The 489,620-nt window shown below is 41.3% G+C and overlaps 3 protein-coding genes, 2 long non-coding RNA genes, 1 other non-coding gene and 3 pseudogenes across 10 annotated transcripts; 6 read left to right on the top strand and 3 right to left on the bottom strand.

The window, feature by feature from the left end:
* Window positions 1–28,423: 28,423 nt before the first annotated feature.
* On the top strand, window positions 28,424–266,173 carry PDSS2 (decaprenyl diphosphate synthase subunit 2). The gene is made up of 8 exons (XM_037064977.1): window positions 28,424–29,023; window positions 124,703–124,837; window positions 166,706–166,904; window positions 188,824–188,898; window positions 216,162–216,335; window positions 217,543–217,674; window positions 246,957–246,989; window positions 265,971–266,173. Exons 1-8 carry the CDS (start codon window positions 28,728–28,730, stop codon window positions 266,127–266,129), a joined length of 1,203 nt encoding a protein of 400 aa, XP_036920872.1. The 5' UTR covers window positions 28,424–28,727; the 3' UTR covers window positions 266,130–266,173.
* Window positions 165,752–165,968, top strand: LOC119000140 (cytochrome c oxidase subunit 7B, mitochondrial-like; annotated as a pseudogene).
* Window positions 240,498–241,685, top strand: LOC119000325 (60S ribosomal protein L15-like; annotated as a pseudogene).
* A 6,386-nt stretch (window positions 266,174–272,559) lies between the features above and the next one.
* LOC119000351 (60S ribosomal protein L13-like) lies at window positions 272,560–273,196 on the bottom strand (annotated as a pseudogene).
* A 26,094-nt stretch (window positions 273,197–299,290) lies between these two features.
* BEND3 (BEN domain containing 3) lies at window positions 299,291–343,929 on the top strand. 2 transcript variants are annotated; one of them, XM_037064971.1, is made up of 4 exons: window positions 299,291–299,546; window positions 313,687–313,734; window positions 314,208–314,410; window positions 339,494–343,929. In XM_037064971.1, exons 2-4 carry the CDS (start codon window positions 313,698–313,700, stop codon window positions 341,738–341,740), a joined length of 2,487 nt encoding a protein of 828 aa, XP_036920866.1. In that variant the 5' UTR covers window positions 299,291–299,546; window positions 313,687–313,697; the 3' UTR covers window positions 341,741–343,929. The 2 variants fall into 2 exon arrangements, with proteins under 2 accessions (XP_036920866.1, XP_036920867.1); XM_037064972.1 differs by lacking the exon at window positions 299,291–299,546 and adding an exon at window positions 300,154–300,440.
* Window positions 343,930–350,552: 6,623 nt separating this feature from the next.
* MTRES1 (mitochondrial transcription rescue factor 1) lies at window positions 350,553–366,122 on the bottom strand. 4 transcript variants are annotated; one of them, XM_037064973.1, is made up of 4 exons: window positions 365,783–366,122; window positions 359,672–360,151; window positions 356,786–356,858; window positions 350,553–353,519 (listed from the first exon to the last, which is right to left on the bottom strand). In XM_037064973.1, the coding sequence occupies exons 2-4, from the start codon at window positions 360,139–360,141 to the stop codon at window positions 353,340–353,342; spliced, it is 723 nt and encodes a 240-aa protein (XP_036920868.1). In that variant the 5' UTR covers window positions 360,142–360,151; window positions 365,783–366,122; the 3' UTR covers window positions 350,553–353,339. The 4 variants fall into 4 exon arrangements, with proteins under 4 accessions (XP_036920868.1, XP_036920870.1, XP_036920871.1 ...); XM_037064975.1 differs by having other exon boundaries at window positions 365,942–366,122; XM_037064976.1 differs by having other exon boundaries at window positions 366,072–366,094.
* On the top strand, window positions 351,413–351,540 carry LOC119000382 (small nucleolar RNA SNORA40). The gene has a single exon (XR_005069312.1). It is a non-coding gene; the product is annotated as a small nucleolar RNA SNORA40 (small nucleolar RNA).
* Window positions 366,123–366,679: 557 nt separating the features above from the next.
* Window positions 366,680–373,422, bottom strand: LOC119000138 (uncharacterized). Its single transcript, XR_005069251.1, has 3 exons — window positions 373,344–373,422; window positions 368,687–368,739; window positions 366,680–366,711 (listed from the first exon to the last, which is right to left on the bottom strand). It is a non-coding gene; the product is annotated as an uncharacterized LOC119000138 (long non-coding RNA).
* Window positions 373,423–402,775: 29,353 nt separating this feature from the next.
* On the top strand, window positions 402,776–407,254 carry LOC119000135 (uncharacterized). The gene is made up of 2 exons (XR_005069250.1): window positions 402,776–402,946; window positions 405,630–407,254. It is a non-coding gene; the product is annotated as an uncharacterized LOC119000135 (long non-coding RNA).
* Window positions 407,255–489,620: the final 82,366 nt, after the last annotated feature.

The following is a 489,620-nucleotide window of genomic DNA, read 5'->3' as shown; positions in this document are numbered from 1 at the left end:
GCACGTGGAGGCTGGAGGTCCCGTGGAGAGGTTCCCGCACCCTTCTCGGCTGGTCCCCCACGCGGCGCGGACTAGGGCTGCGCTTTGCAAGAAAGCTGTTGCCTCTCAATGAACCCTTAGAAGGAGAGCATCTGGGCATTGAGCCCCCTTTCCCTTCTTTCTTTTATTTTCCTTCTTTTCCCTCTAGTCTCTCCCCCACCTCCCTCCTCTCCCCCCCACTCATACACACACATACATACACTCACACACACGTATCTCAGCTTTACCCTGTGACCCCGCGCGCACCCTAGTCCCGATGCCCTGTGTTTAACCCCCCAAATTGGGTGATCTTGGGAGCGTAGGGTCCCGCGTAGAACCTAGTATTCTTCAGTCCGGACGCCCGCACCACGCCCCGGATGCACCGTGCCCGATGGCACGCTTTCCTCTCCTCTTCTCTTAGCGTGTCTGCTCTCCCAAGCCCTGCTCTCTCTTTCTGCGCTCACGCGCCCCACCTTTGGACCTCTCGGTCCAAGCGTAGGGCCAAGCTTGGATTGCATTTGTCTCTCTCTGGGTTGTCCCTCATGGGCGTGAACGGTTTGATGGGGCTTCAGAGACACGCAGCCCCGAACGCACAGACACGCTGCGGAGGACACACTGACGTTCGGGCTCCGCTGTCCTCCGCCGCTGCACTTAATAATTACCTGACACAAAGCGATATGGGGGTGTCCATTGTTCCACGGCTTGTTATTATTGTACAGGGTTTCTTGGGAAGTGGGGGAACTTAAAATTGCACATTTTTTAACTGAAAAGATAGAATGAGTTCGTTGTGAAGGATGTGTGTTAGCTTTCCACTGAAATCTTAGTTCGGCCTGTCAGAAGAGGCTCCTTCTTCGTATTATAATGCCTGGTTTGCGTTTGGGCATTGTTTTGTTTCTTAAACTTCAAGTTAGAAATGTTTCGGAGCATACTCGGAAGGGCTGAGCATGTCCACGGTGGCTATTTTGCATTTTAGCATTATTTTGGTTAGTAAATGCCAAATTACCGGTCCTGGGGAGGATACCCGAGAGAGCCGAGTAATTCGTCTCACCTCTTCTCTTCCCTAGCTGGAGTAAGCAAGGAGAAGCCTCACCCCGCTCTGCCAGACCTGCTGGATCCCAGGCGAGCCGGGAGGCCAGCGTGAGCAGGGTGAACCTGGCTCTGCTCCCACAAGGGGTCGGCGCGAAACTCTTGCCAGGAGAAATGTTTAACATCCTGGGGTGGTTATCCGGGATGTCGAAAAGTCAAGAAAGTAGGATTGATGAGGTCTTAGGGAGCGCCCCGTAGCACAAGCATCCCCTATTCAAGATTTTTCCAGTAGTTTCTGGGAGCGTACCCAGGTATGCACCGGTAGTGAGGCCAAGCCTTCTGACCAGGTCTGGAAAGCCTGCTGTTGCCCACAGGCACCTAGAACGTCCCACGCAGCAAGGATGCGGAGAGGAACCCAAATATGTTTGCACTAACACTACTCCCCGCTTCCTGTACAAGGGTGTGGGAGTGGGTCTATTTCACAGAGAGGAATACCATCCTAATGCTGTTGCCAGAGGGGAGAGAAGAGGAAATCTTTGGGGGGTTTAAGTCTGAATTTCTCCAAAACACTTGATAAATAATATATGGGTTGGAATTATTTTGTTTTCTCTGTTTTGGTCTTTAAGGAAAAGTAGGGAGAAAACTTTTTTTTGACTTTTAAATATTCTAAAATTGTAACATATGTTGTAAAGTGTAGACAAAGAGAAGCTTTTTGTCTTCTGGAAACATATTTAAGTCCCTTCCATTTCCTTTAGTGCCAAAACGATTACAATTGATTCACTGTTGTTCGCTGATATCAAATAGCAAGTTATATACCCCAAATCCTAAGATACAGTTTCACTAGTTGAGAATAAAATAAACAGAAAAGGTGAACTGTAGTCCAGAGTTATATTTAGAGGCAGCTATACTTCCCTTAAAGAAAAGTGCTTAGGCTGCAATTGTTCAGGCATTAATAAGAATAACAATGTAAATCAGCCACCTGTTCCTTCACAGGCACGCCTCCTGCAGAAAACGGTTGTGAGAACCTTATGCTAGAATCCACAGTGCCTGTCTCCAGTGATAGAATGAGAGGTTCATAAAGCAGACACGAGGAAACTTTTAGTCTAGAATGAACTTCAGAACTAATGATTGCCCTGCCTTGTTAGTGACACAGTGTAGGCTTCCTCAAACGTACTATAGATGAAGACAGCCGTAACAAGCATTGCTGCTTTGTGAATCTGGGAGGACCTCGAGGCCACTAGTGCTCCCTAGACAACTCCATACATCTGTAGGAGGGTAACGCTATGTGGAGAGGAACAGTCTCATACGTATCTCAGAAGAGCTGCTCCTTCGCTACTACGACTTACCATTATGCTCCCCAAACGCCAGCTTGTTCACTCATTCTCTCTCTCACACACACTGCCCCCAACCCCCAACACACACACATACCCTCTGGACATAGAATAGGTCTTCATTTTCTTTTTACCGTTCTACCGCTCACCAAAATGGGTACAGGACAGACCTTTTATACACTTTCCAGGTGTATTTTTGTGACTTCATTTACTTATCAAGGCTACTCTGACCTGATTCACCTGGAAAATGTATCAGAAAACACCTAACTCAGAGGCCCAGTCCTCATGCTTGGTAAGGAATTAATAAGTACTTGCTGATTGATTAGTATGAGATAGTATGTTGTTTGAAATTAATGCTGATCTTGAACAAGCTTTGTGATCTAACCAAACATGGGGCTAAAATATGAGGAATAATTACTGTGCTGAACACATTATAAGAATTATCTCAGTCAAGATTCACAAAATCCTATGATGCAGCTTTTACTCTTATCCCCATTTCACATACGAGGAAATTAAGGCTTACACAAGCTACATTATTAAGTCACAAACTAGTGAGTATTGGGATTTGAACCCATCTTTCTGTCCAACTTTAGATTTGGAGTTTCTGACAAGTTGCTAATCTGTTTAAATGAATTCATTTTAACAGTCTGTTATGTTACCTAATTTAAGGTCCACATTTTTTACACTTTGACGTCTTCAAGCCTGCGATGTATCTTATAATGAATTCTTACAATTATCCCTGACAGCTTCTTTTCCCTCAGTGGTATATAAAATGATAGTATACTTTGCAATCAGTGGTATAGTTTGGTTATGTTGGGTTATGCTGGAAGAGCAAATCATCAGGAAATCGCAGGGACTCAAAACAGCAAAGGCTCATCGTCCCTGCTTGCACTCAGCCTGCTGAATCACTCTCGAGATCAACTGCCTTCTGTGGGATGGGTTGGCACTGCGCCTGCACACTACCATGTCCTTCCACGGTCACCACTTCAGGGGAAGATGGAGCCCTGGAGAATCTCACACCAGCAACGAAGTGCACCAGCCTGTCTGAGAAATATCACTTCTGTCTCCGACCCATTATGTCTCTGTCCAATGGCTAGGGAAGCTGGGAAGTTTGATCCTCCTATGTTTCCCAAAGGAGAGGAGAACTGGATGTGGGTAAGCAGTTAACATTTATACCACGAAGCCATATTCATTCAATGAAATATGGTCGTTAGGATCAATTAGTGTAAATATTGGGGATCTATTCTATTCAAAACCATTGAGCAATGATTGGCCTGTGATTTGTTATATCCCACCTAAAACATAATTTTAAACTCCATGCTCGTGTCTATTTTCAAGGAAGAATCAGAATCAATTTCAAAAACAGGATTTTAAAACAGTACAGCTGTGGTGCGGGGGTTTTAACCAAGGGTCTCTGTGTGAGCTTGACCCCTGACCCCACTCCTGAAATTGTATACAAAACATTCAGAGCATTTTTTCCAAGGAATGGGGTCATATCTGTCATCAGATTCTCAGTTGGAATTCATGATTCATTCATTCATTTATTCCACACACATGTATTAAGGGCCTGTTATATTCCAGGAGCAGTTCTTGGCATCCAGCAGCAAACATGACACACAAGTTCCCAAATATTGCAAAGCTTATAATCTGGAGAGGACAATAAATAAGCAAACAAGTAACAAAGAAGCTAAGCTTAGATATAGTTAGGTGACACAGAAGAACATGATAAAAACAGGAGTGGGGTCAGGGGTCTGCTAAAATGATAATGAAAGGCCATCATATGGAGAAATTTGACCTGAAACAGGAAGGATGAGCAGGAACTGTTCATGCAGAGATCTTGGAACCCCAGAGAAAAGTGTTGTGGTCAGAGTTTTAAGGGAGCTGAAGAGTGGATTCACGCAGCGCATACGACCAAGTGAAAGAGTCTGGAGTATGGAGCATGAGAAGGAGAGTGGTAGGAGAGGCAGGAGGCAGTGAACGAGGAACGCAGAGGCCAGATTGTATGGGACCTGTGATCTATGGTAGGTAATCAGAATTTTATTTTAAGAGAAATGTGAGGTGGGGAGCACTGAGGGGGACAGGGCTGGGAATACAAGACATAAAACTGTACTTGAACAAGAATTAAATGTAAAAAAAAAAAAGAGAAATGTGGACAAGTGCACATTGTAAAGAACTGCCCTCCCCCCACCCCCCCATGCATGGGACAGCCTAAGTTTCTTCCTGGCTCCACTATTTGTATGTGTCATGAATTCTGCCATTAAATACCAAGTTAACCCAGATGGGCGCATTCCTGAGTGAGGATTTCCCTCTTGCCTTGCTGTTCAAAGAACATCCTTTCCCCCTTTGCCATGGTGTCAAAGAGAAGACCATGACCTCCTCAGAAGAATAGGGACCTTCTTTCAGTAACAGAGATATAAGAAGCTCCCCAGCTAGTTGTTTCAAACAGGCTTAAGCTTCTTTGCAAGAAGATAAAAGGCTTCATCCTTTCATGAGGTCTTGCACATGTTATTTTACCTTAGTCTTCATTTGTGAAATGAGAATAGGAAGTTATATTTTGGAGTGTTAAGATCATATAATGTCCGCCCTGGCTGGTGTAGCTCAGTGGATTGAGCACGGGCCTGTGAAGCAAAGGGTCGCTGGTTCGATTCCCAGTCAGGGCACATGCCTGGGTTGCAGGCCGAGTCCCCAGTAGGGAACACATGAGAGGCAACCACACATTGATGTTTCTCCCCCACTCTTTCTCCTTCCCATCCCCTCTCTCTAAAAATAAATAAATAAAGTATTTTTGAAAAGATCATATAATGTCCATTAAAGTGAACTAAAAATAAAACTGCACAAAAATCCAAAAATCTTTACTGTTTTACAATAACCTAACGTTTATATTGTTTACCTTAAAAATAAAAGCTATTTAATAACCAGCAAACATGGGTTCATTCAGAAATAGTGGAGAATTGCAATTCAGGACACGCAAGCTATGGCAAAACCATAGGCAACTTCAGAGAGCAAATGAGAAGAACGTTCTTTTATAGAGGAAAGGGCAAGTTGGAAGGAGCTGTCTATCCACCAAGGGTGCATTGGAGGAAACTGGGAGTTCGAAGTGCAGTGGCTTTTCATTGGCTAGATTGTGACAGTCTCTCATTGGCTGGGCTTTCACTGGAGAAGGAGAAATCTTCCTTTCTCCCATTCCAGAGTTAGAGTAGAAAAACATCCTCTTGTTGGAGATGCAAGGCACAGTCTCTCCCTGTTTGGAACAACTGACAATGATGGTAGGGCGTGAGAGCTCCCCCTACAGGCCCTCCAGTCTCCAATTTTGATGATGTCTCCTTTGTTAATTTTCACAGTATGAACAGACTAAATGCCAATGTAAGGAAATCTGACACATGAGGAATAGCCACCTACATAATATAAATGTTCTTTATTTTCAAAATAATGTACTTCAGGGTTCCTTTTAATAGTAACTTAGTAGAATGTAATAGTTATTAATAAAAATGAGATTTCATATACACTTTCAAAAACATCTCAATGGCACCCATTAAAACAAGCATACCAGCTCCCATAAATTCAAGGAAAAGTTCAATTTGAGTTATAATGTTTGTCCATTGAAACAGAGATAAAAGTCCAGTATTTATTCACCCCAAGTATCTCTATGCTCTAGATAGATAGATAGATAGATAAAAGTTAAGCTCAACTATCAATGTGTATGTCTGAATATAGCAGCTTTAGGTATAGTAAGCCTGTGGAAATGAATGAAGATCATCCGAATGAGAGCAAACAATGGCTTGTTTAGAGTGAGGGAGTCACCCGCCATCACTTGCCTTGGCAGAGACTCAAACGTAGACCTATAGGTGGGAAAACTTTAGACTGAAAAAAAAAAAGCCTTCGGTGTGCTCTAATGGGAGGTTGGTGGCATGGAGAAGCTCGAGAAGGGCTAACCAGAAGGGGGGCTACCTAGAAGCACGGCATCCTGTGTGAGCATATTTGGCTTTCTCTATTTGGTCCTGAGTTGGAAGGTGGTGATGGTGGTAAGGAACTGGGAAGCTGGCATCATTGACCAGTCTTAACCATGCTGGGTGATTATGCCAGAAAAGGTAGTTTATCCTCTCTGACTTTTTGCTGCAGGGGTTAGGAGTCAGAGTTCCATTGTCTTGTATGGTCTGGCCATTGTCCATTTGTACAGTTGGTCTTAGAAACCATTAACTAGACCATAATTTAGGCCAGACAGCTAACAAGCAACTAGATCAAGGTATAAGGAAACTTCCATTTGTGGTGAGATGATATTTTGATATATTAAAGAAGTGTTTTGTTTTATTGTACCTGCTAATTTATTTCTATCCCAGGCAGTTGTTCATTCAAACTATACCCTGGTATCTGTTCCTTCAGGGTAAAAATGTTATACAAGAAATTCACAGAAAAACATGAGTTGTCCATGACTTTTGAGATTTTAAAGATTTGTGAAATTCAAAGCAGGAAAAATAGTTTGAGAGAAAATTTTTTTCTTTGTGTTTCAAAAGTCTAGACTTTGAGTATCACAATTCAATGACCTGAAAGATTTAGATTATGAAGTTTATGCTGTAAAAACCAGATTTAGACAAAGAAATGGTAAGCCAAAGAAAGTTTTCCCAACCTAAAAAGAGATAATTCCATGCTATTGGGAGAAAGGTGTAAAGGTGTTTAGGTGGTGGAAGGAGCATCACTGTAGATTCCCAACCAGAACAACTGGAACACGTTAGGTTTAAGGGAAGCTGAAGGTAATGAGCAGAAAGCAGAAGTGACTTGTGCCTCCTGTTTGAGATGGAGCTTGGAACAGCAGCGAGCCTCCTTGAAGAGAATAGCCCGACCCTGCACAGGCAGGCACAGAGGGAGTAAGCACAGTGGTGACAGTCCAGGAGTGGCCATATGCACCCTTCACTTCCCACAGCATGTGAATTTCTGTCCACTCACCACGCACGCTCTTCACTCGCCATAGTGTGTGTGTGGCCGAGTGGAGCAGGTGCGGCTCTAAGAGACTGCAGAGTTGGAGCAGTTCCACACCCAAAATATTTGATTAGAGAGTCCACAAAAACTTTCATCTCAAAGGATGCTAGCCAAAAAGGAGACTGGGTGAGAGTAAATGCCGCCCACCCGCCCACCAACCCTGCACGTAGATGTCAGCTTGTGAGAAAAGCACGGCGGCGTGGGCACGAGAGAAGACCAAAATCAGCGAAGAGTATCTGGAGATTTCATTTCTACTGTGTATATAGTAGTCTTGAGAAACAGCCATTGAGTTCAGTGATAAATAAACAAGTGCGTAGCAAATATCCAATGTTTTTTTATGTTGACACTTAATAGCTCACACTTATATTTCACCTAGAACTCAAATTTGCTGTGAAGCAATTAGAAAGAGCAGTTTTCTGACTTTTGAAGTAAATTTGAGGCCTTATCTGCTAATTATTTAATATTTAAATAGTTTCTCTCAAATGAAAATAGTTTCTTTGTGTTTATGGCCTTAATATCTCAGTAAGACCAAGTTAAGCACAGAACATTTTTAGTAACTAGTCAAAATTCTAGTAAATATAAAATGTAGCTTAGTATCTGACTGATCCTGAATTGTCAGTGCCTTCCTTGATGATATCCATTGATGAAATCAGAACACTTGATTTGATTCATGGAGATATTAATGTAGTAGACTTGCAATAACATCATATTTTCTTTAGATAAATAATCAAGTGCCATTAAAATCATTAGACCTCGGACAATTCTATGTTGAAAGATACCAATAACTATCATTATTGGATACCTGTTATAACTCAAGTATTTTGAACACAGTATGACATTTATGTCTCACAGCCATCCTTGAGAGTACAGTTGTCTCCATTTCACAACTTAGGACAGTGAAGGTCACACTAGGAAGCCCAGGAAAAAATTCCATAGTCTTCCAACCCCCAGACAGGTAAGGTATGCTTTCATCTCTCACAGCATGCTGATAGGGTAAATTGTTTAATTTTTCTTTATTTTAACTTACGCATGGCTGTTACAGAAATTAAAACAGCCATAACAAAATACTCAACCCTTCAAAAATAACATACTACATTTTAATATTCTCAAACCAAATATGATATTTAGTAAATAGTTACAGAGAATTGATATCTATGTTTTGACCCACCTCCTTTGAGAAACATTACATGTAGTAAGAAACATTTTTCTCTTACAGAAAATTTGTCTCTAATGTGCTGTTGGGCCATAAGTTGTCTCTTTATTACATCCCAGAGGGAGGAAGTTGAGTGGGAAAGATTCTGCAATTTAACTGTGAAAGGACATTATACATTTCACTGGAAGGAAAAAAATTCATCAAAAGCTAAGTAGATAAATGAAGTATTCTATAATAAGTCTTGGGATACAGGCTGTGCATTTGTTTGTTTGTTTTTTAATTGCACTCAAGCTACTAAATCTGTATACCCGAAGCTGAGGAATACTTCAGCTCAGTTGTACCTTTTCTATCTGGAGTCAGTGGTATTTAATGTAGCCCGTCTTTTGAAGGCCTGTAGGCGAGGCAGAGTTGTCCGGGACAGACAGACGAGAGGAGATCCAGGTATACTGACTGGAATTGCACTCCCTGAGAAAGTCTCAGGCTATATGTACAGTGTGAGAAGGCACTGAGGTCCTAAACTAGAAAATAAAGCAGCCAACCTAAAACCCAGCATGGGAAAAAGTGAAGTGCCCAACTGAACACAGAGTAGATACTGAGGTCTCTTTTATGTGGCAAGACGTAGCCTTCTGTGGCTTAAACACGTGGACAATTTCATAGAATTTAGTAATACAAAAGCTACTATTTACTAATGCTTCTTCATTCACCAGGGGCCTTGTTAAATAGTTTACAGAGGTTGTTTTATTCAGTTCTCACATAGCTGACACAACTATTGGTTTTGGTCCTATTTTACAAATGAGGAAATAGATGATTAAAAAAATTAAGCATGTGCCCCATAAGTAGATTAGCACTCTGACTCCAGAGGCTAGAACTCTCTCTGCCACCTTATAGTACCAGTATATTGGTAAAGGTTCTTGCTTGCAAGCAACAAAACAAATGCTAAAGAAAAAATATATTGGAGGAAAGGGGCCTCATAGAACCCAAGAAACTGAGAGTACAGGCTTGGGAAACAGGTAGGAACCCAGAGCCTCAGGAGGCCAGGCCATCCACACAAACACTCCAGCTGAAATGCTGCCCTCTCTGCTTCTGCTGCACCGCTTCTTCTAGAAGCCACCACTGGGCATCTTGCTGGCCCCATGAATGGCCCCAGATGCTCTTCCTTCATCTCTGGATGCACAGGCCTGGGTGGGAGGGTTCACTGGCAGGTGGTGAGGCCCTTGCTCCATGTTCCAGGGAGTGGGGAGAGTAAAAGTCAAACTCTTTGGCTTCCATGGTAGAAGGTAGACGCCTATATCCCAAAATCACACTCAATGAAGGATTCCCCCAAATGCAAGGACAGATGGATTTTGACAGGCAAAGGAACTTTACATGTCCTCCCAGACTACCCACTATAGCCACTTTGTAGCAAATCATTTCATTAGGAAAATAAATGTAGGTTTGTTGAAATAATTTTTGAAAGGTCAGGCATGGTGGCATTGTACAAACATTAAATCAAATGATTTTTTGCAAATCAAAACCTGGTTGACCTAGAAATTTATCCTAATAGTTTTATTTGAAATCTCCGAATGTAAACTTTGGAAAGATAAATTTGGTAACCCATATGCTAAACATCAATTAATTAGAATGTTTAGGGAATAGAATTGTTCTTGTTAACTTAAATTTCTAACTAAATGTGATTAAGTCTTTTAAAAAAACCACAGACCTTTATATTTCAGGTCTTCTCACTAGAATTCTTAATAAGATATTTGGATTGTGAAAGTTTCACAATGCCTCAGAATTAAATATTAATGCCGCCATTTGTAGCTGAAAAGTACCGTGAGTGTAGATGGTGCCAAATAGGTATAGATTTCTATGGTATACGTTCCATGTACATTTCATTAACCAAACTTCTGACATCAGTTTGCCTTTTGTTTTCTCCTTTGCATAAACATTGGGTGAAGAGGAGAAAATAAGTTCTGTCCATGTAAACAATTTTATTTGAAAACCAATAAGGGCAAGCACACTACTAGGCACTGTGAATGTAAACATAAATAATAAAGGTGTTTTGAAAGTGAGAGAAGCCCTGGCTGGTGTAGCTCAGAGGATTGAGCGCGGGCCTGCGAACCACACGATCGCGGTTCGATTCCCAGTCAGGGCACATGCCTGGGTTGCAGGCCAGTTCCTGGCAGGGGACTCACTAGAGGCAACCATACATTGATGTTTCTCTCCTTCTCTCCTTCCCTACCCCTCTGAAGATAAATAAATAAAATCTTTAAAAAAAAGAAAGTGAGAGAGAATTAAGAAAGGGGGATGACTAATTCTGAGTGAGGAATAGAGGCGGAGACCACATGAGTTGGACCTTAAGGATGATGCATAGGATATTGTCAAGTGAGGAAGAAAGAGGAGCATCCTATACAGAAAGCGTAAGAGAAGCAAGGTGCCAAGATGTGAAAGTACAAGTAGAATTAAGGAAGGGTAAATAATTCAGTGTGCCTGGGATGTATGAAAGAGGGCTTTGCAATTAATCCAAAGGTAGGATAGATAGGACCAAAAGTCAATGGCCTCAAATACCACCATCAAGGAGTGTAGACTTTTTCTGAGAGTTCCAAAAAGCTACTGAGTCTTTTTTGCTGTGAAGGTAATAAGATCATGAATATGAGGTAGGGAAGTCACTTTGATGGCAGATGAAAGGCAGAAGGAGAGACCAGAGGTAAAAAAAATTACATGAGGTGTTTGCAATAGTCTAATGGGTAATAAATGATGCCTTAGACTAATGTAGTATTGATTGGGAGGAATTTTTTTCTATCAGTTAGTTACCTTAGAGGCTGAATCCATAGGAACTGGTATTTGATTAAATGGGGTGGGGATGGGGGTTACATGAAGAAATGAGTAGTTGGATAATACAACCTATTGCATAGTAACTATATCCTTTTATAGAATAATATTTATACTTCTAATTGGCTCATTGAACAGTTGGATCGCTGGATTCCAGTTTTGAATGGTCATTTCCCCATCCTAGACCAATTAAAGTAGACTGATTGTAAGTAAAAACTGGTGGTTCGTATTTTTTAAGCACTCCAATAATTTGGAGGGTAAGTCAATTTGAAAAGCACTGCAGGTGAAAATGTGGAAAAAGAACCATAACTGGTAACATTAGATTTAGCAATATCTTATCACGTCCTGTCTGCTCTACCGCTCAAATATTTCCTGAATCTCACCACTTCTCTCTAATTCCCCTGCACCTATTTATCAATAGCCAAAGCTGAGTCATTGCCATCTACCTGGGCTCCCTGCTTCTACCCTTGCCCCTGTGTAATCCATTCTCCACAAAATAACCAACTAATTCTTTACAAATGTAAAACAGACTTTGCACATTCTTGCTTAAAATGTTCCTGTGACTTTCTATAATACTGTGATAGTCTTTCAATATGACCATAAATTCTTTGATGCTTCTCCCTTGAAAAAAATAAAGCCTGATTTCCCTTCCCTTGATTATGAGCTATACTTAGTGACCTGCACCTAAGAAATAGCATGTGGCCAAAGTGATGATGTGTGATGTCCAATAATAGAACACGAAAGGCATTGTGATTTCCTTCTTGCTCTCTTTTTTTGGCTCACTCACTTGGGGGAAGCCAACGACTATGTCATGATGACTTTCAAGCAGCCCTAAGGAGATGTCTATACACGGGAAGGTACTGAAGCCCCCTGCAAATAACTGAGGCTTTCTGCCAATAGCGATGTGAACTAGTCATCTTGTAAGTAGATTTTTCAGCCTCAGTTGAGCCTTAAGATGCTGTAACCTTAGTCAGTGTCTCGACTCCGGTGACCTGAAAGACCCTGAAACACCTAGTTACACAGCTTCCAAATTCTAACTCACAGGAACTCTGTAGTAATAAATGTTGATTTTAAGCATCTATGTTTCAGGGAAATCTTTAAGGCAACAATAGCTGATACACACATTTACAACATCATCCAAACTCCTTGTCATGGTCAGCAAGGCCCTACATACTCAGGACGCTGCCTATATTACTAGTTTTGTCCAAGACTCATTTTGCAGAAAGACTACTAGTTGTCCCTTAACAACTCTTTGTCTCCTCTTTGTTTGGAAGTAGAGTCACCAAAATTTCTCCAGTTACATACATTCGAGCTCACTGCCACATTTTGTAGCCTCCTTCACAGGTAGATATGGTCCTGTGGCAATTTCTGGCCAATGGGATGTGAGCAGAGTGATGGGTGCCACCTCCAGGTTGCCCTTTAAATAGAAGGGATGTGCCTTCTGTCTCCTGTCCCCTAGTTTTTTCTGACTTGAATACCAGTGTGATGGTAAATGGGTGAGAGCTGGACTAGCTATTTCAAGCCACAAGATGGAAGTCATACAGTAAACATGGCAAAGCCACAAGATAGAAAGGGCCTAGATTTTGAGTGCCATTAAATAAGAACTGTCTGTCTGGTCTTTGACATGAGCAAGACATAAGGTCCTGCCTTGTATTTGTCATATTTTTGGTCTCTTTATTACAATAGCCCAACCTATACCCTAACTGATACTCAGCAACTTACCCACCACATTCTGGCCACATTGGTCCTCTTTCTTCTCTTCTACTAACCCAAGGTCTTTGCACTGCTGTTCCCTCTACTTGGAATGCTTTCCCCCAGATCTCTGCATGGCTAACTCCTACTAGGTCTTACTGTTTCACCTAAAATACCCTTCCCTCAGTTGCTCTCCATTGTACAATCATGAGTTCTTCATGGCACCATCAGCATCTGAAATTTTCTCATTTATGTTTGTTAAATGTCATTCTCTGCTGCATTAAAATCTTCATAAAATCAAGAACCTTGTCTGCCTCATTTACTGCTGAATCTCCAGTGCCAAGAAAGTGCTTGTGTATAGTAAGTGTTCTATTAGTGCCTGTTGTGTGAATAAATAAACAGGTGGATTAATAATCAATGATGCCAAGAACCTAGTCCTTTGGTCACTTTTCATAGTTCAGCCTCCTTTACCCAGTGAAATTAGAATAAATTCAGTAACAATAATGACAACACAGTATTAACAAAAGAATGCCAACAAGTCTCTTTTACCTCCATTGTCAAGTATTCTGATTTAATAAAGAGAAAGAAACATAAAAATAGTAAATGAATGCCTGCTTTGAGCATTTAAAACCTAACTAGGAAAAAAATCATGAATATATTATCCCTAAAGAACAGTTTCTCTCAACCTGGCTGATGTAGCTCAGTGGATTGAGCATGAGCTTGCAAACCAAAGGGTCACCAGTTTGATTCCCAGTCAGAGCACATGCCTGGGTTGCAGGCCAGGTCCCCAGTAGGGGGCACAAGAGAGGCAACCACACATTGATGTTTCTCTCCCTCTCTCCTTCCCCTCTAGAGATAAATAAATAAATAAAATCTTAAAAAAAAAAAAAGAACAGGTTCTCTTAAGTCCTAATATAGATTGTTGAATTACATTGACTTCCAAATGCCAACTATTGTGAGACATACCACTGTTTTGTATCATGAAAAAAGGAAAAATCCATATAGATTATGTTATTGTTCCTAATTTCTGACTCCACTGCTCCTACCCAGACTCACAGAGGGTGGGGTACACTTCCCTACTCCATTGTCAGGATTAGTCGTATGACTTGGTTGCCCAATTGAACGTGGATGAATGTGACAAAGGTCCTATACAAGCAGCTTTGTTCTTGTGAGGTTAGATTCAGCTTTTGCTCTTCCCTCAATCATGAGAGAATGGAGAATAGTCCCAGGTACTGACTCCTTATTCCACATGAATTCTAGAATGACATGTGTAGCTTTGCAGAGCTAAGCCAAGCCCAGTCAAGCCAACCACAGCAAAGGCCCCTGGAGGTACGGTCAACACACAGCCCTGTAAGCCACTGAGATGTTGATAACCACCATGAAAGCCATGCCAATTAAACTAGGTGCTGCCAGTTGTCAACTGGATCTTGATTTCACGGATCGTAATATGTGAACAAATGCATGTCAGATTCAATAAAATATGGTATACATTATAACTGTTATATTTTAATCTAAGATATATAGCAGGTACACAATAAGTATTTGTTGACTTGATCTTATGTATAAGATGATGTGGCGTTCACATTCTTAATGAGACTATTCTTAACAAACACATTTTCTTTTTAGCATATTTTATGTAATAGTATAACTTCGGGTATTAACTGTAATAGAAATGAAACTATACAGCAAGCAAAATTCAAACCTAAAAAAAATGTAAGCCATGACTTTTCATTATGCCTCATCTGTCCCTGCTCCCCTACTACTCATGCGATTTTTGACATATCCCAATGGACTTCCTCCTCTATCTGTCCCCTTTCATAACCCATACAGCTAGATATTAGTCTTCTATTACTTGGAAGGTAGGGGTCACCAGAGAACAAATGTAGCACAAACAGAGTTCATGCAAGTAACAACTTGTGTAAACATAAGACAAAATATTTGAATGCATGCCTGTGACACAAGTTTTTCACACACATACACCCAAAGTAGATAAGAGGCCGAATCAGCTGAAGGAGGGATGGGGTGGAAGCACATGAGCTACAAGCAGCATTAGAGACATATCATCATCTGCCAGATGAAGCACCATCCATTGTCAATACCAGGAACGATGAGGAAGTCATCTCAGAACATCGCCCCCAGTATATGGCCCAACACTGTGTTATAAATGAATCACAATATATAACTTGGACATTTTTACCAACAAAAAAAACCAAAATACTAATAGTGTTGATGATAATAATAATATAATTGTAAACCTTCATTGAGCAGAGTACTGACCATATACCTAGCAATAGGCTAAATGGTTTACATAAATGATCTCAGTTGCTCCTTGCAGTAAGTAATCTTATGTGTTAGTCAGCTATTTCTATAATAATGCTTTGTGACAAGCCACCCCAAAGCCTGGTAAGTTATAGCGATGGCTATAACTTATTATCTTATCTATTATCTTAAACTTATTTATTATCTTTTTCATCAGTCTTCAGGCCAACTGTGGTTTGGGTGTTTCGGCTACACTCTGCTGCATGACTCTGCTTCAGGCTGTGGGAGGAAAGACTTGGCTCCAGGGGTGTGTGTGTGTGTGTGTGTGTGTGTGTGTGTGTGTTGGATTAAGATCTGGTCGGTATGACTCATCCTGGGAACAACAGCTACCTGGGACATGTTCTTCTCATGGTGATGGTAGGGGTGCAAGAGGGCAAGTGGAAACACCTGGTGCCAGGCTTGGAACAGACACAGTCACTTCTACCCACACTCCATGACCAAGACCAATCCTGACAGGGAAGAAAAACACTCTTCCCCAAGGGAGGTGGGACTGAATATTGTCTTAACTATAATGAAATACACAATAAGGTAGGTATACAGGTCTTTTACACTTGTTTTCTGGATGAATAAACCAAAACACAGAGAGGTTATGTGACTTGTCCAAAGACATGCAGCTAAGACATGATAAAGCCAATATCTGAATTCAGCCTGTCTGATTTCAGAGCTTAGGATCTTAACTAACGCCCTATGTGGTTTTAACAAACCAGACTCCAGATGGCACTACAAAAAGAAATGCAGAGGCAGTGGTAATTCTGCACTAATAAATGGGACCTGAGGAAATGAAGTAAGCAAGATAAAAGACTCCATTTTGAGATCTTAATCAATAAAGATGATTTTTTTCTCATTAGCTTTCACAGTTGCAGGAGCTTCTAGTGTAAAGATCCACAGAAGGATGTGCGTTCATTTATTTTCAGATTCCCCTCACACCATACAAATATGTTAACATTTTATCTATTTAAATACTACCTTTGTTACTTATTTCCTCTCTACCTACTTTGAAAGGAAAATTGCATTTATTCTGATAATTATGAGTAACCTATAAAGAAAATTATGAGTAACATGATAAAGTACCTAATTGTAAAAACACTTGGGAGCTTCAGTGGCAGTCATATTAAATCTATATTAAAAACAATGAAGTCCAATAAAATCATTACATTCAAATAATAAAAGGCACACAAGCAATCCTGAATAGAAAGAAGAAAAACAGAGACAAGATTTTTAATATGAGAACCAAGGTTCAAATGTCACAAACAAACCCTTTGGAGATGTTTTTAGGAAGAGAAGAGAGGATCTGAGGTAGATGAGAAGCAGGAGAGAGTTCTATGTCCATGGGACTTCTGATGGAGACTTTGGTTCATGCAGTTTTGGTGTCTTGGAATGGCAACAGACGGGCTGTTTTTGAACTCCATATGCTTCCTGTAGCATGAGTACTGCAGAAGAATGATTTTTCTTCCTTCTACTGCAGCAAAAGAATCTAATGTCATGAAACAGAACCCTAAATCAATGTTACAAGTAAACCCAAACCTGCCATGAGACTCCCATTTCTTACTGTAGCCTTCTCTATTATTATTATAACGATTTCAATTTCAGATTGCAGCTGTAGTTATTCATTTCCCTTTAGAATAAGTATAAAGCTGAAACATCTTCCAAAATATAAAACCAAAGAGTTACAACTTAATATACATTTGATTTGTTTAAACCAAGATCCAAATAATGTGAAGTGGGTAGTAAGACATCTGGAAGCAATTTGAATATTAGGAATGTTAGGTAATTTTTGTTAGGTACAATTGTATTGTGGTTACTTTTTTTAAACAGTAGTATTTATTTCTTATAAATAAATTCTTAAATATTTACAAGCACAGTATTATGCTATCTGGGATTTGCTTCAAAATGCTTTGGCATTGTTGGGAAGGGGAGAGCAAAATTTCGATAATTGCCAAAATTGGATAAGTACACAGGGGCTTGTTATCTTAATTTTTTACTTTTGTGTAAAGTTTGAAAACTATAATAAAAGCATATAAAATACCGCAAAAAACCACTGTAAGAGAAATCAAAAGATGTCATGAAGAGTGAATAGGTTTCTCTCTAAAGTAAAGGAAGTTCCAGGCCATATAACTTGAAACATCCTTAAGACAACATCACCATCATGTTCACGAGCAACACAGCATTTCAATGGTCTTTTATATGTGGACGCATGCTTACACTATGTGGGTAAATTGTATGATTTGTCCTGGAACTGAAAACAGCTGTTCTCCAAAAAAAAATGTAAGAGGCGAACACACTTTATATCTGCCCTTTTTATTGATCTGAAGTTAGGGGGAGCTAAGGTTGACCGTGACGAATGAAGGGGGCTTCGTATCATACGCTTGTTGTGAGCCAGGCTCTGATCTAAGTACTTTGTTTATGAACTCATGTTAATACCCCAAATTACCCATTGATATAGCTATTATTGTTTTTACCTATCACAATTAAGAAAACCTCAGTACTGAGAAACATTACATGATTTGCCCAATGCTGTACTCTTGGTTAATTAATAGCAAAGCTGTATTCGCATGCAGGGTGTCTGGCTTGTGTCTGATCCCTTAATCACCATGGAAAGAGTACTTTGTAGAGTTGTTCTTTGTTTAGGCCCTGGGGATCCTGTCTCTTTTATTCTTAGAAAAATAAAGCAACTCTTTGACATGAGAGTAGTTCTTTCATTTTGTCATGCATTTCAAAATAATTTCTCCCAACACAGTCATAGCGGCCCTAGAATATTCAAAGACATTTATTACAGATGTTTATTTATGACATGATTTCAAAGAACAGAAAACATCACAGCAAATTCTACTGATTGATTTAAACCAGGATAACTTCGAGACACAGCTCCAACACTGTAGTAGTTGGCAATGACATCTTTCTTGTGTATGTGTCAGCCTCTGGGAAATGACCTTATGTGATTTTTTTCTTACCACCTGATGCTTTCAGATGGTCTTTTGCAAATTCTTTTCAGCCCAATAAGTTGATATCACTGCTTTCATATTACTAAAGTTAATAATGAAATCTATTTCTCTCATTTCATATACATTGTCTTTATTTGGGAAAAACATCTCTTTCATGGGCCACATCTTCACAGCCTGTGAAGTGGCGACTTTGATTTGGGAGACTTTTCATAGGTATTTTTAGAAATGAATCAGTGTGAGTCTACATGGCACTTCAAATTGACTTATTTAATCAAGTTTGTCATTGAACTTATGAAAAGAATGGCTTGACTGAGTTTTTGAGTAAATTTGTGAGAAGCAACTTCTTGGAATTAACTAACCGTACTGATTTGATTGCTCACCAGAGATACATCCACCTCTGAATGAAACACATTTTTATTTTAGATAAAAACTGCGTTTTAATACAGAAAAACTATTTTCAGGTAATTTAGCAGTAACATTTATTACTATAGAGCAGCAGTTATTGACAAGATGCCTTGACACCTTGTAATTTGAAGTTGCAATACTTTATAAATACAGTATATCCTGACTCCCTTTTACTTTATATTGCCTATATAAATGCATTCTCTGCAATAAAAAAGAGGCTTTTTTAAATATAGAATTCTTTCAGAATTACCCCAGAACCTAAGGGAATGAAGTCTGACTTAGATATTTCTCTTTAAAAAGTAAGAAAGAAACAACAACAACAAAAAAATAAATGAAAGAAGGAAAGGGGAGAACTAGCTAGAAATAACAACAAAAAAGACTAGATTAGTATTTCTCTACAATAGTGATTCTCAACCCTGGCTCATATGAGTGCAGTGACTTTTTAGTTTTTATGGAAAATGTTTAAATAGCAATGGAGGACTAGTTGAACTTATAATGATGGAGAAAATTCTCTACGTTGGGCTTCCTGATCATATCATAAACAAAATACAACTTAAATAACTTTGAATTTGAGTGGGATAGTGGAGGGAAAGTGGGAGTTCATTCATTATCCTTCCAACTGACCAACAAGTGTTTACGTGCCATCTGTTTTTCGGTAATGACTGTATCAAGAGTAGGATGCAGAGGAAAACAAAACAATAAAAGAAGAAGAACAGGGTCTGCTCTGAAATCCTCCTTTTGGGACTCGAGTTTGAACCTACATTAATGCTAATATCGATCAGGTTGGTTGGGCGAGAAACAAAGAGACAAGGAGAATAACATGATCACAAAGACTAGATTAGTCTATAAGTTACTTTCATTCATGGAATAAAAACATTTGATATTTAACTGGGCCTAAGAGATCATCTACTTTTGTTTTATTGATGTGTAATTTTAACCTCAGAAGGGTTAATAACTAGCCTATGATCATACAAGACAGAGCTGCATAACCCAGATTGCTGACTATTTTATAATGGAGCCTGTGTTCAAGTCAAAACCTTCTCAGAAAAGGTTTGTTTTTGTTTTTGTTTTGCATTCCAAGTTCCTGAAAAAAAATTTGAAAGAAAACTGTCTCTTGGTAAGAGTCTTTGTAAAATGAAAAGGACCACCTTCTAATTGAGCTAATCCTAGTGTGAAATTAACTAGCATCATTTCTAGTCAATTCTACTTTGCTTCCCTGTAGGGTGAGAAACTAGAAAAAAAAGGAATGTAGGTCTTGGTCCATTTCCTTACTAACTACAAGTTGTTTTAAGGTCAAACACTGAGAACACTAGAGGGAGAGGGCAAGAAAGCACTACTGTGAATACGGGGAGTGAGGATCTGAGAAGAGATGACCTAAAAATTAAACCCAAAAGAAAATTACAATGAAGAATTACAGTCATACATACTTTCCCACATCATCTTTGAGCGCTAATCTGCAAAATGGGAAGGACATACAACAATCTTTCTAGTGATGAGGGAAATGCAGATCCATAGCGTAGTGAAATTCCACTTTATATCCATTTGCTGGAAACTTTAAGAAGTCTGACAATAATATCAAGTGTTAAGAGAATGTGATCAACAGGGTCTCTTGTAAATGGCTGGTGAAAGTGTAAAGCCATGTTCACATTACATATCTATTAAAGTTGACTATTCACATATACGATGACCCAGCAATTCCAGTGCTAGATATAAACTCTTGGATGAAACCAGAGGCATTTGTAAATCTGTTCATGGCAACATTGTTGTAATAGAAAAATATGGAAGCAATCCATTGTTTCCTGTCCATTGACAGGAGAATGGATAAAGTGCAGTATATTCACCCAAAGGCTGTTACACAGCAGTCAAAACAAACAAGCTGCCACTATATACATCAACAAGGGTGAATCTCAGCAAATAATATTGAGTAAATAAAAAAGATCACAGAAAATAACATCTAGCATGGACCTCCTTTTTAAGTTAAAAATGACTAAATAATATGCCCTTTAAAAATACATACAGTATTATTAAACTATATTTTTGAAAAATCATGGCAATGATAAATATAAGAATCAGGATAAAGATAACTTTGGGTTGAGGAAATAAGGAGTATGGGATGAAGGAAGGCCACCCCAACAGAGATAAAATATTGTCAATATTCTAATTCTTGTGTTGGTGGTGGGTTCACTGTATGTTTTATTTTATACACAGATTAATAGGTAATTGCATTAGTTATTTAGTGTAGCATAACAAATCATTCTGCAACTTAGCAAATTAAAACTATAAATAATTGTTTCACAAGTTTCTAGGGTCAAGAATCTGGGTGCCATTTAGCTGGGTGGTTTTTGCTCAGGACCAGGCATGAAGTCACAGACAAGCTGTGAGTCAGGGCTGCAGTCTCTAAAGGAACTGGGGGATCTGCTTTCAATATGGATCAGTCACATGACTGTTGGCATAAGGCTCAGCTCCTCACCACACTCCTTGCCATAGGAGTGTTCATGACATGGCCTCTCTCAGATCAAGTAATGAGAGAAAGCAGGAAAGAGAGGCAGAGGGAAAGAGAGAGAAAGGTAGAGAACATAAAATGGAAGCTGCAATGTCTTTTATAAACTATTGTCAGAAAGTGACACACCATCACCTCTGGTGAATGCTATTGATCATACAGACCAACCTTGAGACAATGGGGAAGGGAACCCATAAGGTGTGACTACCCCAGAAGGCAGGGGTCATTGGGTACCATCTTGGAGGCCTACCACCATAAAACAAAAAAGAACAATGTATGCACCAGTTATGAAAGTCTGTCAGAAGCACCTATGCATGCCTGAGGTTGGAAAATAAGTGCATTCAGCTCTGAAGACAAGAAGATACAGAGGAGGGATTGAGATGAGTTGGAAGTTTAATTCTAGCTCCACCACTTTCCAGCTCTATGGCTTGGGGCAAGTTATTTGACTTCCCTCCATGTGTAAAAAAAAAAAAAAAAAGGCCCTGGCTGGCATAGCTCAGTGGATTGAGCGCAGGCCTGCGAACCACATGGTCGCGGTTCGATTCCCAGTCAGGGCACATGCCTGGGTTGCAGGCTGGGTCCCTGCAGGCTTGTTCCCAGCAGGGGACTCACAAGAGGCAACCAAACATTGATACTTCTCTCCTTCCCTTTCCCTCTAAAGATAAATAAATAAAATCTTTTAAAAAAAAGGATGCGGATATTTGCCTCTTAAAATTTTTTATTATGAAAATATTCAAACATATACAAAATAATATAGTCTATTATTATTTGTTAATATAATAATATATACTCATGTATTAATACTCAATATATACTCAATAATATAGTGTATATGATATATATTCATCATCCAGGATCAACAATTTTCTAGGTCTTACCATATTCGCTCCATCTATTTTTCTCCTCCTAAAGTGTCTAACATTGTATTATTTTATTACTATGTACTTCAGTATGCATTGCTTTAAAACTATGAATATTTTATGGGCCCACACATAAAATTAATAATGATTAATTATTATGTATGAGTAATGATTAATTATTAATGATTCCTTTGCAATAAACATATCATCAAAGCTATCATTTAAACTTCTTTAATTATCTCAGAATTTGTTTTTTACAGTTAAGTTTCTTAGAATCAGGATCCAAACAAGGTCCACACATTGCACTTGGTTTGTTATGCCTCTCAAAACCTTTCAATCTTGGGAAGTCCTACTCACTCCCATGTTAGTCCCCTTTCTTGTTGAAGACGCCCAGTCAGTGGACCTGTAAAATACCTGATACGCTGGATTGGTCTACTTCTTTGTGAAGCTACTTCACTTGTTCTGCTCCCTCCTATGTCTCTGTAAAATCAGAAGTTAGACCTAAAGTTCTGATGAGATTTAGATTTAGCTATTTTGGCTAAAACATTTCATAGGTGCTCCTGTGTACTTCATAATGCACATCAGGAAGCACATCTGTGTGGACCCCCCACTCCCACTAATGTGCAGGTTGGTACATAGTTACAGGTGGTATCAGCTCAAGGCCTTCACTGCAAAGTTCCCCACCAGCCTCTTACCAATTGATCATTGTTGCCTGAATCAACTATTTCATAAGGAAGTGCAATATGGTGATTTCCTAATTCTATCTTTTTTCCTCTTTTATTAAATCAAATTATTTTATAGAAGAACATTCTCTCACCAGCCTGGGCTGTTAGGTTACTCTATTAGAAGAGGCTTGTTCCCCGTCTCACATCCTCTCAGCCGCCGCATACCACAGCCACTGCTGAAGCAGCCTGCTTTACGCAGGTGTAACCTAACAACACCTCTGCTCATGTACACGGCATACACCCCACGTTTTGCTCAAGTTCCTCTGACTCCGTGGGGGTGGGGGTGGGATAGCTGCCCCACACTTACATGACAGCTTAGAAGTGTCAGGGCCTACAGCAGAAAGTGGGAAATTGGGACCCACCAGAGAGGAAGGCTGGTAAATAACTGTTCCTCTCTTGCATCAAGCTGACAATTGTGAAGTATATTCTATGTGGCAAGTCAAAGAGTCCCAGAAGACTCAAGGCCTTATTGCCCACAGTGATGACTAACTTGAGAACACCCTGGTATTGACTTTCCCTGTCTCACTCTCGTCATTCACTGCTGTTTCCTGAGATGGCTGTCCAAAATAAACTGCCTCAAAGTAAGCCCTTGTCTCAGGTTCAGCTTTCAAGGGTGTAAGCCAGGCTAAAACACCACTAAATATAATTCACACAGGAAAGGCAGGATAAATGCTGAGTTCTTTCATTATATTGCAAATATTCAGAGTATTGCCCTAGTTATGTCTGATAGTGAACTCAAGGATTTATATATCAGTGAATTCCAATTAGTTGTGGTTCTTATTCTATTTTCATGCACAGATTGTCCCCTTTTCAGCCAGTGGGAGCTGCTTTGTGCTGATCCCTTTGTCCCCTTAACTAACCCATTAGACTTTAGACTCCCTTGATTTCTAGCATAACATGGAGTTTCAGGCTCATCAAGCACATTTCTTGCCCCGGCCCTGATGGGTGCCATTCCTCCAAAGAGCCTCGTTCCTTTTGGTAAGGAATGATACACTGAAATTACAATATGAGTGCTAAAGATGGCAACAAGATTACTATTCCTTCTAGGACTTTTCAAGGGACAAAGCGAGTGTATGTTTCTTTTTTCTTCAATAAATGTATAATTTGGGGGGATACAAGAAATACTTTTTTAAAATGAAAAAATCACCAGTTCATATTATTTCCATTAATCTTTACTATTACCAGGATTCTACTTCGAAAATCATCATTCCTATAATATACAAGAATAGTTTGAAAGTAGAAGTATCTATATTTCTACTAGTAAAATGACTACTGACTGAAGTTTAAGATTTCTTTGTAAGTCTATGTATCCTGAGAACATATTCCACTATGTATATTCCACTATGTGCAGTGACCACACTATTTTCTAAAGTCATTTAGTTGTTTACTTGGTGTGGTTACCCCACCAATGTAATATATAGCTAGGACAATTGCTTCAGTTGTTTTCAATGTTTAGGAATCATATTTTTGTTTGGAATTAAAAAAATTTTTAAACACGTAAAATATATACACGATTCTAAAGCCACAACTATGTAGTCAAGGCACATCCAGAGTAGTCCGCTTCCATGCCCATCCCTCCGACAGTTTCCTCCTGTCCTAAGATACTCGAATACATGAGATCCGTCCAGGAGGTATCCAACCACGTAATGTGAAAAACAGAGACATTTACTGAAGAAGATATTTCTTGTGATACAAGAAACATATCACATAGGACCACGACACCTCAGTCCCCTTCAAAGTAGGCATCTTGGGACCTCACACAGTTCTCCTAGTTACCATAAGCTGCCCTGTTGTATTTGGCAGAATCTCATCAACAGTTTGAAATCTCTTTCCTTTTAAAGGTGATTTTAGTTTGGGGAAAAGCCAGAAGTCACAGAGCACCAAATCTGGGCTGTACGGACGCTGAATCACCTGGGTGGTTTGATGTTTTGTCAAAAACTCCTCATGAGACATGATGCATGAGTCGGCACATTGTTGTGATGAAGCTGCCAATCACCAGTTGCCCATAGCTGCAGCCTTCTGAATCATTCAAACGGTTTCTGTAGAGGAATGTTCAAGCTTAGTGCAAAATTTGATGCAGATTCATTGTTGCTCTCCTCACTCAGTCATTTTGAATGCTACCGCCACACAATACACATGCTCACTCAACAGTGTCTACTGCCCCTACTGACTACTACAATGAAGTTGTCATTGTTCATGCATGAGCATTCCAGTCCACTCTCCTTGGCTGACAGGTTACATTTGTTAGGATGGGTGGGGTAGGACAAAATGGTGGCTGAACTACAACCCAGAAAAGATAGCTGAGGTTAAACTACAGAGACAAAAGGGCAGGCTTTTTGTCATAGCAACCTGAGCCCGAGGAGAACCACCAATGATATATTTCTGCTTTGTTCAAAGGGGACCAATCCCCAGCTCCCACGAAGAGAGCCAACCAAAATAAAACCCCGCCACATTCTCTGCTTGGGCACAACTTCCCTGGCCCCACTCTGTGAGCCGGGGAACCTTGCCCAGGTGTGCAAACCCCAATAAAGCTCTATACTGCCTAACTTTGTGGCTGATTGGCATTTCTTCCTCGGCGGAGCCTAAGAAGACCTTTCAACATCAATGTCCCCAAAACTGTTCTCAGTATTAACAATGGGTAGACTTTTTCTAGACAGACCTTGTATATTCATAGTTCACCTATCTTTTTTTTTTAAAGATTTTATTTATTTATTTATATCTAGAGGGGAAGGAGAGAGGGAGAGAAACATCAATGTATGGTTGCTTTTCATGCGTCCCCTGCTGGGAGTTGGCCTGCAGGGAACTGGCTTGCAACCGGGCATGTTCCCTGACTGGGAATTGAACCGCGATCCTCTGGTTTGAAGGCCCGCGCTCAATCCACTGAGCTACACCAGCCAGGGCTATAGTTCACCTATCTTATAAAAAACAGCATACTATACTGTTCTATACCCATTTTGAGAAAAACATGTATTCTGGAGATCATTCCACATCATTCCATTTTTTAAATTCTTTCCACATCATTTTAAAGAGATGGTCCTCATTCTTTTTCAGAGTTCCACAGTGTGTTTCATTGTATGGCTCTATCCTAGTTTATTCACCAGTCCTCTACTTGTGGTTATTTGGTTTATTTCCAATCTTTTGTTATTGCAAATTACACTGCAATGCATAACATTGTGCATAAGTCATCTATATTTTTGGATTTCTGGGTCAAAGGGTAAACGTATAACCGCATGCCATTTTCTAGGGATTTTCCAATTCCTTTCCATAGGTGCTGTGCACCATTTTGCATTCTCACTGGCAATGTGTGTTCCTGCTTTCCAGAGCCTACCAAACCAGTAGGTGGTCCAACTTTTGGATTTTTGCTAATCTGATTACTTACCTTTTTTTATCATTCTGTCCGAAGATATACCAGGAGGCTTTCATCTGCTTTTGGAAGAACTCTCTTAGCATAAACAATAAGTGTTGTGTTGGGGGCGATAGAAAAAGAGTAGAAGCAGAGTCCCTGTCTATTCCAGTCACCTAATCATGGAAATGCCAAAGCCCAAAGCATTCACCATCCTTGTTAAGACCTTGTATTTCCAAAGGCTGGTTCAGGTTTCCAGCCTAGGGGGGGAAAAAGGGACATGAGGTATTACCTCGCTTCTTTCTAAGGTGAACAGAAAGGACAGGAAGTGAAGTCCGCTGGTACCTTACCATCTTCAGGATCCTGAGAAAGCTGGAGGAGGAACATCTTTTCTCAGTTTGCTGTCTTCAGAACAACCCCAATGTCAAATGTCCTTGTGTATGGCTAGAGGTTTCCAGATGGTGGAATGTCCACTTTTTAACCTGCATGACTGCCCACACCCAGGACCCTTTCTTTTGCTGCTATGTAAAACTAAATGTCATGGTTGGAATTTTTTTTTCTTTAGCTTCTTCCATTTCCTTGTGCCCTCATGGGTGATTATGCCCTCCAGGGGATATTTTGGCAGTATCCTAAAAACAAATCTGGTCGTCACAACTTGGAGAGGGTTACTGCTGGCATCCAGTGAATACAGGCCAGAGGTGTTGTTACATATCCTACCACACACAGGATAGCCCCACCCCTCTTCCCACAGCAAAGAATTATCTGATTCAAAATGTCCATAATGCCAAGGCTAAGAGACCCTATTGTATTCTTTCTTATGCTGCACATACTCACAGACATGCTCCAAATGAGCACAGTTAGTGGCAGAGGAAGGGCAGGATCACAGACACTATGATCCACTGTGAGCAGGATCCTCTCCCTGCTCCTCTGCAAGTCACCAGCAATTCAGAAATCTCTTTAGTCAAAGAGACTCTAAGGAGTTATATATTTATCTGGAAGATTAAAGAACAAATGCCATTTTAACCTTCTGAAAACTGATTATCATTAGGTATAATGCAACCTTTTAACTGTAAGTATAAAGGGAAGTGATGATTATTTAAAATAAATGGAACCCAAAGTCCCATGAATAATCAAAAACTTGGTTAATAGAGTATGACCAGAGAATAATACCCTTGGCTTCTGTGAAGAAATTAAAGTACATGCTGTGAATTGGTATTAAGGAAATTATATGAAAAGTTAGTCTTAAGGTGATTTTGAAGAAATGGCCTCAGGTGCACAATATATCACATTCAGCCTTTATCTCTCCTTGTGTTTTCATGACTTCTTTCACCTTGGATAACCCAGGAGCGCAGGCCTTGGAACGTCTTGGAATGGCAAGATATATCACTCTCCACATTTATTTTCATCTAGAGCAGACGTGAATTTTATTGCCAGGAGTTTGTTATCTCTTTCAAAGGAATTATTTTTGAACTTCAGTTTGCCTTACTTATGTTGTGGGCACGCGCTGTGCTTAAAACTTATGAGCATAATTCACTTGATCTAAAATGTACCCTCGAAGAGGGTACAATCCCATTATCTATGTAATGGGATTGTTTTGAGGATTAGGTGAACACGATCTATAATAAAACATTAGGGTCAGAGATACAGTTTTGAATATTGGATGGTGAGCATCATTCTAAAGAGGTGCCCCTCCGCACCCTTGGGGGAGGTATGGCTGCTTCCGCCTGTGCTGCATACATGGATCAAACAAGCATCAGCGAGGCCAGACTCGGGCAAGGACAGAGCACATTCCTTGGGAAAAAGAACCCTGTCGGCTGCGCTACACCACCCAGGTTGGGAGCTGAGGGCACGATAACTGAGACCGCCGAATGAACTGTATCCCCACCTCCACCAAGCCACAGTTCCGCAGCTGCACCGGCCGCCATCACGTCGGTCCAAGACCGCTGCCCGGGGCTGGCGACGGATAGCCACGAGAGGCTCTCCAGAGAAGGCGACTGACACTCTTTCTTCTGGGCGGACGGGGGACCACAAAAAAAGACCCTGTTCATGACACAAATATTTATGTGCGCCCACTCCGTGCTGGGTGCTGGGAATGCACCAATGAATCGCACGCGGCCTAAATTCCAGGCGCTAGGGCAGCAACCTGAACCCACGCAGATATAGCGGCCATTCTGGACGTTGTCAGGGCAGTACTAGGAGAAGTGGGAGGAGCTGAGACTTTTACCCAACCTCGTCTTCCGGGATTCACCTCCAGAGTCCCCGCCCCCTCAGGGTTTTCACGACTGTGCCGTAAAGTAGTGAACAGTCTTGGCTGCAGAACAGCCCGCCTCCGTCTTTACGGCAGGCCGAATTCCCAGCCTCTAAGTATGGCGTTCTCCATTTAGGTGTTGGTCGTGGTTTCTAGCCCGCTGGCCGGTGGCAGTGCTGAGCTAGGGCAGTAATCTGTTCAGACGGGGCTGCAGAAAGCTGCAGTTAAAGTTTGTTTCTGGTCATAGCTTCAGGAACCCACGAGCTTCTGAGGGTCAGGAGCTGCCACTTCTAGTCCCTGCAAGTTCCTCCTCTGCCCCTGGTTTGTTTCCCCGCGCTACGCCCGGACACTGAAGTCCCTGACACCCCCAGACTCAAACTATGAGCCTTCCGCAACTACTGTTGCGCTCGCCCCGTTATCTCCGGGCCTCAGGTACCCCGTGTCACCTGTGGTGGTCCCAGTCCCTCGGCACCATCTCCTCGGTGGGCTCCTGGCGTGGTCAGTCCTCCAAGTCCCCGGCCTACTGGAACCAAGTGGTGTCAGAAGCGGAGAAAATCGTGGGCTATCCCACGTCCTTCATGAGCCTCCGCTGCCTGCTGAGTGACGAGCTCAGCAACATCGCTCTGCAGGTGCGGAAGCTGGTGGGAACTCAGCACCCTCTGCTTACCACAGTCAGGTGAGCTACTCCCTCCCCCCTGGCACACCACCCACTCGAGACCTTTTTCCTGACGGACACACCATTCCTGCCTCACTCAGATTGGCTTCTTGCTTACCTCTTCCTTTCCTTGGCTCTCTTAGACATTGGATGTTGTCTTGTCTCTAGTCCAGTCGCCTTAACACTCTTCTCTTTGCTCAACTGAGCGGATGAGTGGTTGTCTTTTGAGAAAACACTTCTACGCTTTTTGCATTTTTGCTTAATGAAGGTGAAGGTGCCTCAGTGATTTGTAGAGTAATGGAGTATGGATGTGGAATTGAGTCACTTGCTAGAAGTGATCTTTAAAAAGTGGGATGGATTCATTTTCAATTCCGCACTATTCAAAAGGTCACCTCTAGAAAGAATGGGGATGGGGGACGGAGAGGGTAGGCTGAAGGCAGACATTTCTTCTCAACGAAGGTCCCAGGCTTGAAGTAGAAATTTGTCCAGTCAGTAGTCGTTATCCTCTCGGGATTTTTATCATTTTTGGACTGCTGTAAAACCTGCCACTACGATTTTAAGGACCACAATTTTTGCTTCCACTGGGGGGAAAAAAAAAACCTTGCTTTTTTATTTGTATATACTTGCAAACATGCTGAAAAGTTGCAAGAATAAAAATAGTACAATGAACACTTCAATCAGATTCACCTATGATATGTATATTATATACACAGTATGATTTATGTGTATATGCAAAATATATATGCACACACACACATTTTTTTCCTGAAACGTTTGAGGGTGTATTGCATACCTCATGGTGATTTGCCCCTAAATTGAATGACATTGAGTGTTTCCTTAGCACTAGCATAGGAATATTACTGATGTAATTACATTAATCAATTTAGGCACATTTAATGTTGATACTATACTTTATTTAATCTATCATTGATATTCCAAATGTGTTAATTTACCTAATGTCCTTTATAAAAGCATTCCTTCCATTTCTAGTACAGGATCCAGCCTAAGGTCAGATGTCACATGTAGTTGTCATGTCTCTTTAGTCTCCTTCGATCTTGAGGGACATTTCCACAGCTCTTCTTTGCTTTTTTGACTAGAGCAGTGGTTCTCTAATGGGGCAGTTTTGCCTGCTGGGGAACATTGGGCAGTGTGTGGAAATGTTGTCACATCTGAGATATGCTACTGACATTGAGTGGATAGAGGCTGGGTGCTGTTAAACACCCTATAATGCCCAGGACAGCCCCTAACAATGAAGAATTACGTGCCCCAGAATGTCAATAGTACCAAGATGGAGAAACCCTAGACAAAATTGTCTTTTATAATTTTTTTAATTAAACTTTTATTTTTAGATAATTGTAGATTCACTTGCAGATGGAGGAAATAATACTGAGATATCCAGTGTATCTTTTAACCAGTTTTTCCCAGTGGTAACATCTTTATAACTATAGTACAATGTCATAAACAGAATATTGACAATGATACAGTTAAGATGCAAAGCATTTCATCACTATAAGGATCTCTCATGTTGCTCTTTCATGGCCACCTCCACTTCCCTTGCCCATCCCCTTGCTTTAATTTTTGAGACACCTGCAATTTGTTTCTTGCTACAGAAGCAATAGGGAAGTGCTTTTATTTCTTGGCGTCATTCCCAGTTATCAAGAATGTGATCTTAAGAGTGACCTTCACTTGTACAATAGCAGAAATGTTAGTTCTCCAGAGATTCTAGATGATAGACGCTCCACACACAGACACACTTACTTTAAAGCTCAATAATGGAATTAATGAGTTTATCACTCAGTTTGAGAGTGATAACTTTACCAATTCTATTGAAGCTGAGTGCTTCCCAGTCCATCTCTCTGACCCTAAATATACTTGATTTTGTGTTTATTTTCATTTTTAAAAATTTGTGAGTGTTTCCCTAAGTAATAACATGTTTATTTTCCCCCTTTTTGAAATTTATTAATATGGTGGTTTATTGCATATAGTCTGTTATAACTTGCTCTTTTTTTTAAAGATTTTATTTATCTTTAGAGAGGAAAGGAAGGAGAGAAGGAGAGAAACATCAATGTATGGTTGCCTCTCGTGAGTCCCCCGCTGGGAACTGGCCTGCAACCCAGGCATGTGCCCTGACTGGGAATCGAACCGCGATCATGTGGTTCACAGGCCCGCACTCAATCCACTGAGCTACACCAGTCAGGGCTATAACTTGCTCTTTTAATTCATCATTGTTTCTAAGACTCATCCATATTCAGTTTAACTGTACTTCATTAGTTTTTCACTGGTGTATAAAATCCTATTTTGTGAACATGCCAGTTTTCTTTCAGTCAGCTTTTGGGTTGTTTGCAATTTTTTTTGTATTCTGTGAATACAGAAATACTACTGTGAATATTCTTGCACCTGTCACCTGGTGTACTAGTCTTGAGAGAATAGATACAGGAGTATATAGCTCTAGAGGGTGATAATAAATTGTGTTCTAGAGTGGATGTACCGGTTGCACTCTCATGAGCAGTGTCTGAACTCAGGTTACTCCGTGTTCTTCCAACACAAGAACCATGAGGTTTCTTAATTTTTGCTAACCAAATAAATTGTGTGTGTGTGTGCGCGCATGCGTGTGTGATAGGAATGGTAGTATTAGCAGGAGTTGTAATATGGTTGTACATTGCATGCACTTATTGTAGTCTTTATAATAATAAGGCATTGAAGTGAAAGGGACACTAAAAAAGAGCCTTTTTAATGTGTGTATTCTGAGAGTTACAATTCATCTAATTAGTTCCCAGACTGTCAGATAGGGTCTTGGAGAAGATCCCTTCTGAAGCCACCAGAAACACACTAGAGAAAAGCCTGTAAGACTAATGGCTTTGAGACTTTCCTGGTTGTACCCTGTTCTGCATAACTACTTTTGTATTGCAGTGAAAGAATGGAGAGGAACAAAATAAATGAGTTTCAGCAGAGCCGTAGTAACACCTCTGATTTGCTTTATTTTATAAGAAAAGAAAACTAATCTGCATGTAGTTTTATTATTTATTTTGACAATATGCTGTGAATTATTTAAAGTCTACACCCACAAGTAGCTGATGAGCAAAAATCCTTTGGCGAGGTGTGTACACACACACACACACACAGGATGGGGCAAAATAAGTTTTTAGTTGTTCATATAAACCTATATGAACATATAGGAAAATAATACAGTAATTATGAATAATAATATAAGAATAAACTCTTCTTTACTCACAGCTGTAAACCTACTTTTGCCCCACCCTGTGTATCTGTATATACTATATACTGTGTATGCATCTCTGTTTTAGTGAAGAAACAGGCATTTAATCCATAGAGTAAGTAGATTGTGGCTATTGTAAATTATAGCTAGAAACATAGATTAGGCAGCTATATTACTTCACATTACTTCACTTTACTTTTTGACATTTTGTCAGCAAAACATTGATAATTAGGGAGGAAGATGCTCTCAGCATGTTAGCAAATGGGCACGAAGACCAAGACCCCTTATAGTCATTATCCTCTTGGGATTTTAGTTAGGGCCAGACCAGGTTTGGTAATTCTTTTACAATCCTATTTTACATTTTGAGTTCTGTTATCTACATAGACATGTTAGGGATCTACATAATATGGGTAGATCTACATAGTATGTTAGGGATGAATCATATCCACTGCCCTAAAATTTAGATGGATAATGACATTTTTGGCAAACAGCAGGGAAAAATAAGGAAAGCACCATAATGCATTATCTACTACCTTCTTTTTCTTGATCTAAGCCATCTCATCAAAGAAAATGGAAAAGTGCCTGGAAGTATACTCTTTAACAGTTTAATACAGAAGTGAGATTAAATTTCAAATCACAATTTAGTAAGATAATGCATTTATTACTAGAAACAATGTAGCATTTTTTTACCCTCATTCTTACAGATTTTTTTTTGGATTTTTCTTGTAGGCCCCAATTAGAAAAATAATCCTCAATTAATTAATTCAATGTTTATTGAAGTTTCTGGAGGAATATAAAGGAATATAAAACATGGTGTCTGTTAATGAGTAGACATTTTGTTAGATACCAATATACAGGGTGGGGCAAAAGTAGGTTTACAGTTGTTCATATGGAAAATAATATAATAATTAATAAATAATAATACAGACATAACTCATATACTCACAATTCTAAACCTACTTTTGCCCCACTCTGTATTTACAAATACCTGACAGAAGTAAATGACTTATGGCTAACGAATAGTAGAGCTATATTAGCTATTACATTTAGCAATGTTAAAGTAGCCTAGAGTAGTGTAGAACCTCTCATGAAAAAATTGGGATGTTATTGGGATGGAGAGGCAGAAATGACATGGGTAAAATTTTAGGGTGGCAGCATACTGCGTATTTTCCCCTCATGAGTCTTTTTTCTCCTCTTTTCCTCAGGCCATCATACCTCTATGAGGTATAGGGAGGACCTTAAAAGCAAGGATGCACAGTGAATAAAGCCAAATGAGCAGAGTGAATAGAGCTAGAATAGCTAAAACAATGTTAAAAAAGAAGAAAATGAGAGGAATCGTTCTACCTAATATTAAGTTTTATATATAACATTATTGATCAAGACAGTGTCATACTAGCAGAGGAATAGAAAAGACAGATCAATGGAACAGAATAGAGAACCCAGAACTTGATCAATACAAATATACCCAAGATTTTTAACAAAGGTGCAAAAGCAACTCAATGAAAGAATAGTTTTTTCAACAAATTCATACAAAGAAATGTTACTCAGCAATGAAAAGAAATGAACCATTCCTACAATAGAATTGCCCTATGATCTGACGGTTCTACTTCAGGGTATACATCCAAAAGAACTGAAAGTTGGGTCTTGTAGAGAGATTTGATCTCCCATATTGGTAGCAGCATTATTCACAACAGCCGGGAGGTGGAAGCCACCCAGATGTCCATCAGTGGATCAGTGGATGAACAAAATGTGGTATATACATGTAATGGAAGATTAGCCAGCTTCAAAAAAGAAGGAAATTCTGGCATATGTTACAGCATGAATGAATCTTGAAGATATTATGCTATATGAAATAAACCAATCACAAAAAGACAAACAGTGTATAATTCCATGTATACGAGGTATTTAGAGTAGTCACATTCAGAGTGGTTGTCGGGCTGGAAGGAGAAGGAAATGGGGAATTGTTGTTTAATAGGTGTAGAGTTTCAGTTTTCCAAGATGAAAATGTTCTGGTGATTGGCTGCATGACATTGTGAATATATTTAAAACTGCAGTTTAAAAATGGTTACGGTGGTAAATTTTATGTGTATTTTACCATAATTCAAGAAAAAGTCAATCTCAAAAGTTTGTATACTGTATGATCCCATTTACACAATATTCTGAATGTGACAGAACTATAGAAATGAAGAACAGATGAGCGGTCGTCATAGTCAGGGATAATGTGGGGAGCGGGGGGAATGTAAATACACACATGTATTTTGTAGTGATGGAGCAGTTTGGTATCTTTATTGCGATAGTGGTTACATGAGTCTGTACATGGGATAAAAGTTGTAAAGAACTGTATACACCTACACGCACAAACAAATTCAGTTTACCAAGATGCAGAAAATGGAATAAGCTCTGTAGTTTTGTTAACACTAATATACCTATGTTAATTTGGGGGGTTATATTGTATTATATTTCAGCTAGATGTTGGTAGAAGCTGGATGAAGGATACATAGGACTATTTTTGCAACTTTTCTGTGAGACTATAATTATTTCATTATTTTGGAAAGCTAAAAAAATCACTTTGAATAGAGAGAAAAAAATGAATGAATGAACAAATGAACAGTAAGTAAGCTTGGCAGACAGAAGACTCGTATGTTCTGGTTTCTTCTGTTGGAAGAGAAGTGTGACCCTAGGAAGTTATTCCACCTCTTTGGGCTTTAGTTGCCTAAGCAGTGAAGTAAGGAGTTTGGCTAGATGATTTCTAAAGGTGTTGCCGATTCTGGACTAGTGTAGAAGTTAGTCTTGTAATCGAATATGCCAAGTAAGAAAGCCATCATCACTTCTCAAGGAGGAAGTGAGCAGATTGAATGCAATATGGTGATACAAAACTATAGTCCTTTTCCTACTATTTAAAAATCCTAAAACCTCAGAAGACAATGTTCTTTCAGACACATAAACCTGACCCGAACTGATGAGATTATTTATAGTCTTTCTTTATCCCACTTAAATTGAATATTCTTGTATTTTGCTGCAGAAATATTAATGTGTTTGATTGCAGAGTGCTGCCTCACATCCTGCTGGAATGCTGGGTAAAATGCACCTTCTTAAAATAAAAAAATTGTACATTCGGAGAGACATTTGGTTTCCAGGACTTTGGGTGAGGGGCTGTGGGCCTTCCCCAGCAGGACCACCCTGTGTGTAGGATGCGGTAGAAGCCCAGCTTTGTGATGTAAATTGGTGGTGTGGGAGGAGCTGAAGGTGGTAACAGTGCTTGGACTCCCCACTTCTTCACGGTACATCCTGTACCCTGTGGTTCATTACTCTCTTGCTAATTAAATGTACTTGTGCAAAATATATATTTTTATTTCTAGTCACCTAAATTTCCATATAAACCAGTATTTTTACCTTTTATAAATTTATTTCATATAAATTTACTGTCAAGAATTAATGCTTTTAATCATATGGAGGACACTGAATTGAGGGTGATGATTCATACTTTTCATATAGACTTGATTAAATTTTTGTTGCCTAAACTGCTGATTTTATTAAGTTGTGTGGCTTTGTTTGTTTTAATTGGTTACTCTGGACAGAGTTGGCTCTTTGGATTAAATTTTTATTTAAATACTTTTTACTTTTGCCTTCAAAACACTGATCTATATATTTCAGAATTAGATAGATGGGATTAATTTAGTACACGTTCACTGGGGACAAATGAAGACACTTAGTCTCTCTCTTAGAGGGTATTGATTCCTTGGCAGAAACTTTTGTTCCTGACTGAGTTCATTACAGTTACTTGGCTACCTAAACAACCTTATTATTCTTTTCTGCATGGTAAAATTCTTCAGAGCTCTTTGAATTTATTATTAGAAGTTTAATTTTAGTCGCTTCCATGTTTATGAAAGACCCTTTCTAGATTCAGTTCTGTAATTACTGATGGAAAACCTACATTACTTATGCAGGACTTTTTCTTGGATGACTAGGAGAAAATTATAAATTTTAATTCATTCCACAAATATTTGAGGTACTCTGGGCACAGGGTGTACAAACAAGAATAAGATAGTTGCTGTTCTTTAGGAATTCGTGAGAGACAGTACAGTGAGCATGAGTCTGAAATCAGACTGTTTAGACTCATATTCTGGTTGCAGCACTACGGAGCTCTGTGATCTCAGGCAGTTTACTTAACCTCTCTGTGCATTCGTTTTCTCATTTGTAAAATGAGAATGATAGTACCCATATCTTAGAGATTTATGAAGATTAAATGGGAAAATAAAGGTAACATGCTTAGGCTAGTACTTGACACATAGAAAGTACCCAGATGTTAGCAATTATTATTATTATTATTATTAATTTATTTTAGTGGGGAGGCATGCATATAGGGTACCTTGAGATAAATATTGTAATGTGTGTGAATAATATGCTATAGAAACAGAGAGGAAGAAAAAAATCTCTCTTTAGAGAAAATTGAAGACTTTCAAAGGTGAGCTGACTTATAAGAGTTGGTTCATGTGGATGAGAAGGAAATGACCCAGGCAGGGGAAGAAATGAAGATGTAAGGAATTGCTTAGCAAAGTATAGGGAAGTAGTCATTTGGTATGGGCTGAGCGTGGGATGGGGTGAGGTAAAAAGGATAGGCTGGGAGTGTCTTCTTCTGCTCAGATACAGTAACTAATGCTAGACTTGCCTTCCACTGTAAACAAATAGAAAGCTGGATAAACAATAGGAAACAGCTGTAGTCTTGGAGTACAGGCAGCACAGGATTGCGATTCCTATAGGTGGGAAGACAAATGAGGTGAGAACTGTGATCACTCTGACATTCTGCTGAGAGGTACTTCTCATATAACAGTACAAAGAGAGGAGACTCAAGCAGAGGATGGTGGTACTGCTGAGTTGAGGAGAAAGATCATATTTTGGAGAAGCTAAGGCAGCTGGAAATTTTGGGGCAGAGTACAGTAGAGGAGGTAGTATGCAGAGAAAGGCTCCAGATATCTAAAGGTGCCCACTTGAGTCTGTTGTTGAAAGCTAAATAGCGTGTGCATGGGATGAAACTCTGTAAGGGGGGAACTTTCTAGGAAGTGTGCGATTCTCAGAGCTCCCACAGAATTAGGAGACATTCAAGTTCTGACTGGAGAGTATAGAAAGAACTACTGAACTGGGCACTCCAGAGACTCCAGAAAAGTTCTACCTTAGTGATGGGGGTAAATCAGTACTTTTAGATAAACTCTAAAAGTACATCATCTTCTAGAACCTCCCTAACAATGCTAAACAGCAAGTCTCTGAAGGATTAAGCTGACCCAGAAGTAATTGAACTGCCAGGTATAGCATTTCAAAACTCTTTAAAGGAAGACTATAAAATCCAAACACTCAGCAATAGAATATCACAATATCTAACATTCAATAAAAAAAATTGCAGTACATTTCAAGAAGCAGAAAAATATGATCCATACACAAGAGAAAAATCAGTTAGTAGAAACATCCATAAGAGACAGAGAAGATATAATTAACAGACAAGAATTTATTATAATTATGTGTAAGTATTTAAAGGAAAAGAAGAATGATAAAAAGTTGGTTTTTGTGAGTCACAGAGATGGAGGTCCAGTCTCATCTTCTGCTCACCGTTCGCCCAGCAGCTGTTTGTGCCCTCACTGGAAAGGGGCTGTGCTCACTGTTGGGGGACAGGGGATGCTGAACTCCACCCCCCCATGAGGATTCACGTTCAAATAGGAGAAACAGATGTGTAAAACAGGAAGTGCAGTAAATGTTACATGTGTTAGGCTAAGACTACACAAAACGGAGACATGTAGAATAGAGGGGTCCAGTGGCCTGGGGGCTGATGAGTCTGGAAAGTCTCGATGAGGTGACTTCAGTTGAATATTGAACTTTGAGTAGATGTAACTTGGGGCAGTGGCTGTGGAAATGAGGGATTCAAGGGGCATATTCAAGCCAAAAGGACTTGGTATTTTGAGAGTAAGCACGTATTTAAAATAACCTGAGTAACTGAGTGCTGTGTTGAGATAGTGTTAACCAATGGAGGACACACAGAAACGTGTGTGAGTGCTGAGAATAAGGAAAAATGCTGTAGATTTGTTGAACTTACAGTGTTTGTAGCATTTGAAAATGTCCAAAAAGCAGTTAGGAATGGGTCAAGTGCTCCCAAGGTAGGTAGACTCTGGAGCAAGTGTTGAAAGGTGAGGATTAAAGCCATGGGTGGGGCTGCTCTATAATCTCTTAGGGATGTGGTATAGAATTATATCAGTTATTTGGTGGCAAGCGAAGACATTGACTTTGGATTACTTAAGCAAAGATAAGAAATTTGTTGGAAGGGAAAAAGGAGATCACAGTTCTGAAGGGGGAGTTTAAAAATCAGGCCTTAGGAAGAATGGGAACTGGGGAAGCTCTAATGGGTATCAGTAGCAGGAATTCACAGACAGTTCCACTACCGTATAGCAGTGTTGCAGGAAATTTTGGGTTTGGCTGTGTTTACTTCTTACATGGCTCCTTAAGGCTCAAATTTGTGCAGGAGAGGGTCTATTGGGCATTTCTCTGGTTTGTACCTAATGTAGATCAGTTTCTTTACTGGCAAATGGTGTAGTATGATTGGTTGTGCCTGAGGGATCGGCCACTTCTTTGGCTCTTTGGGGGGTAAACTACTGTATTTTAGGCCTCACAGAATAAAGGAAAGGGATATTCTTAGAGGAAAAGTGGTGAAATATTTTTATGAGACGAAACGGAAAAGGATTCTCAGCAGGATACCCCTTGCTTCAGTTTACTGCCGCCCCTTCTCTACTTTCTTAGTGAGCAGACATTTTAAAAGATGCCCCCATCTAACATAATGCAACTTATCATTTATACTAAAAATATACACATTCCTCACAGAGGTAGATCATTGTCAAGCCTAGGACTTGAGTGATGTTTGATCTCTTTTTAATTTTATAAAATATTTTATTCATGTTTAGACAGAGGGGAAGGGAGGGAGATAGAGAAGGAGAGAAACATTGATTGGTTGCCTCTCATAAGGGCCCCAACCAGGTACCAAACGCACAACCCAGGCATGTGCCCTGACCTGGAATTGAACCAGTAACCTTTCACTTTGTCGGAAAACACCTAACTAACTGAGCCACACTGGTCAGGGTTGGGATCTAGTTTTTATATTCTTCAACCTGTGGGCTAAGTGATAAAATTTCTCATTACCATTATACCTGTATAGGTACAGGAAATGACATCAAGAAAGAGGAAACACCAAAAATTATTGACACACCACAGTGGAGACTGCTGGTGGCCTTTCTCAAAGCATGCTCATTTTCCACCTTGGAAAAGAAGTGTGGCTCTCTGGCTAATTTCTGGCCAAAAAGATGTTGGTGGAAGTATATGGAATTTCTGGAAAGTATGCTAAAGGGGTGAGGCCTCCCCTTCTTTGTTCCTTCTTTTAATCTGCTGCTTTGAATGCTGATGCTCTGTCTGGAGCTCTAGAATCGATTTTTGACTGTGAAGCTGAGTGCCACAGTCTGAATGGTAGAGGGGAGAGGAGGAAGTAACATAGTATCTTTGAGGAGTTTCCACAGCTTTAGATTATCCCATCTCCAGCTTTCTTTTACATGAAAAATAAGTACACTCCTTATTGCTTAAACTGTTAGAGTTTTATGTTGTAATTGGTAGTACCTGATCCTAGCTAATGTATGCACCAAATAAGGAATATGGGTTATTTCTGCAACCTCAGCTTCCATTTCAGAGGCACCATCATTATGTCTCTTGGTGGAAGTATGCTTTCCTTGGGCACAGACACTTTTAGCAGTTCCTAGTCTCAGAGGCAGGAAACAAAACTTGAGAAGTCATCGGTTGTTGTAGTCATGAGAAGTGTCATATCCAGTACCCAGTTGAGAGAGGGCTGCATCAGTGGATACACTGTTTCTCAGCAGTTTCCAACATGGTAGCACACAGCTAGACCCTTGTCTGTGTTGTCATAGACTGTTTCACCATTGTGTGCACCTGGCTGCTTCTGCAAGATGGGGAGCGTGCATGGTTAGCATTAGAGAAGGCCTCGGTCAGATGACTTTTGCTGGGAAGTGATTTTATTCACCAGAGGCACTGTCAAGTCAGATCTCATGTTAGCACACCTGTAAGTCCACAGGTGACAGTGTTGGTAGAAGGATGACAGGAAATCATATCCAAATACTGAATAAACATCTCTTCTGAAGAGTTTAAGTTGCTCACCTCTCCAGAATGAAAAATGTTGCTGAGTTCATTCCTTATGAGGTAAATGGTTTGCCTGAAGGAGTATATCAATCATATTGGGACACTTAGCAGTGACGGCCATCAGGTTAGCGTTGCCATTGAGGAAATCCCTGCCATTGAGCACAGGCATAGCTGCCATTACCTGCCACCACTACCACCTTGTCAAGTGCTGAGTTGACATGACAGTCAACCTGTGCATCTGCTTATTAAGATCCTCTTCTCAATTGTGGTAGTTGTTGAAAAGTCATGTAGAATGCAGATATTCTCAGGTGCTGGTCCCATTCCCAGACATTTATCCAAATACCCCATAAAGAGTTTTGGATTAAGCCTCAAGAGGCTTAGGTGTTTTACTTTCATCGGCTAATGATGACCTGCGTGAATGGCCTGAGGTCCACTTGGGGTGGGGGGAACCTTGCACGGGGAATTTGGCCTCCTCTTCATTCAAGAACTGTGGGTCTTGGATTTGGGTTAGAGGCTACAACTGTCTACTGTAGTGTCTCAGATAGGTCTCTGTTTGCTAGACCTGAACTTGTTTGTTTTTGGTTATTTAAATCAAAACATATCTTTGTGGGATGCCTGCTGATGTGAATTCTTGGGTCTGATTATTTAAATACAGACAGGTATTTCTGCCTGTCACAACAAAGCCCGATAATCCACCATATTCCCATACCCACCTGCTGCCCATCTTAGAATCACCATGCCCACTTTGCTTCTGGCAGGTAACTGCTACCACCTGGGTCTGGTCTCCCCTGGCCCTCTCATCACTTTCTGAGTCCAGGGAGTCCCTTTCGGTTGTAGTCCCTCCCACCAGAATCCTTAGCCTTAGAGCCACTAACATGATTAGTAATGATTGTGGTGTACCCCTTACCAGTCTATTTCTTGTGTCAAGGATGAGGAGAGAATCTTCTGGGACCTGTCAGGAGACCTGCTAAGGGCAGTATGTTATACGAATAAAAGTTTTATCTAGTTTGGGTAGAGAAAAGTGGTGAGAGAATAGCCTTTTCACCATGAGCTCCTCTACTCCTAAGAACCTACCCAGACTGCCTGAAGTCATGTATTGGGAATTGCAATTTAGTTTCAGTCAAGTACCATCATCTGTCATAGTAAATTAATGCCAGTTTGAGTAAATTTTGTATTCAATTTGTAATTTTATTTGTATAAGAACTGTAACAATACAATATCTTTTATATTCATACATATTGAAATAAAAATCATTTAAGGTAATACTGGGTGACTGAATTTTTACCCCTTAAAAATGTTCCAAATATTACTCATGGTTGAAGAATACTGATCAGCCCTCTTAATTCTTGGCCCAGTTAACAAGGATAGCTGGGTTTTTGGGTGCTACAGTACTTGATTCTTTCTGCTTAGACTCCAACAGACTAGGATTCAGATACCCACATCTCTCTTCTCATATTGCTCATCACTGCTGTGTTTCCAACTGCTTTTCATGGACACTGCGTTCCAGCAATTTCAGCCTTTTTCATCTCATGGCACACGTAAACTAATTACTAAAAGTTTGCAGCACACCAAAAAATATGTCTTTGCTGACCTGACTAAAAAAAGATATAATTTTGATTGAATTCCAAAACAGTAACAGTAATTACCTACCCCTTTTTGCTCCAAAGTGACTTGTTAAAAAAATCAAGCTACCTATACTTGTATATAAAGATTTTTGGTACCAAGAATTAACCAATCAGTTACAACCTTATTATGTGATGTGACCAATAAGATGCAATTCTATTATATGACCTATATATTTGTGATTCAAGACAGGGCATTCATACGAGACAGCTATTGTGTTGGCTGTTGTCATTTTTAAATTTGACAATAAGGGCAAATAAGTCAGTGCCCCTGATTACATAGTCTGGTTTTGCATGTTTTAAGAATTCTTGTGGCACATCAGTTGAAAATTGCCACTGTATTCTATAATTGTCCCTTCTTTATTCTTCTATAAGATTGAGAATTTTCTCCTCTGTGTGTGTGTGTGTGTGTGTGTGTGTGTGTTTTAAATACCTTATAGGCCCTTTAGTTGATGAAAAATATTCATCTGTGCTTGTGGTTTAAAAGAATTTAATGAATACTTTTCCAAAAATAGCTGGCAACTCTAGAGTAGGTTTTAAAAATGGGTACTAGATGTTAGTCATTCAGATAGCTGTTTTTGATTTAATACTTACTTAAAGTTTAGATACAAACCTTCACTGTATGGAGTGCAGCTGGATTTGCTTTTCTTCCTGTGACTCACCAGAGGCTTCTCCAAGCCTTCTGGTTTTTTCTCTATTTTCGTGTACTGAAACTTCCTTTAACAAATATTTTAAAATAGCCTTGAAATTATCATTCTTTTCAAATCTTCCTAGAAGGCTATTTCATCTCTCCAAAGATTCTTTTTTAACAAACTAAATTGGTTTTATTTTCAGAATTGTGAGGCTAGATATAGGTCTAAGGAATAGTGTATCATATTCTGAAAACTTAGTAGTGTTTTGAATTTTTAAACATTAGTAATTGGCATGACCATATTCTTTATAGTGTTTAAATGATTGATGAAATTTATTTTATCCTCAGAATGAAACGACTTCAGGAATCTTCTACTTTTTCAACATTTATCTAAGTTTAGGCTATTTCTTTTATGTTGTTCTGTATTTAAAGGAATGCCATTTATCTTCACAGGACTAATGTTATAGTGTATACAAAACATTGTTTAAAAACACCTTTATGTGGAGTGATTATTTTAAGTGTTTTTTCTCACATACTTTTTTGTTATGTAGTATCCATGATTAAAAACAAGTGTGAACATATAACAATAGAGTATATGTGGCACAATTATTAGTATATAAAAAGGAACTTTAGAAATTAACATCTAGAAGTTAGTGCTGGCCCCAGCATTTAATCTAACTTCAAGAATACTTATGAATATACCTGGTTAACTTAGGGAAAAAACTGGAGTGAAACAATTTCCATCCTAGGTGATTTTTCACTATTTTATAGACTGAGTTAAAAAAATGTCTTTGACTTTGAATGTATGTTAGAATAGTGGGTTCATTTGTTAAACGATCAAGGTAATGTCTCTTGCCCTATAAAAGAGAATACTAGGAGCTTGATGATTTAATTTTCCCCCAAGTTATATTGAGCTTCTGACTCATCTATGTGCCAGTTTTTCAGTGAAATTTTTCTTTTAAACTCATGATAGATATTATTCTGCCACCTGTTTGCCACTCCTCCCACTTTCATTAGGAGTTTGTTGGGAAATGCAGACCAATTTTAATTTTAACTAGGAATTCCAACTAATTTTAGTTTAACTTAATTACACAATAGTCTATAAAGACCACTGTGATACTGGGAGGCAGTAGTGGATGAGGTTGTAGACAAGAGCATGGGCTTGAGCCTACCATTACCTGGATTTGAATTCTAACACTTTCGTTTCCCAGCTATGTGAACTACAGAATTCCTTCAGCCTTGTTACTTCACCTATAAAACAGTTTAAATTGTTATTAGTTCTGTATCACAGGATTGCAATGAGGATTACATGAAACAACATACTGTAAAATGTTTAGCTTAAGTGCTCAATAAACATAGCTGCTGTTACTAGCTGTTATTTGTGCCAGTAATTATTTCTCTGTGATCTTCGCTTAGTCCTTTTTTCTTAAAATTTGCCTAAGTTTCCTTGGAGGATAGTTTTAAGAACTCACAGAGATATTCCAGCTGAAAATGATTTGAAAGGTATGCTGCACAGTACAAATGTAAGTGGAAGTGTAGTATTATGACTATTACTATTAGAAATAATAGCTATTGAAGCTATGTGCTACAGTGGAAAGAACACAGTTATGGAAGCAGACAGACTTCCTCATATCTGGCTTGTGTCGTTTACTAGCTTCTGTTTGGGCAAGTTAGCTACTCAGAGCTTCAGTTTTCTCAGTGAAAGTAGGAATAATAATATCTGTCTTGTGGGATAATACTGATCTTATTATGAAGCTTGAATGAAAGGCCTAGATGACAATATAGTTTTCTTTCCCCCTTCAAACTGGAGACTGGGAGATGTCTTTGACAAAAACAAGCATCATTTCTTTTTTTTTTAGTATATTTTATTGATTATGTTGTTGCAATTGTCCCACTTGTCCCTTTGCCCCCCTCTGCCTAATATTCCCCTTCCCTCCAGCAACCCCCCCATTAGTTTTTGTCTGTGGGTCATGCATATAAGTTCTTTGGCTTCTCCATTTCCAATACTATTGCTAACATCCTTATTTATTTTGTACCTACCAATTATGCTTTTTAATCCCTTCACCTTTTCCTCCCATTGTTCTCCTTCCCGCTCCCTGCTGAAAATCCTCCAGTGATCTCCACTCCTATGATCCTGTTCCTGTTCTAGTTGTTTGTTTAGTTAGTTTGTTTGTTTTTTACATTTAGTTGTTGGTAGTTGTAAATTTGTGGACTTTTTAATGTTCATAGTTTTGATCTTCTTTTTGTTAAAGTTCCTTTAACATTTCATGTGATAATGGCTTGATGATGAATGTGGTGATGATGAACTCCTTTATATTTATTTTGTCTAGGAAGTATTTTACCTGCCCTTCCATTCTAAATGATAGCTTTGCTGGATAGTAATCTGGGTTGTAGGTCCTTGCTTTTCATGACTTTGAATACTTCTTGCCAGTCCCTGCTTGCCTGCAGAGTTTCGTTTGAGAAATCAGCTAATAGTTTTATGGGAATGCCTTTGTAAGTAACTCTCTCCTTTTCTCTTGAGGCTTTTAAGATTCTCTCCTAAGGAACAGCTAATTTCTATCCTTTTCAAACTATTCCAAAAAATCCAAGAAGAGGGAAGACTCTCAAACTCTTTTGTCAAGGCCAGCATCATCCCAATACCAAAACCAGATAAAAATGCAATGAAGAAAGAAAACAACTACAGGCCAATATCGCTGATAGACGTAGACACTAAAATCCTCAACAAAATATTGGCCAACTGCATCCAGCAATACATTAAAAAGGTCATAGGCCATGATCAAGTGGGATTCATCCCAGGGGTGCACAGTATTTGCAAATCAATAAACTTAATATTTCACATAAACAAAAGAAAAGTCAAATGATTGTATCAGTAGGTGCAGAACAAGCATTTGAAAAGGTACAGCACCCATTAATGATAAAAAGATTCAGCAAAGTGGGCATAGAGGGAGCATACCTGNCAGATAAAAATGCAATGAAGAAAGAAAACAACTACAGGCCAATATCACTGATGGACGTAGACACTAAAATCCTCAACAAAATATTGGCCAACTGCATCCAGCAATACATTAAAAAGGTCATACGCCATGATCAAGTGGGATTCATCCCAGGGGTGCACAGTATTTGCAAATCAATAAACTTAATATTTCACATAAACAAAAGAAAAGTCAAGTGATTGTATCAGTAGGTGCAGAACAAGCATTTGAAAAGGTACAGCACCCATTAATGATAAAAAGATTCAGCAAAGTGGGCATAGAGGGAGCATACCTGAACATAATAAAGGCTATATACAAGAAACCTACTGCCAACATCATAGTCAATGGGCAAACACTAAAAGCTTTCCCACTAAGATTAGGAAGAAGACAAGGGTGTCTGCTTTCACCACTTCTATTCAACATAGTATTGGAAGTTCTAGCCACAGCAATCAGAGAAGAAAAAGAAAGAAAGGGCATCCAAATAGGAAAGGAAGAAGTAAAACTGTCCTAGCAGATGACATAATAGTGGACGTAGAAAACCCTACAGACTCCACCAAAAAAACTACTAGACCTAATAAGTGAATTTAGCAAAACAGTGGGATACAAACTCAATATTCAGAAATGAAAGGCATTTTTGTACACCAACTATGAAATATTAGAAACAGAAATCAGAGCAAAAAACTCTATTTGCTGTAGCAACATGAAAAATATAGTACCTAGGAACAAACCTAACCAAGGAGGTAAAAGACCTGTACTCAGAAAACTGTACAACACTGAGGAAACAAATTAAGGAAGACACAAATAAGTGGAAGCATATACCATATTCATGGATTGGAATAATTAACATCATCAAAATGTCCCATAGTACACAAAGCAATTTATAGATTCAACTCAATCCCTATTACAATACCAATGGCATATTTCACAATATAGAACAAACATTTCAAAACTTTATGTGGAACTATAAATGACCCTGAATAGCCTTAGCAATTTTGAGAAAGAAAAAGTAGGAAGGATAACAATACCTGGTATGAAACTATATTACAAGGCCACTGTGATCAAAACAGTGTGATACTAGCATAAGAACAGATACATAAATCAATGGAACAGAATAGACAGCCCAGAAATAAGCCCATGTCTCTATGGTCAATTAATATTTTACAAAGGGGACAGGAGCATAAAATGGAGTAAAAATAGCCTCTTCAACAAATGGTATTAGGAGATCTGGACAGCTACATGCAAAAAAATGAAACTAGAACACCAACTTACACCATACACAAAAATAAACTCATGGTGGATAAAAGACTTAAATATAAGTTAAGTAAATATATTTAATAAATATAACAATTATCACAATAATAAATATATTGTGATAAAATAAATATAAATATAAAAGTCCTAGAGGAGAACTTAGGAAGACTTCAGTAATTTCACACAGCAGTATTTTTACTGATATGTCTCCTAGAGCAAGGTATATCAAGGAGAGTATAAACAAATGGAACTGCATCAACTTAAAAAGCTGAACTGCTAAAGAAAACATCAACAAAATGAAAAGGAACCAACTGTGTGGGAAAATATATTTGCCAGTGATAACTCAGACAAGGGTTTGACCTCCAAAATATATAAAGAACTCACATAACTCCACAGCAGAAAGACAAACAATCCAATTAAAAAATGGGCAAAGGACCGGAACAGACACTTCTCTAACAAGGACATACAGAGGGCCCAGAGACATATGAAAGGATGCTTAGCATCAATAGACATCAGAGAGATGCAAATTAAAACCATAATGGGATACCACTTCCCACCAGTCAGAATGACCAGCATAAACAAATCAACAAACAACAAGTGCTGGTGAGGTTGTGGAGAAAAGGGAACCCTAGTACACTGTTGGTGGGGATGCAGACTGCTGCAGCCACTGTGGAAAAGGGTATGGAATTTCCTCAAAAAACTAAAAATGTTACTGCTCTTTGACCCAGCAATTCCAATGCTGGGCTTATACCCTAAGAATCCTGAAACACCAATTCAAAAGAACCTATGCATCTTTATGCATCTTTTATCTTTTTATTGTGAAATAGAGATTTATAAGAAGTTACAAAATTAATACAGTCATGTTTTTTGTGCTTATTATTGAACTTTCTTCAAAGGCAACATCATGAACATTAGAACCAGAAAATTTACATTGGTATAATGCTGTTGACTAAACTACAGAGATTATTTGGATCTCACCAGTTTTTACATGCATTTTTGTGTGTGTGTGGTGTTCTGTAAACTTTAATCACACATACAGATTTGTGTAACTACCACAATCAAGATGTAGAACTGTCCCATCACCAGGCCAGCACTTCCTGTGCTGCCCCTTTCTCGTCTCATCCTCACCTCTTTCCTGACTCTGGGCGTCCTCTAAATGTCTGTCATTTTGAAATGGAATCACATAGTATGTAACCTTGTGAGACTGGCTGTTGTCACTCAGTATAATGTCTTTGTAATCCACCTAAATTGTGTGTGTTGGTAGTTTATTCCCATTCATTGCTAATTAATATTGTTTGTCCATTTACCATAATACCTCAGGTTGAGCTATTACAAATAAAGTTGCCATGAACATTTATATGTAGATTTTTATGTGAACATAAGTTTTTCTCATAAAATAAATGCTCAGAAGTGTGATTGTTAGAATGTATGGTAAATGTATGTTTAATTTAATAAGGAACTGCCAGATTGTTTTCAGAATAGCTATACTAGTTTACATTTCCACCAGCAGTGAATGAGAAATCTACTGCCTCCACGTCCTTATCAGAATTTGATATTGTCAGTTTTGTCTTTTTTAAATTGTAGGCATTCTGTTAGGCATGTAGTGATACTGCATCTTGGTTTTGATTTTCATTTCCTTAAAGATTAATGATATTGGACGTTTTTTTGGTGTTTTGTTTTTCAAGCTCCAGAGCTCTATAAATCTTTTATTTGAATTCAGTCTTTTTAAAAAATATCTTTTATTGATTATGGTGTTATAATTGTCCTGTTTTTACCCCTTTAGCCCCTCTTCACCCAGCACTCCCCACTCCTTTAGGCAATCCCCCCACCATTGTTCATGTCCATGGTTCATGCATGTAAGTTCTTTGGCTGCTCCCTTTCCTATACTGTAGCTTCCATCCCCATGGCTGTTGTTTAACTACCTAATTGCACTTCTCGATCCCCTCACCTCTTCACCCATCCACCTATACCCCTTACTCATCCCACTCAGAGGCTAAGACTCCTCGTCCCTGAGATATCCCTCCCGAATTTTTATCCACCACACATAGGTGAGGGAACATCCTATCCCGCATCTGTGCCCCTCTTACCAGTCTGGGTAGATGTGGTTTCTTTAATTCCGTAGGTGTCAGACTTCTATTCAGCTCGATTTCTGAAGTTCTGAGTGTTGGTGGTTCTATATTTTAGTTGTAATTTTGTTGTGGTTGTGCAAAGAGGCGAGCCATGTCTGCCTAACTTGCCATTCTTATATCCTAACGGTTGTTGGAGTGTCTATTCAAGTCTTTTGCCCATTTTCAAATGGATTGTTTTCTTACTGCTGATTTAGAAAGTCCTTTACATATTCTGGATAGAAAATCTTTCAGATAGGTGATTTGCGAATATTTTCCTCTGTGACTCATCTTTTTATCTTGTTAGCGGGGTCTTTTACAAAGTAAGCGTTTTTAATTTTGATAAAGTTCAGTTACTGATTTTTCTTTTCTTTTACAGATCAAGTTTTTTAAACTTTTAAAGATTTTATTTATTTATTTTTAGAGGGTAAGGGAGGAAGAAAGAGGGAGAGAATCATCGATGTGAGAAGAACAACAATCAGTTGCCTCTTGAACACCCTGACTGGGGAACCAAACCTGCAGCCTAGGCGTGTGCCCTGCTCTGGAATCTTAGCAGTGACCTTTCATTTTTCGAATGACAGTCGACCAACTGAGCTACTCCGGTCAGGACAGAGTTTTTGATGTGATATGTAAGAACTCTTTCTCTAGCCCTAGGGTCCAGAGATGTTCTCCTATGTTTCCTTGTAAAAGTTTTATAGTTTCATGTTTCACACTTAAATCCATAATCCATTTTGTACTGGCTTTTGCATATAGCATAGTTTTAAGTCAAGGTTCATTATTTTTTGCCTATGGATATTCAGTTGTTTCAGCACAGTCTGTTGAAAATGCTTGCTTTCCTCTGTCAAACTGATTTCGCACCCCTGTCAAAACTTAGTGTATTCGTATTGATCCGTTCTGAGTTCTCCCTCCCACTGATCTGCATTTCTCTTCTCCCGCCAACACCACACTGTTTTGATTACAATTGCTAGATAGTAAGACATAACAAACATCAGATAAAGTGGTTCCTCCTACCTTATTTTGCTTTTGCAAAACTGTTTTAGAATAACTTTGTCTGTATGTGTCATACTTCTTTTTTAAAAAAATAATTTTAGAGAAAGAGGAGGGGGAGTAGAGAGAGGGAGAAACAGAGAAACATCACCATGAGAGAAAAAAATCAATCAGTTGTCTCCTGCTCGCACCCCTGACCGGGAATTGAACCCACAACCACCTTGGGCACAGATGACACTCACAACCAACTGAGCCACCTGGCAAGGGCTATGTTACACTTTTTGTACTGGTGACAGCAACAACTAGCACCTCTCTAGCTTGCCTGTATGTGGGTCTTAGTCTGGCTTAGGCTGGGAGAATGTGACAATTCTGTTTGGGAGAGCTTCTGATCGTCAAACTCAACACAGGGTGAAAGGGAGAATTTTTTAAGAAATAGGATTGATCCTAATATTAAACAAAGATAAGGTATCATTTAAATTATTTTTGTAGAATATTTTCCTTTAGTGGTATCAATACAAGACTATTTATTACACAGTATTTAGAATGGCATTGTCCTGCTTGAAAGCAAAGGATTAGATGGCTAAGTACTCAAGGACCCCTTCTGTTGTTTTCATTTCATCCACTGTTTTCAGGGACTTGGGTTTAGGTTTCTACAGCAACCACGGTCTGGACGACTAATACCAACACTTTGTGTGCATGTGGTGTTAACTCTTCTATGTCTTATACACTCCATGTGGCAGAGTTACAGTTGCTATGGAAATCAATCTTTGGATACACTTGGTTGATAATGATGTCTCTCGTGAGTGGATTTTGCTGCTGAAAGAGTGTGAGGTGATGCTCTGAGTTGACCAAGGGGTGCAAAGACTTTGTCAGTAATTTCTCTAGCTGAGAATCTCACACTTGAAAACTGAAGTTATACATTCACTCGTGAATATACTATAGTGTGTTTTATTTTTAATGTATGAGCTTGATACCTGAAAAATATAACTTTAAAGAGTCAGTGTCAGGAATTTGACAGTCTTTCTCTTGGCTAGTCTGCACTGTTTCTAAAACATACTGTGAAAATTCAAAGACTACAGATCTCACATAGTTTTAGTAGTCTTATAGTAAAGTCAGTTGTCAGCAAAAAAGGGAAGGAAGAATTCATAATTCTTCTTATGAATTATTCTAATTTAATTATGGAGTCTTGGGGTAACAGCTAATTAGAACCTTTTTCTTGGTGTACTGTAACTTGGAAGAGCCCTTTGAACTCCACAAATGAGAAACATTGAGGAAGTAGAGGAAAGGTTTTATTTTTTTCTTGTATTTGACACTGTCAGTTAAATTATGGACGCAGCTCCCAGTCCTAAATTTAAGCCAAAGCAGACCATTGCTGAGTGTTTTTATTTGCAGAATTCTTGGAAGAAATTTAGTTTTAGGTTGACATATATTCCTTGTCAGTTGTGAGCTGACATATTGCAGCAATGATTCTCAAACTTGGCTGCACATTAGCATGTTGGGCTTACAGAAAGTACTGATGCTTGAGCCTAACGAAATTAAATCAGAATCTCTGAGAATGGGGAGAAAGAATGGCATTGGTATTTCTTCTTTTTCTTAAACCCAACTACTTGACACTAACATGCAACCAGGGTTGAGAACCATTGCAGCAAATTTGTTTTCATCTCAAAAATTTAATTTTAGCTAAATTTGTATATTAGAATGTATCAACAGAAGTAATACAAACATTACAGAAAGTTTAGAAAGAGCAGTCTTACCATCAATATTGGTTTTGTATTGCTGTTGTGACAAATTACACAAATTTAGTGGCTTAAAGCAGCACAAGTTTATTATCTCACGTAACTTGAGCTCAGAATTCTAATATGGGTCTTATGGACATAAAATTAAGGTGTTGGCAGAGCTGACTTCCTTCTGGAGGTTCTAGGGAGAATCTGTTTCTTGCCTTTTCCACCATCTAAAGGATGCCCATCTTCCTTGACTTGCTGCCACGTCATTCCAACCTCTGCTTCTGTGTCACATTTTCTTTTCTGATGCTGATTCCTCTGACTTTCTTTTTTAAGGACCTTTGTGATTATGTTGGACCCATCCAAGTAATGTGGGATAATCTTCCCATCCCATGATCCTTAACTTAGTGACACCTGCAAAGTTGCTTTTGCCAACTAAAGTAACATCCATGAGTTTCAGGGGGACCTGGGCATCTTTGGGTGGCAGCAGGAGGTATGGGGTACTATTGTTCAGCCTCCAATACCTGTTTAATGTGATTATCACTTGGCATTTTCTTTCCTAGTCTCCTTTAATATGTATATTTTTAAAATATCATCTTGTATGTATGGTTTTCTATCCTTTTCTAGTTTTCATAACCATCATTTAAATAGTTACATAATATTTCACCTATGATTATACCATGTTGTATGTTGTTTTTACCCTGTTGTTGGATTTTATGTTATTTCAGATTCTTGTTTTATTTTATTGATTATGCTATTACAGTTGTCCCAATTTTTCCCCTTTGCTGCTCCCCACCTAGTACCCTTCTTTCCTCCAGCATGCTTCCCCACCATCCCTTAGTTCTTGTCCATGAGTTGTGCATGTAAGTTCTTTGGCATCTCCATTTCCTATACTATTCTGAACATTTCCTGTCTATTTGGACCTATCAGTTGTGCTTCTTAATCCCTGTACCTTTTCCCTACTCTTCCCCAACCCCTTCCCTGCTGATAACCCTCCATGTGATCTCTATATCTATGAATCTGTTCCTGTTCTAGTTGTTTGCGTAGTTTGGGTTTGTTTTTTTTTTAGATTCAGTTGTTGATAGTTGTGAGTTGTTGTCATTTTACTGTTAATGTTTTTTTTTTAAGTATGATTTATTTATTTTTTTTTAAGGTTTTATTCATTTATCTTTAGAGGGGAAGGGAGGGAGAAAGGGAGAGAAATATCCATGTATGGTTGCCTCTCCTGTGTCCCCTGCTGGGAACTGGCCTGCAACCCAGGCATGTGCCCTGACTGGGAATCAAACCACGATCCCTTGGTTTGCAGGCCCATGCTCAATCCACTGAGCTACACCAGCCAGGGTACTGTTAATAGTTTTGATCTTTTTCTTAAATAAGTCCCTTTAACATTTCATATAATAAGGGCTAGGTGATGATGAACTCCTTTAGCTTTACCCTCTCTGGGAAGCACTTACCTATCCTTCCATTCTAAATGATAGCTTTGCTGGATAGAGTAATCTAGGTTGTGGGTCCTTGCCTTTCATGACTTTGAATGCTTCTTGCCAGTCCCTTATTGCCTGCGAAGTTTCTTTTGAGAAATCAGCTGACAGTCTTATGGGAACTCCTTTGTAGGTAACTCGCTTCTTTTCTCTTGCTGCTTTTAAGTTTCTGTCTTTATCTTTAACCTTTAGCATTTTACTTATGATGTATCTTGGTGTGGTCCTTTTTAGGTCCAATTTGTTTAGGACTCTCTGTGCTTCCTGGACTTGCATGTCCATTTCTTTCTCCAGATTAGGGAAGTTTTCTTTCATTATTTTTTCAAATAAGTTTACAATTTCTTGTTCTTCCTCTTCTTCTACCATCCCTGTGATTTGGATGTTGGCACATTTGGAGATATTCCAGAGTCTTCTTATTCTGTCCTCTTTTTTTGAGTTCTTGTTCTTCATTCTATACTGGTTAACTGTTTATTTCTTCCTTCTGTTCCACATTGTTGTTTTGAATCCCAGCTTCCTTCCCTTCACTCTTGGTTCCCTGTCGATTATTCTTTATGTCACTCAATGTAACCTTCATTTCTTCCTTTATGTTGTTGCTATACTCAGGGAGTTCTTTGAGCATCCTAATTGCCATTGTTTTGAACTCTGCATCTGATAGGTTGGCTATCTCTATTTCAGTTAGTTGTTTTTCTAGAGTTTTGATCTGTTCTTTCATTTGGCCATATTTCTTTGTCTCCTTAATTTGGCAGCCTCCCTGTGTTTGTTTCTGTGTATTAGAACTGTCTTGGCACACCAGTTATGTTGTAAGGTGCGGAGCCTTAGGTATTTCAGGGTAGAGTGGTCGGAGAGGGAACAAGGCAGCCTGCTTGGCTCTCGCCCGCTTCCAGTCACTTCACATACTTCTTATATCTGACTGGCACCCTTCTATCTGCTGCCTTGGTGATGATTTCCAGAGTAGGTTGGTTTGCCTACATTCTAAGACCATTTGGGTCCTTTAAACAGACTCTTCTGAGAGACCAGCAGTCCACCCAAGCTCCCCATCTGTACCCCTCCTACTTCTCTGGATGAAATTTCTTCTTTAAATCCTTGGTTGTTGGACTTCCATACAGTTCGATTTTCTAGCAGTTCTGGTTGTTTTTTGTTTTGAGGTTAGTTGTGATCCTTCTTATGATGGTGTGAGGAGGCAAAGCGTGTCAACTTACACCTCCATCTTGGCTGGAAGTTCGTATTCTTATTGATAGATCAAGCTGTGATAAAGATTTTCGTTGATTAGCTAGAGCTCAAGATGTAGGATTACTAAGCTAAACATTAAAAACACTTTATAGTGTTTAATTCAAATTGCTAGATTGTATTTTTGAAGTGTTCTAGTCAATTTATTACAAGACACAGTCAGCAATGTGTGAAAGTTCCAGAGTCACTGTGTCTTTGCCAGTGTTGTTCATTATCATTGTCAGAAAGAATTTTTTACTAATTAGGTGAAAAAATGAAACTCTGATTTAAATTTAATTTACTTGAAAAATTTTTGTGTTTCTATTTATTAGTTTCTCTTTATTTCTCATGGCCTGGGTCTTCATTAATGCTTATGAGATCTTTATATAGTGAAATTATTGAATTATATGCTACAGGTGCTTTTTTTTTTTAAACTGTGTTTTTAAATTTAAAGTGTTCAGATCTTTTCTTTTGTGGTTCTTTTATTTTCCCTGTGCTTAGTTTTTTTCCACCTAACAAAGGTTTGCATTAACTATTTAGTTATGCTTCCTTTTACTTCTTTCCTGATTTAGCAAATTGTTGACCAGCTAGGAAGTTTGAGGACTTGTGAATCTAGACTTATTGTATGACTTACTGTACCAAAGAAAGTACCAAATTAATTTGGTTCCATGTGCATACTTTATCAAAATTGGAAACACGTTTAAAAGCACTAGAGAAGTAATTTTAGTGCATCCCTAACATGTTTATCGACCTTTGGTAGAAGGGTTATTCACTGTGCTGTCATATTGTGTATTCATCCAGATAATTGAGAATTATAGTACACTATCTTAGTCCATGATAAACAGACAGAATGCACTTTAATTGCATTCTAATTTATTATCTGGTGAAAGTAGCTTGCTAACAAATCAACCCGGATATGACTTATTGTGTAGCCTTTGCACTTAGAGGAATAATCAGTTTGTAATCACGAACAACATGAACTGTTCATCTTCTGGATTGCTATCATATTTATTACCTCAGATGTCTGTGCTGAGTTTCTTTCCTGTTTGTTTCCCATTTCATGGCTCATATGCCCTCACCCTGCCTGCCATAAGTTGGCAGAGCCCTGTGCTTACCAGTTCTTTTTCTTGAAAGAATGTTTAGGTACATGCCTGAAAACAGTTCTGTCACTTTACCATAGAATGCACCCCACCCTAGTAACAGTAAATAGAATAAACTCTCATCATGATATACTAACATGTGATTTATTCTCTGCTACCCTGACAAAAACTAACACCATTCTAGTTCCATAAGGAAATAAAACCTTTGCCCCCTAGAATAGCCACCACCTCCTTTAAAATGTCCTCTTTTACTTCCCACTGATTCCAGAAAGGAGACATGCAGATTAAATAGAAACAACAGCCATGTCCTGTGTTTTGTTTTGTTTTTCAGTCATCCTTGTACAGAGAATTGGTTTCAGGGAGTAAATTTTGCCAAGTGATGCAATTCTCTAGCGCAATTATAATTCTACCACTCAAGGCTCATGACAGAATGAACAACCAGTGGCACTAGTTCCACAGAATAATTTAGAAGTTTGTAGCATTAATTTCCGCAGTTGACTGTAGTCTTTCTCAATATCACTACATTGGGTGGGCACTGGAGTGGGGCTAAAGTGGAAGGGCTATAAAACAGTGTAGATCGACCTAAAGAAATTTATACTCCTGGATGTAATTACAATAAAGAGGTAATAATTGCCTTCTCTCTTTTAGACACACTGTTTTTTTCTCTCTTCTACATCTGCCTTAATAATTTTAGTTGAATCTGCCTGTCCTGCTTAGTACCTTTAGCAACCAAAGAGGATAACAAACCTTATCTGAGAGTATTATCTTTTTATGAACAACGATCTTACACCTAGAAGAAACCTCACTAGTGTTTTGGTATAATGCTGTCACAATGAATGTGCCTGTGTAATTGTGCTATGATTTTTATTTCCTTTCTTGGTCTAAATTTGTGTTAAAATAGAAGGTAAGAAAATACTGGTCTGTTTCACTTTATTTTTCCACGTTGAAAGTTGGTTTCGGCATGCAATCAACTTAGGTGAGCTTGGAGGTATTTTCTGTTCTGAAGAATTCAGACCCAATTTAGATCTGATCAAGGCATTGTTACATTTTATTGACTATTCCGTTTTCTGACCTCTCAAAGCTAGCTCCTGTGTGCTATTTTGTCTGTATATTAGGAAAGAATTAATTCCTACCCTAACTGTCCTACCAATAAATACCCTTACTTTCCTACTAGGGAAGTCTGCATGCTTCTATTGGTGCTAGCCCAAAAGAGAAACCACAATTAGAATTTTGGGATGAGGTTAAGGGACAGAAAGAGTGGTTTCTTCACAAGATGCAGATGGAAGTATTTCCGAGCAGCCTAGGTTTGTTTTTTGCATCCCGTTTAGGCAGACACCTATTTTATCTGGATCTCTGGCTGTGTTTGAGAATGTTAGCAGGAGCTAATTTCCAGCCAAGTCCTCCTGTTAGTTTGCTTTGGAGAAAATCTACTTCATGATTGCCATCCCCTCTGCTCTATAGCTGTTACTTCCTACCCTGGTTCCTGATATTTCTTTCTATTGGCATTACTTTCTGAATCTGTGCTTTTTTGCATAAATTATTCAAGAACTTTCTTCTAGAACTGTGTTTGAACTCCATTTTAGAAATAATAACCATACACTTACAATCTGAATTTAATGGCATTTTTTACCTTTAGGAAGAGTGTTTTAGAATCAAATTAAAGCAAAGTAGTTAGAGTTGGTGATACCAGAATGTAAATCCACTTTGGCTTCTAGCCTTATAATTCTCCCCCAAATATCTAAGATCACTAATGACTTCCATATTACTGAATCTAATGGATTTAGTTTAATCTTTGCCCTAATTATATTATCGACAGCTCCTTTTTTTCTTGAAAAACATTCTTTACTTCAGCGGTCCCCAACCCTTTTGGTACCAGGGACCGTTTTTGTGGAAGACCAGTGGAGGAGGGGGAATGGCAGGGTGGGGGATGGCTGGTGTGAGAGCATGGGCCCAGGTGGGGGATGGCTGGTGTGGGAGCATGGGCCCAGGTGGGGGATGGCTGGTGTGGGAGCATGGGCCCAGGTGAGCTTCCCTGACTTCCCTGCTGCAGATGGGAAGCATGGAGACAGGAGGGAGACAAGATGGGGAGCTCAGGTGAGCTTTGCTTGGGGCTGGTTCTTGACAGGCTGTGGCTTGGCCGGGGAGTTGAGGGCTTTACTTGATTTTCTTCTGACTTTCTAGCCATTCCTTCTCTATCTCTGTGGCAGGCTTATCCAGGTGGTTAAATATTGCTATGCCCTTTTACCACTATATTCTCCCTCTAACTTATTCCTTTCATATCCTTCAATTATCAGAAACAGTCTTCATCAATCTAAGCTTACCACCTGGCCTCCTTCTATTCTACTTCCTATACTCTTCAAGAACAGAGAAGCAGATGCAAATGTAATGAAAAACATACCATGATCTTGATTAGAAGTCCCAGCATCATAAAGTACTGATTCTCCCATATTTAATTTACAAATTAAAGGGATCCCAATGAAAGTACTAGAAAAATTAATTATAAAGTACACATTGAACCCTGAATAACCTTGAAAAAGAAGAGCAATGAAGCGGGGGTTTAGTCCTCCAGATATTAAAACATACTATAAAGCATCAGTTAAAGCAGTGTCATCCTGGTATATGAATTGACAAAGTAATAGAGCAGAATTGAAAATTCAGAAATAGATGAGAAAATATAGCAACTTAGGATATGGTTAAAGCATTAAAGGATGGATTCTAATAAGTGGTATTGATATAACTGTGTAGCCATCTGGAAAGAGAATGTTAGGGCCATACTTCACATTGTATACTTGGATAAACTCCAGATTTGTTAGAGATTTAAGTATAAACCATGAAACCATGGGAGAATTTAATTATAACCTTAGAGTTATAAAACCTTTCTAAAATTATGACTCAAAATCCTGAACTCAACAAGAGTAGTTAATTTGCCTTTAAAAAAAAATCTGTGTGACCAAAACTCACTATAAGCAATGTTAGAAGAGAAATAGAAGCTTCACTGTTACACCTCTCAAAACTCCAGTGGTAGTTTCCATAGAAATAAAACAAAAATTCTAAAATTTGTATAAGCCACAAGACTTTGAATAGTCAAGCACTCTTGAGAAAGGAGAACAAAGCTGGAAGCATTATACTTTCTGATTTCAAACTATATTACAAAACTACAGTAATCAAAATAGTATGGTGTTGACATAAAAATAGACATCCATTACTGGTACAGAATAGATAGCCCAGAAGTAAACCCATGCATACATGGTCAATTAATTTACAACAAAGGAGCCAAGAATATGTAATAGGTAGAATAGTCTCTTTAATAAATGGTATTGGGAGAAAATGGACAACCACCTGCAAGTGAATGAACTTGGACCATTATCTTGCACCATTTATAGAAATCAACTTAAAATGGATTAATGACTTGTACATAAAACCTGAAACTATAAAATCCCAAAGGAAAATATAGAGAATAGGCTCCTTGACATAGGTTTCGGCAATTATTTTTTTTGGATTTTACACCATTAGCCAAGAAAACAAAGCAAAGATGAACAAGCGGGACTGCATCAAACTAAAAAGCAGTACAGCAAAGGAAGCCATCAACAAAATGAAAAGGCAGCCTACTGAATGACAGGGAAATATTTGCAAATCATATATCTGATAAGGAGTTAATAAAGAGCTCATTCAACTCAATAGGAAAGAGACAACTTAAAAATTAGGCAGAGGATCTGAACAGACATTTTTCCAAAGAAGACATACAAATGGCCAACAGGTACATGAAAAGGTACCCAGAATCACTAATCATCAAGGAAAAGGAAATAAATAATACAATAAGATATTATTTCACACCTATGGGGGAAAAAGTGTTCACCAGAATGTGCTGTGTGGGAATGTAAATTGGTGCAGCCACTATGGAAAACAGTGTAGAGAGTATTAAAAAAACTAAAAATAGAACTATATCATGATTCAGCAATTCCACTTCTGAACATTTTTAAAAATATTTTATTTATTTATCTTTAGAAGGGAAGGGAAGGAGAAGGGGAGAGAAATATCAATGTATGGTTGCTTCTCATGCGTCCCCTGTTGGGAGCTGGCCCCTGCTGGGAGCTGGCCTCTGCCGGAAACTGGCCTGCAACCCAGGCATGTGCCCTGACTGGGAATCAAACCACGATCCTCTGCTTTGCAGGCCCACGCTCAATCCACTGAGCTACACCAGCCAGGGCTGAACATTTATCCAAAGGAAACAAAACCACTATTTGAAAGGATATCTATAGCCCTGTGTTCACTGCAGCGTTATTCACAATCGCCAAGACATGGACACAACCTGTGTCCATTGACGGGTGAATGGATCAAGAAAATGTGGCATACACACACGTGCACAGACACAATGAAAAGTGATTCAGCCATAAAAAAAAGAAGGAAATCCTGCCATTTGTAACAACATGTATGGACCTTGAGAGGGTTATGCTAAGTGAAATAAGAAAGTGAGAAACAAATGCTGTGTGATATCATTTATTTGTGGAATCATAAAGCAAAACAAAAAAAAGTAGAGCTCATAAATACAGAAAACACATTGGTGGTTGCCAGAAGGGGGTGGGGAAAATAGGGGAAGGTAGTCAAAAGTTACAAACTTCTGGTAATAAAATACCTAAGTCCTGGGAAATAATGTACAGTATGATGAGTATTTCTTTAACAGTCCTGTATTGTGTGTTTGGAAGCTGCTAAGCGAGTAGATCTTAAAAGTTCTCATGGCAAGAAAACAAAATTTGTTAACTGCGTAGTGATGGATGTTAACTTATAGTGATAATTGTTTTAAGATATATGCACATATTGAATCATTATGTGTATATATATACCTAAGAGTAATACCGTGTTATATGACAGTTATATCAATTAAAATTTGTGATTAAAATATATAGGTTGAAGAAAAAATTTTGCCACTAATGTTACAAATATTGATATATATGATGGGAACTCATAGAAACATAATAGAAAAATGGTCAGAGGAAAAGGAAGTATACATGGCTCTTGTAAACATGTGAAAGAATGTTCAACCTTACCTGAAAAAATGAAAAATGCAAATTAAAACTTCAGTAAGATATGTTTCTCACCTATTACATTGGTAAAAATCCAAAAATCAGTCAGTGATACAGGTTTGTGTAGCTTAATCAGTTGTTCAGGCACTTTGATACATTGTTGAAGGGACTGTACAGTTTAGCAATCTGTCAAAATCACGAATGCCCTTACCCTGTGACCCAGCAATCTGACTGACAAAATTGTCTATAATAGCAGAATCCAGTAGCAGTTGTTGGGCTTTTTCTTCTCATCTACACGGGACTGGTTAAATAAACCGTGGTATATCCAAACAAAGGAATGCTGTAAGTTGCAAAAAAACCCCAAAACTGGATATGTTAAGTAAAAAAGTAAGGTACAGAGCAGTATGTTAACACTATCTTGTGTAAGAAAGGAGATCAGAATGTTTTGTGTGTGTGTGCTGGTATTAGGATTTACACAATACCATACATAAGAAAGGCTGAGATGGACAAACCCTGGGGAGGAGGAAATCAGCTAGTGACAGGTTGGGAGCGTGACAGTATAATTTTTTATTTTATATTTTGATTTAAAAATTCATTTAAAAATTCACAAATCTGATTATCTTCTCTACCCCTTCTCCGAACTTTAGCAGTTTCTGTTGCTCCTAAGCTGGAGACTTCTAATGCGAACAGCAAAGTGCTGGATGTCCCGTTCCTTCAGCCTTGCCACGCAACATACTTCCCCTGTCCTCTGTGCTGTGGCCACATTGGCCTTTTTTCTCACCTCAAACTCCTTGTGTTTTCTTCTATCATAGGGTCTTTAGTCATGCTGCTCCCCCTTCCTAGAGACTTTACCTAGTAAAATGTGTTCATTCTTTGATCTCAACAGTATGCTGCTTCCACAGAGAAGACTCGTCGACTGAGATTAAATTTTCCTTTCCTAATGGTAACACCGCGTTCCTCTCTTTTCTAACTCTGGTCATCAGTGCACTTGTACGTCCTATGTTGAGGTTGTTTAATGTCTGTTTGTCCCACTAGAAGGTAAGCCTCATTAAGGCAGGGACCATGTCTATTCTATTCAGAGGTAAAATTACTTATTTCCGAGAGCCAAGAAGATTAAATGAGATGATACATATTATGTACTTAGCATGGTACCTAGCACATAAGCACACATAATTAGGTCCTGCTGTATCTTGTTTTGTTTTTACTAAGAGGAAATTATGTATTTGTGAATAAATGACTCTCCTTGGCCAGAGAAGGAGTACCTTTGAAGAAGAGTAGCTAGTCTTTTTTGAAACGAGAACGGGAAAATAGCTTTTACTCCTCCAGTATTCTTGGCTCATGTGTCTAAGTCAAACTACAAGAAAGCTTTTTTTTTTTTGACAAAATATTTTTGTCTTTCCCAGATGCATTTTTTCTTTTCTTATTTTTGTCAAATATGCTGTTTAAAAAAATCACAAAATAGAAATTTTCAGTTGGAATCTGGGATTTAACACATACAATTGCAGACCTATATTTGTCATAGCAACCAAAGTGGTAAAAATCAGGTAGATTTCAAGACAGTGAGATCCAAAATAATATAACAGACGTTTCATGATACAATACAGGGAACAAATTTGTTTTGAATCACTGGGGTCGTATTCCTTATAGTGTGATTTGTAGGGTGTCTTTGAAGAGTTTTAAAAATTATATTCTGGCTACTTAATATTTTCTTCCAGCATTCTCCAATTACCATAGCATTATTTTAAGTGCCAGGTTTTTACTTTTCACATATTAAATAGGCATTAAGAAACTTGCCCTTTTGGTTTATTCCTTTGGTGTCTTTATTCTACAGTTCTTGAATGTCACCAGCTGCCCTGCTCTCAGGAAACTGGAGTCCTTAGATCCAAACTAAGATATGCACAACTAGGAAGTATTGTTTCCTGTCGTTTTCCTGATTAAGGAAAAGGCCGTGCATAGAGCAAAGCATAAACTGGAGGCCTGTAGGCTACTTGAGGTTCTCAGATTTGTTTTGTTTAGCCCTTAAATTGAAAAATCTGAATTTTCAGCTTCTTTTGAAAATTCGGAAGGCATAGCATTACCATGTGGCAGCAGTCGGCAGTGCTCTGTAGGTGTGGTGGAAGCATGCCAGGCTGTCGGGGGCTTTCTTTATCTTGCCCCCTTTCCCCTAAATTCATCTCCCTTCATTAATTTGCATTCCTTGCCTGGTTCCTGGCTTCTTTAGGCATTTGAGATTGTGACCCCTGGTTTAGCTGATTAGGACATCATTAGGTTAAGAGCAAGGGAGACAAAATCAGTAATGTCTCAGAGGTTTTCCTATGGCATCCTGGTCAAGGGAGTTCTTGGTCTCTCTCCTGGTAAATGAGGTTTATTATTTTTAAAAGAATTTTTTACCCTCATCCGAGGACATTTTTTAATTGCTTTTAGGGAGAGAAGAAGGGAGAGATAGAAACATTGATGTGAGAGAGAAAAATCAATCAGTTGCCTCCTGCACGTGCCCAGACCAGGGATCATATATGCCTGGTCCAGGGATCAAACCACAACCTAGGTTACATGTCCTGACCGGGGACTGAACTTGCAGCTTTTCAGTTATAGGACAATGCTCCAACCAACTGAGCCACACCGGCCTGAACAAATGAGATTTTTAAAATGCTAAGAGATGTTTTTAGAAATTAGTTTAGGATGTCTTACAGAAATGAGTTTATGATTTTTTACAGATTTTATTTATTTATTTTTAGAGGGGGAGGGAGGGAGAAAGAGAGGGAGAGAAACATTAATGTTTGGTTGTCTCTCATGTGCCCACCACTGGGGACCTGGCCCGCAACCCAGGCATGTGCCCTGACTGGGAATTCAACCAGCAACCCTTTGGTTTTCAGGCCAGCACTCAATCCACTGAGCCACACCAGTCATGGTGGGTTTAGAATTGTTAAGTAACCATTTAATAAGAACTACAGCCCTGATTGCTATCCAATCAGGGCTAGTTTTACTGCCAAGACTGTTTTCTGGAGCTCTCTATGATTCCTCTAAGTTTGTGGAAATGTTACCTATTGATGAAAATGTTTGAATTTGTTATTTATTTTCCAGGGGCATTTTTCAAGTGGAAATAACCCCCAAAACTCAAACCTGCAGAACTCTAACTTTTTGCCATTTTTTTATTGTGGTAAAATAGACGTAACATAAAATTCACCATTTTAACTATTTTTATGTGTGCAGCTCACTGACATTGAGTATATTCCACATTGCTGTGCAACCACCACCACTATCCATTTCGTAAAGTTTTTATCATTCCAAACAAAAACTCTATACTCACCAAACAACAACTCCTCATTTCCCCCTCTCCTGAAGCCTGCTCAACCTCTGTTCCATTTTCTGTCTCTATGAATTGGCCTGTTCTGGTACCTCATATAAGAGGAATTATATAATGTTTGTTGTCTTATCTCTGGCTTACTTCTGTTAGCATCCATGTTGTAGCATGTATCAGAATTTCATTTTTATGGCTGAATGACATTCCATAGTATAGATATACCACATTTCGTTTACTTTTTATCTGTTGCTGGATCGAATTTCTAATCTTTTGACTATGCTACACTTTAGTGGTTACATAGAAGATAGATGTTTTTTTGGCTCATTGTCCTTACTGGCTTCTTGGTGTTCGCCCTCGTTTGTCGCCTCTGGAGCCTTGCACATCAGCCTGACTTTCGGTCATTGTGAACCCAAAGCCGTTCTGCTTCCTTTGGCCATTAGTGAAGCTGTTGTATGCACATTTTCATCTTATCCTACCCCACTCTCCTGCTTAACTCCAGGAGTATAGTGAGTTCTGATTTGGTTCTGTCTGACTTTTGGCTCTTTTTCTATGAATTAGGCTTTCTTCCTGAAACACTTTGAATAGGTGGAAGGTTTAGCTTTCTGGTCTCAGTTGTGTCATTCACTAACTAGCTGTGTGACTTTAAGCTATGCTGTTCTCAATTATGAAATGAGGAGTTTGGTGCAGGTGATATTTTTTTATTTCTTCTAACTTTATCATTCAAAACATGCTATTTGTTATTAGCATGATGGTAAAAGCGAAAATGGATGGACATCCATTTAGGAGATTGTGAATAAAATAAGATTATATATCAGAAAATGCTTGGTAATAATGGTTTTCCATTCTTAAAACTACAAAAATATTTCTGTACAAAGCCATTGGAAATAGAGTCATTTCATTCCCTCCCCCGCAGATAGGGGGGCTGTATGGTGAGAAGGAAGTGAGTTTAGGAGTAGTTAACTGGGTCCAAAAGCAGGAAGAACGTAGTATCTTTCTTTGAGCATTTTGAAAAAAGCCAACTGATAAAATGGTTGGAAACCATTTTGATACATATTATAACTGTTTTACAGCCGCAGAAGTTACTAACTTTTATTACTTTCATTTGGGCCTGTTTGGGCAGGACACCCGACTTGCTTGCTGTACCTGACTGTTAGAGAAGAGGTGGAAGAGCCAAGGAAAATCCTAATAAATTCATAAAGCTGGCATGAACTAGCAGTTTGCAGATGTTTTAATTTCCTGGTTCAGTTAAATTTTCAAAACAAATTAACCAGATAACTTTAGGAATTGTTATTGTGTTGTCAACTTTTTAGTCCACCAAGAAAAAATTACTTAAAAGAGCCTATTATCATCACTGTTTCATGAAAAGAAAAACATTCTAACAGTAACATGTAAGAATTATCTCAGAATTAAGGGCAGGTTTTTTAAAAGAATATTACTATTTTTCTGTGTACCATTGTAGACTTGGTTGTGAATCAGCTTTGGGAATTACTGATATAGATATAAATGTTAATGAAATTTAGAGGAACGGAAAATCATGATTGCCTGGATTGACCAAAGGGTGGGGGAGGATGGATGGAGGAAGAACTGGTGCCAGTGACAGAGCCGATGTGGGAGAGGAAGTTTACAGGGAGTGAAGGAGGTGCGTTGCTTTTGTATATGCTGGGTATCCAGCGTGAAGTTCAGTAAGTAGTCAAACAGGTTACTCCTGAAGGTAAAGATTCAGACATCTTTGAAGTAATTGTAGCAACCATGAAAACAGGCTAAGTTTCTGAGGTCAAATGTATATAGATAAGGCAAGGGTAGCTTGTCAGAGATTAAAGGTATGGACTCTGAAACCCAACTACCTGGATTTGAAAGCTGGCTTCATCAGTTATAAGCTCTGTAACTATAGTGTGGGCACTTCTTAGGTTGACTAGAGAATTAAATGAGTTCTCAGCATTATCTAAAATGCTTAGGATATTGCTTGGCAGAGAGTAAATAATATATAAGTATTAGGTATTGTTATTTGGTGGTGGATTAAGACCTCTGAGTGGTATGTAGTAAGGAGTGGCAGTCATAAAAGGATACATTGCAAAAAATCTTACTTTGAAAATTATAAGAGCTGTGGAAGTAAAGAGGAGGAGATAAACTCAAATTTAGAGAGGGAAAATCCCTTCTCATGTAAACTGAAATGGCTGGTTGTTCTTTTCCTGAGAGGAGTTGCCGAGTGTGGGCATGTTTCTGGGACTAGGTTTGGTCCAGGCAGAGGCAGTCCACAGTGAAAAAGAGAAATCAGAAGAGCTTTTGACGGTTGTGTGAGCAAATTTGGCAGATCAAAATGTAGATGAGCCCAAAATACAAAGCTTTTTCCCCCTCCATTTGACCCTTGGTTAGTGCCAGGGACTAGCCTGGAGGAGTCAGGTAAAATCTTCTACAGTTTCATGGTGCTTCAGAGGCTTGCTAGTTTCTCAGATTTCTTGATATCAGGACCCCTTTTCAATATTAAAAATCACTGAAGACACTGAGGAGATTTTGCGTCTATGGGTTGTATCTGTTTATATTTACTGTATCAGGAATTTAAAAATTAAATTTTTCTTAAAAAGTAAGACATTTTTAAATGTTTATCAACTTTAAAATAATAGCAATAAACTCATTACATGTTAACATTAATAAGCATACTTTTGAAAAATGATTACATTTTCCAAAACAAAATATATTATTATTGAGAAAAGTGAATTGTTTTAGATTTTTCATGAATTTCTTGTTTAATAGCAGACAACTGAATTTTCCTGTTTCTGAGTTCAGTTTGTTACAAAGTGTTGTTTTGGTTGAATTAAATGAAGAAAATCTGGCCTTACACAGATAAGTAGTTGGAGAAAGAAGGAGTGATTTGATCACTTTTTAGATAATTGTGAATATTCTTTCATCTTATGCTAAAACTTGACAGGTGGTAGTTTCTTAAAGGTTAGTTATAGCGTAGAACCTGAAATCATATCAGTGAACTTTTATACTTTATTAAATCAAAACCCATTGTTCTGCCTTGTATTTTGAAGTGATCTTTTACCCATTCATAATTTTGTATCATTCATTGGTTATTTGGAAATTTTGGTTTACTGAGGTATGCAGGTTTTCCAAATAGTGACATGTTACATTATATAATATTTAAAAATATGTATTTGTCAATATCACCACTGATTTCATCAGATAAGTCATTAAGTATTGGAAGTAGTCAAGGTATGGCAGCTAATCCAAGTTTTCCACAATTCTAATTTTTGCCTGAAAGTTCAAATTTTCTTGTTGGCAACAAATATTTTATCTCTTGAAGTAACAGGCTCACTGCCTCATTTTGAGAAAATGCCTGCTAAATATCCAAGTTGAAAGACCATAATTTATCTATTGGTTGTTCTTTCAAGTAAAAATGGTATTTCCTGAAAAAAGCAGTGGATATAGCTGGTAATTCAAAGAATCACAGAAGTGCTTTTCCCTCAGAATACTGCCAAACTTTGGTATACACAGAATGCTTTACACACGCCTTCCATTTTGTAACTTGGATTATAAAAATGATGTATACTTAGGGATCAAGATGTTGTAATAGAATTAACTATTTTTACTGTTTCATCAAGGATATTCGTAAAACTGGTATTTTTCTTACTGTGAGTGCCTGGCACTGAATAATATGCAGTTAGTGCCACTGCCTCGATTTGTGCCAAGGCTCCAGCCCTTTTAACCGCCGTTGCTTTTGCATCATCAGAATCAGTGTCAGCACAATGAGAAAGGCAAATAATATCTTAAATGTCATATTACAGTTTTCACTTTATGGATTCCTTCCTGAAAAAATTGCAAGCATCTCTGGAGGTTCACAGACTGTACTTTGAGAGCCCCTAATTTAGAGGAAGGGACCTGTGATAAGCACCTGACAGTTTTATGCTTGAGACACTTGAAAATAGAGGTGAATAGAGTCTAACTAAAGCTGCATACAAGTCCCAGCCCAGCTCGGTTCTTTCTGCCAACAGAGGAAAAGCAATCCTCTGTGGGGAATAACATCAACCACAGTCTCTGAACAGTTATTTTATATACAGTGTTTGACATTCAATTAAGTATAATGAGAAAGGACTTTTGCTTTCACCATGAGAGAGTAACAGGATCTGGAATTGCCTTCCCTCTCTGAACGACTAGAAAACTGACCAAGACACTTGGAAACAATTGTCTTCATGTATCGGCCAACAAGTAATACAGCACTGATTTCCTAGATGAAGGGACACAGAAATGGTGATCTCTATGATTGGTTTGGCTTTCTGCCCTGAGGCAATGTCTAGCTCCTCTTGCAGGGAGGGGAAACCCAAATTGAACTCTGCATTATTGCTGAGTGGTGTCAGACACAGATCAGAGTTTGGGAAAGTCATAGTGGCTAGAATTTACGGGGCAGTGTACCAGAAAGGAAGGAATTATGCAGCAAAGATTCCTGGAAGTCTGTATAGGTGTCCCTTTGAGTCCTGACGTTGGGTATGCTGAAACTCTGTAAGACAAGGCACAAAACTAGGAAAAAATTTATTGAGGAGCTATAAGTTGAACAGTTCCCACAGCTCATATAGGAACAGAAATCATTTGTGTTTCCAATGATTTGTGCAACCAGAATAAAAAGACTTCATTGAATACATGTGTTATTCAGGGGAGATTTCAAAAGGGTTGCACCTTTCTAGTTGGACTAAAGTAGCTCTGCAATAAAGGCTCTTCTAGACTCCCTTCAGACATAAGCCCATGTGGATCATATTGGTTCACAGGTAATAAAGTTCAGTTCTCTTTAAAGGCTACAACAATAACTAACACTCAAGAAGATGAAATCAGCAATATTTGGCATACAATAAAAAATTACTGGACATGTTAAGAAGTGGGAAAACATAACTCATAACCAAAAATAGAACACAGACCCAGAAATAGTAGAAATGATGAAATTAGCAGAAATGATAGAATGTTGAAACAGCTATAGTATGCTCAGTATGTTCATGTAATTAGAGGAAAACATGAACAGACATTGCAAGTAAAGAAATTGAGGATATAAAGAACCAAATAGGACTTCAACAAAAAAAGAGATGAAACATAAAGTACATTAAATTAATTTTATTTGATTGGATTACAGACAAGTTAGATTGTACAGAAGAAAAAAATCAGTGATATTAAAAACAGTAATAACTGTCAAGAATAAATGTAGAAAGATGACTAAAAAAATTCACAGAGCCTCATTAATATTTAGACCAATATTAAGTGATTTAAAATATACATAATTTGAACACCAGAACATGGGGACAAGAAAAATGTTTGAAAAAATAATGGCCATCCCAAATTTTCCAAATTTAATGAAAAGTATAACTACGAAATACAAGAAGCTAACAAAACCCAAGCAGAATAATCATAAAGGAAATCATACTGGAATATATCATAATACAATTGCTGGGGAAAAGTGATAAAAGAGAGAATCTTAAATTCAGGTAGGAAAATAGGCATATTAAGTACAGAGAACAGATAATAATTATCATAGATTTCTTTCAGAAACCATAAAAACCAGGAGATAATCCCTAGTCAGGTGGCTAAGTTAGTTGGAGCATTGGCCTATAAACCAAAAGGTTGCAGATATAATCGATGCTTCTGTCTCACATCAATATTTCTCTTTCTTTCCCTCTCCCCCTCTTCTCTCCATTCTCTTCACCCCCATCCTCTTTCTCTAAAATCAATAAATGTGTCCTCAGGTGAGGATTTTTTTTAAAAAAGGTAACAGAATGACATATCTAAAGTATTGATAGGAGAAAAACCTGTCAACCTAGATTACTATACCCACTAAGATATCTTTCATTAAAGAAGAAGTACTTTCTCAGACAACTAAGGCTGAGAGAATTCATTCCCAGCAGACTATTGCTATAAGAAATGTTAAACAGGATTCTTCACATAGAAGAAAAATGATACTTGATGGAAATTTTGAGCTGCAGAAAAGAATGAAGAGCTCAGGAAATGCTAAATAGGTGGGTCAGTATAACAGAATTCTTTTTACCCTTCATTTAAAATTTAAAAAATAATTACTCTTCAAAACAAAAATAATAGCAATATATTGTGGGGTTCACAACATATGAGGAAGTAAAAATGTATGAAAACAATAGAACAAAGGATTGGAAGAGGATAATGGAAATATATTGTTGAAAAATTATTGTACATGAAAAAGTATAGTATTATTTAAAGGTAGACTATGATAAGTAAAAGATATATACTGTAAATCCTAGAACAGTGACTTTTTTAGAAAAATTCTTTTTAAAAAAGATTTTATTTATTTATCTTTAGAGGGAAGGGAAGGAGAGATGGAGAAGAACATCAATGTATGGTTGCCTCTCATGTATCCCCTGCTGGGAACTGGCCTGCAACCCAGGTATGTGCCCTGACTGGGAATCGAACCATGATCCTCTGGTTCGCAGGCCCACACTCAATCCACTGAGCTACACAGGCTAGAACAGCAACTTTTAAAAATGAGAGAGAGCGTGAGCTAATGAGCCAGATAGTGGAGATAAAATGGAATATGAAGGAAGGAAGGAAGGGAAGGAGGGAAAGAAAAACGTTGATTAATTTGGAGGATGGTAGGAAGTGAGAAAAAGAAAGAACAAATGGGACACATAGAAAACACAGATTTAAATCTAATCTCATCAATAATTATATTAACTTTTTATTCCACTTAAAAAGCAAAGATTTTTAGACTTTATATAAAAACAATAAACTCTGCTATTTATAAGAAACTTATTTTAAAAATAAAGGCCAGGACTTCTGGCCAAGATGGAGGCATAGGTAGACACACTGTGCCTCCTCGCACAACCAAAATAAGGACAACAACAATTTAGAAACAAAATAGAACCAGAACTGACATAAAATTGAACTGTATGGAAGTTGGACAGCCAAGGAGCTGAAATAGACACATTCGTCCAGACCAGTAGGCTGGGTGGAGTCAGGCGGCTGAGCAGAGAGGCGTTGCAGCGCAAGAAGCAGTGGCACCAGGCACACAAGACAGCAGAGGGCAAACCCCAGGCGTAGGGTGCCAACAGGGCGACCCAGCAAGGCAGTGGTTGTGAAGCGAGGCACTGTGCACAAGGCGGCTGGCTGACGGGGCGCATTCCCACATTTATGTGGAGATAACTGGGGAGGGAGACAGACTGTGCAACCCAGGGTTCCAGCACTGGGAAATAAAGCCTCAAAATACCAATTGCAAACACCTGAGGGGGTTGAGGTGCAGGGAGAAATTTCCAGCCTCACGGGAGAGCTCATTGGAGAGACCCACAGGGTCCTAGAATGCACACAAGCCCACCCACATGGGAATCAGCACCAGAAATGCCCAGTTTGCTTGGGAGAAGTAGAAGGGACCGAAATCCTACAGAGAGTGGAGCAAGCGCCATTGTTCCCTCTCAGACCCCACCCCCACATACAGAGTCAAAACCCAGCCATGGGTTGCCCCACCCTGATGAACACCTAAGGCTCCGCCCCTCATACGTAACAGGTATGACCAGACTCCCCCCCCCAAAAATGGCTGAAACAGAAGAACAGATTAAAGCTTCAGAAAAATACAACTAAGTGAATAAGAGCCAACCTATCAGATGCACAATTCAAATCACTGATGATCAGGGTGCTCACAGAACTGGTTGAATTTGGTCACAAATTAGATGAAAAAATGAAGGCTACGCTAAGTGAAATGAAGGAAAATGCACAGGGAACCAACCAATAGTGATGGGAAGAAAACTGGGACTCAATGGAGTGGACCGGAAGGAAGAAAGAAACAATCAAACAGAAAAGAATGAAGAAACAAGAATTAGCCCTGGCTGGTGTAGCTCAGTGGATTGAGCGCAGGCCTGCAAACAAGGATCACAGTTCAATTCCCAGTCAGGGCACATGCCTGGGTTGCAGGCCAGTTCCCAGTGGGGGATCCATGAGAGGCAACCATACATTGATATTTCTCTCTTTCTCTCCTTCCCATCCCCTCTAAAGATAAATAAATAACATTTTAAAAAAGAGAAACAAGAATTTAAAAAAATGAGGAGAAGCTTAGAAGCCTCCAGGGCATCTTTAAACATTCCAACATCCGAATCATAGGAGTACCAGAAGGGGAAGAGAAATAGCAACAAATAAAAAAGTTATTTGAACAAATAATAAAGGAGAACTTCCCCAATCTGGCAAAGGAAATAGACTTCCAGGAAATCCAGGAAGCTCAGAGAGTCCCAAAGAAGGTGGACCCAAGGAGGAACACACCAAGGCACATCATCATTACATTAGCCAAGATGAAGGAGAGAATTCTAGAAGCAGCAAGAGATAAGGAGACAGTTACCTACAAAGGAGTTCCCATCAGACTGTCAGCAGATTTCTCAAAAGAGACCTTACAGGCAAGAAGGGGCTGAAAAGAAGTATTCCAAGTCATGAAAGACAAGGACCTACAGCCAAGATTGCTCTATCCAGCAAAGCTTTCATTTGGAATGGAAGGGCAGATAAAGTGCTTCTCAGATAAGGTCAAGTTAAAGAAGTTCATCATCACCAAGCCCTTAGTATATGAAATGTTAAAAGGACTTATGTAAGAAAAATAAGATAAAAAACATGTATAGTAAAATGACAGCAAACTCACAATTATTAACAACCACACCTAAAACAAAAGCAAACTAAGCAAACAACTAAAACAGGAACAGAACCACAGAAATGGAGATCACATAGAGGGTTAGCAACAGGGGAGTGGGAGGAGGAAAGAATGGGAAAAGGTACAAAGAATAAGTAGCATAGATGGTAGGTAGAAAATAGACAGGGGGAGGGTAAGAATAGTCCGGGAAATGTAAAAGCCAAAGAACTTAAGACGTGGACATGAACTAAAGGGGGGAAATGGTGGGGGAGGGGTTGTGCAGGGTGGAAAGGAATGAAGGGGGGGGAAATGGGACAACTGTAATAGCATAATAAAATATATTAAAAAATAAGTAAAATAAAGGCCAAATAGTGGCAAAATATATACAAAACCAACACTGATCATAAGAAACCTATAATGGCTATATTAACCTCAAAGTAGACTTCAGAACAAAGAATATTGTAAGGAATAAGGAAGGACATTTAAAATCATTAAGGGATCAATTAATGAAGAAGGTATAATTATTTAATGTATATGCATGTAGTAAGAGCTTCAGAGTACATGAAGCAAAAACTAACACTTGAAATAGACAAATACATAGTTATAGATGGACAGTTCATCATTCCTTTCTCAGCAACTGATAGAACAAGTGTACATAAAATGTATAGGAATTTAAGACTTAAACAATATTGTCAATAGGTTGACCTAATCGACACTTATAGAACATACCTCCTAACACCACAAAATAAACATTCAAGTGCTCATGGAACTTTGACCTAAATTGACCAAATGTTGGATGCTTTAAAAACCTCTCAATAAATTTAAAAGATTTAAAATCACACAGAGCAAGTGCCTTGATCAAAACCAGGATTAAATTGGAATTCTCTAATAGAAAGATACCTGGAAACTCTCAAAAGTTTAGAAATTAAACAACAATCTTCTAAATAACTCAGAGGTGAAATAAGAAACCACTGGAATATTAGAAGACATTTTGAATGAAAATGAAAAAAATAACATGTTAATTTGTGGGGTGTTAATTTCCTCAAAGCAATCTTAGAGGAAAATTTAGCACTTTAAAACAATGGTCTAATCTTCTACATGAATAAGCTAGAAAAGAAGAGCAAGGAAAACCAAAAAAAGTAACTAAAAGGAATACAGTAATAAGGATAAAACCAGAAATCAGTGAAATAGAAAATGAACAAACAATAGAGAAAGATAAATGGAATACAGGTTTTTAAAAATATCACCAGTCCCACCAGTGTCAGAAATGATATTTAAGATCCATGATGGTGGAGGACTAAGTCGAAGCTACACTAACCTCCTCCAAGGACCAATCTGGAATTACAAATAAATTGTAGAGAAATCATCCTGAATAACCAACTGAACACTAGCTGGAGAGAAACCTTAGAATCAACAACAGACAGAAGAAACCACTTCACCACAATGAGCCTGGTAGGGAGTGCAGAGGAGGCATAAAAGGGCTGGCCAGGCTTCCATGGGTGGCATCCTAAGTTCTGGAGGGATATTTTAGCAGCCAGGGGGGTGCCCCCTGAGAAATGTGGAGTCTAATTCCCAAGCTGGGCTCCCCAGCATAGAGCTCCAGAGCTTGGAAGGAATCCAGATAACATCCAGCTGTAAAAGCAGCAGGGTGTCTCTCTGCCAGGAAAAGACAGCTGGAAACTCAGCCTCTTAAAGAGCCAATGCACAAAATTTTTGCAGGCACTTTGGGTTCCAGTAGAGGGAGGGCAGAGTGGACCAAAGATGCTTAAGGAGAATCAGACTGGTGACTTTGGAAAGAGAACTGAAAGAACAGCCACCAGTATCCCTGTGCTGAGTCATTCTCCATACTGCAGAAGCCATCAGGCAGAGCACTCCTCTCCTAATGGCATTAGGAGAGGGAAGGAATAGCCTAAAGGGAAGGAATAGTCCCACCCTGTGGAGTTTAAACCAGGCTGCTGATCACAGCTTGAGGCTATATTGCTGACTGGTTTAACAACTAAGGTGGATCTCTGGGAGCTCTATGAGACTTCAGCTGACCCTCCCCTGGGCCTTGTGTCGATACAAACCAGCCCTGGCTCAAAAGCTGGCTTCTTTTTACACACAAACAGGCCTAGCAGAGGGAGGTATGTGATGTGGATTACTGATAACTCCAAAAGGGTTGAGCAGGGCCAATCATAAGGAACATCTGACAAAGGTCTACACTAGAGTCTTTGCAGATCTACCTGCTACATAGAAAGAAATACAAAGGAGCAGCCAGAATGGGAAGACAAAGAAACAGACCCCAAATTAAAGAACAAGAGTATTCTTCCCCAGAAGAACTAAATGAAATGGAGGCAAGCAATTTATCAGGTAGTTTAGAGTAAAAAATACATGGAAACCATAATAAAGAACCAGTCAGAAATAATGCAGTATCTGAAATAAGTAATGCACTGGAAAGAATAAATAGTAAGTTAGATGAAGCAGAGGAGTGCATCAGTGATTTGGAAAACAAGGTGGAAAAAAACATCTAGGCAGAGCAGCAAAAAGAAAATAATTTTTAAAAATGAGAAGAGCTTAAGAAACATTATGGACAACATGAAGTATAACAACATCCACATCATGAAAATACCAGAAGGAGATGAGAGTGAGCAAGGGATCAAGAACCTATTTGAAAAAATAATGGCCCAAAACTTCCCTAATCTGGTGAAGGAAAAAGACACAAAAGTTCAGGAAGTTCAGAGAGTCCCAGACAAGTTGGACCCAAAGAGGCCCGTACTGAGATACATCATAATTAAAATGACCAGGCTTAAAGACAAGGACAGAATCCTAGGAGCCACAAGAGAAAAGCAGGTAGTTGCATACAAGGGAGCACCAATTACCATATTTTGCTGAGTATAGTGTGTACTTTTTTGGGCAATTTTTGAGGGAAGAATAAGGATGCACATTATACACGGGTAGTACTAATTCTGTATCTATATAAATGTTCATAATTTTATTTATGAACATTTATGTTCATAAATAAAAGAACATTTATGTTCTTTTATTTATGCTTATGCATTAAAAGTGTAATTCTAAAAAACAATAACAGTATCTGTATGCAAAACAATACCCTGGAATACGATCATCAGTTTGTTTCTAAACATAAATGAATGAATGAATGAATGAATGAATGAATGAATAAAATTTAAACATTAAAATGAGAGAGCTTTTTTTCTGAAAGTTTGGGCCAAAAACATGGGTGTTCATTATACATGGCAAAATGGTAGGCTGTCACCTGATTTCACAAAAGAAACATTTCAGGCCAGAAGAGAATGTGTGAAATATTCAAGGTGATGAAAAACAAGGATCTACACCCAAGACTACTTTACTCAGCAAGGCTATCATTTAAAATTGAAGTAGAAAAAATAAATAAATAAAAAATAAAATTGAAGTAGAAATAAGGAGCTTCCCAGACAAGAAAAAGGCAAAAATTTGTTAACACCAAACCTCTACTGAAACAAGTGTTAAAGGGCTTGCTTGAAGAAAGAGAAGGAGAATAAAAAGAGAAAGATAATCTAATTTCAGTAATAGTAGATTAAGAGAATAGATAGATATAAAGAATCAAAGTAAAATAATTAAAATTATTAAACTGGATTAACATGTAATAAGTGCCAAACTCTGTGAACTTACTCATTTTTTTTATCACTCTTCTAGTTGTCTAATCACTTTCTTCAGTGGGACCACAAGTAATTTGGTGCATTTTTTTTTTTACATTTAGTCTAGCACTCAACTGTAACTTGGACATTTCTTAATACTTCAAGAGATGAAGAAAATGAAATCATTGCTGCTTCTAATGTAGTTCTCTGTCAGACTCACAACTGAAGCCTCTAGGGATGGTCAGTGGGGCTACAAAGGCATCTTTGTGGAGCTCCTGAAAATTCACTGTGGGTCCCTGTTATCCTTCAGATGTTATGCCTTCATGTTGTTTTAATTTTTATATTCTTTGGATTCCAGGGTTAGCCGTAGCAGTTATATTTTTGGCATGCTGTGTATTAGCCTTGGGCACTGCAATTTTTTACCTTATCCTAAAGCCAGATAGAGCAAATTTGTTTTTTTAAACATTTTCTTGCCTCCTATCTTTGTAATGACTTTTCCTTATTCTTACAAAAATAATGGTGTCGGCAAAAATGAGGGTTAAAGGTTTGCTGATAAAATTTTTTTTTAAGATTTTATTTATTTATCTTTAGAAGGGAAGGGAAGGAGAGAGGGAGAGAAACATCAATGTATGGTTGCCTCTCATGCATCCCCTGCTGGGAACTGGCCTGCAATCCAGGCATGTGTCCTGACTGGGAAATGAACTTTGATCCTTTGGTTCGCAGGCCTGCACTCAATCCATTGAGCTATACCAGCCAGAGCCTGATAAAATTTTTGAGCAGCTCATTCATGTTATCTACCCAGGGTCTCTAGGGACAGTTCATTTAAATGAAAACTGCTAATATTTCTAGAAACCCAGGCTGCTACTTCACTCAGTCATGCGTGTAACCCTGCTCACAGTTCAGAGGCCACAGGTTATTCACAGACCTGTCATTTCATCTTCAGGAACAGCCAATCCATCTTTCTGGTCTTTTTCTCAGGTGGTAGGGAGAAGCTGGGGAACAGTGCAGTTTCCAGATGTCAAGGTCTAAGCACATTGAGTCAGATCTAGTTCACAGTGATCAGAATATTGCCACAGAGTGCAGTGATTGGCAGAAAATTGACAAACCCATCAGATTTATTTGAGGAGATGGTAGCTTATGGAATAAATTGCTCTACTGGTGATTTTTTTTTTCTTACATCCAATTGAGATGTAAGATTTTTATATATCTACTACTATAGGAGAAGAATTGCAGGATGAACCCTAACTTTGGGCTTTCCTGGTCTATTTTTAATTTTTTTATTGCTTTAGATCTTAAGGAAATATTTTGAAGATTCCCTTCATTATTAAAAGTGATTGCTAGTTCAGCTTCATGTTCTCTTTCAGACTCAGAAAAATCACTTTCTGATAAGACTAAAATTGATTAAGCCTTTGAAAAATATCTCTTCCTGATTATGTATGGTTCAGTTAGCTTTAATGTTAAATATTTCAACTAGCACTATATTGTCCCCTAATCTTGAGGTCATGCATTTTAGGAAAGTCAGTTAACTTCCATTGACCTTGCTTGGTTCTTTTGTAAAATGAGCAGATTTGGACTAGTGGACTCTTGGATACCTTCCCACTCCATTGTTTGATGATGTGAATGGGCATATTAGATTTTAACCTAAAATGAATAATAAATAATGATGATGATTTAAATAGAAGCTTAGTCTTGCTGTGAGCCTTAGCAGAACACAGAACAGTGTTCAAGTAACATTTTAATATGGGATCAACTTGTCAGTTTTTGTTTTGATTTTAAAAAAATCTATATTTCCAATATAATTATAACCTTTATGCATGTGTCTAATATGCATGAAGTTACTTTTTAATGTAAGTGTCAGTTTTTAAGTGTAAATTGTTTTGATTCCAGTGTATGTAAACCCAGAAGAGGGCATCATGGTGTTCACTGCCAGATTCTTTTTTCTGTGAGTGAGTGTACATAACTATTAACTAAATAATTAATATAATATTAATTTTTTAATGTGTTTGAGTTGATGTTTGAGGGGAAAAATTGTAGCAATCTTTTCAAAGATCATTTTTAGAGGACAAGCTAGAGAATGAAGAGAATGGAGAAAGGGAGGTTAAACTTTATCTAATATGAAGTTCTAAGGTAGACATTCTATTAACAGTTAATTTGTAAGATCTTTAAATCCTACATATAATTTTCTGTACACTTATTACTGTACTTTCAAGGAATAATAGCCCTTGTTCTACTAAGCAACCCTGTTACATATTCTGGATTGTGTATTTTTCCTGATGTACAATATTTCTTTTTAAAGGTAGAATTGGCCGCACTTATAAACTTTAGACTTGATAAAAGTTCCAGGCAACATAAAACTGTTACTGGGTATTAGCAACCAAAGTTGCATTGCATCTCAGCTTCCATCTGTGCTTAGATTAGCCTAGTGTGGTTGTTTGTTTCTTGGAGTGGACACAGAGAAAACCATCGAATGGCACAAAGAGATAAGTAGACTTCTCTTTTTGTATCTTCATCACCTAAAGTCTAGTGTCCATGTTCCTCCTCCATTCACATCCCACTAGGATTAAATGTTTCATATTTGAAGGGCTGTATGAAACTTCCTCCTTTGCGCTTTCTTGTTCATAAGGATTCCCAAATGCCAACATTCGCTCAGTTGAGCTTAATTCACCGTTTTCTTTGTTTCCTTTCATGATTTAGTGGTGAATTGACCAAATGTGTTTTTATTTTTCAAAGATGTTTCAGTTTGCAGGGTTAAGATATCAGTTTTCTTAGTTTCATAGTCCTGTAGGACAATCCTTGATAGTTTTTGTACCTCTTCTTTAGAGAAATATTATTCGAATCCTTTGCCCATCTGAAAAGGGTGTTACTTGTCTTTTTCTTGTGGGGCTATAAGAGTTCTTTATATAATGTAGATACAAATTTTTTAACAGCTATATGATTTTCAAATATTCTCTCCCATTGTATAGGTTGTTTTTTTTCACTGTCATGATAGTGTCCTTCTACGCACAAAAGTTTTCATTTTGATACCATTCAGTTTATTTATTTGTTCTCTTTATTTGTTCATGTTGTCATATCTAAGAAACCATTATCTAATCCAAAGTTAATGAAGATTTACTTCTCTATCAAAACAAGAAGTTTTGATTGTAGCTGTTACATTTAGGCCTATTATCTGTGTTGAGTTAATTTTTGCATATGGTGTGAGTAAGGGTCCAGCTTCATTCTTTTGTATGTAGCTACCCATTTGTTCCTGGTCCATTTGTACTATACTTTCCCCATTAAATGAACTTGGCATCCTTATCAAAAATCAATTGACCATAGCCCTGATTGGTGTGGCTTGGTGAATTGGGTATTGTCCTACGAACTGAAAGGTCACCCATTCAATTCTCGGTCAGAGCGCATGCCTGGGTTGTGGGCCAGGTTCCCATTTGGGGACATGAGAGAGGCAACTGATCAATGTCTCTCTTCCTCCTTTTCTCCCTCTCTTCCCTCTCTCTAAAAATAAATAAATAAAATCTTTAATAAAATCATTTGACCATAAATGATGTTTATTTCTGGATTCTGAAGTCTATCTAGTTCATTTACTCCAATTATGTGTCTATTTTTATGCCATTACCACACTCTGTCTTTGTTACTGTAGCTTTGTGGTAAGTTTTGAAATCCCACAACTAATTTTTTACTGTTTACTGTTCCTCATTGCTCATATCTTTTTGGTCACTAATTTTCAATTCTCACTTTTTAATATTTTTCAAACTGGTCTAGGTGTGCCCCCACTGCCAGTTTATTGGTTTGGGATCTTAATTGTTGTTGCCCAGGTCAAAAAAAAAAACTTCATAACTGGTTCTTTACAATAAATCATTTAGCCATTTTTGTTTGTTTACCTGCTACAGCCTGGCAGCATCTAGGTTTTGGGGATACACTGATGAATAAGTCAGATATGTTCTGTAGTCTTGAGGACTTTTCATTCTAGTTGGGGAAACACAATAAATAAGAAGAATTGGATCATGTGATTAAAGGGAATTAAACAAAATAATCTTCATAAAACACATATATAACCTGACTACTTTTCTGCTTAAAGTTCTTTGGTGATTCCCATTATTTTTAGGAAGAAATTCAATTTCCTTGTTTAATTGTATTTGAACTTTTTTTACATTAGCTTCCAGTAAGTTCTCTGCTATCTCTCTTTAAGAATAGTACTTATAAACTGTATAACTAGTATTAAATGTCTTACAGATTTATCTGTAGATGTAAAAAATTTGCATTTTTATCTTAACATATTGGCTTGTACATTACCAGTATTGGCTTGTATATTGGAATATATTTTAATTAAATGCTATAATTTTAATGAAATATTTATAAGTAGGATAAAGTATATTAAAGGAATATATTGACATCCTAATCTGTAAGTCAAAAAGCCTAGCAGCAACAATTATTTTATCTTAAAAGTATTGTAGTTGAATTGCATGAAGCTAGATTATGGCATATCAAACCAGAACAGTCTAATTGTGGTCTTCGAATGTGCCGAATGTTCTGAAGTATTAAATTGTGCGTTTGACCATATTGCCTTATTAGTTTAAACAGCACCTAAGTGAATGTAATATTTCAATTTCTTGGGTACAGTAAGTAAACATAAGCAACGGCATAAGAAAATGGGACATGTCCATGAATGAGGTTAAAAAATCCCATTTCCAATTTTGGCCAAGGGGATAAGTCAACTTTCTTTTGTCATGAAGCAATTCTGTTGTTACTGAGCTTTTAAGAGTATTTCATATATGTTTAAAGCTTTTTGATTTAGAACAGTTTTCTGTCTCAACTGGTGTTGAGAACAAAAACATGGAAGAAAAGCGCTGGATTTTGGTCCTTTTTCAGCTCTGTGGTGACGGAGATCAGAGTCCAGAAAAGCCCCTTGCTTCCTTGTTCATTAATCTAACAAATATTTATTCAGTGCCTACTATGTGCCACACACGCTGTTTAATACACCGGGGATACAGTATGGCCAAGGGAGACTTTTACTGTCAGGAAGTCTACAATTCAGGAGGTGACTAGGTCGACTGATAAAGAGAAATGAAGGATATAATACAAACTAATAGGTACTGCCTTTCCCACATGAAAATAAACCTTTACATATTCTTTTAGCATATTCTATTTAATTCAGTTTATTAACTACCATTGGGGAAAGAAATAGTAAAAAAAATCTGTATCTTTGGAAACTTCTAGTTTCTGCTCTGACATGTAAAGAACTTGGAGGTTGTAACTCCCCTTCTCATAACAAGAAAAATCTCAAAAACTGAAAATCAGTAATTTTTCATAGATTTATCAGAATTGATATCACAGGTATATCACCACTCTAAAAAGAGGGATAGGTGAATACAGAGAACCACAGCTTTCTAGGAGCACACCTTTTGGAATTGAAGGTCTGAGAAAAATTCCCTCATGCTTTCACAGGTAGAGAGGGAATATAACTATTTTGAAATGCTCCCAGTGTTATGTTCTCAGGAAGGGCAGCTCTCAAAAGAAACTGCTGGAGGAAAAGGCAATTAGACACTAACCCCTCTCTAGCCTTTCTGTCTCACATAAAGGAAGGGAAAAAAAGACTAAGAAACATCCAAAGGTCGAATACCATTAATAAAGATGAGATTTAATTGTAAGAGTATAGAACACTTCTCCCCCACAGTACCCTTCCACTACCACAGAACTCCTGTAAACTTACAATGAATTAAACTGAGAGAGCTGCCAGAGACTAAATAAGAAGGAATTTCTAGGGAAACTCAAACGGCAGAGCCAAAAAAAAAAAAAGACAGTAGAGGAAATTGAAGCCTTTGGCACCTATAGCTACAGCAAATATTAATTGCAGCCTAACTCCTAGACAGATAAACATAAAACCTCACACTAAAGGCCTGTTTACAGTAAAGCACAGAGGCAATCACTAGAACAAGAGGAAAAAAAACTTTCCTAAATATAAAAAGTATCTTACAAAAAAAAGCCAAATAAAACAGGTAAAGAAAATATAGGGTATAAACTTACTGTACTTAATAATGATAAAATAATATGGCATATCTAAGACTACACATGATTTATATCAATATGTGTAGATAGCCTCAACTTACCTATTAACAGAAAAGTATTTTCAACTTGGCTCAAAAAAAAACCTCCCCAACAACTATAAAATATGTATAAGAGGCACACCTTAAAGAACATGACTTAGAAAAGCTAAATATAAAGGGGTGAGTAAAGGAATACCACACATATGGAAAAATCATTTAAAAGCAAGGGTTATATATAATCTTGATACCAGAAAAAGTAGAATTCCCTCCAAAAAGCATTAAAAATAAGGAAATGCACTTCAAAAAACCATAATTCAAAATTAAGCCCTGGCTGGTGTGGCTCAGTGGATTGGGTGGTGACCTGTGAATCAAAGGGTTGCTAGTTTAATTCTCAGTCAGGGCACATGCCTGGCTTGCAGGCTAGGGGGTGCATGGGAGGCAACCACACATTGATATTTCTCTCCCACTCTCCCTCTTTTCCTCTTTTCTAAAAATAAGTAAGTAAGTAAGTAAGTAAATAAATCTTTTTTTAAAATGAGGATATGAGGTCTCTCCAGAAAAAATCCAGGCACTATTAACATAACGAGAATGGTTTACGTGACATTGATGTAACCTGGCAGCCATGGAGAGTGGACTGGAATGCACATGGGTAAACAATGGCAATTGCACTAGTCAGTGGAGGTGGTAGATGCCATTGAGTGACCATATGTACTGTGTGGCCATTGTATTAAAAAATTACAGTAGAGCAATGAATTGGCATCAAATTTTGCATTAAGCTCTGTGGAAACTATTCTGATGATTCAGAAGGCTTGAGCTATGGGCAGCTTGTGATTGGCAGCTTCATCACAATGCACCTGCTCATGCATCATGTCTCATGCAGAGTTTTTTGGAGAAACATCAAATCACCCAGGGGACTCAGTTCCCCAACAACTCAGATTTGGTGCCCCATGACTTCTGGCTTTTTCCAAAACTAAAATCACCTTTGAAAGGGAAGAGATTTCAGACCATTGATAAGATTCAGGAAAATATAGTGGGGCAGCTGTTGGTGAGTGGGAGAACTGTGTGAGGTCCCAAGGTGCCCACTTGGAAGGGGACTGAGGCATCATTGTCCTATGTACAATTTGTCTTGTACCTTCTTCAACAAATGTCTCTGTTTTTCATAGTACATGGCTGGATACCTTCTGGACAGGCCTTGTATAACAGTTACAAATATATATACAACAGTTAATACAGTGGCCATATTTATAAAAGAAAAAGTATAAGACATATGAGGATACATATGCGTACTAATTTAAAATGGGAGTGTTAACACATCACTTTCAATATAAGACAAGACAAAAATGAATGTATAGATGATCTAAATAACATAACCATATAGGTAGGTAGCTATGTGTATATGCGCTGACTTTAAGCATTGATACATCTTTTTCTCAAATGCACATGAAGTTGTGAGGAAAATTGATCATATATGAGGTCACAAAAGTAAGCATTAGGTACCTATAGACATATTGCAGGTTATTTGCTCTGATCAAAATGCCGTAAAGCCAAAACTTATTTTATAAATTTAAAAAACCTAAAGTATAAGGTAAACATCCATGCTAACATAAATAAATGATTGAATAAATAGAAGAAAGGAGAAATAAATCTCCCACATCAAGAATTCTGAATAATTTAGGTAGATAGTTCACCTTCGAGGACAGGTAGCATAACCCTGTTAGGTATGGGCTGAGTGTAATGACTTCCTTCCTAAGAGCACAGTATGAAAAGTGGGCGGGAAGGGCAGAAAGAGTAACTTTACATTAGAGAAATCTGACAAATATTGCTTCAGCCCAACTAATCAAAGTCAGTTAGCATCAACAGTGATAAAGAATGTTCAGTTTTATGTGCCCTTGAAATGATGTAGTGAAAGTGGCAATTTAATCTTTGTGCTCTTCCTCCAAAATCCCATGAGACTGCTTTCAAGAGAGGGGCATTTTACAAACCACCCAATACTCCTTAGAACTCCCAAGTTCATCAGAAACAGGGAAAGTCTGAGATGCTGTCACAGCCCAGAGGAGACTTACAGAGGTATGGAAGCTAACAGTAGTTATCCCGGATGGGATCCTGGAAAAGATAAATGGGGTGAAAATGGGACTTTGTTAAAAACTAATCAAATCCAAAGAAATTATGGACTTTAGTAAATTAAACAATAACAAATTATGTATATTCTGTGAGAAACATTTAAAGTAGTGGTCAAAGGAAAATTTATAGCCTTAATCTCTTTAAAAAAAAAAATTTAGAGATCAAAATAGACCCCCCCAAAATACCTGTACAAAGAATGAAATAACAAATATAAAACAAAAATTAATGAAGAGAATAGAAGAATATATATTAATAAAATAAAATTTTAAAAATAGTCAAATTACTAGCTAATTTAATCATATTGAAAGAAAGCAGAAATTTAGAAAATAAGAAATGACCATTAAGACCAGAGAAAATTAAAAAGAATCCTCTATAGACATATATGCAGATAAATTTTAAAGTATAAATGAAAATACTAATTTCAAGGGAGATTCGATGTACCAAGATTTATCCTACTAGAGTCACAAAGCAATGAATCTGTACATCAGTTTGGGTTAAAACTGATATTTTAACAGTATTGAATCTACATTCAAGAACATATTATCTCTCTATTAAGTCTTCATTAGTTTCCTTCATTGATGCTTTCCTATTCCTATTTAGCAGCCTTACCAATTTTAAGCATACTTTGTTAGATTTGTATGTTAGTATGTCATGGGTTTTGATGCTATTTTAAATGGTATTATTGCATTTAAAATTTCAGGTTCTACTTGTCTAGTGCTAACATATAGAAATGCAAATAATTTTTGTGTGTTGACTTTGTGTAATGTCATCTTGCCTACCTTATTTATTAGTTGTAGTTGCTTTTTAATAAAAGATTTTTGGGGCCCTGGCCAGTGTGGTTCAGTCAGTTGGAGTATTGTCCCATACACCAAAAGGTTGGGGGTGTAATACCTAGGATGCAGGTTGGACCCACGGTTGGGGTGCATATGGGAGGTAATCGATGTATCTCTCTCTCTCGTTGATGTTTTTCCTCCTCTCTCTCCCCCCTCCTCTCTGTCTAAAGTCAGTGAACATTTTTTTTAAAAGATTCTTTGAGATTTCTACATTGATAGCCATGTCTTTTGCAAATAGAAACATCTTTAATTTTTTTATTTTCAATCTGTATGTCTTCTTACTTCTTCTCGCCTTGTTGTCCTTGCTAGAATATCTAATATGATGCTGAATAATGATGGTGAAGTGGACATTTACACTCGTTTTCAAATTTTAGTAGAAATTTTTATTTTTTCACTATTAAATATGTTGGTTGTAGGGTTTTTGTAGATATTCTTCGTTGTGCAGAGGAAGTTTCTTCTTTTTTATATATTGCTGGGTTTGGTTTGTTAATATTTTTAAAGAATTACTGGATCTAATCTCATGAAGGATATTGTTTTATAATCTTCTGGTAACGTCTTTCGTTTTCATATCAGGGTTCTCTTTATCTCATTTTAGTATCGGGATAATGCTGACCTCATAAAATGAGTTGGGAAGTGCTCCTTCCTCTTCTGTTTTCTGAAAGAGCTGGTTTTAGTTCTTCCTTAAATGTTTGGTAGAATTTACCAATAAAGACATTTGGGCCTAGACTATTCCAGTTTTTTATTTCTTTGGCATGTGTTCATAGTTTGTGCTTTTATAGGAATTTGTTCGTTTTGTCTAATTTGTTGTATTTATTGGATAACATTCTTTGTAATAGTTCCTTATATTTCTAAACTATGTGAGGTCTCCTCTTTAATTCCTGATACTTGTAATTTGTTTCTTCTCTATTGTCATTTTGGCCAGAGGTTTATTAATTTTATTTTTCCTTTCAAAGAATTTGTTTCTGTTTCATTGATTTTTCTGTTGTTTTCCTGTTATCTATTTCATTAATTTATGCTTTTATCATTATTTTCTCCCTTTTGTTGTTTTGGGTTTTATTGCTCTTCTTTTTCTGATTTCTTAAGATAAAAAATGAGCATTGATTGGAGACCTTTCTTTTCTAATAAGTATTTAGTATTATAAATTTCTCACTGCATTCTTGAGTTTTTGATGTTATATTTTTTATATTAATTCAATTCAAAATATTTTCTGCTTTATGTTACAATAGCTTCTGTGTCCTATAAATTATGTAGAAATTTATTTTAATTTTCAAATATTCAGGGATATTCCATGTATCTTTCTATTACTGGTCTCTAATTTAATTCTGGTATAGTTCTCTTATAGTTTGAGAACATTCTTTGTATGATTTCAGTTTGTTTAAATTTGCCAAGGTTTGACCTTTGGCCAAGAAAGTAGTCTCTCTTGTGAACATTTCTAGTGCTTTTGAAAAGAATGTTTATTCTTTTGTCAGATGGAATATCTATGAATGTCCCTTAGATTGAGTTGGTTGATAATGGTGTTCAGGTCTTCAGTATCCTTACTCATTTTCTCTCTGCTTCTTCTCTTGGTTATTGAGATGAGTGTTGACATTCCTAACTATAATTTTGGATTTAATATTTGTTTTTCAGGGCTGTCCTCCTTGCTTCATATATTTGAAGCAAATTATGATTTAAAGTACATTTAGGATTGTTATATTTTCTTGATTAATTGACTCATTTATTGTTTAAAAGATATTTTAAAACACCCTTCTTTTTCACTTATAATAATCCATGTTTGAAGTTACCTTGATATTCCTATAGCCACTTTACCTTTTTTTGCTTAGCATTTATATATTTTTCCATTCTTTAATTTTAACCTGTCTAAATATTTAAAGATGGTTTCTTATAGATGGCATTTAGCTGAGTCTTGCTCTAATATTTAATGTTCTGGCAACGTTAGTCTTTTAAGTTGGTGTCTTTAGCTCATTGACATTTAATGTAATTATTGATATAGCTGAATTTAAGTCTGATGTCTTCCTAAGTAGTTTTCTATTTAATCAATCACAGGCTGCGTTTAAATAATTGTATACTGCTTTACATATGGTGTAAGATCCATACAGCTGTATACTCCCAGTCTTTTGGTCCATTGTCCGTGATACTGTTTTTACACCTTTTACTTTTATGTATGTTACAAACATACAACATATTGTTACTATTTTTTAGATTCATTTATCTCTTAGAACAATTACAAACCAGAAAAAATGATACCAATCTATTTCCTATCTCTTTTTTCGGACTTAGAAATGATGATACCCCAGTAGTAATGATGAGTACATTTTGTATCGTATATTGATACAAACACCTCTTTCACTACAAAAAACCAGGGCTTCCTGTGAAAGGCAAAATAACTCTGAAACATCTTTTTGTGACCAAAAGTAGGAAGTGGTGAAAAATGGTGAGGACATGTCCAAAGGTCACAGGCGCCAGACTGAATGAACTCCAGTAGACTGTATCTCAAACAGTGTGAGCATCAAAGGAATGAAAATAGTGGGTTATAATTTATTGAACCAAAAAGAATGCATGAGTTCATACAAATAGAAACAGATAGATAAGAGAGAAGAGAATTTTCTTTGTGAAAGTATAATGCCAGCTTTATATAAAAGTAGAATAATGGAAATAATCAGTATTGGGTATCTTCATAGTAATAATTACTTTAGGAAAAAGTTATCAATAGTTATTGCAATTGGTAGGTGCAGTTTTGATCAGTAATAGAATATTTTGAAAGTTTCAAAGTATCTACCTATAATATTCTTATTAATTATAAAGCGAACATAGTAACTGGGGAAAACTAGTAGACACTACTTTCGCAAAGTTGCGAAGCCATCATCAATATTGAGACAAGTTGGTGTGTGCCTCCTGGTATGATGTACGGAAAAGAACATAACATCACTACCCTGGTATTCCTGCCCAAAATGCTTAACCTGAAATCCTGTCATGAGCAAACTAAGGAAAGTTCAAAATGGGGAGGGAGAGCTTTCTGCAAAACACCTAGCTTATACCCTTCAAAAATTTTACTAGCCAAAAAACAGAAAGAGAAAAACTGAAGCACTGTCCCACATTAAAGGAAACTGACGAGACAACTGGCTGCAGTGTGTGATCTGGGATTTTCTTCTGCTGTGAGAGACATTATTGGGACAATTGACAAAGCCAAATGAGGTCTGTTGATTAGATAATAATATTGTATTACTGCTAATTTCCTGATGTTTATATTTGTGCTGTAGTTATGTAAGAGACTGTCGTTGTTTTTAGGAAATACAGTGAATCATTTAGGGGTAAAAGAGCATCATGTCAGCAAAAATGAGTATTTTATGTAGAGAAAATAATACAGTGAATTGGTAAGCTGTTAACATTTGGGGAATCTGGGTGAAGAGTAAATGGAGATTCTTTGTACTCGTTCTACAGCTTTTCTGTAAGCCTGAAATTATGTCAGAATAAAAAGTTATTCAACAAAAGAGGAGTTTTACTCTCAGGCACTTGAAAAATTATTAATTAATCTCTCTCCTCCCTGGGGGACTTTATAAATCTCTCTTTTCCTTTTTAATCTTGTAGGGGAAGGAAAGGCTAGACTTTAAAAACAAAAAGTAACACTCTGGGTCATCATCTGAGAAGCATACAGGGTTGTTCAGATGGTCTGTTTTCTTTCTGACCTCAACTGCTTCCTTTCTTCTTGGGCACATGGTACTCCTCTCTCAGGGATAATTTGCTTAAATGTCTTCTTTGGTGCATGTGTTGGGATGATATAGCTTCAGTGTGTTTTTCTAACCAGAAGTTCAGTGTCTCAGAAGGCCTGAGACGTGTGGTTGCCGTAGATGTAAGTTGGGTGCCTGAATTCCAAGATTTAACTTCAGTCTCCTGGATTTTTAGGACAAGCTTATACCAGCCACCACACTTGACTTCCTGATGATAATAGTGTCCACTGGATAGTGTTGGGTGTGCAAATTCCTGGAATAACAATGGACTCCACATGGAATTAAGGTCCTTCCATTTCGCACAGTTCTTCTTTAGTAAGGGTATCTAACTGCCCACTGCTCATCTCTATCAGGATATTGAGCATGTGTCTAAAATTGAATTCCTGCTATCAAACCCATTTCTCCTACATTCCCATTGGGCTTATGTTCCATTTGGTTGCTCAAACTACAAAACTGGAAGATAGCCTAGATTCTTTCTTCTTTCTGATTCTCCAATCCCTATTCATTGTAGCTCCTTAATTTTTTTTCTTTTAAAAAATACTTTATTTATTTATTTTTAGAGAGGGGGTAAAGAAGGGAGAAATGGAGAGAAACATTGATGTGCAAGAGATACATCAATCATTTGCCTCTTACAAGCCCCTAACTGGAGACCTGACCCACAACTCAGACATGTGCCCTGACTGGGAATCAAACCAGCTACCTTTCAGTTTACAGGCTGGCACTTAATCCACTGAGCCACACCAGCCAGGGCTAGTTCATTAAACTTTTAATCACTACTTGCCCTTCAGTCACTACTATTTCTGCCATTGTTCAGATCTTCATCTTTGGCCTGTTTCCTTCCTTCTCTCCCTACCCAGAAGATACCTACTGATATCTGGTCTCTCTTGTGAGCTCCTTCCAATTCCCATCCCAATCCAAATCCATCATCCACACAATCTCTTGAAATGATCTATTGAAATATGTCAACACTCTTGGGTGGTTCCCCATTTTCTACAGGAAAGATTAAAGCTCCCCGAGCATGTATTACAAAGTGCTTCTACTCTAGCAACTACTCGCCTTTCTGTCTCATCTTGCTACTCATTACCTTGTATCACCTTTGCCCTTCAACAACAGGTTTCTTAGAGTTGAAGCAGGTACCAAGTTGCTGCTTGGCTCTAAGTCTTTGCAGATGCTATTTCCTCTGTCTAGGATGTTTTTCTTTCTCTCTCTACTTGGCTAACTGAGGAACTTGCTGTTCTGCCAACATGGTAGAGTAAGGTAGTGTGGAACCCCTTGCCACAGATACCCAGGGGTACCAGATAATGTATCTCAAACAACAACCTATTTTAAATACATTTAGCTCACAAGAGAAATAGGGAAATCTCAAAATGCCAGAAAGAAAAATGTACCTCAAAGTCACAGCAATACGCACTTTATAAGCTAATGCTGTAAGGGCATTTGGAGGAAAGGGATGTTACTATGGGACCCCCTTGAGTAGGGCTTGAGGGTTTTTTTATTATTTAAAAAAGTTTTTATCCTCGCCTAAGGACATTTTATCATTGCTTTTAGAGGGGGGAAGGGGAGAGAGTGAGAAACTAAAAATGTGAGAGAGAATCATCGAGTGATCAGCTCCCACGTGTGCTGGGACAGAGGATTGAACCTGCAACCTTTCTGTGTACAGGACGATGATGCTCCAACCAACTGAGCCACACTGGCCAGGGTGGGCTTGAGTTTTAATGTCCCTGCAGGAACAGAAAATGAACTCTTGGGCTTCCAGGTTATGAAGAGTTGCACACCCTACATACAACCAAAACCTTTGGAGTGATGCACAGAGAAAAGAGGACTAGAGAAACTTTCTGCTGGCTCAAGAAGACTATAAGAAATGCTATATTCTTGAAGAAAATGAGGCCACAGATTCAGAATTTAAAAATAAGATTTTCAATTATAAGGACCGAGTTACAAGAAGGGAGACAGAGTTTGCCAGGCAGAGCCTAGGGATCACCATACTCTGGTTCCTTTGTACGTCAAACTAGTAGGCTATTTATTATACACAAGTACAATTGAAGATACCCTCATACCCTAGGAGTTTCCTTGTGGTGAGCAGGGAGAGGATGAACCTGTGACATTCAGATTGAGGACATAAGACTTGGCCACATACACAAGGAAAGGGGTAGCTGAAGTTTGTGTCCAAAATTACCAGTTTCAAAAAGGTAATTTTGCAAGGGTGCTGATAACATACATTTGAAAAAGGTTATATTTTTGTCCAGTAAAACCTTTCCATTATGTATTGGTGTGCAGCACTGTTTTATTACAGAGAAATATTTATTTAACAGTATCTGCTTGGGAGTCAGGATGAAAAAAATTCAATGAAAAGGTGAGGTTCTACTTTATTTATCTATTGCAGTATAGGAAACCACTCTAAAACGTTGTGGCTTAAAACAAGTCATTTATTTTGCTACAAAACTGTAAATTTGACAGGGCTTGAAAGAGACAGTCCTCTCCACTTCATATGACACTAAGGCGGCTCAGCCAAGGCAGCCACCTTCGGTCGAATGCCCACTCACATGGCTGGCATGTTGCTCCTGGTTCAGCGGGAAGCTCAGCCAGGGCCTCTGCTCCCCTCCACATGAGCCTCTCTATGGGCTGATTAGACCTCCCCACAGCATTTGGCTGAGTTTCAGGAATGAACGTCCTCTGTGTTTAATTTTTCTTTCTTTCCCTTACTCAAGGAGATATATCAAAAAATATTTCTGTAAGAAATATCCAGTATTTTACTGTCTGTATTCTTCTAGGATTCTTATGGATTTGAGTCTTACATCTAAGTCTTTAATCCTTTTTGAGTATTCTTGTGTATGGTGTAAGGAGGTGGTCTAAGTTGATTTTCCCCAGCACCATTTATTAAATAGACTATCTTTATACAATTGACTATTCTTGACTCCTTTGTCAAATATTGATTATTAAGGCATGGGTTTATTTCTGGGCTCTCTACTCTGTTCCATTGATCTATGTGTCTAGTTTTATGCCAGTACCATGCTGTTTTGATTACTGTGGCCTTGTAGTGTATAGTTTGATGTTAGTTAGCATGATTCTTCCAACTTTGTTCTCTTTCTCAAGATTGATATAGCTATTCAGGGTCTTTTGTGGTTCCACGTAAATTTTTGCAATTATGTGTTCTAGTTCTGTGAAATAGACCATTGGTATCTTGATAGGAATTATGTTGAATCTACAGATTGTTTTGGGCAGTAGGGACATTTTCAGGATGTTAATTCTTCTTATCTATGAACATGGTATATGCTTCTATTTGTATCTTTAATTTCTGTCTTCAGTGCCTTATAATTTTCTAAGTATAGGTCTTTTATGTTCTTTGTTAAGTTTATTTTTAGGTTGAGCTTTTTTTAAAATGCAGTTATAAATGAGATTATTTTCTTAGTTTTCCTTCCTGAGAGTTTATTATTGGTGTATAAAAATGTAACTGACTTCTGGATATTTATTTTGTATCCTGCTACATGACTGAATTCATTTACCAGTTCTAGTAGTTTTTTGGTGGAATCTTTAGGGTTCTCTATGTACAGTATCATGTCATCTGCAAATAATGATAGTTTTATTTCTTCCTTTCCAATTGAATGCCTTTTATATTTTCTTCTTGTTTGGTTGCTGTGTGACCTGGAGGGTATTATGCTAAGTGAAATAAACCAGAGAAAGACAAGTACCATATGGTTTCACTTATCTGTGGAATCTAATGAACAAAATAAACTGACAAACAAAATAGAAACAGACTCATAGATACAGAGAGCAGACTAATAGCTGTCAGGGGAGGGGGTGCTTGGAGACTGGGTGAAAAAGATGAAGAATTAAGCAACCCCCCCCACTGAATCATAGACACGCACAACAGTATGGTGATTACCAGAGGGAAAGATGGTGGGGAAAGGTAGAAAAGGGTAAAGGGGGATAAATGGTGATGGAAGGAGACTTGACTTGGGATAGTGAGCACACAATACAGTGTGCATATGATATATTATAGGATTGTACATCTGAAACCTATATAATTTTATTAACCAATGCCACCCCAATAACTTCAATAAATTTTTTTTAAAAAGAGTGAGCATTCTAAGGGAACAAGAGAGGTGGCTGTAGCATTTTTATGACCCAGTCTTTGGAGTCACAGCTCTACCGTATTGTGTTGAGTCAGTGACAAAGACCTGTCCATTTTTGAGAGGGAGGACACACAGATCCTACTACTTCATGGGAGGATCGTCAGGGTCTTGTGTGAAGAACGTTTGAAATGGCAGATGGTGTATGGAAAATACAGCTTGCCATCACCCCCAAACCTGTGTGTCATTGTGAGTTTCGAGTCTAAGTTTATCCTACCCGTGTGGCATGGCATCCTCGAGCCCAGAATCAGGAGTGGGCATTGCGTTTAACCACACCCTAATCTGGTCTTCTGGGACTGCAGTGTTAACAAACACAAAACTGATTTGGAGTAACACTCCCAGTAGGCCATATAAGATAACCACAAAGAAAATAATGCCTAGTGGTGAACTCCCATATAGAAATTACAAGTAAAAGGAATAGGGTTAGCACCTCAGGAACCTGAGCTATAGAAAAACATGAAAGGGGCTATAAAGTAAATATCTGAAAATGATTAAAAAGAAAAAATAAGGAAAATAAAGAAAAAATGAAAAAAAGCTCAAGATCAGCTTCATCTCCTCTAGGAAGTCTTTCCTATGCTCTCTGACAAGCTGTGCAAACCACTGCGGTGGTACTTAACACACTTCAACATTTTATGCCTCAGGCCCCCCACCCACCTCAACCTCTAACCAGTATAAGACTTGAGCACATGGATTTGGTAGCAACTGGACTTTAGTCTTTTTACTTCTAAGGCTTAACACAGTGCTTGACACATAGTAGGTTCTCAGTAATAGCTGAACTGAATAAAGACTGCATAATTCCACGTTAAGTTAAAAAAATTAAAAAATTCGTTCAGTTGATCAGTTTGGATGAAGGGAACAAGTTTGTGTACCTAACATTCAGCATCAACATTGGCAACAGTGCTTAAGAGTATTAATTGCCTTTAGTTGCTGTAATTGGTAATAATGTGTAAGATGTTCACAGGAGCCTTCTTTTGAAGAGAAAATGGACTCTTTGCTTAAGGGAAAGAAGTTTCCTTCCTGTCCTCCACAGTAATCTGAAAATGGAGCAGAAGGCCACGCTAAAACTTCTGCTGTATCCATCCTCCAGAATGGGGAAAAAGCAGTAGGTCTGATCCCCAGACCCAGAGCTACTGTGCTTTCGTGAACTGCAGTCTGTGGCAGGTAGAGGAGGAGGATAAATAATTCCTTTTAGGTCCGCGTAGAGAGACATTTGCCTCATAGGTGGCTCAAGGGAGGAGGGGAAGGGTTGCTTCTTTCTCCTTTTAGCTTTATATAAAAGTTATTGGTGGTACTTTTAAAGAAAAAATAGGTTAGGCGCTGCTTGAGAATTCCTGGTTGATCATGTGAGAATACAAGAAACAGTGGAGAACAGAAGACTACAGGCCATCTCTAAATTCAGTACAAGCCCTAAATTGTGAATTGCTCCTTGTTTTAGGCAATATTAATCACAGTAGTGTAAAAATTTACAATGAATAAGATAAAAAATAAGATTATTTTTTTGAGTTAAACTCATTTTTTAGAAGTTTTAGGTCTTCAAACTTTAAACTTTAGACCTTTAAACTTTTAAAGGTCTATTATTTTCATTCAGCCTCATAGACTAAGAAATTACTCAACGTACTTATCAAATGGATATTTGGATTTATCAAGTGAAAAATAAAGTGCCTAAGTTTAGTTTTGCAACTCTTACAATTGCCTGCATATACCAGGAAACATGAAAAATTGAGGCCTAGAATTTGAAAGTTGTCACTTAAATTCTGCTTTAAATTTGTTACTCATTTGATTAGCACTGATAATTATTCAGTTTTTTTCACTTGCCAATGTAGAAGATTATGGTTTGGCATGAGTTATATGATAATGATGAAATGTACTTTTGACCAAGGAGAAAATTTCTTGCCCCTTCACACCCTGCCCCCGTAACTAAATCTGGTGGTCACGAATTTCCCCTAAAATCAGTGTATCTAGAATTCTTAGAATAGCTATACTACTGAACTTTGTGATTCACTCCTTCTTATTGACCATGATTCTTTCAGTCACAAGTGTACAACAGTGAGAGATTAAGAGCCAGGATGGAAAAAGAAAGCTTGGACCTGCTGAAACCTTTGTCCCAGCATCTTGCCTCCAGCACACGGTTTGTTGACCCCCTGCCTGGCTGCCCCGAAGAAGATAGGAAGTCCGTGACATCAGGATATTATACATGGCTGTTACTTCCTTTGTATCTGAATCTTTAAAAATGCTAGAATCTCTAATAATTTTGCCCTTGTCCCACTGTAATAAGTTCCTCAATTCACCTGAAGATCAAATTCCTTATGTGTTAAGTCAGGAGAAAAAAATGCCTGTCTGTTGTTATAAAGATTACATTAGATCATGCATATTCCTAGCAAGTGCCTGTGTCAGAATAGGAACTCAACAGACAATAGATCCTTTCCTTTCTTGTTGGACTCTTTGACAAATTGTTCAAATTGTAAATTGTTCCTTAAGGAATTGACATCAATATTGTAATAAATCCATAAGACACTTTAAGACCCAGCTGAATTTTTTTGGTCCAGGAGTTGTCTGTCTTCCTTCATGCCTAATAATTCTTACTAATAGGTAGTTACCATATTTATGTTCCGCAGGGGTATTTTCAATCTAAAATAACCTAAATCTACATGCCAGGGAGCATTTAACTTTGAGAAAAGAGCTACAATAATTGTTTAGTAGGTTATAAGGGAAACTGTCAGTTGAGTTAAATGAAAATATAGAAGCATATAAGCTGTAGATAATTTTTTTGCCACTTCCAGCTGTTCCGGAATCTTGCTATATTTGGTTTCATCCTAGAGTTTTTGTTCTCCTTAATATGAGAGTTAGAAAGAAAATGTAAAATGTTCTATTTCATTTTCCATTATACATGAATTTTGGATACTCCAGTCCTTCGGTAAAAAGAATTTCATCCATTTATTCCAAGTTGAATAACTGCAGTAACTTATATATACACCTTTCTTAATGATGTTTTACAGGGAAACCTCAGAGTCAGTATGCTTTTCTGGTAGTTGACAGTTTCTTAAAGCATTCATTACATCTGTGTTTAAAGAGGTAAAAAGGAAGATTGCATTGATTATGAAGTAGAAACTGGAGGCACAGAAGTGCCCAGGTTTTGTTAGCATCATAAAGAACTGTCTTGCCTTCTGCCTCTTGAAAGGAAGCAATAAAATACATTATTCTACTGTTGTTATCTGTTGGTCTAGAGTTGATGTTTGCTAAGTGAGAAAGAGTAGAGTTGATACTTGAATATCCTGCGCTGTAACTGGAGAGGAAGAAATTAAAATTTAATCATTCTTTAATGTGTACTTCCTTATCTGTTAAAGTACACTGCATCTATGCTTAGATGACAGACTTAAAATTCAACATGGTAAACCACACCATGCTATCTTCAAAGATTCTTTAATTTTGCAGATGTTATTGAGTCAGAGTTCCCAATGGAAAGTGCAAATCAAGACACTTTGTTTTACTGGTGAAATTCTCAGTGGTAGTGTGTTCAGATCCTTGCATGGTCTTGCGTTCATCAAATCGGGATCACTTTTGAAGCTTGCCTTGTGTAAAGATCCAGTGAAGAATTGCTGATGTTTTCACTGAAACACAACCCACTAATCACTGGTGAATATTCTCTTAATTCCTCAAGAACTCGTCAGTAATTTGTACTAAAAATATCTGGACCTCAGGATGATAATTCTATGAAGTTTTAGCAAAACTGCCTCAGCTCCAGCATAATCTGGAGCTGACTGATCACAGGGTGAGGGGACGATCTCAAAGGTCTCGCTGGCTCTCATCACTCCACCTTTTCAGTGGCTCCACAGCACAGAAGGTCAAAGCTGTGGTTTATTTTTTAGAGAAGATTATTTCTCATTGTCAAAGGTCTTTTGGGATTCTTTCTGCACTTAAAATTTTCTTATTAGTAACACTAAGTTCTTTAAGTCACTTAATAGTAATAAGTTTTGTAGAAATACGTATATTGTCTCTTTTCTACTACTTTCTTTTCCTAGTAGTGCTAAAAATATCTACAAAAAAATGTTAGCTTTATCATGGGTCCAAACAAATACATATTTATCATATTACCACCAAAAGAAGATATTATAAATTTCCTTGCAATCCAATCATGATAATATATCTTTTTTTCTGAGCAGCCTTTCAATATTTTTTCCAAATGTATTCATATTTATATATGTTTTACATAGATGTGGTTATAGTTTACATGCAGTTCTGTTCTACTTTTCATTTAGGTTAGATGTACATGTTTTCCATATTACTGTAGTTTTTATATTTATTGGTTAACATTCTATGCATTTGAATCTAACCATTTACTTTTTATTCAACCTTTTATTTTCAGATTTTCAATTATAAATTATCCTGTAGATATTAATCCCTTTGTCATGCATTAGTGCTGTGTGTATGTATAATCTAAATTTATCTGATATGAAAACAAGAAATGAAGAAACACCCTCCAACACGTTGTGTTGTATTTAAAGTGCCAGCACCATAAATTTTACTTGATTACTTGATTAGTAAAGTATGGTAGTTGAGCCTGAACACAGAGTGAATGCCTAAAGAACATGTAAAAGCTAGATCTGAAAGATATTAATTTTTTAATGTCATAAATATATATTTTTTATCTCAAAGATATACAGAACACTTGGTAAAATATATTTATTCTTATGTAAGAGAAGTCTCTGAATGGACTGGCAGTGATTTACTCTATGGCACTCTGCCTTTAATGAAGTGGAAAGAACACTAATGGAGACCTGAATTCTTGGTTAAGTCAGTTTAACTCTCGGTGCTCAGATTCAGTGAAGACTTAGGAGAGCTTATTTCCAGGTATTTTTCTTCACAAAACCTTGCAAGTAGATTTTATCTTGATTTTAGTAATATGGATATTGAAGCTCATGGAAGCTAAGTGAATTGCACTGAACCATTAAGGTAATATAATAAATGGTTGAGTGGATTTCAAGCCCAGATTGCTTGATTTAAAATCCAATGTCCAATTTGTTTTCACAATTGCCTTTGGTACCTGAGAAATAAAATGGGTTAGTTTTTTTCCAAGCTGAAGTACTGTCCTATTTTCACACTCTGTTAATGTGTTTCTGGAGAAGCTATCTCACATAAATAAATTAAAAGGTGAGTGTTAGACATTGAAAGCAAAATTTTGTTCAAGCAGTGGGTAGATTTTAAGAACAAATGTGCAAAGATCTTGGTATAGGAGAACCATAGGAAAGACAGCGAAAGTCTCTGTTTCTTAGAAGACACAATGTATAGAACATGGTAATGCAGAAGAGATGGAAAGAGGAGTAAAACATAATCTTTGCCCTCAGTTTGGTTCATAATAATGAAACTGACAGGCTTACCCAGGTGACATAAATAGGTTGACAATTGTTGAGTTGACAGGAAAGCTGCTGGGTTGGTATGAGTTTAGAATTACTTGGCTGCTTGCTAGGTGTTGACTTGAAACAGAGTGTTAAAAGTGTAGGTTGTTTCTGATTGATAATTTATTTAGATCTTCTTTAATTTCTTGCACTTGTTTTTATTCCTGAGTATTCTCTTTGATGTTATCATGAGTAGAATTGTTCTTATAAGTTTTATTTTTGTATTTTTGGCTAGAATATAGAAAAACAATTGATTTTTGTATCTTTATTACATATGCTTGAGACCTTACTAAACTCATGTATAAATTCTAGTATTTTTGTTGTAGATTTCTTAGGGTTTCCTGTATACATTATCGTCCTCAAAAAAAATTGTCTTCTTCCTTTTCAATCCTTTAATTTTAAATTGCACTGGCTGCAGTACAGTGTTGCATGGAAGTGCCACAAGCCACCATTCTTACTTTATTCCTGGTCTTAGATGGCAGCCATTCAGTTGTTCATCATTTTGTGATGTGAGCTGTTGGTTTTTCCGGGATGCCTTCCTTTAGATTGAGGATGTTCTCTTTGATTCCTCATGTACTGAGAGTTTTTATCATTAATGTCTGTTGGATTTCATCATACATGCTTTTTCTGTGTCTGTTAAAATGGTTATGTGTTTTTGTTCCATATTCTACTAATGCAAAATATTATATTACTTAATTATTGGATGTTAAACTTTGCATTCCTAGGATGAATCCCACTTGGTCACCATGTATGAGCCTTTTTTATGTGGTCAGCTTCACCTGTTAATATTTTGTTGGGGATTTTTGTGTTTGTGGTCATGAGAGATAATGATCTGTAGTTTTCTTGTGATGTCTTTGTCTGGCTTTGTTGTTAGGATAGTACTGGCCAGGTAGAATGAGTTAGGAAATTTCACTCCTTTATATTTTGACATACTTCGTATAGTATTGGTATTTATTTTTTAAATATTTAATAGATTTTGCCTACAAAGCCATCTGGGCCTGAGATTCTCTTTGTGGGAAGGTTTTTAATTAGTAATTCAATTTATTGTTATAGGCCTATGCATATTTTTTTTTCTTCTTGAGTCAGTTTTAGAAATTTGTCTCTAAGAATTTTTCCATTTTTCTGAGTTGTCTCATTTGTTGGTATTAAGTTGTTTGCTATATTTCCTTTTGGTTGTTTTAATTTCTATAGCCAGTGGTGAGTTCTCTCCTTTTATTCCTAAATCAGTGGATAATTTGTGACCCACATAAAATAATACTTTGGAGGAAAAATATTTATAGGCTCAAGTAGAAAATGTCAATCCTAAAATTTTTTCTTGAACGCAAATTTATAAGTGAAAAGGGCCAGTGAGCATTATTACAGAGTGCTTTCTTCTTTAGTTTGTGACAGCATTCTGCCTGTTATAACTAAATAATCCTTTGTTAAGTTAATCCTGTACCTATGTGAAGTGTCCACAATATGTACTTAAAATGCAGGGTGCTCATTTATTTACTTTATAAATTTAGAAAATTATTAACATACTGTACATGGTGTTTACTTTTAATATTTGGAAGTAGTCAAGAAATAGCAAAGATGTTGGAAGTTAGTAGTAGTAGGTAATATCATTTGTCAAATTACGCTGTTTATTTTCTTAAATTAAAACATTCTTTAAAATGTGAAGCACCATTTTGTTAAAATTCTAATTTTTTTCACAGTTAAGGTTTTCCAAATCGGATTTGGGTATTTATGATGTATCATGAATATTGTAATATATGTAAATTATAGCATTAAATGCAAAATAGTTTGGCATTGCAGGTTTTTGCAACTAAAGATAAGCTGTCTTTTATCTAAATTAGATTTCTGTGTATCTCTAACATTTGAAATTAAATTACCACGTACCATCAAATGCTATTCCAGTTAGACTCTGCTAGAGGAAATACTGCCCAGTATGTAAATTCAGATTCCTCAGATTATGTCCAAATTTCTAATGTTGAAGATGTAATCACTATACATAGAGTCAAAACAAAACAGTATTAACAGAGCTTTTCAGCCTGTAGGCATCCCATTGTGAAAACACAGACCACTCTCTCCTCTTACAATGTTGAAGAAACAAGTTTGTTGAGTCTGAGACAAGAAGACCACTTGGTAACTTTTCAAGTGAAGGCAAAACCAAAGTGAGCAACACTGTCCTCTTGATGATTATGATTCTAAAATTCATCAATTGTGTATACAGTTTTTAAACAATGCAAGCCCATACGCTCCTGGAAGCAGAAGGGGCACTAATTGTAGGCCTGTCTCACGGACTCTTCCTCTAGTGAGCCTAATTCTTTTCAAATTTGATCCTCAGCCAACTCCTGTTTGGTTGCTGATTCTGAAACATTCCTCTCCATGTTTCTCTTAGTGGTCTTTGTGTAGAAACTTTAGTATGCCTTAAGCCCCAGATTTTCAACGATGCGCTATCGATACCAAGCAATTGCTCAGCCTTTCCTACTTCAGCAGGGACAGAGGCCAGGGCAGGGATGAAGACTAGAGCGGAGAACAACACAGGAAGACGCGTGAGGCAGAGATCAGTTCTTCCCTTTCAGGTATTACAAAGACCTGGCATTTGCTTATCACCTCAATTATTTGATTTTTGATCTAACATTTTAGAAATCTCCAGTTTAATAAGCCTTTGGTATTTTTGAGATCTTTGGAAAATGAGAAATTTGAGAATGGTTTTATCATGATTTCCCCCCCAAAACTTAACATACAAAAAACAAAACCACATTGTTTTAATACTCACAGGTCATTGGATAGGTTATACATGAACTAAATAGCTTGCCCCTGAACACCGCTTTCGAATTGTATTTGACTGAAAATTGTGCTTCCCACAATAGCAGGTTATTATTTTTTAGTAGAATAGGAACCGAAGTGCTAAGGGTTTCTTAGAGGTTTATGGGAGAGGCTGGAGTTACTTCTAACTTGAGAAACCTTAATATAATGAATGATAACCTCTCCCTCATTAGGAACATGGAATTCGTTTATCTTTGGACTTTTTGGCAGTTAGTAGCAGCAAACCATTGTATCAAAACTCAAGCCACATGCTGATACTGAATTTGTGATTTTATTCCTCAACTCGATACCCTAATGCTTTATATCTTAGAGCCAAAGGTATTTTTTTAATCTTCACCCAATGATATATGTTAATTGATTTTAGAGAGAGAAAGGGAGAGGAAGAAAAACATTGATGTGAGAGCAACATTGATAGTTGTCTCCCATATATGCCCCAACTGGGTATCGAACCCACAACCTAGGTATGTGCTCTGACCAGGGATTGAACGTGCAGCCTTTTGGTATACAGGACAATGCTCTAATCAACGGAGTCACCCAGCCAGGGCTGAAGCTATCTTTTTTTTTAAAAAAAATCATGATGAGTATTTAGGAATATCTGCAACTTATTTTTCTTTTTTTATATATATATTTTATTGATTATACCATTACAGTTGTTCTATTTCCCCCCTTCACTCCCCTCCACCCACACACTCCCTCCCCCACCATTCTCCCCCACTTAGTTTATAACCACGTCTCAATTTCTTTAGATTCTTTATTTCCCCCACTATTCTCACCTTCCCCCTATCTATTTTCTACCTACCATCTATGCTATTTTCTGTGCCTTCTCCCCCCTTCTCCTCCTCCCACCCCCCTGTTTCTAACCCTCCATGTGTTCTTCATTTCTATGGTTCCACTCCTGATGTAGCTGTCCTCTTGGTTTGCTTTTGTTTTAGGTGTGGTTGTTAATAACTGTGTGTTTGCTGTCCTTTCACTGTTCATATTTTTCATCTTCTTTTTCTTATATAAGTCCCTTTAGCATTTCATATAATAAGGGCTTGGTGATGATGAACTCCTTGAACTTGACCTTATCTGAGAAGCACTTTATCTGTCCTTCCATTCTAAATGAAAGTTTTGCTGGATAAAGCAATCTTGGCTGTAGGTCTTTGGATTTCATGACTTGGAATACTTCTTTCCAGCCCCTTCTTGCCTGTAAGGTCTCTTTTGAGAAATCCGCTGACAGTCTGATGGGTACTCCTTTGTAGGTGACTGTCCCCTTATCCCTTGCTGCTTCTAGGATTCTCTCCTTCATTTTAGTCTTGGCTAATGTAATTATGATGTGCCTTGGTGTGTTCCTTCTTGGGTCCAACTTCTTTGGGACTCTCTGAGCTTCCTGGATTTCCTGGAAGTCTATTTCCTTTGCCAGACTGGGGAAGTTCTCCTTTATTATTTGTTCAAATAAGTTTTCCACTCGTGGCTGTTTCTTTCCCCCTTCTGGTACCCCTATAATCCGGATGTTGGAACGTTTAAAGATGTCCTGGAGGTTCCTAAGCCTCTCCTCATTTTTTTGAATTCTCATTTCTTCATTCCTTTCTGGTGGGATGTTTCATTCTTCCTTCTGGTCCATTCCATTGATTTGAGTCCCAGTTTCTTTTCCATCGCTATTGGTTTCCTGGACATCTCCCTTCATTTCAATTAGTTTAGCCTTCATATGTTCCTCTAATTTGTGACTGTAATCTACCAATTCTGTGAGCATCCTGATAAATAGTGTCTTAAGTTGGCCTTCTGAGAGGCTGGCAATCTGTTGGTCGCTTAGAGTTATTGGCTCTGGGACTTTGAGTTCTTCTTGTGCCATCTTTTGGGCTGTTCGTGCCTGTTCCATAGCAGGATCGGAGCCCTAAAGTGTTCACTAGAGCAGGGCAACTAAGTCGCTGGGTTGTGATGTTGTATGTGGGGGCGGGGTCAAAGAGGGACAATGGCTTCCTTCTGCCGCCTGCTGCCGCGACCCCCACTGGCACCGCAGCCACCACCATCACCAGGCCCACGCGTTTCGTTCCACTGCACTCGAGTGTGCCACCGACGTCAGCCCTCCACCACTGGGTTCGCCCCCTGGGGCCTGTGTCCGTCTCACTGTGCGCAAATGTGCAACCGCCGTCAGTCTGCCTCACACCCCGACTGGTTCTGGGCTGCTTGCATGCCTAGGTCGGGGGATCTGTCCTGCCCGACCCAGCTCCACTGCTGGCTCCACCTCTCTTACCGTCCCCGTTGAATGGTTCGTAGCTGTCGGGCTTCCGTATAATTCCGTTTTCTGGTCTTTGGGTGTGTCCTAGTTCTCCAAGACTTTTGTTGTATTCAAACTTGGTTGTGGGAGAAGGCACAGTGTTTCCACCTATGCCTCCATCTTGGCGGAAGTCCTGAAGCTATCTTTAAAAGAATTCTAAAGCTCTCAATTTGCTTTGCCTCTATACTTAGTATGTATCATCAACTTGAAAAAAGCAACATGAAGTATATTTGTCTTGGCCAGTGTTTCTCAACCGGAATAACTTTGCCCCCCTAGGGACATTTGGCAATGTCTGTAGACATTTTTGGTTATAACAGCTGGGGGATGCTACTGGCATCTAGTGGGTAGAGGTTAGGGATGCGACTAAAGAGCATGCTGTGCACAAACCCTTACAACAAAGAATTATCCAGCTCAAAAATGTCAATAGTGCTGATGTTGAAAAATCCTGCGTGGTCTTAATGAAGTATTTCCATTTAAATTATCATCATATTTTTAAAAAACATGATTCTATCTTTGGTTTTTTCATCAGTCTCTCATATTTTTAACCATTTCATTTCTACAGTGGCTTTTTCTAGATAAATGTGACAGTACATAATGCTCTCTCATCTTTATTCTCTATAGTGTGAGCAAAAAAAAGAGCAATCATTTAATGCTTCTGGAATAAGTGGAAATAATATCAATATCAGAACACACGTAAGTAAATAAACAAAATGATTTCTTTTTAAACCACATGCAGGTAAATGTAGTAGTTTGAAATACTCTCAACAACGAATGATTAGCACATTGAATTTTCACATCTTTGGGTAATAGATACTGGTATTACAGTATGATAGCATTTGGACAGTTTATGTGATTAAACACTGCTGTTGTGCTCACCTTAGGCAAAGTACTTAGCATCACTGTCCCTTTGGTGTGAAAGGGTTTTGGAACAGATGTCCCTGCTGCAGTGCCAACTCCGCAGCTCCAACTCTAACATTCTAAATATTTTAGGAAGATGCACAGATGATTTTTCTTAAATGCTCAAAAATTTAATTTATTAATCAGTAATTGTATATGAGACAGTAAAAGTTATCAGGATAATCATTGCCACTCTTGTTTTTTCCAAATGAGTAAGTCGTATAAAACGTGGCAAAAGGCACTGAGTAGATCCAGAGGCTGGTGTATGTGATTCCCTCCCCAACTTTTCAGAAGGTGGGTGTGGGTATTTGTTTCATTGTGTTTAAGTTTGAGGAAAAATTCAGTTTGTAGTAAACAAAGCTTATTTTATCTTGTTAAGTCAAGACAAAAAGCCATTCATCAATTTTTTTCCATTCAGAAGAAAGTCTTTGTTTTGGGACTTAGGAAATATTCTATATTGTATATGAACTTCAGTATCCTCTGTGGTCAGGACCATAGAAAAATACCTTTGTATTAAGTCAGACTGTGGAAAGCTAGGCATTGCTTTTTACATGCTATTAGATGAAATTTAAATTTGTATTTATTTTTAATCAGTTTCCTTGTACTAAAATAAATTTGGATACCAGCAGCTCAGAACAGTTAATAGCCTGTATAAATGGGTCCCAAGACACCTGTTCCTTTATCGTTAATGAAGCCCCATTTTCTGTGCAGGAAGAGGCGAGTTCCTGTTGATTCTCTGTCCTAGCACATCTCTCTGTCTCCTATGTGCAGATTTAAATAACATTAAGAAATGTTTCCTCTTGTTTTCTGTGATCTCTAGAATTCTGCCAGACACACTTATTCTCTTTAATAGGCTGTTTCTTCCCAAATGCATTAGGGTGATTTTTTTTCTTGTTTTGTGTGTTTTGAATCTTTTTGGAATTAAACCTCAATTATGTTATGTTATGAGGACTTAATGTAAAATTATGATGAGTTAATAGCACCAGACACACAAATAGCCAAATGAAGTTTCTCAGGGAAAGAATAAATGACTTGTGGAAATTTTAGTAGCCTGTGGAAATGTAAGAAAACAAACAAAAATATAGAGTGCAATTCCAAGGCTCTTGTATTCTCATGGTTTATCCTCTAAAATTATTTAACTGTACTCTCGTTTTCCTATTCTCCATTACCAACAATTTGGAGAGTTTGTAATTATTTATTTCTATTTCTATTAAATATCAAGCAAAAAGTCGTTAGTCTTTTTGTAGATAATTTGAGAGGAGAAAGACATATATTTAAAGAACTATTGCCCTGGCTGTTGTGGCTCAGTGCGTTGAGCACTGGCCTGCGAATCAAAAGGTCCCTGGTTCAATTCCCAGGCAGGGCGCATGCCTGGGTTGCGGGCCAAGTCCCCATTTGGGGGTGTGCGAGCACCTAACCAATTTCTTTTTTTTAAAAGAACTATTATCACAATCTACCAGACATTTACATTTTTCTACATGGTAGAATTTTGCTATGGATGTGTAGCTCAAAATTACATTTGTGATCTATGGCATTCATTTCTACTCTCTTTAGGGGACAGTATATTAGCAAGTTTTTAAAAATTGTTTTTATGTATGTGCTACAGAAGGAGATGGTGTTCTTCTTACCCCTTCAGCTTTTCCTTCTGCAAACGCCTGAATTTTCACTACTGTAGGTGATAGTTTAAAGGTCATTCTTAAAAAGGGGAATATGGTATCTGTGAAGTAATAAGCAACAGTTATACTACTGATCATGTAAGTCGGCTCTTCAGAATGTCTGTTAGGTGCGTTGGGAACCCAGAAAGTATTTGTTTTGGTAAGCAGCTCAAACACTGAGTACATCTGAAAAGAAATTCACTCTTCTTCCTGATAATGGTAATCTTTATAAGAGTTAAACATTACTATCTGGAATAGTTCACAAGGAAAGTATTTTCACACCTCAGTCTTGTATTTTCACACCTCAATCTTATATTCTTTGCAATAATTTTATTAACCAATATCACCCCAATAAATTAAACTAAAAAATTAAAAATAAAAGTTGAGATCTCTCTCTTATCAGGGGTAGAAAGAACACAAATCACAATATTTTTTGTTTGTTTCTTTTTTTAACACTGGCTATCCATTAGAATCATACTTGATAAGTATTTTTGAAATAGCTTTTGCTGGAATCCCAATCCTGGTGATTCTGCCTAAATTGGCATATGTTAGAGTGTAGGTATTGTTATATTTAGTGCTCTTCAAGTGATTCAGATTTTGTCACCAGGGTTGAGAACCACTCATAGACATTAAGCTGAACTGGGAGCTCTTGTTGCTACTTTCCTACACTACAAGTGCTGTGAAAGGAGGCAAACTGGAAACCCTCTGGGCTTCCGGTCAAGTGCCCACTCAGGTGGTGACCGCTCACTGTAGGTAGGCGTATTTTGGGGGTGGATGAGCTTGGTGCTTAATAGCAGACTCTCGAGCCCTGCACGAGAGAGGAGGCTCCTGCCTCGGCTCGCCAGGTTGAGGTAATATCCAAAGACTGTATTATGGCAACCGTTTTTGGTAGACTGTGGAGTTCACTGTAACTCATCCAAGGTACATAATTTAAAAATATTTTTTCCAAATTTTGAATCTAGGACAGTCTCTGCCAGTCTTAAAATGTTTCAACTGAAATTTAAAAAAATTAAACTCTGATATACTTCATGTGATTCAGCTCACTCCTTTCATAACTATGTATACCCTTTTTCTATATTCCCATCGTGAATTATTTTGCACAATGAAATATCTCACATCTAGTGAACTTACTTTGATATGGGAAGCATAGAAAGAATTTATAAAAGATAAAAATCAGCAAATTTAGGGGTAGATGCATGAGAGGGAACATGCAGAATAGGAAACATGTACTGAATGTGGTTTTATAAATATAATTAAAATGACCACTTATATAATTAAAAACAGTAAATAGTGTCCCAAGTTTTTGTTTCTTTTTTAAGGTAAGCATTCCTCCCCCAGCTTGGAAAATATGTCAAGGCCTCTAAGCCGGGCCTGCTAGGAAGGGCTGCCAGGGGCTCTGCGGAGTCAAAGGCCCATACACAGGCCCTTCCTCTGACCGGCGGCCTTCCAGATGCTGGGTTCTGCCTCAGATGTGCTGGTCATACATGCAAGAGCGGCTGTTCGAACTGCTGCTGCCAGACTAATCACATTTATAGTTTCTTGGCTTAATTTAGTTTTTTAGCAAATAGTACCTAGCAAGTTACCACAGTTAAACCAGTGGAATTTGGAGCACCTGCATTTCTGAAAGCCACTACTATGTACAGGGAATGGAGTCTGACTTTTAAACAACAATTTTGCAATTGGCTTACAACCTATTGTTTATTGTAAGGAAACTCTTCATGCTTCTTAATTCCTCATTTGTTCTTTAAGAAAAGATAAACAAGGACTATGTATAGAGATATGGTTCCACTGGTATTATTTTAATCAATTATATTCTCCTTGTCAGATTCCTATTCGTGATGATATGCCCTGTGCGGCAAGTGCTAAGAAAACATTTGTACAAAGTCTTGCCAAGGGAGACTGTTGACTCTATGGAGTATAGTGACTTAACTGTTCAAGATCTTCATGTGTTTATTAAAAAGAAAAAAACCACCCAGATACTAGTTAATTATATTTGTCTGTCTAAATTACTAGATTTTGTGGTTAGTATATAAATTTATTAAATAGTTCAAGTGTATTCAATACACTGTTACAGCAGTTTTATTGATATACTGGCAAAGAAACAAACATGACCACTCTTTACCATCTGTTTATAATGCTATATAAAGAAGACCATGTTGGTTGCCATGGAAACTACAGTTTCAAAACCACTGAGTGTTTGCTTAAATTCTCCAACCTTTTAAAGTCATAAGCCTTTTTCCTTAGTAAAAAAATAGAAGAATACATTTACAAATTTCCAGTGATTTTCTTAAAGTCATTTCTGTAAAAGTCATTTATTAAATCTGGTCTGATATTTTGCCTCAGGATTTTATGAATTCAGTTGAGGGGCTCTTAATTAGAGAATCTTTGGCATCTTCAAGAACTGGTGAGAAAATGTTAACACGATCCTATTGAGAGGCACCACCTCTCTTTTTAGAGAGGCTTTGCTTCTTTAGAAAAACTTTTTATTGGTGTAAGAAGAAAAAGGAATCTGAAGAGGGAACACATATAAGAACATGATATCTGGGGAGGAAAGTGAGTTCAAAGTATAGTTACAGTGGCTAGCCATGTTTAGTTATTGCTGTCGTACTAGCTAATATGAGAAAATAAAGCAGGGAAATACTTGGCTGTAAGCAGAATGATTCTGACTTTAAAAATTATGGCTACTAAAAAATACTTTGTTAAAATAACTAAATAAATAATATTTCTGGAAATCCTGCCTAGGGAAGAAAGAAGTAAAATACAGGGTGGAGCAAAAGTAGGTTTACAGTTATGAGTACATGAACCAGTTTATTCTTGTATTATTATTTATTAATTATGGTATAATTTTCAGTATGAAGAACAGTAAACCTACTTTTGCCTTACCCCCTATCTGTTTTACTGTTGTTCTTTCTGTAAATAAAAATCTAGAACTATTTTTTTATCTCAAATGGTAGTGTACATCCACATGCTTTGTTTATACAAACCTGATGTCTCCATAGACAATCAAGAAACTTTTTGCTATATTCTTCGAGAGTAATTTTTTCAAAGTCTTAAAAGTTATTCATATTTTTACACTGGGGCAAGTAAAATAGGATTGCATCTGTTCCAGCTTTCACTGAAGCCAAAATCATTGACTGTAGATAATAGTAGTAATACTGATAATAGTAATTACTAATGCATATTGAGCTCATAGTATGTGCCCTGGTACTCTGTACATAGCTTTGTACATGCTGAATGTTTATATTTAGGTTCATAATAATTCTATGGGGTAAATGTTGTAAGTACACTATACAGTCTCTAAATAAGCGTTTCTCAGCCTTGGTACTCATGACAGGTGGGAGGCTATCAGATATGTTTTAGGATGTTCAGCAGCAACCCTGGCCTCTACTTTCTAAATGCCAATAGCATTGCCCCAAGTTGTGACAACCAGCAATATCTCTAGACATCACCAAAGCCTGCTGGGGGATCACAGTCACCCCCAGTAGATGAAACAGCAGTTTAGCTTTTTTCTGGTACAAGTAGTTTGTAAACCCCCTCCTCTTCTCATGTTGTCTCCCCCTTTGCCCAATCATTTCTAATACTGCCTCTTTTCCAGTTTTGTTCAGTTGCTGATTTAATAACTTCAACAGAACCCATCTATTATGATAGTCCTCTTTATCCAGGACTTTGAAAACTATTTTGCAGCATAATGAAACAACTAGGATGTTTGATGTTAGTTGCAATAAAGTTACACATTCATAAAAGACAACTTTTAATAATAAAATTTTAGAATCTTCTACTGAATTTCATGTATTAAAAATGGTAGGAAATCATTATTTCCATGTATTCAAGTATAAGTGCCAAACTAAGGGTTTTCTATTTGTTTTTTTCCCTATTATTGACTTGTATAGGATTATTTAGTATAGTTAAGTTTGTGTAAATCCTTCCTACAATACTGAAAAAATTAGAAGATCATCAGCCATGGCCCATTCTTACAAAGTTAAAGAATCTCTTTAAGGTAAATTCATAATAGCAATACTAACTTAGTAGTGTTGGTTAACTTTCTGATCCTTTAAAAACATGACTGTTTTGCTGTATTTTTTATGAAGGTTTGGTTTGATACAAAATACATTTATTAGCAGCTTTTTAAAATTGTGATATAGTGAAATGCAGCCCAGCGGGCCTCAGGAGTGATAAAGTCAGTCAGGTTTCTGTCATTCATGGGCTCCTTTACTGAAAGTCTTGGCTTATGAGCCTTTTCCCTTAAAATCTTATAAAGTAGTGAAATTATTTCTTATCATTTCAAGTATTTTTTCAGAAATGTATACATGGCTCTGTTAATGCTGTTTGGCACGAAATTACCAGATCTCACTATAATTAACTAAACATTTTGGAAGAATGTAGTCATAGAGAATAATAGCTTTTTGGGGGAAAGAATGAGACTATTAGACCTTTTAGACATAAATAAATTGTGCATTTTAACTACAGTTTTTAATAAATTTAGGTAAGCAATAGCTGGCAAATTATTTATATCACATTTGAGACCAGATTGAATGGGGACCAGAGTATACAGTGAGGATTGTCAGTGCTTATGTGTTATGGAGCACTTTTTAGCTCTTGAATGACATGCTCCTGAGTCCTAAGGCCTGGGTTAGAATCATGGCCCTACCACTTACTTATGGTCCTGTCTCTTACTTATCACTTAACTTTGTGACCTAATTTCCCTATCTGTAAATTAGGATAAAAATATATTACCTTACAATCATGGATGAGGTTATGTGAGTAAATACATATAGAGTGGTAAGAGTAATGCGTGCAATAGATACTAGTTGTCATTGGGATTTGTTACTTTCATCTTTCTGTGATAATGTGGCCAAGACTGGTTCTGTAGTCTGCTAATGAGCAGTCGTTGGAATCTAGGGCTATTTAGTGTTCATTTGTTTTGATAAAGTGACTTTTGTGCTGATGGAAACATTTCAGTTTAGAAATACGAAGTAAGCATTGTCAATACATTGAAATAAACAGTAATTTTTTTATTTGCATAGTTATAGAATTTAAAAACTACTGATAGTAGCTATTTATTTTAATTTGATATTCCAGGGATTGCTGAAAGGTTTTTCAACCTTGTTCCAACGAGAAACAAAACCTAGCTTGCTTGTTTTGCTCCCAAATGCCATCTACCTTTCCATTTGATGTCATAACGTTGCCTCAACATTACTGGTCCCTGGGAACCAAAGGACATCAGCTGAAAAACCAGTAATTAAGGTAGCAGCTTTAGAGTCATACAGTCCCAGTTTTGAATTCTGATTTGTCTACACCTGCTTTTGACCTTGGACAAGAAACTGACCTCTTTCTAAGCCTCAGCTTTCTCACCTGTAAAATGGAGATGAGTGTAGTACCTGCTTCATTAGTTATCGAGTGCATGTAAAATGCATACCCCCATAGTATGTGTGGCAACAATGCATACCCCCATAGAATAACTTGCTCCCTTGCTTCCTTCCAAATCCCATCCTCTTGCCCCTAACATGTCAGTCAGAAGGATGGGCAGGTAGGTGTTCATCAGCTCCACTGCTTTATTGGGGGAAAGAGGAGAATCTGTGACTTATGTCATTACTTTTTTCTCATTTCTAGTGAAATGAAGGCTGTCATTTGCAGCCCATGCACTGCAGCTTTTTGGGAAGTAAAGCTGTGGGGGAGAAATGGCATCCTGGTGAAGCAAAGCCTAATGATGACCATAGTGTTCTTGACATGCCCCAGCACTTTGTAGCTGTAATACTTTCCTTTCCTTTCTTTCACCTTAAATATGAATTATTTTAGCATGAATTGGGCTCAAATACAACTATTAAGGTGAGAACATAGAATATATATTCTTTTAACTGAGTAGCTCTTCAATCAGCTATTTTCATGAAGAAACTCATACTCTGCCCATTTTCAAGGAAGGGACCCAAGGTTTTTGATAAAGAATAAGAAAACATGTGATCTTCTCCTTCCGTAAAAGTTATAATTTTGTGGACTATTTTAGAGGCTCAACTGTCACAGACCACCATAGGGCACAGGGCCATAGGCCACAAGCTGGACCCATGAAGATGCTCATTTCACTGCGAGACTCCTTGGCTGTCACGCAGACCCTGGCTGCTCCAACAGTCTGAAGGTTTTTGTTGTTGTTTTTCAGTTGTGGTTTTTAACCTGGACAGCACTTTCACTGCAGTGCAGACTTTTCTCAGCCTCCATGTGAATGGGCTATTCAAGGCTTCCCATGGCTCTGTGTTTAATGGACCTCAAATCCTCCAGTTCTGTGCTGCCTGGGAGGGTTGTTGAACTTGCCCATAAGGAGAAGGCCGCAGTCAACTGCTTGCCCAGTTCTCAATATACAGACCTATAATCAAGAGAGGTTTTGAGGTGCTTAGGAGAAATGAACTTTAGACATTTTTTCACACTTCTTACCTAAAAGGTACTTTGTGAGCCCTAATTCTAAGCCTTCATTCCTTTTTACTCTCTCTGTTTTAGTGCTGCTGTGATCATAATCTCTCCACATTGGGTGAATATGGGCTTTGCAGGCAGATATCTGAACTGAACCTCAGGTCTCTCACTTGTTGGCTCTCTAGGTTGGGGTAGGTTAACTTATTAACTCATTCAACAAATATTCATTGAATATCTGTATGTGCCAGGCACTATTCTAAGCACTGGAGATAAAACTGTGGACAAGTAAATATGCTATAACATGGTTGCATTCTAGTCCAGGAAGAGAAATAATAACTAAGACAAATGAATGCAAATATGTAGTATATAAGTGATAATCATTGATATGGAGAAAATAAACTATCCCTGTGAGTCTCAGTATTTGCATCAATAAAATGAGAAAAACTGCTCCTGGCCAGTGTGCCTTACTTGGTTGGAGCATCATCCTATAAACCAAAGGGTCACAGGTTTGATTTCAGGTCAGAGGACATACCTAGGCTGCTGGTTCGACAACCCCCCCACCCCCCCGTCAGGGCACGTACCAGAGGCAGCTGAGCAGTGTTGCTCTCTCATCCATGCTTCTCTTCCTCTCTTTCTCCCTCCCTTCTCCTCTCTCTACAAAAAATCAAAAGAAAAGAATAGGAAAAAACTACCACCATATGGGATGATTGTCAGGTTAGATGAGCTGACACCAGTGAAGGCTTGGGGATACACTAGGGTAGATGAGACAGTCTGCCTCCAGGTAGCTTGCTGGCAGCTGGTAAATGAGGATTTCTTCCCAGACCTTTTTGACCTGCTAGAGTAGAGAAGTAGTGCTGTTCTCTGAGGATTAAATTGGCTAGAGTAGCCTGTGTGTAATTTATTGCAAGTGTCTCTCTCTTTGTTCAATTGGCTTCATACTATTAATAATACCAGGTACATTAAATTTCAAAAAATGATTATTTTTTGTTGACATACCTAATTTGAGAGATGCCACTCTTACAGAAATCCTTTCCCTTCACTATCTCTGTTAGTGGCTGCGTTAAATATCTGTGAGGTCTCAATGTCATTTGGGAGGCAGTGTTTGTGATTAGGAGAGCTAATAGGTTTGAACTGAGGCAGCCAATGATAGGATCTTTTCTCTGGTGGACAATCTTTCTGTGGAAGATGAACACAGCAGTTTGTGTGCTGCCGCCTATCACTTCTGATTTTCCTGTGCTTTGATTTCAGTATTGATTTTGGAAAAATAAAAATAAAAATTTTGCCGTACATTTCTTAACCACCATGTTGCAATAATATAGCTTCAGGTTTTGATTGTTTTTCTATTCATTTTTTAAAAACTAAATTCTCCTGCTAAAATCCATGTTGCATTTCGCTTTGCTCCTCCACCAACCTCACCCCAATTTGCCCCTGAGGTATTAGTTCTCTATAAAGTGTTTCATCATTTTTTCCCCAGCTTGCTTGTTTTCACTGCCTTCTCCCATCTGCTGTTGTGTCTTGTACATTTGAGTTTGGCCTCTTGGTAATATGTTATGTAAAAGCCAAACTGTCTTTCCAACTTTTTCTAATGTAAATATCTTAACTTTTGCACAATTGAACCACCTTCATTAGCTAATAGGACTGATATGTGAAATACTAAATACATATTTATTACTTACATTGAGAGATTCTTTTTGATAAAAACATGCTTTTATGCTAACTGAATAAAATTCTAGAATATTATAGAAGGTTAATCTGAGAGTAATTCTCTTGCATTTGAGTGACTGTTGGAATCGGAACCTCAAGTTGAAAAAAGCCCTGAACATTAGGGAGCACTCATGCACGTCTGGTTGATTTATTTTCGCACAGACGGACTGTGGTAGTGGGAGGTGTAATTCACAGCGCTGTAGCTCTTAGCCAGTGTCACTGCTTGAGTGGTGGTGTGAGTTTCGCGTGTCTGCGGAGTGTAATGATGCCTGTATTCCAGCACTCAATTTCTCTGCCCCTTTGCTTCAACACAAAATTGATTTTTTAAAATGTGAACAAAGGGGGTCTGTATGTAAAAAACTACTCTATGAGATCATTTTAACAGATTTTTCAGTATGACCAAAATATTATTTTTTAAATGGCCCTGTTTTACTACATTAGTATTTTGAAATAAATCTTCAGTTACCATTTGAGCAAGGAAATCTTTGTGGGTTTTGGTTTTGTTTTTCTGATGGTAAGTTTAATTCTAAGATGGCCAGCCTACATCTTGCTGCAAACTTGCTCAATTATGGCATTATTTTATACTTCTTTTTCTTTCATTTCAAGCATTTTATTAAACTACTGGTGTTTGATAATAACCATTTCTGAAAAGCTCCTGCTTGGTTCCTCCCTGTTCAACAACCCCTCTGCCCTACCCGCATTCTATTTTCTCTTCTCTTACTTCCTCTTTCCAGCGCCAGTCAGTCTTCTGCCACATGCCCATCAGACCTAATTGCCCGTAGGGAGGCCTTTGGGGAGGCAGTTCCTAGGCCCAGCTGTCCCTCTGGGATTCAATTCGTGGGGGATGTACATGTGGCCCTCCAGCCATTTCAGTGGCTGCTGTAGCTCCCAGATTCCAAAGGCTGGTCACCTCAGGCCCTAAAGTTGTTTCAAGTCCAGGGCAGTTTAGTCTCAGGATAGATAGGGCAGGAATAATACAATTTGGGTCATTTTGTCAATAGAAATTAACCTCCAGTTCTTCTGCTAATTTTATATAAAAATCTGTGACATGCAGACTATTTTTAGTCTCCATCAAATTATAGTGCTTTAAAAAAAATTCTATGAGTGTTAATTTTTTCTTTTACAACTGAGTAATATCGCTATCTTTGAATTGTTAATTATACATATGTTTTTTAACATTACTTCTTTGGTAACACTTAAACTTTTGCCTTGTGTCTAAATCCTAGAGAATTAAAGGTGAAACATGAGAACTCAGAAGGTACCCAATCCAGGACTCGGGTTCATTAAATGTGGGCTAAATTTTTTCTTTAAATGAGAAACGCAAATGTAATTTAGTAAGTCATTTGCCTTCTTAAAATTCTATTATTTTTTAAGTATGATTTTTTTTTCTCCAGACTTACAAAGATCTCTGCTCTGATACAATTTAGAAAATAAATCACCCTTCATCTAAAAACCCCTTGATTAACACTTGTTACCATTTGGGTATATTTTCTTCCTATCCTGTTTCTCTTCATTTTTTTTGAACAAAATATTTTAAACATAGAAAAATACAAAGACACTTTGTATGTTGAACACCTATATAATGATACCCAGATTTAAAATAGTAATGATTTTCCATATTTTTTCTGGTTTTTGTCCTTGGCCTTGTTTATATTAATATATTGAACATAATTGATATCATATTATGTATGCAATTTTTTATTCTTCTGTCTTGTTTCATTTAACATTCTAAATATTTTCTCATGTCATTAAAAAATTGAATGCTTTGTGGCAACACTAAATTTATTCTAGTGTATGGACAGATTTTCTGTTTTTAAACAGTGCTAATTCTATTCCTACATCATTGATTTTACATTATCCTTCCAATCCTTTTGACTTAATTTATCACATGACTTAAAGTGGTATTTTTTCAAAAAACTGCAGTTTGCAACTCATTAGTAGGTCACAAAATCAATTTAGCAGGTTACAGTCAGTGATACAAAAAAGAGAAGATCAGAATATTCCTGTGGTTCTTTAGCAGAAACTTCAAATTGTTGTCAAATCTTTTGTCTCAATTATCTGTATTTAAATTTAAATTTTTTAACTGGAGATTATAGGCACAAGCATTATTAGGAATCTTACGAGTCAACGCACCTCACAGATGTAGACTTGACCTCCATCTTTTATGCTTACATTTTCTGGATTGATTTGTTGGACTTGGGTATATGAAAAAGCGATAATAAAGTAGTAAAACAAACTCCACCCCTCTACAGCAGTTAGCATTGCTGGGAGTTCTTTCCCTCATGGGTGTGTCTGGCCAGTGCTGATTCTTTCCCATTCAGCTTTACTTTGAGGTGCTTTGAGCTGACTCAGAGGCAATGGTCCCTTGAAGGCAGTAAATTGTTTCCTTAATATTTGATTCAAATTTACCAAAAGATGGTGGTTTGCATCACTGGCATAAGTTAGAGTGCTTAATTAAGCATAAATCTCCAAAGTTTTCCCTCATGCCCCATTTCTGCCCTCCTACCTCAACTCCCCATCTGGAACCACCCCGATTTTCTGTCCAAATCAGGGCAGCTCTCTCCCATGGGCACTGATGCAGCTGCCAATTCAGTCGGTTCTTCTAAATGAAAAAGCAAAACACATAAGCACTCCAAGCTACTGTGTTCTCTCTATTTAAAGCTTAAGGAATAGGTCCTTTAATCTAGCATAATTCTCATATACAGTAACTTTTGGATACAGCTTTAAAATAAATCTCAGCATGCTTATTAGAATGTATTGGAGCTTTTCTCCTGTCTGGCTATTGCTTTTAAAGAAGCCGCTATGATTTAGGAAGAAGGACTCAAGACTTCGGAACTGAATGGTTGAGTGTGGCAAATGAATAACAGGACTAAGATGAGGAAAGTTGGAAATAGTGTATAACAGGTCATGGGATATGTAACATGGAGAGTCTGCAGCTCTACTTCTTGAAACTATTTATTCTCTCCTTTGCATTTTTGGGGAGACCTGTTCGGTGTCAGTTACTCTGCTGGGGTCAGGGCATCCAAAGACGACTAAGCCTGAAGGCCCTGGAGGTTCTCACAGACTTAGGAGGGAGTACCTGTGAACAAATACTCCAACAGCAAGGCCAAAAGTATGTGAGCCTGGGCTTTGGAGTCCAAATTATGTCGAAACCTTGACACTTCCATTACTAGTTGGCTAGTGTGACTAGTAATTATTTCACTTTTCTAAGCCTTCTTGCTAATTTTCCTCATCTATAAAGAATATTACCAGTTACTGTGTATGGTTTTGTGAAAATTAGAGCAAGTACATGTAAAACAGCACATGCCTGGCATTATAGTAGGTTATAGTTGTTGTCTGTGTCATTGTACCATTTTATCACTGTTTTAAGTGCCAAACTAGAGAGTTGTAATAAGGGCCCGGAAAGTGCACAGAAGGGGCAACAACTGGCGCTGCTTCTGTGAACTGCACTGTTATAGCCCTGGCCTCCAGCGCGCATGTACATCCCCATTTCCTTCTGGGTATCTGTGGAGACCTGTTGATTTGCTTGAGGACATACTGTGTTCCTTCTCTTGGTTACTCATCCTTCCTCGGTTCCCTAAGTACAGGAATTCTCTAAGATTCCTTTTCTCTTCTCTTCCCTGCCCTTCCCTTCTTTTCTCTTTTTTTCTCTCCCCCAAAATTCATCTATCAAATCCTGCTGCTTCAGCCATCACCTCTGGAAGGTGCTTCCCAAATCTATACCCACAGCATTTCCAGCTGCCTGCTGGGCGTCTCCATCTGGAAGTCCTTGCATTCAGAGTTAACATGTCCAAAACTAACTCATTAATTCCCCATTAACTCTCCTTTTTTCCAGTCTCTGCTGATGATAGTATTGTCACGTGTTTGAAACATGTTTGAATCTGAAATTCAGCCCTTGTGTTTCCTTCAGGGATTGATCCCTTCCAATGTCTCCCACATGCAGTCAGTTGACCACACTGTCCTATTCCACCTCCATTCTGTTGCCATCATTCAACTTTTCTTTTACACCCCTGCTGCCACTGGCCTAAATTAGGCCCTCATTATCTCTCACCTGGACTACTGAAAGGGGCTATTCCTAACTGTCTTTCCTGTCCTGTTTACTGTGTTCCTGCTGTATTGGTTCTGGAAATAGCTGTGTCCTCCTCTTTCTTCTCCAAACCTTCACACACATTGTTTCTTCTTCGAAATGCCCATTTTTCACTTCCCCTCCCTGCTTCAGGTCCAGTGGCTGCTTCCTCCTTACCCTGTAGGTCTCAGGGAGGTCTCTGGGCTCTCCTTCCCCCTAGTTGTTAGTTACTCCTTCTCTGCACTCTGACAGCCCTTGTTCATGCACATTTTATTATGGTTTTTAATCCAGACTGCATGAAGGAAGACTGCTGCTCACCAGTTCTCATCGTCATGTTAACCTCTGTCTGTTTCACATTGTGCCTGGCACATAATAACCATCAACTACATTTTTGACTGGATAAATTTGAGAACAATGACCTTACCATTCTTCTAGCTAGCATCCGTTGTTTGTTTTCTTCAGACATGCTTGACTTCGCCATCTTCTGCATATGCTCCAAATTGTCAATGTCCCTTCTTAAGAGAGGCACTGAATATAAATCAAGTGTTCCAGGTGAAGTGTGACCTGGACTATGCAAAACATGGTATCCCTGTAGATTTAGAGCCCTGGGGTTTTTTAATGCTCAGAAGCAAATTTTTCTTATTCTCTTATAGTTGTGTTTTTAAAGGTGTTAATGAAGTGAATTTAAAGAAGAGGTGTTTTGGAAACAATTATATAATTTACTCAAGCTGTTAATCTATTCTCCAGATTGTTAACTCCTCTCTTATGTGAAAATTACTGGTTAGATGGTATGCTTTTCTGACTGCTCTCTTGATTTCTGTTAACCAGTCCACTACAGTTGCTTTTCCTGGCCTTTTCAATAATGCGTTTGGAAAGTGGCAAGTGTTTTAATGATATGTGATGTTTAGGGTGGGAGCTAGGGTGAATTTCTCAACTTCTGTTATTTTGGGAGGTAGAAAAGGAAACAATATTTATAGGAAATTAGATATGCTAGTAAAGTGGGGAGGACTCTGGGAGATAGAAGGAGAAACAGTAGAAAAAAGAGAAATAGGAGTTGAGAAAAATAGATGGCAAAAAAGTAGTAAGAAAGCAGATGTACTTTTCTGATCATTCGATCACCTACCATGTGTTTCCCCAGTGCTGTGTACTTCACTCATACCATCTCTTCCATACAATGACTGTGGAAAGTAGACATTATTAACCTCATTTTATAGAAAAGGTGACAATGTGAGTCAAACAACTACTGAATGGAAGGATTTTTCAAACCTGTTTCTAAAGGAGCACAGTTCTAATTTGGCTTAGCAAATAGTTTTGTTCGTGAGATGAAGCAGATGGAGAACCACTATCGACTTGAGAGCCAGCTGGCCTGGGTTCAAATCCTGGCTCTATCAAGGCTCTGACGCCTACTAGCTGTGGTACCTAGGCAAGTTGCTTGATTTCTGTCTCCCTCATTCTTCTCTGTAAAATCAGGATAACCTTGCTACCTACGTTCTGGAGTTGTTGTGAATAAATTTTAGTTCATATACAGTAAATGGTTAGAACAGTTTCTGGCATATATAAAGTACTATGTGTGTTTGTTGTTGCTGCTGCTGTTAGTTTGTGTGTGTGTGTCCCCTGTGATAGGTCTTATCTCTGAGAAGTTTGAAGAAGGTGTTGTCAGAACTGTAGCCTCTTAGGGTTCCTGCTGTGTCATCATATCCTTTGTCCTAACCAGGCTTAACCCCTGAAATATGCACACACTCACACACATACAAGCATGTGCACATGCACACGCTTGCACTCACATCCTCACCTTCCTCTTTTCCCTTTCTAGAATTAGGAGCCAATTTAGACCCTCTCTTTAATATTGTTATACAGAAATAGAAGAGTAAAGAGTCATCTTAGGTGACACGTAAATAAGGATAAGTAGCACAAGTTGAAATTTGTAGTTTAAAGCAAAAAATTTACAAAGAGCTCCCATTTCACATTTTCTTTTTCTAAAATAGCATGCTTTCTAGCCTCTCTGTGGTTAAGGTCTGTAAGATTTAAGCAGATTGTTGCATGATAATAAAGAGCTTTGGACATCCCCGATGACTGTTTCTCCTGTGATATAGCTTAATTACCTTAATTTAACTTCCTGTCCTAGGAAATTAGAACTTATTTTTGAAAATCGTTAACCCTTCTAACTTGCAGAAGATCACTGACTAGATTGAGGAGAAAATATGTCAAGAAACAGCTGTAACTTACACTTTGCAGAGAGCCTGAAGCTCTTTCTTTTCTTTAAATATATTTTATTGATTATGCTATTGCAGTTGTCCTAATTTTCCCCCTTTGCCCTCCACTGCCTGTTACCCCCATTCCCTCCAGTAATCCCCCACTTTTTAGTTCATGTCCATGGGTTGTGCATGTAAGTTCTTTGGCTTCTCCATTTCATATGCTGTTTCTCACATCCCCCTGTCTACTTCGTACCTATCAATTATGCTTATTAATCCCTGCACTTCTCCCCCCCATTTTCCCCCTTCTCCCTCCCAGCTGATAGCCCTCCAAGTGATCTCCGTACCTATAATTCTGTTCCTGTTCTGGTTGTTTCCTTAGTCTTTTTTTTTTTTTTAAGATTAATTTGTTGATAGTTGGAGCTTTCTCTTATTTTGAAACTAATGAAAGGGCAAGAAGGGGCCCTTTTTGAAAATCCTGTTTGGAGGTATGAGGAACAAAGATTTTTCTTAAATAGTGGACTAACTCATTAATTTTGGATTAATTTTAATTAATATAATTAATTTCACTTGATTCTTTGTTCTAACTTCATCATGAAAGTCTTAATAATAAATGAAGTATTATAATACAAATTTTTAATGTTTTTTTTACCACAATCAAGAATTATATTTGTGGTGACTCAGTGGATTGAGCACCAGTCTGCGAACCCCAAAGTCCGCTGGTTTGATTCCCAGTCAGGGTACATGCCCGAGTTATGGGCCTGGTCCCCAGTTTGGGGGCGCACAACAGGCCCCTACACATCAATGTTTCTCTCCCTCCCTTTTTCCTTCCTGCCCCCTCTCTCTAAAAACAATAAGTAAAATCTTCAAAATATCAAAACATATAAAAGGGACATAGTGCAAAGTCCCCTTGCCACCTAGTTCCCCAGCCCACAGAAGACCACAATTTTGTTTTTTGTGTTGATACTTTATATAGTACAAATAATTTTGATTTTATTTATCCCACATACCCCTCCTACCACAGTGAGGTGGGTCATAGAGCAGATACATTGACCTTTGTTACGAATGAGGAAGCTGAGATGCCAAGCAAGATTCAGACTCTGAGCCCAGCCTGGACTGCGACCCCCTTTCAGACACTCAGCTGGGCGTTCTGTTCACCAGATGAACCTTCCTGTGGCTCAGTGGAAGGGAGCCCACTGTGAACCCCTCTCTAGAGTGAGCACTTGCCTCTGGCACTGACGAAACACTTTAGCGGGACTGGAGCTTTCTCCCCAGAGGTCTCTCCTATCGCCTTCTGACCCACCCGCCTCCTCTCCTCTCCCCTCCCCTCCCCTCTCCTCTCCTCTTCTCTACTCTCCTCTCCCCTCCCCTCTTCTCTCCTCCCCCCTCTTCTCTTCTCTCCTTTTTATCTCCCTCCCCTTTCCTCCCCACCTCTCCCCTGCCCTCCCCAGCACAGCTGATTCCCTGAGCTGTGGGATGTGACTGAGCCAAGGACTGTCCCACCTACATTCTGGGAGCATCTGGGAAAACTTCTGGAGGCCAGCGCCTGTGCAGCTGGGCCTTTTCATGTGTCTTCTCTCTGTCTTCCTGGTATCTGCCCCCGGGTCACAGGACAGAGACTCCTATTCCTTGTATCTGTTTTGCTACCTCTGCCAGGAAGCCTTCCCTGATGCCCCTTGATAAGAACCCTTTGATGGTCAGTTGAGAAAGATCATCTGGGTATCCATGGGCTCATTCACTTAACCCTTACAATAAGGGCATGAGACAGGCATGGAGAAACTTAGGCTCAGAGAGGCCAAATGACCTGCCCAAGATGACACAGCAGGCAAGTGGTCCCAGTGGTACTTAAGCCAAAGTTTTCTCATGACAGTTAGCATGCTTGGTGTACTGTAGCAGGCCACCTCTGTGGACTGCCCATACCCTTAGCTTCTGCCTACAGTGCTCAGGCAGTATATGTAGGGAGGTGAAGATCATAGGCTTGGGCTTAAGGTCATCAGGCCTCTGACTGGTGCTGAGGCCTGACATTGACACTTACCAGCTCTATCATTTAGGGCACATTTCCAATCTCTCTAAACTTTGCCAAGCTGCAAAGTGGAGGTAAGATTTGACTCATAGTGTCCTTGCAAGATCACAGTACCCCGTTAGAAAATGAGATCGTGCACATGGTACAGCCATCTGAGGGCTTGGTGGGGTGTGAGCATCAAGACTGTCTAAAAACTTATTTATTAAATCCAGTTCTCTTCTCTTGCTCCAGGCATTCAGAGGCCTAGACTCACCAGTCTTTGAGTTGGGGGCAGTGTTTTGCACAGAACTGTAGACATTTTGCACTGGGGCTGAAAAGATCTTGTCAGACAAACAGAGGAGAGGCTGCCGAAACCAGCGGGTGTGAGAGTGCTGGGATTTCCCCAGAGCGGTGGCTCTCCTGGCCTGGACCCTGCAGGTACCTGAGGAGATGTGGGGAGAGAGAAGCCTAGAGAAATAAAGAGGGACCAAACCTGTGTAGGAGGTAAATTAATAACAAAATCCGTTTTCAATCCCCATGATGGGGAAGGAGGGAAAAGAAACAGAACTCTCTGGGTACCTCCAGCCGCCCCCCAGCTGGTTGGCAGCAAGAACAGCGTTTTCCTTGAACGAACTCTCTGTTTGTTTTCCCAAAGGCCAGTTTTCTTTATGGATAGTTGTTTCTCCTAGGTTTACCAGTCTGCCCTTCCCACTGAGAAATCATTTCAGGTGGAGATGATCTCATAAATTTGGGAATAGAAACAATTAGGAACATTTGACTGTAAAATCAGAAAGGTTTTGTTTGGGAGGAAGTACTAAAACACAAAAAAACCCTAGAAAGCTGTCTTTTAGCTGGGCCCATCTGCAACACAGCAAAATCAATGGATAAATTTCTTACTAAAACTATGGAGGAAAAGCATTCTCTAGCATTTATATGAAACAAGAGATGGTCCATAGAAAATAACAACATGGTACCATAATTTCTAATTTTTCACATAGAACATGTCACCAGCATTTGCTTTGTTTAATATGCCATCTTGTTTTATTTCATGAATGTAAAAATTTATAAGTATAGCTACTTTCCTCAGGCCTTGCCAGCCTGTGGGCAGTCAGGGTTGCACCAAACAGTAATAACTCACGTTTTTCAGTTTTTGCTAGTGATCAACAGAATAATGCCCCTTATCCAAGATGTTGGTGTCATAATTCCTGGAATCTGTGAATATGGTAGGTAGGTTACACGGCAAAGGGAAATTAAGGCTGCTTACTAATCAGCTGACCTTAAAAGGTGATAATCCTGCTGGGCCTAGTGTAACCACAATGGTCCTAATAAGAGGGACACAGGATTGTTAGAGTTGACGTGACTGTGGAAGCCGGGGCCTGAGCGATGTGGCCATGAGCCAAGGAATGCAGGCAGACTCTAGAATGTGGAAGAGGTAAGGAAATGAATTTTCCCTAGAGTTTCCAGAAAGAAACACAACCCTGCTGACACCTTGATTTTGTCCTTGTGGACCCTCTGATGTCCAGAACTGTAAGACAATGAACCCGCATTATTTTAAGCTGGAAAAAAAAGAATTATATTTGTGTGTTGTTTACATATGCTGCAAATAGATTGCAAAGTAATCTATTTGATTATTGCTCATGTGTATTGTTCTAAATATTAATTTATTATAATATATTACCCAGACTAATGATGCCATTTAGTTCTTGTATGACAACCATTTGCAATACTTAAAAATAAAACAACAACAGTGAGAAAAAAATAACAGTGTGTTCCAAGAAAGTATTCCTGGCCTTAGTTATAGTAGTAATTATAAAAGCTCAATCCTCATAGCAAAAAAATATGACATTCTGAGTCAGAGCCTAATTGTTGCCTAGAATCATAATACTTTGTGCAAGTAATAGGAAATGACAAGATACTTCCTCATGATATTCATTTCCACTTTACTTCTCAAACATCTTTTGAGTCATTTGGATTAGGTTTAATCCCTTCATTCTTTGAGCTTCTTCTTCACCTGTGAAAACTGAAATCATTTTTTATCACTCTCCTTTACCACCATCACCAAATAATGTCTCTTCATCTAAGCCATGTAGTCTGTGTCTATCTCAGTTGCTGTCAACTACCGCAAGCAGTTTAAAACTATGGGTTCTTCTTGTTACCAGAGCGAATGGTTAGTATTTCCAGGCTGGATATAGACAGTGGGGAAAACCCAGAAAGAGGAGAGAGCCAGATCATCAAGCTCGCAGTTTGAGATTTCGACTTTTACAGCCGGCGGGGGTTGCTCCATTTGTTTGCTGAACTCGTTTCCTCTTATTCCCCCAATCCAGTTTCTCTTGCTTCCCCCAACCCAGTTTCTTTTCAACAAGTTCCATTGCCTGATTTGGGAAGTATGGGCATATTTGTAGCAATTTGCTAACATAATGTGACTGATCTTAGGAGAGTATATTAATCTTAACCTTTTTATTTGTTGGCAGAGGGCTTGTACAAGACAGCCGGAATAACCTCCAGTTGAGGGGCTTGGTGGTGCTCCTTATTTCTAAAGCGGCCGGGCCCAGCAGCGTGAACGCTTCATGTCAGAATTATGACATGGTCAGTGGGATCTACTCATGGTGAGGAATTGACCTTTTGACATTGCTCTGTAAATTGTGTTTTCTTATACTGAACAGTAGTCGTAGAAGTCACTTTAGTCCTTTATCATCCACTAAATGAAAGATAAATTAAAATATTTTGTAAAGTTAAAAAATAGGAATTTCATTGTTAACGAGTCTGGTAGTCTTGGCTGCTCCATGTATAACTGGTAGATTTACCTGTACCTGTGTGACGACACTTGCATTACTGCCGCGGGCGTGTAATATTTTCTGTTCATTACTTCTCCCTCCCCCTGCAGGGCGCCGTCATATCTCTGCAGAGACCTCTGTCACTTAGCCCAAGAGTTTTGAACCTACTTGAACTGATACATACTTGTAAAATAATGATGCAACCACCATTTTAGCAGATGTAATCTATGTCAGTGCTATATCGTTTCTTTTATTTTGCCTATTTTTATGGCGAAGAGTTTTTACTGAAGTTACTGGAATGAGAAATTTTTACATGTCACATATTTAGATTAAAATACATTTATGAGTATGTATTAGTCACATTTGTTGCATGTAAAACTTCAAATTTAATTTTTTTAATTACTGTCTATTTTTTAGTAACAGTATATCATCAGTAACTTTATTTAATCTTAGTAGAGTGCTTGATACTGAGTTAAAAGCCTCTATAGAAGTAACAATCTGCAGGTGAACTCTAGCACATGAAATTAAAACTACCCTAAAAAACCTGATGACAAGGAAATTTTTCTCACGACAAGAAGCATTTCTAGGAACTTTGACTTATGGCTGATTTATGAGGGGGAATCCCCCACAAAACCGAGTTATCTTCTGGAGGATGGGCTCTTGTAGTACAGGCTTCTGCCACTAGGTGAGTGTTTGTGGAACCCATCTGTAGCAGTACACCAGCTGGGTTTGTTGTGAGAGGCTGTGTTTGGCTTCAGTGAATTTTTTTTTTTTTTGAAGGGTCTTTCGGTGCATTTGCCCATTTTGTGATGGGTGATTTACATGCACACCTGCCCACAATGCACCAAGTGTTTTTGACTGAAAGCGGCATTATCACTGTGCCCCATCCTTGCTATTCACCCAGTCTGGCCCTGAGCGACTGTTTTTTGTTTCCCTGGATGAAAAAAGCCCTCAGAGGGAAACGTTTTGCTGATGTGGAAGAGGTGAAACAACAATGGGAGACGCACTAAAAGACATCAAAACTGATGAATTAAAAAACTGTTCTGAGCAGAGGAAAAATGTCTCGATAGGTGTATTGCCATCAGATGGAGAGTACTTTGAAGGTGGCTGGAGTTTCAACATGTAAGAATAAATACACAGTTTTTTATAAATCATTTCCATTTGAGGGAGGTGCCCCTTTGTATCTTACTGGTTTAATTTAAAACTCAATCCACCTCTTAGATTTTTTTAAATTGCTAGTGGTCTTATCCATACATGTTTTTTCTTCTATAATATTTAGAAATGATGGTTGCTTGTTAGCTATGAAGTCCAGTGATCCTTCCTCATTGATAAGCAAGCCAAATTATTACTGTCGTGGCTGCAGATGACCCACTCCTCCATCCAGAATAATTTTTGCAGACCTTTTACCACTTATCCATATAAATATCTTTACTAAAAGAGGTATCTTGGGATCATTTTTAGTTCCTACTCACTCTGGAATAATTTATGTTTTTTCGTGCTTTGTTGGTTTCTTAACATTTTTATGATAATTATCCCATTTGATCCTTGCAATAATTCTGCAGATAGGAGTTGTTAAGATACTTATTTCACTCCTGAGAAAACAGATACAAAGATCTTGAGACTTTTTTGAAGTAGCACAACTGGCCATTGAGAAAAGTTGAGTCTCTAACTATAGTTTTTTCCAGATCTCGTTTGTTTATTTTCTTGATTCCATTCTTCTTTTCTGGTCAGATATAAATCAGTTATTTCATGTGTAGATTAGACTAATTATTAAGTAAATATACCAGAAAAGGTCTTCTTTTTGTATTTCTTTGAAAAACTCTTGAATTAAAAGCAAGTTGGCAAATCTTTAATACATTTACATCCTTCCCTCAAAGTGTTTGAATTAGAGGTCAAACTGTACCTTACAAACTTTGTAGCAAGCTCTTGACTGAGTTAAGTTGAAATAACTGGAGAAGACACATAAGGATCTATACTGAATACCAATAACCTGTTAATCCCTGGAAAGCAAACAAATTTCACATCAACTTGAATCCCATGTATTTCTGTTTCCTGTTAGGAATTTCTTTTGTTTCAGCCTGCTGATTTTGACCTTGCTTTATTGGGTAGTTGTCTACCCTTGCAAGTGGGTAACCATATGTACCTGCAATGAATACCAGCCAAGTTTTATTATCTCTAATTCTAAAGTAACCCATGTAAAGTACTGTTTGACACATAAAAAGTGTTCAGTAAATGTTTGTTACATAAGTGAATCATCCCTGTTTTATAGAAAAAGAAGCTAATACTGAGATTAAGACTTGTCTGAAATCCTCTAAGTAGAAAGTGATAGAGTTGGGAGTTAAATCCTGGCTTTACTCTGAAGTATATACCCTTTCTACTGTGTAGGTGCTCTTATCTATACAAGGTCTATCCAGCAGTATCCATCCATTTACTATGAAAAATAGAGACATTTAACAAAGAAGATACAAGACATAAGAATATGGTACATAGGACAATGATACCTCAGTTCCCCTCAAAGTAGGCACCTCGGGACCTCATCTAGTTCCAGTTACCATAAGTTGCCCCATCATATTTTCCTGAATCTCATAGACAGTCTGAAATCTCTTCCCTTTTTAAAGGTGATTTTAGTTTTGCAAAAAGCCAGAAGCTTCAGAGCACCAAATCTGGGCTGTATGTGGGGTGAATCACCTGGGTGATTTGATGTTTCTCAAAAAAACTGCACTAGACGTGATGCATGAGTCGGCACATTGCCAAGATGAAGCTGCCACTCACCAGTTGCCTGTAGCTGAAGCCTTCTGAATCATCCAAACAGTTTCTGCGGAGGAATGTTCAAGCTTAACACAAAATTTGATGCAGATTCATTGTTGCTCTCCTCACTCAGTCATTTTGAATGCCATGGCCACACAGCACACACGCTCACTCAATAGTGTCCACAGCCCCCACTAACTACTACAGTGAAGTCATCACTGTTCATGCATGAGCATTCCAGTCCACTCTCCTTGTTTTTTATGTTAACATAAAGAACAAACCGTTCTTTATGTTAACAGTGGCTAGTCTTTTTCTTGACAGACCTGGTATACCTCCAGTGCACTGTGATATGACCTTGTGTTTCAAGTTTCTTATCTAGCCTGTAAGTAACACCTGCATCACCTTCTGAGCCTTCACAGGAACGTATACATTTGGTAGTTGGTCATGGTAACATGAGGAATTGTAAAGAACTTTGCAAAAGAGTAGGTGTTGCATTATGAATATAAAATTTTCCAAATAATATAAACGGGATTCATACCCCACTGTATAGAATCCATAATTACATTTAGGGAACAATCCTGGTTTCAGGCTATTTTCTGTAATCAAACTTAATCCAGCATGTCATTGGTGATGCTTGGGTGTTTTATGCACTTGTTAATATGAAAACATAATTTGGCATAGTACTATGAGAAACCATTAATTTCTCTATCCCTGAAGTCATTTGTTTGGCTCCTATTTCCTTAATTGTTCAAGTGTAACTTTTGCTGGAGGTTCATATCCATATTGCCACAGTGAATTATTTAACATTTGAGGAAAGCACTGACTTGGGAGCTTTTTAAATTCACCTCCAGACTACTGGGATTTTACATTGTTGGTGTTTTTCTCTCGTAAACTTGACTTTGATGTCAGATAATGGATCCTGAGTAAATTACCTAAGGGACCAAACTGAGTTAGGTGACCTCTTTTGTTTGGCCTAAGGATATAACTGATGGATATAACTTGTAGATGTGTCTAAGTGAACTTACCATATGGCCAAGAGAGGCAGAATTAAGGTAAAAAGGTAATAACTACATTTTGAAAAACAGGTAAGAGAACTACATTTATAAAAATGCACTGTAAACATCTACCATAGCCTTTTGCCAAGAAGACTATGACCATTAACATTTATTCCACCAATTCTGAGTTTAAAAATTGGTTACAAAGGTCATCAGTCAAGAAAATTACTAAATTTAATGTAAAAGTATCCCTAGCCACTTCTGAGAAAATAAGTTTATAATTTCCTGTTCTGTTAATGATAGGATATGTCTGTGTAGAAAAAGTAGATCATTACAGTTACAAAACGTAACATTTCAGATTATAGACTTCTCTAATATAACATGACTATTAAGTTTAAAAATTAGGTGAATTTTTTTACTAATGGTTTATCTTTCTCAGTTTTGTAGCTGTAATTGACTCAGTTATTTCTCATCTAACTAGTACTCATAAAGAGACCACGTATCTTTTTTTAAAATTATTTAATTATTTTTCAAGTACAGGTTTCTGTCCATTACTCCCATCCCACCCCCCTGTGCTCCCCCCTCCCATTTCCACCCTTCTTAGTTGTTGTCCATGTATCCTTAATATGTGTTCCTCTAAATCCCTCCCCTATTTCCCCTGAAATTCCCTCCCCTCTCCCCTCTGGTCACTGTCCCCCTGTTCTCTATTTCAGTGTCTTTGGTTATATTTTGCTTGCTTGTTTGTTTTGTTGTTTAGCTTCCTGTTAAAGGTGAGATCATATGGTATTTGTCCTTCAACACCTGGCTTATTTCACTCAGCATAATGCTTTCCAGTTCCATCCATGCTGTTGCAAAAGGTAGGAGCTCCTTCTTTCTTTCTGCTGCATAGAATTCCATTGTGTATATGTACCATAGTTTTTTGATCCATTCATTTACTGACAGGCACCTAGGTTGCTTCCAACTCTTGGCTATTGTAAATTGTGCTGCTATGAACATTGGGGTGCATAGGTTATTTGGGATTGGTGTTTTAGGGTTCTTAGGATATAATCCCAGCAGTGGAATTGCTGGGTCAAAAGGCAGGTCCAATTTTAGTTTTCCAAGAAAATTCCATACTGTTTTCCATAATGGTTGTACCAGTCTGCAATCCCACCAACAGTGGACTAGAGTCCCCTTTTCTCTACAACCTCTCCAACATTTGTTGTTTATTGCTTTGTTTATGATGGCCATTCTCTTTACAGGTGTAAAGTGGTATCTCATTGTGGTTTTAATTTGCATCTCTCTGATAGCAAGCGATATTGAGCATCTTTTCATGTGTCTCAGGATCCTCTGTATGTCCTCCTTGGAGAAGTGTCTGTTCAAGTCCTTTCCCCATTTTTTAATTGGGTTAGTTGTCTTCTTAGAGTAAAGTCGTGTGAGTTCTTTGTATATTTTGGAGATTAAACCTTTGTCTGAGGTATCATTGGCAAATATGGAGACCACGTATCTTAATCCTGTCTTCATTGCCTGAAATTTCCCAAAACCTCCTTTTAACTCTGGTGGAAGAGATTGACATAAGTTTGCTAAACACATTTTCTTTTCTTTCTCAGTATCCAGCTAGACTGTATTTGCCAGCTTTATATCTCTGTATCTTGCCATTGCCTGGGACATATTATTCATTTAAATCTTTAGATGACTGAATCTTTGGTTAGCATAAGTATTCTAGAACAAAATAAACATTTTAATCACACATTTACAGTATGTGCCTTTTAGAGTAGTTTAAAATGGACCATGTCTTACAGTGCCTTACAGCTGTACTGTATTATGTCCTTTGCTGCCTCCATTCAGGGTCTGAGCTGTAATCAGACTCCAAAGCACTGTTCATGGAACAGTCTTAATTTTTTGACTCAGTTATTGTGTAAAGCAATATACATTGTGGCATTTAAAGAAGGAACAGTATTAGTGGACTACCACGAAAAACAAAAAGTAAAAAAAATAGCACAACAAAAAACATTGTAGATGTTTTAAAAATGTTTTAAAGGAGTCACAAAGAGCTATTTATAGCGCTCACCTCTGGGGAGAGGCAGCTGGTAGGAGGGAAATACTCATTTTATGTCCTCTTTTGTGTTCGGAATTATTTTTGCTTAAATATTTTATTTATTTTTAGAGAGAGGGGAAGGGAAGGAGAATGTGGGAGAGAAACATCAATGTGTGGTTGCCTCTCATGTGTCCCCCACTGGGGACCTGGCCTGCAACCCAGGCATGTGCCCTGGCTGGGAATCGAACCAGCGACCTTTTGCTTCACAGGCCCGTGCTCAATCCACTGAGCTACACCAGCCAGGGCTGTGTTCTGAATTATTTTTAACTGTGTTTCAAATGTCTTATCTAGCCTCTGAGTAACAGCTGCATCACCGATTGTTTTACTAATTTACACTTCTTAAAAACTGGTTAAAACAACAACAACAAACTGGCTGATTAAAGGTTAGCCTAGTCCTATCACTGGAAGGAGGGCCTTGCAGTCCCTGAGCTGATCTGAACTTTTTATCTTTGACAAGGTCAAATATCCTATGAACATGGGTAAACTATAGATATGTTTTTTCATAAAGAAAGCAGGAATGAAACAAAATGATGTCTTTAGATTAGCTTTCTTAGATTTACTATCCATATTAAAATTGATACCATCAATTTGTTGTGCTAATTCTTTTTTAGCTCAGTGTATTATTCAATTGATTAAGGTTAAATTAGTGATAAAAATGCTAAGGTAATTGTTGGACTTCAAGAACTAATCACAAGAAAAGCATTATATACATAGTAAGTTAAATCTTGAAAACGAATTTACTGGTTGTCACATTACTTTCTTCTCAGGGAAGATCGGTGAGGCTTGGCGTGCCGTGACAGAGAAGTGGTAGGGTCTTTGGAGGCCTGTATGAAATCTTAATGTAAGAAAAGAAGTGGAGAACTTAAGAAGCTATGAATGGAGCAAGTTTGGGTTTTTTTAAATAAATTTTAAATTTAGGGAATTGGTCTTGGTCTCAGTTGAAGATATTGTAGTTCATAATTTATCATTTTAATATGGTACATATTAGATTTGGATGACTTCTCATTAGAGTAACAATAGGCTGTGACTATCAGTCCTCACATCACATATTAGAATTTGTCTGGCACTTAAAAGTGCCAAACAGAATTAACAAACTGCATTTCCTTTGGGGATTGACCAAACCAAAAAGCACTTGAAAAATGAGGCTTAAGTAGGAACATGTTGATCATATGATTTATGTAGGGCTCAGCTATATTAATGTGAAATAATTAATATTAAATATAAAGCATTAAAAGAAACTGTTATTATTATCATTATTTGATGATGACATCTGTAAATGCATTAGAACATAGTAGAAGAAATCTCACTGACCTGATAATAATTGTGGTTGGAGGATATGGAGTGGAGGTCAAGGGGAGATTTGGGAATGGGTAGGTGTAGGGGAAGAGTCAAAGGGGACTTTATTTGTAATATTTCAGTTTTTAAAATAAAGATAATCTATTCATACTATTTTATATAATTAAAATAAACTTCAAATCAAAAGAAAGTTCTATTTCATACTTAGAAAGCAGTGAAAGCCTATTTAAGAAATGTACCTTTAGTACTACAGGAACTTGGGACATGGAGAATGCTTATTTAAAATGATTATGCTGAATAATTGAATTTAGAGTAGGATTCTGCAGATAAAGATATTTTAGCTTGTTTTCAGAGAGATCTCAAGAGCTGAAAGCATGTACAGTTTGATTACATATTCCTATCGATTGTATTTTACTTCCAACAATAAAAATAAACTCCAGATACAATTCTAACAATATTACTAATGCATTACCACCAGTACTTATTTTCTTCATTAACTTTTCATTGCTATTTTCAACTTACACAGCATGCACAAATGCAGCAATTATATGTTGAACAAGAAAGAGGAAGGCTCTTTATGTTTAACATACTGTACATTGCAAGTTGTTACTTCACCAGAGCTGTTGGAAAAACAAAATAAGATCAGCCTCTAACAAAACAGTGTAATTAATCACAAAAAGTAGGTGAGCTCAGCTACTAATTTTCTCAACGGAGATTTTCTTATACGTAAACATCTTACTACAAGATTAGCCTGCCTAACTACTTCACAGCCAAAAAAAAAAAAAACACACAAAAAAAACTAGCTGTATTATTTTGTTAGTGGTGAAAAAATTAAAATCTTTTTCTAAAAGAACGCCTATCTGTTGAGTAGTAAGAAGCCACAAACACAATGTCCACTGCCTAATTCTGCATTTTAAACAGTGTTTGGTTCTTGACATTCATCACAGTAAAATGTTAGTTCTATGCAGAAGATTTATAGTCACTTAAAATGTGTAATGGCAAAGTTTGTTTAATAACAGCTTCATGACTTAATGCTGATCCTTTGAACCCAAACTCAAGGCACCCCCAGTGCAACACAGTGTGGTGTAATAGAGACGTGGGTTAAAGGCCAGGTATCTGGGTTCTTGTCTCAAATATGTAACTGATTATTTAGTTGACCTTACACAAGCTGCTTAATCACTCTGTGTGGTTACTCTTGTGTAAGATGGGGGTAGTAATGGGCTTCAAATCAGGGAACTAGGTAGCACATATATCCAGCTAGGTTTGAGTCATGTGTGGTCCAATATAGCACATTAACCAACTCTTCTCTGTAAGACACAGAGCTGAGAATTGAAGGAGATACAAATATTAATATGAAATCGTCTGTGACCTCAAGTGACAGGGCAAGGAAACAATTTATGCATCTAGCAGCCTTCTGACATTTGATGCAATTCCATTTCTAGAGCTCTCTTTGTGGAACTTAACTTCTAGAACTATAGTCATATTCATTGTTGGGCTAATAATCTGCCCATGTTCACTGGCAACCCTTTGTTTAACTAAAGACAAATAGTCCTTAAAACCACTTGCGTAAGAATGCTAGGAGAGAGCTGGTGTCTACAGGTGGCGTAGTGCCTGAGGAACTCCTTCCTCACTGTGCCCTCGGACTTTTCTTCGCACTCCTGGACTGTGCAGCTGGGCAGCGGTGATAACAGAAACAAGAGAGCAGATTCTCAGGTTGTTCATCTCTGGTCCTGGCGTCCTTCCTCTCTGGTAGTCCCCCTCTGGGGGATTAGCTCTCAGTGATCTTGAATCACTGTTTTTCCATGACTAAGATGTTCCTTATTCCCTCCCTCCTCTTCTGCTCAAGTTTTAAAGTTTTTAAGTGGAAGAAAATATTTTTAATTCTTCAGTGGTGTTCCATTCCCTATAGGATTAAATAAAAATTCCTTAGCTCAGCAACAAGCACTTCCTAGCCAGCCCTAGAGTAACTAGTAAAGAGGGTAAACGTATGATCATGGTTTTTCTTTGCTCACCAAGAGAAGGGCAGATACAAATAAAATTGACCTGATAAAATTATTTGGGCTCCATCAGGAAGGAAGTGGGGCTGTGGGGTCCAAAATTGGGAAGAAGGTAATGATTAAGAACTGGAGGTCGTGATGATTCCTGTCATGAGGTAGGAAGGCCGTGAGAGAGCCGAGAGCTTGGGAGATTGTAGGTACAAAGTAGGATATCTGAACTGAACATGTCAGAGGCAGAATAGTGCTGAATGGTAAGTTCCAGTTCTGAGAGTGGAGTCGACAGAATGTAGTAGAGGTTGAGTTGAGTAGATTGACAGGCTGCAGGGTGGACAGTCCATGTGATTGAAGTCAACCAGGACAACAACAGAACTGAGCAAGGTGCCGAAGGCCTCAGTGAATACATAGTGCCAGGGAAGAGCAGTGATGAGAACAGTGGTTTCCTCAGGATGGTGAGGAAACAGTGAGAGCACTTGGTCCTACCTCTCAGCTCCTCAGGTTATGGTTTGTAGGAGGTTAAAAATAGCCCCGTACAAGATACAGGGACGTGAGTACCCCAGGAGAAGTTGTGGCTCAGTTAGAACCAGAACCGAGAGGGAATATTCTGTGGATTTTTTAGAATATGTAACACATTGTTTTATAAAGACTGATATGTGTATATGGTTTTCCACTGGGCAGTGTGTTCTAGAGGTCGGAGCCTGCGGTTTGGTCATCTTCCCACCCAGTACCTCTACTGCCACGGAGCCTTTTGTTACATTTTGTATCTCGGGGCCCTTCTTGTCTATCTTGTAGTAATTTGTATACCTGTCTTATCCCTCTCCCAGATTTGTTTATTCACTCATTGACCAATTCATCATTCAGCAAGTATTTGTTGAGCACCTGCTATGGGCAAAGCTGACTTGAATAAATATAGAAAAATAATCATTATTACTGTAGCTAACATCAAGTTTTCCATATGTCTGATACCATTCTACAGGCTTGTAATATATTAACTCCTTTAATCTTTACAATTGATGAAGAAAAAATTATATTTCTTGGGAAACAGGCTTAGAGAAATATAGTAACTTGATCAAGTTTGTAGTGTAGGTAGATGGCAGAGTTGGGGACTCAAACCCCATTTGACCATAGAACCTGTGCTCTCTCCATTACTGGCAGTGGCCTCTGGGTTAGGATGCCCCGAATACTCTCACATACTGTCTCACTCCTTATGATATCCCTGGCCCTGAGCACAGATCTTCACATTTGGTGGCGGTGAATTGTATAGTGGATAGAAACCAAGTGGCAGAATTTTCTTTGACCTCCAAAGTCTAGCACCATGGCAGGCATAAAAGTCCTTCATCGATTATTACTAGTTTCTTAAGACAAAATGTCTTTTTGTTTTGTGGTTGAATATGGAACATGGTCATGCTCTATACAATCTTTAAAAATTTTTATGTCTTAAGGCTCATCTTTTGTACTGCCCATTTCCTTTCACAGATTCTTTATCTGTTTAGGAATACAGATAACCTGTGTATTTTCTTTGATAAAGCAACCTTTGTTGTTGTTGTTTTTGTTGTTTTTTTTAAATAGACTTGTGCCGCAAGCAGATGTTCTGTCTAATGGGCTTCCTATATAGATAAAGAACAATGCGTATTTCATATGTCATTAGTCCTGAAATGCTGAGTGTTACAAATTTTGATGTTGAAACCATTATACTCATACTTATTGGAGACACTGTTTCAAAGAAATACCTGGATAATTATGCACCTACAAGATATGCTGCTGTTCACAGAAAATTTACATCCTGCAGTAATAGGAAGCTTCTATCACTCTATTATAATTACTTACATATTCATTGCAAATAATGATGTAATGGAGTTTTAGAGGCTGTGCAAAAGAGAACTAACAAACTGGGAACGCAAAACAAGTTTCCACCCCTTATTTCCAAAGCTGTAGTTACTCCCTTGAACACTATCCAATATCGTAGAAAGCTGGCAGACTTTTCTTTGCAGCAGGCTATGTAAAAATGTTTATAATTTACAGCTTATTATGCCATGCAGATGACTGTTCTCAGTAAAGGAGAGTGAGAAAACACTGCAGTGGCATTACTTCACTCCCCTTTGTTAGTTGTTTTCTAGCATCCAACAGTGGAAGGATACTTTGTCCTTAAAATACATTTCTGTATTTAATTTTATATCATTCAATTTAGAACTTTAAAAAAGTAGGAATTTACTTTTATCTCTCTTGGTAGATAGGCTAGAGCAATTTTAATTTAACAAAAACAAGCTGAAAATTAGAATTGTCAGGGAATTGAAATGGAATAGTACTAAATTATTAGGGTTTAATTCAATTTATGGCTTCAATTTTGCAAAACCTGTTTTTCTTTTGACACAGCTGCAATGCTTAATAGGCAACTCATTATTTTCAAATGTACCTTATATAAGTTTTGTTTAGCACTTTGGTTGGAAAGTTAATATTCCTCAGGAACAATTAGAGGTGTAGGCAAGGTAATTTGGACCTCTCTGTAGTCTCTTGAATGTATCCACCCATATTAGGTCTTTCCTTAGCATTTTCTAATTTTATGGCTTCCCCTCTTAGATTCCTAAAGCCCCTAGAGTTGGGTACCACATACTGGTTTGTGGTTTACATTCTCTCTGTGCCTGACACAGTACTAAAAATATATACTCAATAAATATGCCCCAGACCATGACCTTCATTTTGGTGGGAAAGTAGCACCTCTGTGAAGGACTAGCTAAGGTTCATTTGTAGGTGCCACACCTTATACATGGGCCCTTTAGTCACATGGGAAGTTCCTAAGGGAAGCAAGTGAAAACACAGGAACTGTTATGTAAAAGTCTGCAGCCTTTTTCCTTCTAATTCTTCAGCTCTAAATGGGAAAGGCAAAGGGTAGGGGGCGTGGGAGGCTTTCTACTGAGTTTTTATTTCCCTGAAGCTAAAGAGGAAAATTTTATGTTTAAATACTTAAAACAACATTTTTTTAAAGATTTTATTTATTTATTTTTAGCCAGAGGGGAAGGGAGGGAGAAAGACGGGAGAGAAATATCAGTGTGTGGTTGCTTCTTGCGCTCCCCATACCGGGAAACTTGGCCTGCAACCCACGCATGTGTCCTGACTGGGAATCGAACCAGCGACCCTCTGCTTCGCAGTCTGGAGCTCAATGCACTGAGCCACACCAGCCAGGGCTAAATACTTAAAACAACATGTTTAATTGTTATATTTTCCTATTTGTTTAGAAGGTGGACATCTTATAATACTTAATCAGTTCTTTTTCATTACATACTGTTTTTTCCCATAAACAGAAATAATCAGATATTGAGTATCTTACATGGGAATTATTGTATTCCTACAATTCATGTTTTTTTAGAAATAAGGGATTATTAGAGAAAATAGGATTGTTTATTAATATCAAAGCATTATTATTTTTATCGTCACTGTCCTTTTCTGGGAGCTTTTGCTGTAAAAATTTATATTTTACAAACACATTAAAATCTTGTTTTCCTCTTTAACCCTTTTTCTTCTTTAAAGTAAACACTACAACGGCCTTAAAGCCATCTCTGGTTGTTTCAGAGTTTAAAGAAAATGAGTTCGAAAATTCATTCTGTTTTCTTGGCTTCATCCTTTCCGGTAGAGACCCGAGATGTGCTCGAGCCCAGCCCCTCTGGGCAGGAGGACCTGGTGCCTGGCACTGCTCTCCACTGACCCCTTCTGGCCTCCTATTAGATGTGCTGTGGAAGAGGGTGGCGGCTGTCCTAGAATGCCTTAGTGGAAGAAGATGAGGAAGGAGGGGAATTAGTGCAGACTTTGTGATGATAACCTCCCAGCCTCTTTACCACCTGGGGCTCCTTTTGCTATTTTTCTTACCCTCCTGTTGAAAAGAGTCTGTTTACCAAACACACTTGACATGTGAAAGAGTGATCATTTGATTTTCTGAGTTTTTTATTAGATCTGCATGTAACTGATAGCCTGAGCATCTGATGACCATGAGATAACTCTTATTGTCACATCTTATTGATATGTACAGAACGAAAGAAAATTGACATTTTTGTTAACAGACGTACCTTTATCCAGGGGTGAATGAATGGCTTTCCTTAGACATTTTGAAAAGAGGGAAATAGCTCACTCTGTGAAGAATATTTTATCTACTGTGAAGAATCCTTAAAGATCTGGGAAATCCAAACAGAGAACCACTGATTTAGACAGTATCATTAAATAATGAGTCATCAAATATTATTGCTATATGCCCTGGCTGGTGTAGCTCAGTGGATTGAGCACGGGTCTGAGAACCAAAAAATCGTGGTTCGATTCCCAGTCAGGGCGCATGCCTGGATTGCAGGCCAGTTCCCAGTGGGGGACGCATGAGAGGTCAACCATACATGGATATTTCTCTCCCTCTCTCTTTCCCTTCCCCTCTAAAAATAAATAAATAAAATCTTTAAAAAATATTATTGCTATACCTGTCTGGTGTAGCTCAGTGGATTGAGCACGGGCCTGTGAAGCAAAGGATCGCGGGTTCGGTTCCCAGTCAGCGCACATGCCTGGGTTGCAGGCCAGGTCCCCAGTGGGGGACACATGAGAGGCAACCATACATTGATGTTTCTCTCTCACTCTTTCTCCTTTCCTTCCCTTCCCCTCTCTCTAAAAATAAATAAATAAAATATTTAAAAATATATTATTGCTATAGAAATGGTGACCATTCCTAATTTAGTGCCATTTTCAAACAGTAAAGTTATCCCCTTTATTATTGTTATAAATGATGAGTATCGTATCAGAAGCTTTCACTTTTACTCATGGACTAGGATTTGGAGATGTAACCCAAAGCCCTGATGGTTTCCAAGGCAGAGTTCCCCTTCTCTCCTGAAACTGGGAAGTCAGGCAAGGTTTTCATACATGTACCATCTCTGGAGAATGCATGGTAATCAAACCTAAAACTCATCTTCACATTTTGAGATAAAATATCAGGTTTGTCACACACACAGAAAAAAGGCTGTATTTCCAGGGTCTCCATAAAAGTCTATAATGCAGCTTATTAGCTTATGACTATTTATTCCTCCTCCCTTCCATTTTATGCCTTTCTCAATTTATCATAATTTATCTCTTGTCGCACTCTTGTCTCATGTTTTCCCCACTTCTGCTGGTTGTGCTTTGTCTTTAATTGAACACCACCCAGGGATACCTTAACCATCTTAAATTCTCTAGAATAAGGCAGAGTGAGAGCAAATGAATCCGTCCTCGGGGAAGCGGGAGGAAAAGACGCACTGACAAAAAGACCTCTCAGCCAGGCCCCCGGGTGCCCCTCTGAGGTGGGCGCCCGCATCCTTCTGTTTCCATCCTCAGCAATCTCATTCTTGTTTGGGTGTTCAAAATGCATAATTACACATGGTAATGAAATGAGTTTCAAGCAGTAGAAATGGGGCCTCTTTGCTTTCTCCTTTTCTGTATAGTTCAACAGTATGACTTCTTGTTGTATCCATATTGTGACTATCATCTCAGGATGCTCTCTTTGTACCTTAATGACTTCTAGTGTTCTTTAGCCAGGTCTTTTCCTGGTGGAACAAAAAATAGAACCAAGCAAAATTCAAAGTCAGGAATGATGCTGCAACCTTTTACACAAAGCTTTATGTACATAATATGTGCATAGTTATAGGTCTAGTTTTTAAAAATCTTTGGAATCTATACTTATTATTTATTTAACAGATGAAAACCTTGGCAGGTCAAATACTGCTGCATTAAAACACTGTTGAGGAAGGGAAATGGTAATCATATTAAAAAATAAATCAGTGCAGATATATAGGACCTAGTTTAGAAATATCACAATATTGACAAAAAGAGGAAATCTGTACCCTGGAAGAAATGAAGTTTTACTATCATAATGCCACGGTCCACTCAAAAATCTACTGAATCATAGATCATAGCTATATATAATTCTATACTTGCTATCACGAAAGTAAACACAGGGTACCAAGGGAGCCCAGAGGAAAGGGACCCGACCCAACCCGTGATGGAGTAAGAGAAGGGTTCCCGAAGGAAGGAACACATAAAGCAGGACCTAAGGAATAATTCTGCGTGGTGGAGTTCTGTACAAGGACACAATGGCATTTTCATTTAAAAAAACCTTCTGTGTACTACGTACCATAACCAGGAAATTAAATCATTTTACTTTCAATCCTTTCAGTTTATTATCTGTTACATCTATTTTGAGAGTAGATGCACATGTACTAGATATATAACATTATCTCACACTTTCATCATACTGAAGGGGAAAGAGGTAAGATACCATATTTGCAAAGATAAAAATCAATTAGACTAGCCAGTGAAATTCAGAATTTGTCCATGGCATGTTCTTCAGTCAGACCTGCAGTTAATATTAAAATGGATAATAAATTTATCCATTCCAAAATTTGGTTGATCATAAATAAAGTCCATCATTCCAACTACAGGGTGTTTTCTTTTAATTTGGGGTCAGCTTTTAAAAGATATGCATTGAAATTGTATTTTCTCTTTATCTGAGGTAAAGGATCCCACCTCAGCCCCCTTGCTCTTCACTTCTCCACATTCTCAGTGTATTTCTTCCTACAGAACTCCACCACCCAGAATTATTCCTTAGGTCCTGCTTTACACGTTTCTTCCTTCGGGAACCCTTCTCTTACTCCATCACGGGTTGGGTCGGGTCCCTTTCCTCTGGGCTCCCTTGGCACCCTGTGTTTACTTCTGTGATAGCAGGTATTGCCCAGGGTTGAAATCATTTGGTTTCCTGTCTAAATCCTTCACTGATCTGGCCACGAGCTTCTTAAAGACAGAGCCATGGTTTTCTTCCCTTTTCTCCGTGCATTCTCAGAGGCTGTCACTGGGTTTTTACATGTGGCAGGCTCTCAATAAATGCTCATTCAATGAAAGCAGTAGATCCTTGAATATTCACTACAATTGCAATCTGTTAATAATAAAATACAGGAAAGAATATTTGAAATATTGTCCCCTATCTATGATGAATTTTACCATTTTATCAACAACTGACCAGGAGTTTAGAAATCTCTTCAAAAGACCTCTTTGCTACAGCTGTGTACCCTGTCAGTAATTTAGATGCTGTTAATCAATTATCTGATGCTTTGAAAAAATCCATTAAGTAGCTGTTATTTAGCAGGATCTGTTTTAATTTTTGTAACTTACTGTAAGATCTGTCTTGTTGATCACATCTTTTTTGTTACAGTAGTTACAACTAAAATTCACATTTATTGAATATCAGTAAATGTAGGTTTACCACAAAGATGAGAAAGTAGATGATCTGTTTTAAGAAAATAAGTATTTATAGCAGTAAGTGAATTTATAACCATATTGTGCAAAAATAAGTTGATATAAATGAGGCGTTTCAATGTATAGGTTGATGCTTCATCATCAACTTTAATTTTGCGACTTTTGTCAGTTGACGTCACAACCTTAATGTTATTTTAAGATGGGTTTTTAAAGGGATATTTAATTAAATAATGTGGTGTTTGCTTATTTCAAACAGTCTGTCTTTGTTCCTGTCAGTGCCATGCTACCAGAGCATTGCTTCCCCCCCCCTTTTATTAATATTCTGTGTTAGATAATGGTTTTGCAAATAATAGAATCCAAGGACCTTTGATCTACCATTACTGTAAAATAAAATGCAACTTAATTTTTTCTGGGCATAATGGTTTTAACCTTGTGTACTAATTTGACTGTGCTTGTGGGGGCAGATCCTTAAATGAGACGCAAATGAAGGAAAAATTGCTAATGCTCCCACTGTATATCTAATGAGCACTGTGTAATAAACCATAACCTCTTCGACATCTCTCTGGAAAGCGGCATGATTATTTTGGATGGCTAGCCCTTTGTGGATGGCTCATTACCGTCTGGCATAATGTGTATTGATAGAGACTGTAATTGTCAACTCCTATTTGACACGCTGCCTCTAATAAATACGGCTTGCATCTCTGGAACCCACTAATGGTTATATGGGAAACTGTAATTAAAGAAAAAAATTATATGTATTTTACTTTTAAAAATAGTATGTGTGTGTATATATGTATAAAATGACTCTATAAAGGATTGCTTGCTCTCCTTTCTCTCCTTTGCAGCTTCTTGTCTTAGACTGCTTGAAGCTTCCCCTGAGGATTGGTGCCCTTTGATCAGTGTGGGGCTGGCTATGACTAGACATGTGTGCATGTGTGTGGGAGAGACACACACAGAGACAAAGAGATATTTTCCTCCACACTGTAGAAAAGCATCTCCATCAGCAGAGAAGTGACAGAATGAAAAGCTCCTTCTTTGTGTGTATAAGATACATAAAGTTGTACTTTATATTTCTGATTTCAGCTCATAAAGGTACTACTTTATAGCTACAGAGTCTCATTATTCACCTTTCTCATGGTTTTCTTTAACTTTATTCCTCCTGACTTTATTTTGTTATAAGAAATTATAACAAATTGGGTTATTGGGTTTTGGGGGTTTTGGGTTTGTTTTTTTTTATAGGCAATTATATGCCAACAAATTGGACAGTCTGGACAAAATAGAGAAATTCCTAAAAACATATAATATTCCAAAATTAAGTCAAGAAGAATTAGAAAATATGAATAGACAGATTACAACTAATGAAATTGAAGCAATAATCAAAAAACTCCCTACATCCCTGGCCAGTATAGCTCAGTTGGTTAGAGAATCATCCCATAAACCGAAAGGTCATGGGTTCAATTCCGATTTGGAGCACATGCCTAGGTTCCAGGTTTGGTCCTAGGTCAGGGTACATACGAGAGACAACTGATTGATGTTTCCCTCTCACATTAATGTTTCTCTCCCTCTGTGCCCCTCTCTCTCAAATCAGTAAGCGTGTACTCAGGTGAGGATTAAGGGGGGGACCTCCTAACAAACGAAAGTCCCGAATTAGATGGCTTCCCCAGTGAATTTTACCTAACACTCAAAGAGGAATTAACACCTATTCTCCTCAAACTATTCCAAAAATTCAAGAGGAGGAAAGACTTCAAAGCTCATTTTATGAGGCCAACATTATCCTTATTACAAAACCAGATAAAAATACTGCAAAGAAAAGTATATGCCAATATCTCTGAAGAATATAGATGCTAAAATCCTCAACAAAATATTAGTAAACTGGATCCAGCTATATATTAGAAAGATCATACACCATGATCAAGTGGGATTTATTCCACGGATGTAAATTTGGTACAATATCTGCAAATCAATAAATGTGATATACTGTATAAACAAAATGAAGGATAACAATCATATGATCATATCAGTAGATGCAGAAAAAGCCTTTGATAAAATCCAGTACCTATTTATGATAAAAACTCTCAGCAAAGTGGGGGATAAAGGGAATATAACTCAACATAATAAAGGCCATATGTGACAGACCCATTGCCAACATCATACTCAATGAGCAAAAACTAAAAGCATTTCCTTTAAGATCGGGAATGAGACAGGGATGTCTGCTTTCAACATTCTCATTCCACATAGTACTGGAGATCCTAGCCACAGCAATCAGACAACAAGAAGAAATAAAAGACATCCAAATTGGAAAGGAATAAGTAAAACTGTTATTTTTTGCAGATGACATGATATAGACAACCCTAAAGATTCTGCCAAAAACTTGCTGGAACTGATAAATGAATTCAGTAAAATAGCAGGATACAAAGTAAATGTCCAGAAATGAGTTGCATTTATGTAAACCAATAATGAACTGTTAGAAAGGAAAACTAAGAAATCAGTTCCATTTAATATTGCACAAAAAAATTAAAATACTTAGGAATAAATTTATCCAAGGTTGTAAAAGACCTGTACTTGCAGAATTATAAGACACTGAAGAAGATACAAATAAGTGGAAATATGCACCATGTTCATTAAAACACCTATACTACCCAAACAATCTGTAGATTCAATGCAATTCCTATCAAGATACCAATGGCATACTTCACAGAACTAGAACAGATATTTCAAAAATTTACTCAGAACTACTTTACACTCCCAAATAGCCAGCTACAGCAATCTTGAGAAAGAACAAAGTTGGAGAAATCATACTAGCTAATATCAAAGTATTCCACAAGGTCATAATAATCAAAACAACATGGTACTGACATAAAAACAAACATATACATCAGTAGAACTGAATAGAGAGCCCAGAAATAAACCCACACATTTATGGTCAATTAATTTTTGACAGGGGGGGCAAGAACACACAATGGGTAAAGGTGGTTCATTCAATGAATGGTGTTGGGAAAATTGGACAGATAGCACAAAAAAAAAGAAACTAGACCACCTTCTTACACCATACACAAGAATAAACTCAAAATGGATTAAAGACTTAAATGTTAGACTAAAAACCATGAAAATCTTAGAGGAAAACATAGGTAGTAAAGTCTCAAACACGTCGTATAGCAAAATTTTTTCTGATATATCTCCTCAGTCAAGGAAAACAAAAAAATAAATAAACAAATGGGACTATATCAAAGTAAAAAATTTTTTTAAAAATTTTTATTAATTTATTTTTAGAGAGAGGGGAAGGGAAGGAGAAACATCAGTCTGTGTTTGTCTCTCACATGCCCCAACTGGAGACCTGGCCTGCAACCCAAGCATATGCCCTGACCGGGAATGGAACCAGTGACCCCTTGGTTCACAGCCCTTGCTCAATCCACTGAGCTACACCAGCCAGGGCAAACTAAAAAAGTTTTTGAAAACAAGGGAAACCACCAACAAAATTAAAAGAAAACCCACTGAATGGGAGAACATATATGCTAATCATAATCTGATAAAAAGAACTTATGCAACTCAATACCAAAACACAATCCAATTTTTTTAATGGAAAAAGGACCTGAATAGACATTTATCTAAAGAGGATATACAGATGGCCAATAGACATATGAAAAGATGCTCAACATCACTAATCATCAGAAAAATGTAAATTAAAACCACAATGAGCTGTTACCTCAAACCAGTAAAAATGGCTATCATCAATAAATCCACAAACAAGTGTTGGCAAAGATGTGGAGAAAAGGGAACCCTCATGCTCTGTTGGTAGGAATGTGGATTGGTAAAGCCACTGTGGAAAGCAGTATGGAGTTACCTCAAAAAATTAAAAAATGAACTGCTTTATGACCCACTGATTCCACTTCTGGGAATATCTGAAAAACCTGAAACACTAATTCAAAAGAATATAAACACTCTTATGTTCATTGCAGTGTTGTTTACAATTGCCAAGGTTTGGAAGCAGCCCAAGTGTCCATCAGTGAATGAGTGGATACATTTATACAATGGAATACTACTTGGCCATTAAAAGAAAGAAATCTTACCTTTTGTTACACCATGGATGGGCCTGGAGTGTATTATGCTAAGTGAAAGAAGGAAGTCAGAGAGAGACAAGTATCATGATTTCACTTATATGTGGAATCTAATGAACAAAATAAACTAACAAACAAAATTTTAAAAACTAATGTTTTTAATAGAATAAAAGGATGTCTAAGAAGCCAAATTACTATGCAGTATGAATCCTAAGGATATTAAAGATCCATGGACTACTTTACATAAAATGTAGGCTTGAAAAAATATAAATTAAAGATTAAAACTGGGCCTACCTTGTGTTGTAAAACAAATGTAAGCATAGTCAATTTATGTCTGAAAATATAAAATTGGAGTGCTAAGAGAATATTTGTTACCCTTTGTGTAATTCTAATATGCTCTGAACTTCTGGGCAAGGTTATGTACTCTTGGTTTATATACTACAGGTCATGATTTTTAGGAAATGGAATCCTCAGCATAGCACATGATATCTGAACTTGAACAAATGTTTATATTTCCCGGAATAAGCATAGAATACCATGTAAAAAATTAGACTGCTCTCAGTATTTTTGTTAGCAATGTGAAGTTTAGTAGTTTAGTATTATAATTTTTTAAAAGATTTTATTTATTTATCTTTAGAGGGGAAGGGAAGGAGAGGGGGAGAGAAATATCAGTGTATGGTTGCCTCTCCTGCATCCCCTGCTGGGAACTGGCCTGCAGTCCAGGCATGTGCCCTGACTGGGAATCCAACTATGGTTGTTTGGTTCGCAGGCCTGTGTGCAATCCACTGAGCTACACCAGCCAGGGCTAGTATTATGATTTTTAAGCTAAGAAAAATGGAGGCCCCTTTTCACCATTAATATGAAGAGAAGTAGTTGTTAGAAGAGCATGACTCTGTATTCATCCACCAGTGATTTTGAATTGTGGTTCTGTCCGTCTGTGTAGGCAAATTTCATGACCTTTTTGAGCTCAATATACTCATGTGGACAAAATGGGGCCATACCACCTACCTAGCACAGCTGTTATAATGATCGTTTGAAAAAAAAATTAAAATTTTAATTAAAGGTCTTTTAATTAAATGTATGTTAATTAAAGTACTTTTGGCACCTAGTAGGTACTCAGTAAATATACTTTTGTTTTTGTTCTTTTATTCTCCCTTCTATCTTCTGCCCTTCACAGATGAACGCAGTTTTAATCTAGTGCATTCTCTGCTTCTTCAAGGATGTCCTGTCCATAAAACACAGACATTTTCATTTTGTTAGGTTACAATTGCTAATACTTATTCTCACAACAACTCTAAGAGATTTATTATCGTACCCCTTTAACATCTGGAAAAACTGAAGCATCCAGAGGTGAGCAACTTTCCCAGAGTAACGCAGTGATGGAGCCGGCCTGTGAACTCAGGCAGCTGAACCGTAGGGCCCAAACTCTTAACCACCAGGTTCCACTGTCTCTGCAGTTTACCCTTCCTTGTGTCACAAAGCCAAACAGAAAGAGCAGATTCTGGTAGTCTTAGAGAGGCCTGCTCCACCTTCCTTTGTAGGCCTGAATTATCCTTAAAGGACAGAGTAACATAGGCATTTCTGGGGAGGATAGAGAGTGGACCTTGAGGAGGAGGCGGCCGCTCTGCTGTTGAATGCCAAGGACAGGGGGAACTGAGTGATAACTCTTCTTGCACTAGGCCCACTGGCAAATACCGCACTGCAAATACGTTTGCCTTACGTAATTGCTATTTCCTCAGCTTGAAACACTGTTCCTGCCTTTCTTCACCGACAAATTCTTAGCTATTTCTTAAGACACCGCTCAACTCTCATCTCTAGGAAACCTTCCCTGACCCAGGCTGAGCCAGTTACCCCTCTTCTGGGATCCCCTAGCACACCACCTAAGTCTATACAAACATTGGTGGTGTTGGTAGTAACAGCTACCGAGTACTGAGCACGGACATATGCCAGGAGCTGTGTTGAAAACACTTCACACGTGTTATTTCATTCATGTCTCACAACAGTCTTAAAGGGTAAGTAGTGACACCCCTTTATTTATGTAGATGAGGACGTTAGAGCATGGAAGTGTTAAATAATTTAGCCAAGATCACACAGCCAGTAAGTGACAGGTCTGGGATTTAAACCAGGTCTTTATTATTCCAAACTCATATTTTTAATAGCTATAATATATTTACCATGCTTTGTTGGTTATCTGCTTTTGTCTTTCTCATAATCAGGTTACAAACCCTTCAAGAACTGTACTTTTTAATTTTTTTACCTAGATTCTATCAGAATTGCTTTAGAGAAGAAACAGAATATTAAAATATGCCTAATTTTGCTAAATGTACTTGAATTTTAAATGTTTTGTAGTGAGCAGAGTTTAATGTAATTTTCTTTTGGCTTAATATATTTTAAAACTGTAAGAATCATACATAGATACTACTGGGTAGGTTATTCTAGATCTTATTGCTTTAGGATTTAAATCAAATATTATATAAAACTGTAATTGATAATTTAACATGATAAATATCCTACAAAAGGGGTCGTACCGAATACTAACTTGAGATATGCCATTAATAATATTATTAGAATAACTAGGTCTTAGCAAAAATACAGAGAAATCAAACTACTGGTGTTTTCAGAGTTTCAGAACGACAGCCACTGACCTTTAGCTGCTACCAGAGGAAAAACCAGCATCCCTTCCTTTCCCAGTGCAGCACTAACAGTTCACCAGTAATCCCTCCCCTAGGGACTCTGGCCCAATTTTGTGGGGTTCCCCTCGCCCCACCCCACCATGGAGAAGGGAAAGGCCTGTGGTAGGGTAAGACCATTGCAGTGGTAGGCAGTTCAATGAGGAACTATTTAAATTATTGCCTAAATTTAAGGCCCAGGGGGATGAACTGTGGGTACGTCTGTATCTTATAAGAGGGTTTGCTGAAAGAGAGCCAGGGTGTTCTCTCTTTCCCCTGCTAGAAGTCATCACTGCATTCTTTTCTTTAGAATTCGAATGAGGACAAAGGGCTAAATTAGCTTATTCATTTTCCTGCTCTCTTCAGACTGAGTTAAATAACTGTGTCACACCACTCTGATGAATCTGTAGGCCTCTGTTTTAGATCACAGGCCAGCACTTGCGTCCAGATGAGAGCATGCTGGTGAAATTAGGTAGTGCAATGACTTGACATTTTGATAATTAACTGACAGTGAATATTTTACTGCAGTATGTAGACCCACATTTCTTTGGTTTAGGTAACCTTACTTAAACAAATATAAATAAGAAGCCTGTTATTTAATATTCTCTTGTCTCTGTGTGAAAATGACTTTTTGACAAATAGTAGCAATTCAGTCATTTTGTTCCCCTTAATTTATCCAAAATATTTGGGATGGTGGCCAGAAAATGAAGGATGTTCCTGGACTTTTCTCCTCCTTCCTTGTATTGTTCTCATTTCTTTTCCTCTCAGGCCCGTCTGAGAGAGACATCCAAGCCTTTATCCTAAGTTTTGCCCCACCCATATTCCAGTTTCTGTCTGCCGGCCGCAGCCATTCTCAAACCATTCCCGTGCCATTCCAGGACAGCTCTCGGCTCTGCTCACTGTCTGGCAGGGACAGTGAGCCCTGCTGGGACCAGCAACAGCAGCAGCAAGCTGGCGGAGAGTCTCCTCGTGCCCGCCCCTCAGCACTGCTGTGTTGCCGCGCCTGGCACCGGTGCAGCATCCTTGCTCTCGGTGACCGAAGTGCGCCTCCTCAGGGAAGGTCCAGCTCTCCTGTTACCTCTTCTCATTATTCCCCCAAATTCTCACTGATCGTAACTGCTGCAGTCACAGAGGGCGGCTTTCATTTTACACTTACTGTCTACTGTATGGTTTTCTTATTACAGCTCTTTTACATCTCTTTGTGTCATCGCACTGTATTGCCAGCTGCACCTTGAGCCTTCAGGGCACAGACCGTACTTTAAACTGCTTGAAAGAGCACAGAGACACTCATACTTGAATACATTCTCATCAATAGAACAAGGACACTTCCTTTATACTTTATATTTTTAGGGTCTGACACATAGTAGGTATTCTATTAATAATTTTATTGCTGATAATAATAATTTGATAACCTAGGTTAACAGATTTCTCAACTTTTGCCTATTCTGACTCTTTTTAAGTTACAAATAATCAAAATATTTAATTTTCAAAGTTTTTTCCCTATACATTAACCCAGGAATGGGCTATTTCATATGGTTGTGAAGTAGATAGAGGTGAACATATTTTAGCTTGTTTTAATGGGACTATGTGTAATCTGAATCCAGTGAGTGTTTATTAAGTGACTCTTTTCTTATACATTCTGCTGATCTTTGACTTCCAAACTGGCTTATGAACCATTTGGTATCATCAAATATCAGCAGGTTTTTAATGGGGGAAGTTAGCAGCTTAGATATTTCAGCTTTATCTTATCACTTATTAGACTTCTTATTTTTATAGCTTATTTACAAACACATTCATTTATAGACAGAGGAGCCATCAATATTTAAAAAATAACTACTCTAGGCTTTAATTGATTGTACTTGATTAGAAGAATGTCCAAGAATGCAGAGTGGTAAAAGGAAATCATACTGTGAACACTAGAATTAACTAGGCTGGCAGATAAGGAAGACAGTAATGGTGGCAGAGTGCCGAGATGATTAAATGTGGAAATGTATAAAGGCATGTAAAAGATAACTTGGAAAACTAGAGAGACATTGTACAGTTTGGACAGAGGTACAATAATGTAGGCAGCCATACTCTCTCAACTGCCTGCTTACCAAAAATGTCTTATGGAGTAGGAGTGTCTTTCGGTGAGTTGGAAGTGTATTTGATGAGTTTTGTGTTCTCCACTTAATTCTTTAAATCTAGATTTTTAAAGATGCTTCCTGGTATTTCAGCTGAAAGCATGAGTAAAACATTTGCTGACAGGGATGTGTAATTTTATCCCTTTGCAAAGTTAGTGTACTTTCTGAGATGAACAGGGGCATTTTCAAATGTCTGTTTCTGTTCATTATTTTTTGTCCCTGTCGGGCTTTAAATTCCTTGAGAGCAGGACGCTACACAGAGAGCAGGGCACCAAGCCTGGTGCCTGGCACGGGCACGTCCCAGGAGCTCACCTAGTACAAGACTGGCAGAACGACATGTACATTTGGCCATTGTTTTAAAGTACATTTTATTAGTTGCCAAAAATGTACATCCTTAAGATGTATGCCTGTTTTAATGAGCCATATTACTTGCCTTTCCCAGAAGGAGAGATGAGCACTGTGGACCCAGAAGGTAGGGGTGGAAGTCACGGCTAGATTCAGGAAGAGGCGAGGATAACTGGGGGAGGAGAGGGGGCAACCAAAAGTAATGTGGTCTTGGCAGTCTATAAATAAATCAGATCTTTTTGCTTATAACTATTTGGGGCTTGCAGCCAAAATTTGCAAACTTAACATATTTTGCAAAGTTAACACATTTTCTGAGGTGAACGTGGACCATTTTCAGACGTCTCTCTGTTTCTGTTTATAATGAAGAAAAAGACAGATTTCACAAATTCAATTACAAAATTCATCTCTGTGATTATCTTTGATTATTTTAGTACCATATAATCAGTGTTAATTGATTTTTTTAGATTGCTCATCAAGTACTAGTTCAGTTTTTTTAAGTTCTGTAAAATGAAGTATCTGCATACCACATGCATATCTGAAGGATTGCTAATAAGTTATAATTTCTGGATGATATACATTCTGGCATTAAAAAAGAATGACTATTCTGTACTCCCTAGTTTTATTTTGTCATTTTTCAAGAAGCTTTCATCTAGAAAACACTTAAACTGTTTTGTCTGCTTCTTGGGGCAGCATAAAATACAGAAAAGGTTACAAGATAAAGATTATACCAGTAGCTATCTGTATGGCCTTGATCAAAGCACTTAAGGTCTCTGCACTTTGATTCCTACCTACATGACTGAAGGAGCAGGATTGCATGATGGGCATCCAAGAACCTGTTACTCTCCTACTCTGAAAAGACTCCTCAATTTGGTGTCTCCCTTAGGAAGAGCTAAGGATAATGTCAAACCCCTTCCCCAGTACAGGTTGCAGGAGCCATTGCAGTAGTGTTTCAACTACTCTGCATGTCTACTCTGCATTCCCAGGGTCTGAGTAGTGCCTGCCATGTACCAAGTACTGAATGAATGTTTCTTGAATGAGTAAACAAATCCAGGTCTACTTTGTAAAAAGAGAAAACAAGAAAAAAAGAAGACATTTGTTAGCTACCCCTCTAAGCAAGTAATTGGGAAAAGGCCTTGTCTGCTCCCCAGCAAGTAGTTGGTATTTCATAAACCTTTGTTGCTTGCTCAGTGAATGAAGTTTATTTCCTCCTTACAAAAGTCCTAGAAATACCTGTTGACTGCTCCACTTTCAGTAGAAAGGAAACCAAGACTGGAGATGGGCGGATAATTATGTTCTACAGATCATAGGAAATCAAGCTAGGATTTCAAATCAGAGCTTTCTTATAATAAAACTGTCTGTTTAGATAAACTTAACTTACCCTAAAGAATAAATAACTCATGATTATCCCTAAAGGCTCTGATGTGGGGAGGCAAGGTACCTGAGGTGGATGATCAAGTGCTGTAAGGAGATAAGGACTCAGAAATTAAGTGTACCACCTTTCTAGAATTGTACCTGGTCCAGCCATTGCTATTACTTGAAACATTTATCAGTTTTCAAGAAGGTAAGGTATCAATATGAAATTTTTTTCCTAACTTCTAAACAAATTTACTGGCTGTAGAAGAAAAAGCACTGGATGGGGAGTTAGGGCATCTGGATTTTAGTTCTAAAAGCTACAACCTTAAACAATTCAGTAGACTTTTCAGATCTGCTGGTTCCTCATCTGTACTGCAGATGTGTTCATCTAGCCCAGTTGATTTTTCACAGATTCATACAGGAACTTCAAGGGCTGGTCAGGAGTAGGGAGTGGGCATGGGACTAGAGGGGCAAAGGATTGCCCATCACCAAGAGAGGCATCCAGAAGCCTAGGAGACTCTGGTCTGCACCAAGCCCAGGGTGCCTCCCTCAAGAACGCCTGTGGTAGGGTAATGCATACCTCCATCACCACAGGTCAGGTCTTGCTGCTCTGTGGGTGGGCTCCTAACCAAATAGTTGGGATATAAAGTTTCCTGTAAAAATTTATTTGAATAGAAAGGTGAAATAATTTAAGATCAGTAATAGTTAACATTTACTGAACACTTACTATATAACATGATCATTCTAAGAACTATGTATACAGTTACTTAACCCCTACGATAATGACATACGTGCTGTTATCTCCATTTTACAGATGAAAACAGTGGGCACTGAGCGTGGTTGAGCAAGCTGTTCAAGATCACACAGCAAATAAGTGGCAGAGCTGCCATACAAATCTAGGCAGTCTGGCTCCAGAATATGTACTCTTAAACTCTTTGCTATATGGCGTTTCTAGGCAAAATCCTAAAAGGGGATTTAAAGATAAGATTTAAAGAAAAACCTTAACTGTGTAAGAGTACATGTGGTATATAAGCAGCAATGACAAAAGTCCTAAGTGAAGAACTGAAGTTCTTAAGTGCTACTTTGGAGCATTGCCTTTAGCAGCTCCCAGGTTACCCTGAATTTCAGATTCCCTGGTGCTCAGGTCTGCATCATTCAACCAGCACGGGGAGGTTGAGGACAACCTAGAACAGGTATGGCAGCTGCTACCCACCTTATGATCTCAGTGAGGTAGGGAAGCAGCATTTGCTGAGAAAAGGGAATCCTTATCAGGCCAGTCACTTGGAGAGCCCCCACCATAGTAATTGATTGGCTAAGTCTAGGCTGAGTTCAGGGCATAGGTTAGAATTCTTTTTCTTTATTAAGTAATCCCTGATGTGAAGCTTATGCACTTATCATTTCAGAGACTCATAGAGAAATTATAGATGTGCAAACCAGATCTTTTATCTTTTTGTTTTGAAAATAATGTAGCCCGTTTAGCAATATCTAACACAATTTTAAGTGCCATGCCCTTTGACCCTGTAGTTTTACTTCTAGGAGTTTGTCCTGCAGAAATACTCCCACATGTGCACCTAGATGTATGTATAAGGATGTTCATTGCAGCATTTTTTATAATAATAGAAAATAGGAAATTACCTAAGTCTTTATTAATGGAGTCTGGAGAACATTGTGGTACATCCATACTATGGGTAAAAGAATTAGGTAGCCTCATATGTAGTGACAAGAAAATTCTCCAGACGATATTAAGTGAATAGATTAATATAGTACATTATGTATATTATGAACTCAAGTTATGTAGTACAGTATATATAGTATGAACTCTTAATGGAAAAATGCGTAACATTTTTCTCTGTTTACAAATGCACTGCATTTACTCTATGTTTATAAACATGTTAAAAACATAAAAATTATGAAAGAAAATATGCTATAATGTAAGAGAGAGAACTTCTGGAGAAGGAGGTAGAGTGGAGAGTGGTAAACCTGGTGGTTCCCTATAGAAATATAATTTTAAATTTGCTAAAACTGTAAAAGAAAATGAATGAGTGAAATTAATGTTAATAATGTATTTTATTGAAACAGATATATCTAAAATATCATTTCAACATGTCATTAGTGTAAAGCACTTATTGTTGAGATATTTAATTTTTTTGGACTAATTTAACTCACAGCACATCTGCATTCAGACTAGCAACATTTCAGTTGCTTAACAGCTGCGTGTGGTTAGTGTCTACTGTACTGAACAGCTCAGCTGTAAACACCTGTATGTCATTGATTTTGTACAGGAAGTGTATGCTGTCATCTGATGCACATGGCTTGTTTTTGTAAGTAGGCCTTTTAATAGTTGGGATGTTTTTAAAAGGTGACTTTTAATCTTATCTTTTCATCTTCCTGTATCACTTTTATATGAAAAAGAAATTTTGAGGGAACACTCATTTCACTTGAAATCAGTAGTCATGGATTTTCATCTCAGTGAACACACATTAAGTCCATGATAGAATTAAATAAAGTGATGCAATTTGAAAGAATGAATGGGATAGCTTTTAATAGAGTCTAAATTGTGATTCATATACTTTTTCATTACTTTGAGGTATTACTCCTTTCCTCCCAGAGCTGTGGCAGCCTTTTATACATTTCTGTTGTTTCTGTAAATGTAGATAAAAAACACACTAAAGAAATGTGAAACTTGAGGGTTGCATGGAGTATAAAGTATGATTATAAGGTAACAAGGTTTATTTTTTGGTGAATAAATAGACTGTATGTATTTGCCTTTCAAAGTGACTTGCTTGAGAGTTGTATATGGTTATCATTTTGCCTGTGTCCTTTGAGATACCTTACAGTCAGTTTTTTTAAAACAAGCATTACTTCCAGATACCTAATCTGTCATTTATATTTGGCTTTGAAGAACATACATGAGGTCTGTCCAGAAAGTATCCAGCCATGTACTCTGAAAAAATAAAGACATTTATTGAAGAAGATACAAGATACAAAAAACATTGTACATAGGACAAGGACGCCTCAGTCCCCTTCAAAGTAGGCATCTTGGGACCTCTCACAGTTCTCCCAATTGCCATTAGCTGCCTTGTCGTATTTTCCCCGAATCTCACTGATGGTCTGAAATCGCTTCCTTTTCAAAGGTGATTTTAGTTTTGGGAAAAGCCCGAAGTCACAGGACGCCAAATCTGGTTTGTAAGGGGGCTCAGTCACCTGTGTGGTTTGCTGTTTCACTAAAAAACTCTGCATGAGACATGATGCATAAGTAAGCGTGTTATTGTGATGGAGCTGCCCATCGCCAGTTGCCCATAGCTGTGGCCTTCTGAATCATCCCAGTAGTTCCCATGAAGGAATGTTCCAGCTTAGTGCAAAATTTAATGCAGATTCCGTGTTCTACTTGCTCATGTTGAATGCTATGGCCACACAATATACATGCTCACTCAACAGCATCTACCTCCCACACTGACTAGTACAGTGTAGTAGATCATTGTTCACACATGCACATTCTGGTTCACTCTCCTTGGCTGCCAGGTTACATCAATGTCACACCAACTATTCTCTTACATTAACAATGGCTCAACTTTTTCCGGACAGACCTTGTACACTATGTGGACATTTTACTGTTTGCCTCAGGTTGTAGTCCTTTTTGAGTAAAAGTATTTGACATTTTCATTGTATATTGTTGCTGTTTGTGGTTAATTTTATTTAAAATTCCAAATACTTGAAAATTAAAATAAAAATCAAGATGAATAACTTACATAAGGAATGACTCTAAATGAACATAAGGTTTATTTTTTAGGGAGATGTTCTAAAATTAGATTGTAGTGATGGTTGCACAACTCTGTAAACAATAAAATTCATTGAATTGTATGCTGAAAACCAGCTGAATTTTATGCTACATAATTAAATCTCAATAAAGCTTTTTTAAAAAATAGCCTTCAGTGATGCTATTAAGAATTTTTATAGCCATGTCTGTAGTTTGAAATAATTTAATTCATAATAACAGAAGTATTTTGTAGAATGTGATTGTTTAAAGAGGTTTATTAAGAAATGTCATTTTATTTTTAATTTTTGTTATATTTTTTCTGTTACCATTTCTTTCTCTTACATCCCCCTCTTCCACCCACCCAGCAATCACATTGTTGTCCATGTCCATGAGTCTTTTTTCTTTGCTCAGTCCCTCCACCCCTAACCTCCCCACCCCCAGCTGTCATCCTGCTCTCCATCTATGAATCTGTCTTTATTTTGCTTGTTGATTCAGTTTGTTCATTAGATTCCGCATATGAGTGAAATCATATGATATTTGTCTTTCTCTGACTGGCTTATTTCACTTAGCATAATGTTCTCCAGGCCCATCCACACTGTTGCAAAGGGTAAACTTTCTTCTTTTTTATGGCCAAGTAGTATTCTCTTGTGTAAATGTCCCATAGTTGTTTTATCTACTCATCTACTGACAGACACTTGGGCTGCTTCCAAATCTTGGCAATTATAAATAACTCTGCAGTAAACATAGGGGTGCTTATGTTCTTTGGAATTGGTGTTTTGGGTTCCCTCAGATGTATTTCCAGAAGAGGGATCTCTGTATCAAAAGGCAAATCCATTTTTAATTTTTTGAAGTATCTCTAGATACCTGAGCTGATTAGATAGCAGTATAAGCAATCTAATTTAAAGCATATCACTGGCATTTTTTTCCACAGGAAACATCTTTTCCCTGTTACACTCACCTTACCTTCCCAACTGTAGACATGTTTCATGGTCTGTGAAGCCCACTGAGGTTCTCTTTTCAGTTCATCACTGCCTCCTGTTATTAGTTGGAGAGGTCTCTGCAGAAAGACATTTCTCTCCCGCAGTGCTTCCTGTGCCCCATTTAACAAACAGCCTTCACTTTTCTCCCAACCCCTACTTGTTTTCTCAAGGAAAGAAAACTCAGCTGTCATCAAGCAACACAGAACTCACAGAGCTGGCAGTAGGTAATGGGCCCAGCACTGAACCTCAGTAATGATTCAGATTTCTCTCTTTTTTAAGCCACCTCCAAGATTCACAGGTACAAATCTGCTTGTCGTCTTCATTTGCCATCATCCATCTTTTGTTTTATCCCTCCTAAAACCAGAGTATTTATGCCAACTCTAATTCACCAAATACTTTTAGCTTATATTCTAATTTGGCTCAGAAGCATTTTCTGGTGTACTGTCTGGCTTGTCACTGGACTGCCATTTCTCCTAGTCTGGTTGTGCCTGAAGCAGTCTTCATAACTAAATGAGGAACCTTCGAAGAAAAAGGTATGCAATGAAAATGGAAACACTAGCACACTCTTTGTAACCAGTTCCGTAATCCTCCACCTGCCATAATGTGGAGACGGCTCATAATTGTCAGAGGGAAGAACTAAATTCCTGCACTGCAGCAGGAAGAATGAGCACTGTGGGAGTTGAGTGACATACTCCCCTCTTCCTTGGGGAGGGGGACAGATATTTTGGAAAACTTTGACGTTGATTGGATGTATTTGTATAACCTTTTCATGTAGAACTGTGTTACAGTCAGAGAGGGGATTTCGGTTTTCTTCATTAAAAGCTTATTAAATGAAGAAATAGGACAGTCGTTGTGCTTCGGTAGATGGGGGTCGGAGAGGCTGGTGTGATCTCCTCAGGATATTAATGTCTGCCTTCAGCCAGGGGAAATGAGCCGTCACTTGAGTTAGAGGCAGGTTTATGTGCTCATCGCTAGGGATTCCCATATGTCCAGGGAGCTGCAACAGTAAAAAATGGCAGAGCTCAGTGGTCCAGTGCTGAGGGCGCTCATTGGAATTCATGTCAGGAAGCTCAGCTCAGTCTGCCCAGAGCAAGTCTGTTTAATGTTGATCAGCTGTCCACCTGATAAACCGAATTGATACGGGCATTCCCTCCGAGGGCTGTCTTGACAGTGACAGCCGTAGCACCCAGATGTCTTGTTAGGCTTTTTTGGTGGTCTAAAGTATTTTTAACCCCTTTTGTGATACCCAAACCAAAAAATACTTTTAGAGACCTAGATAACAATGCCAGCTAGGCTTTCCCTCTGCTTCTCTGGCAGAAAATAGGCCAACTTAAACTGCTTCCAAAAACCAGATACCGTTAGTTAGCCCTCTCCCTCATTATATTGAGCAAATAGTTGACCTGCAAGATAGTTAGGTGTTGACAACATCAAGTTTGTGTCTAGTTACTCAAAATAATGTTTCTGGAAATATTCTTAAATACAGTAAGTTGCCTGGCTAGGTTATGCATTATTAGTTTCATAGGTGTGTTAGTTGATCACTAAGCAGAACTTTATGTTCGTACGTAAAGAGAAAATGCATTACAAATGTCATTTGGTTGGCTAATTTCTGGTAATAACTATGGTGACTTCTTGCTGAGTCCCAACATCCTCTGCTTTCTCTAGTATGAGCACCACCGTGAAGGCAGCTCACCTCTATAGATTGGTCAGTAGGTGTGGAGAGAACTAATTACAGGACACACTAATGCTGAGTTTTCTTTAAAACAGACAAATCAGTAAAACTGTATGAGGAGATTCCTGTGCTAATTAGCTTGATTATAGTAATCATTTCACTGTTTACATTTATCAAAACAGCATGTTATATACCTTAAGTATATATGATTTATTTAAAAATATAAAAAATACTGAGCTTTAATTTTGGAAATATATCAAGAGAGATAAGCCTTTGTATTAATCTATGATTATTTTTAAATTATATTTCTGCAAAACTCCCAGTAGTTCAGAATTACAGTGCTGAATATGGGAGAACTTTGTTTTAAAGGTTTCTACTGAAGTTTTTTGCTTAAGGATTTTTGTCTTTTTTTGCCCCTCACTTCTAGATTTTGTGTTTTCATGGCTTGACAAGGTTTTAACATAGACTCAAGTATCTAATCTCTTTGAATGAGACCAGCTGCAAACTGGTCTAACTTAATGTCAGCCAGTTTTCCTAAACAAGACACAGAGCCCTCACTAGTACTTTCAGTGACTGTCCCCTGTGTGTGGTGAGAGCTGGAAGCGAGGCCTAGTTGTCCTTTTCCGACCTTACACTTCAAACTCTGTCTCTGGAGGTCACCATTACTGCATCCTGCAGCTTTGGCATTTTCATGTAGTGTTGAATGCTTTGATCCTGGCAAACCCAAGATTCAAAGTTCTGTTTTCAGTTGGGTTATCAGCATGAATAAATGACAAAACAGAAAAATTATTATGTTCATGGAATTATTGCAATGAATTTCTTCAAATTTTGGGACTGGCTTACTTATAAAAAAGTAATATTTGACACATAGTTAAAAGCTATGTGAAAGATTCTTTTATCTGCCATTAAAAGCATATACTTTTTATTCATATGCCTTGATATTTTTGAGTTTTGATATTTTTGAGATGTATCATAGGAATTCTTTTGCTCTGCTTCTCCCCCTCCCTCCTTCATTCTTTGCCCTTGTGGAGCTTTCCTCTGTGGGGCTGTGGAGAGAGAAACAAAACACAAAACTGCCAGTGTGTCCGATGGCAGTAAGTGCTGTGGAGGAAGAAAATCAGGAATTACAGACTGGGAGAGCCCTCGAGGATGCGAGTGTTACAGTTGTAAACCGAGTGGTCAGGAAAGGCCCCACTGAGCAAGTGAGCTTTGAAGGGACCTAGAGAAGCAAGTGACTGAGCCTTGCAGATCTCTGAGAGAAGACTGGTCCGGAGGGAGGAAAGGGCAAAGCCCTTAGGTGAGATCAGGCTTGGCAAGTTCAAGAGACACCGAGGAAGCTAATGTAGCTGGAGAATAGCGATCAGGGAGGGAAGAGACTAGTAACTGAAGTCAAAGAGGTAAGGGCATAGAGGAGCAGGTAATCTGCTGGGGCAGATTACCCTTGACCTTGGAGTCCATTGTAGAGATTTGGCATCTACTCTGGGTGAGATGGGGAGCCACCAGTTTTGAGCAGGTTGCTAAGTGATGAGTTTAATGGTTTCTTCATCTTCCCACCTGACTCATTTCTGAGTTTGTCCATTTTTGTAAAGCTAATGGACTAAAAATATTATTTCATTATTATTATAATGTAACTTTTCCAAATTATTTGTGAGGTTGAGCATCATTTTATGTGGTTTTGGCCATTTGCTTCTCATATTCTTTCCCATTTTGCCCTTGAGCTGTTTATCTTTTCCTTATCAATGTCTCATCTATTTTGGACAAGTTCTACACATATTTTAATATAATCTTCTGTTGTATGTGATACAAATACTTTATTTTTTTACCTTTGAACTTAAATTTGTATTTTGTTGTTTCACATTTAGATCTTTAATCTGAAATTATTTTATCCTGTAGAGTAAGGTAAGCGTCTAACTTTCTTTTCCTCAATCAATAGTTAGTTGCCCAACATCTTTTGTAAGAATGATTCGTCTTTTAAGATGGCAGCATAGGTAAACACAGCTCACCTCTTTGCACAACCACAACAAAATTACAACTAAAATATAGAACAACCATCACTCAGAACTGTCATAAATTGAGTTGAATGGAAGTCTGACATCTATAGAATTCAAGAAACCACATCTATCCAGACTGGTTGGAGGGGCATAGACTCAGAACAGGCTGATTCCAAACCCACATGTGGTGGAGATAAATTGGAGAAGGATATCTTGGAGCAAGGAGTCTTAGCCCCATACCAGTCTGAGCCCAGAGTTCCAGTGCCAGGGAGATAAGTCCCCACAACTTTGGCTACAAAAACCAGTGGGGATTGAACCAGTGGAAGAAATTGTTGGAACCCCAAGCAGTTCCTATTAAAGAAACCACACAAGACTCACCTACTCAGACTTCCTCCATCTGGGCTCCAGAACCAGACTAGCAGCTGAAAGTCACCAGTAGCATGCTGGGAGAAACTAAAGTGTCTGGCATCAAGGCAAGCAGAGGCCATTGTCCCTTTTATAAAAACTCCCCTCACAGAGCCACAGAGCCAGCAAGCTGGTGACATACCTCAAACTCCAAAAACCTAGCCAACAATGTGTGACCCACCTTGGAGATCCCCAGAGACTTCTCCTTACCTATCTTATGGGCCCACTCAAGCTGCTTTTCCATATGAATAGCTGGTCTTGACTCAAATTGCAAAACTTCCTAAACCCTCTCACACCAGCCACAGCTGGCCTCAGTGAGCCCCAGGCCTGGCACTAGCAGCACCTAAATTAGGTTCACAGCTTAGGTTCCAAGCCCAGCACAAGTGGCAGCCATCTCAGATAGATTTATAGCTCAAGAAGGGTGAAGCCAGGGAAAACACAGGTGGGGGCTGACCTTGGCCTGCACCACCCAGGAAACCACAGGGCCAGTGCCCCCAGTGGACAGCTACAGACCACATTGCAGCACCACCACCCTGCCCCTGCACCGCTGATCCTCCACAGAGGGCAAAGGATGGTGGTAAGGGGTCACAGCCAGCCCTTGCAGCTGACTGGCCTGGGTAAATCCCTCCCATTGATTTGCCAGCAGCAACCAAGGCTCAACTACAAGAGGAGAGTGTACTTAGCCCATACAAAGGGCTCACCTTGAGTACCCAGCTTGAGTGATAGAGGAGTCTGTGCCACTGGATCCTACAGGACACATAATCAAAGCAGCTCTACCTAGTACATAGAGACAAATACAGGGAGGCTGCCAAAATGAGGAGACAAAAAAACATGGCCTAAATGAAAGAACACATCAAAACTCCAGAAAAAATAACTAAATAAAATGGAGATAAGCAATCTGTCAGATGCAGAGTTCAAAATACTGGCTGTAAGGATGCTCAAGGAGCCTAGTGAGGGCCTCAACAGCAGAAAAAAGATCCGGTCGGAAATGAAGGATACACTAATTGAAATAAAGAACAATTTACAGGGAAAGAACAGTATAGTGGAGGAAGCCAAGAATGAAATCAATTATTTGGAACATAAGGAAGAAAAAAACAACAAATTAGAACAATGAGAAGAAAAAAGAATCCAAAAATATGAGATAGTATAAGCAGCCTCTGTGACAACTTCAAGAGGTCCAACATTTGCATCATAGGGGTGCCAGAAAGAGAAGAGAAAGACCAAGATTTGGAAATCTGTTTGAAAAAATAAGGAAAGAAAACTTCCCTAATTTGGTAGAGGAAATAAGCATACAATTCCAGGAAGCACAGAGAGTCCCAAACAAGATGGATGCACAGAGGCCCATTCCAAGACATGCCAAAGGTTAAAGGTAAAGAGAGAATCAGCCCTGGCTAGTGTGTCTCAGTGGATTGAGTGCTGGCCTGCCAACCAGAGGATCACCAGTTTGATTCCCAGTCAAGGCACATGTGTGGGTTGTAGATCAGGTCCCTGGTTAGGGGGTGTGTGAAAGGCAACCACACATTGATGTTTCTCTTCTCTTTCTCCCTCCATTCCTCTCTCTAAAAATAAATAAATATTAAAAAAAAAAGAAGGAAAGCAAGGAGTGAAGGAGGAAGAAGAAATAAATAGAATAAGAAGGAAAAAGAAGACCTCATTGTCTTTGATCATCCTTGCCTGTGTGGTGAAACACAGTTGACCCTTCTCATACTTTAACACTGTCATAAAAAATGTAAAACATTTATAGAGATTTCAAGTTAATACTAGGAACAATTTTTAATAATTAAAACTATTCATCAGTAGCCTTGGCTGTGTAATTTGTTATCAGTCATCCCTGGAGGGGTTAATTGAGGTTAGTTGACCTCTGGGGTCACTTCCATCTCTGATTCTGTAAACCTGACTTTTAAGTTTATGTCATTCTTTCCCTTTTGAAACTGTTAAGAGTAATAACAATCCCCAATACCCTTATACAGTTGACTGCCAAGTAAACAGTTATTCATTTAACAAATATTTATAGGGAGCTAGGAAAGTAGTGCAGTACAATTTACAGTGTGGTGAGGGGGAGAAGTGGCAGGAAGGTAGGGGACTAAAGAAATAATTACAGTGTAGGACAATAAATGACTGAGCTATGTTCAGAGGCTTTCAAGCACAGAAGGAGTTAACTCTGGGGAGCTGAGGGCAGACTTCATAGAAGTGACACATGAGATGATTCTTTAAAAAACTGTAAACAAATATAAATTTATCATTCACCCTATAGCAGCAAAAGTTGCTGGCACAGCCACACAATGAACCTCTCTGTAGAGATGGATATGAAACAAAACAAGAAGATTCTCTATTTTTTAAAAATGTGGAGCTTCTCTATTTGTAAGTAATATATGGAACTATCTTCAAAAGATAATATTAGGTGAATAAAACCAGAGTACTGAAATATGAACATCAAGTATCTTTACTATTTTTGTGGTAATATAATTTTTATTGACTATCTTTCAGGAATTTATTTGGCTGCAAATAAAAAGACTCTAACAAACAATACTTAAAGGAGTGCAGTGTTTACTTATCTCAGAAAACAAAGTGTCTAGAAATGGGCACATCAGAGCTGACTTAAAGAGGTCCTCAGGGGCCTAGGCTTCTCAATTCCTCCTGATCCCCATTCTGTGGTTGGGAGCCCTAATAGGATCCTTAGGTCTCTACTGGGCCTCCGGGCAGTTGGGCAGCAAGAGGGGTAAGCCCAAAAGGCGGAAGGAGCACAGCAGCCGAATTTGTCCCCTTATATCAGGAACTCAGTAGATTTCTCAGAAATTTTACCTAGAGAACTTATACTTACCTCCATCGGCCAGGCCGTGCTGCATGATCACTTCTAGCCTCAGGGGGTCTTGAGCAGGTGAGTGTTTTTAAGTGAGTACCTTGTCACTCCAAATATAATCAAAGGTGTATTGGTAGTGAGGAAGGAAAGAGTGCATAGGTAACTAGCAGTGTCTGCCATCCTTATTTCTAAAGCTAAGAATGCTAAAAATCTCAGAGAAATAGAAATGTTGGAGAAAAATGGATAAAAACACATGAGGTTGTTTAACATACAATTGAAAGAAAGTAATTTGGTGAAAATTCTTGTGAAAATATCAATTAATCCTCTGGGTTACATCCAAAGTGGTAATTGCTTCCTTACTCTGATTACTTAACATAAGTAGCATTCATCTGTGACTCATTTTCAACCAAGATTTAGCATAAAAAATACTGAAGTGTGTGTGCATAAAATGACCTTTATTTAAGATAATTTTTAAAATCTGGTACTTTTAAAGTTGACTTGATTGCTTTAGGTGGCTAAAATAGGACTAAGATAATGAGAAGAAAATATTCCCAGCGTCTTTCATACTGCTGCTTTGCTGCACACAAAATAGACTCTTGCACAATGTGATTGGGGTTGTTTATCTGATGACAAATCTTAGAAGTAGAGTTACAGGACAGATTTCAAGATGACCAATCTGTGTCTATTGCCTATAGAAACGTAGGTACAAATAATAGCAATAATTTGGTCTTTTCTAAACTATTAACTGCTAAGTAATTTTCTAACCCTCAAATCTTAGAATTTTAAAACTAAATATTAAATTTTAGAACTGAAAACACTTAATCTTAGAACTGGAAAGAACTGTTTCCAGTTCCTGTCCTTTCAGTAGTGAGGAAACCAAACATCTGAGAGTCTGTAGGATTTGCCCGCAGTCGGGGACTAAAACTGTTATCTAGATTCTTGATTGGGCTCATTCCCTTGGTTTGGTTCTGACCAAGTGATTTGGAAACAACTTGATTACTTTTCCCAGTTACTATGAACGAAAGAGTCAAGTCTGCTCATAATACGCTTTCTCCAGCAAAATTCTCTGCTGTGGTGCTAAGGATGAAGGTAGCACATATTTCTCGTGGGCACACACTGGTGTTGGTAACATTGGTAATCTAGTCCCCCACCCCATCTACTGATTTACTATTCAGTAGGCAAATACACACTTTAAGTTATCATTGGTCACTCTGACAGTGACTCTGAGTTCCAGCCTTGTCCCACATAAACAGAACGTTCTTAATCGGTATTTAACCTCTCCAGTCATGCTATAATTGGAATCACAAGTAGATACTGTAAATGAAAGTTCTTCATAAATGGTGGGTACAGCACAGATGATGGGTTTTCATTTTTATTATCACCCTTGTTTGTGTTGTTTCTGGCCATGTGGCTTTTAAAGATTGCTATTTATTTAATGAATGCTGTTTTATGATTACACATGTCTTTATTAAAAGCTCACAATCATTCATTTTCATCCTTGGGGTAACTCAAAACAACTACAATTTGTTGCTTGCCTGGTTGTTACTTGCATAAGCTGAACTTGCATGGAAGACTTGTCCAATGCTTAACCTATCTTGAGTTTTATACTTACCCATAATCTCATTGTTTAATCTTTGTGAAATGTAACAATATGGATTTTTATAGTGATTGGGTTTGCAAACTAGAAAACATTTGCAGAGTACTAATAAAATATGTTTTTATTCCTCTCGTTTAGTTGCTATTTTAAAAGGATAATATTAAATGTTAGCTCCTTTTACAAAAATATTTTCCTTTAACTTTTCAGTAGTTTTATAAGTCCTTGGTGATTTGGGAAGACATGTAATGAGGTTTAACTCTAAACCATTAATTTATTCTTCTTTTGTATTTAGGATTAAATAAGGTAATATATAAAAGTGGTTAGCTTAATGTCTGGCACAAATTACATTCCCACTTACATTGGAGTTCTGTTAGATACATGGATTCTCAGAAACCCTAAAGTTATAGACATAGTAAAGTTACACTGAGGACAAAGTAAAGAGAATGTGAAGGGTAGCCCTTCCTGGCCAGCTCTGATAGTCCTGGTGACTGGTGGGGCACAGAGTGGGAAATGTTACAGAGAAGAAAGGTGTCATGGTCTGCTTACTTTATTAAAATCTTTCTGAAAGTCCTTTTGCAAGGGTACTTGACCCAAAGATGCACCAGAGCAGCAGCTGTACTTGCTACAGTTCTGTCTTTAGCTTTGCAATGTTTCCCTTGGCCCAAAACGTATTAAGTCTTCTCTGGGTTCAAAGCATGCAGCAAAGAATGGCAAGGCACAGCCATCACAAATGTATACATGATTTTTATGACATATGGTAGTGCTGTATTAGCTAGTAGAGATACTATATGGACATATACAGCAATATAAATTGGACTACAGTGGAACCTGCCCCCTTTTGGCAGAGTTACCCAAAAGGAATGAAGAGATCAGTAATCACCTCAGCTGGTATAATAGAGAATTGTTTTAAAACCAAGTCATAATTGATGCCAAGTAAAAGGGCTGTGTACACAATAAAATATAGCACAATTAAAGAAATAAAGTACATTTGCATCCTTCAAAAAAAAGCAACAAACTTCAAAATGCCAAGTGAAATAAGTCATACAGTAGAGAAAGACAAACACCATATGATCTCACTTACATGTAGAATCTAAAAACAACAAAAACCTGAACTCATAGATACAGGGAACAGATTTGTGGTTGTCAGAGGCCGGGCCGGGGCTCAGAGGTAGGTGAAATGGGTGTAGGTGGTTGAAAGGTACAAACTCTAGTTACAAAATAAATGATGGGAATAGATCATGTTCTACAGCATGGTGATAATGGTTAAAATGCTGCATTATATATTTAAACATTGTTAAGGGAGTAGATCTTAAAAGTTCTTACCAGAAGAAAAAATGTGTAACCATATGTGGTGATAGATGTTGACTAGACTTACTGGGGTGATCATTTTATAATATATATAAATGTTGAATCATTATGCTGTATACCTGAAACTAATATAATGTTATGTACCATTTATACCTCAATTAAATGAAGTTATTAAAAAGAAAAAAACCCAAAAAGACTAATCTATAAATATTTTATTGTTGAAAACTGAAGTCTGGCATTAGTGATAAGGTAGTATTCTTGACTCTCTGACAAGCCTTACCTTTATGTTCTAGTCAAAGAAGTTTGGCAGAGATCACAGAACTTATCCATACCGCTCTCCTTGTGCATCGTGGAATAGTAAATTTAAGTGAATTGCAGTCTTCTGATGGGCCACTGAAAGACATGCATTTTGGAAATAAAATAGCTATCTTGAGTGGAGACTTTCTTCTAGCAAATGCCTGCAATGGACTAGCTCTGCTACAGAACACCAAGGTAAAACCGGGCAGGGCGTGCTTGTGTCTAACAGCCTTTAGTGGCTCTTGGTGGAGTGTAGAAGCCACAGAGGCTGGTGCGCCCTGCAGCCCCCACTCCCCACATGTGAATGCTCGGGGAAGTCGCGAGGGTGCAGGTGGGGCCGTGTCAACACCTGAGAGAACTGGTAGGTGCTAGGAAAGAATTTTGAAATTTATTTGTTTTTTTCTGGTTACAGATGTAATTACTTGTTAATTATAGGGTTAAATAGTCAATATAAAGAAGATATATAAATCTCACTATCCAGAGATAATCACTGTTAGTTAATATTTTCATGTCTTTTCTCCCTGTCTTTTGTTTATTTACTTGTACCTTTATATATGTGGATTTTTTAGTAACAGGTGAAAACTTGCATGTATAAGGGCTGTTTTAATCCTGCCTATTTTTCCCCATTTCATATTATGATGTGGGCGTTTTCATATTATTAACTTTTTCATAAACTTTTTAATGGCTACACAATATTTATTATTTTTTAATATTTTTTTATTTTTTTATTTATCTTAAGAAGGGAAGGGAAGGAGAGAGGGAGAGACATATTACTGTATGGTTGCTTCTCATGCATCCCTTGCTGGGAACTGCCCCCTGCTGGAAACTGGCCTGCAACCCAGGCATGTGCCCTGACTGGGAATTGAACTGCGGTCTTTTGGTTCGCAGGCCCGTGCTCAATCCACTGAGCTACACCAGCCAGGGCATATGGCTGCACAGTATTTAACTATTTAAATATAATATTTATTTAACAAAGTTCTCATTTTTGGACATTTAGATTGCTTCTAATTTTTACTATCATAAATAGAGCTTCGGTAAACATCCTTACACATCCGTTTTTCTCATTCCAGGTTATTTGTTTATGATAAATACCTCAAAGTGGTTTATAGGGTTTAAACATTCTTAGTATTCTTGATACATGTTACCAAGCTGCTTTCTAGAAAAATTTAAAGGTGTTTCTTATCTATTGGTTAGGATTAGGTGTGACCATAAAACAATGGTAGCTAAAACAAGATAGGAGGTTTTTTTCTTTTGTAAAGCATCCAGTAGCAACTATCCATGCCAAGTCCAAGGTTGGCATGAAGATTCTACAGAGTCAGGAACCCAGGCTGTTTCTTACTGCTCGCCATGCTTATCTTACTACTCTGTATCCCAGGATAGCTGCCATTGTGTTCTCACTCCAGTTAATAGGAAGGAGAAGGAGGAAGGGCAGAGAAAGGCAGATCCTCTTCCCTTGAAGGTCAAGTGAATCTACATCCTGGTTGCTAAGGTCAGTCTCAGTGTAAGTCTGCTATCCCAGAAATCCATCTGACTTAGCATCTGTCCTGGATTTTTTATTTTTTAACAGAGAGTAATCATTAAAAATTATATTAGAATTAATCAACATTGATTTATTCTAGATCTCCACTTTACATTCCCAGCCTCTGCCTTAGTTTTTTTTTTTCTGTAGTATGTGAAACCCATGTACCGTGGATAGTTCTGTTAAGGTGTAATGCTAAATCTGAAAGACAACCAGCAATAACTCATCTCTTTTCCTAACCCTTTCAGATACCTCCAGTTGAGGACACAATGCAGGGCATTTACTGATAGTGAATATCTTGGGACAGTTCACTCCTTTGTCTTGGGTGGTGGGAGAAGCATTTGACACAGCGACCCCACTGGCCAATTGGTGTATCATCCAGTATACTGTGGCCCATGCATGGCCTTTAGGAGCCACAAGGCCATCAGGTACCAGTCCAAAAACTCAACGGGAAACAAAGTTAGAGGTGTGGCATCTGTGAAACACGTATGGGAAATCAAGGCTGGTGCAGTGAGTAAACAGAAGACTGAGCATGCTTGCTTGTGTAACATAAAGCTATGACTTCTCGTATTATGCTGTGTATAATGTGTACTTTTCTGCCCAGATTTCGGAGGGAAAAATAAGGATGTGTATGGATAGTACTAATTCCATATCTATATAAATGTTTTTAATTCTTCTATTTATTGTTATATGTTGAAAGTATAACTCGAGAAAGCAATAACAATAACCATATTCAAAATAATACATTGGAATACGATAGTCAGTTTTGTTTCTAAATATAAATAAATAAGTAATTGAATTTAAAAATTAGAATGAAATGTTTTTTTCTGCAACTTTGGACCAAAAACATGGGTGCGCATTATACACCTCAAAATATGGTATTTGAGTATTTGGCAACACTTTGTTTTTGCAATAAACCTTTGACAGCAGTAAGCTCAAAAAAATAAAAGTATGTATTTCATTTTTTAAAAAATACTGGATTGTTGTTTCTTGAGAGAGAGAGAGAGAGAGAGAGAGATAGAGTGGCTAAGGGATGTATAACTTGCACAAAATGTCTGTTGACATTTCCTGTCTGTTGTGGTGACCATGGTGGTGTCACTGAACTCATGAAAACACAGGAGGAGTCAACTCTGCTGCAAAAGTGTCCAGGGCTGCGTCCAAAGTTAGTGGTTACCTGAGGAAGAATTCGGAAAGTGATGACGTAACGCATGCAGCTTCAGAAGGTATACATGCGTTCCACTCTGTGAAGTCTAACTTTTATTTAGATAAATGGCTGTTCTTATAAATTAATTTTACTCCCTTTCCATTTCAAGTTTTTTAATGCACATAGGAAAAGGGAATCAATAGTGTTATGTTTTTAGATTCATTGCTAGAAGAACTTTGCAAAGTTAAGTAATTCTTGTTTTAGTTGAGTGTCATCAGGCACTTCAAGTTATTAAATTATTTTAGTTAACTCTAAAAATATTTGTTTTCTCCATCCATTCATGAAATTAAGGTAAAGCTTTTGGAAGTCATTATATTCTAAAGTCATTATAAGTAAAATTAGAAATTCAGATTAAAGCTTCAATATCAAAGATAAAATTATTAGTTTGTAATAATAAAAGTACAAATTTTGCTGAAGCACACACAGTGTTGTGGTGGAAACAATGTTGGTACCACACTAAGAACCCTGGGGAGTAGTTGGGGTTGGTTGTGGCATATCCGTGACTCATAGTGGCATCCAAACAAGTGTCAACGTTCTAGTAATTGAAATAGAAGCTATTGTTTTAAAAATTTACAAATATCTTTGTGGCCAGAGTCTCTGGACTCTTAAGATTTGGGGATGTACCTAGTGCCGAATACAGAAATGTGCTCCAGCACGGCCGTATGTGCCTTCTCTCTTTGTTGCCATCATCGGTCAGATTTACAAACCTTTATATCCAACAGTGGTATTGAATTTTGTCACAAGTTGTTAAAATTTTGGTGGCATTTTGTTCAAAATCAGTAGGAAATCTTATATCAAATTTAAGAAATGGAACACCAAGTTAGAGAATTACAATAAATAAAAAGTTTCCATTGGGATTTTTTCATGCATAAGCAAGGAAGGAACAGAACAAAATAAATAGTAAGAATTAAAATGCTACACAAGAATAAAATTTGCATTTCTATAGTTGTGATTTGGAGTATTTTACCCTGCAGGAAGAATCTTTTGGTAGTGCCTCTATTTTGAATAAATTATACATTACACATGAATGAAATAAAGTTGAGAAGGCCCTGATTTTGCAGCATCTGATTTTGGTGAAACATTTAAGAGTCATAAGAGCCCTGGCTAGTGTGGCTCAGTGAATTGAGTGTGAGCCTGCAAACCAAAGGATCACTGGTTCTATTCCTGGTCAGGGCACATGGCTGGATTGCAGGCCAGTTCCCGAACCGGGGGCACTCCAGAGGCAACCACACATTGATGTTTCTCTCCCTCTCTTTCTCCTTCTCTCCCCCTCTCTAAAAATAAATAAATAAAATCTTTTTTTAAAAAAGAGTCATAAGAGATGATTTATTTAACAAGTTTTTTCTTATAAAAACATTTGTCAAAGAAAGGTACTCATAAGGAAACAAAAAAGTAGTATCTTGAAAATATTCAAGCTGAAATGGTTATACTTTTCTATATGAAAAATTAGAATCGAGTATCTCCTGCATTTACAAAAGAGCTCTGAGCTTACGAGGTAACTCAGAACCTGTAGAAGAGCATTTTCTCAGTTTAAAACACTATGGTCCACTCTGGCCCATGTAGCTCAGTTAGAGCATCATCTCATGGACCTAAAGGCCGTAGGTTCTATTCCCAGTTAGGGAGCATACAAGAAGCAATAGACATTCTTCTCACATTGTTGTTTCTCTCCTTTCCCCTTCTAAAATCAATAAACATGTTCTCGGGTGTGGAGATATATATATCTATAGATATATACACACACACACATATGTGTGTGTGTATATATTTATAATGGTCTGTGAATCAGAATTAACTGAAAGTACCAATAATTTCAAATTCATCCTAAAATGCAACTATGAAGAATATTGCTGGCAGTTTTATTTTAAAATACCACATTTTTAAAATTACATTTTTAAGAAAAATGCCAGGGACACAATATTAGGGAAAGAATGATTGAGAAATTAAAGCATGTGAACCAAGAATAATTATTTTACTGGCTATTTTTTATATTCAGCTCATCAATACAAACTTTTTTTATTTTATTTTTACTGTGTATGAATATATATTATTTTTATTTCTTTTGAAATTTTATTTTTGCAAATGGTTTTTGAATGCAACTAGTTAACAAGTCTACCAATATGATAAAGTCAGTTATTAGTTCTTAAGTATACATTTCAAAAAGTATAATATTATAATAATTTTACCACACTCTTTACTCTCAAATGTCCCAGTTTGGATGATAAATTATATAATGTCACCATTTTAAAGACATTTCTAAGAAGTCATTCAAGATCCTTCTGTTTACATCTTATTGTCAGAATTTAATGACATGGGCACACCTAGCTGCACGGGAGGCTGGGAAGTGTAAATGTTACTGTGAATAGCCGTGTGTCTGGCCAGAATTCTGGAAGATGCAGGGAGAAGAGATAATGGGAGACCAGGAGCTTTTGTGTCCTGCCTTCCCATCACACTTTTGGCTAGCACATATTTTTCATGAAACAGACCTTCTGGGTTTTAGGGAGAAAATAGAAAAGAACCTTTAATACATAGTTTATATTTACAATGAAGACGAACCTAAAGGAAAAAATGAATCACCATATAAATGGATCCTCTCAAATATCCCTCCAGAGATTTATTACCATTTTGGCATTCCTTTTCTTTTTAATCACCCTCAAATTATTCTATTTTCTGTGTTTATAGTCTACTTTGATGGGTCCCATTAAATTCTCTCCTTTCCTGGAATTTACAGGAATTGGTGGAAGGTTGGTGATCCGTTGTCCCTGGAAGCCACTCTGGCTGCACCTTCCATCTTTCCTCTTTACCATGCCCGCTGTGGTCTGTGATGGACTTCGAGTCTTGGGGAAGGGGGAGGTCTCAGAAAGTGCAGGTCTAGTCTAGTTTCTGGGTGCCTTGAACTGCGCATGACTAGCTCTAGCCACAGACAGTGGCCACTCATGGAGTAGAGCCACATACCTGAGAGAAAGAGATATTCTGGCCAGGGTGACTAGGTCCACACTTTAGTAATTAGCCCTCAGCCTGGCCCCTGCCTTGAAGAAACCGAGGCTTATTGCCTTTGGATAAATTTCTGATTTCTCTGATCATCAATTTTAACTTACTTTAAGCTATTCTGACAAAATATTATATGTGATGAAGATGGTGGTATTAAGTATAAATGTAATCATGCTGTAATGACACAAACAAGTATTCACTTGCTTTAACCACTTCACTTTATGGGAATAATATTTAATGTGCTCCTTTTTTTAGCTTGTATCATTCACACATTCTTTTTTTCAGCATGCTTCCAGTTTAGAGAAAATGGAGATTTTACTCCCATCAAAATCAAATCAGATTCACAGTCTGTGAAATCCACTCTTGGTGTTTTGCATTCAGATGCATCACTATAAATGTTCCAAAATCTGAGACCTCCACCATCTGCTCCATTAGGTACTGGATTTCATTAGCACTACTTGATTTACAGAAAACAAAAACAAAAAACAAAAACTTAACATATGCAGGGAACAGTTCAGCCTGAAGCTTCTTGAAATAAAAATGACCAGGCATTTACTTCCTCTTCAGTGAATCCTGTGTCTTCCTGGTAGATTTGCATTTTATTGACCTTTATCTGGTGAGGAATTTTCTTTCCTTTTTTTTTCTTGCCATGGTGTTCTTTTAAATTTGATAGTTGTGTGCTGACTTGAAGCTTTTACTCTATTCTCTGCCACTGTCCTGTTCTTCCAAAACATGGATCTTTTGCACCTTTTTCTCCAAAGGGGCATCGAAGGCTCTGTAATGTCCATTTCAAAAGAAGCTTCATTGGCTCACTTTTTGTCATAGACCTTGAACACCATGACTAGGGGTCTATTATGTATCTTCCACAACTCTAGGCTTTTAGTACTCGCTTTTCAATCATAGCATGTGGTTTCTAAATCATTTGAAAAGTATTTTAAATTGAGGATATTGTAAAGGGTAACTAAAGTGCTTGAAAGTCAAGAATTCTCTTTGGTAAAGCAAATCTTCTATATCCAAAACCAGTTTATTTCATTTAAATACTGGCAGTATTCCCATCAGAATATTTTGTTAGAAAAGCGAAGTTATATCTAAGTTATTATATTATATCTCAGTTACTTTATTAAATGAGTTTCCAGAAGCTTAAGTTGATTGAGTATAACACTAACCGTTAATAAGGTTTTGGGAAAGAAAGGCAGGAGGTGGTGATGAGTATTTCTTTGAAGCAGCATTAAGTTTTCTTAAGTTCTCTCTATATAGTTAATGTCTTGGTAAAGTTAGATTTTTCTTTAATGATGTTTTAATTTTATTTTATAAGAAAGAAAAATTATCAGCAATAGCAATGTAAATAGAGACCATAGCAGTGAGTGAGCAGGCAGAACTTAATACAGAGTTTCTGTGTATATACAATAGTATGTCAGTGTTTTTCTGACAGCCTGCTTTTTCTTTGAGTTTGTGTACTTGGTAATTAAAGCTAGCATATTTGTAACAACTTTATTTTTCATGACTTCTTTCAATTTTCCATTTTCTTGCACTACTGGAGTCTTGTCTGCATTTCTGTATTATATGTGTATTTATGTACTTCTCCTGGGACAGACGATTAGATGAAGTGTTCTGTAGTCCTGTGGCACTCAGAGCTCCTTTATAATTGCCAAGGGTAAAATTAGCAAAGTCAATTATTTTCCCTGTGGCTTTTCCCTGAAGATATTAGGGGTCTTCGAGGTAATTGCCTTAGGTAACACTTAGATTTTTAAATATCTCTAAGTATAGAAATTGGTATATTAATCCTCTGGTAATTGTCTTCTATTATAACCATAGTCACACAAGTGTGAATTAACAAGATTTTGGATTCAAGAGTAAGTTTAAAAATTAATGGTTGGGTTTTCATTCATTTTCTTTTTTAAAATATATTTTATTGATTATGCCATTACAGTTGTCTCATTCCCCCTCTTTGTTCCCCTCCACCCTGCACACCCCCTCCCACCCACCTTTCCCCCCTTCATGTCCATGTGTCGTAAGTTCTTTAGCTTCTACATTTCCCACACTACTCTTGCCCTCCCCCTGTTTTCTCCCCACCATCTATGCTACTTATTCTCTGTACCTTCTCCTCCTCCCCTGTTGCTAACCTTCCATGTGATCTCCATTTCTGTGGCTCCACTCCTGATCTAGCTGACCTCTTAGTTTGCTTTTGTTTTAGGCCTGGTTGTTAATAACCGTGAGTTTGCTGTCCTTTCACTGTTCATATTTTTTATCTTCTTTTTCTTTGACAAATCCCTTTAACATTTCATATAATAAGGGCTTGGTGATGATGAACTCCTTGAACTTGACCTTATCTGAAAAGCACTATCTGCCCTTCTATTCTAAATGAAAGCTTAGCTGGATAGAGCATTCTTGGATGTAGGTCCTTGCCTTTCATGACATGGAATACTTCTTTCCAGCCCCTTCTTGCCTGTAAGGTCTCTTTTGAGAAATCAGCTGACAGTCTGATGGGAACTCCTTTGTAGGTGACTGTCCCTTTATCTCTTGCTGCTTCTAGGATTTTTTCCTTCATTTTAATCTTGGCTAATGTAATTATGATGTGTCTTGGTGTGTTCCTCTTTGGGCCACCTTCTTTGGGACTCTCTGAGCTTCCTGGACTTCCTGGAAGTATATTTCCTTTGCCAGACTGGGGAAGTTCTCCTTTATTATTTGTTCAAATAAGGCTTCCACTTGTTGCTCTTCCTCTTCTCCTTCTGGTACCCCTATAATTCGGATGTTGGGACATTTATGGATGTCCTGGAGGTTCCTAAGTCTGTCCTCATTTTTTTGAATTCTTGTTTCTTCCTTCTTTTCTGTTTGGTTGTTTCTTCCTTCCTTCTGGTCCACTCCATTGATTTGAGTCCTAGTTTTCTTTCCATCACTATTGGATCCCTGTGCATTTTCCTCATTCATTTTTAATTATGGAACCAAAGGGCAACTTTTTATTTTGGCACTTCACTGTATAAAGACCCTGTAAGAGACCTCAGAATGCCTCTTTTTAAGCAACAAATTCCCTGACCATTGAAATAAGTTGCTCTATATTATATTCATGTAGAATATCACTGAATGCTGAAATGATGGGGTCACGCCAGAACCTAAAATTTTAGTGCTTGAGCATCAAGCTATTAGTGAAACATGCTGAATAATTAGAAGGAAATTATGAAGTGGAAAAAACACTGTAATTTAGAAATCTGGCTGACCATTACAGGTTTTCCCTGGCCCCTGTGTTTATTTGTAGACTGGATTTGCATTTTAGGATTAAGTCATGGTGCAAATAAGACTGTAGATTACTACTTGTCATCTTTTTTTTAAAGAAACACTGTTTTATTTTATGTATGTAGTGATAAGCCTATTATTTAAAGAATTGAGTTCACAAATGTTATTTTTTTGTAGTCATTTTCACTTAATGGGCCTGTCACTGTGCCACTACACATCAAATGAGAGACTGCGCGTCCGCCTGGATGTTCTGTAAACACTCAGAATGTTTTCATGATTATCACTATTAAGCATTAGTGATTTATATTTCGAAATAACCAGTGGCACAGATGTACTCCTTACATAGCTGATGTATTTCCTTATGTTAACTTTGTTTTCCTAAAGGCATAAGTATGTTGTTTACAAGAAAGAATTTTGTTTGTATAAATATGCTCAATTTATACATATAAATCACCTCCTTTTATACCATCTATGTATTTTTCATAAAGAGCCTGCTATTGGTTATTTGATGTTTGTCTTATCTGTTTATTTTATTTTCAAATTCATGTTGAAAAGTGAAACCTAAAAACATGCCTTATCATATGAAATTTAAATTTTTCATCACAGTCATTTAAAAGAGGCATTATTGTGACCTTGTATATTTATAGTCTTGTCGGCACTACTTGTGGGAATTACTGAATTAATATCTTTTAGCTACACTAGTTGGACACCTCAGATTAATGTTCTTTTCTACATATACCCCACTCAAGCGTAGCTTTTCATGACTGGAGTAAATGTGGTGCAGAAGCTAAGTGGAGTGTCATACATTGTAACAGTAAAGGAAACTATCTCCATATCAAATAAATAGAAAAGTCAAAACACTATTATAAAATTATCATCTTTTTCAGACTATAAGATGTACCCCTCCCCCCAAATTTGGGAGGAATAATGGTGGTTAATGCTGTTGTTGAGTTCTGCTTACATTTACATTGGTGAAATATTGTGTTATTTATGTTATTAAATATTTTACCACATTTTTTGCTTCAAAATTGTTTTCCCTATTTTCCTCCTCTAAAACCTAGGTGTGTCTTATGGGCCAAAAAATACGGTGTAATTTCAAAATCCCCAAACAAATTTTTCCATAGCTTTTTCTTGTCAAGTGCTTATATAACCACATATTAAACTGACACTATATTGTCTGAGCCTAATTCCTTGATCTTTAAAGTAAAAGAGATAATCCCTGGGCTGGTGTGATTTAGTGGATTGAGCACCAGCCTGCAAACCAAAAGGCTGCTGGTTTGATTTCTAGTCAGGGCGCATACCTGGGTTGCGGGCCAGTGAGTGAGGCAACAGATCCATGTAATTCTTGCACATTGATGTTTCTTGCTTTCTCTCCTGTCCTTTCCCTCTCTCTAAAAATAAGTAAAATCTTTTTAAGTAAAAGTGATAAGCAATTAGTGTTTTAGAAGTACACTAGAAATAAGAAAGAATATTATGTCTTTTAAAATTTATCTCATTAAAATCTTGAACTTTGCCCTGTTGGTGCCATAAAGCTATAGAACAAGCATCTTTTTGGGCATAGGAACATCAGATGCCATCGTACAAAGTGGATATGGATACTTCTCTGAGTGTCTACATTAAACATCGGTGACAAGGAAGAAGAACAAGAAAAGCATTTCTTCCATATTCCTGACATTCAGAGAAGCCCATTTTTTTAAAGTCTGTATTCAAGAAAATCACGCCCTCAGAAAAATGGGTGGAGCGGAATCCCACACCATGGTTGGCCGTGAGAGATAGAACTGTATTGATTATAGCAATTTTATAACATGCTTAGCAATCTCAATTTTTCTAAACCCCTTTTTCTGTTTTCCAGAAATAGAATTAAACAAGCTTTTTCCCCCTTTATTTTTGTGACATAAACTTTATTTCTCCAAAGCCAAAGTCCATTTTCCAGCTTGAATTATTCAGTACTCTTTTTTTTGCCTTTCAAGGAATGTCCTAGGTTAGGAGTTTGCAAACAGACCCGCAGACGACCAGCTCGTTCCTTCCTCTGCATCCTCAGCAACCTTGCCTCACGTCTTCCCCACCCAGCCTTTCTTCGCCTGGGTAATACTGTACACGGTGCCCTTTCTTTGTCTCCTACTGTTTACAACTCACTTGATTTCAACTCTTTCTCTCCATTTTTTCTTCCTACTCTTACCTGTTATTCAGAAAGACCATGTACCTTTTGCCTTCTCCTTTCAAGAGGAAAAATAAACCAAGAAACTTTACATGGAGTTTAAAGCTTGTTATACTCATGCGTTCAGAAAAAGGAAAATTATAGAATTAGAAAGGCAGTAGGCATAAGACAGAACCAGTGTCTTTACCCTGATCCTCTTATTAAACCAAATGTACCTGTAATCATCAATACTTGAAGATCGTTTTTAAAACATTTTCTGTTTAGTTTTGTTTTTCTATTTTACTTAACCACAGGTATTGAATAATTGTGGCTTTCTATTCTATTTTTAATTATAAGTATATGGTAGTTTTAATGTAGGGGCTAACCAGGCTTTTGTGGGCTGTCCTGGGAACCTAACCACCATGTATATAACCTTGTATATTCGGAAAATGGGGTATGAGCTCCAAACATTTGCCTTATAGATGAAATTTTCAAATGCAGTGTGCATTTGTAATTGGTGCCTGCTCTATTAGATTACCACTGAATTTGAGCATCGTAAGTAAAATAAAATTTAAGAGCATCCAAAAGGATTCCTATGACTACTTTTCATAAGTAGCCGCATACAGCTCAGTTGTATTGATAAAATTTTGGTTTTAGCATTTCCATCATTTTCTTGAATCCTCTGAGTTGTAAATTCTCAAAAAACAAATCACTCTAAACTAAAGTTGGCTTATGAGGCCTTAACCCAGGAGCAAATTTTATTTATTTAGCAACAGTGATTGGGGAAGAGTCCTTTTCTGGCAGCTAATGACCTACTGGAGGACTTATGTGCCCAAGGCAAAGCTGAAGGCCATTAGCCCCACAGGTCATTAACTGACAAATGCCTGACCCTGAGGTCATTTCTGATACTGTAAACTGTGAAAACATTAAAGTGGGTTTGTTGGAAAGTATAGCTCTGCCAAAGAAGTTTCTTTGTAAGCATTTTTGAAAAATGCATCAAACTGTTTATTATTCATATGGCTCAATTGTCTTTATTCGGGGCCATTTTCACTGAGCATAGTAGTCCATCAGTCGTCAGTAAACCCAAAAACTGTACTCGTGTCCAGTCTATCGTTTTTTAAAGGACAGTTTCCTTCTTTAGAATATCAGATCAACTATTTCATTACTAAGCAGCTTCAGCTACACTGTTGTGAATCACTTACGTTTTCATAATGTGTTGAGTTATATAGGCATTTTGCTATTTTCTGCTCCTCAGAGATGACCTATAAAGCTACTAAGAGACGTGGACAGAGTCCCAGAGTGGAAGTCTGTGTACTTAATTCCTATCTCTGGCTTTTATTTTTTTTAATTAGCCATTTAACATTGGATAATTCATTTTACCTCTCAGAATTCCAGGTTCTGTTCTTTTTGTTCCAGACTATTTATCTAATGTCTTAATCACCCCACTCTACAAATGAAAGTAGAAACTTCATAATGTAGAATATTTAATATTTATTAAAATTACTACCCAACATCTTTAAATAGTATTAACATATTTATTGAGTGCTTGCTACGTAGTAAGCACGGTTGTAAATACGTTGTGCTTATAAACCCATTTAATCCCTTCTGAGACTCGGGAAGGGGTTAAGTAATTTCTTCGATGTCCTGCTGCTGCTGAATGATAGAGCTGCTGTCTACATCAGGCACTTTGGCTCCAAAATCCTCATGCTTAACTAAAGTAGAAAACTAACAAGCCAACAAAGAACCATGATCACTTTTTTGCCAGCAATTTTGCAGTTACCAGTCCTGAATTTATATCATAAACAGCTACTAGTTTTTAAATATTGGGATAAATATTTCAATGTAAGCATCAATAGGGGCTTTAGAAAACATTTTAGAAAGATAACTATTAAGTAAAGACAACTGAATTTTTTTTTTTAGTTTTCTCATCTGTAAAATAAAGGTAGCATTATCTTCATCCCCTATATTCTTGCTCCAATATTGTCTAATTCTGAGTGTTGTAGGAAAGGGCCTGAACTTAAAGCATATGACCCTATCCTGAAAATGACATGAAATGTGAAGGAATAAAAAAGACCAAGAGTAGCTGTTTATAAAATAGAGATATATTAGAGAAATCTTTAGAACATAGTATCAGTAGGGCTAAGTTATTTTTAGAATGGCATTGAATCACACATTTTAGAGAGCTGTGGAGCTATTTGGAAAGAATACAACTACAGTTTTAGACAAGATACATGGGTTTTAGTGCATATGATTCATGTTTTTATTTCTGTGGCTGCCTTTGAAGTACAAACCTTGGGATGTCTCTAAATTACAAATACCTGCCTTTTACTGTGGCCCAATTTAAAGAGAACTGGTTGAGCTGAAAAGTAACTTGTGTTACCACCAAAAGACATGGTATCCTTGGAATTTGCAAGATGTATGTGTGAATCCCAGAAAAATCCTGAAGTTTTTAGCTCTTTGTCCCAATGGGGTCTAAGCCAATTGTTTTATGAAGTTTGCAGGATCAAAGCTGAAAGTCAACATTATGATATAAGCCAACAAGATCAATACACACCTAACAGAGTCGATTCAGCACTACCCGGGAATGATTCTGTCTCATCCTGCTTCCTGCCTCTATTTACATTCATTTAATTAACATGTTTTGATACAAACTGATAAAGAAATCAGTACCTTTCCAGACATTTCAGAATAACAGTGTTTAAACTGCTTGCCAAAAGTTTGGGACTTCATGTGCAATTAGGATGGCTAATCAGTGTATGAGCTCTGCATGACATATGTCAGCATCATGTAAGATGTTTCAAACCACAGATTGCATCATGTTTATTGGTGGATGGTGAAATCAATATAGCCAATATCATTGCTTTTTTAATGGAATATAATAGAAAATAGAAGGATAATAAGACTTTTATGAAGCTTCATTCATTTTTATATGAATGTATATACTTTGTCATGATGTAAAATACAGTTATTACTGTGTGTTGCAATGTAAAAATTTTGGAAGTCGATACTATTAGGTAGTGTTCTAGCCAGCAGCATCTGTTCAGTTGATGAAATATTGTACTATAATGTTTTATATCATATACCATAATATATACTGTAATACAAAGTTTTGCATTGTGAACTTGGGTTTCTCAAGTTTACCTTTTAGGTAACATCACACTTGGAAAGCATCACTGAAAAAAATGGAGCTTATCAGCCACATGGGAAAAAGTGGGCAGATCACTGAAATGGCAGATATAATTCTCTAAGAGAAAGTTCAATCAGAACGAGGTATGCTGTATATATAATAATACTGCTAAGCAAAGGACATACTAATGTGGAGCAGACTTCATGTGCATCAGTTCCCGTATAGAGGGTGGGGAGTCAAAATCTAACTGTCGTATGACAATATCAGAATTACTTTTTTTGTTTCACTACTAAGCATTCAGTTCTCAGTGACTATTTATAGTTTTTGCAATAATGCTACATACTTGGCTCAACTAATTTTTTAACCTATGAGAAAGCCTCTCCTTTATTTCTTATGAAAAGTTAATCGTGATTTAAGCATTCTAAATTATCTGCCACTTTTTCAGGGAACTAATCATTCTTTAAATAGTAAATGGTTATTTGTCACTGTTCAGTGACAAACAGAAGGCCAGGAACCATACACCTTCATTCAACAGGCGACTAAACTGTTGGACTACTTTTTTACTGTTAGTAAAAGAAATCCACTTTTTTGGCTAATTAACTATTCCTTAAAGTTTTTATGAAGAAAAGATGCATACAGCTGCACATTCAGTTATTTCTGGTCCTGGGGCTTACCGCTGATAAAGCGCAGACACCTCTTACCTAGAGGTGAGGCAGACTGAGGCCCACGAATGGATGTGGCTGGCCCGGGGCCATGCAGCCTACCTGTGTCTTACCCTTCTAAGTGATCAGACACAGGTTAATGCCCTTTACCTTTACAAGGCTGTACCTGCTTTCGTTAGTGCAGTACCAGGCACGGAATAGTCTGTCACCAAATGTTTGTGGAATGAGTGCACTAGTCAGTAGTAATATTAATTTTCAGTGGTTCAGATTCAAGCCATTCTCCTGAATTTGTGGACTATTTCTTATAAGCTTTATCAGTTGTGATTTTATATACTTTTCTTTAGTTCACGCAATTTTCCTGAGTATTTCTGACAAATGTTACCAGTAGTTAGAGGTTATAAACCAGTGTATCAGCTGTTCTAAATTAAAAATTAAGATTAGCAATTTGCCGAGTTTTTGCTGCACCTGTCCTATTTGCAGTGCCATTTCTCTCTCTGCTCTTCCCTCTTAGCCAGAAAGAACTTCAGCTCACTAGAACAGATTGCCATCCCTCCCACAAATAAGCTCGGCCTTACACATTTGGCAGCATTGAACTCCCTTCAAAAAGCCAAGTTAGCTTCCTCCAGCACTCCTGTGAGTTAGTGGTGTGTTTATTGTAGCAGACCTTTCATCATTGTCTTCATTAAACCTAGTCTTTGTCTGATGGGAAGGAGTGGAGAGAACCATTCTTTCATAGGCTTCATCAATGGCTTTATTAAAGCCACTCATTTATATTAATCAGCATTGCAGATTAGGGCTCATCTGGCTTGTTTTTGCCCAGGTGGTGGTTGAGTAGATTCACCCCTTACTTGGCCACTGCTGCTGTTCCCTGTGTTCTTTCAAGGTTGGTTCTCCACTGAGCCTGCCAGCCTGGTGGCTCTGGCTGAGCACGGAGGGCTGAATCCACATGGATGGAGATAGTTTGCTTAAACGCAGTTTATTAACGATAAAGTGCTTTACAAGTGATAGAGATTATTATTGGTTTCTATGTGGGATTGCAATGCTCCTTTACCATTCCCTCTCTGCCTTACCTTGGTAATGTCAATCTTTCTGTCTTTAAATGCATCTCTCAAATACTTTGTGCCTCTTTTGTGTGAAGAGGAACTAAAGACTGTTGCTAACTGCTCTGATGACTACCATTAGCAAGCTACTCAGCATCCTTTATAAATATATTTTTCTGTAAGACCTTTTCATTCACAATATAGGTTTTCTGGCTTTAAAAAAATCTTGACAATATCCCTTCAAATGCCAAAGCTCTTTGAAAAGGACACATTTACATTAAATTCGTCTTTTGTTTCTCCCAAGATGTATATGAAAAATAATTCTTCCCAAAGGACACTTTACCTTTGCCACTGCCTTATGCATTGCTGTTTGTTCCCGAAGGTGGGGGGAGGAGTGCAGTAAATTTGCGTGTAATTAATGCCATCAGTCCTGCAGATGCGTGCATGCAGGGCTGTTTCCTTTCTAGCAGCTGTTAAGAGTAGCAAAAGCCAGGGGCCACGTGTTCATTTGCTTCCTAAATAAAGTGATGGATCACATGTTGTCTTGTCATTCCACACTGTGGCAAAAACCGTCATTAAAACAACCTTTCTGGCCCACTTTTTTGAAAGAGGATTATAAATCTGTAATAGCCTCCACAGTTCTTGTATACCTACCAGGCAAATTGTATACGTAGTGCCTTTTTTTAAGTAAAATAAAATACAACTAAGCAGCCTTAATACATCAACTCAGTTATCTTATGCTGGCTAGCTTTAATTGAGCCACATTAGTTGATAGTTAACATTTTTCTAAAGATTTAGTTGCATTTTACTTTTAACTTAGGATAGGTGGTCTACTCAAACCGAAGTGTTCTGCTTTACCACTTAAACACCTACAAGTCCGGCAAGTTTACTCCATCTGTCAAATGTTAACTGGCAGTTAACGTTACTCCTGAGTCCTTCTCTTATTGAGAAGGAACAATTTGTCTGCACAGAATGTTTACACCACTTTTTAATCCTACTTTTGCTAATCAAGGGACTATCAATTGAGTATATTCCATAAATCAATTTGTGAATATAGATTAGCATAAAGCTTCTCTGAGAACAAAAGCCCCCACCCATGAGTAGGTTTATTATTTTATCTGATTATAAAGCAGCATAATAAAATGAGAGAGGAAATGTAATACATTGTAAATTTAAGCAATATAAAAAAGTTGAAGGAAAATTTGTTTTTTAAATTTGCACAAAACCACAGGTTCCTGTCTCTTTTTTTTTTAAAGATTTTATTTATTTTCAGACAGGAGAAGGGAGAAAGAGAGGGAGAGAAACATCAATGTGAGGTTGCCTCTCACACACTCCCTACTGGGGACCTGGCCCATACACAACCCAGGCATGTGCCCTGACTGGGAATCAAACCAGCAACTCTTTGGTTCCAAGGCCAGCACTCAATCTGCTGAGCCACACCAGCTAGAGCTAAAGAAAAAAAATTTAATTAAAAGTTATCTGGAATCTTGCCACTTATACATTATCATTATTAATATTTTGTTGTCCTTTAGTATTGATTTGAGAGAGAGAGAGAAACAATGATGTATTGTTCCACTTATTTATACATTCATTGGTTGCTTCTTGTATGTGCCATGACTGAGGCTGAACTTGCAACCTTGGTGTATTGTGGTGATGCTCTAATCGACTGAGGTACTCAGCCAGGGCCTTTTGTCTTTTCTTTTATACTTTTATCTCTGCATATATAAACACATAAATTGACCTTATTTTTGTCTTAAAAATACCTATCATGCTATTCTGTTTCAAAACCAACTTTTTTTATCCTTAAGAATATTTCACAGACATCTTCGTGTAATAAGTGAGGATATTTTTTTGGTCATTGTTTTTTTTTACCACCCCCTACTTCTCTCAATTTCTATTTTTTATAATGAGAATTTTACTAAAGCTCAGGACATAGTCATCACAATATCTTTTTATAAGCATCACTTCAGTTTTTTAGTTTAAAAAACCCACTGAATTGTAGTTAACCTTGCCAAAAGATAAAGAATGAAACAATTACATATTCTCCTGAAATGGAAGAAATTTATCCTGTCAAGCCAATATGTAAGAAATTTATTCAGCCCGGACTAGTGTGGCTCAGTTGGTTGGGCTTCTTACCACAAAGCAAAAGGTTGCCAGTTCATTCTGCGTCTGGGCATATGCCTGGGTTGGGGGTTTGGTTCCCAGTTGGGACATGCAGCTGATCAATGTTTCTCTCTCACATCGATGTTTCTCTCCCTTTCTTTTTCCCTCTCTTCCCATGTCTCTAAAGAATAAACAAAATCTTTAAAAAAAAAGGAAAAAATCATTCCAAAGGTCAGTTATATCAGATCTGTGTGCTAAGGTTTCAGAGCATGTGGATACTGCCCGTTCCTTATCTTGGGTGAGAGAGCAGTGATTAAAGTGGAGAAGATCAACGGTTGCTTAAGAATGCCAGTCAGAAGTACACGTTCATTCGCTTTTCCATGTGACCTCCCTGGTAGCCAAAAAATGAGATGGCAGGAGAAGCCAGCTCATAACACTAATGTTGTGAATGGTTACCACTCTGGCTCACAGAAAGCTAAGGTGTTAGAAAAGTGGGGGGTAGTTTATGGCATTGCTATAGTCAGATTTAAACATATGGTACAAAGTAAAGAGAAAAGCATTTTTGCATTTGAATGTACAGGTGAGCAATTCTACTATTCCCACAACCTCCAAAATGCAGAAATGAAGAAAACTGTTTCCCTTTTGTTTATTCTCTAGACTGCTAAAGTATATTTTATAACACTGATGGTGACAGTAATATAATCTGAAATTATTTCAGGATGCAACAAGTCATTGTTGCAAAAATCTCTGATTTGGGTTGAAACGTTCTTTCTGTGTGTTTTGTTCTTGAATTAAAATTCACTTTTTTCTACAGTGTATGGGCACCAAATGTAAAAGATGCTGTGATCTTGGTTTCCACACTATGACTTTCAACCTACCCAAGACTTATATTGAAAATATAGAGTAATAATTTAGAAATACAGAAGACTAGTAAGTTAACACTCACTGAGACTTACATTCCAAATGCTTTTCTAAGTGCCCTACATACTTACTCATTAGAGAAGGAAGTGATGTGGGCAACTAGAGCCATTATTTGTTTGGTGTAACTTTGCACTTAAACCGTATGTCATTCTGAATCCGATATGTATGAATCACTCCCAAGCCTTAGAGCCCTTCGAGACCCAGCACTCAGCAATGTGACCTGTAACTGACCCAAGTAGGACTTCTTTGCCAGCTTGGTGGGCTAAGCTACAAGTCATAAGGGTTTAAAAAAATGGAAATTGTTTCCTTTTGATTCTAGGTTTTGGAATTAAGGGGGATTGGGTACAAAAGTTTCTCAAATAAAGTCATCAGTATCAGACAGAAGAAAAGGTTCATGTAAAAAGAACAGATTACCAAACAAGTTTTTAAATTTACATGCTTAATTATAAATACTAAGATTTACATTTCTAGAAGCTTAGAATCTTAGAACTGGAAGGAACTTTAAGGAATTGTTTTGCATCTTTTCTCATTTTCTAGTTAAGGAAAACCAAAGCTTAGAGAAATTCCCTGATTTGCCTGAAGTCTCACAATGAGATCCACGAACAGTGGGCCTCAAAGTAGAATCTAGATCCTCCGGCCCCTGCTGTGCCATTCATTACCTTCTGATCTGCTGGGCTTCTGACGGTGGCTAGGTGGCTAGCACGGAGGCCCTCTGAGCCTCTCTTCCTTTAGAACATGTTTGCTTGCCCTGCTGGGCCGGAGAAACAAGTCCGTGAATGTTCCTTGTGGTTGCTCTTGTCCATAAGCCTGGGCCTTGGGCTCTTAGCTTCGAGAGGTCTAGCATTAGGCTTCTGGATTCTCCTCTGGCTGACATTATCCTTGCTGGCATTTGGGGTTGCTCGAACAAATTAGTCCTCAAGAATCTGAAAAAGAAAAATGTCATTAAGCAATTGCTTTCTTGTATTTTAGTACAAGTTATCTAAACAGGTAAATGCCTATGGTAGTAAGCCATAAAATGAAAAAAAGATTAGTTTTGTTAAAGTATGTGTGTCTGGTCTCCTTGTGGTCTTTCTATAAATATTTGCAATTTTAAAGGAGAATGATGCTTAAACTCATCTCTCTTTGGTATAATGTTAAAAGTAAACATTTCAGGCAATGGAAAGAGATTTACATGTGCTCCAAGTCACCCTCGCCTGGGATACATGCAATTCCCCTAGGCTATTCCTGTTTTTCAAGGTCTCTTATCTTCCTGGACTTGTTAACCCACTAGAGTCCAAAGCTTTTTCCTTAATAGGAAATAGGTGGTTTCTGCTCAATTTGGAAGTAGATGTCATTCACAAATTATGAACTTGTAAGTACAGTCTGCCTGTATATGCTGATTGCACTAAGAGAAGAATAGTCAGAGAGTGAAATGTTGCTTCTGCCTCATCTGGAATTTCAGGGAAGTGAAGGAACACTGTGGTTATCCAGGGCCAGATCCATTATTAAAAGTTCATACCATCATTCTGACATTTAGTGTCAGACTTTCTCTTTGTAAATCCCTCTTCACTTTACCAGTGCTGGTCTCAGAGCTCAAACTGTTTCAAAACCGGAACATTTCTTAGTGAGTGATTGATCTGTATTATGTGTCCAGCCATCAGGAGGATCTTGGGATGTTGCTTGTATAAACTGTAATTCAATCTGATGTTGTGCATTTAGTTACAGTCTTTCATAGACCTATTGGTGATACTCAATCCTTCTGGATTTGGGAATAGGGCTTATCTGATACCTTCAGGGGGAAAAAAGTCCATTCATTTTTCTCTCTTCCCCACTTAAATAACTCAACACATCTGGTAACACTGTAGGATCATTGTCCTTCCAGTTCCTCTGCAGCTCATATTGCTACAATATTTCTGAAGTATTTAGTTACCTAAAGGGCAATGTGATTTAAAAAAAAAAAGACTTTGTATGGTTCTTACAAATTGACCCATTTGCAGAGCTAGAAAAAAATACTCCTTTAATCAGCAAAATTTCCATATCAGCAGCCTTGTGTAAGTTCTACAGTAAGTATGTAAATATAAGTTTGGATAGAAATGCTCATGTGTTAAAATTTTAAAGCAATTCTTTCTATAAATTAATATAATTTACCTCTAAGAAAATGTTTATTAAATCTGAGGTACCTGAAATTGAAGTATCTTATTGTTTGGTTCTGTATCCTTTGGCTTAATAATGTCTTCAGTTACAAGAATGATAAAAGCTGAAACAAAATCCTTTAATTCAATCAGAACTGAGCTAAATTTTAGGAAGCAAAGAGTGGGAATCAGATACACAACTGCATAATATGGGAAGCTAAATATACAAGATACTAAGTCTTCATAAGAAGCAGATAGGGTTGCCTTGAGGAATTCTTATTTGAAATGGCTGCAGTGAACATTGTAATAAACAGCACTGTTTTATCTTTTTGAATTAAGATGATTTATGCAAACAACTCTAAATTGTACAGTAGTTCCAAAGAGACCATTTACTGTTTTCTGCTTGTTTTACATTCTGGAACAAGTTCAAAGCTTTTGATTTTGTTTGAGTTTTTTAAAATAGCCTGAGCCTTGAAAGTAATACAGGTTTGATGAATACGATTTCACTACTGTGTTTCTGTAAAAAAATTTCAAGTTTGAAAATAAGGTATGTTTGACCCAGGGTTCCTACACCAAATAAATCCACAGTGCATTTTAAGTGCAACAGAATGAACACATTTGAAAGGTTAATCATTCTTTTGCATTTGCTTTTCATTCTGTATTAAGTATGAAAATTAGCACTGTAATAACTGCCAGAATGGGGATATTGAAAAGTATCCACCTGACAGAAATAAACATACAGAAAATAAATTGGATTAAGAGTTCAGTAGTAGTCTGAAATTAAGCTTATATTCAAAGTGGCTATTACTGGACTTTCATGTATAGTACTTAAATACTGTGACTATAGGTTTTGTGGGGGTTTTGCTTATATTATGACTGAAAAAATTGGATCACAGCTCTTAATATCCAGGTGGGCAATGTCATTGGCAGAATCCTGCACATAACCCTGTTTTTTATTTGTTTTGTTTCTATCAAACATAAGTACTGCCTTGCTCCTAAGTCTTCTGAGGCATTCTGAGGTAAAAGTGTTTTTTTAATTGTTTCTTTTAATCTTTGATTTTGTTTTTTTAGGTTGTGGAACTGTTAGCAAGTGCCCTTAGGGACTTGGTACGAGGAGTATACCATGAAAATTTTACTTCTGCAAAGGTAAGGATTTGGTAGTCATTTTAAAATGTTAGGTTAAAAACCCTCATGGCAAAACTAGAATTGACGAGTGAAAATGTCACTTTTGTTTTCTGTTTAAATTGCACATGACATTTTTTTAGATTAGTGTTTTGGCTACAAATTCATGGCCATACGCTTACTACACAGCAGATTTAGCCAATGAAAACAACCTCTTATCCTCTAGCTGGATTCACAGGCTGCTCCGTCCGCAGCAGCCCAGTAGATAGCAGGGTTTTGCTGGCTGGCAGGGAGCGCTGTCAAAAGACAGGCAGACTGGAGGAACAGCTCATGCTGAGGTGACTGGGCCTGGCCTTTCCCCAGAGGAGGGGCCTGCCATGTCCCAGAGGAGTGGACATGATTTTAAGAAGGCGACTAATGGGCGCATGAGGGAGGGGTGTCTTTTATAGCTAAGATCCAGAATTGACTGCGTTATTAAATTCTCCATGATAAGAATGTCAGTGGTTGCACAGTTGGATTATTCTGATAAATTTTATAGATCTAGAATTAAGGCTTTTTGACTCATTTGGCAGGACATCTCAAGAAAGGTTAGGTTTTATTTCCTTAAAATGCTGTTAATACATTTCAGCAGAATATTGAATGTGAAGCAGTTGCTTCATTGACCACCATCATCATTTAACATGGTATGTGCTGTTATAAGGGGTTCCCATTATCGTGTTTCATAATTCTAACTTCTTTCACTTCTATGTTAGCAAGATTTCACTCACTGCAAATGAGAAAATATATGCATATATGCACATCTTAAGCTCTTTGACATTTCCATTTGAGAAAAGAAAGACAAATTTTACTGGAAATGAAACATAGAGTGTGAGCAACTTGGGTAAGAAATTTAAAAGTATAACGCAGGGGTTCTGGATGGTTCAGAGAGTGGTTAGTGAAATGTGAAGAATTGTACCTTGGATGTCTGCTTATAGTGTATTTGGTTCAGGGAACCACCATTCCCAGTAAGCATATCTAACTTCATCCAAGCAGCATAGCGGGATGTGGAGACCTGGCAGGATGTACGACCACAGTGTTCCCCCTTTGCGGTGTTTTTCCAAAACATATCGTAGTCGTCGTGCTAACGGTTAAAATAGCAGATTATAAAATGGAGGACTCCTGGTCTAATTCCACTCATAGAAAGTCATCCTGTATATGGTATAATGATGACAGATAGCTAACCAGGCAACGCTGTGTAACACTGTGGTGAGTAATCACCTGTATTTTTACACTTAATCTTAATAGCAGGTACTACTATTACTATTACTATTAATAAAACCTAACCTTTCTTGCCATCCCCATTTTACCTATGTGAAAATTGAGGTTTAGAACAGACTGAGTAATTTGTCTGTGGTCGTACAACTTGTTAGTTGAGATTTGAACTCCAGAGCTCAGGCTCTTAACCTCTCACCCTGTGCCTCTATACCTTAATAAACTCTGTGCCTTATTAAAAATTGATTGCTGCTACCCACCTGCCATACCTGGGACCTCGTCATAGGTGATGATTATAGTGGCCTCCGCTGGCAGCTGAGGCATTGTTTTCCCTTTGGATATTTTCAAGGTGTTCAACTTAGTTTTATATACAATATTAATATTTTACAGTTAAATATATATTTTAAGTGAAAGTGTTATTGGTTTAAAGACTCATGATTTATTCATTCTCACCATTTGTTCACTATAATTAGCTCAGTTCATTAATAATTTAGTGAACATTTGTTACATACTTTGCTATATGTCAGGAAGACCTAATGGCAACAACAATAATAAATGCTTGAAGAGCATTTTATAGGTTGCTTATACTTTCTCTCTACACAGTCACCAATGGAAAGGGTGACATTTGTTGGTAAACTCATTTTATTCAGTTAAAGCCTGAAATTCATAAATGACAAATAGCAGGAAAGCTTAGTGCCAGAAATTGTTAATGCATGTTTGACGGTGACATGATATGAACGCATGTTTTTTGACTCCACATCTCGTATTATCTGTTTCTTCCTGGAGGTAAGAAAAGATGAAGCAGCAATGCATGAGCCACCATGTAGCAAGCAGCAGTTGCTGACTTTGATTAGCAAATAAGTTTTACACAAAAGAATCTGTAGCTGCCCTGGCCGGTGTGACTCAGTTGGTTGGGCATCGTCCCACAAACCAAGAGTTCGTGGATTTGGTTCCCAGCCAGGGCACGTGCTTGATCCCTGGTCCCTGGTCCCCAGGCAGGGCATGTATGGAGGGCAACCTACGTGATGTTTCTCTGTCACAGTGATGTTTTTCTCCCTCTCTTTCTCCTTCCATTCTGGAATAGAAAATAGAATAGACTAGAATAGAATAGAATAGAATAGAGTAGCTATGCTTTGTTCATCTGCCCTCTTTCCCCACCACTTCCCCAAACACGGTCCTTTAATGCAAGACTTTTTTGAAGCAGTTGCATTTCTGAATATAGCCAAACTATTTAAAGTGCTATTTTTTTAATAATGGAAGCAAAAATGAATGGTTGAATGGGTGTGTTTTTCGATGCCTCTATTTGTGCTCCATGTTCAATTTAGGTTAACCACATTTCCCTTCCCAACCAAAAAATTCTGGCTACACACACACACACACACACACACACACACACTCTTTGAGTGTGCTTGCCATTGGAATGGCTCTTTACAATTTGGTTTCTCTCACTTGGCCCAGGAATCAGTTCAGAGGCAGAGAATGCTGCCCTACATGGAGCGCCTTCAAGGTTTTCCAGTTCTGGCAGGACTGGGAAGCCACCACAAGTGGAGGTCCTCTGGGAAGGGAGTTGCCCAGCCTCCCTAGCCTTGGCCAGTTCAGCACACAAAAGACTTGCTTTGTGATTTAAATCAGCAGCAAACCATTTCATCTGTGGAGGGATAAGAGGATAAAACAGTGGTCTGTTTTCTATATGGCTACTTGAGGCAGTGTTGGATGTGATCTGGGCAGTTCAAAAACAGTTTTCTGTGGAGCGGTTCATGTGCAAGGAAGATAAACGCATTAAAGCAAATGGAAGGGAATTGCAACGGAGTATGTTTGAAATCACCGTCTCCAGAAGTTTGCAGAGTAGAAGTATGAGAATTGATGTGACTTATTTTAGTGATCCTTAACAGATAATAGGTGAACTGACAAGGCAAACATTCAAAGTAATTTAGGAAACCCATCCTTCATTCTATCCATTGAAAAATAGCATTTTTATTTTTACATTCGCTGGTTTGTGAACCATTTCTTTCTCACAATAAAAATTAGCCACTGTGCTTTCTTTAATGTTTATAAAATCTCTCTCCTGTCTACTGTTTTTTTTAGTTAGCTAATTGAAGAAAAAAGCACATTAAATAGAAAAATTACATTTTAAATGTTGTTTGTCATTCCAAGAAACCTCAGTCAAGCTGCCTTGTACATTGTACTCATGTTACTGTACACACTAAATATTTTTTTAATTTTATTTATTTATTTATCTTTAGAGGGGAAAGAGAGAGGGAGAGAAACATCAATGTATGGTTGCCTTTCGTGCATCCCCTTCTGGGAGTTGGCCTGCAGGGAACCAGCCTGCAACCCAGGCATGTGCCCTGACTGGAAATCGAACCGCGATCCTCTGGTTTGCAGGCCCGCGCTCAATCCACTGAGCTACACCAGCCAGGGCTCACTAAATATTTTTAGATTTTGTTGATTATGCTATTACAGTTGTCCTGATTTTTCCCAATTTGCCCGCCTCCACTCAACACCCCCTACTCCCTCAGGCAATCCCCCCACCTTTGTTCATGTCCATGGATCATGTATACAAGTTCTTTGGCTACTCCATTTCCTCTACTGCACTTTACAGCCCCATGGTTATTCTGTGGCCACCTACTCGTACTTCTTAAACCTCTCACCTCTTCACCCATTCCTCCACACCCTCCTTTTATTCTAGCAACCACCAAAATACTCTCAGTGTCAATAATTCTGTCTCTGTTCTTATTTGCTTAGTTTGGTTTTTACATTTAATTGTTGATAGGTTCATATTTTTTACCATTTTATTGCTCATAGTTTGATCTTCTTTTTCTTAAATAAGTTCCTTTAACATGTCATATAATAGTGGTTTGGTGATGATGAACTCCTTTAGTTTTTTCTTGTCTAGGAAGCTCTTTATAGGCCTTCGATTCTAAATGATGGCTTTGCTGGATTGAGAAATCTTGGCTGTAGGTCCCTGTTTTTCATGAATTTGGAAATGTTTTATAAGTCCCTTCTAGTTTGCAAAGTTTCTTTTGAGAAATCAGTTGACGGTCTTATGGGAACTCCTCTGTAGGTAATGAACTGCTTTTCTCTTGATGCTTTTAAGATTCTCTCTTTATCTTCAACCTTTGACATTTTGATTATGATGTGTCTTGGAGTGGGCCTCTTTGTATCCATCTTGTTTAGGACTCTCTGTGCTTCCTGGACTTGCATGTCTATTTCCTTCATCAAATTAGGGATGGGTTTTTTTTATTTATTTTTTCAAATGGGTTTCCAATTTCTTGCTCTTTCTCTTTTCCTTTTGGCACCTATGTGATGCAAATGTTGTACCTCTTGAAGTTGTTCCAAAGCTGCTTATACTATTCTCATTTTTTTGGATTGTTTTTTCTTGTTGTTGTTCTGATTGGTTGTTGTTGTTTTTTTCCTTCCTTATGGCCCAAATCATTGATTTGATTCTCAGCTTCATCTACTCTAGTGTTGTTTCTCTGTAAATTTTTTATTTATTTAAACCAGTGTATTCTTTATTTCTGGGTCTTTTTTATACTGTTGAGATCTTCACTAAGTTCCTTGAGCATCCTTATAACCAGTGTTTTGAACTCTGCATCTGATTGGTTGCATATCTCCATTGTTTAGCTCTTTTTCTGGAGTTTTGATTTGTGCTTTCATTTGGGCCATGTTTCTTTTTTTAAATATTTTATTTATTTATTTTTAGAGGGGAAGGGAAGGAGAGAAATATCAATATATGGTTGCCTCTCATGAGTCCCCTGCTGGGGACTGGCCTGCAACCCAGGCATGTGCCCTGACTGGGAATCGAACCGCAATCATGTGGTTCGCATGGGCCATGTTTCTTTGTCTCCTCATTTTAGCAGTCTCCCTGTACCACCGTGTGTGTATTAGGTAGAGATGCTTTTACTCCCTGTGTTAGTAGCATGGTCTGTTATAGAAAAGTGCACTGGAAAGTTGGAATAAATAAATAAAGGAATAATGAGAATAATGGAAAGGTAGGTTTTATAACATTATAAGGCCAGAAGGTAGCCTAATACCATATTTAGTGATTGAGATAAGAGAGCAATTGAAGGCTTTTAAAAAGAGAGATCAGATTAACCCTCAGGAAAGTTAATTCAGCAGTCATGCAGAAGAGACTGAAGGGAAATGAGAACAGTTGGGCAACCAAAATACTGATGAAGCCCAGAGGTGCCCTTCTCCCACTCCAACGTGGTTGGCCCCCTTCTTGATATTCAGATCTCTGTGTCAATGTTACCTTCCCAGAGAGAATCCCCACCCAATGTGAAGAAGCCACCCCACTTAATTCTCTTTTTCCTAATCACAGTTGTCATCATCTGGTGTTTTACTTAATATTTTCAGTCTCCTCCTACCAGAATGTGAACTCCATAGGAAGAGAGATTTTATTTACCATTATATTCCAGACCAGTACTTAGCACATTAGTAGCAGCCCAAAAATATTGGTTAAATTAATGATACAGAAAGGTCTAGAATGCTTGCAATGGAAGATTTCTCTCATTTGGGGGCACCTTTATTGATGTACAACACACTGCAAATATTTAAAGCCCTCAGTGTGTTGATATATGTGTGCACCACTGCAGCAGTCATCACAATCTGGGTAATAGGTACATCCGTGCTCAGAGAGCAGCCTCGCTTGCTCCCGGCTACAGGAGCAGTGGACCCCCACACTCAGGGTTCTTCGGCTATAACGTAGATCCACTGGATGCCTAGCACCCATCTGAGTCCATTGCATTGCCCCTGCAGGTCTGAGGCCATGGGTAACCAACACAAGTATGCTGATGCACATGCTTCTCACTGTGCTATGAATAATAAAGTCCTTTGTCTCTGACCCATGAAACAGTAACAGGCTAACCCATTAGGTTATACATAGGACAAAATGTAATCTCAGACCCAACAACTAGAACCTTCAGTACAATGTTCAGATGGTGAGAAAGAACGCCCTTGCTTTGCTCCTGATGCTAGAAGGAGGGCATTCAGATTTTACCACTTAAATGAGATACAAGCTTTTGTTTTTGTAGGGACTCTTGATTACTAAAGAAGCTTCCTTATATTCCTAATTTCCTGAGAGTTTTTATCAGGAATTAATATTGGATCCTGAGAGTTTTATTCTGTAGCTATTGATGCAATCATATTTTTATTTTTTTTTTATTTTTTCTTTTACATTATTTTCTAGTCTGTTGATATGAATTGGTTGGCTTTAAACCAGCCTTGCATTCCTGAATTAAATCTAACTTGATCATGATGCAGTCTCCTTTTTGTATATTCTAGGACATGATATGCTAAAATTTTGTTAATTTCTGCATCTGTATTGAGGGGCTTTGGTCTGTTATTTTTAATTCTTTGTAATGTCTTTGTCTAGTGTGAGTATCACAATAATGCCAGCCTCAAAATGAATGAGGAAACATTTTCATCTTTTTTATTTTTAGAAGAGTTTTTGTAGAATTAGTACTATTTCTTCCTTAAATGTTTGGTAGAATTCACTAGTGAAGCCATCTGGAGCTTTCTTTGTGGGAAAGTTTGTTATTGTTGTTTTACTACAAATTCAGGTGCTTTAAAAACTTTGAGGCTATTTAGGTCATTTATTTCTTCTTGTCAGTACCTTTAAGTGCCCTCCGGTTTTCTCGGTGGTACAGTAGTAGAGGCTTAAGGAAAACATCACCCGTAGCATTAGTAATAGTAGGGTAAACCTGTCCTTTGGTGCCTTGTGTCTCTTAGCCTCCTTTTTTTTTAAATAATAATAAATGTCTTGCTCAGCAATTTTTTTCCAATAAATTTTACTTTTGTCACAGGTAGACTCTTGCTTATACAAATCACCATTTTCTGTCATTATTCCCTTCGGTTCTGGGAACCTCTCGGCCGCATCGGTGACGCTGCAGCACCCTTTCCTGTGACCTTTAGGCTACGAAGCTGCCCTCCCCTCAAACACTGATCAGGCCACCCACGACTGCCACTTTTGCAACACTGTCATCATTATCATCAGCATCATCCAGTGCTTTCTCTTTCATCTTATTAAAGAGACTGACCAATGTCTCCTTCACTATAAGTAACTTACCAGAACACAGTACTTTGTACATCCATCAGTCCACTCAGACAGCAGACTGTCCATTTTATCTCACTGGGTGCTGACTAGAAGAGACCACTTTGCTACCAGCATAACGAGCAGTAACTTCAGCAGCGTTCAAGAATCTTTCTCTCTGCTGCATGTAAGTGGTAGGAATGGTGGATGCAGGCAAGTTCAACCCATATGCAGTGTCTTGATTTCATTTACCATAATTGATATGCTTAGTTACATCCAGTTTTGCACTAAGTGGAACACCCTTACAAGCTCTCTTAGGCTGTTCTGATACTTCAGGATAAATATCTTGCTAAAGGATACACAAAACAAATCGAGGTGAAGCACAGATGCTTACAGACACAGTTCAAAGCTATTGAACTGTGCTTGACTGGCAACTTGATGCTGAGATACTGAGTGTAGTTCCCAGGAAAGAAGCTGGGTGGCGCTGCTCTCACTGCTCGGCTCCATGCTGCTTCTGTAATGACTGACTGCTAAGCAGTTGCTAAACACTATTTACACTTTTTGCCTTTTTCTATAAAAACAAAAATTCTCTTCAGATTTTTTTCATTTAGTAAAAATAGGTGCCAGTATAGGTCTTTCATAAAAGCAAAATGGTGTAACACAAACTTTTGAAAAGCAGGGGATACCCGTATGTTGTAAATCCCATAATACATTATTACTGTTTTTGCTTTAAACATTTGATTATATTTTAAAGAGATTTTGATTTTCTAAAATGTCTTTTAATATTTACCCATATAATTAACATTTTCAGTGCTTTTCATTTTCAGTGATTCTTTGTATCAGTCCAGATTTCCATGTGGTATTATTTTTCCTCTTCCTAAAAGATTTCGTTTGGCATTGCTTATAGTGCTGGTGACGAATTCTCTCCATTTTTGTGTGTCTGAAAAAGCCTTTATTTTGACCTTGTTGTTTCACTGGCTATAGAATTCAAGATTGAAAATTTTTTTCTTTTGTGGTTTAAAGATATTTCTTTATTGTCATCCTTATCTTTGTTCTTCTATGTATAATGTGTCTAGACTTCATGGCTATTTTTATGGTTTTCTCTTTACCACTGGTTTTGAGCAATTGGATTAAAATATGCCTTAATGTCACTTTTTTCATTATTTTTATGCTTGGGGCTCATTGAACTTGGATCTATGTGTTTATTATGTTTATCAAATTTGGGGAATTTTGGTAATTACTTCTTTAAATATTTTTCTGTCTTTCCTCTTCTCTCCTGTTTCACAGAGACTCCAATTATATGCAGTAGGCTGCTTGAAGTTATCCCATAATCAACTAATGCTATATTCTTTTCTCTTTTTTTTTCCCAGTATTTTTCTCTTTGCATTTCATTTTAGATCATTTCTGTTGGTTTGCATTCAAGTTCCCCAATTTTTATTTTCCATGTTTCTACCTAACATATTAAGCATTTCTTCTAGCTCCTAGGCCATATGGAATACAGTTATGAAAACTGTTTTAATATCCCTGTCTACTAATTCTATCATTGGTGTCATTTCAAAGTTGATTTTAGTTGACTGTTATTTTTCCTCATTCCATTTTTCTGATTTTTTTGCATGCTTGCTTATTTTTTTATTGGATACCAGACACTGTGAATTTTATTTTGTTGGATGCTAGGCATTTGTGTGTCTCTATAAATATTCTTGAGCTTTCTTTTGGAATGAAGTTAAGTTACTGGAGAGAGTGTGATCCTTTGAGGTCTTACTTTTAAGCTTTATTAGGCAGGATCAGAGTGGCATTGGGTCTAGGGCTGATTTCTCCACAGCTAAGGCAGATTGTTCTGAGTACTCAACTGATACCCTGTGAATTACGAGTTTTTCCACTCTGACTGGTGGGAGCAGGAACTACTGACAGCCCTCTGTGAGCTGTAGGGATTATTCCCTCTGCTCCTTTGAACGAGTCTGTTCCCAGACTTTGATAGTTTCTTCGCCCCCATGTATTGATAACAGCTGAAGACTTAAGGGAAACCCTCTGTACGCCTCCAAGACTCTCTGAACAGATCTTTCATCTCCTACTCTGTCCTGTGAACTCTAGTTGCTGATTCTAACCCCTTTGGCCTCTCTAGACATGCAAATCCGTCTTCGCAACTCGGGGTAGCCACTACGCTCTACTGCAGCCTTACGTTCTCCCTCAGAGATCACTGTCCTTTGTTGCCAGATTTCAAGTATCTTAAAAGCTCTTGTTTTTCGTATATTTTGTCCTGCATTTTAGTTGTTTCTAGCGAGAGAGCAAATCCAGTACTGTTGTTCCGTCTTGCTGGGAGTACCAGTCCTGATGGTTTTATTTTTTGATTTCTGTTGTAATGACTTTTGAAAAAATAACATATAAAATTTTCCCCAATAATTTTTATAGAATCTTTGTGTTGCTGGTACCCTAAGTGCTTATTTTAGTGTGTCTATTGGGTACTTTAGCTATAAGAATACGAAATCAGAAATGGCACCACTGTTTTGCATCTGGTCAACCAGGAAAAAAAATGGTAGTGGATTTGACATAAAAGAGGGTTGGTTAGAGAGAAGTGTATAAGTGTAGTTGATGTCAGATTAATGCTGAGGTGCTGGCAGACTCACCGGATGAGAGAGTCATATGTTTTAAAAAGTAGTAGGCAATAATTAGAAATATAGGGTATTTATACAGGTTTATTTCAGTCTCGTCATCAGCAGAATATAGCAGTTCTAGTCTTCCATGAGTGGCCCCAAGCTAGAACTGCCCAGCTGAGCCATTTCTGATTTTCTGACCCACAGAAATTGTGAGAAATAATAGATAACTAATGTACATATCCATGTATTTTGCCATGGAACTGTGAGGACCTATATTGAGAGCTCAGATAGACACAAAGTTGTAGTCAGAGCTGGAGCAGAAAGTCCTTGCTAGGGAAGAGTGACGATTTTAAAAAGGATCAATGGGCCTGTGAGTGGGGCAGGTATACTTATGTGCCCTTTAACTATGGGTCCGGCCATTTGACTTGCTTTTTGGCCACTTGGAGGTTCTCTTGAGCCTCTGCCAACACCGTGAGAAAAACACGCCCTGACTAAACTGGTGGCCCACGTGTGAGAAACAGAGCCACCAGTCTGGATTAGCTGCATCTTAGTTGATCTGCCCGTGAGCAATAATAAATAGTTGTTTGAAGGCACTGACTTGGGGGAAGGTTTACCACTAGTGAACAAGAGTCAGAGAGCCTGTGGGGACCCGCAGGTCTAGGCCAAGCTTGCCATTGGGTTGGTTTGAGGAGTTGATTCGAGACTTCCATCCTGAGGTCCTGAGTCCTGCCTTCCAGGGCTAGGAACCACTAAGTTATTGGAATGCCACCTCCCCAGGCTGCAGAGAGTGAACGGTTAGTACTCAGAGTTTCAGGAACCCCGTGTCAGGACTGTTTCTGAAGTACCTGCAGTGGACTTGTGTGTGCGTATGTGTGTGTGTGTGTGCGCGCGCGTGTGTGTGTGTTTCTTAAAGTCTTCATAGTTTATTTCTCCTAGTATGAAAAATCTGCCCAATCACCACAGATAATGGCAGAGGCACCACAAAGACCAATGTTTCCTTCACTGTGTTTTCTTGGAGTGTTTTTCTTTCCATACAGGCCATGTCTTTCGAGTCCGTGTTTGCGTTTATGATAGTAAATCATGCTGAAGCCAGTTGTGTTGCCACCAACACAATGGGTTTTGGATCCAAATAAAAAGACGACATCCATTGTAGTTTTGTACATTTTAGTGAGCTTTTCTTAAATGTCTGTCTTAGGTACTGTTGCCTATCCAGGATGAAGGACATCAATGACAATTCGCCTCCACTGATGTAGTTGGTTGGTCATGAACTTGCTGGTTGGGATAGTTTCCGTGTTGTTCATGACGGCAGTTGGTCCTCAGGCAGCCAGAGAGGAGTAACGTGTTTTATGTGGAGGCGTTAGAGTGCAGTGTGCAAGCAGGAGCAACGGTAACGATGGGAAACCCAGGGTTCTGCAAACTAATCCCATAAAAGCGAGGAAGGTGGACAGGGGAGGTTGACTATAGATAAGAAATCGATGAGTTTGAGTTCAAAGAAGCTAATTAACCTTATCAAAGTAGAAGGGAATTCATACTTAGAGTTTTCTTTTGTAGATTAGAAATAGGAAAACTTTATTATCCATTCTTTGAAGGTAAAAATATCCCAGAGTATATGTAAAAATGACATGTAGAAACTATCTTTAAAAGAAAACATTCAAGTATACATCAAGGGGTTTAAAAATAAAACAGTGAGTGCTGTGTAAAAGCAGTGAGATACTCTGGGGTGTGTTTCACCAGTAAATTTACTCATGACCTGTCCCTCACACTATGCCCAAGACATGTATTAACAAGCTAGTAAAACATGCCATGTCATGCTTTATTGATTGCTGGGCATCTGTTCAAACTTACACCACTCACACATTCAAGACTTTAAAGATGCTGGTGGTAGTGATAAATACCTATAATTATACTAACAACATTTTTCTCATAAAGTTGACACAGTCTTTAATCATTCATTGCAAATAAAAGTGTTGAATTTATTCAGATGTAAAGGCTATTGAGTGTGATTTAATTGTTTTAAAATGTATCAAGTATACAAAAGAGTTTATATGACATATATACAGTTTAAATAATAATAATAAAACACCTAGGTACCCACTGCTACATTTAAAATATAATACTATGTATTTTTTAATCCATAAAATGTTTTTATTTAAAGGAAAAAGTAGCAAATGTATTGTGAAGAAAGCGTATTAGAAATCAAATACAGGAATATCGGGTTAGATGTACAAAGGTTGTAAAGTAAAGGTCGATTCCGATATTAAGAAGGCAGAAAAGCTACTGGTGACTGAATAAGCTTAGTGCATATAATAATGGCCCTTTTGATTAAGTAGACCCTTAAGTTTAGAGTGGGTTTGGCTGGTAAATTTTTTATTTGTTAAATGTTAAATTGAATTTATGTACCATTTAGAGGTACTCTAGGCACTCACTGATGGCTATCACAGCAAAACATCTTAAAAGGCAGTTTATTTGCCTGGGAGATGAAACATCACTATTAAGCATGTAAATTGTTTAATAGAATGCCATTCTGATCCCAGAACAAGAATAGACCATTCAGAAAATGAAGCCCAAGCCTTCAATTACCATCTGTCTGTGTGCCAGTGAGCCCGTTTATATCTCCATCCCAGATTACTAAGATGTAGAGCTAAATATTTTGCTGCTTACTCACTATTTCCACTCAGGGGTAGCACAGGCATCTCAAACTCAATACATATGAAGACCAGATATATGCTCTTCCCTCGAAAACTGTTCCATTGTTCTCTGTCTTCACAAAGAGAACCGCTGTTCATTCAGAAGCTCAGCTCGAGAATTTAGCAGTCATCCTTAGCACCTCTGCCCCTCACCGGCCTGACCCTGTAGTTGCCTCACGGCATCTCCTGTGTCACCACCTTTACCAGAGGATAACTTGGCGGGGGTGGAGCAGAGGAAGTTGCTCTCCTAAGTAATCTCTTCAGAAGTAGATTATGGTGGTTTAAAAAAATATATCACAAATTCTTTAATTCTCCTCTCATCACCTCCCATCAAGTGATGAGGATCTGTCCCTTTCCTGTGAGTCACAGTGGAATTGTGAGCATCTTAACCAAAGGAGGGTGTACAAGTGATACTTCTCAGCTTCTCAGGCCGGGCCATCAAAGAGCGTCTCCGAGTGCTCACTCTGCTCGAACACTGCCCTGTGTGCCCCCCTCAGAGCTTAACCGCCTGCTGTGAGAAGCCACATGGAGAGACCATGGGGAGGTCATCAGTCCCAGGTGGGCCTGATGTGCAGGCGAAGAAGCCATCTCATTGCCAGTGGATCCTTGATAACTCAGTTGTTCTGCCTCCAGCCTTTTGAATCATCCCCAGCTTCTCAGAGCCAGCTGAGGGCCCAGACATCATGAAACAGAGACAAGCCATCTTCTCTGTTCCCCTTCTGAATTCCTGACCCATGGAATCTGTGAGCATAATAAAATGGTGGTTGTATTATGCCACTAAGTTTAAGGTGGTCTGTTATCCAGAGATAGACACCAGAATATAGATCTTTCCAACAAATTTGAAGGCAGTATAATAGCCTTTAATACGTTGGTTTGTTAAGAACATGGTGAAAAGATGTTGCAAGGAACAGTATAAATATACTTTCAAAACATCGCTGATTGAATCTTAAGATTTATAAGAATGTAGTTATATTAGCCAGCTCAGGCTGTCATAACAGAATATCATAGACTGTGGCTTAAATAACAGAAATTTGTTTTTCCACAGTTCTGAAAACTACAAGTCCAAGATGAAGGTTCTGGCCAATTAGTTTTTGGTGAGAGCTGTCTTCCTGGCTGCAGGTGGCCAGGTTCTCACTGTGCCGGTACATGGGGAGAGAGAGCAAAATGAGCTCTCTGGTGTTTCTTCTTATTAAGGACACTAATCCTATCAGATCAGGACTCCACCCTTATGACTTCATTTAACCTTAATTACTCTCTTACTCTAAATATAAACACACTGGCAGTTATGGCTTCAACTTTTGAACTTTGCAGGGACATATACATCAAATTCATAGCAGCAGTCAGGAGCAGCACCTGGTTTATGCCATCTCCCTCACCATCAGGACGCAAACTGCAGCCTGGTTGCACCCCCAAAACCTGCCGATTTGCATGGTCTAAGATTCCATCATCTCTTGCCTGAGCTACTCCAATAACCTTCTCCTTCACCTCCCTGCATACAATCCTCCTATCTTTTAGTCTTTTCTTCATACTACCAGGGATCTCAAAATACTAATACACTCTGCCTCAGTTGGAGCATCATCCCATACACCAAAGGACTGTGAATTTGGATTTGATCCCTGGTCAGGATATATACTTACATTGTAGGTTTGATCCCCAGTCAGGGCACATATGGGAAGCAACTGATCAGTGTTTCTCTGTCTCCTCTGTGATGCTAATATGATGCTGTTGTGCTACCACTTCAATCCCCAGAGACATCTTATCCCTCTTGGAATATAGACCAAAATCCTAAAGGTGACCCAAAAGACCCTGCATAGTCTGATGCCAGTCTGCCCCTCCAGCCTTGCCTTGAATCATTCTCACCCTCACTTGTCTGCTTCTTAGCCCCAGTAGCCTTCTCTGATTCCTCAGACAGGCCATTCTGCTTTGTGTGTGCAGTCCTTGAAGCCTAGAGCATACTTCTTCATCTTCTTTATGATATGTCCCTTCTTTATCTTTCCTAAGTCAGTTCAAGTGTCACTTCCTCAGTCTCAGTCAGGTTCATTTCCCCCATTGGAAGTATCTCAGTTTGTAGGTATGTGTCTATTTGTGAAATTATCTGATTGGTTTCCCTACTAGACTGTAAGAACTATGAGTACAAGAACTCTGGTTTTACTCACTGGCATGAGCAATTAGAATGATGCCTTGTACATAGAAGATACTCAGTAAATCTTTTTTTAAAGATTTGATTCATTTATTTTTAAAGAGAGAGAGAAAGATGGTTGTAAGAAAGAAAAATCTGTCCGGCCTCTTGTATGCACCCCAACTGGTGACTGAACCCACATCTCAGGCATGTACCCTGACCGAGGATTGAACCAGTGACCTTTCATTTTGTGAGGTGACCAACTGAGCCACATTGGTCAAAGAACTCAGTAAATCCTTAACAAATGAATAAATGGAGGAACTACAATTGGCTAGCAAATGAAGTGACTTTCCATATTTAAAGGAAATGCCACTTTTTTACCTACTGAGCTCACAATAAAACAATAATTCTATTTAGTGGCAAGACAGTCTCACACTTGGCTGGTCAGTGTGCACATTAGAAGAACCTTTCAACAACGTGCAGAATGTTTTAAGAGACTAAACTGCTCAGACCTGTTGGCCCAGTAAGATAATCATAGTCTCCATGTGTAGTGGCCAGCACCCAAGAGGGCCCTTGGTGAGCCCCGCCACCTCATGTCCTTGGGTGGCCCCTTCCCACGCCATGCAGGACTGGTCTGTGTGATCAGCAGCACACAGCAGAAGTGGGGGCCCCTCGAAGATTAGGCTATAAGAGAGTGTGGAGTTTCCTTGTGGAGCATGCTTTCACTCTCACTCTGTCGGATCGCTGGCCGTGTGAGCAGCCCTATGGACTTGTCCATCGCTGTGGCAGTGAGCTGACACCGACTGCCAACAGCTTGATGAGTTTGAGAGCAGGTTCTCCAGTCCTTTTGTATGGCTGTTATTTTAAGATTCTAGGTTTCAGAGTAATTTGTTATGTGGCAATGGATAGCTAGTATACCATTCAATGGAAATTCTTCCTAAAGTATTTTAGTTAATGTTGGCATAGATAAACTTCATATAGTGTAAACATTTGTCATCTTAAGGAATGAACTTATTGAAATGCTTTCAACTACAAAAAAATGGAGAATCCAGTTATATAGATTTAAAGGTAAGGGAATGCATTTCACATTAAGCACACAGAGGTAGTCAGGCATCAGGGACAGTCAGCCTGACACCTCCATGATACTAAGATTTTCTCTGTCTCTACTTTGCCTCCTAGAGTTCTCTTTTATTATTGGGCTGGTGGCAGTTTGGCTACAGTAGTCTTAGGTGTGACTCACCAATATAGAGCAACATCAAAAGGGAAAAGTTGCCACTTCTACCTGGGTCTCTTCCTAGGAGCTGTCTGGTAGACCCGCCCCCCTGTCCCATTGCCTAGAATCAAACCAAAGTATACAATGAGGTCTCTCCAGAAAGTATCCAGTGATATAATATGAAAAATAAAGAAATGTATTAAAGAAGATACAAGAAACATTGTACATAGGACAATGATGCCTCATTCCTCTTCAAAGTAGGCACTTAGGGACCTCACACAGGTCTCTGGTAATTTGATGTTTTGCCAAAGAACTCTGCACAAGATGTGATACATGAGTGTGCATGTTGCCATGACAAAGCTGCCAATCACCAGTTGCCCATAGATTCAGTCTTCTGAATCATCCCAGTAGTTCCCACAGAGGAATGTTCAAGCTTAACAGAAAATTTGATGCAGATTCGTTTTACTGCTTGCTCAGTCATTTTGAATGCAGTGACCACACAGTACACATGCTTACTCAACAACATTTACCACCCCTACTGACTAGTACAGTGAAGTCATCACTGTTCACACATGTGTGTTCCAGTCCACTCTCCTTGGCTACCAGGTTACATCGATATCATGCATACCGTTCTCATTATATTAACAATGGCTGGACTTTTTCTGGACAGAACTCGTATTCCTAAATTAACTATTGACAAGAGCAGTGACTACTTGAATAAAATAAGGAGGAAGAAGGAGGTGGGTCCCGGGTTAGTGACTGTTGTGTCCACACTTCCTAGCTTGTCTTATTTTACTTTATGAGCAGCTCATATTGCTCCTGCCTCTTAATCCCCGGCCACCATTGTGTCTCATCCCCGCTCATCTAGAATATAGCACTTCACCCCTTAATGGATCTTCTAGTTGCTGCCCCTCCAGTCTAAACCATCTCTGGAGCAATCCATCTAAATTGTACATGTAATCATATTTCCTGCTGAAAAGTTTCCTGGTACCTAAACAAGATCCAAACCTCTGGACCTCTTAACAACCTGATTAGTCTCTCTTCACCTACCCATCCAACTATGTGCTTCAACAATACAGAACTAATATTGATGCCCCAGAGTCATCCCCTGCCTTATCTTTCTGGCTAATTTCAGCTTATTGTTCAAAAACAAACTCAACTAACAAACCTGCCCCTGCAATGGACACCTTCTTTAACCATTTCTTGATAGAACTATTCACTCCCTTCCTTATACTGTAAGTATAGCTTTCTTTTCACATACCAGACTACTTTCTAACTATTTACTGTGTTTCTCCCCTGCTGAACTTTTCTACTAAAGGTTAAGGAGTAATGTCTAATTAATGCCTAATTATAAGGAGTGATTAGGAGTTACTCCTAGACCTGTCAACAATGCCTGGCATATAGTAAGCGTGCGCACACACACACAAATCAGTTGAATGAACTTGCTTTTATATAGTATGTCAAGCACCAGCACACACAGCCAGCCACGTTTCCCTTTGGTGCTGTCTAGTTTGTTCATCTCAAAGAATTAGCAGTTCCTTCTGCTCTCCTGTGAAACCCATCTGAAGACTATCTGCTGCCCTCTAGCTGTTGAAAGCTCTCCCATCCCAAGAGCAGGGATACCCCTGCTGAAGGATTTGCGCTGTAAAGTAGTCTTCCCTTCTTCACACTGACCCCTTTTCAGCATGACCGACCCGTACATCTCAGCAAGAACTGACTAGTGGGGAGATGCTGGCTGGCCCTAGACCAAAGAATTCTTGGTTTTTAAATTCCCTGGGAACCCTACTCAACCCTATTGTGAAGTAAAATTTTAATAGCTCTAAATATTGTATAGAAGCACTTTTAAAAACAAACTTTAGCCTTCACCGGTGTGGCTTTGTTAGAGCATCAGTAATCCTGTAACTCAATTGCAGTTCAGTTCTGATCAGGGCACATACCTAGGTTGCGAGTTCCGTCCCCGGACCAGGGACATGCAGAGGCAACCAATTGATGTTTCTATCACACATCGATGTTTCTCTTCCTCCCTTCCTTTCTCACTAAAAAAACAGTGAAAAATGTCCTCAGGTGAGGATCATTTTAAAAATGGGGAAAAAAAGTTATGTACATGTTTCAAATCTTACCAGTTTCTTTTCCTTGATTTACATAGATATAAAGTTTCCAGATACCTACTTTACTATTTCAAATGTGATTGGATTATAAATCACACTAAATTATTTCATTTTGTTAAATGATGCTGTTAACATAAGATCCTTTTTTCCCTTTCTTAGGATTCCTGAAAAAATACTTATGCTATCTACTATGTGTAATCTTGTTACTTGTTTACTCCAAACTTTTGGATCTCTTCGGTTAGACTCTTGGATATTATTAAAGGCTGAATTTACATGTTTAAAATGCTTTTTGTTACATAGCTGAAACATATCATTTACTCTTAAATAAAACCTACCTTTTAAACTGTACAAGTTATTTTGCATGTATTTCTAGTATATATTAAGCAAAGCAGAATCCAATTGCTACACCTCTGAGACCCATCTCTGCCACGCACTAATGTCCGATCTTAGTCAAAAGACTTTCTTGAACTCTCCTTACCTATTAAGTGGGAATAATGATAGTTGAATTTTTTGAGAGCTAATATAATAATGAATATGAAAGTATCGTTATATAGTTAGCTCCCAGGAAATATTAGATTCTGTTCTCCCCCTTGCTTCCTTCTTTTCCCTAAATTTAGAAAGGCTTTATTGAAAATTTCTTGAGCTTGACTGTAAAGAAAAGTAAAAAAATAAGGCTAGCAAACTGTTTTGGCTCTTGTTTAGCTTCTCAAAATAGCTGAAAAGGGCAACTCAAAGCAAATATTTTAAATGGTCTACTGTGTTGGCCCTGGCCGGACAGCTTAGTTGGTTGGAGCATTGTCCCAGTATGCCAAGGTTGAGGGTTTGAACCCCAGTCAGGGCATAAATAAGTGAAACAACAAGTGGTCAGTGTTTCTTTGTAACTTTCTCCCTCTTTCTTTTTCTCAATCTCTTTCTCATTACCCCCCACCCTGTCCTCTTTTTATCTAAAATAAGTAAATTTTTAAAAATGGAAATGCTTTAATGTGGCATTAAAGAGATCCAGTCTCTTACCAAGCTCAAATTTATGCTGTATTTATAAAGATAGTGGCTCAGAGTATGAATCTATAGTAGGAAGCATGAGAACAGGAAATATTTGCATACGTTCCCTAAAGTACTTTTAATTCAACAGATAGTCAATTCCTTAGTTTTTCAGATTTCTTCTGATAATGTGAAAGGTCGAAGTTTGGCTTGGTGGGATGTAGTTGGGACTTTGACATCTTCCTGGGTCAATTAGTTGGCCTTTTTTCAGTGGCCATGGACCAGACCTTTAATCCCAGGTAGCCACTTCTACAAACACACTTTGGTGTCATGTGAGTAGGTGTGTACAAATGTATTACTACTGTTCAAAAAGCAGCTCAAAGTGCACATCACACAGACATCTCAGTAGCAGAGCAGCATATTACATGTGAGCAAAACCACCAATGTCACAAGCTCGTGCAAACATCATCTTGCAAGCTCTGGTATTTTCCTGTTTGTTTTTTGAATGCGCTTTACTTGAGCAAAAAGAGCATGTGAGAGTAAGAGACCTAGATTTTTTAAATTCATGTACTTCTGTCTGACAGTCTGATAGATATGTTGGCATACATACTCCTTTCTGACAAAAGAGAATCCCATCAAAAATGAATATCCATTGAATGTATCTTCCTTTTATATATAATAAGTCTTCAGTAAAACTTGCACATATGTAAGTTGATGCTGTAAATATATCTAAATCTCATTTACCCTGAATGCCTCCATTCATGTCACACCAATTCTCTATGTCTGCTCTGAAGATACCGGTTTGGATATGGTTAGCCAACCAGCTTCTTGGTATTTTTCCTTGTAATAGAGCATGCTCTCCTAATATATACATGACAAGCTGATGAAAATGAATGTAGGCACTGTGTTTCATTTGTAGCCACTTTCATAATAATAATTTAATGTTCAGGGTATAAAATTTCTGATTAACTTAGGAGCATAATTATTAATTTATGACCTGATTAACTTATGGTAGCAGATTTCAAGGGACTATAAATTAATAGTTTCTTGGTTATCTGGAGTTTTTCATTTTTTTCCAGTGAACGTGTATTGCATAATTGAAAATGTAGAAATGATGAATAATAAAATGTCTTAAGCAAAAATAAGGAAAATATAATGAACAAAGCTAATCTTTGATCATTGGATATCCTGCAAGAATTATTCTGAAATAGAACTGTTGGCAGCTAAATGTCACCATTTACAGGCAATTGGAATCAATTCAGCAACCTCCATATTTGAGTCCTGGCTAAAAAAGAATTCAGAGCCAAGACTCAAACTATAAGAGAAAATTTATTTAGAGAGGCACAGAGGGCCCTGTGTGGCTCAGTGGATTGAATGCCAGCCTGTGAATCAAAGGGTCGCCAGTTCGATTCTTAGTCAGGGCACGTGCCTGGGTTGTAGGCCAGGTCCCCAGTAGAGGGTGCGTGAGAGGCAACCACACATTGATGGTCCTCTCCTTCTCTCTTTCCCTTCTCCTTTCTCTAAAAATAAATAAATAAAATCTTTTTAAAAAAGAAAGAGAGAAAGGCACAGAGGTAGAAGAAGTGAGCCGTAGAAGAAGGAGGCTCACAAAACAAGTTACAGAGGCACAAGAAGGGCCTTTGGAACTTAGGAGAAAAAAGGCAAAGAAAACACGCCTTGGGGGAAGAGGTGGGGAAGGGGCAGGAGAGCTCCACAGAGAGAGCCAGCCCATTGGATCCTTCCTCCTGAAGGCATTTTATCTGCTCTACGAAGGTGGGGAATTTCAGGGAAGGTCCCAGGGTAGGATCTCAGCAGAATATTCTTCAGCTTTCCAGGTGTGTCCTCTCAGGTTTGTGGTCTGCACTAGATTGATCAGTACCAGAGTCATCACAGCTGGTCCTGATGTCAGCCATGTCATCACTTGTCTGGTTTTGCTGCTTTTCTGGTCCTGGAGCTGAAACACAACTATGACCTAGATGTTACCCCTAAGGGTTAATGCTTAAGGGAGTGGTCATGCAAGGGCCTGCCTGGGAGTCACATGAGGCCACTCTTCAGCCCTCTTGTTCCTCCTTTCAGGGGGTTTACCACATGACTAGTGACATGGCAGGGGAGGGGAAGTCAAGGAAGGATCCAAATCACATGACCAACGATATGAAAGGTCAGGGGGTGTGAATGGCATGGCCAACAATATGCTAGGAAAGGAAAGGTCCACCCTGTGGGTGAGGTCCTTGTTTTCCCACTTCGACCTGTCTCTAGGCACCTGGGGCTTTCCGCTCTGAGGACATTCTGTACCTGGCCCATCGTCATTGCTCTGTTCATGCCTGTCTCCCACAGAACTGTGTTGATTTATCTAGATATTTATATCCACATACAAAGATATGGATACAGATACACATATATGCATACCATTCCTGAATGGTGAGCTTCTTGAGGGCATGGAAACTGACCCAGAGTAGAACCTAAATAAATGTGTGATTAAAGGAGGGTAGTATTCAAACCACAAAAAGTTGACTGAGAGTCGTATAAATGTTTTTAAATGTTGTTTTCGGCATTTGAGGCCAAGAAATGTAAAATTATACCCATTACCTTTTTTCTTTTTGAACAACTTTATTGAGATATATTTGACATAAACCATTTTAACCATACAATTTAACCATACAATAATCTTTAGTAACTTTATTGAGTGATGCAATCATCACCATAAATCAGTTATAGAACTTTTCAAACATGCCCCCATAAGGTCCCTTATGGCTAATTTTAGTCCCCACCCCCAGCCCAGCAACCACTAATCTGCAGTTCAGATAAATGCAGTGAACACTGTGTGGTTTTCTGTGGCTGGCTCATCTCACTCAGCTTAATATTTTTGAGGTTCGTTTGTGGCATAGCATGTGTCAGCAGTTCCTTCCTTTTTGTTGCTGAGTAGCATTCCATTGTATGGATACATCTACTCATTAGCTTTTAAAATTTTTAAAAAGAAAATGCAACTATTTAATAAATGCAATAGGTAAATACAGTCTATTCATTTAGCAAACTTTTGTTGAAAATTAAAGATGGCCTACGTAGTGAAAAATATAAAGGTGACTAAAACCCATATCCAGTGCTCAGGGAAACAGACAAATAAGAAATCCTACAATTCAGAAAGAATTAAGAGCTATGTTGAAATCTAAGGTAATGTTAAGTCTAAAGAGGAGAGTATTTGTGGGAGTGTTTGAGAATGCTTCTCAAAGAATTAATATTTGAACAGCATATCTTCAATTTAGTGAGCAGAAAATGGGATAAGATGATATTCCCTTTGAAAGAAATGATATTTTTAAATTCACACAGTGTGAAAATACTTTTTTTTTTTTTCAAGAAAAATTTGCAATCTGGCCCTGGCTGGTGTGGCTCAGTGGATTGAGCCGGGGCCTGCAAACCACATGATTGTGGTTCAATTCCCAGTCAGGGCACATGTCTGGGTTGCAGGCCAGTTCCCAGCAGGGGACTCACGAAAGGCAACCATACATTGATATTTCTCTCCTTCCCTCCACCTCTAGAGATAAATAAATATTTTTAATAAATTGCAATCTGCAAATTGCCCTGGCTAGTGTGACTCAGTGAATCGAGTGCCAGCCTGTGAACCAAAGGGTCACTGGTTTGATTCCCAGTCAGGGCACATGCCTGGGTTGCAGGCCAGGCCCCCAGTAGGGGGCACATGAGAGGCAGCCACACATAAGTGTTTCTCTCCCTCTCTTCCTCCCTTCCCCCCTCTCTAAAAATAAATAAATAAATAAAATCTTTTTTAAAAAGAAGAATCTGCAAACTGTCCTGTGTTGCTGAAATGCTGGCCTCAAGGGGAATATGTGGGGTAGGAGATGGAGGAGTGTTGCTTGGTATCAAACAAGAGGGCCTTGCATGCTGTGCTATAGAGTTCATCTTGATTCTGTGGGTAGGAGGAAGGCATTCAAGGAGAATTATTTGAGTTCTTTATTATGTCAGATTTAAGGAGAGAGGAAGGTAGAGGGAAAGAGAAAGACACCATGAGAAAGATTCAGCAAGTATTTATTGCACACTTAATGCATTCTATTGAGTGCTGCTAATTCAGCAGAAGGCAAAACAAATTCCCTGCTTTCGTGTTGCTAACATTCTAGTAAAGAGGGCAAGCAACAAACCATTAAACAATTGGGGATTCAGTAGTATCAAGGGAAAAAGTGTTTAAACAGGGTAAAGAGAAGGGAAGTGATAGAGAGGGCTGTAGAATTGAAATTTGATTGCAGATCTAAAAGCAGGAATCGAGCTGTGCAAACGTCTGGGGAAAGAATGTGTGCAATGGAGCCATAGCCAGTGCAGAGTCCTCAAGGAGGATCACGCCTGGAGCGTCCGAGAAAGCACGGAGGTTCCGGCTGGCTTGTGGGGTTTTATTTTTTCACTTTTAGTTGTATATATTTTACTATTTTAAGTTTCGTAAATCTTTAAAACAAGTACATATTTGAAGATTAATATTCAACTGGTCTAACTATTTTTATATTCTTCCTAAAGAACATTTGTAATTGATACTGTAATTCAGGTTAAATAATTACTCGGTTTCATCTTTTAAAGTGTTTTCCAAACAGGACTTTGCTTGATGATGTAAGTTTCAGTTCTTATCATTCTTTAGCAGATTTGACCTATGTGTGGTTTGGAGGTGATCTTAGCTATAGTGCCCAGAAGATTAGTAGCGTTTACTATTTGTGTAGTAACTACTTGTGTAGCACAACTACTTGTATTGTGTAATGTAAGTGTCCCTAAGTTGCTATACCCAGGACCTCTGCTGAATCCTGAACATGAGTTTCCATTGTTTGGACCTATGGAGGGCAGCAGACAAACAAAAAAACTATTTTGGTGAATGTTAATAAACTTTCCAATTTTGCCTAGAAATATTTCTTCAGCTGATACAAAGCACTCTGTAACATCTATCAATAAAAATGTAACTCCAGTAAGAGAAAGTATAATTGATCCATTTCCACTAAATCCGAATAGCAAACTTTGTGGCCTCAATTTTCTAGGGCAATTGTAACTTCACAGCTCTTAGGACATGAGCTAATAATAAGGGTAATTGTCCTGGCTTATGATTTTAAATGATCACCCTTGCAGCTGGGTGAGCAATAGACTATAACCTTGTATATATTTCGCTTCATATGTGTGGGCTTATATGTAGCAACAATTCCTAGAACTGGGATTGCTGGGTCACAGGACAAATGTATTCTAATTTTGATACATATTGGGAAATTCCTACCCATCCTCCACAGCTGCCAGCCATGTTTGAGAGGTCTGTTTCTTTACAGCCTCACCAACACGAAGAATGAAGCTTCGGGGAGGTGCCCTTTTTTTCATTGGTCAGAAGCCCCCAAATCAAATTGGTGGTGTTACATCCTTCTAGACACTCTTACTATCTATTTACCTCCGCTTTCTAGTTTCCACCCTTATTCTATTGCTTGTCACCCCATCCCTCACCTTGCCCTGCACTTTTTTTTCGCTGTGGTTTTTCTATCTATTCTTGTTTGTTTGTTTGTTTTCCATGTAAATTTTTCAGTCAGCTTGCCTGGTTGGGTGAAGGGTTAGTTTTATTGAAGTAACTATGAAGTTAGATCTTACTGTCTTTAAACATAATGTCTTTATATTCATTCCAGATACCTTTGTTCCTTCAGTAGTATCTTAACATTTTCTTCATATCAATTCTGAACATTTCTAAGTTTATTCCCAGATTTTTAGTCTTTCTTTTCATAGATATAATAGAAGAAAAGACCCTGTTACATTGTATATGCTGCTACCTACTGACTTATCTTCTTGTTTGTAGTAGTTTTTCAGCTGAGTCTCTTGTTACTTCCCAATATAGTTATATTGGCTTCAAATAGTGATAAACTCCTTCTAAATTTTATATGTTTGTCCTTTTTTGCCTCTTCTTTTGCATTGTTATAGGCAATGGTGTTGTGTGCATCCCTGTCTTATTTCTGATTTTAGGAAAGAAGGCTCATGTGTATCTCTGAAGTATTTGCTGAGTTTTGGTGTGCACATGCCCATGCATGCACGCGCACACATTATGTGAACAAAATGCACAACCGCTCCTGTTTTCTTTAGCGTTGTTTCCTTATCAAGAATAGGAGTAGAATTCTGTCAAATGCTTCTTTAGTATATATGGAGAGATAATATGGTTTTTATCTTAGGTTTATTAATATAATATATTAACTTTGTGCATCCTAAAGTACATAATCAGATTTCAGGAATAAAATGTTTTTATTAGGTATAAATATATTTATACCTAATGTTTTGTAAAAGAGGCCTTAATTTTATTCACTGCGTCTCTTCTGTCTAACCTGTCTCATTATTACACAGTGTTCTTTTGCATGTCTGCAACTGTGTCATAGAATTTGATCTGACCAATGGACTGAAGATTCATCTTCAGCATAGTAAAAGAGATGGGGCTAAATCTGAGCTGACGTTTTAGTGATTCCTTTGAAAGTTTTCTTACTATTTTTTATTTTGTCCTCAAATAATGGTGAAAGAAGGATTATGGTATATGCACCAGAAAGTAAAGTGTTTTGCCAAGACACATCATAATTAAAATGCCAAAGGTTAAAGATAAAGAGAGAATCTTAAAAGCAGCAAAAGAAAAGCAGAGAGTTACCTACAAAGGAGTTCCCATAAGACTATCAGCTGATTTCTCAAAAGAAACTTTGCAGGGAAGAAGGGACTGGCAAGAAGTATTCAAAGTGATGAAAAGCAAGGATCTACAACCTAGATTACTCTATCCAGTAAAGCTGTCATTTAGAATGGAAGGGCAGATAAAGTGCTTCCCAAACAACGTAAAGCTAAAGGAGTGTATCATCACCACCCCTTATTACATGAAATGTTAAAGAGACTTATTTAAGAAAAAGCAGAAGATAAAAAATATGAACATTAAAATGATAACAAACTCACAACTATCAATTACTAAATCTAAAAAAATAAATAGCAAACTAAGCAAACAACTAGAACAGGAACAGAATCACAGAAATGGAGATCACATGGAGGGTTATCAGTGGGGAGAGGGAGGGGGAAAAGGTACAGGGACTAAGAAGCACAGTTGGTGGGTACAAAATAGACAGGAGGATGTTAAGAATAGTATAGGAAATGGAAGAGCCAAAGAACTTATATGCATGACCCATGGACATGAACTGAGGGGGGATTGTTGGCCGGAAGGGGGGGTACTGGGTGAAGGGGGGCAAAGGGGGAAAATTGGGACAACTATAATAGCATAATCAATAAAATATACTTAAAGAGAAAAAAAAGAAAGTGTTTTGGTTAATTAATCCTTCTCAATGGATTCTAGTTAAAGGTTTCAAAGAAACACCATAAAGTGAACATTGTTTCCTATACTGACTTCATCACTCTCATCCTCAGAGTTCCCTTTACAGAGAGGAGCTGTCCAATAGGCTAGCCACTGGCTCCTGTGCCTGTCAAATGCTCGAAATGGGCTAGTGGTGTGCTATAAGTATCAAATACACACTGATTTTGAAAAGTTACTATTAAAAATAGAAAATATCTCATATAATTTTACATTCATTATTTATAGAAATAATATTTTGGTTTTTTGGAGATAGATAAAATATGGCACTAAGATTAATTTCACCTTATTCCACTTTTTAAAAGTTGTTCCTAGCAAGTTTGAATTGCTTACATGGCTTACATTATATATTTTTGGACATTACTTGTCTAGAGCCAGTAAGTGTGTATATACTTACACATACTACAATGATTTTCATAATTTAAAAAAAGATGAAATTAAATAAGCTATACTTGCATCCTCCCTAATCACCTGGTTTCTTCTTGTGGGAATAAAGTTTGGTGAGTAATCTAATCATACCCCTTTATAATGGGTAGCCTCCTCTCTGATTTTTCTACTGAACTGTTCACGAAAGAACGCAGTTCCTTCATTATGCCTTTGACATTTTCACATAAGTTAACGGCAACAGGATTCCTCTATTTTAGAACATAGCACTTAAGAACTGTTGTGAATAAGATAGGAAGTTAGACATCCACATTTCTAATTTTGCTTTATTCTATAAATATACTTTCATAGAAGTTCCCTAGCTGAGAATAAAATTTGCTTCAGCATTTAAAAAAATGTGCCCCCTTAGCCTAAAAAAAGGCAGTTCTGACCCCCTTAGTTCTCTTCAGGTAGGTTCAGTGTCTTAGTCCTGTCTTGTTGCAGTAACCTGAGTGTTTTAAATAGTTTACATTTTAACTCTTTAAAAACTGAAACAAACTACTCACATTGCCTTTTTGTTCTTGATTTTTGTTGCCTTGATTAGGAAGACTACATCACAAATGACATTGGAATATCGACTTGGAAGGAGCAGACTTTCCTCTCCCATGGTGTCTTATTAGCAAAGAGCTGCCAGGCGGCAATGGAATTAGCGAAGCACGATGCTGAGGTTCAGGACATGGCATTCCAGTATGGGAAGCACATGGCCATGAGTCATAAGGTATTTGCACACCCTTTCTCCTTTTCAGTTCTTAAGTAGCTAAAATGATGCATAAAAAACCTTTGGCCACTTAATAATCTTTTATGTTTAAAAAGATGTTTATTGTGTATTTAAAATCTATAGACAGTGGTTGTTATATAAACAGTATGATTTATATAACAGTAAACAGTACTGTTATAAAACAGTAAATACTATATAACTTTGATAGAGGGCTACAGCTTACTTTAACCATAATTGTGCTGTTCGTCTTTTCTTCCCACCTGAAAGGGTTCTAGAAAGAACTCTTGCAATTATTAAATAACATGTGATGTTGCCATTTATAAAATGGAAGAATATTTTCATTTTTGTTACAGTTCACTTATAGTTCCTCATGTAAAATATCGTGGAAAGTTAATAAAATTTGGAAATATACTGAGTAAAATTGAAAGCTTTAATTCTAATAACTGATTCTTTTTTTTTAAGATTTTATTTATTTATGTATCTTTAGAGGGGAAGTAGAGAGGGAAAGAGGGAGAAACATCAATGTATGGTTGCCTTTTGTGCATCCCCTGCTGGGAGTTGGCCTGCAGGGAACCAGCCTGCAACCCAGGAATGTGCCCTGACTGGGAATTGAACCATGATCTTCTGGTTCACAGGCCTGTGCTCAATCCACTGAGCTACACCAGCCAGGGCTCTAATAACTGATTCTTTTGAATGGGCATGTTAAAATATAAAATATCCTGAGATTAACTGCTGTATTGTTGTCTCTATGTATATGTAATTGTAAAATCCCATTGTTTATGTATGTATGTTTATATGTACATATATGTGTATACATATACACACACCTTAGGTGTTACCCTAATAGCTCATAAGAGGGGGAAATATTTATATGTCTATGTAATATCTCCAGGTAATTTTTTTACATATTAAATCTTAGGTTACTTTATTAAGCAACTACATTTATTATATCTTTTTGTAAGTCCTTACCTCAAATGTAAAGTAAAATAAAGGCTTCTCCCAAATAAAAAGGAATGTGTTATGGGAAAATGATTTTAAAGATTATCGATAATTATATAAACTGTTAGTTGGCTTATTAAAGTACATCTGAAACCTGTATTCCTTAAACTCCACTTTTCACTATATTATCTAGTGCTTTCTGTGTATGACTAAAACATACTAGTTTATATGCATTTCCTGATTTAACTCTTTTGACTACATCTTCTAGATAAATTCTGATCTCCAGCCTTTTATTAAAGAAAAGACCAGTGACTCCATGACTTTTAACCTGAACTCAGCTCCTGTAGTCTTACATCAGGAGTTTCTTGGAAGAGATTTGTGGATTAAGCAGATTGGAGAGGTAAGTGAAATTACTCCTATTTTAGATACCAATTGCATTAGTTGATTTTAAAACACAATTTGTATTTTATGATAATCTAAGGTATCAGCCATATATAGATCAGCCATGTTCAAGGTTATTCATATAAGAGGTAAAAGACTTACTTTATAACCTATACTTTAAGATGTAAAATTTTAGCTAAAAGTTAGAAACTGAACTTGCAGTCAACGTTGGAGGAGTAGGTAGACACATTTCACCTACTTACACAAACATAGAAAAAATTATAACCAGATCTCAAAAATAATGTGTAGAAACTTCAGAAAATTGAGATGTCTGGAAGTCCAACAACCATGAATTTGAAGAAGACACATTTATCCAGACAAGTAAAAAGGGTGGAGTCACAGGAATAGGTGGTGAGGCAGTATGATGCCAAAAGGTGGCAGTGGCTGAACGGATGAGAGGGTTACCTTTAGAAGCACGTGATCCCCGCTCTAGGCCAGACCACACAGCCCAGGGTTCCAGCACCAGGAAGACAGATCCTCATAACTTCTGGCTGTAAAAACCAACGAGGGGGTTGGGGCAGTGGAAGAACTGCTGGATTTTTGCAACTTAAAGGGTGAACATGATATTAGAAATTACACAAACCCACCCACTCTGGGATTCAACATCAGGGCAGCAGCTAATAGGGCGCTGGTGGCACATGAGAAGGGGACGAAGTGACTGAGAACAGAGCAAGCTCCAGGCGAACTGCCAGAAGCAAGGCAGCAGCATTGTCTGTCCCCTCTTGGAACCTTCCCCACACAGCTGCAAAGCAGTGAAGCGGGTTGCCCCACCCTGGCAATTACCCGAGACTCCTCCCCACTCAAATTATACGTGCCTTTTCTACACAGGCCATGCTACTACAACAAGGAATAGAAGCTGTTCTACCTAATACACAGGAGGCTGCTAAATTGAGGAGACAAATAATGGCCCAAATGAAAGAACAGAAAAAGAACTAAGTGAAATGGAGATTGCCAACCTGTCAGATGCACAGCTCAAAACACTGGTTATCAGGACGCTCAGAGAATTCCCTGAGTATAGCAAAATAACAAAGAAAGAAATGAAGGCCACCCTAAGTGAAATAAAGAATAAGTCACAGGAAACCAACAGAGAAAGGAAGGAAGCTGGGATACAAACCAACAATTTGTATTCAAACCAGAACAAAAATTCAACCAGAACAAAAATAAGAAACAAGAATTCAAAAAAATGAGGATAGACTGAGGAGCTTCTGGGACATCTCCAAACAGGCCAACATCTGAATCATGGGGTGCCAGAAGGAGAAGAAAAAGAGCAAGAAATTGAAAACTTATTTGAAAAAATAGTGAAAGAAAACTTCCCTAATTTGGAGAAGGAAGTAAATGCACAAGTTCAGGAAGCGCAGAGTCCCAAACCAATTGGACCCAAAGAGGACCACACCAAGACATATAGCAATTAAAATGCCAAAGGTTAAAGATAAAGAAAGAATTTTAATAGCAAGAGAACATCAAATAGTTACCTACAAAGGAGTTCCAATAGGCAGTCAGCTGATTTCTCAAAAGAAACTTTGCAGGCAAGAAGGGGCTGGCAAGAAGTATTCAGAGTCATGAAAAGCAAGGACTTACAACCTAGATTATTCCATCCAGCAAAGCTATCACTTAGAATGGAAGAGCAAATAAAGTGCTTCCCAGAGACGGTAAAGCTAAAGGAGTTCATCACCACCAAAGCATTATTACAGGAAATGCTAAAGGGACGTATTTAAGAAAAAGGATATCAACACTGTGAACGTTAAAAGAGGCAACAATTTCACAACTATCAACAACTGAATCTAAAAAAAAAAAAGCAAACAACTTCAACAGGAACAGAATCATAGGTATGGAGATGATTTGGAGGGTTATCAGCAGCAGGGAGGAGGACGGAGAGAATGGGGAGATGGTTCAGGGATTGAGAAACATAATCGGTAGGAACAAAATAGACAAGGAGAAGTTAAGGATAGCATAGGAAGTGGGGAGGCCAGACCCATGGACATGAACTAAAGGGTGGGGATTGCTGGAGGGAAAGGGGTACCAAGCACAGGGGGTTAAAGGGGGAAAAATTGGGACAACTCTAATAGCATAATCAATCAAATATACTTTAAAAAGGGTTAGAAACTGCAATACTATATTTTGTTATTATGTGAGTTCTTCAAATACTGCAACACAAATCTAGTACCTATGGTGCATGCTAATTAAGTCATGATTTTTTTCCTAAAGGCTTCCAAAAATTGGGCTATGATAACAGCACCACCCTTTAACTGACGGCAATTTCCCATCTGTAGACTCTAGCTCAAGCTGCAGAATTCCAGGAGGCCTGTCTGTCAAAATTATAAGAATTGAAGGACCTGAGTCTCCAAATTGAAATGGTGCCCTAAATAATAAACTTTAAAAGACCCACACAAAGCCCTGGCCAGTGTGGCTCAGTTGGTTGGGTGCTGTCCTACAAACCAAAAGGTTCAATTCCAGGTCAGGGCGCATGCCTGGGTTGCAGTCTTGGTTCCCAGTCAGGGCACGTACAGATCGTGGCTGACTGATATTTCTCTCTCACATCAGTGTTTCACTCCCTCTTGTTCTCCTTCCCCTCCCCTCTCTCCTAAATAAAAAGTAAAATCAAAAAAGACCCACACCAAATCACATCATTATCAAATTTTGAAACAGTGGGGATAAAGAAGAGCTCCTAATACTTACAGAAAGAAAAAGAAAACCCTGCCTGCGTAAGATGGGGAATCAGAGTAGCCTTAGTCACTTAGTAGTGACAATGAAAGTTTCAAGACAATGGAATTTGCTTCAGTGTTAAAGAGAAAATTGTTTCCAACTCAGAATTTTCTGCCAGTCATGTTATCAGTGTAATGTTAAATAAAGACCATTTAAAACAGATAAATAAGGTCTCAAGAAATTTTATCTTCCAAGCATCTTTTTTCAAAGAGCAAGTGAAATATTCTATCAAAGCAAGAGAGGAACCAAGAAAAAGAAAGACAGGAAACTTAGGAAACAGGAGATCAGACAGATGTGTAAGGCAAAGGGAAGAATAACAAACTACAACAGTATTGTCAGCGATAGGAGATTTGCCATGTGCCAAGAACGGTGCTAATGACAAACCCGGGGCAGAGACATTAACTGACTTGTGCATAGCGAGCCCATGGTAGAGCCAGGATTCAAACCCAGGCGGCCTGGCTCCGGGGCCCACGTCTTTCAGTAACGTGCTACACTGTTTCTCATCTGAGCAAGTCCTAGGCTGATGGCTGTGCATCCAGTCTAGGTTGGGACAAGAGTTCAGAGATCTCCAGGAGAACTATCTCCAAGAGAAAAAAATGGTACTGGTGACCACCTAATGGACTTGATCATATTGAGAATTTAGGGACAAATTAGTGAAAGGCACATAGAAAAGTGAGTGTTCCTGTTACCATTACTGCAAAACAAATTGCCTCAAAACTTACCTGCTTCAAATCATTATTTTAATATTTTCCTGGATTCTGTGGGTCAGGAATTTCAACAGGGCACAGAGGGGATGACTGCTCCATGACTTCTGACGCTTCAGCTGGAAAAGCCCGGTGCCTGGAAGTGACTCAATAATGCAGGGTCCTTGAGTCATTTGGAGGCTCCACTCACACCTGCCACTGGGCTGGGATTCCAAGAAAACCAGGCTGCTGACCAACCGGAGTGCTCACATGTGGCCCCTCCATGTAGCTGGCTTTCTCATGGCAGGGCAGTGTCAGAGTAGTCAGACTTACTTGCCAGATCAGAACTTCAAACACAAGTGTTCCAGCCAACAAAAGAGACTGCATCATATCTTATGACCAACCTTCCAAGTCAAACAGTCATTTCCTTGGTCTCCTATCAAATCAAGGGGCAGGACTATAACCTCATCTATCAATGGGAGGACTTTCCACATCTTAAAACAGCCACACTAAAACATGCAGGAGAAAATGAGGCAGTTATGAGCTAATAGTAAAAGAATTTTTAAAATATTTTATGTATTTATTTTTAGATAGAGAGAGGGGAAGGGAAGGAGAAAGAGGGGAAGAAAAACATCAATGTGTGGTTGCCCCTCATGTGTCCTCCACCAGGGACCCGGCCTGCAGCCCAGGCATGTGCCCTGACTGGGAATCAAACCGGTGACCCTCTGCCTCACAGGCCTGCGCTCAATCCACCGAGCTACACCAGCCAGGGCTATAGTGAAAGAATTTTAATGTATAAGAAAAGAAATGTAATCAGCACTCTACATGGCCTATAAAGTAATATTTATGTAGTATAAAATGGAAATATCAAATATTAATTTAAACCAAAAAATGTAATTAATGCAGAGAGACTAGGAAAAAATGATGTATTTTGGTCATATAAGAAATGTAATTATTTGAAGGAAAAATAAATGTAATTCTTTCTTTTAAAAAAATTTTAGAAATTATTTTTCTCTATTTTTAATATATTTTATTGATTATGCTATTACAGTTGCCCCATTTTTTTCTCCCCCTTTCCCCTCCACCCTGTACCCCCCTCCCACCATCATTCCCCCACCTTAGTTCATGTCCCTGGGTCATACATGTAAGTTCTTTGGCTTCTCCATTTCTCATACTATTCTTAATCTCCCCCTGTCTATTTTGTACCTACCATTTATGCTTCTTATTCTCTGTAACTTTCCCCTCATTATTCCCTCTCCCCACTGCTAACCATACAGTTCAATTTCCTGGCAGTTCTGGTTATTTTTTCTTTTTAGATTTGTTGTTGTCCTTCTTTTGGTTGTGCAAGGAGGCAGAGTGTATCTATATACAACTCCATCTTGGCTGGAAGTCTGTTCTTTATCAATATTGCTTTGGCTGTTTGGGGTCAACTTAGATTCTGTTTCTTTCATGGTAGGATCAATAGATGATATCTAAAATTTAATAATCATGGCAGAATAATATGGGAAGATTAACAGCAGAAAAAATGGTTAAAGAGCAGAGCATGGGACAGACATGGCCTGGAGAGTGCTGCGATGTTTTGTTAGAAGTCTTGTGTTGAGACTTCCGCCAAGATGGAAGCATAGGTGGAAACACTGTGCCTTCGCCCACAACCAAGTTTGAATACAACAAAGGTTTGGAGAAACAAAGACACAACCAAAGGACAGAAAATTGAATTATACGGAAGTCCGACTACATCTAACCGTTCAACGGGGACGGTAAGAGGGGCGGAGCCAGCAGCGAGCAGGGTCGGGCAGGACAGGGCCCCCGACCCAGGCGGGCAGGCAGACGGGAACCAGTTGGGGTGCGGGGCAGACCGCGGGCGCATATTCGCGCACAGTGAGACAGACCACGCAGGCCCCAGGGGGCGAGGGCTGACGGCGGTGGCACACTCGCGTGCAGTGGGACGAAACGCGTGGGCCCGGTGACGGCAGCAACTGCGGCACCGGTGAGGGCCGTGGCGGCAGGCGGCGGACAGGACGCCATAGTCCCTCTTTGACCCCGCCCCCACATACAGCGTCACAACCCAGCGACTTAGTTGCCCTGCAATACCAGTGAGAGCCATTGTCCCTCTTTGACCCCGCCCCCACATACAACGTCACAACCCAGCGACTTAGTTGCCCTGCTCTAGTGAACACTTTAGGGCTCTGATCCTGCTATGGAACAGGCACGAACAACCCGAAAGATGGCACAAGAAGAACTCAAAGTCCCAGAGCCAATAACTCTAAGCGACCGAGAAATTGCCAGCCTCTCAGAAGCACAATTCAGGACACTATTTATCAGGATGCTCACAGAACTGGTAGATTATAGTCACAAATTAGAGGAACAAAGTCACAAATTAGAGGAACATATGAAGGCTAAACTAATTGAAATGAAGGGAGATGCACAGGAAACCAATAGTGATGGAAAGGAAACGGGGACTCAAATCAATGGAATGGACCAGAAGGAAGAACAAAACATCCCACCAGAAAGGAATGAAGAAATGAGAATTCAAAAAAATGAGGAGAGGCTTAGGAACCTCCAGGACATCTTTAAACGTTCCAACATCCGAATTATAGGGGTACCAGAAGGGGGAAAGAAACAGCCACGAGTGGAAAACGTATTTGAACAAATAATAAAGGAGAACTTCCCCAGTCTGGCAAAGGAAATAGACTTCCAGGAAATCCAGGAAGCTCAGAGAGTGCCAAAGAAGTTGGACCCAAGAAGGAACACACCAAGGCACATCATAATTACATTAGCCAAGACCAAAATGAAGGAGAGAATCCTAGAAGCAGCAAGGGATAAGGGGACAGTCACCTACAAAGGAGTACCCATCAGACTGTCAGCGGATTTCTCAAAAGAGACCTTACAGGCAAGAAGGGGCTGGAAAGAAGTATTCCAAGTCATGAAATCCAAAGACCTACAGCCAAGATTGCTTTATCCAGCAAAACTTTCATTTAGAATGGAAGGACAGATAAAGTGCTTCTCAGATAAGGTCAAGTTCAAGGAGTTCATCATCACCAAGCCCTTATTATATGAAATGCTAAAGGGACTTATATAAGAAAAAGAAGATGAAAAATATGAACAGTGAAAGGACAGCAAACACACAGTTATTAACAACCACACCTAAAACAAAAGCAAACCAAGAGGACAGCTAGATCAGGAGTGGAACCATAGAAATGAAGAACACATGGAGGGTTAGAAACAGGGGAGTGGGAGGGGGAGAAGGGGGGAGAAGGCACAGAAAATAGCATAGATGGTAGGTAGAAAATAGGTAGTGGGGAGGGTGAGAATAGTGGGGGAAATATAGAATCCAAAGAACTTGAGACACGTGGTTATAAACTAAGGGGGGGAGAATGGTGGGGGAGGGAGTGTGCGGGTGGAGGGGAATGAGGGGGGGAATAGAACAACTGTAATGGTATAATCAATAAAATATATTTTAAAAAAAGAAGTCTTGTGTTATTTGACTCTTTAAATAATGTGCATATATTTGGTTTTCTTTTACAACTTTTAGTTTAAAATTTTATATGCTTTACTGCAGTAGTTTTAGTTCTAGTCATTTATACCAAGAAGAATATCAGAGATATGGGCAGACTTACATATTAAAATGTGTAGTAAATACTAATTCTAAAAGAAAGAAAGTGAAAATTGATCCCTTTCAATATAGAAAATGATTAAATGAAGTATCATACAATGAAACATCACACAACTATTGAATATTGTATTACTAGAGTGTATTTGTATGTTTTTCAACAGCCAAACTGAAAATGTATGTATAGATGGTATTAATAACTCTAATTGGGTTACATTGGAGTACATTGCAGTTTTATATTTTGGTTGAAAATCTACAGCTACAGACTCTCTCTATCAGCTATTTACGTGTATGCATGCACATATAAGAATAGCATACATATGAATTTTAAAGAAGCTTCACAGAAAAGGGACATATTTGACTCTCAGTTTCTTTGCAAGTATACTACGCTATAACTGTAGACAACATGTGAGTCCAGGATTTCCTAAACAGCTGGTGAAATATTCCCAAATCATTATCCCCAACTTGATTTAGAGTGAAAGGGATATCCTTTCTAAATCATCTATGTGTAACCACTGACATTATGACCTTTTTTAAAAATATATTTTATTGATTATGCCATTACAGTTGTCCCATTTCCCCCCTTCATTCTCCTCCACCCTGCACACCCCCTCACCCCAATTCCCCCCTTTAGTTTGTTTCCATGTGTCACAAGTTCTTTAGCTTCTACATTTCCCATATTATTCTTGCCCTCCCCATCTATTTTCTACCTACCATCTATGCTACTTATTCTCTGTACCTTCTCCCCCCTTCTCCTCCTCCCACTCCACTGTTGCTAACCCTCCATGTGATCTCCATTTCTATGGTTCTGTTCCTGATCTAGCTGACCTCTTAGTTTGCTTTTGTTTTAGGTGTGGTTGTTAATAACTGTGAGTTTTCTGTCCTTTCACTGTTCATATTTTTTATCTTCTTTTTCTTGGATAAGTCTCTCTTTTTTTTTTAAGATTTTATTCATTTATCTTTAGAGGGGAAGGGAAAGAGAGAGGGAGAGAAATATCAGTGTATGGTTGCCTCTCGTGCATCCCCTACTGGGAACTGGCCTGCAACCCAGGCATGTGCCCTGACTGGGAATCGAACCATGATCCTTTGGTTCACAGGCCTGTGCTCAATCCACTGAGCTACACCAGCCAGGGCTTGGATAAGTCTCTTTAACATTTCATTTAATAAGGGCTTGGTGATGATGAACTCCTTGAACTTCACCTTATCTGAGAAGCACTTTATCTACCCTTCCATTCTAAAAGAAAGCTTTGCTGGATAGAGCAATCTTGGATGTAGGTCCTTGCCTTTCATGACTTGGAATACTTCTTTCCAGCCCCTTCTTGCCTGTAAGGTCTCTTTTGAGAAATCAGTTGACAGTCTGATGGGCACTCCTTTGTAGGTGACTGTCCCCTTATCTCTTGCTGCTTTTAGAATTCTCTCCCTCGTTTTAATCTTGGCTAATGTAATTATGTTGTGCCTTGGTGTGTTCCTTCTTGGGTCCACCTTCTTTTGGACTCTCTAAGTTTCCTGGACTTCCTGGAAGTATATTTCCTTTGCCAGATTGAGGAAGTTCTCCTATTTATTTGTTCAAATAAGGTTTCCACTTGTTGCTCTTCCTCTTCTCCTGGTACCCCTATAATTTGGATGTTGGGGGTTCCTGGAGGAAGATGTCCTGGAGGTTCCTTATCCTCTCCTCATTTTTTTGAATTCTTGTTTCTTCATTCTTTTCTGTTTGGTCATTTCTTTCTTCCTTCTGGTCCACTCCATTGATTTTAGTTCCAGATTTGTTTCCATCACTATTGGTTCCCTGTGCAATTTGCTTCATTTCACTTAGTGTAGCCTTCATTTTTTCATCTAATTTGCGACTAAAATCAACCAGTTCTGTGAGCATCCTGATCACCAGTGGTTTGAACTGTGCATTCGATAGGTTAGCTATCTCTTTGTCACTTAGAAGTATTGGCTCTGGGGCTTTGAGGTGTTCTTCTGCTTCAGCCATAATGTTTTGGTCTGTTCACGGCTGTTATGTATGAGGGATGAAAGCTTAGGTGTTCATTGGGGCAGGTCAGCCCAGTTGCTGGGTTGTGACTGGGGGGTGGGGTCAGAGAGGGAGAAATGGCTTTTTTCCCCTCACTCTCTCGGATTTTGGCCACTTCCCACAAGCAAATTGGGCCCTTCTGGTGTTGGTTCCTGGGTGGGTGGGCTTGTATTCATTCTAGAACCCTGTGGGTCTCCCCAACAAACCCTCCTGTGGGGCTGGGAGACCCTGCCAACACCTCAACCCCTGAAAGTTTTTCCAGTCAGTGCTTTTAGGCTGTATTTCCCATTGCTGGGGCCCTGGGTTGCACGGTCTGTCTCACTGCCCATTTTTTTTGCCTGGTTTATCTGCGTGCAAATGTGTGTCCCCAGTCAGCCAGCCACCTTGTGAGCCTTACTGGGTTTCCATCTGCGCCCGCCCAGGTCACCAATCATTGCCTTTTCCTCCCAGGACCCCTCTCCGCTGCCACCAACTCCGCCCCTCTTACTGGTCTGGATGAATGGTTCGTTGTTGTCGGACTTCGGTACAGTTTACTTTTCTGTCTGTTTGGTTGCATTTTTGTTTCTAAATTTTTGTTGTCCTTAAATTTGGTTGGGTGAGGAGGCACAGTATTTCCACCTACACCTCCATCTTGGCTGGAAGTTTCTATGACCTTCTTATTCTTATATCTACATATTTGAGTCATAAACAGGGTGACTGATTAACAGAAGATGAATTTATCTAAAGCAAATAAGTGTTAGTTTCTGTCATGCGTATGACGACATTTTTCAGATTAAAGAGTCCTAATAAGTTTATTTTAATCATCTAATTATAATATTCATGTTTATATAAAGCTCTAAAGATAATTATTTGCTCTATGAATGGCTTAGGAGACACAATTTTTTAAGTATGTTTTATTGACTATAGTATTACAGTTGTCCCATTTTTTTCCTCCTCTTTATCCCCCTCTGTCCTGCATCCTTGCTCCAGCATACCTCCTCCCTAGTTCATGTCCATGGGTCTCATATATAAGTTCTTTGGATTTTCCATGTCCTATACTATTCTTAACCTCCCCCTGTCTATTTTGTACCTGCCAATTATACTTCTTATTCTCTGTACATTTTCCCCATTCTCCCCTCTCCTGCTCCCCACCAATAACCCTCCTTGTGATCTCCATTTCTGTTTCTGTCCTGTCCTAGTTGTTTGCTTAGTTTGTTTTTGTTTTTGTTTTGTTTTTAGGTTCAGTTGTTGATAGTTGTGTTTGTTGTCGTTTAATGTTCACAGTTTTGATCTTTTTCTTAGGTTAGTCCCTTTAACATTTCATGTAATATGGGCCTGGTGATGATGAACTCCTTTATTTTATCTGGGAAGCACTTCATCTGCCCTTCCATTCTAAGTGATAGCTTTGCTGCATAGAGTAATTTTGGAGTAGGTCTTTGCCTTTCATGGCAAAATATACAGGGAACCAGTAGTAAGGGAAGGAAACCAGGACTCAAATCAATGATTTGGAACAGAAGGAAGAAATAAATATTCAACTAGAACAGAATGAAAAAACAAGAATTCAAAAAAGTGAGGAGAGGCTTAGGAACCTCTGGGACAACTTTAAACATCCCAACGTCCAACTCACAGGAGTGCTAGAAGGAAAAGAGGAAGAACAAGAGTTTAAAGACTTATTTGAAAAAATAATGAATGAAAACTTCCCAAGTGTGGTGAAGGAAATAGACATAGAAGTCCAGGAAGCTCAGGGTCCCAAAAATGTTGGACCTAAGGAGGAAAACACCAGGATACATCATGATTAAATTACCCCAGATTAGAAATAAAGAGAGAGTCTTAAAAGCATCAAAAGAAGAGGAGAGAGTTACCTACAAAGGAGTTCCCGTAAGACTATCAGCTGATTTCTCAAAAGAAACCTTACAGGCAAAAAGGGGCTGGAAGGAAGTATTCAAGGTCATGAAAGGAGGCACCGTTTTCATTAACACTTGAGAGAGTGTTATGGAAACATTCCATCCTAAATCTTAAGGAGGTTCCATATTAATCCAGAAATTGGTTCTTTCTAGTGCTCTTTTTCCAATTTTTCATGAGATTAACCTCCTATGCATTTTGGTGATCTTTTCGTCCCCCAGGTTTTGAATTTTATTGCAAGATCCTTAAAGATAATAGTGAATTCACCTTTAAATTACCCACAGTACCTGGCATAGTGACTTACTTGGAGTAGTTATTCAATTAGTATTTATCAAAAAGTATGTGATGTGGTCTTCAAAGGGTGAACTGTTTAATGGCAGCCCTGTTTTGTTGAATAGGAAGATCTGAGTTGGTGTAGTAGAAATGACCTGTAGAGGACCAGGGTTGGGAAGACTTGAATTCTAGTTTGGGTTCTGCTCATATCTATGTGACCTGAATCACATCCTTTCACATTTTTTTTATTATTTTCTGACTAGATTATGTCTAATGTTCCTTTCAACTCTTAAATAAATATAAGAAAGAGGTCTCTTAGGCAAGAGATGTGTCATAAGAAAAAATATTTTTATCTATTAGAAACCTAAGACTAGTTTTGACACTGAGACAGAAAAGTCTTGTTCCCAATGACAGACGTAGTTACTTATGATTTTTATTATCACACATGAGATTACTTCCCCAGTCTGCTCAGACAGGTTTGTGTCCCATCTACTCCTTTGATTTCCTGCTTGGGGAAAGGGAGAATTCATGAGGAGACAAGGAAGGGAGGAAGAGATCACATACACTTAGTTACTCTTCAACATTGTGAAGCCAGGAAAAAGAGCACCTCTGGAATTTCTCATATGGGGCTCCCCTACCTCCTGTCCAACTCCCTCTTTCCCACCACAATCTTAAGATTAGATAGTGTTCTTCCAACACACCCATAGGCACACCTACCCACACCACACACACCGCGCCTTTTCACAACAGGTGGTCTAGGGCACCAGGCCAGACCTGCAGTAGCTAAAAAATATTTGTTGAGCAATGTCTCCATACTAAATTCGACTGGTTTCTCCCTACCTTCATTTTGAATTTAAATTTGTAGCTGCTGAAAAATAATGATCTGGTAAAAGTACTGATAGTGAATGAGTGATTCACCCCAGGGAGGTAAAGTCACTACTCGGTTATTATTTGATTCCTAATAAAAGAAAGTAGAATCTTTAAGAGAAGCACAGAGCTCTGACTCTCTCAGGAAGTCCAGAGGCTATTGCAGGTCAGCAGCTTTATTTTTAATGATCCTTCTAGTTTTCTGCTACCATTGTAAGTCACCTGAAGAAATAAGAATTATGATTATATTTTCTTGGTTATTTCTGAAAGTACTGAAATGTCACTTAGGCTTGTGATATCCTGACACTGTCATAACCAGCCATAAAATACCTTAAGTGAACTACATATTACCAGTGCAAACCTGTAACTCACTTGTCCCTAGATATCCTACTATTCCCGTGTAAAAAGCGAAACAAAGATTTCGATGCAGGGCTGGTGTGCATGAACATCACACACGCATATTCGTAAACAAAAGGGAAAGTGCATATTCAGAGACCTCATAGGTGCTATGTGACATTCTTCCAATTACTTAAGTTGTTTTGAGCTATTTCAGATGGAATAATATTGACAAGATCCTCTACCATACAGTGTGTACAGTGTGGGCATCTGAAAAGACTGTATGTAAAACCATGAAGACTATGAAATGGTTCTAGATATCACCTAAATTAAAACTTTTCTGAAGGTTTTCTGTTGCACTGAAGGAAATAAAGTGCTTCACTACAGGATACACAGCACTAAATGCCCTGAAGATGGTCTATGGCCTCTGTAAGAAGGGATACAAGAAACACAAATATGAAGAAGATTGTAAGTGATGCCATCTGGAGCTCAGAAGACGGGAAGTTCATGAGTTGGAAAAGTCAAGAAAGGGTTTGTGAAGTAGGTGCTGTCTGAGACTGTCCCTGAAGATCTTGACAGCAAAAATGGAAATAAGGGGCTGGCTTCCAAGGCAATGGAGGCCCCCCAAAAGGGATGCAGTGGACAAGTGTTCAGTGCCTTCAAAGAAAAAAAAGTTACCATTTGGATAGAATCTGAAAAACACGGGGCAGTATAGGAACAGATGAAAAGTTAATCTAAAATAGTACAAAATGACTATATGTAAAGGCTTTAGTTCGAACAAATACGTGTACATGAATGTTCAGATCGGCAATATTTACAGTAACCAAGAAGGGAAACAACCCGTTGTTCACCAAATGGTGAATGGATAAACAAATATGGTATATCCATACAATTGACCGCTGTTCTGCCTTAGAAAGGAGTGAAGTGCCGATACCTGCTACCACGTGACAGGTGCTCCAGACCTAGTGGTAGTGATGGCTGCACAGCATTGCAGATGTTCTACGTGCCACAGAGTTGTATCCTTGGAAACGGTTAAAATTATGAACTGTATGTTATATGAATTTTATCTCGATTTACATAAACACTTTGGGATGTTTGCCTGTGGAAAATGAATTCAATACAGAAGTCAAAGAGCAGCTATTTAAATGAGCCAGATGCTGTCAAAGTGTGAAATGTGCTTTAGGATTGCGAATGGGTTGCGAATTCAGTCTTAGGTTAGGGCATGCAGAAGAGGCAACTGATCCATGTTTCTCTCTTGCATTGATGTTTCTCTCCTTCTCTTTCTCTCTCCTTTAGCCTCTCTCTAAAAATAAATAAATAAAAGTTTTATTAAAAAAAAAGAATGGTCAAGATAGCAAAGAAGAGGCTTGCCCTGTTTTTTTTTAATATTCTAATACCTTTCCAGCTCTAAAACTGGAGAGCCCGACAATATAAGGCCTGCTTTTTCTATCAAAACTTCTACCAAAACTCAACTGGCCACTGCAACTGCTGGGCTAACAGATGTAGTAGATTTCTGATTTGTGACCTTTTAAAATTTTCATACCCTGTACACAAATCATTCTGGGATGAGAATGAATGTATCCTTCCTTCCTCTGTCCCCTAACAAACCCCCTTTTTAAATATAAACTCAACCTCTTAATACCAATGCAAATGGACAGACTTTATTTTCAGTAAGATGTATTTTCTTTAGAGGAATCAATGGTATTTCTGCTTGTGCCAAGGCAAAATATCTTTAAAATGTTATTTTTGCAGCCACCAATGTAATCTTTTATTCAAACAAGGATCGCTGATGGGTATTGGTTAAGACAATCGAATGAATGGTTAGTAGGGAAGTGGATATTCACGTGGAGCCAAAGCACCCTACAAATGACTTATTAAATACATTGTAAAAGCTCAGTTTCACTGAAAATGACAAACTGATATTGTGTGGCTCCTGATGTAATAGAGAAGTATACAGCATCATCTAGTTGTCCTGCCAAAATGTTTTACCTTTAATCATTACAAAACAATCATACACATCCAGGATAAGGGACATTCTGCAGAGCAACAGACCTGACTCTTAAAAAATGACAGTATTATGAAAGACAGAAAATGTAGTGGTGTGTGGACTGTTACTGATGAGTAGAGATTATAAAGCCATGACATCCCTTAGGAATGCATGATTTTTAATTTGATCTTGGACTGGGATAAAAACAGCTCTGAAGGACACTGTTGGTTGACTTGTAATATTTGAATATGGATTTTATCTTAAATATCATGGGTTTGGGTTACATAGTAGAACACCATTTTGTTCTTTGGAGATGAGTGTTGAAGGGACGAGACATCGTGATGTCTACAACTTACTCTCCAACACTGAGCAAATGACCATTCAGACTAGAGAGAACACAAGGACTGCAAAATCCTAGCAATTGGTTAATCTAGCTGGAGGGCAAATGAATGTTCATTATGTTCTTTCAACTAAAACTTCAGAGAGAAAGGTAGTTTTCATTGAAGGTTTCAGAAGAGAATCTTTTTTAAAAAACAAAAAGACTGTTATTCCAAAATGTAGCTGATAGCATTGGAGAAAAATAACGTGATAAGTAGAGATGACCAGTCTCTAGCAATTTCTGGACTCCCTGCTGTGGAATATTAGTTTTCTGCTTTTAGAAAAAGGTTCCCCCATATCCACCTTTCAAGTCCAGATAACAGTAGTTAGAAATTGGAAACAGCTCATTTATGTCATCCAATCCTTCTTTGTTATCTGACTTATAAAAAAGCATTTGTTTCTGAAAGTAAAAGACCGCATTGTACATCCATTACTTACCAAGAGGGAATCTATCTGGCTTTGGTCTGCAGAGACCGGTATATAGACCTTTGGAATTAATCCCCCTGTGAGTCCTCTCAGAGTACTGGCTTTTACTGCTTTTGTACAGAATATTGTTTTACAGTACTCACTACAGCTGTCTGAGGAAGCCTCCAGTGTCGAGCACTGGAGTACTGTCTTGTCTATTTCACATGGGTTTTTAAAAGTTATTGGGCTGAAATTGGCAAATAAAGTTACATAGGTTTCAGGTATACAATTCTATACTAGAATACATCATCTGTATATTGTATAGATTGTTCACCACCCAAGTCATTTATCCCCTTTTTATCCTCCTCTAATTCTCCCACCCCCACTTTCCCTCTAGTAATCACAACACTCTTGTCTGTGTCTATGAGTTGTGTTGTTCAATTCTATTTTGCTCAGTTTATTTTGTTCATTAGATCCCACATATAAGTGAGATCATTTGGTATTTGTCTTTCTCTGACTGGCTTTTTTCACTTAGCATAATATCCATCAGGTCCATTCATGCTGTCAAAAAAGTAAGATTTCCCTCTTTTTATGACCAAACAGTATTCCATTATGTAAATGTATGACAGCTTTTTTATCCACTCATCTACTGATAAGCATTTGGACTGATTCAAAATCCTGGCTATTGCAAATAATGCTGCAGTGAACATAGGGGTGCATATATTCTTTCAAATTAGTGTATCGAGTTTCCTCAGATAAATTCCCAGAAGTGGAATCACTGGGCCCTGAGGCAGTGCTGTGTTTAGTTTTTTTGTGGTGACTCAGTACTGCTTTCCACAGTGGCTGCACCAGTCTGCATTCCCACCAATAGTGTACAAGGGTTCCATTTCCTCCACATCCTCACCAACACTTGTTTTTTATTGATTTATTGATAACAGCTGTTCTGACAGGTGTGAGGTGATATCTCATTGTTATTTTAATTTGCATTTCTCTGATGACTATTGATTTGTGCATCTTTTCATGTCTTTTGGCCTTCAATATATCCTCTTTGGAGAAGTGTCTACTCAGGTTCTTTGCTCCTCTTTAATTGGGTTGTTTGGGGGGTTTGGTGTTATTTTATCAGTTCTTTATAAATTTTAGATATTAACCCATTATCAGATGTATCATTGGCGAATATGTTCTCCCATTCAGTGGGTTGCCTTTTCATTTCATTGACGGTTTCCTTTGCTGTGCAAAAACTATTTAGTTTGTTGTAGTCCCATTTGTTTAGTTTTTCTTTTGTTTCCCTTACCTGAGGAGACCTATTAGAAAAATATTGCTATGGGAAATATCCAAGATTTTACTGCCTGTATTTCCTTCTAACATTTTTTATGGTTTGGGTCTAACATTTAAATCTCTAATTTATTTTGAGTTTATTCTTGTGTATGGTGTGAGAAGGTGGTCTAATCTCATTTTTTTGCATGTATTTGTCCAATTTTCCCAACACTATTTATTGAATAGACTGTCTTTACACCATTTTATGTTCTTGCCTCCTCTGTCAAATATTAATTGACCATAAAGGCATCGGTTTATTTCTGGACTTTCTATTTTGTTCCATTGATCTATATGTCTGTTTTATGCCAGTACCATGCTGTTTTTATTAGTATTGCCTTGTAGTATAGCTTGATATCAGGTAGTGTGATTCCTCCAACTTTGTTTTTCTTTCTCAAGATTGCTGTGGCTATTTGGGGTCTTTTGTGGTTCCATATAAATTTTTGAAATATTTGTTCTAGTTCTTTGAAATATGCCCTTGGTATCTTGATAGGAATTGCATTGAATCTATAGATTGCTTTGGGTAGTATAGACATTTTAATGATGTTAAGGCTTCCTATCCATGAACATGTTATGTGCTTCCACTTATTTTTATCTTCTTCAGTTTCTTTCTTCACTGTCTTACCCAAGAGCAGGCCTTTTACATCCATGGTTAAATTTATTCCTTGGAATTTTTTTGGTGCAATTTTAAGTAGAATTAATTCCTTAATATCCCTTTCTGATAGTTCATTATTGGTATATATAAATGCAACTCTTCTCGATATTAATTCTGTATCATACAACTTCACTGAATTCATTTATCAGTTCTAGTAGGTTTTTGGTGGAGTCTTTAGGGTTGTCTATATATATATATATATATATATATATATATATATATATATATAGTATCATGTCATCTGCAAATAATGACAGTTTTACTTCTTTCCAATTTGTTGTCTGATTGCTATGGCTGGGACTTCCAGTACTATGTTGAACCAGAGTGGTAAAAGTTGGCATCCATTTTCTGTTCTCAATCTTAAGGAAAATGCTTTTAGTTTTTTCCCATTGAGTATGATGTTGGCTATGGGTTTGTCATATATGGCCTTATATTGAGGTAAGTTCCCTCTATCCCAATTTTGCTGAGAGTTTTTATGATGAATGGGTGCTGGATTTATCAAATGCTTTTTTGCATCTATTGATGTGATCATATGACTTTTATCCTTCATTTTGTTTATGTGATATATCACATGTATTGATTTTTGGATATTGTACCAAAGTTGTATCTTCGGCATTAAACCTACTTTATCATGGAATTTTTTAAATATTATGGAATATATTTTTAATATAGTCCTGGATCCGGTTCTCTAATGTTTTGTTTAGTACTTTAGCATCTATGTTCATCGGGGATATTGGCTTATAACTTTATTTCTTTGCAATGTCTTTTTAAAAAAATTTTATTTATTTATCTTTAGAGGGGAAGGGAAAGGAGAGACGGAGAGAAATATCGATGTATGGTTGCATCTCATGAGTCTCCTGCTGGGAACTGGCCTGCAACCCAGGCATGTGCCCTGACTGGGAATCGAGCCGCGATCCTTTGGTTCACAGGCCCGTGCTCAATCCACCAGCCAGGGCTCTTTGCAATGTCTTTATCTGGTTTCAGAATTAGGATAGTTCTGGCCTCATAAATTAAGCTTGGGCATCTTTTCTCCTCTTGAATTTTTCAAAATAGTTTAAGAAGAATAGGTGTTAATTCTTTAAGTGTTTAGTGAGATTCAACCTGTGAAACCATTCGGTCCAGGACTTTTGTTTGTTCCAAGTTTGTAATCAAAAGGTTGTAATCACAGGTTGTAATCTCTCCATTCAGATTCTCTGATCCTCCTAATTCAGTTTTGGGAGATTGTAAGTTTCTAGGAATTTTGTCATTTCATCCAGATCATCCAATTTATTGGCACATAGTTGGTTATACTATTTTCTTGCAATCCTTTGTATTTCTTTGGGTTTTTTCTTTTATTTATTTGGGGCCTGTCTCCTTTTTTTCTTGATGAGTCTGGTTAAAGCTTTGTCAATCTTGTTTAGCTTTTTAAAAAAACAGCCTTGCTTACCTTTTGTATTGTTTCTCTAGACTCTATCTTGTTTACTTCTGCTCTGATCTTTATGATTTTTTTCTTCTACTCACTTTGGACTTTGTTAGTTATTCTTTTCCTCATTTCTTTAGATGTAAAGTTAGATTGTTTATTTGAAATTTTTCTTGTTTTTTGATGTGGGCCTGTAATGCTATGAATTTTCCTCTTAGGACTGCTTTTGCTGTGTCCCGTAGATTTGGGGTTGTTGTTTTCTCATTTTTATTTGTTTCAAGGTATCTTTTGATTTCTTCTTTGATCTCATTTTTGACCCATTCATTGTTCAGTAACATGTTATTTAGCCTCTGTGATCATGTGGTATTTAGTTGTTGTTGTTTTCATTTTTTTTCTTGTGATTGGTTTTTAGTTTTATACCAGTATGCTCAGAAAAGATTGAACCCCGGCTGGTATAGCTCAGTGGATTGAGCACTGGCCTGTGAAATGAAAGGCTGCCAGTTTGATTTCCAGTCAGGGCACATGCTTGAGTTGCAGGCCAGCTCCCCAGCTGAGTGTGTGAGAGGCAACCAATTAATTGTGAAAGACAACCAATTGATTCAGTGTTTCTCTCCCTCTCTTTCTCCTTCCCTTTTCTTCTCTATAAAAATAAATAAATCTTTTAAAAAAAGAAATGATTAAGACTTGTTTTGTGTCATAATATGTGGTCTATCCTAGAAAATATTCCATGAGTACTTGAAAAGAATGTTTCTTGTACCGCGTATCTTCTTCAGTAAATACCTCTATTTTTCACATTACATGGCTGGATACCTTCTGGACAGACCTCATATATTCTGCTGCTTTGAGGTGAAATGCTCTGAAGATATCGATTAAGTCCATCTGATCTATTGTGTCATCTAAGACTGCTGTTTCCTTGTAGATTTTTTTTTTTGGTATGGGAGATCCATCCATTGGTGTCAGTGGGGTGTTAAAGTCTTCTACTATGACTGTATTGTCAATCTCTCCCTTGATGTCCTTCAGGATTTTATTTATAAATTTAGATGCTCCTATTTGGAGTGCATAAGTGTTTATAAGGGTTATATCCTCTTGTTATATTGCTCCCTTTATCACTATGTACTGTCCTTCTTTGTCTCTTACTCTTGACTATACTCTTTGTCAGATATAAGTATTACTACCTTAGCTTGTTTTTTTTCATTCCCATTTGCATGACATATCTTTTTCCATCTTTTTATCTTTAGTCTATGTGTATCTTTCATTCTCAGGTGGGTCTCTTATACACAGCATATATATGAGTCTTGTTTTCTTATCCATTCAGCTACCCTGTGTCTTTTGATTGGAGCATATAAGCCATTTACATTTAAAGTGATTATTGATAGATACGTATTTATTGCCATTTTATTCTTTTAACTAGGTTCCTCTGTTACTTTTTTCTTCCTCTTCTTAAAGCAAGCCCTTTAACATTTTTTACAATTCTGGTTGGTAGTAACAAACTCCTTTATCTTTTTTCTTGTTGAGGAAGCTATTTCTCCTTCAGTTTTAAATGATAGCCTTGCTGGATAAAGTTGTCTCAGTTGTAGGTCTTGCTTTCCATCATTTTGAGTATTTCATGCCAATCCCTTCTGGCTTAAAATGTTTCTGTTGAAAAATCAGCTGACGGTCTTATGGGAGCTTTCTTGTAGGACTGTTGTTCTCCTGTTGCTTTAACATTACCTTGTTTTTAACTTTTCCAATTTTATTAACGATGTGTCTTAGTGTAGTCCTCTGTGTTCATCTGGTTTGAGTCTTTCTGTGCTTTCTGGATTTGTGTATCTATTTCCTTCACCAAGTTAGGAAAGTTTCCAGGCATTATTTCTTCAGACAGGTTCTCAATCCATTGCTCTCTCTTCTCCTTCTGGTACCCCTTTGATGCAGATGTTTTTGCACTTCATGTTGTCCCAAAGATACCTTAAGCTATCCTCATTTTTTAAAGTTCTTTTTCTTGTTGCTGCTCTGATTGGGTGTTTTCTACTACTTTGTCTTCCAAATCGCTAACTCATTCCTCTGCTTCATCCAACCCACTGTTTCGTTTTGCTTTTTATCTAGTGTATTCTTCATTTCAGATCATGTATTTTTCATTTCTGACTGGTTTGTTTTTATATTTTTATGTCTTTTTTCATATTGTTGTACTCACTAAGTTCCTTGAGCATCTTCATAACCATTTTTTAAACTGATAAATTATTTGCCTTCATTTCATTTAGCTCTTTTCCTAGAGATTTTTCCTGTTTTTTTTTTATCATTTGGGGCATGTTTCTTCATCTCCCATTTGGGTTGCCTCTTTGTGTTGTTTCTATGTATTAGATAGGTCTGCTATGACTTTCAGTCTTGGTAGGGTGGCCTTATATAGTAGGTGTCTTATGGGACCCTACAGTGGTGCAGTCTTTTTGATCACCTGAACTGGGTGCTCCAGAAATGTACTTTATGTGGGTTATGTGGGACTTCCGATTGTAATTGAGTCTTGATTACTATTACTCTATTTGTACATGGGGCTAAGCCTCAGGCTGGCCAACTGTGAGAATCAACCTCGACCACAGTGTACTAGCAGCTGTGCAGGTGATGGCTACACGAAGTGGAATTCACCTCAGCAGGGTCTGGTGCCTGCTGAGGTCTCCCTTTGCATATGCTGCTTTTAAATCTCATTGGATCCCACTCTAATGTCTGAAGCTGGCCGCTGGGTGTGTTGGTTCTGGAGTCTTTTGGGAGGGACTCTGGTACATGCCAACATCAGGTACTGCCTGTGATTGGCCTTTGTCAACCTCTTTTGAGCGACAAAGCAACCCACAGTTTATGGCTGCCTCTGCTGGGCCTGGGTGTGTGTGGAAAGGATCAAGCTATGCATCTAGGCTGCCTTTTATCAGTACCAGGGTCAGAGGCACAGCAAGGCTCCCTGAGATTTGCCTCCACCTGGCAGTGCTTGAGTTGCATGAGGTAGGGCCTCAGTGAGTCACCAGGTATGGGCAAGTGTTCGTCACCAGATTGATAGTGGTTCAAACTTGGTGCCAGTGCTGGGTCTGAGGCCACTCAACAAATGTCCCAGGGTGTACCCAGTCTAGCTGCCCCCTGCTCAGGGTTCGTACACCTCCGTGGTGGGGTGAGGTCTCAGTAAGTCATCAGGGTAGGGCCAGCAGTGTTCATCAGGCCCAAACAGACTAAGATTTGGTCATGTGAAGGGAAAGGATCTGCACTGGCGAGACCTGTGGGGGAAAATGGCCCCTGTCAATGGCAATTTAGTCTGTTGCAGTTTCCGCCAGGAGCCTGATCTCAGCAAGACAGGCCACTGGGAGTCGGAGGGATGGGTCTAGTGGATCTCCTGTGAAGGGGAGGTGCTAGTCATGCTTAGGGGAATGTGGGGAAATGGCCCCCTCACCAAAGGCATACAACTCAGTCACTGATACCCCCTGAGTCTGTCCAGACCTTTACACCCCGGCCTGAGCGGCTGCCCCCTCAGCAGGACACAAGTTCCACTGTCCAGGGCGACAGGGAGTCCAGAATGTGGGGTTATTTCTTTCTCCAAGCCTGATGCCAAATGGAGGGAAGTGTTCCACCCAAGAAAGATGGCGTCTGTGGTGTGGGAGACAGACTCAGCACAGGGGTCCCTTCAGCTCTCTCCCCAGAGCCACAAACCCCAGGCTGTCCTCACTCGACTCGATTCCCCTCTGCCCTCCTTCTGCTGGAGCCCAGGGTCAGTGGCTATGAACAAGTTTGTGTGCCTTGGCTTTTTAAGGGGTGACCTATGTCTCTGGCAGACTCCTATCTCTCCCTGGCAGACAAAATCCTCTCTGATTTCCACAGCCAGATATTAGGTGGGCACCTCTTCCTGGCTCTGTTTTCTGGGCTGGAGAGCCCAGCTTGGGCTTGAGACCCCGCACTTCTCAGGGAGAACCTTTGCAGCTGAGCTATCCCTCCAGAATTTCAGCTACTACCAGTGGGAGCAGGGCTACCCCCTTTTACTATGTGGCTTCTTCTGTAAATCCTTGCTTATAAGACTTCTCTTCAGGTAGCCTTCAGTTTGTTATTCAGGTTGATTGCTCCATATTTTAGTTTTACCTCCAGTTTGGTCCTGGGAGGAGGTGCACGTAGTTTCCACCTACTCTGCCACTGTCTTGGATCCACACACCCCCCCCCATTTCAAGTTTGTAAGATAAAACAAGGTTCAAACCATACATTCTCTGTGAAATGCTGAAGACTAGGAAAAATTACTCTCTTTTCTTATGACCTGGATTGACCAAAAGCACACCTACAGGATGGGGAAAGATGAGTACATCCCTTTTAAGGACCTGAGTAATGAAGCCCTGAGGGAATTGCTTTGTGTGGCTGAAATTTACAGTGGCTTCTGGAAATGAACAGTGGCAGGAAGAGGTTCAGGACGGCTGGCTGTTGAAATACAGTCTGCATTTATTTTATATCAGCCTATTTTGGGCCCCAGTGAGAAAGTTATTTTAATAAAATCTTGCTCTGCTAGAAATACACATGATAAATGGCAGGTGTCAGAAAAGGGGGAAGTTACAGCACTCCATTTTCCTTGAGACTTAAGGTGTTTAGAAAGTTCTCTTTTAATCTTTGAAGTAAACACTGATGCATGCAGAAGCACAAGTGAAAAAGGACATTAGACATAGGCTAGACCAGTGGTTCAAATTAATCAGAATCTCAGTGCCAGAGTACAGCTTTCATCAGGCTGCCCAAGTGCTTGTGGTTCAGCCAGCCCAGTGTTTGTGAGAGCCCAGCATCTGGGAACATCTGGTCTGCTCTGGTCCAGTAATCTTATCTTACAGATAAGAAAATAGAAGCCCACATAAAATTTTTAAAGTTATTCAAGGTATTGGAGGAACCCGAAAGGGAGTGTGGGAGAAAGGCTCTCCTTTCTGTGTGGCTGCAGCCACTAGGGCAGCCGCAGTGGGTACGTACAAGTGCATCCAGGAGGATGGAGGAAGAAGCAGTCCGATGTGATGCGCTTCCTTCTCAGGGGGCGCAGGCTGGGATGCCAAGCCAAGCAGGGTTATATCGTTTATCGGATTCCTGTACACCATGGTGGCCACAGACACCCCAAGGGCGTGGACCATGGCAAGCCTGTCCATCGTGATGTTAACCAGCTGAAATTTGACCAAAGCCTTCAGTCTGTTGCTGAGGAGTGAGCTGGGCACCACTGTGGGGCTCTGAGCGTCCTGAATTCTTACTGAAGATTTAGGTGAAGATTCCACATTCAGATTCTCTGAGGTTATCCTCATTGATCCATTCCATAAGGCTATCAGAAGGAATCCTGACACCCAGTGGGTCACCAAACTGTCCACAAGCACAGGGAGATGTGAGGGCTGACATCTGCAGGTTGCAACAGCCGTGACCTTTAAAAGGGCCACAAGTTCCACCACACTGTTGGTGGTTCTCGCTCTGCTGCTTGGAGAAGGCACAGTGCTCTCCAGCTCCGTTACCACTAACATAAGTAATGTTTGTAAAATTCTTATCTAATGAACAATTTAGGACAGTCTAAATAAATAAATAAGTAAATAAAGGTATTAACCTATTATGGACTAGAAACCATGTTTTCTATCTCCAAGCTTATCTATCCATCCCTGTGACCTGGAGGTCACAGTTAAGACCTTAGGCCACTTGTGTTCCTATGTAAACAAGACGTGCTGAGCATCAGGGTCTTTGAGGTGCATCTTGAAATGTTCTCAGGTCTCGTGAGACCATTCTGGGCTCTCTTCATTTTAACATAGTCCTTCCAGGTTGAGGCACCTGATTATACTATACCACTGCCTCTATGAGAAGGTTACTAGATCATTCTTCTGTGTTCTACCCTTTTGTTCTTTGATTTTCATGGATTCTTTGACTTTATTTTCTATAGATTCCCTTCCTTAGTCTACTTGTACATAGAAGCTGGGTAATGAAGTGAAAGCACGGCATTGTTCAATGTAGGTAAAAATTATCTGTAAGGCACCATCTAATGGCTCCACAGTGGCTGCACACTGGCTCTGAACCTAAACACTCAGCTATCCTAGAACGAGGAGTGAATAAAGTGAATTTTGCTTTGTAAGTTTCCTGAATAGACAGTACTTGATAACCAAGACATACAAAGAAAAAGCATCCATCCATCTACTGATTCATTCACCAAATGTTATTGACCATCTATTATATATATTAGCACTGATCTAGAAATAAAATATAGTTGTGAACAGGAGGGGTTTTCCCTTCTCTCGTGGAGCCTTTGTTCTCAAGAGAGATTGTACGTGAAGCTTATCTAAAACGAGACTGCAACCCTCCAGAGCACAGGTGGCAAGCACAAGGCCTGCTGGCCTAATCCTGCCCTCCACCCCGTTTTATCCCGCCTGGCACCTTGTTTCTACCCAGTTACAGCACCAAGCATTTGCTTAACTGTTAAGGACTAGTTACATTTATGCAGTTTTAAAATAGTATTCAGCCCTTTGAAGGCAACTGTGAGGCTGATGTGGCCCCCAGTGAAAATCAGTTTGACACTCCTGCTCTAGAGTATGAGCTCCAGGAGGACAGAATTTTTATCTGTCCTGTTCGTGGCTGTGTCTCTAGTGCCTAAGCCGAATAACTGCACAATGAGTAATTATTTAGTAAATGGGCATCCGCCAGGTGAAACGGAAACTATGGCCCCTCCCAAATTAACTGTTTTACAGAAAGAAATGGAAGAAGTAATGTTTAATGAGAAATACTCTGATGTAGGGGAGTAAATCATCATTTGTATCTGTTTCTAAATTGCTATATGTTTATTCTAAAAATGTTTTGTGAAAAAAATTTTATATGAGAATATGTACTTAAGATATGTATATGACACATGTAGACATTAACCCACATAGCAGCTGGAAATATACAACATCTGCCCAGAAAAAGTCTAGCCATTGTTAATATAACAAGAACAGTTGGTGTGAGGGGGGAGAGGGGAGGGAATTTCAGGGGAAATAGGGGAGGGATGTAGAGGAACATATATAAAGGATACATGGACAACAACTGAGAAGGGTGGAAATGGGAGGGAGGGGGGAGCACGGGGATGGGATGGGATGGGAGTAATAGAAAACTGTACTTGAAAAATAGTTAAATTTAAAAAATGGAAAAAAAAAAAGAACAGTTGGTGTGACATCAATGTAACCTTGAAGCCAAGAAAAGTGGACTAGAATGTGCGTGAGAGAACAATGACAACTTCACTGTACTAGTTATTGGGGGCTATAGACACTGTTGAATGAGAATGTGTACCACGTGGCTGTCACATTTAAAATGACTGAGCACATAGAGCAACAATGAATTTGCATCAAATTTTATGTTAAGCTTGGACATTCCTCCATGGAAACTACAGCGGTGATTCAGAAGGCCATAGCTATGGGCAACTGGTGATTGGCAGTTTCATTCATCACAACTATGTACCTGCTCATGCATCACATTTCGTGCAGTTTTTCGGAGAAACATCAAATCATCTAGGTGACTCAGCCCCGCTGCAGCCCAGATCTGGTGTCCTGCAACTGCTGACTTTTCCCAAAACTAAAATTACCTTTGAAAGAGAAGAGATTTCAGCCCATCAGTTAGATTCAGGAAAATACAACAGGGCAACCGATGGCATTTGGGAGAACTCTGAGGTTCCAAGGCGCCTACTTTGAAGGGGACTGAGACATCATTGTCCTATGCACAATGGTTTTTGTATCTTGTATCTTCTTCAATAAATGTCTCTATTTTTCATAGTACATGACTGGATACTTTCTGGACAAGCTTTATATATATAGTGTATGTATGTATGTATGTATGTATGTATAAAATGCAGTAAACCTATTGTGCAAAGACTTAAATATTTATATTTGTTTTATAAAATAAATGGTACTTTTATGTACATGCCAAAGCAACCAAGGATGAAATGGTTTCACAGGTTAGAATTTTTTGTGTGATAACATGAAAGGATATTCAGGTGAGCTGCCTATATGTAGTTATAGTTGGTTCAGGTTCTAATGGCTGTGATAATTCTGCTATCATTTTATGTAGCCTTCTAATTTCTCAGCCTTCAAAATATTTAAGGGCTGATACTGAACACATATGGATTAATGCATGGTGTTTCTCTGTCATCCTTCCTGGCAAAGTGTGTCTCTACTGGGTGAAAGGGTGGTAGCCAAGCTAGGAATACAAAATACAATAAGAGAGTTTGAAAAGAACTTGTGATGGCTCTGGCTGGTGTAGCTCAGTGGATTGAGTGTGGACCTGCGAACCAAAGTGTCACTGGTTTGATTCCCAGTCAGGGCACATGCCTGGGTTGTGGGCCATGTCCCCAGTAGGCAATGCACTAGAGGCAACCACACATTGATGTTTCATTCCCCCTCTTTCTCCCTCCCTTCCCCTCTCTAAAAATAAATAAGTAAAATCTTTTTTAAAAAAAGAGAAAGAGAAGGTGAAAAACTTGTGACCAGAGGATCAGCTTCAATGTCAGATATCTCTTAACCTGAAATGAATTCAAGACACGGCTAGAAGTTTCAGAACTTAAAGGCTAAGCATATTGTGAAATACCACTGCTGAAGTTTTGGTCACAAGCCATGGATTATTTGGATCACAAGTCACAGGATCAAGGCCAGTTCACATTTGCGCACTATCTAAGTGAGTAGCTAGTGAATGCTTAAGCACATACATAAATGTGCTTACGACTCCCTGCCACTCCTGCAAAAGTGACAGTGGGGGAGAGGGATTGTCAGTATAGACGGAACTCATCATTTTGGGAAAAGATGTTCATAGACAGACAAGCAAGTAAATAGAAAATAGCTGAGAGATAAGAATAATCTTGTTTTTAAAAGTTCTGCAAGAACTGACTCATATTCTTATTGGTATAATATATCTCAGGACTAAGTTCAAACTCTTCTGAGTTTACTAAGAATCCAAGGTCCCCCCCCAAAAATCTTCAAAGAACAGATTGAAAACCCCAAACTCTTTTATATTATATTATGTATCCATATTATATTATGGATACATAATCTAATACCTTGGTTGTAGAGGCTGTTAGTTTCATTGAAAATGTCCAAGTCACAATTTTAAAGTGGTTTGTGGTGTCATTATTTAATACACAAGCAGTGTCTTATTATAACACTTACGAAAATAAAAAACAAAATCCAGGCATATTCGGGTAAATTTTTAAAAGATTGTAAGGAAGCCATAAGAGTCAGGACCAAGGTTGTAAACGTCTCCTTTTCTCTCATGAAAGTGATCTGCCCATGTTTATTACCTGTATGAGGTCATTTTGGACTCCGGAACGAATTGTCTCAAGACCTAACCTGCACGTAAGTTGAAGGGCGCTTGTTCTGTGCAGAGCTGGCAGGAGGAGTTTTAGTCCCGTCTACAGAAGAATGAGCTCACCTACCAGCAAAGATGAACACAGCAGTTGTCTCTGTCATAGTAAAAGTAGATGCGTGACACTTTTGAGTATATGCGTTGATATTAAATTGTTTTTTAATAACTAAAAATATTTTTAAAATAAAATGTGACCTCATACAGGGAGTCTCCTTCGCCTTCACCTTTTCTTTCTATCCTCGTTCCTGGTGCATGTGGGGAGCAGACGGAGCGGTCTTTTGGACATAGTACAACATAATAAAAATGATCCCAAGGGAAGTGAAAAATTGGCCCCACGCATTACCAATTGTGCGGGAGGAAGTACATCATTACAGCAGTGCCCTCTGACGGTCACGCCTTGACCTGGCATCAAACCTGTAGGGTTGCCAAGAGTGGGGTAGCCCAGCGTTTTGTGCTTCCTCAATCGGTGCGACGTGAAGATCATCACATTCCATATAAAGTGTCCTTGCAGAAAATGCTTACCCTGCACCTCGGCAAGCTTCTTCAGACTCAGCTTTCAGTTTGCAAGCAAAGTGGGGACGAGTAAAATGACACAGTGAAGAAGCAATGTGACAAATCCCCAAAGAGAAACATTTTATAGGACAGCTGCCCTGGTCTCTTGAAAAAGTCAGTGATTTTTATGAAAAAAGCTAATGGTTCCTATTTTTATTTCATGTCTAGTCTATATTTAACTGAGACATAAAAACCAAATGCTGTATGTGAACCTTGATTAATTCTGGTTTGGGGGGGAAGTGGACTACAACATATATTCTAGGGACAGTGGAGAAATTTGCATATGGATTTTATGTTAGGTGATATGGCATTATTGTTCAGTTTTTTAATTTGATAGTGGTCATGTGGTTGTGTATGAGAGGTTCTGTTCCAACAACTTTCAAGCTTTTTCATTTCATGGCACACATAAACTTCTAAAATTCTGTGGCACACCAAAAAATACATACTTTGCTGATCTGACAAAAAAATTAGCTATAGTTTTGATTTATTCACACCACACAGCTATTGTTGTGTTGGCTGTTGTCATTTTTATAGTTTGACAGTCAGAGGGAAAAGTGGTCAGTGCCCCTGAATAAACAGTCAGGTACTGCACATGTTAGAAATTCTCGTGGCGCAGAAGCGCGGAGGGGTGAAGCCGTGTGTCTGCTGCTCTGTGCTTTTGTGCTGTTCTTTCAGCTTTTCGGTGTGTTAGAATGTTTTATATGCATCCTACATGCTGGAGTAAATATGTATGTACTGTTTTCTCTGTAGTTCATTATAGAAATACATAGAGGTATATAAGAAGGAGGGAGTTGACTTTTATTTTTTAAGAAGAAAAGTTATGGTAGCACCAAATAATTTTTAAAGAACTAATGAATTAACTTTTTCTATTTTAGGCTCGAGAGAAAGGAAGGTTAAACTATGCTAAGGTAGGTACATTTTATTTCTACTGTGCAGTTTTCTACATTTCAGTTTGGTGTTTGGTTTTGTTTATAGTTGAAAATTAAAAAGAATAAGCTGAGGGACATTTCCCATTAAGAAAATAGGTATTCGCAGGTAAAATAAGATTCATTCAACGGTAAGTTCATTCACTGAGTGCCTGCTTCATTTCAGACACTGTGCTCAGTGTTGGGAATACAACAGTGAACCGATCCAATCTTTCATTTCAGGGCATTTACAGTCTTGTGGGAACACAGATAACTAAGAAAACTAAATGGATACATAATATAATGCCAGGTGGGACAAGTGCTAGATCACAAAGCAGTGCTGGAAAGAGCCTTTGGCCAGTGGGTGGACGAGAGCTTCTAGTGCCAGGAGATCATACGTGGGCAGCACCACGCAGGGCAGACTCTGCCTCCTAAGGGCAGTGATTCTCACATGACCCGTGGAGTGTTTGGAAACACACACGCCTAGGTCAGCAGTACATCACCGTCGTTCACCAAGGTGAAAATGCCCAGGTGGGAAGAGCAGGGTAGGGGTAGGATGGAAGGGTTTGAAAAAAGGTGCCACCAGTAACTTGACACACAGCCTTGGTTAAAAGCGGCCCAAGGAGTTCAGATTTCAGTTTACCAGTGAAGCCTGGGAACACCCGTGGGTCACATTCTGTTTTCTCCTCAGACACAAATGGAACATTTTAGCAGGTGTGGGGGATGCATATAGCTGCTTGGCTAAAGGAACGTGTTAACCATCTGGTTTATGCAACAGCAGGAATATCCAGGGTGTGAGCACACCTGCACTCCAAGGACAGGGAGGGAGAAACATGACCCGTAAGAGCTCTGCCGGCAGGGGGACAGGCGAAACCCACAGTGCTCTCGCAGGGCTGACCCGGAGCCCTGTGCATTCCTGGCAGCTCCCTGCCGTTACTGTAACTCCTTTCCCTGTGTGAAATGCGGTCCCTTCTTTTCTCTGCTTCACAAACTTCTGCCTCCTTCAAGAAAAGTTAGGTAATCAGAGCACCTCTAAACTGAGGACTTCCATACATGTCACTTTGTCTTAAATGTCTGCCTGAGTTTTATCATATACCCACACATGGCTTGCGGACGTATCCTCTTGGGTCTCCCATGGGCAAAGGAGCTCATTGCATCATGAATGGAACTCGGCATCTTCACTAACACTTCTGGTCTTTTTTGGTTTTTAATGGATTTATTTCTCAGAGCAGCTTTAGGTTCAGAGCAAAGTTGAGTGAAAAGTACAGAGAGTTCCCCCTCGACTCCACATATGCGCAGCTTCCCCCACGTCAGTGTTCTGCACTGGCGTGGTGCATCCGTTATGATCCATGAACACACTGACACATCAGTGTCACCCAAAGTCCACAGTGTACCTTAGGGTCCACTTTTAGTGTTCTGTCTCTGGTCCTTGTAACTTGTTCTCTCTCCTGTCACACCAGTCAGCCATGGGAGAAACTTAGAAGTCACCCTTGAGTGCCCCTGCTCCCTCACCCCTATGTTCCATGACCAAGGCGTGCCAGTTTTAGATCCTAAATTTTCTTGAATCCAGCCCCTTCTCTTAATCTTTCTTCCATTGCTCAGTGTAGGTCTTTTCATCTGAACCTCTGGAAAACCGACTGACTGGTCTCCCTGCCTCCCCTTTGTCCCCATAAATCCATTCCTACTCGGAATCTCTAAACCACAAATCTGACAGGTTCACAATCCAGCTTCACACCCTTCGTTAGCTCCATGTTGTCTATGAAGCAATTTCAAAGCTTGGCACATAAATCGCTCTGTGATCTCACCCCCTAGAGGGACTCTCCATCTTCTTCCCCTTCTACCCTGTGCTCCTGAGGCACCAAATTACATAAAACCTACTGTTTCTGTCTTCGTGCCTTGACTCATCCTGACCCCTGTGCTTGGAGTGTTCTTCCCCTTTATCTGGCTTTTCCTGCTCCTCCTGTAAAGCTTAATTTAGCATCTTGTCCTATAGGAAGTCCTCCCTGGTTCCCCAGGCAGGATTGGGTGCTTTCCTCCAGTCTTGAATACTTTGTGGGTCTCTCAGCCGCTGCACTTACTCTCTGTTCTAATGATCCATGTATGAGACGGGTCAAAGACTGTGAGCTCTTTGAGGGCAGGGCAGTGTCTTGTCTTTGTACCTTTGGTACCTAACACAGTGCATGGCACTTGGTAAATGGTGAGTGAGTGAGTGAGTGAGTGAGTGAGTGAGGCCATGACTAAGAAACTAGAAGACACATGACATTATTTCTAGGAGAAAACCTGGTACGAGGCTTCTGATCTCAATCAGAGAGGAAAGGAAATCTTTTAACACATGTTGCAGGCATCAACCAGATTGAGAAGGTTGCTGGGGAAGGTTACAATAAACTAGTTTGGAGATAAAGGCTGGGATTTTACTGTCATGTAAATGAAAGCTTATTTATGAACAAGAAGTGAAGCAAAGCCATCACAATTTGTCAATCGACTGTTGATTGTCAATGCTTATTTATGACTCAGAGAACTCGGTTAGGGTTTCTTATTGCAGAAGTACGTGACAATTGGGAGAGTTTGAAGAAAAGAAAGAAAATAGGGTGCCCAGATCAAACACCCCCAGACCAAGCTCTGCCACAAACTCACTGCAAAATCTAGTATCAATCACTTAACCTCTTTGGTCTTCTCTCAGTTTTAGTGTAAAATGAGCAATTTAGAATAGTCCTGCTTTACTCCACAGGCCCATTCCAAACTTGAGAGGAGGCATTCTCTTGAGGTATGGGGACATTCTTATCTCGTATATACTATGAGGCCCCGCTTCCTTCCTTTACCCACTTCGCCCACCCAAGTGCTGCATGTTTGACACCTAACACGGCGAGACGCTGTGCTGGCGCTGGCCCCACCACGAACAAGCCTAACCCGGGCCTTGCCGTCACTCACTTGCTTGACACAGACCTTCTTGTCTCAAGTAGCCACTCCCCACTTGCTTTATTTTTCTTCTTAACATTTATCTTTTTGTTTAGTTGCTTGTTTCTTTCTTTCTTCTTCTACTGGATGGTGAGAGCCATGAAAGCCAGGCACTGGGTGGGTTTTTGTTCATTGTCGTAGCACCTGTACCCAGCACAGGCTTTCACACAGGAGTGCTTGATAGATGCACGTGGACCAAAATTGCGTCTGCGCTGTGCAGGAGAGGTGCAGGAGACAGAGGCAGGTCTGGGGTCAAGAATCGCATGCTCAGATCAGCCTTAGTAAGAGCGTATTGACTGTACAACACAGCCCACTCCCGGGTGCAGTCGCCCTAAGTTTGCCTTCCCCAGTGCCCGGTGGTGTTCTTTCTCCTGCCGGGGAAACGGAAACCCACCACCCTGGAACATGTGGTAATGGCCTGATAGTTAAGGGCTTAACTTCGCCTAGGTAATCCATCCAAGCCTGTCATCCTTACCCAGACCTAAACCCAAGTAACGTGGGGAAGAAAGATTATATCCGTCTCTACCAAGTGCGGAGGTGATGTCAGCAGGATGCAACTTGCAGCATTCTCTTATGCACCATGCCATTGGCCCCTAGTAACATACACCAGGGCCTGCCGTCTGCCCATCTCTAGTTTTGTGTGGTCATGGCGTTCATGCTGACCAATGCCAGCGTCATGCTTGGTGGCTTAGGGCTTCCCCAGTGGGTTTATCTGTAAAACTACATTTGAAATTCAGTGGCCATTTCTGGAGACAGTCATGAAATTTATTTGTTGCTGGAAATTTATTTATTGCCAAGTTGTATTTACTCAAAAGCCAAATTTTATCTGAAAAGTGAGATTTCAAGAACGATAGAAAATTATTTTGGCCATGTGCTCTGTAGCTGTCGATGCCATCTCTCCAATTTTCAGTCTCAGAATGGCTAGGCAGCAGGGGAGAGGGCAGAAGAGGAGTCATTGCACACTCAGTCTCAGCTGGGGCTGAAGGGTGTCTGTCACATTGAGCAGAACAGCGGTCTATACTCAGACACTCAGATAAGAAACTGAATTACTTTTTAATTGAGTTCTGTTGCAGTAGAGCCTGGACATGAATGCTTTACACAGCAACAGTTCCTTTCATCTTATGATATCAAAGCACCAACAACTCTTAATTCATTAAGTCTCACCTGCCTCTGTACGGTGGTTGTCAAAAGCACAGGCGTACTTGACCCACTACTGAAACTCGTCTACCTGGGGGCTGGGCAGGAAGGAAGCTGTTTAACTGTAAGGCAGTTCTACCCGGTAGGTTCTAAAATGGAAAAACAGGGAACATCTTACATATCTAGTTAAAACTGCAGCAGGAGCCTTACTAGACAGAATGTAATTACCAGAAGTGAACTGTGACCAGGAAGGCGATGCTAACAGTTTTGCTCACGTGCACAGTGCTGCAGGGGGTCTTAATTACAGTGACTGGTCCGCAGTCCTGGGCTGTGTGTCTCTCAGACTATTCCGCATTCCCTAGGCTTCTGGCCCCAAGGTTGAACACACCTGACTGAGTTCAGTGCTAGAGAGAAGAGTGCTGCCAGTTGAACTGTAGGACTCTGTGGCCGTGTGCTGGGACTGGTGGAGAAGCTTCTCGGACCACAGTCTCACCCGGTTTGCTATGGTAACTAATATATATGTCTGAAAGGAAGCGAATTTGTTGACTGCGCTCGCTTAGAAAAACATCGACAAGCGTCTGTGTATTTGCCCCAGCTGGAGCGGAGCGTATGCCTGTAGTTGAGCCTGCTGCTATGTGAAATAAGCATGCTGCTTAGAGACTGAGGCAGATGGTATTTTTACCACTTCAGGCAAAACATGGCACCTATGGTTCGGCTTTCTACAATCTTAATTTTTTAACACATTCAAAATGCCTTGCATAAATAGCTCCATCAGAGGCTCAGGCAGTTTTTCCCAATTTCTTTTTAATAATTGCTTCAGATATACAGATACATATAAGTATCACATGGTCACAACCAAACCCTGTCAGCACTGTGGGTCGCCTCCTGCTACTCTTTCACAGGTGCCCAGGACTGAGCCTCCAATGGCCTTGGACACTTCCGCTAATTTTGACACAAAGGCTCTAAGTTTACAGACGCTTTTTTTTATATTCATCTCCGCCTTGACTGTGAAGTTCATTAGGCCTCCAGTTCTCAGTCAAATGTAAGAGAGATTTTTTTTTCTAAGGAACAGGTTTTTGACTTGCCTTCTTTCCTGGGATCTGTTTGGGGCCCCAGAGCATCGCATTTTTCTGGCTCGGTCCTCCTGAGAGGCTGCTCCCGTCCTCCCTCCCCCCTCGCACATTTTGTTTTGTTATAAAATGCATTTGCATAGGGTACACATTAAAATTCCTTTCCAACCATCTAACAGTGCTGTCCACAGACATTTGCATTTGTGTGATCACTTATCATCACTTCCCGTTAGGAAGAAAAAAAGAGTCCTTCCTCTCCTGTCATGGTTTTCCTGTCCAAGGGTTGCCCTTTTAGCCGGTCCTTCTCTTTTATTATCCATAGATGGTGTCAAACATTTTGCTGCATAGTGGGTCCAAATTTTTTTATTGAACCTTGAATATAGACAATTTTTTATAAATATTATTGTCCTTTCTTTACTGACAAAGCCAGGCTTTTTTTTTTTTGGCAGACAATTCTTGCCTGCTCGTTCTATCCCAAACCCTAGCTAACTGGCTCTGCAAATTTCTCACATTGGCACGTTTAGAGACCAGATGTTGCTGTGTTTCCTCTTCCCGATACCCCTTTCTTAGGCAGATGCTGCTTCTCCTACCCTGGGACTTTACCTAAGCTCGGTCAGTAAAATATCCCATACAGCAGCACCGTGTGCACGATATTTCTCATTTCCTCTAACCTCTTCAAACTGTCTTAACACTTAGGATTTCTGTTTTAGTGATAATTATGGAGACTGCATAGAAACATTGACATTCCCTTCCCCCATCTTTCCCATACAGGACTTGTGGTCCAATTAGATGGGGTGTTTATAATACAGGGTGGGCAAAAGTAGGTTTACAGTTGTGAGTATGGGAAACAAAGCTTATTCTTGTGTTATTATTTATTAATTATTATATTATTTTCCTTACAAACAACTGTAAACATACTTTTGCCCCACCCTTAGGACTTAAAGAAGAATATTCATATTCAAATATCATTATGATTTGGATGCAACTATGTAAAATATTATATGCTTCATAAAGACTGAAAGACAAGTAAAAATGTAAATAAGGGCTTTAAGGTGACAACATTGAAGCCTGTTTAAAATAAGAAACACATTATATTTGTTAAAGATTCCTGTTTTCAGCCTGGCTGGAGTGGCTCGGTGGCTGGCGTGCCTGCCTGGGAACCTTGATTCCTAGTCAGGACTCATGCCCGGGCTGTGGGCGCTCCAGAGGCAGTTGCTCTCGCACATCGCTGTTTTATTTCTCTCCTTCCCTTCTCTGCTCCTTAAAAGACAAATCAAAAAGAAAAAAGATTTCTGTTTTCAAAGTGTACTCTGACTTGAAATTTTTGCAGATTATGACCTGAGCAACCGGAAAATAAAAAATGTGTTTTAGTGAAATAATCAGAATTTAATTCTGTTCTCCTAAAGAATTGCTTGCTTCTACAACAATAGGCAGAAATGCACAGTTGGGACATGTAAACTTTTTTACACCGTGAAGTTTTGTGCCAGGGCTCAAGGACTGGGGGAGGGACTGGGGGACAGCTGAGGGAGACCGAAACCTGGCACGCTGGGTACCGGCCCGCGCTGTCTGCTGGCCTCGGCACAGCGCAGTGATGCGCCTGGAAGGATCTGCCAGAGCTGCCATCCGAAAGTGTGAAATCCCCCACTTCTTGTTTCCTTAAAAATCAGGTAAGACCAGTCATTTTCCTTTTGGCAATCCTATTTCAGACTAGTGTTTTTCCTTACAGCAGTAATGAATGCAGTTTGCTTAATCTGTTCTTCAGAACAATTTACTGAAGTTGGTTTCTGCAACTACTGCTCTGGTTCCAGATCTCCTTCAATATATAATTATTAATGTTGGAAAAATAATCAGTGGTCAATTTTTGTCCATAATAAAGCTTAGAAGCTTTGGTAAATGTGAGTAAAGTAACACTCCAAGGTTAAAAAAAATTAATCACACTTGCCATCGTTAATGTCTTTAACCAGAGTGTGCCTTATTATAAGCCCTCAAATCATTCTGCAAAACAGTTGCCCTCTGGACATTTATTCATTCCCCGTGATCAAGCTAGTTTTTCTCCTCCTTGAGGCTGCTAGCATATTATTTTGCATCGGTCCTCGGTGACTATCATCTTGCTCTGATGATCTAGTCTTCTAATTTCCTAATGTTATTTCAAAATTAGATTCTTGTTCTCAGAGGTGTTAGCAATCCCACACACCTCAATGACATCGACAGATTTGATGATCTTAATCTCTATTCCCTTGTGCACCATGAATAAAATTATTAAATGGTATCAATAATAATCCTCTGTATGACATCATAAACTATGCCACCCTCTCAGCTGTTAGCCCAATACTGTGGATACTATTTTAATTCAATCCTCTACACAACTGTCTTTTTTATTTTCCTTTAGATCATATATTCCCTCTCTGTTGAATTTTGGTTTCCAGCTTTATATATAAAATGTGAAATTACTTAGTTCATAACAGTATTTAGTGGGGGAATCTCTCCTATTCTTAACCATTTTGAATTTCTGGCTCCTAAAAAAATTACATATTTACATAATAAATAACATCAGGAATCTGAGGCAGTCTTAGATATTCGATGACCAGTTCTTGGTTGTAAGCCTAGAATCCTGGTCTGGTTTTGCTCACCAAGGTATATGCTCTGGGGGCTCGACACAGTACCTGGCACATATTAGGTACCCAATAAATATTTTTTAATTACTAATGAATGAATGACCCCAAGGTATACCAAATATTTGTGCCTTTATTCTGTACTTTTAATTCATAAAGCATATTTGACTCCACCTTTGCTCCTGTTATTTCCCCCCAAGTATACTTTTAATCAAATTGTTTCATCCTCAGTGCCTTGCACTCCCTGGGTTGAAATAAAGATTCAATTGGAGTAATCTTTTGAATCTCAGTCTAGAAAGCTAACTAAAAATGCCCTCCAGGCTGGTTCTGCGGGTGAATGCTCTGCACTGTGGGAGAGCTGCATCCAATCATTGCTCCCAGTTTGTGGTATTGGGAGCCACCTGTGCACAGGCAGAGCCTATTGCCTTTGTGTAAAGGATGGAGCCTTCTCTCCCCATACAGGAGCCTGTTTAGTCCCTTGAAACAGTTCTAAGTAGAGCTGAAGGGGATATTGTGTTTTCTTATCATTAAAAAAAAAATACGGGTTTTCCAAAGTTATGCATTTTTTAAAGATTTTATTTTTGTTTATTTTTAGAGAGAGAGGAAGGGAGAAAAAAGGAAAAACATCAGTGTGTGAGAGAAACAATAATAGGTTGCCTCTCCCACACCCCCAACCTGAGACCTGCCCACAACCCAAGCACGTGTCCTAACTGGGAATCAAACCATCAACCTTTCGGTTTGCAGGGCAACACCCAGCCCAGTGAGCCACACCAGGCAGGGCCCAAAGTTGTGTCTTTTTGACAGAAAGGAAAGAGAGGCACGTCTGTGTAGAACCTGCCTGTGGTTTTAGTAAGTTAGAAGTCTTTTTTTTAAATAATTTTTTATTTAATTCTTGTTCAAGTACAGCTTTCTGTCTTATATTCCCAACCCTGCCTGCCCCCCCGCCCCATGCTCCCCGCCTCCCTCCCATTTCTGCCCCCCACCCTTAGTTATTGTCCATGTGTCCTTTATACTTGTTCATGTGAGTCCTAGAAGTCTTTATCATTACCTAGATTGGTATTTCCAAACATATACATTAATCCTACGGCCTGATTTTGTACAGCGTTAAAGATTTTGGTATTTCAGGGTGTTTGATCTATCAGAATTCTGTAATTTGTTTAGTTGGTACATCGGAAGCCATGTTTTCTTTTTTTTTTTTTTTTAAGATTTTATTTATTTATATATCTTTAGAGGGGAAGGAGAGAGGGAGAGAAACATCAATGTATGGTTGCCTTTTGTGCGTCCCCTGCTGGTAGTTAGCCTGCAAGGAACCGGCCTGCAACCCAGGCATGTGCCCTGGCTGGGAATCGAACTGCGATTGTCTGGTTCGCAGGCCCGTGCTCAATCCACTGAGCTACGCCAGCCAGGGCCGGAAGCCATGTTTTCTAAGCAGTGTCTGCAGGCACACTCAGCCTCCCCACCTATGAACAAATGGATTCTAGCCCTTTCCTCCAAGTCCATGACTTTCTGGCTTGATGAAAATCTTACCTATTAACCAGATCATAATAAAGCCAAAGACAAATCTCTGAAGACTGAGTCCTGCATAGCACAATGGTGCCGCCTGTGGAAGGTCTCCTTGTTGTAGATCTCAGGAAACTGTGCTGACCTTTATCTGCCATCCGGTCTGACGAGATTCATGGGCACCTGTTAGGAAAGGCTGTGGGCCATTGTACATGCTGTGATCTCTCTGTGATGCCTGCCCTCATGCCATCACACACATGTTTTTCAGTGTGTGCTCTGTTCAGGACACATACTTAAATCAGGTGTTTCTATCAAATTCTATCCTTGAAGTCCTTCATTTGATGGAGAAGAGATCAGATTACCTAAGGTGTTCACACAGTTACTATCATCAGCGTCCTAATTCTGCCCAGGTCAGCTGACTCCACAGTGTGTTACCACCATGCTGCTTCTCAAGGTGATTTAGATACACTTGCAGGCTCTGGCTCTCAGACATCCGGAAAACGTGCATTGCTCTATAATCTAACATAGTTCTGGTCTCAGAAATAGTGATTGTTTAGTAAAAGACTCTGAGGATTTATGTTTGCTGAACCAGTGCAATAATTATTATAATATTTTTTAAAAACTGGTGAGCATTCTTCAGTCTTCCAAGAAAGTTATATAGGTATAAACCATTTAAAACAAGTTCTACCAAATAAACTCCTGTCCTGGATAATAATTAATGAATTAAATAAAACAAGTTCTTATCATTCTTTTGAGGAAGGCAAGGACTGTATTTACAAAAATACCTTCCATAACAGCACTGTGGGGAGACCTCCTCTGTCTGGAAGCGGGGCTGACCCTGCAGACGTGCCTAGGTTACGGGCCACAGCGAGCACCGTCTTCACCCCACATGTTGGTTCTCAATGAAAATTGAGACATGAGAAGTATTCAAGAAATGTATAAATAAGACACAGACTAAAATGAAATAACAGAGACCCAAATTCACTCTTAACATAGTTCACGTATTCCTCAGTAACCCTCAGGACTATTTGATGCCTGCACGACGTGAGTGCTCCCATCCCAAATGGGATGAGTGCTCCCATCCAACAGTGTTCTCCTGGCTAACCTGGGAGCATGGACTCGCCATGAGGTTACAGAGCTCACTGCTCCGGGAAGAGCCACAGCCAATGGGCTCCTAGCTGCACTCTGCAACCTGTGACATGTTTTGCTTTTGAATTTATGTTGCAGAGTTTACAAAAAAGCTTCACAGCCCCAGCTTTGCTTTTTGAATTTCAATATGTAGAATTGGAATATGATACCAAAATTAAAAAGTAACTTTGAATCAGAATGTGGATAAAGCTGTGATTATTTATAAATTGTTACATTTTCCTTTGGAAAACATGAAGCACCGATTGCGTTTCAAGCCTCAAATTTAGTATAATTCATATTGTATTTTTGCATGCAAATTAATGTGATTGAGAAAAGAACTAAGAATTTTCTTATTTCCGTCTCAACTTTTTGCCAAAGTAAGATATTTAGTTAAGATCAGTAGAATTAGAACCTTTTCCTACAGATTCTTGCAAATAATTTGTTGCTTTCGGTAAAAAGAAATGTTTGTTATGTTGTTTGCAGTACCCTTCACATTTTATTGTATTAGAGAAGGGTTTTCATGGCAGCTTTTCCTTTGGACCATTTGCCGAGTTGACAAGACCTTTCCATTGAAGCGCCATCAGCCCGAATCTGGGAGCTAGATGCACTTTGGAGCCTGCACTGACTCACCTCGCACACCTCCTAAGAGTTTCACTCAGACTCTCAGCTTGGACATCCTGTCGCTAAGGACTTTGATTAATAGCGAGTTCACAACTTGTCAGAAATAATTATTCTGTTGTTAGACAACTGTAGTCATTTGAAAGATGTTTCTTGTTGGTAATTGAAATCTGCTTCCCAGAACTTCACCTCATCACTCTTTGTTCAATCCCCTGAAGCATATAGAACAGGGCTGCTCCTTCTTCCATTTAATTACTTTAGATTTTTGAAGATAGCTTTCATAATTTCCCTTAATTCATTCCTCCAGGCAAACATTTCCTTACACGACATGTTGCCAAATACTTCTTGACCCTAACTAACACTGGATCCAGTCTATCCTGAACGCCCCTCTCACTCGCGGCGGTGGTGCCCAGGACTGAATATACTTTTCTAAACATGAGTTGGCCATCAAAGAGTGTGACGCGACCACTCCTGCCTATGTTTGGGATTTGTGCATCTGTTGATGCTGCCTAAGTTTGTGTTTGCTTTTTAAAAATCTACCTTATAGCCCTGACTGCTACAGCTCAGAGAATTGAGTGCCAGCCTGTTAACTGAAGGGTTGCCAGTTCAATGCCCAGTCAGGGCACATGCCTGGGTTGCAGGCCAGGTCCCCAGTAGGGGGGTGTGCAAGAGGCCACCACACATTAATGTTTCTCTCCTTCTCTTTCTCCTTCCCTTCCCCCTCTTTCTAAAAATGAATGAAATGTTTAAAAAATGAAATAAACCTACATTTTAGCCTTGACTTATGTAAGGAATGGGGTGATCCAAGATTCTCAGCATTTTTTAAGAGTCACTGTCATACTGCGGCTTACACTTTTACAATTAATTTTTGAAACCTAAATGCGCAACTCTATGGATGTCCCTGTTACATTTTATTGGGCTAGTATCAGTCTTTTGTTCAACATATCAAAACCATTAAAATTTTGATGCTTCCATGTATTAGCTCTTGACTGTATGACATCTGAAAATTAAAATCTAGTAGGCATTTCTTCCTTATCTTCAAGCAATGCATAGAACTGTGATAAGGGAAAGAAACCAAGTATTGGGTCCTGTAGCACAACTGGAGATTGCTTTTCTGCTCTATATAAACCAACTATAAACCATTTTACCCTTGTTTTACCTATTCAAACTTATAATACCAAACTCTAATCCAAACCCCATTTCTCTGTCTAACCACCAAGGACTGTTTCCCAAATCTGAATATACTCTATCTTTACTGTTTCTTAAGGTAACAGTGAAGTGGTCATACCAAAAAAAGAAAATAGAGGGTTTTTTAATATTTTATTTTTATTTATTTTTAGAGAGAGAAGAAGGGAAGGAGAAAGAGAGGGAGAGATACATCATTCCATTGCCTCTCACATATGCCCCAACCAGGGATCTGGCCCATAACGCAGGCATGTGCCCTCACTGGGAATTGAACCGGCAGCCTTTCATTTTGTGGGATGATGCTCAACCAACTGAGCCATGTCAGTCAGAGCAAGAGTGTTTTGTCATGGCTTTCTGGTTCATTGTGACCTGTACTGGGGCCGTGCTCCCCACTGCCTTTTTTCTAGAACCCACAAATTATGTACTTAATATCCCTTTCTGGAATTTTACCATAACTGTTCATAAATTCACTGGCCTGAGTTCCAGAATGCACTTTTGTCCTCATCTTTTTCTTCTGTCCTATGTTGAAAGACATTAGTTGTTTGAATCTCACCATCTCTGTGCGACTCCTCACAGTCTTTCAGTTAGCAGGGAAGGATGTTTGTGTGCATCCTACGCACTCGAGAGTACACAGAGGTGGGTGGGTAGTTCTGTGAAGGTGCCCTAGACTAGAAACCAGGTCTCCAGAGTGAGGAGGAAGATGATGGGGGGAAGGCATGCAGGGGGGGCAGTTCCAGAAAATGAAAGCCCTGCAGGGCCAGCAGATAAAATGAGAAGGCTGCTGGCGGGGCAAAGGGTCCCTCAGTTCCTTGTCCTAAAGATACTGTGTTTGCAGTGGGGGAATGGGTGGTTTTGGAAACTGAAGGACACCGGAAGGCAAAAGAAAGTCAGGATGGTAGCTGCGTCCAAGGCCTCCCTGATGACTTGTAATGGGCTATGTGAGTGCAGACTTCATCCTTAAAGGCCTCTCACTGTGGAACGTATTTAGTCATCACAATTTTAACTCATACTTTAGCTGTTCTATTTCTTTTTTGTCTTCTACTACTAATATATCTTTTGCAAATATTTGAGCTTACTTGTTTTTATTTGAAACACAACCTTTACATTTCGAAGCCCCTTATTTTTCTTCCCCCATTAACTTGTCAGTCTTTTGCACATTCTGGCAAGGTTCTTTGTTTCTGAACATTTTTCTATGGAAAAAGGAAATTTAAAAACATCAGTGACACCCTGGCCAGTGTGGCTCAGTTGGTTGGAGTGTTGTCCCATAACTGAAAGGTTCCGGGTTTGATTCCCAGTCAGAGCACATACATAGGTTGCAGGTTCGATCCTGGTTGGTGCACATACAGAAGGCTATCAATTGACGCTTCTCTCCTGCATGGATGTTTCTCTCTCTCCCATCCTCTCTTCCTTCTTTCTAAAAGCAATGAAATAATGTCCTCAAGTGAAGACAAAAAAAATCTGATAATAGGCCTATGAGTGGATTTCCTTTTGTCCCAGACAACTTTTACCATCGCGGTTTCCTCTGAGCACCCGTCCAGTCAGAGGAAAAGAAACCTGGCGTTATTTTCATGTCTTTCGCAGTGCTGTGGTGAGGAAGAGCTCTGGGTGTGCGAAAATGAAACCCAGGCTGTTTCATAAATTCCCTGAACAGTCTTGTCCGCATCACCTAGCCTCTGTCATCCCAGCATCTTCTTTTAATGCAGTGAGAAGATAAGATTGTGCTTGGGGTTTCTTCTAGGTCTCAGTCTTTCTGTGACTTCACTGGCGAGAAGTTACTTCTGCCTCCACTTCTCTTAAAGCTCCTAAGACCCCAGGGCGGGGCCTGTACTTTTGAACTGTTTTTTAAAGACATACAACGATTATCTAAAAAGGGCCTCATAAACCAACATTTATTGCAGAAAGGTGTTTAGTAACACCTTTTAGCAAATGTTAAATAATAGTGCACTTAACTTTAAGTACTTTGCATCCTCTTCTGTCTGTGTTAATATCCTTAATTGGATCCTCTAGCAGGGGATTCAGATGTAATTTATTTCAGGTGATGCCACAATTACACAATTACTTAGTTGAATTAATTAGAGATTTAATTATATTAGTGCCCTAAAGTGGTATATCAGGGAAATAAAACACAGACTAATAATTCACCTTTGGGATGGTGTGTGTGTGTTATTTATTTTACAGCTAAAGTGTTTTTCAAGTCATGAGGGTCAGTATGGGCACACTGGCTCTCATAGCCACATCTTTACAGGGAAAGCTCTGTCTCTGTGTTAGTTTGGGCTTTGCCCACTCAAAATGTAGGTGAAGGCAAAAGTGGAAGGATTTGTTTTTTAATTGTGGTCTTTTCTTTGGCAACTATTAGAATCAAGGTCATAGGTCCAGTCCCTCTGTGTTCTGTTTAACTCTTCCTGGTCTGTAGCCCCATAAAAGCCCCTCTGACAGGTGGGCCTGGGAGGCACTGTTTTTCTCTGTATCTCCAGCCTTTACAATGTACCTGGGCTGCACAGGTGCCCAACAAATGCCTGTTGAGTTGAATTAGATCATTATAAAGACAACTGGTTGGAAGTATAGCTGATACAGTATAAACCTAACACAACTATTTTTAACATATAGTGACTCAAAATACATGCCCCAGCTAGTGAGATACTCCCAAATCTGGCCAATCATTGGAATGACCTAAGAAGCAATTTGTTATGACCATCTCTAGGAATGGCATCTACATTTTCAAACTCCCCGAGTGAATCTTGTGATCAGCCACGTTTGGGAACCCCAGCTTAATTGTTTTTGTGTCACATGGATGTAAGTAGGACAAGACTGTCTTGTCAGGATAGACCCGTTGCCTATCTGGAGTTACAGTAAGAGATGAATCTCATTTATAGTCTATTAATTATACCTGAAGGACTTCCTTTGCGCCAATAGCTCATGCAGCCAGTGAAAGTGCTCACCGATGGCTGTGATGAACAATCCCATCCATGAAAGGTTGGATGGCTGGTGAGTCATTACATGGGCATTTTACACATGGAAGCTACTGGGTCCCTTGGTATGCAAAGCCTGTGAGCCCACCTTTGTGGAGAGAGTAGGTTTAACTATTAACTGCAAATAAAATAGTCATGGGGTAAGAGAAATAAATTCTTTGGGGATTTGAGTAACTTTCAGTGATGTTCTGCTGGGTGCTGTCTAGGCCGTTACCCTTTACCATGGTCTAAATACTGTGTAAGCCACCTTGCAGTATTCAGTTGCGTCTGGCTGAATAAGGTTTATAGAGTATTGAACAAAATCTAATGATCAGGGAAATGCAGAATGTAGAACACTGTGCAACATGGCCTGGTCCTTGCAAAATAGCAGTGTCATGGGGGAGGAAGACTAAAGTGTCACAGCAAACAAATGCATCGTGTGAACCAGGACTGATCATGATTGGAATGAAAAAGGGTAAACAAGATATGTTGAAGTCGACTGGGGAGATTTGCACATGGACCAGATGTCAGATAATATTAGGGAATTGTTCGAGCTTGCCTAGCGGTGATGATGAGATACTGTTATTTCGGGGGATGTTCTTATCTTCGGAGAGGCATGTCAAAAAAGGAGAAGTGTCCTGGATTCCGTGCTGTGTCCAGGCCCTACCAGCTGAGAGCCTATTGTTAAATATTCAAGAATTTTGTGATCCCACAACCCTTGGTAGCTTAAAACTCAATGATGGGAGTGTTCATACCACAAAATTCTGAAAATGGTACAAATAGAGCTTTTTTCCTCCCCTGGAGGGCTAATTACTGCCATGCCTCTGCCCCCAGCTTATTTTCAAGTGCTTCGGAAAACATGCACATGCACACACAAGCAGACAGAATAAAAATGGCAAATATTAACCACGGTTGGACTGAGGTAGAAGATATTCATTGTTCTAGTTGAGGAGCCAGCGGACTTTTCCTATAAAAGCCCAAGTGTAAATATTTGAGGATTTGCGGCCATACAGCCTCTGCAGCAGCTGCTCACTCCGCAGCTCTGCCTGTGTGCCGTCAGAACACAAAAGCTGCCCAAAGATACTGAAATGAACAGTCTGCGTCCCTACAGAACTTTATGAAAATGGGCACCAGATTTGGCCCCGGGGTCATAGTTTGCCAACTCCTGTGCTGGTCTTTCAACGTTTATGTATTTTAAAAATATGTAATAATAATTTTTTAAATTTTAAATAAAGTTTAGATTTCTTAGCATCATTTTCAGAGCTTTCCTTGACTCCCCACCCCCTCCTCCTGAGGCTCCATCACACTAGTCTGTCTTTATTCCCTGGACACTGGACTCTGCTCGTCTTTGTGTCAATGTTCAATCTCTTCTTAAAATTCCTTTGGTAACCCTTGACCCCCTGCTTATCAACATTCTCAAGACATGCCTCAAAACCTACTTTACCCTATAAGGCCTCTGTGACTGTCTTCTAATTAAACTCGATCCCTTGTTCTTCTAGTTACCTGTAGTCCTGCATTTGTACTTTGATTTTGCTGCTTTTCATAATATACCCTTCATTAGTATCCGATTCGTAAAACAGAGAAGGATCATTGTACTCTTTACACATATTAGGTGCTCAATTTGTATTTGCAAATTGAAATCCAGCCATACAGGTATCCATATGCCTGCAGGTACAAACCTAGAAGTCTAGAATAGTGTTTTTGACCTGTCTAATTTAGATTTAGAGTAATTAAAGATAATGAAAATATGGGGCATGTTTTTAAAGCATCGTTAAGGCTGGTCTGATTCGAGTCCAGCTGTCTTTGAGATTGTACATCAAGCTTAAATAGACTTGATCTTGGTGGATGGAGGGGCTGTCTTGGCAGTGTCCAAGGGCTTGAGGAGGAGGAGGAAGAAAGTTGCTCTGAACAGCTGTAGTGTTTTAGCACCACCGAGCGCTCTGCTGTCCACGGAGTCCTCCCGGCAGCCTACAGGGGACTGGTAGTACTTCCACTCAGAACTCAGGGCGGTTTCACGGCTTCTCTAAGGTTCCAAAGCTGCAATGAGAGTTTGAATCTGGCTGCCTCTGACTAGCCAGCACCATTTCAGTGTCTTCATGAAGTATGGTTGGCAAGAGACCGGTGAACCCTACCTAGGCTGCAAGAGTCCCAAAGTCCCCATGCGGGGTGGAAGTACCCACAGAGGCTGAGAGCCTGGCAGAGTGCGGTGCTGTGTGCTGTTAGACTGGGTGTTGGAAAACCTGGCTCCTCATCTCAGCCTTGCCGCTCTTTGTCTGTGATCCTGGGTGAGCCACTGAGCTTCTGTGGAAACTCTGTTCCCTCACCCCTTCTAATTAGAGGAACAAAACAGGTTATATCTTTTATTCTTTTATATTTCGTGGATTATACACACAGTAGCTTAAAGTCTAGTGAAGAGATAAATGGATGAATGAAGAATTCAAATCCAACACTGTATGATAATGCTGTACTGCAGATACGCAGAGGGGGGTACAGTCGTGCCTAGGCAGAGTGGCACCGGCCCCTAAGGGCTGTCATCCTAGCTGAGTGCATTGTACCCAAGTGGAATTTGGGGAGCCTGATGGCGATGAAGGCAGTGTCAGGAGAGACAAGAGGTGCAAGTTGTTTCCCCAAGTACGTGATGAAAAGGGAGACAGATGGAGTCCAGGGGCGTAGAACTGGCAGTGGGGAGACTCCCTGGGAGGTGAGTGCAAAAAATAACCCCGGTGAGGGGTGAGGGGAGCCTGAGCTATGGTGGTGGCGCTGGGGATCAATTTGAGAGCTTTAGAGGACAGAGAATGGTTTCTTGCCCATACTACGTGTCCCGGTCAGGTCGGACAGGCACTGTGGGGCCTGTTGGGGCCCCTCGGGAGCCCCGGCCGAGGACTGGCCCCAGTGTGGCTGGGAGGTGCGCCAGAGGGAGAGTGTGCCCTCACATGGGCAGGTGGACGCTGTGGCCCAGAAGTGAAGTCCATTGTGCACATGGGCTAGAACTTGTCACTTGGCCCCACCCAGCCTCTGGAGGCAGAAAGCGCGGTCACGGGCAAACAACACTGGCACTGCCGTGGGGCCTGACTGCAGGGACGAAGGGACGAAGGAGAACCCCCAGGCTCTGGTGTCGGGAGTTCAGCAGACACGTGAGGTCTGGGGGGACTGAGACCTCACTCCCTGAGGGAGAGGGGAGAAGATGGCATCAGGGCAAGGGGGAGGTGGACAGACCAAATGATTACAAATCTTTTTCCTCCCTAAAGTATAATCAGTTTGTTGGAAATCAGTTCCTTTGGTTGGCGAGAGTTTACCGTATTCTTTATGAAAGGTGCTGTAAATTCATTCTTCCCAAATAGTCTCTTAGTTTTAAAAATGTAATTTTTTTAAATGTAGTGTCTTTCTTGAATTTTCTTATGGACTATTGTGTCAACATACAATGTAGAAAAAAATCAGTTATTAACTAGGATGTTAATGAAGCCTTCCTCACGTAAGAATACCAGGCTGCTGATTGCAAAATGCCAGAGATGTAAAGGCCGTCCACCTTCCTTATCTCCGTCCCCCAGTAGGGCACATTTCAAGATACCAGGAGGTGGGAGTCGGGGAGGAGGTGCAGTTAGGCTGATTGGGGCCAGTAGTACTCCTAGGAGCGCAGGCCCCCAGCAGCCTTAGAGAATGAACGTTAGTGCCTCGTGGCCACTGGGGAATGGTGTCTTCTTTCCCTCCAAGACCGTGGCAGAAGTGAGGGATCCATATTGGTTGTCCCCTTCTTTGTTTTTCAGCTCCCCTCCCCAATGTAACTGCGGTACCTTAAAAACTGACTTTTATTGTGCATTTGTTTCTTAACAGTTGCGAGAAACAATCAGAGCTGGCAAAGGTGTGACTTCAGCTATTGACCTGTGTCGTTACCATGGAAACAAGGCACTGGCGGCCCTGGAGAGCTTTCCTCCCTCGGAGGCCAGATCTGCTTTAGAAAACATCGTGTTTGCTGTGACCAGATTTTCGTGACACCAAATTAAAAAGACACTATTGTTCGTTAGCCGAAAAAAAAACTGAGGAATGAGGTGATCTGGAGAGCTTTTATAATGAGATATATAAATTTGTTAATGACTTTAAAAACATACACATTTTTTTCTTCCTTTTGTCACGTTGCTAAATGAGTACTGTCTTCTTTTTGGAACTGCCAGAAACAGAAGGAAAAAGGTCAAGCAGTTTTCACTTGTCACGCCAGAAGCGCACTTGAGGCTGCAGTAGCAGAAATAATTAATGAGATTCGCTCCTGTGACCTCAGCAAATGGACAGGAAATAAGTCCCTATTGATTGGACTGAGCAGGGATGGCGCCAGGGCGGTGGCCTGTGGTTTTCCTTCTAGAGAGGACAGAGCAAGCTGGAAGAGGCAGGTGTCCAGAGAAACACTACCGATGCCAGCCAGGGAGCACTGTCAAAGAAAAAACCAGTGGCCAGTCTGTCACAACAGAGGGTGGTTCAGTGATTAAGGAAAAAAACACGCTTTGTCTTCTTGCAACTGTGTGTCTATATTTATAGACACGGTGTGCATGCATGTACTTTGTGCTTCCTGGTTTTTATAACGTTTGGGGGGAGGGGTTGCGTTAAGAAAATGCCAAATATTTGAATTAAGATTAAAATGTTATCAAATGTTAAATTGGTTGTTGTCTTAAAGACAAATTTTCTTTTCAAATATTTAAAAGGACAAAACTTTTTTTAAAAGCTGAACAAGATCATTTTTTTCAAGTAAAATGCATTTATTTGTATGACTTTGGTGTAAAGAATACCTTTAATTTCTACAAGTTTCATGTGTATAATTCTTGTCCTGGGCAATTCTTTGGCGATACTGTGTTTTAAACCTCAGAATATCAATTTTTGGTCTTCAGCCACAGACACCAGCTACAAAAGGGGCACAGGGAGCCTCGCAGTCCGCGGTCGGTCAGCACCGCCCCGTGCTGTGGGGGGCGGGGGACGTCTTCCTCGGTTGGCAGGTCTGCAACGTGAGAGCGCCGTGGACAGGGAGGCTGAGTTTGCGTGAATGATCTAGATCGAGACTTAGCTGCCTTTCTTCCTCAAGTGGTGTAATTACAGCCCTATCTGGAGACAGCGGACACAGCAAACAGGTTTTATTACCTTGTTCACTCAAACACTAAGTGAAGTTGTTTTAGTTAAATTCCTCCCCACCCAAAAGTTACAAAACCATTTTATCAGGCCCAGCATGAGGCGTGCAATGAAGAGGAATCTAAAGCAAAGCTACAGAGATTGATGCATTGTATCATGAAATATTTTTAAGTGTACTTGAAATATTCTAATTGTACAGTGTATGCTACTACAATTTGAAGGCCTATAAATGTAGCCGAAGAGAACATTCTACTGTTTGAAATGTCTTTTCTCACAGAAATTGGCTTAATTAGTAACTGTGGTTAGTGGCTTTAGATCAGAGTAGGTTTTAATCATTAACTTCCACAAAGGAGAAGGCATTCCTCGCCTTGTGTAGTTTTGTTAGGTGGTGGCCAGCAGCTGCGGGACACACGGCCAGATTCCGGGACTCTTCTGATTCTGGCTCAGTAGCTGGTTGCTGTGCTGCCTTAAGCAAGTCACTTCCTTCTGATCCTCAATTTCCTCATCTGTAACATGAGGCCAGATGATGATGTGTGAAGTCCCTTCCAGCTCTGTCTTCTTTTCTAAAAGCTCACCATTTCTGACTGTCTAGATACCAAAGGTGCCACATGAGATTCAAGGACAAGGGAAGGTGAAACCCAGAGAGAGCCTCTGAGGAGTGCATGGAACTTAGTGGCAGACTCCCTGCTAAGCTACCTCGCCAGGTGACCTGAAGAATTCCCAGCTCACCTCTGTGTGACATGCAGCCCTGGATTCCTGTTTCTTTTCTTTTTTTAACAACTCATCTGGCATTTTTAAAAATCTTTGTTGTGTGTTTTTTCCATTACTATTTAGTCCCTTATACCTCCTTCCCCCCAAAATCACCACACAGTTGTCCCTGTCTGCGAGTCCTTTTCCTCCTGTTCCAACACCCACCTTGTGGCTTTCTCTGGGACCTTTCCTGCCGCCCTCACTGGTGAGTGGCAACTCTGCCCTTCCCACGGGGGCACCTTGGCGTGTGTTTGTTAGACCCGAACACAGCGGTTAATTCACTCAGGCCTGTCCGTCCTTTTGGCGTCTCTGGGCCACACACTAAATACACTGTAGTAATCTCAAAAAGAATCTCACAATGTTTTAAGTAAATTTACAATTTTGTGTTGGGCCACATTCACAGCCATCCTGGGCTACTTTAGAGTCTAAAGTATTATATTAAATAGTGAAAGCCTTTCTCCTTGCCTCTTCTTTAGGAATATTTATTTGTTAACTGATATTAACTTATTGTAATTTCAGACGATATCTAGGGAGAAATCGGGGCCCCAAGTCATGCTTAATCGCGCTTGTTGGGGCTGCTGCCTGTGTACACCCAAGGAATCGGTAGCTACTGGCCTCAGAATGTCTCCTCCTTCAGCTGCCCTCTGTCGCTGCCCCCATCTCCTGCTTCTTACTGCAGGGAAGAGTTCAGTTATTAACATTATCATGCCTCGTTCCATCTGGTCCCCCCAAACTGGGAAGTTGGCTTCTCCACACCTCACTCAGTTCAGGTCCCTCAACTCACCTGCACTCGACTCCCCACCAGTTATGTATAATAAAGACTGCGTTAGCGAAGGCTCCATGTTAAGGGCCTTCACTCTTCCATCTTGTTTGAATCCCGTAACCACTCTCTGTGGGTAAATACTGTCGGCCCCCATTTACAGAGAGGACCACCTTTGACCCACTGGTTCACCCTCGAACCCCACCTCTCAGCCTGACAGTCTCCAGAGAGTACCCCTTTCTCTCCCTTTACTTCTCTTTCGAAATAAGTCTTTTTTCTCCTTTCTGTGAATCTTGAGCCTGTGGCCTCCCATCTCCTTGAATCCTCAGTGTTTCCTCTGCTGGCCGCAAGTGTGCTCAGTTCTCCCCGTCCCTAAAATAAAACTCCTCCTTTGCCCAGTTTGTCCTTCTACCTCCACGTTTTCCTCCCAGCTTCACCAGTGCTCCTTCTTACCTCTACTGACTCCTTAATCCTAGCAGTTGGTCCTCCACTCCAGGTCCCCACCATCGGACCAGTGGCAACACTACAGCTCCGAGAATACTTGTTGGACAAATCAGGTGTCTCTCACTGCACAGCTCCAGGAGACGCTGCACAGGTGAGGACCTGACTGTGAAGTTCGCAAGACCCAGCCCTGCAGCTGACTCCCCACAGCATCTCGTGCAGCTGACCGAACCTCCCCGCCTGGTGCCTGCAGCCCACGACACTGTGGTTCTTCCCCTCTTCTCTGATTCCCTTCCTTTGTGTCTGACTCATCTCCTTCCTATTCCCACCCCTAGGGACAGTCTTTTCTCAACATTTTTAAAAAGATTTTATTTATCTTTAGAGGGTAAGAGAAGGAGAAAGGGAAATATCAATGTACGGTTTCCTCTCATGTGTCCCCTGCTGGGAACTGGCCTGCTACCCAGGCATGTGCCCTGACTGGGAATTGAACCACGATCCCTTGGTTTACAGGCCTGTGCTCAGTCCACTGAGCTACATCAACCAGGGCTCAACATTTAAATTCTGTTTCCTTAGGGACTACAACACAGTCTTCTGCCCCACTCAGTCCTCATATTTTAAATTCCCCAACTTAGAAAAACTTTTCTGGCATAAAAAATAGTATCAATTAGGTATTGATGAGATAGTGAGCTATTTGCCATTCAGGATTAGTTACTATACTTTGAAAGAAGACAAGGATTATGCTTATTATTAAACTTCTGTAAGTTTTCCTGATAACACTAAATTCTTTTCACAGTGTTCTTGCTCATAAATGTGGTTATCTTAGTCACATATAAAAATAAATTACCAGTGACCTATTTGCCTGGACCAGGTCTCACTCTCCAGTGTTGAAAACTTTATCCTTTTTCTTTTCTTACTGAATTTACTGGGAGTGACACTGGTTAACAAAAATATACAGGTTTCAGGTGCACAGTTCCACAACACAGCATCTGCACACTGTACTGTGTGTTCGCCGCCTCAAGGCAGGTCTCCCTCCATCACTGTTCATCCCCCCCATCCCCTCCCCCACCTCCCCCAGCCTTGTAATCACCAACCACACTGTTGTCCGTGTCCAGGAGTTCCTCTCTTATTTTCTTTTTTGCTCACTCCTCTACCACCTCCTACCCAGTCCCCCTCTTTTTACGCCGTTGGTTTTTGCTCCGCCCAGGATGTGGATGACACCTGGTACTCGGGGTGAAAGACATTGAACTCAGTGACCAGAAAGTAATCTGAATAACCTGTGATTATGTGGTCTCCTTTCAAAACCTGACAAATTGCTACAGCAGAGAGCTCTTTGGACAAGCAGGTTTGGAGAAATTGGGTTTAATCAACAAAATTGCAGCTACAGGATACTTTTTCTTTTTTTAAAAAAGACTCTAGCTGATCAGCAGGCCCATCACTGATAAGGAAAACCTTGCTTTCCAGAAAACACTTTGATCTCCTTCCTAGAGTTCCTGGTTGCAAGAAGGTCCTTTTCTGCCTCTTCATTTGTCTTCCCACTGAAACCCTATTGTTAAGATTGCCTTTCTGACCAATGGAACCTCAGGATGTATCTTTAGCCTCAGTAATGACTGCCTCTCAATCTAGAGAAGGCAAAGCACAAAAGGGCAGAGACGGATCAAGCTGGTTTTCTAATACATTTAACTGTGAGGACAGGATTGTCATTTCATTATTATTAATAGTTGATAATGAAGGTATTTACACTGTCTTTAAAAACACAAAGCAATCTAACAAGATAATCATTTACCTCTGCCTCTTTTCCTACTTTTAGTCCTGATCCCTTCTCAAATTAATTGTTTTATTCTTTCAGGATGGGTCCTGCCTTTCCATTAAGGAGATAACGTACTTCCAAAGGTGACTGACAAAGAGGTGTCACCCAGGGAGAGTCAAGAGGGGTCAGAACTGATAGTGGGTCCACCCCTCCCTTCAGCTCACCCCACCTGCCCTTGGAGTTCTGATATGTTAGGTGTTACGCTGTTGGTGAAGGGTATCCTGCCTAAGTATCTATTTCTTTTCTTCCACAGAAAGAGGAAGTTTCTCAAGCTTTCTCTCTCTGTGGAAGAGAGAGAAGAGATATATTCTCTCTCTGTCTCTCTCTCTCTTTGAGACACTGACTCCATCTTCACAGAAGAACAACATTAGCTTTCTCTCCGCTCAATCTGCTGGTTTCTAAGACTAACTGTGCCCATCACTGTTTGTCCCGTGAGCAAATGAGTGGGCTCACCACTGCAGGGGCTGTTGGACTTGCTTACACTTCACTTTTTAAACATACTGAAGTCAATAACCACTTTAAAGAAATTTTGAAAAACAGAAGAACATCCGTCATTGACAATCTTACCGTGCTGGCATAATCAGCATCAGCATTTCATTTGTAATTCTGGCCTTTTCTGCCATATACCACTTTTACATGGTTGTAATTAAGGTATAAATTCAACTTTGGGTCCTGCTGCTTTCCCATAACACATCATAAACATTTCCCACGGTGCTGTAGTCTTCATAACCATTATTAATAAGTAGCTTAAATTCTAAGCAAAACATCTGAATTTTTGTTCCTGGTTGGTTTCTCTGTTGCAAAGGAGTCTCTGGGAAATACTTCGTAAGTGAGCCTCCCAACCTGCTATAAAAAAAGTCTTTGACTTGGGAAAATAGCGCCCCTGCAGGTTCACAGCAGCAGGTTAAAACTATGGAATGTATTCCCTTAAAATTCTTCAGCTTAAATGGTTAATCCTCTCAGTTCTCATTCTTGCAAGATGAGCTCAGGATGGACTCACATCTCTACACATTTTCCTTCTGCCTCGCCAGCCACACTTCAATTTGATGACTTCATCCTTTCCACCGAAATTCAGTCTCCCAGGACAGGAAAGGGGCTTTACTCAATTGTCACAGCTTCTGCTTTTGGCCAAGACCATGGGACACCATTTTGTAAGAGGAGAAGCCATCTTGCTTCTTCAAAGACTTGGAAGGGAATGCCTAGGGTTCATTCAAAGAAAAACAAAATAATCTGTATCTGACTAAAATCCTTCATGCTGTAACAGTATGAGTTTTGTTGTATTTTTATTGTCTTGCTTTATTTGGGGTTTTTTTAAGCTTTCACATGAACTAGAAAAGAACATCAAGCTCAGAGAGCTGAGCTACACTGGTGGCCTTTCCTTCCTTAAGTCCATCGCGGTGCTTTCCTGTTGGCCTGTCTTCTCACTTCCCATTCTAATGCTGTCTGTCCCCTGCCTGCCCTCCCTCCTTGTGCTATGAACTGCACAGTAACTTTGACCTATTGTTTACTTGGGATACTATCAATTTTTCTTATCATAGGTTGCCAGTAGCACCTTATTTTTTCTTTTTGACATCCTGTTCTGCAGCTTCTTTGGCTCTTTTTTGCCTGGATGCCAAAGAGCGGGGCGTTGGTGCAGGCCATACGAAGACTGGCAAAGATCCTCATGTTCTCCTCCTCTGTGATCACCCTGGCTTTCTCCTTCTTGTAGACATTCTCTGTGGGCATGACGGCCCTGTCAGCTGGCTGGCTGGCCGGCTGCTTGAGTTCTTCAGCAGAGTTGTCTTCCTTCCTGAGGGTGGGGGGCTTCCTGGGGAAGAGGGTGAGCTTGGAGCCGCACTCCTTCGGCCATAGCACATGGGCCTTCAGGGACTCACTGCTCTCGGTCCATCTCCACAGACCCATCAGATCCCAGTGGTCTGGGCCACCTTTTCGTGGATGCCGGCCACCTTTGACTTCTCCAAGCTGTAGCTGCTGCCCTGCCTGCTACCATTTGGTGTGGTACCTGTAGGGCAGCATCTCACTGTGGGGCCCAATGGGTCCAGAGGCAGGGCACAGTACGGGGGGCAGGGGTGGGGCACACCTTGGCTTACCAGGCCTTGCAACTGCAGCTGCAGCCTTCCCCACGGGCTGAATAAACCAAATGGTGACGTGTGGCTTCCAGTCCTTGTGGAAGTGGAGTTTTAGGATCATGCCATTTTGGCTGGTGCCATGGCTGCTCCCTACAGGCCCAACTTCTCCGAAGTTGCCGCCTAGTTATGCGATTATATACCTTCTCTTTCCTTTTGTTTTTCTTTCCTTTTTTTCTTGAAGAATTAAAATTGCTTAAATTGCCCTCTTTTTTTAAGAATAAAGCAGCTTTATCAAAATATAATTTGCATACCATAAAATTCACCGAGTTTTAGTGTAAAGTTCGATGGTTCCTAGTAAATGCACAACGCTGTGCAGGCAGCACCATGGCTCCGATTGAAACAGCCCTTGTGCCTCTGCCCAGTCAGCCCCTAGTCCCGCCCTCAGCCCTCGGCAGCCACGAATCCACTCTTGCACTACAGTCTCCCTGCTCTGGACATTTAATAGAAATGGAAGTACACAATAGTCAGTCTTTTGCGTCTGGTTTCTGTCACTCATCATGTTTTTGAGGTTTATCCATATTGTAGCATTAATTACTTTATTTCTTTTTATTGCTAAATAGTATTTCATTGTGGAGATATACCACAATTACCTACCCATTTAGTAGTTGATTGGCATTTGGGTTGTTTCTACTTTTTACCTATCAGGAATAATGCTGCTATTGGATATTGGATATTCAAGTACAAGTTTTAAAGAGACTATTTAATTATTTTTAGAGAGAAGGGAAGGGCGGAAGAAAGAGCAGGAGAGAAACATTAATGTGTGGTTGCCTCTCACACACGCCTGCTGGGGACCCAGCCTGCAACCAAGGCATGAGTGGGAATTGAACTGGAGACCCTTTGGTTTGGAGGCCAGCACTCAATCCACTGAGCCATACTAGCCAGGGCTCAAGTACAGGTCTTTTTGTGGACATATATTCATTTGTCTTGAGGAGCTCCCCAGGAGTAGTCATATGGTAAAATTGCTTAGTCATACGGTAAATTTATGGTTAATTTTTCAGAAGTTGCCAAATTGTCCTCCAGAGTAGCTGTATCATTTTACATGTCCACCAGTATCACATGTTTGTTCCAAAGTCTTTACACCCTTGCCTACCCTTTGTAGTCTCTTTTTGATTATAGCTGTTTTAGTAGGAATGAGATAGTATCTCATTGTGATTTTTATTTTTTTTAATATTATTATTATTTTTTATCCTTAGAGGGGAAGGAGAGAGGGAGAGAGACATCAATGTATGGTTGCCTTTTGTGCATCCCCTGCTGGGAGTTGGCCTGCAGGGAACTGGTCTGCAACCCATGCATGTGCCCTGACTGGGAATCGAACTGCAATCCTCTGATTTGCAGGCCTGTGCTCAATCCACTGAGCTATGCTAGCCAGGGCCTCATTGTGATTTTTATTTGCGTTTCCCTAATGACTAATGATGCTGAGCATCTTCTCATGAACACGTTAACCATTTGTACATCTTCTTTGGTAAAATGTCTGTTGAAACTTTTTGCCTATTTCTTAATTAGATTATTTGTTTTATTGCATTGTAATCATTATTTATATATTCTGGATACAAGTCCTTCATCAGATATATGGTATGCAAATATTTGCTCCTAGTCTATTTATTGCTTAACTTCATTTTCATAATGGTGTTTTGAAATGCAATGTCTTGCCCTGGCTGGTGTGGCTCAGCGGGCTGAGTGCTGGCCTGCAAATCAAAGGGTCACTGGTTTGATTCCTAGTCAGGGCACATGCCTGGATTGTGGGCCAGGTCCCCAGTAGGGGGCGCACAAGAATCAACCACACATTGATGTTACCCTCTCTCCCTCTCTCTAAAAAAATTAGTAAATAAAATATATTTTTTTAAAATGCCAAGTCTTTCATTTTGATGAGGTCCAATGTAATCAGTTTTTTCTCTTATAGATTGTGCTTTTTGTGTCCTTAGGAACCTTTGCCTAAAAGTCACAGAAGTTTTTCCCAATGTTCTTTTCTAAAAAACATAGTTTTAGCTTGGATATTTAGGTCTGTGATCTACGTAGGGTTACTTTTTGTTTACATTGTGAGATAAAGGTTTAAATCAGGATTCCTCATTCTCAGCCCTGTTGACACATTGGGCTTGATAGTTCGTTGTCACGGGGTCTTCTGGGGGCGTCGCAGGATGTGAGGCAGCATACCCTAGCCTCAATCCCCCCAACACCCTCAGCACCTCTGCCCGTGGCCGCAGAGGCCAGACTTGAGTCCAAACGTCATCCAACGTTCCCTGGGAGGTCAAATCGCCCCCACTGAAAACCACTGGGCTACATTAATATTTTTTTATATTTGAACAGCCAATTGTTCTAGAACCTTTTATTGAAAAGACTTGTTTCCCCCCCTCTGAATTGCCTTGGCAACTTTTTATAGTATCAACTGACCATAAATATAAAGATCTGTTTCTGGACTCCCAATTCTGTCTCATCAATCTCTATGACTATCCTTATGCCAGTACCATGCTGTTTTGATTAGTATAGCTTTATCTTGTTTCAAATTTGGGAACTAAGTCCTCCAACTTAATTCTTTTTGTTTTCATTAAACTTTTTATTTTGGGGTAATTGTGAATTGACAAGTAGTTGTAAGAAATAATGCAGAGAGACCCCATGTGCCTTTATGGTCCCCCAGCTGGCACCCCTTATAAAACTAGAGCCACGGCCAGGACATGGGCATTGGCACGGTCCATCGGTCTTACCCAGATTCCCCACTGGTACTTGTAGTTCCTGTTTTTCAAAATTGTTTTTAAAAATTGCTTTGGCCACTCTGGGTCCTTTGCATTTCCATAAAAATTTTTGGATCAGTTTGTCACATTCTACAAAAGAGTCTGCTGGCATTTTGATAGGGATGCACTGAATATATAGATCCAGTTTTGGATGATTGCCATCTTAACATTAATCTTCCAATTCATGAAACAAGATTTTCTTGTTTTTAATTGTGGCACTATGTATATAGCATAACACATGCCATTTGAGTCCTTTACAGTTCAGTGACGTAAATTGCGTTCACACCGTTGAACAACCATCAACGCTATTTCCACAACTTTCCCATTACCCCAAAGAAAAACCATGCTTTGCTTTTATTAACAGCAATACTGAAATTGCCAGCCTGCTACGTACTGCATGATCTTCTGTGGCCCCCAAAGCCTTTTTTCAGATCGGTAACTTAGTACTAACCTCTGCATCCCAGGGAACCCTGGTACTTGTCTGTGGAGGAATATGGCATTGTGGCTCCCCGCCCCTCATCCACAGGGGTTACTTCCATGACTCCCAGCGCATGTGTGAAACTGAAGACAGTATCAAACCCTAGATACACTCTTCTTTCCCTACGCGTGCCTTTTCACTTAAAGGGAGCGCTTCACGTCTTCTCTTTGGCGTGTCTGAATTACCAGCATCGCTATTCTTACACTTCGGGGCCATTATTAAGTAAGATGCAGATTACGTGATCACAAACACTGTGATGCTGTGACAGGCGGTCTCTGACCTCGACAGCCGCTGCATGACTGAGGGGAGGGTCCCGTGCCCGGGGCTGATCCGCATCCTGGGTGAGAGGGAGTAAAAGTTCACCACACTGCTTCGAATGGCACACAATTTAAAACATGAATTGCTTATTTTTGGAACCTTTTATTTACTACTCTTGTCTACAAGTAATTGAAATTGCTAAATGCAAAACCACAAATGTGGGGGGACGGTTTTAGACGGTCCTTTTTTAAAAAATGGGCTTTAGGATCCTCAAATCACAGCTCTGCCATTGACAGGTTACTTAACTTCTCTAAATTTCATGTTGTTGTGCACAAGTTTAAACACTTTTATTTCTATCGCTCTTCTAGGTGTGGGCTTCATACTCCCACGGTTATCTGCACCTGCCAGGTGCCATGGAAGCTACGGAGTGAATGTGCACTTTGACTGTAAACATTTTCCCCCACAAAGTTACAGTTAGGCAGTTTAACTACAAATGATATTTTAAATTATTATGGCATCCCAAGGACATATACTGTGGAATTAAATGTTAGATTTGCATGTAATATAAAATGTAAGTCTTGAAATAAATTTTTTTAAATATTTTATTTATTTATCTTTAGAGAGGAAGGGAAGGAGAGAAGTATCAATGTATGGTTGCCTCTCGTGAGTCCCCTGCTGGGAACTGGCCTACAACCCAGGCATGTGCCCTGACTGGGAATCGAACTGCGATCGTGTGGTTCTCAGGCCCATGCTCAATCCACTGAGCTACACCAGCCAGGGCTTGAAATAAATTTAGAGTTTGTATTTGGGTGCTTTGTGCTAATCCTCCTTCCCTTCCACATCCCCCATTCCACTTAAAAGTCTCTTACCCTCTGGTTGCACCCCCAGCCCTAACAGACATTCACTCACCATTCACAGTCCTTTTCCCCACAGAACCTCAGAATCCTCCTCAACACAGCCCTGCAGGCAGCCACTAATGACATAGGAGAGCTCTCACATACATTGAAGTCTGTTTGCTCTCTCTGTTCAACTAGTTTACATTTATCCACTTTGGGCTTTATTTTACCATTTTGGGGTATTTAAAATAAAATCAGTGGCCCTGAAAATCAAGGTGATTTTATTTATTTCTGGCTTTCCAAATATTATGTTCTTCCTTTCAGAGTATTTTATCTGCTTTACATATAAATTATCACAATAGAGATAATAAAAGGCAACCTACAGTATGTTCACTTTAGAAATGACAGTACCCATCATGCCATCCCTGTCTGCCAGGCCAAAGGTACTTATATTCCATGTACCTTTGTCTTCCTAATAGCTATCACCAGAAATCAAATGCCCATTAGTATGAAAAAATCCTTTATACGTGTTTTCTCATGCATCCTTATGACCTAGTTCCTATTCAAGACAAATTATATATTTTTGTTCCCCATTTAAGAAAGGTTTAAATTTTATGTCCTCAGTTATAAATACTGGGGTTTGTTTGGGATTTTTTTTTTTTTAAGATTCTCATCTCTTTGTAAAGCTATATCCCTGGTTGTAGCTCAATGGATTGAGCACGGGCCTGTTAAGCAGAGGGTCACTGGTTCGATTCCCAGTCAGGGCACATGCCTGGTTTGCACGCCAGTTTCCAACAGGGGACTCTTGACAGGCAACCATACATTGATGTTTCTCTCCTCTCCTTCCCTTCCTCTCTAAAGATAAATAAAATCTTTTTTTAAAAAAAGATACATACATAGGATGGACAAGAGCAAGTAGTAGAGAGAGCAAGTCTCTTTTTGGTTAAACATCTATACTTCTTTTTTCCAGTGTCCTACCTACCAAGTCTTTATGGTCGCTGGCTGGCATGACAGATTACCTTAATTTGTATCTAGCTGTTGCTAAGCTATCGCCATGGTATCAGGGCACTCAGGCAAATATAGATTCCTGAACATGAATGCGTAGGAAGGAAATTTTGTCCCCAGCCCCCGCCCCTCTGCTGGCACCTGGATAGCAGTTCAGCAGTGAAGTTCTGTGCCGTGGGCCCTCTTCAGCCATAACACCAAACACAAAACCCAAACCTTTGAAAACCAGATTATTACAGCCCCTAAGACACAGTGATGTCTGCAAATGTTAGATATGTCACTTACGAAGTCATCAGTAATCTGTGTGCCTACACCTTGTAATGACTAAAGCAGATCACACAGTAACCTTTATTGAATGTTTGCCCTCTAGCAAGATAAAGCACCAGCAAAAATACTGCCCTCTTAATTATAATCTTTATGGTCATACACTCCAAAGGAGTGGCATATTTTCTGTCTCAATAAATTTTTTTGGATAGTGGTTACATTTTCAAATTCTAGGAGTTCAGTAGCATGCACTAGTGTGAGTTTTATCTTCAAGGGCGGTGTAAACATGACCTGCACTCTGAGTCACTCCCTTCACCTTTCCACGTACAGACAGACAGAGAATATTTCATCCAAGGGAACAGCTCAATTTTCTTAAAAGCACCCGTCAACACTGTCAGATATACTTGTAGACTGGAGGTATCACTTGTTTACCTAAATAGTAGCGTAAGCAGCTGTTTTTAGAAAGCTTTACCATAAATCTTTCTATATGACTGGACTCTAAGCAAGGCTGTGATTAGGAGATAACCTACTTCCCCTCTTGGCTGGGCCTAATGAGAGCTTTCCAACTTCAGCATTGTGTTGGAACACTTCTCCCATTCCTAGCGTGTGCCCATCAAAAGTGCGCTCTGTTTGCAGGGGCGGTACTATTTATAGCCTAGTTAACAATGCCAGCCAGAGACAGTAGAAGGTGTGCGTTCATATGCAAATTCTCAGTAATACTGTTTACAATTACATATAGTTGCTTGCTCTATTATGTTCAACAACAGTATTATAAAATTGAGTACAGGAAAAAGATGTATTAATATTACATTTTTCTATTTCTTAAAGATATTTATAGCATTAATTAGCAAAAGAAATTAAAGAGTGTGAGAGGGAGGTGGCCCCAGCTCACAGGGCATCTTCAGCACACGGCACTCAGAGGACAAGGGGCCACCGATCAGAGGAGGAAATCCACTATACGCATGGGCTCTGCCTGCATTGTCTTCAAATTTATCTTTTCCCAAGCAGCCCTCAGAGCATCTTCTTTGTTTTACTAGATCGTGATTCCCATGACTTGGCAGCCACCGATGGAGAAAAAAGTGGACACAAGCAAACGGGATAAATCCATGCTTTCTTTTCACTGACAGTTATTCAGCGTTCCTATGTGCCAAGCACTGCCTTGGATACAAAGATGACCAAAGACTGAGATGATCTGTGACTTCCCTGCTATACTGGGGGCTTCTGAGGATCACATTAGTTTTGAAAGTAGTGGGATATGATGAATAGAACAGACAAATCTGGGTTCAAATCCAAGCTTCTCCACTGAGTGTGATACAAAGCAAACTGCCCGTATTTCTTCTTGCTTTTCTGTAGAAATGGAGACAGTCACTTTACTGGTGAAATGGCTGCTGAGTGTCTGAAAGCATCTATCACCTCCCCTGTTACAGGGGTCAACATTTAGTAAACGTTAAATGAAGTAAGTTTTTAGGATGATGAGGCGAACAAGTAAAATAAAGTACTAGTAAAGGAACAATGGATTACCAACTCTCATGAGTGGGTCTAGAGACTTCTTTTAGCATATAGGACAATAGAAGGTGAGGAAGGGTGCAGGGAGGAGAGGATCTGAGCCCACCCAGGGATGTATGCGAGGAGGGCCAAGAACAAGTGCAAAGCTTGCCCTCGGGAAAGTTGTAGGGCTGGAAGGGAGCAGCATCTGCAGTATGGTTTGTGAACCACCTGCATGAAAGCCAAGGGCTTGCAGTATAGTCAGGCTCTATCCACACCCGCTAAGCCACGGTCTCTGAATGTGAGGTCCAGGACTCAACATTTCTCATAGCTGCCAAGAAGTTCTCACACATACTCCAGTTCTAGACCCACTGGGGTAAATGATGGATTTCTAGGGTCCTGACATCTGATCTTGGTGCTGTGCAACAGATAGGACATGAGCTTTGGGGTAACAGGTTCCAGGCGGATTGGAATACTTAACATTTACGCCAGAAGAGAAATTTCCCAGTAGAAAGCAGAAAGAGGAAGAGGAGAATGTGTAGTCTGTGAAAAATACAAAACAAAATGGCAGAAATAAGTACGTCATGAATTATGATAACTATAAATTAAATTCACCAATTAGAAGTAGAGTCTCAGGTTGAATTAAAGAAAAAGATCCAGTAATGAGTTGCCTTTTAAAAAGCTTTAAAAAAAAAGACGCAAAGGTTGAAAATAAAAGATGGGAAAAAATATATAAACCGAAGGAAAAATGGGAAGGAAACCTCAGATAAAAAACCCTCAGGAGAGATAACCAGTCTCTCTCCCTCTCTCCGCCCTTCCCCCTAAGCTCCAAGGACCCTTCTTTTGCGGTAACTTGTTTTCTAAGCCCCTATCTTTTACAGCTCACTTTCTCCCCCTGTCCACTGCGACTTTCTAAATAAACTTTCTCTTGTAATTCGAGTCTTGGCTCTGATTTCTTCTCCGAGCCACAACTCAAGAACTGAGGTTGCTGAAACAGGGTTCACACCTGGTGCCCTCCCCGCGACACCTGTACCTCCAGAGAAGGGAGGAGCACCGAGGGGTGCTTTTACCCGAGTCAGCCAGGGGCTGACTGACCTGACCCACAGGGGCCTGGATTAACACACCTGTTCCAAAGATGACGTCAGCTTGGAGTTGGGGATCTGTGAGAACTGCCTGGATGGATATTCTGGATGGGCACTTCTGGAAATCAAAAGCTAGAAAAACCAAATTGGGAAGTCAGGTCAGGATTTCAAGCATCCCCAAAAACTTTGGCTTGAAAGGAAATCCCAAACAACCAGTGCTGGAGGAATGTGAAGAGAGGCGAGCCTCTGGGCACTGTCGGGGATGGAAACGAGGCGGGGGTGCAAACGGCGTGGGCTTCCTCAAAGAACTGAAGACCAGAACGACTGTGTCACGACTACAGAAGAAATACGCAGCTTTAACGTGGGCAGGAAGAAAGACGTCGATGTTGCCACCGATGCAAAAGGAGGCCTCAGCCAGGACGTCCGGAAAAGGCCGAGAGTCGGAAAGGCAGCAAAGGCAGCAGTCAGGAAAGACGGCCAAGAGCAAAGCTGCTTCGTTAGAGACCGAGGCCTCTATGGTCATCCTGGCATTTCCACTGCGCTTGGATGCAAACGTAGGAGAGAGAAGAAAGCTGATGGGAAAAGATCCGCTCATCTGAAATAAGGTGTTGGGGGAGAACTCTACAGGTACTGGAACTGCCGGAGAGACGTGTGGGTGTGAGAGCAAATTAAGTCTGAATTGTCGCTGGAGGCAAAAATGGCACAACAGACGCTGTCCTGTTTCGGGGGCATCATGAGAAGGCGGGGCTCTGTGGAAAAGACAACAAGGCTGGGAACAATAAAAGGCAGCAGGAAAAGAGGAAGACAAAAGATAGGACGGATTGACACCACAAAAGAAACGCCAGACAGGAGTCCCGGGAGTTGAGCGGGGCTGTGGAGGACAGGCCTCTGTGGACGCCACTCTTTTGGAGGGCTGCCAGTGTTACCAAACAAGGGTCCGGGGGTGGGGGTGGGGGGGCAATACTTGGCCCACCCAGGGATGCCCAAAACTGCTTCAGAAAACAGAGGCCCCTCCCAAGGACGATACACTAATATCTATTGGGCTCTTCTGTCCACCGCCAATTGGAAAGACATCTCTCAATGCCAGAGATTTGTGAAAAGGAAACAAAATGTTTATTTAATGCTATTCAGGCCTAATGCCTTCCTTAAAATATTAAAGTCTTTAAGGGTATACACCTACACACACACACACACACACACACACAGCGCTCCCTTCTCCCACTGTCCCAACTTCGGGTACCATAAATCAGGAAAAGAGCACACGTCCGTTTTTCAGGTCGCTGGCACTGTGGGCTGTGTCGCCTGTCTAGGCAGGATCTCCAACTAATCCAAAGTCATGCAGCACCTTCCACTGGCAAGAGTTCTTTGTGCCAAGTTCCAGTCAAAGTCTCTCCTGCTTTCCAGGCCACTCGGCCAAAAGGAGCACCCCAAAGCCGAGTGGTCTTCTTCTGCCAAAGCCACACTCCACCAAAAGCGCATCTTTCTTCTTCACCTGGCCGCAGGGATCTCCATTCTGGCAAAGCTGCGTGGTCTTCCCTTTCACCTGGCCAAGAGGGGGTCTGCACTCTGCTGAAATCGTGTGGCTCTCCCTCCTAATGGCTACAGGGGTCTACATCTTTCCAAAACAGCGTGGCTCTCCCCCTCACCTGGCCAAGAGGGGGTCCTCACTCTGCTAAAGCCACATGCCTCTCTTGCAGGCACCATCTCAGAGAAGCAACCCCCAGTTACATCCTGGGTAGAAGCCACTCACTTCTCCCTGGCCCAAAACTTGGCCACAGCTATTTAACATATCTATGCAACCAGTTAAAGGTTATAGATATGTTAAATGTCCATTCCAGAGGTTAGCTGCAAAACTGTTGCTATGCAAAACAGCTCTCAATGGCCCTGCTCCATTTGTCCCTTCCCCCAACTGACAGCTGGGTGGGGTGAGGACATCTTAATAATATTTCCTCCAATATTCCTATACACTTTGAGTTCTGGACACCATTCCAAATCTTTTCTAGGGCCCCCCTTGGTTGCACCCTGTATCACCAGGACTCAGAGCCAACTCAGTTCCACCTACAGGTATATGGACGGATGGTCCCCGAAGGGCCAGAGCCGTGCAGTCAAGGTGCAGAATGGGGGTGGGGGGTGCCGAGGGCTGGGGGAGCGAAAGGGAAGTTAGTTTGGGGGATGCCATTAAAGAAACCGATGGAGAGAAGACGAACAATGGAGACGAGGCTGACTTACATTACAAGGAGCCCTAATGGTTCCTCAACAAGTTAGACATGGAACGCCACGTGAGCCAGCAACTCCACTCCCAGCTGTCTACCCAAGAGAAATGATGAAAACATACATCCGCACAAAAACTCGTGCACAGATGTTCACAGCAGCACTGTTCACTGGGGCCACAAGGAGGAAACTACCCGAACGTCTGCCCACTGGGGCGCGCAGAGCAAACCTGGCCGACGGGTGGCGGGGCCCACTCAGCCGTGAACAGCAGTGAAGCGGGACACACGCTACCACCGGGCCGAGTTCGGAAATGTAAGAGCTGCCAGACTGCCCTAATAACCTAAGGCGCCAAGGAAGGTTAGAGGAACTGGGGAATGGAGATAAAGAGCCTGCTTAATCTTAAGGCGTTAATGACAGTTGCTCACCACTCAGGTTTGCCCGCCAACAAGAGCCCCCACCAATCAAAACCTCTGCCTTTGTTCAATCGAGCCAATAGCTAACCGCTACATCTGCTTCTGTATCCCCAGCTTGCTTGCCTGCTCTTATAAAAACCCAACAGTCTGTAAGCCAGGCGCGACTTCCATTTTGGCGGCTCTGCGTAGCCGCGGGACTGCGGTCTCATTTGGGAAGTTCGCCCCTGCGCAGGTTAAAACTTGGCCAATAAATATACCATCAAGTTGCTCTCAGTTTCTGTGGACTCCTTTCACTCGCAATTTGCATATAACAGGAAACACTATGCTGAGCGAAAGAGGCCAGACACAAAAGGCCGCATATTGTACAATTCCTGCACGTAAAATGTGTGTCTATGAAATGGATTGGATAGAGCTAAAAAGCATATTAGCTGTTATCAGGGGCTGGGGGGAGGGTGGAGAGTGATTGCTTTGTGGTACTGGGTTTCTTTCTGAAATAGTGAGAATGTTCTAGAATTTGATGGTGGAGATGATTGCAAAGTACTGTGGGTGTACTGGATGCCACTGAATTGGCACTTGAAACTGGTTAAAGTGGTGGAAAAAAGAAAGGAAGAAATGTGAAGAATCTTAATATCTGACAATATAGAATATAAAGCAACAAGAAGACAAAGAAAGGTGTTATATGCTGATAAAGGAAACAATAGAGCAAGAAGATATAACCATCAAAAACATGTATGCACCTAATAATTCAGCCTCAAAATAGACAAAGTAACAACTGAAAAATTTTAGGAAGAAATGAATAAATCAAGTTATAGTTAAAAGATTTTGACCCCATCTAGCAGAAATTGATAGGTCAAGCAGACATAGGTGCACATGTTGAAATTTGAACAATACAATGAATGAGCTCCAGTTATGAGGTATATATATAGAACTTAGCACCCAAGGAATAGGTTTTTTTTTTTCATTTTATTTATTTGTCTTCAGAGGGGAAGGGAAAGGGAGAGGGAGAGAAATGTCAATGTATGGTTGCTTCTCATGTGTCCCCTGGTGGAACTGGCCTGCAACCCAGGCATGTGCCCTGACTGGGAATTGGACCTCGGTTGTTTGGTTCATAGGCCTGTGCTCAATCCACTGAGCTATACCAGCCAGGGTCAAGGAATTGTTTAATAACTGTTAGATTGAACTACGTGAAAATGTCAATACTTGACTGTTTGTAACCTATAAAAATGGTAGTTTTATATTATTCAGCCTATGTATCATAGGTTGTTGAAGGTATTAAATGAACTATTTATATAAACAAATAGCTCAACGTCTAATTTAACTTTCTTTGGTCTTTCTTAAGAGAGCACTTGCTTCTACTGGTTTTCATAAATTAATACAGTAAAACTCCACTGTAACTGGATAAGAATTCAGTCATGTGAAATGTAAGGTCGCGGATTTTTTGTAAGATTATCAACAAAATGACCAGTGTGAGTCTGGGAGTCCAGCTGCCCTGGCTAAATTCACACCAGACTCAGCTGTGATTTGGTGCCACCTGCTGGCAGTGGTTGGCTCTAATTTAAATATTCTTGGGGACAATTTTGAGTCTAAAGGATAGCAGGATAGCATTAAGTGGTTCCAGAAACATCCCAAGTAGTTGGTCAGACTCAGAGCTTTGGCTGGGAGAATAAGGAGGACCAGAGAGACTCACCCTTCACGTCTTCTCTTTCTGTTCGCATGTCTTTCCCTTATCTTTGCGGCCTTGGCCTCCACTCCAAGTCCCCCTGTCCCACCCCAACCCCGACACCCTCCCTGTCCTCATATAGGGACTAGACAGGCAATAGGAGTCAGGGGCCAATTCTGCATTATATCTAAAATTATATTTTTGGTGAGTACATTATCATGGGATTTTACTGTGCTCATTCAGGGACCCATGAATGCTTACAACACAGTATAGCACTAGGTTTTTTATTTTAAAGCCTTTGATTAAAGGGTTTCTGGTTGGCTGTTTTAAAAAAATAACCTTTATTAGGTTGAGGCTAACTGAAATTCAAGCAGGGGACAAAAAAAAAGGGAAGACATGCAAAGGTACAAAATTCCACCCAGGGCATATTAACCCTATTGCGTGAATGCCATGAAATTTCAAATTTACATTTGCCTTTATGGATGTCTTCTTGTTACCCAGCAGGCTCAGAAAGTCTTGGTTTGGTTGTTTCTTTGGCCGACGGGTGGCAGGGTGTGTGTTGGGGCAGTTTCTTGGTGTGTTGGGGCAGCTTTTCCTTCCTTGTACACACATGTAAGCATGCTGCAGGGTACTAAGCATGCTGCAGTGTACTAAGCATGCTGCAGTGTACTAAGCATGCTGCAGTGTACTAAGCATGCTGCAGGGTACTAAGCATGCTGCAGAGTACTAAGCATGCTGCAGAGTACTAAGCATGCTGCAGGGTACTAAGCATGCTGCAGGGTACTAAGCATGCTGCAGGGTACTAAGTATACCCCCAAACACACAAGCTGGGCTTTTGGGGAGCCGCAGAAGGCGCAAGGTTGTAGGGGGCAGAGCTTGGTTGTTGGTGATGTTCTGTTTCTGCCCCCATCCCTCTTGCCGGCGTCCCACCAGTTCTGAGCTCCGGCGGAGTCCCTCACACAGAGTCAGAGGTGGGCAGTTTGTGAGACCAACACTGCTGTGAGCAGCAGAGTTAGCGGTTTGCAGTCAAGGTCTTCGTGGCTCACGGCTGCCAAAGGTTACGTTTGTCCTCCATGGAACTGTCAGGCACCACGCAGAGTGTTGGGGAGGACTGGGCCGGAGAAGACTTTAATCTGTCCACCACCTGTCGCGCTGACCTCACCTCTTCCTTCTGCCCACCCTCTCACTTCAAGGCTCTCTGTTTTTAACTCAAAAGGGTGATGTATAGTTTTATGATATTGGCCTCCAGTTTTCTGCCTCAGCTTCTGCCTAGAGTTTTTCCTGCTTCCAATGCCCCATGCCCAGCCTTTGTGGGTCAGAATCCTGCTCAGCCTGCCTGCAGGATTCAGGCCTGTGGGTCAGCCTGCCTGTGGCTCCCAAGACAGCTCGCTCCAACAGGGCACCTTCCCCATCTCTGATAGTTCCTTACTCACCCCAAGTCTGGTGCAGCCTTCTGCTTTATATTATAGTTTCCAGGGTTCAGGATTGATTCCTAGGGTAGACTGGAAGTTCTGTGAGGACCGAGACCTTTCTTACCCATTCCTGTACCCGCCAAAGAATCAAAGCTCTGCAGCTATAACCATTCAGTAAATATTTAAGTTTGAAAGCCTTTGTCACATTAAAGCTGGTCAGGCCACCTTCCAAAGTGGGCTCACTTCTCCTGCCAACTGCACGGGTGTGTAGCCCTCTATTTCGGTGCCAAATGGCCTCCCCCACCTCTCTCTACAATTGATGTGAGCCAAATTCTGTCACTGCAAAAATTCCCCGGAAATGTAGGCACCGGGAAACACATTCATTGGCTCCGGATGAGACATCCCTTTGGCACTGAAATAAGTTTCTTACCCAGTCAAGATTGAATAAACGCAGTTTCCACGAGCGCAGGGGTTACTTACCGAGTGCTGGGATCGCAAGAAGCAGCTCAGGAAGAATTTACACGGCTAGAGAAGCTGTACCTTTTATGTGTCTTAATTTTTTAACTTTTAAATGTCGTTACATCATTGGATGTCAACTTGGATGTAATAGATTTTATTACATATGTCACTTGAAAATGTAGTATGTCCAGAATGAAAATTCAGGAAATACAAAATGTATGAGTCTTAGAAGATCACGACATTAGTACCATGTCTGTCCCCAAACTTGTTTCTTTCTGCCACCATAGCTGGGCCACTTATTTCTGCTGATGTGAATACTGTACTTAAAGAAAAAAGTTTTAATGTTATTAGAGAAAAGTCACCCAAAACTTCTCTGATTTCTAATGTAAAATATGCAGAGGGGAGGAGCAGGTCCTGTGGATTAGCGGATTCCTGTGTCCCCTTTCCCTCAAACTCACATGCTCGGGCTCCGAAGGGCAATTATCCGTCTTTGCTCCATGCTGATCGGGTGGGTCGGGAGGGTAATAAGGCTGTTCCTTTGAGGGATTTTTCATCCGATGCATCTCCGATTTTCACCCTGACCCCTGCGAGTCCCCACCTCTTGCCCCGCTGCTGGCCACTCGGATCAGTATCAGCACCTCTCTCTGCCACCACCAAAGAAAATGATGCAGCAAAGGTAATCTGAGTCTGAACTCTCTGATCCCCAATTTGTCATCCTCCCAGGACACAGGGCTATACTGCTTTGGTCCTTCACACCAGTAATGCCTCGGTCATAATGCTAGTCCTTTAAACCAATGGCAGTGGAGCAGCAACTAGTACCATGTGTTTACTACGAACTCTGTACACTCCTGCAGGGTAGTACATGTTTTTTCAAAAGCCTTTCTGAATCCAGAAGTTGCCCAGGGCAGAATGAAGAAAACAGGGTACTACACTAATCAAAGTAAATGCCATGTCATAATAATAGTAGTAAGAGGATGCTGAGTGGGATGCACATGTTTTACCATAGAAATGGAATCTTTGACTAGCTGGATGAATCGGAAATTCCTTCCTAAAAGGTTTTCCTGGTGTTTCCTAGAATCCACAGCATCAAGAAATTCTGAAACTGTTCTATTAATAACCTCAGATCTAATATGTTTAGTAAGTGTGTGTAGCAAGATGAAAGTTTTGAGACGTTAATCTGTACCATTTTCTTCTGGTATTTCTCCCCTTCCCTTCCCTGCCTCCAAGCAGATATTCCCCTCCGGGTTCATTGTCTCGGTGAAAGAGATGAGATGGACCAGAAAGCTGATATCACCCTCAAGCTCTTATTTCTAAAAAACAGAAGCCCCAGCAGGGAGAAGACTTGAGCCAGGGGCAGAAGCAGGAGGACCCTGGACAGGGCAGTGGGACTGCGGGGCGGGCTCTCCTGCAGCCTGACAGCGAGCGTCCGTGAGCTTCCACCACCAACCAGAGGCCTGTGAGCCACATCTGGCTGTGTCTGACCATATAAATTTCAGTCCTTCATCATTAAAAACCTAGGCAATGTCCGAGAAAAATCCGAGTTTGGAATTTTTCTTTGCTTGAATAGCCGGCAAGTTTGGCCATACTGGGCTCTGTCTGCCTCGGCACCCAAAGCATAAGGAATGAACACTCTAGTCTGCCCAAGTCCCTGCCAGCCCCAGCTCTATCCCTCCCCCGAGGCCCAGGGTTAGTTGCTACTCATCATGACACTTGCCCTGCTGTGTTCCAGACGGCATGGGTGTTTCCCTTCACCCAAGATTCTTTCCTTCCCTGGGAAACAGAAGATAGACTGGAGATGGCTCCTGTTGAAAGAAATAGGGGAGCTAGTGCCTTTCTTTGTAGGAGCGAAGACTGTTCTTGTGTGTTTAATAGGCACACCACCTGCTTCGCTAGTGCCCTGTCCTTGCCTGCTCCACGTAGGCATTTACCTCATGGACCCTGTTCTAGGTGGCCTTGCCAAGAGACGCCCCTGTCGCCCGTTGGGCATGACAGAGCCACTGCCTGCAGGGCATGGGGAGCAGAGTGGAACTCGTGTGGGCAGACACCTGGTGGACAGAGGCCCTGCCAGCCCATGGTGGGGGGTGGAGGGAGGAGGACCCTACAAGGATGGGACTCAAAATAGGAAGTCAATGGTTAAAAAACAGACGCTTCGTTACTGATAGATGTATGAACTGGGACTTGCATGTCTTGACTGTGCCTTCTCGTGGGCTGGGTTACGGAGCTCAGGGTGTACAGAGACGGCCAGAACTTGTCCTGGAGAGAGGCAACAGGACACAGGCTTCCTTTCCTTGGGGGAGGGGTAAGGAGAGTGAGCGCTAGAGTGACCTGGTGGCACCTTTGTCCTTTCAGGGGTGGAGTCTGACTTGAAGGTGTTGGTCTCTGTGTGTCTCCCGGCAGCTGGAGCAGGCTGGCTGCGTGCGCCTTTGTGCTTTTGCTGCTAAACTAGAAATGTGTGATTCAAAACCTTGACTGTTACGGACCTGGACTAGTTATCCCAACAGTTTGCTCACCTCATTTATAACCAATAAAAAATAACAGCTGTCCTTTATTGAACTAATCTCGGGCCAGCTACTGTACCAGTGCTAACTACCTCACTTGTAACCACCCCATGGAGTGCAGTTGCCCCACGCTGAGAAGAAGGAAATGGAAGCTAAAAGCTTGAACATCTTCCTAAAATCTCATGCTTAATCCAGGGTGCAGCCTGGATTCCAGTCCAGGTCAGTCAGGTTTATAAAGCCCTCACTCCACAGTCAGCGAGCCCAACGGCCCTTATCACTTCCTGCTACCTGCCGGGAAGACAGCAGGGTGGGAGGGGTGGAAGCCTGAATGCAAAAGGCCGAATCCCCAATGTGCAGCAAAATTAAATAAGACACATTCTTTAGGAAAACAGGAAAGACGGATTCAAGCAGTGACAGGCTTTCGCAAGCGTCCTTGGAGTTGCTCTGGGGTACAAGGAACCACCCCCTTGGTGGACCAGCCCTCGGGGGGCCCAGTGTTTCTGGGCTATGAGGGCGGAGTCCGAGGGGGCGTGCCACTCTTTCCCAACTGTTGCAGCGAGTTGAATTGTGTCCCTCCAAAGCACATGGAAGACCTCGCTGCAGGCCCTGGGAGTGTGACATTATTTGGAAACAGGTTTTTTGCAGGTGGTTACGTTAAGATGAGGTCATTTTAGAGGATTAGATGGTCATTTCAGAGGGTTGTAGAGGATTAGACCACCCTCTAGTCCGATCTGATTGGTGTCCTTATAAAGAGGGAGAAATTTGGACACAGAAACAGACGTGTACAGAGGAAACAGGAGGGGAAGACACGGGGAGAGTGCCATCCATGAGCCAACGAGCGCCTCAGCCACCAGTAGCTACGACAAAGGCCCGGGACAGATCCTCCCTCACAACCCTCAGCAGGAACCAACCCAGTCAGAACACCTTCATCTCGGATCTGTAGCCTCCAGAACTGTAGGACAATTAACCTCTGATATCCTAAGCTGCCCAATTGGTGGTACTTTGCTACAGAAACCCCGGGAAAGGAAAACACCACCTGACAGGTACCCGTTTTAAGAGAAGGTTTTGGTTGTGCGGGTTTGCCATCACCGACTTCGGAGTCCTCCATTAATTAGTGCAGGTGTGAACGACCACCCACATCTCAAGCCTCCACCCCCAGGTTGGCGAGCTGGAGGGTCCAGTGCATGTGCCACAGGCACAGCAGGGAAGAGCCACTTGAGAAAGTGCAGAAAGTGACAGGAGGGACCATGCACGCTGAGGCTTTGTGGAGCCCAGTGTGAGAGCATCTGGAAGGTACGAATGAACAGCACAGCCAAGTGATGCCCGTTAGGCCGAGAGAAGGTGTCCCTGTCATGGAGATGTAAGTAGAACGCTGTGGGAACAACGTATACCTGGGTGCTGTGACCTCTGGTGGGGAGGGGAGTGGTGAAAAGCTCACAATGGAGGCTGGGCTTTGCAGGATGAGTAGGAGTCGACAAGGGGACTATAGCCACATCTCGAGCAGAGACAGGGAAGGTAGACATGCCCAGCCTGAGCAGGAAGGGGTGTGTAAGTGCCCCTCCTCATCATGAAGTACAACTGAATTTTCTGAAAGGAAAAGATTAAATTCCATTCTGGTCGATGTGGCTGATGTTTCAAATAATTAAACTGGGCAACAACTAGACTTAATTGGGAACCAGCAGAAGAATTCAGACCTGGATACAACGTAGTTCATGGCCAGTAGGCAAACATAGGCAATTGCCTGTCATGTATCTGGAGCCTGGTACATGTTCGCCCTGCAGTAGTTACTTGTTAAATGAAGGTATGAATTACAAACCATGTAATGTTTCCGGACATCATCCTCATCAGTTTAAACAGGGGTTGGTTTGGAGTGGGGAGGTCCGGCCTCTCTCAGATCTGTGATCCAGGGTAAATGGGATAATGGAATGTGAAAACACTGTTGTTTTAGATTAAACGTCTATGTCCTGCCTGAATTCACGCGTTGAAGCCCCAACCTGAGATGTGATGGTGTCTGGAGGTGGAGCCTCTGGGGGGCAATTCATATCGGAGAAGTCAGGACGGTGGGACCCTCACCATGGGGTCAGCGCTCTCAGAAGAAAAGGTACCGTGAGCTCCCTCTGTCCGCCATGTGAGGACAGAGCAATCACCGGCAGTGAACCGGGAAGACAGCTGTTGCGAGGACCCAGCTGTGCCGGCACCCTGATCTCAGACTTCCAGCCTCCAGAAAAGCGGGAAAATAACTTTCTGTTGTTTAAGCCGCCCAGTCTATGGTACTTTGTTATGGAAGCCTGAGGTGACTAAGACAACTGAGGAAAGAAGGAGATAGCTGCGTGATGTAATTTTGGAGTTGGGGCACTATGGTGGACGGAGCCCTAGAATGGGGGTGGGGGTGTCTGGCTGTGGCTCAGATCCTACCATGAGTTACCTATCTTTGGGATAGTCCTTCACGACAGCGTAGGTGTTGCAGGACGATTCTGGGAGATACCATTCACACAGACTAGGAACAGTCCTGCTCCTAACCTTTGACCCTTTGTTTCTTCATCTGTAAAATGGAAGGGGAATGGAACATACAGTATCTGACAATGACTCATTTATTGTTTCTCCAAACATTTCTTGAGAATAGGCTCTGTCTCAGGTACTTGGAGACAGAGTGTTGAAAATGGTCTTGTCCTCTAAGAGATATTCTAGCTGGGCAGACAGACGAAGAAAAAGGCAATTATCGCTCTGTGTTCGACAGCGGGGGCCGCCACAGCAAAGCGCCACAGACTGGGCGGCTTCAGCGACGAACATCTCTCTTCTCACATCTCTGGAGGCTGGGATTTCTAGATCAAGGTGCCAGCCGCAGGGGTGGTTGTCCGAGGCCTCTCCTGTTGGCTTGCCGATGGCCGCCCCGTCTATGTGTCCTTTTCTCTGTGCCTGCACATCCCTGGTCTCTCTCCCGTTGCTGATAAGGACACCAGTCATACTGGATCGAAGCCCACCGTATGACCTCACTTAACCTTAACTACCACCTGTCTCCAAATACTGTCACATTCTGAGGTACACTGAGGGCAGAACCTCAACACATGAATCTTTGGGGGCCACGATTCAGTCAGTAACAGTTCCTATGACAGGAAAGAATGAGGTGTCCTGGAAGCACAGGGCAGGGGAGGGGGGCTCTGCCCGACCTGGTGCATGGGAGACCCCCTGAGAAAAAGGTGTAAGTGGCTGAGAAAGAGGAGGCTGGAGGCAGGGCCGCCAACCGGAGTGAATGAATATAGCTCTGTGGGGCACGGACCTTACAAGCTTTAGTCTTCGGTGGAATCTGATTTTTTAATTATTATTTTTTGTAAATATTTTATTTATTTATCTTTAGAGAGAAAGGGAAGGAGAGAAGGAGAGAAATATCAATGTATGGTTGCCTCTCGTGAGTCCCCTGCTGGGAACCGGCCCGCAACCCAGGCATGTGCCCTGACTGGGAACTGAACTGCGATCGTGTGGTTCGCAGGCCCGCACTCAATCCACTGAGCTACACCAGCCAGGGCTAATTATTATTTTTTAATGTTTGGCCTTTGGTAGAAATAACACATAAAGACGAACCCCAAAATATTCTTTCCAAGGTCAGTGTGACTTGGGCAAATCACTCCTCCCTTTTGCCTCCATTTCCTTGTGGTAGAACCAGGCGGTTGGCATCTCTCAGCCCCTAACGCGTCATGATTCCCCGGAAATCCTCAAACTCTTTCGCAGGTCCATCTCTAAATGACTATGTCGACACTTCAGCAGCTTTGGGAAAGGGAGCTGTGGATTCTGGAGCCAAATGCCATATTTGCTTTTGGAGCGTTAATTACTAAGATTTCCTTCCTTCCTTCCATCCTTCCTTTTTTCCTTTCTTGTTAAAACCATAGAATATGGAGACAGAGTTGGAACTGGTGGCAGAGTCAACCAAGGCTCTCACACCAGCTTGGCATGACTTAGCTACTCCAGGGTGACTCAGGCCAGGTGGTGACTCTGTTTTTTTGCCTGTGGGAGCAGGACAGGGTTACAAAAGGCAGTGGATGCCCACGGTGCAGAAAAAAGAAAATCAAGCATTACACAAAAGTATAGTCTGAAAGAGTAAAAGTTCCCTTACCATCCTACAGCTCAGTTGCCACTGTTTCCCATACCTGTTCTATTCACCCCCACATGTATGTACACACGTTTTTTACAAATTGGGGTTACACTATACAGAGATCTGTAATAGTCTTCTTTTACTCAGTGTATCACAGACATTTTTCTCAATCCGTAAAAGAGTGCCTTTCCCCCGCCCTGAAGCCTGCACAGTGTACCATAGCACACATCATTGGTTTAACAAATTCCCAGTTCCTTCCAATGTTCTATAATGAACGACCCTGCAGTGAGCATCTCTGTAGATGCAGCCTTGGTTCGGTGCTTCTCAGGATACATGCCTAGAAACAGAATCACTGGATCTCAAGTTTACTTCATTGAGGTGTTTTATTTTACAGAAGAGATTTTAGGCAAGTCAAGTAAGACCAAACACATATATACACACTTATACTTCTACACACACGTATGTATACCCTTTCACTTACTGTCTTTCGACTCACAGCATAACTTTTTTTAATGTCAGACAATAACTAGAGCAGGATGTGTGTCCTTTTCTTCTTTTTTAATGGGCTCTGGCTGGCGAAGGAACCAGCCTCCCCTGGCTCCCTGCTTCCTGCCTGTCTCTGCAGCTTTGTGATCAGTGTGGAGGCTCCTGACGGCAGGCCCTGGGCACCCCTCTAGGCGAGGGGGCTCTGGCGGCTGCAGTGCCTCCAGTCAGCATGCTGGGCTCAGGATGAGCTCCAGTTCGGGCTGCATTTGTTTTCTCAAGGGCTTGAACTGGAGAGTGGGATCGCTGTAGTTTTCCCTCTCCCCTCGTATCCTATTGTGCAAGCCAGATATTCAGCTAAAACCAGATCCTAATGGCTGTGCTAGACGCTTCACATCTCAGGCTGCTATCAATTATTAAATGGTTCTGCACATAAGGAAAACTGCCCAGCACAAATTCTCTTCAGTGTTCATTCAAAACCTACTTTTTTTTCACCTTGTGTCACGGTATGTCACTTACCTGCTCCTGATCCCACTGAGGTAGCTGTTCCTAGCAACCCCACAGTGCACAACAGGGTCACATTCAACTCCTTGGGCCCAGCTTCCCAACCAAGTCAGTTTTGCAAGTTATTTAGCAAGGCATATCTCTCTAGAAGATCTCTTTAATCGATTGAATGTGACCCTCCACCCTTCCTCTTGTTCCCGGCTCACTTTTCTGCTCTGAGTGCTCGCAGAATCTGGATCTGCCAGCTACTTCTGTTCAAAGTGGAAGGCTTGGCAAAATTGCGCGCCCAGCAGGCACGAAGTGAAGTGGGAGTGCCTCATAAGTAACTGAAATCTGTTGCGTTAAGATTTAACTAATAAAAAAAGTCCTATTAAATATTGTCTTGGCGACTATAAAAATATTTTAGCAACGATACAATCTTTAGAGTAACAGCGGACAGACACCTGAAACCTAATGTCTGTCTGTCTGCCACTCCTAATTATACACATTCACATTATGCGTATTTATCCCATTCTTCATTGAATGCCGTGTAATTTTCCATTTGAATTTTACAGTTAGTGTTTTATGAGTCCTTTGTATGGCCAAGCAGCCAATTTCCCCCCTGCTGAGTTTTACTTATAAAATTGGAAATGAGTTCATTAGATCACTTGCAGCAGTTCTAATTTGAAATCTTGAAAAATGCATTTCTAATTTAAAAATTTCCAATCAAGCTGACTTCTACAACTCAGGTTATTTTTCCAGGTGCTTGTTCCCATCCTTAAGGACCAGGAACAGTCCCACTGACTTCTTTGGGTTGGACTGTATTTTTCACTCATTTCTCTCATCTTACTCCATATTTATTCATTTACTTTTATTTTTAGACAGAGGGGAAGGGAAGGGGAAAGAGAGGGAGAGAAATACCAACGTGTGGTTGCCTCTCACACGTCCCTCACTGGGGACCTGGCCAGCAGCCCAGGCTTGTGCCCTGACTGGGAATCAAACTGTGACCCTTCAGGTAACAGGCTGGCACTCAATCCACTGAGCCACAACAGCCAGAGCTATTTTTTTTCCCCATAAGGCATCACTTTTATTTGATAGCCTTTTCAGAACTATCACTTTTAAAAGATTTTAAAAGAATTTATTTTTAGAGAGAGGGGGGGAAAGGAGAGGAGGAGAAACACTGACGTGTTAGAAAAAGGGCAACCTGTTGCCTCTCGCATGCCCCCAGTTGCCCCCCACCCTCTGAGCCACATCAATCAGGGCCAGTACTATTTTTTAAAAGATTTTATTAATATAGTTTTGGAGGGGAAGGGGAGAGGGAGAGAAACATCAATGCGTGGTTGCCTCTCTTGCATGCCCTGCTGGGAACTGGCCTGCAACCTAGGCATGTGCCCTGACTGGGAATCGAACCACAGTTGTTTGGTTCATAGGCCTGTGCTCAATCCACTGAGCTACACTAGCCAGGGCTGACTATTATTTTTTAATGGCTCCAAAATACAAGTGGATTACCACTATTCCGATGCAGTTGGTTTCTCCTTTATGTACTATTTTCCCTTGTTCCTTTTAAAGAGAAAACTACAGGCCCCAAATGGTGTCCCTTGTGCTTTTAAAAGTCCATACTATCAAACCTAGATTTAACATCTGATCTAATTACAGTTTCAGCCGACCTCTCCCAGAAATGTCATCTTAAACTACTAGCCTGGAGTTTTCTGGTCAAGCACCAGTAAGGTAATCTGTCACGTGGGCCCTCTCTACTCCCCACCCCGCCGCAATAGGAAGAAGAGGTAATCTGCATGATAAAAAGCGTGCCATTTGCCTCCCTCCCCTAAAGAAGATGTCCTGGCCTACAAATAATCCTTTCTTTTCCTTTTTTAAAAATAGCTGCCTAACCCCATTCTTCTTTTAGGTGGGATGCTGCCTGATTCATGAATTGCTTAATAAGTAATTAGACCTTCAATTTATTCAGTTGGGTTCTTTATAACACTCATTAAAAAAACAAAACCTCATATAAATATACAAAACCATTTGAGGATAGTTTTCTTCCCTAGAGAGCAATGATTCTCATTTCTATTAATAACTTATTTGGAATAAACAGCTTACTTTAAGTAGATTGATCCACATATGCAAAGTAAGATGCATATTTACAATAATTCCCAAGGTCACTTAGTAGTTTAAGGGATATGCTTTGAAAAGTCAACTGTGTCAGTTAATCGTGTTGCTTATCTTAGATGCTATTTTTTTAGTATTCTATCTGACAGTCTGTGGTTTCAAACAATATGAACAAAGAAATGTCAATTTCTATTTTACTTGTACTGTGTTGTTAATTATCCTTAAATACTTGACTTGAAACAGTGAGCGACTAAAGATATATCCTTCATAACACACTTCATCTAATCCCCTTTGTAAAAATTTTACATTTTTAAACTACTTTGCAGTCCATTTAAAACTGCAAAGTGAACTTAAATGCTGGTCTTAAATCTTCCTAACTCGCCTACTGGGAAATCCTAGAAAATTGAATTAATGAAATACAGTTTATACTTTTAAAATTCTAATTATGACTGTCATATTAAACTGAAGGTGAGGCTAAAACTGCTGCATCTGTTAACTAAGTCAAGCGATGCACTATGTCATACGTGTTACTTAGTACGAGTGTAAAAGTCAAGTCCCCGGCAGAACTCGAAGCGCCTCCATTCTGCCTTCTGGAAACGTATAAATTAACCATTCTTCCCAGCGGCCCTCCCCCCACCCTCCCTCCGCCCTATTTTACATGTAGATAGGGCGACTCAAGTCTTTTGAATTTGAAGGGCTGCTATCTCGACTCCATTCTTTTCATCATCCTGTTTTGAATGACACTGAGAACGTATGGATTCTTTTATAAAACCACCCCCTGGATGCTGAGCTCCGTTCTCCTGGCAGCAAGCTAATTTTGCATAGCAATTAGTACCAACTTCTCAAAATGGGCCATCCAAATGTAGTTCGAGGATGTCTCTCGTAGTTCCTCAGTGGTCTCGGATAATCCTGTTTTGTTTTGTTTTTCCAAACCCGAAGAGGAGGAAATAACATAATTACTAAATTCCCAGTTGGAGTGGTGTGGAGAAGGATACCGTAATCGAAAACCATACGGTTAATTCAAGCCCTTCCCGCGACAGGGTTGCAAGGATCCAGCATATGCCTTATTTTAAAATCTATTCTACCTATTCACTGACCGCGCAGGGCTGGGCCACAGGCACGTGGTCCTCCTCTCTAGCAGCCAGTCAGCTGGGAGCAGCAGATGGGCTCATTTGCATTTTCCTTCTTACACTTCGACAGGCAAATTAAAGGATTTTTTAAAAAAATTTACATTTTCGCTGTTTGCCTGAAATGTAAACGTCGTTTAACTGTTGGATTGGGCTCCTCTGACCCTCACCCACCACACCCACCCCTTAGACACTGAGACTTGAAAAAATACCCGAGTGTGGTAGGTTGTGTATTTATCAGGTTGAAATCTCCAGTTAGGAGTCAGAGGAGTCTCAAGAATCAGCCTTTATTCAGATGGTGACTCGTGTTTTTCTATTTTAAGTGCTGCGTGCAAATATCCCGTGGGTTTGTGTGTGGCATGTGGGTCTCTGAACCCGCGCACTTCTGAATCTCTCTCTTTAAAGCCTCAAAACTTCGGATTACAAGTAGAAGACAGATTTTTAGCTCTCGAGCTCACAACAGAGGGCGGCTACTGCGCCGGGGGAGTGGCCAGAGCCAGTGCTTCCCAGCGCTCCGGTCGCTCTCCAACTGCCCTCGACTCCATGCCGGCTCTCAGGGCCACTGGGGTCCCTGCGCCCCTATGTCTTTGTGCCCAGCTCGGCGCGGGAACACCCGCCTGGGGGCCTGAGGAACCACGGAAATGCCAAGAATTCGGGAGAGGCGCGGGCGATAGGGGAGGAAATGCCTCCGCACTGTTGCCGTCCCGCGAAGAAAAAAAAAAAGTAAAAAAAGAGGCTTTTCAAGTCAAACTCCTGGGGTCTGAGAAACCACGTTTTAGATACACAACTCGCGGAGGAGAGAACACTCGGCGTGCAGGCGTCAGTCATTGTTAGCCAGCGCTGCCCTGGAGCGCCGTGGGTGCGCGGCCTCCGCCCCACGCCCGGGCAACCGGCGCGGGCCCACGTGGAGCAGCGCGGCACCCGCCAAGCGCGCGGGGCCGCCTGGGTCCCCGGATTGCGCGCCCTAGCTCCCCGCCGCGGCCGTTCACGCCCGAGCGCCGCCGCTGGTCCCGCGTGTGCCCCGCTGAGGGGGAGGGGCGGGCCAGGGGTGGGGGCGGAGGGGTTGTGGTTCCAATGCGGCGGGGGCTCCTGTGTCCTTGTGCGGAAATGACACACGGAGTCCCGTCACGTCACGCGAGAGCGCAGCGCACGGACACACACAAAGAGAGGGGAAAATACACGGCGCCCGCCCGCCGCCCCCAGGAACTCCCCAGGCCGCCCCGGCCAGGCCGTCGCGCGAGTCCCCAGCTCCCCGGACCTGCGCTACCCCGCACCCCACGTGGCGCCCAAACTCGGCGCGGGCCCGCTCTGCAAAGTACAGAACTCGTGTCCCAGGTAAGCGCGGGGCGGACCAAGCTGGCTGCGCGGCGGCGGCGGCTCCAGGGCAGACGGACTAGAGAGTGCCTGCAACATCCATGCCGGGGTGGGGGCGGGAGCAGGGGAGGGGACGCAAAAGGGGGGCTGCCCTGAGCGCGCCCGGCGGGAGGAGCGCCTACCCCAGCGCAGGGACGTGTGGCCGAGCAAGCGCCCGGCGCCCACGGGCTCGCCGCGCCCATTGTGCCGCGCACCCCTTTGTGCCGTTCGGAACGCGGCAGCTCCATGGCGTCCCCGGGAGCACGCGCGCCGCGCGGGGGTGGGGGAGACGCGGAGTGGAATAGTCCGCGCTGCCGCCGCTGCCTGCTCCACTCGCGCCGTGCGCCGGCTCCGCTCCCCTGCCTGGCGCCGCGATGGAGTGGCCGGGCCCGCCGGAAGGCTCTTCGGAGATCGCGGGGACTCGGCGCCCGCGCTCGGCCGGGCAGCAGCGGGGGACGTTTTGGCGTGAAGAAGGGGGTGTCTGAGCGGAGCAGGGGGCGGGGACTGTAGGGCGATGCGGAGCGGGGCGCGGGAGGCCAGAGGATCTGGCGCTCGGAGGGACGCTACCTCCGGGGTCTGTACTTGGTGAGAGGCCGGCTCGCGGCGGTTGTCGCCGGGAGCGGACGGAGACGGCCCCGCCGCCAGGGGGCGCAGCGCGCGCTCCCTCCCTCCCCGTCGTCCACGGCGCTGTTCGCGGTTCTCGCTGTCCGGGAGCTGTAGGGGGCCCGGTTCCTTTGGGTTTGCACCCTGGCTGACGAGAGGCCTTCGCGGGCGTCCGCGACTGGACCTTGGGGCTTTCGCCGCTGCCCCTGACCTCTCACTTTTGCTATTTTTGCAAACGTGATTACCCACGCAGACTTTGCCCTCTCCTTATCGGTGAGTTGAGCAGCAAACCGTATGAAGACCTGTCTACCTAGATGTACATTTTTTTTTAACCAGGTGTTTTCACAGAGGTAAAATTATTACTCTGGTGGCCTATCGGAAAGAATTTTATGCACCAAAGCTAACCAGACAAGGGTGTGTGGAATAGTACTCAACACTTAAGAGTCGGAAACGTCCAATTTCTCTTTTTTTAAGTAACTTTGGAGTGTTTAACGTACACGGGGCAATGTGTAGGGTGTCACAAAGCCAGGGCTGCAAGAAACAGCTCTGGGCCTGATTCGGTATATAAAGAAGAGGGACGGAGGAAGCTCTTTTGCTTTCCACACCCCGACTCCCTTTTTTTAAAAAAACAATCATCCCCACCTAGTTTGTGGTTTTTATCACCGTATAGGACCCTGTTAGTTCCCTCACCCTCAATAATGAGATTTGCTCAAGATTTTGTATTTTAAGTTTTCTATCCCTAGCCACTACCTCAGTGTTTGATAACTTAGCAGGTGCTCAATAAACATTTGCTGAATGAATGGAGAGCCTCTTGGATTTCATTCCAAGATGGAAGGTGGGAGTCGCTGCAGTCTGTTACTGCTAGTGGGTTAACCTATCTGCACAAGGCCCTTGAAATGAAATTCATGGAGCCTTTAATATTTGTCATGTAAAAACTCCTGCCACTGACTGGATTTTGCCAGAGGCTCCATCTCCTTGTCAAAGTAATTTAAGAGAGAAGTTTTCTATCACTACCACCACCACCACCACCACATACAAAGCACTAATAGTAGCAGTAGGCCATTAGGTCCTAGCAGACAAGGTAATCAACATGTCAATCTATTGAAGGGTATCACATCGACACACTTAATATCACTTTTCCTTTTGGTCACTTCTAAGTTACTAAGCATCCCTTACATCAGAAAAGAAATAGAATTGTCTGATAATCAGCGAGAGGGAAATTGGAATCAACCACGGTAGAGGTTTGATTGGGTGATAATGTCCTGTAGGAACGAATGGCTTACCTGCCACTCTTTAGAGCTGTCCAGAAAGCCCCTGAAGCACTGAAGAAAGAAACGGCAAGCATCTCAAATTGTGTAATGTAGAAACACAGGAAGGTTGCCAGCTGACCCAAAACAGCGTGGTGTCAGTGTATGGGAGACTGAGGTGCAGTGTTTTGTTTCTGGCACTTAATTTTGATGACAAGTGGAGAATTATGGTTGCCACCCTCGTTGTTCATGGTGCCCATTATTGGCTAACGTAAATTGGGAGGAATTATTTGTAGAACTCATCTTTGGGGTGATGGGGCTTTTTTGTATACTCTCACTGGTGCTTATAGGGAGGTATACATGTGCCTTTTCACAGAACTGTGCGCCCTTCCCTCCAGAGTGTAAATTTAACTGTACGGTAATATTTTTAAAATCCCATTTAAAGTCACATATAATCCATATGCCAGAAACAAGGATGTTTTAGTGTGCTTTATGCACAGCACCTTGCTCCTGCTGTTTCCTCCTTCTCCAGACTGGACAGTTGCTCTCCTTGCCCTTCTGATGCTCCAGTAATTCCTGCAACATTATTATTTGAGCCCAAGGCTCTTGTGGTTTCTGGAACTAGCTGCCACACGTGACCTGCTCATGCCAAACCAAGAGCTCTCCATGCTGGCATCAGGCCTTCGGTGTGTTGCAGAGGAGGGGTGCTGTTTCACTCGGGCGGCAGTTCCATTCGTCACCAAATGACCTGACTTTTACAAACCGTTTCAGAGCTGAGTTGTTCTCAGCAGCTCACCCGGAAGCATGTCTTTCCTCCACTTTTAATCCAACTTGCAACACGTACAAAGTCAGCCCTCTTAGTAGTACAGTGTTTTGTTTTTTACCAGTGGCCACTTTTCCTCTTTTCTGGCCTGATCTTCCATTATTATTGACCAATGAAACACAGTTGCATCAATATCTATAAGGGCATTAATTGCTCAGTTGAATAAATTACTTACTGATCTTGTGGGGGGGGGTTGATGGTTTGAGTATGAAGCTAGTAGATCAAAGGATGGAGGTTTGGGGGTGGGGTGGGCATTAGTTTACACCACATTATTCGCCAACTCTAATTAGCTTGTGTGGTCACAAGACAACATTCTTGAAAAAGTGGGAAGTACAGAGGAAACCCAGCTTACACCTCCTAGGAAAATTAGTCACCATTGTCCAGTCAGTCACATGGGTGGCTGCTGGGATGTGCTGGCCCTCCTTTTCTCCTTGACCCCCGCTTCTTGGGTGCCAAGGTTAAAGTTACAAGCAAAGTCTTGTGCCTCCTACCATTGACACCTAAAGAGGTTGCCTTTTGTGAGTCCAGAGAGCGCTTAAATTGAGTAGAATCCTTTTGCTGAGGAAGACAGCAGGTTTAGTCACTTTCTGAAAACAGTGTCAGAGGGTGAGACGCCGAGTCCCAGGCAGGCAGGGCTGTGTGGTTGCACTTCCCTGCCTGCTGAAAGACGAGGCTGTGCTCTGACTGAATAAGGAAGGCAGTGACAATTACAGCTTTAGAGAAACTCTGGGTAAATTGCCCTGGTTTTGTGAGGTCTGGCGTTTTTCAAACAGCATGTGCAGATGTGTCTAAAAATAAAAACAAATTGTGAACATGTCCTGCAAGTCCCATGGGCAGGGTGCCGCTGGCGAGAGGGCCGGCGAGAGGGCCGGGCTCTGAGAGCCCCAAGGCTCCCAGCTGTTCTGTGGCCCCGGGGACCTGCACAGGAGAGCATGGCCTGGGAACGTTCTTCCTGTCCTCGGGGAGAGCGTTGGATGTGATGTCACCCTTCAGTTTCTTTGTTTCTTTCATTTGAGAGACAAGTCATACAAACCTTTTCAAAAGCTTTAAGTCATTTAATTTTTAGTTTTAAAAAGTAGTCACTATTAAGCCCACTTTATACATCTTTTTTCTTTTTTTCAAGATTTTATTTATTTATCTTTAGAGGGGAAGGAGAGAGGGAGAGAAACATCAATGTATGGTTGCCTTTTGTGCATCCCCTGCTGGTAGTTAGCCTGCAAGGAACCGGCCTGCAACCCAGGCATGTGCCCTGACTGGGAATCGAACCACGATCATCTGGTTCGCAGGCCCACGCTCAATCCACTGAGCTACGCCAGCCAGGGCCCATCTTTTTTCTTTAAAAAAAAAAAGCTGTATAATGGGTAACATTGACTGAGAGCTGTGTGCCAGGTGCCTTCCCCTCTGTAGTTTTTTCACTAAAATTCTGAATGAGGCGGTGTGCACAGCTCCGTTTTTCAGAAGAACCAAGGTTTGGGTGGGTAGGCAGGCAACCGTCCTGGTGTTAGAAGTTAATTGGAGGTGGAGCCAGGGTTTGAACCCAGTTCTACCTGACCTTAAAGTGTAGTAGGGAGTCCCATTTTCTGTGAGATCAGCCGCACTAGTCCCTCCCTTGCTGTTCTGGGGCCCGCCCGTGTGGCCAGTTGACGTGCTCCTGCGTGGGAGCCCAGCCTCCAGTGGGTGCTCCGCAGGGAAGAGCGGCCGGCCGTGCCCCCTTGTGTCCCAGCTCTTCTCGGGAGGCTGGAACGAGACCATCAGGCCGAAGTGCACCACACTCCTTTCCCTCTCCTTGCTTTCTGTAGCACCCTCCTCCAAGGGAGGCACAGATTGCGTGGGCCCTGGTTCTGTCTCTGCAAAATGAGTGGGCTCCCCGAGGACTGCATGGGCCAACGTGTGAAACCGTTGGAGCGTGGGGCCAGTGTTACATGAATGTCAGCTGCTGTACTCCTTTTCTCTGTTTCATTTTTAAAAATCAGCATGACCTGCAGGAGATGGGTGTGAGGAAGTCACATCATGTGTGACCGTCGAGCCCTGGCTGGCTGACTCAGTTGGGTAGAGTGCCATCCCAATACGACAAGGTTGTGGGCTGTCCCCAGTCAGGGCACATACAAGAAACAGCCAACAAAGCATAAATAAGTAGAACAAAGCCATCTCTCTCCCTCTCTTCCCTCCTTTTCCTCCCTTCCTCCCTAAAGTCAATTTAAAAAAATTACAAATCGTGAAACAGTTGAGAAAAGGATGAAGCAAGGTTTAGTTGGTTCCTAGTGGAACTTTTAAATCCTTGAGCATGTTTTAGTAACGTTTCAAATGGTTTGAGCATAGTCTCTCTGCTGCACCTCTGTACTCGGCAGTGCCACGCAGCCACCCTCCCCACGGTCTCAGGTTCCGGTCAGGTTCATCATCTGGGGCTCGTCAAGGAGACCTCGTGCAGTGGGGAGTGTTTGCTTCACTTTATATCTGGAAACGTGTGGCTTGAGAGATGAGGAGGATTGGCCGCCAAAGTGGCCTGAGTTCAGGGCTGCTGGCCGGGGCCATCTCAGCCCAGTGGCAAGTCCCAAGTGCAGTGGACATTTCTGATTTAATGGGGCACAGTCCTGAGTCAGCTGGCTGGGATTTGAACCTCGGTGTTTCAGGAAGCCCAAATACTTCCCATTTCTGGGCCTGCTGTTTGTCCTGTATGACGCCGGACCAGCCACAAGCGTCTGGTGCCTCTGATTAGCCTGGTGCAGCTCGCAGTGGAGACCCGGTCTGGCTGGTCTCTCCTGAGCAGCCGATTCTAAAAGAACTTGGTAGAGGGGTGCCCAGGGGCAGTCCCACCCGCTACCGGCAGCGCTAGGGAACATTTTCCTTTGGAAACCTGAGGGACATTTGGGGAAGAGACCAGTAATCCTTCGCCAAGGAATCACTGTGCCATGTGTCCCCTGCTCACCTTGCTGTGGTCTTGCACCCAGCTTTCAACACGGAAAATTACCCCACAGCCAGGTTCCTGCATGACTCCTTCCTACCCACTTTTAACCAGGGACCTCACTACGCCCCTTCCATTTTCTGTGGCCTGGCCACTTCTTCGCTCCCCAGACCTCCTCACCTTCTCTCTGTCCCCACTGCTGCCTGCTGCTTCACCCTGGCTGGAGCCAGGCCCCTGGAGCACACCTCCGATGGCCCAGTTTGGTCCACTTTTTAGGTGGCATGGAAGGAGGGGATCAGAACATCTCCCAGGGTGCTCAGTCCCAAGAGAACCCCAAAGAAGGGACTGCATGTAAGCCGTCTGCCGTCCAGAATGTAGAAACCCAGCACGTCCGGCGTCAGGCCCTGGTCAGCCACTGAGCTGTTCTCCAAGTCCACGCACCCTCTGACGGCCTGGCTGTCCGCACTCGGCTTGGATCGTGCACACCCCTGGGTCCACCCCTCTCCACACACTGAGGGGCTTCTTACACCTTTGGAGGCAATAATTCAGGAACAGTTAGGAAATGAAAGCTCTTCACTAGTTTGTCAGTTGTTGAGATTTAACGATTTGATTTTATATTCTCACTCGTTCCTGTTTTGTGGCTGTAACTTAGAATGTGACCTGAAAAAAATAAATGTGACCTGTATTTATTTTTTATTTTAAAATTGCTTTTTTTGCCCTGACTGGTGTGGCTCAGTGGGTTGGGCATCGTTCTGTGAAGCAGAAGGTCACTGGTTCAATCCTGGTCAGGGTGCGTGTCCGGGTTGCAGCCACGTCCCCACTTGCGGGTGCAGGAGAGGCAGCTGGTCCTGGAGGTTTCTCTTGTCCATGGATGTCTCTCTCCCTTTCTCCCTCCCTTCCCCTCTCTCTAAAAATAAATAAAATCTTTAAAAATTAAAACAGAAAGAAAATATCGTCCATAATCCTCTTAATTGGAAGTAATTACCATTCTTTGGGCATATTTCCTTCCAGCTTTGGCATTTTTAATTATGTAGCCAAGATACCCCCATTGCTCTTGGAAGTGTGTTGTTACTGACTGGGTGGCCCTGTGGTGAACAATTGATTTTGAATCTTTACACATAATTTAATGCTCGGCTCTTTCTGTCAGTAGAGGTTTCCAAGTCACATGATGAGAGAATGTGTAGAAGTTGACTTCCTAACTTTTATAGTAGAAACAACGGGGGCGACCAAAGATGGTCTCGGGCCAGGTCCCATTCAGCGTGTTGTCCCTTCCGTTTTCTCTGCAACTTTTTGTGGGATTTGTCAGTAATCATGGCAGGTGGTGGGGAGAGCCCACTCTATACCAGTCTGACCCTGGAGTCCCGCCCGTGCTTCCCCTGAGAACACCCAGAGGTGAGAGGCTTCCTGGCCCAGGCTCTTTGTTTTGCCCTTGTAGCCGTGGCTCATTACAGTGACAACATATCATAACTGTCAAGTGTGTGACGTTCTGTAAGTGACAGAGAGGTTTGATGTTAGGTTTTTATAAACTGAAGGTTATGAGGAAGATCAAGATGTGCCCATTTGAACACTAACAACGTTATTGTTGAAGTAGACCTCCCCCCTAGAATTATCTTGGATTAACATTTCTCCCCTGCAAAGGAAAAAAGTCTTGTAGGTATCTGTTGAAGTTTTAAATTATTTGTGTCTAGAGCACCACATCGGAAGCATGGGTGGTCTTCTGCACAGCTGTGGCACGTAGCATGTGTTTACTAGATGTGAGTTGTTATAGAAACCCTAGTGTAGTGTCTCCTAACCTGGGGTTTCCGACCACTCTTTCCTTCCTGTTGCTTTTATCTTCTGGTATTTACTCATACTCCCCTCCGACAGTTCCCAGAGACCCATCTTCATCCTCCAGGTCCTCCCAGGTGTTGGCTGTGATCCCCGTAGATAAGTGGTACGTGTGGTGGATTCCCTGCCCCGTGGGGCCCGGGGCCACCAGAGTGCCACGCAGGGAGACGAGAAGCCATTCCTGACAGTGTGATCATCAGCATGTCCCTAACCTTCCTGAGCCCCAGGTCCCTTTGGCTCCAAAATTGTGCTTCAGTTTCCTCACTTGTAGAATGAGACAAACAAGAGTTCCTACCTCACAGGATTATTAGGTTAAGCTCACGGTAAAGCTCCTAGGGCAGCACCTTCCACCCGGTGTAGGATGCAGTGTGGTGCGCAGCTGGAAGGAAAGGGCTTGGCGGGCTTCTGCCTTCAGGAGCTTGCCCCGCGGGCTGGGGCGGCCCTCTGCTCCCAGTGACCCGGGCAGACACCTGCAGCGGCACCTGCAGCGCGGCCAGCCAGGGGCTTCCCCTGCCCCCGTTAACATGCCTCTTACAGGTTTTTAGCTCTCCTCTCTCTTCCCAAAGCAACGGCTCCAAGTCCTTGTCTCAAAATTTGCCTCTGGGGGAACTCAAACTAAAAAAAGAAGTAAAATTTCCATGATACATTAAGGGGGCGGGGGGCGGGGGGGAAGCAAGGAATGAGGATCTTATTCTCAGGATCCCTTTATACTCTTAAAATTTGTTGAGGACCCCAGAGAGCTTTTATTAACATGAGTTATATCTGTCAGTATTTACTGTGTTAGAAATGAAAACAAAAATATTTATTAATTTGCTTAAAAATAACCCTAATAAATTCAGTACAAGTTCAATAACATTTTTTATGAATATTAAGTATTCCCTCCCCGCAGAAAAATCTTAGTGAAATAAGTGGTATCATTTCCATTTTCACTAATCTCTTTAATCTCTGACTTCATAGAAGACAGCTGCATTTTCAAATCTGCCTCTGTGTTCAATCTTCTATGTATCGTGTGGCCTCAGGAAAATTCTCCCGCTGTACCTAGGTGAGAAAAGGGGCAATAACACCTCCGTGTTGTTATGAAAATAGTTTTGGCCCTGACTGGTGTGGCATCGCTCTGCAAACTGAAAGGTCACCGGCTCAACTACTGTGGGAGAGGCAACCAATCGGCACTTCTCACATCGATGTTTTTCTCCCTCTCCTCCTCCCTCAAAATAAATAAATGAAATTATTTTTATGAAAATAAGTTTGATCTCATGGACCTCACTGAAAGGGTCTTGGATGTACTCGTAAACTTGCTCTCCAAAAGGAAAGAAAAAAACACCCTGGTTGTAAAAGTGTCGATTTCCGTGGTGTAAAATACTACCACCATGGCCAGTTTCAAACTGCCAACTTGACCCCCACGGGTAGCAGAGCTGGGGGAGAGACCATGTAAACCGACAGTGGCGAACCACCGTGTACAAAGCCCACTTTGAGAACCATGGACACAGAATGTCTGCAGTGGGACATGTAAGAAAAGTAACGTGGGTGCCTCCAAGAGAGTAGCCAGCCCAGTGACTGGAGGACAGTGGACTTCTTAAGCAAATATTCTTTTATAGCTTTAGAATATTGTTTTCATGTGCATGTATCATCTAGTCAAAAAGGAAAAAAAAGATTTTTGTGTCTTCTCTTCCTAAATGAACTCTTAAAATATGAATATAAAAATATGGCCTGTAATTGTAAATCTTTCCAGATTTTCCATTGCCTTGTGGCATCTCTCAGAATTGGTCATTTCTAAGCCCCAGTGAGTGGTTCTTGCTTCTCTGCCTTCTCATCTTTCTTCAGGGATTTTCTTCCCTCTTCAGCCGCACTTCCTGCCCCAAGCCAGGAGCACGCTGACATTCGGGATATTCGGGATTCGGATTCAGCCTCATCTCAGCGTGAGGCATGGGGGCCAGTTATTGCATATATGCAGCCAATTTAAGCAATTTAGCCTTTGTAATTTGATATTCGAGTGGCTAAAGCATTTTATTTGTGAACATTTGGGATTACCTTCTTACCTTCTTTCTCTTTTGTGCTTTTTGTAAGCTGAAGGCTTTTCTGGTGACAGTCTGATCTCCCTCAGCCACTGACACAACTACACCCGCGCACGGCAGGTCGGATGGTGCCCCTCTCACGCTGCAGAAGGATAGCGACTGGGAAGCACGTTAGTAACATTACCTACTCCTGCAAGCTCTGCACCGTTGGAAACCTTTTTGTAACTCTGGCAGTCACTTCATCCAAGGCTTCCTGAGCTCTTTGGCTTTTGTTGTTTTGTTTAAGAGGATTTCACTGAGATTAGCCCTATTTGAGAGTTACCTTCGAACCTGTGCTGGCTTAGCTGGAGGCAGTAGCAAGCCACACTGGTTGCATTGACACGTGTTCACGTTGTCGTTGGGTGAAATCACCTTCTCTTGGTTTTGGTCAGGGGTTCCTGAGGGGCATATGCAACAGCCGCCCCACGAAAGCTGATTTTCAGGAACCTGTGGTCGCATAGGTTATCTCACAATCTGAGATTAGTGGTGAGAGGAGGAAGGTTTGGAAAAGGAGAGAATCTTAGAATGGGGAATTCTAGGAGGCTGGGCAGGCAGGGGGGGATGGCAGTGCTCGCCTCCTGGGCGGGCGGGGGCTGTGCTGGCTGGAGGCTCCCACGTAACCTATAGTTAAGTAGCGGAAGGAATTTCTGAGGCATGCTTGGCATCCGGATACTCGGTATCCACCCAGGAGAAGGAACCCTGCGACCTTCACAGTACAGATGACCAGGAAGTGGAGGTAGCGGGCAGTGCACGAGTCCCCGCCCCACTCAGCCCTGACGTGGTTGGTGTGCTGTCACTGTGTTGGCTCAGGATGTCTGGAAGGACCCACACATTCCTCTTGTAGAAACCTTTGTACTCTGGGCTGGGGCGTATTTATAAGCACAGGGCACACTGGTTTTCCAGGTACCTACATGGAAATAAAAGGAGATTTGGATGCTCCAGCTGCTGTTGGAACGAGAAATCCAAGGCTGAGGAACCTCAACAGAAGATGGAGGATTCTGTTAGTGTTTCCTCTCCTGGTGGCTGGCAGGAGGTGTTCACAGCCTCGGTTTTAGCCCTAGTCCTCCCACTCACAGCTGTATGACCCTGGCAAGTGACCTGCCCTCTGTTTCCCCTTCCAATATTCAAATGTTTTATTTCCTTAGTCAAAATGTAATATTTTCCAGCTTCAATGACAAATAAACATTGTGTATATTTAAGGTATATGTTCTCAGTTTCCCTGTTGGTAGGATTGGGATTAAAACAGTGCAGGGTGAGCCGGAGGCACACGCAAGGTGGCCAGCGGTGCCATCTCCTGGGCTGCAGATGTTAATGAGGTCCCTCCCCCACTCAGGCCCCACATAGTAGTCGTGGGTTTTCGAGGCTTTGCAAATAGGACATTCCCCAGTTTCCCAAAGACCATGGCTTCTTTGCCGGCTGGGAGGGAAGGGGCTCCCCATTCTGTGTTCTGGGTCACTCCTGGGCTGGTCTAGCCTCTGTCACTGGCCTATGAATGAACACAGAAGTGTTTTCCCAAGCAGATGCACTCTGGGCATCCTGAGGCCTACAGAGCTGCCCCCACCCCGCCCCACTCCTCCCATGAGTCTTCCCAGCTCCCTCTCTGCTTTTTTCCTCGAACCACAGGTGGCCCCGATGTGTGCTCCTCCGTGATTTTCTGATAGGACAACCACAGGAGCTCACGATTCTGGTGCTGAGTGGCATGCTGTCGTGTCATGTGGTGGTGGTTCAGAAAACACCCTTCCTGCCCACTGTGTCACACCCTGGCGGCAAACATGCCCGGCCCCAGGCTCCAGCTGCACGCTGTCTGCCTCCTGGGCAGATGTAATGTTAGAGGACCCCACCGTCTTTGCTCAGCTCTTGTGGTTCTCTCTCCTGTTTTTGCATCAACTCCTATTTTATTTTCTTCTTGGATTCACTTATTTTTTTTTAATGCTTTTCTACTTAGCCAGAGTCTTCGTGGTTTTCTTTCACTATGACCTATCCCCCCCAAATGAATCATCCTCCATCTCGTCCCCTCCCCACCTTTTCTCTCCAGGATGTGCTGTTTTGTGCACTGCCTCCGCCAGCCGTCTTCTCACTCTGCTGCCCCCACCTCTGCCCTGGATCTGAGGGGAAGGGTCATGGGACCCTGTGGCAGGTTTCCAAGGGGAGTTGCCACACTTGGGCCTTCGGGTGAGGCCAGAAGTGCCCCTCCTTGAGAGGCCCCTGACTGGGCTGGGAATTGGGAAACTGAATTTCTGGCCAAGGTCGGTCATTTCCCCCCGCCCCCCGAAATGCAGTTGTGTGCTTGATTTGTAAATGGGGAAGTCCCACCTACCCGCCCGTGCCCCCCTCCCAACCCCTCAGAGACACCCAGGTCGGGGATGTCATCACACATGGAGGTTTCTTTGCCCGGGACACAGTGGAAGCTGCATTTGCTGGAACTTGCCTCTGGTAAGACGGCTCTCGGACTGCGGACGCACTCACCTGTTTATTTTTCCTCAACGTCACCTGGCCTGTCACCTTTTCTGGGTAGGAGGTAGTTTACTAAGTAGGAATTATTTTTAGTGTTAATTTTGGTTTCAGATAAGTCTTAAATTTTCTTACTCATTCCTCTGAAAATTAGTGACACAGGGATGAGAGGTAACGGGACATGCTGGGGACCGTGTGTCACATCCTAAGGCCTGTCTGTGTAGGTACTGCTGTTGTGAGTGCATTTTGAAATTATCCCGATCCTGGGCCACCTACATGCACTGTGTCTTGCCCCGTCCCCAATATCCCTTTGCTCAGTGGTGTAAGACGGGACCACGGATCATTTCATAGCTACTCTGTGAACAGTTTACTGAACTCTGTAGATGGCATCCCTCTTCCGTATTGAAATTCCTTTTTTTTTTTTTTACAAAATTTATTTATTTATTTATTTTCTTAAGAAAGAGAGAGGAAGGGAGAGGGACGGAGGGGGAGGGAAAGAGAGAGAAACATTGATTTGTTGTTCCACGTAGTGTGCAGTCATTGGTTGATTCCTGTAGGTGCCCTGACTGGGGATCGGACCTGCAACCGTGGTGTGTTAGGATGGTACCCTAACCAACTGAGCTACCTGGCCAGGGCTAGACATTTCTCTTTTTTTTTTTTTCTAGAAATGTTTTTAATTCTTATGACTGGGGATGGAGGTGGGGTGCCAATAACCCCATGCATCGAGTGGCAAGGATGCTAAACATGCAGGACAGGGACCCACAACAGAGGTCTACCTGGCCCAAACGTTGATAGCGCTGAGGTTGAGAAACCTGACATTAGGGTTTGTTCTTCCTAAAACTGGTGTCTTAGTGGCTGAAATGGGCCAGGGATGATAAGCTCTGCTGTTAGCATTGCCCTGTTATTTGAGTGGAAGGAACGGGGGAAAATTGGGGATGTAGCTTGGGGGTCCAGAGTTCTAACTTCTGACCCTGAAACCTGGATTGAACATGATTTACTGCTGTAGGCAATAGAAATTCCTTAGGAGACACTTCTTAGTCCTGCTCCCCTCTGACCCTTAACCGAAGTAACACTGATACTCGCAGTCTGCGTGACCAGCTGTGGGAACCACAACCCCTCAGGGTCCGCAGTTGAGGCTGTCATGTGTGTTCTTTCCCACTACCTCTGGTGTGGGAGAAAAGACACCAGAAAGAAAACTAATATGTAGTTTTCACGGACGAGCTGTTAAGTAATTAGGAGGAAAGAATCCCAGAGACTTACTGGTGCGGTCAGTCACAGTGCCCATTCTGTTCCAGCTGGGGCCGTGGGAGTCGGGGGCAGCCCTGCCCTGGACCCTGAGACCTGGACAGCACACCTTCCCCTCACCCGTCTTATTCACTCATCAATAAAAAGGAAGGGTTTGAACCAGATTGTGTGGCTCTTGGGAGCTTTAAAAACCCACAGTGCCTTTTTGTCTGAAAGAGAAAGTTGTTTCTGAAGGACCAGCACCATCTAATAAACATGTGATGCAAGCCACACAGGTCATTTTAAGTTTTCTAGTAGCCACATTACGAAAAGGTGAAATTGTTTTTAATAAAATATTTTAGTTAGCCCAGCCTCAAATATTATCATTTCAACATGCAATCAGTATAAAAAAATTATTGATGAGACAGTTTACATTCTTCTTGCTGTGCCAAGTCTTGGGAATCCAGAATGCGCGTTTCCGTCGGGACCAGCCGCGCTTCCTGTCCTCAGGAGCTGTGTGACTAGTGGCTGTGCCTGTGGGCAGCACAGGTCTCTTCGGTCCGTCTGGAGTCCTAAGACCCCAGCTCGGTCCACAACTTCCACAGCTCGCATCCTTGGTCAGCCTTTTCATTTGGGGGGCTGGAATATTTAAAGCAGGGACTAACAGCTTGCTGAAACCGGAGTCCGACGTACAAAGAGTTGATTTTCATGAATAATGTTCCCCTAGCTCTGTAAGTGCCCTCGGTCAAAGCTGTGAGACACCTTCTCCCCACATAAAGTCTTGGAGTAGCGCTCCCAGCAGGCCTGGCTGCTCTGAGCGATTGCAAATGAGAATAAGATGTGATTTTCCGTAATATTGCAGAGCAGTGTGGACTTCACCTTCTACTCCATGGAGCCAGCAGGGTTGGGAGGGAAGGGAATTTCTCACGGGAAGGGAAAGTTAAGAAATAAATCAAGCAGTAAATCAGGACTTTGTCTTTGTCTTTTCATGTAGTGGAATAGAAGATGAACTCAACTGAATTCAATGAAGATGTAGAAGAAGGTAAAATCCCTTATTAAAAATTATTTTTAATTTAATATTTTATTGGGTCATATATTCAACATGGTTCAGACATACTGAAGTATAAAAAGACACAAAATGAAAAGTCTGCCACCACTGGTCCCCCTCCCCCTCCCCCCACGCACCTTATCTTATGTGTCTTTCAAGAGTTATTTTTTTAAAGTATATTGAAAATATAGTATTTGTCTCCCTGCATCTGCTCACCTCCCAGCCCCCCAGAGAGACTTTAAAACGAGTTTGAACAAAGCAATCTCGGAAATGGTTGTGTTGTATAGCACTGGTGCGGCGAGGTGGCATTTGTGTGGTCGGAAGGTGCACTCTCACTCTGGCTGGGCTTCACTGTCTGAGCGGTAGTGTCAGGGTGGCCCACTGACAGCCTGTGACTCAGGGACCCTGCTGGTCTCCGAGCTGCCCGGTGGTCTCTCCCGCTGAGCCCTGTCTCTTCTCTGCCACAGTTCTAAAAAATAACACTGTGAAAGTGGAGACGGAGGCCGAAGATGCTGCCCTGGACTGCTCAGTGAATTCCAGGTCTTTGGAGAAGCACCCTCTGGACAGCGTCTTCACCGCCCTCCAGGACTGCAGCAAGCGAAAGCAGCTGGGCGGCGAGGGCCTGCCAGACCCTGTCTCCAGCGTGAAGAGACGGCGGCTGATTCCCGAGGTGAGGACCCGGCCCCTTCTGTGTCTGCTTGGGCTCTAACCCTCTGATGGGACACAGAATCTCTTTCTACTCGTGGAACCTGGGCAACTCCTAAATTCCTGGCCCTGAGAAGGCTTTCATTTCAGCTGCCCCGTCTCTGGCTTAAGTGTCTAGAAAGCGTCCTTAACTGGAATCTTGTCTGTGTCTGGGTTCAGTAGTGGGGAAGGGAGTCTTCGCCAGCATCTGCTTCTAAAGACAGGAACTTCCTGATGGCAAGCCTCCATTCTACATAGTACACCCTTAGCACAGATTCCTCTGAAAGGGCCGAGGGCTGGCAGGTCTTCTCCTCAGTCAAACCGTCTTTTATGTCTGTCAGGGCAGCTTGTTGCCTAAAGAAACTTTTCAGTGAATCTTTCTGTGAAGTGGAGAATTCTTCTGTATCATACCTGTTATTCTGAAGTTACCTATGTTATGAACTTGCTTTATTTCTTTTTTAAGATTTTATTTATTTACTTATTTTTAATATATTTTATTGATTATGCCTTTACAGTTGTCCCATTCTCCCCCTTCATTCCCCTCCACCCCGCACACACCTCCCCCACCATTCCCCCCTTTCATTTATGTCCATGTGTCATAAGTTCTTTAGATTCTATATTTCCCATACTATTCTTGCCTTCCCCCTTATTTTCTACCTACCGTCTATGCTACTTATTCTCTGTACCTTCTCCCCGTCCTACTCCCCCTGTTGCTAACCCTCCATGTGATCTTATTTATTTATTCATTTATTTATTTTTTAGAGAGAGGAGAAGGGAAGGAGAAAGAGTGAGAGAGAAATATCAATGTGTGGTTGCCTCTCATGTGTCCCCTACTGAGAACCTAGCCTGCAACCCAGGCATGTGCCCCTGCCTGGGAATTGAACCAGTGACCCTTTGCTTCACAGGCCCATGCTCAATCCACTGAGCTACACCAGCCAGGGCATGATCTTCATTTCTATGGAGATCTGGCTGATCTGGCTCCTGATCTGGCTCCTGATCTGGCTGTCCTCTTAGTTTGCTTTTGTTTTAGGTATGGTTGTTAATAGTTGTGAGTTTGCTGTCCTCACTGTTCATTTTTTTTTAATTTTTTTAAATATTTTATTTATTTATCTTTAAAGGGGAAGGAAAGGAGAGAGGGAGAGAAATATCAATGTATGGTTGCCTCTGCTGAGGACACACAATGTATCGTGTGTCCCCTGCCAGGAAATGGCCTGCAACCCAGGCATGTGCCCTGACTGGGAATCGAACCTCGATCCTCTGGTTCGCAGGCCCGTGCTCAATCCACTGAGCTATACCAGCCAGGACTCACTGTTCATATTTTTTATCTTCCTTTTCTTCGATAAGTCCCTTTAACATTTCATATAATAAGGGCTTGGTGATGATGAACTCCTTGAATTTGACCTTATCTCAGAAGCACTTTATCTGCCCTTGCATTCTAAATGAAAGCTTAGCTGGATAGAGCATTCTTGGATGTAGGTCCATGACTTTCATGACTTAGAATACTTCTTTCCAGTCCCTTCTTGCCTGGAAGGTCTCTTTTGAGAAATCCGCTGACAGTCTGATGGGAACTCCTTTGTAGGTGACTGTCCCCTTATCTCTTGCTGCTTCTGGGATTCTCTCCTTCATTTTAGTCTTGGCTAATGTAATTATGATGTGCCTTGGTGTGTTCCTTCTTGGGTCCAATTTCTCTGGGACTGTGAGCTTCTTGGATTTCCTGGAAGTCTATTTCCTTTGCCAGACTGGGAAAGTTCTCCTTTATTTTTTGTTCAGTTAAGTTTTCCACTTGTAGCTTTTCCTCTTCCCCTTCTAGTACCCCTATAATTCGGAAGTTAGAGCGTTTAAAGATGTCCTGGAGGTTCCTAAGCCTCCTCATTTTTTTGAATTCTTGTTTTTTCATTGTTTTCTGTTTGGTCATTTTTTCTGCCTTCTGGTCCACTCCCTTGATTTGAGTCCCAGTTTCCTTTCCATCACTATTGATTTCCTGTGCACTTCCCCTCATTTCAATTAGTTTAGCCTTCATTTGTTCCTCTAATTTGTGACTAAAATCAACCAGTTCTGTGAGCATCCTGATCACCAGTATTTTGAACTGTGCATCTGAAAGTTGGCTCTTTGTCGCTTAGAAGTATTGGCTCTGGGGCTTTGAGCTGTTCTTGAACCATAATGTTTTGGTCTGTTTGCACCTGTTACGTATGGGGGATGGAGCCTTAGGTGTTCACCAGGGCCAGGTGACCCAGTGGCTGGGTCGTGACGCTGTATGTGGGGGCGGGGTCAAAGAGGGGCAGTGGTGTTTGTTCTGCTCTCTCTCAGATATCGGTCCCCTCTGCCACTTTGCACAAGCAAATTGGGCCCTTCTGGTGCTGATTCCTATGTGTGTGGGCTTGTGTACCCTCCAGGACCCTGTGGGTCTCTCCAACAAACTCTCCTGGGACCTCCACCCCGAAAGTCTTTCCAGTTGGTGCTTTCAGGCTTTAATTCCTGTCGCTGGGGCCCTAGCCTGAGCGGTCTGTCTCACTGTTCTCTCCTTCGCTTGGTTTATCTGTGCACAAATGTGTGACCGTGGTCAGCCAGATGCCCTGCGCCCTCAGAGGGTCCACCCGTTGCCACCCCATGCCTAGGATCTGACAACCGCTGCTTGTGTTCCTGGGTTGGTCCAACAGATCTTTCCAGCCCGACCCTGCTCCACCGCTGACTCCGCCCCTCTTACCCGCCTGATTGAATGGTTCGTTGTTGTCGGACTTCCATGTAGTTTGATCTTCTGTGTTTTGGCTCTGTTTTTGTTACTAAAACTTTGTTGTCTTTAAACTTGGTTGTGTGAGGAGGCACAGTGTTTCCATCTATGCCTCCATCTTGGCCAGAAGGGCCAAGGGCCATCTCTTCCCCTCCATTTATTTATTTTTACAGAGGAGGAAGGAAAAGAGAAAGAGATGGAGAGAAACATTGATGTGCAAGAGCTACATTGATTAGTTGCCGTGCAAAAAGGGGACCTGGCCTGCAATCCAGGCATATGCCCTGACCAGGAATTGAACCAGGGACCTTTTGGTTCATGGGCCTGCATTCAATCCAAGGAACTACTCCAGCCAGGGCAAACTTGCTTTATTTGTTAGTCACCTGGTGGTTATATTGAACTTTGCTAAATTCTGAGAGAGAAAATGGAACTGATCTAGTGGCCCCCGTCTAGCAGACTGTAGTCCAGATGGCAGGTAAGACATGTACACAGAAGAGTGAAAACTGCAGAGAGAGGCAGCCTGGGGTGTCTCGTCGGCGAGCCTCCCTGTGGACCAGCAGGTTACACCTCAAACTCTTAGGACATTTTCCCGAATTCTCCAACCCAACCCAGCCCCCCGCCAACACACACACATACACACTGTCCTGGGGGGACCCAAATAGTTATTTCAGCTTCCGCATGTCTGTCCAGAAGAGGCCCCCTTTTCATGGCTCATTATCATTAGCCAGAACAGTATGGAGTATCAGCCTGGGACTCTTTGGGTCGTTACTGGTTTGTTTTAATTCTCCTTTGTTAGATTCTAGGGCAGATTCACAATAAATTGGGGATTTATGGATTTTAGAGACTGAGTCTTCAGTAAATAAAACGATCCTTCAAGTGGAAAGATGATGTGGTTAAGATTTTCACCAGGATGTAAATATACATGTTTACATTACAGTATAATGATGACTGACCTGCCTTCCACATCATGGAACATTGGCTGATTGTCTATCTAGGCCCGCTCCCCAAAACCCCTTTATTGGCATATGACTCACATACTATACAATCCACCATTTCAACTTGTACAATTCAGTGGTTTTCCATATGCTCACAGACTTGAGCAACCACCACCGCAGTTAATTTTAGAGCAGCTTCACCACCCCACTGGGAAGTCCTACACCCATTAGCAGTCGCTCCCCATTCATCCCTCCTCCTGCTCCTGGCAACCACTGACCTGTTTTTTTTTTTGTCTCCCTGGATTTGCCTCTTACCAAGATTCGCTATAATTGGAATCATAAAATGTGGCCTTTTGTGTCTGGTTTCTTTTACTTAGCAAGTGTTTCTAAGGTTCATCCATGCTAGAGCATGTATCAGCACTTCATTCCTTTTTGTGGCCAAATAATATTCCATTGTGTGAATATACCAGATTTGGCTTAGCCACCCATTAGTTGATGGACATTTGTGTGGCTTTCACTTTTTGATTATTATAAGCAATGCATTTTTTTTTAATCTGTAAAGCCCAGGGAAAAAGAAGTTGAATTCTTTGTATACGTCTCTGAGGATTGGTTAGAAACACGCCACCTGGCCCCTGGCTGCCTAAACCAGCCACTCGTGGGCTACGTGCCTTGTGATTCCGGGGCATTGTCCGTGTGCATGGCAGTTTCCAGTGCAGTAAGGAATGACTGCAGGGTAAGTCTCAGATTTCTGTCTGCTAAGGTGCTTGTTGTGGCAAATGAAAGGTACAGGATGGTTAGTAGAACAGTTTCTTTGAAAAACATTTAACCATTTGCTTTTTGCTATTTTTTAAATATATTTTCTTGATTATGCTATTACAGTTGCCCCATTCCCCCCCACCTCCCACCCACATTCACCCCATTTAGTTCATGTCCATAGGCCATTCATATAAGATCTTTGGCTTCTACATTTCCTTTACTATTCTTACCATCCCCCTGTCTATTTTCTACCTACCATCTATGCTACTAATGCTCTGTACCTTTTCCCCTTCTCTCCCCCTCCCCCTTCCCTGTTGCTAACCCTCCATGTGATCTCCATTTCTGTGGTTCTGTTCCTGTTCTAGCTGTTTGCTTTTGTTTTTGTTTTAGGTGTGGTTGTTGATGACTGTGAGTTTGCTGTCATTTTACTATAGATATTTTTTATCTTTTTTTCTTAGATAAATCTCTTTAACATTTCCCCAAATAAGGGCTTGGTGATGATGAACTCCTTGAACTTGACCTTATCTGAGAAGCACTTTATCTGCCCTTCCATTCTAATTGAAAGCTTTACTGGATAGTGCAATCTTGGGTGTAGGTCCTAGCCTTTCATGAGTTGGAATGCTTCTTTCTAGCCCCTTCTTGTCTGTAAGGTCTCTTTTGAGAAATCAGCTGACAGTCTGATGGGAACTCCTTTGTAGATGACTGTCCCCTTATCTCTTGCTACTTCTAGGATTCTCTCTTAAATTTTGATCTTGGATAATATAGTCATGATGTGCCGTGGTGTGTTCCTTCTTGGGTCCATCTTCTTTGGCACTCTCTGAGCTTCCTGGATTTCCTGGAAGTCTATTTCCTTTGCCTGACTGGGGAAGTTCTCCTTTATTATTTGTTCAAATAAGTTTTCTACTTGTTGTTCTTCCTCTTCCCCTTCTGGTACCCCTATAATTCGGATGTTGGAACATTTAAAGTTGTCCTGGAGGTTCCTCATTTTTTTGAATTCTTGTTTCTTCATTCTTCTCTGATTGGATGTTTCTTTCTTCCTTCTGGCCCACACAATTGATTTGAGTCTCAGTTTCCTTCCCATCACTATTGGTTCCCTGTACATTTTACTTTATTTCACTTAGTGTAGCCTTCATTTTTTTCATCTAATTTGTGACGAAATTCAACCAATTCTGTGAGCATCCTGATTACCAGTGTTTTGAGCTGTGTGTCTAATAGGTTGGCTATCTCTTGGTGGCTTAGTTGTATTTTTTCTGGAGCTTTGATCTGTTCTTTTGTTTAGGCCCTTTTTTTGGTCTTTTTATTTTTAATATATTTTATTGATTATGACTTTACAGTTGTCCCATTTCTCCCCCTTCACTCCCCTCCACCATGCACACTCCCTCCCCAATCATTCTCCCTCCTTTAGTTTATGTCCATGTGTCACAAGTTCTTTAGATTCTATATTCCCCATACTATTCTTGCCCTCCCCCTATTTTCTACCTACCATCTATGCTACTTATTCTCTGTACCTTCTCCCCCCTTCTCCTCCCACTCCCCTGTTGCTAACCCTCCATGTGATCTCCATTTCTGTGGTTATGTTCCTGTTCTAGTTGTTTGCTTAGTTTGCTTTTGTTTTTGTTTTAGGTGTTGGTGTTAATGATTGTGAGTTTGCTGTCATTTTACTGTACATATTTTTTATCTTCTTTTCTTAGATAAATCTCTTTAACATTTCATATAATAAGGGCTTGGTGATGATGAATCTCCTTGAATTTGACCTTATCTGAGAGGCACTTTATCTGCCCTTGCATTCTAAATGAAAGTTTAGCTGGATAGAGCAATCTTGGGTGTAGGTCTTTGGATTTAATGACTTGGAGTACTTCTCTCCAGGCCCTTCTTGCCTGGAAGGTCTCTTTTTAGAAATCCGCTGACAGTCTGATGGGGAACTCCTTTGTAGGTGACTGTTCCCTTATCTCTTGCTGCTTCTAGGATTCTCTCCTTCATTTAAATCTTGCGTAATGTAATTATGATGTGCCTTGGTGTGTTCCTTCTTGGGTCCAAGTTCTTTGGCACTCTCTGAGCTTCCTGGAATTCCTGGAAGTCTATTTCCTTTGCCTGACTGGGGAAGTTCTCCTTTATTATTTGTTCAGATAAGTTTTCCACTTGTATCTCTTCCTCTTCCCCTTCTAGTACCCCTATAATTCGGATGTTGGAACATTTAAAGGTGTCCTGGAGATTCCTAAGCCTCTCCTCATTTTTTTGAATTCTTGTTTTTTCATTGTTTTCTGTTTGGTCATTTTTTTCTTCCTTCTGGTCCACTCTATTTTTTTAAATTTCCATTTCCTATAGTTTTATTTTATTGTTTTTTTAAATATATTTTATTGATTATACCATTACAATTCCTCTATTCCCCCCTTCTTTCCCCTCCACCCTGCACACCCCCTCCCCTACCATTCCCCCCTTTAGTTTATGATCACGTGTCTCAAGTTCTTTAGATTCTATATATCTCCTACTATTCTTGCTTTCCCCCTGTTTTCTACCTACTGTCTATGCTATTTCCTGTACCTTTTCCCCCCTTCTCCTCCTCCCACTCCCCTGTTGCTAACCCTCCATGTGTTCTTCATTTCTATGGTTCTGCTCCTGATCTCCCTGTCCTCTTGATTTGCTTTTGTTTTAGGTGTGGTTGTTAATAAGTGTGAGTTTGCTGTCCTTTCACTGTTCATATTTTTCATCTTCTTTTTCTTATATAAGTCTCTTTAACATTTCATATAATAAGGGCTTGGTGATGATGAACTCCTTGAATTTAATCTTATCTGAGAAGCATTTTATCTGTCCTTCCATTCTAAATGAAACCTTTGCTGGATAAAGCAATATTGGATGTAGGTCTTTGGATTTCATGCCTTGGAATACTTCTTTCCATCCCCTTCTTGTCTGAAAGGTCTCTTTTGAGAAATCAGCTGACAGTCTGATGGGAACTCCTTTGTAGGTGACTGTCCCCTTATCTTTCTTGCTGCTTCTAGGATTCTCTCCTTCATTTTCATCTTGGCTAATGTAATTATGATGTGCCTTGGTGTGTTCCTTCTTGGGTCCAACTTCTCTGGGACTCTCTGAGCTTCCTGGACTTCCTGGAAGTGTATTTCCTTTGCCATATTGGGGAAGTTCTCCTTTATTATTTGTTCAAATAAGTTTTCCACTCGTGGCTGTTTCTTTTCTCCTTCTGGTACCCCTATAATTCGGATGTTAGAGTGTTTAAAGATGTCCTGGAAGTTCCTGAGCCTCTCATTTTTTTGAATTCTTGTTTCTTCATTCTTTTCTGGTTGGATGTTTTGTTCTTCCTTCTGGTCCACTCCATTGATTTCAGTCCCAGTTTCCTTTCCATCACTATTGGTTTCCTGTGCATTTCCCTTCATTTCAATTAGTTTAGCCTTCATATGTTCCTCTAATTTGTGACTATAATCAACCAGTTCTGTGAGCATACTGATCACCAGTATTTTGAACTGTGCATCTTAGAGGTTCGCTATTTCTTTTTCGCTTAGAGTTACCGGCTCTAGGGCTTTGAGTTCTTCTTGAGCCATGTTTTGGACTGTTCGTGCCGGTTACATATGAGGAGCGGAGCCCTAGGTGTTCACCAGGGCGGGGCAACTTAGTTGCTGGGTTGTGATGCTGTATGTGGGGGCGGGGTCAAAGGAAAGCAATGGCAGTTCCCTCTGTCGCCGCCTCCTGCCACCGGGCCGAGCGGTCCATCCCACTGAGCAAGAACGTGTGACCGCGGTTGGCCCGCTGCCTTATTCTCTCACTGGGTCCACCACTGGGGCCTGCGCTGTCCGTCTCACTGCTCACTCCTCTGCTGGTTTATCTGCGTGCTAATGTGTGACCATGGTCAGCCTGCCCCGCACCCTCACTGGGTCTGCGATGCTACCCTTGCTGCCTGCGTACCTGGGTTAGGGGATCTTTCCTGCCCGACCCTCTTACCGGTCCCGGTTGAACAGTTCATTGTTGTTGGACTTCCGTATATTTCAATTTTTCTGTTCTTTGGTTGCGTCTTTGTTTACTAAACCTTTGTTGTATTCAGACTTGGTTGTGGGAGATGGCACAGTGTTTCCACAGTGCCTCCATCTTGGCAGAAGTCCCTGGCCCACTCCATTGATTTGAGTCCCAGTTTCCTTTCCATCACTATTGGTTTCCTGTGCATTTCCCTTCATTTCAATTAGTTTAGCCTTCATTTGTTCCTCTAATTTGTGACTAAAATCAACCAGTTCTGTGAGCATCCTGGTCACCAGTGTTTTGAACTGTGCATCTGATAGGTTGGCTATCTCTTTGTCACTTAGAAGTATTGGCTCTGGGGCTTTGAGCTGTTCTTCTTGAGCCATAATGTTTTGGTTAGGTTGCGCCTGTTACATATGAGGAGTGGAGCCTTAGGTGTTCTCCAGGTTTGGGCAACCCACTCCCTGTGTTGTGATGCTGCATGTAGGGATGGGGTCAGAGAGGGGCAATGGCATTTGTTCTGCTGTTTCTTTGATTTTCGTCCCTTCTGCTGCTTCCCACAAGCAAACTGGGCCCCTGGTGCCGACTCCCATGTGTGTGGGCCTGTGCACCCTCCAGGACCCTGTGGGTCTCTCCAACAAAGTGTCTGTGAGCCTGGGAGTTTCTCCCGGCACCTCGACTCCGAAAGTTTTTTTAATTGGTGCTTTTAGGCTTTAATACCCATCGCTGGGGCCCTCACCTGCGCAGTCTGTCTCACTGCTCGCTCCTTTGCTGGTTTATGTACTCGCGAATGTGTGACTGCGGTCAGCCATGTGCCTTGCACCCTCACTGGGTCTTCCCGTTGCCACTCCATGTCTGGGATCTGCCAACTGCTGCCTGCGCACCTGGGTTGTCCAGCAGCTTTTTTCTGCCAGGCCCCACTTTGGCAGCTGCTGACTCCGCCCCTCTTACCGGTCTGTCTGAATGGTCCGTTGTTGTCGGACTTCCATACAGTTCAATTTCCTGTGCTTTGGTTGTGTTTTTGTTACTAAAACTTTGTTGTCTTTAAACTTGGTTGTGGGGGGAGGCACAATGTTTTCACCTACACCTCCATCTTGGCCGGAAGTCTATTCAGCTTTTTTTTTCGTCTTGTTGTGCCTGTTATGTATGAGGGGCAGAGCCTCAGGTGTTCGCCAGGGTGGGGTAACTCACATCACTGGGTTGTGATGGTCTATGTGGGGCAGGGATCCGAGAGGGAACTGTGGGGTGTGCTGTACTCTCTGTCAGATTTCAGTCACTTCCCCTGCTTCCCACAGGCAAATTGGGCCCTTCTGGTGCTAATTCTTGGGTGGGATGGTTTGCGTAAGTTCTCAGACCCTGTGGGTCTCTCCAACAAACTTTCCTGTGAGGCTGGGAGTCTCTCCTGCTGCTGCCTCAACCCCCACAGGTGTTTTCACTCGGTAGTTTGAGGCTTTATTTCCCCGCACTGGGGCCCTGGGTGGCGGAGTCTGTTCCACTCCCCAGTTGTTTCTCCCAGTGTGTCTGCCCTCGAATGTGGAACCATGCAGTCCTCAATCCACCACCTCGCAGGTCTGCCAGCCACCGCCTTGCCGGGAATCCTCTCTGCCCCTCCTACAGGTCTGAAGGAATGTCTTCTTTAACTCCTTAGTTGTCAGACTTCATACGGTTCAATTTTCTGTCAGTTCTGGTTGTTTTTTATTTTTAAATCGTTGTCCTTCTTTTGATTGTGTGAGGAGGTGTCCTTCCATCTTGGCCGGAAGCCTGCTTTTTGTTATGTTTTACTTTAAACCATGATTTATCATCTTTTTCCATAATGATTGGTATTCAGGTGTTCTATACTTTTGTACTAGTACAAATAGTGCCACAAGACCTTCCGTGTACACGCACCTCATGCCCCTCCGTGAGCGTTCCTGTGGGCTGGGTTCCTAGAGGTGGTTCTGAGAGTGTTGAGGAGTTTGAGAAGCACCGTTAACTTCCTAAGGGAACTTCTGGAAAACACTTTCTTCTGCTTGTCATCTGCTTGTGATCAGTGCTACAAAATCCTTCACGTTTGTGAGCAAAGCCAGAGTTCAAGAAGTGGGACACAGAGTTGAATTTGTGGATTCACTTTTGCTGTGTAACAGCCGTCCCCTCCACCCAAAAAACCCAACTTGAAACAACCATGATTTTCTTCAAAATCACGTGGGTCACTGGGGGTTCCACCGATTCGGCCTGACGTGGGCGGGGTGGGGTGGTCCGGTGCCTGTCCGGAGCTGGCCGGGATGACGGCAGCTTCCCCTAGGCACGCTCTCAACCCCTGGGACGCCAGTCCAGGCTTGTTCACAGGACACGAAGTTCCTGGGAGTCAGACCCGACAAGCTCCGGAGGGCAGACTCTTCAGGCCTTTGCCTGCATCGCCTTTGGTAATGTCCTGCTGGTCAAACAAGTCAGCAGCCAAGCCTAGACAAATGGGGTGGGACAGGAGGCTGCACCCTGATGGTAGGAGCTCGAGGTCCCGTTGCAAAGAGGCGCTCCCCCAGGGTGGGGGAACTAGTGTGGCCGTTTTTATGAACGATCCTCCGCAGTAAGAAATGACAACCTCCACGCAGAGAAGGAATTCTGACCAAATGAATCATGGGGTGTGGCCTTGGTGGACAGTCCCAGGTGGTCCCATTGCCTCATCCCGCAAATGGTGTGACATTTTATTTTTCCATTCAGTGTCATTTTGTCGTCACAGCATCATAGAGAAGGGAGCATCTTCATATTTTGGAGCAGAAAGGTAAAGAGAAGGTTCTTAGGATGTGTGTTCTAGTTGAGTTTTTCAGTATTTGAAGCAAGTCAGAAAAGATCCGGCGCTGGGTTAGAACCCCAGTGAGGCGCCTGGGGGCGGGTCGCCTGCAGTCAGGGGAACGATACGATGGGTTTCCGACGCTCCTGAGCCTCTGGCCAGGCAGCCGGCTTTGTCAGGCCAGAGCTTCAGGCATGAGCCAGGATTTCTACCTCATTCAGAGAAAGGTAGACTGAGGTGTGCTTGAATATTTCTTATATGACTGGTCCAGCTTATGTATTTATTTGGTCACATATGTTTGCTTTTCAGTGGATTTGGTGAGGTTCAGACCCATTATATTTTGACAAAGAAGAGAGATGGTTATTCCTGGATTCTATTTTGGGTGTTTTATTAGCTTTGTTCATTTTCCTTAGTGTGTATTAAGTGAGGTTGGTGTTTCTGCACACCTTCCTGTTCTATAAAAAGAATGTAAATAAAACCTTTAGAAATTCTTGAGCTCCTGGTAGAAAGGTATCATGTGATTTCAAGGCAGTGTTTCCTTCTCAAGTTTGTGTGTGTTCATTTGTCGGTAAACCAGTAGCCTCAGAACCCTGGGAACTTCAGGACAGTCCATCAGTTTTGTGAAATTATAGTGTATGTTGATTTTTCAAACTGGTACTGGTTCTAATTTGGAGTGAATAGTCCTTTATCCTTCTCTCCCTGAATTTTCGCTGCTCCTTCTTACATATTCGGGGTGGGGGGTGGGGGTAGAGGTGAGTACATGCAGCTTTAAGCGCCTTCGTCACAGGAGGGGACCAGAGGAACCAGGAGGCAGAAACAGGCAGCAATCAAAACGGTAGAAAGGAAGTGCTTTAACAGTTATGGGGGTGGGGGCACGAGGGGCACAGAGGGGGTACATGGTGGTAGATGGAGACTTGACTTGGCGTGGTGAACACAGTACAATATACAGATAATATATTATGGGATTTATACCTGAAATCTATATAATTTTATTAACCAGTGTCAGCCCAATAGACTCATTAAAGATTTTTTTTTAAAATATTTTATTATTTATTTATCTTCAGAGGGGAAAGGAAGGAGAGAGAAAGGAAACATCAATGTATGGTTGCTTCTCATGCATCCCCTGCAGGGAACTGGCCCCTGCTGGAAACTGGCCTGCAACCCAGGCATGTGCCCTGACTGGGAATAGAACCCCGATCGTCTGGTTCGCAGGTCCTCGCTCAATCCACTGAGCTACACCAGCCAGGGCCTCATTGAAGATTTTTTTAAAGGTCCAAGAAAGCCCTGGCTGATGTGGCTCAATGGGCTGAGTGCTTGCTTGCAAACCAAAAGGTCAATTGCCCATCGGGGCACATGCCTGGGTCATGGGCCAGGTCCCTGTCGGGGGCGTGCAGGAGGCAACCAATTGATGTTTCTCTCACACATCAAGGTTTCTCTGAATCTCTTTCTCCTTCCCTTCCTCTCTCTCTAAAAAATAAGTAAAATCTTTAAAAAATTAAAGGTAAAAAAAAAACAACAGTGGAGAACATTATGCTAAGTGAAATAAGCCATTCAGAGAAAGACAAATACCATATGATCTCACTCATGTGTAATCTAATGAACAAACTGAACTAAGAAGGAGGATGGGGACAGACTCATAGATGGAGAGCAGCAGGACAGCTAAGGAAAGAGGAAGTTAGGGGGTGGAGGGATTGAACAAAGTGGAAAAGGACTCGTGGACGTGGACAACAGTGTGGTGGTTACTGGGGGAGGGAGATACAATGGAAAAATATGGAGCAAATATTTAATTTTTTAAGAAGATTTTATTTATTTATTTTTTAGAGAGGAAAGGGAAGGAGAGAAACATCAATGTGCAGTTGCCTCTCACCCGCCCCCTAATGGGGACCTGGCCCACGACCAGTCAGGTGCCGTGACTGGGAATCAAATGGCAACCCTTTGCTTCACAGGCTGGTGCTCAATCCACTGAGCAACGCCAACCAGGGGCAGATTAAATTTAAAAGAAACACACAAAAATCCTGTGACTGTGTACCTACTCAGCAAATACCACCGTTCCTTATTTGATTTATCCATGTAACAAATCCATGATGGAAGGATTGATATCTTCACCAGACAGACGATCAAACTCAGGCATGTAAGTTAAAATAAAGTTCCAGGAGGCCAGTGGGGCTGCCTTGTTCCTCGTGTTGAGTGATGGGGACACTTGGCTCCCTGCTCACATCCGGGGAGCTGAGCCCCACCTTCTCTGATCCAACCCATAAAAACAGTAAATACCAGAAGGAATCAAGATTCTGAAGTCAGATAAAGGGCAGTTCACCGTGGGGCCTTTGCCAGTGAGTGACCCCCTAGACTCAGGTTCCTCCACGGTGATGAGGGCTGACTCTGCTCACCTTGTTGGTTTTCTGTGTAGATTGTTGAGATACCCATGTAAGCAACCCAGCTCAGGGTGTGACCCATGTCAGCCTTCGGTAATGTTTACTTATGACCCCGACCCCTGCGTCCAACTCCACCTTTTCTGGTCAATATCTAGCTGCCTCCCTCCAGTGGAAGTCATCTGGTGCGCTCTAGGATATCCCAGGCTTGAGCACCCTTGATTCAGAACACCATTCAAGTCAGAGCATAGACCATCTCCCATCTTCTTTCCCCAAACCCAAAGGAAGAGGAGGAGGGTGAGGGGGTGCCATTTGAATGGTAGCTCTGATGCCAAAATTGTGTCACATGTAGACTCATATCAGGGATGATGAATTGTTTATGAGTGACATTTTACACAATACTAAGAAGGAAAATAAAGTCTCCCTCAGAAATTTTAACAAAAGGCTGTGTAAAGACTTATTTGGCACCTCCACTGGAAAAGCCTTCATAGCCAAACACAGCAGATGTGGAAGGTGAGTAGCCAACGTTTTTATTGGTAATCATCTTCTCGCTCACGGGAGTGGGGGTGATATTCAAGAGCTGTGTGCCAGGCAGAAGTTAGCTTTGTTTTCCTGGAGGGTTTTGTTTCTGTGTTTGTTTTTAATCCTAAAGTGTCGCTGTGGTTTGTTTTTCAATTGGAGAACAGCTGTGCTGTCTCGTTCATTCAGTGCAAATGTGCGGAACACCTCCTCAGTGTCGGTTACCATGGCACCAGCTGGAGAGTTGTATGTTTGCACAACCACCGCAGCAGATAGGTGTTACAGCCATTCCATTTTCCCAAGGCTCAGAAGTCAGCACTACCAAGCCTGCTCCATTCCTAACGGTGCACTTACGTGCCATGGTGGCCCTGAGGGCTGCGGGGTGTTTGTAAGTTACTGTGAGAAGCCTGTGAGGACATCTTGCCCTGGTGTTTTGTGACCTCCTCTTTTTTTCCTCCCTTCCATTATAGTTGCCTTACCTCTCCAGATTCTTACTTTTTTAGGCACCGTAGCACATTCTCGATCCTTATTGTACGCTGTTGGCACTAAGAGGATGCCCTGAATGGGAGAAGCCATGAGGGCAGAGATCAGGTCTGCCTTGTTCCCTGTTTGCCAGCACGGTGCCCGCCGTGTGGGGCACTCAGTAATACTTGCTTACTGGCTCTGTGTGGTGGGGAGCCCCTCCATACCTTATTGCTAAACTGTCTCTGATCAATCGATGATTATGGTGATAATGATGATATGAAGAAGGAGAAAAAAGTTCTGTGGAAAATGAAAAAGGTAAGCATGACCCTGCTCAGTTTTTTGGAGGGGGGGGTGATGCGAGCCCCCTCAGTGGTGTGTCACATGGTCTTCCCTTGGTGCCACATTAGTTCTAGCCCCCTGCTCTCTAGGAAGGCATGCTGCTTTCCTGGTGTTCCCATTAGCTGGCTCTCTGGGCACCATTCAGCAACTCAGCATTTGTCAAACTGAGCTTAGTGACTGCTCTTAGAGGGTTTGGAGTCCCGAGACAGCTGTTTAATCCCAGGAGCATCTTCACGGCGACACAGTCCCTGGGACATCTCTGAGAACGGACATGTGGAATCTCCCCTAAACTTGCCCCTCATTTGTAACCAACATCAACCTCTTTCTGTGTAAATTTTCTAGCTGATAGGTTTGGGCATCTGCTCCTGGATCTAAGGGTGCTGGTGGTAGGTGAATGCCCTGATCCAGTTCAGGATAGATACTGGCCCTGCAGAGCTGAGCGATGCCACAGAGTTCCCATATGGTTGGAAGATGAGCCTTGGAGAATTGCGAGTGGTGTCAGCCAGACACCCAGTGCCAAGTAGCACAGATTTAAAGATTTCTTGATACTCTAGACAGCTGAGCCGAGATTTTATCAGCAGCCGCAAATGCAGCCAGCCCATCGTCGCCTTGTCAGCGTTTGTGGCATTGATTAGAGCGCTGAGTTGACAGGGCACCAGTGTGGGGACATCTAAGAACCTCCTCTTTGGTGCTTGTGTCGAACTGTGTGTGCGAGGTCTCTGGGAGTGAGGAATGTTGCCCTCTGCTGGGACTCTAACTTAATTTTTTATTCAAGAGAGTTAGCCAAAACTCTTTCAGCTGGTGGCAGTGTTTCTAATATGCTTGGTAGAAACTGAGGTATTTTTATTAATGAGGCAGAATATTGAGAGTTACTGGGGGGATTTCCAGTTCCCACATACGCTGGCCTCCCACCTGCTCCGGGGAGGTGGGGGCGCCAACAACTCCTGTTTGTTGTTGGTATTCAGACAATTCAGGCAGAAACTTTCCCTCTACTTACTCTCTGTGCTAGGGATTCATTCGGTCAGCCCTCCCTCCAGAACAGGTACCCTTGCTGCAAGGAGGTTGAGTTTCTGGTGACCTCTGCCCAGAATCTTTTAAAAAATATTAGTGAAGTCACTTGTCAAGCAAAGATGACCCCTGTTCTAAAGTCACTCCTAATGCAGTGATGGCTTCTTTGGTGATGGGCATCACTGACTCAAATTTCTGCACGTGGCTGAAACCTCATGGCAGTCTTGTGATTGGGACCTCCAAAACTATTTTGGTAGACTGGAATTTAATGGTGAGTAAGTCACTAAAAGTCTAACTCACAGTCTGCAGGAATTAGCACACAAGGCACTGTGACTTTATGTGGACAGTGCCGCTTTTCAGCAGTGACCCAGAGCCGTAAACCCACCTCGTAGAGAAATACAGCTCTTCTGTGTTGGTTTATACGTACTTATGTAGGTACACACCAGGAAATGGGATAAAACTTTCCTGAATTTAATTACCGTGCGCGATACACTCGGGTATTTTCTGTTTTCTTTCTTCCTGCCCCTTTTTCCTCCATACTCCCTCCTCCCCGCCCTCTGTCTTCTCGTGCTGGTCTTGCTCCATCACATCGGCGTCCCCACTTACAAATGGTTCACAGCCCCCTGCTCCAAACGCACTTCATTAGGAGTGAAGACTTTCAACCCTCTCTATCCCTCCCTTTTTCCAGATTTCTGATTTGTGAGTATGTGTGCCGGGGGAGGGGGGCTTCCTCCCTCCCTCCCTCCTTTTCTTCCTAATCCTTTGCTTTCTGCCAGAGAGCAGAACAAAAAAACACATGAAGAGCTTAAAGCCCCACGGTCAGCTCAGCTGCCCTGCCCTCCTCCCCTGGCAGGCAGACAGGCCTCCAAGATGTGCCCTCCATGAGTGACTTACCTTGCTCCTGGCGCTGCAGGAAGGTTCTTTTGTTTCCTGGTTGAGAGTACCGGTAATCATTGCAACTAGTTTTATAAAAGGCCCACAGTATAACCTCTGCCCTGGCTTAGGAGTAACATTGTTTAATCATATCGTAATAATAAATATTAAGTACTTGCTGTGATCAGTCAGACACGGGTTCTTTGCATTCTGTACATGATCTAAGTCCCCATTGCCCTGTGAAACAGGGACCCTTACTCTTTATCTCTGGGTCACACACAGGAAGCTGAGCCATGAAGGTCATGTAATGTGGCCAAGGTCACACAGTGGACAGCCAGATGGTTGAGCTGAACTCTTGTCTGCTCCTTTCACCTGTCTACAGCCATGTTATTCGTGAAGCAAGTGGCCTAAGGGACTGCTCCTTGGGTGGTAGACCCCGAACCCTGCTTTAAACACCCGTGCGTGTGGTTGGCCAGCATTCACTGAGCTCTTGTGTGTCCTAGGCACTTTGCTAGGCACTGGGGGTAGACTCAGGAATGATCTGGTCCTGCCATGTAACCAACCATGCTGCAGTGGGATTCGGATGAGGACCACTGGGTGAGGAGACCCCCCGGAGGGCCTGGGACGCAGGGCAGGCTGCCCAGACCCAGCATGTCCCTGGCCCCGTGCTCTTGGGACGTGTGGGAGTGGTGAGGTACAGGAGGGCCTGGTGCGCCTGACCCTTCCTTAGCTTAGACAAGCAAACCCTGAGAAAGTACTGGGCAGCACCTTGGGATAATTAAAACGTAAGAATTCCCGTATCTTCAGGTTCCTAGGAGAGGAAAACAGCCTTTCTTTTGCATGGTCATCAACAGAGATGTAAGAGGAAAATCAACCTTTCTGTAATCTGAGTCAGATTATTTTGTTATCTCAGAGGGTCCAGGAAGTCCTTAAGTAATTGGTTAATTTTCAAATATAGGCGGTTCAGAGGGTCAAAGTTGGATTTTTTGGTTTTTTAGTTTATTGGGGCGACATTGGTTAATAGGATCAAAGTTTTATGTTTACGTGACCTCGTGGTCTGTTATCACCCTGGGCCTACCTGTTCTTGGCACCATGTTGCTCACCTGCTATTATAAATTTAGCCTCTTGAAATTGTCTCTTTGCCCCACAAGAGAAAAAACACCTCATGCACTGGTTTGTGCTGACATTAGTTATCTGAAAGCTTACAGATGACATTGAATCTGCCTGGATGAGAAAAACTGGGCGCACACAGTAAATTCTAGGCCCTGGCGACCCAGAGAGGACCAACAGCACAGCCAGGGGCTTGCTAGAAATGCAGGCCCAGGGACCAGAATCTGCCTTTGAACAAGAGCCCAGGTGACTCGTACTAGAATTTCAGAAGCCCTGGGCTGGCCATGCTGAGCCAACCACATATCCCAGGTGTGGAACCATCCTGAGGAGGCACCTCCTTCTCAGCATCCTCAGTCACCTGGGGCACTCGCATGCTGGTGGCAGCTGACGCTTTGTGCTACAGCCCTGTGTGCTCCCCCGATACCCGTAGCGGTTGCCAGTAAGCTCTTCTGCTTAAATAAACCTCCAGAAATACATCCCATACATTGTGGGGTCAAATTCAACATTTGTCAAAAACAGCGTTATAAAATTAGTCCTGAAATACCACGAGTGGCACATACTTAAAGTGTACCATGTGGTAAGTTTTGACATGTGTATCGGTGAAGCCGTCACCAGGATAATAAACACCCATCATCAACTACCAGTAAAGTGTTGTGCCCCGTCGCATCCTCCCTGCACCCCCACATGCCACTGGTCTACTTTCTGTCACCATAGATAAGTCTGCATTTTCTAGAAATTTATGTGAATGGAATCGTTCACACAGATATGGTTTGTCTGGCTTCTTCAGTTTGTCTGGCTTCTTTCAGCATAATTACTTTGAGATTTATCGTGAGTGCCATGTGTAACAGTTTTGTTCCAAGTAGTATTCCATTGTACAAATATAACAGTTTGTTTATATACTTGTTAATAAAAATTTGGGTTGTTTCCTGTTTGGGGCTATCTATAAATAGGGCTGCCATGAACATTTGCTGAGAAGTATTTATATGATCTTGTGCTTTCATCTGGCTTGGTAAATAAATACCGGGAATGGAATGCCTGGATCATATGGTTCATGTATGTCTAACTTTCTGGAAAGTACCAAGCGTTTTCCAAACGGTGGTTGCATTTTCTCTCCCCACCAGCCGTGTCTGCAGTTGCTGCCTTTTCACATCATCTCCAGTCTCTGCATCGTCTGTCTGTGTCATTGTGGTTTTGACTCGCTTGTTAATAATAAGCGTCTTTTAATGTGCTTATTTGTTGTTTATGTATCTTCTTTGAGGTAGCTGTTGAAATAATTGATTGGGTTGTATATTACTGTGTTTGAGAGTCCTTTTCATGTTCTGGGTTCAAGTCCTTTATCAAATAAATGATTTGTCAGTATTTCCTTCCAGTCTGCACTTCTTTCCATTCTTTTAACAGTGTCCGTCAAAGAGCACAAGTGTTTGATTTTGATGAAATCCAGTATATCAGTTTGTTCTCTTACGGCTTGTGCTTGTAGTATTTTATTAGAATTTCGAGTTAGGTTTTATATTTAGGTCCATGATCCATTTTGAATTCATTTTTGCATATGGAACATGGTAGGATGAACCAGTGTCATTTGTGGGAAAGATTATCCTTTTTCCACTGACTTGCCTTTGAACTTTCTTGAAAATCACCTGTCCATATGTATGTAGATAAGCCTCTTAAAAAATGTTCCAGCCCTGGCTGGTGTAGCTCAGTGGATTGAGCGCGGGCCTGTGAATCACACGATCGCGGTTCGATTCCCAGTCAGGGCACATGCCTGGGTTGCAGGCCAGTTCTCAGCAGGGGATGCACGAGAGGCAACCGTACATTGATATTTCTCTCCTTTTCTCCTTCCCTTTCCCCCTAAAAATAAATAAATAAAATCTTAAAAAAAAAAAAAAACATTCGAGGCCTTGTCAGTAGGACTCCAGGTGAAAGCAGTGAGGACTCTGGGTTCTCTGTGGGCAGCATGAGTGCTGTCCAGGGGCGGAATCTGCAGTCCAGCTTTGGGGTCCCAATAGAGTATTTTGGGCTTTGCTAGGGATCCTGCAACAATGGACCTGCAGAATGTACCATCCCTGGGATTTGGACCAGCCCCTCAAATCATTTTTGGTGGGGCTTAAGTCTCTCACAGGCTTCTGTTGAGCAGGGCTAGATGGTACGTAGACAGTATCCTTTCATTTTTTATTTAAAAAAAATTGCCCTGGCTGGTGTGGCTCAGTGGATTGAGCGTGGGCCTGTGAACCAAAGGATCGTGGTTTGATAACCAGTCAGGGCACATGCCTGGGTTGCAGGACAGTTCCCAGTGGGAGACACATGAGAGGCAACCACACATTGATGTTTCTCTCCCTCTCTCCTTCCCTTCCCCTCTCTCTGAAAATAAATAAATAAAATATTTTTAAAATTTGAAAAAAAATTACACTTTGTCGATTGTGCTGTTAACAGTTGTCCTGCTATTTCCCCCTTTGCCCTCCTCTACCCAGCACGCCCAACTCCCTCAGGCAGTCCCCATACCACTGTTCATGTCCATGGGTCATGTGTGTAAGTTTCTTGGCTACTCCATTTCCTGTGCTGTACTTTACATCCCCATGGCTATTCTGTAACTCTTTGTACTTCTGAACCCCTTACCTCCTCACCCATCCACACATACCCGCTCCCATCTGTCAACCACAAAACACTCTGTGTCCATGATTCTGTCTGTTCTTGTCTGCTTAGTTTGTTTTTTTAGATTCAATTGTTGATACATATGTATTTTTGCCATTTTATTCTTTGTAGTTTTTATCTTCTTTTTCTTAAATAAGTACCTTTAACATTCCGTGTAATAATGGTTTTGTGATAATGAACTCCTTTATTTTTTTTCTTGTCTGGGAAGCTCTATCTGCCCTTTGATTCTAAATGATAGCGTGGCTGGGTAGAGCAATCTTGGCTATATAGGTCCCTGCTTCTCACGACTTTGAATATTTCTTGCCAATCCCTTCTAGTCTGCAAAGTTTGTTTTGAGAAATCAGCTGACAGTCTTATGGGAACTCCTTCTTAGGTAACTAACTCCTTTTCCCTTGCTGCATTTAAGATCCTCTCTTTGTCTTTAACCTTTGGCATTTTAATTATAATGTGTCTTGGAGTGGGCCTCTTCACATCCATCCGGTTTGAGACCCTGTACTTCCTGGACTTGCATGTCTATTTCCTTCACCAAATTAGGGAAGTTTTCTTTCATTATTGTTTCAAATAGATATCCGATTTCTTGCTCTTTCTTTGCTTCTTCTGCCACCCTATGGTGGGAAATCTGGACCTCTTGAAGTTGTCCCAGAGGCTGCTTATAGTATTCTCATTTTCTTACATTTCTTTTTCTTCTTGTTGTTCAGATTGTTTGGTTTTTTCTTCCTTATGTTCCAAGTCATTGATTTGATTCTCAGCTTCATCCACTCTACTATTGTTTCCCTGTCAATTGTCCTTTCTTTCAATTAGTGTGTCCTTCGTTTCTGACTGGATTGTTTTATGCTGTTGAGGTCCTTGCTAAGTTCCTTGAGCATCCTTACAGCCAGTATTTTGAACTCTTCATCTGATAGATTGCTTATCTGTTGAGCAGGGCTAGATGATACGTTTTGTTTAGCTCTCTTTCTGGAGTTTTGATCTGTTCTTATATTTGGGCCATATTTCTTTGTTTCCTTGTTTTGGCAGCCTCTCTGTGTTTGTTTCTATGTATTAGGTAGAGCTGCTTTGACTCTGTGTCTTGGTAGTGTGGCCTAATGTACTAGGTGTCCTATATTGTCCAGTGGCACAGCCTCCCCTGTCACTCAAGCTGGATACTTGAGGTGCACCCTTCATGTGGCCTGAGTACATCCTCCTCTTGTAGTTGAGCCTTGGTTTCTATTGGCAGGTCAATGGGAAGGATTTACCCAAGCTAGTCAGCTGCAAGGACTGGCTGTGACCACTGACTTCCAATTTCCGCCCTGTGTGGAGGATCAGCAGTGCAGGGGCAGGGTAGTGGTGCTCCAGTGTGGCCTATAGCTGCCTATGGGGTGGGCTGGCTGTGGGGTTTCCTGGGTGTGTAGGCCAAGGTCAGGCCCCACCGGTGTCGGGTGCCCAGGGCACCCTGCCTAAACTATGAAGCAAACTGAATTGGCTGCTACTTGTGCTGGGCTTAGAAATTCCCAGGCAAAGCCAAGCTGTGAATCTGGGCTAGCTGCTGCCAGTACCAGGCCTGGGACTCAATGAGGCCAGCTGTTGCTATTTGAGAGGATTTGGGAAGTTTTGAAGCATGAGTTAAGACCAGCCATTCATATGGACAAGAAGGTTGGGTGGGCCGGAGTATCTGGTAATCAGCAAGGCTGGTCACATAGTGTTAGCCAGGCTGATAGAATCTCAGATATGGCACGAGTTTGCCAGCTCAGCTAAGTCTGGATAGATGTAGTTTCTTTTTTTAAAAAATATTTTATTGATTATGCTATTACAGTTGTCCCATTTCCCCCCTTTACTCCCCTCCACCATGCACACCCCCTCCCACCTACATTTCCCCCCTTTAGTTCATGTCCATGGGTTGTACATATAAGTTCTTTGGCTTTTACATTTCCTTTACTATTCTTACCATCCCCCTGTCTATTTTCAGCCAACCATCTATGCTTATTCTCTACCTTTCTCCCCTCTCTCCTCCTCCCTCTCCTCTGTTGCTAACCCTCCACGTGATCTCCATTCTGTGGTTCTGTTCCTGTTCTAGTTGTTTGCTTAGTTTGCTTTTGTTTTTGTTTTAGGTGTGGTTGTTAATGATTGTGAGTTTGCTGTCATTTTACTGTACATATTTTTATCTTTTTTTCTTAGATAAATCTCTTCAACATTTTGCATAATAAGGGCTTGGTGATGATGAACTCCTTTAACTTGACCTTATCTGAGAAGCACTTTATCTGCCCTTCCATTCTAAATGAAAGCTTTACTGGAAAGAGCTTTCTTGGGTCTAGGTCCTTGAATTTTATGACTTGGAATACTTCTTTCCAGTTCCTTCTTGCCTGCAAGGTCTCTTTTGAGAAATCAGCTGAAAGTCTGATGGGAACTCCTTTGTAGGTGATTGTCCCCTTATCTCTTGCTGCTTCTAGAATTCTCTCCTTCATTTAAATCTTGGCTAATGTAATTATGATGTGCCTTGGTGTGTTCCTTCTTGGGTCCAACTTCTCTGGGACTCTCTGAGCTTCCTGGACTTCCTGGAAGTGTATTTCCTTTGCCAGATTGGGGAAGTTCTCCTTTATTATTTGTTCAAATAAGTTCTCCACTCGTGGCTGTTCCTCTTCCCCTTCTGATACCCCTATAATTAGATGTTGGAACCTTAGGAACGTCCTGGAGGTTCCTAAGCTTCTTCTCATTTTTTGAATTCTTGTGTCTTCATTTTTCTCTGATTGGATGTTTCTTTCCTCCTTCAGGTCCACTCCATTGATTTGAGTCCCAGTTTCCTTTCCATCACTATTGGTTCCCTGTACATTTTACTTTATTTCACTTAGTGTAGCTTTAATTTTTTCATCTAATTTGTGACAAAATTCAACCAATTCTGTGAGCATCCTGATTACCAGTGCTTTGAATTGTGTGTCTGATAGGTTATCTATCTCTTCATCACTTACTGGTGTTTTTTCTGGAGCTTTGATCTGTTCTTTCCTTTGGGCTTCTTTTTTTTTGTCTTGATGTGCCTGTTATGTAGTGAGGGACAGAGCCTCAGGTGTTCACCAGGGCAGGGTAACTTACATCACTGGGTTGTGACGCTGTATGTGGGGCAGGGATCCGAGAGGGAACTGTGGGGTGTGCTCTGCTTTCTGCTGGATTTCAGTCACTTCCCCCACTTCCCACAAACAAAGTGGGCCCTTCTGGTGCTGGTTCCTAGGTGGGTGGGCTTGTGTATGTTCTCAGACCCTGTGGGTCTCCCCAACGAACTCTCCTGTGAAGCTGAGAGTCTCTCCTGCTGCCACCTCAACCCCCACATGTGTTTTTAGTCAGAAGTTTGAGGCTTTATTTCCCTGCACTGGGGTCCTGGGTGGCATAGTCCGTTCTGCTCCCCCTTTGTTTCTCCTGGTTTATCTGAGTGCGAATGTGGGACCGCCCGGTCCGTGAGCCGCAGCCTTGGATGCCCTCCTCCACAGTCCACTGCCTCACTCGCCCTGGTCTCTAGTTCTGGCTGCTGGACTCTGCCCCTCCTACTGGTCTGGATGAATGTTTCTTTAACTCCTTGGTTGTGGGATTTCCATACAGTACAATTTTTCTGTCAGTTTTGGTTGTTTTTTGTTTTTAATTTGTTGTCCTTTTGGTTGTGCAGGGAGGCACAGTGTGTCTGCCTATGTCTCCATCTTGGCCAGAAGTCCTGGATGTAGTTTCTTTAATTCCGTAGTTGTCAGGCTTTCATTCAAGTCAATTTCTGACAGTTTCTGCGTGATGGTGGTTCTGTATTTCAGTTGTAATTTTGATGTGGTTGTGAGAAGAGGCGAGCCTTGTCTGCCTACACTGCCATCTTCCAAGTACCCTTTTAGATGCGTGAAACACATGGTAGTTCATTATGTACAGTGGGTGGCTTAGGACAGTGAGGCGTAGTTCTGTCCTGGAACACTGATCTGGAAGGGCTGCTGGACCGACAAGGAGACCAAGACTTAGAAACCTGGGAGGCCCCATCATTTCATGGAGTCTCGCAGTCGTATAGGCTCTGGAGATTCCGGGTCCTTTTCCAATCCGAAGCGAGACATGATTCCAGGCGTAGTGGAGTTGGTGGCACAGTGCCACTGTCCAGACCTTGTTTGTCCGTTCTCGCCGCTGTGCATCTCAGCTGTCCTGAGTGGTGACATCTGTTCTCCTGGAGCCGCAGACTGGAGGACATGCCAGAGCTGCTGGGGGCAGCAGTGGTTATACCTCCCCTGCCTGAGAGCACTGGAGCCCAAGTTGATGAGGTGACCTGCCCGTGGCAGGGCTGCCACAGGAGCTCCTCGTGTCCCACAGGCTCACTCCTGTCTAGAGCAGGTTCTTGCCAGGCCTTGCCAGGCCCCATGAGCAACAGGCCCCGTGCTGGTGCCCTGCAGCAACCTGAAACCTCCCCGGTCCAGTCGGAGCCTCAGGGTGTAGGAAGCGTGGGCATGTTTTTGCGCTGGGATGCTGGGACAGGCTGGATGACTCCAGGGCAGGGCAAAGCAGTTCTTCAGAAGCTCCTGCAGTTGACCCTGGCCCCTGTGTGTATGTGACACAGACCTGTATCTAGTGTGGTAAATTAGAACACCCCCCTAACACAGTTTTTGTTTTCCAGGCACTTCTGGCAGGCATGAGGAACCGGGAAAACAGCTCGCCTTGCCAGGGCAATGGGGAGCAGGCCAGTAGGGGCAAGAACTTGGTCTCTGTGTGGCCGGGCGAGGAGGAGCCCTGCAGTGACCTGAGCACCCCCTCCTACAAGAAGCCTCTGTATGGCATCTCACACAAGATCATGGAGAAGAAGAACCCTCCTACAGGGGACATGCTCAGCACGTATGAGCTCTTGGAGAAGGCAAACCCCAGCAACAGCCCCTCGCCACTGAGGCTCCTGAACGAGACACAGAAGCGGGACAGTGGCAGTGCGGCTGCAGCCACTGACGGTGACCCCAACATCTACTTTCTAATCCAGAAGATGTTCTACATGCTCAACACACTCTCCTCTAACATGTCGCAGCTGCACAGCAAGGTAGACTTGCTGTCCCTGGAGGTGAGCCGCATTAAGAAACAGGTGAGCCCCACAGAGATGGTGGCCAAGTTCCAGCCACCCCCCGAGTACCAGCTGACCGCCGTGGAGCTCAAGCAGATCGTGGACCAGAGCCTGTCGGGTGGCGACCTGGCCTGTCGCCTGCTGGTGCAGCTCTTCCCCGAGCTCTTCAGCGACGTGGACTTCTCCCGAGGCTGCAGTGCCTGCGGCTTTGCAGCCAAGCGGAAGCTGGAGTCGCTGCACCTGCAACTTGTCCGCAACTATGTGGAGGTCTACTACCCCTCAGTGAAGGACACAGCTGTGTGGCAGACCGAGTGCCTGCCCCAGCTGAACGACTTCTTCAGCCGCTTCTGGGCCCAGCGGGAAATGGAGGACAGCCAGCCGGGGAGCCAGGTCGCCAGCTTCTTTGAGGCTGAGCAGGTGGACCCCAGCCACTTTCTGGACAACAAAGACCAGGAGGAGGCCCTGTCCCTGGATCGGAGCAGCACCATAGCCTCTGACCACGTGGTGGACACACAGGACCTCACCGAGTTCCTGGACGAAGCCTCGTCACCGGGCGAGTTCGCCGTTTTCCTCCTGCACCGGCTCTTCCCCGAGCTCTTCGACCACCGGAAGCTGGGCGACCAGTACAGCTGCTATGGGGATGGCGGCAAGCAGGAGCTGGACCCGCAGAGGCTGCAGATCATCCGCAACTACACAGAGATCTACTTCCCTGACATGCAGGAGGAGGAGGCCTGGCTGCATCAGTGTGCCCAGCGTATCAACGATGAGCTAGAGGGGCTGGGGCTGGACGGGGGCAGCGAGGGCGAGCCCCCGAGGGATGACTGCTACGACTCCTCCAGCCTGCCCGACGACATCTCTGTGGTCAAAGTGGAGGACAGCTTCGAGGGCGAGCGGCCAGGCCGGCGGTCCAAGAAGATCTGGCTGGTGCCCATTGACTTTGACAAGCTGGAGATCCCGCAGCCTGACTTCGAGGTGCCGGGCGCTGACTGCCTGCTCAGCAAGGAACAGCTGCGCAGCATCTATGAGAGCAGCCTGTCCATTGGCAACTTTGCCTCACGCCTGCTGGTGCACCTGTTCCCCGAACTCTTCACGCACGAGAACCTGCGCAAGCAGTACAACTGCAGCGGCTCCCTGGGCAAAAAGCAGCTGGACCCTTCCCGCATCAAGCTCATTCGCCATTACGTGCAACTGCTCTACCCCCGGGCCAAGAATGACCGCGTCTGGACGCTGGAGTTTGTGGGCAAACTGGATGAGCGCTGCCGGCGCCGGGACACAGAGCAGAGGCGCTCCTACCAGCAGCAGCGCAAAGTCCACGTGCCAGGCCCCGAGTGCAGAGATCTAGCGAGCTATGCAATCAACCCGGAGAGGTTCCGAGAGGAATTTGAAGGGCCCCCGCTGCCCCCCGAAAGAAGCAGCAAGGACTTCTGCAAGATCCCTCTGGACGAGCTGGTGGTCCCGTCGCCCGACTTCCCGGTGCCTTCCCCGTACCTGCTGTCGGACAAGGAGGTACGCGAGATCGTGCAGCAGAGCCTCTCCGTGGGCAACTTCGCCGCCCGGCTCCTCGTCAGGCTCTTCCCCGAACTCTTCACGGCCGAGAACCTCCGGCTGCAGTACAACCACTCTGGGGCCTGCAACAAGAAGCAGCTGGACCCCACGCGGCTCCGGCTCATCCGCCACTATGTGGAGGCAGTGTACCCCGTGGAGAAGATGGAAGAGGTGTGGCACTACGAATGTATCCCCAGCATCGATGAACGGTGCCGCCGTCCCAACAGGAAAAAATGTGACATCCTGAAGAAAGCCAAGAAAGTGGAGAAGTGACGGGTAGCCGAGGGCCTGGGCCTTCTTTGGAGCATGTGTATGGTACCCACAGACACGCACCTTACGTCAGTGGGAAGGGGCTCACTACTTTTGCACATGTACACACCCACCCCACTACAAGAAAGAAGCCTTACATTGGTGTCTCCCACTTCTGACTTTGGCCCTGGGTCCCCAGTGGTGCAGCCAGTGTGGGGGGTGCGGAGCTGGGTGAGCAGAGAGGCCTCAGGAGCAGGGCTTCTCTCTCCCAGGCTCCATCCTCCCCTCTTCTCAATTTGAAATGCAAATTCAGCAACTCTTGTTCCTCTGCCCACATTTTACATCTTCCGTTTTTATCAGTTCTTTTTGTAGCTATTGTTGTTGAAAGAAAGGAAATCTCTTAAAAAGATCATTGGGCTCTTCGGGGGGCCACTTGTCTTAGGAAGAATATCTTAAATATTCAAGGTGAACTACTGTTAGATGGCTTCAGTTACGGGATTTCTTTTCAAGGTGGTTTCAGATTTGTGGGATTTTTAGAATGGCCACGTTTGGGCGTGATGGCTGTTAATAACTTCAGGTGGTGTAGAGACCCACTCTACTGACCCTGCCCTTCACGTCTGATTTCAAAAGAGGCGAGATGCTCCCCGGTGGCAGTAGATGGGGTGGAAGGGTGTGACGTCCTTTCTGCCCAGGGACACGCCCTCCCTTCTGCTGCGGCGCTGAGGACAGGGCTTCGTCGTGGCCTGGCCTGTTCGGCCCTGCCAGGTCAGTGGAGTGTGGGGCTTCCTCTCTGTAGACAAGAACACTGGATGATGATATGAATGTAGATAGACGTGGAGGCACGTTCAGTGTCATTTGAGCTGCGTCCTTCCACTTGCCTCTTTCTTTCTCCACATGAGGATGCTGGTTGGAGGGGTAGACACGTTTCCTTGGAGAACAGTGTGTGTGAATAATTGGCTTCTTGTTTGATTTGAGGGTGGTCTCTTTGGACTCACCGAGAACTGTTTACTTTCTGTGTGTGTGTTTGTACAGAACCTGGGTTCTGGGAGCTGTGTGGTGTGTTCTTCACCACAGCTCTGTGTTCGCTCCTCCGGTCCGTGTGCACCCTCGTTCCTCAGGGTGGGCCCAGACCCTCAGGCCTTCTTGGGGATACCTGGCATTGGAAGGACACAGGTTATCTGGAGTGGGCCGCCCATGTCTGTTCCCAGGGTCCACTCAGAGCTCTCCACTCAGATCCCCTAGAGGGGAGAGCCTGCTGTCCTCCATCCGGCTGGTCCCTTGGCCTTGGGGTGAGACAGTTCTTCTCACTGGTTGGGAAGGTCAAACTGCTTCAGGCTAGTGGTGTGTTCTCCAAGAATTCTAACCAGGAAGTTTCAAGTCCTTAAAAACAACACTTTTATTTATCTGATTTTGGGGGCCAGATGCCTAGGAGGGAAGGGAAATGGTCTAACTCAAACTGAACACATCATACCAGAAACCTGAAAAAATGAGTGAGTCACACAGGGTAGTCATAAAAGCTTTGTGGCTTAATATTTTGCTCCCTAAATACGCAGAAATAATAGAAACAATCTGTGAATTGTCTTTACACAGCTGATTAGGTCTTCAGTTCCGCTGGCTGTATGGCATAATTTTTGCCTGCACCAAGCAGGCATTTTTTAATTTTAATATATATGACAGGATTCTGAGTAATGTAAACTTGCTGATGTAATTTCAGTAAATTTGCTTTTAAATGTCATTTGCAGATTATTTCTGCTGTAACTGCAGGCCTCAAATTTCTGAAATTTAGAAATGTGCAGGGATTTAATGATTCTCACCTACCCACCTATGTTTCTTATTAAAAAACTGAAGGGAGATAAAGGGACCTACGTACATACCAAGTTCAACCTCTTTGTGCCTGGAAAGAAGAAGGGGCTGCAGCGGCCGGGAGGCTCCCTCCCCATCCCCTCCCCTGGGCCTTTCTCGATGCCTTAGTCCTCCCCGCACACACATGCACACACATGCACACATGCTCACACACGCACATGCATTCCCTACCCAAAGATGGCAGTGGCCCTCACCTGCCAGCCCTGCTGGTTGGAGGGGGCGCCGTGGAGTTTGTTCTGGTCTCGAGGATGCATCCAAGAGGATTCCAAGCCATGTGAAATTGTCCTGCTTCCAGAGGGTGGAATGTGACCCACAACTTCAGAAGCACAATCATTTACTAATGATTTTTTTAAAACCTATCCACCCACGTTAAAGACATCAACAGGTTCTAGGTTCTAAGGATGAATGCCATTTCTCCGTAACCTAGAGCATGTTCTGTTTTTTGGAAACTGTATTTCAGTGGTTTCCTCAACACCTTTCCTGCTTAGGGCTTCTGCCCCGCAACCGTAGGCTCCCTTTCAGTGCGGAGAGGTGGACACACTCGGGGAGCTGTTTGCTGTTCCCCGGGATGGCCCCACGAGGACACACATGCAGGCCCTGTCTCCTTCTGTGTGGTGGGCTCCAGGGGCCGTTCTTTACAGGAAGCAATAGAAGTACAAACTACTTTTTTCAAAATGTCATGTTTTCCATGAAATCTGATGGTGAATCCCTTTCCCCTCTCCATCTAAATTCTTTGGTTTTTACTTGTTTTTGGATTTTTTTTTTTTTGCCNGCTTAGGGCTTCTGCCCCGCAACCGTAGGCTCCCTTTCAGTGCGGAGAGGTGGACACACTCGGGGAGCTGTTTGCTGTTCCCCGGGATGGCCCCACGAGGACACACATGCAGGCCCTGTCTCTTTCTGTGTGGTGGGCTCCAGGGGCCGTTCTTTACAGGAAGCAATAGAAGTACAAACTACTTTTTTCAAAATTTCATGTTTTCCATGAAATCTGATGGTGAATCCCTTCCCCCTCTCCATCTAAATTCTTTGGTTTTTACTTGTTTTTGGATTTTTTTTTTTTTTGCTTCATATCCAGAGAATGAAAGAATTAGCACACACACATTCTGACGTTAAGTAGCACGTCGCCATAGGTGGTAGTGTCCCTCGTTTTCTGTGTTAGCAAGTTGTAAAAGAATGTATGAAGGGAGTCTCAAATGTACTGAGTGTTCGAATCCTGCTTCAGTTCTCTCTGGCGCTGTCTTTCACAGGGAGTTACAGTCTCGTCTGTGTCGTGGAGGTTCAGCTGCCCCTCCCAGTTGGGGGTCGCCCTGCACCTTCTTTTCTTGAAGTTGGAGGGAGGGCTATCCCATCAGCCAGCCAATGGGATCTACCTAGTGATAAGTGGATTAGCTGTTCTAAACGGTGACAGTCACTGGCTGGCTGGACCACGCCACACAGCGTGGCCACTCGGGTTCCTGTAGAGACGGCCTCAGTTCCCACCTCCCCCAGATATTTGCCTCTTGCCTGACTGAGAGGGGGCTGTTTCAAGACCCCTGACCGGAGGTCATCGGGCTTCCTTGCTGCCCGTGTAGGTAGATGATGTCAAGTGGGGGTGGGAGCCAGGCAGCTGCCGCTGCCCACTTGCCTTGCGTAGATCCAGCCTTAATGTTTTTTCTGACGTCCCAGTGGTAGCAGACCCTGCACAAAGTGGCTGTCAGAGTTCATACTGTGAGGATACAAAACAGTGAGCATAGTTTTACCAAAGATAATGAAATACCACATAACGTCTGTGTTTTACCATTGATTTGAGTGCATCCTTAGAAAACTGAATGTAACAAAAACCCAGGACGTTTTTGGAAATTGTATGCTCTCTAGCAACTCTGTGTGAATTTTTATACAAGCACTGTTTTATGAGTTATATAAAATGTTATAAAAAGGAAAACATGGTCTCGTCACATCTTATTTTCGTAGGGAGAGGTCTCTCAGAGCCTGTCTTGGGTGTTTGTCCTTCCGTGCAGCCTCCTCACCCACTCCCAGGGGAGGATGTCGGTGCTCGGGGGCACCTCAGCCTCTGGGGCTCCCACCCTCTGGTGTCAGGGCTGCAGCTCACTGGAGTTCAGTTTGTCACAGCTGAATGACTGCAAAGTCACTAAATAAATGCTAGCCCATTTCTACACAAATTGCCTCCAGGCCACGCAGTGGGAGATGCCTTGAACCTTACCTTTCCTGGGCGAGCCTTTGACCTTAACCTTTCCTGGGCGGGCCGGCTGCTCCCTGCCTGAGGCCAGGCTAGTTCCACTCTTTTTCTTTGGATTAAATGGGATGTAGTTCCTCAAAGCTAACATATTATTAACTGGTAACAAAAGGATACATGTTTTCCACAACTCTTTGGCTAATTATAAGTCATTAAGTTTAAACAATACTTCATAGTGAAAATAATATCTCAAGTTGTCAGGGGAACTTTTTGGGGGGGCCCAGGGTCACAATTTCTTATAAAGTATGTTGTGATTTGGGATTGGCACGCTTTTCCTACAGTGAGTGTTTGCTCAGTTGTGAGCCCTGACACTTCGCACTCGGCCTTCCGTGGGCTGGGGCTGGTCAAGGGCTGTAGCCCCAAAGGCTAAAAACACAAGAGCAAGACTTGAAAGAAGCCTAAGTTAAATTCCTTAAGCCCCTTCTAGCTATAAGTATCTTCGTTGTCTACCAAAAAGAAAATTCAGAGAGTTTTAATATATGGGAGCTTACTTACAAAATCTCGTTCTCAGAGATAAGACCCCCACACCCAGTTAGTTACCATTATCTGTGGAATGGTAAAACGGGATGGACTCGGGAGCTCCCAGGTAAATCCGAAGTCCCCCGGCCAGTGGTGGGAAAGGGGTGGACATTTGTTGAGCCTGCTTACCTAGCAGCCATTTACCATATACCTGTGCTAGGCACACTAAGAGCTGTACCTCGGTCATCTCTCCAAATCCCCTCACAGTTCCTGTGAGGCAAGTTCCGAAATTATGCCTGTTAAGACAAGAAAACTCAGGCCCCGAATGATGTTGATGTCATCTCTTTTAATTCTCCTAAAAACTCAGTGTTTGGGCACTGGTGTTTTGTGATAACTAAGGAGAGAGAATTCAGTGTGTTGCCCAAGTCGACATAACTTGCAAATCACAAGGATTTGCCAGGATTTGAATCCACATTTGCCTCCACCCTGTCACACGTCTCAGGAGCTCCATGCCCCCTGAGCCACACAGCACGCACAGGCTCAGATCCCAAGAGAGTTGCAAGTCACTGTCTTGTCCCCCACATCCTCCAAGCCTCCGGGAGGGCTTAGGTGTGGACGCGCTGGTTTTAGAATTGCCCTGGGTGAAATGATTGTGGGAAATGTGGACAGACGTGTTCTGATAGGAGTACATCTTTTGAGATTGTGAAATGAACTGCCCTGGATTGCATTCCCTAGGGGCAGAGCTTGAGATGGGGGTTCTTGTGCAAATGATTGAGGGTGTGCTGTCAGGAGCCAGAGTGTGAGGAAAGCAGGGTGCAGCCAGGGAAGGCCATAAGCAGGAGTCTGGTTTGCACTGCCCCAGCTTCATTCCCATCCACTGAGCAGCCCCACAATATGATCTGCCGGTTACTGACTTTTCTGACATCTTGCCCATGGGAACAGGGTAGCCCACCCTGGGGGGGGGCTCCCTTTGACTCCAGGAGGCTCAGTGGCCCTCTACGGCTACAGGATGGATGCAGTGGCAAAGGAGATCTGGGTGGGAATCCATCAGTACCCACAAGGGGCGGGACCACCAGAGGTTCTGATTCAGTAGGCTTGGGGTGGGGCCTGAGAATTTGCATTCCCAGGTGATGCTGGTGCTGATGTTGGGGGGCTGCATTCCGAGAACTCCCCGCACTACAGTAACTTCACAGAACTCGCTGTGAGTTACGTGTATGTGCAGAAGCGGGAGGCTTAGTACCTTCCTGGTTATTAGAAATAGGACCCAGCTGAAATAAGTGGTTTCCTGTTGTGTTAAAATAAAGTCGACTACTTAACTAGTGGCAGACCAAACCTCAGCTATCCTTGGGTCAGTGGGAAGAGGCAGGGTTTCGTATGCTTCAGCATCAGGGGGCAGGGGCGCCGGCCAAGTTGTGGTGGCTTTTGCCAGAATAATTCTGCATGGCCAAGCGTGTCCATTGATTTTATTTAAGGGGTAAGAATTCATTTGTTCTTCTAAACAGAGTTAGTAGTCCAGATGGTGAACTGTGTTCTTGACAGAGGTTGAGAGCGTGTAATGCCACTGCTCCTCCTCCCAGAAGCTCCTGCAGTGTGACAGCTGTGTATTCAGAAGTGATGACGGGTCCCTAAATTACAGGGAGTTCTGTTTTTCGTGAGAGCTCTCATCTTCTGAGTTCCTATAATGAGTCAAGAATGTGCTGGGACCTGACAAGCATTATTTCCTTTAATCCTCACAGAAACCCTGTGGGCTAGATATTTGTATCCACTTACAAAAGGGGATGCTCCCAGAGGTTAAGTAACTTGGTCAAGGTCAGACAGGTTGGGCGGGGGCGGGGGCGGGGGGGGGGCTCTAATTCTGGTCAGGCCGATGCCAAAGTCTGTGCTGTGGTTTCTGAGCTGCCATTTATGTAGCTGTGTGCAGTGAGCTTCTCCATATCTCTACCTAGTGGTCCCCCACCATTGAACTTTTGCGAACTGTTCAGTCTCTGAGCTTCTGGATCCATCCAAGTGAGAGAGCATTTGACCCATTGAAGCGTTTAATGCCACAGGAAATGGAACAAGGGATGCAGGAAGACTCGTCTCTGCCTCTAGAGGAAGTTCACTCAGCAAAGTCTTTATAACGCCTGCTAACTCCTGGGCACTGCTCCAAGATTCTCATGAGTCCCACCTTCACTAGTTGGCAGCTAAGCCCGTTTGAGCTTGGAGGGATGGTTCTGATGGTAAACAGCACAAAACCTGACATCTCTTGCCTCAAAGTGATTTTCCAGATGCATGTGGTATATAAGCAGGCTGAGACCTTGGTGCTCCCCCTCGGCTCAGACAGCGGAGGCCACACCGCAGGTGGAACCGGTTCGGTGGCGCCCAGAGGCACACCTGCAGGCCCATGCAGTTTCCCACCCTCCTGTTGAGTGCCGGCTGCAGAAATCAGTTCTTTCCTGGGTTCCATTCCTGCTATTTCTGACACAAGGTACTAAACCTAAGTCCCCTTGAATTTGACAAGCTGAAATCAGCACAGGCACGGTTCCAGGCAGGATAAGGCACATACTTCAGTGTCTGTTAGGCCCTCAGTGATGGGGCCTTGTCTTTGCTTACTAATAGTCATTGTGCTTCTTAGATCCTGAGCTGGCTGCTGTCATTGTGGCCTCACCTTTGTCCCAGAATCAAGAGTCAAGGGATTTCCCCTGCAACCCTAAAGGGAATTCTCCACACACCGTGGGGAAGTGTCTCCCAGCATCTAACCCCTCTGAGTGGGCTGCCCAAGTGCGTATGGCCCGTCCGGACCTCTAAACAGGAACTGCCCGTTTGAGACCCTCCCTGTTGTGCCCCGACCAGTCTTTGGGGCTCTTCTCGTCTGCCATGGGGAAGGTCTCTCCAGCTTTAAACATGAAATCCTCAGAGGGAGGGCCCGCTGGGCGCCGTTGACATCTCTACAATGGTGTCAACAAATGCTTGGTGAGCGACCCATGTCCTCAGGACCTTGCAAAGTTGTAGGCTTTTCACTAACCTGCTTTGATGTACTTGGTGTGTTAAGCAATAATGAACAAACAATTTTTTAAAAAGCCAGCAAGCACGTCTTGGAGAGCAACAGGAGAGCGGCGGTCATACCGCTGCACCCCATCCCAGAGCCCTCAGAAATCCCAAGCAGCAGACTGGGGAGAAGCAGCAGGCTGGGGGCGCACACATGGAGAGGGAGAACTAACGAAGAGCGCATGTTAAGAGTTACTCTCCCTCTTTAGGCCTGTATTAGACAGGCAAAAGCCAGAAAGCTGGTTGTGCCAGGGGCCGTGTGTGTTGCTGGTGGGAGGGCAGCCTGGTGCAGCACTGGGCTGAGCAAGCAAGGAGCTATGCGTGCTGCAGTCTGGGAGAAAGTCACTGGGAGAGTGGGCAGGCAAAACATGGGGATGCACCCTGGGATTTACTACACAGCAGAGAGAAGCAATGGGTTAGATGTACCTACAGTGCCATGGATGGACCTTAAAAACTATTCTGAGTGAAAAAAATACAAAAAGAAATGTATAGTAATATCATTTATGAAATTTAAATATATGAGCACAGAACAGCAAAACATTTTACAAGAATACATACAAAAAGATACACATCGCACATGACAATAGGGGGCTAAAGTCACGGAGGACCTGTGGAAATACAGGAAAACGAGAAAAAAATGACAGAACTTGGAGGCTGGGTACAAAGGCTGATTTCAAGCAACTGATGTGACTCTCTGAAAGAACACAGTTTGGCCCTGACCAGGTAGCTCAGGTGGTTAGAGCATCATCCAGGTACACCAACGTTGTGGGTTCAATCCCCAGTAAGTGTGCATATGAGACTCAAGCAATCGATGCCTAATTAAGTGGAACAATGGATTGATATTTCTCTCTCCAAAAATCAAGAGAAAGATAGAAAGTTGGGAGACACAAATTCTGTTCTCCTGAGTTTGCTCAATGGACTTTATATAATTTCCTTCACTACTCCCTGAGATCATCAGTAAATTGTCCGATCATTCTGATAGTAATTTTTTGAAAGCCAAAAAATATATGACCAAGATAAGGCAGAGCCTTGACCAGTGTGACTCAATTGGTTGGGCGTCATCCTTCAAAATGTTCGCTCAATTCCTGGTCAAGGTACACACCTAGGTTTGCAGGTTGGGTCCCCAACAGGGCACATATGAGAGGCAACCCAGCGAGGTTTCTCTCCCACATCAGTGTTTCTCTTCCCTTCTCCCTCCCTTCCCCTCTGTCTTAAACAAAGAGAAGCAGAACTTTACCAGGATGTTTTGATATCCACTGCTCACCCTTCAGGGCTCATGGAACACACACTGCCACCCCAACTGAAATCTGTTTTCTTCTTAGTTTCTTGAAAAATGGTAGTTATGTTTCTACCTCCCCAATCATTATCGACCAAATAAACCATGACTTATCCCCCAAATGCTAAAAAGATAATGAAACTATTACCTAGCCATCTGTATAATTTTCTAGGAAAGCTATAAATGCTATTAGCAGAGAAAGGCAATTAGCACTGTATTTCCTATAAGAGCGTCCTTTCTTTGAAAGGATTAACCATTACTGGTAAAAGGGCTAGATGGGCCTCTATCAAAGCATAACTTTGAAATTGTTGATTCTTTAAAAAGTTCAAACATAACACTAGAAGCATTTCCATACCTTTCTGGGAAAACAAGAACTATTAACAAAAATCTTCCTTGCCACCCCACTGGAGGAGGGTGTCTCGGCCTCACTACTGCGGACGTGCTGGGTCAGATAACTGTCCTGGGGGCTGTCGGGACACCGTATGTATGGTGTTCACTAGTGTCCCTGGTCTCTACTCATTCGATGCCCATGTCACCCCGTCAGTTGTGACAACCATAAATTTCTCCAGACATCACCAAATGTACCCAGGCAGCCAAATCACCCGCAGTTCAGAACCGGTGCATGAGGAACATCCAAATCTCTTACCTTTTCACCGTGTTGGCAGTAGCCTCATTGAGGAGGCTTTGCCAGGACAGCATTATAAACAACAGCAGCTTGTCATTTGGGTTGAGTAATGAGTGAGCTGCAAGTTTCATAAATCTTTATGAACTGCTTTTGTTTCTGATCAGTTTTTGCCACATGCTGTGATCAAACCAACATTCTCCATCATCAGCTATCTTCTTTCCTAGTTTGATTTTTAAAAACGGATTGGTGGGCAAAGACTACACACAGGTGCAGAAATAAATCTTCTTTTGCAACCCAGAACTCATTGTTTGGTATGAGTTTTGATACATATAAGAAGGAACATGATAAGAAGAGAGAAAAGAAAAAAAGGGGGGGAAGGAAAAAGAAAAAACCCCACAAAAAACGGACATCTGGAATGGGTCAAACCCTGCCAGGCAGCTAAGTTAGGGATTAATTACCAGTAGCTTCAAAAAGCCTTTCATATGGCCCCTCCTGCTCTCTACCTACCACCAACTCATCTGCTTTGTACATTCTCGCTTTCTTCCTCCTTCAAAGACACAGGTAAGGCCATTAGTAACCTGATCCCCATCTGACCAAGGAAGCAGCTGAAGCTCAGAGAGGTGGAGGCCAAACTGTGACCAAGGTCACCCAACTTGCTGATGGCAAGACTGAGCTTAAAAACCAGGCCCCCCACCACATCTCATGCTGTCCCTCACCATCCAGGGCTTGTTATTTCCCATGGGGAAATCAAGAGAAGAGAGGGAGAGAGAAGCAAGAAGGGAGAGGCAGAAAGAAGACAGGGAGAGGGGAAAAGGGACAGGTGAAGGAAATGAGAAAAAGTATGGATATCAATATAATCTAAATTACAATTCATAACATCAAAATTAAACATATCATTTTCACTGATGACAGTAGAGCCCAATTAACAATAAGTGGTAAAATAGAAAAATCCCCTCTGACTCACTGCTCAGAATACACCATTTCTTCCTGAGAACTTATTTAAGCTTTCAAATAAAAATTGGTGTTCCCCAGTCTTCTGAAAGCTGAGCTGGTAAAAGCCTTCCAGAATCATGGGCCCAAACAGCCCACTGCTTCGGGCTGCCACCGACCTCATTCTCAATGAGCTGACCCTGCCAGTGCTGAGGAATAGCCCCTAGGAGTCTAAAGACTAATTTATTTATGAAGGCGGCTTTTCCTTAAATGGCCTGTATTTGTGTGTGTGTCCTCCAATACTACTCTATGTTCTTAGGCTTTGTCCCTTTTGTAACTCTTAAGAATTAAAATAATTAGTTTCTGAGTCTTTATTCTCTTCATTGATAAAAATCTGTCTATTTTCTACTTTCTCCTTAAAATGAAACCCTCAGCCCATTACCCTACACCGAGGGGGGTGGGGGTGGGGTCATCACATTTTTCCCACGAAGGGTCAGATAATAAATATTTTACACTCTGTGGGCCACACAAGGTCTCTGTCATATATTCCTTTTGTTTCTTAAACAACCTTTTAAAATGTAAAAGCCATTCTTAAGTACCATCTGAAGGGCCTCTGGCTGCCTTAGTTTATCAACCCCTGCCCCAGACAATTAATTTTAAATGAGCCCTAACTGCCTTCCCACTTGGAATTCGGTGGAACTTGACTCACCCAGACTTCTAAAGACAACTAGGGCCAGCATGTTGGTAATTCAGAAAGGCCAGTGGTGAGTGAGGTCTCACGATGCTCCCCGGGGCTATGAAGGGCAACCTTCACTTGGCTTGGTTTTCCTGTCGCCTGAACCCAGGGAAGCTGGCCGACAGGGATAAAATTGGAATGAGAACACTGACAACCAGGCCAGTGCATTTCATGCTGCCTCGTGAGGTGGTCACCACAGCAGGTAGCAGGCTAATCATTAAAACCCTGCCTGGGCTTCGTGCATTTGGCATACACCTCGCTCATGCTCAGGGGGTCCAAACAAGCACAAATCAAGCCCAGGAGGAAAATCCAGGCCACTGGGCTTGTCTCCGAGATACAGACTCCAGTTTCTATAGGATGGCCCAGTAGATTCCACAAATGATACGAGTGCTTTATTTTAATAAAAATGTCTGTTTTTTGAACTAGCTCCTTTTCCCATTAGATGGCAGCTTTATCACTTGAAGAAAAGCAATTCATTTATTTAATCATACTCTTTTTAGGCAATTTTAACTTTTTCCAACGTCGTAAGACTACTCTGTATTTTTCATTTTCAGTCTTCTCTTCAAACACTTTTTTCAGGAGAATCCGCATCATTATCTCTGTTTCTGTTTCTTTGTCGTCTCCAATTAGAAGATCCAATGTATCTCCTACTTTCACCTGAAAATTAAAAGAAAACCGAGACTTTATTACAGCTTGGAAAATGCAGGCCAATGCAAACATCTCTGCTTGGAGTTTTCACCAGGTGACTGTCACCCAGCAGGGCAGGTGAGGAAAGGCCCCAACTCCTCCGTAGCAGTCACACACTCCAGGGCCACATTCGGAGGTGCCTTAAACAAGTGCAGCTCCACACCAGTCAGGGTCCTTCCTTGGACAGCTGGCAACCTGTGGACAGTCCCTATGTGGTGTGGCTCAAATACTCACCAATTGTACACCTAAAACTAATATAACGAGTATACAATTATATACCGACTACACCTAAAAAAAAGAGAGGCGGGACTCAACTCACCAAGATGGAACGCCATGGACAAGGGGGTTGAGCTACATGCTGACACAGTGGGTTCAAGGGACTGAGGTCAAACCCATTCTTGCCCAGATGGGAGCTCTGGGTTGAGTGAGAGCAGGGCACGCCCTAAGGTGGTCATGCCGTAGTGGCCAGGGTGCCGGTAGCCCAGATGGATACCTGGTCCTGGCAATTCTGGATCCCAGGGGATCTGCCCAGCAACTCAGGAAGGGGCTAAAGCGACTTCTACTAGAAGACAAGCCAGGGATGACCAAGGGCAGTCTTCTGAGGGGAAGGAGGGCCCCATACGTGGGCCACAGACTCTACGTGGGAACACATAACCACTCAAAAGCCTACCGGACGGCTGCTGTGTAAGAGGAACGGTGCTAAGTGAGGGCTTTCACCTATTTTCCAACGAACGCTGTCTGAGGCATTCAGAATTTCATGCTTTCGGAACAAACATCTGTTCTTCCACTCACACAAGGCTTTTGTAGGCCCAGCACTCAGTCTACAAAACAGGAGTGCACAGCTGCTCATCACGATGCTACCCGGTCAGTCCAGGCAGCCCACAGTGCCAGATGGACACGCACACGGGGGCCTACGCTAAACCACTGACATCCCCCCGCCTTGGGGCCGAGAGGCAAAGGCTTGCACCACACCTGGGCACAAAGACTGCTTCTCCCCTTAGGTCTGAAGAATGGACTAACCTAGGAATCATCTGAGGAGGGTGGGGAGGGCGGGGATCATCCTGTATGTAGTTCTGCTGGGTCCAATTAAAAAAAATAATGACCATGCAGCTCCAATTGTGGACACTTAAAATTAGTGTCCAAAAACACAAGGCTTCGGATCTCTGCTTTACCTTTTTTGGCATAACTCTTCCACAAAAATTCATTTTTAATATATGTACCAAATAGGAAATGTAAAAGATACAAACACGTATGGAAGAAAGGCAACCTTTCTCGTGTACCCTTTCCCAGAACACTGTGGGCAATGTCTGCCCCTTCAGAGAAGAGCAGGCTCAGGGGAACCTGAAAAGTGGGTCCCTTCGGCAGCTTACTTCTAGGGCACAGAACAGGGAAGGACCCTTCTCCTGTCCCCAGGCCATCCCAGGGAGAGGTGAGTTTAGGAAGGCTTCAGTCTCCACATCTGGGCTCCAAACACTCTGAGTCAACAGTTACCCAGCACCTACAGCACTCTGGGCCCCAACTGTTTGCAGCTCACAGAGAAACTTTGCTCAGCTGCAGACAACCAGGGTTACAGCTACAGCATCAGGCAAGTGCCTGGCCCCTCAGGGCCAGCAGCCAGACACTGCCCCCACAGAACAGACCATGCAAGGGCAGGTGTTATTTCCTGCAAAACCCTGTCCTTCCTAATGTGGGAGATGGCACAGCAGACACAAAGCAAAACTGGCTGGGATTAGGGGCTGTTCCAAATATCTACATTTCCAGTCTCCCCTTAGCTGCAGTTACTATGGCTACCAGGTCGCCTAGTAACAAGGCAGCCCAGTGTTAATACTGGCCCCTTCCTTTGCTGACCCTCAGGAGAAATCTGGAAGGCAGCTGAGAAGACAGAACACCCAAGGCAGAATGCAGATGCAGCAATTAGGCTGTAGTGAACCATATATCAAAGCAGAGGGGGAGAAACAGCCTGGTGGTGTTTGTAAACAAGAGGCATCAGGCACCAGAAGCAGGTCTCACCCTTGGACACTGCGGCTGGCCAGAAGCGGGCTGGGCCACAAACACGGAAAAACAATTAAGGGGCGGGAAGGGCCTGATCTCCGAAGCACGTCTGGAGTGCCTGGTTTCCTGCAGCACACTGAGCAATGACTGACACCCACAGCGTGAGCAGGCCAGCTCAGGTGACACCAGAGGGATCGTGGGCCTTGTGACTTGACAGCTGACCCAAGGGCTGAGATCCCCCTCCTGTCCACTCGGATTCTGGGAGAAAGGACTCTGGAGAAAGCCTCGGTGCTCACCCAGGTCCACACCATCGGCTGACACCCTGACGTGTCCCTGGGCAACAGGACACTGCTGAGGCCCTCTGCCTCAGGGTGTTTTAAAACAACAGAGAAGCCAAAATGAAAACCACCTCCAAAAGTGTGTCTGCCTTCCCTGGAACACTGGTCCCCAGACACTGACTCAGGGAGACCACATCAGCCAACACCTCACACAAGTCTTCCTCATCCAGACTTTTAAGGGTCTCTGCCATACACTTTTTGTTTCGTTAACTTTTACCGTCATCATTTTTTTTTCCAATTATGAAAGTAATAAATACTTGTAAAAAATTATGAAAATAAAAAGCATGAAGAAAATATAATGCTCCATTAAAAAAAGATTAGTAAATACTAACATTTTAATTCTAGATGTATTTGTGTAATTTACTTTCACAAAAATTCACATATTTTTGAATATTTTTAACAGAACCTATATATATGATTTATTGTAACAACACTGGACAGTGGAAACATATTCTCTCGCAACACTTCTGAGAGACTCCTTCACTGACGGCCGGCCCCTGCGCCACAGGCGCTGGGGGAGGGGGCTGCTGGCTGCAGGGCTGCACCGCTGCTCAGGGAGCGACGGGCCAGAGATCCTCTGCAAAGACCGAATGTTTCTTTTCAGCCTGTTTGTTATGATTTCACAGGGACTAACACTGACTGAGAAGTTTAAATATTAGACTTTTGCCAGTTCTAACAGTCATCTTCAAATTTTAAAGAAGGGGAAGCTTCATCTCAAAGTCATCGTGGCTGCAAAAGAGCAAGTGATCTGTGTGACTGAAGCCCGCTGGTGATTCTAGCGTGACCGGGCCCTAGGGAGGCCTCAGAAGGGGTAATGCTGCAAGCAGGCCGCCCAAGGGAAACTGGGGGCAGCATTAACTGAGTTTGGCAAAGCAACAGAAATACGTGGCTGTCTTAGTATCTCACCGTTCTGCTTTTCTTCCATAATTTTTCCCCGTTCAGCCTGAGTTCACCTTTGTAGAATGCATCTTCCACTTTGCTTTAAAAAAAAAATTAAAAATGCTTTAAAATAAAAATATATTCAAAACCATTATACAAGTTTGCGAAACACATCTGCCATTAATGCTTACTCTGACAATGACCTACCTCCCCACAAAGCTTCAGCCTGGGTGCTGGGAAAGTGAAAGTCGCCTGCTCCCATATGTATCTAAAACAGGGAGACCAAAGGGGGCTTTTGAACAGATGCTGACCTGCTGCAAAGATTTGCTAGTAACTCTCAGGCAGGTAAGCAGTCCCTTCTTGATGGGGTTTCTGAGGGGGCTCGGTGTGTGCACCTGCCCCACCTGGGACAGGGCCGGTCCTCCACCTGCCTCCCTATGCAGCAGCTCCCTGCAACATGGCAGCTCCTGTGACTCAACGAAGTAAGTGCTCATCCTTTCCCCTCACATCCCTGGCTCTGTGCCCTGACAGAAAAACCAGGCACCACGCCCACAGTGGGGTCACTAAGAAATCCTCAACTAGTCTGCACGGCCAGTTGGGGAAACTCCAGTCCCGATGCTGCTAATCTCTCTGAATCTCATCTCTGGGGCAACTAGACAAGGGGAGGATTCAGACAAAAATCAGTGCCCTTTCTTCCTGCAGCTCTGATTCCAGGCGATTGGCATATAAGTTCCCCTAATAACAGCAGCAGCAGCTATCACTCTGCAGGAGGGAGAGCACCCCTTTCAAGTTTGCCAGATTTTAGAGACTACTAACAATCCCAATCAGGTTGCCTATGGGCTCAGAGTCACCTTTATGGATCCTTAAGCTTCACAGATTGAAAAATTAAACTAGGCCATTAAATTAAGTCATAAAATGGGGAGGGGGGGGAACAACTGTAATAGCATAATCAATAAAATATATTTTAAAAATAAAAAAATTAAGCCCTGGCTGGTGTAGCTCAGTGGATTGAGCGCGGGCCTGCGAACAAGAGTATTGCGGTTCGATTCCCAGTCAGGGCACATGCCTGGGTTGCAGGGCAGTTCCCGGCAGAGGACACACTAGAGGCAACCATACATTGATATTTCTCTCCCTCTCCCCTTCCCTTCCCCTCTAAAGATAAATAAATAAAATATAAAAAAAATAAAAAAATAAAAAATAAAAAATTAAAAATTAAAAAATAAAAAAAAATTAGGTCATAAAGGTACCAGTTACAAAGAAATCTTCCTGAACTTATCATTCATACTACAATTTTTACCTTGCACTCAGTATGTGCATAACGATTGCTACAGGAATGAATGAACAACGAGATGAGGGTCACTGTTCTTATATAATTAGTCTAGGAATGGGAACATTAGAGAAATCTTGAGCCCTGGCCAGGTGGCTCAGTTGGTTAGAGCACTGTCCCATGCTTGCATCCCAAACCTTAACCCAAAAGCTTGCAGGTTTGATTCCTGGTCACGGCACATACCTACGTTGCGGATTTGATCCCTGTCCCTGTGTGTACGGGAGGTGACGGATCAATGTTTCTCTCTCTCTCTATCCCTCTAAAATCAAGAATCTTGAAAGTTACACTTAATATCTCTGTGCACTATATATGAACATACACAGTACTTTTTTTCCATTGAATCCTCACCCAAGGATATGTTTGTTGATTTTAGAGAGACAGGAAGGGAGAGGGAGGGAGAAGAGGGAATGAGGGAGCAGGGGAGAGAGACAGAGAGACAAATAGACAAAACCACCCATCCTGGACGTATTTTCATCATCATAAGTAACATATATTGAGGACCTACTATGTGCCAGGAACTGCTATAAATACTTTAGAGCAATATTCAGTCCTACCAATTACCTTCTTAAGTAGGTTCTATCATCCCCATTTTACAGGAAAGGAAAATGGAGCACAGAGAATTTAAGTCCAAGGTCATATACATGATCAGGACTGGAATATCAGTAGTATGGCTGCAGAGCCTGCATTCTTTTTTTTTTAAGTATGAAAAGCATATTTTATTTTAAAATAAAAGAATGAATTTTTTTCTTTTTCTTTATTTTTAGAGAGAGGGGAGGGGAAGGAGAAAGAAAGGGAGAGGAACATCAGTGTGTGGTTGCCTCTCACGTGGCCACCACTGGGGGCCTGGCCTGCAACGGAGGCATGTGCCCTGACTGGGAATAGAACTGGTGACCGTTTGGTTTACAGGATGGCGTTCTGCCGCACAAGTCAGGAGAGCCTGCGTTCTTAACCACTATGTTATACAGCTTCCATTGATTCTAAAAGATATTTTTTCACACTGTTTTCCAGACTGTAAAATCCAGATGCATTTTATGCTTGCTATATACATCTTACATGGTGATCCCTTTTCTCCTTAAAGATATTACTAACATAAAATCAATAGTTCATTTTATAGTCTTAAGGGAGTTTTAGAAACAAGAAAATATGGCACGTAAGATTTTCAGGCTGTCATTTGACTTCTTTGGGAATCAATTTTCTCGTCTATAAAATGAAATAATTGAAACAGGTTTCCTATAAGGTCTCATCTATGGTTGCTCTTCACCATAATATGGACCTAGTGATAGGTAATGCTACATTAAAACAGCCAAAAAGAAAAGTGATTTTGTGAAGCCCTGGCTGGTGTAGCTCAGTGGATTGAGCGTGGGCCTGCAAACCACACGATCGCGGTTCGATTCCCAGTCAGGGCACATACCTGGGTTGCAGGCCAGTTTCCAGCAGGGGCCAGTTCCCTGAAGGGGATGCACGAGAAGCAACCATACATTGATATTTCTCTCCTTCTCTCCTTCCCTTCCCCTCTAAAGATAAATAAATAAAATATTTAAAAAAAAAGAAAAGTGATTTTGTAACAAAATGCACATCGTACTTACTTTCTTCCAATATCCAGGCCTGTCTTCAGGATAACGTCATACCGAAAGGACTGCACGACCTTCTCCAAGTCTTTGTAGTCTCTGACCACGCTGGGGTCGTCCCCCGGCCCCTCTTCCTGCTCACTCAGCTCATCGTGGCCGCTCTCTTCACCAGAGTCCTCTTCATCCTCAACTTTCTGCAGAGTCTTCTTAGTGGATTTTTTAGAGCTTATATTACTTTTGAATCTCATGGAAAATGGGAAAATATATTCTGGAGGTAGTAAAAGTCCCGGGAGTCTCAATGAGAAAATGTTGTGTAAAAGTGTTTTATAATTTGATGCATTTAATTTGGTACTAGAAAAATATAAGTATTGATTCCAGGAAGCACAGAGCTTGTGTGAAGGTGTCCCTCGTATTGCTCCCCAGAGTCCAATCCAGGCATCCGGTTTTCTTAACATACTGGTGGGCAGCCTGACACTAGTCATGGCCATGGTGCACACCCTGCAAGACAGTAATGTGGTTTCACTTCACGAATGCAGTGTCCTAGTGTTCTCACAACATATACCACACACGCCGCAAACATGTCACATTTCCTACACCACAGTGGTCTGCATGCATGGAGGCCATGCACTGTACCGCAGTGAGTCTTCAAGTTGTACTTAACATGCTTACCTCACAGGTTGGTCATGAGAGTCGAGCTACATACTAACATATTTGAAAACACTGGTTCTACTCTTTCCAACCCCCAAGTTAGCTTGGTACTGACTGCTACTGAAAAATATTAATATTAGTTTTAGATAATTTGTTTTTTAAAAAATCTTGCCCTGGCTGAGTGGGTTGAGTGCCAGCCTGTGAACTAGGTCAGAGGTTTGATTCCCAGTCAGGGCGCATGCCTGGGTTGTGGGCCAGCTGACTGATGTGTGAGAGGCAACTGACTGATGTTTCTCTTGCATGTTTCTCTCCCTTTCTTTCTCCTTCCCTTCCCCTCTCTCTAAAAAAATAAATATATAAAATCTTTAAAAAACATCTCATGGAAAGACTATTTACTGACATGTACCACACCCTACAACACTGACCTGAGCAAGGAAAGATACCAGATCATGACTTCACAAAACCCAGAGTGAATCTCTAAACTTTACTTCAACCTCCAATCCCAGCAAATCAAAGCTGGATGAATCAACTGGACATACATGTACTTCCTTTCCTTTTACATCTTCCCACTGCTCAGCAGAGGCATTCGCTAGCAGAGAAGGAAGGGCTCGGAGACCCACAACCTAGGAAACTGCTTCCTGAGGCACCGAGGTGCTAACGTGCCAGAGAGCAATCGATTCCTACGTTACCACGAAGGCAGTGGAAACTCTTATTATTATAGTGGCAGACTCTCCCCAGTCCACCAGGATGGTTTTAACACCACGGTCAGTAATGCGAGAGGGGTTGCCATACAGTCAGTATCTCATACTTCAAGTCTGCGAACATCAAGTCTGTACTTTCAGACTGATCTGATAACGATTCACATGATTTTTCCTTCCTCCTTCCCACTCATCACAAGGCTGACAGCAGGTTAATCCAAAGTAGCTGGAGCTTGCTGTCATCAGTGCCAGGAATTGTGTGGGACTCACTGCACGACGCAGGTGATATCTGAGTTCTGGGCCACAACAGCTGTGGCAAAACACCCGCTGCTGGTGGGCCGACCAGACTGGTTTGTAAGATGTTCAGGTCGTGCAGAGGAGGAAGACAGTAATGATGGCTGGCCTATCTTTGAGGTCAGTGTTTCTCAAACTGTGAGTTATGAGCTATTATTAAAACTTTTACTTTTTAAGAACTAGAACAGAAAGGTATAGAAAATATTACAGTGTATCACATATAATAAAATAAACACTGCTTTATGAAACTGTTACATTTACATACATACGTATATACATATACACACACAAACACACAGAGTCATCAAGTAAATGTATATACTATGGATCCTAATAAGCAAAAAGTTTGAAAACAGGGGTCTAAGTGACTTTAGCAAATTCTTTTGCTCTCAGGTATAATGCCGAAGGCCACATGGACACCTTGGAGCTCTGGACCTGGTGGCGTGTTCCACCCCCATGAACAACACTCCCAGGGCTGACCGAGTCTGCTGAGACGACGAGGTGGCCATCTCTCAGGAGTAATTCTGTGTGGGTCCCTCCTTTTACAGAAGAGTACAAATGAGACTTGGAGCAGTTTAACAAGTGGCTCAGTCATGCAGCTGGTAAGTGATAGAGCCAGGATTCCAATGTCAAGTCTTCTTAACACACATTGATTACTATGGGTCAGGCATCACTCCACATATTAACTCATTTATTCCTTCCACAAGCCCGTGTAAGTTACGGAATCACACAGATGCTAAGGGAACTCAGACCCAGGCTTCCTGGCTCCTCATCGAGGCTCTACCACCATGCTGAACCTCCAACCAGTCCTCTGACTCCAAACCCACTGCTCTTTGCCACTCCATGACGCTTCTCATTTTCTTTTGAACAAACACCTTCACTGACTGCTCTACTAGAGAGAACAGACTTTCAGGAGCAGAGGACTGAAGTGTTGCCCCACTCGGACATCCTGCGGGGGGCGGGGAGAGCTCTGTCTCCAGGTCACTCCTGGGACTCCCCACGCCCCCTCCCTGCCTTTAAACCACACTGGGGTCTCTGTGAGGAATGCCTGGATGTTATGGTCCTGTCCGCATCCACCACGAAGTTATCCTTACCTATACTAGGAACCTTTTACTCACACAAAATGGCTTTAAAATCACACTCATATGTAATTACTATTAACACAACCAAAATGGTAAGCGAAACATTCATTACCTGTAATTAGTTACTCATTCCCTCTCTAATCTGCTTTGCTCCCTAGCAGAGGTACATTGGTAAATGCTGAAGCTCAGATAAAATTTATAAACATAAAACTGAGGAAACACAGTAATGTAAATTTTTGCTGGAGATGATGACCACTGCAGTGGACACCCAGGGCCACGGGGTGGAGTGTGAGAACCCGGATTCTGCCTCAGAGCTTTGGACCTGGCCCGAGGAGCGAGAGCGCCAGAGGGGCGAGCCACGCAGGCCCAAACCGCTCCAACCAGAACTGCAGTGGTGGTGAATACAGTGGTTCCTTGTGTTTCATTGGAAAGTAAGGATTCTACCACCGAAAAAAAGTTTCTGTCCTTTTAACATGGCCTCCTGTCTTCTAGGCTCCACCCTCCCCCGTGCCCTTTCCCAGACCCATGTTGTGCCGATGCTGTGTTCTGTGCGGCTCTTCCGTCCCAAGAGTTGGGACAGGGCTGGAACTGTGCTCCATGCCTCACTCCCATCCCCGATCTGCTCAACACACACAAAAACCAGTGCATAGTTGAAGAGCCACTTTTAAGAAATAAAATGAGCATCCTACCTATTAATACATCCACATCATGCATTTTCGGGCATATGCCAAGTGCCCAGCTAGGTCCATGTATAAAATACATAGTCCTTGTCCTCAAGAAACTGCCCGCTGAAGTGGAACATGGGTGAGTGAACCGGCTGTTAAGAGAACAGGACCTGAAAGCTGAGGTCCAGAGGAGCCTGGCCTGCAGGGCCGGAGCCCAGAGCAGGCAGGCCTGAGGGCAAAAGTGGGGGAATTTAAGCTTGGGGGAAACAGCAAGTTACAACTGTGATTTTTTGCTTTCTAGTGGACCATCCTCATCAACATGCCATCATTTCTCATCGAAAACAAATGGCAATTCTCCTAAAACCCCACTACGAGGCCTAAGCTACTGTCTCTTTCCAGCTCCTCTTCACAGTGAAATTCCACCAAATGGTTGTCTATACACTCAGTGCCCCGTTTTCTAAATCCGAAAGTGCATTTGTTAGTCCCCATCATATCTGACTTCTCAGCATCATTTGAAACAACTAATCACTTTCCTTTTCCACTTGGCTTCCAGGATGCCTCAGTCTTGGTTCACCTCCTACCTCACCCACTGCTGCCACTCAAGACTTCTCTGCTGATTCCTTCTCTTTTCCCTGACATCTTAGTGTCAGAAGGCAACAGGGCTCAGACTGACCCTCTTCTCCATTCACTTCATCCAGCTCAGTTATCAGTTTTGACTAAAGTATATCAAGACATCAGACATTTCCACGGCTTGAAATGCCACTTATATATCAACGACTCCCTGATCTGTACCACTATTCCAGACCATCCTTATAAATTTCAGACTTGTGTATCTGTGCAGAAGAGTTAATTTAGACGCTGCTATCCTTAGAAAAGTCTGCTTGCAAGGTGGCAATTGGCTGATGTCTGGGAGCTCGGATTTCAGGAGGGTTCTCACCACTCCCAGAGCCGACGGGAGTGGCTCACTGTGCCTAAACTGCTTGTACAAACAATTTGATTTAGGCTGAATACCTGCTTTCCCTCTAGGAGTCTGGAATTTTGGTACATTCTCCATAGACAGTGCCTATGTGACTTAATCCTAATGAAAACACTGGGCCCTGAGTCTCCGGTAAGCTTTCCTGATAGACATTTCACATGTGTCGCCACAGTTTGTTGCTGGAGGAACTGAACATGTCCTGCGTGACTGCGCTGGGAAAGGACTCTTGGTCTGGAAGACTGCTTCCTCCAGACTGTCCCATGCGTCTTCGCCAGTGCTGATTCTGCTTTGTACGTGACCCACATCTGAGTCCTGTTAAGTCTTCCTAATAAATCAGTGAACCTGGAGGTGGCCTTGCAGACCCCTGACACAATATCCAACTGCCTATTTATTCGGTCTCCATTTGAGTAACAGGCAACTCAAACAACTGGTCCAAAATAAACTCCCGATATGTAAAATAACTCCCGATATTCCCAGTCCCAAATCTTTATCTTAAACCTTCCCCACCTGAGTCAATGGTAGCACCACCCTTCTAGTAGCCGAGAACAAAAGCTTCCAGTCATTCTCCTTCCGATTCCCTCATACCCACATGCATTAGGTCAGGAAACCAAGCCCAGTATCCCACCACTTCCACTGATTCAGCAGATTCAGGCCACTATCACCAGGGCTGCTACAAAGACTCTGTTAGAGCTGTTCCCCACAGAGTGTCGGAGTGACTCTTAAAAAGCAATTTACACCACGTCACTATTTCCCTCAAAACGGAGAAAAGCAAAATCCCTACTATGGCCTACAGTCTGTGATCTGGCCACTTCATTCTCCTTCCTGACCTCCGTTCCTCTCTCTCACCCTTGCTCACTCAGCGCCAGCCACACTGGCCTTCGTGCTGCTCATCACAACAGGCACATTTCTGGACCCAGTCTCTTGCTCTGGCTGCACGGAGAATACACTTACCCCAGGTATCTGCATGGAGAACGCATCTACAATTCAATGATGACTACCCATTCCGACTCTATTTAATAGGCATCTCCCTCTCCTCGTCTCCTTACTCTGCTCTACTTTCTTACCCCATAGCTCTTATTTTCTACTATAAGATTATATAACTGATAACTTACTGGTGGTTTTTATTTTTCGCCTATCTCCGCTACTAGAAAGTAAACTCCCCTACTAGAAAGTTTACATTCTAGTAGGGGAGTAGGGATCTCTCCACCTGTATTATGTCCTCTGCTGAATCGCACATGGTAAGTGCTTAATTACTGTGGAACGAAAGTACAACAGAACTGGAGCATTGGAATGAATCCGGAAAAGAACAAAGATGGGGCTGGATTGATGGGCAAGAAGCTAGATCTCCAAGGGCCCGGCAAACCTAAAATGTCCTTAGACTTGACCCAGAGGGCATGCAAGACGTAAAAGGTCTTAAATAGCGAAGTGGTTAAGTGCATTTTAAAAGATTTCCTTGGCGAAAATGCGTACAGGAGCCTAGGGGTAATTGGGGGCGGGAAGCCAGACGGAGGTTTTGGGTGAGGAGTTTAGGAGATACAGAATCTGTGAACTATTCCAAGGCTGTAAGAGGCAACGCTGTCCACGACATGCGGGAATCAATCAAGGTTCCCGAGCCTGTTCACTACTCCGTAAGGAAAACCTGGTCTAAATGCTTCTAGGTCTATCGCAATTAAAAATCCTCCCTTCTGCTGCCCTTACAGGCGGACTGACTGCATAGACCGCGTCAGGTTCCTCTTGCTCCCTGCCCACCCCCGCGGGCTGCGCACCTTTCCGGGTCCTCAAGGTTAAGGGAAACCGGACGCCTGCGTCCTTGAGCTCCCGGTCTGTGTCTGGGGACAGCAGTAGGTGTCGGGCCCAGGGCAGACAATCTCGGCCCCCCGGGCGTTCGAGGCTGACCCGGCCGGGACAGGACCTGGGAGACTCACGCGGAGTGTGGCAGAAGCGCGGACAGGGCAAAGGCCCTCGCCTAGCCTCTATTTCACCAGTGTGCGCGGTGAAGCAACGGAAAGGGGGTTCCGGCTGGGGGAGCAGCACGCCCGGCAGGGGCGCAGTTACCTGTACGTCAGAGCCGCCCCTCCCCCTCCCTCCCCGGTGTCGCTCCGACCGAGGCCTCCAGGCACCGCCCCACCCTTGCCCCGCCCTTTCCGTCGGCGCTGCGGCGGCGAGAGCGGCAGGGCAGAGTTTGGACGCGGGGGCAGGAGCGCAGCGACCCCTGCTGGAAGACGCGCCTCGGATGACTCCCGGTTGGGCCGCCCTGCCCGGAGGACACCGCGAGTTCTGAGCTTAGAACGGAAGCCAGCTCAGAGTTCTTCCACGTGGTTGTAGAGAAGCTTATCTTAATGCTGTGGGCCTTGGATTCTCTGGAGCCACTAACCCTTTGGAACACCCTTGAGAATTGTAGACTATCTCCAGAAAAATATATACACCTGCCAGTGTTTGCTAACACTATAAACGAAGTTCAGAACATCTTTTCAAGAGTAAAGCAGTTAAAAGGTCAACTGAGTCATACCTGTCCAGTTCACCACCCAGCAGTAGATGACTATGAAACTGGAAAATCATCCATCGAGCTGTCACTGTCAAAACCTTTAAATAGAGACAAGGGTTGAATATGGGTGCTTTGTTCAGATGCTGGCGATCTACAAAGATGGCAGGTTGTGTATCCCCAAACTGTTTTAATTTTCCAATTCAAGTTGACCTTTTTATAAGAAGAAAGGGTAAGTAAGAGGTTTGGGAAAAGGGTAATTGGATAAGAGAGACTACTGTCCTGGTGGCGATTTTCCTAAAACTTTTTTAGCTGTTGATGGACAATTCTTAATCTGAATCATGGGCATTCCCTCCAGAGAACACAATGGTTCAGATACCCTGGTGGGGGGGAGGGGGCCTTGCAGATCCCCTGGGGCACAAAATCCACCTCCTGGAGTCACAGCTTTCCACACATTGATCACTTAAGCCTATCAATTAAGGCTAAAGTCTTTAACTCGAGTTTCCCTGAGAATTAGATGGCATAAAACAAACAAGTCAAAGAACTCAACTCTGAAAGTACTGCTTAGCAGTGGACATTGTGGAAACAGCCCTTTTGTGATATAAACAGATGAACCAGAAAGTAAAGAACTTCCAAAGAACAACCTGTTGCCTGAAGTTTCAAACATGTTTACATTAATGCTTGTGAAGGTACTTACTCTGTTAAATTAGAAAGCCTTTCGTTCCTGTTTTCAGAGCCACTTCTTGTCCTTTTTTTTCTCATCCTACACACATCTGTTTCACTGCTTCACCCAGTGACTACGGTACTTGATTGCATTTGTGCAACCGGAAAAAGCAGCTAGAAATAGTTTCAACTTCTGAAGAAAAGCAAAGGGTTCTTATGGTAAAAAGTACATCCTTAAGGAGACTCAGCCCTGCAGTCTTAGCCCCTGGATTGGTCTGAGATGTCTTCCTTAGATAACAGGTGATCTGGGTACAGGAACACCCTTTCCTTAGTCCTTCAGGGGGTAGTCAGAGGATTATCTGGAGGTTTGACGTATATCCAGGCATTGATGCAGAACTAAAAATCTCAGAAGTTTAAGTTCCCAAGCTAGTTAAAACAGGAATAGAACTGTTTCCCCTTTCCTCCATATACTTATGTTAGTAATTTCACAGCTTGACAAAAGCGGTGCTATTTTATTTCTTATTTATGATGTTTAACTCCCTCCCCCAGAAACTCCCATTTCTTTTCCTTGTTGGAAGCAGTCCCTGTTGTAGTGCATTATTGGTGTTGCAGTTTTCAGAGACGTGGAACACTAGCATACTAAGCTCTCCTGTCACTCATCAGGGCTGCCCTGGTGCACACACAGAGTTGAGGTCGGAGTTGAGCCTACACATCTGGGCCCCAGCTTTCCTTTATTTATTTTTATTTTTAAAAAGATTTTATTTATTTATTTTTAGAGAGAGGGGAAGAGAGGGAGAAAGAGGAGAGAAACAATGTGTGGTTGCCTCTCACGTGCCCCCAACGGGAGACCTGGCCCACAACCCAGGCATGTGCTCTAACTAGGAATTGAACTGGTGACCCTTTGGTTTGCAGACCGGCACCCAATCCACTGGGCCACACCAGCCAGAGCTGTTTTTTTTTTTTAAGATTTGTATTTATTTATTTTTAGAGAAAGGGGACGGGGGAGAGAAGAGGGGGAGCGAAATACCGATTTGTGATATATCGATCTGTTGCCTCTAGCATGCCCCTAACTGGGAACTGGCAACCTTTTGGTTTGCAGGCTGGCACTCAATCCATTGAGCCACACCAGCCAGGGCTAGCTCCAGCTTTTAATTTAGCTTAAATACTTACATAAAGAGATGAGTAGATCAGATAGCGCTTTAGTTGGGACTTTTAGATGAGTTTAAAGTTTTTGTTTTGTTTTTTTTTAATGCAGAAGGAACATCCTCACTTTCAATTCTTTGACCATTGTTTTGGGCTGGATTTTATTTTTGTGTATTTTCTCTTACAGTTTATCTACTACTTATTTGTTTGTTTAAGTGGCAAAAAGTCATTTGGGAAAAACAGTTCCCTTCCACTGCCTCACCTTACTTATCCCAAATCTCAAGGTTGGCTAATCACCAAAGATATTTTAAGAGCTAGCTGTTAGAAAGCTCTGTCCCTCCATTCTGAACCCCATTCCTACTCACTTGCTCAAGGTGCTCACTCTGTCTAGCCCCTCTTTTCTGAATCCTTCTCACTTTTCCAGATCATTCCTGTCTGCACACAAACAACGCAAACATATAACAAGTTATCTTAGATATGAGATATTTTTTAATTTAATAGAAATAACTGATCCTTTTTTCACTCTTTTATTTTTGAAATTTATTTTATATTTAGAAATACATTTGGGCCCCTTTACAGAATTCATATATAAATTATTCCAAGTTTGTTTCTGTCCTGAAGAGCAGGAAGGTTCTTCCAAACACTGCAGTGATGGACACTTACAGAGCTGTCACAGTGAAAGTTTCTCTAGGGTGTTGTCTTGGAATAGGAATCTCTGGGTCCTGGAGCAAGTATGTTTACCTTCAGTCTTACTAAAAAAGGCCTAGTTGTGCTAATTCACACTTGCACAAGCTCAACAGTCACATATCACCTTGTTTTTCTTAATACTTCCTGTCGCTGACCTCCTGGGTGGAAATGGTAACTTGTTTTAATTTGTAAACTTTCCCTGATTGGTAGTGAGATTTTTATATCTTTTTATATTTAGATTTTCAGATTTTCTTTTCTTTAATTTGCCATTTGATTTATTTTTATTGATTGATTGATTTTAGACACAGAGAGAGGCGTGGCAGGGAGAGAAACATCCATTTGTTGTTCCACTCATTTGGGCATTCACTGCTGACTCTCGTATGTGCCCTGACTGGGACGAAACTGCAACCTTGGTGTGTGGGGAAGGATGCTCTAACCAACTGAGCTACCCAGCCAGGGCCAAAGAATTAAGAAAGTGTCAACTTTCTTAATTCTACAAAGAATGCTCCTAATTTTTTCATCATTAAAAATGATATTTGCTAAAAGTTTTTGGTATATACTTTTTTCACGTTAAGAAACACTCTTCTGTACCTATTTTACTATAAAAATTTTATAAACTTTAATCATTAATAAATTTATAACCTTATCAAATACATTTTTTGTGTGCATTGAGGGGATCATATGGTTTCTCTATTTCAATATGTTAATGTGATAAAGTGTGTGTACACATTTTATAGTTTTAAACCATTTTATATAAACTCATCTTGCTCATTTAAAAAAAATACTTCCCTTATGAAATTTACATTTAAAGTAGGTTTCTTGCAGACAACATAATTAGATTGTGGTTTGGTTTTTTTTTTAATATTTTATTTATTTATTTTTAGAGAGAGGGGAAGGGAAGGAGAAAGTGGGAGAGAAACATCAATGTGTGGTTGCCTCTCACGTATCCCCCATTGGGGACCCGGCCTGCAACCCAGGCACGTGCCCTGACCTGGAATCGAACCAGCGACTCTTTGCTTCACAGGCCCGCACTCAATCCACTGAGCTACACCAGCCAGGGCTAGATTGTGTTTTTTTGTCCACTGGCACTCCTATGAATTCTGTTTGCTAATTCTTTGTTTAGGATTTTTGTATCCCTATTTATGGGCAAGATTCATCTCCTATATTTGAGGCTCATCGAGTGGGTAAGGGAATTTTGCCTTTTTTAATACTCCGGAATAGTTTGTATAAGATTGAAATAACCTTGTTTCTTTAAAGTCTGGAAGACTCTATCTGCATTTATCTTGGTATGAGTGTGAACATTTTTATCTTCTAATTCAATTATTTTTTACATGACTATTTTAGCTCTATATTTTTCCTGAATTAGTTTTAAGTTAAAATTTCAATGAATTATTTAATTGTATGCTTCCCAATTAAATGGCATGAGATTGTTTCTAATATTTTCTTCTCTTTTAAATTTCTAATGTATTTGTTTGCATCCTTCTTTATTTTTTTTCCTTTTTCTTTCTTGATCCATCTTGTCGTTTTAAATACTTGACTTAGGTCGTTTTAAAAATTCTTTTCCTCTTATCTTTGTTTTCTAGTAGATTAATTTTTTAATTTTTTAAAAGACTTTATTTATTTTTAGAGAGAGAGAAAGGGAGGAGGAAAGAGAGGTCAATGAGAGAGAAAGAAACATCAGTCAGTTGCCTCTTGTATAGGTGTGTGCCCCAGCCAGGGATTAAACCCACAACCCAGGCATGTGCCCTGACCAGGAATTGAACTGGTGACCTTTTCCTTTGCGGGACAATGCCCAACCAACTGAGACATACTGATCAGGGCTACATTTTTTTCTTAATATTTTCCTTCCTTTTACTTTTATTGGTTTTTTTTGTCTTTTTCTAATTTTTTTAGCTACATGCTTAACAACTTTCAGATTCTTAATTTCTAAGATAAGCATTTAAGAGGATACACTTTTAAGGGCTGCTTTAACTGCATCCCACAAGTATTATATTTATTTTTAAAACATTTTATTTATTTCTTTTTAGAGGTGGAGGAGGGAGAGAAACATCAGTGCATGAGCGATAGGTTGATCTGTTGCCTCTCGCAAGTCCCCAGCTAGGGACCTGGCCTGCAACCCAGGCATGTGCCCTGACTGGGAATCGAACTGGCAACCTTTCTATCTGGCCACTGAGCCACACCGGCCAGGGCCCCACGAGTATTTTCAATGCCCTTCTTTGGACTATATAGTTGGGATTACTGGTATAATATATGAAATTTGTTGATTTGTTAAGCACTTACTAAGTATAGGTCATTGTGGTAATCACCTTAGGGTACGAAAAACCTGCGAGTGATACTGTTCACTGCCTTTTACCCGAATACAAAATGCATATTTTAGTTACGACTCATTCTCTTGTGAGGAAGGAGCAAACTTCTCTTCTACCCTCAAGGTTCTTCTGGCTGGTCTAGTAATCAAACAGAGACATGAGACAGATGACCAAGAGAAAATAGTCAAATTTAATCTGTACGTATGTATGGGAGCCCCATGTGCAGGAGAGAATCAGAGACCCCACATGCAGGGAGTTTCAGAAATGAAAAGGGGGACTCAGCTATAGAAGGCACTCTGAGCTAGGGACAGGTAATGCACCTCGGGGACTTCAAAGGGTCGTTGCAGGATGACAAGAGCAAATGCTTAGTAAATAGCTTTCCCTGCCACATAGGTGGCTCCAAAGTGTTATCGCTGATAAGCTCTTATTACGGGCAAGGCCCCTGTTCGAGTTTGACTAGTTCATTAAAGGGAGGGGCAGAAGTTTCTCTTCAGGCTGAGGCTACTCTGCGAAAGCTGCCTTTGGCTCAAGACACTCTGCATACCACCGAGACACGTCTCAGGTGTCTCATTCTGGACCCCCACACTACCAAAGGTGTACAAACCTAATACTGTTCCACGTTGTATAAAGATCTTAGAGTCAATAGGAATGATAAAACTGTGCCAATAATAAGTAAGGAAGTTACCCAAAACATGAAACAATGAAAAAAATGTCTCAGCCCCAAAATATATATTTAAATATCAAAGATTATGTTGGGGGAAATGGCACTTTTTAAAAAGAAATGTTCTTTTTATTTGTTCTCAACCCTAGCCTGAAGGACAAACCAAAAATTATAGCTTACTAGTAAAATGAAAAAGAAAAGTTCTTTGGTCAAAAGTATCCCCAGTTCTTCGAACTGCGTGGTTTGGAATATTCTCTAGGGCAGTTTCTCATGTTTAGTATAATTTTGCTCAAGCTCTGAATCTGTAATTTGTTCTAATTTTCCATAAACAGTCCCCCAGCCACTATTTATTTTCTGCTGTCTCACAATTTCTAAGGTCCATGTTTGGTGCATATTATACCAATAAGCAGGAACTTCCAGAGAACTTTTTTTTATCGTCATTGTTACAATGACCAGGAAGAATAAAGAATGGTTACATTGATTTATACATCATCCGTATTCTTATCATTAAAATTTTATTTTTCACAAAAGGTATACATAATTAAGGTGTACAATGAGATGGTTTGATATGTATAGTGAAATATGGAGAGATATATAGAGAAACGATTACTACAGTCATACTATCTCCCGACATAGTAATCGTGTTTGTGTGCACAATGAAAGCACCTGACTGCCTCAGTAAATTTCCAGCATTCGGCCCAGGGTCATTGACCGTAGCCATCATGCTGCACCTTACATCTTCACTCTTCACCCTCCACAACAGCAACTTTGTGCCCTTCCACCACTAGCTCCCCATTCCCCCACCTGCCCCTCCTGGGAGACACGGGGCTACTCTCCATTTCTGTGCATTTGGCTTTTTTAGATTCCACATACAGATGGGATTGAGACAGGCTAGGAAGCCAGGACCAGTGGGTAGGGAAACCGAGACAGTAAATCACAAAATCCTATCTTCCCTGACCAAGGACACTTCTCTTCCCCAACCAGAGGGTAAAGATCTTAAATAGCAGAAATCCAATTAGTAGCCTTGTTCAACTGCACCCAAGGACAGATGAAGTTAAGGAAATACATCTCATTTTTGGAGCATCATTGTAAAGCTGAGGATCTACTGAGATCCTCCCCTAAGACTCCCCTAAACTCCCAGCCTTTAAAACCAGTGAGGCAAAGGATCTTCAGAGCTCCGGCTCTCCCTTCAGAAGCATGCCTGCACCTTCCCCCTCTTCCTTCTCAGGCGTGCGTCTCCTAAACTCTAAGGGTCCCCATGAGACTTGCAACCGGGGGAGCAATGGGCAGCATGTAGCTCGTCCCAGGCTAATCCCCTGAACCTGTCTCCAAGGCTCCCTTTTCTCTGGTTTTCCAGTGAGCTGACAGCAGCCTCCTAAGGTCACTTCTTTCCCGTAACATTTCTTGACAGCCAAAGCAACTCCGCCTAGGCGCTTTCCCGTGGCTTCTTCTGCCCTAAGCCTCCCTTTGTTCCACTGTTCCAGCTCCCCCCCACCTCTCCCCCCCGTAAAGAAGGAGAGGAAATATCAATTTCAGAGATGTGGATTGGTTGCCTCTTGCGTGCCACCAACTGGGGACTGGCTGGCAATCAAGGCATTTGCCCTGACGGGGAACTGACCCAGCAACCTTTAAGTTCACAGCACAGCGCTCACTGAGCCATGTCAGCCAGGGGCTAAATCACCTAGACGAAGGTGTAGAATCTCTCCTGCACGAAGCCAAGAATCCCTGCACTACACGATGGCCAGAGGCAGACCTCCTCCATCAACAAGGTCCCTATCCATGAACAAGATCATGCAGTTTTTATAAAAGAAAATCTGTATCTGGCTTATTTCACTTAGTGTACTGTCTCTAGGTCCATCCATGTTGTCATAAATGGCAGATATATTTGTGTATTTATATTAAGTTGAATCAATGACATTGCTGATATTTGACTGATTTTTAACCTACAAAGATAACAGTTTCATGTGGCTCAACCCTGTATATTTGAAAGCTTGAGTAGAAATCCTATGGCATGGTCATGAAAACTCTCTTTTCTGCTAAGGGAAATATTTGGAAAAACTTAAAGGGCCACGATAAGCAATTGTATCATATGTTGGTAAACCAAAAAGTTCAAGGCTACTTACTAATTTAATATTGACCTTTGGATAAGCCTGTAAGTCTGATCAGGAAATAAGCCTTTTCTTTGCTTTGAGTCTGAAGGAAGACCAGTAGCATTTCAAATGCTTGGCACATATTAGATGAGATCTTTTTCTTTTAAAACCAGTTGGAGAAAAAAATGATTGCTATGGGGAGAGGAAGTGCACAACGAATCAATACCACAGAGAATCAAGTTAAATTTGCTTATTTGGTGTCAGGCAGTCTTAATGATCATATGAAGAACTAAGACTATTTCTGTTTGGATAATCTCAGACGTTCCAGTGTGAAGACTTACATGCCGTTAATGCCGTCTGCCGCCGGAGCAGCCTGGTGGCTGAGTCGCCACTCTCTGGCGTCACAGGGTTCCAGCATCTGGCCTCTCTGTCCCTTCCCTTTGTGTGTGTGTTATGGCAAAAGAACACATTCTTAGAAATCGCAGATTGGATTTTTGCCATAATGAGTGCTAGTTCTGCCTGCCCTTCGTTGACGTAATATTTAAATCTCTTTTTAACTCTGAAAATTAGGACCCAGAGCTTTGCGTATCGGCCAGTAAACGGGGCATACTCTAGTAATTGGAGAACAAATTCAGAAAATAAGATTCAGGGAGACAGGTCACAGTAGTGTTCAACACAAATGCACAAAATTGGCCATTAGTGGAAACAAAGCAGCCTAGGAATTTAGTTTCTGATGCATGACTTTGGATAAGTTGCTGATTTTGCTTCTGGATTTGTGAAATGGTGAAGATAGTAGTGCCTACCACAAAGGATTCATGTGCGCATTAAAGACAGTCTGTGTTCGGGGCTGCAAGCTTTAGCAAATAGAAGAACAGCCTGCTCAATTAAATTTTAATTTCAGATGAGCAAATACTTTTTTAGTAAACGTATGTCCAAATATTGCAAGGGACATGTGCACTGAAATTTGACTGAGTGGTTTCTGTGTTATCTGGCAACCCCACCTGTGTCACGGGCTTATCACGCTGCCTGGCCCAGATAAATAAGAGCTATTCTCCATGTCTCCATCCAGGATGTTGTCAAAATAGAAAGGCAGCCCTCACAAATCTCGTCCAGCAGACGAAACTGTCACTAATACAAGATGAACTAAGTTACAGCTGGCTGTTTACCTCTCTACCCACTTCTAGGTTGTCTGCTCCCAGAGGGCGAAAACCGTGTTTTATTCCTCTTTTCCTACCCCTGCTGCCTAGCATCTACAATGCATTCTGCATGTACCAGTGGCAGCAGAAGTGCTTATTAGAAAGAAATTCAGGAAAGAGCCAGGTTAGGTGGTTGGCTGTGTCTTCAGCACGGGCTGGCTGGTCAACACAGGTTTTCCTGTCACTTGGTGAGAGGACCTGGGGCATGAGGCTGGCTCCCAGCGGCCACTGGGTTCTTCTAGTTCACGTAACTTTGACTTTATTTGCACCCAGCAGCTGATACCTTGAGGCTCTTTCTCAACTGGACTCTCCTCTTGGGACATGTACACACTGGCCTATATTTCACACCAGTATTCCATTCTTGTCGGGAATCTTTCTCAAGACAAATGAGTATGTGTGTGAAAAAAAAAAAGAGAAACCCACCAAAATTCTATAGAATGATAATGAGCAGGAATTCTGAAGCCAGGTATCTTGGGTTTGAATCTTGATTTTACCATTTATTTGTAGTGTGACTTTCCCCATGTCATTTAACCTTGATGCCTCAGTTGTCTCAACTGTAGAATAGGAATAATTATCTGTCCTAAAGGATAGTGAGAATTAGATGAGTTAATAAGTACTCATTATTCACAGTGCATAGCATGCATAGCATGTGCTGTGGGGTATATAAATGTTAGCTTACAAAAATAAAGGCGAGCTCTGGATCTTTGCCGACAGGCAGAGAATCCCTCAAACACTCTTTAATGAACTGGATACTTCAGTCGTGCTTATCTATGGCCTCTCCACGAGAATATAAACTTTTCCCTTGTAAGTGACCAAGACGGACCTTTGTCAAAAGTGCTTATGTATTTACAGATTTGCTTCTTCCTGGTAGGAAACGGTAATGTTTTGCAGAATGGCCTCCAACAAGTTATGGCGGTGAATGGAGTATGCTGCCGGGGGGGGGGGGGGTGCTGTGACCCTCTGAGGAAAAGCCTGCCCCTCTGTGCGCAGCGGTGCTATCGGCCAGCGTGCTCTCCAGCCAGGGATGCTGGTCAGGTGGCTGGGAGGTCTTCCAGACATCCCGCTGGATCATGTCACTGGCAGCAGCCACCACATACCCAGTTTGCAGTGCTGACCTCCAGGGGGAGGACAACAGGGAAGCACTAACTAAGCCTCCTCTCCGTAGGCACATGCTCTCATACATCTTTTCACTTTGAGGAATCGACTCCATTCAGTACGGAACTGCAAGAAAAGTAGCAGGGGGGTGAAGCAATCAGTGACCGGGAGCAGTGGTTCTCAAAGTCTGGTGCCAGGATTATGCTCTGCATTTGCATCACTTAGAGACTTAGAAATGCACAAACTGGAATCCTGTTCTTGACCCACCAGGTCAGAAACTCTGGAGTAGGGCCCAGCAATCAGGGTTGACGGGCCCTTAGGTGATTCATATGCACACTCAAGTTTGGGAACCGCTGGCCTTGAGCCACAGCTGCTGTCTTCCTCTTTCTCCCTCCTCTCCCCTTTCTCTCCCCTCTTTCTTTCTTTCCTCTCTATCTCCCTCTTCCTCTCTCTTTCTCTTACCCCTTTAAGAAAAAGGAATGGATCCCTGGCTGGTGTAGCTCAGTGGATTGAGAATGGGCTTGTGAACCGAAGGGTCCCTGGTTCAATTCCTAGTCAGGACACAGGCCTAGGTTGCAGCTCAGGGACCCAGTGGAGGACCTGTGAGAGGCAACCACACTCTGATGTTTCTCTCTCTTTCTCTCTCCCTTACCCTCCCTCTAAAACTAAATAAATTAAAAAAAAATTTTAAAGAAGGAATGGATAGTGTTTTCCAACTTATGCACACATGAGCCCAGTTGACTCCGAGAACCTGGGAAGGGGATTTACCATTTTCCTTCCTGGAAGTTCAGGAATTGCGAAGTGTTTTGTCCTCCCCACAGGTGAAAATGAGAAAATCAGGCTTAGTAAACCTGATTATAAGCCCAGCTGGCTTCACAAGCCTCACTCTCTATAGGCACCAAAAATCCTAAGGGAAAGAAGTCCAGTGATTTACTCCCAACACGGGAAGCTACCCCAGATCGCACCAACCCCAAGAACTGAAAGGGCCTGAGGACGCATTATTTTGCCTAGTGAGAGAGACACTTTCCCATGCTCTTTTGGGATTTAGAATGTAGGATTTCCCCTGACCTTAGTGGTTTTGGGTGTGATTCTTTTGACTCTTGAGTTGAAAGGAACTTTCATCTAAAATTCTCTGGAGGAAACCCCTGGACTCCACATGGGTGCATTATTAGTGTATGTCTGCCCTCCCACCCTGGGAAGCGGTGGAGGGGTGGTCCCTTCAGCTGTCCCACCGGAGGATTCTCTGTGGCAATGTGGCCTGAGCCCAAAGTTATACACATTCAGGGAGCTTTGGGCTGTCTGTCTTCTTTTATCGTCTAGTCCCTCTGGCTAGGTTTACAGGTGAATAAAATAAGAAACAGAACGGTGAAGGAAGTTCTCAAGACTACTTAGCTCATCAGTGGGTGAGGTTTTTTTCTATAGAAACATTAACGTAGTAGGACTTCCTTATGTTGTGGGTTAATGATTGTCTGGAGCTGTGCTGTCCACTCCAGTAGTGACAAAGTCAAAAAAAAATCTGGTTCCTCATTTTGACTTAACCACATCTCAAGTGCTCAGTAGCTGCATGTGGCTAGTGGCTACTATCAGAAAATGCAATAATAAAATAAATAGAATACTAGTTCCATCACTGTAGCTGGTTTTTGGATGAACTACTTTCAAGTGATCTATTGTTGTCATGTTATATGTTGACACATGTCTTATGTCATTTGAATCATCCACCTGTTTCTATGTGTCAGTGCCTCAAACAGTGCCAAGGAGGGCCACACCCAGATCTTATCCCGTAGACTGAACTAAGACTGAAGTAGCATACACTGCAGGAGTCTAGCTGGTTGCTTACATGGCTGTTGTTTATATGTCATTCATATGTCTATGAATAGTGTCTCTGTACATTCATTCATGCAATTATTCTTTTAGTCGATGTGCCTTTATTATGTTGCTACTATGTTCCAGGCATAGCGTAGGCCCTAGAATACTGCACTGCCCATGGAAGGCTACTGAATGAGGAGCTGGACACCGGAACAGTTCATTATGACTCCGGAACAGTTCATTATGATGCCAACGGATGTTTTAATATGTATAAGGATAAGGAGACTTTTGTGGAGGCAGAAAGAGGAAAAACTTGCCATCTGGGCAGAATTTGGTAAGACTTCACAGAGGTGACCTTTGAGCTGAGGCTTGAAGGTTGGGTGGGAGTTTGCCAGCGGACTAAGGCACCCCCAGCCACACGAACAGTGTGTGAAAGGCACGGAGCTGTGAAATGGCTGCTGTGCTAGGGTCAGGGAAAAGTACAGTGAGCTGGGTGGTGGGGGGAGACCGGGCTCAGGTGGTGGGTGCACTGTTAACAAGTTTGAATTTTGCCCTCTGTGCATCGGAGTTAAGTAGGCTCCCTCACACAGCTTTCACATGTTAAATCCTGTTGAAAACTCGGGTGCTTCATGTAGTTGAAGGTATCAAGGTGTGTTATGGGTTTGGCACTGGGCCTGGCACACAGTGTGTGTTCAACGAACCTTGATTCCTGCCCTTCCCTGGAGCGCTTGCTCCTCTTTTCTCTGAACAAGTGGCTGCTTCTTATTGGCTCCTCATCAGCATATTTCTAAGTCTCTAGGAGTGACTGATTCCTCTCCTCATTTTCCTGGCTATTAAGTGTGACAAAATCTCACCCTCTTATCTGTCACAAGCTCATTGATGTGGTCTTTTCAACAACAGTTAGAATGTCTACTTTAATTTATCTGCTTTCCTTCTCCTGCTGAGTATTTCTTTTTCCTTTGTGATATATGACCTTTCTGCATATAACTTTATAAAGGACAACTTTGGCCTATCCATTACTGTCTAAAGCATACTATCATAAGACAGCATTATAAATGGATAGTTTTCAGGAATAGCTTCATTTTTAAAAGGGCATCTCTTATTTCTGAATGGCTGCAGGAATGCCAGTTGTGAGTAAATGTGCCAGGCAGATACCACTCTTAATTCTCATGGATTAATTAACAGGCACTTAATTCACTCTACCTCACTGACGTGCAGGCTGAGCATACAAATGGAGGTAGAGTCCAAGTGTCTAAGAGGGAGAGAAACATCAGTGTGCAAGAGATAGATCAACTGGTTACCTCTCACACCCCCACCAAGTGGGGACTTGGCCTATAACCCAGGAATGTGCCCTGACTGGGAATCAAACCGCCATCTTTGGTTCACAGGCCAGCACTCAGTCTACTGAGCCACACCAGCCAGGGCCAAGTGTCTAAGTTTTTAAAAGCTGTAATTCAAGTGAAAACTGTTAAATAAATGTGCTTTATCTCCCTACATTGATAAACATACCTTCATAATGACAAAAAATAAAACAAGTTTAAAGCCCTGATTTTTATATGACAGAAAGTTGGTAAATATTACTAAATCTAATTATTATTAGATTAGTATGTATCTGGGTGTCCTGTTGATTGGCATTGATTTTGAGGTGAGACATAAAAAAAACTTACATAATTTATAAATGTTTCTGTAAATCTATTTTTCTTTCACTTAAGCAAAAATCACTGTTCTTATGGAGATTTTTAGCGATGATCAAAGATTAAAAAGAGAAATATTATTCGAGTAGGTTTTATTAAAATGAATACAAATAATAGAAAAGGACAGTATTTAATATATATTTCAAAAATTATAAAATATTCTTTTTTAAAAAAATATTTTATTTATTTATCTTTAGAGGGGAAGGGAAGGAGAGAGGAAGGAAACATCAATGTATGGTTGCTTCTGGTGCATCCCCTGCAGGGAACTGACCCCTACTGGAAACTGGCCTGCAACCCAAGCATGTGCCCTGACTAGGAATCGAACCGCGATCGTCTGGTTCGCAGGCCCGTAAAATATTCTTATAAATTGTTTAAAATTATCTACTAAAATTAAAGTGTAAAGAGCAAATTATTAACAAAGATCACTTTAATAAAAATTCTTTAAAACTGACATTTTACACTTACTTTTTATTTACTTATTTTTAGATTTTATTTATTCATTTTTGGAGAGAGGAGAAAGAGGAGAGAAACATTCTTTGGTTTCCTCTCCCACATGCCTGGACTGGGAACTGAACCCACAACCCAGGCAAAAACCCTGACTACTAATTGAACCAGCAACCTTTCATTTTGCAGAACATTGCCCAACCAATTAAGCCACACCAGTCAGGGCTAAATTTAATTTTTTAAATTTAATTTAAATACTATAAAATAGTTTGGTGAAAACAAAGCAATTTAAATTCTTGTGTTCAATGTCCAGCCTGTCTCTAATGTAAATAATCGGTATCTTGCTTCATGCCTGTTGCACCAAATTCAGGAGAATGAAAATTTATATTTAATATTGCAAGATACTCCTGGGCAGTTGTGTTGAATATCACCCTAAGATACGAGAACCTCCAGAACCACAAATTAGAACATGAAGAAGCAAGAAAATGAACCCTCAGCCCCCTGGGAAATTACAATGTGTCATGCAAGAAGCTACTGTCTTCGCTATAACTCAGAAGAATCGCCAAGTTAATTTATTCTGTCTTTCCCAAACCCCAGAGCAACGTCCACCTTCAAATTTGGCAGTGGCGCAGCCCACAATCATCCTGGCATTCATTCGTACTTAGGTGCTTTTGTTTTGAGAACAAAGGGTGGGAGATGTGGAGAAGTGTTTCCCTGGGGCCTGTTGGTCATAGAGTGGATGCATCCTAGAGGTGCAGTCATGAGGGCCCGGGACAGGGCGTCCCTGACCTGTTCTAAGGGCAGGCCTGGATACGCTCACACCTGTCTGTGTCTTGGTCCATCCGTGGTGCTAAAACAGCTTACAGTGGACTGGCGGCTTACAAACAAGCTTACTGTTTACAGTCTCGGAAGTCCAAGATCAGAAGGCCAGTGGATTTGGTGTGGGGGAGGCCTGCTTCCCTGGTCCTACAACAGCCCACTTTTCACTGTGCCCTCACAAAAACAGAAGGGATTTTGGGAAGACTTTCCCAAGACTTTGGGAAGTCTTGGGGTATCGTTTATAAGGGAATGAATTCCTAATCACTTAAACACCTGCGAGGCCCACTTCCAAATCCTTTCACTTTGTGGCTAGGTTTCAACCTAGTCGAGGATGGGAGGACAGGTCAACCCAAAATATGCCTCTTTGGCATAAGGATTATTTTGAGAAACAGCAGACACAGAAGGAGCCCTGAAAACAGAGAAGTTAGCTTTTTGGAACAGGAATTTGCATTTATAAAGAAAATCTCCATTTGTAAGGGGGTCTGGTCTCTGTCCTATTCCAGAAAGAGAAGCCTGCCTGTCTCTTAAGTCACTGGAGACTCTTATCAGTGGAGAAGACCTCTCCCCCACACCCAGCCTTTTTGAAAAAAAAAAAAAATTAGTTGAAGATGGTATTTAAACCTGAATTCTAAGCCACTTCCTTGAAAGTTACTGCTTTTCCCCTGGGTATCTCCTGTGTGTACATGAAGTATATGTATTATTAAAAAAAATTTTTTTTGTTTTTTTTTTTCTCTTGTTAATCTGTCTTTTGTTGCGGGAGCCTGGGAAAGAAACTTAGAACAAATATTTTTCCTCTCCTTCAATGTGAGTTTTTGGGGAGACACATTCAGTCTATAACACTCTGGGTCTGGAATTTTATTTCTTACAAATATATTACCTTAGATCTAGGTGATAAATACAATCTTAGCCTCTTAGAATTCTTTGGTAAAACATGAATTAGTGGGGGAGAATGATGATATCAACAGTTGCAATACTCTTTGAATGACACAATTAAAAAAATGTTCTTTCTACTACAAGAGTTCAATGAGTGAGGACATTTTTATAAGCACACTATCTTTCCCATTACCTCCTCCTCACGTAATATTGAAGTAGGCACTCTCATTTCTCTCCCCTGGTTCCAATTTACATTTTATGAGTCATCTATTTCATCCCATTGTGAGTCACTGATAAAGATTAGGAGAGGAGCCCTGGCCAGTGTGGCTCAGTTGGTTGTGATACAGGGTGCAGCCAAGTGTGTGTGTGTGGGGGGGGGGGGGGCAGGGCAAGAAAAGATTTGGAATGGTGTCCAGATCTCAAAGTGTATAAGAATATTGGAGGAAATATTAAGATGTCCTCACCGCCCCGCCCCCCCAGGTGTCAATTTGGGGAAGGGACAAATGGAGCAGGGACATTGAGAGCTGTTTTGCATAGCAACAGTTTTGCAGCTAACCTCTGGAATGGTCATTTAACATATCTATAACTTTTAACTGGTTTCATAGATGTGTTAAATAGCCGTGGCCAAGTTATGAGCCAGGGAGAAGGGAGTGGCTTCTACCCAGGTTGTAACTGGGGGCTGATCCTCTGAGAGAGGGCCTGCAAGAGAGCCATGTGGCTTTAGCAGAGTGAGGACCCCCTCTTGGCCAGGTGAGGGGGAGAGCCATGCTGTTTTGGGAGGATGTAGACCCCTATAGCCATTAGGAGGGAGAGCCATGAGGTTTTAACAGAGTTAAGACCCCCTCTTTCCCAGGTGAAAGGGAAGACCATGCAGCTTTGCCAGAATGGAGATTCCTATGGCCAGGTGAAGAAGAAAGACGTGCCTTTGGTGAAGTGCGGCTTTGGTAGAAGAGGCCCACGCAGCTTTGGGGCACTCCCTTTGGCCGAGTGGCCTGGAAAGCAGGAGAGACTTTGACTGGAATTTGGTACAAAGAACTCTTGCCAGTGGAAGGTGCTGCATGACTTTGGATTAGTTGGAGATCCTGCCTGGACAGGTGACACAGCTCACAGTGCCAGCGACCTGAAAAACAGACGTGTGCTCTTTTCCTGATTTGCGGTACCCGGAGTAGGGACAGTGGGAGAAGGGAGCGCTGTGTGTGTGTGTGTGTGTGTGTGTGTGTGTGTAGGTGTATAACCTTAAAGACTTTAATATTTTAATGAAGGCATTAGGCCTGAATAGCATTAAATAAACATTTTGTTTCCTTTTCACAAATCTCTGGCATTGAGAGATGTCTTTCCAATTGGCAGCAGAAAGAAGAGCCCAATAGATACTAGTATACCATCCTTGGGAGGGGCCTCTGTTTTCTGAAGCAGTTTTTGGCATCCCTCAGTGGGCCAAGTATTGCCCCCCCTCCCTTGGACCCTTGTTCGGTAACAGTTGGAGCTTCATCCTGTAAACTGAAAGGTTGCTGGTTCGATTCCTGGTCAGGGTACAAACCTAGGTTGCAGGTTTGGTCGCCGGTTGGCGTGGCTGCAAGAGGCAACTGATAGATGTTTCTCTGCCTCTTTCTCCCTCCCTTTCTCTCTAAAATCGAAAGTGTGTCCTGGGGTGAGGATAAAAAAATGATTTAGGAGGACAGTTTCATACTACCAGTTGTGATCACTGGGGGAACCATGGCTAAGGAGTTTTTTTATTCCATTTTGGAAGGACTGGGATGTCCCTTGTTAAAAAAAGAAACGATAGGCCTACAGCGAAGTCACTTGGGCTAAGCCCACATCACCAAAACAAGACTTAATGCCTCACCTAATTTCAGTTTCAGGAATAACCAGTTAATCTTGAATTACCTGGTTAGCACTAGTGACGTAGTCCCTAGTCCACCCAAAAGACTCCTTTAGTCCCGTATAGGTCAGGACCAAAACTGACCTCGTCTGAAACAATCCACTCTTCGTTAGAAACTTCCTTTGTACACCCCCTTTTGCCTTAAAAGATTTTCATTTGTATAGTTCTTTGGGGCGCCTTTCTGCCTGCTAGATGCACTGCTGCCCAGTTCATGAATGCTTAAATAAAACCAATGAGATCTTTTACATTCACGCAGTTGAATTTCGTGTTTTAACACCCTATACAACCTTGTAGTGAGATTGGGGGGTGGTTACCTAGGCTGCACAAAAGCATGTAAAGGACGTACCGCCCACACCAGAGCAAGGGGTTTCCAGGACACAGGAGAAAACAACTCTGATCAGTTCTTGCCTACAGACATGATTATACACATTGAGAAGATTGAACTGCACTTCCTGTGTGTAAACAGCCCAGACTTGGACAATGCCCTTGCGTTGCTTGCCATGCCTCTCAGCTTCCGCTCTGCAGGATGCCTGAGCCCCTGTTGAGGCTGGCAGGCCAAGGTAAGGTGCTTAAAATTTGTTGTTAGGTAATTAGGTGTGTTGTGCTGAATATGAAAGCGGTGTATTCAGAGAGAAACATCAGGGAGACCGGTGGGGAAGTAGGATTGGAAATTCCAACAAGAAATTGGGCTAGGTTTCTGGCTGTCCTTAGAGCGGTGAGGGGGAAGGCGCAAGAACAGATACATGAACATATCCTGTGAGCCCAAACTAGTGCACATTTGCACGTATAGTGAAGGTTTGAATTGAGTGCTGTGTGGTGCCGGAGGAGCTGGGAGGAGGTGGAGTGAGCCCTTTGGCTTGCAGGTGGGATGTCCCAGGCTAGTAAAGAAACAGTCCATCTGCAGACTCCTCTTCAGAATGGCAGCTCGCGCTCAGTGGTGTTACACGGTGAACTGAGGCACATTAAAATTGTGAGGAGGTTTTTTGAGCAAGCATCTGTTCCAGGTGGGCAACTCCAAACTGGCGGAAGCTGTTAGGGGAGCTCCACAGACAGGAGCTAGGGTTAAGACTTTTATAGAACAGAGGCATAAGCAAAGCAAGGAAATCCTTTGATTGGCTATAGCTCCAACCCCTGTCTTATTTGGAAAAGCCGAGTTGGCTATTTGTGATCAACTATCTGTCCTCAGGTTCTAGTTTCATGACCCTGGGGGCATTTGCAAGCTTAGGTTTTAGCTTGCTGTAAGCTGCCGAAGCTTTAGAATTGCTGCAGTCTAACAGCCACCTTGTTTAATTAATTTAACAGGAATCCCTCGTGTAGCAGTCAAGTGAGTAACTGGAGAATTGCTTGCAAGATACCCCCATCTTCATCCCTCCTCTCAACCTTGTGTTTCTGGTAAAATATCATGCAAGGAAGGGATCAGTTTTTGTGCTGACTGGCTAAAGTGGTCGTGCTAGGAATCCAGGGGAAGAATATAAGATTACTTGCCAAGATATCTTCCTGGGAGCCCTTTGATATTATGGTCACCTAACCCTTCTGTAAATTGTCTCTGCTTAACTCTCTCTCAGCTTGTAGCACTTGCCCCAAAAAGGCAGGGCAAGCATGAAATAAAAACACATGCAAAGCTTACTTTCCAACCTGTACTTGCATTGAGAATCCAGATTTTAACTAACACTTAAAATGTATTTTAAACAAAGGTAATAAATTCTTCACCGAGTAACAACAACATGTTTTTAAGCTTCTATACCTTTATGCTTCCAATCCTTTTGAGCTTGAACTTTCTACACAAACACAAGATTGCTTACACCAGTGTTGGGTACCCTGTGATTCCCAGATCTCTGGGTTTGGTTGCTCCAGAGTAGTGCCGTCCAATATGATAGCTACTAGTCGGTGGCACTTGAAACGTGGTTGGCCTGACTGGAGATGTATGGTAAGTGTAAAATAGTCTCAGTGATCTCAAAGACTTGGTTGACCAATTCTTTTTTTTTTAAGATTTTATTCATTTATCTTTAGAGAGGAAGGGAACGAGAGAGGGAAAGAAATATCAAGGTTTGGTTGACTCCTGTGCGTCCAACCCAGGCATGTGCCCTGACTGGGAATCCAACTGCGGTTGTTTGGTTCTCCGGCCCATGCTCAATCCACTGAACTACACTAGCCAGGGCCATTTTCACTTTTAAAGTCTAACCCACTGCCATTTTTCTCATTTGTCCAAAATGTCAGACATACCAAATTTTGTGTCTTTGGAATTATCATGCTTATGGAAATTCCCCAGAAGCATGTATAAAAATTTTGATTTTCTCTTTTTAATTTGTCTCTGTTAATTCGATTTTTAACCCAGCTAGAAGAACTTACAGAACGAGAGGAAAAGTATTATTTTTTTTAGCCCTCACACTCTCAGAGATCCTTGCCATACACCTTTGTGGAATCTCCTCAAATGTATGTGGGACCTGTGACTTGCTTCTAACCAATAGAGTATGGCAAACATAACGGGACGTGACTACCCATGTCGTAATCATGTTACCTAGGTTGTAATTCCCATCTTGATAGCCAAGTCTCCTTTGCTGGCTTTGAGGAAATAACCTGCCATATGGAGAAACCCACATGGCAAGGAACCGAGAGTGGATTCCAGCTGATAGCCATTAGCAAGGTGAGCCCCTACTCTGAGAACCCACACAGAACTGAATCCCTTCAACCACCATGTGAACTTGGAAGTGGATCCTTGCCTGATGAGCCTCAGATGAGACCCAGCCCTGGCTGATGCCATGATTACAGCCACGTGAGAGATGCTGAAACAGAGAACCCACCAAGCAGCACCCAGATTCCTGACTGACCCACAGAAACTGGGAAACAATATGTTATAAGCTGCTAAATTGGTAGTAATTAAATTATGCTGCAGTCAGCCCTGGCTGGCGTAGCTCAGTGGATTGAGCGCAGGCCTTTGAACCACACGATCGCAGTTTGATTCCCAGTCAGGGCACATGCCTGGGTTGCAGGCCAGTTCCCAGCGGGGGAATCAAGAGAGGCAACCATACATTGATACTTCTCTCTTCCCTTCCCCACTAAAAAAAAAAAAATCTTTAAAAAAATTTTTAAAAAGCATTACTTGAGATATTTGCTCAGGAATGTTAATTTAAAAAATTATGCTGCAGTCAATAATACAGAACCAAAAAAGAATGTAAGGCTGCCCTGGCTGGTGTAGTTCAGTGGATAGAGCACGGGCCTGTGAAGCAAAGGGTTGCTGGTTTGATTCCTGGTCAGGGCACAGGCCTGGGTTGCAGGCTAGGTCCCCAGTGGGGAACACATGAGAGGCAACCACACATTGATGTTTCTTTCCCACTCTTTCTCCTCCCCTTCCCCTCTCTCTAAAAAATAAATAAATATTTTTTAAAAAGAATGTAAACTATCTCATCAATAATGATTTAATATGGAAATGATAATTGGGGTATACTGAGGTAAATAGAATGTCTTACCAAATTTTTATCTCTTTTTTAAGAAAAAAACTTGAAAATTCAAAACATGGCTTGCATTATGTTTCCATTATATTGGGTAGCACTAAACTAGACCTCCAAGGAGACAAGGATTTCACGCAGTTCCTGTAGCCCAGCATGCTGGGACAGGCCGCCTGTGCCGTCCTTGGCATTCCCCTGTCACTTACTGGGACATGCTGTTGAGATGGAAAATAGTTTGCCACTTCTGAAAAGGAGTGACTCACCCTTTAGGAAGATGAAGAAAGCTGTTTGTGTTATTTTTTCCCAAAAGAGAAATCTGCTTAGTTGCCTTATTTTTGAATGCTGTCTTCAGGGTTTAATTTATTTCAAATTAACAGGAGGTGGCAGATGCAATTAAAGGGGAAAAATGGCAAATTAAGCATGATATTTTAAACTTCCGTATTTGCAATGACAGCTACACATTCAGGGAATAAATGCTAATTATTTTGAATTATTTGTTTATTCATTATATCAAATGTGTGCCTTTTACTGATTAGTGCTTCACAACTTGTGCTACATCCTTTATTGCTAATCAGTGAAGCTATAGTGCCATGACTAGTGAATTCTGACGTCCAGGAGACTCTTTAAAACTATCCACCCTGGAACTTGCTGCTGTCCTGAGCTGCTGATGCTGGCAGCTGCCATAACCCTCCAGTGTTTTGGGACAGAAAAAAATGCTGAGAGTAACTAAAAAGTAACCAAAACATTTGGGTGTCCTGGGAAGAGTGATTTTTGTGCCTTTAAACTAATATTTCAAAATATTTGTACCTTAAAAAAAGATTTTATGTATTTATTCTTAGAGAGAGGAGAAGGGAGGGAGAAAAAGAGGGAGAGAAACATCAGCGTGTGAGAGAAACATCGGTTGCCTCTTGCTTGCCCCCAACATGGGACCTGGCCTGCAACCCAGGCATGTGCCTTGACAGGGAATTGAACCAGCACCCTTTCAATTGGCAGCCTGGTGCTCAGTCCACTGAGCCACACCAGCCAGGGCCACATTTGTACCTTTTAATAGAAGTCAGGTTTTGAAATCTAAGGAGGAATAGGGGTTGCCAGTAGTAGCACCATCCAACATGTCCTGTTTTATCTAAAGCAAGTTAGCCAGCAAAACAAAACAAGAAAACAGGTTCAAAGGTTTGATATTATTCATTCAAATACTTCCCCAAGTGTGTACCAACATTTCCTCAAACCACATACAGAATTCACTAGTCACAGCACTATAGCTGGGAGGGTTGTAAAGAAAATGTTTTCTTTCTCATTTTACTTCTAGTGGAGCTGTCCGGCCTGTTGTGGGAGGTGTACTTGGCACTGCCTGTGCTCACCCTGACTTTGACTCTGGTCAGTCATAAGTATACATCCAAGAACCTCACTCAAATGAGTCTCTAATGAGCAAACTCTTTCTTTTCTTTTTCTTTTTTTGCTTTAAAAAGCTGAATTTAATCAGGAGTGGAACCATAGAAATGGAGATCACATGGAGGGTTAGCAACAGGGGAGTGGGAGGAGGAGAAGGGGGGAGAAGGTACAGAGAATAAGTAGCATAGACGGCAGGTAGAAAATAGACAAGGAGGAGAGGGCAAGAATAGCATGGGAAATGTAGAAGCTAAAGAACTTGTGACACATGGACATGAACTAAAGGAGGAATGGTGGGGGAAGGGGGTGTGCAGGGTGGAGGGGAGTGAAGGGGGGAATGGGACAACTCTAATGGCATAATCAATAAAATATATTAAAAAATAATGAGGACAGAAAAAAGTATATAATGTAAAAAATGAATTTATCAGAGTGACATTGGTTAATAAAATTATATAGGTTTCAGGTATTCTATAATATATTATCTGTAAATTGTATTGTGTGTGTACCATCCCAAGTCAGCAAATGTTTCTTAAAGATTTCATTTCTTTATCTGTTAGAAGGGAAGAGAGAGAGAAAGAAAGGGAGAGAAACATCTATCAAGTGTTTCTTGCACATGTCCAACTAGGGACCTGGCCAGCAACTCAGTCATGTGCCCTGATCAGGAATTAAACTTCGACCTTTCTGTTTACAGGACAATCCTCAACCCACTGAACCACACCAGTCAGGGCAGCAAATGTTTCCTAATATATATGAAGAATTCTAACAACAACATAAGCCCAAAACAGGGTGAGCCTTTCAGCTGGTTCAAGGACTTGTTAACTTGAACCCAAAGACATGTGGAAAACTAATACTTATTGTGAATATCCTGGCTTCAAAAATGTACTTGAGCCAGGATGTGGTACCCTGTTGAGGCTGAAGGTGGTTAAGAGGACGAAGTTCATGCCTCGGGCACCATGTCCTGCCGTCATACTGTGTGCAGTGCAACTCCAAGATTGGTGAGGTGCCCCAGGCCCAGTGGAGGTGGCCTTCAGCGCACATTCAGAGGGGCTTATGTGCCACCTTTCTGAGACTTGGGTATATAAGGACGGGTGTTGAGAGAGACCATTAACCTCATCTCATCCTCATTTACCCAGGTTTTATCATCTGCAATTGTGTGCCTGCAAGGAGGACTTCAGAATCTAAAAGCATGTTCTTATTGTCCTGGAAAACACTAATTTGAAGCCTGACTACGCATAGAGTTGCTTCTGACCCTTTCGATAAGGAGGCTCTATTGGGTATAATCAAGCAATGTCTGAGTCCAGTGTCCCCTCACCCTGAGCACACTCTTGACACGTGTCACTTCTGTGGACAGGCAAGTTTATGAGAAACGGTCCATGAAAGGAGAATACCAAATGGCTAATAAATAGCTGGAAAACATTTAATCCCCTTGATTGTGAAAATGCAAATAAAATGAGATGTTTTTCTCTGATCAAATTTTAAGAATATTCTATGCCTTGATTGGTGCAACTCAGTGGTTGGGTGTCATCCCAGGCACCCATTGGTGCAACTCAGTGGTTGGACTCCCAGGCACATGCCTGGGTTGTAGATTTGGTCCCCAGTTGGGGTGCATACAAGAGGCAACCAATCTATGTGATGTTTCTCTCCCTTTCTCCTTCCCCTCTCCTCTCTAAAAATAAATAAATAAAAACAGTTTTAAAAGTTAAAAAAATCAAGCTATAATTCTCACATTTAACAAAGGTTTGTGATTTAGGCAATCTCACAGGGTGCCATTGAGAGTGTGCATTTCTAGAGGACAATTGGGCAGTTTGTTTCAATACCCAAACTTCAATTTTTAGGAAAGTATCATAAGAAAATAGCCAGAAATGATGCCCTGGCTGGTGTGGCTCAGTGCATTGAGTGCTGACCTGTGAACCAAAGGGTTGGATTCCTGGCCAGGGCACATGGCTGGGTTGTGAGCCAGGTCCCCGGTGGAGGTGCATGAAAGGCAACCACACATTGATATTTCCCACCCTCTTTAGAAAAAGAAAACAAAGAGAAAAAATAGCCAGAAATGAAAATAAAACGTGTATAAGAAGAATGTTGGGTAGCTCAGATGGTTAGAGCATCGTCCCTGTACACCAGGATTTTAGGTTTGATCCTGGTTCGGGGCACGTATAAGAATCAACCAATGAATGCATAAATAGGTGGACAAGCAAATCGATGTTTCTCTTTCTCTTTAGAATCAATCAATAAAAGTTTTTAAAAATTAAAAAATTTGACTTCCTGCCAACATGGAGGCATAGGTAGACACACTGCCTCTTCACACAACCAAAATAAGGACAACAACAATTTAGAAACAAAATAACAGCCAGAACTGAGAGAAAATTGAACTGTATGGAAGTCTGACAACCAAGGAGTTAAAATAGACACATTCATCTAGACTGGTAGGAGGGGCGGAGTTGGACTGCTGGGCCGAGGGGTTGCGGTAGCCAAAAAGCAGTGGCGCTGGGCATGCAAGGCAGCAGCGGGCGAACCCTGGGCACGCAGGCAGCGGCTGGCAGACCCAGTGAGGCGGTGATTGTGAAGTGAGGCACTGCGCGCAAGGCGGCTGACGGACCGGGTGGTCTCACATTTGCACACAGATAAACCAGGAGAAACTGGGGAGCAAGACAGACCACACAACCCAGGGCCCCAGCTTAGGGAAATAAAACCTCAAACCGCAGATTGAAAACACCTGTGGTGGTTGAGGTGCTGGGAGAAACTCCCAACCTCACAGGGGAGTTTGTTGGAGAGACCCACAGGGTCCTAGAATGCATACAAGCCCACCCACGTGGAAATCAGCACCAGAAGGGCCCAATTTGTGGGAAGTGTGGAAGGGACTGAAATTTGACAGAGCAGAGCAAGCCCCATTGTTCCCTCTCTGACCCCCACATGCAGCATCACAACCCAGCCATTGGGTTGCCCCGCCCTGGTGAACACCTAAGGCTCTGCCCCTCACTACAGCACAGGGGCAACAAGACAAAAAAAAAAATGGCCCAAACTAAAGAACAGATTAAAGCCCCAGAGCCAATACAACTAAGTGACCAAGATAGTCAATATCAGATGCACAGTTCAAAGCACTGGTGATCAGGATGCTCACAGAATTGGTTGAATTTGGTCGCAAATTATACAAAAAAAAATGAAGGCTATGCTAAGTGAAACGAAAGAAAATGCACAGGGAACCAATAATGATGGGAAGGAAACTGGGCCTCAAATCAATGGGGTGGACCAGAAGCAAGAAAGAAACAACCAAAGACAAAAGAATGAAGAAACAAGAATTCAAAAAAAAAATGAGGAGAGGCATAGGAACCTCCAGGACACCTTTAAACGTTCCGACATCCGAATTATAGGGGTACCAGAAGGGAAAGAGGAACAGCAACAAGTGGAAAACTTATTTGAACAAATAAGAAAGGAGAAATTCCCCAGTCTGGCAAAGGAAATAGACTTCCAGGAAGACCATGAAGCTCAGAGAGTCCCAAAGAAGGTGGAACCAAGGAGGAATACACCAAAGCACACAATAATTACATTAGCCAAGATTAAAATGAAGGAGAGAATCCTAGAAGCAGCAAGAGATAAGGAGACAGTAACCTACAAAGGAGTACCCATCAGACTGTTAGCGGATTTCTCAAAAGAGACCTTACAGGCAAGAAGGGGCTGGAAAGAAGTATTCCAAGTCATAAAATCCAAAGACCTACAGCCAAGATTGCTCTATCCAGCAAAGCTTTCATTTAGAATGGAAGGGCAGATAAAATGCTTCTCAGATAAGGTCAAGTTCAAGGAGTTCATCATCACCAAGCCCTTATTATATGAAATGTTAAAGGGACTTATCTAAGAAAAAGAAGACAAAAAACATGTATAGTAAATGACAGCAAACTCACTATTATTAATAACCACACCTAAAACAAACACAAAAGCAAACTAAGCAAACAACTACAACAGGAATAGAATCACAAAAATGGAGATCACATAGAGGGTTAGCAACAGGGGAGCGAGAGGAGGAGAGAGGGGGAAAAGGTATAGAGAGTAAGTAGCATAGATGGTAGGTAGAAAATAGGGGGTGGGCAAGCTAAAGAACTTATGACACATGGGAATGAACTAAAGGGGGAGAATGTGGGTTGGAGAAGGTGTGCAGGGTGTATGGGAACGAAGGGGGGAAATGGGACAACTGTAATAGCATAATTAACAAAATATATTTTAAATTTTTTTTAAATTTAAAAAGGGTTATGAGGTCATCTATATAACAAGAACAAGTGTCCAAAAAGAAAGAATGTTGTGCCATGGTTGGTGTGGCTCAGTGGATTGAGTGCTGACCTGTGAACCAAAGGGTTGCAGGTTCGATTCCCAGTCAGGGTACATGCCTGGGTTGCTGGCCAGGTCAGGTCCCCCGTAGAGGGTGCATGAGAAGCAACCACACATAGACGTTTCTCTCCTTCCCTTTCTCCTGCCCTTTCCCTCTGTCTAAAATAAACAAATAAAACCTTTTTTAAAAGAATATTGTAGTGTCATTATGAATGCTTTTGAAGAATATGAATGACAAAGAAAAATACAGTAAAACCTGTCAAAAACATCCAGAGATAACACCAATTCAGACATAACCCACTTGGCTCTTATTCTCCTCAGCTTCCCTTCTCTATTAGGGGTGCACCGAAGTCCCGCTTTCAGGGGCGTGGGAAGTGTAGAGGGGAGACAAAGCTAGGTAGGGAAAAACAGGAATCCCTTCTTGGGAGGCAGGGAAGTGGAGAATTCTGTCCCAATATTCTTCCAGCTCCAAAGGATTCTGGGAATTGCCACCGCTGTCCTGGAAGACCTGCCCACCCTTGAATCCAGTATCATCTCCACTGAAACTTGGAGCGGATAAAGGCCACCATGTGCACCAAACTGAAGCCAGGACATGGGTGCATTTGTATCTTGCAAAAATCCTGGCTGGCCACCTGTACAGGTCAGCTTGTTACATGTCCAAGGCCCGTGTGCCCAATGCTTCCAGAGGCCAAAACTCAAAACATCAGAATTTGGAGTAGGAAAGGCTTATTGATCAAGAAAATGCCAACAGAGAGGGTGGGAGCCCTCCTAGTGGTACCTCAAATTTATTTTAAGAAAGTGCGGAGTTTAGGTTTCTTTAATGTCAAGAAAAGGGGAAAGAGTGGAGGGGGCAAGAAATAAGCGACCTGACAGACATCTGGGCGCCAGAAGACACCTGGTGCTCTTTGATGTGAGTGTGGTCATGAGGTTCCTGCAAACCTTTGGTAAATGGTACATACTTTCCTTATCTCCTCAAGCCACAAGCAGAATTCCTCTAATGATCTGCATGTCTGTATGCAAGACAACGCAGAGGCTATTAGCCTCGAGGCCATGGGAGCAAAGCGGGCCTGAACGAGGTGGCGCCAGATAGACTGAGCATTTCACTGTTTCAACACACTTACTACATTTTATTAAACTTGTGGTAATGTGATCTCAAACTTTGTAATTAATTTTTAAAAAGTTTTATTGAGTGAAAAAAGCAAGATAAAAACTTCATGCACATTTGTTTCCAACTCAGCAAAACAAATAAGCAAACTTTAAATATATAGATATATATAAACAAAAAGAATATTAAAAATTTATTAGTGGTTACTTCTGGTTAGTGGGCTATGGGTATTTTCAGTATTCTTTCTTATACTTTTCTATATTTTCCAATGTTTTAAATAATTGGACACGTATTACTCTTAAAATCTGGAAAAAATGTAAAAGAATATTGAGAAGAACTTTTTTTAAACCACAGATCTGTATACAAATATATGGCTCTCAATAGAGACACCCCTCATCAACCTACAGCTAATTAAATTCATGTGGTCTTATTTTGATAGAGTACTTCTTCCTTAGAGTGACATCGTGAGAGCAGAAAAGCCGGTGTTTGTGCTGCCTGTCGCCCACCAGACTCAATAAGCAAAGACAGGGTTGCATCTTTATGGGCACCTTATTCAGATGGCCAGGGATCTGAGGAGACCGTGGGTTTGGACCCTAACCGATTGTCTTACATTCCATTTTCAACCGACCCTTTTTACAAGGAGAAGAAAAGTGTAGGTAAGGGGACTGGAATTCAGGAGAAAAGTTAATCAGATAAAAGCCCCAGCATTCTTTCCTCTGTGCCCTGGGCGGTGGTCTTTATCTGTTCCCCAGGGCGGTGGGCGTCTCACTCCGGAGCACAAAGGCTCAGGTACCACCTTGATTGCTTGAGACTTTCTGAGGCACAAAGGTGGACCTGCGTCTGGTCTCCTGGACTCCAGGTGGGTCATATCTTCAGTTCCTGGAACAGTAGCTTTTTACACACATTGGTTACTAAGCTTACTAGCCATTACCTGAAACTAAAATTCTTCCAACATTTGAGCCCTCCATTAGTCTTACATTGGATAAGATGTCAGCAGCATCTGCTTTAGATATTGCTGAGTGGAATCTCCAACAACCGCAGTCAGATTTAGAAGGGATTTCACGAAGTCTGAAAATGTGGGCCTGTTTCTGGCTCAACGTAACATTTCATTATATGTACCACTGTGTGACGTGTTCATAACTTCCTTTTGGTTTTTAAAAATTTAATGCAATTTTCTTGGCCACTTGAAATTCTACTAATCTACTAGCATAAGGAACCTTCCCTGCTTTAAGCTTAACATAAAGTGAAAGACCTGGGAAAACAAAGGGACATGGAAATAAGACTAAAAATCAGACCGGCACAAAAAAATACACATACAGCCCTGGCTGGTGTGGCTCAGTGGATTGAGTGTGGGCTGCGAACCAGAGGATCGCAGTTCAATTCCCAGTCAGGGCACATGCCTGGGTTGAGGGCCAGGTCCCCAGTAGGGGGCATGCAAAGAGCAACCATACATTGATGTTTCTCTTTCTCCTTCCCTTCCCATTTCTCTAAAAATAAATAAATAAAATATTTTTAAAAAATTACACATACTCTCCAAGCCAAGGACCAAGGATCATTTAGGGTTGTCATGAAAAAGGGACCACACACTAAACCAGGTAAGCTCAGAGGAGGCCTGCATGGTGACCTACAAACTCAGAGACCTAAAATAATCAAATAGGATGGTCTGAACATAAAAATTTCTAACTAAAGGTGTGTCATAGTAGACAGTCACATTCTAGGCCTGTAGCTTCAGTGACAAAGGTCAATCTTTATTTTTAGAGAGGGGGTAAGGGAGGAAGAAAGAGAGGGAGAGAAAATCTATGCGAGGCTGCCTCCTCGTGTGCCACACCCAGAAATCAAACCAGGGGCCCTCCCGTTTGTGGGACAAGAGCCAACTCACTGAGCCACATTCTGTCAGGGCGACAGGTCAATCTTTATGTTAAGTAAGCCCGCCCGTTGTCTTTCTGCATCTAAGATAACTTGCGTTGGAATGTCAGTTATCCCCTTCCTCTGGACCCCTCACGGCACCCCACCCCTACACCCAGCGCACCAGAGCGAGACTGCAGAAACCCTGGTTGTTACTTTGCACCCTCGCACCAGGTCTACGGGACGTCCACGCCCGTCGTTAGCCAGGTTGTACCCACCCTTGTGAAAGAAGTATGCGTCTATCGAGTTTACCTTTTATCTAATTTCAGAGGTTTTCCTGCTTTGCTTTCTGCTGCCTCCCTTAAATCTATTAACTAATGGATTTCATGTAACACCCCTTTGGTTCCCACCTTTGATTCTGATGTGTAAAACAGGCTGCAAAACTGCCGTTCTCTGGAGCGTTTTCTCAATCCATTGAGATTTTGCTTCCCGGCAATTTGCCAGTTTGGCTCAAATAAACTCATAAGAGTTCTCTACAGATTTGGATGTTTCTTACATTGACAGGGTCCACATGGGGATTCATTTCTGTGAGGTGGAAGTGAGATTTCATTTACACCAGAAATTAATTACCCCATTAGGCCCTGATTCCACCTCCTGCTTAGGAGTGAAGGGGGAATCTTAAAAAGACCCCTTAAAGGGAATGAGCACGCCCAGCTCCAGCCTTCTTCTGAGGCAAACTGCCCAGTCCCAAGCTTTTCTCCGCCACCCCCCCAGCCTCCCTAACCCAGGAAAACAAAAATGAGGAAACTGATGCTTTGCCAAGTGATTTCTCATTTTTTTTCTACAGCTCAGTTTTTCATTCTTCTTCATTTTCCCTGAAAGCTTGTGTGTGTGTGTGTGTGTGTGTGTGTGTGTGTGTGCCATCTGGACTCAAGAGAATTGGTCTCACAGTTGTCATGGGATGGATGAACTGAGGCAATACTATAAATTCTGTTCAAGAACCTGTGAATCTCACAGTTGTCACGGGATGGGAGGCCACAGGACTCGCTGATTTGTTAATCTGGTTACGAGATTTTATCTATTTGTGAATGACTAATGGTAGAAAATTCAGAGTACACATCAGAATGCAGTAAAAAGCAGGTCATACGCTTTCTGTGCCCTAGCCAGCTGATGCCCCTTCTCAATGGCATGCACCACCCTCAATTTCTAGTGGGTCACTTGGGTAACATGCTTCTTCTGTCTAGGTGCTGGTTTTTTAAACACAGTGAGTACCATACTGTACACATTATTTGGTACCATATTTCTTTTCACTGAAGAAATTATCTTGGAGATTTTTCTTTGCAGCACATGTTTTGCTCTTTTTAATGATTTATGATACTTCATTTACATTGGTATGCTATCATTTCCTTGACTAATTTGGTGATTTCCAATCCTTTACTGTGAAAACAGTGCTGCGACAAACCCTTAGGTATATATTCTTTTGATTTCCACAGTATGTCTGTAGGCTTAATTCCTAAAATTAGAATTGCAAGGTCTAAGGGGATGCATACTGATGATATTTGAGATGTCAGGTTTTCTCCACTAATCTCCTCAGCCTGGAGTGAGGGTCTGCTTTTTCTCGTCCTTGCCCACGCAGTGGAGATACCATATTTAAAACCTGACCAAAGGGATCAAGAGTTACTTCTTCTTCTTTGATTTTCTTAAGAAAAAAATCCCCAGGATGTTTGGAGGTAGGAATCCTACTACTCAATTTGCACCTGAAAATGGTCACAGTTCACTCACTTTACATTTATTTTCTTACTTGGATGAAGCTTAAAACCTGAGGGAATTAATTTGAGAGACTCTTAGAGGAGATGAAGGAACTAAAAGTCAAAGAAGCTTATTGTGGTTTATTAGCTTTATAAGGCTTCAAATACAGGGAGCACAAAGGAGTTTTTATTTTTTGACAGTGAGAGCCGGGGGGTTCCTATGGCCAGCAGGGGGCAGCATGTCCCCACAGAGAATCAGGTTGCAACTCTTGCCCCAGCCCTGAGACTCAGAACCTAGTATTCAGTCAGAAGTGTGTTAATTCACTGCCATCCCAAGAGTGGAGTTGGCTGGAGTGCAGAGCAAAGCTTAGTTTAAGAACCAGAATAAATTAAAATATTAAATGCCAGCCAAATCTAGGATGGCACAGACTAAGGGGAAGAGGCTTGTGAACATACATGAGAATGGCACCATATTGTAGAATAGAATTTAAAGGAAATACCTGATTATTCCAGCCACCATTTCCGCTGTAAAGCATAAAAGGAATATCCATTACTGGATAAATATTGTATTTCTTGTCCATTTCCCTGGAACATATTGAAAATGTCAAATAATATCTATTTCCCTAGAAATAGTGTGTATTATTTTACCTCAAAAAGGAAATTGGCCTGCTCTCTCAATATTAGCCCATTCAACTGGCGATACTGATTGAGTGCCAGGTGCAAAGGATGCGGGTTGGAGGAGTCTTGGCCTCAGCCCTACCTGGCAAAGCAGGAAACACCTGGGTCAGGAAGCTTGGGTTCTAGCTTTAGGTGAGGCACCGTCATTGCCTCTGTGGCCTTGGGCAAGTTGCTTCCCTCTGCCTTAGAAATGAAAATAAGACAAATGCCATCTGCCTCACGGACCTCATGAGCACACATATAAAATACCACATGCAAAGATGCTTGAAGAAAAGAACTAGAGTTACACAAATGAACGATTTTAAAAGCCACACTAGAATGAAGGTATCCTGTAGTGACAGGTGTGGCAGCCCAGTGAGTCCACACCACTGGCCAGGAAACGTGCTAACCACGCACGTTATCTCCGGGAGGGTCACACACCCATGAGGTATGTATTACTAGTCCAACTGTGGGCTAAAACAATATTTTCCCTCCCACCTTATAAGTTCTTCCAGCTGTGAGCTAATAATCAAATAAACAGAGACAGATTAACAGGAGAAAATAAAAAATTAATACATGTGCAATTTTGGACAAAGGAGAAAAGTGGTGTTGGGGGTGGATATTAGATTTCAGAGGTGAGAATGGTAGATTCTCACCTCTGCTATGCAGGTGACTATTTTTTTAAAATTATTTATTTAGAGAGAGTGGAAGAGAGAAACATTGACTAATTGTCTCTCACATGTCCCCAGTTGGGGACCTGGCCCTGGGCCCCAGGCATGTGCCCTTACTGGGAATCGAACTGCTTGCTGGTTTGTGGGATGACACTCAACCCACTGAGCCACAACAGCCAGGGCCATACAGGCGACTTCTTACTAGGCAACTCAGAAACGATGGGACATAGGGATAGCCAGCTAACAGGACTCTGCCCGAAGCCCTCCTATTTTACCGTACTTAATTCAAATTAGGCCAAGGTGAACATCGTAAAATCTTCCTAAAGGTTTTTTTGTTCTTTTTGTCTGAATCTCTTGGACAGGAATGGGGTTGGAGGGAGTGTCAAAGTTTCCTTCTGATCCTGGTTTTTTAATAATCAGCTTAGATAATCAGAATCATTATCCTAAAACATAGGTTCAGGGTAGGTCCCCTTCACCCATTTTCCAGATGAAGTCATCAAGGTACGGAAACCTGCCCAAAGTCAGACTGTTAGAAGCGGTGGAGCAGGACTCAAGTCCAGGTCCGGCTCCAGAGTCTACTAAAAAGCCTATCAGCCTGGTTCTTCATCATCCTCACAGTTCCCCACTTAAAAACTGTAGGTATCACTCCCTTAATTTTACTCATAAGAGAACCAGCATCAGTCTACGGCCATACCACCCTGAACGCGCCCGATCTCGTCTGATCTCGGAAGCTAAGCAGGGTCGGGCCTGGTTAGTACTTGGATGGGAGAACCAGCATCAAAAAGTTAGGTCATATGCATCCTGAGCTAAGGATGAGGAAGGTGCCTTGGGACTTCAGACGAGAGGAAGATCATTTAGCTGTCCAGTGGTTAGATGTTTGCTCTGCCCTACAGATAGGTCATAAAAAAGTATATCTGGTACAACTCTTATTATGGGCAGGGCCCCTAATTTAAATTCTTTAAGGGACAAGTAAAAGTTTCTCATGAGCCCACAGGCTCCGAGTTGCCTTCAGCCAAAGACAACCCGCATGCCCAAGCGGCACATCCTGGGGAGGCCTGTGCCGAGCCCCTTGCTTTGCCTGTACACATTACTTTATAGACTCGATCCGTTTCAAGATTACTTCATGAAATAAGTTCTCTGTAAAAAATGGAAACTTGCTGTGTGTCTTTATTTTACTTTATTACTATGACTGATTTGAGAGAGAGAGAGAAATGTCAGTTTGTTACTTTGTTTATTTGTGCATTCACCGGTTGACTCTCACATGTGCCCTAGCTGGGGATGGAACCTGTGACCCTGGAGCACTGGGGCGGTGCTCCAAGGGACAGAGCCACCCAGCCAGGGCAATTTTTTTTTAAAAAAGACTTTACTTATTTATTCTTAGAGGGGAAGGAAGGGAAAAACGAAGGGAGAGAAACATCGATTGGTTGCATTTCGAAGGCTCTGACTGGGAATTTAACCAGAGACCCTTCATTTTGGGGGACGATGCCCAACCAACTGAGCCACACCAGTCAGGTTACTTGAGTTTCTTGCCATAAAGGAAACAGAACGAGGTGGATTCGACTACCAGGCCAAGCCCCCAGGGCACAGAACCACCGAACCCTGGGCCGCATCCCTTTTGGATGCCCCAGGAACCGCTAGACCGAAGTAAAGGGTCTTGCTTTGTGAATTATGCAATCTCATCAGCTGGCGGTGGCTCACAGAGCATAGATCCCAAGGGCCTCACCAACTTGGAGCACTCTTCTGTGCTTGATATTTCTTTCATGAATCTTATGGCTCCAAAGAAGGTCTGGTTCTGGGACCTTTAGTCACGGGAGCAAGTATCACCTGGGAGCTCCCAGTATAAGGCAGGCACTGTTCTAACACTTTATATGCAGTAAACCTTTAGTAACTAATTCATAATGGTTGTTATGTCCATTTTACAGATGAAGAAACCGAGCCTTTTTGCCTCCAGTGTAAGCACACAACCAGGATTTGGACTCAGGCAGTCTGGCTCTAGAGTCTGTATTCTTTTCCACCCCCGTGGTCCATCTCCTTAAACTAGTGAGGAGAAGGGAGGAGGAGGGATAGAACAAACAGATGCAGGACCACATAAATGGATCCTCTAAGCAGCTTCAGAAGAGCCTACCATAGGCTCTGCCTTGGAACAAGGCGCTCATGAGCCCCAGTCCCTGCATGCCCTGGAAGAAGAGGGGGGAAGTTGAACATGAACAGGATACTTCTATACAATGTGATCCATCCCATGCACAGCAGAAATTGCTGTTTTCCCAGCACATGCTAAATGTGGAAAGTTACAGTTAAAGTGGCTGACCATTAGGGGCACAGGTCTACTCAGCCACAGACCAGCTCTGGGAATTCCATTGCTACTCTGCTTCCATAAAACTTTTCTTTTTTTTAGTCAAGTCTGTTATGCAAAAGTGAAACTTAAACAAATTTACAACCTTATTAGGTTCCGTCTCTTTTTGCCTCAAGACAGCGAAACACTAGGGCAAAACCCAAGTAACAGGATTATGTCCATAAATTGAAAATCAAACCAAAAACACTCTGCCAGCAAAAGTATTTCAACTTTTAACCAATGCTGGAAAGTTTTCACGGTTTAATGGTTGGAAAAGATATTCCACTACAATCTGCAGAATGATGACTAATTTTCTATTTGCGCCAGTTCATTAAATTGCCTAATGGCAGCCATGGAAAAGCAAATGCCTTCTTGTCCCTTAAGCTTTAGCGCTTTAAAAAAATGACGAACAAGTGCATGGCAACAGAGACCAATGGAGAGTGTCCCCAGGAATTCCAGAGGGGCTGCGAATTCTAGTGGGACCGCCAAAAAGGTTCCTGCTCCCTGGGTGGCACCTGAGAGCAAAGCCGTCTTGGGGACTGGGGCCACCCCTTGGAGGAGATTGTCGCTTCCTCGCCTCAGCCGCAGGTCGAGCGCTGGTGGACCAAAACCCAGTCGCTTGCAGCGCCTCGACCGCAGGTCTGCGCCCAGCGGGCGGCTTCCCAACTCTCCGGAAAAAGCGGACCGTGGTGTCCCATCGCGCTCACACAGCTCGGCGAAAGTGAGGAGCTCAAAACACAAAGCCAGCGAGTGGGAGAAGGGGAGGGCGCTCCCTGCGCGGAGGTGAACACACAAATGGCTCTGAGCCTAGGCGCTGCCTGCGAGCCCCTCGGATCAGCTCGGGAAGGGCGCACGCGTGTTGGTGCGAAGTTCTTGTCGCCAAGCTCGGGGTACCCACAAAGCCCCTACAGCCCCCCTTCTCTGAAGCGAGGATCTGAGATAACCTAAGCCCAGGGAGCTCCCCGCCCCCAGCCCAGCCGCCCGCGCGGTGGTCCCAGGCCGGACTGGAGGGTGTCCGCCGCGCGGGAGGCTTAGACTTTCTTTTGGGCATTAAGATGGCTGGTCTGGGAAACAAAGGGAACTTGGGCCCGGCCGCGAGAGTGGCGTGCGTGGTTAGCGAGTTCGCCCCGGGTCCTGTGTGGGGGTCGCTAGACGCCTGTGCAGCCCGCAGGCAGCGCACTCAGGGAAACAAAAAGCACCCAACTCGGAGCGGGCGGCGCCGGCCCGCCCACCTGCCGCGAGCCAACGAGCCGTGGGTCTCGGGGCGCGCGACGGCCCCGGCGGCTACGGAGGTCTGGGGCCCCGGGGAGCCAGGCGGGGCGGGGCCGGCGGCAGCGGAGGAGGGAGAGTGGGTGGGTGGGCGGGAGGCGCCACGTCACGGCTATTGTAGCTGTCCGGGTATATAAGGTCCTGCCGGCGGGCTGTGCTCCCCACTTTGCCTGCGCCCATCTCGGAACCAGCGGTTCTTTTCGCACCTGGCTATCAGCGAGACTCGCGGCGCACCGACGGAGCGGACATGGGCAGAGCCATGGTTGCTAGGCTCGGACTGGGGCTGCTGCTTCTTGCGCTGCTCCTACCCACGCAGGTGAGGCCCTGGTGCTCCGCTCACACTGGGGGTGATGTGCCCGAGGGGTTGGAGACTCTCCCAGGGATTAGCCTATTCTGCCTCGGGCGCCGACTGGGACTCGAACAGAATCTGACCTGGGGGAGGGTGTTGTGGAGCCCACTCTCCAGTCCCTTTCGTGCCATCCCCACCCGTCCCGCGGCCCCGAGAACAATGCTGGTCTGCGCGTGAACTGGGAGGACCCTGCCCCACCCCAGGTTCCGTGCCGTCCATTCCTAGGCTGCTGCTTGGTGTCTACCACCCGCTTCCACTCGGGTCCGAGGCACTAGCCGGTAGGAGAATGCGCTCCCCACCCCTGGGGCGCCCAGAAATCTCAGACTCTTTGGGGAGGTCGTTCCTGAGCTCCTTGCTTTCCTCTAGGAGTATTTGTTCCCCCAGCGCACCACACAAAGAGAGGGGACGATCCCCATTGCAAGGTGGGGGGGGGGGCGCCACTCTACCATTCTCCATTCAGCTGGTTTGGGGATCCAGAGGAAACCCCTCTTATCTGGCCCTATTAACCCACCCCAGTCCCTCCAGGCTCGCGGCTGAAGCCTGGGCGGGGACCCTCTGCTGACCCTGTGCTCTCCCGGTGCGACCTTACATGTTAATCTCTTGTCACCTCTGAGCCCCGAGTTAGCGCAGATTGGTTATCTCGGAGCAGGAGGCGGGTTTCTGTCCCAACTCCCTGGCAGGCTTTGTCCCCATCTCCCCAACCCCCCAGTCCATCCCAGGGTCCGACCTCGATCCAGCGCATTCTCTGGGAACTACGCTGCCCTGCTGGGTGGGTGCGCGGCAGCCTCGGCCTCGAGGCAGGCCAGGGGCAGAACCTGGGAGACCCCAGCGGGAGGTTCCAAGGTGGGAGGAGGGTGGCTTGAAGGAACATTTCTCTAGCAGCTTGGGCTGGGCGAGCAGGAGTGGCTCTCCATTGCCTTCCGTTGGGGCTTTCTGCGGAGTGTCTCCCGAGCTTTTTCGAAAAGTTGGGTGCTCTGAGTCCTTGGTCCCCCAATAGCCAGCCTCCGGACTCACCTGGCAGCACAGCCTGAGAATGGAGCGCTCCTCGGCGGCCTCCCCTCCGCCGGCGGGTAACTGTACCCTATTGTTGTCTTACGGGTCGGCTGCGCTCCTGAGGCTTTCGCGAGTCCTCGGTGGGGGAGGGGCGCGGCCGCGAGAAACCTACTGGTCTCTCCCACCCCCGTCCCATTTTCTTTCCAACCAGATTTTTTCCCTCAAAAATTTTTAAAAGGGGGGTTCTAGATGACCAAATAAATCCAGTTTGGTAGGGAATGTTTTGTTTAATGCCAATTTAACGTATTAGAATTGTTGGCGTCGCAGAGGGCCCTTACTCAGGATGCACTGAGCTCTATTTTAAAAAGTCACCTGCTGCACTGAGATACTTTGAGTAAAAACTGGTCACCTTCAGGGATCCCGAGCCAGGTCTTGCCCCCAAACAGCACCCAGTGTAGCATAATTTCCTATGTTATTAATGCATTTCTTTTAGTGGGCGTGCTATTTCCTGGTAGGACAAGCTGAATCTTGCACACAGTAGGTGCCCAACAATTACATTTGACTTGCTCAGGATTTTTTTTATTAGTCTATTTTGGATAGGATTTGTCAAGTACATCATTTTGGTCAGTATTTGCTGAATGAGCTTATGGGTTTTACAACAATAGGAGCCGGTGCTAATGAAGGCCAGTTTCATTTTTGGACTAACAGGCGGCCTGATGTACCTGTGGACCAGACCTGCTTGGTGCCCCAACCTCCGTCTTGCCTGTAATTAGAAGCCCTAGTAAACCCTCCCCTTCAGGGAGAGCTGAAATCTCCCATTTGCCTTTGTTCCGGGACAAAGGAGAGATTATCACGTGCCCCACTGGACTGTGCATTTTGTGACTCGAAAAATCTGTGTTGAGTGATGCCACTCAGGCACTGGGACACTGAGGGGACTGCAGTTCTTGGCCACAGAGCTGGGCTTAGTGACCAGGCAGGAGGGCTGCTGCCGGTGAAAATTAAACGCTAAATCCTCTTGGTGCCATTTCAACTACTTGGTGTTTCGGGTGAAATCATTTTTCCTTAAGGAAAGGGCTCACTGTATTTTTAAATTTAAAACAAATGCATTGGCTATTTTTGAGAAGGATTATAATTTCAGGGTTTCAAGTGAGCAGATACTACATGTCCATTTAAGTTAAAACCAAGGTGGTGTGAAATGGGCGTGGGGGAGTTACCAAGCCGATCCCCGAATAGACAGTGACTCAATTCTAGTACCGTAAGTCTCTACAGCATTTTAGGTTCCAAATTATTGGTGCAGCTTAATCTCTTTTCCCTTCCTGGGAAATAAAGGAAACCTTTTGTAATGCGGGTGTATCAGTACCGTCACACAAACTCCTATATTACTTTGTAAATAATTAAGGATAAAGTGAAGAGCGTTTTTGCTTGTTTTTGGCTGTTCCAGTCACTTGGCACCTCTGGGTGGTTTGCTTTGAAACGATAGAAATGTTTTCGCGTGATGTCAAGAAGAATTCAGAATTAAATCCTGTGGCAAGGGAACAATGGGCAAAGAACAACCTAAGAAATCTTACCTTCACTGCATGTTACGTGTATGGGGAGGCAACTCTTGACAAATGGAAATTTATCAGTGTAACTTCTTATATATATTTATATCTTTTAGATTTATTCAGATTCATCCACTACCGCGCCTGCAAATACCTCCCCCCACAGTAACAGTAGTACCACGTCTAGCCCCAGTCCAACGAATACCACTACCACCAAGGCGAGTGGTGGTGCCCTGCAGTCGACCGCCAGCCTTGTGGTGATTTCCTTCTCTCTTCTACATCTCTACTGTTGAAAGACTCGGGCCAAGACACGTCTATACTTCTTTATCTTCTAAACCCAATCCAGATGGCGTCCAGTGTGACAAGGAAAAATCATAGCTTTGAATCGTATTCCACACCTAATTTTATTGACACAGAAAATGTTGAGGATCTCCAGTTTGATCGGCCTGAAGAGCGTGTTCAAGGCTTGACGAGGTGATGAATGCCAATATTGAATCTGTTGGACTTTCATATACGAGGTGAAGAGAAACACATCCAAAATTAGTTCAGAGGTGATTTCCTTAAATGTGGCTTAAAAAGTATGGGCACATAAAATGCTACCTTGAAAACGAATAGATTCTGTGTTATGTAGAGATACAAGATGGAAGTTGGAACAGAGTCAGTTTTCCTTTGGTTCATTACAGTTATAAGGCCATAAAATAATTAGGTAATGCAAAAAGCTATTTATATGTACATTAGAAAGGTCTTCCAGGTGTTTCTGTAAATCCTCAATGTATTATTGTCTCACAGCGCTAATTTAATGAGGATGTAACTCTAGATAAAGTTTTACGTTGTTAAGCTATCACTGGTCTCTTGGGGAACTGAACTCTTTTCCTCTGAAGCTTTGGACTTGACATAGCATTTGGCTTTTTGGGTAATAATTGATATGCACCAGGGCAATGATGGATTAGAATCTACCCCAAATCCAAGCATAATTAGTAAATTCTGCTTATATTCAACAGGAGCACCAGATTAATTTAGCTAAACTAATTCCAAAGAGTAGAAGTACACTGACCTCAACTAATGTCAAAGTGCTTTTTATTTCTGCATAAGTTGAGTGATTTTTACAATAGAAAAAATGATCAGTTTTGACAAATTTTAAAATTGAAAAGGCAGATGATAAGAAGAAGCCAAAACTGTAAATCAGGTTATTTGGGAAGTGAAGACTGGAAGCTTGCATTAAATTCAGAAAAACTTTTGTACTCTTTCTGTACATACTTTTTTTAAAAGTAGGAATCAAAATAGTGTTGGAATACTTTCTGTTGTTGGCCAATATTTTTAGATAGTTAAAGCCTGATCCAAAGCCTAATGTAGGCTTGATTCTGGAAAGCAAATCTTTTCACAACTGCCTCGATGCACAGAACCTTTTTAAAAATTGACATTCCCTAAAGTCTTTCGTTCGCATGGTCACACACTGAGGCTTAGATGTTCCAGTATCTGACGTGGCCACGGTAGTCTCGATAACCGAAGTCATTGTTTTCCATCTTTAGAAACCTACCCAGGAACACTGTACTCAGCAGATCTCAAGCTATTGTGTGTGTGAATGAACATTCCCTTTTGTTTCAAACCTGAATGCTGTACATCTATTTTGGATTGTATATTGTGTTTGTGTATTTATGCCTTGATTCATAGTAATTTCTCATGTTATGGAGTTGATTTGCATTGAACACAAACCATAAATAAAAAGAAATGGCTGGAAAAGCAACTCACTGCAGTGTTTTTACTGACTTTAATCATAGGACATGATGGTGCTAAGAGACTGGCTAACAGGTATGCGTTCCAGATATCCTCACGGCCCCCAGTGCAGTAGCAGCCCAGTGTCCCCTGGGTGGTCAGCCACTTGCGTCAGCATTCCAGCTTCCCACTTTGTCAACGCAGAGGTCTGAGCTACAGTGTTTGCGTGGCAGTGTACTCCTCAGTTCAATGGGATTATTGCTGTGCCTCCCGGTGGAAGCATTCCTCCTCCCTTTGGAGCTAAGATCTCCAGACCAGCAGAACATAAGATTTCAGTGATAGAAGGGAACATTTTTTTTTGGCGTGACTTGGTAGTTGATCCTTGGTTGGGATGTGTGCTGGGGTCGGGGTAGAGGGATGCAGCTGATTGATGTTTCACGTCAATTTTTCTCTCAGATCAATGGACATATCTTCATATGATTGAAAAAAAATTCTTGCTAGTGGGTCACTGATTAGGGATAATAGTGATGCCACCCTCATCTTGACCCCCTGATTCCTGGACCTGTGTGTGAGTCCCGGCTATGGGAGAACCAAACGGCATCACATTTAGAGGATAGATGGCCTCCTGAAGGTCACAGTGCCTTAGCCCTGCAGGGTATTGCCACCGTGCTGAAGTTCAAAAGGCCACTGTCTTATCAAGCCAGGTGCCTAAGGATGGTGGGGAGCATGGTGACACCAGTGAACTCTGTGGGCATGGACCCACCGCCACACACCATCTTTGATCAGAAATAATGTGTGGGTCACCAGAATGGTGGGTAAGGTGTTTCAGTCCATGGGTACTAGCTTGGTGGGAGCATTGAATGCAGGGAATGCAGATCCATATGTGGAATATTCGTCTATTCCAGTAAGAACAAAATGCCGCTTCCATGATGTACGTGGTCCAGGGTAAGCACTTCACTGGGCTGATGAGTCTGGAACGCTGCCACAGTGGCAACTCAGCATCCGTCTCTGCTGCAGCAGGTGGGGTGCTCAGCAGTGGCCATGGAGTCCATGGACTTCATACGTGTCCATGCTGTGGGGTCCTTGCATAACCTCCTCCCTGCCACCGTGGCCACTTTATTTGTGAGCTTATTGGGTGACAGCAGTGATGGCCAGGGAAAGAAGTTGACTGGCATCCTCAGACTGGGCCATTTTACCCATTTGATTACTAAAATCCTCTGCTGAGGTCACCTTTTGGTGACCATTCACATGGATACAAATACCTTAATATTCTTTTCCTGTTCAAAGAGATCTACCCATACGCTTCTTCCCAGCTTCCTTGTCATCAATTTTCCAATCATGTTTCTTGCAAGTCCATCCAGCCAAACTTGGCCCCAGCCCATGAACTGGATAGACTCAATAGTTCTGACCCCTTTTCCTTCCTAGTGAAATGAACAGCCAAGTTCACTGCCTGTAATTCTGCTCACTGGGAGGATTTCCCTTCATCACTGTCCTTGAGGGATGTCCCAGCAGGGAGCCATGGTGCTGTACCTGTCCACTTTGGGGTGGTGCCTGTATATTGTGCAGAACCTTCTGTAAACCAGGCCCAAGTTTTCTTTCCTCAGCCAACTGATCGTAGAGAACTCCCCGTGAAGCTATGCGCACAGTCTGGGGTAGAGGAGGAAATGCCGCAGGAATGGAGACCATGGGCATTTGGGCCACTTCCTTGGATAACTTACTGGTATCGTCAAGACCCGCTGGTGCCCAGTGTCACACATACCACTTTCATTTGGCAGTGGAGTGCTGCTGTGCACACCCAGCTCCATGGCTCGGCGGGTTAGACCACACCCAGTTCGTGCTGGGCATTCAGGTTGCATGGTCTGTGGTTAAACATTTCCTCTTTACAAAAACTCAGCAACGAGCCAAAGCCTGTTTCTCAAAGAACAGTTGCTGTCTGCAGTGGCTGGCAAGGCTTTGCTCTGAAATCCTAAAACTGACTATCACGGCAACCCTTGATCTAATATAAATTTGTAAAAAAGCAATAAAATATTTGGGTATGTCTTTTAAAAAGTAGTCATCTATGCTCATGGAGGAAGAAACAGTGGTAATTACTTTTTCAACTACTCTTTGAACATGATTTTAAATGAATCTGGGTTGTTTTATCTATCAGAAAGATGCTCAACATTCTATTTCAGACTTCTCTAAATATTCGCACTTAAATATTAGTCAGAAAATTTAAGGCTGAATACAGTAATGCGTAGCCATTGTATGGGTGGCCCTTGAACCAAGTGCAGCCTTAACAGATAAGGCAAACATTTCCAAGACAAGCAGATGGGTGAAGCATTGTGCCATAAAGCGAAGATGAGAACAATCTCTTTAGAACTAAACATATTCTAAACACATACACCCAATGCCACCACTGTCCTTAAAATAGAACTAAAAGTATGAGTTTTTCGTTCCCCATAGGCCTCATTTGGGATTGGTTTGATTATTTTTGGATTCCTCCCTCAGTGGAAAGAGAGTATTGTTTTCCTACTTTTGGTGGGATGGCACTTTTTGAAACAACCGAATCACCATCACAGTTTGCTTCTCAGTTCCTCTTCAAATTACAGGCAAACTTTAAAATCAATGCATTTGTAAGACACTTCAGGAAGTTTCCGTATTTGTGATTTTGCATAGAATTATCTGTGTGCCCAAAGTGGTTTAACTGCCATGCCTGTTAGCAACTGGCAGACGCTAAGGTTCAGGGAAAACGGTTGTCTAAAACGGAACTCATTTCTTTCCCTCCACATTACCTGCTTCTCTGTTCAGAGCACCGATCTGCCAAGTCTCTCTCACTGCAAATCTGGAAGCAGCCTTCCTCTTGTCTCCCTCTGTCCAATCAGCCACAAAGCCCTGCCACTTGCAAGTCAGAAATGCCTAGGCACCCGGCTTCTCTTCCCTCTCCCCATGCCTTCCTCTGACTTGCATCACCTCTCCAAGCTCTGCTTTTCTGCCCTTAGTCTTTCTACCCTATGGTAATTCTCTAAAATGTGGATCTGATTATTTATTCCTCACTTTAAGAGTTTGGCTGGCTACCCTATACCTGTAGAAGATAAAATAGAAACGCCCCTTCATGACCCGTAAGGCTTTTCCCAGTTTGGCTCCAGCCCAACTTTTCTGCCGCATTTTCAGTCAGACCGGGTTCCTCACCATTCTCTGAATCCACAATGTCTTGTCACGCCTCCACACCTTTGAGTGCATCCAAGTCAGTGTAGTGGTTAAAGGCGTGGATGTTAAAGTGAGGCTGCCTCGGTCTGACTCTCAGCCCAGCTACGACTACCTAGAGGAGCTTAGGCCCATTATATAAGTTCTCTGTGGCCCAAGAGTCTTGTCTGTAAATGGGCTTGTTAGTAATGGTAACTACCTTGTAAGGTTATTGGGAGAATAAATGAGTTAATATGCAAAGTTTTAGAACGGAGTTCAGTGTATTGCGAGTAGTTGATAAACATTGGTCAGCATTCTTTTCTATTAACATATGAACATTGTGTTGACCTGTCTGTGAGCTCCTTGAGTCAGGAACTTTGCCATATTCACTTCTAAATTCCCGATGTCTGACAATCGGTGTTCAGTTAATGCTGAGTAAGTAGAAGAGCCAGCAGCAACACTTAGCACCAGAGTAGCTGGGGGAGGCGGAGGGCAGACCTTTGATACTATACTAGGTCATGGGGGGAAGAATGAGAAGGTGGTTAGGACTATTTCTACAGGCTGATCTCTTGGGATGCTCAGTTTCCAACAGACAGACAATCTGCTTATCTATCCATAGCTATGGTTTTCAGCTCTGATTGCATATTAGAATCACTTGGAAAACTATTTTTTAAAAAAATTTTGTTTGTTTATTTTAGACAGAGGGGAAGGTAGGGAGAAAGAGAGGGAGAGAAACATCAATGTGTGGTTGCCTCTCACGTGCCACTTACTGGGGACCTGGCCCATAAGCCAGGTGTATTTCCTGACTGGAAATGGAACTGGTAATCCTTTGATTTGCAGGCTGGCACTCAATCCAGTGAACCACACCAGCCAGGGGATGACTGGATCTTTTTTATGCTACTGATCTCCCCACTCAGTTCATAGAGCATCTTTATAACTAGTGCTTTGAACTCTGCCTTTGAGATTGCTTATCTCCATTTTGTTTAGCTCCATTTCTGGAGTTTTGATCTGTCCTTTCATTTGGGCCTTATTTCTTTGTCTTCTCATTTCGGCAGCCTGCCTGTGTTTGTTTCTATGTGGTAGGTAGAGCTGTTATGACTCCTTGTCTTGGTAGCATGACCTAATGTAGTGGTTGTCCTGTAGGGTCCGTTGGCACAGCCTCCCTTATGATCCAAGCTGGGTGCTTGAGTTGTATCTTCCATGTGGGCTGAGTATACCTTCTTCTTGTAACTGAGCCTTGGTTGCTATTGGCAGGTCAATGGGAAGGATTTACTCAGGCCAGCCAGCTGCAAGGACTGTCTGTGATCATTTACATTAACCTCTGCCTTCTGTGGAGGATCAGCTGTGCAGGGGCAGGGTGGTGGTGCTCCAACATGGTCTGCAGTTATCCACTGGGTGAGCAGGTACTGGGCTTTTCTGGGTCGTACAGGCCAAAGTCAGCCCCGACCTGTGTTCTGCCTGGGGCCACCCTGCCTGAGCTACAAAGCAATCTGAGAATGCTGCTACTTATGTTGGGCTTAGAGGTTCCCAGTTGAAACCAAGCCGTGAACTTAGGTTGGGGGCTGCCAGTGCTGGGCCTGGGGTAACTTAGCAGTAGGTTCAGGGGCTAGGAGCTCACTGAAGTTTGTTTGAGAGGATTTAGGAAGTTGTGAAGCATGAGCCAAGATCAGTCATTCATATGGAAAAAGTGCCTAGTAAAGCTTGGGTGGGCCCATAAATTGTGTGGGATGGACCCTCAGTGGATCTCCAGGGTGGGACAAACAGTGTTAGCAAGGTTGATGGAGTCTCATATATGGCACCCACCTGTTTGCTCTCTGGCTCTCTGGAGGGAAGGTTCAGAAAAGGGCCCATGGCCTCTGTCCACTTTTCTGTCTGGGAGAAAGCTGCTCCCTAGCTCTCACCTTGGTGCCAGACACTTCAGTTCCTCCCCATACGTCACTGGTGCCTTTCAAGCTGCTACCCTGGTGCTGGGGCTCAGAGGAAGTGAGTCTGATTAAGTCCATGTGTAAACTGCTTGGAACACTAGAAGTTTCTTTCAGCAACTCAATTCCCTCTGGGTTTTGCAGCCAGAAATTGTGGGGACTTACCTTCCTGGTATTGGAACCCTGGGCTGAGGGGCCTCGTGTTGGGCTGGGACTCCTCACTCTAGGGATATCCCTCCCAATTTTTTATCCACCACATGTGGATGTGGGAACAGCCTGTTCTGCATCTTATCTCCTCCTACCTGTCTGGATGGATGTCGTTTCTTTAATTCCATAGTTGTCACGCTTCCATTCAACTTGATTTCTGGTGGTTCTGAGTGGTGGTGGTTCTATATTTTAGTTGTAATTTTGGTGTGGTTGTGTGAGATGAGCCGTGTTTATCTGTGCTGCCATCTTGACCACCAGTCCTCCAGTCCACCAGTCCTCTTTTAAATACTAAGATTCTATCCAAATTTTAAAAAATGTGTGATTCAGAATGTTATATATATATATATTTTTCTGTGAGTATTGGTGAGCTTGACGTCCCATCCATGTGAAATTGGGCTCCGTATTCCATGCCGAGCCTACAAAAATTAATGCAGTTTCATTGTTATTACTCTAGAAGGTATTGGACACACATCGTATTCATTTGTCCGGCTATCTGCTTGTCTTTTCGCACTCTACTGCATTTTATGAAGGCTTGGAAAGTGCTCCTCTTCTCATAGAGTAGGACAGTCTAATTGATAGTTGCTGGTCGGCGTAGGTGAGATTGCAACAACCTTGAACTATCTGGTGAGGTTTGTGGAACACAGCTGGGGACCCAGCCCTTGCTGAGACTGGAGTGTGAAGGCAATCGGGAAACAGTTTCCCCTTGTAGCCTCCTCATGAATACTGCTCTCATCATATGCTTTCAGTTTTGCACTTACTTATAAGTTGTTCATTTACTTTAGTATTCTATGCCTCATTTCAATAAAAAAAGAGGTTTTGAGTCGCTTAGAGAAATATGCGTTATATACGAGGCTATGAATAGATGAGGCACTAAACCCATGGGTTTGTGAAGCAGATTCGAGTGTGCCTGCCGGGGGTCCTGAGGGGCTGCTATGGCTCATGGGAGGAAGGGACTGTGATTAGAAAGAGAAAGCGAATTGTCTGTGCATTTGAAACATGTGACTAAACCGGAGGTATTGAGGTCTGAAGGAAAATTTTCTTTATGGGTCCATAGGAGGGGCTTCCAGATGAATATGGTCAATGTCATTGGCACCATCCTTGCAATGAGTGTGACAGCAAGTTTCTTTTGCCTATTTCTTATCATTGTCATCAAGGCTAGTGACATGGCAAAACATAATTTAGCAGAAGTAATTTTACTAGCAGCTAAAATAATCTTAACCAAATATGCAGCTTTGAAATTGAATATTTATAGGTAAAAACCTGAGTATTTAGAGGACTGTATGGACAATATCTTCCATGAGTATTAGTTTTTGTAACTGATCTTTTCAATATGGTTGAGCAGAATATAATGGCAAACACCACGTACGGTCACCATTTTAAATACTTTTATGTGTACGCCCTGACTGGTGTGGCTTAGCTGGTTGGGCGTTATCCTGCAAAGTCGAAGATCACAGGTTTGATTCTGGGTCAGGGCACATGCCTGGGTCGTGGGCCATTGATGCTTCTCTCTCAAATAGATGCTTTTCTCTCTCCCTCCCTTTCTCCCTTCCCTGCCCCTCTCTCTAAAACTAAATGAATAAAATATTTAAAAAATACTTTTCCATATATTTGCTCATTCAGTACTCGAAGTACTTCTGTGTGGTCAGTGCCACAGGCATCACCATCACCTTTTTTACAGATAAGAAAACCCAAAACGGAACCAAAAGATGTTCGGTAGCTTGCCCAAGGTCGCCCTTTGGCAGACTGCTACTTGAGCCCATGTCACGCAGCTCCTTGCTCTTGGCCACTGCACTGTCATAGCCTCTCTTGAGTCTGGGCTTGTCTCCTTTGACAGGATCATGGATTTGGGCTTTTCCATTCGCTGTTTAAGAACAAATGCGTAAAAGTTTTACACTTAAACATGCAGTAAAGCTGACATCATGTCACGAAAATAAAGAATCCGCTCAGGGTTGGATAGCAGCCGTGGCACGTCCACATTGGGGTGTCAGACCAAGCGGTGATGTGGGTCACAGAGGTCTGTGGTTTTCAAGCAGGATGTGAGCAGACCCAGCCAGGGCCTGTGGGGGCAGGGCAGACAGTGCAGGAGAGGCCGGATCAGACTGGGTCCGCAGCCCTTCTCCCCAAGTCCTTCCACCCTCCCCCTTCATGCAGAGCATGGCCAGCGTGAACGGTTTCACTTTGGGGGCTCACATGTAAATTTTAATTACGCAAAAAGTTCCAAGACAAAACAAATTAAAGTTACTGTTCTGTGTCATCACAACCGCAATAATTTTCAAATCCCCAAATTTACTGTTTCTGATTATGTAAGCAATATATGCTCGTTGCTAAAAATATGGGGGGAAAGGGAATACGAAAAAGAAATTACGAGTCACCTATAATCCTATTACTTGGCAATGACAACAATTTGCATTATGATGTATATTTTTGTCTTTTCCCTTCATGCATTTATATGCATATTTATGTTTGCAAACAAACATGTATATTTCACCAAAGTTGTTTTATAACCTGCTTTTTCATTTGATAATATATCATGTGATTATTCATTTCTGCAACATGGCTTAAAATAGCTACGAGTTGTTGTAGCTATACTTAATGTACTATACTTAATTTGATCAGTCACCTATTATTGGATATTTAGATGGCACCTAATGTTCTCCCAATTATAAATAAATAATATTTTATGAACACCATTGTACCTAGCTCTTCCCCTTTATTTGTATTTCCTTCTTGTAACTTATTAGGAGTAGGATTTTTTGGTGGGTGTTGCATGCTACCTAGATCCTCCCTTCAGGCCCCAGAACTCATTTCCCCACCTCCTGGGTGTTGATTGCTGAAAGCTTACAACTGATTCATTTCCCAGGACCACTTTGGGTTACGGCCCCTCCCAGGGCCAGCTCACTTTCGGTGACTGTCGCTGGGGAGGTCCAAAGGCCCACCCTCCTTGGCCCAATCCTGGTGAGCTCTGCAGGGCCACCCCACTTCAGCTCCATGGGACAGGTGAGCGCTGTTTCCAACGCATCCCAGCCCTGCTGCTGCTTCTGCTCAGCTCTGCCTCCCACACCCTCACAGGTGTTGATCCGCAGGGCATTCCCCATGCATTCCCACACACAGATCTCCTCTCAGCGCCTGCTCCCCTGGGAACCTGACCCAAGACAAAACGTTACATACATTTTTATGAAATTTTACACAGTTGTATTTCTTATTACTTAAAAAATCATTTTAGAGAGAGAGAAAGGGCAAGAGGAAGAGAGAAGAGAAGCACCCATTTATGCGTTCATTGGTTGCTTCTTGAAGGTGCCCTGACTGGAGATTGAACTCGCACCCTTGGCATATTGGGACGATGGTGTAACCAACTGAACTACTCTGTGAGGGCAGTTTTATGTAGTTTTAAAAGAACTGGAATGCATGCTTGTTAATATTTCCAGCTGGTGGGGCCATCTGAAGAGCTGCAAGAAGGCTAGAGTGGTTGTGGCAGAGAGAGTAAGCAGAAAAGTGTGAGAGAAATGTGGAGTGTTTTGCAAGGACCAGACCATAAGGGACTTTGCAACCTGTTGTATGAGGGGCATGGCAGGAAGCAGATACCAGAGGCAATTGGGTAATTTGAGGACAGTTTAATGAAGAGACTATTTGCAAAGCTGTGGGTACAGTTTAGTATAGACCCATAGGGATAAATATTGCCTTGGGGCTCAAACCAGCAGGGAGCCCTTAACAACCAAAGCTTGAAGGGCAGTTACTGGAATCCAGGCAAGCAGAGGGCTGCCTCACCGGAGCTGTGGCTTCAGTAGAGGGACATGGTCAACCTGAGGTGACATGGCAGAGAGGAAGTGAGGGAAGAGACCTCAACTTTACTGTCCCATTCCACCTTCCAGGTCTCCTGCTGGGTACCTGCCACTTACCTAACCCTCCTAGAAGCCAAAGAGCATGGGAAAGTTGGATGCTATCCATAGAGGTCAGCCTCTAGGAACACAGCAGACAGGTCAAAGCCAGGTGAAGAGTGAACTGAACTTGAAGGGACAAAGTAAAGACCTCAGGCACAGCCATAGGCACAGTTTTGGTTTTATCCTGAGCATGGTGTTACGGGCTGAATGGGGCACCCCACCTCCCCATTCATATATGGAAGTCCTAACTGCTGGTACCTCAGAAAGTGACTGTATTAAGAGATAGGGCCCTTTAAGAGGTAATTAAGGTAAAATGAAGTTATATGGGTAGGCCCTGATTCAATACAATGGGGGTTCTTACACGAAGAGATTTGGACACAGACATTTGCTGAGGAAAGAGAGAAGGTGTCTGTCTACAAGCCGAGGGGAGAGATCTCAGAAAAAATCAACTTTGACAAGAACAGTTTTTGGACATCTAGCCCCCAGAACTGTGAGAAAATTAATTTCTATCCAGGTATGTCCAAACTTTTGGCATCTCTGGGCCACACTAGAAGAAGAGTTGTCTTGGGACACACATTAAATACACTGTGACATGTAATCACAAAATATTCTTGTAATGTTTTAAGTAAATTCACAACTTTGTGTAGGGCTGCATTCATCGCTATCCTGGGCTGCATGCGGCCCACTGGCAGTGGGTTGGACAGCCCTGAAGCCATTCAGTCTGTGGTATTTTGTTATGGCAGCCCCAGCAAACTAACACCCATGGACAGTCATAGAGGGTTGGGGGTGGAGTGACATGACCAGACCTCGGTTTTGGAAAGATGGCTGGTTGCAGCTGAGACTTGATTAGAGACGGGGGCCAGAGTAGATGTAGAGACGCCAAATAGAAGGCTATGGCACAGAAATGCATGGATGGCAATCTCTGAAATGGGAGACCCTAAAAAAAGGTCAGGTTTTCAACTGTTTTCTTACTGATGGGTATTTCAATGGTTTTCAAATGTATTCATATGTGTATATATAAACATGTATACACATTCATGCATACACACATATTTAGTGCTACCTAATCAATGATACGGTAAACATTACTCTTATATGTGTATTCTGTACACATATTCAATTCCCTAAGAGTGAAATTACTAGGTCAAAGTATGTGTGTATGGAAAATTTTAGTAGATACTGCTAAATTGACATCCGAAGAGGGCATACCAATATATGCTTCCCTTAACAGCTCATACGAGTGCTTGCATTGGACATTATCAATTAAAAAAATGTTTAGCGCCCACATTTCTAAGGCTTTTGATAGTATATTGCCCCACTATCTGACAGAAATGGCACATCAATTTCCATTCCCAGCATGCAGTAATTTTAATTCAGATATTTTGTGAAGCAGAAGTTACCAATCCCTCATCTATAACCATTAATATTTTTATCTATAGAAATATATATATATATAGATGTTCTCTCTCTCTATGAGTATACATATGTAAAACACATGTAATATAACCCTATGTATCCTTTCTATATAAAGTGAGTTCTATATACTCTGTATGTTCTATGTCTATATCTCTATGTACCTATTATCTCTATCTCTCTATCATATAGCATAATATATAGAATCATGATCAATAGAATGGCCAATGTTAAGTAATTTAACTTAGAGTATATCTCTAAAAATTATTTAAAATGTTTTCCTAAGTAACTAGGTATTACTAGGCATGAATTGTTTTGTAGGTTTTCTACAGAATATGGAGTTTGGGGTTTTGGATATTTGACCTTCACCCATTTTCTCTGCTGCATGCACTTTTTGTCAATTAAACTACATATCACTAGCATAGAGGATAACCTTCTCTCTCTATTTTTTGAGGGGCAAATGTGATGGTTAGTTTTCTGTTTGCTTCCAAGGTTGATTCATTGCCTTTCTCTGTCTTATGTGTCCTTTCATACTGCCCTGGATGAACTGCACATCGCCACCCTCACCACCCACCCCTGTGCCCTTGACCTCTGGCTACTGGTTGGGTCAGTTGTTGGGAGGCACTGGCAGATTGGAAGGTGGGAGGAGAGGACTGGGGTTTTTACCTTTTTAGCCACTGGCTTCAGTCTGGTAGTGGCTGTCTCTCTCCATGTGGGCATTTCCCATGGGAGGGCCCCTCATCCACCGCACAGTTCTCTCTCTGCTCCTGTAACACCAGGGAGCCTGAGCCAGGTCAGCGATTCTCACTGTTGCTAGACTATGTGCTTCACCTAACTTGCTAGTTCCCTTCACCTTACCAACATGTTCTTTTTTTTTTAAATCCTCACCTGAAGATATGTTCATTGATTTTAGAGAGAGAGGAAGGAGGGGGGAGAGAGAGAGGGACAAACAGAGAGAGAGAGAGAGAGAGACATCAGTGTGAGGGAGAAACATCAATGGGTTGCTTCCTGTGTACTCCTGGACCAGGGATCCATCCCATAACGTTTTGGAGTATGGGATGACGTCCCAACCAACTGAGCTACCCAGCCAGGGCGCTCTGCCAAAATGCTTTTTCAAAATTAATTAATTAATTTAGAGAGAAGGGAAGAGAGAGAGAGGGGGAAAGGGGCAGGGAGGGAAAGAGGGAGAGGAACATCCATAGAAAAAGAGAAACATTGGTGGGCTGGTTGGTTGCCTCTTCTGTGCATCTCATCAGGGACAAACCAGCAACCCAGGTTAGTGCCCTGACTGAGAATTGAACCGGTGATCTTTCTTTGTGAGTCATCACCCAACCAACTGAGTCACACTGGTCAGGGCACCAGCAGGTTTTAAGTATTTCATTCATTCGGTCTACTCAGTTAAACGTTTTAGGTGTGCCATCTGTTTTCAGGGTTCACCTATTATAGGAAATCTGTGTTTGGCTCATCCCAGAGATCAAAATTAAAGATAAAAGGTGGGGGGCGGTTCTCGAAGACATCCTAGTTTACCCTTTCACGACATTGTATCAGGTCCCTCTCTTGACTGTAGAATGTCTCCAACGGTCCTGAGTGGAGGCCATGTTTGGGGACAGGCTCCCGCTAAGCCTCAGTAGCCCGCATTGAATCACTGTGATTTCGAGTATACTGAGGTTGGTTCCTGCCTGGAATTAGACCTGGAGTGTGACGGACAACCTAATGAACTCCTGGAAGATTGCTCTCCATCCAACGTGATATATCCCAAACCATGGTCTGCAGTGGAATAACTTGTCCTAAAAAATGACTAGCTTGTCATGTAGAATATTGACCTGAGAAACAGGTTTTCGGTTTACCATGGAAGAGTTTTAGCTTAATTAACTTAAAGCCTTAATGGATTTTAAGTTAATTTGGTTTCTTATTATTATCCAGAAAGGCCTTCACAAATAATTACTGCAACACATTTTGATTTCTTAGGTAACTCTCTGCAAAAACAACAAAAACAAAAAAATCCCCCTAATATTCTCAAAGATTTTAAGTTGGAGCCATAAATGATTAGTTTTGTGTGGAGGGATTTTTAATAAGGGGCTTTGATGTTTCCAATAGAGAGGGGAAACAGAACAACCCTTAAAATTCAAAAGCCAGCTTTATATTTGTTGTCTTGGGAGAAAGTGAGTATAAAGAAGTAGCTGGGTAATTAAAATCACAAGGTTTTCATAATCAGAATAAATGCTAATATTTTGTCATATGTGCTTCAAATGAATATTTAAATCATAAAATTTTTTATACCTTCTGACTTTTAAAAATAACACCTACTGTTGAAGCGCCCTGGGGTCCTCTCTCTGGGTCCATTCTCCTCCCGTTCTCCCACAAGCAGTTAGCATAAAGAATTTGGTGTGTACACAAGATGTACTAAGTTAGTACACAGAATAATTTGTTTATTTTAACATCTGTGAGTATTGTACTCTACAATGACATCACAACTTATGTATCTAATTTACTGTTGATAAACTTTTAGGTATTTTCCAATTTCCTACTACAAATAGTGTCACAGTAACATCCCAGTACATATGCCGTCATGCATTTTTTTTTCAGGGTTTGTAACTAGACATGGATCTTCCGGGTTTTGGAGTATGCTCATTTTCAGCTATGCTAGATAGCTAGAACTGACTATTCCTATTTTTAATTTTTTAATTTTTCCCATCACCATTTATTTCCCAAGAACTGATTATTTTTGTCAATTGATTTACTCTTTTCCACTTACTTGGCCTTAAACAATATGTAATATTGCTTGTTTGTGGGTTCCACTTCCTGGGACTGTGTAGCAAATTACCCCAAAATACAGTGGCATGAAACAATTTATTGTGCTCACAGATTCTGGGCAAGGCACAGAGGTGTCCGGGGCCTTGGCCTGAAAACTCAAAGGCTAGAGGTGGAATCATTTAAAAGCTAGTTCATTCCCAAGTCTGGTGGCTGAAGCTGGCTCTCAGCTGAGGCCTTGACTGGGCTGTTGGCCAGAACATCTCCATGAAATCTCTGCATGTGGCCTGGGCTAATTCATGACATTGTGGCTGGGTTCCAAGGGCGATTTGGGCCAGAAGCGGGGGTGGGGGTGGGGGTGGAGAGAGGGAGAGAGAGAGAAACACAAACGAGGTAGAAGCTGTATTGTCTTTCAAGCACTACCCTTGGAGTTAATATGGTTACTTTGATTGTGTCTATTCACTAGGAGCAAGCCCACAAGGCTGGCCCGTTCGAGGGGCAGGAATGAAGGCCCCACCTCTCTACGCAGCAGTGTCACTGTCACATATGACAAAAGTGTGTGGGATGAAACATGTGTCAGTGCAGCCATCTTTGGAGATAAAATCTGTCATGTGGTGATGTTGTGTTTTCTTTTCTTTCAGTACACTTATTCTGATTGTAAACTAATACTACTGCCCTGACGGGGTTTCCGGCCGGGTCCCTGGTTGGGGACATGCAAGAGGCAACCACGTATTGCTGTTTCTCTCGTGCATCAACATTTGCCTCCCTCTCCTTCTTTCTCCCCCTTCTCTAAAAATAAGTAAGTAATTTTTTAAAAAAGTAATACTACTAATTACAAATAAAAATTCAGATAAGCATAAAGAAGAAGATGAAGACTACCAATTATTCTATCATTCAGAATCAGAGTTAATATATTTGACACACATATACTTTTTTGAAAATATAAACCATATCATAGCATATGTATCGCTTCTTCATTTAGAAAAATATCACTGACCTTTTCAATGTCAATCAATAGAGCTTCACACTGTCATTCAAAAAATAATGGTCTCTTTCATTACATAAACACGCAGTCTTCACTTATCCGATCTCTTCTCTATGGACACTTCAGTCATTCCTAAGTTTTTATTGTTTTGTCTGTATGACTTAAAATTTATATAAGTGATATTATACTAAATGAAATAGTCTGCAACTTGCTTTTATCCAAGAAAATGTTTTCAAGAGCTAAGTCAGCACATATAGTGATTATTTATTCAACACTTATGAGTATTTTATTCTATCATTACATCACAATTTATGCCTCTAATTTCTTGTTGGTGGACTCTAAAGTTTTCCCAGTTATGCTACTACAAACCATGTTGTAGTGAACCTCCCAGGACGTGTCTTGTTGTGTGTATATTTTCAGGATTTATCATGAGTCAGGGAGTCGCTGAGTCATTGGGCTGTGCTTGTTTACAGCTATCCCAGACAGCCAGACCTGGCTGTTTAGTCAACGGGTTTACACCATCATCGCCCTCACCGAGCCCCCAGATTGCTGTTGGACGGGCGTCTGAGGTTTCCTAGCGAGGACTGTCATTCATTGGCATCACTGTGCTGCTTCAGTTCTAAATACATGCTCACGTACAGTGGAATGAGTGGAATGAATAATTTCTAATTACCTGCAAGAATGGGAATAGACAGAGCTTTGATAGCATTTTCTTGATATAGTACTTTGGTGTCATATTTGAAAATAATTTTGAAATCTTGGAAATAGGAATGTGTCAGGCCCCTGTAAGTTATTTTAAAAAATCTCTCAACAAATATCAGAGTTAAACAATGACAGTTTTGTGAATTTTGGCCTGAAATCGTGAAAAAGTACTCTAATCCTCAAAAGCAGATAATGTGAAGTCCCTCAGAAGAGCGACTTTGTGCCGGAACAGAAGCCAAACAAGGCAGAGAGCAGACAGTCACAGGCTGTGTCAGTCCGGAGGGTTTTCCTGCTCTTTTAGCATCACTTTTGAACAACTTTGTTGAGTTTGTTTGCAAATAGGATCTTTATCAAAGTCAGCTAGTTCCTGGGATCAGGTTACATAAAGTCCTATCCTGTGTCCACAATGGCGCTTTGTGTCTATAAACCTCAGCACACATTTAAACAGACATTAAGGAAAGGTATTTACCTGCTTTCAGATGGTTTAGTATTTTGAATTTCTACCAAGAAGCTGGCCTTATTTCTTTTGTCCTGATCATGTTCTATACCACGCAGCTGCACTTCATACCGTTTGTCAATGAAGTATTTGTTATGCAGGCTAGTGTCAGTGAAGATTTTGTTTTCCATACACTGAAGTTCCTTTCTTAAAACCAGTGTATGGCAATCCAAAGTCACACTCCATATTTCTGTTTGTGTTCTTATTTTAAAAGAAAAGGAACAAGATTTCTTTTAGATTGCAGTTTCTATTTTGAGTGGAAATATTTTCACTGTTTTGTTTCAGCCCTGAGAAAGAAACCAGATCACTTCTAGTTAAGCGTTCTTGGCCAGCCAAGTGAATCCTCTCAGACTTTGGGTCCCTAGCACACGTGATTGGGCCACCAGCTTCTTTATGAGCAGCTAGCTTCTGGGAGTGAAATGGAGCTGCTGAGAAAATGCGAAACCAAATTCCAATAGGAAAAATTATCCCACAAAGGAGTGACTTGTAACGGAGATATGATGTCACCACCGGATGTCCCATGATTACATTTGTGATGGATGAGGTATGAGGATCCTCTCCAATGCTTTTATTTTTATATTTTAAGGGCTCTGCTCTTTTTTTAAAAGACTCTTCCTACCTTATAACCAATGATAAAAATAAAGATGATTGATAATCACATTGTAAAAGTAATCATGAACAATAACATCTAGGAAACCTTGCTGCATATTCTCAAAATTTGTGTCTCTGAGTCACTCTTGAATGACTCATCATAAGAGCAAATTTCTTAGACAACAATCATAAAAAGAAACCTTGAGGAAATAAACATGAATAGACAACTTCTGTTTTTTCACAGAAAACAATTTCATTGTATTGAAATATGTGTAACATAAAATTTACTGTCTTAGTCCTTTTTAAGCATATGGTCTGTGGCATTTAGTACCTTTACATTGTCCTGCAAATACCACCATCATCCATCTCCAGAACTTTCTTATTTGCAAAACCAAAACTCTACCAATTAAACAATAACTCTCCGCTCTTCAGCCCTCAAGCTCCCAGCAATCACCATTCTATTGTTACAGAACAGATGGGGGTGGGGGGTGAGCAATTACTAGCCCACCCAGGAATGCCAAAAACTGTTACAGAACACACCCACACACAGGGCCAAGGGGGGTACGGTATGCTATTTACCAAAAGGACCCCCTACCAGGTTCATTATGTCCGCTGCCAGATAGGAAAGACATCTCTCAATGCCAGAGATTTGTGAAAAGGAAAGGAAATGTTTATTTAAAGCTATACAGACTTAAAGTAGTGACCTAATGTCTTCATTAAGATATCAAAGTCCTTTTGGATACCCACAGATGCCCACAGTGCTTCCTTCTCCCCCTGCCCTAATTTGGGGTACTGTAACTCAGGAAAAGATGTAGGTGTCCGTGATTCAAGTTGCCGAAACCATCAGCTGTGTTGCTGTCCAGGCAGGATCTCTAATTAATTCAAAGCCATGTGGCACCTTCTCATGGCCCACTGGCAGTTCTTTCATCCTTCTTCTAAGCAAAATCTCTCCTGCTTCCCAGGCCACATGGCCAAAGGGAGCACTCCAAAGCTGCGTGGTCCTCTTCTACCAAAGTTGTGGGGGTCTGCACTCTGGCCAAACTGTATGGATCTCTCTCACCTAAGCTGTGGGAAGTGGGGGGGTCACCATTCTGCCAAAGCCCAGTGGCGGTTCTCTGCGAAAACTGCATGGTGATTCTCTTTACCCCAGCTGTGGGGATCCCCACTCTTGCCAGAATCACCCAGATCTCTCCCTCTCACATGGCTGCAGGGGTCCCCACTCTGCCAGAAGTGTGCCTCACTCTGCACTGCCTCAGCCGTGTAGTCCTCCCCAGCAGAACTGCCAGGGGGTCTCCACTCCGCCAAAGCCGTGTGGCTCCCCCTCCAATGGCTGCCGTGTCTGGGTTTAAATCCTCACACCAATCTTCCTCTGCAGCCCCATTTCCAACGCCTCCCATAATTGGCTACACTTGCCAGCACTCCCGTACCCTTCCAGCTTTACTGGGCTGCCATAGTGGGTCTGGGCCAGTGTGGCCCCATGGTGTGGAGCCAATCATCTCCAAGGTGGCACACAGGCGCTGTAAACAGGGGGAGTTGCCTCCCAGTTACATCTTGGGTGAAAGTCACTCCCTTCTCTCTGACTCAAAGCATGACCACAGCTATTCAAGGTATCTATGAAACCAGTTAAAGGTTTTAGATATGTTAAATGACCATGCCAGAGGGTAGCTGCAAAGCTGTTGCTATGCAAAACAGTTCTCAATGGCCCTACTTCATTTGTCTCTTCCCCCAACTCACACCTGAGGAGAAGGGGTAAGGACATCTTATATATCTTTCAAATATTTCCTAGACACCCTGAGTTCTGGGCCCCATTCCAAATCCCTATTTGGAGGCTCCCTCTTGGCTGCACACTGTTTCACTATGTCTGTCTCTATCAATTTGACAATTCCTCCTGTAAGTGGAATTATATAATATTGTCCTTTTGTGACTGGCCTGTTTCATTTAACATAATGTTCTCAAGGCTTACCCATGTTGTACATGTTTCAGAATATCCTTCCTTGGAACAGTTGAATAATATCACATTGTTCGAACATACCACATTTTGCTTGTCCACTAAAGTTGCTTCTACCTTTTGGCCATTGTAAAGCTATACACATGGTATACAAATATCTGTTAAAGCTGCTGCTTTCACTTCTTTTGGGGACATGCTGGATTATGTGGAAATTCCATGTTTAATTTTTTTGAGGAATAGCCATACTGTTTTCCATAGCGGCTGCATGATTTTCACATCCCCACTGTGTGTAAGGGTTCCAACTTTTCCACATCACTGCCAGCCCTTGTTCTTCCTCTCTCCCCTCCCTCTCTAATTACAGCTATTCTAATGAACATGAACAATCATGAAAACCTTTAATGTCAACACATGTACAGGTATTACCCTCTTGGAAGACATGTGGCCTTTCAGTTCTTCAACTGTACAAACACACTTGTGGTCAACAAAGTCCTTATATGCACATCTTTCTGACGGTGGCTGGTTGGTTATAAGCTTACATCATACTATCAAAAGTTGAATAGCTGGTTTTAAAAGAGAGATGTTTGCAACATTTCCTGCAATTTATGCTCTGAGAGTTTCTAATCTCTACACACTAAGCAAGATCAGTTATTATCAATCAAAATTTATTTCGTCAATATGATTGTCAACAAGTGGTATCTCATTGTGATATCCTTTAGTTTCTAGTGATGTATCTTTGCATCTTTTTACTTCAACCTCCCATTAAGTGAATTGAAAATTGCAGATGAGGTTTCCTCAAGGAAAACCGGGATTCTGTTACCAAAAGAAGGGTTAATATATACTACATGGGCAAAGCAATATATTTTTTATAGTTTTTGTTTTTATATTTTAATATTTAGTTTATCTGGAATTTATTTTAATGGCTTTATTTTCTTGCAGATGGTTAGTTAGTTGTCACAGCATTATGGAGTATCCATCTTACCCTCACTGATTTTAAATGCCACCTTTATTTTTATTTAATTGCTGTTGAAGTACAGTTTTCTGTCTTTTACTCCCATCCCAGTCCTCTCTCCCAGTGCTCCCCACCTCACTCTATTTTTTAAGTATATTTTATTGATTATGCTATTATAGTTTTCCCAATTTTCACCATTTAACCCCCCTCCCCCCTGCATCCCCCAACCTCCCAGCATTCTCCACCCACCTTAGTTCATGTCCATGGGTTGTACATACAAGTTCTTTAAATTCTGTTTTCTACACCATTGTTTATCTCTCCCCATCTATTTTACGCCTACCAATTATGCTTCTTCCCTGTACCTTTCTTCCCATTCCTTCCCTCCCCTCCACCACTGAAAACCCTCCATGTGATGTCCCTTTCTCTGATTCTGTTCCTGTTCTAGTTGTTTGCTTAGTTTTTGTTTTTGTTGTTTTTCTTTTTCTTTAGGTTCATTTGTTGATAATTGTGAGTTTGTTGTCACTTTACTGTTCATATTTTTTATCTTCTTCAATTTCTTAGATAAGTTCCTTTAATATTTCATATAAGAAGGGCTTGGTGATGATGAACTCCTTTAACTTGACCTTATCTGGGAAGCAGTTTATCTGCTTTTCCATTCTAAATGATAGCTTTGCTGGACACAGTAATCTTGGACGTAGGTCTTTACCTTTCATATCTTCAAATATGTCTCTCCAGCCCCTTCTTGCCTGCAAGGTTTCTTTTGAGAAATCAGCTGATAGTCTTATGGGAACTCTTTTGTAGGTAACTCTCTCATTTTGTTTTGCTGTTTTTAAGATTCTCTCTTTATCTTTAATCTTGGGTAATTTAATGATGATGTGTGTTCCTCTTTGGGTCCAACTTCTTTGGGACTCTCTGGGCTTCCAGGAGTTCCTGGAAGTCTATCTCCTTCACCAGACTGGGGGAGTTTTCCTTCATTATTTATTTAAATAAGTTTTCAATTTCTTGCTCTTATTCTTCTCCTTCTGGCACTTCTATGATCAGATGTTGGGAGAATTAAAGTGGTCCCAGAGGCTCCTAAGCCTCTCTTCATTCTTTTGAATTCTTGTTTCTTCATTCTGTTCCAGTTGGATGTTTATTTCTTCCTTTTGTTTCAAATCATTGATCTGAATTCTGGATTCCTTCCTGTCACTGTTGGTTCCCTGAATATTTTGCTTTATTTAGCTTTGGGTATCTTTCATTTGCTCTTTCATATTGTGACCAAGCTCAAGCAGTGCTGTGAGCATTTTGATTACCAGGGCTTTGAACTCTCCATCAGATAGGCTGGCTCTCTTTCAGATCTCTTCATTACTTAGCTCTCTTTCTGACATTTTGCTCTGTTCTTTCATTTGGTCCCTATTTCTTTGTCTCGGCACACCGGTTAAGTTGTAAGGGGGCGAGGCCTTAGGTATTCACACAAGCAGGGCAACCCTCCTTGCTGCACTGTGGCACTGCCTGTGGGGGAGGGGCCAGAGGGGGAACAATGCAGCTCACCTACAAGGCTCTAGCCCCACTTTCCATGGAACTCTCAAGTGAGACTGGGAGTTTCACTCACCACGGCAACCCTGCTGTAGTGCACAGTAAGGTCTGAGTCTCAGTTTTCCATCCAGCCCGCCCTGCCTTCCCAGGCCACTGCCTTGCAATGAACTCTCTCTGTACGCCTGTCTTACTGGTCCGGTTGGTCTGGTTGGTCTGCTTGATTGTTTCTTTAATTCCTCGGTTGTTGGAATTCCACGCAGTTTGATTTTCTGGCACTTCCGGTTGTTTATTGATTTTAGATTGGTTGTTATCCTCCTTATGGTTATGCAAGGAAGCCAAGGGTTTCTACCTATGCCTCCATCTTGGTTGGAACCTAAATGCCACTTTATTACACCTTAGATTGTACATCCTTGACTCTTTTTTGGAGAATGTATTTTGTTCCATTGGTTTGTCTGTCAGTTCTTGTGCTAGCACAGCATTGTTTTAATCACTGTGGCTTCATAATATATTTCAATTGCTGATGGGATAAGCCTATTTGTTTTTCTTCTCTTTTTTCTTTTTCCCAGAAATTTCTTGCTGTTCTTATGTGTTTATTCTTCCAGAGAAGTAATTCTCAACTTTGGCAGCACATCATAATCACCACGGGGCTGTAATAAACACTGACAACCTGGTCCCGCTCCCAGGGGTCCTTGTTTAAGTGCTCTGGGGTGCAGCCTGGGGACAGAGAGCTTTAAAAGCTCCCAGATGATGCTAATGTACAGCCAATGTTGAGTGTCGTTTCACAAGATGAACTTCAAAACCATTTCATGTCATTTCTCTTATGATTTTGCATTGTATTGTACTGATTTACAGAGTAATTCGGAGGTAATTGACATCTTTATAGTACTATGCCCCTCTATATGATTCGGTTACAGTTCTTTGAAAAAAAATTAGAAATAGACTTTGGCTGACTTAAGGAGAAAGATGAATAAAGGCACTTCTGAAAAGCTCTGGGGTGGCTCATGGATGTGAAGGGAGCTGAAGGACTAGACTTGGGGTAAAAAGAACCAGATCAGGTACAGGCCCCCGAGATCAGCCAAATGCAACTGTCTTCACATTCCCCAGCTCCACCAGCTTTCCATCTTTGAGGCATTTTGCTCCATTTTCAGATTCTGAAAAAAATTCCATGAACCTGTCTTTGGTAGCTTATTTGCCCCTCGGCTGGAGGAGGGCAAGCTATTTTGGGTGACAATCCCAACAAGCCCACATGCAGTGGGGCTTGGAACACAGAGAAAGGGGAGGAGTAGCTGTGTCAGAAACTGGGGCTTCGACATGGGGACCAGGGTGGTGGGGGTGGGTACAGGCAGTAACAATGCCAACAAGTATGACAACATTAGACCTGCTGTACACATGCGTGAGCATGGCGTGTCTCTTCATTTCTTCCATTTTTTCTTCAGTGTTGCTTGCTGTTTTATAGTTTTCTTCTTTAATTTAAAAATTACTTATTTAGCTCATTTTTTAGTTTTTTATGCATTTTGTTACTATTGTGAATAGTATCTTTTTTGTTATATTTTTACCTAGTTACTTTCAGCATATAAAAAAGTTTCATTAAAAATGTAGCTTTATTGGGAAACTTTACTTTTTTATATTAATCTGAACACCTAACAGAACTCTCTAATGGTTCTAAAACCTTTGCATTTCAGCCTGTTATGTTTTTCAGGCATTGTCCTTTATTTGCAATATTTTACATTTTTTCTCTTTTCTAATTGTTTTGGCTAGCACTTCTGCAAGATTAAACAATAAAATCACCTTGTTTGTTCATTGTATTTATGGAAATGATTCTTATACTTTATTTTTAAATGTCACACTATTATAAATATATAATCTGTCATGTTTAGGACATTTTTGTATCACTATTTAATAAACCTGGGTTTTAAATTGGCAATTGCTGTGGAATTTTTAAAAATACTTTCTTAGAATCTCTTGAGATGATGTGATTTTTCACCTTTAAAAATTTTGATGATGAATTTTATTAATATAATTCATATGTTGAAATATCTTTACATTTTAAAAATTAACTCTACTTGGGCTGTTATGCTTTTCTGGTAATTTAATACTGAATTCTAATTGATAATGTTTTACATAAGATATTTACACATATTTACAACTTTTTTACTTAGGATGTTAAGATTTCAAAAAATATTGTTCTACTACACTATTGTTATGTGGTACTGTCTTAGGCAGTTTAGGTTTCTATTACAAAATATCATAAACTGGATGGTTTGAATGACAGACATTTATTTCTCATAGTTCTAGAGACTGGGAGTCCAATATCAAAGTGCTGGCCAATTTGGCTCCTGTTTGACCCCTCTTGCTGGTTTGCAGACAGCTGCCTTCCCACGGTGTCCTTACGTGGTAGAGACAGCGATCATCTGCCTTGTCGTCTTTCTTACAAGGGCACTGTTGGTTGGCAGACTGGCCTGCATACACGGTAGGCAATGAAGGACTGAAGAGAAGGGCAGAGCACTCCAGAGTGGGAGGTGGCCATTTTAAGCAAGGGAACCTACTTATGGGGCTTGTCCTGGGTGGCCAGAAGACAAGTAGATCTTCGCCCCCACCTGCCAAATCTTGAACATTTACAAAGAGGCCTCAACTGCGTTCAGTCATGCACATCACCCAGATGGTTTCAACAACACTTGGCTCTCTCAAGGCTGTGTCCTCAGAACAGGTCCCACTGTGGAAACAGTGGGCAGGGAAAACATTTCAAAGACAGTGGGTAGGTGAGGGACATCTGATGGCCCAAGGCCAGCTAACAACTAACTGGTGGTCACAGCCTCTTGATGATTTCCTCCCACAGACATTAATCCCACTCGGGAAGGTTCCAGTCCCATGACCTACTGACCTCACAAAGGCCTCCATCTCCAAGTACCATCACACCAGGAATCGAGGATTCAACATATACATTTGGGGGGACACAAACATTCAGTCCGTACCAAGCACCTATTGGACAGGTCATTAGGCATCTTAGTTACATCATCTGTTTAATCCTCTCACCAACCCATTCTAAAGATGGGGAAATGAGTGGGTTCAGACAAGGTAAGTGACTTGCCCAAAGTCCCGTAGTTAGTATGTCACAGGATTTGATACTGGATCTAATACCAAATGAATGCCTTTTCATGGTAGCAAGTGGCTTCTTGTGAGTTCATAACAATTCTTTGAAAATTAACAACTGGAATTTAAGATCTCTGCTTCCTGTTCTACTAGATATCAGAACAAATTTTGACTTTAAAATTCATTAAGTATATTTATTATGGCTTCCTGGGTTGATTTTGATTTACAACATATATCCCATTGTTCTCTAAGATGTTTAGAGCCCAGTAGGTATATCCCAACAAATCACATATTTGGAGAGCCAAATATTTGGGTTGTTAAGCAGCATCTACATTTAATATTCAAAGATCTAGCAACTAACCTTCAGTGCTGGCACAATTTTCCAACAAAGTACAGATGCATTTTAAGCTGTCTACTAAGTAACACACACATTTTCTGGTTTTCGTAGGTCTCCTTTAAATCTCTGGAGGCTCAACCAAATTGCACGAAGGCCACACCTGGTAGAGGTAGGTTCTGTCTCTAGAAGATACCTTAAGACTTTAGGACTCAACACAAGACCAATCAATTCCCAGTAACGTTCATTTCTTCCTCAGGTGCTCAGAACCAGGAAGGCATTTCTCCTGAGGTCATACCTAGGGATACATAGAAGAAGGCGGGCAAAAGGAAGGCAGTGAGAAAGAGGAAGGAACCCAGAGATTAACCCATCAATCACATTAAAAAGGAGGTCACAAGCTAATGTGGATAATGCACAGTGGTTGGCTCTGTGCACGGTTTCCTCTGGCTGGGTGAGACTACTGGATTTCAGCTCTGCTACAATAATCACCACCCTTCTCCACCCTTGCCACCACTCTCCCTGACCTGAGTCTTTTATCAAGTCGATCTGGTCTACTAAGAAATGGTAGTTTGCCCTAAGTAGCTATAGGGTGAACCCATTGGCCAAAAAGAACTGTTATCTAAATCCAAGGAGAATTGTGTGTAGGCATTTGCTATGGGGCCCTCCCAGTTTCCCACTCAGGGTTTGTCTTTCTATTTCCCTGCCCTTTACCATTGTGGGTGTTTATCTTGCATTCAAGTCCCATAGACATTCTTCCCATCAGATCTTGCTCTTACCAAGTTCAGTTGAAAAGCAGTATGTAATTAAGATGCAGTGTTGCAATACAGGACAAGCCAATAGCGCAAGTCTCCAGAGCCAAAAGAAGACCCCACATGGTAGCATTTCAAGTACCATGACAGAAAAAGGTCAGGTATCCCCAATTCACATGTGCTCTGGCCCCATCTGACTGGATCATTATAAACTAGTAAGTCTCCAAAGTCCAAAACATTCCCTGATGTCCCAAGGTTAGGCCTCTATGACCTGGGGTGCTTCCAGAGTCATGAATTTAAACCAAAACACCAGCCCTCCAGTCTGTCTGGGATCTGTATGGTCATGAGACCTAGGCAAGTGAACACACTCGTCTTCCATGGGGAACTAGGCTCCCTCCTCTGAGCTGCATTGGCCTCGGGGTCCACACCCTCTCAATGGAGAAATGCAAAACCCGTGACAATCTCAGCTGGCAAGGGCCTGTGTCCCTAAAATGATTGCTACGTAGTTTGGGGTTTCAGATGAAGCTATTCTTTGGCAGGATTTTAACTTAGTGCTGTTGTTGTATGAAATCTTTTTTGCTCCTAGTGATTTTTCACAACTGAATATACTTTTTTTCATCATGTAATAGAAATCCACAGTGGTGATATGATTCTGTGTAGGGGACCTGAATAAATCAATAGGCTTAAGAATTTTCTTTTATGGCTGATACAGTTGGGGTTATGTTATGTGTGTTGATGTGTGGCTTGTTTATTTTAGGCTCTGTTTGGCCAGTGATTTTCTGCAACAGTGGGTGGCTGTCTGTGTTATTACATGTAAATGAGTCTCTGTTGGCCCCCTTCAGCTTTCTCCTCTCTTCAAGTTTGCTTGCATTTTCCTTTTCCATTTCATGTCTTTGGCCTTAGCTTAAGGTGAATGGGGCATAAGGGTAGGGGTGGGGTGCAGGTAGAGGGTGAGAAGAAAATATTACAATATTTATTTATGTTTATTTTTATCTAGAAGCATAAAGAAATTATGCTTTGCTGGTCACTTTCACTCAGGTGGAGTTGGAGCGCTGGTGCTCCTGTCATGAGGAGTCCACAGACAGCGCACCCCTGCCAGGAGGCCCCGGCACAGAGGGGGCAGTACCATCCTCTTCTTGCTCTCCACTGCATTTTGGTCAGTTCACATAGGCACAGTGTCGTGGGTTTATAGATTATGCTTTTTAATTTAGCCACCTGGTTAACTGATGAATGGCTAAAGAAGATTCCTGCAAAGAAACTGTGGTGGAAGATAGAGTTGACAAGGCACGCTCAGGAAAGCGTGAGAACAGGAGACTTGCAGGGCGGAGGCCTGGGAGAGGGCTCTCCTTGTCTGAGCTCTTCTTCCGCTCACGTCTCCCGGAGACGTAACTTCCTATAATTGAAGAAACAGCTATGGAGATTGTCCAATCTCCCCACCAATCCCCCATCCGTGATATGTCTGTACCTGACATTATTATTGTATTCACTTTCTGTATATGACATTACTGCTTTCAATTTCAGAGACTGACCTTATCAGACATCCCCCGAAATTCTGGGTGCCCCTCTAGCCTATTCACAGGTGTGACTAGCATCATTTGGTAACATACTTTCCATCAAGTGCCATGACATTGACAGAATGGTCCCAATGTTAATATATTTTTAAATTAGACTAAACATCGTATTTTAAAATTGTTACTAAAAGTAATGTGTATTATAGAAAATGCAGTTACTCAAAAAGAAGAAAATAACACTGAGCTAAAATCACAGTACTTGGAGATAATCACAGTTGAGTCTTTTCCGGTTATAAGTATATGTTTATTTCTTTCTTACAAAAGTAGATTTTGTTATACATTCTATTTGTAAACCTCTTAAAACATTCGTGCTATGGATTAGCTCAATTTATGGTACTTCAAAATTTTCTGTAAACAATTTTGTCGCAAGTCAAGCTAAAAATTTTTCTTTAATTCAAATATCATGCTGTATTTTCTAAAAATTAATTTCCTTGCAGAAGAAAATGACGCATTATATAATTATCTTATGTTCCATCAGGATTCTCAGTCTGGCAATCGGTGTCTGGGAAGGTTTCCGAGCCTTTTGCTGCCACCGTGGTCTCTGATTACGAGGCGCCAGGAAGTCCTGCCCGACGGAGAGGGTGGCGGAGTGAGCCACAGCTGTTCCGCTGCGAGCTTCTGCGTGTCTGGTCCTTTTCTGTTCCCCTCCAATATCATTATGCTCATGACTCAGGCCAGAGCCTGGGCACTGAATAGGGGCTCAAAACAAGACAAACAGGGAGGAGAGTGGGGACTCCTGACCTAATGCCCCATCTGGCCAATGCCTAGGATGTAGCATGTCCACATTTTAGGGGTAGAAAAAAAAGCGATTCTTCTGAATCAAGTTTGAGTCTGCAAAGGTAATCATGACCTTGTTCCACTTCATTTATTGTTCCATTTTTCACATAGACAAACGGTGTCCCAATTATTATGCTTGTGAGAGGCAACGGCTGTCTTATTCATCCTTTTGATCGCTGTATCACCCAGTATCATGTCTAACACTCAGAAAACATTGTTTTTGATGATAATCATAATAACAGGGTAGCATGTACTACACAATATGGAGCATAAAAAAGTCAGAGTTAGATAATTCACAGATGATGGGATTGTTTGCAAAAGAATTGACAAATATACGTTAGAATCGATCAGAAAATACCACCAAGTTGCTAGATTTCTATATGAGTCAGTTGATATTTCTGTAGCATTGTTGAGAGCTCAGTAGTGGTCCAAAAGATATGTCCATGTCCTTATATGCAGAACCTGTCAATATTAGTTCATATAGTACAAGATGAAACATTATATTACATGGTAAGAGATGTGATTAAGTTAAGGTTTTTGAGAGGAGAAGTTGACCTTGGGCTATCCAGGTGGGCCCTAATCCAATGATGAGAGGAAAGCAGAAGGAGACTAGACATGCAGGAGAGAGGGCGATGTAACAATGAGGGTAGAGACTGGAGTGGTGAAGCCACAAGCCCAGAAATGCTGGGCAGCCACCAGAAGCTGAGAGAAGTGAGGAAGAATCCTTTCTTAAATCTTCCAGAGGGAGCAGACACTGCTGGAGTTTGCATCTCTAAATTTCCATGACATGAGAGAATAAATTCATGTTGTTCTAAAGCCACCAAGTATGTGATGATTTGTTACAACAGGCTCAGGAAACTAATACGAGAATGCATTCTTATATTAGTTTCCTGAGCCTGCTGTAACAATAATTAGTTATAAAAAAAGAAAAAGAACACACTAAAGAACAGAGCTTGTGATTAAGCACATGTGCACTGGAGCCAGACTTCCCTTCTTCAACCCTGACTTCACCAGTTACGAGTTGTGTACTGATGAGCATGTTATTTAGCATTGCAGGGCTGTAGAGCACGCAGTATAAAGGCAGCTCATGTGGACCTGCCTCTGGCATTAGTGAACAGGCAATACATGCTGGTTATTGTCATCATCAACATTATTACTATGGTTGTTACTATCACGAGCAGCAGTTAGAAAATCCAATATGAGAAGGCATTTAACATTGCAATTACAAATAAAAGGTAGGGAATATATACATAATCACTAAAGTCTTATGTACCAGGTCACAAACATTTCCTGAAAGATACTAAAACCTAAATAAAGGGGGAGATATATTATATTCACAGATAAAAATGTTCAATAATGCAAAGATACCAATTCATCATACTGGATCTCTAGATTCAATCCCATCCTGATCAAAATCCCAATAGGTTTTTTTTTTTAATTGGGAACTTGTCAACTGATTCTAAATTGGAAATAGATAGCAAATCACTAAAAATAGCCACTACACATTCGAAGAAAAAGAACCAAATGTATGTTTCATTCTCCTCTGGAATACTATGCAGCAATGGAGACAAAGGTACTGTTGATGCACGCAACAATAGGGGTGAGTCCCCTGAACATGAGATTAAAGTGAAAAAAATGTCAAGACAAAACTTATAGCCAGGCAAAATTATACACTATGTGACTAAGCTATTAAGGACAGTGGGAGAATTATTATTATAAAATGCAGATATGGTAACCCTTGGAGGGGGGAGACATGCAGGAGGCTTCCAAAGTGGGTTTGGGATATGAGAATGTTCATTTTATTCTTATTTTTAAACTGTTTCTACCTTTAAATTTTATAAAGCAAAATGAACATTAATTTACACTTTAATGGTATTTAAATTTATACTTTCATTTCAAGAAAACTTTCATGGAGCATTCTTATTTCAATGTTCCTCTAAATAGTTGTAGTTTTGTAACTATCAAAATGTAATCTTCCACATTTTTTAATTTAGCATGGTCATTGAATCCACCACCCCTATCAAGATCATCTGTTCATATTCCTTTAGTTCTTTTATAGATGTTGCTTAATTGCTCATGGAAGTTATCCAGCCAAGAGGACATAGAAACTTGGGGAGCTTTATAAAGTTCACCTCCCACCCCAGACTCCATCTGAGTAAGTTCCTCTGGGTGGAGCAGGAGGGACCTGCCCTTCTTCCTGTCACCCAGACCTTGGCAGAGAACCACTGTAGTGTGCTGAGAAATGATCGTTGTGTGAGCTGTGAGTAAGGGAAAGAAAATGCTGAAAATCAGTGATACTCTTCCTCTTGAACGTTTTCTTTTCTCAAATGGATTTAGATCAGAGCTGAGTCACATCCTTGGAATAGAGAGATTTAATGTAGAACTGAAGACAGTCTCTAAGCTTGGAATATAAGATGGGTTAGAAGAGTCAATTCTGCCACAGGCAGAATCAGATGTCCTTTGGAGATAGAGAATAGGTTACTTTTACAGTGACCTCTGGGGAAATCTCACCCCTTGTAGAGACGGATACACTTATTGGAGACCATGGAAACTCTGTCCAGCGACCTGCCATCTAGATGTTGCTTTGACTACTCATAGGCAAGAGCTACCCAAATTCAGAGAGCTCAAACCTGTGTGTCCCTAGAGCAGCGATGATCACACTGCAGCAAAGCACGCAAAGCCAACTGCTTGCCAACGAGGCCATTAAAATACTGAAAAATACATTCTAGCATTTTTGGACTCTTGGGATTAATCCCCGATATTATGTATTCCCTCCAACTTAGAAATCCAGCATTTAAAAATTAAAATAAATCTCAGGTCAAGATAGTGGCATAGGCAGACATGTCTCACATCTTTGCACAACCACATCAAAATTACAACTAAAATATAGAACAACCATCATTCAGAACCATCAGAAATTGAGTTGAATGGAAGTCTGACAACCATGGAATTAAAGAAACCACATCCATCCAGACTGATAGGAGGGGTACAGACATGAAATGGGCTAGTCACACATCCACCTATGGAAGATAAAAATTCAGAAAGGATATCTTGGGAGTGAGGAACCCCAGCCCCACACCAGCACCCCCAACCCAGGATTCCAGTGCCAGGAAGGTAAGTGCCCACAACTTCTGGCTGTATAAACCAGTAAGGATTGAGTTGATGGAAGAAACTTCTGGAGCCCCAAGCGGTTCCTCTTAAAGAACAAATACTTGGACTTATGCACTCAGACTCACTCCCTCTGAGCTCTAGCACTGGGGTAGCAACTTGAAAGGCACCAGTGGCACCCAGGGAGAAACTGAAGTGTCTGGCATCAAGGCAAGCAGAGGCCATTGTCCCTTTTCTAAACCTTGCCCCCACAGAGCTGGCAAACTGGTGCCATATCTGGGACTCCATCAACCTGGCTAACACTGTTTCACCTGCCTTGGAGATTCCAAGAGACTCTGCCCCACTTAGTTTATGGGCCCACCCAAGCTGCTTTTCCATATGAATGGCTAGTCTTGGCTCATGCATCACAACTTCCTAGATCCTCTCAAACAAGCAACAGTTGGACTCATTGAGCCCCAGGGCCATCACTAGCAGCAGCCAGGTTAGGTTCACAGCTTGGATTTGCCTGGGAATCTCCAATCGCAGCACAGGTAGAAGCCATCTGAGAATACTCTACAGCTCATGCTGGGTGGCCCCAGGCAGCACACAGGTAAGGGCTGACCTTTGACCTTTGACTGCATTGCTTGGGAAATCTCATAGCCTTCATATCCAGTGGACAACTACAGACCACATTAGAGCACCACCACCCTGTCCTTGCACAGCTGATCTTCTGTGCAAGGTTCAAGAAGAGGTCCAACATTCATATCATATGGGTGCCAGAAGGAGAAGAGGGGGAGCAAGAAATGGGAAATCAACTTGAAAAAATAATGAAAGAAAACTTCCCTAATTTGGTGAAGAACATAGACATGCAAGTCCAGGAAACACAGAGAGTCCCAAAGGGGATCACACCAAGACATATTATAGTGAAAATGTTGAAGTTTAAAGATAAAGGGAGAATCTTAAAAGCACCAAGAGAAAAGCAGTTAGTTACCTACAAGGGAGTTCTCATAAGACTGTCAGCGGATTTCTCAAAATAAATTTTGCAGGCTAGAAGGAATTGGCAAGAAATATTCAAAGTCATGAATAGCGAGGAACTACAGCCAAGATTATGCTACCCAGCAAAGCTATGATTCAGAATTGAAGGGCAGATAAAGAGCACCAGACAAGAAAAACCTGAAAGAGTTCATCATCACCAAATATTATTACATTAGATGTTAAAAGGATTTATTTAAGAGAAAGAAGATAGAAACTATGAACAATGAAATGATAATAAATACCTATCCATCAACAATTGAACCTCAAAAGCAACTAAGGAAACAAGAACAGAGACAGAATCATGGATATGGAGAGTATTTTGATGGTTGCCAGATGGACAGGGTGGTGGGAGAATGATGAAGAGGTGAGGGGATTAAGTACAAATAGGTAGTTATAGAACAGCTATGGGGCTGTATAGCTGTAGGAAATAGCTATGGGGCTGTAAAGTACAGTATAGGAAATGGAGTATCCAGAGAACTTATCTGCATGACCCATGGATGTGAAGAATGGTGGGAGAATTGCCCGAGGGAGTGGGGGGTGCCAAGTGAGGGGGCACCTCCCCTCTTTGGGGAAGGATTTCCCCTAAAGGGGGAAAAACCAGGACAACTGTAATAGCATAATCAATAAAACACAATTAAAAATAAAATGAAAACAAATCATGTATAAAACAATTTCAAAAACTTTATATATTTACACTCAAACTTCTCATAAATGCAAGAATTTCATTTTCTTTTTGCATCAAGGCATAAATATTTTTCAGGCTTAATTGTGTAAATGAAGACTGTTTAACACTGAGGAATGAATAAAATTTATTGAATTTATGTTCTGTATTATACTTTCATACTACTATGCTAGAGAAAAAACTGACAGGTTGAGAAAATTACTAATACTTGAAGGCAACTGACTCTAGATAAAATAAAAATAATCAGTATAGCCTGTGATGTTACTTTAGTTTAAATCTAGGCTGCCCTGAATCTCAAACAGAGATAAAGGGTAAGAGTAGGATGAATGTTTTCATTGAAGTTGAAACTTCAAATATTGTGAGGGTCTCAGAAGGTTATCTAGTATATTTCTAGTTTTTGGAAAAATTATAGTTAAATCAGCTCTGGTAGATGACAGTCCATTTTACTTCTAAAATTGCCCACTCAAAAAAATTCCACATGATAATTCTTTCCATGATCTTTTCTCTAACCTTACTTTTTTTGTTTGTTCCCAGGAGATATATGCACAAAATAATAAAATGAATAATGCAATGTGCATAGGTCCCTTCCCCCATCACAAAGGGGGTAGAGTTATCTTTTAGTATCTATGATGATTTATAAACATTATTAAGTTATATCAATTCCTCTTCCTTCTTTATCCAACTTCACATTCTCCCCGTGTAAGTAGCCCTTGTCCTTTCTACTACTCTTGTTTCCCTCAATTGCCCCCTTTCTCTCCTTTTTAGAATTCCATGGGATCATCTGCGCAGGATTCTTTAATGCCCCCGGAATAAAAAAAAGCCCAGAGGGCTGTTGTCAGCACCACGGACAGTGACTCACAAGGCCAGCGTTTTAAGTGAGGGTACATCTTTCCAGGAGAACATTATCTTTGAAGGCCTTTATCAATTTATTCCTCTTTTTTTCCTAGCTTTCTACTTTTTGAGGTCAACCATTTTAACTTTCTCAACTTTTCAGGACAGGCAGAGGAGCCTGCATCTCAGTAATCTATGAGACTGATGGGTCCAGCCTAACAGGAGGTAAAGCCTAACTAACCCTTAGGCTTGCTGGGGTTAGTTCATCACTGGGCCCAAGGGTTTAGGGACCAAGTACAAAAAAAGCAATGGAGAAACATAGAGTAGGAAAGAGAGGTACCTCCTCCCTTTCTCCTGTTGCAAATGGCCCAATTAATTATATTTCCCAAAGAGTTAGTGCCCCCGAAAGTGCCTTTCTTCATAGCTCCTACTGTCTGGTTAGGAAACATTTGCTCCTACTTTAAGCCCATTAAATATTAACTCTACAGTCCTGGCTAAGTCATCTAAACACTCTGTCCAACATTATGGAGGAAATGTACATAATACTTCTCAAAATTTTTAATGTATGTATTTTCTCACCCAACAATTCCAACATAGAAGTTATCCAACAGATACATTTGCACATGTGTAAACCACACATGCATAAGGTTACACATTAAAAACAAAGATTGGGATTACCTAAAATTAATTGATATAAAGTTGTTTAAATATATTCTAAATTTGTGCAATCGAATAGTAGGAAACCATGAAAAAGAGAAAGTTCATTATGTACTGATATGCATGATCTCTGGAATGTATCTTTTTTTTCCAAAATGTGGGATACTAGAAGTGAAAAGTTTTTTTTTTAAAGATTTTTATTTATTTATCTTTAGAGGGGAAGGGAAGGAGAGAGGGAGAGAAATACCAATGTATGGTTGCCTCTGGTGAGTGCCCCACTGGGAACTGGCCTGCAACCCAGGCATGTGCCCTGACTGGGAATCGAACCACGATTGTGTGGTTTGCAGGCCCGCACTCAATCCACTGAGCTATACCAGCCAGGGCTGGAATGTATCTCTAAATGAAAAAAAGCGAAGTTCAGGCCAATGTATATAATATCTCCAAGACGATATATAGGGAATAGCAATTGCTTTCAAGAAGGGAAACTGGGTGGTTGGGCATGAGAGGTACTTTTTGAACTTTGAGTAATGTGAATGTTTTAAGGATATATAAAATAATAATTTTGGGGGAGCACTGGGGGGCAGGGCTGGGAATATAAGACAGAAAACTGTACTTGAACAAGAATTAAATAAAGAAAATAATAAAATAATAATTTTGAATAAAATGAAATAAATTATGTGACTCAGTTTTCTCTTATATGAAATTGATATAGCCACACCCATTGGTTATTCCAAGACTCAAATCGGATGATGTATAAAGATTTTTCTGTTCACGCAGGTTAGTATAATTTTTGCCTTCTAATAATTAATACTTCACAACTACCTCAGAGAGGGTAAAGTATGCTTAGGATGGCTGGAAAGAGTCTAATGAGATTAGTGAGTAACTTGTAGAAAACTTGGGTGACTAAGAAAAGGGGAAACAGCCAGAGCATTAAAAGCCCAGTGTAATCCACTAAGACACTGGAGTATAAATTCATTTGTTTAATATTTAGAAGGAAGAAACAGTATACTTTCTGGAAAAAAAAATCCTTTGGGTCCTGTATAACACATTTAAGAAATAATACTAAAAGCCAATCTAGAAAGATTTCTTATCAGCCCTATAAGAAAGGAGATTGAAAAGGATGTAGCACATAATACTCCAAAAGGATGTGTTAAGAAAAGGGACCGTAGCTGTCCAGATTCCAAGGGGTCCCCTGAATCTTCTACATACCTCATTAAATACGTGAGCACGCATGAGACTTGGAATCTCTGTAGGGACTTCTGGCATCGCTTGGTAGAAAGGTGACAGACTTGAGTGTCTTTGTGATGTGGACCACAGTATAAAACCAAAATAAAGCTCAGCTTTGGCCAAAACTATAAAAGAGGAAAATAAACCCATAATATCAGTTAGAATTTTTTTCCTCCTAACCAATTATTTTTCTCTGTACAGTTAATTAAAAGATTATTTTTAGAACATCTTCTTTTTTCATCCTTTTCTTCCTCCTTTTCCTCTTTCTCCTCCTCTCCTTCTCTTCTTCCTTCTCCTCTTCTCCTTATCTTCCTTCTGTATCATGAGCTAGCAAACTTTTCTGTAAAGAGCCTGGAAGTTAAATGCTTTAGGCTTTGCAGGCCATGCAGTCTCTGTTGCAACTACTCTGCCGTTGGGTAAAAGCAGCCACAGATGTTACAGATATGAATGGGCACAGAAATGAATGGGTGTGACTGTGTTTTTTTGTTTAAAAATAACAGGCTGTGGGTCAGATTGGCCCACAGGTTGTAGGTTCTCTTACTCTGTTCTATGTTGTCATAGTCTAAATAAATTTCACAGAAGAGATCTAGTCATCAGTAAGTGTTCGAGACAACAGGAGAGTTATCTGGAAGAAACAAAATGTGTAGCTATACCTTGTACTTCTTTAAGAAGGTCAAAGATTCAAACGTTAAAAAATTAAAGAACAGCCCTGGCTGGTGTGGCTCAGTGGATTGAGTGTGGGCCTGTGAACCACACGATCACGGTTCGATTCCCATTCAGGGCACATGCCTGGGTTGCAGGCCAGTTCCTGGCAGGGGACTCATGAGAGGCAACCATACATTGACAGTTCTCTCCTTCTCTCCTTCCCTTACCCTCTAAAAATAAATAAATAAAATATTTTTAAAAATTAACAAAAAATTAAAGAACAACTTTTTAAATATGGGGAAATTATTTTAACATCTCCAAATAGGGCAAAATCTTTCTAATTATTAAATAAATTTATCTTAAAATAATAGATTCTACTACACTATCACTTTTGCATAAAAACTATTATAAGGTAGGCAAGAAGACAAATAAGAAGCTGGAAAAATATTTGTAGCTCATGTCACAGAGAATGGAATAACCTCCTTAACACAATGATTTCTACAAATCAATAAGAAAAATAAACAAGCACCCAATAGAAAGGTGGGAATGCTATGTTTAGAATTCACAAAAGAAGGAAATACAAAGAGTTGTTAAATATTTGTAAAGAAATGCATTATTTATAATAGAGATACACAAATTTATACTTACTACTTTTCACGTATCAGATAGGCAAAATTTCAGATTTTTGGTAAGAGATTGGGTTGTGAAAGCACTTTTCATACTGTTGAGAGCTAAAAATGTGGTTCACCTATGGAGGGCAATTTGGCAATATCTGTTAAAATGTGAAGTGCACATCTTTTTTAATGTGACAATTCATTTTAAAGCATTTTGCCTATAGATATACCTGGGAGTATGCAAATGATATCTATACAATGTTAGTTCTGGTTATATTTAGAACAGTAAAAAAAAAGAAAAGGAAATGACTCACATGTCCACCAAGGGGGGACCAGACTGGCTACATCGGTTACGCACTACCCATACCATGGAATGCTGTGTGGCTATAAAGAAGTAAAAAACTCTTTGTTTTGTGTTTTAAAATATATTATTTTCTCTAATATATTATTAGGAGAAGAACAGTGTGCTTTGTGTGCTTCCAATGGTATGAAAGGAGGGCAGAATACATATTTGCATCTATTTGCATAAAAAAATCTCTGGAAGGATGCACAAGAAACTAGAGACAATAGCTTCCTGCTTGAAAGGGGGGTGGGAAAAACTGAAAGGATGACAAAGTCGACAAAGGAGGCTTCTCACTCTGTGCCTTTTTTAATCTTTTTCATTTTTAAACTATTCAACACTATTATTAATATAAAAATATAAAATCAGTAGTAATCGCCCAAGCAACTTAGCCTTACACATACACATCACTGTGTTACCATTTTAGATTCATAGGTGTTATATTATTTTGGGTATGTTGATAACAAAATCTGAATCTTGAAAATCCTGAAAAATGTTCTACTTCCTGTGTGGAAAGAGGATGAACTAAAAGGATAAACTGTCATTCTGTGTGGCTCCTACCCAATCAATCAGAGTAGACACGACAGAGACGGTTTTAATGGTCAGCGTGGTGTGAAGAGGGACTGGGGCCGGCGTGGGAAGCAGAGAGTCCTCATTGATGGGTCCTTCAAACACTTGTGGCACTTGGGGGCTACCATAGAAAGGATAAAAACTCTAAGTCAGTTTCTCTACTTCAATTCTGAGGTTCTGTAATTAAAAGAAAAAGGGCAACATGAACGCCATACATTTTATCATAAGTGGTAAGATTCTTTGAAAAAAAAAGTGTAGAGATTTATTCACTTTAGAAACTAGTTTGAGGATTGCAGAGAAAGTAACCATGATGGAAAGAGAACCAGGGATTTTGGGGGATGGAGTGTGCAGAGGGCCAAGGCAGGTTAGGAGGAGGGCCCGACCCCAGGGACATGCAGAAACACATGTCAAGCTAAACAGCCCTCCTACAGGAGAGAGGTGCCGGCCTCAGCGTTTCCCTGGCAGAACAGAGCACACCACAATGCACCGCTTTCCAGAACACTGTGTGCAATGTGCAGATGGGAAGTCATTTTTTTTCAGAAATGACTGGAAATTACTGACATTGATTTTTTAAATTATGCCTGTTTGTTTGGCTCATGAAACAACTGTTAGCTGATGCTTTCGAGCACTCTAATTGGGAGTCTGCTTTAGCTGATGTGCATACCTCAGCCCGATAGAGCATCTTGTACAGTACAAGACAGTAAATTTTTGATGAGAATCATGCTGGATGAAATGCAGTGTTCTTACAGAGAGCATGTGCAAAGAAGACAGAGGTCTGGCAAATGAGTGCTCAGTAACCCACCCCACCTTCCTTCCTTTTTGTACTTCATCTCTTTCCCTTCCCCCGTTTTAAAAGTTATGCCTGTAGGTCTCCTGAGGAAAAGACTGAGTAGTCTGGGAAATAGCCCACTAGTGGCACTCAAAACTTTTAAAAGCTTCACATCGTTGCATGTATTGTTCTTCCGGCAATGCTCACAGTGTGAAGGGAGTACTGATACTTTCCTCTGTTAATATTGTGGGGTAAGCTGATACTCAAGAGATGTTAAAGTTACTGGTAGAGTTGCAATTAGATACCAGATACATTTCATGTAGTCAGGGAGCCAAAGGAGATTTTTGAGGAGTTATGGAATTATTCAATGTGATGATTAATTTTATGTGTCCACTTCGCTGGGCCTTGGTGCCCAGATATCTGGTCTGCTATTATTCTGAATGTGTCTGTGAGGGTGATTTCTGGATGAGATTAACCTTTGAATTGGTCGTGTCTGAGTAAAGCAGATTGCTCTCTGTAATGTGAGTGGGCCTCATCCAATCAGTTGAAGGCTTTAGGAGAACAAACACTGACTTATGAGCTGCAATGTTAGTTCTTCCCCAGGACTCTAGCCTGCCAGCTCACCTTGAAGATTTTGGACTATGCCAGCCTCCACAATTATGTAAGCCAGTTCCTTAAATTTGTCTCTCTCTCTTTCTGTGTACATGTGTGTCTGTCTGTCTATTATCTATCTATCTATCTATCTATCTATCTATCTATCTATCTAATTGGTCTGTTTCTCTGGAGAACCCTGCTAATACATTAGCCATGCTCACTTTGGGGGCTATAACTGTTATTTGAAATTATCTAATATGTTGCAAGTGAAACCACTTAATTACTTAATTCTCTTTTATGAGCTACCTCTCTGAGTTTCAATTTTCTCATCTGTAAATTGAGAATGGTATGGTGGAAATGATTAGTCGTCTACTAAAGTTCATTCTTCTTCATAGGCACATTATCCTACATTTCCCAGCCTCTGAGCAGTCAAGGTGGCCGGGTGACTGCGTTGTTTCCAATGGAATATGAGTAAAAGGGATGTATGCCACTTTGGGCTAGGTCTCAAGATAGCAGGTGTACTCCATATGTGCGCCTTCCCCTCTCTGCCGGGATGGATCTTTGGTCACCTAGCTGTGACCATAGAAATGCTTGAGGGGATGGCAGAGCTACACAGTGGAAGGACCCAGAATTTGCTGTTTAAGCCGTTGTATTTTTAGTCTCTGTGATAGTAGCTTGGCCTTTGCCCTAACTAACATCGTATGATCATAGCAACTATATTATCTACTTCATGGGGTTTTTTTTTTTGAGGATCAGATGAAAGAAAACAGTAAGGCTCTACACAAATGTCTATTTGATTTTTCAGAATTAAGCTTCCCTCAGAGCCCCACAGCACCCCTGTGAAATGGGGACACTGGACTGGATGATCTCTAGGAATGGCCCCTCGCTTTTCCTGACTGGAGAGACAGCCTTGGGGTACAGAATCGCATGGGAAACATTAAATGGCTCACAGCTTTTGTTAATTACCACCAGCCATGTCTGGATCACATTTAGGAGCTTACAGCTAATGCAAACAGTGGGTAATAAGTGGCTATTGAAAGCAGCTGACACGTTAGATAAACTTTAATTTTATAACCATTTCACAAGCTGGTGGTGATCCCTCAAATGCCCACGTGAGCTACAACATATTAAATGTCATTAGTTGTCTAGACTTTGCCAGAAAACCAGTTCAGAGTGACAGGATTTATGGTTTCCTACTCCTGTGAGGGCACAAGATCCACGAGACCACATCAGTCTGGTGAGAGCCCCACGTTACTTTCAGCTGATTCTTAATTTATGAAAAACACTTCCATTTCCAAAGTGCATGATAACAAGCATATGTATTTATATATAAACATTAAAATATCTTCATAATAGAACAAGTCCATAGTTGAAGTAGATATCAGCAGACATTAAAAAAAAGAAGAGGAGGAATGGAAAGAAAATAACTGACTGCTTTAAAAGCTCACATGTGGCCTCAGAGCTTTCGTTTAATTCTTGCAAGATGAGAATGAAATCTCTCCTGCCCCTTCAACAGGGTTAGAGCCAGCCTGATGTTCTGAACAAAGTGGTTTACGAGGGCTTTGAAAAGATGTATTTTCATGCCCTCATTGACACTGCTTTCATTTGGTTATCAAAACTTACCTGGAAAGAAAAACCATTAATAGTTCCTATTAGGAAAAAACCCCAGGAGGTACTTTCAGGTTTGAAGAGCAGTGCCGCAGACTGAAATCCAGCTGTGAGTCCGGATAAGAAAGGACATCCTGGAAAAACATGTGAAAATGTACACCTAGTAACAGCTGAGGGCAATGCAAAGGGGTTGCTTTGGAATAACACACACCACCTACTTGCTCTAAGCGAGCCTGTTGCTCTCAGTGAGCAAGTTCCCCAGGCCCGCTATTTCCTTTTGACACGGGCAGCTGCTTCTCCCAGCAATAGCTTAAGTGGAAAATCAACAGGAATCATTTTGGCAGAAAGAGGGATCATCTTAGGTGCTTAAGGAGAGAAAAGATCTGAGCTTGTTCATAGCAAGAAGTAAATATTAGCAATTCAGGGCACATTTGGGCATTTTCATCAGGCTAATAAATGCCAGAGAAACATTCCTCCTTTATTATTAGTCCTTAGATTAATGTACGCAAGTCCATAGTTGTCTTTGCTCAATGAGAAGGAGAAAAATAAAACTAAGTGAAGTGAGTAATTAAACAGGGGAAAGAAAAAGAAAATGAGACTCTATTTTACTTATGGCTCATGAGCTCCTCTTTGGGCTGAGGAGGATTAACTGTTATGAGGATTTTATGCTGTGGGGAGTCGATGGGATGGATTTGTGACAGATGAGAGAAATGGAATGAATGTACAACTAGTTCAGACATTGCCAGATTCTCATTTACCATCCTGCTAAAGATGAGGGCGTAAGATATTTTAGCAGAACTGAGTTTCGTAGCTCTGCATGGAGAATCACAAAGTCTGCAATGAAATATTCACTTGGTTTTGTTTGTGTTGAATTGATTTTTGTACATTTGACTCATTGTATTAGTCAGGATTCGCCAGAGAAACAGAATCAAACCAATAGGATGTATGGGATGCATATGATTATTATAAGGAATTGGTTCTTACAAATAAGGAATCTGAGCAGTCCCAAGATCTGTAAGCTGGAGACCCAGGAGAATCAATGGTATAGCTCCTGTCCAAGTTCAAAGTTCTGAGAAGCAGGAGAGCCTATGGTGTAAGTTCCAGCCCCAGTCTGAAGGAGGAGACAGATGTCCCAGCTCAAAGACAGTCATGCAGAAAGAATGAATTCTTTCTTACTCAGCCTTTTGTTCTATTCAGGCTTCCATGGATTGGGCAAGGCCCACTCACACTGGGGAGGGCCAGCTGCTTTACTCACTCCATTGATTCAAATGGTAATTTCAAAGCACTTTCATAGACAAACCCACAAGAATTTTTAACAACATATCTTGACTGGGCAGCCCACAGCCCACTAAAGCGGTGGACACATAATATTAACCATCACAGCCATATTATGTAAGTATTGAATTTAGTACACGGTGTGATTATAGGAATTCACTACATGTTCTGTTGAAGCCACAGGACCTTCATTCCCCCCTCAACTACTCCTTTATAAATTAGCATCGGTACCTGACTAGGAAAAACAGTGGCAGTTCTGTTTTTGAAACTCATATATTGGAGGTGGAACCCCTGGCCCCGGGCAAGATGGTGACAGGAGGAAGCATTACACTGAGCACAAGCAAGAATAGCAAGGGAATTGGATGAGGGGGAAGCCCTCCTACCACCTCCCAGCACCTGCTTGGGAATGGGACCAGGAAAAGGCAGGCACGTGTGCCATAGAGTCAAACACGGGTGGTGGGGGGAGGTGCTCTATCAAAGAAACCTGTCAGTGTGGCCTGGGGAAAAGAGGACTTGGTCAGAAGACAGGCCTTACCCGAGCGCCCAGAATTTGGGGCTGGGAAAGCCATCCCACATGGGAAACTAATATACGCCCAGGGGAAAGAAGGGGCTCTCTCTTGCCCACCTTTCGAATGTACTGGCCGGTGCATTTGTGGGACCCTGGAAGCTGCATGGCCGATGGAGGCACTGGCCCCACACGCAGGTTTCGAGGAGAGAGCCTGAGGCCTGCCTGCCTGCATGACTGCTCCGTGACCGCCTGAGGCTCTGGACGTATACATTTTGAATGGAAGATGGAGCTCTGGATGCTGCTTTTGGTCTTGGTCTGGCTGAGGGTAGCTCTGTTTTCCTCTGGGTTTCCATAGGGCAGGGGTGTCAAACTCATTTTCACTGGGGGCCATATCAGTCTCACGGTTGCCTTCAAAGGGACAAATGTAATCTTAGGACTATATAAATGTAACTACTTCTTAACTTGGAGCAAGGAGCTCGGTGCTGCTGCCAAGCAGGATAAAATAAGGTGGAGGTCCGGATTCTGCCTGCACGCCTTGTGTTTACCACCTGTGCCATAGGGGATGGGCTTTTGAGACAAGAGTTTGCCATTCTTCCAGATTGTGCAGCTTTTGAATAAAGACCTCTTTCCTTTCTCACCAATCTCTGCCTCTGGAATTTGCCTATTGGTAGAGGCAGGCAGCCTAACCCCCACTATGGTTCAGTAATGGCTTTGGCGATCCAGATGGGACAGTGTGGGTTTGCTCCCCTAGAGGGAGAGTGCATGCACCCCCTGGGTCCTTTGTCTTGAGGGTTTTAAAGGCTGGGAGTTTAAAGGTTGTCTTAGGGGAGGATCTCAATAGAATATTCACCAGCTTTATGCTGATGTACCACAGTGAGATTTATTCCCTTCATCTGTTCTTAGACGTGTTTGGCACAAAGGGCACTAATTGGATTTCTGCTATTTATCTCCTTGAGTAGGGGGGTTTAAGCTATTTACACCTCTGTTTGGGGAAGAGAAGTGTAAACCATTTACCCTTAAGTGTCTTTGGTTAAAGAATATAGGATTTTGTAATTTACTAGATGGCTATAAACTGTTTGGCCCTTTCCCCCCCTCGATCTCCATTTTTTAAAAATTTATTGGTGTGTGTGTGTGTGTGTGTGTGTGTATGTGTGTGTGTGTGAGAGAGAGAGAAACATTATTTGTTCTTCCTCTTATTTATGCACTCATCAATTGAGTCTTGCATGTGCTTTGACCAGGGATTGAATCTGCAACCTTGGTGTATTGGTACAACACTAACCAACTAGGTACGGGGCTTGGGTCTTAGCTATTTAACTTTCTGCCCCAGTTTTCCAATTCCACTTGTCCTCACTTATCAGCCTGTCTCAATGGCATTTCCAATTCCAGTTCCTGGCCACGTAGGTTCTTTCATTAACCCATTCATCTTGAGGTTTCATCTATTTCATATTGCTTATATGAGGGCCTGTGTAAAGATTTCACTCAGGTATGTTCCTCAGCTTTTCTTTTGCAAATTCAGAAACTGAAATACAGTCAAACCTCAGTTCTCAAATGTTTCCCATCTCACACCATTCAGTTCTCAATCAACTTGTTCATGGGAAAAATGTCTTGGTTGTTGAACAAAACTTTGGTCCTTAACCTGACAACCCTTTCTTGCTGACACCTGTATGATTGATTAGTCACATGTCTGATTTGGTTTTTCAAGAAACTGCTTCTTGAACAGACTTCCAGAATGAATTAAGTTTGAGAACTGAGGTTCTGTCATACAGTAAAAGCATTGCCCTCTAAGGCCACCTTGACCCCCAGGAGTAAGTTTGAGTCTGTCAGTCACAGCTCATTGCATGTGTAGTCTTTTCAAGGTGGGCGTAAAGATTTATTTTGATATACTTTTTATGCATAGTGCTTTGGTGTCATATCCAAAAAACACAAATATTTTATCTTATATTTTCTTCTAGATGTTTTATATTTGTAGCTCTTGCATTTTGCTTTATAATTCATTTTGAGGGCTTTTTTTTTTTTTGGTAAATGGTGTGATGTAAATGTCCAGGTTCCTTTTTTCTCATACAATTGTCCAATTGTTCTGATACCAATGTTCAAAAATCATTTGTCAGGATTATCTTTTCTCCACTTAAGTATATTGGTATGTTTGTTGATAGTCAATAGACTATATGTATTTGTGGGTCTATTTCTGGACTCTCTTCTATTCCATTGGTCTATATCCAAGGCACAAACTATGGTCTGAATGCCAAATCTGGCTCACAACCTGTTTTGTAAGTGAAGTTTAATCAGAACTCAGTCAAGCCCACTCACCCCTTTAAATACTGTTTATGACAGTTTCAGTAAGGCAGAGTTGAAACAGACTACGAAGCCAAAAATATTTGCTATCTTTTCCTTCACAGAAAAAGTTTGACGACTCCTGATGGAATGTTTACCCCTTCTGCAATATCGCACCCTCTGGGTTACTGTAACTTTACAGGAAGTCTTGAAAGTAGGTGGTATAACTTTTACAACTTTGTTCTTGTTTGTCAAAATTGTTTGGCTCTTCTATGCCCTTTGCCTTTCTATACGAGTTTTGAAATTAACTTGTCAATTTCTACAAAAAAAGTCTTATGGAATTTTACTTGGGATCATTTTGATCTATAGATTAATTTGAGGATAACTGACATCTTAACAACAACAAATCTCCCAATTCATGAACATGAGATGCCTCTCTATTTATGTCCTCTTTAATTTTTTTCCTAGAAATGTTTTGAGGTTTTTGGTTTATATATCTTGCATATTTTTGTTAAATGTATCCATAAGTATTTCTATAGCTTTGTGTTTTTATTGAATATTTTATTGTTGTTCTATTACAGTTGTCCTCATTTTCCCCCCATTGCTCTCCATTGTGACCCCCACTCCCACAGTCAATCCCCACCCTGTTGTCTATGCCCATGGGTCATCCCTACATGTTCCTTCACTAGTCCTTTCCCCTTCTTTCCACCCTTATCCTCCTCTCTCCTACCCTCTGGTCACTGTCAGTCTATCCCTTGTTTCCATGCCTCTGGTTCTGTTTTGCTTATTTGTTATGTTCATTAGGCTCCTCTTATAGGTGAGATCATATGGTGTTTGACCTTTGCCACCTGGCTTATTTCACTTAGCATAATATTTGCCATTCATGCTATCATGAAAGGTGGGGGTTCCTTTCTTCTTTCTGCTGCATAGTATTCCATTGTGTAAATGTACCACAGTTTTTTGATCTACTCATTTACAGGTAAGCACTTAGGCTGTTTCTAACACTTGGCTATTGTAAATAACACTGCTATGAACATAGGGGTGCAGAGATTCTTTTGAATTGGTGTTTCAGGATCCTTAGGGTATAATTTCAGCAGTGGAATTGTTGGATCAAAAGGCAGTCCCATTTTTAGCCCTGGCTGGCGTAGCTCAGTGGATTGAGCACAGGCCTGCGAACCAGAGGATCGAGGTTCGATTCCCAGTCAGGGCACATGCCTGGGTTGCATGCCAGTTCCCTGCAGGCCAACTCCCAGCAGGGGACACACAAAAGGCAACCATACATTGATGTTTCTCTCCCTCTCTCCTTCCCCTCTAAAGGTAAATAAATAAATAAATAATCTAAAAAAAGAATAAAAAAAAAGGCAGTTCCATTTTTAGTTTTTTTGAGGCAATTCCATACTGTTTTCCAAAGTATGGAATTTTCCACTGGCTGCACCAGTCTGCATTCCCACCAGAAGTGTACTAGGGTTCTCTTTTCTCCACATCCTCACCACTACTTGTTATTTGTTGATTTCTTAATGATGGCTATTCTGACTGGTATGAGGTAGTATCTCGCTGTTTTAATTTGCATCTCTCTGATAGCTAGTGATGTTGAGTATGCTTTCATATGTCTATGGGCCCTCTGCGTGTCCTGTTTGGAGAAGTGCCAAATCTGTTCAGGCACTTTGCCCACTTTTTAATTGGATTGTTTGTCTTTCTGGTGTTGAATTGTATATAAGTACTTATATGTATTTTTAAAGATTTTATTTGCTTTTAGAGAGAGGGAGAAGGAGGGAGAAAGAGAAGGAGAGAAACATCAATGTGTAGTTGCCTCTCCTGTGCCCCACAGTGGGGACCTGGCCCACAACCTAGGTATGTGCCCTGACTTGCAATCGAACCAGCAACTCTTTGGTTTGCAGGTGGGCACTCAATCCACTGAGCCACACCAGCCAGGGCAGTATATATATATTTTATGCTAGTTTAGTTTATGGCTTATTAATTTCATTTTCAGTTATTCATTCCTATTATATAGAAATACAATTAATTTTTATATATTAAGCTTGAATCTTCCATCTTTGCTGTATTTAATAAGAGGTATAGGAAAATCAACCTCTTAGGATTTTTAACATAGATAATTATGTCATCTGACAATAAAGGTGTGTTATTTTTTCCCTCCCAATCTGGATACAGTTTATTTTTTTCTTGCATTATTGCCCTGGCTAGAACCTCTACTACAATACTGAATGTAAGTGATGAGAGTGGATAATCTGGGACTGTTCCTGATCTTTGGAGGAAAGCATTTAGTCTTTCTCCACTAAGTATGATGTTAGCTTTAAGTTTTCCTTAGATGCCCTTTATCAGGTTGAGGAAACTCACTTCTAGTCCTCGTTTGCTGAGAGATTTTATCATGAATGGATGTTGAATTTTGTCAAATGCTTTTCAGCATCTACTGGGATGATCAATGGCTCCTGCTCCCATGATCTTTTAGTAGGGTTGGTAAAGATAGACATCCAATAAGTTAAACAAGCAATGTGATGGGTGAAAGGGAGGGAAAATCCAGGAGCCTTGCTCACCCTAAGGTCAGAGAAAGTCTTTTTCAGGAAGCAAAGTTAAATTGAGACTGAAACAGAGGAGTAGGAGAATAGGTAGGTAAAAAGCAGTGGAAAGCAAATAGAAGTTCATATTGTATGACCCGAGTTCCACTTTTGGTTCTGCTGCTTTAGTTAGGTGAGGCAGAGAGGAGTCGCACAGAAATGCTCCCTGTGGGGATTGCTTTGGGGTCACCCTCTTTGACTCTTATTATAAGAGAAACTGGGTTTTTCCTTTTGGTGATTTTGTTTATTACATCACTCTTTCACCACTCTGTGAAGTACCATAAGAGAATGATCTTTTAGAGATAAGAACCACAAGAACTTCATCTCAGCAATTCTATGTTTGTCTTCTCATGCCAGTGAGAATCAGGTAACTGATCTGATTTCCCCTTCCTCCTCAGGTGCCTGAAAACTCAGAGACAGATCCCAGTCTCTCCTTCAGTAACCGAGTAGGGCCTTATGTGAACACGTCTTCTAATTTTCTCCTAGTCATGACCTCTTTTAAAAATGTACATTTTCTTGCTTGTGATTTTATATTTCATTGCATACATTTCTTATATACTATTAGCTACTTATATTTTTACAGAAAAAAGTAGATTATAAACTAATAAAAATGCACAACAATATAAGAAGTTTTGAAGAAACTACTCCTTAATGACTAAGGTTCTGGGACACGTAACATCCCAAGTTACTGCTCCCTCCTCCTTCGTGTGATACCATCTGCCTTCTCTGAAACTGCCCTACTCACGCAGTCTCTCCCCAGTTTCCTTCTCTCAAGTTGTCCACCCATGAGATTAACTGTCCCTCTCAAAGCAAACATGTTGTTGACATTGGACATTTCTGCTTCAAGGGTTTTAAAAGTTGTCCCACTAGGAAAGACTATAGAAAGATGATAGAAGAAGCAAACATGAGGAAATTATTAAAGTTCCTGGGCTTGCTTGTTCTTGGTTTTGACCTATGCTTTCTGACTTCCTTTTAATGTGGCATTTGAAAGTCCCTTTTAAATTTCCATTCAGCATTTTCATCACCATGGTGTGATACTTATAAGTGTCTTCTCCATTAGGAGATCTTAGCCCCTTTAAAAGCTCATCTTCTATCCCAGAGGCACAGGAGGACAGCCAGTGATGTACAGTGGGTCCCTCCTATCTTTAAAGTAACCTGCTTTGATGAAGGCCTCTGAGCTTGGGTTCCCCGTACAGGAATGAGCCCCACTGGGCATCTTCCTGTATTTTATACCTCTCATCTATTCTCTTTCCCTCTCAAGAGTCAGGCACTAAATCCTAGGTGTAAAATGCTTGTAGTTTCACTGCGGTGGCCTCTGGAAGCCATTGTCAGCAAAGGATCAGTGCTAGAATCTGGAGAGGGAGCTGAGGTGGGACAGCAGGGAGGCTGGAGAGGATGATGCCCACATTGCTGGGAGCTTTGGTACATATATTTACATACAGAACCTCATCTTCCAAGAGTTCAGGGTCATGGTTAGACTGATTTAATTTCTGTGTCCAGCCCCTTTCTCTTAGGACACAGGTAGCAAACACAGGCCCGTGGGCGGAATCCTGCCCTCCACCTTGTTTTTTCTGGTCTGGCGCCTTGTTTCTACCCAGCAGTAGCACTGAGCTCCTTGCCCCTAGTTAAGGAGTAGTTACATTTACACAGTCCTAAAATGACATTCGGCCCTTTGAAGGCAACCGTGAGGCTGACGTGATTCCCAGTGAAAATGAGTTTGACACCCCTGTCTCAGGACATGTTGGACTCTTCTTTAACCTGGATCGTCCTCCCCAAACCAATAAGTACCTGGATATGGCTCCTTCTATTCAAATCATGCTGCAAAAGTGGCTTTAAAGCAGAAGTTTTATTCCAGGCTTCTAAAGATACGTGATCAGTGACTCCACCCAAGGAAAGCAGAATGAGTTTTTCTTCAATTCTTCATAGAATTTTATCTTAACCTTGGAGAAACCCCACCTTTGGAAAACTAAATCTTTCCATCAGTTCCCGGATAATCTTTGTGCTATGTGACACTCTAAAGAAATAGTTTACATTGCCTGTGGAAGTGAATTCCTCAGTGGAATTCTGAGTTCATTATTCCCTCTTCATGCTGGTTTTTTTTTTCACTCAATTCCTTTTTTTTGCCAACAAATTCCCATCTCTTGCCTTTCGATAATGACTAAAATTGAAACCGAAATGGAGACTTTGCCTCAAAAGCCTGTGGGTAAGATTCCCATTATATTGAGATGCCTACCTTACTTCCCTTACTAAATATCTGTTGAGTATTGAATCACTAAGGAGGAGCGTGTATACCTTGGAATAGCCCCATCTGGCCTCTGTATTTTTATATTTAAGTGTATTTTATTGATTATACTATTACAGTTGTTCCAACTTTTTTTCTCCTTTGCCCCTTTCCGCCTGGTACGCTCCTGCTCTTCAGCAATGCCCCACCCCCAATCACACATACTTTATTAGTTTGTGTCCATGGGTCATGCATATAAATTCTTTTGCTTCTCCATTTCTATACTGTTCTTAACATCCCCCTGTCTATTTTGTACCTGCCAATTATGCTTCTAATCCCTGTACCTTTCCTCCCATTCTTCCTGTTCCCCCTCCACACTGATAATCCTCCATGTGATCTCCATTTCTATGATTCTGTTCCTGTTCTAGTTGTTTGCTTAGTTTGTTTTTATTTTTTAGATTCAGTTGTCGATAGCTGTGAGTTTGTTGTCATTTTACTGTTCATAGTTTTGATCTTCTTTTTCTTAAATAAGGCCTTTTAACATTTCATATAATAAGGGCCTGGTGATGATGAACTCCTTTAGCTTTACCTTGTCTGGGAAGCACTTTATCTGCCCTTCCATTCTAAATGGTAGCTTCACTGAATAGAATAATCTTGGTTGAAGGTCCTTGATTTTTATGACTTTGAATATTTCTTTCCAGTCCCTCTTGCCTACACGGTTTCTTTTCAGAAATCAGCTTATAGTCTTATGGATACTCCTTTGTAGGTAACTCTCTGCTTTTCTCTTACTGCTTTTAAGATTCTCTCTTCATCTTTAACCATTGGCATTTTAATTATGTTGTGATTTGGTATGTCCCTCTTTGGGTCCTACTTGTTTGGGATATTCTGAGTTTCCTAGGCTTGTATGTCTATTTCCTTTGACAAATTAAGGAAGTTTTCTTTTATTATTTTTTCAAATGTTTTCAGTTTCTTGCTCCTCCTCTTCTTCTGGCATCCCTGTGATTTAGATGTTGGCACATTTAGAGATGTCCCAGTCTTCTTATTCTCTCCTTGTGTTTTTGAATTCTTGTTTCTTCGTTCTGTGTTGGTTGACCATTTATTTCTTCCGTGTGTTCCAGATTGTTGATTTGAATCTTGGCTTCCTTCCCTTCACTGTTGGTTCTCTATGAATTTTTCTTTATTTCACTTAACGTAGCCTTCATTTCTTTCCTTATATATTTGCCATACTAAATGAGTTCCCTGAGAATCCTTAGCAGTGTTTTGAACTCTGCAACTGATAGGTTGGCTATCTCCATTTTTGCTTAGTTCTCTTTCTGGAGTTTTGATCTGCTCTTTCATTTGGGCCATATTTCTTTGTCTCCTCAAATTGGCAGACTCCCTGTGTTTGTTTCCTTGTATTAGGTAGAGCTGCTCTGACTTCCTGTCTTGGCGTACCTGTTACATTGTAAGGGGCAGTGCCTGGGCAATCCACTTTGCTTTGTGGTGTTGTATGTGGGGGAGGTGTTGGAGAGGGAGCAACGCCACTCGTTCTGCTCTTGCCCCATTTCCAGTCACATCCCCCACTTCCCTATGTGGCTGGCAGCCTTCTAGCTACTCTCTTGGCACTGAATCCCAGAGTGGGTTGGTTTGCCTACATTCTAGGACCATGTGAATTCTTTAAATAGACTCTCCTGAGAGACCAGCAGTTTCTTCCACCACCCCAATGCCCACTGATTTTTACAGCCAGAAGTTATGAGGCTTTATTTCCCAGCACTGGGTGTCCCTCCCAGTTTTTATCTGCCACATGTGAATGTGCAACTGACCGTTCTACTCCCTGCTGCCACGTCCACCACAGCTTCCACACTGTGTCCTCTCTGCTCCAGCTCCCTGTCTCCACCCTGGCTCCCTGGCTCTGCCCCTCCTACCTATCTGGATGAATATTTCTTCTTTAAATCCCTGGTTGTCAACTTCCACACAGTCAACTTCCATTCCATTTTCTCACTGTTTTCTGTTTTGAAGTCAGTTGTAATCCTTCTTATGGTTGTGCGAGGAGGTAAAGCGTGTCTACCTATGCCTCCATCTTGGCCATCGTTGGCCTCTGTTTTCTTCCCTAAGATGGAACCACAGGGACTGGAGCCTCCTGGGGAGAGTGCAGTGCCCAGGGTGAGTCATTGAGAGTGTCTGTATTTCATGTTTGTGTCCAAGTGAAATTTGGTTAGAATATCTGGGGGGGAGTTTAAGAAGAGAAAAGGAGATGTAACAAAAGCTCAGTGGGTGAAAAGAGGCCAGCCCTCTTCTTTTCCTTTAGCCTACTGGTATCATATTTTTAAACATGAAGAAATGATGAAACAAAGGTTGTCAAGTGTTTACATTTAACAGAGGAACATTTGCACACATATAAATGCAATAGTATATGTATAGTGTCATTTGACAACAATGTGAAAAACAGAACTGCATGAGTGTGAGGTCAAGCAATTCCACTTCCCTCCTCCTCTCTGTCCTGTCCCACCTCCCGGTGCTTCACTCAATAGGCTATGGAAGGAGGGGAGGCAAGATTGGGTGTGGTTTGGTTGCTAGGAAACCACATTAAAGCACAATCTGGGTATTCTGTTCTCCCCTATCCTCTCCACAGTAGATTTTATTTCATTAGTTTTTTATTTTTTATTTTATTATTATTATTTAAAATATTTTATTTACTTATTTTTAGAGAGAGGGGAAGAGAAGGAAAAAGTGAGAGAGAAATATCAATGTGTGGTTGCCCCTCATGTGTCCCCTACTGGGGGCCTGGCCTGAAACACAGGCATGTGCCCTGACTGGGAATCAAACCGGCAACCCTTTGCTTCACAGGCCTGTGCTCAATCCACTGAGCTTCACCAGCCAAGGGTCATTAGTTTTTTAAACACATTCATGTTTCAAACACCAAAACATACATGAAGGCATAAAACAAAAGTTTCCTTCATATCTTTCCCTTCAGCATTCAGTTTCCATCCTACTTAACAAATTACTATTATTTTTTCCTTCTTAATTTTTCCAGGTATTTTTTATGCATAAGGAAGTCATAAAACACATTTTATTTACCCTTACTTTTTTTACATATGTGACAGCTTACTTCACACACAGGTATGGTATGTATGTTTGTATTTTTCTTCATGATTTTTCCATATTGATTCGTTAAGAATTTTATTCTTTTTTAAAGCTAAAGTGTATTTCATTGTATGGATTTACCAGTTAATTAAATCAGTACCCTTTTGATAAACATTTAGGTGGCTTCCGATCTTTGGCTCTTACAGACAATATCTCATAAATGCCACTAGTATGCTCAGAAATAACCCTTATATAATGTGTCATGTCCCATATGTATACATATCCGGAAGATAAGTTCCTAGGGTCAAACGGTGTATATGAATATATTTGTAATTTGGATAAATACTGCCAAATTGCTCTTAATAGAAGTTGAACCAGTATATAATCCCACCAACATTGCATGAGATTGAGTTTTTGCTAGTCAGGTAAGTGGAAAATGGTATTTCAGTATAATTTTAATTTATTTTATAATTGGCATTAAAAATATTTCAGAGCTACTCATTCTTTCCTTTAATAAAACTGTTGCATAGACATTGGAAACTTTTTCTATTGGTATTGATAATTTCTTATTGATTTGTAGGGTGCATCTTTCTATATTAGGGTGATATAAGTTGTGAATATTTTCCCCATTTTGTCATTTATCTTCTGACTTTTTAAATTTTTTTAGAAAGGAATGTACAATTTTAACAAAATTTTTGATAATGTATTTCTAATAGTTTATTAACAAATTTTATTTTTGTATAGTCAAATATATCACCATTTTAAGATTTTTGGATTTTGTACATATCTAACATTGTTAGGTATACCTAATCTATTTTGAGGTTATAAAAAATTCTTCCATATATTTAAATAAATTGATATTGATATTGATATTGTAGAGGAAGGCAAATAATTTCACCATTACCTTTCTGATTTTTTGACTCCTATAATAAAAGAGGGATTAACAGGACAAAGACAAACAGAAGTTTATCAATATGTGTACCTCATGTATGCATGGGAGATGTCGAGGGAAAAAACGAGTAACTACCTGAAGTGGCTTAGAATTCAGAATTAAATATCATCTTCATAGCGAAAGGGGAAGGTAAATGGAGGCCACTTTAGAGGGCAGTCAATGATTTCTAAGAAAGATGAATGAGCCCTGACCTGTGTGGCTTAGTTAGTTGGGCATCATCCCGCAAAGCAGAAGGTCGCCAGTTCCATTCCCAGTTCCAAGTTGTAGTTCTGGTCCCCCATTGGGGCACTTACGAGAGGCCACCATGTCTCTGTCTCGCATTGATGTTCCTCTCCCTCACTTTCTTTCTTCCCTCCCCTCCCTCTAAAAATAAAAATGAATATAATCTTTAAAAAAAAGGAAAGATGAATGAGCCCGTAGAAGAACAGATGAGTTATGCTAGCTTGTGGCAGAGTTTATCTGGGTGCAGTGCCAGGGTCTCTCCTCTCCCGTGATAAGGGTTGATCTCCCCGGGTTGATGGAACTCCCAGAGAGGGCATGCGCAACAACGGAATCCTTTTTGGGGGATCCGTCTTTAGGTAGAAAAGGGAGCTCAGAGAAAGCCTCCTCCCACACGTGCTATTTTTCAAGTGCCCGCAGCTCAAAGTAATACAACAAAGAGTCATATTTTAACAAAGTGACATATTTGGGAGGGGCATGTCCTGAACTCCTGCAGTCGTATTTTAGGGTGGCATATTCTGTAGTCCTTCAACCTCTTTATTTATACAGAATTTACTGTGTGTCAGTTTGCTAGCAGATGTCTATCAGTTGTTCCAACACTATGCCATCGTGAATGAACTAGTTCCTGTTTTTCCTGAAGGGTGGGGCATCCCTCAACAATCCTGACAGTCTCATTCCCAAGTAAAGCCAGTGTGTGTGTGTGTGTGTGTGTGTGTGTGTGTGTGAGGCAATGCTAACAAAGCAAATCCCCCAGGGCGAGTCTCCCATTTGCTGTGACACCAGAGGTTTCTCCCAGGTACTAAAGCCCTCCTGACTCAGAGACAGCCTGCTGTCCAGTGATGTCCCGGGCTGACAGGAATCCCCAGTTGTCCACCCAGCCCCTCCCCCTTCACAAACAAGGAGCTCAGCAGCTCAAAACTACTGCACTCAGGGGCGGAATTAGGCTTTGGGCCTGAATAAATAATTAGAAACTGGTTGCTGAGAGAATGTCCCTGGTGATTGCTTATTCTGGAATTTTGCTGGGTGGCACACAGAGTTTTATTACCCAATTAAAATGCAGCAGATTAAATTGTGCAAAAGGAAGGTGGAGTGGGCAATAAATCTCCTGTGGAACGGGCTGTGCAAGGCCCACCCGGAAAGGCATGAATTGATGGTTCAGAGAGAATTGAGAAAGAGGGTCATCTGGTTTGGTCAAAAGGAATCAGTAGCCAAGCGTGTTCTTGGAGGGAAACTGAATGTGTTGCAGGGGTGGCGTTGGACGTATCTGCACTGGGAAAAGAAAGGTCAACTTTTCAAGGTTCCAGTGAAGAGCTTGGAGGGCAGGGAAATGGAGGGCAGGGGAAGGCAGCCAAAGGTAACACAATCTGTCCTGGTTAAGTGACGGCCTTCTGTGACACACAAACACCAAAGTAGATGTTGGTGATTCAGTGGTACCCATGGCCCAGTGCTGTACAACTTGAACGATCCGGTTATAACAGGTTCTAAAATATCAGTGAAGCAAGGAGAGGCAGGATTATCATATTAAATTACACATGAAAATAGACATTTCTTAGTGTATTAGTTTGCCAGGGCTGCCATAAAGAAGTACCTCGACTGAGTGGCTGACAGAAATTGATTGTCTTACAGTTCTGACAGCTAGAGGTCAAGGTGTCAGCAGGGTTGGTTCCCTTCATCAGCTGCAAGGGAAGGACTCGTTCCAAGGTCTTTCCCCTTGTTTTGTAGGCGGTCATCTTTTCCCCATGTATCGTCACGTCATTGTCCCCTGGTGCACATCTGTCCAAGTCTCCCCTTTTTATAAGCACACCAGTCATCCCGGATTAGGGCCCACCCTACTGATCCTACTTTACCTTGTTGACCTCTGTCTCTAAATAAGGTCATAGGCTGAGGTAGTGTCCCTGGGCACCAGCATATGAGTTTGGGGGGCACAAAATTCAACCCATAACACTTGACTATCTTAAAAAAAATAACAGTTGTTGTATTTAGGTGTATAGCACAACCTTCCCCATCCCAGCCCCAGGGCTTATCCACAGCACCTTTTTCACAGTTCTCAGGAGCTATTCGCAGTGTTGTGTTTCAGTTCACAGGTGGGACCTGCAATTGCCCCCAGGTGCATTTTTCCTGTTTGGTGAAGGGGGCAAAGATTGGCTGTTCTTCTGATGAGGAGGTAAATATTTCTCCTTGGAAAAGGTGGAGAGACCTATGAGTCCCTCCTTGGCTTCTCTTTCCACAGCGCTTAGGGCTGCCAGAGATTGTCTGAGACCAATTGTTCTGCCATTGGCACCTCTGAAAGGAATTTATGAAGGAATCCATTTATAAGTGTACCACACATGTCTGAAATTTTAGTTGAAACTGTCTGGGTGTCCTCATCTGGCCTGGAGTTGGGCCTGGTGCATGTCTAACCATTGAACAGAATGAAGCATAGGCACTGCGGGAGTTGTCTTTGAATTGTGTCAATAATGTTTTTGCCTTTGTCTTGCAGCAAAGCATGTTGATAATGAAGATAAAAATCTGTGTACCAGATGGCAGGGTGCCCTAAAGCTCAAGTCTGAGCCTCAGCTTCTATCTGTCAATATGGCTGGACTAGCTTCTCACTCCCAGCTCACAAGGGCTGTGCCTGGCATGGATAGGTCCCCTAGTGTAGGAGCCATCCTTGATCGCTTGTTAGTGTGAACTGATTCCATTCATTCATTTCACACATATTCATTGAGCAGCTCCTCTGTGCTAGTCGTGCTTCCAGATGAAAGGATACAGCAGGGATCAATACAAAGACGCCTGTTCTTTGTATTGACTTACAGAGTTTATAATATGGTCAAACTAATAGTTAGCATCATAGGTAAGGTCAGAAATGCTAAACAACAATGAGATAGGGTAAGAGGATGAGGCGTGTGGGGCTCAGGGCAGAGCTGCACCTTGTTAGTGGAGTAGGTTTTGTTAAAAAGGTGACACCTGAACAAAGACTTGAAAGACAGGAGAAAGTTAGCCTTGAGCTTATTGGAGGGAGTGTTTCAGTAGAGAGCAGCCATGGCCCCTAAGCTGGAGCATGCCCAGTGAGTGTGTAGAAGAGTGAGGATGCCATTGTGTCCAAAGCGGAGTTAACTTGAGAGAAGAGTAGATGAGGTAGGTGGGGCAGAATACCTCCTCTTAGGCCATTAAAAGGACTTTGGCTTCTATCTTAATGGAAGAGAAAATCATCGCAGCTTTTAAGCATAGGAGATAAAGGAAGTGAATTATGTTGTACTTTATTAAAGGTGCATAAAGATTATTCTGGCTTCTCTGTTAAGAAGAGATTGTAGGAAGGTAAGGGTGGAAGCAGGGAGACCAGGTGGGAGACCATTGCTGTAACTCAGTGATTTTCAGTTGGTATGCCACAAGAATTTTTAAAACATGCAATCAATACCCAGCTAATTTAGTCAGGGGCACTGACTTCTTTTTTCTTAGATTGTCAAATAAAAAAATGACAACAGCCAACACAACAATAGCCATCTGGTGTGAATGCCGTGTCATGAACCACAAATATATAAATCATATAATAGAGTTGCATCTTATTGATCATGTCACATAATAAGGTTGTGTCTGATTGGTTACTTCTTGGTATAGAAATCCTTATATACAAGTATTGATACCTGACTTTTAAAAAAGTCACTTTGGAGCAAAAAGGGTGGGTAATTACTATTAGTATTATTATTTTTGTTAATCAATCAGTATTATACATCTTTTTTTGTCAGATTGGCAAAATGTATAATATATATTTTTTGGTGCATTGCACAGTTTTAGTAATTTATGTGTGTCACGAGATGAAAAATGTTGGAAGTCACCATTGTTACTTTAGATGATAAATGCTCAAAATGGGTGGAACTATGACAAATCCTTGATGCTGAAAATAGAGGAAAGGAGTCATGGAGGAAACACCAAGGGTTTGGCCTGAGTAACTGGAAGGATGGAGTTGCCATCAGCTGAAAAGAACTGGGCTGTGGGGAGAGCAGATTGTAGGAGAAGGATCGGATGTTCAGTGCTGGACATGGTAAGTATAAGACGTCTATCAGTTCTCATCAGAACCAAGTAGAGATGTCTAGGTATGCTGTGACCTCATCATTTAGTCCTGGAAAGGTGTCACAAAACATAGCTATGTTTCCCAAAGGCAAAGTAGAGAGATAGATGGACCTATGGTCTGGATGTTTGTGCCCTGCCCCCAATTCATATGTTGAAATCCTAATTTCCTAAAGGTGATGGTGTTGGAAGGTAGGGCCTTTTGGAGGTGCTTTGGTTATAGGGTGAAACCCTTAGAATTGGGATTAATTCTCTTACGAAAGAGAACCCACAGAGCTCCCTAGCCCCCTCCACCATGTGAGGATACAAGCAGTATATGATTGGGAAGAGGGCCCTCACCTACTATGCTGGCACTCAGTTTTGGACTTTCAGCCTCCAGAATTGTGAGCAATAGCATTTCTGCTCTTTATAAGCCATCCAGTCTGTGGTATTTTGTTATAGCAGCCTGAATGGACTAAGACAGATGAATAGACAAATTATTTTCTTTATTCTGATCCCTTCAAAGACATTAAAGAAGATCCAAAACCCGAGCAGAACTTCTCATGTCTCCTCTTCTTATCTCTACAAGTGCTCTTGTAATCTACACTCTCAGAAGCTTCTCATTGGTCATCACATCCCCTCAAAATCATTTCTCTCATCCTCAGTGTGTTGATTCCCACTCTGGGGTCTCTTTAGGATATAGATGGACTAAATCTCTTTAAACTTGAAGGGTAGTAAGCCATCCCAACACACCATTTTGGCATAAAGAAAAATTTTGAGTTTAAGGCAGTTGAGAAGCAGACACAGAAAAAGTTCTCTGCCCTCCCCCATTGGCTAAAAGCAAGACATAACTTTGTAAAGGCATCCCTCTTCTAGTCTTCACCAGGAGGGACAAACACTAATCTCCAGAGACAACTTTAGACCCATATCAGCCCAGAGATGACACCAAAGGAGTCTGCCTAAGAAATCTTTCTGATATTAGCTCTCATCATTAGCTCTCAGTGAGTCCCACATACCCTCGCAGACAACAGGAACGCAGTGCTGTTACTCCTCATCCAACAGTCTATTCAGCATTTACTACGTGTATTATATGGTCCAGGTCCTGAGCCAGGAACCAAGATGATTAAGTGAATTGGGCTTAGTCTCAGCTCTTGGGGTAAGAGTAGGGGGCAGATAATGTCACTATCTAATAGTTAGGCCTGTGATGGAACGACTCAGTCCACAGCTGAGGCTGTGTCCCCCACAGCAAGGGATGGGCCCATAAGACTTTCCCAAGGATTGGCAACTGAAAATATGACTTAGGTCTAGGAAATTCTAAACAAATTCACCATGACATTGTCCAAAGGCATTATTCACTATTCCTAGCCATACCCTCCTCTGCTCTCAGGGTCCTGTGACTCCCCTGGTGTAATTGTTCCTGATGGCCCATTTCATTGCTCTACTCTGCATCGGCAGCTGACTTCAGAAAGGTAAGGTGAACTTCCTATCCACCACTGCTTCCCTAAGACCTCAGGGGCTCAGGAATTGGATGGGTGGTTGAATGTATGGATGGAGAGGCAGATGAGTCTTTTATTAACAAAAAGTACATTTTTCACTGTTTTGAGTACATCTACAAGTTTTAAAAGAGTTTTATGATCACTACTGAGAGTAATCTTTCTTATTCAACATCTTTAAAGCTCAATTTAGGGGATTTTTTTAGTGAAACCGTATCATCAATTGCATGGTGAAAGTCAACAAGATACATGTAAGTTTTGCATTGGAGAAATGTTTCTTATGGCTATTTGGGAAAATATTCTGTCAAGCAGGGCTACCCTATTTTTACCTTGATCCAAAGATTTTACATATATGATTTTTTTGTAAAAAAAGAAGATAATGTTCTATGTTTATTTTATTTAACAAAGTAATTAAATTTTCCTATCATAAATGTTGTATAAATTCATGTAGAAAATGAAAAAAAAAACATTTTGATGCTTTTTTCAATAATTTTTTGATGTCTAGGTTTTTTTTTTTCACCCACACTCATTTTAAATAAAATTCTTAAGTGTGAAAAGTCAAACCTTGGGAAGCAGTCTGATTGCTTTCTGAAATCCTTCTTAAGATTTTGAAAGATTTATCCAAATAAGAAAGTGAGGCAGTATAATGAAATGGGCACAGTAGCTGGGTGAATATAGGGTGATAAAATCCTCCACCTTAAAAATAAAGCCGGAAATGCTACTGTACAAACAGAACATAAACTTCGGCAGTTATGGCTGGTACTGAGAGGTGAAGAAGGAACTAGAAGCCCCACTTCGAAGTGTATCATAGTCGAGAGCCACCCTCACTGACCTGTATGAGTCAGCCAGTTTCCCAGGCAGGGAGGGGAAGCGTCAGGGGAACAAAGGTGTGGTGAAGGAGTGAATAATTCCTTTGCCTCAATTTAGTGTATGACAGTGAGTTCAAATACCTCCCTAAGACTGGTAGTATTCATCCCGTGTCAGCAGGGAATCAGAGAGCCCAGAACCTAAACTGTTCCTCCCATTAAGTCATTCATCAGATTATGTTATAAATGTGGTTCGTTCTCCACCTTCCTTTGTTCATCAATATCGAGAATAAGCCAGGTAAGTACATGGTAGCAAATCTGAAAAGGAGGAAGAAAAATCGGTTTGGGTGGCAATTAGCTTTAGAATCCTCCTTCCCCTGCCAGTGAACTTCGCTGGGGCTGCGGGGAGCCAAGGCTTTTCTGCTTCCCTCTTAGGAATTCCAGCTGGGCCTGAAAATTAGGTTGGCATAGGACAAATTAATGGGAAAGAACATACAAATTTACTTTTTTTGTATGTATGTTGGAGCCTTTGCAGGAAAATGAAGACCTAAAAAGTTAGGCCTGAGTGTTTATGTACTAGGTTGAACAAGGTGGTAATTATGAGAAAGGAACTAAAATACAGAGTGGGGCAAAAGGACATTTACAGTTGTCAGTTCATGAAACACAGAGTTTTTTTCTTGTATTATTTATTAGTGATTGTATCATTTTCCATATGAACAACTGTAAACCAACTTTTGCCCCACCCTGTATATGGAGAGACTACAGGAAGGTAGGGTTATTTTGATAATGTTCGTCTGTACAAATTCTTCTTGACCTTGACACCCTATCTCTGGTGATGAGAATGTTCTTTTTTTTCCAGGTATTTTGAAGGCCTCTTTCACATGGGAGTTTTATCTCCTGTTGAGAGGAAGAAAAATGGAAGACAGAGTACCTTTCTTATACTGGTTTTTCAAATGCTCCTGTTTATGTTCAAAATAGTCAATGTGTCAAACTGGCATATTTTGGGGTAAACTGGCATATTTTGGGGTGCTATGGGGGTACATATTTGGGGTGCCACTCACCCAGCCTTGTGTTACCCACAGTCTTGCTTGAAGTAGTGCAAGTGGGCTGTAAAGTGAGTACACAGGCGATTGGTGGTAAAGGCCCCCAGGTCGGTGTAAGTCAAGACATACATAAGAGAACCCCGGAAAGTTCTACCCTTTGCTCCTGTCCCGAGTGGTTTTGCCACAGGTGCCTAAAGCACCTGACCTTCAGGAGGCTGAGCCTGGAGGAAGTTTCTCTGGCTTCCACCGAGTCTGGCGATAGCCTCGATGTATGTGGCCACCATCTCCCATCCCTCCACTCCTGTGTCACGTACCCGTTCTTCCCTGTAAGGGAGTGTAAACTTAATTCACCTCACAACTTAAAAAAATTCCTGTAGCCATCATGGCAAGCAGTGTTCACAGAAGCTGATTTTCCTCCTGACAAAGACACCCTCTTACATAACCATAATAACACCATCAAAATCAGGAGGTGAATAGTGGTAGATTATGTTGCAAGAAAAATGTTCTTCTACCATTTCAATAATCAAATACGGGGGGCCTGTGAATGACATAATAGACATATTAACAGAAGAAAAAAATTATTTATGCATGTAGGAGCTTTGAGATGAAGAGGAAATCTAAACAACTACAGGTAATGGTTCATATACCAACTTCATAAGCAGGGAGCAGGGGTTAGTGGTGTTTAGAGCTTTGAAGGATGGAGGTTGGGGCGAGGCTTGTTTACACAATCTTTTGGAATGTCCTTGTGTCCAAGGTCGGGCCTCCCTGATTGGAGACCTCCCTGGGGGCAGCTATGGCAGCTGAGTCTCCTGAAGTTTTCTTTAGTCAGATAAGGAAAGTTCAGATAAGAACTCTTTCTGCATCTGTTGTAGCTCAGAGGTTTCCACTTTGAAATAATCTTTGTAACATACAGGTGGCTTGTCAGTCCTGTCAGTTACTATGCTGTAATCCACAGTCCCCTTTTAAGTTTTACCAATTGCCTGAATGGCATTTTTTTCAGAGAAAAAAAACAACCCCCCCAAAACCCCATCTAGGATCACCCACTGCACTTAACTCTCACATCGCTTTGATTTTCTTCAATCTAGAAGAACTCCTCAGAACTCTTTCAAGATCTTCATAAAGATTACAGGCCGGTTATTTTAGCAAAATTTAACCAGTGCTTTTTTTTTTTTTAATTTACCAGTTCATCACCTGTAAGGGAGGAAAAAAATCTTGTCTTTACACCCTTCTAAATTTTTGCCTGGGGCTATTGTAACAACAGACAGATTAGTTAGAGAAAAGAAAACTCAAGTTCATGGGAGAAGCTCAGGGAAAGAGGAACTCAGGGAGGTGGCTTAGAACTCTGGCTTATGTCTTCAATAAAGAGAAGTAAATTTGTAGAGAAATGACAGGACGCTGTTTGCCAAGGGTGGCAAACTGTGGGAAAGCAGATGTACAAGATGAAACTAAGAACGTAATATTTGTTTGCAGATTCCTCTGGGGCCACCTGATAACAGTCTGTTTCCGGAGGAGACTTTGTGCCCTGCTTAGAGGCAGAACAGGGATGGGTAGAGAGAACTTTCCCCTCATTTTCTGCCTCTTAATTATCTTTAGCTCAAAATAATTTTCATGTCAAATCCATTCATTTATTTGGGACAAGCACTTGATCATCTACTCTGGTCCGAGCCTGTCAGGCATTGGACTATAGAGTGCGTTGGATGGATGTGGCCCCTCCCTTGGGAGAGGTCCCGTAGCTTCCGGAGTGGTTGGGAAGCCAGATTTTAAAGTCAGGTTATCTGGGTTCAGGTCCCAGCCTACTTACTTCCATTAAAATCCTGGACATGCATACCGAACATTTATGTGCCTCGCATAAATAGGAAGGTGAATAAAATACCTAGCACATAAGACAGGCACTGGTTTGAAATGAGTTAATACTGGCATCTTAGCAAATATCAGTAATCTGCATCTTCAGATTAAATTTTCTGTGTGAAGATGCTATCTGGGTTTTATTTCGCATTATTTTAAAAGTGAAAAATTATAACACACCTGCATGAACCTCATCAACCCCCGAAGTCCCAACGGATTTCCTAAGGCACAACTAAACTACACTAGAACATCGGAAGAGATAAGCCACCACTCGATGTTCATAAATCGTCTCCCCAGAAGCAGCTCTAGTCTCCAAACTATCACATCTCTCATCTGCTCTCAGACGGGCGCATTTGCCATTCAAAAGATGCATTTGTGCATGTGTGTGCCTCTGCTCTCCTGCCATGAAGTCATTTGTTCTTGTAGGAGTGCTACTCTCCTTCTCCCGATCGATCTCTGTTCAGATGGCATAAAAACTAAATTCTGACCATCTCCACCGCTTTAAGCTGCATTTTTTGGGAACTCCCACATATATGTAAATAAAAATTTGTCCTTTTTCTTGCTACTCTGTGTTTTGTCAGTTTAATTTACATTACCCCCCAACTCCACCACAAAACCTTAAGCAGGTAGAGAAAGTATTTTTCTTTCTGACATACATGTGTATGAGTAACAATGATCACAGTTAGGATGGATGCAAAATGTCTAATACACTGATCACAGAAAATTTCAGTAGTTGCTTTGCGTACAGTAACATCTCTCCCATTGTAATTACTATTTTTATTCCTTTAATTCCTTATCCACAACTTTCTTCAAAACTCTCTCAACTTTTCTGGTACTTATTGTACAACTTTTGGCAAAAACAATAGCTCAGCATGGAAAGCAATGGTAAATGCATTCAAGACAAGTGCCAGTGACAAAGTATGACTCATTCTGAGCATGGCACTCTGAGAGGTCACTCTGCACATCAGCAATTTCCAAAGACTATATTCACTCTGTGGGCCCTCGCTGTGCTTTTTGAAATGTCTAGTACTGTTGTTACTGCCTTACTGCTTGAATTCAGGAAGTAATGGAAAGATTTCCCCTCACATTGTTCTGATAAAACATATCAAACTTTCGGAGATAGAAATATAAACTTTTCTATCAGTTTAAAACACGCAAGCAAGCAAAGGAACAAACTCTATTAAGAGATATATGTAGAGAACTTCCGCCAAGATGGAGGCATAGGTGGAAACACTGCGCCTTCTCCCACAACCAAGTTTGGATACAACAAAAGTTTTGGAGAACTAACACACACCCAGAGGCCAGAAAACCAAATTATACGAAGTCCGACAGCTACGAACCGTTCAATGAGGACGGTAAGAGGTGGAGCCAGCAGCAGAGCTGGGTCAGGCAGGACAGACCTAGGAGCGCAGGAGCCCGGACCTAGTCGGGGTGCAGGGCAGACTGACCAAGGTCGCACATTCGCGCGCAGTGAGACGGACCACACAGGCCCCAGGGGGCAAACCCAGTGGTGGAGGGCTGACAGCGGTGGCACACTCGAGTGCCGTGGAGCGGGGCGCGTGGCCCTGGTGACGGTGGTGGCTGCGGTGCTGGTGGGGGTCACGGCGGCGGCGGGTGCCAGAGGGAAGCCATTGTCCCTCTTTGACCCTGCCCCCACATACGACGTCACAACCCAGCAACTGAGTTGCCCTGCTCTGGTGAACACCTAGGGCTCCGTTCCTGCTACTTAACAGGCACGAACAGCCCAAAGGATGGCTCAAGAAGAACTCAAAGTCCCAGAGCCAATAACTCTAAGCGACCAACAGATTGCCAGGCTCTCAGAAGCCCAATTTAAAACACTATTTATCAGGATGCTCACAGAATTGGTAGAGTACAGTCACAAATTGGAGGAACATATGAAGGCTAAACTAATTGAAATGAAGGGAGATGTCCAGGAAACCAATAGCGATGGAAAGGAAACTGGGACTCAAATCAATGAAATGGACCAGAAGGAAGAACGAAACATCCCACCAGAAAGGAATGAAGAAATAAGAATTCAAAAAAATGAGGAGAGGCTTAGGAACCTCCAGGACATCTTTAAACGTTCCAACATCCGGATTATAGGGGTACCAGAAGGGGGAAGGAAACAGCCACGAGTGGAAAACGTATTTGAACAAATAATAAAGGAGAACTTCCCCAGTCTGGCAAAGGAAATAGACTTCCAGGAAATCCAGGAAGCTCAGAGAGTGCCAAAGAAGTTGGACCCAAGAAGGAACACACCAAGGCACATCATAATTACATTAGCCAAGACTAAAATGAAGGAGAGAATCCTAGAAGCAGCAAGGGATAAGGGGACAGTCACCTACAAAGGAGTACCCATCAGACTGTCAGCGGATTTCTCAAAAGAGACCTTACAGGCAAGAAGGGGCTGGAAAGAAGTATTCCAAGTCATGAAATCCAAAGACCTACAGCCAAGATTGCTTTATCCAGCAAAACTTTCATTTAGAATGGAAGGACAGATAAAGTGCTTCTCAGATAAGGTCAAGTTCAAGGAGTTCATCATCACCAAGCCCTTATTATATGAAATGCTAAAGGGACTTATATAAGAAAGAGATGATGAAAAATATGAACAGTGAAAGGACAGCAAACACACAGTTATTAACAACCACACCTAAAACAAAAGCAAACCAAGAGGACAGCTAGATCAGGAGTGGAACCATAGAAATGAAGAACACATGGAGGGTTAGAAACAGGGGGGTGGGAGGAGGAGAAGGGGGGAGAAGGCACAGAAAATAGCATAGATGGTAGGTAGAAAATAGATAGGGGGGAGGTGAGAATAGTGGGGGAAATACAGAATCTAAAGAACTTGAGACACGTGGTTATAAACTAAGTGGGGGAGAATGGTGGGGGAGGGAGTGTGTGGGTGGAGGGGAATGAAGGGGGGGAATAGAACAACTGTAATGGTATAATCAATAAAATATATTAAAAAATAAAATAAAAAAGATATATGTAGTATATGAAGTATGTGTATTAAAACAGCAAAAGTATTGTTTCTGAGAGATATTTGGCAGGGTGTGCTTGCATGCTTAAGCCAGTGCTTGGCATGAAGAAAGTATTAGCTATTATTATATAATGTTGATTTCACCTTTATGAACCTAACCTTCTGGTGGGGAAGGCAGGCAAGTAAACACAGATGGATAAGATAACTGTAGGCTATAATAAGTTTTCAGAAGAGATTAGGTAGCATGATAGAAAACAATAGGGAAAGGACCTTCTTCATGACCAAGGTCAGCGTGACTTTCCTGGGGAGATAACATCTAAAAATAAACGTGAAGAATGAAAATAAGCCAGACATGAAGGGAGTCAGGGCAAAGCATTGCAGGCCAAGGCAAGAGCGAAGGTGAAAGGGCTGCTGTAAGGGCAGTGGTTGGAGAGTGGGGAGTGGGGAGAACCTCTGAGATGAGGTGAGAGACAGGCAGTTTCGACCATGCAGAATCTTGGAGGCCATAGTTCCGTCTGGAGTCTGGTCTTGGTGCTACAAGAAACTAAGAATTTTCAGTGGAGGGCTGCCATGACCTAATTTGCGTGTTCAGATCCCTTGCTCAGGAAATTGGGCTAGTAGAGATTTCAAGTGGAAGCTGGGAGACCAGAGTAGGTAAAAGGATGTTTGTAGAATTATCTCAAAAGTCTGGACAAATACACATACATGAAGAATTATGCTCCCCCTTTCTTTTGGGAGGTGTCATTAATCATAAATTGTAGCATGGCTGCATAATGATGAGATGGGATCGAGGGTTCACACAACATGGTACAGGAGAAGCCTGAATTATGATGATTTGCTCCAGCCCCTAGCACCTGGTGATTTTTTGTTTTGGTTTTCCCTTACAGTGCCTGTTATGATACATGGGTCTTTTGTTTGTTTGTTTGTTTTGCCTTACTTCTTTAGAAGCATGAAACTGCAGCTATTCTGATTGTTTAAGCTAAATATAAGAGAGGTTTGCCATTATTCCTCTGTAGGTCACAGTTGCAGAATGCCCATTCTGTATCTTCTTGCATATTAGAGAGAGAAAGTAATGCCCCTTTTGAAGAGATTAACTGGAGGATAATTAGGGATGAATGGCTCAAAGAGAGCTGTAGACCACTTCTGAAGGGTGGCAGAAAATGCTACCCCAAAATGTACCAATATGGAATCAGAATGATTTTAAGCTGAAGGCAAGTGAGAAAAGGCAAATGCAGGAAAAGCTCTCTGCTCGTCCCCTATTTTCCTAAAAGCAGGACAAATTTGTAAAAGTGTCCCCTCTCCCCTGTCTACCAGGACAGAAGTTAATCACTGGAGACAACTATAGACCTGTGTCAGCCCAAAGATGGTACCAGAGCAATCTATATAACAGATTTTACTAACTTGCCTTGACCTTTCATATATTTGCCTTCCCACAATTTGCTGTATTAGAAACTCAGAGTCCTTTTTCTTTGTCTTGTAATTTCTCTAAATTTATTTCCTTTGCTAAGATGTCACATTAGCCCAAGTTCTAACCATCATCCCTTTGAGTGACTAATTTCTGAGTGTTCCCATGTGTTAATAAACTGGGTTTTTCCTCTTGTAATCTGTATTTCATCATTCTAAATTACAAGGTCCAGCCAGAGATCCTAGGAGGGTAAAGGGAAAGATGTGTTTTCCTTCCTCACGCAACAAAGAATAGGAAATGTATGCCGAGAGCCCCAGAAACGGGGTAGTTCTGACATAGAGAGGACCAAGACCTGGCTGCCTCTTTTACTAGCTGCACTCGCTTAGCCAGGCCATAGACTTCACTGAGCCCTGGTTTCTCCAGTGAAATGTTTTTTGGGGAGATGGGGGAGTGAAACAAGAATTAAATAAGAAAGGGAATGGTAATAAAATACTCTAGAGATTATGTTACAATAAAAAATAATGCCTGACCTCAGTGACCTCAGTGGCTTAACACAACTAAAGTGGGTTGGGATGAGGGTTAGTGGGGATCCTCTTCCTTCTGGAAATTCTGGGATTCATAGGATTCATATTTTCATCATCTTGTCATATAGCTTCAACACGTAGCCTCCAAGATTACTGAAGGAAGAAAAGAGAGAATTATATATATGTATATATATTTTAAGTTATATTTTATTCATTATGCTATTACAGTTGTCCTGATTTTTCCTCTTTTGTCCCCCTCTACCCAGCACCCCCATTCCCTCAGGCAATCACCCCACCATTGTTCATGTCCATGGATTATGTGTATAAGTTCTTTGGCTACTCCATTTCCTATACTGTACTTTATATACTGATGGCTATTCTGTAACTACCTACTTGTACTTCTTAATCCACTCACCTCTTCACCCATTCTCCCCTTCCTCCCTCACAGCTGGCAACCTTCTGGTAACTAATTTCTTTTCTCTTGCTGCTTTTAAGAGTCTCTCTTTATCTTTAACCTTTGGCCTTTTAATTATGATGTATCTGGGAGTGGGCCTCTTTGCATTCATCATAACTGGGACTCTGTGCTTCCTGGACTTGCATGTCTATTTATTTCCTTCATCAAATTAGGGAATTTTTTTCACTATTTTTTCAGATAGATTTCCATTTTCTTGCTCTTCTCTTATTCTTCTGGCACCCCTATGAGACAAATGTTGGACCTCTTAAAGTTGTTCCAGAGGCTGTTTATACTATCTTCATTTTCTGGATTCTTTTTTGTTGTTATTGTTCTGTGTGGTTGTTTTTCGGTTCCTCATGTTCCAAATCATTGATTTGATTCTCAGCTTCATTCATTCTACTGTTGTTTCCCTGTAAATTGTTCTTTATTTCATTTAGTGCATCCTTCATTTCTGACTAGGTCATTTTTGTGCTGTGTAGGTCCTCACTAAGTTCCTTGAGCATCTTTGTAACCAGTGTTTTGAACTCTGCATCTGATGGATTGTTTATCTCCATTTTGTTTTGTTCTTTTTTCTGGAGTTTTGATCTGTCCTTTCATCTTGGGCCTTGTTTCTTTGTCTCCTCATTTTGGCAGCCTTGTGTATTTGTTTCTACATATTAGGTGGAGCTGCTTTGACTCCATGTCTTGGCAGCATGGTCTAATGTAGTAGGTGTCCTGTAGGGTCCAGTGGCACAGCTTCCCCTATCACCCAAGCTGGGTACTCAAGGTACATCCTTTGTGTGTGCTGCGTACACCCTGGTCTTGTAGTTGAGCCTTGGTTGCAGTTTGTAGATCAATGGGAGGCCAGTCAGCTGCAAGGATTGGCTATGACCGCTGACCACCAACTTCCACCCTCCATGGAGGATCAGCTGAGCAGGGGCACAGTGGTGTTGCTCTGACATGATCTGTATTTGTCCACTGGGTGGGCTGGCCAATTGTAGTTGTCCACCCAGGTTCAGTCCAAGGTTAGCCCCTGGCTGTGTTTTGCCTGGGGCACCCTGCCTGAACTGTAAAGCAATCTGAGATGGCTGCTACTTGTGCTGGGCTTGGAGATCACCAGGTGAAACTAAGCTGTGACTCTAATCTGGCTGCTGTTAGGACTCACTGAAGCCAGCTGTTGCTTGTTGGATAGAATTTAGGAGCTAAGACCAGCCGTTCTTTTGGAAAAGCAGTTTGGGTTGGCCTGAGTCTCTGGCGATTTCCAAGATGCGTTGAACTATGTTAGCCAGGTTGATGGAGTCTCAGATATGGCAAAAGCCTACCAGCTCTGTGCAGGGAGGACTCAGTGAAGGGACAGTGGCCTCTGTTCCCCTGGATGCCAGACACTTCAGTTTCACCCTGTATACCACTGGTGCCCTTCAAGTTGCCACCCCAGTGCTGGAGCTCAGAGAGAGTAAGTCCGAGTAGGTGAGTCCATGTGTGGGATCCCCAGGAGGAACTGCTTAGGGCTCCAGTAGCTTTCTCCACTGGCTCAATCCCTGCTGCTTTTTGCAGCCAAAGTTGTGATGACTTATCTTCTTGGTACTGGAACTGGGCTGAGGGGCCTAGTGTGGGTCTGGGACTCCTCACTCCTGAGATATCCCTCCCTTTTAAATCCATGTGGTTAATGGGGCCAGCCTGTTCTGTGTCTGTGCCCCATTACCAATCTGGGTGGATGTGGTTTCTTCAATCCCGTAGTTGTCAGACTTCTGTTCAACTCTATTTCTGACTTCCCTGAATGATGGTTGTTTTATATCTTAGCTGTAATTTTGTTATGGTTGTGTGAAGAGGCAAGCCATGTCTGCCTATGTTGCTATCTTGACTAGAAGCTGAGAATTATATATTTTTAATGTTTAGACTTGGGAGCGGCTGATGTCACTTCCACCCATCCTCCATTAACCAGAACTGAGTCTCATGGCCCCAGTAAAACTGCAAGGTAAGCTGGAAAATGTCAACTACCTGGAAAGAAGAAAAGAATAAGATGAGATTTAGTGAAATAATGGCATTGTCTCTATCGCATATAGGTAAATGTGTTTTATAAAATATCACCTCTAGCTTTTCTCTTTTAATGATGCTTTGAAATGACTAAAATGGAGAGAAAAAGTCAATATGCAAAGGGTATGTTTGAGGCAAGATGGATAATGCTCTTTGAATAATAGGGGGATAACAGCTTTTAAAAGGGCATAGCAAATAGTCCCGAGGAATGAGTGGGAGCAGAAGATGGAGCGTTTAGGGACTGGGAATTGGAAAGAAATAAAATGTCTTGGTAAAGTTCATAATTGTGATGGAAGTGTGGCTGGAAAAGAAAATTTTATGTCTGAACTAAAATCAAATGCCATTTCGAAGAGCTAACAGTTTTGTAGCCAATAGAAAGATAAGATTTACAACGCTTATCTGAAGACAAACAGTTCCAAAAGGAAGATCTTTTCTGCAAATAAAAAGAAAGAGCTATGCACAAGGCATTTGCAAGTTAAATGTTAAGGGAAAAATGGCAATAAATGGAGATTTGCAGGGTGACTCATGCAAGTTAGAAAAATTAAACCATGTCTTATCTTCTGATGTTTGAAGATGTGGAACAAACACTCTGAAGGCAAAGGTTCTGCCATGAAATGTGTCACTTTTCTAAGACAAAACACTCTCAGCAAAAAGTCTTCAAGGATAAATGAGGGTCTTCATGGAGGGGAGGACAAATAATTTTTCTTTTACCCTTTTAGTTCTCTGCTGAACCCCCTAAAACAAAAGACCAATTAACAAGAGAAAAACAAAGAGAAGTTTAGATGTATGGGAGACACATGGAAAAATGAAGAACTCCCTTAGATGGTTTAGAACTCCAGCTTAAACAACATGTTCCACTGAAGACAAAAGGCAGAAGGGTGTGGAGAGGTCAGTCATCAGAAGATTACCAGGAAAAGCACAGTAAACAAGGGTAGGGTTTATTGTGCAGTTTTAAGTGGTGCCTTCTCCATTAGTAAGAGTCTCTTGTGATTTAGTGAAACTTCCTTCCTGTACAGAGAAGGAGAGACCCACACAACTGGAGATTCCCTTTATAGATGTGATAGTTCCTTTCAGAGAGGTAACTGTTCTTAGAGCTTCTCTGCTATCTGCTGTTTCTCAAAATTATCAGCTCAAAGTACTCCTTATGCCAAAGAGGCATATTTTGGGGTGATACATTCTGCTATCACTTTCTTACATATTCCCCCTTGACTTCTCTGAGTTTCTCTTCTACCACCACCCTTGCTCACCCCACTCCAGCCACACTGGACATTCTCTGTTCCTCCAATAATCTGGCTGCTCTCCAGCCTCCTGAGACTTTCTCTAGCTCTTCTTTCTGCCTAGAATGCTCTTCCCTGCCATGTACTGTCCACTCTGCTTACTCCTTCACCTTCTCACTCTATTTAACACCTTCATGCATGAGGAATATTGACCTTTCATAATGGTTATCATTTATTTCCTCTTATGGAATGGAAGTCCACAAGGGTGGAAACTCTTTGTGATTATTTTTCACTGATTTCTCCCAAGCACATAGTAAATGTGAAGGAATATTTTGTGGAATTGTATCAATCACATCAATTATTAACTAGCTCCTGATCTGTTAAGTGGCATAAAGCTTTGTTTTCCCTTCAAACAACTGCTGCGAACAGAAAGTGCTTGTGCTGCCTTAAATCCGTGAGAATTTTTAAAACATGCAATACCTGACTACTTAGTCAGTGGCACTGACCTCTTTTCTCTTAGATCATCCAATTAAAAAATGACAATAGCCAACACAACAATAGCCATCTGGTATGAATATCATGTACCATAAATATATAACAGAGTCATATAACAGAGTTGCATCTTTTCGGTCACACCACATAATAAGGTTGTGTCTGATTGGTTAATTCTTGATACCAGAAATCTTTCTATGCAAGTATAGACACCTGATTTTTAAAAAAGTCCCTTTGGAGCAGAAAAAATAGGTAATTAATATTATTTTTGTAAAGCAATCAAAATGACAGTGATTTTTTTCTTCAGATCAGCAAAAGCTATATTTTTAGGTGTGCCGCAGAATTTCAGTAGCTAGTTTATGTGTGTGCCTGAGGTGAAAAGATGACCATCGGTCACTGACCTAAATGACTTGGGTTGGGTGTGGGGCAGTAGGGCCATCAAACTAGGGGGATCAGTGTGAGCAGTAGCCTTACTGTGCTGCTGATGTGTTTCAGGTTATGACCAATGGCAATAGCATTGTTTAAACCATACATTTTAGTTTTCAAAGTAATTCCTTTGGAATGTCTTTCTTCTAAAACAAGCAAGGTCTGAGAAGAACCTCAGCTTCGGCTTCTGTTTAAGAGCCAAACCTTTAGGTGGAGATGAAATAGGAGCCAGCACTTCCCTTCTCACTCCCTGGTCTGTTTGAAGAGAAGGTGTGTTTGGACAGTGATGCTTACTGAGGTCATTTCTGTTACTGCTTGTGAAGGGCTTAGCTTTGCCTTGTTCTCCTCTGGGGCTTAAGAACTTGGGCATTTTAGAATGCATTTTTCAAATTAAATACAGGGTTTCAGCTTCTTTGATGCGGTACAAGGGGACAGCAAAAAGGGCCATGGAAAATAATTTTTGAACTATACTTGAAGAGCTTCTGAGTCCTTGTGGAGACATGAAAACAAATGAAAAGACTCCACATTTTATATATAATCACATCTTATACAAAATTACGTTTTGATGTATGGTGGGGGGTAGTGTTTTTACAATTTTATTTTATTTTTTTAATTAAAAGAAATTTTCTTAACAGGGGGAATGATTGTTTTAAAATGCCATCTGTGTTCTAAAAATAAAGGTTGGTGGGTATAGATGAAATGTTAATGCAGAATGTTAATAATTATAGAAATTTGATGACTGTACAAGGGCTCATTCTATTATTTTCTTCTCTTCTGTATATGTTCACAATTTCCATTATAAAAGCACAAAATATCAACGATATTTTTTTAAAAATGCCATCTCTGGTGTAGGAACATTAAACTTGTCCTTGAATGAATGCCCAGACGCTCCCCTTTGGGACAGTGGCTAGTCAGCCCAGGCATTTAGGGTGGAATTTGCATTTGTTTAGTGATCCCTTAAATGCCTAGGTGTGAAAAAGTCCCTTTTATCCCCTAAGTACAGGCTTGGTGAACACTTTTACATCACGCAGTTACACCCCAGACGAGCTGGGCGAAGTTAGCTGAGAGATAAAACCAAGCGCAGGGGTCTGGTGCCTCAGGCTCTGAGTCCTGAGCCCCCTGTCTGCTGTCTGACGGGAAAGCCGACATTCTGGGTTGGGCATTCTGTCAAAATGAATTGCATCTCCAGGTCCTAGTCATTAATTTTAGTATAGTCAAACTGGGTAAGAGCAATGGGACATTTATTCATAATTTTGCTTCAACCTGTTATTATTTACCCAATAACATTGGTAGATTAGCTCCCCCTGCCTCCCCTGCCTCCCCTGCCTAACTGTTTTATCACGATGTCAGCTGTAATAAATAGCTCCTCTGTGAAGTAATTACTTTGTCACATGATCAGAATTTTAGTAAGCAAAGTGATGAGAATGAGCATATTCATTTGGACTGAGTCTGATTATTTTGCTCTATAGCTTTGGGTAGAATTGCCCCTCTTCTTCAACAATGCTAGTTAGTAGAAGTCATAAATATATTTTATATGGGGAGCAACAAGCTTAAGTCTTTTTCCTTGAAGTGAGAAGTGTAGACCTTCCATTTGGGATGGGGAAGTTGCCCTGCATTTGGACTCTGCTCGAAAGAATTGTTTGTATTTGCCAACAACACATCCCTCCGGCAGAAGTCTCCTACTTGTCTTCCTCAGAATTTAGACAGAGCAGTACTCGAACCAACCTGCTTGTCAGGCAGGAGAGTTATTTCTGGAAGAAACTTCAAGGAAGGGAATACCCTTTTCCCTTGAGTAACTCACTCCTATACATTTTGCATTCAAGTTCTCAGCAGTAAGAGAGAGCTGCGCTTTGCTTCCCCCTGGGATGGATGAGAGACCTGGAGTGCCGGGTGTCCATGGGTCCCAGGATAAAAACTGCCAGGTCACAATGGAGGAATTGTGAAAAGGACCAGAGAAGCAGGGGGAAGGGGTGAGGGAGGGGTGTGGGAGAGGATGACAGGAAGCAAAGTCGGATTGAATTGAAAAGCAATGTAAAGGTTGAGTCTTGCCAGAAAACAGAAATTACAATTTCAAGGTTGGGTAGAAAATTATTATTTCCCAATCTTGAAAGTGTCTAAAATGTGTTTATTTATTTTTAATTTCACATGTTACTGGTCACATGACAAAGAAGCCAAACCAGGTAACAGTTCAGTAGTATTTATTGTCGATAGATATGAATGTCTAATTTTTACAGATTTGTCAGCTGCCTGGAAGGAGTATCCAAGTGACTGGCAATGAAAACTCAACAGGAGTTTGAGATGCCCTTCCTCCTTCAGCCACCACTGTACCAAACACATGTCACCACGTTATATCTAAGTTTATGATAGAAAAGATAGGGCAGACCACGGAAAATAGCTAAGAATGAATGATGTCTGTCAATCAGTGATCTTCTTCAGCACTTTGGGATGACCCCAGGACAGAGTGGGCCCAGTTTTGGGTTTGGGGTAGTTGTCCAATGAAACCCAGGGGGCGGCTGGGCCCCGTCACATGGGATCATTCAAGTCAGCTACACCACCCATGTTGAGGTCAGTAAGAACTGGGGCAGAGAGAGAAAGAAATATGTTTTGGTAAATTATCTGATATATATATATATATATATATATATATATATATATATATATATATAAAAGGGTTGATAAAGTCATCGTAAGCAACAGAATGTTTATAACACTTTAGAGTTCATTTTATGTTTATTTGGCACTAATTATGTGGGTGGGGAACAGTTCGCTTTTACGTAAATCTTCGTGGGCTTGCCCACGCATGGCCCAGTCAGCCTGGGTCCATTACAGCTGATTTTGTAGGTGCCTCTTGTTTCTCTGTAAAGAGGGTTATTTTCTTGTATCCCACAGTGCCTAACAGAGAGAGAGAGAGAGAGCCTCAAAAAGGCATTAAAGTGAGTGATCAAACACTGTTCCTGGGACCTGTGCTTGGTAATAGTGAAAAGCTAGCAAACCTACCTAACGAGTTCATCCTGTTTGCACAGGGTAATCAGGGCAAATGTGAGGCTGAAGTTTAAGGAAGATACTTTAGACTTCCTCCTGAGATCACCAGTTCTTGGGCCTCTCTGTCCCTTAGATGACTTTCTTGGTCCTTCTGAATCCTCTGTGCTTCTGTGCATGTGTGACTGAAGGTGACCCCGCCCATGTTGTCTCTTCTGGTAGTCTGGGCTGTGTTAGAGAACACTATCAATTTCTCTGATATAGTCCAGAGCTGAGCCAACATGGTAAATAATAAACTTACTGGTGAGATGTACTGTACCCTTTTCTAACTCCCTTAGATTTGATTTATTAGTTCTTTTTGCAGGCATTGTTCATGAGCTGATGAAAGCCAGCTGGTCTGTCCACTTACAAGCCACAGATTTTCCCAACCCCACGAAAGGAGGGGATAGCAACTGAGGACTACTGCACACACCATTGTGTTTGGGGCGCTCCCTTTGAGAGCTGGAGTCTGCTCACAGCCTACGGATTTTTCATGGTGTTCTGTTCCAGGCTCTGCGGGGCCAGGAGCAGGCTGTAGTTCCTGAGCTCAGAGCTGTAGCTGCTAGTAATTGATTCTCCTTAGATCTTGGACTGACAGGTGGTTTTAGGACTCAGGTTTGTCTGACTTCCCTCCTAGGACTTTGAGAGTTTAGGTATAGGGCCTTCCTTTCCCTCAGTTTTCAGACGGAGAAGTCCTTTCCAAGGAAAGTGGGAGGAAAAGTATAGAGAACACAATGATTCAGAGAAATAGGTGGACCTTTAAGGGTCTGAAAAGACTAGCCACCTGCTGGAAGAAAGTATTTCCAAAGGATACACCCGATAAAGGACTGATACCTAAAATACATAAAGAACTCTTCTTAAAATTAATTAATTAAGTTTTAGAGAGAAGGGAAGAGAGGGAGAGAAATATTGATTGTGAGAAACATTAATCAGTTGCCTCCCACAAATGCCCCAGCTGGGGACCTGGCCCACAACCCAGGCACGTGCCCTGACCAGGGATCAAACTGGCAAAATTTCAGTCCAAGGGACAATGCCAAACCCACTTTCAGCCATACCAGTCAGGGTTACACAAAGAACTCTTAAAACTCAGCAGTAAGGAAACAAACAACCCACTTAAAAATGGGCCAAGGATCTGAACAGACAGCTCACCAAAGAAGACGTGCAGATGGTAAATGAGAATATGAAAAGATGCTTAACATCATATATCGTTAGGGAGTTGCAAATTAAAACAACAATGAGGTATCACTGTGTATCTATTAGAGCTGTTAAAAATCCAAAACACTGACAAAACCAAGAGTTAGCAAGGATGAGGAGCAATAGGAACTCTCACGCATTGCTGGTGAGAATGCGAAATGGTACTGCCACTTTGGAAGACAGCTTGGCAGTTTCTTACAAAACTCAGAAGACCCTTACCATATGGTTCAGCAGTCCTGTTCCCTGGTATTTACCCAAAGGAGTTAAAGAGTCATGTCCACACAAAAACCTGCCCACTAGTATTTATATCATTTTTATTCATAATTGCCAAAACGTGGAAGCAACCACATGCAGTATCCTCCTGTAGATGAATGCATAAGTAAACTGTGGGATATCCAGATAATGAAATATTATTCAGTGCTCAAAAGAAATGAGCTACCAAACCATGAAAAGACAGAGGAACCTTAACCTGATTCTTTTGATTGCTAAGTGAAAGAATCTGAAAAGTCAACATACATACTGCATGATTCCAGCTACGTATCATTCTGGAAAAGGCAAAATTATAGAGATAATAAGAAAGATGGGTGGTTGCCAGGGGGTGGGGAAGGGAGTGATAAATGGGGGGGCATATGGGGGGTTTTCAGGCAGTAAAACCACTCTGTATGATACTGGATTAACATCAATACACGTTTGTCCAAACCCACAGAATGTCCGACACAAAGAGTGAACCCTAATGTCAACTTGGACTTCAGTTAATAATAAAGTAGTAATGCTCGCTCATCAGCTGTAACCAAGGCACCACACTGCTGTGAGATGTTAATAACAGGACGTGGGGGAGGGAGGACAGGGTCCATGGGAACTCTATACTTTCTGCTCATTTTTTTGTAAACCTGAAACTGTTTTGAAAATAGTCTACTAATGAAAAGAAAATAAAAAGGTGAATTGGAAAAGAGTTTGTGAAGAAGGATGCTGAGGGTCTCAAGGAAAGTGTGGCCAACGCAGACAGGAGTTTTTCTGAGCCACCACGAGGGCAGATCTCCGATGCACTGTCTTTACCACTAGAAGTGCAGCCAGTGGGTTTAAGTTTCTGGTCAATAAACAGCGCTCCACTGTTCACCATCTTAGAACTGCTAATGATATCACAGACTTCCATCTCAGGGAGGTAGGGGAGAAGAAAAGGACTTTCAACTGAGTTTAAAGGCAAGAAACAGAAAAGTCAAGAGGCTTTTGTAGCCCACAGCATTTGTAAAGCTCTTTGAATAATTAGTCTCAAGTTCTGGAGTTGTGGCAACCTTGAAACAGGATGATCGTGAGCTACGATGTGGTGGTTTGTGCTGTGTTCCTAATAATTAGCCCTGCCCCTCTCCTGTGTGTGTGTGTGTGTGTGTGTGTGTGTGTGTGTTTATGAGAGAGAGTGCCTGCCTGAGACAGCCAGACAGCTGTAAAGGAAGGAAGGATCTTTGTTTTCTCTAGTTTCCTGTAGTGGCAGAGCCTGTCCTCATTTGGCTTTTCTTTTGTATTTCTTTCATGCAACTACCCATATTTCTTCATCAACATGTCTTTGTACTTACATTTCTTGAGGCCATTACTGCTTCTTCCTTTTTCCACCCTGCCACACTTTTAAAGAAGAAAATGCTGTTAATATATTCAAGCTCTTTCCTTTGTTATCACAGTGCTATTACATTGTTTGTATCTTTTTGCCCCTCCCTCCCCATGCACACCTGTGTGCCTCTGGGTGGATGGCATCCACCTCATCCTCTGCTCCTGGCCTGACTGGTTTGAAGACAGCTCTGGGAATTCCGCCTGAGATGACCCAAATTTCTCAAGCAGACAAAATAATAATAGAGTAATCAATTTGCACAACTTTGTACTTGACACTTTTGGATGGCAAGTGACCTGAAGGCATATGAGCATTGTTTTTCAGAGAACCAGGAAGCTAGGCGCAAGTTCTGGTTCTTGGCCCAGCCAAAAGAATGGCCTTGAGAAAATCACTCAACCTACCCAAGCCTCAAGGGCTTTACACGCAGACTGAAGACGTTTTTCTGTTGAAAGGCAGGGCCCTAGACCTTTTGTTTTCCAAGCTATTGTCAGACACAAGGTTCTGCATTAGAACAGAAGAAACACTAACCACCTGGATCGATAAATCTTAAACTTCTCCAAGGCAAGTTGGGTCATATTTCCCTTAAACAGCCCATAGCATAGAGCATGCTGTTAGTAATCTTAACAGTTACCCTTTACCGAACAATTTATGAGCCATTTACCTGCCTGTGGACTCAAACTTGTTGAGCAGTGGTCATTACGGGGACAGAAGGGAGTAGGCCATAGGGTGGTGCCAGCCACCCAACCTGGGTCGCCAGCTTCTGGGAGCAGGTGGCTCTCCAGGGTTACCAAGCTTTCCCCAAGAGCTGAAGGAGAGTGGGAGGTGAAGTTTTGATCTTCATACTTCCTCTTTGCCACCCCTCTTAGTCCTATACAACATATACATAGCTTTAGGGCAGAGGCAGCGGCCAGGCCACATGGAAAATTATCATGGGGTGGGGCAGTGTGGAGGGGCATACACATTCACGCTTTCCTCTAATGCCCATGCAGGGCAGAGCTTCTGGGCTACGTTGGGCTGTCTGGCTTACGGGAGGAGGGAAGCATCGGGAAATTATCCACCTAACAGTGAAAAATGCCAGTAAGAACAGAAGACCTGGGTGAGAGGGTTGTCCAAAGAGGATTCCAGGGTGTTCCCCCATGTGTTGAAGGAGTGTGATTCCTCCCAGGCTGCACCCTCTGCCTTCAGTTAATTTCAAATTGCTCTTTAATATTTTACATGCAGATATATTTTGCTACCACTGGTGCTGCCATGGGCCTAGAGGTTTATGTTAGAGATGCAGGAGAAACTTTCCTCTGCAAGCAGAGTCAAACAGCTCTTCATTCATCTCTCAGTTTTCAAAGGATCTTGCTGATGGGAAGGGTTATGCATAGTGATGGGCATAGAGTTAATAAATAGCAACAAAGACTAAATATTTGAAATGCAGGCCCCTCAGTTTCTTCCCTAATAAAAAGAACGCATACCTCATGGCTGAGAGTTTGAAGTGTTTCCCCATTCATTGTTTTACCTTTATTCCCCTGCTAAGTTATTGATCCAGGCACAGGAAACTAAAGTGATCCCCACTTAAAATGGATGAAACCCAAATGCAGTCAGTGCTCTTTCCACTTCGCAGGGCCTAGAAGGGCAAGGCCTAGGTGAGAACCCGATTCATCTGCCTCAGTTGTCTGTGCTCCTCTAGGCTCCTTGTCAACTAGTCTGTTCGCACCCAGCAGTGGCCCCTCATTCTTCCTCTCTGCCCCCTCTTATCCTGGAATTGAATATTAAACTTGAGTTTTTCAGGCCCAGGTACAACAGAAAACATATCACTGCTAGAAAGTCCAAGAGCCTTTTTTCATTTTATGTCTTGCATTTTGCATCTTATTGAGAGGAGTATAGCCTTTTATTATTTATAGGACTCAATAGATTCCAGGAGATCTGACTTACGTGTACATGGTAAAATCCAAGAAATGAACAAGATAAATACCTCGCCCTTTTCCCCTGCCATCCCTTATGATCAGGCTGTTATGGGAAAGTAACTGGAGGTGAGGGATTAGTAAACTGAATACATAGAACATTATCTTGACACTTCTTTCTGATGATATAAAACAAAATCCTTCTTAACTGTAAAAGCTTATTTGGAACTCCCCGGGCATGCTCAAGGTAAGCGTTTGGCTCAGGCCTGTTTAGTATTTCTATCAGTGATGTGAAGGGTAATGTTAAAGTTTCACAGATTGTTCAAGTGACAAAAGCTGGGAGGGATAGGTACTTGCTGGGCGTAGTTACAGAGAGGCGAAGCAGCCACGCCAGGAATGGTGGCCTCGCATCGCAGGCAGCTTCGGTGTCCATGTGGACAACTTATCCAACATTCACAACCCTCAGGTCCTGGACCTGTCCGTTTCCAAGGAGTTTCATCTTCTTCCACATTAATCTGGACCTTGCTGTTCTCCAGGACCGCTCCACCTTGCAGGCTGTCAGCATCACACCCTCAAGGCGCTGTCTTCCATAAGTCCAGCTCTTGCTTTCTGCCTCTCCCACTAAACCTATTCTGAACTCATTCTCTCCCTATTCTTACCCACTTTGTTTCTCTTCTGAATTAGTGACTGCTACCATTTTTCACTCAGGCTCAAGTCAGTACCACCCCAGACTAGAATATTAAAGAAGATCAGAATTTGCTACCCTCAAATATGCCACTATGACATAAGAATTGTTTGTAGCTGAAGACAATTAAGATAAGCAACTCCAGAAAGAGCTCTCCACCCTCCCCCATTAGCCTAAAAGCAGGTCATAAATTTCCCTTTGTGAAGATGGTCCCCTCATCCACCCACACAAGAGGAGAACTACCCTCAGCACTGGAGACAGAACAGCAGCACTGAGACAGGCTGCACAGATGTACTTTACTAAAATCACCTTGCCTCTCATTAGTTTTCCCCCTATATTTACCTTCCCACAATTCACTGCCTCTAGAAGCTCTCCCTTTTCTTTTGTCTTGTAAATTCTCCACAAATTTATTACTGTTTGTTAAAATGGTATATAAGCTCTTGTGTCTGCCTCTTTGGCTCTTAGTCTTTAATTCCTTTCTATTAAGGTTTTCTTTACATATTTTTAAAAAGATTTTATTTTTTTTTATTTTTAGAGGGGAAGGGAGGAAGAAAGAGAGGGAGAGAAACATCAGTGTGTGGTTTGCCTCTCATGTTCCCCCTGCTGGGGACCTGGCCTGCAACCCAGGCATGTGCCCTAACTGGGAATCAAACCAGTGACCCCTTGCTTCACAGGCTCGCATTCAGTCAAGTCAGCCACACCAGCCAGGGCCCAGGAATATTTTAAAATTAAATTATTAACATCAAATAACATTTGTATGTCTTTCTCCGATTAATCTATCTTTTGTCAATTAATTGACAGGCCTCAGTCACTGGACTAGAGGGCAGAGGAAACCCCTTTCCCCCCCTACAATGTGAAATTGGGGTTTGTCAGGTCGTTTCCTCATCACAACAACTGGGTACCCAATTCTTTAGATAACTCTATTTCCGTTGTCTCTGTTCCCATGACTATCATATGTTAACCCTTTAAATGTGATTGATGTACCTGCCACAATCCCTTCCCCTTGACTGCACCTTCTACCCAGCTCCTTGGGGTGGCCTTGGCATCCCCCAAGGGAAGGGAAATGAACACCCACTGGCCCTGCCCATGTTTAGGCCCTCATTACATCTTGTCTAGGTTATAGCAAATATACTCTGAACTTTCTATCTGCCTCTGATTTTGATCGCATCGCTCTTCTGCCTGAAACACCAGGGCGTGGAGAAGCCAACCGAGCTGGAGCACCAAGTTCTGAGTATTGGCCATAAATCGAATGGGAAAAAATCATGGACCCAGGTGTCTGGCAGTGGAGAGAGGGGATTAGGGAATCAACAGGTTCCTGGAGTCTGGCCTTGCAGGTGGACCCACCTAGCTTTAAGGCAGAAATGGGATTAACTGTGAGGGACGGTAGTATTTAGAGATAGTAACATGGTTTTATTTTTCAGATTTCTTTTTTTAAAGTTTATTTAGTATTTTTATTCTTTTTTAAAAGATTTTATTTATTTATCTTTAGAAGGGAAGGAAAGGAGAGAGGGAGAGAAATATCAGTGTGTGGTTGCCTCTCGTGCATCCCTTGCTTGGACCTGGCCTGCAACCCAGGCATGTGCCCTAACTGGGAATCGAACCACGATCCTTTGGTTCGCAGGCCTGTGCTCAGTCCACTGAGCTACACCAGCCAGGGCAAGTTTTCAGATTTCTTTTATTGGTGGGATCTGCTCTGGAGAGGAATTGGTGAGTGAGTAGACAGTGTGGGTCACTGGTAGAGGGGCACCCTTCAGCCTGTCCCCTCGGGGAGGCCCTCCCTTCCTGGGAGGGCCTATGATAGGAAGGCTTTGAGGTATACAGAGGGCAGCAAAAGTAGGTTAAATTACCAGCCGTCATTACCTAAAAGATAAATCATAAGTACAGATATGAAATAATAGCAACAATAATAAAATGATTAATACAAATAAATGCCAATAGTTCACAAATAAATAACAATACAAGAATAAACTGCTTCGCATACTCACAACTGTAAACCTGCTTTTGTCCACCCCTGTATTGTGCTAGGCAGGGCCTCAGATGGCTTCCCAGCATTTCCCAGGACCACCTTAAGGAGACAGGGAGAAAGCGTAGGGCTGAAGGATGGAGAGGAGGAGGTAGGGAGGGAGAGAGAGAATTCTAGAGCTTAAGAGCCCTGTGGGAAAAGAGGAACAGAAGGAAGGTTGGCTTGGCTGGTACTGTGTCAACTAGAGAGGCTGACAGCCATCTCAGTAGATGCAAGAATGCACAGATGACAGTGGAGTTTCAAGACCTCTTCCTGGGTGACTCTGGAGACTCCCTGGAACCTAGACAGAACCCTGGGGAAAGGGCAAGGGAGATCCAAGTTGAACGAAATTAGTTTTCTGCCAACCAACAGAATGGGAGTTCCTACAGAAATGATAGTGAAATCGCTAAAAAACACTGAAGAACATTTTCTTTCTTTTATTATGAACAGAGCTTTGTGCCCACCTGAGAAATCATTGATTTACGGATAGGAAACTCC

This window comes from Sturnira hondurensis, unplaced genomic scaffold (genome assembly GCF_014824575.4).
Source record: "Sturnira hondurensis isolate 20B ecotype Veracruz unplaced genomic scaffold, ASM1482457v3 Scaffold0015596, whole genome shotgun sequence".
Lineage (NCBI taxonomy): Eukaryota > Metazoa > Chordata > Mammalia > Chiroptera > Phyllostomidae > Sturnira > Sturnira hondurensis.
The sequence above is the reverse complement of the archived record's forward strand: the minus strand, read 5'-3'. Positions and strand labels throughout refer to the sequence as shown.

What these genes read in the sequence shown, in the direction of transcription:
- PDSS2 (XM_037064977.1), top strand. Translation starts at nt 28,728, where the DNA reads ATGAGCCTTCCGCAACTACTGTTGCGCTCGCCCCGTTATCTCCGGGCC. An exon ending in GTCAGTGGGATCTACTCATG is followed by an intron (nt 124,838 to 166,705) that starts GTGAGGAATTGA and finishes TTTATGTTCTAG; the next exon opens with TCAAAGAAGTTTGGCAGAGA. An exon ending in GAAGGTTAAACTATGCTAAG is followed by an intron (nt 246,990 to 265,970) that starts GTAGGTACATTT and finishes GTTTCTTAACAG; the next exon opens with TTGCGAGAAACAATCAGAGC.
- BEND3 (XM_037064971.1), top strand. Translation starts at nt 313,698, where the DNA reads ATGAACTCAACTGAATTCAATGAAGATGTAGAAGAAG. An exon ending in CAATGAAGATGTAGAAGAAG is followed by an intron (nt 313,735 to 314,207) that starts GTAAAATCCCTT and finishes TCTCTGCCACAG; the next exon opens with TTCTAAAAAATAACACTGTG. An exon ending in GACGGCGGCTGATTCCCGAG is followed by an intron (nt 314,411 to 339,493) that starts GTGAGGACCCGG and finishes TTTGTTTTCCAG; the next exon opens with GCACTTCTGGCAGGCATGAG.
- MTRES1 (XM_037064973.1), bottom strand. Translation starts at nt 360,141, where the DNA reads ATGGCCATGACTAGTGTCAGGCTGCCCACCAGTATGTTAAGAAAACCG. An exon ending in GGCCTGGATATTGGAAGAAA is followed by an intron (nt 356,859 to 359,671) that starts GTAAGTACGATG and finishes TTTTTTTTAAAG; the next exon opens with CAAAGTGGAAGATGCATTCT. An exon ending in TATGGAAGAAAAGCAGAACG is followed by an intron (nt 353,520 to 356,785) that starts GTGAGATACTAA and finishes TTTAATTTTCAG; the next exon opens with GTGAAAGTAGGAGATACATT.